At 46.0% G+C, this 563,008-nt stretch overlaps 8 protein-coding genes across 14 annotated transcripts in view; 5 read left to right on the forward strand and 3 right to left on the reverse strand.

The window, feature by feature from the left end:
• sncga (synuclein, gamma a) overlaps positions 1–8,997 on the reverse strand; it is a 16,166-nt gene extending 7,169 nt beyond the window's left edge. The window contains exons 1-4 of the mRNA XM_055661896.1: positions 8,677–8,997; positions 6,470–6,481; positions 4,367–4,408; positions 4,149–4,276 (exon numbers count right to left, since the gene is read on the reverse strand). Coding sequence (XP_055517871.1) covers positions 4,149–4,276; positions 4,367–4,408; positions 6,470–6,481; positions 8,677–8,785 — 291 coding nt within the window. The 5' untranslated portion in view covers positions 8,786–8,997. The remainder of the gene's footprint in view (positions 1–4,148; positions 4,277–4,366; positions 4,409–6,469; positions 6,482–8,676) is intronic.
• Positions 8,998–28,902: 19,905 nt separating this feature from the next.
• On the forward strand, positions 28,903–51,571 carry mmrn2a (multimerin 2a). 2 transcript variants are annotated; one of them, XM_055661897.1, is made up of 7 exons: positions 28,903–29,249; positions 35,714–35,836; positions 36,320–36,426; positions 37,421–37,489; positions 38,860–39,021; positions 43,106–45,079; positions 49,540–51,571. In XM_055661897.1, exons 1-7 carry the CDS (start codon positions 28,954–28,956, stop codon positions 49,941–49,943), a joined length of 3,135 nt encoding a protein of 1,044 aa, XP_055517872.1. In that variant the 5' UTR covers positions 28,903–28,953; the 3' UTR covers positions 49,944–51,571. The 2 variants fall into 2 exon arrangements, with proteins under 2 accessions (XP_055517872.1, XP_055517873.1); XM_055661898.1 differs by lacking the exon at positions 38,860–39,021.
• A 228-nt stretch (positions 51,572–51,799) lies between these two features.
• bmpr1aa (bone morphogenetic protein receptor, type IAa) lies at positions 51,800–216,951 on the reverse strand. 3 transcript variants are annotated; one of them, XM_055661901.1, is made up of 13 exons: positions 216,746–216,951; positions 161,536–161,585; positions 106,996–107,174; positions 85,425–85,563; positions 83,216–83,318; positions 74,020–74,119; positions 72,625–72,724; positions 69,372–69,510; positions 65,674–65,866; positions 63,587–63,884; positions 60,257–60,432; positions 57,865–57,995; positions 51,800–54,785 (listed from the first exon to the last, which is right to left on the reverse strand). In XM_055661901.1, the coding sequence occupies exons 3-13, from the start codon at positions 107,060–107,062 to the stop codon at positions 54,660–54,662; spliced, it is 1,572 nt and encodes a 523-aa protein (XP_055517876.1). In that variant the 5' UTR covers positions 107,063–107,174; positions 161,536–161,585; positions 216,746–216,951; the 3' UTR covers positions 51,800–54,659. The 3 variants fall into 3 exon arrangements, with proteins under 3 accessions (XP_055517876.1, XP_055517875.1, XP_055517877.1); XM_055661900.1 differs by having other exon boundaries at positions 106,996–107,179; XM_055661902.1 differs by lacking the exon at positions 161,536–161,585 and having other exon boundaries at positions 106,996–107,179.
• Positions 216,952–233,397: 16,446 nt separating this feature from the next.
• On the reverse strand, positions 233,398–368,678 carry ldb3a (LIM domain binding 3a). The gene is made up of 19 exons (XM_055661564.1): positions 368,582–368,678; positions 367,114–367,255; positions 315,073–315,224; positions 309,490–309,565; positions 304,860–305,312; positions 302,848–302,867; positions 297,281–297,484; positions 286,400–286,581; positions 284,072–284,108; positions 283,313–283,404; positions 261,885–262,065; positions 256,525–256,653; positions 251,869–251,934; positions 247,902–248,005; positions 246,999–247,365; positions 245,112–245,292; positions 242,809–242,929; positions 239,812–239,927; positions 233,398–234,624 (listed from the first exon to the last, which is right to left on the reverse strand). The coding sequence occupies exons 2-19, from the start codon at positions 367,210–367,212 to the stop codon at positions 234,535–234,537; spliced, it is 2,670 nt and encodes an 889-aa protein (XP_055517539.1). The 5' UTR covers positions 367,213–367,255; positions 368,582–368,678; the 3' UTR covers positions 233,398–234,534.
• A 16,383-nt stretch (positions 368,679–385,061) lies between these two features.
• Positions 385,062–444,613, forward strand: washc2c (WASH complex subunit 2C). 3 transcript variants are annotated; one of them, XM_055661905.1, is made up of 31 exons: positions 385,062–385,181; positions 390,022–390,159; positions 392,141–392,305; positions 393,867–393,932; positions 394,956–395,129; positions 396,286–396,379; positions 398,110–398,174; positions 399,225–399,290; positions 402,004–402,099; positions 402,189–402,276; positions 403,754–403,828; positions 406,078–406,187; positions 408,472–408,541; positions 411,742–411,801; positions 413,851–414,003; positions 421,147–421,259; positions 422,905–423,003; positions 423,734–423,841; positions 424,997–425,119; positions 426,546–426,727; positions 427,954–428,050; positions 428,460–428,639; positions 430,158–430,334; positions 430,649–430,768; positions 433,180–433,299; positions 434,943–435,047; positions 435,862–435,924; positions 437,539–437,742; positions 439,676–440,221; positions 442,487–442,661; positions 443,535–444,613. In XM_055661905.1, the coding sequence occupies exons 2-31, from the start codon at positions 390,022–390,024 to the stop codon at positions 443,684–443,686; spliced, it is 3,984 nt and encodes a 1,327-aa protein (XP_055517880.1). In that variant the 5' UTR covers positions 385,062–385,181; the 3' UTR covers positions 443,687–444,613. The 3 variants fall into 3 exon arrangements, with proteins under 3 accessions (XP_055517880.1, XP_055517878.1, XP_055517879.1); XM_055661903.1 differs by lacking the exon at positions 385,062–385,181 and adding an exon at positions 386,870–386,986; XM_055661904.1 differs by lacking the exons at positions 385,062–385,181; positions 435,862–435,924 and adding an exon at positions 386,870–386,986.
• A 6,761-nt stretch (positions 444,614–451,374) lies between these two features.
• On the forward strand, positions 451,375–485,225 carry zfand4 (zinc finger, AN1-type domain 4). Its single transcript, XM_055661906.1, has 10 exons — positions 451,375–451,529; positions 454,784–455,095; positions 465,518–465,593; positions 466,015–466,082; positions 468,835–469,021; positions 469,962–470,109; positions 471,993–473,192; positions 479,445–479,503; positions 482,335–482,448; positions 484,111–485,225. Exons 2-10 carry the CDS (start codon positions 454,834–454,836, stop codon positions 484,244–484,246), a joined length of 2,250 nt encoding a protein of 749 aa, XP_055517881.1. The 5' UTR covers positions 451,375–451,529; positions 454,784–454,833; the 3' UTR covers positions 484,247–485,225.
• A 9,866-nt stretch (positions 485,226–495,091) lies between these two features.
• On the forward strand, positions 495,092–545,077 carry marchf8 (membrane-associated ring finger (C3HC4) 8). Its single transcript, XM_055661907.1, has 7 exons — positions 495,092–495,263; positions 526,989–527,039; positions 532,552–532,631; positions 534,436–535,275; positions 540,035–540,215; positions 542,648–542,795; positions 544,561–545,077. Exons 1-7 carry the CDS (start codon positions 495,252–495,254, stop codon positions 544,863–544,865), a joined length of 1,617 nt encoding a protein of 538 aa, XP_055517882.1. The 5' UTR covers positions 495,092–495,251; the 3' UTR covers positions 544,866–545,077.
• An 11,885-nt stretch (positions 545,078–556,962) lies between these two features.
• The window catches only part of si:ch1073-126c3.2 (uncharacterized protein LOC555816 homolog), a 13,765-nt gene continuing 7,719 nt past the window's right edge, over positions 556,963–563,008 (forward strand). Inside the window, exons 1-2 of one of the 2 annotated variants that reach the window (XM_055661909.1) lie at positions 556,963–557,118; positions 559,332–559,414. In XM_055661909.1, coding sequence (XP_055517884.1) covers positions 557,052–557,118; positions 559,332–559,414 — 150 coding nt within the window. In that variant the 5' untranslated portion in view covers positions 556,963–557,051. The remainder of the gene's footprint in view (positions 557,119–559,331; positions 559,415–563,008) is intronic. The other variant, XM_055661908.1, reaches the window with a different exon arrangement.

A 563,008-nucleotide genomic window follows, 5' to 3' on the forward strand; every position in this document is an offset into this window, starting at 1 on the left:
GAGTTGAAATCATTTTTTTTGAATTGCTGTTGTAAGGTTGTAAATGCAAGAGCCAATCTATTCACATCAATCTCCCACAGCCGGTGATAACCAGTTAATACCTGCTGAATAGCAGATAAATGGTGAGCGTTTCACAGAGGGAATAAAAGCTTCACTTCTTCAGACCATCGGCCGACAATCTTCCCAAGACTGAGGGAACAACAAGTTCTGATATCTCAGTCTGAAGAAGAGTCTCGAAACAAAACATCGCCCATTCCTTCTCTCCAAAGATGCTGCCTGTCCCGCTGAGTCACTCCAGCATTTTGTGTCGATTTTCTGATAATCGTGGAATTAAAATGGATTCAAAGCCCAGAGAGCCGGCGCTGAACACTGCAGTTCAGCTTGCAGCCTGCACTGTTTAAAGAAGTGAATGCATCAGTTGGCATTGACGTTAACCTGTCCCGGCTGCTGATGTTGGGGCTGCAGATTGCTGGTCACAAGTTGCCCTGAGGAAAGCTTCAAAGCCTAATCCTCTTGCCAGCACTGAAGGGGTTAAAGGGGGGGAGGGGCATGCAGGGGTGGGATGGCTGCTGCCACTCCTCTCACAGCACCACTGCATCTGCATTGCAGTATACTCCTCCCTGAGCCATGCAGCAGAATGGAGGCGTGTTAAATAATGTAACATCAAGGGCGGCTGGAGGAAGGGTGCAGGGGCGAGGCGATGGCTGCATTAGTCAGCAGCTGAACCTGCAGCCGGCCCCATGCAACACACAACTGTACAGGAAGAAACACCATCACCTGGGGCCAGCGCTGATATTAAGCAGTCAGTCTTTCACCAAATGCAATGGAGAACACAGCCACTGATGTCAGAGGGCCAGGGTCCAGAGTGGGAAGTAGTCTTTAGTTTAGAGATACACAGCGTAGAGACAGGCCCTTCGGCCCATCGTGTCCGTGCAGATCAGCGATCACCCGTACACTAGTTCTACCCTACACACACTAGGGACAATTCACAGAAGCCAATTAACCTGCAAACCTGTTTGGGTCTTTAGGATGTGGGAGGAAACCAGAGCACCCGGAGAAAACCCACGTGGTCACGGGGAGAATGTGTGTAAACTCCACACAGGCAGCACCTATAGTCGGGATTGAACCGGTGTCTTTCTGGCGCTGTAAGGCAGCAACACTACCGCTGAGCTCCTGGTTCCTTGTAACTTGACTACACTTCACAGTGTGTGGCTCATTGTGGATCTAATGTCTACAAAGGATGACCCATTTGATTGAATGGTACAGCACGCAGACAGGATCTCGCGTCCAGAGCAAGTAGTCCCCGCACGTCTACAGCCTCTCTTGATGAATCCCAACCCCTTAGTGTAGAGATACGGCACGGAAACAGGCTCTTCGGCCCACCTAGTTCATGCTGACCATTGATCACCCCTTCTGCACCACTCGTTCTACACACTCGGGGCAATTATACCGAGGCCAATTAACCTATAAAAACCTTCACATCTTCGGGATGTGGGGGGAAACTGGAGCACAAGGTCAGGATCGAACCTGGGTCTATAGCACTGTGAGGCAGCAACCCTACCCGCTAGGCCACTGTGCCACCCTTCTCCAAACCCTGCAGAATTACACACAGCTGCTCTCTCTTAGGGGTAAGAATGGTCTTGGGCGGCAGAACCTGAGAAAGATCCAAAGATAGACACAAAGCGCTGGACTAACTCAGTGGGTCAGGCAGCATCACTGGAGAAAATGGATACGTGACGTTTCGGATCAGATCTTCTGAAAGGTCCCGACCTGAAGTGTCACCTACCCATTTTTACCAGAGATGCTGCCTGACCTGTTGAGTTACTCCAGCACATTGTGTCTATCATGGGTATAAACCAGCATCTGCAATTCCTTTTCATTATAGAGATAGATCCAGCTTGCTATGCTGTGAGTAGCCAGTCTTCTGTTTCATTCATGTCAGTGGTTGCAATGTGAAATGGACACCTGATTCATTGTTGCCCAAGACCAATATCACTTTCTGAAGCAGGATCTCGACCAGAAACGTCACCCATTCCTTGTCTCCAGAGATGCTGCCTGCCCCTCTGAGTTACTCCAGCATTTTGCGTCCATCTACTTTCACCTTGATGATTTTCAACCTGGTACGAGTCCCTCTTACACTACTCTGGTGATACGGTCAGCGTTCTGCGGCACAGTGGTGCAGCGGTAGAGTTGCTGCCTTACAGCGCCACAGACCCAGGTTCGATCCTGACTACGGGTGCTGTCTGTACGGAGTTTGCACGTTCTCCCCGTGACCACTTTCTCCGGGTTTTCTCCGGGTGCTCCAGTTTCCTCCCACACCCCAAAGATCTACAGGTTTGTAGGTTAATTGGCTTTGGTATAGATTGTAAATTGTCCCAAGTGTGTAGGATAGTGCTAGTGTACAGGGATTGCTGGTCGGCGCGGACTCGGTGGGCCGAAGGGCCTGTTTCTGCGCTGTATCTCGAAATTAAACTAAGTGGAACCTCCTTCTCCTAACGTTGTGAATGATTCTGCAGCAACAGGAGTAAATAGACTTTCATTGCCTCTTAGCGAATTAGGTTTAAGGTGGGCACCTCGGTGAAGAGATGGCACTTTGTTTAATAAGGCCGTGTAAAGTGAGCAGGAGGATTGATCCTGTTTAAGAAGGAACTGCAGATGCTGGAAAGTCTAAGGTAGACAAAAATGCTGGAGAAACTCAGTGGGTGCAGCAGCATCTATGGAACGAAGGAAATAGACAACGTTTTCTGAAGAAGGGTCTCGACCCAAAACGTCGCCTATTTCCTTTGCTCCATAGATGCTGCCTCACCCGCTGAGTTTTTCCTGCATTTTTGTCTACCTGATTTTCCAGCATCTGCAGTTCCTTCTTAAGCAGGATTGATAATGATCAGTTGTATTTTCTTGCTTTCTTTCAATGAAATCAAATAGCCTGCTGCCAATAATCTCACCACCTCATTGCAAGATGCACAACATGCACTAGGGTCAATTTAACAACTTCCTTTACCCAATTAACCTACAGACCCGTACGTCTTTGGAGTGTGGGAGGAAACAGAAGCACTCGGAGAAAACAGAGTCTCTAGCAGTGTAAGGCAGAAACTCTACTGTTGCGACACCGTGCTGCCTACATACTATTCACAACCGCGTCCCTGAAACTGTCAACTCAGCGACTTTGTAGGGAGATCCTTAACGCTACAGTTTATCACATGGGTGCTTCTTGTCGTAGAGTCAGGCAGCACGGAAACAGGCCCTTCAGCCCAACTTAGCCATGCCGAACAAGTTACCCCATCTACACTAGTCCCACCTGCCCATGTTTGGCCCCTATGCCTCTAAAGCCTTCCTAACATGTACCTGTCCAAATGTCCTTTAGATGTTGTTATACTAATGTTGGTTTATAGTGTCTCTGCTTGTTATATGGTCACTGTTGTATGAGTGTGAATGTGATTGTTGGGGACATCTGCTTTAGTCTTCATATGACAGGGCGAATTGCCTAGAAACCAAGAGTTCAAATCTCACAATGCTATGTGAATTGATGAATGGTCTAGAAATTAATGAAAGGTCTTCCAGCAATAAAGGGCCCATGAAATGATTAAAATGTCCAGTTGGCAAATGTCCATGGAGGGGATTAACTGCTCCGACCTGCCCTGACCTCTATGTGACCCCAGTATCTGTGCAATTGTATCTGAAGAGCTGCAATGTAATCAAAGTTGCCCTGTGGCAATTTGAGAGAAGTCCAAGCCGTCCATGTGTGGGAAGGAAGCAGGGTTCCAACCCGAAACATCACCTAGTCCCTTTCTCCAGAGATGCTGCCTGACCCGCTGAGTTACTCCACCCATCAATGTCATGGGCTAACTAGAAGTGAACATTATATCTCAGGTCATTCATGGTGCCTCCATCACAAGAATTATTTGTTGTGGCCCCTGGCTGCTATTGCAATTTAATAAAGGGATCATCAATGCGTGAGACACTAAATCACCAGGACGATTTTAGAAGGATGCGGGCCAAACGCAGGGAGGTGGGACAAGTGTAGATGGGGCATGTTGGTCGGTGTGGGCAAGTTGGGCCTGTTTCCACGCTGTATGACTCTGAGTTTAAGACACTCCTGGGATTAAGAGCATTAGGTTTGGATCTGGGTTTTGAAAGAACGGTCTCACCAATTTCACCACCCCAGAAGCCATTGCCACATTCTCCGCTCCTTCCACCGTCTTGTTGGCCACCGTGTTCACCCCGGCCACCACTGCCCCTCCAACCATGTTGGCTTGCTCCTTGGTCTTCTCAGCCACTGCCAACCAAATGAGAAACACGTCTTAAAACACAGGTCCCAAGAGAACCGATGGGGGTATTTGCTGCTGGTTGCCATGTTATCGGTTACCTGTGTTCACGCTTTGTACCATGCCCTCCTTTGTTTTGGTGCCTGTTTTGAGGAAACAAAGACATGGAAGTTATGCCAGAGCAGCGTAGCTACTGCAGAGACCGAGACAAATGTGAGAACTCCCCACACTTTAGTTTCGCTTTAGAGATACAGCATGGATCAGCCCATCGAGTCTGCGCCGACAAGCGATCATACCGTACACCAACACTATCCTACACGCTAGGGAGCATTTACAATTTTGAACATAGTTAATTAACCTACAAAGCTGGTCATCTTTGGAGTGTGGGAGGAAACCGGAGCACCCGGAGAAAACCCACATGGTTTTATCTTGAATGTCTTGAAATACTCTCATAGGATCACACACAGTATGGAAACAGGCCCTTCGGCCCAACTTTCCCAAACCGACCAACATGTCTCATCTACACTTGTCCCACCTGCCTGTGTCTGGCCCATCTCCCACTAAACAAATCCTATCCAGACCTGTCCAAAATATTTTTTAAATGTTGTGATTGTACCTGCAAATATTCTTATTTAACCTACTTGCCGTGTTTGTGCGGTCACTTGATAAGGATTTCGACACCGGCCCAGTCACACTCACAGTGGACTCTTGAACAAGGTATCTGAAGCCCAGACAATGTTCCACACTATCCTCTTTCCCAGATTGGAGTCGAGGATGAGGGAGTCGCTGGCAACCACGGACATGAGGAGTGGGCCGGTAAGAGAGGGACCGGGGTATTCAGCGCCTTCACGATACACCAACATTCAGTCGCTACCCTTTGAACCACTAGACCTGGCAAACTCCAGCCTTCTCTAAGATGTACCCACAGCAACACCGACACACTCCTGCTTCATCAGTAAATTCCTCACGTCAGCAGATCAGCAGATCCCTCGAGTCCTCGGCTCGATCCTGACTCCATGTGCTGTCTTTGACTAGTGCATGTATGATCCATGGAGCACGTTGGTTGATGTCCAAAACCGTCAGGGGTAAAGGTCAGGTTCGTCCAGGGAATTTGGGATCAAGCTGCAGTCAGACCCTCCTCAGGGTCAGGCCCGAGAGGTGGAACTGCTTTAGATTGTGGCCACAGTAACACGGTACTGACCCGGACTCCCCATCCTTAGCTAGCTTTTGCACTCCAGTGAAGCCTCCACATTAGGTATAGTCTTACAGTGTGGAAACCGGCCACTGAGGCCAACTTGCCCACACCCACCAACACGTCCCATCTACACCAGTCCTTATCCCTCTAAACCTATCCCATCCAATGTACCTGTCTAAATGTTTCTTAAACGTTGCAATAATACCTGCCTCAACTTCCTCCTCCAGCAGCTCGTCTCATTCACCCACCAACCTTTGTGTACAATCGTTGCCCCTTGGGTTAATATTCAATGTCTTCTCTATCATTTTTAATCTATGTCCTCTGGTTCTCGATTCCCCTACTCTGGGCAAAAGACTCTGGAGCAAAAGGTTTATTCATCTGCACTTAATGCTCTTGCAGTCTCCACACCGTTAAACTGCAAATGCCTGCCGTGCGTTTCACCTGCAGCAGCGTTGTGTTCCTTATCCAACATCCTCTCCCAGTCTTTAGTGCCTCCATGTTAAGATTCATCCCGTTTAGGGTTTCCTCCTTCCCAGTGTCTGTGATCCACACCCCTGCCTTCAGTGCTCCGGGATCCCAGTGCAGGGTTCCTGCAGTTATCCATGGTGGGAAGGGGTTTCTTGCTGCAGTGAGGAGCGTGGCTGCACCACACACATGGATGGGGGAGGTGTCTGGTCTGACTTTGCTGCTTGTTGGACTTCCATTTGGCTGGCAGCACGGTTCATCCTGGATCCTGGATTTTGTATCCCGAGTTATTGAGAGTTAGAGAAAGGTCTTAGGGGTAACGGGGTACTGATTTAGGATGATCAGCCATGATCATATTGAATGGCGCTGCTGACCTGGAGGGCCGAATGGCCTACACCAACATTTATTCTCTATGTTTCTATCGCAGTTCATATTGAACAGCCTCCTGCCCTGGCAGCTCGGCAGTGGAAGCCCATCCACTGCAAGCCCACCCCACCATCACCCCACCACTCCCAACATGCCCATCCATCCAATCCCACCCCACCAATCCCAACCACTTGTCAGTCCAACCCCATCTCAAATCCCATCCAATCAATAACACCCTGATCCACCGAGCAAACTCCACCTGGGATTGAAGGGCAGATAACAAGGTCATAAGGGATAGCAGCAGAATTAAGCCACTCGGCCCATCCAGTCTACCCCACCATTCAATCATGGCTGATCTATCTCTCCCCTCCTCTAACCCCATTCCCCCTGCCTTCTCCCCATAACTCCCGCACTAATCAAGAATCTGTCTATCTCTGCCTTAAAAATATCCATTGACTTGGCCTCCACAGCCGTCTGTGACAACGAATTCCACAGATTCAGCAGCATCTGACTGAAGAAATCCCTTCTCATCTTCCTCCTAAAGGAACGTCCTTCAATTCTACGGCTGTGACCTCTGGTCCTAGATTGGTTAACTGGTGGTATTTCATCTCACCCATTCCACCTGTCGTTGATAAATGCGGTTCATTCCGGCTCCTGGTTCACATCCAGCCTGTTCTACCTCCACCCCCCACCCTCATCCCCACCCCCCAATCCCCCATCCTCACCCTCCCCTTCAAACATATAGAAGGAAGTGCAGATAGATGCTGGTTTGCACTGAAGACACACCCGAAATGCTGGAGTAACTCGGCGGGTCAGATAGCATCTCTGGAGAGAAGGAATGGGTGTTGTTTCGGGATGGGGTATTGATACAGGAGTACTGAGTCTCGTAGCCCCGGCTCGCCACCGCTGCGTGTGTCCAGGAGTGGGGATAATGTGATGTTCGGCGCAGCGACCAAGCTTGGAGCTGAGACGCAGCAGTGAGCGTTCGCTGCAGAATCTGAGCCCAATGCAATGACCGGGGTGGGGTCGGTGGCCAAAGATAATGTCCTTGCCCTCCCTGATACCACGCTGATCCAAGTGCCAGCGCTCTGAGCTTGCCAAGAACATCCCGCAGAAGGAACTGCAAGTGCTGACATCCAGAGCAAAACACAAAGTGCTGGAGTGACTCAGCGGGTCATGCAACATCGGGCCCACCGAGTCTACGTCGACCAGCACACTAACACTATCCTACACACATTAGGGACTTTTTTTTAACCAAAGCCAATTAACCTGTAAACCTGTACGTCTTTGGAGTGTGGGGGGGAAACCGGAGCACCCGGAGAAAAACCACGCGGGTCACGGGGAGAACGCACCAGGATTCAGTCAGGATTGAACCCGGGTCTCTGGCGCTGTGAGGCAGCAACTCCACCGCCGCGCTAGCTCTGAGGAGGACAATGAACAGGTGGCGTTTGGGGGTTGGGACCCTCCTCCCGACTGGGGTCCCGAACAGAGACGTCGCCGGTCCTTTCCCTTCCACAGATGCTGCCTGGCCCGCTGAGTTCCACTGGTGTTCAGCTCAAGGGCATCGCGGGGCGCTGTTCCTTGCCACAAGGTGCTGAAATAACTCTGCGGTTCAGGCAGCATCTCTGGTGAAGATGGTTCCTCCGGTGAATATTGGACGTGGGCTCCCTACACTGGAGGCGCCGCCCCGGGACTGTAACCCCCATCCCCTCCAGCCCAGCACCCGGGACCCCCCAGCTGCGGGGATAGATCTCCAGAAGGGATTGCAGAGGCGGGTGGATTCTCGGTACATGCCCGGCGCTCCCAGCCTCCGCTCCCTCTCCAAGGTCACTCCTGAGGCGAGGCGCGGCTCTGCCCGCCCACTGCACCATTGCAGCATTGCCCCACGGCCGGGGCTGGGGCTGGAGCGGAGCCGGAGGGGTGTGGGGACTGGAGTCTGCACCATTTTACTGGCCGGAGACACCCGGGGTGTGGCGGTATTCTGGAGTCTGGAGTCTGGCCGCAGAGGGTCATCTTTGGAGGGATTGGATGGGGGGAGGGGGGAGGGGTGGTTAATGGAATTAAACCCGAGGGGCAACAAATTGCTTCACAGCAGATGGGAAGGAATCACCACCTAATGTTGTAATGAATGGGGGAGCAATCCAAGGCGAGCGGGCAATGTGGCCAGTTAAACCCGCCAGCACCTCCAAAGCCACTTCCCAATGTGGTGGTGGGGGGAGAGAATAAATTGGCTCATCCCCCCCCCCCCCCTTCCCCCCCTGGAGATCCCCCCCCCCCCCCCCTCCCCTCCCTTCCTCTGGAGATGCACCCCTTGCTCCCCACTCCCCTCCCCATACATTCCCCTTCCTCTTCGCACCTCTTCCGCCCCATCTACCTACCCCTGACCCCTTCTTTTCGTCCTCTCCGCTGCATCTTGTACCCCCTGCTTGGTTTTCTCCGCCGCCGCCACCACTCCTTCCTTGGCGAACGAGAAGCCTTTTTTCAGCGCGTCCATGTCTGGAGGAGTTGAGTGTTGAGAGTGTGAGTGTGTGTGTGTGAGCTCCGAGCGCCTTTTTTCCCCCCCGAGATGGATTCCCAGCTAATGCCGATGCCACCGACGCGCTTCAGCACTGAGCAATGTGACCCTGCCCGCCTCGCAGCCTCTATTTATGATGTGGCTCGGTGGCCGCTGCGCGCAGCTCCGCTGCTGCAATATTAATGACATCGATCGGGGAGGGAGAGCGATAGACTGACTGGATGTCTTCGCTGGACCGTTTCCAGGAAGGAGAAACACAGGAGCTAGGGGAGCGCCGCAGCCCCCCAACAAACTAACGCTGCAAAAGACTTGCTCTGTCGACCTTCCTCTCGCTTTATGTGAGGGACCGGGGCTTCTAACCCCCCCGACCCCCCTCCCCCGTCCCACAGATTTAAGATACACCTTGCTGATCAAACTGAGTTGAGAGTTGTACGATGAGATTAGAAATTCTGTGCTAAAACAAGATGGATACAGTGACTCAGCCACAGAGACAGAATGTGGAGGAAGCGACTGGAGATGTTGGTTTACACCGAAGATACACACAAAATGCTGGAGTAGCTCAGTGGGACAGGCTGCATCTCTGGAGCGAAGGACTGGGTGACCCTTCTTCAGGCTATTCCTTTTCTCCAAAGAGGCTACCTGACCGGCTGAGATACTCCAGCTTTTTGTGTCCATCTACAGAGAGTTTAAGAATATTGTTCGTGTTGTAATCCCATCACAATAATAATGCCTTAGACTCTCTCCACAGAGAGTCAGGGTGGGTCTGACCCGGCTCGATCATTGCTACCCCCCCCGTTACTTTTGCACCCCCTTCTCCCACTGCCCCATCAGCATAAGGTCGTACGTGATAGAAGCAGAATGAGGCCATTCAGCCCATCCAGTCCACTCTGCCATTCAACCATGGCTGATCCATCACTCCCTCTCAACCCCAATTCTCCTGCCTTCTCCCCATAACCGCTGACACCCACACTAATCAAGAATCTATCTATCTCTACCCAATGACTTGGCCTCCACAGCTTTCTGTGGCAATGAATTCCACAGCACCGCACCTCTGACTAAAGACATTATTCCTCATCATTCTAAAGGAACGTTCTTTTGTTCTGAGGCTGTGCCCTCTCTCTCCCACTAGTGGAAACATCCTCTCCACGTCCACTCTATCCAGGCCTCACTCTATCTATGGGCAGGGAGGGTTGACGGTGTAAAGCCAAGATTCAAACCCCATTGCATATTCCCCAACACTGTCCCCCCATCCCCACCCTCTGTCCAAGCTCTCTACAGCACATTGGAGAACTCACTCTACAGTCAAAGAGTGATACAATGTGGAAACAGGCCCTTCAGCCCAACTTGCCCACACCGGCCAACAATGTCCCAGCTGCACTAGTCCCACCTGTCCGTGTTTTGTCCAGATCCCTCCAAACCTGTCCTTTCCATGTACCTGTCCAACTGTTTCTTAAATATTGGGATAGTCCTGGCCTCAACTACCTCCTCTGGCAGCGCATTACATACACTCACAACCCTTTGTGTGAAAAACTTACCCCTCAGATTCCTATGAAATCTTTTCCCTTTCACCTTGAACCTATGTCCTCTGGTCCTCGATTCCCCTGCTCTGGGCAAAATACTCTGTGCATCTACCCGATCTATTCCTCGTATGATTTTATACACTCCCGGCAACTATGCTGCAGTCCAATATGATCCTTCACTTGGCAACTGGGCACAGAGGAGTTGGCACTGCCAGCATGAATTGGTGTTGCCACGCCTAATACTATAAATAGCTTTAAAGGATTGATCAAAATTAAATTCAAACTGCATCTACGTGTAGGCAGATGCAAACTGTCCTCAAATCACTTCTTAAAATAGCCTAATAACAAAATCAGTAGCAAATCGATAACAAGTGTATTTATAGCAATGCAAATCAAACTGGTATTCGCTGGATGGTTTACTTGCTGAAGCAGACACGGATGGCAGTGATTTTCAATTCCATTCGCAAGCTGCAGGAGGGGTCATTACTGTCAAGGTCAGCGTTTAGTGAGCAAGAGTAAATATCTTCAGGTATATCTGGCGTGGCTGGGTGAATTAAATAGTAGCTCAAGTTAAGGGTTAGATTTTACCCGTTTTATGCTGCCAGAGATAGACCCCAAAATGCTGGAGCATCATGCAGGTGTTAGACCGTAACAAATAATAGATGACGTTTTGGGTCGAGACCCTTCTTCAGAATGAAAGTAGAGGTGGGGGCAAATACGGTGGCTCAGCGGTAGAGTTGCTGCCTTGCAGCGAATGCAGCGCCTGGGACACGGGTTCGATCCCCACTCCGGGGTTTTCTCCGAGATCTTCGGTTTCCTCCCACACTCCAAAGACGTACAGGTTTGTAGGTTAATTGGCTTGGTAAATGTTAAAAAATGTCCCTAGTGGAGGATAGTGTTAATACGCGGGTATCGCTGGTCGGCGCGGACCCGGTGGGCCGAAGGGCCTGTATCTGCGCTGTATCTCTGAACTAAACTAGACTGGAAGGGAGAAAAGGCAAACAGGTGACCCCAGGAAGTGTGGAGCCCATAATGGCCCTTGTGTAGGAAGGAACTGCAGATGCTGGTTACACCGAAGATGGACACAAAATGCTGGAGTAACTCAGTGGGACAGGCGGCATCTCTGGAGAGAGGAATGGGTGACATTTCGGGTGGAGACCCTTTGTCCGACTCAGGGGAGAGGGAGATGAGAGATATGGAATGGTATGATGTGGATAAAAATGAAGGGAAATGTAGATAAGATCATTGTTAGCTAGGGGAAGGTGACAACGAGGCACACAAAGTAAAATTTAATCAGGACAGTCAAACTATGATGGGGGGATGAATTGTGAGAGATGGAAAGCAAGCAGGCACGGAAATCGCTTTCAAAACATGGGGGGGACACAATTTCTTGGCGGCCACAAGCGCGCACGTGTATGTTACACACGTGAGGCTTCGTCCGTGAGGCCCTGTGGATGGTAACATCGGGAGCTGACCTGGTTGGTGACCGACTCCGAACTCCAGCAACAGCAGCTTCATCCGCCCCGAATCGTGGGGCTTGAACCGGCCCGTTCACGGGGTCTTTCATCGGCCGGCGGGGTCTTCAACATCCGGAGCCTCGTTTGCCTCGATGCAGCAGTTTGATTTTAAGCCGCGCAGGGCACTGAAAGGCCCCACGAACGGGCCGATTCAGCCCTTCTCTGATGAAAAGCATGGGGGGGGGGGGGGGGGGGGCCCCCCTCGTCTCAAAGCATGGGGCGTCCCTCCCAGGATGTCCGCCCCTGAAAGCAAGGGGTACTTGAAGTTAGAGAAGTCAGTATTCATACTGCCCAAGCAAAATATGGGGTGCTGGTCCTCCAAAGTGCAATAGACGGGGAGAGTGAAACTGGTAGGACATCTCGGGTGGGCAGACAGAGGTTTGACATTCCCTCTTGATATTCCCAGCTTGTTGCGTGAGTATTGGGCTGGGACAGTCGCCACTGCCTGCTCCAGCCACCCCACCCGCTCTCTGGTCTTTGGGGGGCCAGCAGGGACCGGCACAGCGGGACCTCCAGCCATGCGTGTCATCCTGGGAGAAGGGGAGCTGAGAGCAGGGCCAACGCTGGTGAGAATTCATGGGACATCGCTGGCTCTAAAGGCCATTATTCTGGCAGGAAATCTGTTGCACAAGAATATTGTAGAAGGAGCTGATATTAGGTCTAAATAACACGAGGAGGGGGGGAGTTGGGGGGGGGGGGTGGGTATTGCTGAGTCTGGGGCAAATAGAGGCGATGTTTTTAGTGTGGCCAGTATTTAGTTTAGAGATACAGCGCGGAAACAGTCCCTTCGGCCCACCATGTCCATGCTGTCCAGCGATCCCGCTACACTAACACTATCCTACACACGCCAGGGACAATTTACCATTATACCAAGCCAATTAACCTACAAACCTGTACGACTTTTGGAGCGTGTGTGGGAAGTAAACCGGAGATCCCGAGAAAGGTCAGGGGGAGAACGTGCAAACTCCGCACAGTCAGCACCCACAGTCAGGATCGAACCCGGGTCTCCGGTGCTGTAAGGCAGCAACTGTACCGCTGCGTCACTGTGGTAAGTGACCTGTGCAGAACAGACCTCAGCAAGTCTATCTCAAGCAGTTCAAGTTATAAAATCTGCTTATCAATGGCCAAGGTTCAACAAGGTTTCGAGGTCAGTTTGTTGCCACATGTACCAATTAAGGTACAGTGACACAAAAATACTGGAGAAACTCAGCGGGTGCAGCAGCATCTATGGAGCGAAGGAAATAGGCAACGTTTCGGGCAGAAACCCGCAGCAGCATCTATGGAGCGAAGGAAATAGGCAACGTTTCGGGCAGAAACCTGCAGCAGCATCTATGGAGCGAAGGAAATAGGCAACGTTTCGGGCAGAAACCTTCAGCAGCATCTATGGAGCGAAGGAAATAGGCAACGTTTCGGGCAGAAACCCGCAGCAGCATCTATGGAGCGAAGGAAATAGGCAACGTTTCGGGCCGAAACCCGCAGCAGCATCTATGGAGCGAAGGAAATAGGCAACGTTTCAGGCCGAAACCCTTTTGGGTTTCGGCCCGAAACATTGCCTATTTCCTTTGCTCCATAGATGCTGCTGCACCCGCTGTGTTTCTCCAGCTTTTTTGTGTACCTTGGATTTTCCAGCATCTGCAGTTCCTTCTTAAACACAAGGTCCAGTGGCATTTGAGTTACCATACTAAGTGAATAGCAACAAGACACACAGCCCCATAAAGGTTTACATAAACTTTCATCACAGTGGCTTCCACATTCTTCACTGTGATGGAAGGGGTGGAAGATTGCAACCTTCACGTGGTCCGCCCTGTTTCGACTAATGCAATCAACTCGACGTGCACAAACGGGAGATCTAATAGAACAAGTTGTCCAACAACTTTAGGCTGTGCGCGCCACATGAAAGAAGGAGAAGACTGTGATGGAAGGCAATAAAGTCCAATCTTCTTCCTCGGGGAGGTGACGCCACAATGAATTGAATTTTGAATTGAATTGAATACATTTTATCAACCAAGTATGTATACATACAAGGCATGTTGGTATTCCCTGCATCTCACTCTGATGATAGAGGCATGGTGCTCCATGATCACAGTGAGGGGGGGAGGAACTCAGGGACCTCAGGAGAAGAATGAGGCCATTCGGCCCATCAAGTCTACTCCACCATTCAATCATAGCTGATCTATCTCTCCCTCCTAACCCCATGCTCCTGGCTTCTCCCCATAACCCCTGACACACGGACTAATCAAGAATCTATCTACCTTTCTCTGTTTAAAAAATATCCATTGACTTGGTCTCCACAACCTTCTGTGGCAATGAATTCCATGGATTCACCACCCTCTGACTGAAGAAATTCCTGAAGAAAAAGGTACGTCCTTTTATTCTGAGGCTGTGGCTTCTGGTCTGAGACGCTCCCACTATTGAAAAGATCCTGTATATATATTATCCTGTGTATGCTGCACTGTGACGCACTGCTCTCTGATGTGTTCCAGCTTTGTATAAAAGCAAGAAGTGAATGTAGAACATTGCCTACTTCCTCCTTTACACACAGTGCAGTCGGCCTTGTCCGAGGTAACTCATTACATGCTGGTCCCAGAAGATGATCCACTATCATCCCGTACGATCAGTCCTTTCTTTTAAGTCTCTTTTCCATTTATAAATCTCCCAGTAATTTAGCTGATCCGACCGCGTGGGTTTTCTCTGAGATCTTCGGTTTCCCCCCACACTCCAAAGACGTACAGGTTTGTAGGTTAATAGGCTTGGTAATTATAAAAATTGTCCCTAGTGTGTGTAGGATAGTGTTAATATGCGGGGATCGCTGGTCGGCACGGACCCGGTGGGCCGAATGGCCTGTTTCCGCGCTGTATCTCTGAACTCTACATTAAACTAAACTCTAAACTTACCTCCAGTGGAAGCCCTCCCTTTCCCCCTCCCCCCCCCTCCCCCCCCCTCCTCCCTCCCCTCCCTCCTCCCTCCCCCCTCCCCTCCCCTCCCTCCTCCCTCCTCCCCCTCTCTCCCCTCTCCTCCCCTCTCCCCCCCTCCCCTCCCCCTCCCCCCTCCTCCCCCTCCCCCCCCCCTCCTCCTCCCCCCTCCCCCCCCCCCCCTCCCCCCTCCCCCCCCCTCCCCCCTCCTCCCCCCTCCCCCCCCTCCCCCCTCCCCCTCCTCCCTCCCCTCTCCCCCCTCCCCCTCCCCTCCCTCCCCTCTCCTCCCCCTCTCCCCTCCTTCCTCCCTCCTTCCTCTCCCCTCCCCCCTCCTCCCCCTCCCCCCTCCTCCCCTCCCCCCCCCCCCCCCCCCCCCCCCCTCCCCCCCCACCCCCTCCTCCCCCCTCCTCCCCCCCCCCCCCCCCCCCCCCCCCCCCCCCCCCCCTCCTCCCCCCCCTCCCCCCCCCCTCCCCCCCCCCTCCCCCTCTCCCCTCCTTCCTCCTCCCTCCCCCTCCCTCCTCCCCCCTCCTCCCCCCTCCCCCTCCCCCTCCTCCCTCTCCCTCCCTCTCCTTCTCTCCCTCCCCCCTCCTCCCTCCCCCTCTCCCTCTCCCCTCCCCCTCCCGGCACACCCCCTGTCCTCCCCCTCCCCCCTTCCCCTCCCCCCCCCTCCCCTTCCCCCCTCCCCCCTCCCCCTCTCCCTCCCCGCTCTCCTCACTCCTCCCCCTCCTCCCTCCCCCCCTCCCCCTCTCCCCTCCTTCCCCTCTCCTACCTCCTCCTCCTCCTCCTCCTCCTCCTCCCTCCCTCCCTCCACATCATCACCTCCTTTCACCTCTCCCCCCGCCCCTCCTCTTCCCCTCTCCCCCCCCCCTTCCCCCTCCCCCCCCTCCCCCTCCCCCTCCCCCCCCTCCCCCTTCCCCCCCCCCCCTCCCCCCTCCCCCCTCCCCCCCTCCCCCTCCCCCTCCCCCTCCCCTCCTCCCTCCTCCCCCCCCTCCTCCCTCCCTCCCCCTTCTCCCTCTCCCCCTCCTCCCTCCTCCCTCCCCTCCTCCCTCTCCTCCCTCCCCTCTCCCCCCCTCCTCCCTCCATCCCTCCTGCTGGCCAGGCAGCTGCTGAGCAGAATATGATATTAAATCAATGGCATCACTCACGAGTGAAAGGGATTAGAAGCTGCAGGAAACTAAAAGGATGAATCATAAATGTGGCGTCACTGTGGATAACTAGGTAGCTCACAGCTCCCCTTCCCCTCAGGGAGTCTGGCAGGTGTGCGTGCAGCTTAACCTGGCTGTGATAGTCACCGTCCCACCTTGCAGACACTGGCTGCCGCACCAGTGACTGTCGGAATAACCACACTACACATGCGTGACATTAAATGTCCACTTTTTATTCGCAACAAGCAAGAAATAACCCGTCAGACAAAGCGAACAGCGTGTAAGAAGGAACTGCAGATGCTGGTTTACACCTGAAGATGGAGACAAAATGCTGGAGTAACTCAACGGGACAGGCAGCATCTCTGGAGAAAAGAAGAGTCAATCTGAAGAAGTGTCTCGACCCGAAACGTCACCTTATTCCTTTTCTCCAGAGATGCTGCCTGACCCGCTGAGTTACTCCAGCATTTTGTGTCAGTCTTTAATCAAGTTGCTCTGCAGGCTCGAAGTATGCAACATTTTGGCATCATTTCTGAGCGCATGGTGTAAGTCTTTGCACTTTAGACCTTATAGTGTGGAATCACGCCCTTCAGCCTCCTGAATCCCACCAGCGATCTCGATGCACTAGCACTGTCCTCCACACCAGGGACAATTTACAACTTACAGAAGCCAATTATCCTACAAACCTCCATGTCTTTGGAGTGTGGGAGGAAACCGGAGCACCCGGAGAAAACCCACACCATCACAGGGAAAACGTGCAAACTCCACACAGACAGCACCCGAGGTCAGGATCAAACCCGGGTCTCTGGCGCAGTAAGGCAACAAGCCTACCGTCCCACACTACGTCACGTAGACTTGTTTACAGGGTTAACAATTGTCTTCCAGCATTCTGTAATTTTCCCCTCAAAAGCAAGACATGCATGTGTTCGAGTTGTGCAGGGAGGAACTGCAGATGCTGGTTGATACTGGAGATGGACACAAAATGCTGGAGTAACTCAGCGGGTCAGGCAGCACCTCTGGCGAAAAGGAATAACTCGGGTCGAGTCCCGAAATGTCACCTCTTCCTTCTCTCCAGAGATGCTGCCTGGATGCTGTGTCACTCCAGCATTTTTGTGTCTATTGAAGTTGTTGAGTTTGTGGGTTGCTTGTACCAGACGGGTTTAGCTTAGTGCAGAAGGGCAACTCCAATGGAGGAAAGTTCAATTACCACAGAATAAAGGGCTGCCCATGTTGAAACCAAAATGGAAGAACACCTCAGTATTCAAGAGAGAGTTAGATTTAGCTCTTGGGGCGAACAGAATCAAGGGATATGGGGAAAAAGCAAGAAACGGGGGGTACAGATTCTGGATGATCAGCCATGTGCTGGCTCGAAGGGCTGAATGGCCTACTCCTGCACCTATTTTCTATGTTTCTATGTTTCTAAGTTCTTCCCACAACATGAGACGGAGCTCCCAGTGGCAGGTCTACAACAAGATGATTTTCATTCAATTTTCAGAATCTTGCCCGTGTTGGCAAGGCCAGCATTTGTTGCCTGTTCCACTCCACCCATGAGATTGAGGCAGTGATGGGCCACCTCCTTCGGTCATGGCCGTTTCGGCAAAGGCTCCCCCACGGTTCCCTCAGGCAGGAGATCCAGGATTTCGTCCAGAAGTGACACAAATCGAATATATCCATGGTCTCCCGAGAAGCGGCCCGGCCCGCTGAATCCAGGACTTGATCTGTCCTTTTGTGTAAACCAGCAGTTCCTCGTTTTACAGGAATGAAGTTGTGTTGGGAGAGGACGGGAATAATCTGCCACGATGGCGTTTAATGGTGGACGAACTAAAGGGGTCGAATGGCCTGCTTCTGCCGCGGCCATGGACACAGCGGGGGGAAGTTCTCAATCTATGTGATGAAGTGCTCAGGATCTGCTGTAGTGATCTGCTGAGTGTGCCAGCGGACACGTTATTCATCAAGTCTGGTATTGATTCTTCAAACTTGGCAAGTGCCGGCTGAGCATCTCCTGATTGTCCATTAAAGAAACCCCACTAAAAGGCAGCAGCCGAGATAGTTACAAGTGCAGCAATTTGTGCCGGCTAATCAAAGTATCAATGAATCTACACGCTTACATCTTCACACCGCTACCATTGAAAACCCATTCAAATGTCTTTTCACACTTTCGTTACTCAGGTACTAGAGGTATTGTGAGCATTCAGATTCTCTTTCTACGATGCAGATCTTTGAAACAGGGCCATTTTTTGTTTTAACGGGACAAAGATGACTGTAGATTCAGTGAGGCTCCTGTGGCTACATTAGGTAGCCCTTGCAATAGATGATGCACATGGGTAATAAATGACTTCCCTTCCCTCCCGCACCACCCCCTGCCCGGGCACTTTCCGTTGCAACCGCAAGAAATGCAACACCTGTCCCTTCACCTCCCCCCTCGACTCCATTCAAGGACCCAAGCAGTCGTTCCAGGTGCGACTAAGGTTCACCTGCTTCTCCTCCAACCTCATCTACTGCATCCGCTGCTCTTGGTGTCAGCTGATTTACATCGGGGAGACTAAGCGCAGGTTGGGCGATCGTTTCGCCGAACACCTCCGCTCAGTCCGCAATAACCAACCTGACCTCCCGGTGGCTCAGCACTTCAACTCCCCCTCCTATTCCCAATCTGATCTCTCTGTCCTGGGTCTCCTCCATTGCCAGAGTGAGCAACAGCGGAAATTGGAGGAACAGCACCTCATATTCCGCCTGGGGACCTTGCGTCCGGATGGCATTAACATTGAATTCTCCCAATTTTGCTAGCCCTTGCTGTCTCCTCCCCTTCCTTAACCCTCTAGCTGTCTCCTCCCACCCTCCTATCCGCCCGCGGGCTCCTCCTCCTCCACTTTTCCTCCCTTCTCCCCCCACCACCCCCCATCAGTCTGAAGAAGGGTTTCGGCCCGAAACGTCGCCTATTTCCTTCGCTCCATAGATGCTGCTGCACCCGCTGAGTTTCTCCAGCAATTTTGTGTACCGGTAATAAATGGTCTCCTTCTTCACTGACCTTACGTCGATTTTGTCCATAAGTCGTAAAATGCACAAAAAACACTTGGTACGGCAGCCACATCTCAATGGTGTTGTAGTGAATGGGAAGCACGGTGGCGCAGCCTCACAGCGCCAGAGACCCACGTTCCATCCTGACTATGGGTGCAGTCTGTACAGAGTTTGTACCTTCTCCCCATGACTTGCGTGGGTTTTCTCGGGGATCTCCGGTTTCCTCCCACACTCCAAAGACGTGCAGGTTTGCGGGTTCATTGTTGAAGAAGGAACTGCAGATGCTGGAAAATCGAAGGTACAAAAAAATGCTGGAGGAACTCAGCGGGTGCAGCAGCATCTATGGAGCGAAGGAAATAGGCAACGTTTCGGGCCGAAACCCTTCTGCAGACCCTGTGGGTTAATTGGCTTGGTCAAGTTGTAAACTGTCCTTAGTGTGTGTAGGATAGTGTTAGTGTAAGGGAATCGCTGGTCGGCACGGACTTGATGGGCCGAAGGGTCTGTTTCCGCGGTTCATCACTACAGTCTAAAGTCTAAAGAAGGGTTCCCTTCCCTGACAGACTTATCGCCTGAACTCCTGGCACTTCTCACTGTATCCCCACCCCCCCATCTCAGACACTGACTCTCCCTGCAGTTTCCCTCCTCACCACCCACACCTTCACTACATCAGCAAGATTTGTCCTGCATTGCATGGGCCAAAAGCATCGAGTCAGCGATCTTCCCACCCCCGCCACAAGTGGCTCTCGATGTCAAACATTGTCATTGTTTTTGCGTGTGACTTGTTTCTTGGAGTTGGATGAGTGCGCCCAAGCTGTCTCAGTCTGTGACCATGTGTAGGGGGGAACTGCAGATGCTGGTTAATACTGAAGATAGACAGAAAAAGCTGGAGTAACTCAGTGGGACAGACAGCATCTCTGGAGAAAAGGAAACACTTTTTCTCACAGAGAGTGGTGAGTCTGTGGAATTCTCCGCCTCAGAGGCAGGTTCTCTGGATGCTTTCAAGAGAGAGCTAGATAGGGCTCTTAAAAATAATCAGGGGATATGGGGAGAAGGCAGGAACTGATTGGGGATGAGCAGCCATGATCATATTGAATGGCGGTGCTGGCTTGAAGGGCCGAATGGCCACCTCCAGCACCTATTGTATATTGTCTATTGAATAGTCTCTGATTTTATCCAAAATATTAAAAAACCTGTTACTCCAGCACTTTGTGTCTTTTGTTTGGAAAACCAGCATCTGCAGTTCCTTGCTTCTACAAGGACCACTAATGTAATGGGTATGGTTTACCTGGGACCTGGGTGGGCTTGAACTCACAACCTCTGGTTTATTGAGTCCGTCTCTATGTTGCCCACATATCAGTGCCACTAAACAACTGGCCTGATATTTGTTTTCGGAGATACAGCCTGGAAACAAGGCCCTCAGTGGTTTCCACGGTAACTCAGCGGCTCAGGCAGCATATCTGGAGAACAAGGGCAGGTGATGTTTTGGATAATTGTGTGATTGTTCTCCCCGCAACTATATACGATGGCATAAACCAGCGCAATGAGTAACGCACCCTGGTCACACTCAGTGGCTACTCCATTTGTAACTGGCAAGTTTAGAGGCAGCATGTGTGGAGGAATGGACAGACAATGTTTCGGGTCAGGACCCTTCTTCTGAATGTAGTAGAGTGGACAAAGCTGGAAGAGAGGTTGAAGATTCGAGAGGCTGGTCCTGGCACACCTCAAAGGCTGCCTACCCCCCACACTGGATCCCTATCAGTTTGCCTACCGCAAGAACAGGAGTACGGAGGATGCCATCTCAACGGCACTTCACTCCACCCACTCCCACCCCGACAACAGAGACACTTACGTAAGAATGCTGTTCATCGATTACAGCTCAGCATTCATCACCATTATACCCTCTAAACTGATCACCAAACTCAGTGACCTGGGCATCGACCCCTCCCTCTGCAACTGGATACTGGACTTTCTAACCAATAGACCCCAGTCTGTTAGGTTAGACAAGCACACCTCTTCAACCCTCACCCTGAACACCGGCGTTCCACAGGGCTGTGTGCTGAGCCCCCTCCTCTACTCCCTCTTCACCTATGACTGCACACCTGTACATGGTACTAACACCATTATCAAGTATGCAGATGATACAACAGTGATTGGCCTCATCAGCAACAACGATGAGTCGGCCTACAGGGAGGAGGTCCAGCACTTAGCAGCATGGTGCGTTGACAACAACCTGGCCCTTAACTCCAAGAAGACCAAGCAGCTCATTGTAGACTTCAGGAAGTCCAGAGGCGGCACGCACACCCCCATCCACATTAACGGGACGGAGGTGGAACGTGTTTCCAGCTTCAGGTTCCTGGGGGTCAACATCTCCGATTACCTCTCTTGGACCCACAATATCTCAACTCTGGTCAAGAAGGCTCACCAGCGTCTCTTCTTCCTGAGGAGACTGAAGAAGGTCCATCTGTCTCCTCAGATCCTGGTGAACTTCTACCGCTGCACCATCGAGAGCATCCTTACCAACTGTATCACAGTATGGTATGGCAACTGCTCTGTCTCCGACCGGAAAGCACTGCAGAGGGTGGTGAAAATTGCCCAACGCATCACCGGTTCCTCGCTCCCCTCCATTGAGTCTGTCCAAAGCAAGCGCTGTCTGCGGAGGGCGCTCAGCATCGCCAAGGACTGCTCTCACCCCAACCATGGACTGTTTACCCTCCTACCATCCGGGAGGCGCTACAGGTCTCTCCGTTGCTGGACCAGCAGGTCGAGGAACAGCCTTCTTCCCTGTGGCTGTCACACTACTCAACAATGTACCTCGGTGACTGCCAATCACCCCCCCCCCCGGACACTCCTCCCACAGGAAAAACACTATGCCTGGATTACAAGTAAATAGATTTATTTATTAATCTATATCGCTCTTCCAGGGAGATGCTAACTGCATTTCGTTGTCTCTGTACTGTACACTGACAATGACAATTAAAGTTGAATCTGGATCTGAATCTGAAGATGGGACAAAGCCTGGCAAATGATCGGGTTGTTAGCTTTCTCTCTCTCTCTCCCTCTCATTCTCTCCATCCCTCTCTCCCTCCGTCTTTCCCTCTCTTTGTCTCTCTCACACACCCTCCCTCTCTCCCTCTCTTCCTCTCTCCCCCTCTTTCTCTCTCTCTCGCTCACACCCTCCCTCTCTCTCTCTCTCTCTGTCTCTTTTTACAGGTAATCAATAACCTATAAATATTTACAATCCCAGTAGTAATGACATTGATTTACAGGGCTGCGAGGTAGAGCACCACTCTCCCCATTAGATCAATAATTCAGTGTGGGAGGCTGCTGCCAGTACACTGAACCTATGCATCCTGGTGAAGCAATGGCCATGATAGCACACCGACACCTCTGCTTCCTCAGTAGGCTTCGGAAGCTTGGACTATCCGCAGGAACTCTCCCCAACTTCTACAGATGCGCCGCAGAAAGCATCTTATCGGGATGCATCACAGCACGGTTTGGGGACAGCTCCAAGAAATTGCAGAGTGTTGTGGTCAGGCCAGCCAGGCCGACTCCTGCGACCCCCGACCCAGCGCCATCGTCATCGCCACGACAACGGGCCTTCGTGGCCAAGATGAGACCTTCACACTTGCTGTAAAATTTGGGATTTGAGAGGTGCAAGGTGGCGCCTAAACCCCAGGCACTGAACTCTCATGGGATGGTGCTGTGGGCAGGTAGGACACTCGGACAGGTACATGGATAGTGTGTAGGAAAGAACTGCAGATGCCGGTATCTATTGAAGGTAGACACAAAATGCTGGAGTAACCCAGCGGGACAGGCAGCGTCTCTGGAGAGAAGGAAGGGGTGATGTTTCGGGTCGAGGACCCTTCTTGGTACATGGGTAGGGCAGGTTTGGAAGGATGTGGGCCAAACGTGGGCGAGTGCGACTGGTGTAGATGGGGCATGTTGGTCGGCGTGGGGAAGTTGGCCCAAAGGGCTAGTTTCCACACTGTATGACATTATGAGTCTACGATTCGGAGGTGACTAGGTCAATTGCAACAGAGGTGGAGGAATTGGCAGAAATGTGAGGGGGGGGGGTTGGGGTTGGCGGGGGGGGGGGGGGGGGGGGGGTGGGGGGTGGGGTTGTAGGGTCCATGTCCATGTCCACCGCTCAGTATCCTCCTCCAGAATTATTGGTGGAGAGATTGATGAAAGGAAAGGAAGAATGTTTAAAAAGTGTCTGAAGAAGGGTCCCGGCCCGAAACGTCACCCCTTCCTTCTCTCCAGAGACGCTGCCTGTCCCACTGAGTTACTCCAGCGTTTTGTGTCTCTCTGCTGTAGAGGATACTTGGAAGGCCAAGAAACCCATTCCCACTCCCCTGGCCTCCAGCCCCCTCTAGTGTTACCGGATTAAACTGCAGCCGAACAAAGCTGGAGTTTCCAACCCAAGGGGGCAAATATTAAATTCTCCAAGGTACACAAAAAAGCTGGAGAAAACTCAGCGGGTGCAGCAGCATCTATGGAGCGAAGGAAATAGGCAACGTTTCGGGCCCGAAACGTTGCCTATTTCCTTCGCTCCATAGATGCTGCTGCACCCGCTGAGTTTCTCCAGCTTTTTTGTGTACCTTCGATTTTCCAGCATCTGCATTCCTTCCTCAACATTAAATTCTCCAATTTTATGTGACAATAAAAACATCCCCCTCTCCCTTTCCCCCTGAACCCCTTCCCCTGTGCCTCATGTCAATTTCATACCCACTCCCCCCCCCACCCCTCACCATTTCCGCCTACATTCCATCCTCCAGCTTCACAATTTGCAATTCTTCAATCCTTTTGTCTCGCACCCTCTGACAATGATTCTTTATTGTCACATGTACCCAGGGACAGTGAAAGTCTTGAATGCAAGCTGGTTAAATCAGACACCAGACTCACCTGGGCAATGCCCAAATCACTGTGTTTCTGGCAACGACAAAGTTTCAACAGTTCTTAGTACAGGTTTAACTTTTATTTTTCTGTCATTTCCTCTCTCTGGCTGGCACTTGCCAATCTCTGCCAATGGTAGTCTAGGGGGGGAGGGGTCGCTGGTCGGTGCGGACTCGGTGGGCTGATGGGCCTGATTCAGCGCTGTATCTCTAAACTAAACAAAACTAAACTCAACTCAAATCAAATAAACTAGACTAAACTGAACTACAACTAAAGAATGAAACTGACATTAGCAAGGCTGACCACTGAACAGCTACAGTACATAGAAACATAGAAACATAGAAATTAGGTGCAGGAGTAGGCCATTCGGCCCTTCGAGCCTGCACCGCCATTCAATATGATCATGGCTGATCATCCAACTCAGTATCCCGTACCTGCCTTCACTCCATACCCCCTGATCCCCTTAGCCACAAGGGCCACATCTAACTCCCTCTTAAATATAGCCAATGAACTGGCCTCAACTATCCTCTGTGGCAGAGAGTTCCAGAGATTCACCACTCTCGGTGTGAAAAAAAGTTCTTCTCATCTCGGTTTTAAAGGATTTCCCCTTTATCCTTAAGCTGTGAGATTGATACAAAATGCTGGAGTAACTCAGCAGGACAGGCAGCGTCTCTGGAGAGAAGGATTGGGTGACGTTTCGGGTCGAGGCCCTTCTTCAGACTGAGAGTTTAGAGAAGAAGTCTAGAGATACAAAAGGGGAAGATGTGAAAATGACACATCAAAGTGGATGTGTACATGATGTACGTGTTACTACAGCATCTTCTGCTCTGCTCTGCACTGCTGCCACTGCTGTAGTAGGAGCCTGCACCACTCCCTGGTGCATTGAGCTGCGCAGAGACTCAAGGTGCCGGCACTGAGGGCTCAGCCCCAGCTCGAGGGGAAGGAAAGGGTCGGGAGCAGTGTTAGTGCGGGAGGAAATGCCAGAGGCGAGGCAGTCCAGAATCACCAAGGGATTTGACAACAATACGAGGAAGGACATGGAATTGAAACGTCAAATTAGACCCTTGAGACCAAAGATGAAGTTGGTGGTCAGACCACTGGTCTTTCCCCCTGGTGCAAATGCTCACAGCTCCTGTCCTCTTGTGCAAATGCTCACAATTCTTGCCCCCTGGGGCAAATGCTCACAGCATTTGACTGTGACTGACACCCTGGCAGTCAGTACACACAGTAGGACGGGTTCAGTTGCCTGATAACAGCTGGGAAGAAACTGTCTCTGAATCTGGAGGTGTGCGTTTGAAATACTTCTATACTTGAGTTTGAGTTTTGTTATTGTCATGTGTACCAAGATAGAGTGGAAAGGTTTTGTTGCGTGCTAACCAGTCAGCGGAAAGACAATACAATACATGATGACAAATGAGCCGTCCACAGTGTACAGATACATGATAAAGGGATTAATGTGAATAACGTTTAGTGCAAGGTAAAGTCCAGCAAAGTCCGATCAAAGATAGTCCAAGGGTCTCCAATGAGGTAGATAGTAGCACATGACTGCTCTCTAATTGTTGGTAAGATGATTCGCTTGCCTGATAACAGGTGCAAAGAAAATGACCCTGAATTTGGAGGTGTGCGTTTTTCACACTTCTGATGGGAGAGGGGAGAAGAGGGAGTGGCCCGGGCGTGACTCGTCCTTGATGATGCTGCTGGCCTTGCCGAGGCAGCGTGAGGTGTAGATGGAGTCAATGGAAGGGAGGTTGCTTTGCCTGGTGGTCTGAGCTGCGTCCACAACTCTCTGCAACGTTCTGCAGTCATGGATGGGAGCTGTTACCAAACCAAGCTGTGGAGCGTCGCGATAAGATGCTCTCTACGGCGCATCTGTAGAAGTTGGCGAGAGTTGCGGTGGAATTAATGTTTTGTCCTGATTCTTCTATCGTACCTCCTCTATACTGCTCTTGTAACCGTGCGTCTACCAGCTCACTGCCTCAGGGACACAGCCCTCCTTACGGATAGATTTACCAACTCTCCGCCCTCAATCCTTCCAGCCTTAATCTCCTTCAGTTCTTTGTTCCGAAATCATCTCTCTGTCTCTATCCTGCCCTGTTCTCATTTTAAATCTCTCCATGAAACCTCAGCAGTAATTCTTTAATTATGGACCACAGACTTGGAAACGCTTGAGCCAAACTGTGGTGAGACCTTAAAAAAAAACCTCAGAAATTCTCTCCACCCAACACAGAGCTGGAATCTGCAAAAAAAAAAAGGTTCAGAGAGTGTTTCACGATTAATAATCTTGCCACGTCCGGTTTCCATGGGCGACAGGTTCGCTGGCCTGTTCGGTAGAGGACCCATGGTTTATTTATTCAGCGTCTCTCCCCATCTCTCTCCTTCAACCAGAACTCATTTAGTTTGGAGATACAGTGCGGGAACAGGCGTTTCGGCCCACCGAGTCCACGCCGACCAGCGATCTCCGCACTCTCGCACAATCCTACACAATTTACAATTTTACCAAGCCAATCAACCTAACCTGTACGCCTTTGGAGTGTGGGAGGAAAGCGGACATGCTGGAGAAAACCCACACAGGACACAGGCAGATCGTTTAAACTCCGTACAGGCACCGCCCATAGTCAGGATCGAACCTGGGTCTCTGGCGCTGTAAGGCAGCAGTTTCACCGCTGCACCACTGAAGTGCAGGCACACACACGTAGGCTGGTAACTATCTCTCCATCTCCTCCCCTTTACCCTGGTCCTGTTAATGATACATTTACTCATAAGTCATAGAAGCAGCCATAGGCCATTCAGCCCATTGAGTCTACTCCACCATTCAATCATGGCTGATCAATCTTTCCCACTCAACCCCTTTCTCCTGCCTTCTCCCCATAACCTCTGGCACCCCGTACTAATCAAGTATCCGTCAATCTCCGCCTGAAATATATCCATTGACTTGGCCTCCACAGATTCACCACCCTCTGGGTAAAGAAATCCTTCCTCAACTCCTTTCTAAAGGTACGTCCTTTTATTCTGAGGTTGTGCCCTCTGATCCTAGACTCTCCCACTAATGGAAACATCCTCTCCACATCCACTCTATCCAGGGTACTTTCCAGAGGGAAAAGCTCATTACTGCCTGATGTCACCACAGATACTGCCTGACCCGCTGAGTTACTCCAGAATTTGTGTCGGTCTGTCAGCATCTGCGGCTCTTTATTTTCACACCCCACAGGGCGGCACGGTGGCGCAGCAGTAGAGTTACTGCCTTACAATCCCGGGTTCGATCCTGACTACGGGTGCGGCCTGTACGGAGTTTGTACGTTCTCCCCGTGACCTGCGTGGGTTTTCTCCGAGATCTTTGGTTTCCTCCCACGCTCCAAAGACGTGTGTAGGATAGCGGGGATCGCTGGTCAGCCCGGACTCGGTGGGCCGAAGGGCCTGTTTCCGCGCTGTATCCCGAAACCAAACCTTGTCTTCATTGCTTCACATAATCTTTGGCATCTGGGCGATGTTTCGGTGAGACTATTCCGGATTATCCGTGGGGATTAGCGAGGATCAGCACTGATCTCCTGGGAGATCTAAAATAAAGTAGGTTAGGCCCTGGTCCCAGGAGAGTCGAGAGTTGGCTGCGGGTAATTCTCCCAAAAGAACGGGGGGGCCGAGTTGCGCAGCGGGTGGAACTGCTGCCTCACAGCGCCAGAGACCCGGGTTCAATCCTGCGAATTTGCACTTGCTCCCTGTGACGGCGTGGGTTTCCTCCGGGTGCTCCGGTTTCCTCCCACATCCCAAATATATACGGGTTTGTGGGTTAATTGTCCCCTTGCGTGTGTGGGTGGTGGATGAGAAGGTGGAATAACAAAGAACCAGTGTGAATGGGTGATCGCTGATTGGAGCGGACCTGAAGGGCCTGTTTCCATGCTGTATCTGTAATCTCCCTTGTAGATCAGCGTTGAATGGAGGCTTCATTTCCCCACAAGCTGGTCTGGTAACAGACCCAGTGACTGACAGACCCACTGCCCCAATGCCCTCTATGCTCCACATCTTCTCCCCTGTCCCATAGCCCACAATTTGCCCACAGCGCACGCCATCAGTCTTTTATACTCTAGCCCGCAGAGGCCATTCGGCCCACTGTGTCCACTCCAGCCCCCAATCACCACTTGCCCCACCCACAGCCTCTGTCTGCCCCACAACCCTGGGGTTCGGTCACCCGCTCCACAGTCCCACAACCTGCCCCTCCCCCCCACTGCCCCACCAGCAGGAAACATGTTCCCGATGTCGGGGGAGTCCAGAACCAGGGGCCACACAGTTTAAGAATAAGGGGTAAGCCATTTAGAACGGAGACGAGGAAACACTTTATCTCACAGAGAATTGTGAGTCTGGGGAATTCTCTGCCTCAGAGGGCGGTGGAGGCAGGTTCTCCGGATGCTTTCAAGAGAGAGCTAGATAGGGCTCTTAAAAATAGTGGAGTCAGGGGATATGGGGGGAAGGCAGGAACGGGGTACTGATTGGTGATGATCAGCCATGATCACATTGAATGGCGGTGCTGGCTCGAAGGGCCGAATGGCCTCCTCCTGCACCCATTGTCTATTGTCTGCCCTTTAACACTCCGTGTAGCCGGCCAGGCTGCCAGTAAGCTCAAGGACAATGAAGGAAGCACCTGTTGGGCCAAGGCACAATAAATCCAGCACAGTCTAAAAACAGTTCCTTTTTTTTTTTAAATGCTTGGGAGTCAAACAATATCTAGAAATACACTTGGACCTTGGGCCGGAGAAGCCCAGTGGAATAGATTGTGTGTTCTCATCCCACCCACCCCCATGTAGAGCACAGTGGGAAAATAATAGTTATTTATTGTTTGTGGAGACTTCCTCTTCCTGCGTCGAGATTGTTGACCTTGTTGCTGAGCTTCGGCAGAGTGGAGGTGGCAGCAACAACAAGCTGTTTCCTTTGGGGCTGTGGACTGGCTCGGACTCTCATTGTTCCCAGAGGCTTGCAGGGACACAGGGCTGGTGAGGTCTGAGTCTCCCTTCAGCTACCGTTCGTTCAGGGCTGTGGGGAGGGAGGTTTGTGGGGGGTGGTGGGGGGGTGGGAGGGGGGGGTGGGGGGGGATTCGCAGGAACGTCGTGCTCATCCTCGCCCAGATCGGGACTGGCAGCTTCAACCGAGAGGAAAATGATTCTCCAATTCATCGTCGTCTCCCTGTCCTTGGCTCCGGCTTGGCCGAAGGAAATCCCGGCATCTCCCGACACCGGAGACAGGGATGTCTTGAGCAACGAGGCGGGATTGGGGGAAGGGCAGGTGAGGATGGGAGGAGGAGGTGCGGAGACCCGGGTGGAAGGCTGGGGCTACGAGACGGTGCGGGGAACCAGCCAGCCCGTCTCCTCCGTCCGCACCACCGCCTCCCATTCCTCCCGCAGACCGACGACTATCACCAGTGCACGCGGACTCTTCCGATCACCACCGGTCAGGTACGTGTAACACCTTCCTCCATGCAGCCCCCATTCACCAAGGCACCATCTACCTCATTGGAGACCCTCGGACTATCTTTGATCGGACTTTACTGGTTTTATCTTGCGCTCAATGTTATTCCCTTCATCCCGTATCTTTTCACTGTAAATGGCTCGATTGTAATCATGTAATGTCTTTCCGCTAACTGGTTGGCAAGCAAAAAAAGCTTTACACTGTACCTCGGAGCAGGCAATTAATAAGCATTAATTGAAACAAACTCGCAGCAAAGCCCTGCACATGTACTATACTATAGATCTTATAGAGGTGTACAAAATCATGAGAGGAATAGATCAGGTAGATGCACAGAGTCTTTTACCCAGAGTAGGGGAATCGAGGAGCAGAGGACATAGGTTTAAGGTGAAGGGGAAAAGATTTAATGGGAATCTGAGGGGTAACTTTTTCAGGTGGGTGTATCTGAGGAGGTAGTTGAGGCTAGGACTATCTCATCGTTTAGGAGACAGTTGGACAGGTACATGGATAGGACAGGTTTGGAGGGATATGGACCAAGCGCAGGCAAGTGGGACTAGTGTAGCTGGGACATAGTTGGCCGGTGTGGGCGAGTTGGGCCGAAGGGCCTCTTTCCACACTCTATGACTAAGTGCAGCCCTGAGGATCAGCAGAGAGCCAGGGCCGGGAGGGTTTGATTCAAGGACAAGAGTTTGACAAACAAGGGGAGATCAAAGTGTCTGTGCAAACAGCCACAGAGACTGGAAGGAGATGACAGACAGACAGATCAGACGGCTGGGAACCGTGATTCAGGGCCGCAGTCAGTCTGAGGAATTTCTGAGGAAGGATGTGCTGGCTCTCTCTGGAGAGGGTCCAGAGGAGGTTTACAAGAATGATCCCAGGAATAAGAGGGTTAGCGTATGATGAGCATCTGACACCACTGGGCCTCAACTCGCTGGAGTTTAGAAGGTTGAGGGGGGACCTCATTGAAACTTGCAGAATAATGAAAGGCATAGATAGAGTGGATGTGGAAAGGATATTTCCACTGGTGGGAGAGTCTAGGACCAGAGGTCACAGCCTCAGAATTAAAGGGCGCTCCTGCAGAAAGGAGGTGAGGAGGAACTTCTTTAGTCAGAGGGTAGTTAATCTGTGGAACTCATTGCCACAGAGGGCTGTGGAGGCCAAGTCAGTGGATATTTTTAAGGCAGAGATAGATACATTCTTGATTAGAGCTGGTGTAAAGGGTTATGGGGAGAAGGCAGGAAAATGGCATTAGGCGGCTGAAGTGATTGAATGGCAGGGTAGACTTGATGGGCCGAATGGCCTAATTCTACTCCTATTACTTATGACTTAAACTGAGGTGGGACTCACCAGGCAGTGATTCTCCCAGTGAGGGAGCTTTGGAAACCTGCTCTGCTAACACGAGCCCGAGTCTGCATTACCCTTACTCCCCCCCCCACACATGAAACCACCACCCCCAGGACTAATCCACCAGACCCTCCCCCTCACTCTGAGCAACAAACCTCACCCTCAGCACCGAGACCCTACCACTGCTCCGTGAGGGGAGAGGGGAGCGAGTTGGGGAGGGAGGTGGGAGAGTAAGGAGTTTGGTCGTTCTCTCAGTGACTGCGTGGGTTTTCTCCAGTTTCCCCCAACACTCCAAAGACGTGCAGGTTTGTCAGTTAATTGGCTTCGGTACAAACTGTAAACTATCCCAAATGTGCAGGACAGTGCTCATGTACGTGTGGTTATTGGCTGGCATGGACTCCGTGGGGCAATGGGGCCTGTTTCCATGTCGTCTCTCTAAAATCTAAAGTCTAAAGTTCCACCATGGCCTGTCCTGTACGTAAATGTTGGCAGAAGCCATCGACAATACCTCGACCACCGATAAACAAACGCCTATAAATAAAAGGAACTCTCATTAGCAGGCCGTCTCCGCTTTTCCTGTTACGTGAGTTATGAACCTAATCTGAGGAAAGACATTCTTGCCATAGAGGGAGTACAGACAAGGTTCACCAGACTGATTCCTGGGATGGCAGGACTTTCACATGAAGAAAGACTGGATAGACTCGGCTTGTACACGCTAGAATTTCGAAGATTGAGGGGGGATCTTATAGAAACTTACAAAATTCTTAAGGGGTTGGACAGGCTAGATGCAGCGAAGATTATTCCCGATGTTGGGGAAGTCCAGGACAAGGGGTCACAGTTTAAGGATAAGAGGAAAGTCTTTTAGGACCGAGATGAGAAAATCTTTTTTTACACAGAGAGTGGTGAATTTGTGGAATTCTCTGCCACAGAAGGTAGTTGAGGCCAGTTCATTGGCTATATTTAAGAGGGAGTTAGATGTGCCCCTTGTGGCTAAAGGGTATGGAGAGAAGGCAGGGATGGGATACTGAGTTGGATGATCAGCCATGATCATATCGAATGGCGGTGCAGGCTCGAAGGGCCGAATGGCCTGCTCCTGCACCTATTGTCTATGTTTCTATGATTCCTTTTCAATTACTGCAGAATGCAGAACAATTCTTCAGCTTCAGTGACCTTAACTATGTTACTTTAACAGTGTACTTTGTTCACCTTATTATTGACACGTGCAGCGAGTTGCAGTGAAAACCGTTTTTGATGCGTGCTATCCAGTCAGTGAAAAGACTACACGTGATTACATTCAAGCTGTCCAATGTACAGATACAGAGGTACACAAAAATGCTGGTGTGAAACTCAGTGGGTGCAGCAGCATCTATGGAGCGAAGGGAATAGGCAACGTTTCGGGCCGAAACCCTGAAGGAAATAGTCAACGTTTCGGGCCGAAACCCTTCCGGGTTTCGGCCCGAAACGTTGACTATTTCCTTCGCTCCATAGATGCTGCTGCACCCGCTGAGTTTCTCCAGCATTTTTTGTGTACCTTCGATTTTCCAGCATCTGCAGTTCCTTCTTAAATACAGATAAGCCTGAAGAAGGGTCTCGACCCGAAACGTCGCCTATTCCTTCTCTCCAAAGATGCTGCCTCACCCGCTGAGTTTCTCTCCAGCATTTTTGTCAACCTTCCATTTTTCCAGCATCCTTTGCAGGATAAAGGGAATAACGTTTAGTGCAAAGACAAAGTCCGATAAAGTCCGATTTAAGATGGTTTAAAGATCTCGAATGAGGTAGATGGGAGGTCAGGTCCGCTCTGTAGCTAATGAGAGGATGGTTCAGTTGCCTGATAACAGCTGGGAAGAAACTGTCCCATAATCTGGAGGTCTGTGGTTCCACACCTCTTGTCTGATGGGAGAGGGGAGAAGAGGGGGTGAGACTGGTCCTTGTTGATGCTGGTGGCCTTGCCGAGGCAGTGTGGATGGAGTCATCTTTATTTTGCATTATATTTTCTGTTTTCTTATGACATGGAGGAGGCCATTCAGACCATCGAGGCGATGCAAGCACTCACATAAATCCCCTTCCACAGCTCATTTCCCTGTGCCACGATCTCTATCACAGACTGATCAACTCCTCTTATTCTCCTGCAGTTCACCAATCATAGACAATAGACAATAGACAATAGGTGCAGGAGTAGGCAATTCGGCCCTTTGAGCCAGCACCGCCATTCAATGTGATCATGGGTGATCATCCCCAATCAGTACCCCGTTCCTGCCTTCTCCCCATATCCCCTGACTCCGCTATTTTTAAGAGCCCTATCTAGCTCTCTCTTGTAAGTATCCAGAGAACCTGCCTCCACCGCCCTCCGAGGCAGTGAATTCCACAGACTCACCACTCTATGTGACAAAAAGTGTTTGGAGTTGTGAATCTTGTCCAGGTCAAACTCAATAGAGGACATCAGAGTTACTGCCCTCAGGGGCATTAGGATGTCAGCAGACATTAGGTGCGGCACGGTGGCACAGAGGTAGAGCCTCTGCCTCACAGCGCCGGAGACCCAGATTCAATCCTGACTACTGGTGCTGTCTGTACGGAGTTTGCACGTTCTCCGTGTGGGTTTTCTCCGGGTGCTCCGGTTTCCTCCCGCACTCCAAACACGCGCAGGTTTGCAGGTTCATTGGCTTCTGTAAATTGCCCCCAGTGTATGGGGGGTAGAACTAGTGTACGGGTGATCAGGGGTCGGCACGGATTAATTTCAACGTTGTAACTCCAAACTAAACGGCAGAGTTGAACTGTTGACACTCCAGAACTAGGGGGGTCACAGTTTAAGGATAAGAAGGAATTATTTTAGGACCGAGATGAGAAAATCAGTTTTCACACAGAGAGTGGTGAATCTGTGGAATTCTCTGCCACAGAGGGTAGTTGAGGCCAGTTCATTGGCTATATTTAAGAGGGAGTTAGATGTGGCCCTTGTGGCTAAGGGGATCATGGGGTATGGAGAGAAGGCAGGTACATGATACTGAGTTGGATGATCAGCCAGGATCATATTGAATGGCGGTGCAGGCTCGAAGGGCCGAATGGCCTACTCCTGCACCTATTGTCTATGTTTCTATGATTCCTTTTCAATTACTGCAGAATGCAGAACAATTCTTCAGCTTCTGTGACCTTAACTATGTGACTTTAACAGTGTACTTTGTTCAGCTTATTATTGACACGTGTAGCGAGGTGCAGTGAAAACCGTTTTTGATGCGTGCTATCCAGTCAGTGAAAAGACTACAGGTGATTACATTCAAGCTGTCCAATGTACAGATACAGAGGTACACAAAAATGCTGGTGAAACTCAGCGGGGGCAGCAGCATCTATGGAGCGAAGGAAATAGGCAACGTTTCGGGCCGAAACCCTGAAGGAAATAGGCAACGTTTCGGGCCGAAACCCTGAAGGAAATAGGCAACGTTTCGGGCCGAAACCCTTCCGGGTTTCGGCCCGAAACGTTGCCTATTTCCTTCGCTCCGTAGATGCTGCTGCACCCGCTGAGTTTCTCCAGCATTTTTTGTGTACCTTCGATTTTCCAGCATCTGCAGTTCCTTCTTAAATACTGATACAGATCAGTCTGAAGAAGGGTCTCGACCCGAAATGTCGCCTATTCCTTCTCTCCAAAGATGCTGCCTCACCCGCTGAGTTTCTCTCCAGCATTTTTGTCAACCTTCCATTTTTCCAGCATCCTTTGCTGGATAAAGGGAATAACGTTTAGTGCAAGATAAAGTCCGATAAAGTCCCATTTAAGATGGTTTAAAGATCTCGAATGAGGTAGATGGGAGGTCAGGTCCGCTCTCTAGCTAATGAGAGGATGGTTCAGTTGCCTGATAACAGCTGGGAAGAAACTGTCCCTGAATCTGGAGGTCTGTGGTTCCACACCTTTTGTCTGATGGGAGAGGGGAGAAGAAGGGGTGAGACTGGTCCTTGTTGATGCTGGTGGCCTTGCCGAGGCAGAGTGGATGGAGTCATCTTTATTTTGCATTATATTTTCTGTTTTCTTACGACATAGGAGGAGGCCATTCAGACCATCGAGGCGATGCAAGCACTCACATGAATCCCCTTCCCCAGCTCATTTCCCTGTGCCACGATCTCTATCACAGACTGATCAAGTCCTCTTATTCTCCTGCAGCTCACCAATTATAGACAATAGGCAATAGGTGCAGGAGTAGGCCATTCGGCCCTTCGAGCCAGCACCGCCATTCAATGTGATCATGGGTGATCATCCCCAATCAGTGCCCCGTTCCTGCCTTCTCCCCATATCCCCTGACTCCGCTATTTTTAAGAGCCCTATCTAGCTCTCTCTTGAAATCATCCAGAGAACCTGCCTCCACCGCCCTCTGAGGCAGTGAATTCCACAGACTCACCACTCTCTGTGACAAAAAGTGTTTGGAGTTGTGAATCTTGTCCAGGTCAAACTCAATAGAGGACATCAGAGTTACTGCCCTCAGGGGCATTAGGATGTCAGCAGACATTAGGTGCGGCACGGTGGCACAGAGGTAGAGCCTCTGCCTCACAGCGCCGGAGACCCAGATTCAATCCTGACTACTGGTGCTGTCTGTACGGAGTTTGCACGTTCTCCGTGTGGGTTTTCTCCGGGTGCTCCGGTTTCCTCCCGCACTCCAAACACCCGCAGGTTTGCAGGTTCATTGGCTTCTGTAAATTGCCCCCCGTGTGTGGGGGGTAGAACTAGTGTACGGGTGATCAGGGGTCGGCACGGACTAATTTCAACGTTGTAACTCCAAACTAAACGGCAGAGTTGAACTGTTGACACTCCAGATCTAGGGGGGTCACAGTTTAAGGATAAGAGGGAAATCTTTTAGGACCGAGATGAGAAAATCAGTTTTCACACAGAGAGTGGTGAATCTGTGGAATTCTCTGCCACAGAAGGTAGTTGAGGCCAGTTCATTGGCTATATTAAGATGTGGCCCTTGTGGCTAAAGGGATCAGGGGGTATGTAGAGGGCAGGGATGGGATACTGAGTTGGATGATCAGCCATGATCATATTGAATGGCAGTGCAGGCTCGAAGGGCCGAATGGCCTACTCCTTCCCCCTATTTTCTATGTTTCTAAGTTTCTTTCTCGATCTGCCTTTCAGGAACTGGTGCGCGTTCGTGAAGTCCAGGTTGTCCACCTCTGTGATTTCGTGCGGAGTGGAGCGTTTTGTCCAGAGGCCCATGGAGCCCTGCGGTAATGGAATGGGCAGCTGCCAACAGGCTGTGTAAGTAGGGAGCCGCGGGGAAAGGAAGCTGCCAGACCAGGATGGGGTGGGAATTTCGTGGGATTTTGCGGCACGGTGGCACAGCGGTAGAGTAGCTGCCTACAGCCAGAGACCCTGGTTCGTTCCTGACTACCTGTTCGATCCTGTACAGAGTTTGTATGTTCTCCCCGTGAACTGCGTGGGTTTTTCTCCGGGTGCTCCAGTTTCCACCCACAAACCAATGGCGTACATGTTTGTAGGTTAATTGGCTTCGTATAATTGTAAATTGTCCCTCATATATAGGATTGTGTAAATATACGGGGTGGTCACTGGTCGGTGCAGGCTCAGTGGGCCGATGGGTCTGTTTCCGTGCTGTATCTCAAAACTAAACTAACGCAAACCTTCCCGTGGGTGAAGCCAAGCCCAGTGACGGCACCTGGTGCCCACGTCGAGGTTGTACCCACCACCAGGCTGCAGAATAACAGTGGAGGCCTCTCCTTGCAGGTACCAGCTGGCTCTGAAACCCATGTACAAAGTGAAGCAGATGATCATCACTGCCCTGGAGTGGAGGTGTTGCCCTGGCCACATGGGAGCCAACTGTGAAGATACAGGTAGGCAGAGGTGGCACCAACCACAGTGGGGACGGGGGGGTGGAGTGTGGAAAACTCCTGGGTTAGGGAGGGAAGAACGAGGGGAGGAAAGGAGGAAAGGAGGAAAGGAGGAAAGGAGGAAGGGAGGAAGGGAGGAAGGGAGGAAGGGAGGAAGGGAGGAAGGGAGGAAGGGAGGAAGGGAGGAAGGGAGGAAGGGAGGAAGGGAGGAAAGGAGGAAAAGAGGGAAGGAGGGAAGGAGGGAAGGAGGGAAGGAGGGAAGGAGGGAAGGAGGGAAGGAGGGAAGGAGGGAAGGAGGGAAGGAGGGAAGGAGGGAAGGAGGGAAGGAGGGAAGGAGGGAAGGAGGGAAGGAGGGAAGGAGGGAAGGAGGGAGGGGGAGGGGGAAGGAGGGAAGGAGGGAAGGAGAGAAGGAGAGAAGAGAGGGAAGGAGGGAAGGAGGGAAGGAGAGAGGGAAGGAGGGAAGGAGGGAAGGAGGGAGGAGGGAGGAGGGAAAGAGGGAAGGAGGGAAGGAGGGAAGGAGGGAAGGAGGGAAGGAGGGAAGGGAAAGAGGGAAGGAGGGAAGGAGGGAAGGAGGGAAGGAAAGAGGAAAAGAGGGAAGGAGGGAAGGAGGGAAGGAGGGAAGTGACTCTTGATTTCGCTAATTTTAAGTAACCCCTGCATTCCCTCTCTCTCTCCATCCCTCCCCCACCCTAGTTCTCCTGCCAGTTCCACTGGTTGCATCCATAGATCCCTTCCCTATCACCACTTCCACAGCCAACAACGGACCATTGTGGGCTCCGCCTTTCCATGGTCATTAGAGCAGGCCTCCGATTCGTTCTGAACCTTTTCCTACCTCTAGTCTCCCTCTCCCCTGACTCTCAGTCTGAAGAAGGGTCTCTACCTCGAAACATCACCAGAGATGCTGACTATCCCGCTGAGTTACTCCAGCATTTTGTGTCTTATCTGCGGTTCCTTGTTCCTCCACCTGGTTTTAACTGTTGCGTTGTTTGTCCCCCAGTTCCCACGGCAACATCGCTGGGCCATGCACCGGTGAGCGGGCAAGTGACTGAAGAGGTTGTCGATCCAAGTAAGTTATGTCCCAGCAGAACAATGGGAGCGGTACCTGACCTTGTTTATATTACTGACGGACATTTCCTCCCCACCCTCCCTCTGCCCCAGAATGACAAGTGCTGGCTCCAAACAGGAACAACAACATTAACGCCAAGTATCCATGACTTCCCACATTCCCGTGAACAGAGGGGCAAGGTGCTCTACACAAAATGGTCTCCACACGTTAAATGGAACAAACTGATTATGCCCCCTCCAGCCTGGTGCAACACTCGACAATGTTCTCACCCATTCTTTCAACACTTGAGCTCAGATACTGACCACAGATCCTACAGCGAGCAAGATTGATCACTGGACGAAAAAGACGTAGTACTTCATGGGTAATTTTTGGCCCCATTTCCGTAACCGGCTTCCGTCCCCGCACCAAAGATCCCGTAGCGGAGCAAAGATACTAGTCCGGAGACAGAAGCCGGTTACGGAAACATCCTCGTAAAAATAAAAGTTCTCTGGTAAAAATCTTCTCCTCATTTTCAGAATTTTAATTAATTAACACAAACTGTTACCCCGCAAGGTTGAGTGAGTTGGGTTACTAAAATGGATGAAAAAAAGGGCCACGTTCCACTCCATTGCGTACTACACGTCAGCCCATTGCATTTAGCAGGAGTGGTCTATCTTGCTCCGCTATAGGATCTTTGATACTGACTGTTGCCTTCCGCTCAGCTGTACCACGGCCGACATTTAACACGTTGACTACGGTCCGGAAACAGGAGGAAGTGGGCAAATGCCAGTGGCCGGAGACTGCGTAGGACATGCCAGTGGAACAATGCTTGGGGGCCACACACAGAAGGTAGCATTAGGCTGCTGGAGAACGCCTGGGCCTCCAACACAATGCAGATATGTAGCGTGACCCACACATCGCACTTTGTACCTTTTCATATCTCTCGTTCCCCTCGTCCTCGACTCTCAGTCTGAAGAAGGGTCCCGACCCAAAACATCACCCATCCTTGTTCTCCAGAGATGCTGCCTGACCCGCTGAGTTACTCCAATATTTTGTGTTTATCTTTGGTATTGAACGCAGAAACAGGCCCATATTATCCATGGCAAACATCTTGCCGTTAAACTCATCTTCCCTGCCTGAACATGATCCATATCCTCCATATCCGTGTGTCGATCTGACCTGAGGCTCAGCAGCCGATCATTTCCTGCATTTACTTCCTGCATTTACTTCAGCTGCAGATGTGCAAAGAGGAAAGATATAATATTTCAGGGCAATACCAGTCCATCTCCAGCAATTGTCCATGTACTTCATGTTTGCCCCCTCTGTAGTAACTCTGTGGGCATTTGCCTGCAAGGTTTGTGTGTGTTTACCATCGCTCCATCTCACTGCAGCGGGACCTGCCGTGTCCACGGGCCGGCGACTGCACCAGGAGCTGCTTCAGCAGCAGGATCAGGTCGCCGCAATGGCTGGCTTCCCCCGCAACCTCCACCACCTACTGAGCAAGCTGAAGAAAAGGAACCACTCGAGAGATGAGGAAGAGGACAGCAGAACAGGTCGGTGGTGATCAGACACATCTCGGCAATGGGCTGGGCATGCGTGAAGCCCGGATAGAGAGGATGTATCCACTAGTGGGAGAGTCTAGGACTAGAGGCCACAGCCTCAGAATGAAAGGACGTTCCTACACAACGGAGAAGTGGGGGAATTTCTTTACTCAGAGGGTGGTGAATCTGTGGAATTCATCGCTACAGACAGCATTGAACGCCAAGTCACTGGATATTTTTAAGGCGGAGATTGACAGATTCTCGATCAGTCTGGGTGTCAGGAGTGATGGGGAGAAGTGTGTGGGAAGGAACTGCATTTCTGGTTTAAACCAAAGATAGACAAAAATGCTGGAGTAACTCAGCGAGACAGGCAGCATCTCTGGAGAGAACGTTTTGTGTCGAGACCCTTATTTGAGAAGGGGAGAAGGCAGGAGAATGGGGTTGAGATGGAAAGATAGATCAGCCATGATTGAATGGCGGAGTAGACTTGATGGGCCGAATGGCCTTATTTTGCTTCTTTCATTTGTGAACTTATGAAGGTCTTCAACCTTGAACACCCCTGTGTGTGGATCTCCTCCAGACCAAAGATCCTATAGCGGAGCAAGATAGACCACTCCTGCTAAATGCAATGGGCTGACGTGTAGTACGCAACGGAGCGGAACGTGGGCCATTTTTTCATCCATTTCAGTAACCGGACCCGACCCGACTCGCAGTGTAATCAACGTTGCGGGGGAACAGTTTGTGTTAATAAATTATAATTCTGAAAATGAGGAGAAGATTTTTACCAAAGAACATTTATTTTTACGAGGATGTTTCTGTAACCGGTTTCTGTCACCGCACTAGTATCCTATGGGATCTTTGGTGCGGAGACGGAAGCCGGTTACGGAAATAACCGTATAACCATATAACCATATGGAAACAGACCATCTCGGCCCTTCTAGTCCGTGCCGAACACATATTCTCCCCTAGTCCCATATACCTGCGCTCAGACCATAAACCTCCATTCCCTTCCCGTCCATATAACTATCCAATTTATTTTTAAATTATAAAAACGAACCTGCCTCCACCACCTTCACTGGAAGCTCATTCCACACAGCCACCACTCTCTGAGTAAAGAAGTTCCCCCTCATGTTACCCCTAAACTTCTGTCCCTTAATTCTCAAGTCATGTCCCCTTGTTTGAATCTTCCCTACTCTCAGTGGGAAAAGCTTATCCACGTCAACTCTGTCTATCCCTCTCATCATTTTAAAGACCTCTATCAAGTCCCCCCTTAACCTTCTGCGCTCCAAAGAATAAAGCCCTAACTTGTTCAACCTTTCTCTGTAACTTAGTTGCTGAAACCCAGGCAACATTCTAGTAAATCTCCTCTGTACTCTCTCTATTTCGTTGACGTCCTTCCTATAATTAGGCGACCAAAATTGTACCCCATACTCCAGAATTGGCCTCACCAATGCCTTGTACAATTTAACATTACATCCCAACTTCTATACTCAATGCTCTGATTTATAAAGGCCAGCACACCAAAAGCACCAAATGGGGCTGAAATTTACCCATGAATCTGCCCATGACCGTACCACGTCTTTTTCGTCAAGTGGTCTATCTTGCTCACTACGGGATCTTTGCTCCAGGCTGCTTGGCGGAAGCTGGGAACATTAAACCATTGATTCTAGGATTGTGGGCATTGAGGATAAGGTGGGCTCGCATTGCCTGACCGCATTTCCTCAGGGAACGTGTTGTTGCTTCACCTCTTCTTGGCCAGTGTGCGTCTGGAAAACAGAAATGAATACCTAGTTAATAGCATCCCAGTCACCACAGCCTGGTGGCACGGTGGAAACAGCTTGACGAGCTGCCATCTCACCGTTTTATTTAGTTTAGAGATACAACAATGGAAACAGGCCCTTCATCCACCAGGTCCATGGAGACCATCGATCGCCCCTTCACACCAGTTCCCTGTTATCCCACTTTCTCATCCACTCCCGACACACTAGGGGGCAAATGTACTGAGGCCAATTTACCTACAAACCCGCATGTCTTTGGGATGTGGGAGGAAACCGGAGCACCCGGAGAAACGCCTTGTCACAGGGAGAACGTGCAAACTCCGCACAGCCAACGCCCACGGTCAGGATCGAACCCGGGTCTCTGGCGCTGTCTGTCAGGCAGCGGTTCTACCAGTTGTGCCAACTCGCCCCATTGTTTCACACCTCTGGTTACTGAGTTACTCCAGCCTTTAGTGTTCACCTTGGAGAGTGCTGTCAGGTTCCCTTGAGGACACTGCCCCCTAAAGTATCTTGGTGTTACTGCAACCATTACGTTGAAGCACAAGACCCAATGTCATCAGAGGTTCAAGTCAGCACCTCCTGACCCAAACCGTCACCTATCCATGTTCTCCAGAGATGCTCTCTGACCCACAGAGTTACTCCAGTATTCTGTGTCTTCTTTTTGTAAACCAGCAAATGCAGTTCCTTGCATCTACTCACTCCTGCCATTCAATCCGTGAATTTAGGTTAGTTTTAGTTCAGAGATACAGCATGAAAACAAGCCCTTCGGCCCACCGAGTCCATGCCGACCATCGATCATACTAGTTCTATGTTACCCCGCTCCCTACACACAATGGGGGCAATTTACAGAGGGCCAATTGACCTAGAAACCTGCACGCCTTTGGGATGTAGGTGGAAACTGGAGCACCTGGAGGAAACCCACACAGTCACAGGGAGAACGTACAAACTCCACACAGACAGCATTCGAGGTCAGGGTCAAATCTTTGTTTGAACTGTTGCCGTCAGGCAGACGGTACAGATCTACAAGGACAAGGACGAACAGACTAAAAAACAGTTTTTACCCCACTGCTATAAAAGCACTAAATGTAGCCGCCAAGGAACGCAGGGGCGATACATACTAAGGGACTGTGGTACACTGTGAAATCGACAGAAGGATGGAGGTTTGGGTGTTTATGCGTGCTATTTTCATGATATTTATTTTAGTTGTTTATCTTTTAATATTTTATCTTGTATGTATCGTTAGCTTTTAGAAATGTTTGAATGGTGCACCGACTGGCTGACATTTTTAAATTTCGTTGTACATGGTTCATGTTACAATGACAATAAAGAAACTATTCTATTCTATTCTATGTCTTTCTCAGAAGATCCTTTATGTTGCCTTTGCTCCAGTCCAATGGACTGCATGTCTCCAGAGCTGTGAAAGCTTAACCATTGCTCTCCCTAGCCTCCAATTCCTAACCCCCTTTTCTAACCTTTCTTCCCCCGGGTGAGACAGAAGTGCCCTTCTCTAACCTCATCCATTGCATCGTGTTTTGGAAGAACACCGGTCTTTGCTTGTATCCAGTTCCTCCTCCCTTCCCCCCCCCCCCCCCCCCCCCCCCCAGATAGATGGACCAAAGATGGACACAAAAAGCTGGAGTAACTCAGCGGGGACAGGCAGCCTGACGAAGGGTCTCGACCCGAAACGTCACCCATTCCTTCTCTCCAGATATCCTGCCCGTCCCACTGAGTTACTCCAGCATTTTGCGTCTATCGTTGCCAAGACTACGTTTCATTGTTTGTCCTCTGTATTATTTGTTCAGTCCAACATGAGATCCACCCATCCATCTCTTTGGAATTTCGTTCCAAACTGTTCACTCAAGCTTGTGAAAATATTTGGAGGTGGGCAAAAGTGCTGGAGAAACTCAGCGGGTGCAGCAGCATCTATGGAGCGAAGGAAATAGGCAAAGTTTCGGGCAGAAACCCGCTGCAGCATCTATAGAGCAAAGGAAATAGGCAAAGTTTCGGGCAGAAACCCGCAGCAGCATCTATGGAGCGAAGGAAATAGGCAACGTTTCGGGCCGAAACCCAGAAGGGTTTCGGCCCGAAACGTTGCCTATTTCCTTCGCTCCATAGATGCTGCTGCACCCGCTGAGTTTCACCAGCACTTTTGTATACCTTCGATTTTCCAGCATCTGCAGTTCCTTCTTAAGCATTCTGAAAATATTTGTTGGTTCAATACATGGTCATTCAACCTCCGTGTGTTTTGCTGGAGTTTCCAGCAACTGCAGTTTCTTGTGTCTCCATATTAAATCTTGTTTTTGTTTTTACTTTGGCAGAATTACCAGCCCTCGAGGACATGGTAAAGACTTACGTTGAAGGCTTCTTGCGACAGCATCTGCATTCAGTGTGGGTGAGCTTCAATGAAAGCCTACAGGTCCTGTCCGACAAGGTCTTCAACTTATCACACGACGTAGAGACCGACAGGCGAAAGCACGGCCAGCTCTCGCAACGCCAAACGGAACTCGAGGAATTGGGCACCAAGTTAAAGCTGAAACTCGATGAAAACAGCGAACAGCTACGGAAAATGGAAGACAAGTTGACAGGCCAACAATGGGAAATTGACAAGGAACTGCATGCTCACAGAGTTACCCTCAACCACAACATGACAATTATAAAGACCGAGACAGACCTAAAGATCAAACGCAGTCAAAAGATGATCCAGATGAAATCGCATCTTCTAGATAACACCACAGCTGAATTGAGGAAAGACCAGGATAGACTCTGGCTGGAAATATTCACTTTAAATGAAAGTATCGCAAAGGCTGCTGAACTCCAAGGGCCAAAACCATGTCCAGCGTGCAACTCGAAGGCAGTGCACCAAGACGTGGGAATGACAAAAGAGGTCTTGGATAAACTGAGCATCGCTCTTCAGATTCATTCAAGCAATCTAACTAATGTAACGTGTGGAATGTGTGCTCCGTCATCCAAGCAGGTTGCTGCGTTTCAACACAAGCTGGAGAAGCAGGAGGCAAACTGTGCCCAATTGGTGGCTGGACTGGAGAGAGAGATGAATCAAAAATTGAATGAGACCCGCCAAGGGTTTATGGAAGCTATTTTGGGGCTGAATGTGTCCTTTACCCATCAAAGATCAAGGCAGAGTGAACATATTTCTAGACTCGACAACAAAGTAAAAGAGTTGAGCCAGCTGTTGTACGGTGTGCCGGAGGATGAGCAGCTTTGCGACTGTCAGAAACTACTCGTGGATTATAGCTTGGTCCTCGATAACCTGAGAAATGCCAGTGACTTTATGGACAAAATGCACTTCGATCTGACCTACGTCAAGCAGCAAGAGCTCGAACTCAGCAACAACTTGAATGATTCAGTGCAGGATCTCTTCATGGCCCTGCAACAAATCCGTCAACAAATCCAGGGCTTCCAGTACCTGCTGGATTCAAAGCACAGCATTTTAACGGAAGACATCTTCAAACTCCAGAAGAATTCCTCAATGATTATGGAAGACATTGGCAACCTGGAAAAATTTGATGGCATCATGGACTCCCGCATGAAGTATCTAAACAGCTCATTCAATTCCCTTTTGGAGGATGCATTGAGGCACACTGTAATCCTGGAAAGTTTGTTGGAACAAGACATCTTGGAGATTACATCGGAGGGTGAGACCAAACCCCAGCTGCTTTCCATGAATACTTTGTATCAAGTCCTAAATGAAACAGAGAACGAACTTGCGGATCAGAAAATGATTTTGGAAAGCATCAACTTCAAGTTGCAGCTGCTTGAAGGAACAAGAGACTTGACTGGGGCTGAAGAAGCAGAAAGCTCTTCAGAAATAGATGGTACAGATGGTCGTAAACTCATGGAACTGGAGCACGAGGCAATAGAAGAGAAACAGAATGGTTTACAATCCAACACCAGCAAAATATCATTCAGAGAAAAAGATATTGAGATGTTGAATTTGAGACTGATTACATTGGAATCCCAGTGTAATTACATGGACAATTACTACAATAGGAGCTTGGGGCAAATGAAGGAACGGTTCACAAAGTCCGTGGAGGCTCTGGAGTTTGATGTATCATCTCTGAAACAGTTTCTGGATGGTCACGTCACAGAGTTTCACAGATTCACTGGCCACACAGACAGGGTTTCTAACGGGACATCCCGTACAGGGCGAGGTGGCTTGGGCTTAAAGCGAATGAGAAAACACCACAGGGAAGGTCACCACACCAACAAGCACCTGGGGGATTACAGAAATGCTTCGACTTTAAACCATGACAAGAGCACTCCAACTGTGCAGGGTGAGTACGTCTGCGGCAGGTATTTATCACACGATTAATCCCTCTCTAACCTCTCAGTACGACTCGCTAGAATCTTTCCCCAACAAAACTTTCTTAGTTTAATTTAGTATTGTCATGTGTACCGTGGTGCAGTGAAAACCATTTTTGTTGCGTGCGATCTAGTCAGTGAAAAGACTACATGATTACAATCAAGCCATCCACAGTGCAGAGATACAGGATAAAAGGTATAAGGTCTACTGTGAGTTAAAGGCAGATTAAAGATAGTTCAAAGGTTTCCAGTGAGGTGGATGGAAGGTCAGGACTGATGGGAGGACATTCCAGTAACCTGATACACTGTACAATGACAATAAGGCTTGAATCTTGATCTTGAGATGGGAAGAAACTGTCTCTGAATCTGGAGGTGTGTGTTTCATAGAAACATAGAAACATAGAAATTAGGTGCAGGAGTAGGCCATTCGGCCCTTCGAGCCTGCACCGCCATTCAATATGATCATGGCTGATCATCCAATTCAGTATCCCGTACCTGCCTTCTCTCCATACCCTCTGATTCCCTTGGCCACAAGGGCCACATCTAACTCCCTCTTAAATATAGCCAATGAACTGGACTCAACTACCCTCTGTGGCAGAGAGTTCCAGAGATTCACCAATCTCTGTGTGAAAAAAGTTCTCCTCATCTCAGTTTTAAAGAATTTCCCCCTTATCCTTAAGCTGTGACCCCTTGTCCTGGACTTCCCCAACATCGGGAACAATCTTCCTGCATCTAGCCTGTCCAACCCCTTAAGAATTTTGTAAGTTTCCAAAAGTCTGTGCCTCTTGCCTGATGGGAGAGGGGAGAAGAGGGGGTGAGATTGTCCTTGGTTTATGCTGGTGGCCTTGCCAAGGCAGTGTGCAATGTAAATGGAGTCAATGGAAGGGAGGTTGGTTAGCGAGATTGTCTGGATTACGTCCACAACTCTGCAATATCTTGCTTTCGTGGATGGAGCTGTTCCCAAACTGTGCTGTGATGCATCCCGATAAAATGCGTTCCACTTGCTCTTTAGGCTGAATGCAGTTCAATCTATTCTCTAACAGGGTATATAAGATTCACTGGCACAATGGGGTGATGGTGGAAGCAGATACTATAGTGGCGTTGAAGAAGCGTTTAGATGGGCACATGAATTATGCAGGGAATGGAGTGATGGGGATTAGATGCAGACACAGGTTAGTTTAATTTATGGTACACAAAACTGCTGGAGAAACTCAGCGGGTGCAGCAGCATCTATGGAGCGAAGGAGATAGGCAACGTTTCGGGCTGAAACCCTTCTTCAGACTGATAGGGGGTGGGGAGAGGCGGGGAGAAGAAAGGAAAAAGGAGGAGAAGCCAGATTTAACATCATGTTTGGCCGGGACATTGTGAGCTGAAGAGCCTGCTCTTAGGCTGTTCTCCAGCTGTTTGTTCTATGTAATTGAAAGTCAGGAAATCTAAGCAACAAATGCTCATTCCAAACAATGGGAAGGATTTGTTTGAGGTTTATCTCACTTCCTCTTGGTTTGTTATCCTAAAAGTTATGACTCCTGCAGGTAGCTTTTAAATATGATGAGGATGCCTGCCTCCACGAGCTCCAGAAAGGCAAAACATATCTTCCTCTAAACGTTCCTTCAATTAACTTAAATCTATGCCATCGGTTTATTGATTTAAGGGAAGTAAATCTTTCCTGTTTAAGAAGGAACTGCAGATGCCGGAAAATCGAAGGCAGACAAAAATGCTGGAGAAACTCAGCGGGTGAGGCAGCATCTATGGAGCAAAGGAAACCTTTCGGCCCGAAACGTTGCCTATTTCAATAGACTATAGACAATAGGTGCAGGAGTAGGCCATTCGGCCCTTCGAGCCAGCGCCGACATTTAATGTGATCATGACTGATCATCCCCAATCGGTGCCCCGTTCCTGCCTTCTCCCCATATCCCCCGACTCCGCTATTTTTAAGAGCCCTATCTAGCTCTCTGTTGAAAGCATCCAGAGAACCTGCCTCCACCACCCTCTGAGGCTGGGTATTCCACAGACTCACAACTCTCTGGAAGAAAAAGTGTTTCCTCGTCTCTGTTCTAAATAGCTTACCCCTTATTCTTAAACTGTGGCCCCTGGTTCTGGACTCCCCCAACATCGGGAGCATGTTTCCTGCCTCTAGCGTGTCCAAACCCTTAACAATCTTATATGTTTCAATGAGATACCCTCTCATCCTTCCAAACTCCAGAGTGTACAAGCCCAGCCACTACATTCTCTCAGCATTTGACAGTCCCGCCATCCCGGGAATTAACCTTGTAAACCTACGCTGCACTCCCTCAATAACAAGAATGTCCTTCCTCAAATTTCCTTCGTTCCATAGATGCTGCCTCACCCGCTGAGTTTCTCCAGCATTTTTGTCTACCTTAAATCTTTCCTGTTCATTTTGTCTAGGTCTCTCCCAATTTCCACATGTCACAGTTAAATCTCTCCCTTGCCTCAGTCACACACATGTCCTTTGGCCCAACTTCTTCATGCTGACCAACATGCCCCATCTCCAGGAAAGTAACATAGACTGAAGGGTGAATCCATTCAGCCCTTTGAGCCAGATCTGCCATTCATTATGATCATGGCTGATTGTCCATCTCATCGCCATGTTCCCACTCCCTCCCATACACTTTGAAACCATTTGCATCGGGAAATATATGTATCTCCTCAAATATATTCAGCACTTGGCCTCCACAGCCTTCTGTTGTGTCAAATTTCACTCACCTTCCATCCTCTTGAGTGTAGATCTTTCAGATAATTTCAATTCTAAATCTGTTACCGACTATCTTAGACTGTGAACCCCCCCCCCGTTCTAGATCGGCCTGATCTGCCGAGGGGAAATGTCCTCCATGCAGCCAGACTGTCTAGCCCTGTCAGAATTTTGTAAGTTTTCAAGTCGATTTTATTTCATTCCTCTAAACTCCAGGGAATATAAATCTATTCTCAACGTAATCTCTCCTCATATGGTCTTGCCATCACCAGCCAGAACCAGTCTGCTGATCCCCACCCAGCCAAACCAGACCAGACTCTCCTCCAAACTAAAAATATTCAGCTTTGGCAATATCGTCATGAATCGCTTGTGAAAAGTCTTAACCCCCTGTCCCACGGTACGAGTTCATTCCAAGAGCTCTCCCGAGTTTACCCCGATTCGAACTGGGAGATTTGCAGTAATGGCCGCTCGTCAGTACTCGGGGCTCTCGTGGACATTTATCAACATGTTGAAATATCTTTGCGAGTCTTCCCGTGCTTACCTGCCGTTAGCGAGTCTTCCTTGAGTACATGCCGTTAGCGTTACGAGCCGCTAAGAGACGTCCCGGAGCTCCGACGTACCCGCTACGTTCATTCTCCGTGCTTACCACGAGTTTGATATTTTTTAAACTCGGGAGAGCTCTTGGAATGAACTCGTACCGTGGGACAGGGCTTTCATGAGCTCCAACTGTGAGGACCAGAACGAGAGGCTGGCAGTGGCCAATAAAACAGTACAGTACAGGAATGGTCTTTGGCCCACAGTGCTTGTGCTGAACATGATGGCAATTTAAACTGCACAAGATCCATATCCATCTATTCCCTGCACTCCCACATACCTATCAAAAAGCTTCTCACCCATCAGCCTCCAACATCACCACCAGTAGCGTGTTCCAGACCCCGACCACTCTCTGTATAAATAACTTTCCCCCCCTCTCACCTTATAGCTGTGCCCTCTTGCGTTGGACTTTTCCATCCTGGAAAAAAGGTTTTGAATGTCTACCCATTCTATGCCTCTCATCATTTTATATACGTCTATCAAGCCTCCCCTCAACCTCCGATGTTCCAGGGAAAACAATCCAGGTCTATTCCAACCTTTTCCTGAAACTGAAACGGTCTAATCCAGGCAGCATTCCGGTAAACCTCCACAGCACCCTCTCCAAAGCCTCCACATCTTTCCTGGAATGGAGAGCCCAGAACTTTACACAAACTAATGTTTTATGTTATTCCCGCGTGTGCTATTAATGCCCAACCCGATAAACATCTCCCACCTCCCTTTCCTTCTACATTTATCAGTGTGTATATGTGTTAAAGAACAAAGTTCTCCAAGTGACACAGCAGTAGAGTTACTGACTTACAGCGCCAGAGTCCCGGGTTCGATCCTGACTACGGGTGCTGACTGCCCTTGTACTTTCTCCCCGTCACCTGCATGGGTTTTCATCCGGGATCTCGAGTTTCCTCCCACACTCCAAAAACGTACAGGATTGTAGGTTAATTGGCTTGGTATGATTGTAAATTGTCCCTAGTGTGTTGTAGGATATCATTAGTGGGCAGTGTTGCTGGTTGGCGCGGACTCGGTGGGCTGAAGGGCCTGTTTCCGCGCAGTATCTCTAAACTAAACTAAACTATGTGTCCAATGGTATTGAATTGCTTGGGTTTAACTTGTTTTCGCTTCGTGTCTGTTTAGAATTCCTGGCTGCATTTTTCGTGGGACTGTCCAACGCTTCTGAGTCTACCAAGATATTGAAATTTGACCAGATACTTCTGAACTACGGTGATTGCTATTCACAGGAAAAGGGTCATTTCAAAGCTCCCCTCAAAGGGGTCTACATGTTTGTGGTGACTGTGGAGTTTGGCCAGGTGCCCGGTCTTGGTTTTCTTTTGGTTGATGGCAAGCGTACATTTACTCTCCAGAGGAGCATACACAAGCAGCAGCAGCAGCAGCAGCAGCAGGGCAGCTGGGTCTGGGGCTACACCTTGGTGGAGCTCCACAAAGGACAGCATGTGTGGGTAGAGGTGACCCAAGGTCTTGTCATTCAACGCACTCCTCCAGAGACAACATTTGGAGGGTTTCTTTTATTTAAAACATAAGATTATTCTCCCAGTCCAGAAAATGACATTCAATAGAAGTCACTGTTGGAGGCTTCCACTTCAGAAACTACAGCCTTCAGCTCACTAGACTTGGTCAGGTCTTGGGAGACAAAAGTAGTCCAAGGTTGCACATTTTCACTGTCCTACAAATTCATCGGCTCACATTTCCAAGAGGGACAGCAGATGAGATGAGATAGAGTCATAGAGTCTTACAGTGAGGAAACGGGCCCTTCGTCCCACCTTGCCCCATCTACATTGGTTCCACCTAGCCGCATGTGGCCCATATCCCTCCACACCTGTCCTATCCATGTACCTGTCCAAAGATTTCTTAAACGTTGCAATAGTACCTGCATGTTACACAAATATGGATAATTGCAGTAATAAAAAGTGAATTCTATTCACACAGCTTAATAGCAGCACAAAAATCCAAACTACACGAGTGTGGTTTGCTTTTACTATCAATGTGTGATATAGATAAATTATACACAAGAACATTTTAGTTTCTAGGTCACCGAACTCTGGGTGTAAGTTAGTAAGATTCCCTCCTATTCTCTGTACTCATAAACACTTCCAATTACTAGCCATCAGCGAATCTGATCAATGCACCCATTTCTCTCAGGCCATGTAATAGGAACAGAATAAGGCCATTCGGCCCATCAAGTCCACTCCGCCATTCAACCATGGCTGATCTATCCCTCCCTCCTAACCTAATTCTCCCCATAACTCCAGACAGCCATACTAATCATCTATCTATCTCTGCCGTTAAAATATCCATTGGCGGCCTCCACAGCCTTCTGTGGCAATAAATTCCACCAGATTCACCACCCTCTGACTAAAGACATTCCTCCTCATCTTCTTCCTAAAGGAATGTCCTTTAATTCTGAGGCTATGACCTCTAGTCCTAGACTCTCCCACTAGTGGAAACATCCTCTCCACATCCATTCTGTCCAAGCCTTTCACTATTCGGTAAGTTTCAAAGAGGTCCTCCCTCATCCTTCTAAACTCCAGCGAGTACAGGCCCAGTGGTATCAAACACTTCCTAATCACTTGCATTACATTCTAACAAGGAATCAAAAGCATTTATTTGAAGCACACTGAAGCAGGAAATGTTAGATATATTGCCAGACTAAGAAAATGATTTGCGGCTTGACCCAACATTCACCTTCCCTCGGTTAACCACTCCTGATTTAGCTAAATGTGCCTCTTTTATTCCTGCCTCTCCCAGATATTTGTGCAACCGAGCGGAGAAGCAATTTGGGAGTTGGGCAATATTGGGAGTATGGAGCTTGTAGATTGAATGGTTGATTCCTCCTTCATAACAAGGATGTCGTGGTCTCCGACTATCTTGTGGATGAAGAATTTAGTGTTACTCACAAGCCAGGCCTGCAATCAGCACTACATTCCAGCGAGACCAACCTTGGGCACATTCAATGAGAAAGGACAGTGAATTCAATCTGAAGAACAAGTTCAGCAAGATAAAATAATATCGCTGAGTGGGGGAGGGTCTCCTTCAAGGATTTAATAATAAACTGACTTTTTTTTTTAAAGTCGGTTAAAATTCCAATGTGTAGTTAAACAAGTTCAACAGAACAGTCTGAAAAATATTATAGGAGCTGGCAAGTAAAACGGACGAATAACATAGTTTTAACAATTTTAAGTTGTCCCCTAAGTTTTTATATTGCTTGAGCTTTTCGTTCATGCTTAACTCAGCGAAAGATATGTCATGGATAACACATTAAATCTTTCAGTCAGGATGGATTTCCACACATCTTACAGCAGTTGAGCTGTCAGTCCACAGTCATTTCCACCTCATCTAACAAGGGTAGTAAAACAAATAAGCATAGCCAACAGACCAACTCTGTACTAAAATAATGTTATTTACTTAATATTCAGATACAGGACATAATCTGTGTACATGATGTACCTCTTGCAAAGTAATCTGTGGGAAACATAATAAGGCACCTTTTACCAGATGCTGTACAAAATAGGTTTATAAATCTTTACGCTTAGTTTAATGTGACCATTTTGTTTAGAGTACTATCATTGCTTTAATCCTTACTTGTCTGTCCATTTGCTATGTACAAATATGCTGACTAAATGATTTCAAAATATTCTGATTCGTCATTTTGTCTATGCTACAATAAGACATTTTTTGGATGACATGCTGGACTGGCAAGTCTCCCTTCCTTTTCTTTAAATAAAAATAAAGGCAGGCTGATTTAACAACATAAAAAGGCACAATCATTAAAAACACTTTCTTTAAAACAACCTGATTCACATGACTTTGTTTGAAAGACAGGAGTATCTAACAGGAATAGACAGAAGTTTCAGATCCCACCCTATCTTCCAGGTTTTCTTGGCCTTGTTAAATTTCCATTACAAAAAAAATACTGTTGGCTAATTATCTCCAGTATTTGATGGACTGGATGCACCTCAATGAGATAATGTTTCAAGAAATGGAATTAATGAAAAGCATTATTATCTGTTGTAAAATAACAGATGATTCGGATAGCACAGTGTTGACTGGGCCAGGCAGTGTTATTCACTTTAAAAAAAAATTCCAATCATTCATTCTTCTCGAAAGTTTAAAACGTCTCAGCAGTCGATGTGAATTCCTGCAGCATTAAAAATGATAAAAAATATTTCAATTCATGTTCCCAAAAAGGAATGCATTGGCAAGTCTCAAATGCAAAAAAAAAAGTGCTGATAACAACATGGGCCTTTCCTGCTCTTGGGCACGAATGAATCACCTCTGATGCAAGGCATCAGAAGCTGGGGGCTGAGCATATAACATTATTATAGATGGGCAGGAGATCACAATTGTCTAAGAAACATTCAACATGATACCATATCTTTCAAATTCAAGGCAAACATGAGAACCAAGGAATGCAGATGTATAACTCTGCATAGTGTGTAACAAAATCAATCCTGTTTATATGAATGGATCGCACTGTATCTTCAACATCCCTCTTGCCAGAGAAAAAAAAAGCTTCAAGCCCTACTTTGGCTATCAGATTTACATGAAAAGCTTGCAAGCTATCATCAGCCGTACTACACAAAATATAAACATTATGTTACATACATTTACAAGACGGAGGCATCCAAGAATCTGGTACAATAGACAGCCACTATTAATACAATTACTAAATTTATCAATACACAAATATGCTTTGGAATTACTCAAATGAATTGACAATACATTATTTTAAATAAACCAACACTTCACTGCTTTGAGTGTTTTCTCTGGGAACTCTCCTTCCAACAGTGGAATGAGGTCAATGTAAAACCAAGCCTTTAAAATGGGGAAGTGAGTACGTTTGCAGATTATGGGACATAGTAAGATTGTTCTGAGTTCTTAGCAGTGATAATTTATCCTCATAAAAATAAATACATGCAATGCCACTTGCTGCGATCACTTTTTGAAACTGAACTTAGACTGGCACAACTTTAGAAAATGGTGGCAGTACCTATTGCCTCTGCTGAATGTCATTGAAAAGATGCAGAATTTCACTTGTGCCTGCTACACCTATGTAAGAATAAGAATTGTTATAAGAGAAGAGCTACCAATTTGAGTAGATTATCACAACCGCAATTCACCCTTATTCTACCAGTGATAGAGTAGTAGCAGAATCGTAGTGATGCCTGACTTTGCAAGAGACAAGTACTCTGTAGTCTAAAATGGTGATCCTCTGTCAATCTATGCTTTCAGGTACAAATAATGAGAACAAACTAAGATATGATGTTTTAACCAAGGGTACACAATCATTATCTAATATTCTGGGAGAATACAATGAACAAAACTGAGAGAATGGCTATCTATTTCCAACATAAAACATACCTTTCTATCCATTACAAGGTTGATCCAAGTTTTGCAAGAATTTGGACAGCTAACAGAAATAACCAATTCAAGGCTCTTACTATGTTATGCAGGAGAAGATAAGTGAATGTTTATGGAAAAAAGGAGCTAGAGTTAAAAAGAAAAAACATGTGTTTTGTGGAATCAATAAACACTGAGTCTGTAGCCGATCATGTGTACTCTGGGCAGTGGAGCGAGCTGCAGACACCGCAAGCTGGATAAAGGGAGAAAAGCTCACCATTGCATTTCGTGCCTGGCACCTGCAGAAGCTTGCTCTGTGAAGTGAGCATTCTCAAAGTTCTTGCAAACGACAACCTAATTCAACAAGTCTTTGGACTAGAAACGGGGGAATATCTATTATGGCCTTAGGGCCCTGAGAGAACCAGGCAGACCCCATTTACAGGTAGAGGAAAAGCAACTATTTAAAATCTCAGCAACAGTTTTGCAAAGTTATTCGGATAGAGGCTTTCACAGAAAGCACCATCTCCTGGCTGTGCGACACCACAGTTAGGGAGTTCACAAAGGGCCAGCGATCAACATTCCACTCTGCGTTACAGAGCACAAAAATAGTCAGCGATGCGTAGAAATCCAAGGAAGTTTAAGATGCTTCAACAGCATCGATTTGGAGTCTGATATCTTTACAACATTTTGCTGTCCGATCTGAAGGATGGCAAGGAAGTCCTTTCTTCTCACACTTGCGACATGCATGAAACACTCCTGAATTCAATAGATCCTCGTTAGCAGCCTATCTAGTACGGTGCGAAGAAGGGTTTGGGGGCAAACAAATGCCCAGCTCTCTGATCACACACCACATGTCCCTGCCCCTCTGGAGCAATAATGTCAGCTATGGAGTGGCTTGATCAGATCTTGATGTCTTGAGATTCCACCATTTTGGCAAGTGTCTTCTTCACTCTTAGTGCTGTCAATCGAGAAGCTGGATTAGGGGCCCAACATTCGGACATCAACTTCAGGACTGCTCTTAAACACTACAGAAGAAGCAGATAGAAGTGATCAGGAACACAATGAAGAATGCATCTAATTTGATGATCATGCCAAGTACATTTTAAAGCACATTTCATTAACAGCTAAAACAATATATTGGTTCATTTAGAATTTTGCTCATTTCATCGAAAGTTCCATTTTGGGCAGCTTCATTTCTCAGCCCCTGTCAGTGCCTGTACGTCATCAAATGGAAAGCAGCATGAGACAACTCATCGAGAGGGTCCCAGAGAATGTATCTAGCCTATTCACTCAATGAACAAGCCTGTCCCATGTACCCCGATACACTATCAGTAATATGTTTCACAATCCACATTGATTTCCTAAAGCAGGTTATCAATTTAAATGCTACTGGCATGTTTCATTTGCTGACTCGTATGCTGATCTATAGAACTGTATAAGCAAGGTGACTTTGAGAAAACTGGCCTAGAGTGCATCTTTCTCTTAATTAGGCCAACCTCAATACAAGTTTTCAGCCGTTAACAAGATAGATCTGTCCAGTAATTGGCATGCTTGCTGCCGATATACCAGTTTCGTTAATCAGCCATTCTGTTTTAATTATTGTCTACTGGAAAATTTATGTTCATAAGGACCATGAACTGTAAACGCATGATGGCTTTCAGAAATCAAAACTTGAATGTCAGGATTTCATTAAGTGCCTTCAGAAAATATTTCGACCCCTTCACTTTTTCCACATTTTGTTACGTTACAGCCTTATTCTAAAATGGATTAGATTCTTTTTTTTTAAATCATCAATCTACACACAATACCCCATAATAAAAAAGTGAAAACAGGTGTTTAGAAATTTTTGCAAAGTAATAAAAAGAAATAACTGAAATATGACATTTACATAAGTGCTCAGACCCTTTACTCAGTACTTTGTTGAGGCATATTTGGCAGCGATTACAGCCTCCAGTATTCTTGGGTATGATGCTACAAGCTTGGCACCTGTATTTGGGTAATTTATCCCATTCTTCTCTGCAGATCCTCTCAAGCTCTGTCAGGTTGGATGGGGAGTGTCGATGCGCAGCTATTTTCAGGTCCCTCCAGAGATGTTCGATCGGGTTCAAGTCCGGGCTCTGGCTGGGCCACAGACATTCACAGACTTGTCACGAAGCCACTGCTCCGTTGTCTTGGTTGTGTGCTTAGGGTAGTTGTCATGTTGGTGAACCTCCGCCCCAGTCTGAGGTCCAGAACGCTCTGGAACAGGTTTTCATCAAGGATCTCTCTGTACTTTGCTCCGTTCATCTTTCCCTCGATCCTGACTCGTCTTCCAGTTCCTGCCACTGAAAAACATCCCACAGCATGATGCTGCCACCACCATGCTTCACCGTGGGTATGGTATTGGCCAGGTGTTGAGCAGTGCCTGGTTTCCTCCAGACATGACGCTTGGCATTCAGGCCAAAGAGTTCCATCTTGGTTTCGTGTTTCTCATGGTCTGAGAGTCCTTTAGGTGCCTTTTGGCAAACTCCAAGTGAGCTGTCATGCGCCATTTACTGAGGAGTCACTTCCAATCTGGCCACTCTACCATAAAGGCCTGATTGGGGAAGTGCTGCAAATATAGTTGTCCTTCAGGAAGGTTCTCCCATCTCCACAGAGGAACTCTGGAGCTCTGTCGGAGGGACCATTGAGTTCTTGGTCACCTCCCTGACCAAGGCCCTTCTCCCCCGATTGCTCAGTTTGGCCAGGTGGCCAGCTCTATGAAGAGTCCTGGTGGTTCCAAAGTTCTTCCATTTAAGAATGACGAAGGCCACTGTGCTTTTCGGGATCTGCAATGCTGCAGAAATTGTTTTATACCCTTCCCCAGATCTGTGCCTCGACATAATCCTGTCTCGGAGGTCTACAGACAATTCCTTCGTCTTCATGGCTTGGTTTTTGCTCTGACATACACCGTCAATAGTGGGACCATATATAGACAGGTGTGTGCCTTTCCAAATCATGTCCAATCAATTTAATTTACCACTTGTGGACTCCAATCAAGTTGTAATAATAATAATAATAAATTTTATTTATGGGCGCCTTTCAAGAGTCTCAAGGACACCTTACAAAAATTTAGCAAGTAGAGGAAAAACATGTAAGCGGAATGAAATAAATAGTAGAGACATGACTAGTACACAAATTAAAGACAGAATTCAATTCAAAACATAATATGAGGCAATTCAAGCACAGATGAAAAGGGAGGGGGACGTGGGGCTAAGGATAGGCAGAGGTGAAGAGATGGGTCTTGAGGCGGGACTGGAAGATGGTGAGGGACACGGAATTGCGGATCAGTGTGGGGAGGGCGTTCCAGAGCCTGGGAACTACCCTGGAGAAGGCTCTGTCCCCAAAACTGCGGAGGTTGGACTTGTGGATGGAGAGGTGACCGGCTGATGTGGATCTGAGGGACCGTGAGGGTTGGTAGGGGGAGAGGAGGTCAGTGAGATATGGGGGGGCCAGATGGTGGAGGGCTTTGTAGGTGAGGACCAGGATTTTGTAGGTGATCCGGTGGGAGATGGGAAGCCAGTGAAGTTGTTTGAGGACTGGAGTGGTGTGATGCCAGGATTTGGTGTGGGTGATGAGTCGGGCGGCTGCGTTCTGGACCAGTTGGAGTTGTAGAAACGTCTCAAGGATAATCAATGGAAACAGAACCTAAGCTCAATTTTGAGTGTCATAGCAAAGGGTCTGAATACTTATGTAAATGTGATATTTCAGTTATTTATTTTTAATTACTTTGCAAACATTTTTAAACACCTGTTTTCGCTTCTTCATTCTGGGGTATTGTGCGTAGATTGATGATAAAAAAAAAGAATTTAATCAATTTTAAGATAAGGCTGTAACGCAACAAAATGTGGACAAAGTAAAGGGATGTGAATCCTTTCTGAATGCACTGTAGATGGTAAATTGTAAACATTTTATTATTTAATATCTAAACAGACGGATCCAACATATATATCCAACTTAATGGTATCAGACAGCTCAATTCAAAGAACGGAGTGACGTACTTCAGCCGTTGACCATTTCACTTGCATGGTCAGTCATAATAATCAGTGTCTCTACAAGCTTCACTAAGCAGCATGAAACTCTCACCTCATCACTGTTCCACCTGTTAGAAACTGTTGGACGGAGGCATTTAACACACACCACTTCCCTCACATCTTCGTAAGAGGGGTCGTTTGGCACCATGTCGTAATATGGCAGCTGGTAATCCTCTACAATACCTGCAGGGGGAAATATGAAAGTCAGAAGTGGAAAGATTTAGCAGCTACATAATGCTGCTTAAGAGATGGCCCCAGGGTTGATTCCTCAGCTGCCTTGAGTAAACCAATTTCAACTGGAGCAATCTGTGCAATAATCTGCCTTATTGACTTGCAGGTAGAATGTAAAAATAGCTTGCATCTCAGCTGTTCTGCATGGGCCACATTTGGAAACTGCAGTTACACATATTTCAAATGTTGCTTGAAAAACATTTAACTACAGCTGTCGAAAGGTTGAAATAGAAAGAAAAATACTCAATCTGATGAAAGGTCATGGATCTAAAATATCTATTTTTTTCTTTCTATAGATGCTGCTTGATTGGTTAAGTATTGCCAGAATTTTCTCCTTTTTGTTTTGTTAATTGCTGCCACTTTTCCAAGAAAGATCTTTCACTGTGCAGCCCGACCTATGAAGCATCAGAAGTATCAGTGTTACAGTTGAACAAAGGAAGCTATGGAGCCATGGGGAGGAGCTGGTTAAATTTGACTGGAAGGATACCCTAGCAGGAAAGATACCCTAACAACAATGACAGGTATTTCTGGGAATAATACAGAAGGTGCAGGATCAGCTTGTTCCAAAGAGGAAGAAAGATTGCAAGGGAAGTAAGGGGCGACCGTGGCTGACAAGGGAAGTCAGGGGCAGTATAAAAATAAAAGAGAAGTATAGCATAGCAAAGATGAGCGGGATGCCAGAGGATTGGGAAACATTGAATGAGCAACAGAAGATAACTAAAAAGGCAATACGGGGAGAAAAGATGAGGTGCGAAGGTAAGCCAGCCAAGAATATAAAGGAGGATAGTAAAAGCTTCTTTAGGTATGTGAAGATGAAAAAATTAGTTAAGACCAAAGTTGGACCCTTGAAGACCGAATCAGGTGAATTTATTATGGGGAACAAGGAAATGGCAGATGAGTTGAACAGGTACTTTGGATCCATCTTCACTAAGGAAGACACAAACAAACTCCGTGATGTACTAATGGCCAGAGGATCTAGGGTGACGGAAGAACTGAAGGAAATTCACATTAGGCAGGAAATGGTGTTGGGAAGACTGATGGGACAGAAGGATGATTAATCCACAGGGCCTGATGGTCTGCATACCAGGGTACTTAAGGAAGTGGCTCTAGAAATCGTGGACACATTGGTGATCATTTTCCAAGGTTCTATAGATTCAGGATCAGTTCCTGTGGATTGGAGGGTAGCTAATGTTATCCCACTCTTTAAGAAAGGCGAGAGAGAGAAAACAGGGAGTTATAGACCAGTTAACCTGACATCGGTGGTGGGGAAGATGCTGGACTCAATTATAAAATATGAAATAGCAGCACATTTGGATAGCAGTAACAGGATCGGTCCAAGTCAGCATGGATTTACATAGGGGAAATAATGCTCGACTAATCTTCTGGAATTTTTTAAGGATGTAACCAGGAAAATGGACAAGGGAGAGCTAGTGGATGTCATATACCTGGGCTTTCAGAAAGCATCTGATAAGGGATTTAATGAAGGGATATGGGGAGAAGGCAAGCAAGGGTTATTGATTGGCGACGATCAGCCATGATCACAATGTTGGCTCGAAGGGCCGAATGGCCTCCTCCTGCGCCTATTTTCTATGTATCTATGTCCCACACAGGAGATTAGTAGGCAAATTTAGAGCACATGGTACTGACATGGATAGAAAATTGGTTTGCAGGCAAGAAACAAAGAGTAGGGATTAACAGGTCCCTTTCAGAATGGCAGGCAGTGATTAGTGGGGTACCGCAAGGCTCGGTGCTGGGACCGCAGCTATTTAGAATATACATTAATGATTTAGATGAGGGGATTCAAAGTAACATTAGCAAATTTGCAGATGACACAAAGCTGGGTGGTAGTGTGAACTGTGAGGAGGATGCTATGAGAATGCAGGGTGACTTGGATGAGTGGGTTGGGTGAGTGGGCAGATGCATGGCAGATGAAATTTAATGCCGTCTGAGCTGAAATGCCGTCTGACCATTCCCCCCATAGACGCTGCCTAACCCGCCGAGTTCCTCCAACACTCCTGTTGCTCAGAGGCACCAATTACTTAATAACCATGGTTTGATAACTTAGTGACTAATACTTTGTGCAATGCATAAACATTTAATCTCATAAATTCAAGTTAGAATAAAAACTCTGCAGACAGTAGCATAGCCTGATATAGGAATGCAGCCACTATATTTCCAGTTGTACACATCCACTGGTGAATGCTGCAACATACCTCCTGTTAGACAGCGACGTGACATTTCCCAAATCACGAGGCCAAAGCTGTATATATCTGCCATCAGATAAGCCTGGAACTGGTTCTTGTTGAGGCTCTCATCCAGCACCTCGGGTGCCATGTATCGTTTGGTTCCCACTCGGGTATTCAGTGGGATGTCAACCTCATTTGTGTCACTGTGAGAAGAAGAACACAAATAAGAACCAGTATTCAAAACCAATAAAAATATATTAAGTTATTAAGTATGAAATTTGTGCACATAAACATTTCCTAATGCTAGCCAATGTATATAGATAACGGTAAAGAAGCACGTGTCAAGTCCAAGTCTAAACTGGTAGTTTTAAATAGTAGACACAAAATGCTGGAGTAACTCAGCGGAACAGGCAGGATCTCTGGAGAGAAGGAATGGGTGACGTTTCGGGTCGAAACCCCTTCTGCAGTCTCGACCTGAAATGTCACCCATTCCTTCCCTCCAGAGATGCTGCCTGCCCCGCTGGCATTTTACAAATCATGTAAATTGAAACTCAAGAAAGCCCCAGGAAACATCCGTGATGCCAGAATGAAAACTCAAATTTGGGCATATTTTATCAGTTGGAAGGCAGCATCTGAAACAGGTTGGCGATATATTACACAGGTGGTCAGTAGATTAGGAGGCAGGATGAAAGTAAGCAACCTTGACTGCCTGTAATCCTTAAATGAAAATAGAAACCTGCGCATGTTCACCTTACGCACCATATATCCAAGGAAAGAGACAAAAATCCATATTCAAAGAGAACTGGGCGTAAACCCAGGAGTAGATAGAATGTGTGAGACAACTGTTATTCAGACTTTCAATTCAATTCAATTCAATGAAATCATTCTGGTTCTGTGTCTTCATTTTATCCATCAACCTTGGTCGGTTTAATATATCTCAATTATCTTAACAAACAGAGATCTAGCCAGACACAAAGTGCTGGTGAAACTCGGGAAGCATCTCTGGAGAATATGAATAGGTGACATTTCAGGTGTGGACCCTGAAGAAGGGTCCCAACCCAAAACGTTGTGTATGCATGTTATCCCGAGATGCTGCCTGACCTGCTCTGTCACGCAGTACTGTGTCTTTTTAAAAAATAAACCAATATCTGCAGTTCCTTGTTTCTACAAAGACCTATTAGCTCTATTTTTAGATTTTCGGTTGTTTTAGTCATTAGTTTTTAGGGGAAAGAGTTCTTGTTTCTGTTAGCAACTGTGTTAATATTCTTCCAGACAACTCCTGGTCTGGCTCTATTTTTAAGACCATGCCCTTCTCTCTCGACTCTCAAGAACCACACATAAACAGATAAAAACCGAACCAATCTAGAACAGACGCCCACAGTTCAATAACCATGGGCCAAAAGTTAATCCAAAAAGGATAAGGATTTGTTTGTGATAAATTTTGTATCAGAATAGTGGGCACATGAAATTGGAAATAGATTAATGATAATTCAATTGAAGCCTTGCTGGGCTAATTTTCAGGTAGGCTTGTCGGCAGCAAGACCAAAGGAAAAATAACTATGATAACAATAACTTTAACATAGTTTAGTTTGGAGATGCAGAGTGGAAACAGGCCCTTCAGCCCACATCCGCCCAACAACCCCCCGCACTTTATCACACACTCGGGACAATGTACACGTATACCAAGCCAATTAACCTACAAACCTGTACGTCATAGGAACATCTTTGGAACTTGTACATAAAAGCAACTGATAAAACTTGGGGTTGAGCCCATTCCAATGAGATGCACAAGAATCCAATATACCCCAGCTGTACACAGTATTAGTGAGACCACATTTGGAATACTGTGTACAGTTCTGGGTCCATACTTAAGAAAGGATGTACTAGCCCTGGAGGCAGTAGGTTTACAAGATTAATTCCTGCAATGAGGGGATTGACATGAGGAAAGGTTAAGTTGGAACTCTACTCTTTTGGAGTTTAGAAATGAGAGGCGATCTCATTGATAAATCGTGACTTGGGGTTGATGCCCGAGGATGTTTCCAATGATGAGAACTAGGGGACATACAGAATAAGGGGGGGCTCTTTTAAAACTGAGATGAGGAAGAACTTCTTCACCCCAGGGTGGTTAATTTATGGATTCACTGCCCCAGGGAGCATGGAAGCACAATATATTTTAAGACTAAAATGTTTTTTTTAGCTGCCTACAGGGAAGGGCAGGGATATGGACCTAGGTATGGTTAGTATAGTAGACCTGAGTGATCTCCGACAAGTCCACGATACACTAGATTGGGGTCGGAGGGGCTGTCCCGGATTTTTTTCCCGAATTGGACTTGGGCGATCTTTTGCCTGGTCACGAGTTTTAGAGGGGTGATAGCGGTATAAATGAGGGTAGTGTCTTGTGAAAAAAATGTCATGTTTTTGAAGTAAGTGTGTCTGTTTCCTTCAGCCATGACGAATGGCGGTGTTGGCTCGATGGACCTGGTCTGCTTCGACTAGCTACTACTACTACATACACTTGCTACACTTCACTTGCGGGAAAATTGGCGACACCGAAGAGTAGTATGAGAGTTTGAAAAAGCCGTCCTCCTTCGAACCCCTTCGATCTCCTTCAACCATGATGAAGACTATCTGCGACTGCCTTTCAGGAAATTTGACTACCTTTGATTACCTATCTGCGACTGCCTTTGACTACCTTTGATTACCTACAACTAACATGCCGACCTACTACGACTAAACCTACGAGTAAAAACACTCGATTTTGTCCATGGCGACCTTTTTTTACTCGTGGGCATTTTTCAGCATGTTGAAAAATACGCCGCGACGTAGCTGAGGCTTCGAGTACGCGGGGACTTCTCTCGAGCATGAAGGAGAGTTACCAAGACCTCCTAGGACGTAGAGTCGACCATGCTGCGAATATGAGTCGAGGGCTCATTAGGTCGCCCAAGTGGGACAGGCCCTTAATTCTTTCATTTTATCAAATATTCACCCTAACTGCTCATAATTAAACTAGTGGAATTAATACTGCATCCAGTTGTAAAAGGATATTTTACAACTGGATAAGGATAATAACATGTTATTATTACTATCTGGAAAGATGTTTTAAAAATCTATGGGAGGATTTACATAAAGTCAAAAGTTTCCATGTTAGGCCATCTCTAACTGGGGCGTCCCCATATTTAGAAGCTGTGTGTGTGAACGATTTTATAATTCTTCATTTGCTGCTCAGAATTGTTCGTGTGCTTTGTATTTTTATCTCCATTTAAAGTATTATAACATTACTCAAACCCAGTCCTCAACGTTATAGAGTCTGATTTAAACAAATGGATGTGTTTTCAGAGTCAGGAAGTTATTCATTACCTGTTGAACTTTACGGTTAGGCCGAGGTCAGCAATACTGCAGGTCCCATTCTTTTTCACCAGGATGTTTTTGCTCTTTAAGTCACGGTGTGCAATGGCAGGCTTGCCTTGTGTGCCGTAGATTTCCGTGTGGAGGTGACAGAGACCGCTAGCGGCAGAGTAAGCCAACTTCAGTAGGGCTTTGGTATCGAGCACTGTGCACTTCAGGTAGTCATACAGCGAGCCATTCTCATGGTAATCTGTAATCAGGTACAGCCAGGTCGAAGAACCTTTGCCTTCAATGTCCGCAGCAATAAATCCTGTGAAAAATCAAATGGTAAATATAAAGATTGGCACATGCCTCCTTATGCAATATGTTACCACGTTCATGAATAAATCCTATCCACAACTGGAGAGCTACTATCAACTACTGAGCTACTGTCACCCTCAATGGAGACAGGCTCCTGGACTATATTTAATTGGTCATTATTGTACTTTATCTTGCACTAAATGTTATTCCCGGTATCATGTATCTGCACACTGTGGATGGCTCGAATGTAATCATGTATAGTCTTTCCACTGACTGGATTGCATGCAACAAAAAGCTTTTCACTGTACCTCGGTACACGTGACAACAAACTAAACAAAACATAAGCTTCCACATTGTGATGAAGAAATATTGTCGAATAGAAAAGGAAAATTATGTTAAATTAGAAATGAACAGATCAAAGTTATTTGCACTCATTGAAAAATACTTTGGGCTAAATTAATCTGGCTGTGGCTGATTGACATTCTGATGACCAATTAAACACTGGACTTATGTAAGTGTGGCAAGTTTGTCATTGAGCTCTGTGCACTCGATGCAGTGTTCTTTTCTGAGCCTAGTTATGCTGGGATTAGAGTCATTAAATAGCATGCAATCTGACATTTTGACCCATGTCCACACCAACCAGTGGACACCATCCATAGTAATCCCAGCTTCCATCACTTGGCCCATAGCCATCTATGCCAAGGCAATTCAAGTTCTTATTTACATAATTAAATGTTGTCAGTGAGTCTACAATTCCGCTACTTTTTTTTTCAGCAGTACATTCCAAGTTTGGGCCAAATGCAGGCAGGTGGGACTAGTTTAGATGAGACATGTTGGTCGATATGGGCAAGTTGGGCCAACGGGCCTATTTTCACGCTGCAGGACTCTATGACTCTTAAGTACTTATCACTATCTGAGTGGAAAAGGCCCTATCAGATCCCCGACATTCTGCTGGAAAATCAGCCCCTCTGATCCTACTTTCGTCAAACCTGGCATAGGAGCAGCTTTGCTTTCATAGATTAGATGTAAAAAGATAACCGAGTATATTCAGCTCATTTTTTTTTTCAAAGACAAAAGAGACGGTAGATGTTGGAATCCTTAGTAAAATATAAATGCCGGAAGAACTAAGCAGGTCAAGTAGCACCCGTGGAGCCAAAAGGTAAGTAGGAGTTTTGGGTCAAGACTGCATCAAGAACAAGGGAGGAAGAAAGACAGCCAGTGTACAGCAGCATGAGGGAGGGGTGGGACACAGGATGCAAAATGACTAAAGAAATCCCTCCTCATCTCCTTTCTAAAGGTGTGTCCTTTTATTCTGAGGCTAGGGCCTCTAGTCCTAGTCACTCCCACTAGTGGAAACATCCTCCCTCATGCTGCCATAAACTGGCTGTCTTTCATCATCTCCACATCCACTCTATCTAGGCCTTGCACTATTCGGTAAGTTTCAATGAGGTCCCTCCTCATCCTTCTAAAATCCAGCGAGTATAGGGCCAGAGCCGTCAAATCACAGGAATAGGATTCCTAACTACTGAGAAAGTATAAAGAGTTAGCAGCATCTTGACCTACTCTGCTGAACGGTGGAGTTTAGAACAAACGCCACAGCCCAATTTCCATTTATAACAATTAATAACATCTCAAAGGTAATTAGTAAAGTGCAATAAATGCTGGCTATGCCAGTGAGACCCATATCCCATGAATGGCTAAAATAATGGAGTGCGAACAGTGGGAAATAGTAGCAATGAGAATCCTTCCTTCACATCTTGCATACAGTGTATACGGATCAGATTGTCAGGCCAGCTCACCTAAAATACTTTCATGTCGCATTAGCACTGTCTGGTAGATCTCAGTCTCACGGAACCAGCTGGCTTCCTCTGCAGAAGGGAACACCTTCACTGCCACCTTTTCACCGCGCCATCTCCCCATCCACACCTCACCATAGCGGCCTTTTCCCACTAGGCGGACCATCTGAATCTGCTTTGCAATCGTACGTTGCACCTGTAAGGAGGGAGGGAGGGAGGGAGACAATGCAGGTCAATGTTGGCAATAAAAGTTGAGGTCAAAACAATAATGGCTTTTCAATTCTCCAATGGGTGAACAACAATAGCACCCAGAGATCTGTAACATCTTCACTTAATCTTAGACAGAACTGTATATTTTTTCTTACAAACTAAACAGAATTGAGACAGGGTTGGAATATGAAATGTCCATATCACAAATTGTTTGGATAAGAGATCAACTATCAACTAAAAAATGAAAAATTATTTAGTTTACATTGTTCTTCCTGGTGGTACCGTTATCCTTAATTAACAAAAGCCAATGAAAAATGTTTGCTCTTGATTTAACTCAATCATCAATCAAAATATCCAATCCTTCAATTCTTTTGACAAGAGCACAATAAGAGTTCACATTTCTGGTTAGCTGTATGTTGAATTTCTGCTTTCAAATAGGTTACTGGATAGCACCCGTCATAAACCCAATTCCTCAACTCCCCAACTACTCCACAATTCCTCCTCATGTCACAAACGCATATTTTCTTGAATCTATAGATTTTATCGGATTCAATGGCCTCCTCTGGTAGAAACAAGGAACTGCAGATGTTAGTTTATTTTTTTAAAAGACCCAAAGTGCCAGGGGACCTCAGTGGGTCATGTAGCATTTCTATAAAACATGGGTAGGTGATGTTTTGGGTCAGGACCCTTCTTCAGACTGTAGATGTGTTACTCTGCAAGCCAATTATCCTCTCTGTATAATGACTACCTGTTTTAATACTCGTCCCTATTGACAGTCTATTAAATTTATTTTGGTAAAATTATTGCCTTAAAAATTTCTTGAATGGGTCATTACAAAGCAAGCTTGTTTGAAAGGTGAGCGGGCGAGGAGAGTGATACAACACCCTCTACTCCTCTTTACTACTTCATAATTGTTGATACTTTCCCTGCCTATTCAAATGTTACATCTTACCTGTTTACAAGATGACATAAAGGCGACATATTTCTTTTTTTTTTTAATTTAACTTTTTTTTTTTTAAACTTGCGACACCAAAAGTATAAATATTTCACAGAATAGACAAAAGTATATTAGTCTGAATAATTTAGTTTTGCCGATTAAGGCATTTAAGGAGTTGTTTCATTATTATTTCACCATGTCGCTTCAAGACAAGGCAATGTTTGATTGTTCTTCTCCATATTCTTCAAAAAATATTGAGTGTATTTAACAAATTGGCACCAGAACACTGTAGGAAAAAAAGCCTGAGCCAATATATTAAGTAGTTTCCACTGCACTTCAGCAACAAAAAAACAGCAGCATTTTAAAACATATCAGTGTGCTTTAATGGCCGGAATACCTCCCAGAATGGAAGTATGCTGACGCACTTGAAACTCCAGTTTGCAAGTTTAAAATCATTGTTCTTGGTTCTTGGTCTTCCAAAATATTCCAAATGGAATTTAAACTGGAGGTGGTGGAGGGAGGACTTAAGCCAGAAAGGGTTAATGGGAAGAAAGAGCTACTTTAAATTTAGTTGCATCTGGTTGGGTAACTATAGTAGGGTGGAGATTATTCCATGCTTTAATTGTGCGGGGGAAGAACGAATTGCTGTACACATCTGTCTTTGTAGCTGAGATCACAAATTGGATCGAATGCCCTCGTCTGCTCCTAATTGGTTTGGGTTTAGTGTAGGTCATGTAATCTATATCGAGCTGACCATTTAACATTTTGTAAAAACAGGTCAAACGGTGAGCTTCACGTCGTGTCTTGGAGAGGGTTCCACCCCAGAAAATTCAGAAGTTTGGTGACACTCGCTTCTCTCTCATAGGTGTTAGTAACAAATCGAGCTGCCTGTCTTTGGACACGTTCGATGGAATAAATAAATCTGATCAAATTGCTGGTGCAATGTATCAATATAAAATTCCTGTCATAACAGACACAGGGGATTGTTGTTGGATCTGCAATGACAAAAAGATCTGCGGGGCATTTTTTAAATTTAAAAGCCAATGTTTTGCATTGTTTTCGACTGAATGTCAACGTGGCTAATATGCACCATTCTGGAGATACCATCTCCCCTACACTTTCTAAGCTCACTGCTCTCTTCAATATTTTAGCAGTTGGTTAGCACTTACCACTCCGAAAAGACTTGAGTTTTACTTGATGTTTAAGAAAGAATTGCAGATACTGGAAAAATCGAAGGTAGACAAAAATGCTGGAGAAACTCAGCGGGTGAGGCATCTATGGAGCGGAGGAATAGGTGACGTTTCGGGTCTCGACCCGAAACGTCACCTATTCCTTCGCTCCATAGATGCTGCCTCACCCACTGCGTTTCTCCAGCATTTTTGTCTACCTTTGAGTTTTACTTGAAGTCATTTTAAATTATCTGTTGCAAACTCGATCATCAAAATAAATCCCACGCTGGTCCTGAATAACATAGAGCCTGATTCTCTCCGATAAAAGTTCTTCCCTTTTTTTCCAAATGGAAATTCTCAAATAATGGAGAGGGTCAAAAAGCTGATTTCCTATCATAGAACTACAAACTAGCAGTGAAAATATAGAGCAAGGTAAGTTAAGCCTTGAAAGGAGACAGTGAATGTGAAGCTAGAAGGAGGTAGAAGTTTGTCACGGTAAAACAAGAATATAAAACTTAGAGCCAAATGTTGAAATTTGAAGCCCGAGATCAGGAACCTTTACTGTACACAGAGAGTAGGAATGAGTTAAGGGTTATAGTGAAGGTAAAAATAGTGACATTATTTAAATACTAAAACACTGCTGGAATCAGGTGGTGGGATGGCAGCTAAAATAGTTTTACTTAGCTAATCAAATCTATCATACTAAGTAAATAAACAAATATAATGAATTCATTTTTAATCCCACACACTAACAGTTTGGGGTTTGTGCTTAAATGAGTGAAAGTACGGTATTATTTCTGTCTTGATCTCTGAATCATGAATTTGTGCTTGCGACACACACAGGGTAATTTTTTTGTAAAAGCCCTGTCTCACAGTACGAGTTCATTCCAAGAGCTCTCCCGAGTTTGCCCTGATTCGAACTCGGAGATTTAGGGTAATGGCCACTCGTCAGTATTCGGGGCTCTCGTGGACATTTTTCAACATGTTGAAAAATTTTCACGAGTCTTCCCGTGCTTACCTGCCGTTAGCGAGTCTTCCCGAGTACCTGCCGTTAGCGTTACGAGCCGCTAGGAGGCATCCCCGAGCTCCGACATAACCGCTACGTTCATTCTCCGTGCTTACCACGAGTTTGATTTTTTTTAAACTCGGGGGAGTTCTTGGAAGAACTCGTACCGTGGGACAGGGCTTTAACTGCTTAAAGATCCACGTTAGAATATTCATGTGTTGGATGTTATTTACCGGGTACTTGCCAACTTTTGTGAAAATTGGCGAAATCTAATGATTGGACAAAATGAGCACTTAAACAAGCGACAAATGCCCTGGAGAGCGATCCAGCTCAAACTATAAGATGATTCAATCGGTACTTGTGTAATTAGTGTTCTTACCAACAGAGGGAGACCAGAGCCACTACCCGAGCTCTGCGACTGGTCAATTAGGTCCTTCAGTGACTCGCCTGGAGGAATAAAGGCTACATCCTGTTCAAGATCTCGGTTGTAACGCCGTCTATCTGCCTGTCCTTTGTACCTGAAAAATAATTGATATTAAGCATTCTTTGCTATTAATCTGTTTTTTGCACACCACAATGCATAATTGATTTTATAATAAATCTTTCTTTATTACAAATTGATCTTTATTAGATCCGATACTACCGGCATAGCTGTGAGTGATAACAAGATAAAGCATTGTGGTTGTTGGAGGGAGGTGGGGGCTCAAGGTACTGCTTGAAGAGAGAAAAAGAGAACCCACCCCTCCCCAGCATACTGTCAGCTAGCATTCAATCGCTCGAGAACAAGCTTGTGGAGCTCAGAGCAAGGACAACTTATACTTGGATGTCATCTCTCTTGAGGATGCAAACTCTGATGAAAAAATTCATCATTGCCGGTGACTTCAACAAACACACCCCAAATACCATCAGCTTGCCTCCTTCCCCACCCAAGAGGTTAACACTCTTAACCACTGCCACCTCACCACCAAAGTAGGCTGACCGCTCCGTCCCTTGCCCTCATTGAGGCCAGTCTGATCATCTGTTGCTGCTACTTCTGCCAACTTACAGACTGAGATTGAAATGCAAAGTGCCATTAAAAAGTGTAATACTTTAAGAATATGTTCCAGACCACTTCATCCATCCTGAAATAGGGGTACCTCAGTCGTCACTGGTTTCATTAAAACATGCATTGACGATTGGATTCCGACAAAGACAATGAGTGTCTCTCCGAACCAGAAACCTTGGATCAATAGGGAAATACACTCTTTGCGAAAGTGCAGATCCAGGGCCTTCAAGAAGGAGGATCCCGCACTGTATTAGGCGAAGTATAATCTCCGCAAGGCTATCAAAAATGTGAAGAGAGGGTTCCAAAACAAGCTGGAGGCTCAATTCAAGCATTTGGACCGTGGCAGTGCCTAAATATATCATGAGCTGCAAGCCAAAATCAGGGGTGATCTATGACGTAGACACATCTACACTGGATAAGCTCAATTACTTTTATGCCTATTTTGAACAGGCAAACAAAGTTCCACCAAAGCACGTTTCCCCCAACCTGCTCGCTCTGTTCCATATATCTTGGTGGTGGAAGTGAGAACTGGTCTCACAAAGGTAAACTATCGGAAAGCAGCAAGTTAGGACAGAGTCCCTGAAGGGGTTCCCAATCTTGTGCTAATCAATTGGCCACAGTCTTCCCCGACATCTTCAACCACTCACTTCAACAGTCTACTGTTTTCATCTGCTTCAAGGAATCTCCATCATTCCCTTCCACAATAAAAGTGTCTGAAGGATCTCGACCCGAAACGTCACCCATTCCTACTCTCCATAGATGTTGCCTGTCTCGCTGAGTTATTCCAGCATTTTGTGTCTATCAAAAGTAAATTGACCTGTCTATCGCCCGGTGGACTAACGTCGACCATAATGAAGAGCTTCAAAAAGACTGACAATTTTCCGCCTGTTTTCCTGACAATCTAGATCCCTTGCAATTTATCTACAGGTAAAATGGGACTATGGACGATGCCAGCACTCCTGCATGGCATTCAGCCCAGGATCACCGTAACAATATGAACACCTATGTCAAGATGACTACACGTCAGCACAACAACAAATCTCATCCCTAAACCTCTGGACCTTGGCCTTGGGGCCTCTATCTGCAACTGGCTTCTGGAGTTCCTGACAGGTGGGCCTCAGTCGGTTAGAATTGGTGGCCACATTTCCTCCACTCTGGCCCTCAGCACTGGTACAATCACTGGGTTGTGTGCGGGCTGTCCCTTGCTCTTGGCCCTGCACACCAATGATCGAGTGGTCAAGGAGAGTGCCACACAGGGTTTTTGTATGACAATGATACCACTGTTGGTGGTTGGATCCACAATCACGAGACAATGTTTTGATACAGAGTGGAAACAGGCCCTTCGGTCCACCGAGTCCACACTGTCCAGCAATCACCCGTACACTACTCAAAAAAACCTACGCCCTCAACAAATCATTCAACACCCGTACACTACTTCTAATCTACGCACTAGGGACAATTTTACAGAAGTCAATTAACCGTCAAAACTGCATGTCTTTGGAATGTGGGGGGGGAAATCGGAGCACCTGGAGAAAATCTACGCTGTCACAGGGAGAACGTACAAACTCTGCACATGCAACACACGTAGTTAGGATCAAGGACGGGTCTCCGGCGCTGCAAAGTAGCAACTCTAGCACTGTGCCGTCCTAATAAAAATAATCTCGTCCCTAAAGATATAGGAAATAGACTGAGAACCGGGTATCATTGTGTCGGAACAACAAAGCAGCCCTTAACACGGGCAAGTCAAAGAGTTGGCAGTTGACGAGGATGTGAGGGAGTGGCCAGAACCCTGTCCTCAGAACAAAACTGCTGCAGAGATGATCGACAGCTTCATATTCCTAAATATCTATATCAACAGCAACCTAACCTGATCCCTTCATACTGTTGAGGTGATCAAGAAAGTATATCAGTCCATTTACTTTCTGACATGTCAGATAAGTTTTTACAAACCCACAAGGATTTTCTCAATCTTCTAAAGAAGGGCAATAGAAAGTATTGTGATGCTTGCATCTTAGCCTGGTATGGCTTAATATAGAAACATAGAAAATAGGATCAGGAGTAGGCTATTCGAGCCTGCACTGCCATTCAATATGATCATGGCTGATCATCCAACTCAGTATCCCGTACCTGCCTTCTCTCCATACCCCCTGATCCCTTTAGCCACAAGGGCCACATCTAACTCCCTCTTAAATATAGCCAATGAACTGGCCTCAACTACCTTCTGTGGCAGAATTCCAGAGATTCACCACTCTCAGTGTGAAAAATGTTTTGGCCTTATGGCCTTAGCTAATCTACTACCGTTTAGTTTAGTGACATTATCTTTAGTTTTGTCCTTTTAAATAAACAGCTGTCTAGGCCAAAGAAGACTTTTCTGCATAAAAGGCTAGTATCTCACGAATAGCAATTAAAATCATAGATTTTGCATTTAGTTTAGTTTAAAGATACAGTGCCTAGTCCGTGCCGACCAGCGATTCCCGCACATTTTATAGTAGGTAAATTAAAAACATTCAAGCAACCACAATAATAAAATCAAATGAAGCACGTGTGACTTGATGTCTATTTGAAATAAACTTGAGTATGTGTTTACCTGAAGTAGAAAACAGTTGTGATGATGATCAGCACAAAGATACAGACAATCAGAGAGATTAACAGGCCTAACCGGTGGACGTCACCATCAAATAGTCCATCTGTTCGCAATGAAAGGGCACGTTAAAAAATAATAAACAATCAAGTGCAATTTAATACACCGTTGCAAATTTGTCCAATTGCATTGACCACAATTGCAGTTCAAGTATACAGGTATCTTTCATAACTGGTAAAGATCTATCTAAGCTAATCTGACGTCAGAATCCACCTTCTAAAGTTGATGAAAGAGTTCAGCAAAAATGTCCATAACAGTTTGTGAGCAAAGCACATGAACTGGTACTTGAATTAATAGTTGGAAGGGTAGTTCTTAAATAATTCTGTAAAGGAATATAACTAATTTAAATGTTTACTATTACAATTAATGATTGACAAGATGTGCACGTATTACTTCAAGCAAATAGAAATTTATAATTTTGGAAAGAATAGTAGTCGCACTAGAATTCAGTTGTGTATGCAAAATAATAAGCTGTGTAATATTCATGCCAGGTTGTGCATAAACTCTTAATAAAGGTAATTGTTTATGAAATCCTCTATGGGTATAACAATCGCACTGTGAGCAATGGAGTAGTCACACAGTTCTGCACCTGTTTACACCTTAGCTTGTAACACACAGGAATTCTCTCTGTGCTTCATTAACTGCAACATTCCTCCACTCTTCCCAGCTTTCTTTACCCTCACCCCTGCAATCAGTCTGAAGTAGGGTGCCGGCCTGAAACATCGCCTATCCATGATCTTTTGGGGTATTGCCTGACCTGTTGAGTTACTTCAGCATTCTGTGTCTTTCCTTCGCAAACAACTGTAAAATGTTACGCTGGTCTGCTGACTTGGCCATTCACATGTATTGCAGGTATATTGTATTGTTATACTACTAAAGCTTTATCAGAGTGCATTAGATAAATGTTGCAAAGACAGCACACATCGCACATTTAAATGTGTGCAGACTAATAAAGAAAATTGCAAACGTAATGTCACAGAATTGATGGGTTAAATGTAATACAAATTATATTAGCTGAATGAAGGCTCTGTAAAACTGGGTGTAAATCATGGGCATCAGCCTGCTTTGAAAGATAAAGTGTTTTAATGCAGATAAAGTAATGTTTCCAGCTAATTAATAGGTGGAGGAATTGATATACCAAGCAAAACTATATTATAAAATTAACATAATATGTAAGAGCCATTTCAACCTGCTTTACTAGTAAGCACTACCAACTTGAATCATTAAATCTTTAGCACAGTTCCAATTAAAGTGCTATACTTTAATTAAGAACATCAACTCTTTCTGATGAGCTGGAAAGGTTCAGACATTTAGACATTGCAAGCTCTAACTATAGTTTACCTGGGGTAGTAATTGGAGTAAGAGTTGGATGTAAATCCTTGTTACAAAAGTCCGTCTTGCAGCATTCAATTGTCCTCCGTTTTCTCACTTTTGTTGCATCCTGCAGAAGGGAGAACCAATATTAAAATGATGTACCTGCTAGGTTCCAAATATTCTGCCATACAATCATGGCTGATCTATCTGTCTCTCTCAAACCTTCTGTCTTCTCCCCATAATCTCCGACACCCTTACTTATCAAGAATCTGTTTATCTCCAACTTAAACATATCCATTGACTTGGCCTCAACTGCCGTCTGTGGTAATGAAGTCTCATTGAATTAGAGAACCTCTGAAGAAGGGTCTCGACCCGAAACGTCGCCCATTTCCTTCGCTCCATAGATGCTGCGTCACCCACTGAGTTTCTCCAGCATTTTTGTCCATCTTCGATTTTCCAGCATCTGCAGTTCCTTCTTAAACACCCCATGTCTCACAATGTTATTTTCATTGAGTGCAATGATTTCAAGTGCTTGGTGGCAAATACCTTGCGCTGTATTTTTGCAAACAAGGTGTTTTTAATTCATTGCTTATAATGGTGAAAAGGGGTGAGGGGAAGGACGAACAAGGAAGAAAGAGTCCCTCTGAAGTCAGGTTCTGCAAAAGAAACTTGGTTTCTAGTTAACAATGAGATCTCTGCAGCCGATGTGCAGAAGCAGGGGCAGAATTGCTTTTTGTTATGGGAGGGAAATTAGGCGATCTTAGTGATACGATATTTGCATGGTTCTGCATAGCAACACAGTGAACTGTTTAATGTGGTTTCAAATGGATATCAAAAGAAGAAAGATGTTGGTACGAGGAGCACCACTAATGTTATTCACTATGTACCAAATAGATATATCAATAGAACGTCCACATTTCTGCCGATTCCACCATGATTTAAAACTGATTGGAAGAAACCATGATGAAATGATATGAATAGCTGTTGTTATGAGAGTTCTCCTCAATAGTGGTACTACACCAACAGTGTTTACATGATTTGAGTAATCTAATCAAAATGACCACAATATAAGATGAGACTAGAGCACTGTAAAGAGAATACAAGGCGCCTGAAGTGCATTTTTGCACAAATTCCCAGACTACTTTCCTGACTTTAATATTTACCGAAGTGAAAAATATTTGTAAAGAAACAAAAAAAACACTTCCCGGATTGGATACTTATATTTTTAGAAGGTCTGACTAACATGACCTCTGAAATGTAATGTCAAATTCAAGGCAGGTTAGTGCTATGGATCGAGGTCCACCAAGATTTTTCACAGACTTTGTCAACAACCTACCTATATGATGATCTATTAACTCAGCCCAAATGAGTGAGGAATGACCAGTCAAACAGACGGTACCACTCAATATTTGATCAAAGACAAATAGTTATTTATTCAAATTGTCCATAATTTGTAATAATAAAATGAAAACTGTTATTTACTATCTTAAGTTATTAGAATGGGATTTTCAACAGCGCTGAGAGTGAAGCCAATTTAAAATTGGTGCTTCTTTAAAAAATAATTCAAATAACCACTGTCTGGCAATGCAACTCCAAAAGACTGATGCTTAAACCTTTGCAAAACATGCAATATATATCTATTTCTGCAGACAGGATACCCCCAATAGGAAGTAATCCATTGTAAGTACCTGGTTAATGAAAACAAAAGTGTGTTAACTTCGCAGTGAGAAACAAGTTATTTTTAATTTGATAGCTGGGATCGATTACATCCTGTTATGCTCGCAAGTAGAGCTCAGAAACTGCCAATGCTTGATGTTGAAAACGGCCCTTTAAAAATAAAGTGTTCCATTCTTTAATGATCACATGATTTACCATAATGAGTAAGAAGATTAAAAAAATATGAAAAAAGAATGAGTTTTTAATCAATTCCAGGGTCGGCTGAGCTGTGGAGAAATGTTAGACCCTAGAGCTGTGTAGGCATTATCAATGGGAGGGCAAGGGAGTGGAGCAGGCTGTGAAACAGTAGCTGAAATAGGTGCATATCTTAGCCTTATTTTGCTGTGTCTTGAGGGGTGAATTGAATATAATTTAAGATAAAAATGTCATTACGTGTAGTCATTGATTTCAAATTGAGGATACAAAATGATTCGGTACCATAAAAACAAACCCAACCTAGTGGGATTTTCACCCCATGTCACACAACATCTCCTCAAAATCATCGTGCCATAAGAACACAGTCTAAACGTGGAACATTTGCATATGTAAATGGACGCCAAATCAATGAAACAATCAGCAACCCTCCTTGTAAATCAGAGAAGCTTCTGCAGCAATGATTCAACACCAGTGATCCACAGACATTGAACGGCAAAATCTAATTTGTTGTAAAGGCACATATTGTAAAGACCCATAAGTCTTTCTGGGGATTTCTTTTACTTTCACATCCAAAATAAAGTGGTTGACTCTTATCTCTCCTCAAAATAGCCCAAGCAGGGCAATTAATAAAGTGCTGGCGTTTCCATCAGAAGCTTGATGTTTGATTGCAGCACAGTTGTGAAGAATTAAGACGTGCAATACCCTTGGTTGCTCAGAACGATCGGAGAGATTGCTCTTCCAGAAAACTAACGAGTGATGCTATTGTAAACTCACTGGAGGCAGAAGAAATACAGGAGAAGCTAGGAATACTCAAAATGACTGCTTGGAAAGGCAAAATAAATATTTTTAAGAAATAGTACGGAATTCAGGAGATACCACACAAGTTCACTGCAAAGATAATCTAAAGATGTACAGTATGTTTATATTTAGAGCTGGAGCCAAGTAAAAATGTAACCTGGTTGCAATAACACCAGCTGAAGAACAGTATGGTTGGTGGCAGAAAAACTCGAGGTTTCAATGATGACAATGAATTATCCATTGATGTTACTGTGATTCACTGGAAAATACAAGGGTCAATTTCCAATCCTATAAACAGCAACTGGATGAAACAGAATGTTTTGGCAGAGCTGGCTGCAAAAATAAATTGTTATCTAAAGAACCAACAAACAAAGACATCTAGTGCAGAAAGAGGCCTTCAGCCCACCCAGTCTGCAATACCCATCAAGTACTCTGACACTAATACCACTTTATTCTCCCCACATAACCATCAACTCTCCTCAGATTCCATTATTCCATATATTAGATGCAATATACAGTGGCCAAACATCCTCCCAATCTACATGTCTTTAGCACATGGAAGAAAACCTATGCAGTCACAGGAAGACAATGCACACAGATAGCACCAGAGGTCAGTATTGAACACATATCGTTGCGCTGTGAGGCAGCAGCTCTACTGTGTTACTGTCGCACCTATTTATCGCTCTTGTTCCTTATAAACAATGCCATAGTTTCTTCACTTAAACAAGCAGATTGGAGCTTAGTGCCTCCATATATGCAGACCTCCAATACTGCACTTCCCCAACACTGTAATGAAATGCCAGCACTAATAAACTAGAATATATAGCAACTTTCTACTCTGTATACAAAACATAATGTGCTATCTTATACAATTGCATAAGCAACCAGATACCACAGCTAATAAGATTAGAGATATATGCGTGTGCTTTAGGTTATAACCAGAGGAAAGCTCAAATTATGATAATTGGGGGTATTTAATTAAATAAAAATGAAACACTGGAAATATTAATCATTTTATGATTAACACTCAAATTTGTGTGGTGTTTTGAACAGAAATAAAAGTGAATTGTAAAACATTTCATTTGGAAATATATTTCAAAAGGGACAACACTAGAGTTACTTAGATAGTCCCACTAGTGCATTTACTTTAAAGATTACACAAAAATAGGCAAAGACACACTTTTTAGATCCTTTTCAGTTAATTATTTTCATCATATGTTACTAGTGTAAAATAAGATTATTCATTTTATTGCATCCTATTAAAAATGTAGCTTAGAACATTATTTCAAAATCAAGGTATTAAAAAAATGTAGAGACAAAGGATACATTTATTAAACTATAATCTACTTCCAAAGAATACATAAATAGTATGCTAAACACCACATAAATAAATGCATATATAAGCCAAATCGGGGTCGAGAAATGGTAGATGGAACTAAATCCAGACAAATGTGATGAGGTGTGTTTTAGGGGGCCGAATGCAAGGACCAAATGTAAATGGCAGGACCACTGATTTCTAGAGGGGTCTTGGGGTACAACGAGCTCCCTGAAACCAGCAACACAAGTGGGTTGGTTGGTAAAGAAGATATAAAGAAGAGGGCAGCACGGTAGCACAGTGGTAGAGTTACAACGCCAGAGACCCGAGTTCGATCCTGACTACGTGAGCTTGTCTGTATGGAATTTGTACATTCTCCCTGTGACCGGCAAGGGTTTTCTCCGGGTGCTCCGATTTCCTTGCACACTCCAAAGATGTACAGGTCTGTCAGTTAATTGGCTTGGTAAAATTGTAAATTACCCCTAGTGTCAGAAGGTGCTAATGTGCAGGGATCGCTGGTCGACATGGTCTTGGTAGGCTGAAGAGCTTGTTGCCGCGCTGTATCTCTAAACTTAACTAAAATATTTGGCCTTGTATTTTATATAGTATATAAAATATACTAATCCTCAGTCCATGCCAGTATATTAGACCCATCACAATTTACAATAACTTTTAATAATAAACATGTACAGGACATTTTCAAATGTCATCCTAAACATCCGAATGCACCCCATCAATCAACCCATACAGGAAGTAGGTGGAGTACCTCGTAACCGGGTACCAAGACATCAACCTCTTCCTCAATGTCAGCAAGAGAAAGGAGATTATGATCGATTTCAGGAAGCAAAGGGGTACACAAACCCCAGTGTGCATTTGATGGTGCCGAATTGGAGATGGTTGAAAGATTCAAGTTCTTAGAGAAGTAAATATCACCAGCAACTTGTCCTGGACCAGCCATATCAACGCAATGGTCAAGAAAGCACACCAATGCCTCTACTTCCTTAGAAGGCTTAGGAAGTTCAGCATGTCCCTAACAACTCTCACCACCTTCTACTGATGTGCCATACAAAGCATTTTATCGGGATGCATCACAGCATGATTTGTGAACAGCTCCATCCAAGACCGCAGGAAATTGCAGAGAGTTTTGGACCTAACCCAAACCATCACACAAACCAACCTCCCTTCCATTGACTGCATCTACACCACGCTGCCTTGGCAAGGCCACCAGCATTATCAAGGGCCAGTCTCACCCTGGTCACTTCCTCTTCTGGCCTCTCACATCAAGCTAGAGGTACGGAGGAAAACGCACACCACCAGTTTCAGGGACAGTTTCTTCCCAGCTGTTATCAGGCAACTGAACGGTCCTCTCATCAGCTATAGTACAGTCCTGACCTCCCATCTACCTCCTTGAAGATCTTTGAAACTATCTTTAATCGAACTTCAATGTTATATCAAGGGTGTAACTAAATGTTGTGCCCTTTATCCGAGCACTGTGGACAGACAGCTTAATTGTATTCATATTGCTTGATTTTGCTTTCATAAATCTATGGGAATATTTCTAGAACCTATTAAATTTTAGTAGAGGATAATCCATTTTGCCTATTTCCAGATACCTCATTCAAAACCATAGGGTAAATTTCATCAGCTGCTGGGGAATTACTTATTTTCAATTTCATTAATTCCTCCAATAATAATGTAAATTTCTTCAAGCTCCTAACTCACTCTGTCCCACCTGCAGTTTTCCATTACCTCCAGAGTACGTTTGGAGTCTTCTTCAGTAAACAGTGATGTAATGTGTTTATTGTCCCTGCTATGTCTTATTCCTCAATATAATGTTGCCGGTCTCAAACTGTAAAGGACTTACAACAACCGTTGCTAATTTCTTCATTGCCGTATTTCCATTCTTTCAAAAGTGTTTGCAGCCTGGTTTCATGTTTTTTTTTTCTGGGCAACTCTTATATTCTACCTTGCTTTTTCCTCATTAATGCCCTGGCCCTCCTGTGCTGAATTGTGAAATTTCCACAACATTCAAGATTGCTGTTTTACTGTCAATGTTAAAAGCCTTTCCTTTGGCTTAGCACCATCTTTAACTTATCGACCATTGCTGAAACGACTTTTCAAATTGGTCTTTTTCCCGTGAAAAAGAGCTTTTAATTCTTTAAACGATTGATGCTGCTTGTTTAGTGCAGTTTCCAAATCCAGAGCTGACCCACACCTTTGTATTTTGAATTATTTAGATTTTAAACGCTGGTTTCAGACTGAACTAAAGCACTTGCATTTATTTAAGACCACTGCTCACTAAAAGGTCCCCGACTACCAGTTTATCAATTACCACAATCTCATTATTTTCATTAATTTGCACTGCATGCTATTACTGTTAATTCAGCTTTCCCAGTCTATGGTGTAGATTAAAATCCCTATAATTATTGTATAATTTATGTAACCCTTTCAGTTATATCAACATTGTGTTCACCCAGAAAACAGTCTGGAATTAGTGACAAACAACAAATTCCCAGTTGACTCCTGTTAGTCATAAAAACACACAAGTAATTCTGTTATACTTATAACGTAAATGTTGGTTTCCTAAGAAATCCTACATAAGGGGTTGGACAGGCTAGATGCAGGAAGATTGTTCCGATGTTGGGGAAGTCCAAAACAAGGGGTCACAGTTTAAGGATTAAGGGGGAAATCTTTTAGGACCGAGATGAGAAAAACATTTTTCACACAGAGAGTGGTGAATCTCTGGAATTCTCTGCCACAGACGGTAGTTGAGGCCAGTTCATCGGCTATATTTAAGAGGGAGTGAGATGTGGCCCTGTGGCTAAAGGTACTATGAGAAGGTTACATGAAAAACTCTCTCCTTCCCAGTTTTTTTTTCTGTTGTCAATTTCCAAAATGACTTTTAAATGATTCTCTAGTTTCCTATTGAAATTGCACTCTAACCAATTTGGCCCGGGTAGTGCCAATTGCGTTCTCTACTTCATCAATCACGATATATCCAATCTGCATTATGGAAACACGTGTTATGGCTCCACTGGTTCTGGAATGTAGGCACTGTTTTTTTCATTAGTTCTAAAGATTGGGTGTACTCCAGTTGCAAGCTTTTTGAAGATGAACAAAGAACAGTACAGCACGCGCACAGGCCCTTTGGCCCACTATGTCTGCCAAGAATATGATGCCAAATTAAACTAACCCCTTCAGCTTGCATGTGATCTTTGCAACTTAATTCCCTGCATATTCATGTGTCTACCTAAAAGCCTCTTATACAACACTATTGTATCTGCTTCCATCACCATCCCTGGCAGCATATTCCAGGCACCGACCAATATCTGTGTAAAGGACTTGCTTTGACCATTTTCCTCTCTTGCCTTAAAGCAAAGCCCTCTAGTCTTTAACAATCCCATCTTGGGAAAACAGTTCTGACTATTGCTCATAATTTTATATACTTCTATCAGTTATTCCCTCAACCTCTGATGCTTCAGAGAAAACAATCCAAGTTTGTTCAACCTCTCCTCACAGATAATTTGCTCTGATTTAGGCTGCATTGTGGTAAACCTCTCCACATCCCTGCTGTAACAGAGCAATCAGAACTGCAGACAATACTCCAAATGCAACCTCACCAAAGTCTTATAAAGCTGTAACGTGACTTCCTGACTCTTATACTCGATGCTTTGACCAATGAAGGCCAAGCATACCAAATCAGAACCAGCAATGTGAAGACATGGACTGAAAAAAATGACTTGGCCTTGCTTGACCCTTGTCCACACAGATTGGCTCTGCAGTCGAGCCTCTAGTTTCAATCAAAGCTGACATGCCATCATAAAGCAAATGTAATATGGAGGTACATTGTGCAGCCGCCAAATTGAAGGAGTTGACTGGTTAATGCAGTCAGAGGTTAAAAATGACCAAGTGTAGAGAGTTTGGTGCTTCTATGTTTTTTTTTGCAAGTTGCTGAGCAGTAATGATCATGTTCATTGTGCCTCCTTTAGGTGGAATCCATGGTAATTTAGGGGAGCAGCTTTTTACAGATTGTGTTGAGGAGCACCAAGGTGGTGACTTTTCCCAAGAGGGCCCCTCTAGACTTACCACTGATGGATGTTTAAGAAGGAACTGGATATGCTGGAAAAATCAAAGGTAGATAAAAATGCTAGAGAAACTCAGCAGATGAGGCAGCATCTATGGAGCGAAGGAATAGGATGTTACTCATTTCTTGAAGACTGCAATTTTGAGGTCCCCTAGCATAGCTTCCTCTTTCCAGATGTGGACCATAAGGTTGTGGACTTAATACTGAATCTCCTCACCACAGTTTGAGAATTCCAACCGGGATACCATCTGCTCGCAAGGATTTGTTCCTAGTTTGTAGTTCACATATGGTGGTTTTGACTTTGACAAGGAATAACACGGATGGGGAGTAGAGACAATGGTGCCCATGTCAAGGGCAGTCGTGGCCAAGGAGCCCATTTGTTGAAGTGTTTGTTTCAGCTGTGCTGACTGCCCTTCTGTTTTTGATGTTCACCTCTGTTCTTGGCTCTCAGCTAGGTGAGATCATAGCTATTTGTGTCATCGTTAGCCTTGTCAACGTTGAAGAACCCAAGCACGTCACGGTTGTCAGCCAGTTGCTAGGCCACCTATCCTCTTTCCATCCATCAGCTATTCTTCAGGTCATGGATGCTCAGTAGGATCGCGGCCCTCAGGTCCCTGTTGATTTTTTACCTTTTCTTTGAGATGTGGTTACACTTCTGAATCACGAGTGCCTTGTACTTGTGGTTAATTAACTTCCCAAATTAATTAGACTATTAACAGTCTCCTCACTGGTACTAATTATGGTGGACTTCAGTGAACAGCCTGCTGGCTGGAAGTCAACAGGTCACTTTGTGAGGTATTATTTAATCTCGTACAGTCCTTAAGAACTTCAACACTGTGTTGTGGTGATGTTTGTTTCCAAGCTGGTATTTTAAGTCTATTTTGTTGGAGATGATAAAGCAAATCAAGTCTACCAGTCATAGTAAATGCCAAGGTTTTGGAATAACAGATTAAATAATGTTCAGTGTTAAATGAAGCTAAACTTAATTTATGACGCCTATGATGTATTTTTAATCCTGCATAAACTACTGACATGAAAGTAAAACGAAATCAAAAATACAGATCAGAAAGGCTCATCACAAGGTGCACAGCAAAAATAAGAATGTAGCTTCATTCAATACTGTGGTCAATTTGTGAAGCTAATATCAGTCTTACCTTGCACTGGAAATCTGCTCCTTCTAGTCTCATGCAGCCAGAACCAAGGGTAGTTTCCCCATTTTCATCTTCTTCAATAATGGCAAAACAATTACCATTCGTTCTGTATAAGAAAAATAAATCAGTAAGATAATGAGGAAAGATCAGTAGGGTAATAGGTGATCATAGAATGAGCCATGCTATCATGCTTGGTGTGAACTGAGCTATAGGAATTCCATCTGCCAATGGAATTGCACTACAATTTGTGAATAGTTTGCTAGTTTGCCCAATGTCTTGTAACATTCAAAGACAGAGAATATACCAGGTTTGCAATGGGATTTGTTAAAGCTTATCACAATGAACCTTTTGTCATTTTTTATTGGTAAAATGGTAGAGCAAGAACAACACAAAGTTGTGTTTTGTTTTGTTGGGTTTTTCTAAGCAAGTGAAATAACAATGTTGGCAATTAAATGGGCGATGACCAAGGAGTAGTCAAAAGGATAATTTGCATCAGGAAGAATTAGCACTGGAAATAAAACCCTCCCTGCAGCCTTGCTGAATTAAATTCCACAAAGATGTGGTGAGGAAGATAATTCAGCAAGATAAGGGCGGCACGGTGGCGCAGCGGTAGAGTTGCTGTCTTGCAGCTCCGGAGACCCAGGTTTGATCCTGACTACGGGTGCTGTCTGTACGGAGTTTGTACATTCTCCCCGTGACCTTTAAGGATTTTCTCTGGGTGCTCCTCCCCGTTAAATTGCAACCTTGTCGTGATCGGGGAGCTTGTGTCTCAGTGACCCCTAGACCTATGCCAGTGGGAGATTCGTCTCCTGTTAGGGTCTCCCATGCTGGACAGGTCAAAGGGTAGAGGCGAGACGAAGAGTGATCCACTGGTCCTCCAGGTTGGAGGTTGAGCACAGGGCTAACAACCCTGTCTCGTAAAACACATACGTTACAGAAACAGCAACTGAAGGAATCAACAAGGAGTGGAGAACCTTCGTTGCTGCCCTACATGCCAGGAGGCATAATAGGCAGTAGGCAAATAAGTCTGGGTGCTCCGATTTCCTCCCACACTCCAAAAACGTACAGGCTTGTAGGTTAATTGGCTTGGTAAAATTGTAAATTGCCCCGAGCGGACTCGGTGGGCCTGTTGCCGCACTGTATCTCTAAACTAAACAAAAATTATTTCCGATTTTGGACTTTAACTGGTTGAAAATTCTATCACGGGTTATGGATTGCCTAAAAATAAGACCAGAGGTATGTATCACCAAATGTTATGGAAGCAGGACGTGGTAAACTAAGGAGTTGCAGAATGAAGATACACAACAGTCTTTGCTCTGCAATATTCCCCATCAAACGCAAAGAATTCAAACTCATGGCAGCATCATCAGCACCTCTATGACCTTGTTGAAATTGCTCAGAAGATTACCCTCAACATGTTCATTTGGTGGCCTACTATATATAGCACAGTTTCATAATCTGCAGGCAATGCCAAAACAAAAGCAGAAATGTTAAGAGTCTGAAAACCAAATTTGCAGCTGCTCCTAGTTAAAAATAATAAATGTGAGTGTGCATAACTTCAATAAAATGTATTGACACAAAAAAAAAGCACTGCCAAATCATACTGCCATAATAAAGGCTAAAATTAGCAAGTGTCAACAGAAATGCCCAAAATAACCTACTGAAATTGTGAGGTTACGGGAATGCATTTTTAATTTAGTAAAAGCCGTGACATGAAAATCGCAGACCACAGCTATAAACATTAGTCACATTGTGTGGCCGGGATTTCAGATATGTTTCAAGTGCAACGTTGCTTACATTTGTTGTGTACATTTTATCATTCCACATGTAATAATAGGAAATATGTTCTAATTACTTGTAAATTAATGATGAATGTTTTATTTACCTGGGTCTGATCACAAAAAAGGAGGCATGGGACAAGCATAGGATGTGTAGATGTGGAGGAGTTTCGGGAACTGAGGAGCAATACTTAAGGAGAAATCAGAAGGCCAAAAGGGGGGCAGGAGATAGCTCTGGCAGATAATATTAAGGGGAGGCCAAAAGATTTTGAGAACAATAAGGGAAAGATGGTGACCAGAGAGAGAATAGAGTCCCTAAGAAACCAAAGCAATCATCTCTGTGTGGAGATCCAAACATGTACCCTACTTCACAGCTACTGAATCTTGAAGACCGTTCAGTGCGCTTTTCTACCAGAACTGAGAGTGCGACTTACTTGCAGGTATTGTTGCCTCCCTCAGTTGCACAGTGACCAGAACAATAACAATGAAGTCTTGGCTCTGCATCTTCAGGTGCGACTGTAACACCATTTGGCTTCATGCCTGTTCCCATTAGATTGTTGTCGGGATTTTGACCTTGAAAGAAGAAAAACATAAACGGTTATTAAGGCAAGGAGATATCGTGAAACTTGGATCAAACAACAGAAATGTTATATTTCACACAGAAGTGGCTGGCATAGCATGGACTCAATTGACCAAATACCGGCACTGTTTCTCCGAGCTCAGCTTTCCAAGATAAATTACATGAACATGATCATCCTAGTAAAGACAAAGGTTGGAGCAACTCAGTGGGTCAGGCAGCATTCTGGAGAACATGGAATGGTGACGTTTCGGGTCAGGTCTCTTCTCTAGTCTGACCTGAAACGTCACCTATCCATGTTCTCCAGAGTGACCTATCCATGTACTCCAGCACTTTGTGTCTTTTGTTTCAAAACCAGCATTTGCAGTTCTTTGTTTCTACTTGATAATCCTAGAATTGAGTGGAAACCGAATATCGATAATATACTGGAATCCTCCATTTTAGAACTATTAAAAATGAAATTAAAACATTTTAAATAGTTACATCATTCAAAAACATTAAGCTAAACACATTCAATGAAAAAGAAAGCTCAACCTCCCATCCTCTTGCCTTTCCTGCTTGCAACTTGATATTCCGCATGGCTCGTGGGTCAGAGGACAGATTCGGCTGCATGAAGGTTTGTCATTCACCAAGTTCCTGCACAGCTGTTGGATTCCATGTGGACTCCAGCAACAGAGTGCAAGTTTCCAGAAGAGCTTAGATAGTAACTTTAGGAATTCCACAGTCCCAGTGCAGCTGTCAGCAAAATCTGGGAGATGTCTTTGTCACTGCCAGTCGCTGAACAGACCTCTAGTGGCAAAGACTCCAACAATCCAGATATCGTAAATTCAAATCTATTAGGAAATGGAATTTATTCATTTCTAGGCTCCCACAGAAAATCAAGTCAAAAGTTGTCTGATGCTTAATTTAGAAAAATATGGAAATTGCCTCCTCTTTTCATAGTTCTATCGAACTCTCTAGGGCGGCATGGTGGCGCAGCGGTAGATTTGCAGCCTTACATCGCTAGAGACCCAGGTTTGATATTGACTACGGGAGCTTGATTGTATGGAGTTTGTACGTTCTCCCTGTGACCTGCCTGGGTTTTTTCCGAGATCTTCAGTTTCCTCCCACATTCCAAACACGTACAGGTTTGTAGGTCAATTGGCTTGGTATAAATGTAAATTGTCTCTAGTGTGTGAAGGCTAGTGTTCTTCACAATATAGAATTGCTGGTCAGTGCGGACTCGGTGGGCCGAAGGGCCAGTTTCCGTGCTTTATCTCTAAATTAAACTAAATGCAGTATCATATTAGGTGATTGTTCTTAATTCTCTCAGGATAATTAGGAATATGCCATAAATGACATTGGTATCATCCAGGGGGGGAAAAAAGTAGCAAGAGTGGCCATGTGACAAGAGTATATCAAACATTTTGCTAGGTTCCAAACACAAAAAAACGTTATGGTAGTTAAAAGCAACAAAACAATGATTTTCGAAACAAATTAAAAAAAATGTTACAAACACACACACACACTACTCACCCAATTTGTAAGTTTATTTACAATAACAACATATATTTACATTCAATGAAACATAGTAACTGGAAATTGCTATGAGCAATTTGAAATTTCCACGTATTGGTCTGAATATTTTTGGCGACCATTAAAAGACAGGACATGGAACAAGGAACTCACAAACTAATTGCTTCCTTTCATTGTTAAAATCGGAACTATCCCAGTACAATGACTTCCTATGGGGTTATTTAATTGTAAATTAAATGCTTGAAATGCCTTGGCCAATGCAAGATTAGAATTTTGTTAGAATTATTATCTTATTTATCAAAAATCAAAACATAAGCCAAGCTTTCCAGACCGGCAATGGCATTCAATGGGATGCGGCACACATTAACATAGACATTAGCCTTGCAGAACCAACTAGCAAATCACCCAAAGGAATATGAAGTACTTTTCAGGTTAATGGAATGGGAAGATTGCACAATTGCACATTAGACTCAAGGATGCTGGTTTACAAAAAAAGTGCTGGAGTAACTCAGCAGGTCTGGCAGCATCTAAGGAGAATATGGATAGGTGACGAACACAAAAAGCTGGAGTAACTCAGCGGGTCAGGCAACATCTCTGGAGTAAAGGAATAGCTGATGTTTTGGACGGAGACTTTTCTTCCGACATGAATAGGTGACGTTTCAGGCCAGGATGGTCTGAAGAAAGGTCCTATCCTGAAACGTCACTTATCCATGCTCCAGAGATGTTGTCTGACCCATTGAGTTACTCCAGCACTTGTGTCTTGAATTGTACATTAATTGCCTTGGTTTTTACTAATGTCTGTGCAACAAAGAGCCATTAAGGTTTCTCATTGGGAAGTTATGGTGGACCTTGAAATCTTCAGTCATTTGTTGCTGGTCGCTTAGATCAAATTGGGTAGGCATATAATTAATGAAAGATATTGCCCAGAAGTTCAAAGAAAGATTTCATTATCCACATAGTTCAAGTCTGGTAAAGGTCTCGATCAACAGGGGACAGATAGAAAATAGATCAATTAACTTGAAAAGATTAAAAAGGCATCAAAAATGATTGAAACCAGCAGGACTAGTCAAGAGCAATCCCTTGCCTACTTCTTAATCTTATTAAAACAGGCAGTGTATCAATCTAATTATTTTCATATTAACCCCGCGATGATCGTGACCATCAACCACAATGTTGCGGAACAACATTGCTGTATTTCACAAACTCTGTTTGTTTCAGAGCATGTTATTGTACGGACCTACTGCAAGATCTCACACTTGCAAGAAGGCACTCAGCCTTGAGCTGCAACCTTAGATGCAAGTGAAAAAGGAACGTATGTGCAATCCTAGCAGCACACTTCCAGCTACTGTAGAGTGCTGTTGTGTCAAAGACGAATGCTGTATGCTCAATACGAGATAAATGGGCTGGTGGAGAACATTACACACAGGAGTCTTGCTCTTTATGCAATGGAGCCACAGAGACCACTATAGCACTTTCAACCATATTGCCAGCAGGTGACGCAATGGAGGACGATCAAAGAATAATACTGCGCAAGTGTAGTGTTTGAATCCCAGTAATATGGGGAGGCTTGCAATGTCAGTAAATCCCCATACCTGCTCCTGATGAAGGATAAGTGAAGAATTATCCCTTTAAGAGAGCCGCACATGTGTAGTTTATGTTGATAGATACATCATGGAAATAGGCCCTCAGCCATCAATCACCCGTTCACACTAGTTCTAATGTTATCCCACTTTTACATCTACTCCCATCTAGGAGTACAGGTGCATGGTTCCTTGAAGGTTGAGTCACAGGTCACAGGTAGACAAGGTGGTCAAAAAGGCTTTTGGCACTTTGGCCATCATCAATCAGAGTATTGAGTATAGAAATTGGGAGGTCATGTTGCAGTTGTATAAGACGTTGGTGAGACTGCATTTACAATATTGTGTTCAGTTTTGGGCACCATGTTATAGGAAAGATATTGTCAAGCTTGAAACGGTTCAGAAAAGATTTACAAGAATGTTGCCAGGACTAGAGGGTGTGAGCTATCGGGAGAGGTTGAGTAGGCTGGATTTCTATTCCATGGAGCGCAGGAGGATGAGAGAAGATCTTACAGAGGTGTACAAAATCATGAGAGGAATAGATTGGGTAGATGCCCAGAGTAGGGGAATCAAGGACCAGATTCAAGGTGAAGGGAATCAAGGACATAGGTTCAAGGTGAAGGGGAAAAGATTTAATAGGAATCCGACGGGTAACTTTTTCCACACAAAGGGTGGTGGGTGTGTGGGTGTATGGGTATGGAACAAGTTGCCAGGGGAGGTAGTTGGGGCTGGAACTATCCCATCGTTTAAGAAACAGTTAGACAGGTACATGGATATGATAGGTTTGGAGGGATATGGACTAAGCGCAGGCAAGTGGGACTAGTGTAGCTGGGACATTGTTGGCCGGTGTGGGCAAGTTGGGCAGATGGGCCTGTTTCCACACTGTATCACTCTATGACTCTAACATACTAGGGGAATTCACAGAGGCCAAATAACCTATAAACTCCCACACCTTTGGAAAGTGGGAGGAAACCGGAGAACCGGAGAAAACCCACACTCAGTCACAGGGAGAACGTGCAAACTCAACACAGACAGAGCCTGAGGTCAGGATTGAACCCGGGTCTCTGGCGCGATGAGGCAGCAGCTCTACCAGCTGCGCCACCTTATGGTTTACAAATAAAAGACACAAGGTGATGGAGTAACTCAATGGGTCACACAGAGAGTTTTTCCACACAGAGAGTTGCGAGTCTGTGGAATTCTCTGCCTCAGGGGGCGGTGGAGGCCGGTTCTCTGGATACTTTCAAGAGAGAGCTAGATAGCGCTCTTAAAGATAGCGGAGTCAGAGGATGATCAGCCATGATCACATTGAATGGCGGTGCTGGCTTGAAGGGCCGAATGGCCTACTGCTGCACCTATTGTCTATTGGTCAGGCAGCATCTCTGGATAACATAGATATGTGAAGTTTCGGGTTGGTACTCTTCTTCAAGTTCTCTTTCAGTCTGTGTTAGCTACCAAAAGCAGCAGGCTGCTTGTAAACTGTGAGATGACACAGTAATGACCAACAATAGTGTGGAATTATGCCGCTGTAGGAGTTGAGAGTGGCCGTGACCTTGACTTCCAAATGCAAAACAGCCGGAATTGAACTATTATGTGTGTGCTTCGGGGTACATGTGGGCACAGATCACAGTGCCGTGAAAGCAGGCTGACAAAGAATGCAGTTCCAGTCAGTCCTTTAATCAACAGGGGGTCATGAGAAACAGGGTTAGCAAAAGCCAGATGTTCGGAGATCAATTGAGCACTTTTTTCTTTTGGGATTAGCAAACTTGTGAAACATGCTGAAGAGTTACACTTCTGTTATTTAATTTAAGTGGGTTTATGACTAGAACAAAACTTTAGTGCTAACATATTTCATGCTAGAAAGCCAGGGGGTGAATTTCCCATTGGGTGTAAAAAGCCCAAAAATTTCAAGTAAACAGTTCCAACGTATTTGCAAAATTGTCATGTAGAATTCCTTGTTTGGTTCTGTAGCCCAAAGTGTAAACATCTTTAGCTTTAACTTACTTTTATAAACCACTGCTTCCCTTTAATTCACAAGCAGACATTTGTTTTTATATTTATAAACTGCATATGTAGTACTCTATGAGAGGTCACATATGGGTTGGAGGGGAACACATGCTGATGAGCAGGTTTGCAAGTGCTACGAGGGAAGATGTGAACTCGATTGGCAGAGGATCTGCCTCAGAGGGCGGTCCAGGCCGGTTCTCTGGATGCTTTCAAGAGAGAGCATGATAGGACTCTTGAAAATAGCGGAGTCAGGGGATATGGGGAGAAGGCAGGAACGGGGTACTGATTGGGGATGATCAGCCATGATCACATTGAATGGCGGTGCTGGCTCAAAGGGCCGAATGGCCTACTCCTGCACCTATTGTCTATTGAGTGGGATTCAAAGTAACAGCGAGGCAGATAAGAGACTGGATGTTGATGCAGAAGTCAACTCCAGCAAGTTCAGTTGACAAGACAGACAGCACCATGGCATGGAATGAGGTTGGATTAAATTACTTTTATTTCAACCCCAGAGGTATGACAGTTGAACTCAAGACATGGATAGGTACATGAGAGTGGGATATTATCGCCGTTCCAGAAACGTGGCTAAGGGAGGGCAGAACTTCCCATAGGGTGAAGGGGAAAAGATTTAATAGGAATCTGGGGGGTATCTTTTTCACACAGAGGGTGGTGAGTGTATGGCCAGAGAAGGTAGTTGAGGCTGGGACTATCCCAACGTTTAAGAAACAGTTGGACAGGTACATGGATAGGACAGGTTTGCAGGGATATGGGCAGGCGGGACGAGTGTAGCTGGGACATATTGGCTGGTGAGGGCAAGTTGGGCCGAAGGGCCCGTTTCAACACTGTATCACTCTATGACTAACCAGCAGCATAATGCTCCAGCGTACAGGTGCGATTGTGGTGGAGGAAAATGAGGGGGTAGGATTTTTGATTAAAGTGAATATCAAAACAGTAGCCAGGGGTACAATTATTGAGGGATCCATCCAGTGAAACCTGATTTTTGGAGCTGAGAACTAAGCTGATCAACATGTTGGGATTTTGCTGATGGTCACCAAATAGTCAAATGGGAATTAGAGGAGCAAATATGCAGGTATAATGCAGAGTTGCAAGAATAATAGGGTCATCAGTTCGTCACAGTAAGGGATTTTAACACTCCTAACATAGTCATAGTTCTAAGGGCTTAGATGGGGCAGAATTTGTTAAGTGTTTTCAGAAAAGTTTCTTCATGGTGCAGTTTGTCTACTCTTGAGAAATAGGGCAAGGCAAGTGACTGACAGTGGGGAGCATTTTGGGGTGAGCGACCATAGTACTATTAGTTTTAAAATAGTTATGGGATGGACAAAACTGGACAACTTCATATTCTAAATTGGTGCAAAGGCAAATTTTGACAGCATTAGCTTTGTGGTTGCAAAAGTTGATATTTAAAAGAGTAGATATTGTGCAAGCAAAGAGGCATCCAGTAGTTGGGAGGCTTTTAAAAGTGAGATAGCAAGGGTTCAAGGCCTGCATGTTCCTGGTAGAGTGAAGGGCAGGGGTGGCAGGAGTAAGGAACCCTGAGTGACAAGAAATGTTGAGACACTGTCAATAAATGGAGGGATGGTTTAGGTACACTCACCTGGGATCAAATGTATCTCTGATGCGTAGAGGAGATGTTGGAGTAAATTTAAGATGGGAATCCGGATGGCAAAACTGTAACATATCCTTCCTCCATCACCCTCTGCTTTCTACCAAATCTAGCCAATTATGTATCCAGTTAGTTAGCTCTCCCTGTATTCTATGCGATCTAACCTTCCAGAGCAACCTAAACATGCAGAACCTTATCAAAGGCCTACGTTTATAGACTACATCCATAGTTTACCTCCCTGCTCTATTCAACCTTCTTGGTTACTTCTTCAAAAGATTCAAATCAAATCCGTGAGACATGATTTCCCTTCACATACTTATAAAATTTCTCTAGGTTTTCTGCAATCTTACTTACCAAAGCTATCTCGTGCCCCCGTTTTGCCATCCTGATTTCCGTCGTAAATATACTCCAACATCTGCTCTACGCATCAGAGATTCATTTGATCCCACGTGTCTGTACTGAAACCATGCTTCCTTTTATTGACCATGTCTCAACATTTCCTTTCACCCAGGGTACCAAATGTTTGTGACCAGTGGTGTGCCGCAGGGGGTCAGTGTTGGGCCCCATTGTTGTTTGTCATCAAATTAGATCAGATGGTTAGTAAGTTTGCAGATGACACCAAAATGTAGACAGTAGCCAAATCATTGGGATTTCCAATCAGTTGTATAGTGGATTATCAGAGTTCTGCTGTAAACCCAATACAAAATGGATGAGAAAAACTACAAAAAAGACGATGAAATGCCGCAACCCTTTTTGTGGATACTCAAAATTGTATTAGCGAGATGCATTTGGCAGGTTAGAAAGCATGGAAGAATTGAACTAATACATTGGTTTCAAGTCCTTAGGGTACACAAACATTTTATAATTAGTGAAGTGCTTTTTAGTGCTCATCTCACTTGGCTAGATCTCTCATTTCCCTACGGTTTTTGTGACTTTCTAAATATTTCTTAAATGCTGCTCACATCTGCTTCCACCACATCCCCTGCAGGGTACCAGGCATCTCCTACTCTTGCTTTGTAAATCTGCTTTAAACTTCCCCCCACCCCCCTCTCACTATGCTATGCCCTCTGGAATTTGACATTTCCACCCTGTTCCTGTCCATGGCTCTCATAATTTTATACGCTTCTATCAGGTCGCCTCTCAGCATCTAATGTTGCAGAGGGAAAAGAAACAGTTTGAAGGGCACAGAAATCTCAAGAGTAAATACGTGATCTAAAGAAAAGATGGTGGATGCAGGAGGTTCAGCAAACACCAACAGCCATGATGGGTGGACTCTTCACCAGTGTAGAATATAAAGTGTTGGATGGCCCAGAACTTCCTCCAACTAAACGAGAGTAAGTCTGAGGTCATCCTTCTCGGCCCCTCGGACTCAATCAAAATGATAGCAGGCAGCCTTGGAAGCCTTACCCCACTACTCAAACTTCACGTCAAAAACCTTGGAGTGATATTTGACTCAGCACTGAAATTTGACAAACAAGTCAATGCCGTGGTAAAAGCTAGCTTCTTTCAGCTTTGGATGATGGCTAAAATAAAACAATTCCTCCAGTTTGATGACCTGGAAAAGATCATCCACACATTCATCTCCTCCCGCCTAGATTACTGCAATTCCCTTTACACTGGCATCAGCCAATCTTCCCTGTCCCGCCTGCAACTGGTCCAAAACGCCGCAGCGAGACTCCTGACGGGCACCCGAAAAAGGGACCGCATCACCCCGATCCTGGCCTCTCTCCACTGGCTCCCTGTGTGGTTCCGTATAAACTTCAAAATACTTCTCCATGTCTACAAAGCCCTCAATGGGTTTGCCCCCACCTACATAAAAAGTCTTCTCACCCACCACTCCACCTCCAGGCCCCTCAGATCGGCCGACTTGGGGTTGCTGAATATCCCACGGTCTAGGCATAAGCTCAGGGGTGACTGCACCTTCGCCCCTAGACTGTGGAACAGCATCCCCTTTCCCATCAGAACTGCCCCCTCCATCGACTCTTTTAAGTCAAGACTAAAGACATCTATACTTCCAAGCCTTTCCTGACATCCTCTGAGTGAGGGCTACATGTATATATGTATGTAGTCTGTTTTGTTGTGCTATTCCTATAACAAATGTAAAGCACTTTGGCCAACGAGAGTTGTTTTTTAAATGTGCTATATAAATAAATGTGACTTGACTTGACTTGACTTAACTAGAAGCCATCTATAGTCTGAAGAAGGGTTTCGGCCCGAAACGTTGCCTATTTCCTTCGCTCCATAGATGCTGCTGCACCCGCTGAGTTTCTCCAGCTTTCTTGTGTAACCTATAGTCCAACCACCCTGGCCCCAGGCAGTGAGAGCTAACAACAGGGCGAGAGAGGCACACTGCCCAGTGGAAGGAATACCTTAAAGACTGAAGAAGGGTCTCGGCACGAAACGTCACCCATTCCTTTTATCCAGAGATGCTGTCTGTCCCGCTGAGTTACTCCAGTTTTTTGTGTCTATCTACTTTAAAGACCTCCTCAAATACAACTCTGCTCTTGACATGAGGTCTTTGGACTCAACTCCACAGCATTCACAATATCTCGTATATTTTTATTAGTCACATCAAGTATCAGATAACTTTCTTAGTAATCAAAACACACAAAAAATATAAATTGATGTGAAATAGAGAGAGGCTGTATTATTTTAGACAAGTATGAATGGTAGAGAGAGTTTGGGGAATTATGGTGATTTAGCAATAAATTAACTGAACCAATTTAAGAGTGGAATAAATTAGCACACAAAATTAAATCCTGAACCCTACCCTGTCAGAAGCTATAAACGCTATTAAATCTTTGCATGGCATACATAATAATAGATTGTACTTCCCTCAAGAGTAACTTGGCTGAACCACTGGCATTTCAGTTTTAATTAAACTCCTGGCAAGCAGATCTGACCCTACTAATGATACTACCTCAGCAAAGCCATTGAACCCAATCATCTGGCAAACATCAACTACGCAGGCATTTTCTGTTCAACATGCAGAGGCACACAACTACCATGTACAAGTGGTTCTTTATAACTATCTGAGTCTGTCAACCCAGTTCACACATGATCAATCAAGCACACTATTACAGACCTGATCAGGGAATTATCTTATCTGCTTGGATGCCTGCCAGCATTGTCAGCAGCCCAAAAGGACAAAGACAAATTTGGTGACAGCCCTAGTCCTTCGAAAGGAGTCTATATAAAGTTCTCACAGAAAGACCACTGAAATATTCCAAATTATCCCAAATAAGTTGATAACGGCACCAGTTCAAAGTGTTTAACATTACATTTTAAATCATTGGGCCACGTCTACAGATCTTGTGTCCTGCTGGATTGAAGGCTGGTTCAGTCTTTAGTATTTAATGCATCTGGCATTGGCAGATTTCACAATGTGCAAACAAAATATTGCGAGAGTGGTTTTCACTGATTATGGAGAAAACAAAAAAGAAATCCGTAAAAGTGACACACTTACAAAAGTAGTAATCAGGTGGACAACCTCTATAGTCTGTTGGTGTAAATATTTGCAAACTGTTTCATGCGAATCCACTATGGGGCGCTACACTGTACAATTTTTCATTGAGCTTAATTAACGTTGTTATGCTAAAATGTTGGCTTCCTCCGAGTGATTAATGTTTCATTCAAGTTTTCGAAATTGATGCAATAAAACATCTTGTATTGGCTCCAAGAGCTATTGGTTATGCCGCACTCAGGAAGTGGCAGTGTGTGGAGAGAAATAAATTTACCAGCAATTAGACGATGACTTCCTGTATGAGCTTCCTGCTGTTAAAAACCCAACAGCATAGTTCATCACAGCACAAATCCTTAGGTCATCCACTGTTTCCGCTGCTTGTTTTATTTTCAAAAGAAATTGAAGGTACATGTCCACTGATGTCAGGATATTTCTCACTTAGTGAATGTCAGTCAATGGGATTCAGTGATTTTCTGCCACACACTTGCATAAGTGAAAAACAGAATTCCTAGTTTTTCGCCCTCATTAAACTGTTACAATTGAGCAGGTTTACTTCACATCAGTTTTTTTTTTCCCCGATTTGTGTTCCTTTTTAAATGTCATGATAATCTGCAGCCTAATAAACCATTCAACAAGCTAGGCACTAAGTGCTGGAATAACTCAGCACGGCAGGCAGCATCTTTGGTGAGAAGGAATGGGTGACATTTCGGGTTGGGACCCGAGAGTCAAGGAAGACGTTCCAGCAAGTTTTTTTTCTCCGTTGGGATCAGTGATACATTTATTGATACTACAAAACACCATGAAGAATTTCTCCGCATATTCCTCCAGTTACATTTAAACCGTTTGAGTATGAAGCGTGTGATATGGTTTGCTTTTGGTCCCATATTTTGACCAGTGCCAGCCTAGTCCTTGAAGGTTCGCCACTGTAAGTTTACCAGTAACAAGAAGCCATCAATGAAGAAGCAGATAACCAAGGCTCCGTACTCGGCCCCCTCCTCTTCATCATCTACATCCTCCCCCATGGTCAGATACTCCGCCACTTCAACCTGGACTTCCACTGTTACGCCGATGACACCCAGATCTACCTCGGCACCAAATCCCTCCACAACCCCCCCCCTCTCCCAGATCAACTCCTGTTTGTCAGCTATAAAAACCTGGATGAAACATAACTTCCTCAAACTCAACAGCGATATGATAGAATTCCTCCTCATAGGCTCCAAATCCACACTCAGCAAAATCAATAACCCCATTCTCACCATCGACGGCACCACTGTCTCCCCATCTCCCCAGGCCCGCAACCTTGGCGTGATCTTTGATTCCACCCTCTCCCTTGAGCCTCACATCCGCCATGTCATTAAAACCTCCTTCTTTCATCTCCGCAACATCGCCAAACTCAGACCCTCTCTCACACCTCCCGCTGCTGAAAGACTCATCCATGCCTTCATCTCCTCCCGACTGGACTATTGCAACTCACTTCTCCTTGGCATCAGCTCCACCTACATCAACCGACTCCAACTGGTCCAGAACGCAGCCGCCCGACTCATCACCCACACCAAATCCTGGCATCACATCACTCCAGTCCTCAAACAACTTCACTGGCTTCCCATCTCCCACCGGATCACCTACAAAATCCTGGTCCTCACCTACAAAGCCCTCCACCATCTGCCCCCCCCATATCTCACTGACCTCCTCTCCCCCTACCAACCCTCACAGTCCCTCAGATCCACATCAGCCGGTCTCCTCTCCATCCACAAGTCCAACCTCCGCAGTTTTGGGGACAGAGCCTTCTCCAGGGCAGCTCCCAGGCTCTGGAACTCCCTCCCCCAACTGATCCACAATTCCGTGTCCCTCACCATCTTCCAGTCCCACCTCAAGACCCATCTCTTCACCTCTGCCTATCCTTAGCCTCACGTCCCCCTCCCTTTTCATCTGTGCATGAATTGCCTATATTGTGTTTTGAATTGAATTCTGTCTTTAATTTGTGTACTAGTAATGTCTCTACTATTTATTTCATTCCCCTTACATGTTTTTCCTCTACCTGCTAAATTTTTGTAAGGTGTCCTTGAGACTCTTGAAAGGCGCCCATAAATAAAATGTATTATTATTATTATTAGACAACGAGTGGCTTGTCCACTCACCAGGAGGTGAGGCTGCCAGTATTTGGCAGGGACAGCATTGCCTCCTGCAGCTCAGAGTCTGCCTCATGGCCATTAGGCTTTGAGCCTCCATGCTGCTCTTCCTCTAGACTTCCTGAGCTGTGCAGCATGCAGCAAAACATCATCCATGATGAACTCTCTGCACTTGATGGACATAAAGGGAGAGGGCACCCTTGAACTGACACAGGCAAGAGACTCAATTTTGAAATACCAATGTCATTTTCCAATTATTTTGTACATGCGATTTTGTATTCTAGTACTACCACTCAAATGTTCAGTTCAGTTCAGTTTTATTTGTCATATGTAGGTTAACTCAGGGTCAACGGTACAGCGGAATGCTTTGGTTGGAATGAAAATTGGTGTAAAATGGCAGGGCTTCAAGACTTTAGAGATGCAGCGAGGAAACAGGCCCTTCGGCCCGAGTCCACACCAACGAGCGATCACCCCATACACTAACACAATTCTACACAGTAGGAATAATTTTACAAACCTGTACGTCTTTGCAATGTGGGAGGAAATTGGAGCACTTGGAGAAACCCCACGCAGTCACAGGGAGAACGTACAAGCTCTGTACAGTCAGGATCAAACCCGGGTCTCTAGCATCGTAAGGCAGCAACTCTACCGTTGTGCCACTGTGCCGCCCAGCAATGTCATTACTGAGGTGCCCATTACAAATGGAAAGCAATCCCTGGTAGTGTTAGGATAACCTATGTACTTTGGGAGATTTTTGACCAATGTCAATTTGTGAAATTGACCATTGTGATCCCTCAGTGTTTTCAGAATTTCCCTTTAAATATCGAGGAGAGTAACAAAATATATACTCAGCCATTGTGATGGGACTGAATTTCAGCAGTCTAAAATTGGTACTCAAAGCAACAGTCTATGTGAGAAAGACTACAAATATGCATTGCACGAATGGTGACATTGAAACTTAAGCGCCCGACAGCTGGAAAATCAAAAATACAGAGGTGCCAGGTCCAAGTTTACATTTTTACTGGTAGCATGATCTACTCTGGGCCAAACTGTTTTTTTTTTTGTTTTTTTTGCAACTTGCCCCTAAAATGTAGGGTGCTAATTGATCAGATTTCTAGGTTACCTTTCGATGTAAACTAACCATATATTTTATCATTTTTAAGAAAGAAAAACTGCTTTTATTGATAGTTTTGCAAAGTATCAGGATAAGATTCTAAATAATTACTGCATCTGTATTCACCAAGGGGAAGGATATGGAAGACATTGTATTCCAGAAGGAGTACATGATCTGTAGGTCAGTACTAAGAAAGAGATTGTGTTAGATGTCATGGGACACATAAAGGCTTGGTAAATCCCCAGGGCTGGATGGGATCAACGGGAAGCGAGGAAAGGAATAGTTTTGGCCCTGACGGAGAATTCAGCAATTTGTTTGTCAAAGGTAAGATGCCAAATGACTGAAGGATAGCAAACGTTGTTCCTTTATTTAAGAAAGAGAGATAATGTCAGGTAATTACTGGCCTGTATGCCTTACATTACATGGAAATTTAGTTTAGTCTAAAGATACAGCACGGGAATAGGTCCTTCGGCCCACCAAGTGCATGCTGCCTGTCGATCGATCACCTGTTCACACTGGTTACATGTTATCCCCCTTTTGCAAAGACTCCCTACGCACAAGGGGCAATGTTACAGAGGCCAATTAACCTACAAACCTGCACATCTCTGGGATGCGAGAGGAAACCGGAGCACCCAAAAGAGAGCCACGCAGTCACAGGAAGAATGTGCACATAGACAGCACCAGAGGTCAGAAATGAACCTGGGTCTCTGGAACTGTGTAGCGGCAGCTCTACCAACTGTGCCACTCCAAATTATTGGAGAAAATCTTAAGGGATTGGATCTATGCAGGTCTGGAAAAGTGTGGGCTGATCAGTGACAGTGAGAATGCCTCAGGGCAGGGGAAATCCTGCCTCGCTAATATTATTATTTTTTTAAGGAGTTAACAATTAAGATTAATGAAGCATTGTCTACATGGACGACATTAATAACATGGCAATATTGGTCAAGTCCCACAAAGTAGGCTTGCCCTGAAGATTAAAGCACCTGGGATCCAGGGTGAACTGGATAATTGGAATGAAAATAGGCTTGTTGACAGGAGGCAGAGAGTAGCGGTGGAAGGATCCTGTTCTGATTGGAAGTCTGTGACCACGGGTGTACCGCAGAGTTGAGCCGAGACTTGTTTGTGAAATATACTAATGATTTGGAAGTGAATGTATGAGAAATGATTAGAAGTTTACCAATGACAGAAAGGTTGGTGGTGTTCTGGATAGTGAGGCAGGTTGTCTAAGACTGCAGATGGATACAGAGCGGAGGAAATGCTGGGTGGATTATTGGTAGGTAGAATTTAATCCTGATAACTGTGAGATGATGCTTTTTGAAGTCAAATAGGGTTAAGATATATATAGTCAATGGTAGGGCATAAAGAAATCTGGATGAATAGAAGGACCTTGGAGATCATCCATAATTCCTTGAAAGCAGCAGCACAGGTAGATCGGATGGTGAATTGAAGGACTTCAGTCACAGGGAGAGATCGGATAGACTGGGTTTGCCCAGAGCCAAGGAGGCTGTTGGGTGACCTGATAGAGGAACATAACAATATATGATGCATAGACAGGGCACAGTATCAAACACAAGGTGGCATAGGTTTAAGGAATGATGAAAGACGTTTTAAAGGGGATTTGAGGAGAAGGTTTTCTCTGCACAGAGAGTAGCCGATATCTGGAATGCAATGCCAGAGAAGGTTATGGAGTGAGATACAATCATCAGGCAGCCTCTTAAGCAGGCTAGGTAAAAGGGATTAGATACAAAAAAGGTCAGCATGTATTTGGTGGGCCAAAGTGTCCTTTATCGCGTCCTGCAACTCTGACTCTTTCAGGTCATTCAGAGGTATTCAATGTTATTTTGTTATTCAAGCTGATCAGGATCAATCTGTATAGTAACTCCATTACCTGGTTTGGATCCAGTCTTTATTACCCCTACTCAAAAAAATCATGGGATATGTGATTAGGTGGGATAGGGACCAAATTTCCATTCCTCTTCATGTGATTCACACAGAGAGTGGTGAATCTCTGGAACTCTCTGCCACAGCGGGTAGCCGAGGCCAGTTCATTGGCTATATTTAAGAGGGAGTTAGATGTGGCCCTTGTGGCTAAGGGGATCAGAGGGTATGGAGAGAAGGCAGGTACGGGATACTGAGTTGGATGATCAGCCATGATCATATTGAATGGCGGTGCAGGCTCGAAAGGCCGAATGGCCTACTCCTGCACCTAATTTCTATGTTTCTATGTCTATGTTTCTATGTGAAGTTGTGCTTCCTAAGGCAGTCTCTGATCACCCAGTTGTCATTTTAAGGTTCTGTCTCTTTGCCACCCTGATTCAGCTTTAAAATTAATCTAAATACAAATTAGGTTGCCTTTGGTTTGTAACATAGCATTTCATCTTAATTTAATTATTTAGTACCTTCTAATTGTCTCACCGCCTTGGTGCTGACTGCTTGTTCACTGTCAGGCATCTTACCTGAACATCTATGACGTGAAGGAAAGATTGCCGTCTTTATGCTGACCTTTTACTATAAAATAACAAAATCAAGCAGCAACCTGTCCTTTCATGATCGGCACAAAGGCCACGGTGGTTACTCATCAATGATCGAAGCAGGAATTCCTCTATCAAGGAGGTTGCCATATGCTTTCACCTGTCTCAACTGGTTTCTATACTGGCCATGAATTAAACTTTGATTATATAGTTAGGTTTACAGATGCTAATTTTATGCAACTAAAAACATTTTTTTTTTTTTTAATTATCATTTATTTCCCTTTCAAGTGAATCTTCTTTGCATCAGCACAATCTTGCTGGGAAAGTATTTGATGTGCTCCGTCTGTAAGGCACTTAAAAAAAAAACCAGTGCAACTCCAATAATCCATCATGCCTGGGATCTTGGCTGTACCGGATGGGCAGGCTTTCTGGACTATTGGATGTTTTCCCCATTAATAACCCAACTTTCTTCAAATTCACTATTTGCAAATGTTACAGTATATTATAATAAATGTCCTAGTGAACCCTGTGTATAGAATTCAAGTGCCCCAGAGAGCTTCACAGAACCTGGTGAGCTTCAAAGAAGGGAGGGACCAAGGGGTCTGATGAGCTTCTGGTAGTGTGTGACCCCGGGCCCTGGTGAGCTTCAGGGAAGACTTAGACCCAGGGCCCTCGTGCGTTTCTGGGTATTATGTGACCAAAGGCCCTAGTTCAGGCAACTGTGAGACCCAGGGCCCTGCTGAGCTCCAGGTAAGTCTTAGACCCAGGGCCCTGGCAAGCTTCACAGATGTGTAGGGGAAACATCACCTGTGTTAAATATTTGGAACATGCCTAGTGGCACAGTGGCAGAGCTTTGAAAATCACAAACTCCCTCTGACGGTGCTGTGATCAGATGGAGAGGAGAAAATACCACAAATTAAAATTGAAACCTAAACACATTCATGTACTTTACTTCTGAGCTTAGCATGGACCACTCACATTGAAACTAGGCTTGGCATCCTTCTTCAACATGAAACATAAAATATGTAGAGCAAATGGCATTGTCAAACTTTATATTGAATTTCTTCCCTCCTTCCATGTTCTTCATCTTTAACTTCCCTCACCCTAACCTTCACATCGGTGTCTCCTAGCTCCCATCTCCTAGTTTTGCCATTTCCTTAAGATACCATCACAATCCTACCCAATTCCTACCCCCGACCCAAAACAATGCATTTTGGGACCCTTCTTCACACTGTATGCTCCAGTCTGAAGAAGGGTTCTGACCCAAATGTTGCCTATTCATGTCCTTCAGAGATACTGCCTGACCCACTGAGTTACTCCAGAACTTTGTGTTTTGCACTACCTCTTAACTCCCTCATTTGGGCCATATCACTAACCCAGTAACTTCTACACTCTAGGAGTAAGCTGAAAATAAAAGCTTAGGGCATTTGCTGTTGGCAACTGAAAACAGTCAAAACCATTGATGACCACACAATTCCCTTTTCTCAACCTTTCAACAATGAAAACATGAAACATTAGAAACCTACAGATTCATCAAAAGTGAAGAACCAGCAATATAATCAAAAGAACAGAAAATGTTGGGATCACACAGTTGATTCATGGTGGCGACTTTTTAATGCAACTGCAGAAATTCTCTTCTGATGTTACCCCACCTGCTGATTATTACAGATATTTTTAAATGTTATATTAAGATTTCTATTCTCAGCAGTATAGTAAAATTCAGTTGATCTGTTAGCCAACTGGTAGGAAATCTGGATGGTTCAGCATTTGACTCAACAGGTGTTGACTTGCACAGTCTCTTTAATGTACAGCACCGTGGTTCCCGTGTTCCCTTCCAAGTTACTGGGACCCCAGTCCTCTACCCTCTTCAAACTCACTGAGACCCCAGTTCCATAATCTTTTCAAACTCTCCAGTTCCCATCCTTTATTCAAATTTATAGGGACTCTGGTTCCCACTGTCTTCAAACTCACTGGGATTCTAGTATCTATACTTCCGTCACACTTAAAGGGGCTATGGATCCCGTGTTTGTTTGACTATTAGCAGCTCCCAATTCCCATGCTTACTTTAAATTGATTAGGGCTCAGCTTGTCCCACTCCTATTAACTTGCATGGACATTTTTTTTACACCACTGTGTAACATGGAAAAGTGAATTAAATTAAGTTGGAGCATTAATTGGAATAATCTCAGTCCAGCATCATAGTCCTGTGTAAACTCATTAACAAAGTTTTACTGTATGTTACTTTAACAGCAATATAAATATTATTTGTCCAGCTATATGCCACTGAATGTCTGGATAATTTCATCCTCTGGATACTCAAATCTAAACCAGCACATTTAAGGATTCAAACAATCAAAACAAAAATAATTTTGAGTGTAACATACCTGTTTGAATAGCTAAAGACTAAGATTCAGATTAACCCATTATAAGACTCACTGAAACACCAAAATCCTTTCAAGTGCTGAATGGAAAGACACTGTTTTATTTGGGCAGAACATCCATCCCATTTTAATGATAATTAAAAAAAAATGCCTTTCTCACATTTCAAACACTTAAACCAAGCAATTATTCGGCTCACTTTCACCAAATGCTGAAAGAGAAGTTAATGCGAATTGAAAGTTGCAATTTACCGATGGCACAGAATCATATTTGCCCCAATAAAAATTATGAGTATTCATATTTTTTTCCCAAAATGAAAAACCTTGAGTCAGAAAATATTTTCTATTCTTTAAGTATCAAATACAAAAATATTTCCCGCTGACAGGAAATACTTTCAATGTTGCTACTGTAGAAACAAAGTCTCTTGGATCTCTGCCATGCACGGTCTGCCGGCTGAAATTCATGAATTGTACAAGCTGTGCTGAAATATGCACTTAGTTCAATACTTTGCTTCAACTACATCAGTAATTGCACTATTTACGATTTACAGCACATGTGGATTTTATAATTATTAGGACAAAAGATAAGGCAGATGCTGGAATTTAGAACTAAAAGGCAAACACTGAGAGAACCTGGTACGTTAAGCCCCTGTCCCACTTAGGAAACCTGAACGGAAACCTTTGGAGACTTTGTGCCCCACCCAAGGTTTCCTTGCAGTTCCCGGAGGTTGCAGGTGGTTGCCGGAGGTTGCAAGTAGTGGAAGCAGGTAGGGAGACTGACAAAAACCTCCGGGAACCGCACGGAAACCTTGGGTGGTGCGCAAAGTCTCCAGAGGTTTCCTTTCAGGTTTCCTAAGTGGGACAGGGGCTTAAGGCAGCATCTGCAGAGGGAAAAGCTGTATGCCAATAGTATTTTGAGTTCTCCCATTTACCATGAAGGCTGATTTGACCATTTAGTGCTGCGATAGTTTGAAAGCCAAATTCTCACAGACAATTTAGAACAAAACAAATACCTTCACAAAATGGAGATCTGAACAGGAACGATGGGGCGGCACGGTAGAATTGCTGCCTTGCCGCGCCAGAGACCTGGGTTCAATCCTGACTATGGGTGCTGTCTGTATCAAGGTTGTACGTTCTCCCTGTGTGTTTTCCCCAGGTGCACCAGTTTCCTCCCACACTCCAAAGGCGTAGGTATGTGGCTTTGGTAAAAATTGTACATTCTCCCTCGTGTGTAGTGTCTAACGGGGATCGCTGGTCGGAGCAGACTCAGTGGGGTGAAGGGCCTGTTTCTGTGCTGTATCTCTAAACTAAATCTATAAAGCACCTGATGCCAATATTACAAGGCAATTATGATGATTACACAATTGTTTACAGCCCTTTTAGAAATACTTCTGAGAGAAGGTTACACCAGTTTTCACACTTTAACATTCTTGATGCAAACTATGTATTTAATTTAAACGGGAATGATTTGTATCCAAGTGGAAAACCACACTCTCTCAGTTCTCAAAGTCAATGCAGAGATGATTCCCAACCATTAGCAACCATCAACTTTGTTTGGTATGAAATGAAATGAAATGAAATGATTCAATTTATTGTCATTGTCAGTGTACAGTACAGAGACAACGAAATGCATTTTTAGCATCTCCCTTGAAAGGGAGACACAGGGCGTCGCGGTGTGCCCGCGCCTGCCGCCGTAACATTCCATTACAGGCAAAGGTGGGTGAAGTGTCTTGCCCAAGGACACAACGACAGTATGCACTCCAAGCGGGATTTGAACCGGCTACCTTCCGGTCGCCAGCCGAACTCTTAGCCCATTGTGCTATCTGTCGTCCTATCAGTCTGTTGTAATTGTTCTGGGCACTGAAAATTCCTTGCAACCCCCCAAAAAAAGGTTTAATGCTTAGTTCTGGTACATAAAACAAATGATGCACAATGCACAGTAATAGGAGAAGAATTAGCCCATAAGTCGATGTGCAAGATTTAGAGCAACTGCATGCATTTATTTAACAGCTACTGAGATGCCAAGCAAAGTGATCAAAATAAATTACATGTGTAGGAAGGAACTGCAGATGCTGGTTTAAACCGAAGATAGACACAAAACGCTGGAGTAACTCAGCGGGACAGGCAGCATCTCTGGAGAGAAGGAATGGGTGACATTTCGGATCGAGACCCTTCTTCAGACTGTCCCACTGAGTTACTCCAGGTTTTTGTGTCTATCTTCAAAAGAAGTTACATGATCGAATGAATCCATTTGCTAATAAAATGCATGCTAATAAAAAAGATACAATCAGTATAGCTTCCAAACAAAGCAAATTTCCTGAAGGAGCAAGTTAGTTAATTTTCTTCCATTTTACATCAGATTCAAGATTATTGGAGTCAGATGCTGAAGATCAATATTACAGCATTTTACATTTTAAGATGGACCTGAAATGCTTACACTCCAGACAATGCTCTTACACTCCAGACAAATAAAGTGATAACGACACACATCAAAAGTAACATGATACACACTGCTTACAATACCCTCCATAATGTTTGGGACAAAGACTCATCATTTGGGACTATGTTTAAACACTGCTGTAATTTCTACATGGTGAAACCAAAATGTATAAAAATACCCTTTATTAAAATCTGACAATGTGCACTTTAACCACGTGTAATTTTTTTCTATTACAAATCTCAAATTGTGGAGTAGAGGCAAATATATAAATGATGGGTCTTTATCCCAAACATTGTGGAGGGCACTGTATATTTCACAACTTTCCTCAACACGATACCCCTACCTCCTTAAATATGATGAAAATGGGTTTAAATTAAATCACCAAAACATATTTACTTCTCTCAAAATATAAGAACTAAATTAAATTCCCTGCTTTTCCTTTAGCATCAAGGTGAAAATGCAAAATCAAGACATTTAAAAACAACAATCTAGACTTACACAGCTTTTGTGATATTGTTTCTCAGGAACATTTCAAAACAGTTTGATATCAAGTCAAATAAGGAGATGTTAGATGCTTGGTTACAGAACCTTAAAGGAGGAGAATGGTATAGAGGTAATGGACAGAACGGTTTAGAAATCGAATTCTAGATTTTGAGCGAGAAGCTGAATTAGTAACTGAAAATATGAAAGAAATCTGAAAGTAGAGGATTTACCTTGAATCTGCAGAATCAGTAGTATGTATGTTCCAAAAACAGGAACCGCAACTCTGTGGACAGTCATTCCTGCAGTTGTTACAACCTGCTCAGCTCTCGAGTTGCAAGTGTATATGTTCTTGGGAATCAGATCAGGAGGAACGGTCGACAACACAAAGTATACTTCGTTTGGTTGTTAACTATTCTGAAAGAAAGCAGGCCGATAATAAAAATTAGATTAATTTTCATTAAAAATGAATTGACACTTTCAATTACATGCTCAGAAAATATATTGCGTTTTAATTTCCAGAAGGATTCAACTGAAAGCAAATGTTAAATTTAGAAATAACCATCTCACTGCGAATTAACCGCAACCATCAGATTTCCAACATCATTTATTAGTTATTTATCTGTTATTTTCCTGAAGCACTGGCAAATAAATTTTGCTAATTTTACTGCTGTACCATCAACATTACACACCCTACAAAAAGCAAAAATGAACTATAACTGAGAAACATATAAAATAGCTGCAGGAGTAGGCCATTCGGACCTTCGAACCTTCGAACCAGCTGATCTTCCAAATCAGTACACCATTCCTGTTTTCTCCCCATATCCTTTGATTCTGTTAGCCCTAAGAGCTATATCTAACTCTCCCTTGAATACATCTAACTTAATGTTAGAAAGACACAAAATGCTGGTGTAACTCAGCGGGTCAGGCAGCATCTCTGGAGAATTACAAGTCCTACAATTAATGAGAACAAGCAATTTGAGACTACTGCTCTGCACTTTCAATTGGAAGCCACACCTCCCTCATGATCAAGCTTCATGTTGTCCCACTGCCATTCTCATAAAAAGTTAATACCCTGTAATGTATTAACTTAGATCGTGTTTTTTTTAATATTGTGCTTTTCTCCTCCATGAATCAAGTCATTTTTAAAGAATAGGATTACAATTTATTTAAGGTGAAGGGGAACAAGACAGAAATTGAAAAAGATGACTTCCTACCTTTCTGTGGGTGGGAAATTGCACCACTGGTTTTATGTAATGAACTTTAATAAAACTATTTGCATTTAGGTTAAATTTGGCATTTTGTGTGTGGCAGCAATTGATCCCAAGTGTGACGATATTCATAAAACTATACAAGAATAAAGCATTAGATTCGTAAATACGGTGCCAAGTAATGTATTGGCTTTGTGCAGGATGGCACAGTACATCGAGGATTTCTGGAGTAACTCTCATCCAAGCAAATGGAAAATATTTCACCACACTCCTTATATGCCTTGTGGATGGTGGAAAGAATCTGTGGATTCAGGTGAGTTACTTTAGGAAGTTCTGACCCACTTTCTTAGCCATCTGATCCATAAATTTCTGATCGACGTGACTTGGGTATGTTGATAACGTTGACCCAGGATAGATGGTTTGATTCTTTGATGGCTGTGGACATTTGCCATCTATCATCTCATGCCTTGAACAATGTCTAGGTCTTACTGCCTGCAATCTTGGGTGTTTTATTTTCATCAGGGATTTAATAGAGATGATATCTGAAATAGCCCGACTCTGTCACCATCTTGCATGTTAAAAGATTAATTAGGCTATCAAATATCACTAGCAATTTCTGATTGTGAAATATACTGAACTGGTTTACATTTGACTTTTTACATACACTTGCGGTATCATAAACCATTCCTTCATAAAAGTTCTTGTATGGGATTAAAATATTTTTTCAAGTCACATTGCAATGAAGCACATTAAATAGATCACAAATGAAGATGGAGTTATTATTTAAATCATTTCGCAACAAATGATACAAATATCTTCTTGGCCCATTTTCTTTTACATCTGGTGATGGTAAATATTAGTTTTGCACTTATAGTTAATTTCACAACTTTAAAAATATCTATTTAATCATCTTTTAACCACCATGAACTTGTTCATATCAACAAAAGTGTTTGAGTGTACACCAAGGAAGAAATCAATTAGTAGTTCAAAAGGAGTATCATGCTGATTTGAAACAGGCATCACTGTACTAGAGAGAAACAAGGAATTGCAGATGCTGGTTTACGAAAAAAGACACAAGTGTCTTTGTACACCCATTTGTACGTCATGCAGTTTTAACTCAGCGGATCAGGTAGCATCTCTGGAGAACATGGATAGGCGACGTATCGGGTAATCACACATTTGTGCTATCCACAATTATGTCTGATGTCATAAACCAAGACAAGAAGTAGGTTGTAAGCTGTAAGCATTATGGTGTAAGAATATGTAAGGAACTTGTGCATTAAAATGGAATGGTGTGCAAGAATTCGAATATCACTGTACCTTAATTGGTACACGTGACGATAAAAGGCCTTCAAAACCTTTGAAAGGAAAGACTGGTTTGCAATGCTGAAATATTTTACTTTCAATGTAAATTCAGATTCAGATTGGATGATCCTAGGCAAATAGGAGATAAGAAAACTTTTACAGACAGAGCACTAACTGGAGGAAAAACTAGATCTTTATTTTTGCAGTGAGAATTGAATTATTGACAAATGGCTACAGAACAAATTGATAGCGAGGAAAAACATGATTTTCTTTTCTTATTCAGCTATTTCAGGGTAAACCTTTAGTGCAGTTCCATCATAGCAGTATGGCATCTATACAGGTGAGAAGTGAATATCAACCTGATACCTCAGAGAGATTCACTTTGGCTGATGCCAAATCTTCCTCTGGTCCGGCAAAACAAGTTAGCCGGGAAAACATCAAAATCCTCAATCCTGATAAAAGTGCTGTGCAGATTGTATGTACACCAGCAATGGAAACGTTTTTTAATGGAAAAGCTGTAATATTTGTACTTATTAATTTTGGGAAATCAAATAAAACTAACTGCATTCATCTTTTTGATGGCAGAATCTGAGAATATCTATTGACACCCAGAAAATGTCAAACATAAGAGGACTGACAGTGTTTTAAGATAACTGATGAGAAATTTAATTGCCTGAATTTTTCAAGAGCTAAACATTATCATAGTCTGTTGGACTGACCGCAGTGGCTGAGATGTTGTAACGTTCAACTACATGGGCAGCACAGTAGCACAGCTGGTAGAGTTGCTGCCTCACAGCACCAGAGACCAGAGTTCAATCCTGATCTTCGGTGCTGTCGGTGTGAAGTTTGCACGTTCTCCGTGACCACGAGGATTTCCTCCCACATTCCAAAGACATGCGGGTTTGTAAGTTTATTGGTATCTGCAATATCATAGGGCTCTTAAAAATAGCAGAGTCAGGGGATATGGGGAGAAGGCAGGAACGAGGTACTGATTGGGGATAATCAGCCATGATCACATTAAATGGCGGTGATGGCTCGAAGGGCCGAATGGCCTACTCCTGCACCTATTGTCTATTGTCTATCATTTGTCAGAATGTCTACAAACATATATGTCGGTGTTGGACAGTCGTTCAAAATTACACACAAGAAACTTCAAATGCTGGAATCTGGAGCAAAAAGCACAAAGTGCTGAACCCATACGTGAACACCAGGCCACCATCTCACCGGCCGTAACTGATCTCATCACTTCTGGCATCTTCCCTCCATAGCTTCCAACTGTATCATTCCTCAGCCCTGTACTTCCCACTTCTATCTCCTTCCCAAAATCCACACTCAGGGCTGCTCTGGCAGACTCATTGTTCCTGCTTGCTCCTGTCTCACTAACTACGTTGACTCTTTCTTGTGTGTCTGTCCCGCCCCCCCCCCCCCTCTCCCCCTACCACGTCTAACATCATACACTCTTCAACACTTCAATAACTTTCTATTGCTAGGCCCCCATCGCCTCATCTTTACCATGGATGTCCAGTCACAGGACCCTCCGGTTCGTCCTTGAACAGAGATCTAATCAGTTCTCCTCTACTAACACTCTCTTCCGGCTGATGGAACGTGTCCTAAGTAACTAATTGTTCCAAACATATACTGGCACCATCCCCAAACCTTTACCGTACCACATTGACGACTGCATTGGGGCGGACTCCTACACCTATGCAGAGCTGATTGATTTCATTAACTTCACCACTAACTTTCACCCTGCCCTCAAATTTACTTGGACTATCTCTGATACATCTAACCCCTTTCTCAATCTCTCTACCTCCCTAACAGGGGACAGGCTATTAACTGGCATCTACTATAAACACTGACCTCCTTGGTCATCTGGACCTCACCTCTTCCCACCCTACCTCTTGCAAACATCCTAGTCTGAAGAAGTGTCCCGATACAAAACATTACCTATCTATGTTTTCTCGAGACGCTGCTTGACCTGCTGAGTTGCTCCAGCACTGTTTTTTACTTTGAGTCGTTCAAATTTATTTGCTTTGGGTACATACAACTTATTCAGATGCAAGTACTATATTTACCCTCTCTTGCAATCCTAGCTCACATCAGTCATTCCTTTTGATTTTCAATCCTGCCAGTCTTCATTGTGGTCACAAACATTACTTGTTCTTTCGGTCTCTCTCTTTTGCCTCTATTTCTGTGCTTGCTGCAATCTGATGTGCCCATTTAAAAAAAACCTTAATTGAAGATTAATGACCAAGGAGCTCTGTTTCTTTCACCACAGACTCAGCCCAACCTGCTGAGTATATTCACAACTTTCTGATTTTTATCTCAACTTTCCAGCATCTGCACAACATTGCTTTTCCGCTATTGTTAGGGCACTGAGACCACAAACATGGTTTCGTGAGGGAAAAACATGTTGGCATTTCAAATTTTTTTTGCCAAAATTCTTAATTTAAATATTGTCTTCATTCACTCAACACAAACCCGGCATTAATCAACCGCAATCGTCAGTAGCCGGGTCTCACTGACACACAGCTGCATGGATAGTTGAGCAGCTGCCTCACCGCTCCAGAGATCTGGGTTTGATCCACATTTCTGGTGCCGTCTACAAAGAGTTTGCATATTCTTCCAAAGTCTGTATGATTTTCACAAAGTCCTCCCGTTTCTGCCAATTTCCCCAAAAATGTTCAGGTCTGTGGGTTAAAAGGCCACTGTAGATTGCTTCTCATGCGTACATGTGTTGTCATATGCGGTGAGAAAATAGGCTGGGGTCGGCGTCGATGGTCAGTGCGGCCTCTGTGGTCAGATGGGCTCGTTTCCATGCTGCATCTCTTTGACTCATATTCACCACTCTAACCATGAAACGGCAACGATTTTTCCCCAACAAGTTATTGGCATTCAGAAATACACAGGTAACACAAGTGTCGGAAGGAACTGCAAATGCTGGTTTAAACTGAAGATAGACACAAAATGCTGGAGTAACTCAGTAGGACAGGCAGCATCTCTGGAGAATCTCGGGTGACGTTTCGGGTCGAGACCCTTCTTCAGACTCCAAAGAAGGGTCTGAAACATAGAAACATAGAAAATAGGTGCAGGAGGAGGCCATTTAGCCCTTCGAGCCAGCACCGCCATTCATTGTGATCATGGCTGATCATCCCCTATCAATAACCTGTGCCTGCCTTCTCCCCATATCCCTCGACTCCACTAGCCCCTAGAGCTCTATCTAACCGTCTCTTAAATCCATCCGGTGACTTGGCCTCCACTGCCCTCTGTGGCAGGGAATTCCACAAATTCATAACTCTCTGGGTGAAAACGTTTTTTCTCACTTCAGTCTTGAATGACCTCCCCTTTATTCTAAGACCGTGGCCCCTGGTTCTGGACTCACCCAACTTTGGGAACATTTTTCCTGCATCTAGCTGGATGAAGAAGGGTCTCGACCCAAAACGTCACCCATTCCTTCTCTCCAGAGATGCTGCCTGTCCCACTGAGTTACTCCAGGTAACACAAGTAGCAGAACTTGCAAATAGAATTGCTTCGCAAACCAATTACATTTTGTTCTAAAAAAGGGACCGGTAGTTTTTAACTGTTGAAAAGCAAAGCGGAGAACTGTCCAATAAATTCAATGCTCTCACATTCATTCAGGTGTCTGTGTTAAGCATCTGTAAATCAAATGCCAACAGACAACTGGAGACCAAACAACTAAACAGTAATTAACCACATTCAAGTCTTGACACAAGATTATACCCTTCAAAGCACATTCTTGTGATTTCTTTTTAAGTTGCAGCGCATGAACAATGTGTATAGACTTAATTTTCACTTTAAAAAAAAATGTAAAGCCCGACAATTTATTCCTAACAATAAGTAGTATGGGTAGCTTCCATCTTCCCATAATGCACATTCATTGGTGCATTTCAATTAATTCACTAAGAAGAATGGATAATCCTACTTCAATCAGGTTCTGTCATTACAATAATATGGGTTGTCAGGATTAGGGTGTCCACAAATAAATTAGATGCTACAAGGCTGGTGAAATAACCTCTGTAATTAAAATATCAATGCGACACAAAGCAGATTTGTGCTCAGATGAATAGAAGACTGGCATTGCTTTTCTTTGGCCCCTTGTTTCTGGGGATTTGACCTACTGACCCGGTGCTATTATTCGTGAATGGCTAAACATGTCTAAGGCATTTGTGAAAGGATGAGCTGTAATTATCATCAGTAGTCATTTCCACCATTAATAACCTGATCTGCGCGTTCCTTGGGACCTTGGCAGATTTTATTTTAATTGTTGTTCTGAACAACATTCATGAGGACGACAAATTAGTGGGAGAGAGGGGAGGCTCATGTCGCATCTTATTTTCACAAGGGGAAACAACCCGGGACCTGTGGCCTGCTTTTCACACATCCATGACTCTCGGATTATGAAAAGCTCCTTACTGCAAAGAACTGACAACAAACATCTTAGGAGGGGAGAACAAAGTCAGTGCCTCAAATGAAGGCAGTGACAGATTCCCATGTCAGCCACTTGAGACTACAGGGTGTTGGACCATTTCCAAGGTTAACACACACAGCACTATGAACCAATCGCGCTACTATCTGGCAGCAGGGCACACCACATTCCAAGCTTGGGTCAATCTATTGACTTTTTTTGTCTCTGCGTGCAAGCAGACATTTGTGCAACAATTACTCTCTCCCCTTCCTACTCTGAATTGTAATACAATACAATGCAATTACAGGAACATATGGTTCAGCAAAGTGCATGTAATGTTTAACTTGCGTTTTCAATTGAATTTGTAATTCATAAAAGGTTTGCAGAGTTGCAACCCTCAAAAATGTTTCAATCGAGGATTCGCTGTGGAGAACTGCGTGTCATTCTACCACTATTTAACGAGCATAATCGCTACACCCGCGTTAAACAGCTACTGAACAATTTGAGAGGTGAGATTCAAGAGAAATACAAGTATTTCGATCTAGTAGAGAAACTATATTGTCAAAATATTAAATTTGTCATTTGTCAATTGGTAAATTAAGTTATGAGCGAGGCTTCTTTAATAAAATATGTATAAGAACTTAAGACAATAGCAGGAGGCAGTTACTTGGCCCCTCGAGCCTACCTCCTTATTCATGGCTGATCTGCCCTAGGCCTCATCTCTTCTGTACCAGTTTCCCAGACCCTCAGTTCCTTGATAAAAAGTAGAGAAATTATAAAATGACTAAAGCTTCAACAGGATCCTCGAACTCAAGCTTTTTATTTCATCAAGGGTTCTCCAGTGCAATTCCCTTTCCCCCAGTTTGTATTTCATTGTTTTTTTTTGGCTTTTGCATTTAAACCCCCCCCCCCCCCCACAAGCTAATAAAGCTTTGCTGCATTCGCACAGCTCCAGCCACTTGGGTAAGATCCTGACCTGACTGTGTGGGTTTCCTCCAGGTGCTACAGCTTCCACCCCCCCTAGGTTTTGTGTTTATGGCAACAAATTATCCCTGTCACTATAGAGGGCAGTGGGGAACCACCACGTCATTGGATGGACTTTTCCAAGAGAGATTTTAGACAGAGGGCAGTGGAGCCTCTAAGGGGCTAGATAGGGGTCTAGGGATATGGGGTCAAGGGATATGGGGAGAAGGCAGGCACGGGTAACTGATAGGGGACGATCAGCCATGATCACAATGAATGGCGGTACTGGCTCAAAGGGCCGAATGGTCTCCTCCTGCACCTATTTTCTATGGTTCTATGTTTCTATGATCGGGGTTGCTCTGAAAACTGACAGTCGATAAGCATAAAGAAAATATGTGTGAAAATAAAGAACGGGTGGGAACATTGTAAAGAGAGCAAAATATATAGATTTTCCTCTGAATATGATCACATTATATATTTTCCTTACTTAGATCATGCTATCATTTTTATACAATATTATATGCTTATATAAATCATTTGGTATTTTATTTTATGGCCAACTGAAAGAAAGACTCAACAAACATCAATGTTTCAAACATGTAGTTTAATTGGAAAGAAATTTGTTTAAATTCACTGCAAGCAAAATTTAACTTTGGCAGAGTCCTTAAAACAACTACTCAATTTGCAGCTGAGCATTAGAAAAGCTGAGCAACTGCAGGGACAAAATGGCTTCCAACAGACAGGATACTTATGAGAAGAAGAACCACTCATACAAAGTCAGGAGGACACCCAATGTAACAAGAACACAGCACTGAACTAAAGATACACTCAAAATGCTGAGTAACTCAGCAGGACAGACAGCATCTCTGGAGAGAAGGAATGGGTGACGTTTCGGGTTGAGACCCTTCTTCAGACCTGACACTGAACCATGTCTTTTGTGAGGAAGAATGATAGGTCAGGTGAGCCAGAGCAAACATGGCTGGCAAAGAGCTCATATTTAAAGACGTTATTGCACACATCTCTGTTCAATTCATCCTAGACTTCAAGGAAAAGGTCTCCAAGATTACGCTGAGGTGATGCTCACTTTTTACAGCAAGAACCATGGCTACACATCTGTAGCACTCTGCCTGTTGACGCCAAGACAACTTTGACTCAGCATCTTACCATGCAGTGGCAGCTAATCAATCCCATATTTCAGAACTTTCTGCACACGATAGCAATAAACAGGCCACATGGTCTCTTACTCCAGGAAAGGGAGTTGGATGTTTTTTCTTCAGCAAAGACCATCAGGTTAAACAAACTTTATGCAGGCTTCCCAAAGGTTTTGGGGTTTAAGGATTTAGACGACTGCATTCTAACATTTATCTATTCCATTCAGGCAGACCCATTATCTGCCATATAGCACTGCCCTATTTGTTCAATCCAACGGGATTAACATGGCCCTATTCGTACCTGAAGATAAACACAAAATCCCGGAGTAACTCAGCGGGACAGGCAACATCTCTGGAGAGAAGGAATGGGTGACATTTCGGGTTGAGACAGAGTTCGAGGAAAAGGAAACGAGAGATATAGACAGGAATGTGGAGAAATACAGAACAAATGAATGAAAGATATGCAACAAAGTAACAATGTTAAAGGAAACGGGCCATTGTTGGCTGCTTGCTAGGTGAGAATGAGAAGCTGGTGCAACTTGGGTGGGGAGGGATGGAGAGAGAGGGTGGGAATGCAGGGGTTACTTGAAGTTAGAAGGATCAACATTCATACCACTGTGTTGTAAACCGACTGCCCAAGTGAAATACGAGATGCTCCAATTTATGTCTGTTTGTGTCCATCTTCGGTTTAAATCAGCATCTGCAGTTCCTTCCTACACACCTATCCTTACTTGTTTGGCTCCTGATCATTTTCCAGCTCACTATTACACTGACAACCATCACGTTACCTTGAAAGATCATGACCCAAATCGTCACCTTTTTCTCCAAAGATGCTTCCTGACCTGCTGAGTTACTCCAGTAGTTGGTGTCATTTCTGTACACCACTACCTGCAGTTCCTTGCATCTACATTATGGACAATGGCATTTAGGGTCCCAGGAATGAGTAGGTTAACTTATGATGAGCGTTTGTCGACACTGGGCCTGTACTGGAGTTTAGCAGAATGAGCGGGGGGACCTCATTGAAACATACAAAATAGTGAAAGGCTTGGATAGAGTGGATGTGGAGAGGATGCTTTTCCACTAGTGAGATAATCTAGGATTCAAGGCCATAGCCTCCGAATTAAGGGATGTTCTTTTAGGAAAGAGATGAGGAAAAATCTCTTTAGTCAGAGGGTGGTGAATCTGTGGAATTCTTTGCCACAGAAGGCAAACCGATATTTTTATGGCAGAGATAGATAGATTCTTGATTAGTACTGGTGACAGAGGTTATGGGGAGATGGGGTTAGGAGGGAGAGATAGACCAGCAATGATTGAATGGCGGAGTAGACTTGATGGGCCGAATGGCCTAATTCTACGCCTATCAATTATGACCTAAATGACTTTACAGTTTGAAAGCAGAAAACCTAATGTGTTCAAAATTATGAGGGGCTTTGTCAGAGCTAATGGAAATTATTCCTGATGAGAGAGTTAGTAATGAGATAATAAAATATTACATGTGGTAATAGAACTGGGGTGGAAATATTTTTATTCTGTGAGTTTTGATGGTTTAAAGTGCAGTGTTTGTAAAGATGGAAGCAGATTCAACACCAAATGTTATGTTATTAAGTACATATTTAAAAAGGAAAAACTCGTAGGGCAAAGAGTAGACTTTTCTATTAACATTTCCTTGTAAATGCCTTCCAGAATCTGTTGACATTTCTTTCCATACACAAAACAAAAAATTAAACTAAGTTTGAAAATGCAATGAAAAATGTAACATGGTCAAATCAAATGTTGGTTCTCTGATCATGTTTATCCAAGGGCTTTGTTATCATGTCACCAATGAGAGATTCCAGCAGCTTCCCTGCTGCATACATACAATCAACTTGGTTTCCGTCAAATAGAGAGAGAGACATTCACAATTACAATGCAAGGACAACGTTGAATCAGGGTCTTGGAATGTTGTGAAAAGAATGACCTACAATCTACACACTGACTTTAAAACCCCAGGATATAAATCATCATATCTGGGAGATTTACTGCTTTCTAAATTACTCAGGAGTAAAGTAATTTCCTTACGGTATTATAATTAAGTTCCTTTATTTATAGATTTTACGTAGTTTTGGTACTTAACTCTTCATAAACGGTGAAGTCCAATGAAACCATTGTGTGTGTGTGTTCCGTTGCTTTTACTTAACATCACCACAGATTTTACCTCCTTTCATTTATTCAAGACCTCCATTTTGCTCTTAAAAAAACATCTCACGTCAATTATTAAGGAAATATGTTTAATTACGCATGTCTTCTCTTCAAAGAAGTGCAAAGACTATCTACATGCACACATAGTTCACCGTTTCCCATTGCATCGTTCCTGTAGATCTACATTTTATTTTTGATACCTCCATCATATTTACTGTGATGACAATAACGGTGCTTCCAAGATGACCTCTTTCCCTCATCATGCCTTTCCATCAATAAATGTTAACAAGGATCAAAATTTCACAGTCCATTTATTGGACATGTTCTCTTAAAAACCACCTTGTATCTCCCCATTGTAAGTAATGGTTCCCCTTATAGTCTCACCTTGCACTCACCAGTTTTGAAATGTTTATAGATTATCGCCTGTAATTTCTGATAAACATACCCACTAGACACATCTTTCCCACTGCCTTTCTTCTTAGCAGTCCAAAATAACCATTCCTTCAGCCATGAACATATTGAATGGCGGTGCAGGCTCGAAGGGCCGAATGGCCTACTCCTGCACCTAATTTCTATGTTTCTATGTTTCCATAACATCCTGCTTTCCTGTTCTATCCCTACCAATCACCATTCATCTAGTTAGACAATACAGTGTGGAATCAGGCCCTTCGGTCCACAAAATCCACGCTGTCCAACGATACTGGAGTATGACCGTATACTAGTTCTTTGTTACCCCACTTATGCATCCTACGTACTAGGGGCAATTAACCTACACGTCTTTGGAATGCTGGAGGAAACTGAGGCACCTGGAGAAAACCCACGCGGTCACAGGGAGAACATGCAAACTCCACACAAACAGCGCTAGTCGTCGGGATCACAACGGGTATCTGGCGCTATAGGGCAGTAACTCTAAGCTGTGCCACCGTGCCGCCTACAGGGCAGCCTCTCATGCTGCCACAGGCGATGCAACACCTGCTGTGTTACCTCTTCTCGTTTGCAGCATGCAGTGACATTTATTCCAGGTGAAGAAGTAATTCACTTGCATTTCTTCCAAATCAGTGCACCACGTTCTTGGAATACCCTTCCTTTATTTATTGTTATGCTCTCTGCATTAGTGTATAGGCCAATTATAATCCTTTATCATTAATGCTATATTTTCCCCACTTACGTTTATTAAGAAACATTGTTATGTTTTTCTTCTTTCCTGCTGCCTTCAGCGCTTTTTATAAATTCCTCCTTTTCATTGAACTTCAAGTGTTTGTGTCTTTTCCATCATAAGACCAGCGCTTTGTTCCCATTCCGTTTTAATATTTGGGCTATTTTCACTTCTATTTACAACAGAACTTTTCATTGGTTTGTGGAACCAAACAGCAGCACATGACATGAAAGGCCAGTAGGAAAAACTGAGCTCATTTTTGCAAAATGTTTGCTGACAATCATTGCACACCTCAGTAAAGTTTGAGTGGCTACTTTACAAGGTTAAGAGGAAAGCCCCTACCAAGGACTACTTGAGCAGGATGCTCTGGATTGATGTTGACATTTCTAGCTATTTCCACATAATAAAGACAGAAGAGTCCTAATATTAATTATTAGAACTGCGGGGATAGTCGCATAGTACTTTGTGATTAAAATCAGAGCAAGAGCTCACGCTGTTTGCGATCACAACAGATTAAAAACATACAGGCACTGTTGGTCTCAACTCACAAGCATAACTTCAGATTCTAAAGATGGATCTTATCTAATTATCTCAGCAAGCACCTCAGAAGTACCATCATATAACTGCTAGTAATACTTACCGGCATTTGTGAGAAGAGGGCAAGAGTTAACACTTTAGCTCAGTGACCGTTTGTTAGAACTGGATAATACACAGTCATTAACTGGATAGTACATCAGACAAAAAAGTGTTGAAGAAATTGAAGATTGAATAAAAGGTCCGTTCTCAGGTAGAAGGAATGATTAAATGCCAAAAGAGTAAACACAGGGCTAACAGAGATGGGAATGGGAATAAGAAATAAAAGATTAGCTTTGGGAATACTGTAAATGGCAGAATGGAAATGATTAATTCAGAAACTGTGATGCTGTTGGTTGGGATTTCAAATTGCTGAATCGGTTGAATGTGTTCTAAGGTAAAAAGTGTAAGGTGCTGTAACCCTTGAACTTCTGTTGACCTGCATTAAAATAGAGTCAGAGGCCAAAAGCAAAAAGGTTACAGTGAAAGCAGAGAATTAAATTGGTAGTTCTGAGTCGAAGTTGCAGGCTGATTAGATGCGTTTAAGAAAGGGATCACAAATCTACATTTTGGCTCCCCACTTATAGTGCAGTTAATAAAGCATGTTAAACTGAATGTACTATCAACATGGTGTTTGGGGTTCTGTACAGTATATAGGGAGTAAGTGATAAAGCAGGTATTATATAGTCTGAAGAAGGGTCTCGACCCGAAATGTCGCCCATTCCTTCTCTCCAAAGATGCTGCCTGTCCCACTGAATTACTCCAGCATTTTGTGGCTATCTCAGGTTTTTTCAGTCCCAGGGTGCAGGGAAATATATCGAAGCTTATAGACGGAGCGTCAGAATTTAAGACTTTCTCTTCATCTTCCCAATTACTGGCAGAATGTGTATTTCTATTTTACCTTCATATTACTGTAATGTAACATCAGGCTGAATCAAAGTAAAAAAAAAAACAATTGTAAAGACCTTGGGTAGTAAATAAAGAGGGGGTAAATATATACATATAAATCGATAATTGTTGACAGTACCTGCGAAGAGTATGGCACGATAAGTCTTATTGACCCACAGAAATATCCAAAGGATGCAACTACCTTACTTTTTCTTTGAGAATGTATCTAATGCTTCTGAAAGTTATTATTATGGAAACTGCTGCTATTACCCATTCAAGTAGTTTATTCTAAATTGCAACACTGTAAAAAACAAAAAATGCTGTTAACATTCAGCAGACTGGGGAGCTTCAAAGGAGAGAAATTGAGGTAACCCTAACACAAGCCACCATTTCTCTCTCTGCTTCCCCTTCTGTGCATCTGAAATCTCTTTAACTCTAACATCAGCCAGTTCTATTTTCACAGTAGTTGTCTGAACTGCTAAGCATTTCCAATGTTTCTGTTTTTATTTCCAGCAGCTAGAATATTTTACATTTGCAACATTGCATATATTTTTTTCTTTAATATTTAACCTCTGACAATTACTTTAATTCTAAGCCCTCTGGTTATTTGATGCTGGGAATCTGAAAATAATAACAAATTGCTCAAAACAAACGGGACAGGCAGCATCAGTGCAGAGTGAAACTGGTCATTCTGATAGAGCCTTTGGCCTGAAATGGCATTAAAAAAAACTTAATGGGTCACGTGGCATGGCTATGCTGCAGATTGAAGTGATGGTCGTGAAGTTTGATAGCAAATTACTGACAAGCACTTTATTCTGCCCAAAAGGAAGATATTCAACCAATCTAGTCAAAATAAAGTTTTGCAATTGCATTACTAGTTTCATTTCTTTGAAAATGCAAGGTGAAAGTTGCCCCTTTCAGATAGGAGGGCATTGATACTGTCTCTTGATGAAACTGATCCATTGCTATCTCTTGTCCGATGGCCACTTCTCGGAGCAGGTGGAGAATTAAAGCTTTGGAGATGTCACCTGCAAAAATAAGACAGCTGCCAATACTCTTTTTAAGGCTTAAGCATGAATGGCAATGTGGCAAGTAAGTGTGGTTGTTTAGACCCAATGAGACATCTCATAAGGGGGGAAAAATATGCTATTGAGGCAAATGTTAGTTAGGGCTTGATTGGTATAGTTCAGTTATAGAAAGGGGCAGATCATTTTTATTAATGGGGATAGAACAGGAATCGCTCTAATCGTATAATCTAATGGAAATTATTTATTCAGCAGCATGTACATTACAATTTTTATTCTTGTTGAATCATGAATTTAATCCTTTACTCCAAATGCAGATTATTGACTCAACATGCAAGTTAGAAAAGTGTGAAATTTCCATTTTAGTCCTTTCTTCTTTTTCCTCATTTGCCTTGAATTCAATGGGGGAAGAAGTGGAAGAGAATAAATCCTCACTATTACACAGAGGTATTTTTCAACCCACCGATATTTTGGAAATGTATTTTATCTAGTCAAGGAGAGTGATCATGTTTAAAAGAAAAGTGGATTAAAAAATGAAATAAACCATCAAAGCAACTTTGGAAAAGCCCATGATTACAACTTAAAACACCCCACACACTGGACAATATTAAGTCCAATTATTTTGTGGTTTGTTTCCCGTCATAGGACATCCATCTACAAAATTAGTTCCATCAAGCCATCATGTTTAATTAGCAGCCATTTCCTCACAAAGTGTGTATAATTAGACACATGAAGACGCTACTTCCATCTGTACATACAGGATGCAGGTTACTAACCTATCCCCTCTGATGGAGATAGAGAAGTAAAAATAAAATGAAGCAAATAGTCAAGCCAAAAGTGTTCAAAACAAAATGGGAAATGCTGGAGCAATCGCCAGTCTGGCAGCATACATGAAAGAGGGAAGAATATAGCAAAAAAAATAAACTGCTGGGAGGAACTCAGCAAATTTGCATCTCACATGGATGAAAGGAAAAGCGGCATATGAAGGGGAGAGGTTAGTAGAGATGGAACAGCAAATCAGATGGAATGTGTAGGAAGGAACTGCAGATGCTGGTTTAAACCGTAGACACAAAATGCTGGAGGAACTCAGCAGGACAGACAGCATCTCTGGAGAAAAGGAATAGGTGACATCACCTATCCCTGCTGAGTTACTTCAGCATTTTGTGCCTATATCCAGATAGAATATTTGCCAATATCCATTGTAATGACACAAACTTCCACAGCTATCTTGACTGTATTTCCTTCCATTCTATTCCATGTACAAATCTTATTCTATTCTCCCAGTCTCTTCATCTTCATCTGTTGAATCTTTCCACATTTTATCTTCAACCATTTGGTTATTAAATGGTTATTAACAACCATTTATTAATGGAAGTTTAATTTGCAGTCTAATACCATACTTTCTTTCTATATTCTCTCAGCTGCAAGCAAAATAGAATTTCCCTGGTCCCTTAATCCCCCACCTCCCTCCCCCTACCCTCTCCATCAAGATGATTCCTCACCAGACATATCTTCCCTTCCACATTCCAAGAGGACAACTCCCTGGTTATCTCCATCAACGCCGTCAACCACACCCCTTCTCACAGTATCCCATGCAACCACACCAAATGCAACATTTGTGCTTTTACCTATTCCCTTTCCTGCATCCAGGGAATCAAATAGTTTTTCCTTGTGAAACAGTCATTCACTTGCAGTTCTTCCATGATATAGTTCAAAATAGGAAAGCAGAGAATTTGGGGCTCATGATGAAGGCATGCTGTTCGAATGGTATGTTAGCTTTCATTGCATCAGAGAAACTGCAGTTGTACAGGGTCTTGGTGAGACCACACCTGGAACACAGTCCAAATTGAGGGGTGCCAGAGAACATTCTGATTTGGATGTCAGGACTGTCTTATGAAGGACTGGATAGATACCTTGTGCTTATAGAAACTTACAAAACTTAAGGGTTGATCCCAATTGTTCCCTTCCAGCTTGGCTAAAGGGGACTTTAAAACTTTGAACTTTTTTCTCGCATCCTGGAACTCTCTCAGATGTCACATCTTATACTGTTCCTAAAGGGGGTATGGAAAGCAAACGGGATAAGTTCGATCATAGTATGCAGGCTCAGGGCCGAATTTTCCATCTTTGAGAAGTTGTTGTGGAATACCCTTCGTTGTCTCAATAGTGGGGTAGTCAATGACTTATACTTTCAAACAAAGCCAAACCTCTCCTCTTGAGAGACATTGGTTCATATTTTAGTTTGTTCCTGTACTTTTCTATCTTAACTGTATATAATTTTATGGCTACCTTGACATCACAGATGTTTTTTGTTCCTGCGTAACTCAAAACAAGGTTCCTTTGTCAGTTATTCAGCTCTGACAAAGGATCATTGACTCAAAGTGTTGATTCTGCTTCTCTCACCTGACCCGATGAATGCCTCGAGCATTTTCAGTTTTTATTTCAAATTTCCAGCATTTGGAGCTTTTTTCAATCAACAGTCGTGTTATCTCTCCACCATCACCCCATGAATCATATTGCCCTTTCTCTTATGTTTTTCAATAGTCTGTTATCCTCCAGATCAGATTTTCTTTTGATATACAAAATCTTCTAAATTGCCCCATCCAGATTGTAGCAAATTAAGCAATCCAGCACTGACATTATACAATCTGAAAACCACTGCTGTTTACATCCGAAGGGCAGCTCACAGCCCAGTGGTATGAATATTGATTTCTCTCACTTCAGGTAGCCCCGGCATCTCACTTCAGGTGGCCCCACCTGTTTCCTTTATCATCTTTACTTTTTTTCATATCTTTCATTCATTGTTCTTTATCTCTTCACATCGCTGTCTATATCTCTCATTTCCCTTATCCCTAACCAGCCTGAAGAAGGGTCTCAACCCGAAAAGGTCACCCATTCCTTCTCTCCAGAGATGCTGCCTGTCCCGCTGAGTTGTTCCAGCTTTCTATGTCTATCTTCGGTTTACACCAGCATGTGCAGTTCCCTCTTACACGCTTCATTTTCGCCAACATCTAATATTTCTCACTCCACCAAAAACCTCTTTTCAGTAGCTACTCACTATCTTAATTAACTCATAATTTAAAAGAACAAACAAATTTATCAATTTAGTCCCCCTTCCCTTCTTCGAAAAGTAGTTTTCATTTGCCATCCTCTGGCCCTCTGGGCATGACTCCCATATCTAAGGCAATACGATGATTGTGACCAAAACTGTCAGTTTCCTCCCAACTTCCCTCATGCAGACTAGATGTCTTTTCACAAACCTACCATTCAAGATCCTTTCATGTAACCAGCTCATCCAGGTCCATACAATCTTTGCCCAATGGTGCTGGACACTGGTGACATTTCACATGAAGCTCCTCTGAAAACAATTAAATAATTTTGTTATGATTATTCCTCCATAACAGCGCTAAGAAAGTAATTAGTTCCAGCGATGAAAGTCTCCTGACAATCATCGCTATTTCAAAGGAACTCTCTGAACTACCAGTCTATACTGGATCTGACACTTCGGGCAAAGCTGCAAGCACACAATCACAGCAGCCCTTTTTACATATTCTCTTTATTCCATCTGGGGGGGGGGGGGGTCAAGTGCAGCTGAAACATTGGGGATTCTGCTCCAGCTTTACCCCAATATATTTCTAATGCTGATTCACACAAACATCCTTCAGAATGCACCACAACTTGGTTTAGCAAAAAACTGTCCATCCTGCAATCTAGATGCCCTCCTGTACATCCCCCCCACCACCCCAACTCCATCTGCACCTCACGATGCCTCCTGAAAGCAGCCCAAGGACTAGTCATTCTCTTTTTTCTCTCCCCTCTCCTGTCGTGCAGAAGATACACAAGTTTGAAAGCACGTACCACACCAACTTCAGGAACAGCTTCCTCCCTTATCAGACTATTGAACTGACTTCTCATATGCCGAGGATGAAGTCCCGATCTCCCAATCTACTTCAGTGCGTCTCTTGCACTTATTTTAACTGCACTATTCCAGTTGCTGTAAGACTACATTTTGCACTCTGTTCCTTTTCTCTTTTTTGCACTAACATTGTAGTTGTGTATGGTTTAATTGTACACGTATGCCATGATTTGTCTGGTTAGGACGCAAAGTATCACTGTATCTCGGCACAGGTGACAATAATAAAGCAATAACAAGCTTGAAGAGCATCGAGCAAGTCTGCTATTTCAAGGGGAAATCAGGGAATGCTGTGTTCTTTGTTTCACTGAAACATGGCTCATACCGGACATAGGTTTATCACCTCAGAGTCTTTCCATTTATCCTATGCATCGTACGGAATCCTCACACAAGGGGAAAGGGACAAAGGTATCCCATTTTTGGTCAATGCATCATGGTATACTGATGTGACAGCCTTAACTCAATTTCCTTCTTTGACCAGGAACACCTGTTCATGGCATTGCTTTCATCTACCAAAGGAATTCCCCTCTACCATCTTGTTGGCTGTTTGCATATCGCCCAAAGGTAACGCTAAAGTGGTACTGGACAAATTAAGCACAGTCATTAACTCTTGAGGCAGTAAAATGTGATGCCCTGTGCATCATTGCCAGTGATGTCAATCAAGCTAATTTCAGGAAGGTACTCAAAAGACTTCAAAAAGTTGTAAACACTGCCCAGTCCATCATCAGCTCTGACCTCCCTACTATCGATGGGATCTACCACAGTCACTGCCACAAAAAGGCTGGCAGCATCATCAAGGACCCACACCCTCCTGGCCACACACTCATCTCTCCGTGGCCTTCAGGTAGAAGGTACAGGAGCCTGAAATCTGCAACAACCAGGTTCAGGAACAGCTCCTTCCCCACCATCAGACTATTAAACTCAACTCAAACAAGAATCTGAACTTTAATAGCCTATTGCACTTTATATGCTTATTTATGTGTGTGTATATATATATCTCTTGAATCTTGAACTAAATGCCATAATCATGTCTCTTTCTTTAACACGTTTGATCACTGCGGCACCACCATCTAGTACGCCTTTTACTCCACCCACCACCCTCATTTTATCTACACTGATCACTCATCAGTGCTGCTTCGGCCAGTTTTACAGACAGGATCTGAAGCGTGAGGCAGTGGCAAAAAGAATGATACAACAGAGGTCTGAGGAGGCTGAAGGTTTACTTCAGGACTGCCTTGAGTCAAAGGACTGGATGGAACATGTTCAAGACCACTTCATCCAGCCTGATGCCTCGGCTGCCATCGGTTTCATCATGAAATGTGTGCACAATTGGATTCTGACATACATCAATTAGGGTTGATCCCGAGGCGAGTCTTTGGATGAGTAGGGAGACTCATACTCTGCTAAAATCCAGATGAGAGGCTTTCAAGGAGGGCAATCTGCATTGAACAAGGTGGCTAAGTATGACCTCGACAAGGCTGTCAGGATGCCAAGGTAGATTTCCAAAACAAGCATTACGTTAATTTCAATCAAGAGGATGTTAGGCGACTGTGGCTAGGGATGAATTCTATCACAAACTGAGGGCCATCTCTGGCACCACGCACCTCTACCACATGGGTGCAGTGCCTGCACGATTGGCAATGGCCTACATTTGTGCCAGTCTTCTGGACAATCTAGGCCCCCTCCAATTTGCACGCAGGAAAAATAGGTCACCAGAAACGGCATCTCACCTACATTACATTCAGTTCTGGACCATCTCAGCAATAAGAAAACCTAGGTTAGGATTATTACCATTGCCTTCCATGGTCGGGGCATTTGTGTATAAGAGTCAAAGGTCATGACACAACTCTAAAAGATTTTCCTGAGACCACTTTTGGATATTGTGTACAATTCTAGTCACCCCATTACAGGAAGGATGTGGAGACTTTGGAGAGGGTGCAGAAGAGATTTACCAAATGATGCCTGGATTAGTAGATATTAGCTACAAGCAGAGGTTGGACAAGCTTGGATTGTTTTCTCTGGAATGCCAGAGGAGACCTGATAGTAGTAGACAAAGTTATGACAGGCATAGATAGGGTAGACAGTCAGAACCTTTTACCCAGGATGGAAAAATCAAATACTTGAGGGCATTGCTTTGAGGTAAGAGGGCAAAGTTTAAGGGGGGGGCAATTATTTCTTTATATATACAGGGTGTGGCGAATGCCTGTTGCTGGGGCTAGTGGTTGAGGCAGATATCACGGAGGTATTTAAGAGACTTTTGGATAGGCGAAGGATATACAGGGAATGGGGGGGTATGGATTACGTACAGGTAGATAAGGGTTAGTTTTGGCATCATATTCAGCAAAGACATTGTGGGCCGAAGATCCTGTTCTTATGCTGCACTGTTATAACTTGTATTTATTTACCATTCCCTCTGTTTGTCCAGGCTTTCAGTTTATATTAACGCAAGTTAAAGTTTCCCAGGTGGAGTGCATTACTGTACAAATTTAAAAAAAGTCATTTAATGGTCATGGGGATGAAACTTTCCTCAACATCTTCTCCTAGGTAAATTATCAAGCACAAAACAGCAAGTCAATGGCTTTTGACATAAAATGCAGATCACTGGGGATACAGAGCTTGATCTGGAAGATAAATACATTATCTTAAAACCAGGGACAAAAATAACCCTTCACATTGAAAGTAAATCTAATTGAGCGGGTTTGTTCTCAAATAAAAGAAACACCTTTAAAGGATGGCGGCTCAATTAAACACAATTGGTTTCGATTAAAATGCAGAAATTTGTAGACTGAAAAACAAACCACTATTCCTTGGCATCAATGATTTGAAAACTCATTTGTATAGCTAACACATTCATTCACTTTTTTTCCCCCCATTTAAGTCCCAGACTTATTCCGATTCCAAAGGGTAACAATAACTGCAATAAGAGTATATAATGTAAAGGGACCAACTTTCACAACACCACTCTTTTGGTTAAGTAAAAGCACATACCAAGAAAGATGTCTGGCGGCCAAACCAATGTTTTTAAAGCTGTAATCGGAGACTTTTTAAACAAATGGCCTTCTAATGAAAGCATGCCTAGACTGCATCTCCCTTCCATCCACCACCACCCCCCCCCCCTCTCTTTCATCGTGTGCAGCAAGCCTTACAGACTGTTGGCTATTTGCCACCTCCCATTACACTGAAGGCTGAAGGAGTCGAGGATAAATTCTCCTTTTCCGCAGGCCCCTCCTCCAAAGCTGCCCTAGGCGCCCAAGCTGACATGCCTTTTAAGCACTGCTAGACTGCAGCACAGACTTTCTGGCTCCAGCACTATTGTTTGCTCGGCTGCTCCGCCACACATTCGGGCCTTGATTAGCATAAGAATATTGGCATCTCCCAGCAAGCAATCTCAGCTCAGATCTTCGCTGCTTAAATACCTCCATTCCTTTACCGTTGTTCTGCACACTGACAATGCTGTATCAGAGTCTCTTATTAAAAATATAGTCAAAAAGCAGGGCAGACAATTACATAACCAAAATCTGGCACTTTATTGCACTTGGTTTACCGTCAACAAGTCTTGACAACAGCAGCAAGATAGAATTCAGACCAGCTTTGAATCTTGATTAGTTAACCATTTAGCTGCTGAACTTCAACGGAGAAAAGAGCGTTTTATTTCTTTCATAAAAGATGTGTACTTAGAAAGTTCTCAACAAATTATTTTCCAAAACAAGTTTAAACTGAAGTCCATTTAATGTCCAGATGACAGTCATACCCGGAATCCTAACAGCAACAGATTTCTAACTTTAGTCATCGTTATTAACAGCATTAAGTGAGAGAGCATGAAACAGTGAAGCCCTGTACTATTTTACACCGCTGCAAAATCAGGCAGCGCAAATGTTCTTTTTTTTTTTAAACGGCGATGCAGGTGTGTTTTGAATAGGAAATTTGCCAAAGTGATACCAGATTAACATCATTATGTAAAAATAAGCTGTTGTGTTCAGCTGGGTAAAACCGGTGTTCGGTTTCGCATCATCTTCACATGTCTGACCAAGGAGAATTGCTGTCAAGGCACAGCAAGAGCAGGCACTTCATTCAGCAACCGTCCTACGCTTTTGGTAGCTCCAGAGTATCTGGAATCCCCAACACCACAACTGAGCACTCAAAAGGTCGATGACAACTAAAATATAAGGCCCAGTTGTTGAAATGCTATTCCAGTTGCACCCAAGGATAGAAACAGGACAGTTTCTAGTGTAATTAGCCCAAGATGCCAGCCTGACGAAGCATGATTTTTGAATGAATTTTTACATGAATAGAGAATATGTCAATAGAGACGACAAACGGTGGGAATAAAAATAATCATTTTCAATTTGATAAGCTGCAGCTGATGAGGCACTTTAAAGATCGCTGTTGGAGTTTCATGTATTTACATTATATATACTTACATTGTAGATGATGGGACGACTGCCTCTGATATAAATTTAGCAGAGGCTTTAGATTTAAATATAGTAGAGGAAAAGTAGGTTGCGGGAAGGACGTAAGACCCTGCAAAAGGATGTAGACTAGTTGAAGAACCAGAAATGTAAGATAAGAAATGTGAGGTTACCCATAATGTCAAGAGGAACAGAAAACATATTATTTAAGTAATGTGGGATAATTATATTTTGGTGTTTAAGAAGGAACTGCAGATGCTGGAAAATCAAGGGTACACAAAAATGATGGAGAAACTCAGCGAGTGCAGCAGCATCTACGGAGCGAAGGAGAGGAATCCCCTTCGCTCCATAGATGCTGCTGCACCCGCTGAGTTTCTCCAGCATTTTGTGTACCATTATATTTTGGTAGTGTCTAACAGGAAACGTGGATTAGTATGAAAGGATTGTTACTGATGGTTCTGTATGTGTGGAGAAATAAAAAGAGGATGATCACCTTGTAGGGAGTGTAACACAGGCTCACAAATAGTCAGTGGGAATTGGAGAAGAAAATATGCCAAGAGATTGCAGGCTTGGAAGGCTAATAAAGTAGTCACTGTGAAGGATTTTACCTTTCCCAATATAGGTTACGACTGTCATAATCCAAGGGATTGGACAGGATGGAATTTGTGAAATGTGCTCAGGAAAGTGTCCTCAGACAATATGAAGAGGCTCTACAAGGGAGAGGGCAAAGCTGTATCTACTTATAGGCAATTGTGAAGGACAAGTGACTGAAATGTTTGTGGGTGAACTTTTTGGGACCAGCAATCACTAATCTATTAGCTTTAAGATAGTTATTCCTGAGAGTTAAAATTCTGAATAGGAGCAAGACTAACTTTGATGGTATTAGACAGGAACTTGCTCAAGTTGATTGGAGGAGGTTTATTTGCCAGCAAAGGATCCAGCTTGCGTTTGGTCCATACCCTTCTAAACTTATCCTGTCAACGTTCCTGTCCAAATGTCTTTCAAACATTGTGATAGTACCAGCCCCCCCCCCACCCCCCTTTTTTTTTCCAACTATTCGTACTGTTTTTATCAGGAACTGGATTGTTTTTTTTTAATCGTTTTTATTTATGCATGAAATGTTTAAGTTTTTATGTGTGATGCTCCAGTATTCCCTGGGAAATGTCTTCTCATTTTGCACTGTGCAACTGTTGCCTTGCAAGATGACAATAAAGGGCGATAATGATAATAACTTCCATTGGCAACTTGTTCCATACACCCACCAACCTTTGTGTAACAAAAATGCCCCTCAGGTTTCTATTACATTTTCCTTCCCTCACCTTAACCTGCGCCCTCTGGTTCTTCATTCCCCTACTCTGGGTAAAAGACTGTGCATTTACCCTACCTAATCTCCTCATGATACTCTAAGATCATCTTTCATCTTCCGACACTCCAAGCCTAGCCTGCTCAAGCTCTCCCTATAGCTCAGGTCCTCGAATCCTGGCAACATCCGCTAAATCTTATCTGCATCTTTTCCAGCTTAACATCTTTCTAAAATTGGAATGACAGGATGACCAAAATTGAACACAGTACTCCAAATTTGACCTCATCAATGTCTTGTACAACTGTAACAAAACCTCCCAACTTCTATGTAGTGGAAGGAACTGCAGAAGTTGGTTTAAACCAAAGATAGACACAAAATGCTGGAGTAACTCAGCGGAACAGGCAGCATCTCTGGACAGAAGGAATGGACGACGAACCTGGTCAAGACCCTTCTTCAAACTGGGTAAGGGGAGAGGGAGATACAGGGAAGAGGGAGATACAGAGATGAGGAAATGTAAGGTGTGAAAACGAGACAAAGAGGATGGAGATAAAGGAAAATGTAGTATAGATCATTGTTAGCTAGGAGAAGGTAACACAAATAGAGATAAAATGGAATCGAGTACAGTCAGACTGGTCGGGGAACTGGGAAAGGGGGAAGGATGGAGAGCAAGGGTTATTTGAAGTTAGAAAAGTAAATATTCATACCACTGGAGTGTAAGCTGCCCAAGCGAAATATGAGGTGTTATTCCTCCAGTTTGCACTGGGCCTCACTCTGCCAATGGAGGAGGCCCAGGACAGAATGGTCAGTGTGGGGATGGGAGTGGGAGTTAAAGTGGTGAGCAAACGGGAGATCAGGTAAATTTAGGCGGACTGAGCAGAAGTATTCAGCGAAACGATCGCCAAGCCTGTGCTTGATCTCGCCGAGTCCACACGTGAATCTCTGCCTCACCTAACAAGACTGTCGGGGTCCTTGGATGGAGTGGGGGGGGGGGGGGGGGGGGGGGGGGGGGGGGGGGATAGGGGCAGGTGTTGCATCTCCTGCAGTTGCAGGGGGGAGTACCTGGGGAGAGAGTAGTTTAGGTTGGAAGGGCCGAGTTAAGCAAGGAGTTGCGGAGGGAACGGTGTCTGCAAAAAGCGGAAAGGGTTGGAGATGGCGGCTAATAGTGGGATCCCATTGGAGGTGGCGAAAATGTCGGAGGATTATGTTCTGTATGCGACGGCTGATGAGGTGAAAGGTGAGGACTAGGGGGAACTCCGTCCCTGTTGCGACTGGGGGAGGGGGAGCAAGAGCAGAGCTACGGGATATCGAGAAGACCCTAGTGAGGGCCTCGTCTATGATGAAAGAGGGGGAACCCCCGTTCCCTAAAGAATGGGGGACATCTCAGATGTCCTGGTGTGGAACACCTCCTCTTGGGTGCAGTTGCGGTGTAGATGGACGAATAGGGAGTAGGGGATAGAGTGTTGACAGGAAGCCGGGTGGGAAGAAGTGTAGTTTAGATAACTGTTGGTCAGTGGGTTTATAATAGATGTCAGTCAATAGTCTATCTTGGACTAGTGTAGACGAGTCATGTTGGTCGGTGAAGGCAAGTTGGCTCAAGGGGCTATTTCCATTAATCTATGCTCTATGACAGCAAATAATTAGGAAGGCTGATGAAATATTGGGCTTTATCAGAATGGGTATGGAGTATAAGAATAAGCAAGTCTTGCTAAAACTGCAGGGATTTTGTGAAATTATATCTGGGGTATTGCGTTCAGTTCAGGTGCCCTTATTTAAGGAAAGATATACTGGTCTTGGAAATGGATCAGTTGACTGGATTGATCACTGGGAGAAGATGTCTGATTGAGGAACAAATGGGCCTACAAGTGATCTCATCAAGAATCAAAATGTTTGATGTGTGAATGCTTTGAGAATGTTTCATCTGGTGGGGATTGTCACAGACATACAGTCTCAGGAAAAGTGGGATGGCACCTACAATTGAGCTGACAACAAATCATTCATTTTCCAACCCACAGAGCAATGGATGCTGAATTATGAAGAAGATAGATTGCTGGACATAATCAGGTGTTACATGGACCATGCATGAAAGCGGAATTGTGGCCATGGATCCGTCTAGCTGCAGTAGTGTTTAGCCTACTATTTTTTTTTTTAAATACTCGTATGTATAGATATATATATATGTTCCTAAAAATGGGATTTAAAATTTAAAAGCAGTTCTTGAGACTACAAGCCTTCATCTGTGGGCAATTTTCTTGGATCAACAATATTAAAGTAGCTTCACATTGATGTAACACTACATAAATATGGTCATCCTAGCATTTCAAGTCAGGAGGATTCATAGTTTTATGAAAACTGTTTAGATATGATCTTACAGCTGATCCAGCGCTGAGGATACATACTATATATTATATTTTAGTACATTGAGAAACGCAATGTACATTTGGCAAACGTCATAATCTTCAATTTATGAAGGGGATGCGCTCCTGAAAAATGTTGCATTAAGTGAAATTTTGTAAATGTAGATGTCTGGGTTAAATACATTCCCGGGATTTTACTACAGTGACGTGTTTGGGCATCAATTTGCGCATCGTTACAGCAAAACATAGATTTGTAAACCAATATGTACCCAAAATGTCAAAGCCATTAAGCAGATCATAAATCAGTGACTACTTGCACAACAAAAAAATGTTATAATATTCAGTTTTATCAAACTAAAAATATTGTCAAATTTTACAAATGAGTTTTATAACCTGATCAGTGAACACACATGGCATATGCAGAAAGATTGATGCTTACCTTAAAGAACATCTTGGAGGAATGCCACAAGCACTGGAGCCTCAACTATTTATAATTTCTATTTATAATGTTGTTGAAGGAACTGGACAAAAGTTGCAAGGAAGACAAAAACAAGATTCCAGAAAGATAAAGACAGATTAAATAACTGGGCAAAGAGGCGGCAAAAGGAATATAATGAAGGAAAATGTTATTTTGGTAGTAAGAATAAAAAAAGCTACATTTCATTTAAATGGCTTGAGACTAACGAATGATGATATTTATTTAGCATGGTCTCAGTGTACTCATAGAAATAATACAAACTGTTAGCATGCAGGTATGGCAAGTAAATAAGAAAACAAATGCAATCCCAGCCTTCATTGCAAGGGAGATGGGGTATTAAAGTAGCGATCTTGTTGCAACTGTGCTCGACTTTGGTGAGATTACATCTAGAGTGCAGTTTTATAAGGAGTAAAGAAATAGGAAGGCCTTGTGATAACCTGAGCCTGCTTTGCTATTCAATAGTCATAGCCAATGTGACCTTCATCTCAGCACAACTGTCCTCTCTGATAGAACAAATACCTGTTTATCTCAGCCTTGAATACATTCAATGATTCAACCTTCACAGTTCTCCAGAATATACAATTAAAGATTCACAATCCCGATAAAAGAGATTTATCCACAACTTCATCTTAAATATGAACCTATTCTGAAATTATGGCTTAAACTGTAGGCAATACTTGAATATTGGTTTGATATTTGTATTTAATGCAAGATGGAGACAGTGCAGAGGAGGTACAATTGAGTGATTTGAAATAGGGAGAGATTATCCCATGAAATATCAAGCAAAGAGTTTATGCTTTCAGAGACGTAAAGGAATGAAAGGTACTGAAATATACAAGACTTTAGGAGGACTTGAGAGCGTGGATGTTGGGAGGATATTTTACCTGGTGCGAGAATTTAGATCCAGCAAGTTCAGTCAAGCTAGAGTGACACCCTTTTCAGACAAAAATGGAGGAACTTATTTGCTCTTGCAGCTGAACAGTGGAATTTTGAGTCCTCATTGACAAGGAGTTTATATTAATACATGTTGAGAACTTCGTTCTTACAGTTTGATGGCAACAAATGATACACATACAGAGAAAAAGGTTTAAATCTCAACTTTCATTGTTACTACCTAAAGAATGCAAAATCTAAGATCAGAGGATTAATATTTGAAACCACCCTGAAAGTTAAATATGATCAGAGACAAACTGTTGTGAGGAGAAAATCAGCGCACACACACACTGGCTTGAATGATCACAATGATTTTGCATGGGTGTGACCTTTTCATTAAAATGAAAATTCTTAAATTGGTCGGCAGCTCTCCAATCACCCAAATAAAATCAGCAGGCACCCTGTTAATAAAGATTCAACGGTCAAATAAATTAATTTGTTTATCAAAATTCTGAGCACATTATTCAATGAGACAAATAGCAGAAGGAATTAGGTTTTTAGCATGCCAATCAACGTTTTGAATGGAAACAATTTATTTTGCAATGTATATTTTATTTTCATTATTAACTGATGTAGCCAAATACATTCTTTTGCTCACATAATGCGTCATTTGTAAATTCTTTCCCTGCTTATTTTTCCACTCATTATGCTTCTCGAAGCTGATGGGGAAAGTGGCCAAACACCGATTCAACTACAACTGCTGAAATCTCTGCTGGTTGATTGAACTAGATCGTTTGAGCACCTATGATTCAATAGGTAAATGAATAACATGCATTTAGCTAGCTATACAAGTTGGTTCCATGCTCAACTACCGATCTGTGCTGAGTTATGTGTGCTGGACCTGCAGTTGAGGTCAAAATTGTTCTTGATAATCAATCGGGTCACTGTCGAGGAAACTCATTTAAAAAGTGGGCATGCGAGTTGAAAGCAAAATTGGTAAGAAGAGCGGAGATACTCTCATGGTTGTACAGTCACCATCTGGGCTTCAAAATGAATAACGCCCATATTGACAAGGCTAGAGGACAGATGACATCCAGATTGGAAATTTTTATAAAGACATTTGCAAAACAAGCGTGTGCTGTTGCTCAGTGGAGTGGACCAATTGTTAAGTAAAGCCTCGGGTTTCTTTCCTGTACCATGGTACCCATTTCTACACAGTAGAACTAACCAGGGCAAAAGGTTGGAGTTTGAAGTTTTCTCAATCTCCAACCATGCAACCACTTACTCTTCTACAATAAGTGAGGAAGATGGAAATACACACAGAGCCAAAGCTCAAATACTGGGTACTGAAATATGAAAAGGAAGATCAACACAAATTGTACAACTCATTTTTATATACAAGAGATTTTCTATGAAAATTCATGAGAAAAAAAATCTATGTCTTATTTGTCACAGGTGTGTTTTGAAAAGATTTTGATGGCCTGATTTTCAGTAAGCTGATTCAAAATAAGTCACACTGAATCGTCGTGTCCATGTGACATCAAGCACCCTTTGTGCTAATCCCATTTATCAGCATTTGATCTGCAGCTTTCTATGCAATGAGATTCAGAACTCATCTAGATACTATTTACATATTGAGAGTTCCTGACTCCACAACCTCTTTCAGGCAGATTCCAACCACATTTATGGTGAAAACAATTCCTCTTCAGATCTCCTAAATGTCTTATCCCTTACCCTAAACCTGTATCTTCTCGTTTCAGACACCACTATGAGCAGAATTTCCTATTATATACCCTAGAAACTAAGGCGCTCGTAATTTTGTACACCTCGATTAGAATTCCCTCTCAGCTTCCTCCAATCTAAGAAACATAAGCGCAGACTACCCTTTCTATCCTCAGAATTGAAACAACCCATCACAGACAACTGAAGGCCAGAATTTCCTCAGTACCCTCTTCACCATAATCACAACCTTCTTGTAAATGTGGCAATCATAATGCCATGACATTCCAACCTAACTAATCTTCTATAAAGTTGAATCAGAACCTTTCTGCCCTTAAATGCTGTCTTACCTATCCACCTGTAGCTGGCTACCTTCAAGGATCCTTGGACTTGTATACTGAGGACTATCTGTTCCACAATACTCCCGAGGGCCCTAACCATTTATTAGGAGTATGTTCTGTACTTTTAGTCCTCACTAAGTCACCATGATCAAATTCCATCTAACAGGGTAATTATTATTATTATTATTATTTTTTTTAAATAGGCAAAGATTCCAAAAGTTCACACATTACGTAAACCACAGTTACATGGTGCTCTGTCTGGAGAATTTCCTTTGTTTCTCTCTGCTATTCCATATTTTGGTGGAGATATTTTCAAATATTTTATGGCTATATTCCACCGAAGAAATGTCTCAATTAAGATCAGATGTATGGATGCAGATAAAAGGACGGACCAGGAAAAAAAAATGACAATCTAAAAAGGAAGTGATTGCAAATCAAAAATGACAATGATGGTAATAATGAGGAAGAAAGCTGTCCATTGCAGGAAAGTTCAGTGACCTGATTGAATGCACACAAAAAAGCAGAAAATGAAATTCAATCCATGTTACTGTGAAGTAATGCATTTAGGATGGGACAGAGATCAGGAAATCCTATGTGAAAGGAGCTTCAATAAGTTGGGCAGGGCAGGGAAAAGAGTTACAATCATGGTTGGTATGTTGCCTCCTAACTATGGGTGAGGGATGTTACTCAAGATCTGTAGAGCAACTGCATGAGGATGGTAAAAAAGGCAACATACGCTTCAGGTGGTGGAATTCCATCTGGGACTTTTACAAGCCTGATTAAAATAAAGACATGTCAAAGAAATTAAACAAATATATTGTGTGCCTTTGTGGAAGTCACATGGTATTTCCAGAAATATTGGAGAACAACAGATCTTGAGAGTTAAGAGAATAACGGGGTTCGTTGTTACGTTTTGGGGCAGATGACAATAAAACAATCTTGACTCTCGAGTCTTGAAAATGAATCATCATTAGTTAAAATATGTAGGAGAACAAACAAAAAATATATATATAAATCCCCAGGATTTACTGATCCAGCAAAGGATTTTGAAAGGACTCTGGAATTAGGGGATGTACTGGCTGCCATCCACCAAAATCCATTGAAGGAACAACAGTTCATGCAGATTCAACTAGCTTAATTATTGGTACCAGCTCATTATTGTGTCTTGGACCGCAGTACAGTGAAAATATGTGTTTGTATACTATCCAGTCAAATCATACTGCATGAGTACAATCAAGCCATACAGCAGGTAGGGCAAAGAGAAAAGAAAAGTGCATCATATAGCATTACAATTACAAAGGAAAAAGTCCATGGTCCACAATGAGGTGGGTTGGAAGATCACGGCTACACCGTAGCTTATGGGAGGGCCATTCTGTCGTCTGATAACAGGAAGAAGCAGCTGTTCCTGAATCCAGTGGTACGTGCACTCAAGTTTTTAAATCATCTGCCCAACGGGAGAGGGGTGAAGAGGGAATAATTGGGAGGAATATGGTCCTTGGTTATGTTGATTAGAATTGGAAGGTGGGGATTGCAATTCTATTAGGGAGGAAAGAGACAAAAGGAACTGCAGCCCGATTAGTCTGGCATCAACAGTAAAGTGAAAGGAAATGAAAACTAGTCAATCAGAAAAAAAAGATCAAGCAAAGTCAACATGGATTTATAAAAAGGAAATCATGTCTGAGAAACAATTGGATTGTTTTTTGAAGTTGTGAGTAGCAGAATTAATCAGCGGATGATGTATTTGGACGCTCAGATATCCTTGATATGGTGAGATTATAGAGCATGGGTATGGAAATAATATACACTGTCTTGGATTGGAGGATTGGTTAATGGACAAAAAACACAATAGGAATGAGTAAGTCATTTCTAGATTCCAAAGCTGCAGAAATTCGAGTTGGGACCCCATCTGTCCGCAATCTGTCATAATAACTTAGATAAGCAGGCCAGATGTAACACATCTATGTTTTCTGATGATACAAGTTGGGTGGCAATGCGACTTGTAAGGAGGATGTAGAAAGACTCTACCAGATATAAGTGGATGTGGATATGAAATCATTTCCTTTGGTGGAGGAGAAAAGCGATGGTGTTTATTGGAACCTGGGAGTCGTATATAGTTAAATGGAAGTTTTGTGTAGGTATAGCACACAATTAGAGAGGAAAATGATATGTTGACCTTTTTCTCAAGAAAATGTTAATACTTATGTCGTGGAATTTATTGCCATATGTACAATTACATGGACAATGATGGAGAAGGTGAGGGCATGCTGCTTGATGACAGTATCAAACTGGACTATCATTGCCTGTGGCAGATTGTGTTTTCTCAGCTGCCACAGGAAGTACATCCTCTGTTGGGCCTTTTTGAATGTGGAGTCGATGGTGGCCTCCCATTTAAGGTCCCTGGAGATGATGGTTCCAAGGAACAAATGACTCCACAGATGTGACTGTGGTGGTGTTGATGATGGTGAGTGGGGAGAGGGGGAGTGGGTGCTCTCCTAAAGTCTACAATCAAAGGTGAAATTAAAATAAGTACAATATTATAATTTCAATATGATGACAAGAACTGTAAAAAATCTAATTTCAGATATTACAATTCAAAGGTTTAATAATTTGACCTAGAAGGAAGTTTAGTACATTTATTAAGTTGTTATTAAATTTAAAATTTTCTCCTAATGGTTAAACTCCAGTGCAGGCACATTACAGGAATACATCAGCAGAAATGCCTATCCTTAAAAGGATTGCTCCGGTTTACACAAGTATCAGATGGCAGATATTTACTAGAATATTCCAGTAAACATTCACACCATGGAGTGGCTTTCATTCACGTATATACAGAAGGCTGGCAGTTGCTTGAGCTTGATATTTAGAGAACGGACCAAACTTAATTAATAGGTTGACTGGTCAATTTTGGGGCACGAAGAGTTGGATAAAGTTGCAGATCAAATTTCTGACCTCTTGCTCGATGAGAAAGCTGCATGTATATATTTGGTGTAGAAAACAGGTGGAGTAAGATAGAATTCTCTCTAACATTAGAGCCAACTTGTTATTGGGATTTCTGTAATTTGTGAACATGGTCTAATAATGGTGTAACATGCTTCATATTCTTAATAATTGGAGGAATTTACTGAAATGTATTGAAATTCACGTTACGCTTTGTTCCCTTCATTTACACGTTTTATCATGTACAATTGATCTCACCTTTCTAATATTTATCAATCCGCTGCCAAGAAAAGTAAGAAAAGGCTATGACGACACCAAGATAGAGAGAAAGGAGGTTGTTAAGATGACATAAGGAGGCTACAAAGGAATAGAGGTAAGTTAAGTGAGTTGGCAAAGTTCTGACAAATGGTAATCTAGTGAGGGCAAAATGCAACATTTCTAATTTTAGAAAATTAGTCGAATGTTATAATGCATTGTTGGTCATTCGAATACAAAATCCCAGAGCTTGTACTTCAGTTATACAAGGCATTTTGAGACCACATGTGGTAACGTTCATCTCTTTATTTAAGGATGGAAATGTGCTGGAAGGAGCTTAGAAGAGGTTTGATATCTGAAATTGTTGCATTGTCCAATGAGAATAGATTGGACAAGTTAGGCCTGAATTCACCAAGAGGGCGAGGCAATTTGATTGATACATATGATTCTGATTGGGTTTTGGGAGGGTGAAGACTGGAAGGATGCTTCCTCTTGTGGGAGAGTATGGCAACACAGTAAATTAAAATTAAGGATTCATCTATTCAACAAAGTTACTGTTTAAAATTGTCATTGTTTAAAATTAAAGATTCATTTATTCAACAAAGAGATGCTTTGACATAAGGAACTGCAGATGTTGATATCCTGAGCAAAATATGAAGTATTGGAATAACTCGGCGTGTCAGGCAGTATCTGCGGAGGGAATGGACAGATGTCATTTTGGATGGAGTCCCTTCTTCAGACTGGTGAGGCGATCCTTTTATTTCAGAGGGTTGGATTTCCTGGGAACTCTCTTCCACATAGGGCAAGAAGCAGATTTGGTGAATATTTTTAAGGCAGAGTTAAAAGGATGCCCGACAAGCAAGAGGTGAAAGAGTCTCGGGTAGCCAGGAACGTGAAATTGAGGTTACAGTCAGACTGACAATGATCTTGTTAAACGATAGTACAGTCCTAAGGGGCCAAGTGTCCTACCCTTGCTCTTAATTCATAAGTTCGTATCACAAGGCAACATACTGACAAATAGAAATAAACTAACCAAAGGACACAGGCCTTCTTACTTAAATGCCAAGTGACACTGAACCAGAGCCTATTTCGTACAGACCTGAATAGTCTGGAGTTAGGTTCAATTTCCATTTACAGTTCAGTTCTAAGCCAACAGAAAATACATCACAAAAGTGATTATAGAAATATAATGCAATAAATATGAACATTCCAGCTGCGTTATTAATATTTAATATGTTACTAGCTAGTCGCTGCAATACTGTCATCATCTAACAACAAGGAGTCTTTAAAGGGAGGAGTTTGATACCAAATGATGTTGAATGGTTTTCTCATTGGGTAGTTGCATGACAAGTGTACATTTCAGTTCAGCATTGGGGAAAAATGGATGCTTATTGCCTCTGAGCCACGTGCAAACCAGAAACGCACACTATGCCTGCTACCCACATCTGTCTTTGCTGAAAATGTTTTCCAGATGGCTTTTATTTCAATGTGATTATTTCCTGGATGAAAAAGCCTGCTTTTGCTTAAGTTAGACTGGCCACATTGACTCTGTGGCTGCCAGCCTTTCCCCACTGAGATGATGTTATTTCCTGTACATTTGCATCATTTTCAGACATTAGTCCTGCTTAAAAGCTGGATAAAAACTTCACTTCAACAATTACCATTCCATATTTTCAAATATAAAGAAAATACATTAAGACAGGCTTTGAAAAACAGTTCACATCTAGAACCTCTTCATTTACACTTAAATAAATTAGATTATTGATTTCAAAAGGGTTTGGTCAAGTTTAAAACATTGATTTCTTTAAAATCTGACTAAAGAATGGACAATAAAATGTCCATGGATGCTGTACACATAGGCTTCCGGAATATTTGGGAAAACCTCCCTCAAAGTACATTTTAATATTATTATTATTGTCACATATACCAAGACACAGTGAAAATCCTTGTTTGTGTGGTCTCCAGTCAAATTAGATTGTGTTCCATCCAGGCAGATCATACCTTACCCAAGTACACTCATATATCAAGATAGAACAAAAGATTTTTTTTTTTTCCTTCAAATCATAAGGCAGTACACGGCCCTGGTGAGACCACACCTGGAGTACTGTGTGTAGTTTTGGTCTCCAAATTTGAGGAAGGACATTCTTGCTATTGAGGAAGTCCAGTGTAGGTTCACGAGGTTCATTGTTGGGATGGCGGGACTGTCATACGTTGATAGAATAGTGCGGGTGGGCTTGTATTCTCTGGAATTTTGAAGGATGAGGGGGATGTTATTGAAACATTTACGATTATTAAGGGATTGGACACGCTAGAGGCAGGAAACATGCTCCCGATATTGTGGGAGTCCAGAACCAGGGGCCACAGATTAAGAAGATAGGCCATTTAGAAAGGCGATGAGGAAAAAGGCAGAGGAGGCCATTTCTCTGGATGCTTTCAAGAGAGAGTTAGATAGAGCTCTTAAAGGTAGCGGAGTCAGGGGATATGGGGAGAAGGCAGGAACGGGGTACTGAATGTGGATGATCAGCCATGATCACAGTGAATGGCTGAATGTCCTACTCCTGCACCTTTTGTTTATATACAATGTTGCAGTTGCAGGCAAAGTGCAGATTTAAAAAGCGCAAGGGTTGCAGTGAGGTGGGTTGGTAGATCAAGAATTCATCCTAGTGTGTGAGCAGAACGCACAAGAGTCTAATAACGGCGGGAAAGAAGCTGTTCTTGTGTCTAGAGATACCTGCTTGAGTCTTGTGGTAGGAGGTTGTTGGGATGGTGATGTCATTTCACTGGCCTCGCTTTCAAAACGAGCATAGAATGTATTAAACTAGTCTAAGAGATATCTGTTCTTGCCATTGATTCTGCCAGCCGTCACATTGTAGCCCATAATATCATGCAAGCCTTGCCACAATCTGTGTGTGTGTGTGTGTGTGTGTGTGTGTGTGTGTGTGTGTGTGTGTGTGTGTGTGTGTGTGTGTGTGTGTGTGTGTGTGTGTGTGTGTGTGTGTGTGTGTGGTTAGTCTGGGACTCTAGCATGGATTGGCATTGTTTCTTGGCCTTGATGGCTTTGCAAAGGTATTTCTTGGATTTCTATACTTTGATTTCCTGTATAGGTCAGGGTCACCCGACTTGGACTTCAATAGGGAGAGGATCCAAGGTTTCTCATTGGGGGGACACCCAAATTTAGTTCTATGATACGCATTTCTATCCTCGACTGATGAATCTTGTGACGACTGTGGCGTACTCATCTAGGGTGGATGCGTGGATTTCAAACCAATTTACTAAATGCTTTGGAAACTGGTTGAATGGCAGATGTTAAGGTTCTCTGTGAAATGGAATCCCATCAAAAATGTCCAAAGTGTCTCAACTTTTGTCATATTTGCTAAAGACTTAAATAACAAAGAAATAAATATGTGCAGGTTTGCTGCAGGAAGCCTAAATTTACAAGACGATTTTCAAGATCCTCTTTTCAAAGAGGGCAAAACTAGCACATATTCCTTCAAGCAGATGTGCCTGTCGAACTCTTTACAGTCCCAGAGATTATGGTAATCTCACAATACTGCTTGACAGGAAGTTCCTGTATTTAAAGTCAGCATGATGAAGGAGTGGAAATATATTTTTAAACAGGTTGAGAATTTGCAGATATCGCTGTTCCCACGCACCATGCAGTTGTTCCCTTGCCCTCTGAGATGGTGAGATTTGGATTTGGAAGGTGCTGTGGAAGCAGACATGTTGAATGGTTGTAGTGAATGCATTTTGCAACGGGTAGACAAGATACGCAGAGAACCCGTTGGCAGAAGGAATAATTGTTTAAATGGAGTACTTGTAAAGTATATTTTCTTTTCTGGATGACAATGAACTGCAATGCCAGGATAGCATTGAAGAGCTGCGTGCAATTATAGAAGGGAACAGAAATCTATGCTAGGTAGGTTTTGGAAAAGATTGCAGAGTCAGGAGGTGAAACATTTGTTGCAGGATACTCATCAGTTAAATGAATGGCGAAAAAGTGCCAATTAAATTGTGAGTCAGGTACATGTGTGATCATCTATTTTACACAAAGAAGATAGAGCTTTCCAAACAATGAGAAGTTAGAAGCAATGGACCACACCTGGAGTACTGAGAAAAGTCTTCGGTACTGCTCAGAAGGAATGTAGTTTGTGTAGATTTACAAAAATTATACTTGGACTCCAAGGTATTAAATCACGAGGAAAGATGACTCAAACTGAAATCCTATCCTCTGCAACATGGGCTCATCTAATTTATAATTTCAATATTCTAAGAGTGGAAATGCTCGAAAGAGAGAAACTAAAACAAGGGGGCAGATTTAGAACATTTTTCCACAAACCAAAACTAGCAAAGATAAGTTCATTTTAATTTCGAGACAGAGATTTTGGATTAAAAATAATGAATGAGCATAGAAAAAGCAAATATGTGACATTATGTCATGGATCAACCAGGATGTCATTAAACAATGGAAGGGGTTTGCAAGGCAGAGTACCTGCTCCCATGATAGTGATAATTGACTAAACCAAGTGTAAAAATGCTCAAAGTTTTACAGTAAAATACCAACCACACTTTTGTTTGGAAGTTATCAGCATGGTAATAAGAATTGTTTCCAAATTCCCAACAACATTCAAAAGATTATGAGACGATTTCAATCCCAACAAATGAATACCATGGGACAAGGAAGGCGTGCAGTCCACCAGTTCTTGTTGGTCTATTTAAAACTCCACACAAATGTACAGGTGCACAACCTTTTATCCGAAGATCCAAATAACGAAAACCTCCGAATAGCGACATTTTTTCAGTCCTTGAAAAAAGGTCCTTGAAAACGTTCACGGAGGGCGGCCCGCAGAGGTGACAGCGGAACCTCCGGTCGGTCCTCGAAGAAAGGGGAACTAAATCCCCATCCATAAAAGAGAAGGTGAGGGTATATTGCGCGGGAGGGTTAATAATTGACAATATGCTGCTGTCTGCCCTCTGAGTTAAAAAGTTCCCACGGTAGACTCACGATACACAGTGTATCGTGAGTCTTGCGTGGGAACGTTTTAACTCAACGGGCAGGCAGCAGCAAATTGTCGCTCCCTTCAGTTTCACCCCACCTACACCCCTCTGCTTCCCGGCCTTGTGTGTGACCCCTTCCCTCCCCTCTCCAGCTCCCCGCCCATTGCACCGGCGCGGGGGCTTTGCACTGTCTTCACGTCGGCAATGCCAGTCACCAGAGACGTCAGGACCAACGGGACACCGACCCCCAGGCCCACTGCAAGCACGGAGATCCCAGAGACCCACAGCCAGCAGCAGCCCAGCCCCGTTCCAACTCCAGAGGAAAACTGCAAACTAGCGGGAGACATCTGGACCACCAGAAGCCGCTCCCCGATGGGCCGCTACGGCGACAAGTGGCAGTTCGCCCACAGCCCGAGCTGTGCCCCCTCATCGGGACACCGACCCCCAGGCCCACTGCAAGCACGGAGATCCCAGATCAGCAACTCCAGCCCAGCCCCGCTCCAACTCCAGAGGGGCAGCTGCTGCTGGTGCGCAAGGTGCGTCTTGTTCTCGGGCTGTGGGCGAACTGCCACTTGTCGCCGTAGCGGCCCATCGGGGAGCGGATTCCTCTGGAGTTGGGGGTGGGGGGGGAGGGGGAGGGAGGTATTGTGCTGGTTGTTCGCCCCCTGCTATCCCAGGGACAGGGAGACAGGACGTTCACCGAGGGTGGCCCGCAGAGGTGACAGCGGAACCTCCGGTCGGTCCTCGACGAAAGGGGAACTAAATCCCCATTCATAAAAGAGGTGAGGGTACATTGCGTGGGAGAGTAGGAATCCCAAGACAAAGTTGAGTGAGCGTTCACTGAGGGTCGCCCGCAGAGGTGACAGCGGAACCTCGGGTCGGTCCTGGAAGAAAGGGGAACTAAATCACCTTCATAAAAGAGAAGTGGAGGGTATATTGCGCGGGAGGGTATATCGCCTACCTGGAAGAAACCGGACATTTTTTCCAGGATGCCGTCTGCACACCAAAGCTCACGTTTGGCGCCTCTGCTGCACACGGATATAAGAGTGTAAAAATGTCGCCTTAGGGCATGTAGCCCCGCTAGGGTGACATGAGTGCGGGAGGTGATTCAATGCTGCGGTCACATTTACAAATTCAGGAATTCATTCAACACACTGCATTTCATACAGACATTTATTCTGCAAGAAAAACACTACACTGAAGACTCAAACTCGCGACCGAGGAACTGCCGGGATCAAGGCGCAAACTCGCGACCTTGCGGATATGAGCCGGGCACTCTACCACTGAGCCAGCCATTAAAATCTACGCAAAAAAATTTCCATTCCGAAGACCGACAAATTCCAAATTACGAAAAGTGTCTGGTCCCAAGGCTGTCGGATAAAAGGTTGTGCACCTGTACTTGTATAACATGCAATACCATTTAATGCTGGAAAACAATGCCCGTAGAAAATGCTCTGCTATTCAAGCAGATCAAGGCTGAAGTATTTCAACTCCACTGATCAAACCACTATTCTGGAACCCATGAAATCCATATCTAACAAAACAAATACTGCAAGTTAGGGTTTTCAGAAAAGACCTACAAGAAGAAAAGTTTACATTATAAAGGATAGAGAAGCTCAACTGCTATAATTAGCAAAGAGAAAGTTGAAGTGAGCTGTGAGATTGATGATGGTGACCTCATTGTCCATGAGGTATTTAGAATCTGATATTATTCTTGCCCCATAGCCACATAGCTCATGATAGATGCTAGCATAGCCTTTAGCAATATTCTCCAGGCAATGACAATAGTCCCTCTTGACTCTATGCCTGAAGTGATGTCTTGAGATGATACTGAATCATTTTGCACATTGATTGGAACAATGCTCACATACTTTCACATCTAGTTTTGTCCTACATACTCCAAAGGTAAATTTAAATATTGGTTGTAAGCTGGTGTTTTGAACTGATTTTTGTACAACAATAACTTGTTTTTGGTCAGGAATTCAGCATTTAATTCCTATCATACTCAGTACAAAAATCAATTAGTTGATTTGTTGGACCCTTGGCCCAACTCGCCCATGCTGAGCAAGGTGCCCCATCTAAATGAGTCTAAGCTAATTCCCTTTGCCAACATTTGGCCCATATCCCTCAAAGTCTTTCCCATCCGTACACCTGTCCAATCGTACCTGCCTTAACCACCTCCTCAGGAAACAATCCTCTGAGTGAGCAATGAGGTACCTGGACCCTGCAACTCAATCAAATGTTCAAGAGACATGTGACTTCCATTCGGCAGTCTCTGCTCAGGCCTAAACAGAGCAGCAAGGTTTTCTATGTGAATGACTGGTGCAAATCACCAGCCTTGGAATCTCTGGATATGGTCATCATATGTGGAATTCAAATGTATATGAGAAAAAACATGAGACTGCACATAGAAGTATAGTAAGACAGATCAAAACTAAATTAATTTAATAATGCATTAATTTTAGAATATCCAGTCATCCAAGAGGAGTCACTCAAATAATTCAGAACCAGAATGTTACACATACAGAACACGTTTGCTGAACAGAATAATTAAATTGAATCCAGAAAGGGGTTACTAGTTGAAAAATTACTGGTGAAGCTTGTGTTCAGAGTTAATATGGAACTAGTATTGAAATTACAGATCAAAGGGGTCACCAAGCAAAAACAGAATAGGTTACAAAATACAAACTCACTAAACGAAATTGAATTTAAAGTAGCCTTTACAAGTTAGATTGACAAAATGATTTAAGACAATGAACTTTGTTCAATTAATATGGCACTGGCATAGAAATTAAGAGTTCAAAGGAAGTTAAATAAAACACAATCAAATAGAAACCTACTATTGTTTTCTTTAATCAATAACTTAGAAGTAACTAGATTTGAATGCTTCCAATAATTAAAAGGAACACATATTAAAATTGCTTGATATTTTAAGTTTTGACAGGAGGCAATTTTTAAGTTGAATTGGTACCAAGTATTGATTCATTACAGTGTTTTTCATCCTCCAATCTAAAGGCTCCTATGCCCTGCTGTACTTCACTTCACTAAAGTCATTTACTTATGGTGCATGCTGCTGTGCCGATAGTGTTAATAACACGCTCACACAGCAAAGTATCACCCCAGCTAGTTATGGAAGGGTGTCCCAGGCAAGCTGCAGCAACTTTATGGGCGTTTAGTACTGCGAAGCGGGTTTGAGGGTTGCACCCCGGCTGGTATAGAGAGCGTAAGCCATTGCTAGGGTCTCTCTTAACCTTCTGTCAGTAATGAAGGCTGTTCTCTCTCTATATTACCACTGAAAAACACAGGGAAAACTGCTGAGGAAAAGGAGGAGAGGTGGAGATAGCTGTTTCCATTGCTTCCAAGAGAGGATGATGAAAGAGATCATAGGATCCAGGTGATCAGGCAACACTTGGAGATGTGCTGCCAGTTCCCAGCGATGGATCACACTGAGCATACTGGACAGGATACAGTACCGAGCCCCACACGTCAGCATTGAGTGATCGCATTGCTCACAGTGGACCAGTGAATGCCAGTCCTCAGAGGTCACTGGTGCACACCAAGCCATGGGGCAACTCACTGCTTGAATGGTGTCAGGATGCCTAGTACAGAAAGTTGGAGGTCAGATCCCTGGCACAGCAATTGGAGTGGAGTCTGGAACTGCACCTTTGTCTGCATAATGCTATAATTATTGCTTCCAGCACCGATTAGTGTGCTTGTTCCAGGAGACACATCCTGAATGTTATGTGAGGTGCTAGTGCACAGTGTACCAACATTTTTTTTAAATGGTACAAAAACAACACCAAGCTATGTAATAAGGAATCAGACACCCTGCCGATTTGTAGCATGTGCAGATTTTTATTTGAACAGCTCAATCTCCCACTGGAAATAAGTGGGAGAATTAAGGCAGAGTCATACAGCACGGAAACAGCCTCCTTCGGTCCAATTTTCACATACCGTCAAAGATCCTCCACTTACACATCCCATCTGCCAGTGTTTGGCCTATAACCCTTTAAACCTCACCTATCTATGTACCTGTCCAAATGGCTTTTAAACGTTGCTATAAGTACCTATCTCAACGACCTCCTCTGGCAGTTTGTTCCATTTACCTACCACTCTCTTTGTGAAAAAGTTGCTCCTCAGGTTCCTATTAAATCTTTCCCCTCTCACCTTAAGTCTATGTCCCCAAGTTTTTTTATCCCTGATTCCGGGTAAAAGACTCTGTGCATTTATCCCATCTACTCTCCTCATGATCTCATAGACCTCACCTTCTAGCACACAGATGCAACTTTCAAGAGCATCTGACAGGGATCACAAATTTTGATTCCTGAAGGAAACAAACTGCAAAACACATACACCAACATTACAAACTTACAATGGACTTTCATTGTAGAAGAAAGAGACCCAGAGATGCAAATAAATTGTTCCCTGAAACATAGAAACATAGAAACATAGAAATTAGGTGCAGGAGTAGGCCATTCGGCCCTTCGAGCCTGCACCGCCATTCAATATGATCATGGCTGATCATCCAACTCAGTATCCCGTACCTGCCTTCTCTCCATACCCTCTGATCCCCTTAACCACAAGAGCCACATCTAACTCCCTCTTAAATATAGCCAATGAACTGGCCTCAACTACCCTCTGTGGCAGAGAGTTCCAGAGATTCACCACTCTCTGTGTGAAAAAAGTTCTTCTCATCTCGGTTTTAAAGGATTTCCCCCTTATCCTTAAGCTGTGACCCCTTGTCCTGGACTTCCCTAACATCGGGAACAATCTTCCTGCATCTAGCCTGTCCAACCCCTTAAGAATTTTGTAAGTTTCTATAAGATCCCCTCTCAATCTCCTAAATTCTAGAGAGTATAAACCAAGTCTATCCAGTCTTTCTTCATAAGACAGTCCTGACATCCCAGGAATCAGTCTGGTGAACCGTCTCTGCACTCCCTCTATGGCAATAATGCCCTTCCTCAGTTTTGGAGACCAAAACTGTACGCAATACTCCAGGTGTGCTCTCACCAAGACCCTGTACAACTGCAGTAGAACCTCCCTGCTCCTATACTCAAATCCTTTTGCAATGAAAGCTAACATACCATTCGCTTTCTTTACTGCCTGCTGCACCTGCATGCCTACCTTCAATGACTGGTGTACCATGACACCCAGGTCTCGCTGCATCTCCCCCTTTCCCAATCGGCCACCATTTAGATAATAGTCTGCTTTCCCGTTTTTGCCACCAAAATGGATAACCTCACATTTATCCACATTATACTGCATCTGCCAAACATTTGCCCACTCACCCAGCGAAAGTAGCAACCCGGCTAGAAAAGGTGGGGGAAGAAGGGAGATGGCACACTCTCATACAGGACATTGAGTTAAAGAGGTTGAGCATTATGTTTCAGCTGGAAAAGAATATTATGTGCAGTTCTGATCACCACAATAGTTAGATGTGGATGAAAATGATTAATCTGGAGTGCGAGCAGAAAAAATTCACAAGGACGTAACCGGGAGTGGAGGCCTTGAGTTACCAGGAGAGGCTGGAAGGAGGATGGGTTTATCAAATCATGAGAGGAAAGACAAGGTGGACGATCACAGGCTTTTCCCCAGGGTATGGGAGTCTACCAACTTGAGGGCATAGGTTTAAGGTGAGACAAGAGAGATTTCAATGGGTCCTAAGGGACATGTGGAACAAGCTGCCAGAGAAAATAGTAGAGGCAGATAAAATTTGGACAGGTTCATGGGTAGAAAAGTTGGGGGATATGGGCCAAATGCTGGCAAATGGCGCAAGTTCAGGAAGGTTGGCATGGCTAGGTTGTGCCGAAGGGACCATTTCCATGCTGTTTAACACTATGACCCTGAACTGCAATCCATTCAGTCAATATAAACAGTGCAGTGCAGATGAATATTGAGAAAACGGAATCTCATTTGTAAACAAGAAACCATTTAACCAAAATATGTTCATACCTCTAAATGAACCCTACTTAAAATCAGACACAAAATGTTAGAGTAACTCAGTGGGTCAGACAGCATCTCTGAAAGTCATAAATAGGCGAAGTATTAGGTTTGGGCCGTTCTTCAGAATGATTGTAATGGGGCGGGGGGGGGGGGGGGGGGGGGGGGGAGCTGGGTGCAGGAGAAAGCCAGGCAAATGATAGATAGATAGAGGTGAGGAGTTTGTGATTGGGAGATATTTGGACTAAGGCCAAAGACCAAAAGCCAAAAGGTTGTGAGACAAGGAGAGAAAAGGTGTGAAATGTAAAGCCGAGGGAAGGGATATTGCTGGGAGGAGGGGAGGGGCGTTGAGAGTGGGGGGAACTGGTACCTGTTGGACCCTTGTACCTATTTAGTCAGTTGGGGGTGTGGTGGAGCTGATCCAAAATAAACAAGACTTTTAATTACATAAAATTAATCCTAAATGTAATCTTGGTAATAATGTCGATGTGAGAAATGTTCTTCTGACGCCATGACTACGGCAGGTTAGCTACCATAAATTGAGATAATTTACTCTGCAAATGTTACGATCTGGAACTAACCATGGCAAATAACCGGGTAGTTTTCAACTTTCCACATGTACATAAAACTGACCACCAAATAAATATGAATAATTGTACAGCGGGTGGGGGAGTCGGGGATTGGGTTTGGCGAAGGGATGGAAACTAATGAGAACGCTCCGAGACCTCGCATCGATTTGATAGGCTTTCCTCTATGTCATATAAAAAATGAAGGCAGTGCTCAATAGTTGTTTTATCACAATTACTAGAAGTAGTTTAACACACAAGTATTAGTATTCTACTTCATTGATCCAAATTTGCACTAAAATCATTACACAGTTAGTCGAAGAGAAAATAAAATCCTTGGCTCCTAACCAGAACAGTAAGCAATTGGTTGTCAACATTAAACCTGCATATAAAAGGAAAAGTTTGATCAAAATTATTGAAAGATCACATTAACTATCATGAGGTAGACAACAAAGCTGGAGAAACTCACCAGGTGAGGCAGCATCTATGGAGCGAAGGAATAGGCGACGTTTCGGGTCGAGAAGGGTCTCGACCAGAAACATCGCCTACTTCTTCGCTCCATTGATGCTGCCTCACCCATTGAGTTTCTCCAGCTTTATTGTCTACCTTCGATTTTTATAGCATCTGCAGTTCTTTCTTAAACACTAACTGTCCTGAGATCTGTTGTTTGATTTAAATTACATTATCAGTGCCATTTTCATGCCAACATTTTAAGACCAGTAATTCGTAACTGTTAAAGGTTGCAAAATATTAAACATTTTAAGACAACATTGGCAGTGATTTTATATTTAATTGTTCTTATTGTTGATACGGTTGTATGCAAATATCAGCAGTTATAGAATGAAAGAACAGTTCACCAATACATTCCTTACTCTACACTGTCCACTTAAAGCCCCTGTCCAACTTTCCCGAGTTACTCACAAATTCTCCCAAGTTTTCCCCTTGATTCAAACTCGGGGAATGTCCGTAGCGAATCAGTAGGGAGTCCGTAGCAATTTCTTAGCGGCTCGTAGGTACTTGGGGCATCAAGTAAGTCGGGCCATTTTTTCAGCATGTTGAAAAATGTCCACGAGTAAAAAAAATAGCCCTGAGTATCTTCGGCTGGCATCTCCGAGTTTGAATCAAGGGGAAAATTCAGAAGAATTTGTGAGTAACTTGGGAAAGCGGGACAGGGGCTTTACTCACAAAAGAAATAATGACATATGGAACCTTTACATCTTCTGTCTTCTGCCATTTAGCAAACTGGTGAGAACTTGCATGAATATATGTGGATTGGCCATCTTTATATTTAATGGAATGAAACCAGGAAGTATTTCTTAATAGAGTGGAATGGAAAATTGAAAGCTTGCCCTTAATAAAACAGAAAATTATTGGCGGGACAGTGGTGCAGCGGTAGAGTTGCTGCCTTACAGCGGCAGAGACCTGGGTTTTATCCTGGCTGTGGGTGCTGTCTGTACAGAGTTTGCACGTTCTCCCTGTGATTATGTGGGTTTCTTCGGTTTCTCCCACACTCCAAACACTTGCAGGTTAATTGGCTTCTATAAACTGTTCCCATGTGTAGGATAACATAGAACTAGTGTACGGGTGATCGTTGGAAGGCGTGGAAACGGTGTGCCGAAGGGCTTGTTTCCATGTTGTATCTCTAAACTAAAATTAAAAACTGCCAATTTAAAGATCAGTAGATGTTTATTATGCAATAGCTGGAAATAGGATGCAGATTAATTGTAGTCTAATGTGTAGTGGATTTAAGAGTTGATATCTGATTCTATCAATTACATATTTCATGTAAATGTGCAAGACTCAAAAGGGTTAACTTATCATTGAATACACAAGATCCAAACAAGTTATGTTTGTCAAGCATATTATTATTCCTGCTTTTATACTCAAAAATGTTGTTTTAATAAATTTAAAAACAAAATTTAATTTTTTTCCCCCCAAACTGCATCAGTAATAGGAAGACATTAATGGTTTAAATAGAACGATAGCTTAAGGCAGAGGCCAACATTGAATGGACTTTTTAAAAACTAATTAGATGATGACTAAAATTAATGATGTCGACTGATGATGAAAGCTAAGAATATCGGCAAAGTAATGGGGAATGGGAATATAGTCCAACAATTCCCAAATTCAGGGGGTCAAGACAAAATAGCAAGTTGATTGGATGAGCACACAAATATCTGTAAAAAAACAAAGCACTGAATGTAGTTGTATGTAAATTAGTATATTTATGGGTAAAAGCAGAATGAAATCTATCGTTAAGAGCAGAATGAAGGAATATAGTGACCCGAGAACATGACAAGCAAAGCTGCAGCTAAAAATGGCCTTTGACAGAAAAGTTGAATTCTTGGCTTTCTATAGTTAGTGAAAACAGAAACAAAGTTATGACTGTGTAAAAGTCTGTCTGTCTGTGTGTCTGTCCGTGTGTGTGTGCGTCTGCGTGTGTGTCTGCGTGAGTGTGCGTCTGCATGCATGCCAGTTAAAACAAAAATCCATAACCATATTATGCAACAAAATTGCAAATGGTTGCCTCTAATTTAAGATCAGCAAAAAATCAAGGTTGAGAAGAATTAATGTACACATAATATACTAAATAAACATAGTAATACATTCCTCTTATTATCAGAACAAGGAATGTACTACTGCGAGTGGCCATTGAAGCCAAGTTGAGAAAATGTTTCAAAGAAAGTTAGATAACTGAGATAAAAGTAATTGTTTACGATTCATTTTAATACCAGGCTGGCACTAGCACTTACCTGGGCCCATACCGATTTGTGCCCACTGTCAAAAAGCTCACCTTAATCTGATAATCAGAAGCAGGATGATGGGAAACATGGATATATTTCGACATTTCCCAAATTACTTAATGAGAATGAGAGGAAGTGCCCTAATATCAGTCAACTTAGTAGAGAATGGGAAACAAAGTCAGACAAGGGTACATTTTATGGAAAGTATCAGACTTTCTTTTTAAATCTTAAGACAGAGCATTATGTGTGGGAAGGAACTGCAGAAGCTGGTTTAAACCAAAGATACACACAAAATGCTGGAGTAACTGAGCGGGACAGGCAACATCACTAGACCGAAGGAAACGGGTGACTTTTTGGGTCGAGACCCTTCTTCAGACTATTTATATCATTTTTACAATGGACTCTTCCCATTATGTTTATTTACATTACGGGCCATGCTGGGGTACTGTTCACCGGAGATCTAACGTGCTCCTGCAGTAGATGTTTGTACATTATTTATCTATAGCTTCATCATTTTTGAAAAATAATTATCTTCCCTTATCCAACTTCCCAAAATGTCAACTTTCCAACTTTGGAAGTAAAGTATTCTTGACAATTTTAGGGCACTTTAAAGAACTGTAGAGCAAATTACGTACATTTTTGAAATGTTGTTATCGAGGAACACATATAGGATTGCATGCACGTAGCAAGCTCCCATGAGTAGGATGATGATTAAAAACATCACCTCGTTTCTACGTTGTTGATTAGGGATACCCTTTGCCTGGACTCTGGCGGATATATCTCCGATATTTCTTCATAACAGTGCCATTAAATTCTTCTGTCTGGGAGAGCAGATGCAATACAATAGATTTATTGCTTTATCCAAAGTACGTGTTAGTTTTGGGTAACCGACTTGGAATTGTCCAGGAACATGCACTTAATATTGGAAGTTTGGACTTTTCCAGGCCCCACACATCATTACGCTTGTGGGGGCTTCGTGAAAACTTTCTCCTCCGATTCCCATACTTAATTTGAAAATGTGCTAACCATTTATCACTACCGTAAAAGTTGACATCTGATTCTATCAACTACAGATTTCATTTTATTGCAAAAGACATGCAAGACTCAATAGGGTTAACTTATCAATGAATATACTAAACCTAAAACAACAAAGAGATGCAAAAATTAGTCTGAAGAAGGGTCTCGACCTGAAACATCAGTCATTCCTTCTCTCCAGAGTTGCTGCTGCCCCGCTGAGTTACTCCAGCATTTTAAGTCTAACTTTTTGCCAAAATTGAAAGCCAGGAAGATCACGGTGGTCAGCTTCAGATGCTGCGAGGTCATCCAAATGAACAATGTTGCTTTACTGGAAAGGGACAGTGAGAGCAAAAACAAACCCTAATGATAGTCACAAAAATCTGGACTAATTCAACTTTTCAGACAGCATCTTGATGGAAAAGTAATAGGTGACTTTTCGGGTCGAGACCCCTCTTCAGAGAGTCAGGGGAAAGGGAAACAAGAAATATAGATGGTGATATTCAGAGATACAGAACAAATGAATGAAAGATATACAAAAAAAGTAAATAAAGGATAAAGGAAACAGACCATTGTTAGCTGTGGGCTGGGTGAAAACGAGTTACAGACAATGAGACTCAACAAGATGACTTTGAAACTAATACAACTTGGGTGAGGGAGGGACGCCCTCTCAAGCCCCCTTCTGATTAAGTTATTTTCAAAAACTGCACTAAAAGAGAAATGCACACATTTTCAAGGTCCATGGATGTCCTACAAAACCTAAGATTGTACTGTTAGAAATTTGCATATCTCAAGCTGCAGCACAACTTATGCTATTTTTCTTCTGAAAGATGCGCACAAGATGTCCTTTAATACCACCGTGTTTACATGTCTGCCAACTGAGCAACCTACAAACTAATTAAATTCTTCAAAAAGCTAGGTATGCCTGAGGAAGGTTTTTTGTATTTTTGATGGCTGACAGGTTAGTCGAGAAGTGGTGTTAGGTAAATTGAATGGATTGAAGGCTGATAAATCCCCAGGGCCAGATAGGCTGCATCCCAGAGTACTTAAGGAAGTAGCCCCAGAAATAGCGGATGCATTAGTGATAATTTTTCAAAACTCTTTAGATTCTGGAGTAGTTCCTAAGGATTGGAGGGTAGCTAATGTAACCCCACTTTTTAAAAAGGAGGGAGAGAGAAATTACAGACCAGTTAGTCTAACATCGGTAGTGGGGAAAATGCTAGAGTCAGTTATTAAAGATGGGATCGCAGCACATTTGGAAAGTGGTGAAATCATTGAACAAAGTCAGCATGGATTTATGAAAGGTAAATCATGTCTGTTGAATCTTATAGAATTTTTCAAGGATGTAACTAGTAGAGTGGATAAGGGAGAACCAGTGGATGTGTTATATCTGGACCTTCAGAAGGCTTTCGACAAGGTCCCACATAAGAGAATAGTATGCAAACTTAAAGCACACGGTATTGGGGGTTCAATATTGATGTGGATAGGGAACTGGCTGGCAGACAGGAAGCAAAGAGTAGGAGTTCAGAATGGCAGGCAGTGACTAGGGGGGTACTGCAAGGCTCAGTGCTGGGACCCCAGCTATTTACAATATATATTAATGATTTAGACAAGGGACTTCAATGCAACATCTTTGCGGATGACATGAAGCTGGGGGTCAGTGTTAGCTATGAGGAGGATGCTCGGAGGCTGCAAGGTGACATGGATAGGTTGGGTGAGTGGGCAAATGCATGGCAGATGCAGTATAATGTGGATAAATGTGAGGTTATCCACTTTGGTGACAAGAACAGGAAAGTAGATTATTATCTGAATGGTGGCCTATTAGGAAAAGGGGAGATGCAACAAGACCTGGGTGTCATGGTACACCAGTCATTGAAAGTAGGCATGCAGGTGCAGCAGGCACTGAAGAAAGCAAATTCGTATATTAACATTCATAGCAAAAGGATTTGAGTGTAGGTGCAGGGAGGTTCTACTGCAGTTGTACAGGGCCTTGGTGAGACCACACCTGGAGTATTGTGTGCAGTTTTAGTCTCCTAATCTGAGGAAAGACATTCTTGCCATAGAGGGAGTACAGAGAAGGTTCGCCAAACTGATTCCTGGGATGGCAGGAATTTCATATGAAGAAAGACTGGATAGACTAGGCTTGTAACTCGTTAGAATTTAGAAGATTGAGGGGGGATCTTATAGAAACTTACAAAATTCTTAAGGGGTTGGAAGGCTAGATGCAGGAAGATTGTTCCTGATGTTGGGGAAGTCCAGAACCCGGGTTTAAGGATAAGGGGGAAATCTTTTATGACCGAGATGAGAAAAACGTTTTTCACACAGAGAGTGGTGAATCTGTGGAATTCTCTGCCACAGAAAGTAGTTGAGGCCAGTTCATTGACTATATTTAAGAGGGAGTTAAATGTGGCCTTTGGGGATAAAGGGATCAAGGGGTATGGAGAGAAGGCAGGTACAGGATACTGAGTTGGATGATCAGCCATGATCATATTGAACAGCGGTGCAGGCTCGAAGGGCTGAATAGCCTACTCCTGCACCTATTTTCTATGTTTCTATTAGTTGAATACCAGGGATAAGATAATTTAATTTTATCAACTTTTGCAATATTTAATTTAGACATATGGCACGGAAACAGGTCCTCCAGCCCACTGAGTTCGCACTGACTAGCGATCATCGCGTGCACTAGCACTATCCTACACACTAGGGACAATTTACAATTCTTACTGAAGCCATTTAACCTAAAAACCTGAACATCTTTGGAATATGCTGGAATTAGATAGTGCACCTTCTGATTCAGAGCAGATTCATAAATTATTTTGAGCTATGGTGCAAAATAACATTTGATGTTTCACTTGCATGCTTCCGATGCATAACATCATACAAAAACACTGGTTGCATCATAGATAACCAGAGTATTTACAGCTTATCTTTAGGAGAATGCACAAGTTTAACAGATTTCCATTAACCAAATTTGTCACTCTTTCAAGCTGTACCTTTCACTTAGAAGCAATGCAGGAGGAGAACAAAACTGATCAAACCACCCTTCATAGTCTTCCTTTGATTTCTGGTCAGCAGTAATTACATCACACACCTACATGCTGACCAGAAAGTACAAAGATTATACTTTTTGAAAACCATTGCATTTTAGTTCAACATACTGCCATTCTCAAGCGTCTCTAATTCAACTCTGCAGAGGCTGATCCTTTCCTCCGCCCAGACTCTCAGTCACCAGTCCATTCTCTACTGCACCTCAAATGGTCCGTGCAATCCTGTTTTACATCACCATTAGTCATCACTTAAAAGCTTGTACTATTTACTGCTCCATTTTTTAGCATTGTCTGAAAACAACAAAGTAGTCTCTGGAGATGCTTGCCCTGTGCCGGTTAGATGCGAGTGCTCTTAAAGTACTTTGTAATTTAAAGAATAAATTAATAAAACAATCTATATTAAGTATACATTAGGTGTATTTTATGAAACACTAGATTTAATTGCAAAGTAAATGAGCAGTTGGAGTAAACTACAATTAGTATGTACAGTGATTAGCATCGAACAAATGCAAGCAGTTTAAATTATCTCATGAAGTTAAGGTTGAATCCTCACAAATAGCCCAGTGCAATACAGGAGTTATTAAAGAGAAAATTATTCTTTTATCTGCAGCAATATATCATCAATTTGTATTAGATTATAGAATTTATAAATTTGGTTGCATGAGTGCAAGAACAATAATCTCTTTCAGAATATGTATTCAACCAGATTCTCCCTCTATTTGGCAATAATATTAAACCTGTTCACTCACAGAGGAATCAGAGATTTCTCAGCTGTTCCCCCTCCCAAATCCACATCAATAAAATTCCATTTACATGGGACTTCAATGTGAAAGAAAGCACCAAATGTGTTATAAAATAAAAATGAACATCCTGAGAGGGCGGCAGGAATTTGATCAAAAAATGTTTCATGGAGACAGGGAGAAGCAAACATCCAAGGTGGTTACTCCAGAGTGTGGGGTGGAGATAGGACTTATGGGGAAAACATGACCGTGTAAGAGTTGATGGAAGAGTGTTGTGGGAGGAGACGTGAAACTTGGTAGAGTTTCAGGGACATAAACAGGCTTTGCTTTGACAATTATCTGCGAAATATAAAATGGATTCAAGATTATTTTTACTTGAAACTAAATGTTTTAAGCCCATTTCATCTTTAATGACTCATCATTAATGGCTAAAATGCAAAGTTTGATTCAACCCCAATGACTCAATCAAATAGCTAGTATTGTTGCTGATTGACAAACGCAGATTGAGTTTCCTGGTCAAGACTGCATCAAATAATACTACATTTCTTCAGAAGAAGGGTTTCGGCCCGAAACGTTGCCCATTTCCTTCGCTCCATAGATGCTGCTGCACCCGCTGAGTTTCACCAGCATTTTTGTGTACCTACATTTCTTCAGGTTGTACTATTAAATTATCTTTAAGAAGAAATAGTGGCTAATTAAACAAAACCGTTTTCCAACCAGCAATATTGGGGAGAAACAGTTCTACATCATATCACACCGAGCAATCCATTGATGCATTATTTTCTACAATCAGAAGAAAAAAGAACAATGTAAGCATGACTTAAGTAGAGGGGAAATATCTTTGGGCTTTGTTTTGCACTATATTAGGCTCTTTATTTATTGAACTTTTCTATTTGTTTATTATGTAGGTTAATTCCCGGGATGAAAGAATAGATCGACTCGGCTTATATTCACTGGAATTTAGATCTTATAGAAACATATAAAATTCTTAGGGGATTGAACAGGCTAGATGCAGGAAAAATGTTTCCGATGTTGGGGGAGTCCAGAACCAGGGATCAGTGTAAGAATAAGGGATAGGCCATTTAGAACTGAGATGAGGATAAACTTTTTCACCCAGAGAGTTGTGAATCTGTGGAATTCTCTGCCACAGAAGGCAGTGGTCAATTCACTTGATGATTTCCATAGATGGTTAGATATAGCTCTTAGGGCTAATGGAATCAAGGGATATGGGGTGAAAGTAGGAACGGGGTACTGATTTCGAATGATCAGCCATGATCATATTGAATGGCAGTGCTGGCTTGAAGGGCCAAATGGCCTACTCCTGCACCTATTTTCCATTTTTCTATGTCTGGCCTATTGGTGATTCCACGCCCAACAATATGATTGATTTTAAGCTGAGCTCAGCAACGTCTAACAAACCACTCAATTGCACTGGACTGTTGTACATTACAATTTGAAACAATACAAACATCAATTTAATTAGCAGGGAGAGAAAGGCAAACACTGCTCTATCCACCCAGCAAAGCTGAGCTTCGTATAAATTGTGAATACGTCAAAATTGGGTAATCAGTCCAGTCTAGCATGGTCTCTCATAATCTCAGAAATATATCCTTCAACCAACATCCCAGACTCCACCATTACCGTCTCTTGGTATATCCAAACCTACCAGCAAGAGCAACCTTCCAGAGCCAAGAGCAGTGTTATGTAGTCAGGAGTGCTGTGGGATCTTGCAGGTTTGCAACACCAAGCGTCTCCACCATCAAATCATGAGTGCGATAGAATACTCTCCATGTGCCTCCATGACCGCAATAATAACAACTCAAGAAATTCAGCTAGGACTATAACACCGTCCATCACTAGCACACAGTAGCTGTAGCATCTACAAAATGTCCTACTGTTACTTGCTGTCAGAGTAACCAGGTATCTCCCAAATGCTCAACCTTTTCCAGCAAGACAAGGTCTGCAAGTACATGGAAACGTCAACTCCTGCAGGGTCCCCTCCGAGAATAACATCCGGACTTGGAAATGTATCGACAGTTCTTAATCACCGTCCATATCCAGATTACCCACCATTGTGCTGAAGATCTGTGCTCCTAGCACCATCAGCTAGGCTACACTGCCTATAATAGTGGTGTTTGCCAAAGTCATCTATAAATTATATTCATAAAAAGAGTAATAAATCCAATATAACCATTTAATGCCGATGCGTGCTTTCGATCTTTATTAGCAAAGTGAAGAAGTAGATTGTTATTATGTCATATCAATAACTTACCAAGAAGGTAAATAGTAAATGCTGGGGATAATCAGCAGGTCGGGCAGCATCTGTGGAGAGAGGAAAAAAAAAGTTAAAGTTACAGATTTACGTCTATGGAACTGATGTGCTATCATGCTGAGAACTATATTCTGCACTCTGCATCTTCCCAGATTGTACTTGAGTTTGACATGGTTGTATCAATGCATAGTGTCATCTGATCTCAGTGGATAGCATGCAAAACAAAGCTTTTCATTGCACTTTGGTACACGTGACAATAATAAACCTAAACCTAAAAATTACCTTTCACCAAAACTGACCAATCTGATATCGTTGCATTTAATAGGAGTCATGGAGTGTACAACATAGACACGAAATAACCTTTGGGACATTACATCCGTGTCAAACTTTATTCCCATCTACTTTAATCACATTTGCCCACACTCACACATCTTTTATTCTTTACCTATTTCAGTGTTAGTCAAAAATGCCTTTTAAACATAATAATTTGATCTGAATTGCACCATAACCTCCAGGCAACCTTCACCACTCTATCTAACTTCAAGGTTTCATGTTCAGCCCTTAAAATGGCTATGCGGCTATTTTGAAAAATCAGACTCTTTCCTCGACCTTATGTTGAGAATTGCTTGAACAGTACCAGGCCACAGAGAGAGCTCAAAACAAGAATGAGATGGAGAATGGAACTAATATGTCGCTAGAAGTTCAACGTCATCTTTGTGGACCAAATGAATGTATTTTGCAAAGCAGTCACCTAATCTGCATGCATTTATTTCCAATCTAGAGATGATATTGTGAGCTTGTAGTACACTAAACTGGAGGTATGCTTCGCCTGAAAGGAATGTTTGGGTTGTTAATGGTGCGAGGAGAAAAGGTAAAAAGAACAAGTATTACACCTTCTGCAGTTGTAGGGAGCAAAAAAATGGAAGTGAATGTGGAGTTGGAAGAGTGAATGATCGATCGGCAGACAGATGGTCTTTTTTCCTTTATTTCAGATTTCCAGAAACAGCACTGTTTGGTATTCACAATATCAGCCTTGATTTTGTTTTCTACTCTTTGTTCTGATCCACCACTTCCCACCTCCGTCGCCTCCATACAGACCAACTTTGATAAACAAGCCTTCACGATCCTCTCTCAACCAACACTACTCTCATGATTTGTCTCATTTAGCCTCTTGGTCTCCACTCTATTACAGACATTCCTTTTGTTCTCTATACCAGTGATTCCCAACCTGGGGCCATATGGGGGCCATGGCAAATTTCAGGGGGGCCACAGGTTCAATGAAGGGGGCCACTTTTTTTCTGCTAATAATGTCAAGGGGGGGGGGGGCACAGAAAAATTAAAGAGCCCCATGAACTAAAAAAGGTTGGGAACCACTGCTCTATACCCCTCCCTCTCCCAACCACCTAAAACTAACTTTGAAATTGGTCCACACACCAAATGTCAAACATAAGCTCATGTGTCGGTTATATTAAGGTTCCTGCCAATTCCCCATTACCCTGGCTCAACAGAATATACATTAGACCATATTCTGTCTTGTTCTTTTCTCTTTTTGAAGTTGAATCATCGCATTTAATGGAAATTGTATTTTCAATGTACTGATTTCCCCTTTGTTAAAATCTGATGGAAATTAGACTCAATTTTAGCAATGCAGGGTTAAGGAGTCATACTGACTACCCCAATGCAATCTATGTCCAATAACATCTATTTATAAATTGGGGTAGCTCTTTTCTAGGACTGCTCACTTTACTGAAAAACAGCAGTATTGACTCCAATTTTTCTTTACGTTTGTTCATCCGGGTTTGATGGATGCGTTTCAAATCTAGGACTTTTTAGTCCAGACTCCTGACACATCGTGACCTAATTACTTGGACCAACAGCACTCATCTCAATATTTGCATGTGTTTGGGATATAAAGCCATAGAGTAAAGCTGGAAAACAAGCTTTTCATTAATGTACAAATCCATATGACAGTTGAGGTAACCTGTCACTCCAGGAAAAGGATATAAGTACAAAGCAAAGATCATCTTTGGTACAAAGTGAGCTAGAAATCACTAAGATAGAGCAGTTAAAGTAATTGGGACACTTTACATGAAAGTTTTTAAGAACATAGACTATTTGATGCAGGGGGATAGTCGAGGCAATCAGTTACGGTTTCTATAGGAGCTGGGCAGTTATTTGAAACTTCAGAAATGTACAATACTATAGGTGAGAAAAAGAGTTGCGATCAGTGCTCAAAAGGCTTTCTTAAAAGAGCAGATTTTCTCTTTATTTCAAAAAGATTCTCATCCCATGAATGAAGCAAGCCAGCCTGGTTCGGTTTTACCTGAGGGGGTGTGTCCAGTAGAGGGAAAATATCATGGTTACATTTCCCCATTGTGTAAAGAAAAGTAGAAACACAGAACTGCAGATGCTGGTTAATACACAAAAGGACACAAAGTGCTGGAGTAACTCAGCAGGTCAGCCAGCATCTCTGGAGAACAACCTCTGACCGTTACTCTCTCCACAGCTATTTGATGCTCATTGCTGATTTGACACTGACCCATTTTGACTTTTGAACTCCCCGTAAAGGCTGCTCTTGCCTCACTAAACCCATTTCTTCCTAACTTAAATTCATCCTTCACACCGGCTCTAGTGTTTTCCCACTTACATACGATGCATACACCTTCACCACTTTGATTGTTATCAATTCTCTGAACGTTTTCCCATCTCTTCATAGAACGAGGATCTGTGAAGAGGGTCTCGAGAATAATGCAAGCGTCCTTGTCACGGTTCATCATGAAACAGAAGACTCTCTGATTTACGGGGACAAATTGAGATAGGCATCAAATGCTGCTGGAAGATTATCAACTTGGTTAAAGACCCTCTCTGAACTTGGTGGTCTCTCAACTAATCCATTCCGGACTGTAGGAGTACATGCTGAGGGACCCACTGAACCATGATTGAGTCAACACCAAGTGTCTGTGAGGAGGATCGGAGTCTAGGGTCCGTCCACTGCTGAATATTGACGGGCAGAGTCTGGTGGGGACACCCTCAAACAAGGGAAGGGATATCACCCCAGAGGACCACGAGTGGCAAGGGTGTTTTGTTTAAAGATAGGTGCAAACACTACTGAATATGACACTATTGAATGCCATATAGTGTGAGGTGATTTTGCAGTTTTCGATTTTGATTATATTTTTTATTCTTTTATTGAATAAACCATTGTCTTCATTTGATCTACTTGTTTGATGTAGTGTACGTGACTTCATACTCAAAGCTATTCTCAGCTGCCTTCAGAAAAGTACTCATTTGTATCTTATACCCACATCAACTGAAAAAGAATGGAACTTGCTCAACATTCCAGCTTTTGAATTTCCTTGTGCCTACTATCCACTGTAACTGGGTCCACTATACATCAACACCCATAGCATTATATCTTTACGCTAACAACCCAGATCCCTCCATCAGTATCTTTTTATTGTTAAGACACAACATAAACAGTGGCAGCAAGTGAATTACACTCGAGACATAGTGGCCAAGGATGTACACAACATGACACACAAAATGCTGGAGTAACTCAGCGGGGACAGGCAGCATCTCTGGAGTTTAAGAAGGAACTGCAGATGCTGGAAAACCGAAGGTAGACAAAAGTGCTGGAGAAACTCAGCAGGTGTAGCAGCATCTGTAAAGCGAAGAAAATAGGCAACATTTCAGGCCGAAACCCTTCTTCAGACCTTCTTCAAGAAGGGTTTTTGCCTATTTCCTTCGCTCCATAGATGCTGCTGTACCCGCTGAGTTTCTCCAGCACTTTTGTCTACCAGCATCTCTGGAGAGAAGGAATGGGTGACGTTTCAGAGTCTGAAGGAGGGTCTTGACCCGAAACATTTCTGATAAGCCAGATCTGTATTATGTTCCATTCTACTGCTGATCTGCAGCCTTGTTTTCTATCCAGCACTTCAGTCTCCTGATCACTCACCTTATTCCTTTTCGACAGACATTTAAGTACATTAACACACATCAATGTGCACTTGGTTATCAAAGGAGATAGTTCTATTGACACAAATGTACAAATCAATATATTTTTTACATCATGGAATTCCCAAGTGTAAACATCATGAGTGTTTCCAAACATCTTCAAAAAAAATAAATGAACACTACCCACTCTATCATGGACGAGCAACTTTCAATTCACCCAATTCTCAGTACCAGTTACTAACTAAACAGACAAAATAAATGTCTGCATACAATCAATGGCCCAGACGTCAGGAAGGGTTTCCAAACTTGATATGACTCTCCAGAACATACCAGAACCCTCTGCCCAAATTTACAAAACAAGTCAACTGAGTTGACAGAGAAAATTGGGTTATATCTCTTTTTATTTACGTAATTATTAAACATTAGGATGTTAGAAGATATTGATTAAAGTCAATTTGCCCTACAAAATAAATCTTCCACACATTGCAGTTTAAATTGCAACAATTATCTCATTTAATTTGAATATATGATAAATATATGTGAAGATGACCTCCATGTTACGGGAGGGGGGGGGGGCATTATGTTCTTAGAAAACTGTCCAATTCGTGATATTTTGGAATGCAAAGCTGCATCATCTACCCATGTTAAGAAACGAGAGTTGAAGGAAAGTATATTATTTACTTTATTCACATAAATTTTGTGAGAGTGAATTTTCATTCTGCAGCCAGATATTTTGGTTTGTGAATTGTGTGAGGGCAAATTTTGGTTACCCGAACTGCTGCAACTCAGGGGGTTTGCCTGTATTTAGTAATGTCTGATAACCCAAAATAGATGACACCAAGAAACAAAAGAAAACATGTAATTTTCTGTGAACACCACAGCAGACCACGCATTCTGTGGTCTCACTTTGTAGCCATCCCTTCCCCCCACCCCCAAACCCAGCCCATCACCAATGAATGATCAGTACATTCTACAGCATTGGTCAACTGTAATCTGGCATCACAGCTCTATAAACACCAAATTCAGCAGGAAATCTAACATGAATTGAAGGTGACCTTCTTGCTGTCTTCACTTCATTTATGAAAATCAAATTCCCACCAGATTCAGCATGATAAAGCTCCAGCAAATACGAAACCTTGGGAAGCAGGGCAATCTGAAACTGAAGGAATATCAAATGACAACAAATGTTGATGACCAGTCCCTCTCTTTGCCAGACAGGCAAACTATTTCAAACCAACACATGCATCATTTATAGACTGGATCAATAGTTTTTATATTCAGCCTTAAAATTGTAAATTTGCAAGTATTTACAGGACATTGTGCACAACCCCCAGATGTCTAAACAAATCTGTGTGCTGTGACCAGTTCTAGTGTCCATGTTATGAAAGGATATAAAGTCATAAGTGAAGGCAAAGTCAGTGGGGTACCGCAAGGGACTGGGACCGCAGCTATTTACAATATACATCAATGATTTAGATGAAGGGATTCAAAGTAACATTAGCAAATTTGCAGATTACACAAAACTGGGTGGCAGTGTGAACTGTGAGGAGGATGCTTTGAGAATGCAGGGTGACTTGGACAGGTTGGGTGAGTGGACAGATGCAGTTTAATGTGGATAAATGTGAGGTTATCCACTTTGGTAGCAAAAACAAAAAGGCAGGTTATTATCTAAATGGTGTCAAGTTGGGAAAAGGTGAAGTACAATGGGATCTGGGGGTCCTTGTACATGAGTCTATGAAAGTAAGCATGCAGGTACAGCAGACAGTGAAGAAAGTGAAAATTGGCCTTCATAACAAAGAGTTGAGTATAGGGGCAAAGAGGTCCTTCTGCAGTTGGACAGGGCCCTAGTGAGATCACACCTGGATTATTGTGTGCCGTTTTGGTCCCCTAATTGAGGAAGGATATTATTGCTATTGATTTACAAGGTTAATTCCCAGGATGGCAGGACTGTCATATGCTGAGAGAATGGAGCAACTGGGCTTGCATACTCAGGAGTTTAGAAGGATGAGAGGATATCTTATTGAAACATATAAGATTATTAAGGGTTTGGACAAGCTAGAGGCAGGAAACATGTTCCCAATGTTGGGGGAGTCTTTTTAAGAATAAGGGGTAAGCCATTTAGAAGTGAGTCTGTGGAATTCTCTGCCTCAGAGGGCAGTGGAGGCCGGTTCTCTGGATATTTTCAAGAGAGAGCTAGGCAGGGCACTTAAAGATAGCGGTGTCAGGGGATATGGGGAGAAGGCAGGAACGGGGTACTGATTGGGGATGATCAGCCACGATCACATTGAATGGCTTTGCTGGCTCGAAGGGCCAAATGGCCTACTCCTGCACTTATTTTCTATTGGTGTTTCAAAATTTTAAAGGTTATTCATTATTAAAACTGAGAGGTTATATCTCCCATTTAACAATATTTGTGCGCCAGAAACAAATATATCGAAGAATGACTTCTCTTCAATATCTTGAAATATAGAATATCCAATGTATATCCAAATATATTTATATGTAAAGAAGGAACTTGCCCAAGAAATTATAAATGGGGAAAACTAACCAAACAATCCAAAGCAGAATTCTGAAGAGACTGCCTTACCTGGAAACTGATTCAAATGTGAACATCAGGCACTTCAACCACCACAAGACTACATGAACTACTATGAACTTTGTATAAAGTTTAATTATATACTTTGGTGTGCACTATTATGGTCCTGTTTACCTAATGACTGATAATATATGTACACTTAATAGTTGTGTTTAATGTGCCTATAAAACTGCAGCAAGAATGTCACTGTTCGGTCCCTGTGTATATAATAATTAAACACTCTTGACTAGACTCTTGACATTACTCCCACAAATTAAGTGCTTGGGATAACAAGCACAGACACAGTAGAGAAGAAAACATGTAAGATTTAAGGGATAAGAGGTTTTGATGAAGGTGACAAGTGAAAACCTCATGAAGAGCATCCACATAATGTACAATAGAGGGTTTAAAAATCTATTTCTTTAATGCGAATTTTATGTAACATTTTCCACAGAGCTAAATTTAATGATGATAGCAAGGGAGCATAGAACTTGAACCGTATTATGGGACAAATTCCACTGCAACACTTACACTGTAAAACAGTCTCATTGATTAATTAGGCAAGACCAATAATTTGCTATGAAAAGGATGACATACGAGCAGTAGCAACTGAATTTTGCCCTGAAGAAATGGTTGCAGAATTAATATGGGTGGAAATAGGGAGCAGCAAAGAGACAAAAACACATGGTGGAGAAGCAGCAAGAATGCTTTTCAAACACCTGACATTGAAAGAGAATTAAGCAAAGAAATAAAGCAAGGTTACGGCAAAGTTACTAAAATAATTATGGGGTCTTAAATCACTAAATAGATAACGGAATTAGATTAGTGAGAGTAAATTTGGAGAATGTCCTTTTTGACTGCATTTAAGATAGTTTTTTGGAGCAATGAATATTGCATATGGAACCAAAGAGGGAACAAGCAATTTTAGATTTAACTCTGTAATGAGGCAGTGTTAATTAGTAATTTCAATGAAGGGGATCCTCTGGTAAAAAGTGATCACAACAAAGATAGAATTTTGTTAGAAGCTCAAGGGAGATGTAGTTTAGGCAAAACAAAAATCTTGAATTTATATAAAGATCTTGCAGCTATGAGGGACAAATTGGATAATGGATTTGAAAAATAAGATTTAAAGGTGTGCCAGCAGCCAAACAACAATAACTGAATAAATATTTCAAAATCTGTGTTGACTATTCACTGAGAAATCATCATTCCATTAAGAAAGTGATTCATTATATGGTTAATTGAGGATTGTCTTAAAATAAATGATAATCCCGAAAAACTGTAGATGCTGGAAACTTGAAAAAAAAACTGCTTGTTCCATATACCTATCACCCACTGTGAAAAAGGCCATTCCTCAGGCCCCTTTTAAATCTTTCCTCTTTCACTTTAAATCTATGATCTTTAGTTTTAGACCCCTCTACCCTGTGAAGAAGACTGTGACCACACCGTATCCATGCCCTTCATAATTGTACACACCTCTAGAAAATCACCCTGAACACTCCAGGGACAATGGTTCCCGACTATCTACGGTTTCTCCAAAGAATGGAAATGTCAAATACGAGAGGGCATTTGTTTAAGGTAAGAGAGGCCGACTTATTAACGGACCACGTGCATGCAAATGCGATTGGTTTAATTTGGCATCATTGTGCAGCCATGGTGGACTGAAGAGCCTGTTCTGTACTGCTCTATGTTTCTATATAAAAATATAGTAAGAGCTTGTACAGTGGTGTAAAATGAAAGCATAGCAAAAATAACCAAGATCCGTTGAAGACAATTATGAGGAATAAAGAACCAAAGGCACCATTAAATAAATATCTTCACTGGATATAATGACGATATCCGAAAAAATGAGAATTAAAGATCTAATTAAAGATCTAATAATATAGAATTTAAAAAAATGACTGTTGAAGAGAAGGTATTAAATATATTGTTGATAAAAACCTGACATATTCAATAGTTTTGTGGGCCTGTTCGTAGCAAAGTAGATGATGTAAAAACCAGTGGATTATGAAAGGCATTTGATAAGGCACTGTAAGAATCAACACTGTTTCATTATCATGTACTTGTTATCTGCAGCTTTACAAGCAAATTAAGCAACAACACCACAAATAAATACACAATAAATGATCTGTTATATTTGTTACCCAGACCATAACAGTGCAAGCTGAAGTATGTAGTGCAACCTGATACAAGATGTACAGGAGTTTAGTGCCGAGGTAGGGTTGTGCAGTGTGATTCATGAACCTAGCAGTCATATCCTCAACCATCCTTGGGTATTGTTAGATATCCTGCATCGGACCAAAACAATCAAAATGGATGCTGTTGCATTTAGAGCGATCGAGAAACTCAAATGCACTCTCTTTTGGGCCAGCTTACACCATTAGAACATGTCCTTCTCTTCAAGAAACAATCAATGAAATGCCTGACCAATGTGAGAATCTGAGCCACTTTAGGATGACAGATAGCAGAAGACATGTTCAAAGATATGTATTTATTTTCCTCCAGATGCATATAAATACTTAGTATTTACAAACGTTCTATTTATATGCATTTTTGTACAGCATAATTCACTCTTTGCAATGTGTATCTTTGATTTACACACTATTTTTCTCTGCACCCAATAGTATGCTACTCTGTTATATCAGAATGTCAACAATCCCCAGTCTTTTCAAGTCACAACATTTTTAGCTTAAAACAATTTCCAGGAAACCATTGCTTTTGCAAATTGAGGAGATACTGTAAATTAATTTCTTTATTCTGCATAGCATTTACATTACCAGTCAGAATTCAGGAAAAAATGTTGGAAGAGAATCACATCTCACTTCATGTTTGTTAGCATTTGGAAGTGCAAATTCTTCTCTTGCGTAATGGCTTGCAATTAGTATTATAAGAATAAAGAGGAGAGTTAGTAAATAGGTACCAGTATCTTTTGCTACACCAACAAATACCTATTTCAGTTCCCAGATGTCAGTTACTTCCTACTTTGTAATTTGATGACTAATTATTTTTAAAATGTCAGAAATATTTATAGAACGAGTATCATGGTAATTTGTATTGTCACTCAACACACCAAATAATCACACACTTCCACCACAGCTCAACACATTCAATGAAGGCTAAGCCACACATTTCTTGAAAGCACTGTATTTATCCCAAAGGAGAAAACTATTCAGAGCACGCCTTTTCATCAAATGCAAGGTGATTGAAGGCATGGCAAGCCAATGATCCCAAATTATTTTCCTAGAAATGGTAGGGATCTCAAGTATGTCGATGTACAGAGGGACTCCGGAGCTCAGGTCCACAGTTCCCCATAAGTGTTAACAGAGATAGATAGGGTGGTGAAGGGGGCAAATGGCATACTTGCCCTCATAAGTCAGGGCAGCAGATATACAAGTTGGGACATTACGTGCAACTTAATAACTAGTTAGATCATTTTTGAAGTATTGTGTGCATTTCTGGTCACCACACTGTAGGAAGGATGCTGTTGTGTTATCGACAGCGTGGATGAGATTCAACAAGATGCAGCCTGGATTAGAGGACTTTAGTTTTTGGGAGAGACTGGATTGAGCTGGCTGGTTTTCCCTGAAGCAAAGGAGGCTGAGGGATGACCCAATAGAGATATATAAAATTATAAGAAGCATAGATAGGTCAAAAACAAGTGTTTGAAGTAAAAAAATTCAGGCTATCTACCCATGTACAGGTGCACAACCTTTTATTATGAGCCATTTTTTGTCAAAAACACGGTCAACCCAGTCTGTACTTTAAACGGCTGCCTCCTCCCTACCGGGAGCGAGTTTTAAAGAGATTTGAGGGCTTTTAGGGGAAGGGGTAAACTTTAATTCTTTCGGACACAGTGCCTTACCGGTTGGCCTCAGTAAGCTATGCAGGATGGGCGGCGCTGGTTTACCGAGAAACCCCTGGCTGCGAGGAGGCTCCAAATCCAGATACAATGTCGGGAGTTTGTCCGGAGCGCTGTGGCCGCCGACACAACAGTCGCGGAAGAGACAGGGGTAGAGTTTTGGAGCTCCAAGGCACGAAGCCCCCATCCGCGGTTCCAAAGATCCGCAATGTTGTGTGTCGGCGGAACAAATCCGGAGCTTAGTACGGCACGGTTGGCATTGCCCGCTCCCCGCTGGTTCTGCGATGCCGCCTATTACAATTCCGCCTCCATTGGAGCGCCTAGCCAGGGGTATATAGCTGCCACTCCGGCCCGGAGCCCCCCTTTCCGCTGGTATCTCAAGGTTGGACGTAAAGTTTATTTAGTCAAGCTTATAATCACTTCTCACAATATCTCCTGGAGTATTGGCACCTTTCTTTTGATTATCTGCTCATCAGCCACTTTCCTAAATTAAAGACACTACATAAACACGTTGCTGTTCACTCTTCAACTCGAGCAGTCTTGTCAAACCCTATTTTCTGTACCTCAGTTTCCTCAGCTTTATGGGATTGGGTGAAAAACCGAGGAGATCCAAATCTGATCACCTTTCAGTAATTTCTGCTGGAACTGTGTGAAAGTCCCATTAAATAATCAGAAACACACTAGGAAGGTTTTGTGTAAAAGGTCACTTAGATATGGGTATCAAAACATTCAGCACCATAAAACTGTCTCCTCGGAAGGTAATTGCGATAAAGGCAGAAAAGATTTGCCTGAGCTGTACAACACCATTGCTTGATTATTTGAGTCCATTGTAACTAATTTTATTTAAAGGTGTTTAGAAGTGATTTTTGAAGCAATACATTATTATTTTTTTTAAGTTTATAAATTTTTCTAAATACGAAATTCAATTCAATTCAATTCAACTTTAATGTCATCGCACAAATACAAGTATGAGTACAACGAAATGCAGTTTTGCGTCAGTCCGTAGTAGTTGTGCATAAAGAAATTTAAAAAAAATAGAAAGAGAGAAGATACAGAATAATCAAAAAATACAGAATAATTAAACAATGGGGACGGAGGGACCGGAGAAATCTATCGGCGGGACTCCGAGTTCAGCAATGTGATTGTATTGTTGTAGAAGCTGTTCCTCATCCTACTAGTACGTGACCTGAGGCTCCTGTACCGCCTCCCTGATGGGAGGAGGGCAAACAGTCCATGGTTGGGGTGTGAGGGGTCTTTGATGATCTTCCCAGCCCGTCTCAGACACCGTTTTCGGTGGAGGGCATCCATGGCAGGGAGCGGGGCACCGATGATGTGCTGCGCGGTTTTCACCACCCGTTGTAGTGCCTTCCTGTCCGCAGCAGTGCAGCTGCTGTACCATACCGTGAAGCAGGTGGTCAGGATACTCTCTATGGTACAGCGGTAAAAGTTGGTCAGGATCCGGGGGGACAGGTGGGCTTTCTTGAGCCTCCTCAGGAAGTAAAGGCGCTGCTGTGCCTTTTTGATCAGCTTGGAGGTGTTGAGGGACCAGGACAAATCCTCCGAGATATGTACTCCGAATACATTTGGTATCATTAAAGGACAAACTTGACAGCTCAGACAAATGGCAAAGTTGAAGGCTTATTATATCCTCTGTGAAAAGGTTTACTCAGTCTTTTATGGGCCAGGCTTGTTCTAGCCTTCCAAGTGACAGCAGTTATGCGAGCAATGTCCTGGTGCCATGCAGTTCCTTGGCATTCAGAATTGGACAAGTTCAGTCTTTCAATACAAATCATGTAAGTGGCATGTGCAGAGTTTACGGCACATTCAACAACAACAGAATAATATGCTCTTATTTACATTTTTCTATCCCATGACGAGGACAGCACAATGGCGTAGCGGTAGAGCTACAGCCTTACAGCAGCCGGGTTCGATCCTGACTGCAGCTGCTGTATTTATGGAGTTTGTACGTTCTCCCTGTGACCGCGTGGGTTTTCGCCAGGTGCTCCGGTTTCCTCCCATATGCCAAAGACGTGCAGGTTTGAAGGTTCATTGGCTTTGATAATAGTTGTAAACTGTCCCTAGGGTGTAGGATAGTGTTAGTGCACGGGGTGATCACTGGTTGATGCGGACTCAGTGGGCTGAATGGCCTATTTCTGTGCTGTATCTCTAAAGTAAAGACCACCAGTCTCAAAAACGAATACCGAATAATTGTCACATTTTCTTTTCAGACGGAATAGACCTGTTCTGAATAAGAACCAAAGTATACACAAAACAGCAGCTGAATTTGACTATAAAGGCATGTTAGACTACACATAGTCTGAAGAAGGGTTTTGGCCCGAAACGTTGCCCATTTCCTTCGCTCCATAGATGCTGCTGCACCCGCTGAGTTTCTCCAGCAATTTTGTCTACCTTCGATTTTCCAGCATCTGCAGTTCCTTCTTAAACACATAGTCCAACTCTTTGTTTTCCATGTGACAGCCAGTTTAAATCCATGCAAACACACTTCCTCTAATAGATTGCTTTCTTCTCCTGCCAAGAAGTTCAAACAGATATAACACGTAAAATGTTTCACTGAGTGTGGGGAGTGGTTAAAAAAAACATAAGTAAAATAGCACTAGTTAAGAACAGAGTATATGAGGCAGCAACCATTGTATCATATTAGAATAGCTGGCAGAAAGGGTTACTGGGAACAGGGCTGCAACTGATTTTCAATTGATTCGGCAAAGAACAAAGATAAAGATGATGGGTCAAAGGTGCTCTTTTGTATTGAGGTTTTGATGTTTGCTGAGTAACAGGAAGTTAAAAGGAGCAAGAAAGCAAACTACTTAAGAAGGAACTGCAGATGCTGGAAAATCGAAGGTACACAAAAATGCTGGAGAAAATCAGCGCGTGCAGCAGCATCTATGGAGCGAAGGAAATAGGCAACGTTTCGGGCTGAAACGTTGCCTATTTCCTTCGCCCCATAAATGCTGCTGCACCCGCTGACTTTCGCCAGCATTTTTGTGTACCTAAGAAAGCAAATTAATTCTCTTAGAACATACATCCAAATTACCAAGGGAGTGTGGTAGTGTGTGTCTGGGGCAAGAGACTGGAGGTATGGGGTTGTTGGGAAAGTAAAAGTGCCATGTTATATTTCTGTGAAGTTATATTATTTGCTCATTTAAATATTTAGCTGAATCTCGAAAACAGACATCAATTGCTGTACATCAGCAATTGAATAAAGTTATGAATGCAATCTAACCTGCACCTCTGAATCAATCAATAACTTTGTTCAACCCAGAATACTCCAAAATACTAGTGAAAAGGAACGGGGTAAAGTCGCAGTAATTAATCAAGGTATTAGACTCAAGCAGGAGCTTTAACCATTGTTTACAGTTTATGCTGCTGCAACTAATTTGTACACAGCAAAACAACGAGCTGGAGGAACTCAGCAGGTCAGGCAGCATCTGAGGAGGGAATGGAGAGATGGCGTTTCAGGCCCCTTCTTCAGACTTTTTTTTTTTTGCACACTACATGAATTGTATGGATTCTTCAGTGAGCCAGACAAAACACAATCTACATAGCAAGATTATATATGGAGATAACATAATCAAACTATCATGTGTTATGTTTAAGAACTATCAAGCAAAGTTCATATTTCACTACTGGAGTGATGCCATAACAACAAAACAGGAACCGAACATTGCATAAAATTACTAATCGAGTTTGGGCTTGTCATTAATTGTTGATACTGATCTAGTTATAATTTCTTTGCCCAGAGGTTTTGAAGCCTCATTGAGGATCCTAAGCTGCAAATTGACTCTTAATCACCAAAGTTCAAGGTTTCAAGGTCAGTTTATTGTCACATGTACCAATTAAGTTCTTTCATGGTCTGTACATGATAGTTGCATCTGAGCATTTCCTCTCCAACACCTCTAATTAAGTAACTAGGAAGCAATAGCCGATATAGATCTCACTACATTTTCTACAGGAAGGCAAAATGTACACAAAACAGCAGCTGAATTTGACTATAAAGGCAAGTTAGCCTAGTTAGTTCTGCCAGCAAATGAAATCCCTCAACAAAAGTACACGTCATCTCAGTTTACGGATGCCTGTCTTCTGCACAGCCTGTATGTACAAGTAAGGGTTTGGAAAATTGACAGGGTGGATTTACCGACCACTGCAGGAGATTGTTCTCAACAGTATCTGGAAATGTGTCACATCAGACACAGGAAAAATACATCCCAATTAACACTTGAATGTCCATTTTTTTAATCCTATTTAGAGACATCACAAACAGCTCCGAGGAAAGGTACCCTAACTTATCCCTGGCAGGGTTAGGGTTAGACTTAAATTCAACAGACAGAGGTAGATAATAAGATAGAGTATGAAAGATAAGTGAAAACATAAAAAATATTGTACGTAGCTCCACTCACACACCAAGTATACCCATTGTTTCTGCCTGCTCCTGTCACAAGGAATTGATTTCCACATACCTCAACTCCATCCTATCCCCCCCGGTCCAATCTCCCGACCCATGTCCAAGATACCTCACATGCCCTTCGTCCCTTTAATGACTTCCGCTTTCTGAGCCTCCACTCCCTCATCTTTACGATGGACATTCAGTCACTTTACACCTCCATCCCCCACCAGGAAGGGCTTAAAGCCCTCAGTTTCTCCCTCGGCCGCAGAACCATCAAATTTCCCTTTTCTAGCACTCTATTCTGCCTCGCGGAGCTGGTCCTCGCCCTCAACAAGTTCTTCTTTGAACCACAATGATATCCATAATTACCACAGCACAACGCCGGTGAAGAGACTGACCATTACCGAACCCGTTCTGTTATCGTCAACAAAATAATGGCATCAGCAAACACCACAAGAAAATCAACTGAAGGTCTCAAGGACCTTCAAAGATAGCTCTTTTTAGACAGCATCTAATAGGCAACTTGACGATCCCCATTGTCGAGATCCTCAATAGCCCGATGGGATGAACCCAAGAGTTAAGACAGCTAACTAAGGAAGTAGCTAATCAATGCACCCTAAAAAGAGCTCGCCGGAACTCAACTGTGATACTCTCCTCAACACAAAGGTCGTTGATTCTATCCCACAGTACACATTCTGGTCCAGACTTGCCACCACATAGAAAACAAAATGTCATATTTAACTGAAAAAATAAAGTGGCTGCTGAAGCTGACAATAGGAAAAGGCAATTATTCAGATAGAGAGAATAATGACATCCAACATATTTCAGCCATCAATCTAAAAGATCTATTGGTTCTGAGAGACAATAGGCAATAGTGCAAGAGTAGGCAATTCGGCCCTTCGAACCAGTACCGCCATTCAATGTGATCACGGCTGATCATCCCCAATCAGTACCCCGTTCTTGCCTTCTCCCCATATCCCCTGACTCCGCTATTTTTAAGAGCCCTATCTAGCTCTCTCTTGAAAGCATCCATTGAACCTGCCGCCACCGCCCTCCGAGGCAGAGAGGGCATAATATATGCAATAAACTTAGAAAAGGAAAATGAGATGAAGAAAAACATGATCAAATTAAATTAAAATGTAAATATTGTTGCAATTACTGCCATTCAAATTGTTGATACGCTCTGATCATTGATACCTATCAATTGCAGGAAATAAACATAAAACTTTGAATTTTTGTTTTACCTTTTCCAGGTTTTTATCACTTTAAATGCGCAATACCTCCTCCATGCTAAGGAGACAATAGGCAGTCAGCCTGACGCCGGTACCAAACCAAATCATCATTAATTGTCTACTGAGGAATGACAAGTGTAGCATCATTGTGGCTGGATGTTGCTACCTATTTTTCTCTTCTACTCAGGAAGCATTACAGTTCAACATGAATTCAATAAGATGAATCAAACTTCAGCAGCAGTCTCAATGAATCAAACAGAATTCTACAATATCATAAATTCCAATGTACATTTTTTTGGCAACTTTTTCACCAACAAACTTGCAATTTTTTATTTTCCGTTTCTTTACAGTTATAAATACCAGTGTTGAATACTCAAGTAAATGCTGTTTATATGTTCATCTTTATTTAACAGGAATGATAACCCAACAAAGCAGCAGGTTCTATTTGCATCAGAGAATGTACTGTACATAGAAACCACATGCAAACTAAGTTAGTGCAACATGCAAATTACTGTCAGGGATTACCCAACTTGAGTAGCAATTTCAATTTATCCAGACATGAATATAACATAGATAGACACAAAATGATAGAGCAACTCAGTGGGTCAGGCAGCATCTCTGGAGAAATTGGATAGATAGGTTGTGGACCCTTTTTCAGACTTTTCTGCTGGACATAATGTGTTTGCTTGACAACACCAATTTCAATTTACATAGCTGTCAATGTGCTTTGCAGGAACATCATCAAACAATATGTTACCAAGTTACATTATGAAGACATTAACAAGAGTACCTAAATATTGGTCAAAGGGGTGTATTTTACAGGATCTCCTAAAGAAAAAGAGAAAGGTGGTGATGCAGATTTAGGAGGAGAATTTCAGAGCTCAAAGCCTTTGCATGTTAATGATAGAGCATAAAGGGCCTGTCCCACTTGGCCGTCATTTACGCGACAGGCCAGTAGTGACGCACATCATGCGTCCGCACAGCTGTCTGGAACGCGTGGCGTCATTTGAAGATAGACACAAAATGCAGGAGTAAGTCAGCGGGACCAGCAGCATCTCTGGAGAGAAGGAATGGATGATGTCTCGGGTCAAGACTCTTCTTCAGTCTCATATCTATCTCCAATCGTCTTGGCCCCACTCTGCGAGTAGGACTGGGGGCGGATCCAGATCCGCAGCGGCCGTGAGCCCCAGGCTGAGCTCAGCAATTGCTTGCCTGCTTCTGCTGCTGTTGGAGGTGAGACGTTGCGCCGCGCCAGGGTGTCCCATTTTCGCGACAGGCCGGTGGCGCGCGAAGATTTCGTCCAGAACGGAATCCTGCAGCACTGCGCGATACCGCGCGCAACTCCACGCCACTCCATGCGCCTGTCCCGTGCTACCACCCACACGCTACCAGGTCATGTAAATGGCGCGCAAATGACCGCCAAGTGGGACAGGCCCTTAAGGCAAGGATTTCAGAAGTGTTTCATAGCCTTTTAAACAGGAGTTACAAATTGAGAGAGGGTGAGACGCAGTGCTGGACGGCAACATTGGGCATTAACTACAAACGCAACTGATGGCGTCCAGGATTTGCTGCAACTTTGGGCACAGGCAGCAGAGTTTTAAATGATCTCACATTTGAAGGGGACTAAATATGAGAGGCCAGCTGGGAATTCACTGGAAAAGCCAAGTCTGATGGCATAGGCATGGATGAGGCTTTTAGCAGCTGTTGAGCTCACACAAGTGGAATCAGATTCATTCCCCTGTAACCTTGCCTAGGATTGTAAAGCCATTTCGGTGTCTTAAAGGCCATCAAGATTGTGAACAATATGGGTTTGATTTTAGTTAGTTACCAGTGAAAGGCAGTAAAGAAATATAATTTGCATTGGGGACCAATCATAAACAGCCTGACAGTGACTACCACAAAAAAGCAATTATCACTTGAGAACTCAAAACAATAAGCTATAAGGAGGAAGGAAAGAAAGGGCAAATTCAAATTTCTTTAGCATAAAGCATTGCACGATATTTGTAATCCCATGTGCCAAAATTTTGGAACCAGTAATAAAATTAAAGTAATGGTGAATAAAGATCTTGTAAATCAATTTAGATGTTATTTTAAATACTTTCAATTGTGTGTAAACAGATGAAGACTTGTCTGTCTGCTAGAATAACCAGCTATTCTTGTTGTACCTTTACAGTGTATGCCTAACCCACTGAGTTCTTCCAGCACTTTGGGTTTTACTCGAGATTAAGGCATCTGCAGTCTTTTGTGTCGCAATTCTTACTTTTTGAGGAGTGCGCCAGCTTGTATGTTAATAAAATATCCTCTGCAACTGCTGAACCCAAAAGCTATGGCATCTGAATGGATGTTTGCTGAAAAAAAAATTGCCTTGGTTGTCTTGGAAAGCTTATGGCATTGAATAGATGCTTACATCTACTGTCAGTCCAAAGTTGTGATATTCCATGTGTTCTGGAGTATCCTCAGCACTCAATTCATGTTTGGGTTTTGCAGTGCAATCATATTAGCCACATTATGGCCTACTTAGGATATCCTTTAGTGTCTTTAAAAAAAAAATATATAGTACCCGGAGAAAACCCACATGGTCACAGGTAAAACATACGAACGACACTTATTCAGGATCAAACCCAGGTCTCTGGCGCTGTGAAGGCAGCAGCTCAACCACTCAGCCACTGTGCCGCCAGTTATTAAATAAATACAAATAAGTATAAACTGGATTGTTAGCAATCTCTCAACTCTCTGAAGTAACAGCTTTACTCTGAGGTCAAAGCTTTTACACAGACGCCCAGAATGCACCCTGTTAGACCAGACTCGCCCCACAGGCCTCCCAGGGAACTGCGGAGAGGCCTGTCTGGGCCAAAGGAGCCTCAGCGGCGGAGATGATGGGATTCTCGGCAGTGGTTGGGCCTCAGCGGCAACCTCGGTGGCAATGGCGCATCGGCAGCAGCACCAGGAACCTCTGTGGTGGGGGGGGGGGGGGGGAAGACAATGGGGCCCAGCGTGAGGGGACCGCCGTGAGGGACAGTGGCAAAACAAAGGGGGTGGGAGCACTGTAGTTTTAGAATCCTCTTCCCAGGGGATAATTCCACGTTGTTTGTTTATTCGGGGTTGTTCTGGGCAAGGCGCTGTGCACATGGCAGCCAGCCAACAGTCGCCTGTCCTTTTCTTTTTTTTTTCGATTTTAATTTCAAGTTTTTGTGTTCCTTGTTGTGTTTTGTGACTGTTGGCAGACCAATTTCCCTCCGGGGATGAATAAAGTTTATCGTATCATATCGTATTGTACAATAGTTGCATTGTTTTGAATATCCCAAACATAAACTTCCAATAATTCTTTCAATCAATTAAACATACAGCCTACCATGATTCACAATTAAACTAATGGATTATACATTGTATTCAGTTGTTTGTGAGTAACATGAAATAATCTTGAAAAATATTTTTTAAACTTACAGTTGAATTTTCCAAAAAGACTGATTTCTAGAAGTCAAATCTTTCATAATCCAGGGATTCCCTTAACCTGAAGCAATTGATTAATCTTTCAATGGGATGTATGACCATCCATGTGAAGCAGAAATCAGAATCTTAAACAAAATGAACTAATCAGCAGGAAGTAAAATTTGCTGAGGGAATTCCTTGACAGCACATGAAATGTCATGAACGATATTCCTCTATTGTCTCCGTTTTACAACTGGTGAGGGAGTTGACAAAGGGGTAGCAAAGAATATGCTCCAAGGAATGTGTGCATGACTACTACAAATTTAGGGCAAGGTACAAGTCCATTGAAACAAATGTGTGCTGCAACTTGATTGCTTGTCAAGATGGAAAACAAAAAATTGTGTGCCATTGTATTCCCACATGAAATCACACATCTTTTAATGAGCGACTGCAACTGCCCCACAAAATATTGATACAATTAACTAACGTAGTTATGTCTGCAGGAAAAGGTTGCAATTACGGCCCAATTACAGCGCCCAGGATAAAATTGAAATATGCACTGCCAGCTTTCTTATACGCATGTTATGGTGTCTCATTTGGTTCAAATTATTTTCAATATGCATGCTTGTATACGGAACCTTTGCTAGAATATTAATATAGAGCACCAAAGGCATGGATGGCTACATTCTCTCTCTATAGAACAACTTAGCACATATTCTGGATGTCTGTCAGTGCCAAAATGTAGGGAAAAGGGAGAGCTACTGGAGGAACTTTTGTGATGGGAATTTATAGAGTTGACATTTCAATCGAGACCCTTCATCCAGATAAAAATAGAGAGGTCCCTCTCAATAATGTCCCTCCTCAGATTTGGAATTTATTGCCATATGTACAATTACCTAGACCATGATGGAGAAGGTGAGGGCATGCTGCTTAATGCATTTCGTTGTCTCTGTACTGTACACTGACAATGACAATTAAAATTGAATCTGAATCTGAAATTGAATCTGATGACAGTATCAAACTGGACTATCATTGCCTGTGGCAGATTGTGTTTTCTCAGCTGCCACAGGAAGTACATCCTCTGTTGCGCCTTTTTGAATGTGGAGTCGATGGTGGCCTCCCATTTAAGGTCCCTGGAGATGATGGTTCCAAGGAACAAATGACTCCACAGATGTGACTGTGGTGGTGTTGGTGATGGTGAGTGGGGAGAGGGGGAGTGGGAGCTCTCCTAAAGTCTACAATCAAAGGTGAAAAATCTACTCTTTTATTGATGATGATTCTAACCTTGACTACAAAAGTCTTACAGAAAATCCAAAAATTTTATTATTGAGGAAAAAGTAAGCACACTGGGTGGCAAAGGAACTGTAGTTGTACACGATATCAGAGTATCATGTCACACACCACATAACTGTAATAAGACAGAGCATAATTTCCCAAGCCAAGACGAATGATTTTAACCAACAAATGTGAAAAATAATGTCCATGTTTAACAAATCTGCAGGATTAAGTTGTCATAACTGCAGACACAATAAACTGGAGATGCTGGTTTACAAAAAGAGACAGGAAGTGCTGGAGTAACTCAGCGGGTCAAGCAGTATCACTAAATAATACTGCCAGACATACTGCATGACCCACTAAGTTACACCACCACTTTGTGTCTTTCTTTGACATAACTGCAGCTTCCCAGCAAATCCTGGTTGGGGAATCTGAGCAATTATACAGTGCCCTCCATAATGTTTTGGACAAAGATCCATCATTTATTTATTTGCCTATATACTCCACAATTTGAGATTTGTAATAGGAAAAAACCACATGTGGTTAAAGTGCACATTGTCAGATTTTATTAAAGGGTATTTTTATACATTTTGGTTTCATCATGTAGAAATTACAGCTGTGTTTCTACATAGTCTCCCCATTTCAGGGCACCATAATGTTTGGGACACATGGCTTCACTGGTGTTTGTAATTGCTCAGGTGTGTTTAATTGCCTCCTTAATGGAGGTATAAGAGAGCTCTCAGCACCTAGTCTTTCCTCCAGTCTTTCCATCACATTTGGAAACTTGTATTGCTGTTTATCAACATGAGGACCAAAGTTGTGTCAATGAAAGTCAAAGACGCCATTATGAGACTGAGAAACAAGAATAAAACTGTTAGGGAGACATCAGCCAAACCTTAGGCTTACCAAAATCAACTGTTTAGAACATCATTAAGAAGAAAGATCACACTGGTGAGCTTACTAATAGCAAAGGGACTGGCAGGCCAAGGAAGACCTCCACAGCTGATGACAGAAGAATTATCTCTATAATAAAGAAAAATCCCCAAACACCTGTCCAACAGACCAGAAACACTCTTCAGGAGTCAGGTGTGGATTTGTCAATGATCACTGTCTGCAGAAGACTTCATGAACAGAAATACAGAGGGTACACTGCAAGATGCAAACCACCGGTTAGCCGCAAAAATAGAACGGCCAGGTTACAGTTTGCTAAGAGGTACTTAAAAGAGCAACCACAGTTCTGGAAAAAAGGTCTCGTGGACAGATGAGACGAAGATTAACTTATATCAGAGTGATGGCAAGAGCAAAGTATGGAAGAAAGAAGGAACTGCCCAAGATCCAAAGCATACCACCTCATCTGTGAAACACGGTGGTGGGGGTGTTATGGCCTGGGCATGTATGGCCGCTGAAGGTACTGGCTCACTTATCTTCATTGATGATACAACCGCTGATGGTAGTAGCATAATGAATTCTGAAGAGTATAGACACATATCTGCTCAAGTTTAAACAAATGCCTCAAAACTCAGCCGGCGTTCATTCTACAGCAAGACATTGATCCCAAACATACTGCTAAAGCAACAAAGGTGTTTTTCAAGGCTAAAAAATGGTCAATTCAAGTGGCTAAGTCAATCACCCAATCTGAACCCAATTGAGCATGCCTTTTATATGCCAAAGAGAAAACTGAAAGGGACAAGCCGCCAAAACAAGCATAAGCTAAAGATGGCTGCAATACAGGCCTGGCAGAGCATCACCAGAGAAAACACCCAGCAACTAGATACATAGAAAATAGGTGCAGGAGTAGGCCATTCGGCCCTTCGAGCCTGCACCGCCATTCAATATGTTCATGGCTGATCATCCAACTCAGTATCCCGTACCTGCATTCTCTGCATACCCCCTGATCCCTTTAGCCACAAGGGCCACATCTACCTACCTCTTAAATATAGCCAATGAACTGGCCTCAACTACCTTCTGTGGCAGAGAGTTCCAGAGATTCACCACTCTCTGTGTGAAAAATGTTTTTCTCATCTCGGTCTTAAAGGATTTCCCCTCTATCCTTAAGCTGTGACACCTTGTCCTGGACTTCCCCAACATCGGGAACAATCGTCCTGCATCTAGCCTGTCAAACCCCTTAACAATTTTGTAAGTTTCTATAAGATCCTCCCCTCAATCTCCTAAATCTAACGAGTCTATCCAGTCTTACTTCATATGAAATTCCTGACATCCCAGGAATCAGTCTGGTGAATCTTCTCTGCACTCCCTCTATGGCAATAATGTCCCTCCTCAGATTTGGAGACCAAAACTGTGCGCAATACCCCAGGTGTGGTCTCACCAAGACCCTGTACAACTGCAGTAGAACCTCCCTGCTCCTATACTCAAATTATTTTGCTATGAATGCTAACATACCATTCGCTTTCTTCACTACCTGCTGCACCTGCATGCCTACTTTCAATGACTGGTGTACCATGACACCCAGGTCTCGTTGCATCTCCCCTTTTCCTAATTGGCCACCATTTAGATAATCCATGAATCGTAGACTTCAAGTAGTCATTGCGTGCAACAAAATACTAAACATGACGACTTTCATTCACATGACATGGCTATGTCCCAAACATTATGGTGCCCCCGAAAGGGCGAGCCAGCACCGGAAATTGGAGGGGGGGGGGGCTGGGGGGGGGGGGGGGGGGGGGGGGGGGTTGGGATGCTGCTGGGACTATAGACTTCAAGTAGTATTAACTAAACTGCTGTCATTACTACATGATGAAACTAAAATGGCCTTTATGAAGATCTGACAATGTGCACTTTAACTACATGTGATATTTTTTCTATGACAAATCTCAAATTGTGGAGCACAGAGGCGAATAAATAAATGATGGGTCTTTGTCCCAAACATTATGGGGGGCACTGTAAGGGTACAGTTATTCCCGTTGTTGCATATTCTAATCCAGAAGCTAACATCTGCACTCTATTATATGACCATTTTAACAGTGAATTTAAGGCTTTGTGTGCTAGCATGGGATATAGGAAAGAGGGAAAGAAGCCACATTTATACACAATTCAGCACAATACATGTTTTATTTTAAAATGTTACAATTGTGGCACACCTCACAATAGTGTTGCCAATGGATAATGGGACACAGATTTGATTTCTCGTCCCATTTCAATTTTCTATCATACTGTAGTGAATACTGAATGCTACACGTAGGCAGGGTTCACTGCAAGTAAAGAAAATTATTCCTGTGTTACTTGCTTGCCCCTCACAATAACAGGCAGCCTAAGCAAAGGAAATGGGGAGAGCTAAAAATCGCTGATGTCTTGCCATGACTGTGTAATTACAGGCCTCTATCTTTACAGCTGTTCGGGTAAAAGAATTCGCCCTTCAGCCCAAAATGTTGCGAAAGAATTTACTCAAATTTCACTAGCGGTCGGAAAATGTTTTAGTAGAGTGTAATCATGACGAAATTTTAATTCCTATTTATTTTTTTGCAAACTGAATTGCAGAACGTTTTTTTTGTTTCCTCTGGGTTATATCAGGAAATGAAAAAAGATTTACAATTACAATTACAATATGAAAAAAAGTAAATGAATTAATGCTATTTTTTCTTAACTTGCATTTCTTGATGCATGGGGAAATGACGTGGCTACTATTACCGAGGCTAGTTCGTTTTTAATTCTATATATTCATGCAATTATTTGAATTTAAATTCCCAGTTGCCATGTTGAATTTGAATCAATTTATTTGGTTCAAAGGTCCACAACACTGGCTGTTGTTTCACTAACGTAAGCCATTACCATACCTGTTTTATTTTTCTCATTTGAATCATCATAAACTGCAAGCGCTTTGTTTATGTTATGAAGTCTTCTTGGGAAGGATCAAAGCCAACGAAAGCATACACGAAGGTGGAGCACTTGAGACTGGATTTTAGAACTTCAAGGCCTGGATTCATTAAGGGACAGAAATGGATGCTGTGATGTGTCTGGAAGAATCGCAGAACACGTACAAGTGATTCCAGATGAAGGAGGCCTCTGAGAAAATATTTCCAGGAACTTGCACCACAGCCTCAAGAATTCAGTGTAAAATTGGAACATTTTATTCAGAACAGTTTATTTTGAAAGATGTACTGCTATTGAAATAATGTCTGCTTGGATTGTTTGAGCTAGTTGCAAAATCAATAAGCTTGCTGAAAGAAATGCATTGTTCATTTTATTCTCTGACAATTTGGCGGGTAGGGAATAGAGAGGAAGAAATCACCCGTTTTAACTGCTGTTTTAGCTGATTTATTCTCCTTCTTGGCCTTATTAACAATCACTTTTTTTAAAATTTGTTTACAGTTGGTCAGAAGTTTAATTGGTACTAATCAATTTTAGCTCAGCAGCTGGAATCTGGAATCACTTCAAGGTGATACACCCGATTGCATAATCCGCTACACTGCAACACTAATAAGCAGTGGAAAGATAAACATTTCAAATTGAAACCCCCGTTTCCAGCACTTTCTATTTTCATTTCAGATTGGCATTTGCAGCTTTTGAATTTAATTAGCACATGTATAATTTGCATCTTAATGTGATAAAATTCAAACAAAAATTCGGTGACTATCTTGGTGCACAGAGAATCAAGAACAAGCGTAATCAGGGGTTTATTTCGACCACTTAATATTAATTGAATGCTCCTTTATTTGAATGGAAACTTTTACAAATAAATTTGGAAGCACAGAAGCTGACTTGGTTGATGTCAGTTTCTCTGCAGATCAACAAAGGAGTCGGGAGACGTAGATCTGAGATGTTACACCGTCAATGCCGTTAGAAGAATTAATCTGCAGTGCAATGCTTCATAGAAAAGTTGATAAAAGACAACAATTACAACAATGCTATCAATGGTGTAAATGTTCCTAGGCAAGAAATCTAATTAAATATTTTTAATACAAAGACTGTGATTCATTATGGAAAACAGATTATTTACAGATTGATCCAATATATGAATAAAATTAATTAACATTCTTACACAATCCTTTCTCCTCCTTGTCCAAACATCTAAATTGCCCGAATTCAATGTCAAGATTTTGAGAAATTATGGATGCCATCAATCTCAAATATCGCTATTTTGTAGACAGATTATTAGAATAGCCCATTCTAGCTCATAAATGGAAACAATAGTCCTTCCAGTAGTGCTCAGTCTACAAGGTCCCTAACAGTCCATTTTTAATTTGACTGAGTTCAGAAATGCACTGCCTATTCTAACTCTGGACAATGCTTAACGGCAACATAAAGAGCGCATGCCAGAAGTGCAGGCCCTATCACAATTACGAAATCCCAGGAGACAATGACTCATACCAAATACAGTAAATCAGGCACAACTATCCATTTTACTGCAAATAAAGTGGCCAGACTTGGAATGAAAAACATGTTGCTACTAAGCATTTGGAAATGAACCATATATTTTTACCAGCACATATTCAGAATAAAGCGTGCTCTAATTGATCAAAGCTTAGCGGTCAAAACAAGCATCTAGTTCTTTTTCACTTCAGAGTACAGCCAGTTAAAATTAAACTGATTTTAAAAGGGGAAATTTCTACAACACTATCATCAGGGTCTTGACCTTAAACGTCACCCATTCTTTCTCTCCAGAGATGCTGCCTGATCCGCTGAGTTACTCCAGCATTTTGGGTCTAGCTTCGATTTAAACCAGCATCTGCAGTTCTTTCCTACACGTCAATATTTATATTTCTCCATATACCAACTATTAAACCATTAACATATGAAGTGCCTATTTACAGATGAGAGTCTTACTGGGCTTGTGCCTTAACATTGTTTTCTAAATAAATGGCACCGTGGATAAATATAATATGTTTATCTGGACATACACATGTACATCTTAGTACAGATTATAGAGAAAATGTTAAACTATGAAACTATGATTAACAATTTACCGTAACCACATAATAGGCTACCACTGAACAACATTGACAATGTCGCCCTGCTTGAAACAGCGTGATATGGGTTAGGAGGGAGAGATAGATCAGCCATGATTGAATGGCGGGGTAGACTTGATGGGCCAAATTTTTCTGCTATCAACTACTTTAGTTCAAAAATACCTTTCAAGCCTGCTCTTTGGGGAATTAAAACTAAAACATTTCAAATTAATATTACTCTTCCACAACTCTAATGAGATGGACAAAATCAGACCTCGCTGCATGAAATTTCCTTCTGTTGAATGGAAAGGAACAAATAGATTTTTCCTTAAATTTTTATCTTTTTCAAGATTCAGATTTACTTAGCAATTGTGTGTGATTTTTAGTTACAAATGCAGATTTGTTACTCACTGTGCTACAATTTGGATCATTTTCTAAAGAAGGGTCTTGACCCGAAACATCACCCATTTCGTCTCTGCAATGATATTGCCTGCCCCCCTGAGTTACTCCCGCATTTCGTGTCTATCTTCGGTGCAAACCTGCAGCTGCAGTTCTTTCCTACACATGGTCTAAAATAAACTTAAAATTCTTAATTTTTTTCAATAACCATAAAATATGATGGTCATTAGGGTGAAAGATTGAGATGATGTCCAACCTGGAAGCAAGTTTGCAAAAGATGATCTTCCTAATAGCTGCTATTTTCAATCCTCAAGGCGTGATGGGATTACAGGTCTAGATGACACTGTTGAGGAAATCTTTAAAAGCTACTAATGTTCAGTGTCTTCACAGAGATTGACAGAGAGAATGCTTACAAATAGTAAATCCCTGCTGGTAAAGTGGGTCATTGTTCTGGTAGGAACTCCGATACCTAGGCAATTAGAGGATATGCCATCATATTCCTGATGATGTATCTTCTAGATAATGATGAATCTAGAAGTTACATTCTGCAATACACATAATCTAGAGTAATGGAGCAGAGAAACAGAGACTTTGGCCTAACTTTGCATGTCAACCAAGATGCCCTGTCTAAGGTATCTCAATTTACATACATTTGGTCCATATCCCGCTAAACCTTTTCTATCCCTGTACTTGTCCCAAGTGTCTGTTAAATGCTGTTTATAGTACCTGCCTCAACTACCTCCTCTGGCAGTCCATTTCATACCATCTGAATTAGAAAGATGCCCTGCAGGTTCCTATTAAATTTGGCTCCTCTCATAGAAACATAGAAATTAGGTGCAGGAGCAGGCCATTCAGCCCTTCGAGCCTGCACCGCCATTCAATATGATCATGGCTGATCATCCAACTCAGTATCCCATACCTGCCTTCTCTCCATACCCTCTGATCCCCTTAGCCACAAGGGCCACATCTAACTCCCACATCTAACTCCCTCTTAAATATAGCCAATGAACTGGCCTCAACTACCCTCTGGGCAGAGAGTTCCAGAGATTCACCACTCTCTGTGTGAAAAAAGTTTTTCTCATCTCGGTTTTAAAAAGGATTTCCCCTCTATCCTTAAGCTGTGACCCCTTGTCCTGGACTTCCCCAACATCGGGAACAATCTTCCTGCATCCAGCCTGTCCAACCCCTTAAGAATTTTGTAAGTTTCTATAAGATCCCCTCTCTATCTCCTAAATTCTAGAGAGTATAAACCAAATCTATCCAGTCTTTCTTCATAAGACAGTCCTGACATCCTCTCATCTTAAACCTATGTGCTCTGGTTTTTGATTCCCCTACCCGGAGTACAAAGATTCTGTGCATTCACTATCTATTCCTGTCATGATTTTATACACCTCAAAGATCACTCCTGCACTCCAGGGAATAAAGTCCTAGCCTGTCCAATCTCTTCCTATAGCTTTATTACATCCTTCCTGTTGCAGGGTGACCAAAACTCTACTCCAAGTGTGGCATCACCAAACTCTTGTACAGCTGTTACCCAACATTATAACTTCTATACTCAATACCCGATTGAAAATGTACCAAAAGCCTTAGTCACGACCCTAGCTAGCTGTGATGCCTCTGCAAGGGAACCATGTACCTCAATCACGCTGCTGTACAGCACTACCATTCACTGTGGAAGTCTTGCCCTGGTTTGATTCCCCAAAATGCAATTCCTCGCACTTCTCTGCATTAGTCATCCCTCAGCCCACTTGCCCTGTTGATCAAGATCCTGTTGTAATTTCTGATAACCATCTTCACTGTCTACAATACCATTTATTTTAGTGTAATTTCCAAACGTAATCATGCTTTGTGCATTTTCATCCAAATCATTGATATAAACCACAAAGAGCAATGGGCTCCACACTGAGCCCCGAGGCACACCATTAATCACAAGCTTTCAGTCGGAAAAACACCCTTTCACCAGCCTCCTCTCAGTTCCATGAAGCCAATACTGTATCCCTTGACTAATTTTGTAATCACACTTTTTCTGTTGTTTCTGTTATTGCACATGGTCAATGAATATTACAAATGTTATGGTGAAGGATTGGCCAATGGCAAAGTCAACCAAGGGCAATGTCTAGAATCCGTCTTTCCTTATTTTATTTACTTATCAGTGCAAGCCTGAAAGTTGCCCAGAATTTGCCATGTGCAAGTGCAAACTGCTTCTCTATCTAAGGTGCATCATTGGGAAATAAATTCTGCACTTTCATTTGAAAGCACTCCTCTTTTTAACCTTATGACATAAATACAATCATTGATGAAACAAATGAAGGAGGATCAGCACATGACATTGATCAGAGTAAATCCAGACAGCTGTGTGGAGCAATCATTAGTCCCCAGCACAAACAACTCTGAGCATAAACAGCTGAAAATGGCATCATTTTATTCACTAAATATAAATATTTGTTGAAATGATTTAAATTTGGATTGCCTCAAACCAGCAAGTAGTAGCATTCCTTCGTGTTAATACAATTGAGGTATTTGTGTCACATGTTCATATAAATTACTAAATGAAAACAAAAGAAAATTTAAAACATTAACATTATAATCGAAGATAGTCAACCACATGATCCAAACAAACTTCAGAAGCTTGACAGTACAAACATTTTAAATTGCCACTGGTAGTCACAAATTTACTATCTAACTTGCAATTAAATCCTCTATAAATAGCCACGCTGTCCTATTCATTTATAATGAGGCAATACTTATTCCACACAACTGCTTTCTGACCTCTTCCCTGCATCAATAAGTGGGACAGTGGCAAATTTTGATTTCATCAGAACTTTCATCTTAAAACAAAACACCTTTCACCTGTTTTAGACCTGCACAACTTTCAATATTGGTGGCAACAGGTGACCACAACAGGTATTCTGTAGCTTTTCCAAGCAGGGAAATGGAATGCATAAAAGGATATCAGAAGTCTATGCAGAAATTTAAATCCAAGTGCAACAAAGACCAATATAGAAATAACGAAAAATAGAATTTAGGCTTTGCAAAGGGTGCAGAGGAAGTTTACCAGTGTGTGCTCAGCCCCTTGCTCTACTCACTCCATACCCATAATTGTGCAGCCTTACACAGTTCTAACTCCATCTTTAAATTTGTTGATGACACCACTGTTGTTGGATAAATTTCAGATGATGAGTCAGAGAATAAGGAGGCAGATCAATTGACTGACTGAATGGTGCCAGACAATAACCTTGTTCGCAACCTCTGAAGAACGGTCTCGACCCGAAAGGTCGCCCATTCCTTCTCTCCAGAGATTGTGCTTGTCCCGCTGAGTTACTTGCTGAGCATTTTGTGTCAACCTTGCTCTCAACGTCAGGAAAACCATGGAACTGATTGTTGACTTTCGAAGATTACTGTTGAGTCTCCACAAACCTGTCTTCATCAAAAGGACAGTGGTGGAGACAGTCAAAGACTTCCAATTCCTGGGCGTGCATATCTCTGATCTTTCCTGGACCCAGCACTCATTTCTTTTTTTAAAAAAAGCACATCGATGCCTCTACTTCCTTACAAGATTGAGGAGATTTGGTATGTCGATGAATAATTCCTTGAACATCCACAGGTGTACAGTAAAGAGCATACTAGCTAGTTGCATCCCCACCTTGTTTGGCAACAACGCCCAGAAACAAAGAAGATTGCAAAATGTGGTGAACACTGTCCAGTCTATCAGTGGTACTGATCAACCCACCATCAAAGGGATCTACAGGAATTGCTGCCTCAAAAAGGCAGCCTGCATCAGAGACCCACGCCACCCTGACTAAGGGAAAAAGGTAAGGGAGCTTGAAAACCAATATTCAGGAGCAGTTTCTTCCCAACAACAATCAGATTATTCAACACTACAATCTCCAACTGAGCTCCAAACTATATAGACTTAGGGCAGGGGTGTCAAACTCATTTTAACTCATTTCAGGTCACAGGCAAAATGCGACTTCAAGCGCGCCGGATCGCGCCATGCACGCGCAAACACAGCCTGATCCAGCACCAGGGACAGCTGCAGCCCGCTCTGGCACCAGGGACATCATCCCACGGGCTACATCCAGCCTGTGGGCCGCGAATTTGAAACCCCTGATTTAGGGACATTGTTTTTGTCTTTGCACAATTATTGTTTGTTTTTTTAACACTAAACTTTTTTTGATGTTGATTATGGTATTTACAGAGCACTACGTTTACATATCTGTTGTGTTTCCGTCAGTAAAAATTTAAATCTTCAGTTTCGGAACATATGACAATAAGATATTCTTGACTTGCCTATTAAATGTTGTAACTGTTCCTGCCTCTACCACCTCACCTGGCAGCATGTTTTTGATCACCTCCACCAGAAAAGTTACCATTCAGATCTCCTTTAAATTTCTCCTCGCTCACCTTAAGCCAACATGCTGTTTAAGAAGGGACTGCAGATGCTGGAAAATCGAAGGTAGACAAAAGTGCTGGAGAAACTCAGCGGGTGCAGCTCAGCGGGTGCAAGCCGAGGGCCCGAAACGTTGCCCATTTCCTTCGCTCCATAGATGCTGCTGCACCCGCTGAGTTTCTCCACTGAAAAACTGAAGAGATTACAGTAATATGTAACTCAACAGGTCAGGGAGCATCTCTGGAGAACATGGATAGTTGACGAGACCATGTTCAGATTGTGTGCGTGTGTGTCTGTGTGCGTGCGTGTGTGCGTGTGTTTTGTGTGTGTGTGTGTGTGTGTGTGTGTGTGTGTGTGTGTGTGTGTGTGTGTGTGTGTGTGTGTGTGTGTGTGTGTGTGCGTGTGTGTGTGTGTGTGTGTGTGTGTGTGTGTGTGTGTGTGTGTGTGTGTGTGTGTGTGTGTGTGTGTGTGTGTGTGTGTGTGTGTAAGAAGAAGAAAGCTGGAAAAGGCAGGGCAAAGAGTGGCAGGTAATAGGCCAACACAGGCGATAGGCATTTTTTTGACAGGCAGATGGTTGTAACAAAGTCCAAAGATAATGACAGCAGATTTAGTTCAGTTTAGTTTAGCGTAGACACAGGCCCTTTGGCCCACTATAGTCCCCGCCGACTAGCAATCCACATATGCAAGCACAATCACTAGGGACAATTTACAATTTTTACCAACGGCAATTAACCAACAAGCTTGTAAGTCTTTGGAGTGTGGATTGAAACCGGTGCACCCAGAGAAAACCCTTTGCGGTCACGGGGGGAACATAAAACTCTGGACAGACAGCGCCCATAGTCAGCATTGAACCCGAGTCTCTGATGTTATAAGGCAGCAACTCTACCACTGCGCCACCCCTTGGTGTGAGACAGGTTTGAAGATTTGTGGATTGTGAGGCCAGGGGGAGGAGGGGAGAAATAGGTGGGACTCCAGGTGGGGCTCAGGGGAGGAAGGGAGAGCAGGAAAGAGAAGGGGGGTGGGGGAGTGGTGAGAGGTTATCTAAAATTGGAGAATTAGACGTTCATATCATTGGGTTGTAAGCTACCCAAGCCCCCCCCCCATACACCCGAACCCCCCACACTCGCTCCTCTCCTTAAACAATTAAATAATTGCCACAACTAGACAATAATCCAAAACCAAATACTGCACAAGAGGTAATTGACCTGCAATGTAAACACTGTTTGTCTCTCTCCAGAGACGATGCTTGACTTGCTGAGTATTCATCAGACTTCCATTTCATTTGGCATTCTATCACTACGAATTCAACTATGATTGAGATTAATCGTGAGATTAAAAACTGGTATTTTAGCTACGTATAATCTATGTAGGTACAGTATAATCTACGTAGGTAGGTGCTTCTACGCAGCGGCGGTGGAAAGCATCTTGTCCGGGAACATTACCATCTGGTTTGGGAATTGCTCTGCCAAGGACAAGAAGGCTCTGCAGAGAGAAGTGCGTTCGGCCGAATGTACTATGGGAACTTCACTTGCCCCCCTGCAGGAACTATACATCAGGAGGTGCAACTCCAGAGCAAACAATATCATGAGAGACCCCTTCCACCCCAGCAACGGACTGTTCCAGCTGCTACGGTCAGGCAAACGCCTCAGTTGCCATACGGTGAGAACGGAGAGGTTGAGAAGGAGTTTCTTCCCAGAGGCCATTCGGACTGTAAACGCCTATCTCACCAGGGACTAACTCTACTGAACGTTTTTCCTTCCATTATTTATTATGTAAAAGAATATGTGTGTTATGATTGTGTTTATAGTTTGTTTGGTTGTTTGGTTGTTTGTCTTTTGCACAAAAGTCCACGAGCATTGCCACTTTCATTTCACTGCACATCTCGTATGTGTATGTGACAAATAAACTTGACTTGACTTGTATGAAGAAATGTTAATAGTCATGTGCCTGTTTCCAAAAGTAAGGCAGATACGAGGAACTGCACATGCTGGTTTACTAAAAAAGACGAAGTGCTGGAGTAGCTCATCAGGTCAGGCAGCATCTCTGGAGAATATGGATAGGTGACACCATGGGTTTGGACCTTTTTTCAGAGCTGTAACAGGGGAACATATCGAACAGGGAAGTGGCACACTTTCTCATCCTTTTTTCAGAGATGCTGCCTGACCCACTGAGATTCTCTAGCACGTTGTGTCGTTTGTCCCCAAAAATAATGTGCATCTTTTAGGAGGAGGAAAAAGTGCAATAGTTAAATCTGTTTTTTTCATAAATCGCACTATTATCACAGCTCATGAACTCATGCACCACTGGGTTTTAGCCAGGCAAAATTTGAAATCCACGTACGAAACAGACTTTGCTATCGACCCGTCCCAACATTTGTCAAAGTTCAGCAATTAAACCCTTCATAGCACCTCTGCTGATGCAGTGTGTATAATGCAACCTGGCCTTCTTACAAAGTCCTCAATATCAAGCATGCCAGGTTACTGTGTGTGATATCAGGAAGCAGCTGATCTTAAAGGAAGATTAAAACAGCTCAGATTCCAACATTATCCCAGAATGAGCAGAGGGTGTGGTAATGCCAAAACAAAAAAGTAATTGGTTCAGATGATCAAGCGTCACAGCCCCCTATCAGCAATGTAAAATTCCCTCAAAGCAATATCCCAATATCATTAATGATCTTCTTTCCATCATATAGAAGTGTGGATATTTATTAATGATTGCACAGAGCTTACCCCTTTCATAACTAGTCTTCTTCTTCTTTTTGTGTCTTTGAAGCTGGTTGGTTATATGACAGTTTCCCATTCCTTTACACAGTCCTTTGTGTTTTTGTTGAACACTGCAAGATCCTTTGGGCTGCACTGGTTGGGTAGTAGGGGGCAGACAAGGCAGTGCTGCATTGTATGGTCCTCTTCTCCACATTCACAGGTGGTTTGGCCAGTTTCATAGCCCCATCTGGCCATGGCAGCTTTTGATCGCCCTGTTCCTGTTCTCAGGCGGTTGAGTGTCTTCCACTGGACCCATGGTGCTTCTGAGCCCGGAAGGAGGGCTTCAGAAGGAGGGATACCCATGTCAGTAGGAGGGGGGTCGTCCTCAAGCCTTTTTGTCCATAGTTGGATTCTGGTTTCTTCCCGTGATGCTATTAGGGGCTGTACATGGCTGAGAAAGCTTCTTCTGGACTTCAGCCGTTGGGCCGGGGGTACATGTCCGTAGATGAGGTGGCGTTCATCATTGGTGGCCTTGGTCATCTCTACTCGGCTGGCGACTTCCCATCTCACATCAGCAGGGGCAATGCCAGCGAGGAGGTGTAGGTTGTTTATGTTGGTGGGCTTCAAGCAGCCAGTCATAACTAGTCAAATAGTGTAGCAGCCAGTGTTGTGTACCTTAGTGACCGTTGATCCTTGTATCACCATTCACTAAATAAACTGATACCCACCTTTGCAAAAAATGTTCCTACCGGCCAAAGAAAACACTACCCACCGATCTGCAAATGTAATGTATGGAAATACAAATGACGATACATCCCGATGCCATCAGGACCAGAAAAGTAACTGGAACATAAACATTGTATCTGCTTAGTTTTTGCCTATTCTGGAAACTATGGAACAAATTACTCACCTCTCTCTTTCCATCTTCTACAAAAGCCAAGCAGGAAGCATGTGATGATATACCCTGCAGGTGTATAGACAAGTCCAGCTCCAACAAATGTACTTGACATCATCCAGAACAGCATGCTTGATTGATACTCTATCCACAACTCTAAATATTCACTTCCTTCTCACCCTGACTACGGTGCATACCACCTCAACAAAGAGCATTATAGAAATGCCTTAAGTTATTCGACAATACCTCCTAAAACCTTTATCACCATGAACAAGGACAGTATATGCATAGGAACAGCAACACCCCTCAAACTCATTCACCTTCCCTATTTTGAAAGACATCACCATTCAGTCAATGAGACTCCGGACCATACAATACTACGGGGTTTTTTACTCAAAGATAGACACAAAATGCTGGAGTAATTCAGTGGGACAAGCAGCATTTCTGGAGAGAAGGAATAGGTGACGTTTGGGGTCGAGACCCTTCTTCAGACTGAGATATTTCTGGTTTGATGTCGGCCATTTAGGCAAAAAGTGCAGGAAGCCCCTGTGGCTATTTCCCTCCAAAACAGTCTTATCCTTTTAGATACTGTTGTAGAGTGGATGGGGACGAGGGGTTGTTGGGAGGGGAGATGATGACCTGTTTGGGAGAGCAGCAGCAGTTTGGCCTGTGGCATTGGACCTGACTCTGAAGCACAGCAGGAAGGGTTTGCCACCTTATCACTAATTTTTCAGTGGCCATTAGAAATGGCAAATAGATACTGACCTTGCCAGAGATGATATCCATTGAATACCATTCAATGCCATGAACTGACCCAGATCCCTTCAAACTCCCATGCAGAAGCAATTAAGAGTTTCCACTGTAATGGATAAACAGAAAGATGAGATTGACTATTATGTCTATCAGGTACAGTTGCGGATGGGAAAAATGTAAACGTACTGCAAGAAAGTACTTAGAAAAGGAGCATTGATTTAAAAAAAAAAAACGTGAAGCAAACAGAAAATTAAAGAAAAATGCAAGAGAGTAATTTTACAAACTTGTACGTTTGATCATGGACAAAATCACAGATCAGGTTTAAAAGGATAAGAGTTGAGCAAATGAGCTAGCATTAACAAACTCTACAATCATTATAAAAGATTTTTGTCGGAAAATAATTTGTACTGGACAATACATGTCCTTACTATTTCAAATATCCATAACAGATTATTATCCCTTCATTATTGCCTCACAAGCTGAAAAATGTTGATATGTCCAGAAAGGGACATAAGAGCATTGCAAAATCACACACCTCCCTTCTTTTATCAATAATTATTATCAAATAAAATGCCTTCATTCCGAGCAGAATCCGAGCAAAATTACACAGATCTCAATAAAAAGATTAAATCAGGGTGAAGTGAACAATGAATCCTAGTTAAATGGGAGCTCAAATATCAACAAAATGTTTCAAAAGAGATTAGATTTTATACGTATATCTCATCACCAACAATCGGTTGAACCAAATTCTTGTGTTGTCTAAACTCCTGATGCAAACATAAGTTAACATCCTAAAATGTGATTTGAATATCCATATACATTTTTTCCCACTCACCATTTTGATGTGCATAATAAAAACACACTTCATATTGAAAGGCACTGCAAGCAGGTTTCAAGGATGTCAGCAAATTTCAGCAATTTTTCAACATTTATCTGTAAATGTGAGATATAAATATATCAAGACTGAAACACTCAATTTTGTTCAGACAGATGTGTTCAATAGATGATCCATCTTGGCTTCCTCCCAAAATCTTGACCACAAAAGCCAGTTATCTGCCAATTCATTCACACCAGTAATACCAAGAAGCAGCTAAGTAAATGGATGTAGCAAAGGCTCAAACAACATCTCAGCTGCAGTACTGAAAGCCCTGCACTCCAGAACTAAATGTGCCACCAACTAACTGTTTTAGCATAATGGCAACTACCCTCCATTTACCAAGTGATGTACCATTCACAAAACACTTGCCAAATCTAACCTGGCTAATTATCGCCCAATCTACTTTCAATTATCAGAAAAAATGATGGAAGGTGTTGTCAACAATACCATCAAGCCACAGTTACTCAGCAATAACATGATCAAGTATGCCTAGTTGGATTTGGTTAAGACCATTCTACTCTAGATCTCACCATAGCTTTGGTCCAAACATGGACACAGGAATCCCAGAGATAAGGCAACAGTGATTGCACTTGGCATCAAGACATCATTTAACCGAATACAGCTTCAAAGAGGTCAGGAAAAACTGAAAGCAATAGACATTAAGGAAAAATCATTCATTCAAGCAGACTGGCAGGTAAAATTATACCACAGAAGTGCCAGGCACCAATCATCTCCAACATGAGGGAGTCTAACCACCTATTCTTCACATTTAATGCTTCAACTCTGCAAGTTCCCTGTGATCAACATTCAGAGGTTAAAGGTATCTACTATTAATCATAAGCTTAATATACATACAATGGCTCCAATATTAGGTCAGACTTTGGTTATCCTGCTGCATATAACTCACTGCCCAAAGCCACTTACAATGCACACAAGAGCACAATGGATATTGTTCACTTGCTTGAGTAAGTGCAGCTCTAACAACTCTCAAGTTTGCCATCGTCCAGGACACGGGGCTCACATGATCAGTACCCATCTACCTGTCTAAACATTCATGTCCTTCACCACCAGAACAATGTTGCTGTGGTTCAATCTTCAAAATTGACTACAATTAATTTCCATGACTCCTACAACAGTACCTCCTAAGCTGCAATCTTACCACTAAGAATGACTTCTGGGAACACTGCCACATGCAGGATCTCCTTCGACTCAGACACCATCCTGACTTGTAAATATATTGACAGTCATCACTGTTTTAAAAAATGTTTTGTATTCCAAAATTGGGTGCAGCTCGCCTTTGAGATGGCGGTGGTCAGTTGCCTTCTTGAATCACCATAATTCTTGTGAAGGTTCCTTCACAGTGGTGTTGGATAGGGAGTTCCACAATTTAGACCTAACAATTGTGGTGGTGTGCTTTCCTGCTGCTGATGATTCAATGTGTAATGCTAGCCCAGTTCTGAGCTGCCAGATCTGTTCTGATACCATCGCATTTATCACGATTGTAGATAACACAATGGAAGTGCCTTCAGTCTGAATAAGAGACTTAGTTCCAATAAAGATTGTGTGTTGCCTGTTTCACCTAATTCTACCCTGGGCAAATGTCACATGTAGATTTGCGAGGATACAGTCAAGTAAGTTTACCTCTCCAGTTGGTCGACTCACATCCGGCCCCAAGCCCAAAATAATAGCTTTAGTTAGTGCTGGTGAGTCTTGATGACAGGCTGAAGTTCCTTAGCTGGCGTATATTCCTTTTGCTGGTCACATTGGGTTTTTTCAGGAATTTTCCCGTATGTTGTAATCAATGAGAAGGTAATGCCGTGAGATTTTAAAGCATGGCGTCAATGTGATGAGCTCTCAGTGCTATTTTTCAGGCGAAATTACCCGTGTCATTATCTTGGATTGGTTTGCCCTGCCCGAGGGTCAGGACATATCTATGAATGATGAAAGGGGCATCTGACATAATACCTGTACGGGATGATGCTGGAAGTGCAACTATTGTTTAGTCAGTGGGACAGCTCTCCCAATTTTAACATCACTCCTCAGATGATTGCAAGGAATATGAAAAGTCATCCAGGCTGGGAGAGACTTTGCCAAGTGGTCCTTCCGGTTGTTGCCTTTCTTAGTGTGAACGAACCAATGAGTGGTTTGATGGGTCATTTTTGTGTCAAATTCATGGAGTTGATCTGGAGTCACACAAAGGCCAGGTAGAAGATGGAGATTTCCTTCCATGAGGACATTAGTGAATCAGATGAATTTTTACAACTCAGAACTTTTCTGGTATTAAATTACTTAGACCAGTTGCTCATCTCACATTCCTCGACCCCCCCCCCCCAAATTCCATTTAGTGAACTTGATTTAAATTCAACAATTGTGCGATATAATCGGACCTCTGCATTGTTAGTCCATACATCTGTACTACTAGTCTGGTAATTTAATTGCTATGCCACCACTAAACACTTATGGGGTCTAAATCCTGGAACCCCCTCACCAGTGGAATTGTAGTCGTATCTTCACCAGAAGAACCACAGTTATTCAAGACAGTGGCTCATCACATCTTCACAAGAAAAATTAGGGGCTTCTTTAAAAGGAATTGAAGAACATTTTTATTTTGAACAAAATAAAATTTAAACCTGCAGGCAATGGGAAATACTAACAGAAAATGGTTTTGTTTTGAAAAACAAAGTTCCTTCATCACCGCCTGCCTGCCTGCCTACCCTTCAAACTAGGGGTTAGACCAGAGCAGTGTCAAATTAACCACATGTTTAAATTGCAGCCAGCTAGTCTCCAGACACACAGCAAAGTAGACTGTGGAATGCAGAATGTAACCTGAGCGTGGAGACTCTTTTCCATCTTCCTTTCCCCCCAGAGTTGTAAAGCAATCCTATGGAAACTAACAATCTGGGATTTAGCTCCACACTGCAGACTCCACAACATATTGTTTTAAACTACCAGGAAAACCTGTAATTATGAGAGTCAAACCTTCCCTTCCACAAATAATGCATTTCCAAAACTTTATTATTACATTACCAGACATCAAAATATTCCAGTACATTCTATACGGCACGCGAATTTTTTTTTTTTTAAATCACTTTTATTTCAATTTGCATACAAACCTAAATTTATCAAACAGAATGTACCCTTATCCAATGTTTGATCTAACAGCAAAAACCTTGTAAATCAAATTAATTAACTAATCAAGATATTGCTGATTAATAAAAATTGCAATGCTGATGCAGCTAAGTATAGAAACATAGTCAAAATCATCCCAAATATGATCCAATTAATCCTTATGCAAGAACTAAGAGCATACATTCCCACTATTATTATTGGCAGCCAGACTTTGTCACAGCCAATGTCTTGTTAGGTGAATGCTTTGTGGACAACATATTAAGTCCTCCATCTACTGACTTATTATCACAGACAGCTGTACTCCCACAATTGGCCAAAATGTAATACCAAAATGTTGGTAAATCTGTGTTGACTGGTGAATTCTGTTTGTTATGAGATGGATTACATTTGACATTTATGCTGGCAAACTGAGGGAATATCAATAAAAAAAGACACAAAGTGCTGGAGTAATTCAGCAAATCATGCAGCATCTCTGGAGAGACATGGATAGGTGACGTTTTGAGTCGGGATACTTCTTTAGGCCGATTGTAGTGTGGAGGGAGAAAACTGGAAGAGTGGTGGGGGCGGGACAAAGTGGCAAGTGATAGGTTGATAGAGGTGAAGTGTGAGATAAGGAAAGAAAATGTACAAAAGGTGAAGCCAGATGAAGGAATAAAGGTGGTAATGGAGGAGGGGCGTGTCGGCAGGGGGTAATAGGTGGATGGTGTATGTAGGTTAGTTACCTTAAAATTGAAGAAGTTAATGTTCATACTGTTGAACCAATTGTAAGCCACCCAAGCAGAATATGAGGTACTGTTCCTCCAGTTTGTGTGTGCCTCACTCTAACAGTAGAGGAGGCCCAGGACAGAAATGTCAGAAAAGGAATACGAAGGGACGTTAAAATGGTTGGCAATTGGGAGATCCAGAAATCCTTTGGGGACTGCGCACAATTGTTCAGCGAAAGAGTTGCCTTGTCCACGTTAGGTCTCGCCGATGTATAGGAGGCAACATTGGGAGCACCGAATGAGTTTGATGAGGTCAGAGAAGGTGTATGTGAATCTGTGTATCATCTGAAAGGACTGCTGTGGTCCCTGAATGAATGCGAGCAAGAAGATATAGGGACATACATCTCCTGTGTTTGCAAAGGAAAGTACCCGGGGAGGGGGTAGTTTGGGTGAGAAAGAACGATTGAAACAAAAGTTGTGGAAGAAGTGGTCTCTGTGGAAAGTGGAAAAGGGTGGGAAGATGTGATGGGTAGTGGGATCATATTCAAGGTGGCAGAAATTGTCGGAGTGATGTGTTGAATGTGGAGGCTGGTGTGATGAAAAGTAAGGACCAGGTGACCTCTATCCTTGTTCTGACTGGGAGAAGGTGGAGCGGGTACAGAACCAGGGGACACAGAAGAGATGTGGGTGATGACCCATCTACAAAAGCAGGGGGGCGAGAAAACCATATCTTCTAAAGTCAAGTCAAGTCAAGTCAAGTCAAGTTTATTTGTCACATACACATACGAGATGTGCAGTGAAATGAAAGTGGCAATGCTCGCGGAACAACAAAACAACCAAACAAATTATAAACACAATCATAACACACATATTCTTTTACATAATAAATAATGGAAGGAAAAACGTTCTGTACAGTTAGTCCCTGGTGAGATTGGCGTTTACAGTTCGAATTGCCTCTGGGAAGAAACTCCTTCTCAACCTCTCTGTTCTCACCGCATGGCAACGGAGGCGTTTGCCTAAGGAAGAGAATGTTTCGGATGTCCGAGAATGGAAAGCCTCAAATGAGAGCAGGGGATGACATCTTTGCAAGATGCAGGATGGGAGGAGTTGTAGTCCAGTTCTGCACAGGTACAGGAGGCAGCCTCGATGCAGCCACAATGCAGAAAGAGTTGGTTGCAGTGTGCGTTTGCAGGAAAGAATGGTTTATGTGGCCAACAGTAATAGCTGGGACCCATGCGATTGCCTATGGCTATACCCTTGACTTAAATAAAGTCATTAGGATCAAAAGAGAAGTTGTTGATGGCGAAGTCAAGTTCCGCCAGGCGGAGAATGTTAGAAGTCTCTGTTCAAAGAAGAACCGGATGGCCTTGGGACTTTCCTGGTGGGGATTGAAGATGTAAAGGGACTGAATGTCCATGGTAAAGGCAAGGCAATGGGAGCCTAGGAATGCAAAGTCATTGAAGAGTCAAAGGGCGTGTGAGATGTCGCTCATGTAGGCAGGAAGAGACTGACAAGAGGAAATAAGATCATTGGAGTATGAAAAAAAAAGCACACAAAGTGCAGAAGTAACTCAGCAGGTCGGGCAACATATCTAGAGAACATGGATAGGTGAGGTTTCCAGTCTGGACTCTTCTTCAGATGAGGTAGGCACAAGCAGAAACAATGTATGCCAGGGCAGTTCTGTTTCTGGATTTTGGGATTGAGATAGATCCACCCACCTCCTTTCCCCCCTCTCTTCCCTGTGCCCCACCTGGATGCACACCCATCTCCCCCTTTCCCTGTCCCCATCCACCTACATTTGTTCGTCTGGCTTCACATTTCGTACCTCTTCTAGCTCAAATTCGCACTTTTGTCTTTACATCTCTGGCCTTTGTCCAACCAATCAAAACTCCTTGGACCTGTATCCAGCCATCACTTTGTCCCACCCCCACTTCTCTTCAGGCTTTCTCCCCTTCCCACTACAATCAGTCCGAAGAAGATTCCAGTCGAAACATCAACTGCCCATGCCTCTCCAGAGACACTGTCTGACCACAGAGTTAATCCAGCATTTTGTGCCTTTTTTTGGAAAACCTGCATCTGCAGTTCCTTGTGTCTACATTCTGGTGAAAAATTATTAATTGGTATATGGGTGAAGCAATGACAGCTGTCTGGGTAGGGTTTTTTTTTAATTAGTTACCATGTTTATTCTTCACAAATACATAAAGTAACATCTACCTGTCAGATCCTCACCTTGATCCAAATGTAATAAACACACTTCAAGGATACTGAAATAAAACGTGTAAACTCTACATAATCGGCACTGGAGCCTGTGCCCCATCAGAGACTAACTACTTATAATTACAAAGTTCAATCATGTTTTAAATAGTGAATAATCAAACACCCCAGCAGCAAATGCTGTAGGATGGCACATCTTAACTTGTACAAATTCACAATGTTAGTCATTACAGCTTCTTATTTGGTAGCCAGTTTTCCATCCTTTATGCCACTTGTCCCTTTGTTCCACATGCTGTGACTGAGTGACAAGTGCACTCAAGTCCAGTCATCCATTGAAAGCCTTTAGAAAGTTGATATGTGCAGCTCATTCACTTGTTAAGACAGTACTTAGCAAACTACTCAATTAATTTAAGAATTCAATTTCAAGAATGTTTTGCTTTAGCTGTAGAGCAAAACAAAAACTTCACGTAATTCAGCAAGATCTTGGAGAACAAAACAGAATTAACCCAGGCAAATATATCTACATTCAGAATGGAGCTATTTAACCAAAATGAGAGTAATGCATTTTTTAGGAAAATAACCCAAACTGTCAAATCCTTTTCTAGTCTTAGTCAAAGGTGCCAAATCTGTAAATACATCATGAAACTAAGGATGCAACTGCTTGATCAGTCAGTTAGTAAATTTAAATTACAGCAACTAACAGATAAAAAAAATCCAAATAGTTCTTCTCCTCACCCAGCTCACCCCTACCAAAAAAAAGGGGTTTTCATGAATGAAAATAAATCTTTTTTTCCCTAAAAATTTGAAAATAGCTTGCATCAAACAAAGCTCTCCAGCTAATTGATGTGTAACAGATGTATCAATAATAAGATAAAACTATAAAATATCATGGCATGTTTATATAAGGTAAAAATAATTAAGTAAATAAATATGTTCTTCACATAATTAATCTGTGGAATTTTCTGCCCCAATATATGTTTAAGAGGTAGAGATGGATCCATATTTGAAAGAATGAGGAATTGAAGTTCATGGAAACTGACACAGCAGAGATAAGGCTGGCATAGATCAGCCACAAATCATAATGAATGTTCAAGAAGGAACTACAGATGCTGGAAAATCGAAGGTAGACAAAAATGCTGGAGAAACTCAGGCCGAAACGTTGCCTATTTCCTTCGCTCCATAGATGCTGCCGCACCCGCTGAGTTTCTCCAGCATTTTTGTCTACAATCATAGTGAATGACAGGCTTGTGCGGACTGATGGCTTATTCCTGCTCATATTTTCTTGTGTTCAGAAATGGAAAGCTTTTCAAGGACCAGGGGGAACAAATTTAAACTGCTGGGCAAAAGAACCAGGGAGATTGGAGAAAGAAATTTACTTTTACCCTGACAATGATTATGCCAATGTTTTCAAATGGGAAAATAGTTGGAGAATGGGAATGATTGAGATCCCTCTACAAAGAGATGCCACAGCTTCACACAATGCTGATTCCAGACATTTGGAGCAAAAGTAACAATACTTGCACAACTTAAGAAAAAAATTACAAAACGAATCCCTGAAGATGGTCCCAGATTATGAGTCAGATTATGCTCTTAGCAGTTCAGTACTGCAGTTCTAGAACCAGATACATGAAACTATTTCAAACAGCTAATATAATCCTGAGGTGATGTGTGGTTAGTTTCTTTCCGAGATCTGTGTCATCACAATAACCAGAATTCAGTAACCAATAACCAGAATTTGATCTCAGGGTGCAACCAAGAGAATTGCATACAGCAAAGACAGTGGCACTATACAAAAATCTATACTGAAATCCCAGAATGGACTGCACCCCTGGACATACTGTTCCAGTACATTTACAACACTGACACCAACTTGACAAACCTTGGCAACCTGGCCTCATTTTTCCTGCCCACCAAACTTGTTTTGATCGAACTTGATTATTTGCCATGAAATTTCCCAACATTGCTTGGTGTTGTTTTATTTGTCCCCTTTGATGTTCTTAATGATTTAGGACCAAGTTACTATGCAAATGCAAGCTACTGCTGATGTTCTTGTTATATTAGGTCTTTACCTGGTTGAAGTAGTGATCCGTATGCCAAACATCTTTGTACGTGCGGTTTTTAAAACACGTTTAGCAACTACTATCTAATGCATTTGTCATTTTTTATCATTTCAAAGACATAGTCACTATACCATGATTAAAAGAGGTGTATGGAGGCAGGTTTTTTTTGCACACAGGGAGGTTTTGGTGCCTGTAATGCACTGCCAGGGGTGGTGATGGAAGCAGATACAATAGTGGCTTTTAAGAGGCATATGAATATGCAAGGTATGGGAGGACATGGAGCATGTGCAGGCAGAAAGGAATAGTTCAAATAGGCATTGTATTTACATATGATCTGTTCATTCTTTCGAATGGTTTCTGGCATTGTCATGCTCCAACACCAATGAGAAACTTTTTTTCTCATCAGAGTAAAATAAATCTGCTGAATATCTAACAAGTTGCAATTGGTTTTGACAGGCTTTCCAAACCAAAGCTGCCAAAATGACAAACATCCATTTCTTCAGACACATTCTGGAACATTTTGCTCTATTATGTTACAAAATAGATTGTTATCATTGCTTATTCCATGTTGCCTTAGCCAGAATAGCAGCACAACCATAAATCACGACTGAATACTTATCACTCGATGTGTAAAATAGTTTCGTAAATTTTCATCTCAATATAACTATTTTAAAAACCCAGATTTCCTTCTCTATTTCATAAGTAAGGCACCCAAATATTTTCACTTGATAATTCTGAGCCAGCATTTCAAAATGAAGAGCCTTCGTCAGAACTGTGGAAGAGGCAAGTTTTAAGGTGCAGAAGGAGTGGAAGAGGGAAAAAATTCTCCAAACAGGTAAGACCAGGATGGCAATCAAAGAGACATATTACTGTGGAAATAAATTATGGTAAACTCCTTATTGAAGACAAGAAAGGAAATAAAAGAAGGAATGGAGATGGGCTAAAGAAGGGGCCCCATCCCAGAATGTTCTCTGTCCATTTCCCCTCCACATATGCTGCCTGATCCGCTGAGTTTCTTCAGCAGTTTATTTTTTCTCATGGAAATGAAAGTGTTAAATTACACAAATCAGGAGTATATTCACTGGATTTCTGATGGTTAAGGGATGACGATCAATGTCTAAAAAATTCTTGGAAAAATAATAGGGTAGATGGAAACAAGACTGGCCAATTAATGGAAATAAATCCAAGAAGCATAGTTTAAAAATTGATGCTGAGCTCTTCAGAAGCCAAGTTAAGAATGACCTCAACTTAAATTGATGCATGATTAATTATTACATTTAAATATAACATTGATTTATATTTGACAATCAAAAGATACAAGGGACATAGGAGAAAGAAAATCTATTATTGTACATGACATCATGCTACAGAGCTCTACATCCCAGTCAATAGCAAAATTAAGGTATCGTGTAAGAAGATAGACACAAAATGCAGGAGTACCTCAGCAGTTCAGACAGAATTTGTGAAGAAAAAGAATAGATGATGTTTTGGGTCTGAACCCTTCTGCAGACTGTTGCCATATTGTTGATTGGCCCAATATTCCCATTACTGAAATGAACAAATAGTCATCATTGCAGTACCAACGGTGAAATAAAAATATGTTTGGATGTAAAAAAAATTGCATGGCCTTCAATTTTTTTTTTAACCTGTCAGATATATAGCTCTAAAGCTGTCAGCATTGCACACGGCATCTAATAAACACGCTGTACTTTTGGGCCTAAATATTCTTCCATGATGGTGAAAATTTAAGATTTGCATCTGAATATGGAAGAAATCAATGCTTTTAAAATCAATTTACCCTTCAAAAAACTCTGGGAATTATGAATGGGTATTACTAAATCTGATTTTAATAATCCCTGCTGGTAACATTTACATTCATTCTCATATTAATTTTAAAGGAATATAATCTTGGGAATTTGGCTGTTTCACTTGAAACCGAAAAATCATTTCAAATTATTTGGGCAAGAGAAATCCAATGCATACATTTGGATTTACAGAAGGGAAGTGAGAAGGTGTCACACAGGAAAGTGCAAACAACACATGGACCTCATAGGATTGGGAAGTACTATTATATAGATTGAATATTATTAACAAGATTAAGAGAGAGAGGAATAAGCAAGGTATTTGCAGGATGGCAAGGTGTATCTAGCAGAGTACTCAAGAATGTGTAGGAAGGAACTGCAGATGCTGGTTTAAACGGAAGATAGACACAAAAAGATGGAACTCAGCGGGACAAGCAGCATCTCTGGAGCGAAGGAATAAGTGGTGTTTCGGGTCGAGACCCTTCTTCCTTCTCTCCAGAGATGCTGCCTGTCCTGCTGAATTACTCCAGCTTTTAATGTCTATCTTCCATACTCAAGAATGTGTTGGATCTCAGCTTTATAATGTGTACCAGCAACTTTGAAGAGAGCAAAGTGCCAGATGTCTAGTTCAAGAATAAAGTTTGAGTGATTCATTTTTCTGCATTTGAGATTTTTGCATTTTTTTTTTTATAGGTTCACCGAATTAGCTCGTTTAATCTAATTTACACCAATTAGGTGCATTAGGAATTGGAAATTATCCGTTCCATTTTGTGCCATCAGTAATTTACAATTACATAAAAACATATTTCAAAGTGGATGTAAATCAATGAAAAAATGAATGTTATAATAAGTCTGGTAATCTAATAGAAAATGTAATGAGGTGGGTGGAATACAAGTGAATACACAGCTGAGAGCTTGGGATACTGAATATGCACCCACCCCCCATCTCCAAAGCTGCTCAAGACAACTAAACATCAACAACTCTGCATCTGAACCTGCTCATCTGTCTCCTAATTGTGGAGCCTGATTTGTCGGACAGCTCAAGAGTTTGAAGCTCAAATGCCAAGCAATTCCCTGGCTAATTCTCTGGGAAGAGCGCAAACAAATTACACTATTCTATGCACAATTTTACAAGAGGAAAGTCTTTATAAAATAATAAATATAATGAAGGTTTTTTCTTTCGTGGTATATTTTTATCCACCTTAACCTGGGTTTTGATATTTTTTTTAAAATGGACACAAAAAAAGGGAAATTTCTACAAATATATCATTAATGCATTGCTTAAAATACATCTGAAGTTGCATTGATTAAAAAGTATTAAGCATGCATCAAAGAGGCAGCTATGGAGCACAGACCAGTTAATATGATTGGGAAGGACCTACAATGGAGGAAAATATGAATTATCACAATTTTTCAATAGAAAATCCATCACAAAGCTCTGTTCACCCACCTAAAATAACGAGAATTATTTTGAGCATCCTTACCAATGGAAGGATTTACTACTTAAATGGGGCCAAAGCGAGAAAAGAAATCATCAAGTTAATGTCTGGAACAAAGAGGCTGTCTTTGAAGAAAGATGGATTAGAACGGACCTACATTTGCAAGTGTTTCAAAGTTCAAGAGGTGATCTCAATTAAATGAATATAATTATTAGCGGGTTAGAGCAATTAATTTAAAAAAAATGACATTCTGCTCATCCAGTTCTTCTATTCTCCCATCTGTTCTTCTAATTTTATTTTCTCTATATTTTCCTGATGCCATTGATTTGTTTTTAAACGTTATTTTCTCTTCCAGGTTCCACTATGTGGTTTTAAAAAGCAACGCGTTTGAAATACTGGTTCCATTTCATTGAAAACAGTCTCCAGAACTGGTTTTAATTAAATGGCAGGACCGTGATGATGAATGATCACAGTTGGAACAAAAAAAACTGCTGAACTTCTGACATGCCACACCAACATGGGCTGCCCCAGGACAGATCTCTTCTATTGCAGCAGTTGGCATTTCAAAAAATAACTATAAATATACTGGTGAAGTTTCACTGTCAGTTGTGGCTCAGTGACCCTAACCCTAATCTGAAGAAGGGTCTCGACCCGAACCTCACCCATTCCCTCTCTCCAGATATGCTGCATGTCCCGTAGTTACTCCAGCTTTTTGTGCCTATCTGTGGCTGTTGATAGTACTCTCATCCCAACACAGAGGCAATGAGTTCAATCCCACTCCAGACTTGCACATAATAAATCAGATTTCTGCTCCAACGCTATACTGGCAGGTTCTGCAATATTAAAGCTGCTGTCTTTTCGATAAAATGTGAAATGGAGATTCCATCTGTTCCTTTACTTTATCTGCGCTTAAAAGATTCCATGACACCATTTTAAAAACAAGGGAATTATTCCTTGTGGCCTCACTCACACAAAACTAGAAACCAAATCTCGTCAATCTCATATCTTCTCCAAATACCAGGACCTAGGACACAGCACCCCCCCCCCCCCCACCCACCTGCAACAACATATCCTCCATGATAATTCTGAAGAAGGGTCTCGAACCAAAACGCCACCCTTTCCTTCTATCCAGAGATGCTGCCTGTCCCGCTGATTTACTCCAGCAATTTGTGTCTATCTTCATGATAATTCTGAACACTGGTGCCTTTCAAAACTGTGCACTCAGCTCATTACTATACTTCGACACACTCATGATTCTGTAGCCAAATTCTACTCCACCTCCACCTACAATGACAGCACAGCAGTAGGCTGGATTTCAGACAACGGTTAGACAGAGTACAGGAAGAAGGTTGGTGGAATTGAACCAGGACAACAATCTCCGTCTTCGTCAGTAAAATGACGGAGTTGCGGATCAACTTTGGGAAACAGAATGTAGTTCCCTGACTTTATCAACGGTGCTGAGGTGAAGAGGGTCAGGCGCTTCAAATTTCTGGGTTTAAACTTCAACTATTTGTCCTGATCCAACCACATTCTCAAAGACTAAGGAAGGTAGGCATGTGCTAATGACTCTTACCAACTTTTTAAAAAATGTGCCAAAGAAAACATCCTATCCGGACGCCTCGTAGCTTGGCACGGCCACTCCTCTGCTCAGGACTACAAGAAATTCAAGAGAACTGTGAATGTAGCTCAGTCCATCATGCAGACCAGCCTCCCCTCTACTGACTCCATCTGCAATTCCCACTGCCATCGTAATCAAGGACCCTTCGCACGCCAGTCATACTCTCCTTTTCCCTCTCCTGTCAGGCAGAAAGTACATGGCCAATGGTATGATCAGAATGAATGGAACACAAAACAACGTTTTTTACTGTATTTCAGTAAACATAACAATAATACAGCAACCAAACCAATACTGTTTTACAGGCGACACAAGGAACTGCAGTTGCTGGATGGAATCTTGAGCAAAGCAAAATGCTGGAGGAACTCAGTGGGTTACCAGGATGTCCCGCTCCCACCTCTCTTGTAAAAAATGACATTTATTTATTTAATGTGTTGTTTGGATCATTTCACAGGCCATATATGTATACCTTCAGAACCCATAGATATTATGGAACAGTATTTAGAAAATTATTGAAGTATGGTAATAAAGCCACATATAGATCCTTTGAAGGGGGTCAATTATTGGGACTGCGTTCAAATGAAGTTGAATGCCCAATGAAATTAGTTAAGCAAAAAATGAAATAAATATTTTTTTAATACAGAAATAAATATAGGACAATGAGAGACAACTGCAATTTCAAAAGGCCTATTAGAATCAAGAGATCATTTTCTACCCCTAATTTCACAAAGGGAACAACAAAATTATATATACACAAATTATATGAAGCATTTCAATTAAGAAGACTTCAATTTGGTTTGATATTTAAGCCATGTATGTCCCACACCAACTTCACCATTTCAATCACTAGAATAGTTATTATTTATTTTGGTTTCTGCCATGCCAACATCTTTTCCGCCCATTCTCCTATTCACTCGCTACTCTTCACCACTAATATATTTCCTGTAAATAAGTATTGTTCAGTAGGTACAGCGTGGGTCTAAGTCCAAACCAGTTTTCACCAAACGTACTCCTTTCTTTTCGGACAAAATCATTGAAACTATGGATAATACTAGACCCAATCTGGCGCCAAGACTTGTGGTGACAATGGGCTGCTGCCGAGAGAGCTGGTTAGAGCAACCCTCTCCATCCAGAAGGTATCCCGCAAGATAAAGCAAACTGCAACTTGCATCCTACTGCTGCCCAAAAGAGCTTTTGAAACCTTTAACTCATTTGAGTTGCTGTTGATATATTTTGAACTGTATTTAAGAGGTTAAACAAAATAAATATTTTTCTTCACCTTGCATCCAATCCTCTCCTCAAAATCGCAGTGCTCAGTTTCTGGGCTCACTGAAGAGGCGAGAGGCAGAATGCAAGGTCAGATGTACCAGTATTCCTACAGAACCACAAGTTGTCAATCAACTGGGTGCAGCCCGTCAAATTGAAGAGATGTAGACATCACAGGCTTGGACAGCTTTTATTGCCCATTTCCTATTGTTCCTGAATTGAATGGTCTACCTGAACAATTAATAATCAATTACTTTGATGGGCTTGGAGACATGTATAGCCCAGACCATATAGGTTTGGCTGATTTATATCCCTGAAGGACATTAATTGGGCTTTTATGACAATCTTTTAGTTTAAAGCTTACCACATCTGATTTTCTGTCACTTCATATTTATTTATTTAATTATTCAAAGTATGGCTTCCTATCTGCCATGGTGAGATTGAACTTCAGATGAGCCAAGATCTTTAGGTCAATAGCACGGGCATTTTTTGATGCTAATTCAGTAAATAATTACGGAACTGTATCTTAAGTGCCAAACAGGGAGGAGAAATGCTTTCTAATTTTACCCACTGTTTTGAGGCATAATACTGCTACATTTTATAACCAGCTGCTACCAGAAAAGAAACAGAATGCTTAAGAGGCTTTCTTTAGATCAGAGATCAAAGCAAAACAGAAATAAACTGATTTACACCTATAAAGCTAGAATGCTTTGGTGAACATCTTTCGTTGGGTCTTTGCGTTTTCAGTTTGTTGACAGACTTGCTGTATATTTTCAGTTTCCCTTTTTATTTTTAAATTGCCATTTATTTTATTTTGGCAGCACAACTTACCACAACATCAAAATCAAAAAGAACAATCTAAGATCTGCAACATATTGTTAATAACTCTGCCACTAGCAACATTTAACAATTCACCAATGAACAGATATCAAAGAGATAGAACATTTGCCTAAAATACTAGAATAACGTGCATTTTACTTCTATTTTTAATAGTTCATAAGATGCAAAAAGTAAATACGCAAGTACAGTAATCAATTAGAAAGACAAATGGCAATTGACCTTTAATGCAAGCAGCTAGGAATACTAGATTTGGAAAGTCACACATTTATCCTATGCTTTTGTGGCATTTGTGTGCAGTTTCCATCTCTATGTTGGTGGTGACTCAACTTAGATTCACTTGAATGATGACTGGGACGCATATTTCAGGCTGATGTTCATCATACATCTCGGCATTCCATACTATCATCTCCTCTGCATTCATAACCAGGTTTCAAGGCCTGGGTCTCTGTACCTCCCTTTGCACTGGATCCTTAACATCTTATCGGCAGACCTCAATCATTGTGGATCAGCATCTCCTCCTCACGGACCATTAATATAGTGTAAATCAAGGCTGTGCACTTGGTGCCCTGCTCGACTCTTGTTACACCCATGATTGTGTGGCTAAGCACAGCTCCAACACCATCTATAACTTTGCCAACAACACCACTGTGGTTGGGGATCACCAGTGATGATGAATCAGCATACAGGAGAGAGATAGAACACCTGATTGAATGGTGCCACAACTTCTTGCTTAATGTCAACAACAAAGCAACTAATCATGGACTTCAGAAAGGGAAAATGGGGAGACCATGTGCCAGTTTTTATTGGTGGGTTTGTGGTGGAAAGAGTTAGCAGCATAAAATTATTGGGTGTTACCACCTCACTTGCACCTCTACATTCTTAGTTTAAAGAGATTCACTATGTCACTGAATACTCTAACAAATGTTTGCAGATGTACAATAGAACGTATTCAGAGGGAATGATAGCGATGAACGCCAAGCTGTATGCTGTTGCATCATGGCCAGGTAGGGCAATTCCAACACACGGGAACGCAGGAGGCTGCAGAGAGTGGCAGACTCAGCCCGGTCCATCACAGGCACAGCCTGCTTCTCCAGTGACAGCATCAACATGAAGCGCTACCTCAAGAATGCAGCATTCATGATCGTGGACTCGCACCATGGTCTTCAAGAAGATGCAGAAGCCTGAAGCCCCCACACCACAGGTTCAGGAACAGCTCCTATCCTACAACTATCGGTTTATTGAACCAACCAATGTTTTTTGGTTTGTCTTTCTTTTCTAACTGTTTTTGCATGAATATATGTTTTTAAATTTTGTGTAATTTATGTATAATTTGGTTTTGTGTGTTTGTCTGCGCCTGTGATAAGCAAGATTTTTCATCGCTGTATTTGTGCTCATGACAATAAATTTGAATTTGACAGGGTTGAGGGCATTGCCCAATGAAGAAAGATTAGAGAGGACTCTGTTAGTCACTCGAGTTTAGAAAAATGTGGGGATATCAAAAAAACATGCAAGATTGTAAAAGGGAATGATGTTGATGAGCTGCTTTCTCAGGCTGTAAAATCAGGAACTAGGATCGGCTCACAAATTGAGATGGAAAAGTTCATTGTTTTGAGAGGTTTAAATCTTTGGAACAATATTTCGCAAAAAATCCATGGATGTTCAATTGTTGACTGCATCCAAGGCCAGGACTGACTGACGTTTGAGTATCAGAGGATCAAGTAATAGGGTTGGATAGCAATTGGGTTGGATAATATACTTGAGTTATAGGATCAGCCATGTGTTGCAGAGCATATCAAGGACAACGCGTTATTTCTTTAAATAACGGCACAAGCCAAAACTATGAATGCTTCTAGTGAAATATTGTTTCTCTTTACTGCAACAATCCCTGATCAATAGATAAACAAATTAAAAATAAGCAAACAAACAAGGTATTAGATTTGACTTTAAAAACAATTGTAATGATTATTGAAATCTGAAATTACAAGCACCACTTGTAGCTTTCTTGCAGTGGTGTAATACCTTCTATAAACATCAGTGCTCCAAGAGTTACACACTTTCACAACATACAATTACAAAACAGGTCACAAATTTAAAAATACACTCCTAGAGACACATGGGTTTATTGATACTTTTTTTCCAGAATTTTTTAAACACCAAGTTGATTTGTATTTGTTTCTTTCCACCAATCCATCATTCTCTGACAAAACATATTGATTGATTACTTGCTCGAAAGATCCAAACAAATTCTAATTACATAATGTGGAAGGAAAGGCAGTCTTAGAATTTAGATGTGTGTGTAACACAATTCAACATGTACTCAATTTCACACCTTCAAACTCCTTGGGCGACAACAACCACTGCTCTGGTAACTTACACCAAATCTCCATTATCAACAATATTTCTAACCACATATCATGTGAACATTTAATGGAGTTACGATAGTTTAACTCGGCTCATCAGAACGATGCTTCCTTGCAGTAAACGCACTCGAACCACTACCATTTTTTTCCTTCTCACAGCAGGCTCCGTGATCAAACCTGGCAAAACATGCGCCCAAATGATAGAAGTGCAATTATGCATCAATAAGTAATTACCTCCGTGTCCTAAACATTTCAATCACTGCACCAAGTGGCCTGTTATATACCCATTCTGACAGCACTTCATGGATATCTTGACCTCAAAATGTTATTACACCTTAAGATTAACCAGACATCTTATCCCTTATTTGACAAATTTAATCTGCAAATTTGATCTAGACTCCTTTAAATATCCACAGTCCAAAACTTAGAGAAAATAAGTGTTTGTTAACAGTCCCAATGCAGCACATTCCTAACAATGACACAAACAGCGCTGTTCACACCGAACACCCAAATCTTTGCATCACCTCTTAACACAAACATAAGAAAAACAAGATTGGGCATGGGCTCACAGAGCACGTATTGTATGCACACGGAAAGCCACAGTTTTAACAATCAAACTGGTTTGTGCTAAACTATACCCATCGTGATCACGGGTAGAAGCAGTGGGGGTAGAAAAATAATTATAAACGGGTTCTACCGTCGAAAATAAAAACTGTACCGACGCCAGAGGAGAACTTCCACGGCGATTTCGAAAGTTTAATCTTGGTTACGTTTTACCCACTGGCGGCTGTAGTTTAATTTAGTTTCAAAGGCGGCTTGGGAGTAGCGTTGGCCTCAGATCCCGACGCGGAGCTGCCCCAGTGCCCGGCCTGCTCTGTATTCCCTCGGTTCTCCCTGCAGGCCGGGAGGGGGGAAAGGCCGCAGCCGGCGGGTCGAGGCCAGGCTGGGGGGCTGAGGGGAGGGGGGCCTATGGAGAAGGGGAAGGAGAAAGGAAAGGAGAGGAGAAAGGAAGAGAGAAAGGTCTGTCTCCACCTCCCTCCTCCCATCATATTTCTTTCTCTTTAAACCCGACACACACTTTGCTTTGAGAAGTCAGGGAGAGGGGGGGGTGAGGAATAATTCCCAACTACACTCACCGGAGCGACGCTTGCTTCTCCCCCTCCTCGGCAACAATCCTCTCCTTCTCCTTCTCCGTTAAACGATCCTCTTCTCTTGCAGGAGTATTTTTATTATTATTAAGTTCCCGAATAAAACAATCCCTCCGCTCCGCCTGTCGTTAGCCCGCAAACACCCGCCGCCGGCCTCCCCCGATCTCCTCTCCCACACTCCCGCCGTCCTCGCTCCCGACGGCCAGTCGTGCACGCGCCAGCCCGGCCGCTCGTGCTCGTGCGTTCCTGCTCGTGCGTGCACGCGCGCGCCCAGTCAGGGTGACGCCGACGCCGACGACGCCGCCGCGCGAGGAGCAGAATGTGCCGGAAGCCGCTGCCGTCGAGTGAGACGACGCTCATTGTGGCGGGTGGAAAAAAGATGGTGGAGGCGAGGGCGCTGGCGGTCGCGGTCTCGGTCTCTCACCCCCACCACCCCAACCCCCACACTCAACCCCACCCACACCCCCCCCCCCCCCCCACAACCCACACCCCCCCCCCCCACCCCCCCCACAACCCTCACCCCCACACCCAACCTCACCCCCCACCCCCACCCACAACCCAACTCGCCCCCCCACCCCTCACCCCCACCCCACCCCCACCCCACACCCCCAACTCACACTCACCCCCCACCCCCACCAACTCGACACTCAAACGGGGGCCCCCCTCACCCCCACCCCACAACCCACACTCCCCCCTCACCCCCCCCCCCCCACCCCTCAACTCGAACCCCACAACCCACACTCCCCCCCACCCCACCCCTCATCCTCAACTCGAACCCTTCCCCCCCAACCAACCCCCCTCACCCCCCCCACACCTCACCCCCCACCCCCTACCCTCCCCCCCCCCCCCCCCCCCACTCCCCACCCTCAACCCGAACCTCACCCCCCCCCCAACCTCACTCCACCCCCCACACCTCCCCCCCCCCCACACACTCACCCCCCACCCCTACCCCCACTCCTCGCCCTCACCCCCACCCACCACACCTCAGCTTCACCCCCCACCTCACCCTTCACCCCCCCACCCCTCATCTCACCCCCCCACACCTAACCCCACCCTGTCACCCCGGGGGACCGACACACGGCACGAGGGACAGAGACGGGGAGACGGGACGAACAGTCAGTCGATCGATCGATCTCCCTGAGGGGTCGGGGACCAGCACACGGTGTGGAGGGATGGAGAGAGCTCAGCGATCTCCCCGGGGATCGGGGAGCGAGGGAGGGAGGGATGGAGGGAGGGTGTGATTTCCCGTGACGCCCTGTGGGTCCGGCACCGTTGGTGTCCCCTGGGTCGTCAATGACCTAGCCTGGCCATGGTGACAATTTTTTTTAAAAACTGCAGATGCTGAGATTTCTAACAAAAAGCAAAGTGCTGGAGGAGCTCAGCAGGGCAGACAGCATTTGGGGTGGGGATGGATTGATGAGGTTTCTGCTGACTGATGGAGTGACGGAACAACTCCGGAAAAGAGGGATGAGGGATGGGGCAAAGCCTGGCAAGAAATTGGTAGATAGATACAGGTGAAGGGAGGTGATAGGCAGATAGTGGCAAAGGCTAAAAGTGAAAAGGTGTCAGAAAAGGGAAAGTGTGAAATGTAAATCTAGAGTGATAGTGATACAGTGTGGAAATGGGCGCTTTGCCCAACTGCCCACACAGCGTGCCAACATGTCCCAGCTACACGTCCCACCTGCCAGTGTTTGGTCCATATCCCTGCAAACGTGCCCTATCCATGTACCTGGAGGCAAGGGGGAAAAAGAGGGATGGGTACAACTTGTAATTAGGGAATTCACTTGTAATATTGAAGTAATTCAGCGGGCCAGACAGCATGTCCGGAGAAAAGGAACAGGTGATGTTTTGGGTTGAGACCCTTCTTCAGACTCAATTTTTGCCTCGCCCCAATTTAAATATCAGTTGATATCGACCTGAAACGTTGCCTATTCCTTCGTTTCATAGATGCTGCCTAACCTGCTGAGTTTCTCCAGCTTTTTTGTCTACCTTCGATTTTTCCAGCATCTGCAGTTCTTTCTTAAACCTCAATTTTAATATCGTTGGGTTGTAGAAAACCAAAGCTTACTTGAACAGAGACCCAATCGTTTGTCCTCAACTAACACTCTCCTATGCCTGGCGGAATTTGTCCTCACTCTGTACTTATTATATCACGTGAATAAGATGGTAACATCCAGGTTCAGGAAGAGTTTCTTCCCAACAACCATCAGGCTACTGAATACTACAAACTCTAATTAAACTCCGCAGTACAAACTGCCTGGGTTTGACTAGGAACTGCAAATGAAACATTGTTTTTTAATCTTTTTTTGTTTATTATGTTATCTATTGAGTGTGTTTACAAACCTGTTTTGCTACTGTTGCAAGCAAGACTTTTATTGCTCTGTTTCAGGACATAGGACAATAAAACACCCTTGACTCTTGAATGAATGGATCCCTAGTTCAATGACTTTATGGACAGGCTACATCTCAGCATTTACTTTTATTTGGGACCTCACAAATAATCCAGACCTCTGCTTGAAACGTATATATCTGGTGAGGATCTCAAGAAGGGTCTCGACTTGAAATGTCCCTCCCTCCTGAGATGCTGCCTGTCCCGCTGAGTTACTTCAGCTTTTTGTGTCTATCTCCATTCTCCAGGTGTACGAATAGTGATCTGTAGATCGTCCTGACTTACCTTGACAACACCAAATTTCTTTCAACACTGCTCCATTATGCCGGGATTCTCCCTCCTTGAGGTGTCAACTACTGTATGTCACGTGCTGCCTGGCTTTTTTTATGATGGTCCTGGTGGATTTACGGAACCTTCTTGCTATATTTTGTTGCGCAGAGCTTGTATGTCCTTTCGCATACATGTGATTGCTCTCTCCTAACATGCAGCCTGTTTCTCCTCCATGGTTGCTGTTGGGAGTCTACATGTAAAGGCTGATGTCCATTTCTGACTACTGTGCAGCAAAGTATCATTAGCTGTGCTAAATTATTTTGGGGTTCTGTGTTAGTTCTTGTCTTCAGGAGTGGACCATTCTAATCACTTCACACTGAACTTGACCAGTTTTTTTTTTGATGGGGAATCACTTTGGTGTTATTAAATAATCCAATCTTTTAGCACACCAAAATTTGATGTAAAATGATGTAGGCATAGTTTTCTTAGAATGATATAATATAAACAAAGGGAACCGTAACATTCAGTAAAACCATATAATGTTAATTCTCCATCCAATTAAAGGATTGTTGTGATTACATTGACCTGCTCTGTTCCCCAAGATGAACAAAGAACCAAGTGGATTGGTTGTAAACCTGTTAATCTTATAATACACATTTGTATTTTCTATATTAAGATTAGATTTCTGATTTTCCTCCTTTAGGAAGCAGACAAAGTATCCAAAGGGTCCAATGAACCATTTATATTGCTATATAAGTGCATCTTTTTACTTCATTTTCCCAGCAAACCTTGAACTTTATTAAAATCTTGGAGTTAATGGGAAAACAAAAGATGCTGGAGACAATCGATCAAGTTCTGATGAGGGAGAGATACAGTCTGGGTTGCAAATCACCAAATGATGCCACTCAACTATAGTAACAAATCTTCATTAACCAATCTTTGCCTTTCATGTAATTGTCACAGAGGTTATTAACATAAATAAAACCTGTTGCAGAAAGCTAGAGTTGGTATTTAACAATATAGGACCCCTTTAAGATGACACTTGTGTTTTTGGTAATGTTCCTTAATCTTGCAGTCTGGAACAGGAACAATGTAAAGGAGTTTCATTTTTGCAGATCATATGTTGTTCCTAAGGTATTTTAAATTATTTTTTTTAGAAAATGATCTGGCTTTTGTTTACTTCATCCCTTAATCCAATCTTTCCATTTTTATTTATCTTTATTTATTATGACTAATTTATCCCATTTCATTCTTTATCTATTTCACTGCTAATATGTCTGGCTGAGAAGATTTCACATCCTGCCATTTACAGAGACACCATAAGTATGGCCAACCTTGCTACTCCACTGTCAGTTCACACTGCAATAACTTGTGGTGCCATTTTGTTTTTGGGAGAGTGGGGGAGGATGAAGAACATGGAAGAAACCTCACGTGATGTACATTGAAATGCTCCTGACAAGCCTCCTTTGAATATAGTGCGCCTTTATTCTGCTTTGCTGTTGTCTTTCCATATTGCACAATGACGACAGAAATGTTCAGAATTCTGTTTAAATGCCAGTATCGTATATAGTGCAAAACTATAGATTGGTATCTTGGTTTTGAAACCCATTGCCTTATTTTCTTACCTCCTTCCCTGAATGTTTTAAAGTTGAGGTCACATATGGACCTGCAAACAATGAGTTAACAGATGTTTCCATCAGTACCTTGTCCAAGTATATGCAAGTTAATAATCTAGAAAATGGTCTTTGGTTGCTTGTACTGAATGTGCATTCCATTGTCTTTTAAGGAATTACATTTTGGAAGTGTCTGACACACACAGCTGCAAATGTAACTGAGGAGATGTTTCTACCTCGTTGAATTTTCCTATGCTAAATTGGAGCCAAATCTGATCCAGTATCAGCTTTCAATGGTCACTGGATAATGAAAAAGAACAGACAATCATACTTGTTTTCCTCTCCATCACCAAAGGTTGCAGTTGCCAACTATACACAGATCAGGAAGTAAACCTAGAACTCTGATTCTTGCTGAGCAGCTGAAAAACATGCATTGCCTTATCATTGTGTGACAAGATATTTGATGGGAGCAGTGTGAGCCTCAGCAACACTTTGTATATAAACTTGGCAGCCCTTTAAGGTTCCCAAATCCCGTAGGCAGTAAGTCTAAACCGCACCTCATCATGCCAAGAAATGGATGGACTGATTTTCTCCTTCCTTTGAACATTAATGGCAGAATCAAGAGAGCACGCAGAGCTGAGGTAGTGTAGCATAGAGAGTCTCAGTTCATTGAGAGATTTGCCTAGCCAAACTTAAACCAAAACCATTGCTCAAGATGTTTATGTTTCCCACGTGACTTTGTCGATGAAATCCATCACCTAGTTAGTGCAAGATACAGTGCCAACAAGGCTTATTCAAGTGCACATCCAAACTTACCACCTCTATCAAAAGGCCAGGGTTGCAGAATACCATGGAATTTTCTTTTGTTATGCATCACCAGGGGCGGCGAACGATTGGCAGCCCCGCCAACAGTCTGTCTGTTTTTTTGTCTTTTTTAAAAATTTTTGTGTGTGTTAAAAGTCTGTAAATGTTTTCCGGTTTGTTTTATGTAGAGGGAGGGGGAGGGGGTCGGGGTCGAGGAGACTTTTTTTCAGTTTCTTACCTTGCTGGAGATGCAATTATTTTCCGGATTGCATCTCGGGTCGCTCTGCGGCCTACCATCAATGGAGCTGGAGACCTCCACGGACTGACTTGAGCCCCACTGCCGGGTGTGGACTTAACATCAGAGTCGATCCCTTGCCTGGGTTCGCCTGCGGACTTACCATCAAGAGCTTGCAGTCTCGAGAGAGGCTGAGGCGGGAGCTCCAAAGAGGCAGAGGCTCTACCAGCCCCGACGCGGGGTTCGATCGCCTGACGCGGGGGAGCTGACACCCCCCCCCCCCCCGATGCAGGAGCTGATCGCCCCGATGCGGAGGGCCCAAATACCACCGGCTATGACCGGAGAGCAAAGAAGGGAAGAGATTTGAACTTTTATTTCGCCTTCCATCACAGTGAGAAACGTGGAGGAGTCACAGTGGTGGATGTTTATGTTAAAATGTATTTTGTGTGTTCCGTTGCTTTTTATTGTATGACTGACTTGGCAAATTAAATTCCTGGTATGTTGCAAAACATACTTGGCTAATAAAGTATTATTGTGATTGTGATCATTCTGACTTGGAAATTGCCATTTCTTAATTGCTGGATCAGAGTGCTAGAAATCCATACTTAATAAGACTATCTTCCCCACACATTTGCATGAGTAATTGGAACAAATATTAAATGCTGGCAGTCATATTTCATGAATTAGTAACTTTTTTTGGGGGGGGGGAACAGGCACTGAAGCCTGCATAATCATAAATTCCATAGATATGAGGGAATACATGGCCTCCAAGGGAATAAGGCCACCTGGCAGATCGCAGATTACATTGAAATAAGGGATTATTACCCGCATTTTCAGAAAGTTATGGCACACAACATAGACTCCAGGAATATTCGAGTGCAGACACCAAGCACAGTGTACATGTCAAAATGGTATAGAACACACTAAAAAGTTTAAATGTCATAGTTGCAGTGAAAATTCCCCAAGAGTAACATATCCATATTCATCTATGTGAAGTTCCTACACTCAATCCTGCATATCAATGCTGATCTTTCGTTTATTTATAATACCTCTTCTAGATCATCATCAACAGAACAATCAATGTTCATGGTAGACAAAAATGCTGGAGAAACACAGCGGGTGAGGCAGCATCTATGGAGCGAAGGAAATAGGCAACGTTCCTTCTTAAACTCTTAATCAAGGTTCATGACCTAGTTATAAATATTTGTTTTTCTCAGAGTCAATTAGTTTTAGATTTTGCTAATTTGAACTGCAGAGTGCAATCCCAAAACATATATCAAAATTTTGTTGTTTTATGAAATAATCATAAGTACATTTTGACACCAGAAATTGTTTTGGGTTGCTCTTAAGTTTGTCATTTTTAGTTGTCAGCTATTTGAAAGATTTCTGAATCTGTTTGGTGTTCTACGTTTGGTAGGCTAGCATGTGTGCACATGAACAGTGATTTTCTTTTGAAATGCTAAACAATGTAATAATGCTGATCATTATTATTATTCATTCCGTTACCCTGACAACATAACACTGAATACCGACTCCAAGTAAGTTTATTTTTTTTATTGATACATTGTCAGAGACGTATCTTTCATGCATTCAATGTCATGCAAAATTGGAAAAAATAACAAACCCTTTGGCCTCCAGCCATTCAATGCAGTCCAGATGTTCTACAGGGCAGAAGGTTTGGGACTTTTAGGTACAGAGGCCAATCTAAATTACATACAAATTGTTTTGCAGTATCGGTCTAATTTCCAACTTTAAAAAAGTGTCTTTGCAACAGCACATGCAAGTGGCATGATTTCATATATAAAAAAAACACATTTAAAAATCCATGACACAATTTAAAATTCTAGGTGTTCAGTGATACTCTCAATATACTAATTCATTATTCAGCACTCTAAAAATAATACTCAAATTAATCACCCATAGTAGAAGGCAGTCTCGGCCTAATTAATGCCACATGCTCATAAAGTGGTTATTATTGCAGTCGCATGAAAGCAACAACATCTATGGCACCCTTTTCCAACCCCCATGCCGTAACATCTAGACTGAAAAACATTCCTATAGCCAGAGGTTGGAACACATTTTTAGTCAAAAAAGCAAAATTAAATGACTTTCAGGCAGTTCAAATCCCATTCACACATTTGTTCATTCGCTGTTTTAACTATCAGTTAAACCTGTTGTGGCCTTTGCTGCAAAATATGCATGAAATAAACGTTCTGTTTGCCGAAGAAAAAGATCAGACACACCAACTGATCCAATTTACACGCAAAGCAAGGTAGATTGGATACTCAAATCTATAATTATTTTAAAAGTAATGGATCTTTTGATAATATGCTTGATTTTGCAGTTTCCCGATGATAACTCAAGAATGGCCCCGGGGAAATAATTGTCCAACGACATGAAATAAAATATATATTAAGTTAGTTAATCTGCATTTATCACAATTACAACAAGATAATATATTTGAATAGACAAGTCCTATTAGAAGCTTATTCTAATATTAACTTTTTTCAGGATATATATTTCAAATTGTTATATTTAAACTGAATTAAATAATTTGTTCAAGGCAAAAGCATTATTTTTTTGCATATCACAATTAGCATCTGTAGATATAAACGTATATGTTATTAATGAGAAACTAAACCTAATGTGGCCAGTGTCTCAATATGATTGATTTCTATCTGGTTTCCACAGTCCTGCGATGAGAATACTAGTTTATTTTTGACGTGTAGCAATATAATTTGCTGGTTAAAAGATATAAATAAGACAATGTCGTTTATAATGAATTTCTGTTAAGAAACATACTCTCTCTAAAATTGGTCTTGCTGTGAAGTGGCCACAGTGCAAACACTTTATAAGTAAGTCTCTATGTAGCTTTCATCAAGTGTATCAACATTACTTTCAAGGATAGATTTGTTTTTTATTGTTAAAAAGTTACTTTTTTTCAGTGAAGATAACATTACACCTTGCTCCTGGCATTCTTCAGTTTTGTCTTATTTGTCTGTATTAATTCTATTATAAAAGCATCATCAAACTAATAATAAAAAAAACTAAGTACAATTGCGGCCTGTGTTATTTAAAAATGGCTGCTCAACCTCTGCCATCCAAAATCAAACTAAATTTCATATAGCTGTTCACATGGAATTCCCAATTTTTTGTTTCCATTTAAAGGATCTGTAAAATTGGAAGGTAGACACAAAATGCTGGAGTAACTCAGTGGGACAGGCAGCATCTCTGGAGAGAAGGAATGGGTGGCTTTTCGGGTCGAGACCCTTCTTCAGTTAAATTGGAAGTTTATGTTCAATATTATTGCAGTTTACATATTAGCAGAAGAAATAAAAGTAAGGAAGGGCCAATTGGCCCCTTGTGATTTTTCCGACATTCAATAAGATCTTGGCTGATCTTCTACCTCAGTGCCACTTCCTTGCGCTATTTCAACAGCTTTTAACTGATTTAATATTCATTGAGATGGCACCTCATCGTGACAGATATTCAAGGGAAAAACTGATCTTTTGTCAGCTTTCTTTCACCAACAGTTGTCACTTTTAAAGATGCAGCAGAGTAATTACCTCCTCAGTTCAACAACGTGCCAGCTAAACTAAATTGTCCCAGGAGTGCTCAACAATAGATGCAGCAGTACCACATGGTCTTAGTTCCCTTACAATGCTGCAAAAGTAACATTGCAGGTGAAAGACACAATCCTATGTTCCAACATAGAAACAGGCAACAACGGTGACACATTCCTGGGGGTGCCTGCTTGAAATTGTAGAAAGTTATGAAATAACTCAGAAATAATTGCTTTGCAATTTGGTTTAAAAAAAAGACTGTCAAAAGGAGCTTTGTTCAATGGAAGTCTAGGTTTATATTTTTTTGTGCAGAAAGTCAGTACAGCTGGCTTGGTTATTTCTTATGTAGGAAGGAACTGCAGATGCTGGTTTACACCAAAGATAGACATCAAATGCTGGAGTAACTCAGCGAGCCAGGCAACAAGAAGGAATGGGTAATGTTTCCAGTCGAGTCCCTTCTTCAAGCTGAGAGTCAGGGGAGAGGGAGACTAGAGATATGGACGGATAAAGTGTGAAAATGACATATCAAAGCAGACAATGCTCAAGGAAATGTAGAATGGATCATTGTCAGCTGTGGGGAAGGTGATATAATCAGTAAAATTAATCAGGAGGCACGTGAAACTGTAGGAAGGAACTGTGAAGGAACACATGCTGATTTAAACTGAAGATAGACACAACAAGCTGGAGTAACTCAGCGGGTCAGGCAGTATCTTCTAAACTCAAAACGTCACCTATTCCTTTTCCCCAGAGATGCTGCCTGACCCGCTGTGAAACTAGTCGGAGAACGAGGATGGGGGAGGGACGGAGAGAGAGGGAAAGCAAGGTTACTTGAAGTTAGAGAAATCAATATTCATACCGTTGGGTTGTAAGGTGCCCAAGCAAAATATTTCTTCTGCTGGTTTGTGAAAAAGAACTGTCTTTGAGAAAACAAAGAAATTCCTGCACAACCAGATTCATGGTAAGATGGGTTTTAGGAATACAAATTTCTAAAAAAAAATCCCAATTAATACTTTTAATTGGCTACGGTATGGGGCAGTAACAGTGCAGGGTGGCTGATGGATTGGGTTGAGTCTGTTCCCAAAGCACGTGGATATCCAACAAAATGTAGACCTTTCCACATCCACTCTATCTATGCCTTTCATTATTCTGTAAGTTTCAATCTGACTAATAGCCTCACCAAAACCTACAGCACCATTTAAAGTTTTCCACCGGGTCAGGATCAGATTTACCCATTCATTTCATGTCTATTTGATGTGGACTCCAAAGAAAAGGAACTTTTATCTGCATATATCTGAGATCGAAAACTTCTATTACTGATTTTGTTGGACATGTTAACGAGACTATTATTTTTAAAAATGCACTTTTTTTCTTCTTTAAAGTGTAATATTTACATGAAACCCAAGAACTGAACATCTGCGAAATAGTAGGCAAAACAAGCTGTGAAGTATTGCCAATACTTTTGAAGATAAGTTCAAAAAAAAAAGGAGCAAGTTGTTAAGATGAGGATTGCTGTGACAGTTAGCAAGGCAAATGAAATTTATGAGTAAGCTTGCACTGGCACATTTAGCACAAGGTGAAAGAAGTTTTGCCAGAGAGGTATACAAATACCAAAGCCCAATTGACCAGAAACACGAGGTCACCAATTATATCGGCTGCCCCAGTACTCCAAAGTTGGAAAGACTTTTGGGAATTGATCTGTTAAACGTGCTGGGTCAGGACTGAGCCAGTTTATGTTCCAGAAAAATTCACCCACTGTGGTTAGTCACCTGCCTATAGTTTTTTTGTTGTTTCGAAAATAAGATTTGGATTCCCAGTACTGTATAATATACCACCTGCAAATATTGGTGTGACCTAATATTGCATATAACATATTATTTTAGTTAATATTTTTAACAACATTTTTGTATGGTAGTCAAAGGAATTTAATCTATAACCCAATCGCTAAATTGAATCATGTTCTTTTGAGTGCAGATCATACAACTGAAGTGTGTTCCTGGTTCTCCATATGGAATGCACACATACACCAGGAGGTTACAGTGACATTGTTTCAATGACACTTACGAAATACATTTGCGCGCCCATTTTCTGCATATTATATACGCCACTCACAGAGAAGCTAGCCTTCATTGGAGCACCGAGGGTTATATCTGCAAAAAGGAACCAGCTTCACCAAATCCATGGCTAAGGACTCCAAAGTCATTGATGTTTAAGAAGGAACTGCAGATGCTGGAAAATTGAAGGTAGACAAAAGTGCTGGAGAAACTCAGCGGGTGCAACTCTCAGCCCTTTGTTGTTACTTCGGTGCCCTGAAAATGTCTCTGACAATTCCCCAACCCAATTGATAATTTGTTTAATTTCCACCACCATAGATACTGCTGCACCTGCTGAGTTTCTCCAGCACTTTTGTCTACCTTCCAAAGTCATTGATCTTTGGTCATGGTTTAGACACTGGGATTTTTTTGGCTTATTCCCACCTTGTATCCAATATTTGCAAGTATCCCAAACCTACCTACAACTCTCAGCCCTTTGTTGTTGCTTCGGTGCCCTGAAAATGTCTCTGACAATTCCCCAACCCAATTGATAATTTGTTTAATTTCCACCACCATCAGATTGTGTCCAATCCATTATCGGTGTTCACTCAAGGCTTTGAACACATCCACCACACGGATTTGTGATCCCTTGACTTTCCGAAGGTGTGCCTGCCCCAATACTTTGCCCCATCATCCTGATCCCCTTGAAGTCCTTTCCCCCAATATCCCAAACAACCCTTGAGTTGCCGCTCACTCTACCCTCTTCCAACACCACTACCTCTGACCATTCAGGTACACCTCTCCCTCCCCCATTCACAATGACCTGTGGCCCACCTGATCTCTCGTGCTAGCTATGTAAATGGAGTGAAGTCCTATTCGTGTACTCTTGCGAGCAAGACCTACCCTGGGGTGATTCAATACTGTTGCTGGAGATCATTTACAGCACTGATATTGCACCTTCATCAATGTCCTTGGAGTATTGTGTGCAGTTGTGGTTGAGTTTGTGTGCAGGACAATGTTGAGTTTGTTGTCACATGCACAAGTCCAATGAGCTACAGGTATAATGAAAAATCTTCCTTGAAGCAGCATCACAAGCACTTAGCAATAGAGAGAGTGCAGAAGGGATGTTGCCTGGAGAGAGGCCCTCCTTACATAACTTATCCTTATGTTGTAAGGATAGATAGTGTAAGCTGAGTTTATTCTCACTGGTATGTAGGGTGTATATAGAGGTGGGATATAAATTGGATATATAGTCAACTCTCATTCCCAAGGCAAATGAAGCTAGATCAAGAGGCACAGGTTTAAGCTGGGGTGGGAGATTGCAACCTTCACGTGGTCCGCCCAGTTTCGACAAATGCAATCAACCCGGCGTGCACAATCAAATAAGATCCATTAGAACAAGTTGTCCGCCAACTTTAGGCTGTGCACGCCATACGCAAGAAGAAGAAGGTTTAAGCTGATAGAGGGAGGTAGTTATCTAATGAGCTGCCAGAGGAGGTGGTCCAGGCCAAAATAAATACAATATGGAAAAGGTGTTTTGACAGGTATAAAGATTTTTTAAAAAAGGTATTGAGGATTATGGGCCTAAAATGGCAAATAGTCTTGCCACAGATAGGTATTGTGGTCGGCATGGATGAAGTGGGCAGAAAGGGCCTGTTTCTGTGGTGTACTGCGATAAGTTTAGTTGAATGCACTTTTCAAATCATTGAGGAATTTCTAGATCCACTTCCCCACTGAAGGCAGCAATTGCCTAACCCAGCTGCCTAAGGGACTAGCAGTTTATTTCCCTAAGTAGAAGAGATTTATGGAATTAACCTGGCAGGCTGCAGGCTTTCTACAGTGTCACCAGATGATCTTGCGTCATCTACTCGCTGGAGTTTAGAAAGTTGAGGAGGGACTTAATTGAAACTTACAGAATAATGAAAGGCATAGATAGAGTGGATGTGGAAAGGATGTGGAGAGCGGTGACAATGGGAACAGTTGTAATTTGCACGCCACAATATGTTTTGATCACAGTGTTGGCTGCAGATGTGGCCCATGACTACTTGGGCCATCTGCTGAGTAGTCTTACCTTCTTTCAGATCAGTTTCTAAGTCATGTGGGTATGTTAAACAATGTGTCCCTTTGCTGTCACTTCCCGCATTTTCCGTTAACTACGTAGGGGAGAAAAGGAAAAGACAAAAAAATGCTGGAGTAACTCAGCGGGCAGGCAACATCTCTGGATAAAAGGAATGGCCGACATTTCGGGTCAAGACCCTGTCTCCCTAAGTTACTCCAGCAATTTGTGTCTATCTTCGGTGTAAACCAGCATCTGCCCAGATAAGAGTTTGGGAATGGGAATGGGAAGGTGGTTTCAGTGACTCCAAGTTTTACGAATGAACATTCCTGGTTAGTTGCCCAAATGCTGTGTTGTCTCTTATTAATAATTGCAAGGTACCATTTTTAGCTTCTCCAGATTTCAATCTTCACTCATGATTTCAATAGTATATTTTTTTATCCTATGTACAATAATCTCTATATAAGCAGACATGTTCCGCAAAGTGTTAGCTACAACCCTAACCAGCTGCTGGTGAATGCAGTTTTCCCCCACTCCGTTTTGGCAACCCCTGTGTGTCGTGCCAGACCAAATATGGATCGGGAACTTGCAATTAAGTTCAACCCTGGAAAATTGCAGGTGCTTTCCCAGTATAAGGCACCGAGCATTATGTAAAATGTATCAATTAGTGTCAGCATCGACAAATATATTTTCTGAGCAGCTCCGCTTTCTTTCAAAGTTGTTACCCAAACGACATTGTTTTTAAGAAGGAACTGCAGATGCTGGAAAATCGAAGGTAGAGAAAAGTGCTGGAGAAACTCGGCGGGTGCTGCAGCATCTATGGAGCGAAGGAAATAGGGCAACGTTTCGGGCCGAAACCCAAACTTATGAAATACATTTGCGCGCCCATTTTCTGCATATTATATGCACCACTCACAGAGAAGCTAGCCTTCATTGGAGCACCGAGGGTTATATCTGCAAAAAGAACCAGCTTCACCAAATCCATGGCTAAGGACTCCAAAGTCATTGATGTTTAAGAAGGAACTGCAGATGCTGGAAAATCGAAGATAGACAAAAGTGCTGGTGAAACTCAGCTGGTGCAGCAGCATCTATGGAGCGAAGGAAATAGGCAACGTTTCGGCCCGAAACCCTTCCGGGTTTCGGCCCGAAACGTTGCCTATTTCCTTCTGGGTTTCGGCCCAAAACGTTGCCTATTTCCTTCGCTCCATAGAGTTTCTCCAGCACTTTTGTCTACCCAAACTTCATTATCCTGTTACTGCGAGTTAGCTTTCTGATCATGTACAAATTCCAAGTCCTAGCCCGTTGTGTGTTCTAATGGCGGTGCTCACAAGACAAGTATACCTCAAAGGTATCATTCCAAATAGATAAAACACGGAACAAAAAATAAACACAAACATGACATGTGTAAACCACCGACACAATATCTCACGATGTTCCCAACTTACATTAACTAAATGTAGATAAAATGGAAAGACACACGAAATATGCATGTGCTCAAATCTTGAGCAAACCGCAAACTGCTGGAGGAACTCAGCATTTGCGGGTGGGGGGGGGGAATACACAGATGACATTTCGGATCAGGATCCTTCATCAAACTACTGGTAGAAAGCTGGGAGAGTTAGGGGTGGGCAAAGCGTGGATGGATATAGGTGAGAGGGGTAGAAACAAAATGCTGGATTAACTCAGCGGGACAGTATGGGTGAGGGGGGTTGATTAGCAGATGGTGTGAAGTAAGTAACAGAGGGGTGGGAGATGAGTGTATGGAGGAAAGGAAAGGAGCAAGGGGGCAAGGGGAGGGGGGTGAGTAGTCGGACATATGTGCACGCACTGGGATGGAAGGGGACGGAAAAGAGAAGGGTATTACTTGATAAATTCAACGTTCATACGTTGTAAGCGGAATATGAGGTGCTGTACCTCACGTTTGCATGTGGCCTCACTCGGGCAATGAAGGGAATCAAGGACAGAAATGGCAGCATGGGAATGAGAAGGGGAGTTAAATGGCGGACAAAACGCAAACATTAAGGCAAAATGGTCGCCTAGTCTTCGCTTGGTCTTGCTAATTAAATCTCACTGTTTGATCATTGTCACTCAGGAAAGAAACTCTTTCTTAGTACAATAGTTTCTCAAAGCACAGTATGTTTTCAAGTAACATGCAGGGTGGGGGGGTGGACTAAGTCATGACATTCCACTTCAATTTAACTGTATCTGACCCCCGTCTTCATAAACCCGGGGCCAATCCAGCAATAAACTGGCCACTCAAAGCGGTTTGAGAACCAGAAATTGAGAGAATTAATTAACGGTAATTCTCTCTAGTCCTGCCCAACTCAAAATGAGGAAATGTGAGCAAATGTAACTGCTGGCAAAGTAACTTCCTGGTGATGCAGGGGCTGGGCTAACGACCGTTCCATAAGCTAGGGTATCCATTCATCTCTACCCCATTGAGGGCATTGGACTTTGTCTATGGAGCTGATCCTCTGCACAGGTGAGCACCATATTCTGCACTCTGTATCTCCCCCTTTACTCTACTGTACTGGATAATGGAGGCAGAAAGTACACTCAGCTCACATCTCTGTTCAAACTTGTTTCCATATCACCATGCACAAAATCTATCACTGAGCAGAACAATCAAGTGGGAGTTTAAAATGTAATTTTAGAAATAGTTCATTTACAATATGTACCTTTTCTATAAGTATGATAACTTAGTGCTGTTTGATTAATTCGAGCTGCCTCGAAAAAGCAGCCAACATCATCAAAGACGTCCCACCCCAGTTAGTCCTTCTTCTCCTCGTTACCGTCTGGCAAAAGGTACAGAAGCTTGAAAGCACACATCACCAGACTCTGGAACAGCTTTTTCCCCTCTATTATCTGAACGGCCCTTCCATAAGCTAGGATACTGTCTGATTCACCTCTTCCCCATTGACGACATACCTGTGGGATTTGTCTGTGGAACTGATGCTCTGCAATGCTAAGAGCTATATTATGCACACTGTATCTCCCCCATTGCTCTATCTATTGAACTTGAGTTTGAACTGATAGCATCTAGGTGAATGGTATATCTGATCTGTTTGAATAACATGCAAAAACAAAGCTTTTCACCGTACCTCAGTAGACATGACAATAATGAACCTAAACCTAACAAAATAAAATGTAATCAGAGTATCTTGTTCATTAGCTGTGAGTAACCAAAAAACTACTTAAAGTAAATTAAAAAAAGAACCATTTGCTTGATATATTGAACAGCAGCAAACACTTTCTTCATAAACTAAAAATAACCACATTGTTAAATTAAAGATATTAATTGTGTCTTCTCATTCAAGGCCGTCTGTTTAATTGTCTCCTGTTGAAGCCCTGCAAAATATTGCGATTAGCAGGGGCCTGCAGTAGTGGCGAGTTCACTCTGGGTCTACACTGAAGTTTGTAGGTAGAGCCGTGGTCACACAAAAGATGGGGAGAACTCGGGGCTCAGTGTGATTTGCACTTAAAATTGGCTGTATCAATTTTGTCAGCAACTTTCAATGTTGAAAATGAAACAAGCACAACATACCAGTAAGCAGGTACACAAAAATGCTGGAGAAACTCAGCGGGTGCAGCAGCATCTATGGAGCGAAGGAAATTGGGCAACGTTTCGGCACGAAACGTTGCCCATTTCCTTCGCTCCATAGATGCTGCTGCACCCGCTGAGTTTCTCCAGCAATTTTGTGTACCTTCGATTTTCCAGCATCTGCAGTTCCTTCTTAAATACCAGTAAGCAGTACAGGCTGCTTTGTGATATAGGGGCTCCTTGCCTAGACTAGTGTTGAGGTTTTGGGTAACTATTTAAACAGAAATATGGAATCAGAGATTGCAACACTGCAGGAATCTTGTGCGGTCAGCTCCATCCTGCATACAGGTAAAACCCTACCTCTTCCTCCCACGCTGTGGAGGCATTACATTTTGGACAGCTTTGGAGGAACAGCCAATATTATACACACCCACACAAAGGCGTTTGACTCCTTTGACAGTTAGCTTAAAGAATCAAAATGAGAAATTGCATCTGAAATATTGTTGACGACGGAGGTGAAGATGAGGGGGTGAGGGCCTAGAGAATGGAATACGCGGAGACGACGGAGAGTGTCTGAGGTGTCTTGAACATAGGTAGGGGGTGAAGATGAGGGGGTGAGGGCCTAGAGAATGGAATGGCCCTGAAGAAGGGTTTTGGCCTATTTCCTTCGCTCCATAGATGCTGCTGCACCCGCTGAGTTTCTCCAGCATTTTTGTGTACATTCTGAAATACTGTTAGTGTGGCTCTTCAATGAACCCATGTGTACAAACTCAAACAAGACTCTGAAAACCAAGAGTATCAAATTAAATCCAGCAGCCAGGCAGAGCACTTAAAAAAAAAAAGAAAGGACATTCTAGGCGCTTGAACACAGTTTTAGTGCAGATGCAGTCTGAAAGATGGCCGTGTAATGCAGGTATAGACAACATATCATTCGATTGGAAACCTGCTGGCTTTGAGTAAAAATAGCCACCAAATCAGCATCAGAGGAATAGCATTCATTCATCAAGCTGTAAACTTTCCAGTTATGTGCAATGTGTTTTGTTAGTAGTGAGTATGCCTGACAAAGCCTGGTGAGATGATACTACATCCCACCCAGAAACTAATTTCTTTCAATCACTCACAATCTTAGGTAAATTATTTGAAACATTGTTAAAACAACAACAACAACAACAAAATAGAAGAAGAAAAAGACTTAAAAGGCAGTTGTTGGCTCTGCTGGTTTTGGATGAGATGTGCTCTCCCCACCAGGATCTTTCCTTTGATGGTCCCCTGACGTTTAAACGTTAATGGCGTGGGCATGCTTCTTGCAGAGTGGCTTGTCCTTTTTGGAATAAAATGGCTGGCCCTCGAGGTTCACATGGCACACCTGAGGAGAAAATAAAAGGCAAGTTTCAGCATTAAAGATAGATAGATAGCTCAGCAGGACAGGCAGCAGCATCTCTGGATTGAAGGAAGGGGTGTGACATTTTGGGTGGAGACCCTTCTTCAGGACCGACGATCAGGGGAGAGGGAAACGAGAGATACGGAAAGGTAAGGTGTGAAAACCCAGAGATCAAAGGGGATAGAAACATAGAAACATAGAAATTAGGTGCAGGAGTGGGCCATTCGGCCCTTCGAGCCTGCACCGCCATTCAATATGATCATGGCTGATCATCCAACTCAGTATCCCGTACCTGCCTTCTCTCCATACCCCCTGATCCCCTTAGCCACAAGGGCCACATCTAACTCCCTCTTAAATATAGCCAATGAACTGGCCTCAACTACCCTCTGTGGCAGAGAGTTCCAGAGATTCACCACTCTCTGCGTGAAAAAAGTTCTTCTCATCTCCATCATGAAGATAATCATGGAGGGGGAGCGACGAGAGAGAATGTGGCGGAACTCTCGGCGGAGAGAGGAGAATTTCTTCAAAGTTTTTTTTCATTAGAAGCAATCGTACAAGAATAGAAAACATTCGGCATGTAAAATTATACAGTTATCGTACAGATTCAATTTTGACCTTTTAACCTGAAATTGAAGGAAAAGAAGAGAGAAAGAACAAGGTGAAAAGTGAAAAAATCGAACCCCAAGACTACCAACGTAGTGTGGCCAAATAGTGAATAAAGATATAAGAGAGGAAACGATAAGAAAAAAGAAAAAAGTGGAAATATACCTGAACTTTTTCAAAGTAGGCCAGACATGGATCAAACTGCTATGGGCCATGAGTCAAGTCAAGAGAGTTTAATTGTCATGTGTATCGAAAACAGAACTAAATTCTTAGACACAGCAGCGTAACAGCAGTAAACACAGTAGAGTTAGAGAATCATACAGCCCTTCGGCCCAACTTGCCCATGCCGACCATGATACCCTACCTGCACTACTCCCACCTGTCTGCCATTTGGCCCGTATCCTGACAAAACCTTTCCTATCCATGTACCTGTCCTAATGTCTTTTACATGTTGCTATAGTGCCTGCTTCAACGACCTCCTCTGGCAACTCGTTCCATGTACCCACCCCGTGTCCCTCTGTGTACAATAAGTTGCCCCTCAGGTTCCTATTAATTGTTTCGCCTCTCACGTTAAACCCATGTCCTCTGGTTCTTGACTCCATATAACCATATAACAATTACAGCACGGAAACAGGCCATCTCGGCCCTACAAGTCCGTGCCGAACAACTTTTTTTCCCCTTAGTCCCACCTGCCTGCACTCATACCATAACCCTCCATTCCCTTCTCATCCATATGCCTATCCAATTTATTTTTAAATGATACCAATGAACCTGCCTCCACCACTTCCACTGGAAGCTCATTCCACACCGCTACCACTCTCTGAATAAAGAAGTTCCCCCTCATATTACCCCTAAACTTCTGACCCTTAATTCTGAAGTCATGTCCTCTTGTTTGAATCTTCCCTATTCTCAAAGGGAAAAGCTTGTCCACATCAACTCTGTCTATCCCTCTCATCATTTTTAAGGACCTCTATCAAGTCCCCCCTTAACCTTCTGCGCTCCAGAGAATAAAGACCTAACTTATTCAACCTATCTCTGTAACTTAGTTGTTGAAACCCAGGCAACATTCTAGTAAATCTCCTCTGTACTCTCTCTACTCCTCGGAGAACTCATACATCACAAAATAAACAAAAATCTATAAACGTGAAACCCCGCTGTTAGTGCAAAATTGCTCTCGTCATTTGTGGCCATTTGTGACTCTTGTGCCATCACAGTATGGTATGGCAACTGCTCTGTCTCCGACCGGAAGGCATTGCAGAGGGTGGTGAAAATTGCCCAACGCATCACCGGTTCCTCGCTCCCCTCCATTGAGTCTGTCCAAAGCAAGCGCTGTCTGCGGAGGGCGCTCAGCATCGCCAAGGACTGCTCTCACCCCAACCATGGACTGTTTACCCTCCTACCATCCGGGAGGCGCTACAGGTCTCTCCGTTGCCAAACCAGCAGGTCCAGGAACAGCTTCTTCCCGGCGGCTGTCACTCTACTCAACAACGTACCTCGGTGACTGCCAATCACCACCCCCCCCCGGACACTTATTATTATTTATTCAAATCGTTTGCTATGTCGCTCTTCAAGGGAGATGCTAAATGCATTTCGTTGTCTCTGTACTGTACACTGACAATGACAATTAAAATTGAATCTGAATCTGAATCTGAATCTGGTACAGTTGGTAGTTCATAGGTACACAAAAAAGCTGGAGAAACTCAGCGGGTGCATCAGCATCTATGGAGCGAAGGAAATAGGCAACGTTTCGGGCCAAAACCCAGAAGGAAATAGGCAACGTTTCGGGCCGAAACCCGGAAGGGTTTCGGGCCGAAACGTTGCCTATTTCCTTCGCTCCATACATGCTGCTGCACCCGCTGAGTTTCTCCAGCTTTTTTGTGTACCTTCGATTTTCCAGCATCTGCAGTTCCTTCTTAAACAGGTAGTTTAGTTCGTGTTTGTAGTGCTCAAGAGCCCGATGGTTATTGGGACGAAGCTGTTCCTCAACCTGGAGGTCATGATTCTCCAACTCTTGTACCTTCTTCCCGATGGTAGGAGTGAAATGAAAGCACAAGCTGAGGCGACTGCACAAACTGGAATTACAAATACTTCTTTTCGCATTTCTGAGGTACATATACAACTAAAGCCCCTTCCTACAGCAGACATCACCGTCTGCCCAAGAGGAAGCTGAAGGCTCCCACTCCAGGCCCGAGCATCCACAAAGTGAGCAAAGGCTATCGTTATTTTAGTTGTCCTTTCCCTGGAGAAGCTCTTCCACCCTCTTGCCCTGCCACACACAAGGTGGAATTCACACATCACTCTCTGTGGAAAAACCTTATCCAAGAGTGCTCATAATCCACACTAAAGCTATGGGCTATTCGTGAATAAAAACTACATATTACACTAACGTGCAACACATATAGACAATGGACAATAGGTGCAGGAGTAGGCCATTCGGCCCTTCGAACCAGCACTACCATTCAATGTGATCATGGCTGATCATCCCTAATCAGTACCCCGTTCCTGCCTTCTCCCCATATCCGCTGACTCCGCTATTTTTAAGAGCCCTATCTAGCTCTTTCTTGAAAGCATCCAGAGAACCTGCCTCCACCACCCTCTGAGGCAGAGAATTTCACAGACTCACAACTCTCATTGAGAAAAAGTGTTTCCTCGTCTCCGTTCTAAATGGCTTACCCCTTATTCTTGAAGTCCTCTTCAGGAAAAACTGGGAAATGCCCTGTTTTTCCCCCCCAAAAAAAAAACTTAATTCAGAATTTTTAATATTTACATCGCAAAAACTGTGCAATAGCCATTTTCACGATTGACACCTTCCTTAGTGTCATGCTCAGTAGTGTTTGCACCTATTTTAAAATAACAGTATACACACTTGCCTCTGTTTGAGGAGTGGCCCCCACTAGAATCTGCCCCTCAATGTCCATCAGCGGAGGTTAATTGGCTTGGTAAATGTAATAAGTGTCCCTAGTGGGTGTGGGACGGTGTTAGTGTGCGGGGATCGCTGGTCGGCGCGGACCCGGTGGGCCGAAGGGCCTGTTTTCGCGCTGTATCTCTAAAGTATCTTGGCGTTGGCTGCACCGTGCGTCCTTCAGCACGTACTCCTGCAGTCTGGAGTGGGCCAGTCGGCAACATTCCCCGACAGGCACGTACATATGTCTATCACAAAGATACGTAACGGCAGCAGAATGATTCCTGCCGAAATAATGGCACAACGGAACTGCATTTGGGGAATGGAGTGCAGTCCAACGCATTACCAAATGTGTGAATAACGCTACCGACCGGGGTGACTTTCCAGCCAACAATGTTTAAACAGACTCCTTTCACTTCCTTATCTGCTGTGAGCTGGAAATGGGTCGATTATGCATTTTGCATTTTGGGGAGATAAGAAAATAAGTAGCATCCTGTTTATAAACAAAAACCCATGCTGAAAATCTTAAATCAAAAACAGAAAATACTGCAGCACGGCAACAAGGTGTTATAAAACTTGTCTCACAGATACGGCCGCGGAGAGATAGAGCATTGAAACGGGCACTTCGGCCCATCGTGTTCATGCTGTCCATCTACCACCCACTCACACTGATTCAACGATTCACTCCAATGATACGTTATTGTCACACGCACCTAAGCACAGTCGATTACTTTGTTTTGCATTCAACCCAGCAAGGTCATACAGCACACCTCACCTCACCTCGACAGTACACAAGAGTCGCCACGTGGCTGGCACCGACAATGTTACAAAAGTTCATCAAATGGTCCTATCTTCTGCCTGCCGCCATTAGTCTCTACATTATTTCTACATTTGTGCCATTTGTTTTTTATTCACATGCACACACTAATATACACACGCACACATACACACATATGTACACACTAATACACATACGCACACATACACACACATGCATACACATATACACATGCACGCATACATACACATACTCACAAGCATGCATACACACACATGTACACATACACACGCACACATATACACAAGCATGCATACACACACATGTACACACTAATACATATACACACGCATACACATACACACACATGCACACATACACACGCACACATATACACAAGCACGCATACACACACATGTACACATCAGACACACACACAAGCATACATGCACACAAATATGCATGCATATACACACATGCACGCATACACATGCATACACACATGTACACACTAATACACACATACACACACGCACACATATACACACGCACACATATACACATGCACATATACACACGCGCACATATGCACACGCAAGCATACACACATGCATACACACACGCACACATCTACACACACACACATGCATACGCACACATATACACACCATGCACGCACATGCATACACACAAGCACACACAAACACGCATGCATATACACACACATACACACATGCACGCATACACACATACCACAAGAGGTCACGAGTGAACCAGGGTGCCTGGTGCTGTGAGGCACTGGATCTACTATCTACACTGAACCGTACAGTTTACAGGCATTTCATTAAAACTGCTGTCTTTGCCTCCAAGGGGATGTGACAATACTTACAGCACAGACGAAGCAGGTATCATGCCAGGTGTATCCCAATGCTTCAATGAACTTGTCTCCAGCCTCCACAGGGAAGTCACAGCCATGGCACTTAGTGCTGAAGAGGGCAATATAATCTAGAACAAGGATGCAAGTATTTCACTTCTGTGTTTATCAGCAAGGATAAAAGGACATGCAGCACAAGGGCAATAAATATAAAGGAAACAAAAGATAAGTAGCATGCCTCAATTACTCTGCAATGGAGGGGATTGGTGGAAACACTGTACAGTGTTGAACCTCACAAACTCCACTACGCGCCTGTACCAGAGTCACTCGTAAACCAGCTGGGAACAAAGGGGCTGCAGATACTGTCCTGGTTTACAGTAGAAGACACGGAGTACTGGAATAGCTCAGCGGGTCAGGCAGCATCCCAGACAAGAGTCTCGACCCGAAACGTCACCTATTCCTTTTCTCCACAGATGCTGCCTGACCTGCTGAGTTACTCCAGCTTTTTGTGTCTATCTTCGGTTTAAACCAGCATCTGCAGTTCATTCCTACACATCTCAGGAAAACGACGTTTCGGGTCAGGACCCTTCTTCAGACATTGGCTGATGTTAGCTGGTGTCGTGTCTGAATAAGTAACTTCACTGTGGGCTATTGAGTACTCTCTCCGAAGGACTGTCCAAGTGACAGGATGCAGAGGACTCTTGGGCTCGAGATGAAAGGAACTACTGATGCTGGAATCTTGCACAAAATACAAGCAGCTGGGGAGGACTCAGCGGGTCAGGCAGCATCTGCAACAGACAGCCTTTCTTCAGATTGGAGACTTGTGCCAATGGGCAGAAGGGACTCTTGCCACCAGAGCCAAGGGAAAGAAGAGAAGGAAACCAGCAAAGAGGCTTGAATGGACTTTGTACTTAGTGACCCAGTGCAACAGGATGAATTATGTATTAGTTCACACTTGCAAAGAAAGTTAAATTCAGTAAGTTATTATATGAATAGTAGATCAAACTCTTAGGAAATGTGTAAAAGGGCAAAATGAAAATGAATTATCCTAGGATTTTATTCCTTGGATCGCAGGGGGATAAGGGGTGATCTTGTCGTGTATAAGGTCATGAAGGGAATAGATAGGGAAGATGCATGGAGTCTTTTACCCAGAGTAGGGGAATCAAGAACCAGAGACATTGGTTGAAGGTGAGAAGGGAAAGATTTGGGAGTTTAGGTCAGTGGGCAGCATGGTGGCACAGCAGTAGAGTTGCTGCCTTACTGCGCTTTCAGCGCCAGAGACGCGGGTTTGATCCAGACTACAGGTGCTGTCTGTACGGAGTTTGTACGTTCTCCCCGTGACAGCGTGGGTTTTCTCCAAGATCTTCAGTTTCCTCTCACACTCTAAAGACCTACAGGTTTGCTGGTTAATTGGCTTGGGATAAATGTAAGTTGTCCTTAGTGTGTGTAGGGTGCTGTTAATGTGCGGGGGTCGCTGGTCGGTGTGGACTCCGTGTGCCGAAGGGCCTGTTTCCACTCTGTATCTCTAAACCAAACTGAACTAAACTAACGCTTAGAGCTACAGCATGGATACAGGACCTTCGGATCCGCGCCGACCAGCGAGTCGTGGAAAGGAGAGATATAAACGATGATGTAAAGAGATAAAGAACAATGAATATGCAAAAATAGTAACAATGATGGAGGGAACAGGCCTTTGTCAGCTGGTTGTTGTCAAAACCTGGGATAGAAAGAGAGAAACGTCACCCACTCCTTCTCTCCAGAGATGCTGCCTGTCCCGCTGAGTTACTCCAGCTTTTTGTGTCTACCTTCGGTTTAAAGTAACATCTGCTGTTCCTTCCTACACAATTTCTCATAACTACAGCTTTCCATTCAAGGTTTCACCAGGTTGGGGGAACAACTTGACGAATGGAGCCCTAGTGGGAATTCTAGTTCCCTCTGTAGTCTGCAGCAAGACTAAAATGTGTCAGTGACTACCGGTGGTAGCATTCGTAGAAACCATCAGTAAATGAGCACATTTCTTTCATTGCTCACTGTCGTGTCCAAAGAAACTGCACCCACAATTGCTCACTATCCAGAGGCGACTGAGGCTGAGTCAGGGCTGGCTCTGTTTTCAGCTATTAGTCCTTCACCAGGATGACAACAAGCACGTGCCCGAACTATCCTGTAAGAACGGTGCTTAAATAAACTTGCAACAGTCCTTTCTTTAAAGTGTGTGATCACTTGCTCGTTTAAAGAGGGAAAGCAGAACCTGCGACAATGTAGACTGAAAGAACAGCAGACGCCGGTTTACAAAAAAAGACACAGTGCTGGAGTAACTGGACGAGTCAGGCACTCCTTGTCTGCTGCAGATGCTGCCTGAACTGCTGAGTCACTCCAGAACCTATTAAACTGGGCTGTATCCCATCTCCAGCAGGCTCCCAACCTGAAACATCACCTATCCATGTTCTCCAGAGATGCTGCCTGACCCGCTGAGTAACTCCAGCACTTTGTGTCCTCTATTTCCAGTCACTCTCAGCTTGTGCAGGATGTGTTTCCACTAAGTTCCAGATGAAACTGCGGAGGAGGATTGCCAACAAGGGGCTTGGCACCAACCCCCCTGCTGATGACAAAAAGGGGGAGTTGCAGTGAGTTTGAGTTTAGTTTAGTTTATTGTCACGTGCACCGAGGTACAGTGAAAAGCTTTTGTTGTGTGCTAACCAGTCAGCGGAAAGACAGTACATGATTACAATCAAGCTGTGCAGGTAAACAGAAATGAATGGTTTAATATGTATGGAGTTTGTGTGGACTTTCTCCGAGATCTTTGTTTTCCTCCCACATTCCCAAGACGTACATATTTGTAAGTTATTTGGCTTGGTATAAATGGCAAATGTCCCTTGTGTGTGTAGGATAGTGTTAGTGTGCGGGGATCGCTGGTCGGCGCCAATCTGGTGATCCGAGGGGCCTGGTTCCGCGCTGTACCTCCAAACTAAACTAGACTGTTATGTTATCCGTGGAGCCAGGAGCGCTGGATACCTTTTTCACAGTAGGGCTCTCCATCTTCCATGTGGAAAAGGCTGTTCCCAAAGGATTTCCCACAGGCGGCACAGACAAAGCAGGTGGTGTGCCAGGTCTGTCGCAGGGCATGCATCACTTCCTGCAACGGAGAACAGACGCATTATTAAACTGCAGATGCTGCTCCTCCAGTTAGTCTGGCATCGTAAATATCACAAATATATTGACTCAGTTAATATTTTACCCAGTGCTTTTATTGTGACAGCACGCACCACTGCGGCACACTGACACCTCTAAGAAGTTAAAAACTAGTGGCACCACTAAAAAAAAAAAAGCTAGATTGATGTACAACAGCCAACAGCGTCGGGCGACAATTGTATGTGTACCAGCAACTTTTTGCTCACAAAAACAGCACTGACTTTACACAAACGCAAGCATTCCCGCATCGAGTAATTATAATGCCTGGCTGATTTATAGGGATGCAAGGTTATAGATCAGAGTAAAATGGAACCAGAGGTTGGTGTGAAAACTGACTTCGACACCAAGAACTTCTGTAGCAGGGAACTGCAGGTGTTGGTTTATCCCAAAGACAGACACAAAGTGCTGGAGTAACTCAGTGGGTCAGGCAGCATCTCTGGAGAAAAGCAATAGGTGACGTTTCAGGTCGCGACCCTTCTTCAGACTGAAGAAAGGTTCCAACCCAAAACATCACCCGTCCATTTTCTCCAGAGATGCTGCCTCTGAGATACTCCAGCACTTTGTGTCTATCTGTATCAAGAACTAATTGGAGTTGACAGAAAGTGGGAAGATGTTGCATTGTTTGGGTCACTATTACTGAACTATTTAAACCAGATGAAGGATTGTGGTGCGGTCATTGGACAATTGGCAGAGGGTAAAGCATGATGAAGATGGGGAAAGGAATGAATTCAGTTTCCCTATTCTGGTCAATACCCGAATGGACGTATAGCTGGAGTAAAGGACTGGGTGTGTGTTGCCTTCTGTGCCTCCTGGGATGTTTCGAACTTGCTGTACTCACTGCCCCTGTTTATAGATGGAGGACTGCTTGGTAGTCGGCGAGTCAGTATCTGCCACACCTCTCAAACAGTGGAATTATACAAAGATTTAATGAATGGGTACGTTTCTCCTGGATTTCCCAGCCACATATTCAAAGTGCACATAAAGAACGATGAGCATTCAAGGGATCTGCTGACGGTTTTGGGACATCATTCATTGAGCATCAGTCAAATATCCATTGACTTGGCCTCCACAGCATTCTGTGACAATGGATTCCACAGATTCACCACCCTCTGACTAAAGAATTTCCTCCTCATCTCCTTTAGACAACAGACAATAGACAATAAGTGCAGGAGTAGGCCATTCGGCCCTTCGAGCCAGCACCACCATTCAATGTGATCATGGCTGATCAATCCCAATCAGTACCCCGTTCCTGCCTTCTCCCCAAAACCCCTGACTCCACCATCTTTAAGAGCCCTATCTAGTTCTCTCTTGAAAGTATCCAGAGAACCGACCTCCACCGCCCTCTGAGGCAGAGAATTCCACAGGCTCACAACTCTCTGTGAGAAAAAGTGTTTCCTCGTCTCCATTCTAAATGGCTTACTCCTTATTCTTAAACTGTGTGGCCCCAGGTTCTGGACTCCCCCAACATCGGGAACATCTTTCCTGCCTCTAGCAATCCCAAACCCTTAACAATCTTATATGTTTCAATAAGATCCCCTCTCATCCTTCTAAACTCCAGAATGTACAAGCCCAGCCGTTCCATTCTCTCAGCATATGACAGTCCCGCCATCCCGGGAATTAACCTGGTAAACCTACGCTGCACTTACCCCCTTTCTACAGGTACGTCCCTTTATTCTGAGGCTGTGTCATTTAGTCTGAGCCTTTCTCTTTTACCTGTATTTAAAATTTCAAATAGTCCGAAACTTTCCCACTAGTGGAAACATTCTTCCCACATCCACTCTATCCAGGCCTTTCACTATTCAGTAAGTTTCAATGAGTTTCCCCCTTATCCTTCTAAACTAGAGCGAGTACAGTCCCAGAGCCAACAAAAGCTCATCATATGTTTACCCAATCATTTCTGGGATCATTCTTGTAAGTATTATCTTGAGTCCCTACATGAAGAGTACATTCATTGTCATCTTTTGCTTCTAAAAATGCATGTGACATAAACTATGTAGATTCTACAGCAAGCGAATCACAGTGTATTTCAGAACGGCATCCTGTGGATGAGTGGGTGGTTGGTGCTAGATCAGTGCTGCCACCTACCTGTCTGCTGGCAGTACTGTTGGCTCCAGGCCTTCACTTACCCCCATAATCTTTGCATTGCATTTGGCACAATTTGGAGCGAAGAACTGCTCGTAGCATTTCTCACAGTAAATATTGTTCTGCTCCTCCACAAAGCCATGGTCAACCAGGGAGACCTTGCAGTAAGTGCAGTTAAACTCCTCCGGGTGCCAGGAGCGGCCCAAAGCAACAAGGAAAGGACCCCTGGAAACAGAAGGAGAGACGTCTTGTAGAGTCACATGTGGAAGAGAATTGAATTGAATACTTTATTGCCACATGTGACAAACCACAGTGAAATGTTTTGCTTGCGTACCGAAGGTATGCAAATAGTCGCCCATAATGGGCACTTACATAGTTACACATTCTTCCACACCCCGCCCCCCCCCGCGCAAGTTCCCCCTTTGTTCTCTCCCCCCCCCCCCTCACGCCAGATCCCCCATTTATTCCATCCCTCAGCAGTGGCGTCCTCACTTCCTCATCCGCCATCATCACCCGCCGCACGCGACCTGTCCGCTATCGCCGCCGGGTCCAGTCCGGACACCTCCGTGGCGCCGACCCAGGCCCCAGTCACGGGCTCCACAGACCCAGGGGTCGTTGGCCACGGGCCGTGAGGCTCCGGCCTCAGCGTCTCAGCGGCACCTCCACAAGGCATCTGCCATGGCGGCATCTCCGGAAGTCGGCAACACTGCTCTTCAACTAGTGAGAGGCACGGTGGTGCAGCGGTAGAGTTGCTACCTTACAGTGCCAGAGAGCCGGGTTCGACCCTGACTACGGGTGCTGTCTGTATGGAGTTTGTAATCTCTCCCTGTGACCGTGTGGGTTCTCCCCGGTGCTCTAGTTTCCTTCCACACTTCAAAGATGTACAGGTTTGTAGGTTAATTGGCTTTGGTTGTAAATTGTCCCTAGTGTGTAGGATAGTGTTAGTGTACGGGGATCGCTGGTCACTACTGACAAGGTGGGCCATAGGGCCAGTTTCTCTGAACTAAACTACCACATCCCTCCAAACCAACTATCATTTCACTCTGTGTTCTACAACCAATAATCCTGCAACAGCTTTCCCAACAAGAAATTGCCTACCTCTTGAGGTGGGAGATGCAACCTTCACGTGGTACGCCCTGTTTCAACAAATTGAATCAACCTGGCTTACACAATCAAATAAGATCAAATAGAACAAGTTGTCCTACAACTTTTGGCTGGGCATGCCATACACACGAAGAAGGAGCACTCTTTAAATTTGTTCCAACAATTAGTTTGGTCATCATTCCAGAATACTATTTTCCTCTGCTATAGGATTGTTGCCAACATTTCCACTTGGCTTTTGAGATTTGAATTTTCAACTCTTCTTGAATCCTGAATCATATAGAAACTGTTGACCACTGTAGAGGGCAGGAGAGGCCAGATTCACAACACAACTTCCCAACTCAGCATGTTACGATGGTGCAGCGGAAGAGTTGCTGCCTTACAACACCAGAGACCCAGGTTCGATCCGGACTACGGATGCTGTCTGTATGGAGTTTGTACATTCTCTTCGTGACCGCATGGGTTTTCTCCGGGTGCTCCGGTTCAGCGCGGAAACTCTTGGGCCCACCTAGTCCATGCTGATCAGTGATCCCCGTACACTAACACTATCCTGCAAGCTAAGAACAATTTACAAATTTACCGAAGAAAATTAACCTACAAACCAGCATGTCTTTGGAGTGTGGGGGCAACCGGAACACCCACACGGTCACAAGGAGAACGTGCAAACTCCACACAGACAGTACCTGAGGATTGGATGGAGCATGGATCTCAGGTGCTATGAGGGAGCAACTCTACTGCTGCGCTGCACTTCCTCATTGTTCCACCTGGTGGCACCACACGTCAATCAACACCCGCGCCCATGGCCGGTCCTGGTGGAGTCGATAGCGTACCTGATGATGCTGTTACATTGCCCGCACAGTGGGGTGCGGCTGCTGGCAGGAAAGCGCTCTGCTCTCTGCACCAGGTTGCGGATGCCCCCGGCGGTCTGGCCGGGCAGCGGGCCGTGAGCGGGTTCACGGGCAGGAGGCTGGTGCGGCGCCAACACCGGCAGCTTGGGCGGAGCAGAGTGAGGCAGCGGCTGGATGTGTTTGGTCAGCGTGGTGGTGCTTTTCCCCGCCTGAAACTTCTGGGCAAAGGTGTCGTCTGTCACCCACGGCGGGCGGCTGCCCGATGCCGGGGGCTGCACGGATTCCAGCGATGCAGCCGGCTTGGCCACGTTGAATGCAGCCGTGCTGCTGTGCACCTGAGCAGGGGGGGCTGGACAATAAAACACACACAAACACACACGCAATCAGATTGCAAAGTGCAAACTCCACAAACTCCCACCGCCAAACTCTTGCAAGTTTTTAAAACTCCCTCCCATCGATATAAAAAGTCTAGCCGGAGGCTGGAGTTCACAGACGTCTGCCCGTGAAATTAAACTGAACATTCTCCCACTGATTGCGGAAATGTTAATAAATTATGAGCAGAATTAGGCCATTCGGCCCATCAAGACTACGCTGTCATTCAATCATGGCTGATCTATCTCTTTCTCCTTACCCCATTCTCCTGCCTTCTCCCCATAACCCTTGACACCCATACTAATCAAGAATCTATCTATCGCTGCCTTAAACATATCCATTGACTTGGCCTCCACAGCTGTCTGTGGCAATGAACCACTCCCATCACTCCCTCCTCGTTGGGACCTTCCCCTGGGAACCACCCGATTTCTTCCTCCCCTCTGGGAGCCTCCCATCACATCCTCCTCTCTGGGAAACTGCTCCTGCAGTGGGAGCGGCTGCTCCAGTCATTACCTTTGGGCTGCTGATAGGGAGCAGGTCTGATGCTTGCCGTGCTGACCACGTTGGGTTTGGAGGCAGGCACTGGGGGCGGGGGGCCGCCGCTTCTGAAGCCGTCACTGTGGGGGAAAGAGAAACAATACAGGGTGGAGAGTGAGTGGGGGAATGCGGGGAGTGGAGGCAGGTTGGTCAACAGGTAGCGAACTGCAAGAGTCCTCTCATCATCAATGGCGCAGACCTCCGGTCAGGTGGGGGAGCCAGCGAGTCGGATCCTGGAAGTGGAATGAGTGGCCAACTCTCACCCACACTCCATGGTAAAGTACAGAAGCATTAGTTGTCTGTGATTATGGCAGCAGCAACTGTTAATCGCAATCAGGCTCTCGTGGCCCCAGCCCAGTGTGAGGAGCTTGGTTTGGCAATGCTCGATCCAAGATGGTACCCCAAGCCAAGGGACTCTTTGGATGTTGGTCATCTGTAATCACCCATTACAATCGCTCCGCTCTTTCAAATCTCTCTGTACACTGTGGATGGCTCGACGGTAATCATGTACTGTCTTTCCGCCGATAGACACAAAAAGCTGGAGTAACTCAGGACTCTGGACAGGCAGCATCTGGAGAGAAGGAATGGGTGACGTTTCGGGTCGAGACCCTTTCCGCTGCCTGGTTAGCACGCAACAAAAGCTTTTCACTGTACACATGACAATAAATAAACTAAACTAAAAACATTTTCCTCTTTTTTTATCCCCCCAGGTTTTTGCCAATTATTGTCGTCCGGTTGTACTTTTGGCGGGAGCGGCGGGTCAGGGGGCAACAAGGGCAATAGCCAGTGTAATGGCGGTTCGGAACTGGCATTAAACATCCTGCATTCCACTTAGGGTTGCCAACTGTCCCGTATTAGCCGGGACATCCGGTTTTTGGGGATAAATTGGTTTGTCCCGTACAGGACCGCCCTTGTCCCGTATTTGACTGCTACTATTCGGGTCGAGGGAACTGTCGGGTCAGAGCGCCACGTCCGGCCACGCCTCACCCGTCCCGACGTAGTGCAGCCCATGGAGTGCAGCAGCAGCACCTCGCCCGTGGCCCCGTCGGTCGGCAGCCCAGCCAGCTGTCCGACCTTCAGACATTCGCTTACCACCGACACCACCTTCTCATGGCCGATCATCGGTTCACGAGTTGGATGGGGTGCTGGACTTTGCGTGTGACATCACGCGGGCCAAAACTCCTCAGCTGGCCCGCCGGCTGGGCTTTGTGTGCAGTCCAGCACCCGGGCCAACTCATTATTCACCCAGCCACGGCCGAGTCAGTAATCAAATTGCCGTCGGGTATTTGTCTCGTATTTTGACATTTTGTCCCTTATTTGGGAGTGAGAAAGTTGGCAACTCTAGTTCCACTCACACTCTCACCTGCCTGTGCCCACGAGGACCTTTCAGCAAGAGACATCTATAACAAGGATAAACACAAAATGCTGGGACAGGCAGCATCTCTGGAGAGAGGGAATGGGTGACGTTTCAGGTCGAGTCCCTTCTTCAGACTGAGAGTCAGGGGAGCGGGAAACTAGATGTATGGAAGGGTTTACAAAGAGAATGTAAGGTGTGAAAACGACCGATCAAAGCAGACAATGATAAAACGTGGTGGTGGAGCTGGAGCAGGAGCAGCGAGAGAGGGCGTTGCAGAACTCTCATCGGAGAACTTCTTCAGAGTAGTCTATAACAAAGTTCATCGGGTCAAAAGTGATAGGAGCAGAATTAGACCATTCGGCCCATCACGTCTACTCTGCCATTCAATCATGGCTGATCTATCTCTCCTTCCTAACCCCATTCTCCTGCCTTCTCACCATAACCCCTGACACCCATACTAATCAAGAATCTATCAATCTCTGCCTTAAAAATATCCAATGACTTTGCCTTCGCAGTCTTCTGTGGGAAAGAATTCCACAGATTCCTCCTCATCTCAATTTCTAAAGTTACGTCCTGTTATTCTGAGGATGTGGCCTCTGGTCCTAGACTCTCCCAATAATGGAGACATCCTCTCCACATCCACTCGATCCAAGCCTTTCACGATTTGATGTATCAAAATCGTTTATATATATGACAAACAACAATGAGCCCAGCATCGTTCCCAGAGACACAACACTGATCAGGGACTGTCGTCCGATAACGAACCTGCCACCATCAACTTCTGCTTCCTACCATCAAGCCAATTAGGTATCCAATTAGTCCCCATAGTTCCCTTACCTTCCAGATGACCACAATCTTGTCAAACCTTTGTTTCAAGTCCATATCAGTAACGGCAAATGCTCCGCCCATATCAATCCTCGGGCATTAAGAGAGCACTTTGTACTTATGTACCTTCAGTTTCCAATGCAGGAGTGGCTTTACCAAGCTCCTGCCCAGAGAAAAGGAATCCAGAGACAAAAGGGGCCGTTCCCCGTGAAAAGTGCTCACCTTCCCTTGCACCTCGTACAAACAGGTTGCTGCAGATGTTGCTTTGCACAATAGAAAACGAAGTGCAAGAGTAACTCAGGGTTTCTGGAGCATCTCCGGAGAACATGGCTAGATTATATTTTGGGTCGGGACCCTTCTTCATGTCATAAATCCATAGGTTATAGGAGCAGAATTAGTCCATCAGGTCTACTCTGCCATTCAATCGTGGCTGATCTATCTCTCCCTCTCAACCCCATTCTCCTGCCTTCTCACCAAAACCCCTGACACCCAAATTAATCAGGAATCTGTCAATCTCCGCCTTAAAAAATATCCATTGACTTGGCCTCCACAGCCGTCTGTGGCAATGAATTGCACTGATTCACCACCCTCTGACTAAAGAAATTCCTCCTCATCTTCCTAAAGGTATGTCCTTATATTCTGAGGCTTTGGCCTCTGGTCCTAGACTCTCCCACTATTGGAGCCATCCTCTCCACATCCACTCTACCCATGTCTGAAGAAGGGACCCGGCTCGAAACGCCACCTGTCCATATTCTCCAGAGATGCTGCCTGAGCCAACGAGTTACTCCATCACTTAGCGTCCTTTCCTTCCACTTTCCTTGTGAAACACAGATGTGACTTAAAATGTCTCAGTCAGCAGGTCCTGTGCCCCAGAGCCAGGTAGACGGACTGCGGTGATAATTTAAGAAAGAGCCGCATATTAGTTATGGATTTGCCAGTTACATCAGCATGCAAGTTGTGTCCACTTCTTTTTTTAGAGAGTTATGTCTTCCAAGCTATGTTGCTTTTGTGCAGGTTAGCAAATAAAGGCCATATACTGGGTTTCAGTGCAGTTGGGTCAGATTTGGAGTCTACCAAACTAAAACCCACAAGGTTGGGAGAGAAAGAGATTAGCAAACCAGGGATGATTGGGTTAACATTTGATGGGCGTTTGACGGCACTGGGCATGTACTTGCTGGAGTTTACAAGGGTGAGGGGGACCTCATTGAAACTTACTGAATAGTGAAATAGAGTGAATGTGGAGAGGATGTTTCCACTAGTGGGAGAGTCTAGGACCAGAGGCCACAGCCTCAGAATAAAAGGGCATACCTAGTGGAATTCTCTGCCTCAGAGGGCGGTGGAGGCAGGTTCTCTGGATGCTTTCAAGAGAGAACTAGATAGGGCTCTTAAAAATAATGGAGTCAGGGGATATGGGGAGAAGGCAGGAATGGGGTACTGATTGGGGATGATCAGCCATGATCACATTGAATGGCGGTGCTGGCTCGAAGGAAATGGGCGGCGTTTCAGGTCGAAACCCTTCTTCAGACTGTTGTGAGTGTGGAGTGAACTTGATGTTAGCCTCGTTTAAATGCAGAAATGCTCCTGCGCTGTGAAGGAAGCAGGAGCAATGCACGTATCCATGCAACGTGAATACTTGGTGCCTCTGTTAACTGGTTAATAGTGCACTGCATTAGTGCATGAGTGCAATGCCCTTGTGGGTAACTGCATTAGTGCTCTGTTACCAACTTGTACTGACTTCGACACAAATCAGTAGGAAAGTACCTAGTTCTAGTGACGTGAGCAGATTCAGCCTGCTGGTTAAGGGAGGAAGAGGTCGTCTGCTGCCAACTGCGTTGAAAAGGAGACAAAATAATGTTAATCTCAACTCCCTCGGCAAACATAACACATAGTGCAGTTTCTCCTGCAGAGCAGAGACTGCTGACTTCCAAAAAGCCTGGTGATTTCATTTATTGAAATACATTCAAAATATTTTAAGGAATGGCAAGAGAATACAGAACAACGAAATGAAATATTGCTTTCCGTTAAGATCTGACTTTATTTGGCCAGAGCAAAATGTGCATCCGTCCCCAATAATTTGCCGCGGGTAAAGGCAGCTCGGGGTCAGTGGGACTGCGCATAAACTGTGTCCAAGATTGGAGCTTGGAGATTAGTGCTTGTAGCTTTACAAGCCAAGGCTCTGAGCAACAGCATGCACTTCCCAGAGCTACGGCAGCAAGTTCCATCTCCAACTTGGATTCATGTTTCTAAATTTTCTGCTGGGATCAAAATTATACAAAATTTGCCCCAATGGCAATAGACAATAGGTGCACGAGTAGGCCATTCGGCCCTTCGAGCCAGTACAAGGCCATTCAATGTGATCATGGCTGATCATCCCGAAGCTCCGTTCCTGCCTTCTCCCCATATCCCCCGACATATCCCCCGATATTTTTAAGAGCCCTCTCTTGAAAGCATCCAGAGAACCTGCCTCCACCGCCTTCTGAGGCAGAGAATTCCACAGACTCACCACTCTCTGTGAGAAAAAGTGTTTCCTGTTCTAAATGGCTTACTCCTTATTCCTAGGTCATAGATAAGGTCATCAGTGATAGGAGCAGAATTAGGCCATTCAGCCCATCAAATTGAATCTGCCATTCAATCATGGCTGATCTATCCTTCCCTCTCATCCACGCACCCCTGTCTTTGCCCTACGACCCCTGACACCCGTACTAATCTAGAATCTAATCAGATCATACTCAATTCTATGCTTACAGTGTAGAGCACTACAGTTTCTGAAATGTAAGCGGGGACATTCATTTTTGGACTTTTACCCTTGCTATCCATAAGCATCTTGACTTACTTGTCTGCCTGTGCTGAGGATGAACCTGCATGTCAAATGAACAACATGTTAATATTTCTAAATACAGTGGCACAAATGCGATCACGGGTCCACCACCGATTCTCCAGTTCATGGTGTGCTTGGTTCCAGAGCCTTTGTGGATTCTCCGTTTTGCCGGACCAACAGAGGTCACTGCCTCAGAGACACTGACCCGCAAAGTCAGCCTCGGATTAAGTTCTCTGGATTAAAGTGGGGCCGGATCACCAGTTGCTGGAAAATCGGTGGCAAAGCTGTATCTATCTGACCATGTCAACCACTGTTACATGACCCTAACTGGAGATGCCCAGTACCCTGGTCAAAGCAAAGTGTCTACTCTTCTAAAAAGAAGACAGACACAAAAAGCTGGAGTAACTCAGCGGGACAGGCAGCGTCTCTGGAGAGAAGGAATGGGTGACCTTTTCGGGCCTGCCCTGCTGAGTTACTCCAGTCTATCTTCGGTTAAAACCAGCATTTGCAGTTCCTTCCTACACATTATGCCTACTCTTCTGACAGGGAACTCTGTCCCAGGGGCGAAAGGTCAGTGGCCCAACACAATGCCAACCCCCAGAAGAGATGGTCTTGCATTGGGCTGAGATTCAATCACAGACCTAGAAATTCTATCTTAATAAAGAGAAACATGGTCTTGGAGAAAGAACGTGGGGAAAGGTTAGCATCTGCCTGCCTGTTGAAAGTAGCGCTCAGAGAGACGGCTTCAGCACTCCCTGGAGATTCATCAGTTGCAGTAAAAGCCGATTCCACATTGATTAGTGCAACCGCCAATTAAGAAAAGAGCGATTATTATTAAAATATTAAAATTATCTTTGTAAATTGCCATCGCGTTGAAACAAAGGCCAGAGAAACCCCACGGTGGGAGAGGTGAAGCTAGTTGGTAACTGGTCGTCACAGCTGCATATTAGGCATGAGTGGGGTGAAGAGGGTGGGGGAGGCAGAAGCTTTCTTCATGCTGTCCACATGGGGAGGGTATACATGGAACGTTTATCGTGGCAGACCCAACTCCAAGCGAGGATTCATTCTAAAAAACCTATTAACATTATCACCCCAGGTCAGATATCGCTCAATTCACTTTTAATTACATTTTAATTTCAAGTTTTCGTGTACCTTATTGTGTGTTATGACTGTTGGCAGACAAATTTCCCCAAAGAATGCGGGGATGAATAAAATTCTATCCTGTCGTAATAAATTTGTTATTTACAACCGTCTGGTGTTGCAGATATAACTCACTGAACACTTCGCAGCTGAGAGCTTCTGGCTTCATTTGGGATTGAACCTGAGTCACTGGCGCTGCGAGGCAGCAGCACTACCTGCTGCGAGCCCAACGTCCCAGTTCCAAACCCAGAGAGCCTGCTCGTGGTGAACAAGAGTATCAGACCATCAGGTGACCGAGTGCAGTCCCTGTATACACATCGCAGGCTCTGGCCCCAGTATCTCTCCCTCCAACACTACCCCTGACACCACACTCATGAAGGGGGGGAGCAGGCTCCTCACAGCACAGGAACAAAGGACCACTTATCCCACTCTGCCTTCTCACATCTCAACACTGCTTTACTTTAGCGCCTTCTGCAAACTCAGGAGATGCCACGTCATCTTTCCAGCAACTGTACAGCCACTCGTATGTATGAAGCTCGCCGACTTCCAACAAAAAGTGAGCTACGGGGCAGATCGCTAGTGTTAAGGTGTTGCCTGTGGGATAACTATTGGGCCAGGATATGGAGGACAACGGGTGATACAGGGGGAGAGTTGCTGCCTTACAGCACCAGAGACCCGGGTTCGATCCTGACTACAGGCGCTTGTCTGTACGGAGCATGTACGTTCTCCCCCTGACCGCGTGGGTTTTCTCCGGGTGCTCCGGTTTCCTCCCACGCTCCAAAGACGTGCTGGTTTGTAGGTTAATTGGCTTCGGTAAAATTGTAAATTGTTCCTAGTGTGTAGGATAGTGCCAGTGTGCGGGGTGATCATTGGTCGGGACGGACTCGGTGGGCCGAAGAGTCTTTTTCTGCGCTGTAACTCTAGAGTCTAAAGACTAAAATAGGAACCTGAGGGGTAACTTTTTCATACAAAGAGTTGTGGGATTATGGAAATAGCTGACATAGGAAGTAGTTAAGGCAGGGACTATCACCTGGTTAAGAAACATTTAGACAGGTACATGGATAGGATAGGTTTAGAAGTCTATGGGCCAAAAGCAGGCAGGAGGGACTAGTATAGATGGGACATGTTGGCTGGTGTGGGCAAGTTGGGCTGAAGGGCCTGTTTCCCTGCTGTATCACTCTGTGACTAAAGTCTGACAACTAGCTCAGTGGTGCCTTGGGATCGTCAATGGCCTCTAGAGGGCAGATGTGAGCTAAGTTCCACCTCTCTTGCAACAACACACTTTGGTACTGAAGGTAGACAAAAGTGCTGGAGAAACTCAGCGGGTGCAGCAGCATCTATGGAGCGAAGGAAATAGGCAACGTTTCGGCACGAAACGTTGCCTATTTCCTTCGCTCCATAGATGCTGCTGCACCCGCTGAGCTTCTCCAGCACTTTTGTCTACCTTCGATTTTCCAGCATCTGCAGTTCCTTCTTAAACGCTTTGGTACTGGACTTGTGGATCAGCCAGGATTTTGTGCTCAGTTCTCTCGGCATGGAGTCTGGAATCCACAAACTCTTGGCTCAGAGGCCAGCTCTGAATTATTAGAACATAACTCACACGGAGGGAGCAGGTGGGAACAGTGTTGTATTGGGCGGCAGGATGGCACAGCGGTAGAGTTGCTGCCTTACAGCGCCAGAGAGACCCAGGTTCGATCCTGACGACTTCTGATTCCTTCCGGTTTCCTCCCACACTCCAAAAACGTGTGTAGGTTAATTGGCTTTGGTAAGAATTGTAAATTGTTTCTAGTGTGTAGGAGTGTGCTAGTGCAGTGATTCCCAACCCCAAAAGGGCTATGGCAAATTTCAGGGGGGGCCACCAAAACACTTTGGGATTTAGGGGGCCACAGGTTCAATGAAGGGGGCCACTGAGCCACACATCCTGTTGCCTCCTAAAACTCAGTTCTAATAAATTTAAATCTATGTCGTTGAAATATTTTTGATGTTTGTGGAATAGAATAAAAGAGAATATAAGTGCAATTAATAGACACTGATATTTTTATGGAAGGTATTATAATATTTTTTCCGCTAATAATGTCGGGGGGGGGGCACAGAAAAATTAAATATCTCAAGGGGGCCATAAGCTAAAAAAGGTTGGGAACCACTGTGCTAGTGAATGGGGATCACTGGTCAGCTTCGGACTCAGTGGACTGAAGGAGCCGTTTCTGCACTGTACCTCTAAACTAAACTAAGACTGGAGAGACAGAGGAACAGGTTCATCTTCTGCCTGAGAAACTGCAATATATCTGCAACACACCAATTCATATCTTAACACACGCTAATATTCATTCCGGACAGAAGTCAGGATGAACAGTTCAACTATTGCCAGGGCTTGTTGTCCAGTTATTAATCCATGTGTATCCGTATATGCTCTGCACATGTGGCCCTTTGCTGGATTAGTTTCCACTGAGTTATGGTACCTCATCTTGGCCTTTCCCAGGGGAACGGCACTAGGTCGGGTTCGTTGGGGCAAATAGGACGCGTTGAAAAGAGGAGTGATGCAAATCGCCTCTAAAGCAGTCCTTGGTTTGGGTGGCTTGACATCGGATCTACTCCGAGAAGAACGTTAGAGAAACACATGTATTACAAAGACTACAGAAGATAAACACAATGAGCTGCAGTAACTCAGCGGGTCAGGCAGCTCCTCCAGAGAGAAGGATTAGGTGGCGTTTCGGGTCGAAGCCCCCCTTCTTCAGACTGAGGGTCAGGGGAGAGGGAAACGAGAGATAGAGACGGTGATATAGAGAGATGTGGAACAAATGAATGGAAGATATGCAAAATGTAATGATGATCAAGGAAGGTGGAGCTCACAATGGTCATAGACACTGAAGCTAGTACGGTGACTCAGGTGGGGGAGGGATGGAGAGAGAGGGAAAGGACATTCTTGCTATACAGGAAGTGCAGCGTAGATTTACAAGGTTCATTCCCGGGATGGCGGGACTGTCATGTGCTGAGAGAATGGAGCAGCTGGGCTTGTACACTCTGGAGTTTAGAAGGATGAGAGGGCATCTCATTGAAACATATAAGATTGTTAAGGGCTTGGACACACTAGAGGCAGAAGCAGGTTCCCGATGTTGGGGGAGTCCAGAACCAGGGGCCACAGTTTAAGAATAAGGAGTAAGCCATTTAGAACGGAGACGAGGAAACACTTTTTCTCACAGAGAGTGGTGAGTGTGGAATTCTCTGCCTCAGAGGGCGGTGGAGGCAGGTTCTCTGGATGCTTTCAAGAGAGCTAAATAGGGCTCTTAAAAATAGCGGAGACAAGGGATATGGGGAGAAGGCAGGAATGGGGTACTGATTGGGGATGATCAGCCATGATCACATTGAATGGCGGTGCTGCCTCGAAGGGCCGAATGGCCTACTCCTGCACCTATTGTCTATTGTCTATTGAAAGCAAGGTTTACTTTAAGCTAGAGAAATCGACATTCATACCGCTGGGGTGTGAGCTGCCCAAGTGATATATGAGGTGCTGTTGCAAATGCCCTTTTGCGTTTGGCTTCACTCTGACAGTGGAGGAGGCCCAGAACAGAAAGGTTAGTGTGGGAATGGGAGGGAGAGTTAAAGCAGGGGGGTTCCCAACCTTTTTGGTCCTGTTCACCCCTGGCAAATTTAATAGCACATAACAATGTCATTTCACTTATTCATGAACAACTAACGATGAACAGATACCAGTATACCAGAACCAAACACAGTCTCAGTCAATGAGAAAAAATATGTACAAACCCTAAATCAACAAATTGACCCCCTGGGTAGACGAAATTTACTCCCCAGGTTGGGAACCCTTGAGTTAAAGTGTTTAGCAACCAGGAGATCACATAGGCTAAGGCAGACTGGACAGAGGTGTTCAGCGAAATGATTGCCCAGTCTGCGCTTGGTCTTGCCGATATAAAGGAGATGATCGGGTTACTTTCGCCAGTTTGGGTCAGTTCTCTGCTGACGTTTGCTGGCGTTGGTGACTCTCCGGCCTAAGCTTCAGAAGCATCTCCTTACCGATGAACTCAGACTACGAGGGATGCCATGGCGTTTGGTCAAGGAGATGTCCACCCACTCTCACAGCCGGCAGAGGTCAGCGGGCAGAAGCACCCGGCTCTGATGGTTCTGCTCGTCCGCGCGGTGGTGCCCACCAGATATTGTGCCCCAGGGGCTCACCAATGGGTGCCCACTGGAAGTTGTACCCCATGACTCACTGAGGGGTACTCCCCAGATGTTGCAACCCCACAATTCACCAATGGGCGCTCACCAGATGTTCTACTCCAGGGACTCCCCAACGGGCTGCAGATATACCTCAGTGAAATATCAATGGGTGCCAACCAGATGTTGTATCACCATGACTTAAGCCCCTGTCGAGGAAATTCAAGAGTTCTCCTGAGTTTTCCCCCCGATTCAAACTCGGAGAATGTCCATAGCAGGTCCGTAGGAGTTGGATGTTTCATCACAAGGATTTTTTTACTCGTGGACATTTTTTTGCATGAAAAAATGTCACGAGTTTACCGGATTTCCCGAGTACCTACCGTTAGCATTACGAGCCGCTACGTGGCATCCACAAACTCCTACGGACCAGGGGAAAACACGGGAGAACTCTTGAATGACCTCGTACAGTGGGATAGGGGGTTTACCAATGGGTGATCTACAGATGTTGAACCCAAGGGACTCACCTACAGTTGCCCGCCAGATGTGGTACCCCAGGGACTCACCAATGGGTGCTCCCCAGATGTTGCACAGCAGACTGGCCCAGAGGTACTAACCAGCTGATGTAAGCCAGTGACCAGCCCTGGATTGCCGAGCAGATGTTGCTCCCCAGTGCCTCGCCAGATGTTGCGCACTACAAGCTACATCAACCAAGGTCGCCAACCCAGCACAGACGGACGGTCAGAGCAGACCCACCCTGGTCTGTGTGGCACCACTCTCCCTGCATCTTCCGAGGGACCAGCTGGTGTTGCTGATCTCCCAGCTTCCACCCCACCACCAGTTAAGACTTCTGTTTTTGCTGCATGTCCTTGTAACCACCTCAAGAAAACTACATACAGCACAAAATGTGGAGTAACTCAGCGGGTCAGGCAGCATCTACGGAGAAATGCAATAGGTGATGTTTCGAGTCGAGACACTTCTTAGACTCTACATACAGTTCTAGAGTCTGAAGAAGGGTCCTAGCCCAAAATGCTACCTGTTCCTTTTCTCCAGGGATGCTGCCTGTGACAACATGCCTCCAGCATTTTGTGTCTATACATGGTGTAAAGCAGCATCTGCAGTTCCTTCCTACTCATTACTGGATTTGAGCAGAACACTTCATTGAATTGGGAACGGCGCAGTTTATAAAGGCGAGGCGAGACGTTCTCCAACGTCTCTCTGGGACGTTGGAGAAAACCAGAGGACCCACTGGAAGCTCTCACGGCCACATGGACAACATGCAAACTCCACCCAGACAGCGCCCAAGGCGGGGATTGAACCCTGGTCTCTGGAGCTCTGAGGCGGTCGCTCTACTAGCAGCGCTGCCATGTCAACACGCGAGAAGATGGTTTTCTTTGCCAAGTCTGTGCCAACCATCCAGCAGCCACATCCATTAACCCTACACTAACCCCATCTCATTCTCCCAAAAATCCCCTCAACTCCCCCATAGTCAACAATATTATTGCAGAGTTATTACAGAGATTACGCTTGCTCGAGGCATAGTTGCACTGCCAGCTTTGCCCATAAGCCGGTAGGATGCGGACAATTTGATAAAGTGGGGCATCAAAGGATGGAGGCAGGGTGCAGAGGTTTTGCAGGGCAATCGCTCTACAAAGCCTTGAGTGCACTGGGCATAAACGGAGTGGCGAGGAGAAAGGCCATCAGGAACACCACAGAGGCAGCGGAGAAGGCCTCGAGATGACTCTGGATCAGGAGAGGAGGTCCATGGGGAGGAGCGAATTCCACCTGAACACAAGTCGTGGTCTGATCAACCACGGCTGGGTCGCCTGGGTGAGGGTGTCTGATGTTGAAAGACCCGAAACACCCAATGGACCCCAGGTTACATCACTGTTGATGTGTTCAGGAGCATCAGTAGATGTATTTGTATCAAAAACAGCATCGACAAAATACATTGGATCAGTCGGTTCCCATTGAGTAATATTAGGACGGAGAAGAAACATAGAAATTAGGTGCAGGAGTAGGCCATTCGACCATTCGAGCCTGCACCGCCATTCAATATGATCATGGCTGATCATCCAACTCAGTATCCCGTACCTGCCTTCTCTCCATACCCCCTGATCCCCTTGGCCACAAGGGCCACATCTAACGCCCTCAACTACCCTCTCTGGCAGAGAGTTCCAGAGATTCACCACTCTCTGTGTGAAGGGGGGGAAGGGAGGGGGGGAAGAGTGTGGCGTTTCCACTGAAGCTGTGAAGACCAAAGGCAGGTTTAAATACAGTAGGTGAAGAGTTTGCATACCGCGCGGTTGGGGAATATCGCACCAACTGAGATAAAACGGTTGCTGAAAGAGAGGAGGGGGAATTGGAAGGGAAGGTGCGGCTGGGAATATCGGAGGCATGGAATAACCGGGGAAGGGAGGACAGGAACGGATACACGGCTGAAACAAAGTGAGAAGAGGCAGAAGGATTAGTTCTGGGTTACTCAAGCAAAGCAGAGTATTACAAACTATCAGTGCAAGCTGCAGAAGAGAAAATAGATCTTTGGGGAGAAACAGTCAGGATATTTAATCAAAACACAGCATATTAGTAGCTCTACTCAATATCCAGAAGTCTGTAGCCCCCTTTTGCTCTGGTATTTTATTTCATTCACAAGTTTAAACTATAATGTTTTTATTATTAATGTTTAATGTTTTATGTGTCATTATTAATTGTTACTTGTGAGCGGAGCACCAAGGCAAATTCCTTGTATGTGAACATGCTTGGCCAATAATCGTATTCATTCATCTTTCCCCGGCTGGGTTTATGCAGCGGGGCAGACACAAGGCTTCCCCAAAATAACCCGACTACAACCAGCTACCTTTCGAAACCCTCCCCCCCCTCACCTGTGTTCACCTATTACCTGCCAGGCTTTGTCCTGCCTCTCCTCTCTACCACCTTTCTTCCCCCCCTCGCCCACTGCAATCATTCTGAAGAAGGGTCCCAACATGAAATGTCGCCTATCCATGTTCCTTAGAGATGCTGCCTGACCCGCTGAGTTATTCCAGCATTTTGTGTCCTTTAGTTGGTAAACGAGCATCTGCAATTCCTCCCCAATTTTACCGAAGCCAATTAACCTACAAACCTGCACGTCTTTGGAGAGCGGGAGGAAGCCAGAGCACCTGGCGAAAACCCACGTGGTCCCGGGGAGAACGTACAAACTCAGTACAGGCAGCACCCGTGGTCAGGATCGAACCAGGGTCTCTGGCGCCGTGAGGCAGCAACTCCACCACACCTGCACTACACTCCCATGTCCATGTTACGCTTTGTCTTGCCCACGCCTTGCATAGGTGTCTCTATTATCCAGGTGTTCCAGGGATGAGTGTAGGGCCTAGGAGATGGAAAGCTCCCTTCCGTTGGCTCCATGTACACCACTCTAACTCGCCAAATGGAAGTGGGCAACCTTGGGTCAACGCTGTGTGGCAGATCCATTCCCCAATGGGCGTGCCCTTCCCAAATACCCTGGGCACCCCATATCTACACAGATGTTGCATCGGCCCACCCCACCGCGAGCAAGGGGTTAGCTGACATGCACACCAGCAATCGCGCCACCATGCTCTACCATGCTCTACCAAGCTGCACCCAGCTCTACCAAGCTCTTTTAAGCATCTAATACCTGAGGCGAGCGGGCGAGGCGGCACCATCCTGATTGGCAGCGGCGGGCGGCGACATCATGGGGTTAGCGAGAGCGGGTTGGCCGGCCGGAGCGGGGGGAGGGGCCGGGTGGGCGGAGCTGGTCGCCGGCCAGGCGGTCTGCACATGCTCAATGGGACTGGTCCCAAGCGCGGAAGGAAAAGCACATGGTTAGCCCAGCCTGATACCCACACAACCCACCCAGAACCAGGGCCAGCTGGACACCACAGCAACAGCAACATAGACTGGGCATCTCACACCAACACGCTCTAGATAGACACATAATGCTGGAGGTACTCAGCCGGCCAGGCAGCATCTCTGGAGAGAAGGAATAGGTGACGCTTTGGCCCGAAACCCTTCTTCAGACCTGAAACAGCAACTATTCCTTTTCTCCAAAGAGGTTCCTGACCCACTGCGTTATTCCAGTAGTTTGTGTCTATCTTAGGTTTAAACCAGCATTTGCAGTTCCTTCCTACACATAACAGGCCTGGGCTGAAGGGCAGGCACCCTTGAGTCATACAGCATGAATCAGGCCCTTCGGCCCAACTACTCCATGCTGACCAACATGCCCATTTACCCCGGTCCCCATTTGCCTGCGTTTGACCCACATGAGGAGGAATTTCTTTAGCCAGAGGGTAGTGAATCTGTTGAATTGATTCATTGCCACAGACGGATGTGGAGGCCAAGTCGTATAAGCGGAGAGTGACAGGCTCTGTGTGAGGAAGGGGGTCAAAGGTTATGGGGAGAAGGCAGGAGAATGGGGTTGAGAGGGAAAGTTAGATCGGCCCTGATCGAATGGCGGAGCAGAATCGATGGGCCAAATGGCCTAATTTTGCTCCTATATCCTATATCCCTCTGCACGTTTCCTATCCAGTTCTGACGACAACGGAAGTGTATGGCCACTCCTGGTGATGAAGGGCCATAAAGCCACAGGATGCTTTGGGTTTTGTGAAGAGGATTATTTTGAAGTTGTACAGAGACTGTTCAGCGTGCCAGCGCTCCTAGCTGCCGTTGTGTAGGCGTCTCTGGGACGTTAACATACCTGGTTAATTCTCAATCTGGCTGGAAAAGCATCACTGAGCAAAGCTAAACCTTGGCAGAGCGGATCACACAGGCTACAGGTATTCCCCACTCCCGGCATTCCCAATCCCTGATCCAGACCAGAGACCGGAGAGGGCCCAGCTCCGGCAGTCAGGAACTCGGAGAGCTTAGAATAACATGCCGGAGGATTTTTTTTACGCTAGTTTAGTTTGGAGATACACAGCGCGGAAACAGGCCCTTCGGCCCACCGAGTCCGTGCCGACCAGCGATCCCCACACACTAAGGTGTGTGGACTCTCACAGATAAAGGACCCTGCAATTAAGGCATTGTCATCAGTAAAACATAGAAAAGTCAGAATAAAACACAGATGCTGAAACACTAAAATATAAGCAGAAAAGGCTGCACATTCTCAGCAGGTCAGGCCGCATCTGTGGGAAGAGAAACAGAGCTGACATTTCATGTCAGATAAGTATTAAGACGGATCGCAGTTTGTCAAAAGCAAAGTGTTTGGATAAAACCCTCGTCAGAGTGTTTCAGGGGTCCAAGGCAGACTTTGGTGGGTTGATGTCTTCTGAGGCATCGTCCAAGATGGTCACCTTGGACAGGTGGAGGTGAGGTTGGCCACAGTGCCAGTAATACTGTGGCCAGCCAGCAGAGGGCCTCTCCACCGGCATTGCCCAGCACCCAGCCTGGAGCTGAATGTCTCCCCCTCCCCACCACCACCTCGGTTACCTGTCACTGACACTGGGCCTGGTTTACTGACCATTAAAGGTCATGGAATCGGCAGCAGCCCACAATCTCAACAGAAAGAGCCAGGAAAATATTAGCATTGACGCTGGAGCATGATTACTCTCTCCACAGACGCTGACTGACCCGCTGAGTGTTTCTAAAACTTTGTGTCTTTCTTCTCAGCTGTTATCAGGCAACTGAACCATCCTACCAACAACTAGAGAGCAGTTCTGAGCTACTGTCCACCTCATTGAAGACCTGCAGACTCTCTTTGATTGGACCTTACTGGAGTTATTCACGTAATTCCCCTTATCATGTATCTGTACACTGCGGACGGCTCGATTGTAATCATGTAGTCTTTCCACTGACTGGTTAGCACGCAACTAAAGCTTTTCACTGTACATTGGTACACATGACAATAAACTTAACTGAACTGAACTCTCTATTCACAGATGCTGCCTGTCCTGCCGAGTGTTTCCAGCATTTTGTTTCAGATTTCCATCGTCTGTGGGGGAGGGGTGGATGAGTGCATTGTAGGTAAGGTTGACAACATTGTCATTTGATAACGGTTTGATTGTTGATTGCAAACTGCCTGTGGCAGTCTTGATCTTTTCCCCTCTCTGGAACAAATGGAATAAAAGCTCCTTGTGAAGGAAGAACACAACGGTGATGAACTGACTTTAGTGTTCGTCTTCTAGGTCTGCACAAGTACTTGAGGGTCTTCAAGGCACAACAGAAATCTTTATCACATTACGTCAATGCTCTGCTCGCAGCAAGACAACTCAAAATGGCTGCACACGGAGAATAAACCAAAGATCCTATAGCGGAGCCAGATTACCATTCCTTCTAAATGCAATGGGCCGACATGTAGTACGCAACGGAGCGGAACGTGGGCCTTTATTTCATCCATTTCAGTAACCCGGCCCGACCCGACTCGCAGTGTAATCAGCGTTACGGGGGAACAGTTCGTCTTCATAAATCTGAAAATGAGACGATCTTTCCCAAATAACTTTTATTTTTACGAGGATGTTTCCGTAACCGGCTTCCGTCTCCGCAGTAGTATCTTTGCTCCGCTACGGGATCTTTGGTGCGGAGATGGAAGCCGGTTACGGAAATGGGGTCGACAATTCCCCATGAATCTGCCCATGACCGTACTACGCATTTTTCGTCGAGTGGTCTATCTTGCTCGCTACAAGACATCACCCTTTGTCCTGTGGAGCTCCATCTACTGCACGGGAGGAGCAACGGGTCCTCCCACCCCACACAGTCCACCAAACATCACACTGACTATCACAGGCCAGGTCATTGTCCACAGTGGGCCGCTGCAGCCCAGCGTCCCGAGTCAGCAACACCATAGCATGGCACCCGTGATCAAACCTTTGCCTCCGACCCACCTCACATCCATCGGTCTCCGTGACCACTGCTTTACCAGAGACACCACCCAGGAATATACTATTCACCCGGTCTTTCATGAACCTTCACTGGGGTATCGTTTGTCTTCGCTCTGCGTCTCATGACTTCTTGCTGACTTTAACAAGGTGCTCTGTCAAAGCCCAGACAACAAGGGACGTTTGTGGGGAGTGAAGTCAAGGCAAGATCACCACATCACTGACTTGATAGGACTAAACCAAATGAAACTAAACTACACTCTGACTGTGGGCCAAAATCAGAACAATCTTCACATCTCCAGAACTCTCCATAGCAACACATAGTCTTCAGATAAATCTGCATGATTTAACACTGGCCGTCCTCTCTTCACCAGCTAGTTTACTTCAGGGATGGAAACAGGCCCTTCGGCCCACAGAGTCTGTGCCTACCATCGATCACCTGCATACTAGTTCTATCCTACACACAGCGGAAAAACAGCGGAAGTGCTTAGCAGACATTTGCCGTGGAGATTTAAACATCCAAAATATCGGGAATTATCGCGTTTGCTCGCTGAATTTCATCAAAGGTAAGGCATTATTATCGCGTTTGCTCGCTCAATTTCATCAAAAATAAGTTAAGAATGCCTTACTTTTGATGAAATTCAGCGAGCAAACGCGATAATTCTCGATATTTTGGATCTTTAAATCTCCACGGCAAATGTCTGTTTTTCCACCTTCAGTTCCCTCTTGTAATTACCTTACTTTCTATCTTTTTTTTTGCCTGAAAATTTAGGTCGCTGTGCTTCACGGTCACCCTGACTAGCACAGAAAATTTCAGCTCAAAAACTGGCCGTTTTCTATGTTTTTAACGGATGGGAAAGTGCGTGTTTTCCCATTCACTAACATGTACCGGATGTATAGCATGTACTCCAGTTGAGATTTTCGGTCACGTGGGTGCGGATCTACGCTCCAGTGACCTTTCGTGAAATCACCCTATACACAACATGGCACCTCACACTCAGTACACACAAGATGGCACCTCGCCCATGGTACACACAAGATGGCACCTCACCCTCAGTACACACAAGATGGCACCTCACCCTCAGTACACTCAAGATGGCACCTCACCCTGAGTACACTCAAGATGGCACCTCACCCTGAGTACACTCAAGATGGCACCTCACCCTCAGTACACTCAAGATGGCACCTCACCCATGGTACACACACATGAGATGGCACCTCATCAACACTACACGCACGTGAGATGGCACCTTGGCCATGGTACACACGAGATGGCACTTCTCCCTCAGTGCACATCTGATATTGTGCTTCACCTGCAGTACCAGTGAGATTTATCTCATCCACAAAATATATATTGTAAATTATGTCATTATTGTTATGATTAGACATAAGATGCAAATCAAATGCTGCTCCAAACGCCATCCCTGGAAGTAAAATGGAGGTAGAGACAGAGGTCGATTCTCTTGTGAGTGGAGCCACAGTGGCGTGAATCACTGACACTGCACAGCTCACACTGGCAGTGACCCGTCTGAAATAAAGAGAGTGAGAACAGAAGGGGAAATACAAATGGGGGCTAGGGAGAGACGATGGGGTAGAGATGGAGAGAGTGGTAGAGAGGGCGACTGGTAAAAATAGAGAGAGGAAGGTAGGGAAAGAGGAAGGCAGAAAGGATGAGGTAGCAAGAGAGATGGTGAGGGAGGTAGACAATAGTGGGAGGAAGGGAGGTAGAGAGAGGTAGAGACAGAAATGGAGATAGGGAGGTAGAGATGGCGGGAGAGACATAGAGGTAGAGAGGGGGGTAGAAATAGGAAGGAAGAGGGGGATGTGGTGAGAGAGGTCGGAATTGAGGTTAGAGAGGAAGAGCAGAGATAGAGAGAGGTAGAGAGAGAGAGCGAGGTAGAGGGCGGTAGAGAGAGAGAGAGAGATAGGGGAAGATAGTGAGGGGATGAAAAAGAGAGGAAGGCAGAGAGGGACAGGTAAAGACACACACGGCACAACGCCTGTGCATCACCTGTTTTCTGCAGGCTCGGGGGATAGCAGGGAGAAGGAGGCTGAAGGGACTAGAGGCAGTGCAACCAGAATTACAAAACAGAAACTCCTGAAGAGCCAGGCTGCTCATAAACAAGCCTGAGTGTCTGGCTGTGATTCCTGATTGGCGGCAGCAGGCCGCGCCCCGTCCACGATACAACAGATGAAGAGCGAGGAATCTCCGTTTTACACAGAGGTTGACCGGAGTCACAGGAGGTTTCATGAAGATAGAAACAGACAGCTGCCTCTGGGCTCCCGGTCGATGAACCACATGACCTTCCCCGCTGGGGAGAGGTGAAGACTCATGCCTGGTTGGAATGATTGAGAAGGCAGCGACTATCTCCGCAAGCTCGCACAGCAAGGATGGACTAGAACCTCTGGCAACCTCCCAGTGGTTGGTCAAAGTACTGAGTTAGCTGGACCTCCAGCTTCACCCTGGCCTGCCACAATGCAACAGATATTGTTCACCAAATGCTTGAGTGCATCAGATGGCAATGTCGGAATCAATATTCTTCCAGCACAGTATTGACCAGGTCCGTCGACACTGGTGCCAGCCTAGGTGGCCAACGGAGAAGATGATGTCCCTTCCTCCCACCGCTGTGGTTGGAGGGATGGTACAACACACACACTCTCCCACCCACGTCTGTACCGCTGCCAGCTCAGGCTACTTTGTGCAGGGGCCTGAACCAGTCAACAGTGCAATATGGAGCCCACCAACGGAAGGTCTCTGGTGCTGGAACACTGGATTGCCCCCAGTGGCCACCCCGTAGCAAACGATCTAAGTGGGGCAAGCCTAACAGCACCCCCACAACCCAGCGGGACCTTGGTCCCATCTCCTCAAAAGTCCAAGAGTCAAGACGCCTTGAGGATTTGTAAGTTCAATAGAGTTGCTGACCTCAAATGATGCACCTCCATGTCACAGGGGGCAAATGGGCCTCTCGTTTGTAAAGAACTTCTGACCTCCATTTTGGGCTCCAGCTTGGCCAAACAACAGCGGACCCTCCGCCACTGGAGACGAGCCGGAACTCATACACGGCCGAGCGTTGGGGGCCTCTTGGCGCCGGAGACTCGTGTCCTTTCCGTGATGGTGGGGCGTGTGGCAGCAGGGCGCGGAGTGAGGCCGTGCCGCAGGCCGAGCAGTGCAAGTTGTGGGTGGGGGAGTGACGTGCCAACACACACACACACACAACTGTGGAGCCGCCTGGGTCGGCAGGCCGGAGGATGGCAGTGAGACGAGTAGAGACAAACTCAAGAAAAACCTGAAGGAGCAAAATAAAGTTGGTGAACTTGTGCTGAGGAGTTGCAGACCCATGCAGGCACGTGATTAGCTGACACACAAAAGAACACACGCTCCAACGATGGTATTTTAGGCTGCCTTTATTTTTGTGGTGCCGACATTTGTTGTGGGACAAAAAAAAAACCCGATCAACAGCCAGGTGAGGTAGCGAGGTGGCAACTTTTCTTCAGGCTTCCAGCAGCATCTAGGCCTTTGGGTCAATGTCTATCCATCCCACCCCCCTGTTGCTAATCCCTCTACATGCACGTGTGTGTGGGGCATGTGGGGTGGACCTGGAGTGTAGGGGGGGGGGGGGGGGGTGAGGGGGGGGGGGGAAGGGGGCGAGGTGACCGGACTTTTGAGGAGACAACTGCAGAGGACAGACAACAGGAGAAAACAAATGGCTGTTGCTAGAATTCTTGGTGGCGGCAGGAGAATAGAGGAGCCCCTCAAATGGGCTTTTGGTTGGCCTTGGGCGGAGGTGAGGACGGACATCAGACCCCTTCAGTTTGAAAGGCGTTCCTTTCTCCACTACCCAAGGCTGACCAATTTCCCAGGCAACACACGAATAGAAGACTCCTCAAATGGTCCGTTGGGTTTTTCGTTGGCCTTGGGCGGAGGTCAGGAGGGTCATCAGACTTACAGGCGTTCACTCAGACCGTCCCGTATATCCTCCGCCACCCCAAGACCGACCAATTTTGCCCGACCATTTTGAGACACTTCAGTCCATCAGCAGATTCCAGATTTTGGGAGGACGGCTGCAGATTAATACAGAGGTGAGAGGAGGTCTCGCATCGCACTGTGGCCGCGACCCAGAGTGAAGAGGTGACGTCTTCTAGCAACAGCTTTAGCACGGAGACAGGGTTTCAATGGGGACACAGGGCAACCAGACACGGACACACACACACACACAACCAGCCACTGCACAGCGCAGACCACAAACACTGGAGCAATCACCCTGGAGCTCAGAGCATCTGACTGAGACAATCCCAGTCCATCCATGGAGGCTGACCTGCCTTCTCTACTCATTAAACTGGTTGGATCAGGCAACAGAAGAAACAACTAAATAAACAGATTATTATTTGCATTGAACCTGCATTTTGATTCCTACTGGTCTGCTGACTTCCAGCTACAAACCCACTATCATGACTCTGACATCTTTGCGGTTCTGTGCAGTTCAATGAACGGCCAGCTTGGACGTGGAATATCAAACTGCAACAAACTCATGAACGAGTTGTGTCAGATAACCCTCCGAGTTCTGCACGATACCCGTCACAAAACACAACCATAACTGGGGGCGGCACGGTGGCGCAGCAGTAGAGTTGCTGCCTTACAGTGCCAGAGACCCCGGTTCAATCCTGACTACGGGTGCTGTCTATACGGAGTTTGCACGTTCTCCCTGTCACCTCCCCGGTTTCCTCCCACATACCAAAGTACGTGCAGGTTTGTAGGTTAATTGCCTTCTGAAAGTTGTCCCAAGTGTCCAGGATGTAACTAGTGTGAATGGGTGATCGCTGGTCGGCGTGGACTCGGTTGGCTGAAGTGCCTGATTGCACGCTGTATCTCGAAACTAAACTAAACATAGCATTTGTACCGACATTCCCCTCTGCCACTTGATCAGTGAGGGCCTGAATATGTGCCTCAACAATTTAAAAAAGGGCCAGACCCCTGAACAGTGGGACTTGGTTGTGTTTTGTGACTGGCCTCTAAGAACATAAGACAGAGGAGCAGAATTAGGCCATTCAGCCCATCGCGTCTATTCCACCATGCAATCATAGCTGATCTGCTGTTCCTTCTCAACCCCATTTTCCTGCCCTCTCCCCATTACATTTGACACCCACAGAATCTATTAATCTCTGCCTTAGAAATATCAATCTACACTTTAAAAACACCCAAAGATGGTCTCCACAGCCGTCTGTGGCATTGAATTGCACAGATTCACCACTAAAGAAATTCCTCCTCATCTCCATTCTAATGGTACGTCCATTTATTCTGAGGCTGTGGCCTCTGGTCCTCGACTCTCCCACTAGTGGAAACATCCTCCCCACATCCACTCTGTCTTGGCCTTTCACCATTCGGTAAGTTGCAATGAGATCCCACCTCATCCTTCCAAACTCCAGCGAGTACAGGCCTACCTCCAAAAGAGACCCCACTTTCCTGATTTTGGAGAACTTCACAATTGGTTTTGGCTCCAGCTTGTAAACAGTTACGTTCACACTCAGGGAATAAATGCGGTGTCAAACACACTTGCTGATCACTCGCTCACCAATATTTAATGATCCTATTTAACCTTCATCTTATCACACCAAGCATGGTTTGCTCCAGGTAGCAGTGGGGCTGGTGTGGTTCAGGAGGTTTGGCTGAGTCTGCCAGTCGGGCCCCCGCTGTAACCCATTGAACCCATTGCACCCCACGGCAAGATAACTGGGGAATAACAACATTCTCCACATCCCGCCACAGAAGGAGAGAAGGGTGTCTCCGAACCTGTGATAGGAGCAGAATTGGACCATTCGGCCCATCAAGTCTACACCGCCATTCAATTGTGGCTGATCTATCTCTCCCTCCTAACCCCATGCTCCTGCCTTCTCCTCCATAACCCCTGACCCCCAAGTGATGGCAGAATATATGGGCCAGAGAAGCCGGCAGGGGAAGAGACAAAAACAAGAGAAAGGAAAGGTGAGAACGATAAGATCACAGCTGATTTCATGCTGATTTTAGTTCACAACTCTTTTAGAGGCAGGTACAGCCATATTGTCTTTCTCAGCCACTGCAGTTAGAGGCAGGTCCCACGCACAGAGGGCTTTAGCCGAGGCCCGCTCTTTAATCTAAACTGAGTCTGCTTGCAGTCTTAACATAGAGAAATCAGGACCCCCAGGCATTGGGAGGGGGGGCGAGGGTTGGCGTGTTAATGCACACCAGACCGCCGAGCGGGATGATGGATCAGTGGGTTGCATCACTGCAAATGTTACAGACACAGGGCGGGCTCCGAGCATGCACATGCTGTTACAGAAGAGCTCATGGCAAATGTCGCAGCTGCCAGAATTTGCGGAGAGCGGAGGAAAAACGTGCCTAGAGAAAGAAATCGTGCAGAGAAGGTGGCGAAAGAGCAAAAGCATGGGGTGAGTGCAGGGAGGAAGTGCTGTACATGCGTGAGGCTGGAGTGGAGGCCCAAGGCTTTGGTTGCAATCCTCAAACCCATCCCTTCACCCCTCAAACCAGAGACTAACTCCAACCAAGGTTTCTCCTAGTCAGCAGAACGTTCTGCCCACGACTCTGTCACCCTTAATTTTTACATTAGACTCTCTCTTGGGCCCACGTCACGTCTTTCATTCCTTGTCTCCCACAACTAGTGTCTAATGCCCCTGTCCCACTTAGGAAACCTGAACGGGAACCTCTGCAGACTTTGCGCCCCACCCAAGGTTTCCGTGCGGTTCCCGGAGGTTGCAGGTGGTTGCCGGAGGTTGCAGGTAGTGGAAGCAGGTAGGGAGACTGACAAAAACCTCGGGGAACCGCACGGAAACATTGGGTGGGGCACAAAGTCTCCAGAGGTTTCCGTTCAGGTTTCCAAAGTGGGACAGGGGCATAACTCCGATGAGGCCAAGATTAAATGTGTCGGAAGGAACTGCAGGTGCTGGTTTACACCGAAGGTTGACACAAAATGCTGGAGTAACTCAGCGGGACAGGCAGCATCTCTGGAGAGAAGGAATGAGTGACATTTCGAGACGAGACTCTCTTCGATCCGAAACTCCACCCGTTCCTTCTCTCCAGAGACGCTGCCTGTCCCGCTGAGTTACTCCAGCATTTTGTGTGTACCTTCGAGGCAAAGGTTAAATAGTGCTCGTTGGATCTAACACTTCAGCCAATTTAAATCTTCCTATTTGCCTCAGTTTGTAAATATCTATCTGTTGGCGATTCTTCTCACTTAACTTGGAAGAAAGAGTTTCGAGAACGGAAGATAGACACAAAAAGCTGGCGTAGCTCAGCGGGACAGGCAGCATCTCTGGGGAGAAGGGATGGGTGATGTTTCGGGTCGAGACTCTTCTTCAGACAAGAGTGGGCTTGGACCAGAGTCAGGGGGGGATGGACTGGGTCTACCCTTCTTTTCGCCCCAGAAAGGTAAAGCTGCCTTGCTTGCTCAGATTGCTAATAGAAGCATCGAAAATTGGTGCAGGAGTAGGCCATTCGGCCCTTCAAGCCAGCACCACCATTCAATATGATCATGGCTGATCATCCAAAATCAGTACCCCGTTCCTGCTTTTTCCCCCATATCCCTTGATTCCCTTACCCCTAAGAACTAAATCTAACTCTCTCTTGAAAACATCCAGTGAATTGGCCTCCACTGCCTTCTGTGGCAGAGAATTCCACAGATTCACAACTTTCTGGGATGAAAACGTTTTTGATCATCTCAGTCCTAAATGGCCTCCCCCTTATTCTTAAACGATGACCCCCTGGTTCTGGACTCCCCCAACATCGGGAACATTCTTCCTGCATCTACCATGTCCAATTCTCTAAGAGTTTTATATGTTTGTATAAGATCCCCTCTCATCCTTCTAAATTCCAGCAAATACAAGCCCAGTCGACCGCATTCCCTACTTAAAGTGGAGCCTTCAGCAAAGGCAAGAATCGCCGGCAAATGATTAGGGAGTTGCGGTGTCAGCCAGCTACCTTCCAAAGCAGCCACTCTCAGAAGCTGACGTGCAGAGAGCGGCCTTGCAGAGTAAACCACAGCGCAAACAGGTAAAGTGCACACGGACTCGACACAACATCAAAGCAAAGGGCACAGTCACAGATTGGGAAGAACACAGGCTTACGTTGGACACACAACCCAGCTCGCTGCTCCCGAGGATTGGGTCAACAACGTGTAGAGCCACGTCATGTACGGAGCGGTTAAACCACGCATGACTTGTAGTGTGGAGGAAGCCTCTGACAGATAGGAATACTCCAGCTGGGCCCTTGTCATGCTGAGTGTGCTGGTGTACACAATGACCCATGTCTACACTCCCTCCTTCACACCTCCCATGTAATCAAGAGGTTGCCACCTCGCGCCCAGTCCATTTGAAAATTCCTTTCACGCAGAAAATGTTGAGAGGTTTTGTTTTTGTTGAAAATCCATTCTCGGAAGAGTCATTAAAATGTCGATTGACTTGGCAAATGGAGAGTGGATGCAGAGTGGTGGAGAAATACACGCATCGATGACGGCTGAGGATCGTGGCTTCACAGGCAATTTTCAAAAAAAAAATTAGTAATCGATGGTTAAATGGATCAATGCCACCAGAGTGCTGCCAATGTGGAGCCTTCTGGCGAGGGGGAGGATGGGGTGGGTGTCAGTAGAATGAAGGAATTAGATGTCAGTGAACTTGGGGCAATGAAGTGACTGATGTTGACTTGGAGGGAGAAGGAGGAGCAAACGCGCGCGACAGAGTGAGAGAGAGAGAGAGAGAAAGAGAGAGGGAGCGATACAGGGGGAGAGGGAGAGAGGGAGGGAGAGAGAGAGAGAGAGAGAGGGAGAGAGAGAGGGAGGAATGGAGAGAGAGGGTTTAGAAATGCAGAGAGAGAGAGGGAGAGGGGGAGAGAGAGAGAGAGAGAGGGAGAGAGAGAGGGAGGGGAGGGGGAGAGAGAGAGAGAGAGGGGAGAGAGGGAGAAGGAGAGAGAGAGGAGAGGGGGGGGGAGAGAGGGGGAGAGAGAGGAGAGGGAGAGAGGGAGGGGGAGGGGGAGGGAGGGAGGGAGAGGGGAGAGAGGGAGAGAGGGGAGAGAGAGAGAGGGAGGGAGAGAGAGGGAGAGATGGGAGGAGACAGTGAGACCAAGAGAGGGGAGAGGGGGGGGAGAGAGAGAGGGGAGGGAGGGAGAGAGGGGAGGAGAGGGAGGGAGGGGGGGAGGGGGAGGGGGGGAGAGAGAGAGGGGGAGAGGGAGAGATGGGAGGGGAAGAGAGAGGGGGAGAGGGAGAGAGGGAGAGGGGAGGGGGAGGTAGAGGGAGAGGGGGAGAGAGACAAAGAGAGGGGAGAGGGAGAGTGGAGGGGGAAAGGGAGAGGGAGAGAGAGGAGAGAGAGGGGAGAGAGAGAGAGAGAGAGAGATAGATAGAGAGATAGGTATCAGAGCAAGTCACCCCGGCAGCACAAGGCATCGGCAAGTGTCAATGTGCAAGGCATGCGGTCAGTAGTCAGGCAGCCACCATTGAAGGGGCCATATAGCAGAGGGTGGGTTAGTGTTGGTTTGGGAAAGACACAGCCCGCCGCAGGGTGGAGATTTCCCTATGTCACCACCAGACAAGCAGTTTACCTGAGGCCTCTTTCTGTTTCGGCTGGTGCCATGGAACACAATCTTCAAGTTTATTATTTTGCACAATTCTCAGGAAGTCTATTTGCCCACGTGTCACACCTGCATCACTTGCGTCCATCTTATCAAAGTCCAACCAGGATTTTTTAAGGAGTCTACTTCCATCTACGCAGTTTATCCAAGGTCATCGCTGACTCGCTTCCTAGTTATCCAGGAGTTAGACTTCTCTTGGAAAGAGACGTCTACTGACAGGACTGGATGGTAATGTGTTCAGATGATTCAGCTGCATTCATCTTTAGTGCTTTGTTGGTAAGAGTGTCTTGTCAAAGATCGGTGTCAGTGAAGCATCCTAGCCTAGTAGTTAGCCTTTAACATGGCCTGACATTAGAGGGGTTCACTTGAGCTCGGACCTTGGAGTTGCCCACATATTGGGTGTGACTAAGACAGGCCTTGACTTTGAAAGGCCAACTTGACCGTGAGCCTGAGCCCACTGTAGACGGAGAACCTAACTTCAGTGTAATGTGCCGTTTCCAAATTCACAGTGGTATCAAATTAGGTCAGTTTACTTCAAAACTGCTCTGTTAGGAATTTAAAGTTATGTATTTTAGACTGGCGGCAGTGGCGCAGCGGTAGAGCTGCTGCCTCACAGCGCCAGGGACCCAGGTTCGATCCTGACTACGGGTGCTGTCGGTAAGTAGTTTGTACATCATTCTCCCTGTGACCTGCGTGGGTTTTCTCCGGGTTTCCTCCCACACTCCAAGGACGTACGGGTTTAGAGGTTAACCTGGCTTTGGTAACATTGTAAATTGTCCCCAGTGTGTGTAGGATAGTGTTAGTGTGCAGGGATCACTGCTTCAGGGCCTGCTTCCGCCCTGTACCTCTAAACTAAACTAAATTAAACTAGAATTAAGGTTATTTTCGGAGTTGTAGGTCGGTTCATTAATTTTTGTTAACTATGATTTTGTAGAAAGTATCAGCGTGTTACCCCGTCCAATGATTGTGGATGATCAGCCATGATCGTATTGAATGGTGGTGCTGGCTCGAAGGGCCGAATGGCCTTCTCCTGCACCTATTGTCTATGTTGCTGGGCATCATGTTCGGCGTAAACATTGTGGGCTGAAGGGCCTGTTCCTGTGCTTCACTGTTCTGTGGTATGAACTTCAGACCTCATCCCTGGAATTTTTGTAAGCTCCATCCTGCCTGTATGTATCCATCCCTGCATGTTCCCCACCCTTACAATAACCTATCCAACTCCTTTTCAAACCATTAATAGTATTATTATGCACCATTCTACTCTCCTCACTCCCCTCCCCCCCCCCCCCCCCCCCCCAAGCTATAGACTCACTGAATTCATAAGCACGCAAGCGATAGATGAAGAATTAGGCCATTCGGCCCATCAAGTCTACCCCGACATTCAATCATGGCTGATCTATCTCTCCCTCCTAACCCCATTCTCCTGCCTTCGCCCCATAACCCCTGACACCTGTACTAATGAAGGATCTATCCACCTCTGCCTTAAAAATATCCATTGACTTGGCCTCCACAGCCTACTGTGGCAATGAATTCCACAGATTCACCACCTTCTGACTAAAGAAAATCCTCCTCATCTTTCGAAATGTTCATCCTTTTATTCTAAGGTCCAAGACTCTCCCACTAATGGAAACACCCTCTCCACATCCACTCTATCCAGGCCTTTCACTATTCGGTAAGTTTCGATGAGGTACCGCCACTCATCCTTCTAAACTCCAGCGATTACAGGCCCAGAGCTATCAAATGCTCATCATATGTTAGCCCAGTCATTCCTGGGATCGTTCTTGTAAATGTCCATCCATACCTCCTGCTTCTCCAAACACCCTATAGAGGGAAAGGCTTCTGTCTTTCTGGCCCCTCTGTCAAAACCTCTCTCTCTGTCCAAGAAAACCATCCTAACTCATCCAGCCTCTCCTCAATACTGAGGCTTCCCACCCTGAGGAACATTGCACAAACCCCTCTGTCTCCCTTTCCAAGCCTCTCCTGATCTGCCCACAGCGCTCCTGCTGACGTCTGACCATGCTTTATAAAGTCCATAAGTGTTAGGGAGCGGAATTAGGCCATTCGGCCCATCAAGTCTACTCCACCATTCAATCATGGCTGATATCTCATATCTCTCCCTCCTAACCCCATTCTCCTGCCTTCTCCCCATAACCCCTAACACCTGGACTGATCGAGAATCTATCTATCTCTGCCTTAAAAATATCCATTGACTTGGCCTCCACACATTCATGATCTTCTCACATTAGGGCCTCCTAAACCCTAAGGAGTTTGTAGCCTTTGATTCTCAACACACGTTGCCACCTGTAACAGACTCATGATGAAGAGTGCGGACTCGCTCTCCAGCTCCCCCTTTCATGTGGATCATCACCTGTACAGAGCTGTACAGCACAAGAACAGGCCCTTCGGCCCATAACGTCTGTGCCGAACACAATGCCATGACCACCCTATCGATGCCCTTCATGATTGTATATATCCCTACCAAGTCTCCCCTCGATCTCCAGCATTATGTTCCCCTTTATCTCTCCGCTGTGGACGGCTTGATTGTATTCGTTCAAAGTCCTTCCTTAGATTGGACAGCACGCAAACAAAAGCCTTTCACTGGACCTCGGCACACGGGGCAATAATAAACGGGGCTAAACCATCGACCACTGTCTTCAGTTGCCCAGCAGTTAGCTCTTCTCCCCCTCCCCCCCCCCCCCCCCCCCCCCCCGCCCCCCCCCCCCCCTCACCACCCCCACATCCCCCTCCTCGCCTCCATAACTCTCCCCATCCCTGGAGACAGTGGTGGATGATGTAGTTCTGTTTATTATGGTCAAGGGTATCGAGGTACAGTGAAAAGCTTTGTATCCGGGCTCTCCAGTCAGAGACTATACGTGATTACAGTCGAGTGGTCCACAGAGCACAGATAAAGGATAGAGTAATGCAGGAGGTTGATTGGAGACCCGGTCGGAGTATGTTGGTGCTGCCTCTTTAATGTACCGAGTGAAGAATTGCCTAACTCTGCACTAGCGACGAGTAGCCGGCCAGTAGTGGAAAAAGATTGGAAGAGGGTCCAATTGTCATTTTTAAACTCAATTTTTGTTTTATTTCAGAGAACAAAAACGCTGCTATATACAGAGAAATCACAAACCGAAAGAAACCAAGCGGAGAATACAGAATGATGACAGTTTGCCGAATCACCTCTCTAACCGGAGCCAGTCTATACATTCCTCGTCTCCACCTTGCGTCCACTCCCACACTCCACTGAGCTCACTCACAGACACAAACTACAACTCTGGGCCCTGGCTGCCAGGGAAGTGGGGTACTGGGGGGAGCTGTATCTGCAGCTACAGCTCCGAGACAAGAGTCCACTGTATCCCAGACCCCACATCTCTGCCACAAGGCAGCGTCAACTCCAGCCATGTATAACACACCTCATAGACTGCTGTCCTTGTACTTATTTTGGGGGTAAATATAATACCGTAATATGCTCCTTGATGCATGACAAAGGATTTCAAATGCACACATGGAGTGCAGGTCGGAGGCATTTTCTGTGTGACCTTGGACAGCCATGGCTGCCCAGGGGGTGTGGGCCTGGGAATGGGGTGTGGGAGGGGGCAGGGACTGGGGGGTAGGGTCGTGGGGGGGGGGTGGGACAGGAGCAGGGGCTGGGACATGGAAGCAAGGGGCGGGTTGTGGGTCAGGGCGGGGGGCCAGAACGGATGGGGGAGTGGGCGGGACGGGGGATTAGGCAAGGGTAGGGGCAGGGGTCAGGGGACAGTGGGTGGGGTCAGGGGTCAGAGGTCAGGGGGCAGGGGCAGGGGCAGAGCACTACAGGGAAGGGGAACGAGTCTACACCTTGCCAAGCTGTGAGATACACAGACCCCTGGGTGGCCCACAGCCTCCCTACCAACCACTGCTGAGGCTAAGGACAAGGAACAGCCACTGGGCTGGGATTTCAGGGTATCTGGGCTCAAATCCCAAGAGCACAGGATTGGGAAACTGGAGAGGATCGGGGAGGGGGGGGGGGGGGGGGGGGGATATATTGAAATCTGCTTCCAGTCTTGTCACAGCGAGGTGTGTTCCAATAAACAGGCCCAGACTTTACCCAAGTTATTCCAGCATCTTACAGCCCCTTCACTCTTAGATCCGTCTAACTGGACTCTACACATCACCTCCACAAGTTCAGCCTTCGATAAAGCACTTAGAATTTACACCCCCCCCCCTGAAGGAATGCTCACACATCACAGGCACCGAGAAAAAAAAATACTATATCTAACCTGGTCGATGGAACTAATTTCAAAAAAGCTTTAGTGGATACATTCATCTCAATTCAATGTGCAAACGATCAGCTCTTGGTGTAGCGGAAATTTGGTTAAAATTGACGATTAATTGCAAGATTTCCTTATTTGTCCTCTGTGTTTTGTTGAACTAGGGTCAGAGAGGGGTAGTCACAACTCTGCTGCAACAAGCCCATACTTGCGTGATTTAATCTGAATTGTGCACACTGATTCCCCCCCCTTTCCGTTCCGCTTGCCCCGGAATCTGAATCCAATGAGATACACAGATCATGTCTTGCTGCACTGCCTTTACTAGCGAGGTCAAGCAAGAGAGGGTCAACGGTTTCACTAATTAAGAGGAGAATCCTCAACTCACTGGGCGATAGTCAATGAGAGACACAGAGTGTCTGGGGGTTATGGGGAGAAGGCAGGAGAATGGGGCTGAGAGAGAAAGATAGATCAGCCACCATTGAATGGCGGTCTCGACTTCATGGGCCGAATGTTGGCCGTTTAGAACGGAGATGAGGAAAAACTTTTGTCACCCAGAGAGTTGTGAATCTGTGGAATTCTCTGCCTCAGAAGGCAGTGGCGGCCAATTCTCTGGATGCTTTCAAGAGAGAGTAAGATAGAGCTCTTAAAGATAGTGGAGTCAAGGGATATGGGAAGAAGGCAGGAACGGGGTACTGATTGTGGATGATCACAGTGATTGGCAATGGCGAATAGTCTAATCCTGCACCTATTGTCTATTGTCTATTGAATGGCCGCAGTCTGCTCGTACAACCTATGATCCTATGAAAGTGCTGGAGTAACCCAGCGGGTCAGGGTACATCTCTGGAGAACATGGATAGGTGACGATTCGGGTTTGGACCTCTCTTCGGATGCTTAATTGGTTCTGGTCAAATGTTGGGGCTGACCTTTAGCAAGAAGCATCCAAACATGAGCCCCAGATTAGCAAATAACTATTGAAGCAAATGGCTGGGATTTGCATGGTGTTTATTACGAGGAATCTGAAGGGCAACTTTTTCACTTAGGTGGGTGTATGGAACGAGCTGCCAGAGGAGGTAGTTGAGTCATTTGGAATCATACTTGGAACAGCTACATGGCTCGCAAAGGTTTGGAGCAATGTGGATCAAATACGGGCAAATGGGATTAGCTTGGGTGGGTTGGCATGGATAAGTTGGGCTGAAGGGCCTGCTTCCGTGCTGTAAGACTCTATGACTGTTTATGCTGACAAACCTAACTACCTGCATCGAGAAACAAGATATAAAGTGCTGGAGTAATTCAGCGGGTAGCATTTATGGAGAACAAGGATAGGTGACACATCAAGAAACAGTTCAGTAATCTCCAGCTAGTAAAACTGAATTGGTGAAATAAACTGATCTCATTTGCCACTGAAACATCGGCACGAAGAACAGCAGATGCTGTAATCTTGAATCAAAGACCAAGTGCCGACATTACTCAGTGGGTCAGGCAGCACCAGTGGGCAACATGGAGAAGGCCAGGTTTCAGGTGGGGATCCTTCTTCAGTTCATCCAGCAGTCTGTGTGTCACTGAAGTGTAATGGCTGACGTTAGATGACGTGTAATCAATGGTTTGTCCGGTCTGAGTCAACACATGATTTTGGAGTATGGGGTACAATTTTGGTCGCCTAATTATAGGAAGGACGTCAACAAAATAGAGAGAGTACAGAGGAGATTTACTAGAATGTTGCCTGGGTTTCAGCAACTAAGTTACAGAGAAAGGTTGAACAAGTTAGGGCTTTATTCTTTGGAGCACAGAAGGTTAAGGGGGGACTTGATAGAGGTCTTTAAAATGATGAGAGGGATCGACAGAGTTGACGTGGAAAAGCTTTTCCCACTGAGAGTAGGGAAGATGCAAACAAGAGGACATGACTTGAGAATTAAGGGACAGAAGTTTAGGGGTAACATGAGGGGGAACTTCTTTACTCAGAGAGTGGTAGCTGTGTGGAATGAGCTTCCAGTGGAGGTGGTGGAGGCAGGTTCGTTTTTATAATTTAAAAATAAATTGGATAGTTATATGGACGGGAAAGGTATGGAGGGTTATGGTCTGAGCGCAGGTATATGGGACTAGGGGAGAATACGTGTTCGGCACGGACTAGAAGGATCGAGATGGCCTGTTTCCGTGCTGTAATTGTTGTATGGTTATATGGTTATGATTCAGTGATTCAATGACTCCATGATAGTCTATTGTCACATGTACCGAGGAACAGTGAAATGCTTTGTTTTTGCATTAAATATACGAAGTACAAAATAGTCGGCAAAGACAAAATTACAGATTTATTTATTACAGTCCTGCTCTCCACGGCTCAACTTCGGGCTGGGCAAGAGCGGACCCGGCGATTGGGACAAGGAGTGGGGATGGGGGCAAGGAGAGAGTGGATGGGGATGAGGAGAGGGGGTGGGGACAAGGAGAGGGGGTGGGGATGAGGAGAGGGGGTGGGGACAAGGAGAGGGGGTGGGGATGAGGAGAGGGGATGGGGCAAGGAGAGGGGGGTGGGGGAAAGGAGAGGGGATGGGGGAAAGGAGAGGGGATGGGGACAAGGAGAGTGGATGGGGATGAGGAGAGGGGATGGGGATGAGGAGAGGGGATGGGGACAAGGAGAGGGGATGGGGGAAAGGAGAGTGGATGGGGATGAGGAGAGGGGATGGGGATGAGGAGAGGGGGAGGGGGAAGGAGAGGGGATGGGGGAAGGAGAGGGGATGGGGGAAAGGAGAGTGGATGGGGATGAGGAGAGGGGATGGGGATGAGGAGAGGGGGGGACAAGGGGGAGGGGAGGGGATGAGGGAGGGGGGGGGATGAGGAGGAGAGGGGATGGGGATGAGGGGGAGGGGATGGGGATGAGGAGAGGGGATGGGGAAGGAGAGGGGGATGGGGGGAAGGAGAGGGAGGGGATGGGGGGGGAGAGGGGATGGGGGAAAGGAGAGGGGATGGGGATGAGGAGAGTGGATGGGGATGAGGATGGGGATGGGGGGGGGATGGGAGGAGAGGGGATGGGGGAAAGGAGAGGGGGGATGGGGATGAGGAGAGGGGATGGGGGGTAGGAGAGGGGATGGGGGGAAGGAGAGGGGATGGGTGATGAGGAGAGGGGATGGGGGGTAGGAGAGGGGATGGGGGGAAGGAGAGGGGATGGGGATGAGGAGAGTGGATGGGGATGAGGAGAGGGGATGGGGGAAAGGAGAGGGGATGGGGGAAAGGGAGGGGATGGGGAAAGGAGAGGGGATGGGGATGAGGAGAGGGGAGGGGGGTAGGAGAAGGAGAGGGGATGGGGATGAGGAGAGGGGATGGGGATGAGGAGAGGGGATGGGGATGAGGAAAGGGGATGGAGACAAGGAGAGAAGGTGGGGACAAGGAGGTGGGGACAAAGATGGGCCGTGGAGAGGAGGAGTGTAATAAATACATCTGCAACTTTGTTGATACCAGATACCTGGTGATTCTTTGTGTACTTTGCGTATTTTATGCAAAAACAAAACATTTCACTGTTCCTCGGTACATGTGACAATAAACTAACATGGAATCATTGAATCACTGAATCATGTGTTGACTCAGACCGGAAAAACCATTGTCTATTTGTCACCCATTCCTTCTCTCCAGGGACGCTGCCTGCCCGCTGAGTTACTCCAGCGTTTTGTGTCTATCTTCGGTTTAAACCAGCGTCTGCAGTTCCTTCCTACACATGCTGAGGTATTCCAGTTTTTTGTGTCTACCATTGGTTTAACCTGTTCACAGCCAAGTTTTTTCCCCACTATTGGCCATGACCTGGGTATACTCGGTGGAGGGGGGGGGGGGGGGGGGGGGGGGGGGGGGGGGGGGTGGCACTGAACGGGTCAAGCTAGCATCCGCACAGTTCCTTCCTACACATCCTCTATTCCCTTGGCTGCTTTCCTTTACAGACCCTCGCAGGCAGATGAGCATGGGGGTCCACTGTATAGAGTGAGCATTCCTTCACACCAGACTGCACCTCTCACTGACAAATCACTCAGATAGCAACAGCCCGGTCAAACTACACTCGCTCACTAACACAAGGGAGCCGACAGCTTATTAAATTCCCTAAAACGACTTTGCAAGGAATCGAGAGATATAGAAGCTGACTCTTTATACAGAAACAAGGATTTTTAACATTTTATTGTCATAATAACATTCGTGCATGAGGGAGTAGTGTACAGTGAGTGGCAACAGATTAGACCACAGGGAAGATTCAAGGCGATGGAGAATCAACAAGCACTTTCTTTAACTTGTTTTTAAGGAGATTTGATGTTTTTTCAAGCTACTAAATTTCAAAAGAGTCACTACGATGGAAATCTTCCCTTAATATTAGTTTAGTAATTCTATCTTAGAGTGCCTGATTACACGTGGGCACGTTAGCCTTTAATATTAAGGATCTGTGCAGACAGACCATTGTGCCATTTACGTAATTTGGCAAAGCGCGGGCCTTTAACTTCATGTTCAAACTTTTCCCTGTGGCGTAGAGAAAGAGAGAAAAGAGAGAGGAGGACAAGAGTGAGGGGGATGAGGGAATAAGACCCGAATACGTCTCCTCACCTCACAGCACACAAACCAAACGAAGCACATGGCAAATGACAAGGCTTACAAAGTCCCCAATTGATCTGCTACAACCGGAGCAAGGGGGTAGATGGGGGGGAGGAAAGGGGAAGCTTTGTGCACCAGTTTCCGAATCATTCTCGATCCTTAAACTGGCAGCCCTTTGAACATCCTTGTCATTTCTGTGTTAGAAGCAGGGACGACAGACAAAACCAGAGCAAACCCCCCGTGATTAGTGTCGATGTTGGCAGGCAACGTTGCCTGGGGATGGGCGTGAAGCATGTCATGAGGACAATATTGGAGAGACGTCCTCCACCAACTGAAGCCCAATGTACCACGGTGAACTGACGGAACTAGTCCCCGTGATCTACCACAGGCAAACCCATAGTTCAGAGCTCGACATATTGCCCGGAATCTCAGGTAGATTTCACCGTCCAATTTCGGGATGAACTGGTGGTAATCTTGATACCCCCGCCTCTGTGATGTGAGTGAATGCTGAGGGTTGGGGTATTGTGTTGCTATGTTTACTGTCTGGCTGTGTGTGGTGGAGGCCAGGTGGATGCTGCTCTTGCAAGAAGCCTACCTGGATCGTTTCATCGCTTCCTCATCGGGATCTTGCACTGCAACACAAAAGGACCCAATGAGTGGCACAGCCCAAGCACTCTTATCCCCGTCCCACCCGCAGGTCTCCAATGGGGGCTCTTCATGGAGCTGGCAAGGGGCAGGGGAGGAGAAGATGGCAGCTGTGCCTGCTCTCCACACTACTGAGAGGACGGACTATCCGCTGTGTGTGCACAGCACAGTCAAACTATAAACCCTTATATGGACTTGATTCATCTCCACTTCAATCAGACATGATCATCGCCCCTTAGATCAGACATGGCAGTGTAGACTCGATGGGCAGAATGGCCTCATTCTGTTCCTATGACATGAAATTTGGGGCAACACCGTGGCACAGCTGGTAGAGCTACTGCCTCACAGAGCCAGAGACCCGGGTTCGATCCTGATCTCGGGTGTTGTCCGTGTGGTGTTTGCACGTTCTCCCCGTGGCCACGCGGGTTACCTCCGGGTGCTCCGGTTTCCCCCCACATCTCCGACGACGTGCTGGTTTGTAGGTTGATTGGCTTCTGTAAATTGCCCCCTAGTGTGTAGGATAACACGGAACTAGAGTGGACGGGTGAACAATGGTGGGGCTTGGTGTGACGGAGGGCATGTTTCTACGCTGCATCTCTCTAAACTGAATCTAAACTGGCTTAACAAACTGGTACCAAACTTCCAGAAAGGCTAAAATCACCTTGGTGAGTAGACTTGAATCCAGGAAGACAATTGGGTTGTGACATCAAGGAGGGGGAGTCTTGGACCAGAAGCCACAGCCTCAGAATAAAAGGACCTACCTTTAGAGATGAGGATGAATTTCTTTCGTCAGAGGTGGTGAATCTGTGGAATTCATTGCCACAGACGGCTGTGGAGGCCAAGTCAGTGGATAGTTCTAAGGGGGAGATAGCTAGATTCTTGATTAGTATGGGTGTCTGGGGTTATGGGGAGAAGGCAGGAGAATGGGGTTGAGAGGGAGAGATAGATCAGCCATGATTGAATGGCGGAGTAGACTTGGTGGGCCGAATGGCCTAATTCTGTTCCTGTAAGTTATGATCTTATGAACCAAGTCTTGCCCGGGAGATATGACCATTGTACTCTCGCACAGGGCCGCACTGATGCCAGGACCCCGTAGTTTAGTGGTGACACAAAGAACTGCAGATGCTGGGATCTTGCGCAAAGCACAAAGTACTGGAGTAACTCAGTGGGTCAGGCGGACTCTCTGGAGGACATGGAGAGACGATGTTTTGGGTCGGGACCCTTCTTCGTCCCGGATTCCTCGTAAAGCGGACCAACCCAGTCTACAACAAAGATCCATGGAGGCAGTTGGCAGCACCAGGGAAAAATCAACGCTACAAGTGTGGGTTTTATCCTTGCAGGTTTCAGGGATTTATCAACAGATCTTCTCCCCTCTCCCATCAGGCAAGAGGCACAGAAGTGTGAAAACGCACACCTCCAGATTCAGGGACAGATTCTTCCCAGCTGTTATCAAGCAACTGAACCATCTATCACCCACTAGAGGGCAGTCCTGAACTACCAACCACTATCACTGAAGACACTTTTTCTCACAGAGAGTGGTGAGTCTGTGGAATTCTCTGCCTCAGGGGGCGGTGGAGGCAGGTTCTCTGGATGCTTTCAAGAGAGAGCTAGATAGGGCTCTTAAAAATAGCGGGGTCAGGGGATATGGGGAGAAAGCAGGGACGTGGTTCTGATTGGGGATGATCAGCCAGTGCTGGCTCGAAGGGCCAAATGGCCTACTCCTGCACCTATTTTATATTGTCTATTGAGATATGTTTCTAAGGAACGAGTTTATAATGCCATGATCACATTGAATGGCGGTGCTGGCTCGAAGGGCTGAATGGCCTACTCCTGCACCTATTGTCTATTGTCTATTGACATACGTTTTTGTTGGTTGATTGGCTCCGATAACTTGCGTAGGGAGTGGGAGAGAGGGATAAGGTGACACCTGTGTGAACGGGTGATCGATGGTCATGTGGGGTGGGGTAGTCTATCAGCAGAGAAAGAGTGGACGGGATCAGAGCAGCACCAGTCTCTCTAGTGATGGCTAGCCTCCTCTCCTCTGCATCGATGCTGATCTCAGGTCAGCACTATTCCCCACAGCGAAGTTGCCCACTCATTCAGCCTGGACCCACCGAGCCTTGAGCTGTTGTCTCATCAGCCCATCATCGGCCACAATGGTGGGGAGGCACCCACCTCACCAGTCTGGGGTGGGTGGAAGCCCATGTCACATTGTACTAGCAGGGAACTGCTCCCACCTCCCTCTGTGATGTATCAGAGAAAGCTTTGCAATACTTACAGAATTCCGTTCCAGTCATCTGGGCAAGGACACGGAAAGACTTGGACTGCAGGTTGGCAGCTCTGCGAGTCCATTCATCCACCTCCTGCTGGTGGGTCTGTTGGTGCTGGTTAGCGTTACGGACCACAGCCTGGTAGACTGGGGAACTGCTGTCGACTAGAGCATCTTTAACATGAAGGTTACTGCAATAACAGAGAGAGTCACATTTTACAACGACACCGCCCCTTGCTCCCGGCCTCCACGAGACTGCCGCTGTTCACCCACCAGCCGGCAGCGTGGGCAAGGCGGGTGATGGCCCTGGAGCTCCGAGCCAGCTCCTCGAAGCACCAGGTGGTTTTGCCCATCATTGTCTCCAAGGATTCAGAACCCTGATGTTTGCTCCCCTTGTCTCTCTGTGGCAACGTTGGCCAGCTGGGTGGTGGTGGCCTGAGTGGGGGTCAGTGCCCCGGTATGTGGGAGGGGGGTCTCCACTTGGGGCACCACCTCCAGCGTTTGGTCTACACCGTGCCAACCACCCAGTGCCACTCTGCGCAAGGTGACAGATTGAGAGGTGATCTCATTGAAACATATAAGATTATTAAGGGTTTGGACACACTAGAGGCAGGAAACGTGTTCCCAATGTTGGGGGAGTCCAGAACCAGGGGCCACACAGTTTAAGAATAAGGAGTAAGCCATTTAGAATGGAGACGAGGAAACACATTTTCCCACAGAGAGTGGTGAGTCTGCGGAATTCTCTGCCTCAGAGGGTGGTGGAGGCAGGTTCTCTGGATGCTTTCAAGAGAGAGCTAGATAGGGCTCTTAAAGATAGCGGAGTCAGGGTATATGGGGAGGAGGCAGGAACGGGGTACTGATTGGGGATGATCAGCCATGATCACATTGAATGGCGGTGCTGGCTCGAAGGGCCGAATGGCCTACTCCTGCACCTATTGTCTATTGTCTATTGACACTCCAGGCTGGGCATGTCCTCTGTCTGCCGACCGTCAACCAACACACACTGCACGGCGGCACAGCGGTAGAGTTGCTGCCTCACAGCGCCAGAGACCCGGGTGCCGTGCATGATCAGGATCGATCCAGGGTCTCTGGCGCTGTGAGGCAGCAACTCTACCGCTGTGCCGCCGTGCAGTGTGTGTTGGTGGCGCTGTCTGTACAGAGTTTGCACGTTCCCCCTGCGGGGTTTCGACCGGGTGCTCTGGTTTCCTCCTACACTCCAAAGACGTGTAGGTTTTTTGGTCAATTGGCCCCTCTGTAAATTGCGGGATGGACTAGTGTACTAAGGTGATCGCTGGTCGGCGTGGACTCTCCTCACTGCTCCTGTATGCACGCTGTATCTCTAAACTAAACTAAACTAAACAACTCAGCGTGGACCCAAGGAGGATCGTGCACCCTCTTCCCCACTCTGCTGCCACTCTGCTGCCAAAGAAACAGCACAAAGCACAGGCCTTTCCACCACCAGGATTATAGGCGGGACATCACAATGGATGTCAGTGTCTCCACACAAGGAGGGGATGAAGCTTACAAGCAAAATAATTCCCCAGTCCCACTTAGGAAGCCTGAACGGAAACCTCTGGAGACTTTGCGCCCCACCCAAGGTTTCCGTGCGGTTCCCGGAGGTTTTTGTCAGTCTCCCTACCATCTTCCACTACCTGCAACCTCCGGCAACCACCTGCAACCTCCGGGAACCGCATGGAAACCTTGGGTGGGGCGCAAAGTCTGCAGAGGTTTCCGTTCAGGTTTCCTAAGTGGGACAGGGGCATTATAAACTCGCTCCTTAGAAACATATAAAATAGGTGCAGGAGTAGGCCATTTGGCCCTTCGAGCCAGCACTGGCTGATCAACCCCAATCAGAACCACGTCCCTGCTTTCTCCCCATATCCCTTGATTCTGTTAGCCCTAAGAGCTAAATCTAATTGAAAGCTTGAAAACTTCCTTCCCTTCTGACAAAGATGACACGTTTCTTTAATATCCTGAGTTGCAATTCTTTCCCCAAAGGCGTTATTGAGGAAGGGGATCATTCAATTCATTGATAGGTTCTGCGGCCATTTGTATGACCATGTCACGTTTCTGCCTCAGCAGTTCTTGCTTTCAGTTCTGTAGTGAACCTCGTGGCTTCAGTGAACAGCCTCAGGAGCAGTCGGGCAGCAGGAGGGGGGATGTGTTGTGTCAGGGCAGCACCGGTCCCTGGGCTAAATACACAGCAGCACCGTGGCAGGGGTCCGTAAAGGGTGAGGTGACAACTTTGCCCATCATCCAAACGTGCCTGGAGAATTGGAGGCTAATCAATTTCTTCTTTATCATCACGTCTCTTCAGCTCAGCGAGACTATCGCCGTTAATAAGCAGAGTTCCCTTGTTCGTACAGAATGTAACAACAGCCCACTGAGTCCATATGCAAGAGATGCCATGTTGGGGCCATTTCCCAGTTGCAGCTGTAGCCGGCCACAAAGGGCTGTTGCAGCCGTCGCCAGCAGTCCGATCGGCCCATGAACCATCGTCCCTCTCCTGCACTTGTTCCTTGGAGGAGGGTGTGGGGGCTCCAGCAGCTGACCTCCAGGGCGCCTAAGATAAGACCCCACCCCAATTCTTCTCACTGTCCTCGTTTGCCCAATGTCCGCTGCCGTCTCCCTCCGTCCCCTCTCAGGGCGAGTTCCCGGCAAGACGAGACGAGACGGGACGGGATACGGCCGTGGATCATTCGCCGAGATGGGAACACGATAGGAATGGGAGAAGAGCATATGTGGTGGACAGGAGTATGGGATAACCTAACAATGGCATCCTTATAACGCAGGTCCCTGGTGCCAGTCGACACTCACACACTGGGCTCCCCAGGTAGATGGATGTAGTCCTGGAGGACAACAGCTCTTGTCTTCCAGCTTGCTCAGGGAGTGAGAGAGCAGGGGGGGGGGGGTCTCCAGGGTTCCTTCTCCACTGGTCCCGTCATTCTGGTCCCGCACGTGGACATGTACAGGGAGAGAGAGGCAAGTGACTGTATCTCCCACATCCAGGCTCCACACTCCAAGGCTCTCTTTCCCCAGCCGTTGCGATGATGAGGGCTGAGAGATTCCATTGGAAGGAGACGTTGAGGAGTTCCCCGGGTCTTCTCCACCAGTCAATAAGATGCTGGCTGATCTACCGCCCCAATGTCATCTCCATCACAAGATCCCACATCACTTGGTTCCCCCAGCACGTACGGACGAATGTACAAGGTGGGATCTGTCTCCAAAGGCAAGGCGACACAAGGAATAAAGCCACCTCCTCAAAGGGTCACATCACACTGACCTGCTACATCTGTGAATCAGGCTCCAAGACAGAACCAGGTCCAGGTCATCTGTACCTGAGAACATGGTGCAGCCCAGACCATCCCACAATCCAACCTCCCTCCCATTGAGTCCGTCTACACCTCACGCTGCCTCGGCAAGGCCAGCAGCATAATCAAGGATGGCGTACCCTGGCCACTCCCTCTTCTCCCCTCTCCCATCAGGTCAAAGGTACAGAAGTGTGAAAACGCACACCTCCAGATTCAGGGACAGTTTCTTCCCAGCTGTTATCAGGCAACTGAATCATCCTACCACAACCAGAGAGCAATCCTGAACTACCTCTTTGATGACCTTGGACTATCCTTGATCGGACTTTGCTGCCTTTACCTTGCACTATATGTTATTCCCTTATCATGTATCTTTCCACTCGATTGTAATCATGTATTGCTTTTCTGCTGACTGGTTAGCACGCAACAGAAGCTTTTCACTGGGCCTCGGTACACGTGGCAACAAACTGAACTGAACTGAGATATTTTGCAGGATAAATATCCCAAAACCACTGAAGACTGGAGCACATGACAGAACGTCACATTAAACTGCCGATTGTTTGCAGTTCTTACAGCAAGAAATATTAATTACATCTACAACAAGCCAGGACCTTTGAAGATAGCGGACAAATAATAAAGATCAAAATCAGCCGCTATCTTGCCGTCACCAAGAATCAACATCAAATATCAGATGAATTTGAATGAACCACTGGATAACTCTGGTTCCCATTTACCAGTGGGACAATTGTTGATCACTGTTGATCAACTCCAATGATCAAACCATATCCACCACATCATCCCGGACTAAACCAAACCTTCCTCCACAGTCAATTAACGCAATGTCAACCCAAACTTTCCACATCATCCGGCAGCAGGGAACGGAACGCAACTCCTCACGGCCATTTGCATCAAAGACCAGGCTGTACATCAGTAAGCTATCAATGAACGTTTAGTGTGTGTGTGTGTGTCTGTCTGTGAACGTGTGTGTGTGTGTGTGTGTGTGTGTGTGTGTGTGTGTGTGTGTGAACGTGTGTGTGTGTCTGTGAACATGTGTGTGTGTGTGGGTGTGTGAACAGTGTGTGGTGTGAGTGTGGGTGTGTGAACGTGTGTGTGTGTGTGTGTGAACGTGTGTGTGTGTGTGAACGTGTGTGCGTGTGTGTGAACGTGTGTGTGTGAACGTGTGTGAGAGAATGAGAGAGATAGAAAGAGAGATGGAGAGAGAGAATGAGACAGACAGAAACTGAAAAGAGATGGAGAGAGAGAGAGAGAGAGGGTGAGGGAGGGAGATGGGAGGGAGGGGGTGGTGGCGGAGAGAGAGAGAGAGGAGGGGGACATGGAGAGGTGGTGGGGGAGAGTGGGGGGCGGGGGTGAGTGAGGGAGAGAGGGAGGGTGGAATGTGGGGAGAGGAGGAAGAGGGGAGGGAGAAGGGGGAAAGGGGGAGGGGGGGGGAGAAGAGAGGGTGGGGAGAGGGGAGTGGGAGGGCGAGGGAGAGAGAAAGAGAGAATATGAGTGAGTGAGTGAGTGAGTGAGTGAGTGAGTGAGTGAGTCAGTCAGTCAGTCAGTGAGTGAGTGAGTGAGTGTGCGTGTGAGAGAGGAAGAGAACCATGTCTGATACAAATGAGCAGAGCCTGCTGGTTTTACTTTGTAAGAGACATCCAGCAAATGCCTTGCTCCACAATCAGTGCCAGCCACTGCAGGGTGGGAGCAATGATACACCCCCCGTCATTCTAAAACACGCACACAGACACAGAGTGACCGTTACTCAGTACGTCTAACCTTCAATTAAAGCAGAAAATGCTGGAAATACTCAGCAGGTCAGGCAGCTTCTACGGAGAATGAAACGGTTAGCACTTCAGTTTGGATAATTAGACACAAAATGCTGGAGTAACTCAGCGGGACAGACCGCATCTCTGGAGAGAAGGGAAGGGTGGCGTTTCGGGTCGAGACCCCCGTCTACAGGCTGAGAGTCGGGGGAGCGGGAGACGGGGGGTCTCCCTACACAATCGCACCCTTCAGGTTGATAACTTGAATAGCCTTTGAGCTGAAATTAGCGGTTTCTCACTATTTGGAGTGCAGTTGCAAGAGTCACTTGGAATGGACATAGATGGAGTCCATTGAGAACCGCATACATTTACAGCATTTGTTCCCTGACTATATTTCACCGCCTCTACGACACCTCCTCCCCTCCTCCCCTCTCCATATCATACTGATCTCTGCGCCATCTTGTGGCATGATGAGCAACTGAGTTACGTGACCATAGTCGCTACTTGGCGACTCTGGAAGGCGACTCCGGATTGTCAAAGCTGCCACAGCCAGGCATGAAAACAGTTTTTATCCACGAGTAGTTGCTCTACTCAAGAGCCAAAAATCTGTAGCCTCCATTTGATCTGGTATTTTGTTGGTTCACATGCTTGATCATGAATTTTTTTTTATTATTGATGTTTAGTGTTTTCTGAGTCATTCGTAACTGTCACTGTAAGTCATGTTGTTACTTGTGGGCGGAGCACCAAGGCAAATTCCTTGTATGTGAATGCTTGGCCAGTAAATTTACTTACTTGACAACAAGTAAACTTGTTCTTTTTATAGAAAAATAAACCGGATCGCAAGTTTCCTGCCATTTGTTAGCTGGGGGTTGGTTTCAGAGTAAGGGTGCGTGTGTCCCCTTGAGATACATGATCTTACGGTCAAACATCTTGGAACACCCATTGTGTGAAACATTCCAAAAACGGGAAAACAAGCTTTGCCCTTCTGCCCGAGACATTCCAGAGGTTCAGATCAGTCGTGATGAATACAAATGTTAAAGAAGGAACTGCAGATGCTGGAGAATCGAAGGTAGACAAGATTGCTGGAGAAACTCAGCGGGTGCGGCAGCATCTATGGAGCGAAGGAAATAGGCAACGTTTCGTCCCGAAACGTTGCCTATTTCCTTCGCTCCATAGATGCTGCCTCACCCGCTGAGTTTCTCCAGCAATCTTGTCTACCTTTGAATACAAATATCAAAGCCCTGTCCCACGGTACGAGTTCATTCCAAGAGCTCTCCCGAGTTTTTAAAAATTCAAACTCGTGGTAAGCACGGAGAATGACCCCGAGCTCCGACATAGCGGGTATGTTGGAGCTCGGGGACGTCTCTTAGCGCTTACGGGAGGCACTCAAGAAGACTCGCTAATGGCAGGTAAGCACGGGAAGACTCGCGAAGATTTTTCAAACGCGATGAAAAATGTCCACGAGAGCCCCGAGTATTCTCCGTAAATCTCCGAGTTCGAATCAGGGCAAACTCGGGAGAACTCTCGGAATGAACGGGTACCGTGGGACAGGGCTTTCACTTTTCTCTCAGCTCGAGTCTAAACCAGGATGCAAAGGGAAAAAACATGATGGTGGTTAGCTCGGGTTAGCAAACAAAACGGAAAACTAATTACAGTCAGGGTTTGCTAGTGAGGGTGTAAACCTTGAACACTCAGTGTCAATATGTTTTGATGTGAGTACATTTTACACACTCAACCCGACATTACATGCAGCACTGTGGATGGAGAGGTTGAGGGGCAGACATCAACATTTCAAGTACACTCGGATTTCTAACAAAGCACAAAATCATTGACTGGATATATAAAGACCATGGCCACCCGGATTTTCAGAACCGCATTTAAAACGCTGGCGGTATGTCGATCATCTTAAAAACAGGGAAGGACTTAACCGGCCCACCAGATCGTGGTGGATCTAAGGAGATACTAAGAAGGTTGGTGCAGCAGTAAATCTTCAGCCTAACTTGCCCACGCTGATCAACATCTCCCAGCCACACTAGTCCCACCTGCCTGCATTTGGTCCATATCCCTCCAAACCTGTCCTATCCATGTACCTGTCTGTTTCTTTTGCCGTTGGGACAGTCCCAGCCTCAACTACCTCCTCCGGCAGCTCATTCCATACACCCACCACCCTTTGTGTGAAAAAGTTACCCCTCAGATTCCTATTAAATCTTCTCCCCTTCACCTTAAACCTGTGTCCTCTGGTCCTCGATTCCCTTGCTCTGGGCAAGAGATTCTGTGCATCTACCCGATCTATTCCTCTCATGATTTTATACACCTCTATAAGATGACCCCTCATCCTCCTGTGCTCCAAGGAATAGAGTCACAGCCTTACAAAATGTTCCCTTGGAATATCCCAGTTACTGGCACTTAGTCCATGGCTCTCTGCGCCCTTTTTATAATTCTAGTGCTTGCCTAGTCATAGAAACATAGAAAATAGGTGCAGGAGTAGGCCATTCGGCCCTTCGAGCCTGCACCGCCATTCAATATGATCGTGGCTGATCATCCAACTCAGTATCCCGTACCTACCCCCTGATCCCCTTAGCCACAAGGGGCACGCCTAACTCTCTCTTAAATATAGCCAATGAACTGGCCTCAACTACCCTCTGTGGCAGAGAGTTCCAGAGATTCACCACTCTCTGTGTGAAAAAATGTTTTTATGATCTCGGTCCTAAAAGACTTCCCCCTTATCCTTAAACTGTGACCCCTTGTTCTGGACTTCCCCAACATCGGGAACAATCTTCCTGCATCTAGCCTGTCCAACCCCTTAAGAATTTTGTACGTTTCTATAAGATCCCCCCTCACTCTTCTAAATTCTAGCGAGTACAAGCCGAGCCTATCCAGTCTTTTTTAAATGTTGTCGGAGTACGTGTTTCCACCACCCAACACACTCCAAATTCTCTCCATCCTTTGCACCAATGACAAAGAGCAAAAGGGAAAGACCCTCGTCATAAACTACCGCCCCCTGCTGGTGTTGACAGTACCTGCGCCGAACTCCTCGCTGAACGACAGGAAACCAAACAAGAGAAGGAAGTCACAACCAAAGATCACGACACAATTTCAACACAAACGGCCGGGAACCGAGAAGGGGTCGTCTCCCACCTTGGTGATCGGTGACTGAAATGGTGTTTCTAGCCCGTCTGAGTTTAGTTGGTTAAGAAATGGCAGTCTGGTTAGGCAAGGTATCATTGGCCTATCGGGATATATGATATAAAACACTCGTGAAAAACGGACCTACTTACGCAAACGGAGGTTCGGGACCACTGTGGGGGAGGGTCACATGACCAAACACCGGACAAGGCATTGACCACAGGGTAGATAGACCAGTGGACACACGGTGACAATGAGAGTTGTGTGTTAGTGATGGGGATTGGGTTGGGGGGGAAGGTGTGTGTGAGTGGGTTGAGGTTGGAGAAGGAGGGGGTGAAGAAAGAGAAGCAACACACCATTAGAAACATAAAGAGTTGAGTTGCAACACTATTCCCCAGATCTACAGAAGATATCAAATGGGCCACGCTGGCTGAAGTTCTGGTGAGCTACCACAGGATCATCACAAGGTTATGAGGTGCATTTCCCCCTCCACCCCCCCCCCCCCCCCCCGCATAAGCTGCCACCATGGTGTGAGCGAGGCCCGGTACACATGAACCAGAGTCTACTAACCTTTGAACAATCCGACACCATTATTTTCCCACCCTTATAAATATCTGTTACACACCGACCACACTTCAATCCTGGGTGGGGTTGTCTCAGCTTGTTATATTCTGTACTGTGCCTTAAGGGCCTGTCCCACTTTCACCACCTAATTCACGAGCTCTGCCGAGTTTGCCCTTGACTCATGCTCGCAGCATTAGTCATCACGAGGTTGTAGGTGCTCGTGGCATCAAGTAGGTGGGGGCGTGATGAAAAATCTCCACGAGTAAAAAAAGGTGGTGAATTAGGTGGTGAAAGTGGGACAGGCCCTTTCGTGGCCGGTGCATTGTTGGTTGGGTCAGTTCTCGAGGTTACGGGTGGGTTCTCTCTGTGGTGCTCCAGTGTTTAACATCACACCCATGGGTCTCAGGTACAGGATCAGGGATGGGTGCGGCACGGTGGCGCAGCGGTAGAGTTGCAGCCTTATAGCGCTAGAGGCCCGGGTTCGAGCGTGACTACGCGGGCTTGTCTGTATTGCGTTTGTACGTTCTCCCCGTGACCCGCGTGGGCTTTCTCCGGTTTTCTCCCACATTCCAATGACGTGCAGGTTTGTAGGTTAATTGGCTTTGGTAACATTGCAAATTGTTCCGAGTGTGTGTAGGTTAGCGCTAGTGTACGGGGATCGCTGTCTCGGTGGGCGGAAGGGCCTGTTTCCACGCTGTATCTCTAAACTAAAACAAGCTAAGGTGCCGGTGTTTCTTGGCCCTTATACCTGCCAGCAGGGAGCACACTTTGTCTTCCTTGCTCCAGAAACAGACCAAAGGGAAGATGGCAGCAACAGCAAGAGCGCTCCGTTAACCCGTTCAACACAAACTAGCAACAAGGCCCAGAGCTCACACTGCCAGAGTCTGTGAACTGCAGGCCTCTCTGGTGCAGCAGTGCTGGGATGTCAGGCTTGGAGTGGGTATGAGTGTCAGACCTGCACAGGAAGGTGCAAGCCTTTCTAGACCTTCCCCCGCATAGAGACTGAATGTGACACTTGAAAACCCATGAGTCGTGGCTTGGTAGCCACGGAAACCCCCTACTCAGCATTCTGGGTTACAGGCACTAACTGGTTACTGGGGTCTTGGCAAGGAGCGGGGGCGAGCAGCAAAATCTCTGGAGTGGGGGAGCGTGACTTGGGGAGGGGGGGGGGGGGGAGAGCTGGTTCCAGTGTGTAAGGACTACCAGTGCCCCAACATACGCACGCACGCACACACACACACAGACACACGCACGCACACACACACACACACACACACACACGCGCCCACAGACACACGCACAGACGCACACACATACACACACGCCCACACACAGAGACACATACACAGACGCATACATACACACACACAGACGCATACATGCACACACGCCCACACGCACACACACAGAGACACATACACAGACGCGTACATACACACACACAGATGCACACACACACTGACGCATGCACCCACAGGCACGCACACAGATGCACACACCACACACATACACACTCATGGACACAAGGAACTGCAGATGCTGCTTTACTGAAGAAAAGACACTGAGTGTTAGAGTGGGTCAGGCAGCATCTCTAGGAGAGCATGGATAGGTGGTTTCATGTCGGCCCCTTCTTCAGACTGATTTAATAGGCCACAAGTCTACCATTGATTAAGCACCTTTCATTAAATCATATTGTTACTGGATCTTCAAATGAGCACATGAAATCTCCTCGATTTTTGATTTCAGAGACTTAAACCAACTCCAGTGTGGGCGGCACGGTGGTGCAGCTGGTAGAGCTGCTGCCTCACAGCGCCAGAGACCCGGGTTCGATCCCGACCTTGGGTACTGCCTGTGTGTGGAGTTTGCACGTTTTCCCCCCCCCCCCCCCCGTGTGACCGCGTGGGTTTCCTCCGGGCGCTCCGGTTTCCTCCCACATCCCAAAGACGTGCGGTTTTGCGGGTGAATGTGTCCCTGGTGTGCAGGGAGTGGGTGAGAAAAAGTGGGAGAACATGGAGGTAGTTCGATCGCTGGTCAGCGTGGACTGAGTGGGCCGAGTGGCCTGTTTCCGAGCTGCATCTTTCCATTGTTGCATGTTCCCCCTGCATGCACTCGGGGAGTAGCGGGCATACCTGGAGAGGTCGCTGCCCCTGGCGTGAGCCTGGCCTGCGATGGCATCCATGATGGCATCTTGAGAGTACATGCTGATGGGAGTGTTGTACTGGGCATGGATGATGGTTGCCTTCCCCCCCGGGCCCTTCACTTCGATGGGCTTGTGTGTGGACATCACCGAATCCTTCAGCACGTTGGGGTTGAAGCGCTCCACATAGTTGCTACTGTCCACAGGGAGAGAGGAACAGAGGGTGAAGCGTGGCCGGTACGGGGGTGAAAGCTCAGGGGTTAGTGGCAGAAGGGCAGTAGCTGCAGAAGCCTTAGGCCGGCATGGTAGCGCAGCGGTAGTGTTGCTGCTTTACAACACTTACAGCGCCAGAGACCCGGGTTCAATCCTGACTACGGGTGCTGTCTGTACTGAGTTTGCACGTTCTCCCCGTGACCTGCATGGGTTTTCTCCGGGATCTCCAGTTTCTTCCCACACTCCAAAGACGTCCAGGTTTGTAGGTTAATTGTAAATTGTCCCTAGTGTGTGTAGGATGATGCTAGTGTAGGGGGTGATCACTGGTTGGCATGGAATCGGTGGGCCAAAGGGCCTGTTTCGGTGCTGTATCTCTAAACTAAACTAGCTGCTGTAAGCGTGTGACGTTACTGTGGAGGCCCAGTGTTCCTGGCCTCTGCTGCCACTGCTGCCACTGGCGAGAGGGAAATATTCCAGCTTTTCCGTTCGCGGGAGACGTGGGTTTTGGATTTTAACGGAAGCTCGGCCACTTCCCCACCTTGTTCCCGCCCGTGTGCGGCTCCAGGCCTGCGCGGCCCGCTGCTGCAGCATGCACTGCTCCCGGCACCAGCGCCAACAACCATGCCGCATTTCCCAGCATGCATTGCAGCGCCCGCCATTACAGCCAAACACACCTGACCCCCGACCCCCGCATGCAGCACCAACACCGCCGCACTCCACACAGTTCACACGACAAACCCCCCCCACCCCCACAATCATCCCTGAGCAAACACTGAACGACCGAGTTTCCCTTCCTGCACCAGTCACTGAAAGTTGGCGTGCAGGTACAGCAGGCAGTGAAGAAAGCTAATGGAATGATGGCCTTCATAGCAAGAGGATTTCAGTATTGGAGTAAAGAGGTCCTTCTGCAGTAATATTGGGCTCTGGTGAAACCACATCTGGAGTATTGTGTACAGTTTTGGTTTTCTAATTTGAGGAAGGACATCCTTGTGATTAAGGCAGTGCATCGTAGGTTCACGAGATTGATCCCTGCGATGGCTCGACTGTCATATGAGGAAAGATTGAAAAGACTAGGCTTGTATTCACAGGAGTTTAGAAGGATGAGGGAGGATCTTATAGAAACATATCAAATTATAAAAGGACTGGACAAGCTAGATGCAGGAAACATGTTCCCAATGTTGGGCGAGTCCAGAACCAGGGGTCACGGTCTTAGAATAAAGGGGAGGCCATTTAAGACTGAGGTGAGAAAAAAACTTTTTCACCCTGAGAATTGTGAATTTGTGGAATTCCCTGCCACAGAGGGCAGTGGAGGCCAAATCACTGGATGGATTTAAGAGAGAGTTAGATAGAGCTCTAGGGGCTAGTGGAATCAAGGGATATGGGGAGAAGGCAGGCACGGGTTATTGATTGGGGACGATCAGCCATGATCGCAATGAATGGCGGTGCTGGCTCGAAGGGCCGAATGGCCTCCTCCTGCACCTATTTTCTATGTTTCTATGCCTGCTCAAAATCAGCTTTGTTAATGCAACCACGGAGTTGGGTGGGCAGCTCTGAAGTTGTAAGCAGCGAGTTGGCGAGTTTGTTGCAAGGCTAACTCTTCTCCATATCCATGTCACAGACCCCACTGAATATTCCTTTCACATTTGCATCCTGACTACGGGTGCTGTCTGTACGGAGTTTGCACGTTCCCCCTGTGATTGCGTAGGTTTTCTTCGGGTGCTTCGGTTTACTCCCACACTCCAAAATCGTTCGGGGTTTGTAGGCTAAGTGGTTTCTGTAAATCGTTCCGCATTGTGTAGGATGGTGCTAGTGTATAGGTGGCTGGCACGGACTCAGTGGGCCGAAGGGCCTGTTTCCACGCCGTATCTCCAAATTCAACTAAACTGATCTAAAGTCAACTAAAGTGGACTCGGTGGGCCTGTTTCAATGCTGCATCACTGAACTGAACTAAACTATACCAGGCTAGACTAGACTAAACTAGACTATACTAAAATTAAACCAAACTAAACCAAGCCATGGAGTTTGCATGTACAGTATTCAGCAGAATAGGAAAAACACAATGATTAAAGAACACAGGCAGGTACGCAACGCAACGCAACGCAACGCCTGCAAGTACAACTGCAACCTGCATGCTGCACAACAACACGGGCCAGGGAGAGACTGGGCAGGTCGGGGAGAGAGAGGGCAGGTCGGGGAGAGACAGGGCAGGTCGGGGAGAGACAGGGTAGGTCGGGGAGAGAGAGGGCAGGTCGGGGAGAGAGAGAGGGCAGGTCGGGGAGAGAGAGGGGAGGGAGGTCGGGGAGAGACAGGGCAGGTCGGGGAGGACAAGGGCAGGTCGGGAGAGAGAGGGCAGGTCGGGGTGAGAGAGGGGAGGGCGGGGAGAGAGAGGGCAGGTCGGGGAGAGAGAGGGCAGGTCGGGGGAGGGAGAGAGGGCAGGAGAGGGCAGGTCGGAGAGAGAGGGCAGGTCGGGGGAGACAGAGAGGGCAGGTCAGGGAGAGGGCAGAGTCGGGGGAGGAGAGGGGCAGGGGGGAGAGAGAGGGCAGGTCGGGGGGAGAGAGAGAGGGCAGGGTCGGGGAGAGAGAGAGGGCAGGTCGGGGGAGAGAGAGGGCAGGTCGGGGAGAGAGAGGGCAGGTCGGGGGAGGAGAGAGAGGGCAGGTCGGGAGAGAGAGGCAGGGCGGGGGAGAGAGGGGAGAGAGAGGGCAGGTCGGGGAGAGAGAGGGCAGGTCGGGGAGAGACAGGGCAGGTCGGGGAGAGAGAGGGCAGGTCGGGGGGAGAGACTGGGCAGGGCAGGTCGGGGAGAGAGAGAGGGCAGGTCGGGGAGAGAGAGGGCAGGTCGGGGGAGAGAGAGGGCAGGTCGGAGGAGGAGAGAGAGGGCAGGGTCGGGGGGAGAGAGGGCAGAGGGCGGGGAGAGAGAGGGCAGGTCGGGGAGAGAGAGAGGGGCAGGTTGGGGAGAGAGAGGGCAGGTCGGGGAGAGAGAGAGAGGGCAGGTTGGGGAGAGAGAGAGGGCAGGTCGGGGTCGGAGAGAGGGGGCAGTCGGGGGGAGAGAGGGCAGGTCGGGGAGAGAGGAGGGCAGGTCGGGGGGAGAGAGGGGCAGGAGGAGAGAGGGGGGGGAGAGAGAGGGCAGGTCGGGGGGAGAGAGAGGGCAGGTGGGGGGGGGAGAGAGGGCCAGGTCGGGGAGAGAGGAGGGCAGGTCGGGGAGAGAGAGGGCAGGTCGGGGGGAGAGAGAGGGCAGGTCGGGGAGAGAGAGAGGGGGGGTCGGGGGGAGAGAGAGAGGGCAGGTCGGGGGAGAGAGGGGCAGGTCGGGGGAGAGAGGAGAGGGGCAGGTCGGGGGGAGAGAGGGCAGGTCGGGGGGGAGAGAGGGCAGGTCGGGGAGAGAGAGGGCAGGTCGGGGGGAGATACAGGGCAGGTCGGGGAGAGAGAGGGCAGGTCGGGGAGAGACAGGGCAGGTCGGGGAGAGACAGGGCAGGTCGGAGTGAGAGAGGGGTAGGTCGGGGAGAGACAGGGCAGGGGAGGGGGAGAGAGAGGGCAGGTCGGGGGAGAGAGAGGGGAGGAGGTCGGGGAGAGACAGGGCAGGTCGGGGGAGAGAGAGGGCAGGTCGGGGTGAGACAGGGGAGGGAGGGGGGGAGAGAGAGGGCAGGAAGGGGGAGAGAGAGGGCAGGTCGGAGAGAGAGAGAGGAGGGCAGGAGGGGGGAGAGAGAGAGGGCAGGTCGGGCAGAGAGAGGGCAGGTCGGGGTGAGGGAGACAGGGGAGGGGGGGAGAGAGAGGGCAGGTCGGGGGGAGAGAGAGGGCAGGTTGGGGAGAGAGAGGGCAGGTCGGGGAGAGGGACAGAGGGGCAGGTCGAGGAGAGAGAGGACAGGTCGGGGGAGAGAGAGGGCAGGTCGGGGGAGAGACAGGGCAGGTCGGGGGGGAGAGACAGGGCAGGAGAGAGCGGGGGAGAGACAGGCAGGTCGGGGAGAGACAGGGCAGGTCGGGAGAGAGAGGGCAGGTCGGGGGAGAGAGAGGGCAGGTCGGGGAGAGAGAGGGGCAGGTCGGGGAGGAGAGGGACAGGTCGGGGAGAGAGAGGGCAGGTCGGGGAGAGAGAGGGCAGGTCGGGGAGAGAGAGGGGGGGAGGGGGGTCGGGGAGAGAGAGGGCAGGTCGGGGAGAGAGAGGGCAGGTGGGGAGAGAGAGGGCAGGTCGGGGGGGAGGAGAGAGGGCAGGTTGGGGAGAGAGAGGGCAGGAAGGGGGAAAGAGGGGAGAGGAGGGCAGGGGGGAGAGAAGAGAGGGCAGGTCGGGGGAGAGAGGGCAGGTCGGGGGGAGAGGGGCAGGGGGGGGAGAGAAGGGCAGGTCGGGGGGGAGAGGAGAGAGGCAGAGTCGGGGGGGAGAGAGAGGGCAGGTCGGGAGGAGAGAGAGGGCAGGTGGGGGGAGGGAGAGAGGGCCAGGTCGGGGAGAGAGAGAGGCAGTCGGGGTGGGGGGGGAGAGAGGGCAGGTCGGGGAGAGAGAGGAGAGGGCAGGTCGGGGAGAGAGAGGGCAGGTCGGGAGGAGAGGAGAGAGAAGGGCAGGTCGGGGGGAGAGAGGGCAGGTCGGGGGGAGAGAGGGCAGGTCGGGGGAGAGGAGAGGGGAGGTCGGGGGCAGATGACAGGGCAGGTCGGGGAGAGAGAGGGCAGGGTGGGGGAGAGAGAGGGCAGGTTGGGGAGAGGGAGGGCAGGCGGGGAGGGACAGGGCAGGTCGGGGTCAGAGAGAGGGCAGGTCGGGGAGAGAGAGGGCGGGTCGGGGGAGAGACAGAGCAGGCGAGGTCGGGGAGGAGAGATGCAAAGGGGAGAGAGAGAGGGGCAGGTCGGGGAGAGAGAGAGGGCAGGTCGGGGAGAGAGGAGAGGGTCGGTCGGGGAGAGAGAGGGCAGGTCGGGGAGGAGAGAGGGGAAGGTCGGGGAGGAGAGAGAGGGGGGGCAGGTCAGATTGGGGAGAGGAGAGAGGGCAGGGAGGGGAGAGAGAGGGCAGGTCGGGGGAGAGAGAGAGGGCAGGTCGGGGAGAGAGAGGGCAGGTCGGGATGAGAGCAGAAGGTGGGGGAGGGCCAGGGCAGGTCGGGAGAGAGAGAGGGCAGGTCGGGGGCAGAGAGAGGGCAGGAGGTCGGGAGAGAGAGAGGGCAGGTTGGGGAGAGACAGGGCAGGTCGGGGAGAGAGAGGGCAGGTCGGGGAGAGAGAGGGCAGGTCGGGCAGAGAGAGGGCAGGTCGGGGAGAGAGAGGGCAGGTCGGGGGCAGAGACAGGGCAGGCGGGGCAGAGAGACAGGGCAGGCTAGGGCGACAGGGCCACCTCGTGCTGCCCTGGGGCACAACACACAACACACTACCACAGGAAGGCTGCCCACTAACTTGGATGAAGTGTTGATAATCTGCGGAGGGAAAAAGATTCAAAGAAGATGGTTTAGTTGCCAAGTCAGGTGGCGGTACGTCAGGAGCAACGCAGACCCACGCAGTTCCCATCTGCATGAGACCCCCTCCCATTGCCCCCCCACCCAGAGGCAAAGGCAATGTCCAGAGGCTAAAGAACACAGCGGCGGATTGGTGGATGTTACAGGCCCACCATCGACTGGTGGTCCGGCAGCTCCTTTAACCCGGTCAAAATCACGAGAGACTTGAACCTCCCCACCCCCCCAACAGAAGCCCCCCCAATAATGTGGCTCCCAAGCCGGGTGAGGCGGCTGATCTCAACCTCATCGGAGCTTCCACACACTGACCGGCGGGTCAAATGTGCCCCCTGCGGCCAGGGCTTTGTGGAAAGAGAGAGTGGAGTGCTGTATTAGTGATGCTGGATGCTGGATTGTGATACTCAATGGTTCAATGGCGTTTTGCTGCCTCCTGTGCACTGCAAACAATGACATTATTTTTAAATAAACCACAAACGCACCAGTTGGCACCATTTAAACATAGTCCCAAGTTGGCCCAGATTCAGCGGGCCAAAGGGCCTGTTCCCACTGTACCTCTAAAAACTAAAGTAAAAATCGTGGTGTATGTGTCTTTCCATCTCATCATCTGTTTGTTACCAGAGAGGAAGTGCCCGCACCCAGTCGCCAGGCGATGCCTTTAGCACAAGCAATGAATGGCAAACTCAACCCGATAAACACACACCTTCAGTCCTACTGGCTACCGATTCCACCAGAGGCTGGAACAAGCAGTTGCTGCCAATACAGTGACTATAAACTGCGTCAAAGGCCATGAAGCCGCCTCTATCCACGGTGCCCAAACACTACTGCAATGCCAGTTTTATCCACAGAGTGCGACTCTTGCACCAGATGCAAACCTGCAACAGCAAAATCAGCAGCAGACAATCGGAACAGACAGATGGCCAGACCCTCTGGTAGACCCAGTCAGGAGGTGACTCCATCTCAGATGCCTGGTTTAATCTCTGGAGACAGTGCCACAGTCCGAATTCTAATGGGTGGAAAACTATTTGTTGGACCAGTGGAAATGATCCAACGTGGAGATACGTAACTAAGGCAATAGATGGAATGGAGACGTGAACCAGCCTGGAGCTCAAGGTGGTGAGGAAGGCCAAGAGCCGAGAGTCCTACTCCTCCATCAGGGCTGACAAGCAGGAACTGGATAGATACAAGTGAAGATCATTTGCAGGTTGATGGGGGAATGGGAGGGATGGGATTGCTCTGTTGGGGCAGTACAGATGGGCTCAGTGTCTTTCTACTGTCCTGCAGTTATTCTCTGGTCCCGATGCTCCCTTTTCTCGTGTTCCCACAAGCAACAATGGACGGTGCCTCACGGATTCTTCAACCTCCTCCAAGATTTCAAAGTTCGCAATGTTCTCCAAGAATCCGCCAGCCGCGACCTTCTCCATGATCTCAGGAGGTTCAATGTTCTCCAAGATGCAGGAGGTTCAATGTTCTCTGATGTCCCAGGGCTTGGCAATGTTCTCCAGGAATCCCGAGGGTGTAACGCTTGCCAAGATCCCGGTTTGCAATGTTCTCCCAGATCCCAGAGATTCGACCTTCTCCAAGATCCCAGATTGCAACCCGTCTGAAGAAGGGTTTTGGCCCGAAACGTTGCCTATTTCCTTCGCTCCATAGATGCTGCTGCACCCGCTGAGTTTCTCCGGCATTTTTGTCTACTCAGAGATTCCAATGTTCTCCCAGATCCCAGAGATTCAACCTTCTCCTAGATCCCAGAGTTGTACCGTGTTTAGGAGGTAAAGACAGCAAGTCGGAAGGCTTGATGAGGTATGTCTTTGGTGGGTAGTCACTAGATAGCAGGGAGATGCAATGGGGCTGTCCAGTACAGACTGCTCAAGAGGCTGCTCAGTGAGAGGTTCCCCTACAGAACACTAACCCAGACCCATCCCCTTCACTACACGGCGGGGATGAGGTTTGTGGTACGTACCCTGGCAGCAGTCCGCCCACGGAGACCCTGCCCGCTCTGCCATCCTCCTGGCCAATGGGCCTCCTCATTTCCTCAAAGGTCTCCTTTGAGTACAGACCAATGGGGCTGTTGTACTGCCCCCGTGAGGCGGATGTGGGTGTTGCACCCTTAATGCCAGATGCATCGGAGACCCTCGCCGAGAGGTTGACCCCTCCTTGAGGTGAGTGGTCAGGGGTCATAGAGGTGGCTGGTGAGAACATCGAGGTGGTCCCAGAAGATGTTCGCCCGAAGGAAGTGGTCATCTGTGAGCTGCAGGAGATGTTGGTGGTCCTGGCAGCGGACCAGTCCCAGGCGATGCCGTTGGGCGGGCGTGGGGTGTCGGCAGGCAGGACCCCCAGGCTGGGCCGCTGCTCGGGGGTCGACGTCTGGTATCTGCTCCCAGGGCTGCGGCTGCTCTCCAGGTCCTGCTCCTGCAACAACACACAGCCACGTACGACACACACACACACACACACACACACACACACACACCGGCATAAGCAACCGTCACTGATCACAACCTACGCAACGCACACCAGCGGGCAAAGCACAACACCAGCCCGTGGCCCAAACCATCCAGGCGTTCACTCCGGATACTGCAGTATCCCAGCACGAAACGAAGGCCATCTCAACAGACAGTCGCCTGGGAGAATTTGGAAGCGTCTCAAAGCTGAAGACGGCTTCAACACCTGACGCTGAATCGGCCCATACCTCTCCTGCCCTGTGACCTCTACCATGTTGACCTTACTGGTTAACATTTCCAATCAGTGTGCATCTGATGAGGGGTGGGACGGTGGAGCTGCTGCCTAACAGCGCCAGAGACGGCGGTTCAATCCTGACTGCGGGTGCTGCCTGTATGGATTTGTTACGTTCCCCCTGTGACCTGCGTGGGTTTTCCCCGGGTGCTCCAGTTTCCTCCCGCACTCCAAAGACGTGCAGGTGTGTAAGATAATTGGTGTGTAGGATAGTGTTAGTGTACGGGGATCGCTGGTCGGCACGGACTCAGTAGGCCGAAAGGCCTGTTTCCGTGCTGCATCTCTAAAGTCAAGAGGGAAATCACCCCAAATCACTACTAGTCCATGTCTCAACTACATTTTCCCTCTCCCTTCTCCAGAATTCCCTTCTTCTATTGAAAGCACAGCTCAAGTTATGGTGAGGTGTGATGAATTAATAGGAACCTGAGGGGCAACTTTTTCCACACAGAGCGTGGTGGGTGTACGGAACGAGCTGAGGTAGTTGAGGCAGGTACTCTCACAACTTTAAACAGGTACATGGATAGGACAGGTTTAGAGGGATCTGGGCCAAACGCAGGCAGGTGGGACTGGTGTAGATGGGTCATGTTGGTCAACGTGGGCAATTTGGACCAAAGGGCCTGTGTCCATGACTCCATGACTTGACATGTTCCCTGGACTCCCTGGAGTCCGGCAATGGTTAGATGCCAGCAGGGCAGGGACGGGAAGTTTGGGCACAAGACAGGTGCCATTTCCAAAGACAAATCCTTCGAGATGCCATCGCTGACTGAGAACATCAGACGTTGGATTGGGGAGATGCTGATGGAGAATGAGTGGCATGAATTAAGTTGCTCGTGTCTGCAGGGACCGACTAATCCTGGCATCTGGTGGAGTGGATTAGGCTGCATTCACAAGTCTGTTATCAGCTATCCAGCCACATTAGGCAAATAATCCTCCCGTTACATAGACTCAATAGTCCTCCTCTAAAGCCTGGGAACGTGTGTGTGCATGTGTGTGTGTGGTGTGTGTGTGTGTGTGTGTGTGTGTGTGTGTGTGTGTGTGTGTGTGTGTGTGTGTGTGTGTGTGTGTGTGTATCTGTACTTGTATGTGTGTGTGTGTGTGTGTGTGTGTGTGTGTGTGTGTGTGTGTGTGTGTGTGTGTGTGTGTGTGTGTGTGTGTGTGTGTGTGTGTGTATCTGTACTTGTATGTGTGTGCGTGTGCGTGTGTGTCTGTGAGTGTGTTAGATTAGATTAGATTAGTTTAGTTTATTGTCATTCAGACCTTTCGGTCTGAACGAAATTGCCTTTCCCTGCAGTCATACATATAATACAAAATGACAAAAACACACAATCAACACAATTTTAACATCCACCACAGTGAGTTCACCAAACACCTCCTCCCTCTGCGCCGAGGCGATCCAGGCTCCAGATGTTGTGACCCCACCGGGTGATGGTAAATCCCGTGGCTCAACCGTGCTCTGCGAACGGGCCGGTTCAAACTCCGCGGGTGGTCGCTGCCGCCGCCACAGCTCCGGGGCCGAGTCGGGTCTCCGTTGCCGTTGCCGCTGCCGCTGCTGCCGCCACAGCTCCGAGGCCGCCAGCTCCGCCATTAGGCCTCGGCGCAGACGGAGACGGGGACGGGGAATATGACAGAAAAAAAGTCGCATCTCCCGAAGGAAGAGACCAAAACATGTTTCTCCCACCCCATCCCACACACATACACAACTTAATAAAACAAAATTAACTAAAACATGACAAAGGAACAAAAAGAAAGAAAAAAAGACAAAAAAGTTTGTGTCTTTATCTGTACTTGTGTGTGTGTGTGTGTGTGTGTGTGTGTGTGCGAGTGTGTATGCGTGTGTGTGTGTGAGTGAGTGTGTGTGTGTGTGTGTGTGTGTGCGTGTGTGTGTGTGTGTGTGCGTGTGTGTGTGTGTGTGTGTGTGTGTGTGTGTGTGTGTGTGTGTGTGTGTGTGTGTATGTGTGTGTGTGTGTGTATGTATGTGTGTGTGCGTGTGTGTGTGTGTGTGTGTATGTGTGTGTGTGTGTGTGTGTGTGTGTGTGAGCTTGTGTGCGCGTGTGTGGTGTGTGTGTGGTGTGTGTGCGCGTGTTTGTGTGTGTGTGTGTGTGTGTGTGTGTGTGTGCGCGTGTGTGTGTGTGTGTGTGTGTGTGTGTGTGTGTGTGTGTGTGTGTGTGTGTGCGAGTGTGTGTGTGTGTGTGCGCTTGTGTGTGTGTGTGTGTGTGCGCATTTGTGGTGTGTGAGAGTGTGTGTGTGCGTGTGTGTGTGTGTGTGTGTGTGTGTGTGTGTGCGCGTGATTTGTGTGTGTGTGTGTGCGTTGTGTGTGTGTGTGAGCGTGTGTGTGTGTGTGCGAGCGCTTTGTGTGTGTGTGTGAGTGCGTGGTGTTTTTGTGTGTGCGCGTGTGTGTGTGTGTTGTGGTTGTGTGTGTGTGCGCGCGTGTGTTTGTGTGTGCGCGCGTGTGTGTGTGTGTGTGCGCGCGTGTGTGTGCGCGTGTGTGTGTGTGCGCGTGTGTGTGTGTGCGCGTGTGTGTGTGTGCGCGCGTGTCTTTGTGTGTGTGTGTGCGTGTGTGTGTGTGTGTGCGCGTGTGTGTGCGCGTGTGTTTGTGTGTGCGCACGTGTGTTTGTGTGTGTGCTCGCACGTGTGTTTGTGTGTGTGCTCGCATCTGAACACGTGCATGTGTCCGTGTGTGTGGCGTGCATGTACATGGATGCATACGCGCGCAGGCTTTCAGACATCTGTGTGTGCCTCTATACATGCACGCGCCTGTACAAATCCCCGTGTCTCTGTAATAAACTGCATGCAATGATTTTGTTAATTTGACAGGATTAAGGGATTAGCCCAATCATCTGGTCATATTTGATTTCCACCAGTTGCATTAACAGCCTGCATCATCAGCTTTTAAAGGAGTTCTAGGCAAATAAAACCCAACACAGGGGCATCGTTACACTGGGCAGAAACTCGTTCATAAACTTTGGATTTCAAAAGCAGATGGTGGTTTACACCCTGACAAAGTGGCGGAGTAACTCAGCGTGTCAGGCAGCATCTCTAGAGAACACAGACAGGTGACGTTACTGGTCGGGACCCTTCTCCTGATTGATTGTAATGGGGGGATTGTAAAGCTGGGGGAGTGGGCCGAATGGCCTCATCGTGCTCCTATGAATTTTATGAACTTTTGGGGCGGCACGTTGGTGCAGCGGTGGAGTTGCTGCCTTACGGTGCCCGTGACCCGGGTTCAATCCCGACTACGGGTGCTGCCTGTATGGAGTTTGCACGTTCTCCCCGTGACCAGCTTGGGGTTTTCTCCGAGATCTTCAGTTTCCTCACACACTCCAAAGACGTGCAGGTTTGCAGGTTAATTGGCTTGGTATAAATGTAAATTGTCGCTAGTGTGTGTGTAGGATAGTGTTAGTGTGCGGGGATCGCTGGTCGGCACGGGCTCAATGGGCTGAAGGGCCTGTTCCCGCGCTGTATCTAAACTAAACTAAACTTGTGAGATCTTCAGCTGTGAGGTTTCCAGAAGGGCAGGACAGGTTTCCTCAGGCAACGCTGAGAGTTTCAACACTTTGCTGTTCTACTGCCAGATGTTGCAGTATATCAGCAGCTGCAACCTCGGCAGCTGGAGGTTTAATGGGAGCAGCACTCTTCCGGCCACTGGGAAGTGCTGCCTCAATGATCCTTGTCCGGGAAGAGTCCACGTTAGCTGTAGAAAGTGAAAGACTTGCTTCCCAGTCACATTGCCAGTACAGCGCTGGAGAGCATCAGCGGACCACCAGTAGTTACCGAGACGTTGATCAGGAACCCGCTCAGAGAGCTGGATAACTGCAGAGGTGATGGGATGTGTATTAGATGGGACTGGTCTTACCTTCTGATGTGGGATCACTGGCATGGGAGAATCCATTCTCAGAGCAGCGGTGGGAACAGGTCCCGGGCGCCTGGATCTGCAAAACAAATCCATTCACTTCCCATCAGAATGTTTCACTTAAAACCGTACACAAGCCCTTCTTATGCAGGAAGGAATTGCAGACACAAAATGCCTGAAGAAGGGTCTCAACCCTAAACATCACCTATCCAGGTTAGGTTTAGTTTAGAGATACAGTGCGGAAACAGGCCCTTCGGCCCACCTAGTCCGCGCCGACCTGCGATCCCCGCACACTAACACTATCCTACACACTCTAGGGACAATTTACAATGACACCAAGCCAGTTAACCTACAAACCTGCACGTCTTTGGAGTGTGGGAGGAAACTGGAGATCCCGGTGAAAACCCAAGCAGGTCATGGGGAGAACGTGCAAACTCCATAGAGACAGCACCCTGTAGTCAGGATCGAACCCGGGTACCTGGCGCCCTAAGGCAGCAACTCTACCGCTGCACCACCATGTTCTCCACAGATGCTGCCAGACCCGAGGAGAAAGCTCAAGGGGCTGAGTGGCCCTACTCCTGCTCCCCAGGCCTCTGTTTACATCATTACAACCTGCGCTCAGATGGACGCCCCTGACTATTAGTGAGAGTAACGTTCAACTACAATTACAAGGTCACTGAACAGGCTTTGGACACCAGTCAACAGAGGACCACTTCGGCAAAGGGGTCTCCCAAGTCTGAAGAAAGGTCCCGACTTGAATATTCACCTATCCATGTTCCCCAGAGATGCTGCCTGAGTCGCTAAGTTGCTCCAGCACTTTGTGTCGAAAACAGGTCCTTCTTCTCTGGTTGGAAGAAGCCTCTGCTTCTCCCAGACTATGAACGGAGGCAGAGCATTGCTCCAAATCTTCCTCTGCGGCGGCTGGGAACGTGATCACTTCCCATAACGGGAAAGGCTAGGACCTACTGCATGCTCCTCTCATAGAAACATACAAAATAGGTGCAGGAGTAGGCCATTTGGCCCTTCGTGCCAGCACTGCCATTCAATATGATCATGGCTGATCATCCAAAATCAGTACCCCGTTCCTGCTTTCTCCCCATATCCCTTGATTTTGTTAGCCCTAACTCTCTCTTGAAAACATCCAGTGAATTGGCCTCCGCTGCCTTCTGTGGCAGAGAATTCCACAGATTTACAACTCTCTGGGTGAAAATATTTTTCCTCATCTCAGTCAAAAATGTCCTTATTCTCAAACTGTGACCTCTGGTTCTGGACTCCCCCAACATCAGGAACATTATTCCTGCATCTAGCTTGTCCAATCCCTGAAGAATTTTATCCCTTAAGAATGTTAAATCTAAAGCCCCTGTCCCATGATCTGAGTTCACCCAAGAGCTCTCCTGAGTTTAGAAAAAAATCAAACTAGTGGCACTTCATCACAAGTATTTTTATTACTTTTGGAAATTTTTAACACTGTTGAAAAAATTTCACGAGTTCCCGCGTTTCCCAAGTACCTGCCGTTAGCGTTATGAGCCGCTACGAGACATCCACGAGCTCCGACGTACCCGCTACGTACATTCTACGTAATTACCATGAGTTTGATTTATTTTTTAACTCGGGAGAGCTCTTGGCTAAACTCGCATCGCGGGACACGGCCAAAACTCTCTCTTGAAAACTGTGGAAGGGCATCTTTCTTATGGCAGGGTGATCAGAAACTGAACTGAACAATAGTCTAAATGTGGCCTCACCAACGTCCTGTGACCCGGTTTACACAATCAGGCTCCAAGCCAGTGAGCAGACAAAGCCACACGGCATCAAAGGGAGGATCAGCTTCAAAGCCCAACGGAGAGTTGATTGGACATGAAGCGGTGATATGAGCAGACTCCGATGTGTAGTACACAATCGCAACAATCAGAGTTCATCATCTTCCCCGAAATGCTAAAGCAACAAATCACTGTTCTGCCGCATTTCATCCTCAATTAACCGAATTACATCAGCCTTACGCGCAGACATTGTGCTGTTGACCAATTGAGTCCCAGTGGTGGGAGTCAAAAGTTCATTAGTTCATCGGTTGTAGGAGCAGACTTGGACCATTCGGCCCATCAAGTCTACCCCGCCATTCAATCATGGCTGATCTATCTCTCCCTCCTGCCTTCTCCCCATAACCCCTGACACGCGTACTCATCAAGAATCTATCTATCTCTGCCTTAAAAATGTCCATTCACTTGTCCTCCACAGCCTTCTGTGACTTGAGAATTCCACAGATTCACCACCCTCTGACGAAAGAAATTCCTCCTCATCCCCTTTCTAAAAGAACGCCCTTTAATTCAGAGGCTGTGACCTCTAGTCTTAGACTCTCCCACGAGTGGAAACGTCCCGGTGTGTCACTGCTGTAGCAGTACTGGTGGACGCACGGCCTTGCAGAGGTGAGCAGTATTAGACCACTCGGCCCACCGAGTCTACCCCGCCATTCAATCATGGCTCATCTATCTCTTCCTGCTAACCCCATTCTCCTGCCCGCTCCCCATAATGCCTGACACCCGTACTAATCAAGAATCTGTCAATCTGTGCCTTAAAAATACTCCAAAATCTTTTAATAAAAGTTTAAAATAACGTGCAGCTAGTGACCAAGTCCTTGAGAAGCAACCTTTGACCCGGCAGCTGGCTCTAAAGGAACAGCACAAGAACCTAGAGAATTATCCTTATGAAGATTAAATGTAAATAGAGGATTGAATAGGATGTAGTTTTTATTGGATATTAGTGGTTTTAAGAACGTATTGATATTGGTGATTATTATTCTAATTATGCTAATAAGGAACTAGAGAGTGCGCAAGATTTCAAGTGGTGAAAATCTGTAGTAAATCTGACAGTTCATAGTACGGGTGCCGTCTGTATGCACTTTCTCCCTGTGACCACGTGGGTTTTCTCCGGGTGCTCCGGTTTTCTCCCACACTCCAAAAACGTACAGGTTTGTAGGTTCATTGGTCATCTGAACATTGCCCTAATGGGTAGACTGGCCCAAGGGATGTGAAACTGGGATAACATGGGACTAGTGTACAGGGCAGACGGGACTCGGTGGGCCGAAGGGCTCGTTCCCACGGGTCAGACAGCATCTCTGGAGAAAAGGGATGGGTGACGTTTTGGGTCGAGACCCATCATCAGACTCGATAGATGATGTTTCCGGTTTATTGCAATGCTCACGGTCACGCAGCGATAGAGTTACTGCCTTACAGCGCCAGAGACCCGGGTTTGATCCTGACTACGGGTGCCGTCTGTACGGAGTTTGTATGTTCTCCCCGTGACCCCGTGAGATTTTTTCAGCGCGCTCCGGTTTCCTCCCAACTTCCAAAGACGTGCAGGCGTGAAGATGAATTGGCTTCTAGTGTGTAGGATAGAACTAATGTATGGGTGATGGCTGGCTGGTTTAGACTCAGTGGACCGAATCTCTGAACCAAACTAAATGAATCAACCATCCTAACGACCAGTCATGTTATAGACACAAAATGCTGGAGTAACTCAGCGGGTCTGACAGCATCTCTGGAGAGAAGGAATGGGTGACGTTTCGGGTTAGACTCTTCTTCAGACCAAGAGCGGAACTCGCTTTCAAAACATGGAGGGGACGGGGGACACAATTATTTGGCGGCCATGCGCGCACGCATACACACGCGCGAGGCTTTTTTAGGCTCAATCCAGCGCTAAAAGCGGGGATTTTAAAATCGGGAGCACAAAAACTTGGGGGGGAGGTCCCTCACCTCTCAAAACATGGGGGGGGGGGACGTGCCCCTCTGCCCCCCCCCCCCCCCTCCCCCGGGTTTTCCGCCCCTGCTTCAGACAGTCGGTGTAAGCCAGCAACTGTAGTTGTGTTCTACACATCGGAGTCCTGTTGGCTGAAGGCTCTCCCTGCCCCACACCCCTCATGTCCCCCCCAATTGACAGGTACACCTCAGGGTCTGAAGACAAAATGGCTTTACATAAAACATGCTGCGCCTGGTAAATCGATGTTCTGGCAAAGACAGTCAGGTTCCACGAGATGCTCGTGATCTAATTACTTCATGGGTAAAGATTAAAGATGCACAAGCTAATTTGTTCCATGGCTGCAGAGCAGAGCAGCTGTAAATATCTCAATTTTCTAAAAGGCTATTTAACTCCTGGTGGGTGGGCTTGTCATTTTGCTCTACGCTTCATTATATTTACTTGGGGGGCGCGGGCAGCAGCAGACACCCAGAGGGGGCATGACCAGTGGGCTGAGGAACGGCAAATGGAGTTTAAGTCAGATGCGTGCAAGGAGTTACACTTTGGAAAGCAGACCAGGGAAGGCAGGACCTTCACAGTTAATGGTCACAGTCCCTGGGGAATGTTGTGATCAGAGGGGTCTCGGAATGCAAGTTGTCTGAATATGGAGACAGGGTGGAGAGGGCAGCTTTTGGCACGTTGGTCATCAACAGTTGCGGCGTTGAGTAAAGAGGTTGGCACGTTACGTCCCAGTCGTACAAGATGCAGGTGAGGCCACATTTGGACTATTGTGTTCAGTTTTGATCATCCACCGCCTACAGGAAAGATGCCATTAAGCTGGAAGACGTGCAAAGAAGATTTAGAGGATGATGGTGAGTCTGTGTAATTCATTGCCACAGATGGTCGTGGAGGCCAAGTCAATGGGTAGATTTAAAGCGGCGATTGGCAAGTTCTTGATTAGTACAGGCGTCAAAGTTATGGGGAGAAGGCAGGAGAATGGGGTTGAGAGAGAAAAATAGATCACCTATGATCGAATGGCGGAGCAGACTCGATGGGCCAAATGGCCTTATTCTGCTCCGATGTCCTTGAGTAGCACGGTGGTGCAGGGGTAGAGTTATCGCCTTACAGCACTTACAGCACCAGAGTCCCGGGTTCGATCCTGGCTACGGGTGCCTGTCTGTACGGAGTTTGCACGTTCTCCCCATGACCTGCGTGGGTTTTCTCTGAGAACTTCGGATTCCTCCCACACTCCAAAGACGTACAAGTTTGTCGGATTAATTGGCTTGGTATAATTGTAAAATAAAATTTAGAAGATTGAGGGGGGATCTTATAGAAACGTACAAAAATTCTTAAGGGGGGTTGGACAGGCTAGATGCAGGAAAATTATTCCCGATGTTGGGGAAGTCCAGAGCAAGGGGTCACAGTTTAAGGATAAGGGGGAAATCTTTTAGGACCGAGATGAGAAAATCATTTTTTACACAGAGAGTGGTGAATCTGTGGAATTCTCTACCACAGAAGGTAGTTGAGGCCAGTTCATTGGCTATATTTAAGAGGGAGTTAGATGTGGCCCTTGTGGCTAAAGGGATCAGGGGGTATGGAGAGAAGGCAGGTACGGGATACTGAGTTGGATGATCAGCCATGATCATATTCAATGGCAGTGCAGGCTCGAAGGGCCGAATGGCCTTCTCCTGCACCTATTTTCTATGTTTCTATGTCCCGAGTGTAGGTTAGTGTTAGTGTGTGGGGATTGCTGGTCGGTGCTGAATAAAGATAAAAACTAAACGAGAATTGCAATATGAACTTGTGAATAGCAACTTGGTTCCCCACCCAGTTACAACACAGCAACAAGTGGGCACCTACTTCTGGAGGCTCAGGTTCATTGTGTAGATGGCTGACTTGATCTTGTTCTGGCAATCCAGGTGGGTCATGCCCTCAGTGCTGACTCCATCAATGGCCACGATGGTATCTCCTTGGTTGATGTTGGCCAGGGCTGCCTTGCTGCCTGGACTTATCTGGAAAGAGAGGAAACGCGGGTCAACGTTGCAAAACCAGGCAGCAAAACAACGGAAGAAGCAATTCGGCAAAGCAACCAACACCTGAACGGACATCTGGAGTAACCCAGCGGGTCAGGCGGCATCTCTGGAGAACGTGGATCGGTGACGGTTTGGCAGTCTGAAGAAAGGTCCCACCTGAATTGTCTCTGACTCATGTACTCCAGAGATACTGCCTGACCCACTGAGTTACTCCAGCACTTTGTGTCCTTTTGTGTAAACCGGCATCTGCAGTTCCGTGTTTCACCCTGAAAGGTAATGAAAGCCAACGCCTTTGTGTGGAGACACTAGTTCTATGTTATTCCACTTTCCCGTTCACTCCACAGGCGCCAGAGGCAATTTACAGCAGCCAATCAACCTGCAAACCCGTATGTACGTCTTTGGGAAGTGGAAGGAAGCCAGGGCACCTGGAGGAAACCCACGTACCCCTTTCTTTTTTTTTTTTTTCCCATACAAAATGCTTTTATTCAGAACAAACAAAAATACAAAGTAGTAACACGATCAAAGATTGGCATTTTACAAACTAAGCTGCAGAGAGTTATAAAAAGTGCACAGAGCAACACAAATGCTCAACTACCCTCCCTGGATGACATATACAGGGCCTGATGCTGGCGCTGGACCACAAACATCAAGCAGGACACATCCCACCCTGCCAACCACCTTTTCACTCTGCTACCCTCTGGGAAGCGATACAGGTCTCTGAAGCTCGCAATTGTAGACTAAAAAATAGTTTCTACCCATGTGCGATAAAATAACTTAATTCTAACAGAGAAAACTGGTGAAGCATAATATAATTCGGGGTGCAAGATAATGCCAAATATTCTTTTAAAATATATTTTTAATACCTATTTATTATTTTTTTTACTGTTTTTGTGTATATGTGAGTCAATGGCTGTTGTGTTTGTTCTTTTTAAACCGAAGGAGATGCAATGGAATTTTGTTGCACAGTGTTGTGCAATGACAATAAACGTTTCCTATTCTATTCTATTATCAAATTAAAATATGAATATTTTTATCAACAATGCATTTGACCTCCCGCGGTGACCAGCGTTCACGGACGGCCTCCAGAGTCCCCGTGGACACCGCGTGTTCCCTCTCCAGGGACACGCGTGCACGGACGTAACCCCGGAAAAGGGGCAGGCAGCCGATCGCTGGGCGACCGTCGACTGCCCGTGAATGGCCCCGCGAATGGCCCCGTGAATGGCCCCGCAAATGGCCCCACAAATGGCCCACGTACCCCCCGGGTGTGTAGAGCGTGGATGGGAAAGTGAGATAGCAGTGTGAACGGCTGTGTGAGTTGTGAATTTGTGGAATTCCCTGCCACAGAGGGCAGTGGAGGCCAAATCACTGGATGGATTCAAGAGAGAGTTAGATAGAGCTCTAGGGGCTAGTGGAGTCAACGGATATGGGGAGAAGGCAGGCACGGGTCATTGATAGGGGACGATCACAATAAATGGTGGTGCTGGCTCGAAGGGCCGAATGGCCTCCTCCTGCACCTATTTTCTATGTTTCTACGAAGGGGTGATCGATGGTCAGTGTGGCCTTGGTGGTCCAACGGGCATGTTAACATGTTGTGTCTTTACACTCTAAACACTCTCTAGAGCCCACTTCTACATCACATAAGCCAAAATAATCAGACATCTAATAGCAGCAAGTGGGTCCAGAGCATTGCTGGGATGCTTGTCCATCACTGCCAATGGGTTTCATGAAGTAAGCTGAGCCGGCCGTCTCATTGAACGATAAATAAATTGCTGACTCGGCCAGTGTGTTCTCGGACCATGCGTGTGGGTGAAGCAGCTGTTGCCGCTTGTCGGAGCCGCCCTGCCTGACGGACACCGGCCTCTGCTGGCCATCGGCCAGGCCTGGGACGATGCGGACCTAAACGCTGCAGTCATCCGCAAGATCAGAATGCAGCCTCCACACTGACTGACCCAAGCCCGCTCTATCAAGGGAAGCCATCCCAAGAATCCACCTCAGGACGTTCCACAGTTTGGATTTGTTTGGAAATACAGCACTGAAACAGGCCCTTCGGCCCACCGAGTCCACAGCAACATGGATAGGACAGGTTTGGAGGGATATGGGCCCAACGCAGGCAGGTGGGACTAGTGTAGATGGGACACGTTGGCCGGTATGGGCAAGTTGGGCTGAAGGGCCTGTTTCCACGCTGCATCATTCTATGTCATTAACATCGATCACCCGTTCAAGCTAGTGAACAGTTAGTCTGAAGAAAGGTCCTGATCTGAAATGTCACCTCTCCATGTTCTCCAGAGATGCTGCCCGACCCGTGGAGTTACTCCGGCACTTAGTGTCTTGTCCCACACGGGTTTGATGTTGTCCCACATTCGCATCCACTCCCATCTCCCTCCAAACCCTCCCATATATCTGTCCAAATATCTTTTAAAAGCCATAATTGCATCCGTTCCTCTAGCTTCCTATACCGGCTCATTCCAGGTACGGACTATCCTGAGTGAGTGGGTAAATAGTCAAAATCTTATTTTGTGGCAGTGGGTATCAAAAACATGCGGGGAGAGGAAGGAGTTTTGAAGGAAATTTTCAAAGGCAAGTTTTATTTTACACAGCGGTTGATGTTTGGAAGTTGGGAATATAAGCAGCAGGAATAGGCCATTCAGCCCATCAAGCCTTCTCCACCGTTCAATACGATCATGATCTTTTACCTCAGCCCCACTTTCCTGTACTGGTCCTGTATCGCTCGATTTCACAAACATCCAAAAATCTAACAATCTTCCGTTCTAAATATATGTTCTGGTACTTTATCTGCCACATGTACCGAGGTGTTACACAGTGAAATCCATTTTTGTTTCCAATTCAGTACAAGTATCGCTGTGCACAAGCATAATATTCTTGCTATTGAGGGAGAGCAGCGTAGGTTTACAAGGTTAATTCCCGGGATGGCGGGACTGTCATATGCTGAGAGAATGGAGCGGCTGGGCATGTACACTCTGGAGTTTAGAAGGATGAGAGGGAATCTTATTGAAACATATAAGATTATTAAGGGTTTGGACACGGTAGAGGCAGGAAACATGTTCCCGATGTTGGGGGAGTCCAGAACCAGGGACCAAAGTTTAAGAATAAGGGGTAAGCCATTTAGAACGGAGATGAGGAAACACTTTTTCACACAGAGAGTGGTGAGTCTGTGGAATTTTCTGCCTCAGAGGGCAGTGGAGGGCGGTTCTCTGGGTACTTTCAAGAGAGAACTAGATAGGGCTCATAGATAGTGGAGTGAGGGGATATGGGGAGAAGGCAGGAACGGGGTACTGATTGGGGATGGTCAGCCATGATCACAATGAATGGCGGTGCTGGCTCGAAGGGCCGAATGGCCTATTCCTGCACCTATTGTCTATTATCTTAGTAGACCATTTTAAAGTCCATTTCTTGTAAGTGCAGGGATATATTTGGCACCTGAGCCTCCGCAGTGGAGAACTTCAAAGGTTCACCTTCCCTTGGCTGAAGAAAGGTCTTCTCATCTCAGTCCTGAGCTCCTCATTTGATTCTGGTCCCAAGTCAGGAAAACATCAGCCTTAAAAAGTAGGTGTCAGAAGGAACTGCAGATGCTGGTTTAAATCGAAGATGGACACAAAATGCTGGAGTAACTCAGCGGGACAGGCAGCATCTCTGGAGGGAAGGAATGGGTGACGTTTCGGGTTGAGGCCCTTCTTCAGACTGATGTCACGGGACGAAGATAGAATGTAGTTGGCGACAGTAAGGCTGGTGGGAGAACTGGGAAGGGGGAGGGAATGGAGAGAGAGGCGAAGCAAGGGCTATTTGAAGTTCAGGTCTCGACCCGAAATGTCATTCATTCCTTCTCTCCAGAGATGCTGCCTGTCTCGTTGAGTTACTCCAGAATTTTGTGCCTACCTTTGATGTAAACCAGCATCTGTAGTTCCTTCCTACAACCATTAATCTACCTGACACTACCCATAGACATATGATATATTTCAATGGGATTACCTGTCTTTAGACTAGAGGTACAGCGTGAAAACAGGTATCCATCCATCTCCCTCCAAACCCTTCCATTCCATACATCTGTCCAAATGTTTTTTAAATGGCCCACTGAGTCCACTCCGACCAACAATCTCCCCTTACACAAGCACCATCCTACACACTAGGGGCAATTTACAATTTTTACAGAAGCCAATTAACCTACAAACCTGCACGTCTTTGTAGTGTTGGAGGTAACCGGAGCTCCCGGAGAAAACCCACGTGGTCACGGGGAGAACGTACAAACTCCGTACAGACAGCACCTGTAGTCGGGATCGAACCTGGGTCTCTGCCGCTGTGAGGCAGCAACTCCTCCGCCGTCTGAGAGAGGTTTTTCTGACTCCTTCTACGACAAACCTGCCGTAAATCTCACGCTAACCCTCGTGCCTGGAGTTTTGCACTGAACTCAAGCATAAAACTCGCGGCCTTAAGAACTGCACAGGCAGCTAATGTGAAAATGTTTTGTGGCTTTTCAAGCTTTAGCCCCAATCCTCCACCCCTCCACCAACCCCGTCTACTGTGGTGATCACCAACAACATGGACGTTACAACTACTTTAGACTGTGTGTGACACGCATACGAGGGCTGAGGTGACATTTGGCCTTCACCTCCCTGTGAGCAGTGGTGTTGTTCTGCTGTTAAATAGTCATAGAGGCCCACGGCGTTGAAACAGGCCCTTCAGCCCACACTGACCAACATGTCCCATCTGCCTGTGTTTGATCCATATCCCTCTAAACCTGTTCTATCCATGTACCTGTCGAAATATTTCTCAAATGTGATGATGGTACCTGCTTCAACTGCCTCCTCCGACAGTTCGTTCCATACACCCATCACCCTTTGTGTAAAAAAAGTTGCCCCTCAGGTTCCTATTAAGTCTTTCCCCTCTCACCTGAATCCTATACCCAGCGGCTCTTGCTTCTCCTTACTCTGGGTAAAAGACTCTGTGTATTTACCTGATCTGTTCCTCTCATGTTCCTGTACACCTCATGTTGTACATAACAGGGTGACCAAAACTGAACCACAATACTCCAAGTGTGGCCTCACCAGTGTCTTGTACAACAGAAACATGACCTCCCATCCTCTACACTCGATACAACTTTAAAGTACAACAACTTCGAGTCACAGAGTCGTACCGCACAGAAACAGGCCCTTCGGCCCAACTCATCCATGTTGACCATCTAAGCTTGTGCCATTTGCCTGCATTTGGCCCAAGTCTCTCTCAACCTTTCCATTGCATGTACTTGTCCAAATATTCTGTAAAGGTTATTGTAGCTGCTTAAACCACTTCCTCTGACAGCCCAATCCATAAATGAATCACCCTCTGTTATGAAAAGATTGCCCCTCAGGTTCCCTTCTCTCCATAATCCTGTGTCCTCTCGTTCTCGATTCCCCAACGATGATGTGCATTCACTCTGTCTATGCTCCTCTTGATTTGACACACCTCTGTCAGGTCACTCTTCTGAGCTCCAATGAATAGTCCTCGCCTTTGTACATTAATGAGTTGGAAGGCTTTGTGGCCAAGTTTGTGGTTGATATGAAAATAGGTGGAGGGGCAGGTAGTGTAGAGAAAGCAGGGACTCTGCAGAAGGACTTGGACGGGTTGGGACTTGGGAGAGTGGGCAGAGAAGTGGCAGATGGAATGTAGTGTCGCAAAATGCGGAGTCGTGCATTTTGGCAGTAGGAATAAAGGCGTAGACTATTTTCTAAATGGGGAGTGAATCCAGAAATCAGAGGTGCAAAGGGACTTGGGAATGCTGGTGCAGGATTCCCAAAAGGTTAATCTGCAAGTCGAATCAGTAGTAAAGAAAGCAAACTCAAAGCTAGCACTTATTACAAGAGGGCTTGTATACAGAAACAGGGATGTAATGCTGAGGCTCTAGAAGGTGCTGGTCATGCCGCACTTGTAATATTGTGAGCAATTTTGGGCACCATATCTGAGGAAGGATGTGCTGGCTCTGGAGAGGGTCCAGAGGAGGTTTACAAGAATGATCCCAGGAATGAGTGGGTTAACCAATGATGAGAGTTTGTCGGCACTGGGCCTGTACTTGCTGGAGTTTAGAAGAATGAGGGGGGACCTCATTGAAACATGGAGAATAGTGAAAGGCTTGGATAGAATGGATGGGGACTGGAAATTCTGTGGTGAAGAATTCCACAGATTCACCACCCTCTGACTAAAGAAATTCCATCTCATCTCCTTCCTAAAAAAACATCCTCTAATTCTGAGACTATGCCCTCTAGTCCTAGGCTCTCCTACAAGTGGAAACAGCCTCTCCACATCCACTCCATCCAAGCCGTCACTGTTCTGTACGTACCGATGAGCCCCTCCCCCACCCCCCCCCACCCCTCTCATTTACAAATGATGTCAATACCAAAGCAAGCTTGCCTCCAGTGGACGGGTCTAGGATTGTGTGCAGTTCTGGTCGCCCCATTACTGGAGAGTTTGGAGTTTCTTACAGCAAGATCCGCTTCCCCTTTGAACTAACTCCCTCTAATCCACACAGCGTGCCTGCATTACAGAGTGTTAGCTCAAAGAGGGGTTAGACAAGAGGGATTGTTTCCTCTGGAGCGCCATAGGGTGAAGGGAGACCAGATAGAAGCATATAAACTCATGAGAGGCCAAGAAGGAGCACAGTCAGAATCAATCAGGAGGTGCAACTCCAGAGCCAACAAGATCATGGGGGACCCCTTCCACCCCAGCAACGGACGGTTCCAGCTGCTACGGTCAGGCAAACGCCTCCATTGCCATGCTGTGAGAACAGAGAGGTTGAGAAGGAGTTTCTTCCCAGAGGCCGTTAGGGCTGTAAACTCCTATCTCACCAGGGATTAACTGTACTGCACCATTCTACTGCTTTTTTTAAATTGCTGTTATTTTTCCTTTTTCCTTTTTCCTTCCTCCCACAATATGTCATATGTAAATGAATATGTGATTCTGTTCCATTCTGTTTGTAGTTTGTTTTTTGCACAAAAGTCCGCGAGCATTGCCACTTTTCATTCCATTGCACATCTCGTATGTGTATGTGACAAATAAACTTGACTTGACTTGACTTTTCCCACAGGGTTGACAATGTCACAGACGAGAGGAAATAGCTTTGAGGATAAGAGGGGAAGGTTTAAAGGAGGTGTATGGGGCAAGTGTGTTTTCCCCACACAGAGGGTGGTAGGTGGCTGGAACGTGGTGGTGGTGGAGACAAAGCCAATTGTGGCATTTAGAGAGACAAATGTATATATACTGTAGGGACAGAGGGATGTGGATCACATGCAGACAGAAGGGATTAGTTTAATTCGACATTATGTTCAGCGTGGATGTTGTGAGCCAAAGGGCCTGTTCCTGTGCTATACTGTTCTATGTTCTATGGGTAAATTGCAGGGTTGGGCCAGCTACTCTGATCACTCCGTGGGCAAGAGCTGTATCATCAAACGCTATTGTGAGAAGAGATTTGTCCCAAAATATTTCGCGACTATTGGGATTGACTATGGAGTTACAAAGGTTCAGATGAGGGATCGTGAGATTAAAGTTAACATCTTTGACATGGTGGGTCATCCATTTTTCTATGAGGTGCAAAATGAGTTTTACACTCTCACTGACAACCGATCGAGAGCAGAAAACAACTCTCCAATAACTGTCAATTTCCAGTCCTCATTGCCTCATGTTTTTACCATGGAAGCCCAATCCATTTACACCTCCATCTCCCACCATTAAGGTCTCAAGACCCTCCGGTTCTTTCCTTGAACAAGGTTCCAAACATTTCCCTCTCCTAACACTGGCGGAACTTGCTCCAATCAGTCCCGACCCATAAATGTCGCCTGTCCACGTCCTCCAGCGATGCTGGGGGTTTCGGCCCGAAACGTCGCCTATTTCCTTCGCTCCTTAGATGCTGCTGCACCCGCTGAGTTTCTCCAGCATTTTTGTGTATCTTCTCCAGAGATGCTGCCTGACCCGCTGAGTTACTCCAGCACTTTGTGTCCTTTTTTGTAAACCAGCATTGGCCGTTCCTCGTCTCTACAACTCTGAAGGCATTTAATATGAATCAATAACATACATCGGAGACACAGTTAAAACTGTCTTTCTGATCATATCTCTCATCACCTGTTCTATTATTAACCACGCAGTTCAACATCAATCCTCCTAAAGTGGCACGGTGGCACTGCGGTAGAGTTGCTGCCTCACAGCGCCAGAGACTCGAGTTGGATCCTGAGCTCAGGTGCTGTCTGTGTGGAGTTCTCCCTGTGACCGTGTGGGTTTTCTCCGGGCGCTCTGGTTTTCTCCCAAACATATGTAACATATTGGCTTCTGTAAATTGCCCCTCGTCTGCAGGGAGTGGATGTGAAAGTGGGATTGCATGGAACTAGTGTGTACAGGTGGTCGGCACGGAATCGGTGGGCTGAAGGGCCTGTTTCCCTGCTGAACCTCTAAACTAAACTGTACGCTTAATGCAACCTCACTGACCACCATTAGAAACAACCTTTCCATTGAGTGACCAAAAAGCATTATCAATGGGTCATATTTTGACAGCAAAATCTCTGAAGTGCCAACAGAAAACTATCTGATTTATCTTCTCCAGGATTCTGAGATCTTGTTGTACAGCGTAATGGAATCAGTTCCCCCTCTCCCCATCCCAACCTGAAACTAAAACCCCAGTTTAAGGCAGCTGCAATTGAACTACACTGCGTATTAGGATCTTATCCGTGGACTTTCAATGCTCTGGGTCATTGACAAAGTCAGCATCTCACTGGGAGACAGCTTTATCAAACCAGACATGCAATGAAAAGGTCAGGCATTCCTGGCACTCAGATTGCAGAAGCTGGGAGGCTTATCATGATGGCTTTACCAACAGGTCTTTCAGACTGCAGCCCGTCCCATCCCACACTGCGATTGAGGGCAAGTGTGTCCCTGAACAACCTGGCACACTGTGAGAGTGGCCTGATCAATGCTCACACACACGCACTAACACACACACACACACACTCAGACTCTTACACACACACACGCAGACTCAGACACACATTAACATTCACACACACACACACACACACACACACACACACACACACACACACACACACACACACACACACACACACACACACACACACACACACACACACACACACACACACACACACACACACACACACACACTCACACACACTGACCCTTGCCCCTGTCCCACTTAGGAAACCTGAACGGAAACCTCTGGACACTTTGCGCCCCACCCAAGGTTTCCGTGCGGTTCCCGGAGGTTTTTGTCAGTCTCCCTACCTGCTTCCACTGCCTGCAACCTCCGGCAACCACCTGCAACCTCTGGGAACCGCACGGAAACCTTGGGTGGGGCGCAAAGTCTCCAGAGGTTTCCGTTCAGGTTTCCTAAGTGGAACAGGGGCATTACACAGGGATACTCACAAACTTTCACATTCACACACACACACTCAGACTCAGACACACATTCACACACAGACTCACACAGACTCACAAACAGACTCACACACAGACTCTCACACCCACTGACCCTTACACATCCCAATAGATGCGCACACACACACTCTCACAATGTCACATACACAGTCACACATACACACACTCTCAGACACACTATCAGATGGACAGACACACACACGCACACAGACACACACACTCATGGGGGGGTGGGGGAGTTACCTAATTATAGATATTATGCGAGAATCTTAAAGGAGTCAGCGAGCACCTTCTTAAGTAAAAACATAGAAACAAGGAACTGTAGATGCAAGTTTACAAAAAAAGACACAAGAGTGCTGGAGTAACTCAGCGGATCAAGCAGGTCTGGAGAACATGGATAGATTACATATTGGATCGGGACCCTTCTTCAATGTGAAGACCCATTTAGTTTCCCCAGCACCTTGTGGCCTTCTTACGTGAGTCTTGGAACTGGCCCAGCCTTCCTGTAGGTCTGTGGCATTGAGCTGGTGAAGCAAGGCGGCAACTGCCCTCAGCTCCAAGTCAAAATGCCAACCTTGCCGCTCTCAAAACATTTCAATGGCAGTGACCAAAATCACACCTCAATCAGGTGCCATAACTATAAACTAAAAGAGAAAACTGGTCAGCTTCCTCTGGGCTTCAATATTTAAGGCACCAACATAGTAGATTGTCCATTTGTGAGGGGGACTGCCATGGGGGATATGGATTGGTCAAGGGAATGGGCATGAAGTTGGCAGATGGAGTCTACTGGGAAAATGCAACGTTGACCATTTTGGATGTACGAATAAAAAAGCAGCTGATTATTTGTAGAGGGTGAGATGACACAATGGTGCAGTGATAAAGGATTGAGAGAGTCCTATTGCACGGGGCACTAAGGGTTGGCATGCAGAGAACCAGGAATCATTAGGAAGGGGAAGATAGACACAAAATGCTGGAGAAACTCAGCGAGACAGTCAGCATCCCCGGATAGAAGGAATGGCTGACGTTTCGGGTCGGGACCCTTCTTCAGGAAACTTACAAAATTCTTAAGGGGTTGGACAGGCTAGATGCAGGAAGATTGTTCCCGATGTTGGGGAAGTCCAGAACAAGGGGTCACAGTTTAAGGATAAGGGGGTAGCCTTTTAGGACCGAGATGAGAAAAACATTTTTCACAGAGAGTGGTGAATCTGTGGAATTCTCTACCACAGAAGGTAGTTGAGGCCAGTTCATTGGCTATATTTAAGAGGGAGTTAGATGTGGCCCATGTGGCTAAAGGGATCAGGGGGTATGGAGAGAAGGCAGGTACAGGATACCGAGTTGGATGATCAGCCATGATCATATTGAATGGCGGTGCAGGCTCGAAGGGCCGAATGGCCTACCCCTGCACCTATTTTCTATGTTTCTATGTTTCCATAATTAGGAAGTGGTACAAGTCTCGATGCAAATCAGTGGGATTGTGCTTGGAACATCGAGGATACTTTTGGTGCTCTATTGATCGAAAGACACATCAAGTAAACAGGCCCTTCGAGTCCACACCAACAATCATTCACCCACCCACACTAGTTCCACGTTACCCTAATTTGGCTTCCATTCCCAGCATACCAGGGGCAATTTACAGAGGCCAATTAACCTCCACACCTACAAAACCGGAGAACCCAGAGCAAAACCGCAAAGGTCACGGGGAGAAGGTATAAACTCGGAGTCCTTTTCAGAATGGCAATCAGTGACTAGTGGGGTGCCGCAATGCTCGGTGCTGGGACCCCAGTTATTTACTATATATATGAACGATTTAGATGACGGATTTAAATGTGGCATCTCCAAGTTTGTGGATGACACAAAGCTTGGTGGCAGTGTGAGCTGCGATGAGGATGCTATGAGGCTGCAGGGTGGCTTGGATAGGTTGGGTGAGTGGGCAGATGCATGGCAGATGCAGTATAATGTGGATAAATGTGAGGTTATCCACTTTGGTGACAAGAACAGGAAGGCAGATTATTATCTGAATGGTGTCAGATTAGGAAGAGGGGAGGTGCAAGAAGACCTGGGTGTGCTTGTACATCAGTCACTGAAAGTAAGCATGCAGGTACAGCAGGCAGTGAAGAAAGCAAATGGCATGTTGGCCTTCATTGCGAGAAGATTTGAGTATAGGAGCAAGGGAGGTCCTACTGCAGTTGTACAGGGCCCTGGTGAGACCGCACCTGGAGTATTGTGTGCAATTTGGTCTCCTAATTTGAGGAAGGACATTCTTGCTATTGAGGGAGTTTCTATGTTTCCATAATTTGGTTAGAAGGTAGGTTCACCAGGTTAATTCCCAGGTTGGCAAGACTGACATATAATGAAAGAATAGGTCGACTGGGCTGGAATTTAGAAGAATGGAGGGTATCAAAGACATTCTTGCCATAGAGGGAGTACAGAGAAGGTTCACCAGACTGATTCCTGGGATGGCAGGACTTTCATATGAAGATATGAAGCTTGTACTCGATAGATTTTAGAAGATTGAGGGGGATCTTATAGAAACTTACAAAATTCTTAAGGGGTTGGACTGGCTAGATGTAGGAAAAATGTTCCCAATGTTGGGGGAGTCCAGAACCAGGGGTCACAGTTTAAGAATAAGGGGTAGACCATTTAGGACTGAGATGACGAAAAACTTCCTCACCCAGAGAGTTGTGAATCTGTGGAATTCTCTGCCACAGAAGGCAGTGGAGGCCAATTTACTGGAGAGTTAGATTTGGCTCTTAGGGCTAAAGGAATCAAGGGATATGGGGAAAAAGCAGGAATGGGGTACTGATTTTAGATGATCAGTCATGATCATATTGAATGGTGGTGCTGGCTTGAAGGGCCGAATGGTCTAATCCTGCACCTATGTTTCTATGTTTCTATGTAGACAGCACCAGTAGTCAGGATGGAACCCAGGTCTCTGGCGCTGTGAAGCAGCAACTCCACACTGCACCACTCTGTAACTGTGTATGTGGTGTCACAGCCAAGCAACATTGCAATAATGTGAGACCATCAAGGCGGCACGGTGGCTCAGCGGTAGAGTTGCTGCCTTTAAGTGCCAGAGAGACCCGGGTTCGATCCTGACGACGAGGTGCTGCTTGTACGGAGTTTGTACGCTTTCCCCGTGACCACGTGGGTTTTTTGTGGGTGCTGCGGTTTCCTCCCACATTCCAAACACCTGCAGGCAAGTAGGTTAATTGGCCTTTGTAAAAATGATAAATAGTCCCCGGTGTGTAGGATAGTGCTAGTGTATGGGAATCGCTGGACAGTGCGGTCTCGGTGGGCTGTCGGGCTTGTTTCCTATGCTGTATCTCTAAAGTAAACGACAGGGGGTTTTGGGGAATGGAAAGTGAGTGGGATAGTGGTGAGATCAAGGTTGGATTGGTCATGGACCTATTGATTCGTGAGGAGGCTCAAGGGTCAAAATTAGTCTTTTCCATTTCAAGTGCTCCTACATTGTAAGTGATACACAGTCCAACCTAGAACACCATCCCTTCAGCCCACCGGGTCCACACCAACCATGTTGGATTCATTTATATCCATCCCACCAACTCGCATGTTTTTTTTGCAGAAACAAGGAACTGCAGATGCTGGTTTCACAAAAGGACACAAATTGCTGCAGTAACTCAGCAGGTCAGGCTGGGTGGAGAACAAGGATAGGTGACGTTTCAGGACTGCTGTTGCTATTGTGCTTGGAATTGGCATGAAGTGCAGTTACATATAGTGGACAGCATTGATCTTGTCACCCGGTGCGGGCATCTTGTTGAAGTCTAAAGCTCCCGTGTAACGCCAGTTGGCTGACGGAACGGCGTGTGTTTCAGTGGGACTGCCCTCAGTGGCAGGTGCAGGGGTGGGGTTAGAAGGAAGTCAGCCATGATTGAATGGCGGAGTAGACTTGATGGGCCGAATGGCCTAATTCTACTACTATCACTTATGACTTTATGAAATTACGTCTCAGCGTTCATCATCACTTGCCTCAGTTTAGTTTTATTTAGTTTGGAGATACAACGTGGAATCAGGCCCTTCAGCCCATCGAGTCTGCAACGTACACACGTTCTAGTTCTGTGTTATCACACGTTCACATTCTACACTTTAGGGATAATTTACAGAAGCCAATTAAACTACAAACCCGCGCGTCTTTGGAATGTGGGAAGAAACTGGAACACCCGGAGAAAACCCACGCGGTCACAGGGAGAAGGTGTTTGTGTCTACCTTTGATTTAAACCAGCATCCGCAGTTCTTTCCCTCAGCCCACCGAGTCCACACTGACCATTGATCACCCGTCCACACTAGTTCTATGTTATCCCACTTTCTCATCCATTCTCTACCCACCAGGGACAATATTCAGAGGACCGGCAAACCAGCACATCTTTGGGGGGCGCAGGGGGGAAACCGGAGCACCCGGAGGAAACCAGGGAGAACGTGCAAACTCCACACACAGACTGTACCCCGAGGTGAGGATCAAACCAGGGTCTCTAGCGCAGTGAGGCAGCTGCGCTACCCGCTGCATCACTGTGCCCCCCACATCTGATCCAAGGAAATCCCCCATTCTCAGGGATGCAGCAACGGACAAACGTAGGCAGTGTTTTATCAGCTGGTGACACCCGCTGCTGCAAAACAGGCCATCTCTTGTATTCTCTACCTGAGCACCGACAAGGTTACAAAGCCACAAGCACTTTAACCAAAGGCCTGAGCTGAAGATAGAATGTCTCTGAACTTGATTTACGCAGTTACTACCATTAGTTATTAAGCAAAGCTGATGGTGACTTATGGGCTTGTCCCACTTAGGTGATTTTTTTAGGCAACTACAGGCGACCAGTTTGTTGCCACATGTTCGCCGGGCGTCCCCTCCTCCGTTGCGCAAAAAGTCATAGCGTCTTTCTGGTCGCCGCTGTTGAAAATTTTTCGCGACAGTGGGTTTGCCGCCACCTGATCTCCCGGAGGCTCAGCGCTTCAACTCCCCCTCCCATTCCGAACCCAACCTTTCTGTCCTCGGCCTCCTCCGTAGCCAGAGTGGGGACTACCATAAATTGGAGGAGCAGCACCTCATATTTCGCTCGGGCAGTTTGCACCCCAGCGGCATGAACATTGACTTCTCTAATTTCAGATAGTCCCTACTTTCTCCTCCCCTTCTCAACTCTCCCTCTAGCCCAATGGCTCCACCTCTTCCTTTATTCTTCCCCCCCACCCTCACATCAGTCTGAAAAAGGGTTTCGCCCCGAAACGTTGCCTATTTCCTTCGCTCCATAGATGCTGCCTCACCCGCTGAGTTTCTCCAGCATTCTTGTCTAACAACAAAAAAAAATCTTTTCTCTGTACCTTGGTATGCCTGAGAATAATCTGAACTAATTCCTCCTGAATACCTTCACATCTTTCTTAGAGGGTGGTGCCCCAATCTGGACCCACTCCAACTATGACCATTGGTGTTTTGTACGGGGCCATCATGACTCAGACTCACTCACTGTGACCACAGGCCCTTCAGCCCACCAGGCCCACACCAACCATGATGGATTTATTTACACCCATCCCACCAACTCACATGCTTTTGTTGTAAAAACAAGGAACTGCAGATGCTGAATTATACAAAAGGACACAAAATACTGGAGTAACAGCAGGTCAGGCAGCATCTCCAGAGAACATGGGTCGGTGACTTTGCAGGTCGGGACTCTTCTTCCGACGTGCGGTCTGAAGAAGGGTTCCGATCCGAAACATAACCTATCCATGTTCTCCAGGGATGCTGCCTGTCCCGCTGAGTTACACCAAGACCATGTGCCCATGAGAATGGAAACCTGCACCAACACAGGGAGAACGTGCAAACCCCACACAGACAGGACCAGGGTTGTAGAGGCATCGCTGGAGCTGTGAGACAGAGGCTCCATGCTAAACCACTATTTACCATTACATAGAAATTAGGTGCAGGAGTAGGCCATTCGGCCCTTCGAGCCTGCACCGCCATTCAATATGATCATGGCTGATCATCCAACTCAGTATCCCGTACCTGCCTTCTCTCCATACCCCCTGATCCCCTTAGCCACAAGGGCCACATCTAACTCCCTCTTAAATATAGCCAATGAACTGGCCTCAACTACCCTCTGTGGCAGAGAGTTCCAGAGATTCACCACTCTCTGTGTGGAAAAAGTTCTTCTCATCTCGGTTTTAAAGGATTTCCCCCTTATCCTTAAGCTGTGACCCCTTGTCCTGGACTTCCCTAACATCGGGAACAATCTTCCTGCATCTAGCCTGTCCAACCCCTTAAGAATTTTGTAAGTTTCTATAAGATCCCCTCTCAATCTGCTAAATTCTAGAGAGTATAAACCAAGTCTATCCAGTCTTTCTTCATAAGACAGTCCTGACATCCCAGGAATCAGTCTGGTGAACTGTCTCTGCACTCCCTCTATGGCAATAATGTCCTTCCTCAGATTTGGAGACCAAAACTGTACGCAATACTCCAGGTGTGGTCTCACCAAGACCCTGTCCTTGCTCCTGTGGATCAGGCCTCCATCTATTCAGGCCCTTTTCTCAACACACCTTTCTCAACATCCATACTGCTTTCAACATAAACCTTGATACCTCTGTGTTTATGTACTGTTTTATGAATGCTACCTCACAGTCAGTACAGCTGTGTATACATTCTCCTTCACTGACTCCCTTCAATGAAACATACAGGACTACCAACCTGAGTCCACGCCGACCATCGATCACCCGCTCACACTAGCTCCCTGTTATCCCACATTCACGTCCACTCCCCATACACCAGGGACTATTTACAGAGGACAGCTAACCGACAAACCCGCACGTCTTTGGGATGTAGGAGGAAACCCGCCCGGTCACAGGGAGAGCGTGCAAACTCCACACCCGAGGCCAGGATCGATCCCCCGGACTCTGGCACCATGAGGCAGCAGCAATACCCGCTGCGCCACTGCGCTGCCCCCTGCATCTGCCGAGCTCAGGTGCGGATGGAAATGGCGGAGCGTCAAAGTGGCAGAGCATTTGGATGCGCTGCAGGGCGTTACTGCCAACGCAGCGGACCGATCTCGCGGACAAACGGCGCGGCGGGTAGTGCTGCTGCCTCATGGGTCCCGCGGTCAGGCTTCCACCTGTAGATTAGTGGCTCATGTTACGAGTCATCCTTTTGTAGTTACACCCTCTGGCTTATTAGCGTCACGGTCAACCGCACTCCCCGGTCTGAAGTGAACTCTCAAGTGAGAGCTTGTAGTTGTTTATTCTAAATAAACAGTGTATAACCTGACATGGCATGAGGTCTCTATTATTACAATGACTCCAAAACCAACATGTTGTTTAAGAAGGAACTACAGATGCTGGAAAATCGAAGGTAGACAAAAATGCTGGAGAAACTCAGCGGGTGCAGCAGCATCTATGGAGCGAAGGAAATAGGCAACGTTTCGTTCCGAAACGTTGCCTATTTCCTTCGCTCCATAGATGCTGCTGCACCCGCTGAGTTTCTCCAGCATTTTTGTCTACCTCCAAACCAACATGGTGTCAGAAGTGGGATTCGAACCCACGCCGCCAATTGGAGACCAGAAATTGAGCCACGGATGCGGCCTGTGTGACATTTGCCTTCTCCCCGTGTCCACTTTGGTTACCACCCCCCTGGGTGATCCAATTTCCTCCCACATCCCAGACATGTTTGCTAGGTTAATTGGCCATTAATTAACCTCGCAAACATGTCGATGAGTTGCAGAATTTGAGTGGAGTTCAAAGGGCCAAAGACCAAGAATAGGTTATGGGGAAGTCAGTTGACCAGTCTGAAGAAGGGTCTCGATCCAAAACAGTCACCTGCCCATGTTCTCCAGGGATGCTGCCTGACCCTCTGAATTTCGTTTAGAGAAGCAGCACAAAAACAGGACCAGCGATCCCTGCACACCAACATTATCCTACACACGCTAGGGACAATTTACAACTTTTACTGATGCCAATTCGCCTACAAACCCGCACGTCTTTGGAGTGTGGGAGGAAGCCAGAGAATCTGAAAAGTCATGCAGTCACAGGGAGAACATGCAAACTCCGCACAGACAGTACTCATAGTCTCTGGCGGTGTAAGGCAGCAAATCTATCGTGCACCACTGTGTCGCTTTGAGTTACTCCAGCACTTTGTGTCCAGTTGGGGAAAGAGGCTGATGCATAGAGACAGCGTGGATACAATTTACACTTATGCCAAGTAAACAAACCCAAGCCAATTAATAGACAATAGACAATGGACAATAGGTGCAGGAGCCAGCACCGCCATTCAATATGATCATGCCTGATCTAATCTCTCCTAATCCCATTCTCCTGCCTTCTCCCCGTAACCGCTGCCTATGTTTAAGTACTTGTGTCATTGCGGTCGGAAGGAAGTCCCTGACCATTAGTGGGAGCAACTTTCAACTCAAATTACAAGGTCATCGAGTAGGGTTGGGACACCAGTCAGCAGAGGACCACTTGCTGTGAAGGGATCTTCTGAGTCAGGAGAAGTGGTCCCAACCTGCATCGTCACCCACCCTTTTCCTCCAGAGATGCTGCCTGACCCGTCGAGTTGCTCCAGCATTTTTGTGTCTGTCCTGGAGCTGAAATCCCTCGTCCTTGGATCCATCCGAGAAATCTCTTCAACTGCCCTCTCTCATCCATCCTGCCCACCGGCGCTGTCCGTGTGGAGTTTGCACGTTCTCCTCATGACTGTTCCTGCTTCCCATGTGTTCCATCCACCTCCCATGTCCCACCTACTGCAGCTGGCTATTGCAAAGCCCCTTGCTCTACAGAAGTGGCTACAGAATCAAAGGTGAGCTGGAGATGAAGTTGTACGGGTGCAGAGCAAATAGGAGATGGTATTATGACAGAGGATTGCTCTGCTCAGAGCTGGCATGGATCTAATGGGCTGAATGGCCTCTTTATTTGATCGAGTAAGTAATTTAAAGTGAGGTGACCAGCACTGAGATGTAAAATCCCGAAGAATTTAATCTACTGGGTTAAACAAAATCAAAATGTTTTCAACTTTCTTTCAAAATGTTTGCAACTGCTCACAATAGCAGCGCTGAAACAGGCCCTTCGGCCCACCGAGTCCGTGCCGACCAGCGATCCCCGCACACTAACACTATCCAACACATTTTACAATTATACCAAGTCAATTAACCTACAAACTGTACATCTTTGGAGTGTGGGAGGAAACTGAAGATATCGGAGAAAACCCCGCAGGTCACGGGGAGAACGTACAAATTCCATATAAATCCGTGCACCCGTAGTCGGGATTGAACCCAGATTTCTGGCACCGTAAGGCAGTTACTCCACCGCTGCGCCACCGTGCCGCCCTATACTCCAAATGTGGTCTGACTCAGCATTACATCCCTGTCCTTTGCTCAGAGCCCTGTGTGATAGGAGAGTGTCTGCCAGTGTTAGGCTGGAGCTCAACAAGATAGAGTGTGCCATTGTACTGCACTCTGTGGCCATCATCATCCCTCGCTCTGACAGAGCCCGACACACACTGCTGATGTGCAGTCGACCCTGTGCTGTGTGTCGGGACCACACCAATAGATCAGTTCAATGCCCGAGCCGGCTGCCTGCCCCTTTTCCGGGGATACCTCCGTGCCCGGGTGGTGTTAGAGAGGGACTATGTGAGGTTATCCATTTTGGTGGCAAAAACGGGAAAGCAGACTATTATCTAAATGGTGGCCGATTGGGAAAGGGGGAGATGCAGCGAGACCTGGGTGTCATGGTACACCAGTCATTGAAGGTAGGCATGAAGGTGCAGCAGGCAGTAAAGAAAGCGAATGGTATGTTAGCTTTCATTGCAAAAGGATTTGAGTATAGGAGCAGGGAGGTTCTACTGCAGTTGTACAGGGTCTTAGTGAGACCACACCTGGAGTATTGCGTACAGTTTTGGTCTCCAAATCTGAGGAAGGACATTATTGCCATAGAGGGAGTGCAGAGAAGGTTCACCAGACTGATTCCTGGGATGTCAGGACTGTCTTATGAAGAAAGACTGGATATACTTGGTTTATACTCTCTAGAATTTAGGAGATTGAGAGGGGATCTTATAGAAACTTACAAAATTCTTAAGGGGTTGGACAGGCTAGATGCAGGAAGATTGTTCCCGATGTTAGGGAAGTCCAGGACAAGGGGTCACAGCTTAAGGATAAGGGGGAAATCCTTTAAAACCGAGATGAGAAGAACTTTTTTCACACAGAGAGTGGTGAATCTCTGGAACTCTCTGCCACAGAGGGTAGTTGAGGCCAGTTCATTGGCTATATTTAAGAGGGAGTTAGATGTGGCCCTTGTGGCTAAGGGGATCAGGGGGTATGGAGAGAAGGCGGGTTCGGGATACTGAGTTGGATGATCAGCCATGATCATATTGAATGGCGGTGCAGGCTCGAAGGGCCGAATGGCCTACTCCTGCACCTAATTTCTATGTTTCTATGACTACGCGCTGTCCACGGGCCCCCTAGGTGGTTTCCGGGACCGCGGGGAGTTGAATGCATCGTGGACAAGGAGTCTAACATAGTTGTCTAGTAGTTTATTTAGAATACTTGCTTGTCTCGTATTATGGTGCTGGGTTCTGTTTTGTTTTATTGTATTGCAAATATTATTTTTAATAAATTTGATACATTTTTTGATAATTAAAAAATAAAAATAAAAATAGATCAGTTGAATGGAGATTCCTTATAACTGCAGATGCTGGATTGTTGTGCAGAACACAATGTGCTGGAGGAGCTCAGTGGGTCAGGCAGCATCGCTGAAGGACTACGTGTGTCCTCCAAAGATGCCGCCTGACCCGCTGAGTTACCCCAGCACTTTGGTGATCTACTAATGGATTAGTTAGGCTGATCACCTAAGGGGTAACAGGGCAGCACGGCTGCCTCACAGCGCCAGAGACCCTGGTTCGATCCTGACTGCGGGTGTTGTCTGTATGGAGTTTGCATGTTCTTCCTGTGTAGGTTTTCTCCAGTTTCCTCCCACATTCTAAAGACCTGCAGTTTTGTAGGTTCATTGTCTTCTACAAATTGCCCCAAGTGTGCAGGATAGAACCAGTGTATGGGTTCTATCTTGCACAGTGTACAGCAGGCAGTGAAGAAAGCTAATGGAATGTTGGCCTTTATAACAAGAGGATTTCAGTATAGGAGTAAAGAGGTTCTTCTGCAGTTGTATAGGGGTCTGGTGAGACCACATCTGGAGTATTGTGTACAGTTTCGGTCTCCTAATTTGAGGAAGGACATCCTTGTGATTGAGGCAGTGCAGCGTAGGTTCACGAGATTGATCCCTGGGATGGCGGGACTGTCATATTAAGGGACAGAAGTTTAGGGGTAACATGAGGGGGAACTTCTTTACTCAGAGAGTGGTAGCGGTGTGGAATGAGCTTCCAGTGGAAGTGGTGGAGGCAGGTTCGTTGGTATCATTTAAAAATAAATTGGATAGTCATATGGATGAGAAGGGAATGGAGGGTTATGGTATGAGTGCAGGCAGGTGGGACTAAGGGGAAAAAAAGTTGTTCGGCACGGACTTGTAGGGCCGAGATGGCCTGTTTCCGTGCTGTAATTGTTATATGGTTATATGGTTATATGAGGAAAGATTGAAAAGACTGGGCTTGTATTCACTGGAGTTTAGAAGGATGAAGGCAGGAACGGGGTACCAATTGGGGATGATCAGCCATGAATGGCCTACTACTGCACCAATTGTCTATTGTCTAGGAGTGGAGACCACTATCACCACTATCTGAATGGATATCAGTTTCTGTCCGATATCAAACTTGAAGAGAGCTATTGCAGGACATTCTACAGTACATCATTCCCCCCCCCCATCCCTGCCGTGCCACCCTCTTGCCACCCTGACCCATCACCCAACCACTGGCACTCTGGAATGCTGATGGGGCAGTTCTCAGAGGGTCCTTGTGTGCCCGCGTTCCAGCCTCAGGAGGCCATTATTCCTCAGACAATGCTTCTGTGGGAGCAGGGAGTGTACACAGCGGGCTGGGCAGCATCTCTGGAGGACATTGAGATTCTCCCGAGCCCGCTGCCAGGGTAGAGTGAAGGAGTCGGAGGCACGAGAGACTGCAGATGCTGGAACCTGGAGCAAGGAAGCAGAGTGCTGGAGGACCTCAGCGGGTCAGGACACGGCTCTGTGGAGGGAAATGGACGCCTGGCGTGGAGGTTAAGGTGAAGGGGAAAAGATTTAAGAGGAATCTGAGGGGTAACTTTTCCACGCAAAGGGTAGTGGGTGTATGGAACGAGCTGCCAGAGGAGGTAGTTGAGGCTGGTACTATCCCAACATTTAAAAGCAACTAGACAGGTGCATGGATAGGACAGGTTTGGAGGGATATGGGCCAAACACAGGCAGGTGGTAGGTATGTTACAAAACCTACCTGAATCGCCATTGGGAATCTGCCCTCAGCCAGGTCAGCGATTTTGGCGCTGTTTGGAGGGGGCGGGTTTAAAACGCGATTTTTACTAGGCTGTACTAATCGCACATGTTCAGCCTAGTAAATCATTAACGAAAAATCGCTGCAAGACCCGGTCGCAAAAGGTATTATTAGTTTTATAGGCCTCGATAATATAGTTATAATAGTTTTAAAATTACTCTCTGATTTCGCAACCTCTCGCAGCCCCAGGGTTTTATAAAGCAAACAATTAAAGGTATGTACCTTATTTTTACATTAAATGGGGCATATATATAACCCTATATATCAAGTTATCTATAACGAATAGTTCCTTTTGGGCTTTTTATATCCCGCAGTATTTTTCTCGGCATTTGAGGGCACTAATCCAGCGCTATGTCAACGTTCTAAACCAGCGCGTTCCACATGAACCCACTAGAAAGCCGATTTAAATGGGCATTTATTTACAGCAATTGAACACTAAATTCCTTCCATTTGGCCTATAAATTAATGTAAATTAGATATAAAAATCATGTTATATTGTGAATTATTTGTGAATAATCTTTGGACACTTAGGCTATTTAAAAATGTTAATCTTTCCTTAAGAAATGGGCGTTTGACTATCCAAGATCACAGCTTTTTTGTAATGTCATTGAAAATCAATAGGGAACAAGATGCTAATTTCCGAGTATGAAAATGGTCATAACTCTTTTAATACTTGAGATATGAAAGTGAATTTGGTGTCAAATTAAACTTATTGTTATGCTTTATCTGATGGGATAAATTGCAGACTTGATTTTTTAAATCTCAAAATTTTGTAACATTGCTACAGGTGGGACTAATGTAGCTGGGACATGTTGGTCGGTGTGGGCAAGTTGGGATGAAGGGCCTGTTTCCATGCTGTATCACTCTATGATTCTATAACTCAATAACAAAGTCCATTTTTAAAATGTCCTCTGTACATTGGCATCATCTCCTCTTCCAGACTGAGACAGATCATTTCAGAGAAATTAAATCATATTATTGGCAAGGAATGTGTGCAGGATGTGTACAGTGGCAGCAACTGGAGGACAGGGAGCAGCATCCTGACCTGTGAATGTGGGATATAAATGCCCCTCAATCCCAGAGCCCTTCCTCCAAATCTGTTCTCCGCTACTCTCCCCCATCACTAGTGTCCGCACACTGACCCGTATAGACCCAGGGATTCATTCACTCTCCTCCTCACACAAAAACACACCCCCAACTCTGGTGTTGATGGGACATGTAGTTGGTGTGGGCAAGTTGGGCCGAAGGGCCTGTTTCCACATTCTGTGTCTCTTTGTGTCTGTGACTCTGCGTCTGTGACTGTATCTCTGTGTCTCTGTGACTCATTGCCTGTGTGTCTCTGTGACTCTGTATCTGTGTGTGTCTCTGTGACCGTGTGTCTCTGTGTCTCTGTATCTGTGTGTCTCTGTGTCTCTGTGACTGTGTGTATCTGTGTCTCTGTATCTGTGTGTATCTGTGTCTCTGTGACTGTGTCTCCGTGTGACTTTGTGACTCTCTGTGACTCACGGAAGGTCACGTCACCTGGGGAGAGGCCAAAGCTGGGCACCCGTTCCCGGGCGATCTGACCAGAGGAGGTCCACACATCTCCAGTGAGTTGGGCATCCATGTTTGGGGTCTTGTAGCAGGTCAGATGGGCGGAGGGCAAACCTTGCCAGGGAGAGACCAACTCTCCCGCGCTCCACGTTCCGGTGGTGGTGGCAGATGGCGAATGAGTTTGAACCAGCCCTGACGTGCTGCCACTTGAGATCGCCAAGGCTGCTTCTTCCTATCACATTGCACATTCTCGCTCGGTCAGATGATTGTTAAATATTAATCGCTGCTCCTGAGAAGCAAACGATACTTTGGTGTCAGCTGATACCTTGACCTTTGATCGCGTCTAAATAAAATCTTGCAAATTGTGCCAACCCCAAGAAATCCTGCGTTCCCCACCCAACCCTGCAAGGGCCGGGGAGCACAAAGCCACGAGAACATCAACCAGCCCATGTCACATATTAGTTTAGTTTAGTTTAGAGATACAGCACGGAAACAGGCCCTTCGGCCCACCGAGTCCGCACATTAATGCTACCCTACCCACACTAGGGACAGTTTACACTAACACCAAGCCAATTAACCTACAAACCTGGACGCCTTTGGAGTGTGGGAGGAAACCGAAGAACTCTGAGAAAACCCACGCATGTCACGTGTAGAACCCTGTACAGACAGCACCCGAAGTCAGGATCGAACCCGGGTCTCTGGCGTTGCATTCGCTGTAAGGCAGAAACTCTACCGCTGCACCACCGTGGCCTCCCTTCAGGGTTTCAGAGATTGAGTGCATTCTCCCCTCCCTCCCTTGTACCTTGCAAGTAAGCAATTGGGACTAAAGAGGGAGGTGGGACCATCTTGGTCACAGCATGGGCAAGTTGGGCCGAAGGGCCCGTTTCCGTACTGTACGACTCCTTCGCCACCACTGCTCTGCATCACTCCTCACCATCTCACACGCTCCTTTCCAACAACCTCACTGAATCAAAACCCATGGGAAAATCAGGGAGTCTCTTGCCCAGAGTAGGGGAATCAAGAACCAGAGGACATAGGTTTTAAGTGAGGGGGAAAGATTTAATAGGAACCTGAGGGGTAACTTTTTCGCGCAAAGGGTGATGGGTGTACCAGATGAGTTGCCAGAGGAGGTAGTTAAGGCTGGGACTATAGCAATGTATAATAAATAATTAGACAGGTATATGTGTAGGACAAGTTTGGAGGGATATGGGCCAAATGCAGGCAAGTGGAACTAGAGTAGCTGGGACATGTGGTGTGGGCAAGTTGGGACAAAGAGCGCTAACACTCCACGACTCACACACTACTACTTCCATTACACTCAAACCTTCACCATATTCGTCAGGTTGAAAGGTTTCTTTTATCTAAATGGATCAATCTGGTAGGCTTGAGCACTGTAGTTTAGAGAGACAGCGTAGAAACAGGCCCTTCGACCCACCAAGTCCATGCCGACCAGTGATCATCCCTACACTAGTTCTATCTCACACACGAGGAACAATTTATAGAAGCCAATTAACCTGCAAACCCGCACGTCTTTGGAATGTGGGAGGAAACCCGGGCACCCGGAGAAAACCCACACAGTCACAGGGAGAACGTGCAAACTCCATACAGACAGCACCAGAGGTCCGGATCGAACCTGGGTCTCTGGCGCTGTGAGGCAGCAGCTCCATTGCTGAGCCACTTTGACCATTCCTCGGCCCATCAGCTAACCTCTTCCACCAGGCTGGTTCTTGTTTCATATATTAAAGGCACCTGCAGTTTTTTGCTCAGGTTGCTGTAAAATTGTGGCTCCACATGGTCCTAGCACCAGGTTCTAGTTCCTGACTGCAGCACCCAATTACAAGCCCTATTTCCTGATCAATTAATAATGAACGTTGGGGGCACTAGGACCTTGCGGAACCACCAGGGCGGATTGCATGCAACCCATGGGCCATGCATGGGCAGCACCAGTGCAGGGGTGCATGCATCAAGCCCTCTCGTGGAAGAAGGGTCTCAACCCAAAAAGTCACCCATTCCTTCCCTCCAGAGATGCTGCCTGTCCCGCTGAGTTACTCCAACGTTTTGTGTCTATCTTTGCCCCTAGTGGCAAAGACTGGTACTGGAGGTATAACGACTGAACCAGAGAATATAGAACAGAACAGGGACAGGCCCTTCGGCCCACAATGTCAAGATAGAACGAAAACAGGTCCTTTGGCCCAACTCGGCCACACCAACCAACATGCCCCACCTACACTAGTCCCACCTGCGTGCGTTTGGCCCATATCCCACTAAACCAGTCCATGTCCCTATCCTAACGTTTCATAATGGCCGCGGGACAATCGCCATCGCTTTTCAGGGCTCTCGCAACGGCGACTTCTCCCGCCCGAGTTGCGGGGTTGAAGAGCTCCTGGAGCGGGGCCTAACATCACTGCCCCGCGCGGCTTGGAATGGCAGCGGGACTCTGCGAGCGCACGCCGGGGGCTCTAACACCAAGACCCGGTGTGCGACCTTGCATCACCCGGCGTGGCTTTAATGGCCGCGGGACAATTGCCATCGCCAGCCGGGGGCTTTGACTTTGACTCTGACATGGGGGGGGGGGGGGGAGAGTGCAGTGGAGAGATAAGTTTTTTTGGCCTTCCATCACAGCGATGTGATGGATGTTTATGTAAATTATATTGTGTCTTGGGTCTATGTGTTTGTAATGTATGGCTGCAGAAACGGCATTTCGTTTGGACCTCAAGGGGTCCAAATGACAATTAAATGTATCTTGTATCTTGTATCTTGTGTAAACGTTGTGATAGTACCTGCCTCAACTACCTCCTCCGGCATTTTGTTCCACACCCTTATGCTTTCACTAGTGGGAGAGTCTAGGACCAGAGGCCATCGTCTCAGAATTAAAGGATGTACATTTAGATGAGGAGGAGTTTCTTTAGTGGGTGGTGAATCTGTGGAATTCATTGCCCCGGATGCCAGTCAATGGATATTTTTTACAGTAGAGATTCTTGATTTGTTATGGTGTCAGGGGTTATGGGGCGAAGGCAGGAGAATGTGGTTGAAAGAGAGGGAGAGAGAGAGATAGATCAACCATGATTGAATGGCATAGTAGACTTGATGGGCCGAATGGCCTAATTCTGCTCCTAGAACCGATGCACTTATAAATCACTAAGCTACAATGCTCATTTACAATTGGAACAAAGTGTCCCTTATTCCAAAGATCGTTCCTTTTGTGCTGTTATGGACAACTGGACGAAAGAGGTCATGACCTGCGGCCTGATATTCCCACTATCCCGGCCCCCTTTCACCTTTTCCCTCGCCCCCTTCAACCTCCCCTCATCATTATCCACCTTTATCCACCGATCACTTGCCACCTCTTCTCTTCTCTCCCCCCGCCCCCCCCTACAATCAGTCTGACGAAGGACCACGACCAAACACATTGCTTGTCCATGATCTCCGGAGTTGCTGCCTGACCCACAGAGTTACTCCAGCAATTTGTGTCTTGCTCAGGAATCCAGCACCTGCAGTTCCTTGTGTGGGCCAGTATTCTTTACCGTCCTATAGTGGGGATATCGATCTCAGCTCATCCTCACCTCCCCTGACCCCCACGACAGGGGCAGCCGTCTTTGTCCCAGTCACCAGCCTTAGAAACGTAGAACATAGGAGGAGGGCATTCGGCCCTTCGAGCCAGGACAGCCTTTTCATTTCGATCATGGCTGATCGTCCCCAATCAATAACCCGTGCCTGCCTTCTCCCCATATCCCTTGATTCCACTGTGACCCAGCCACCAGTCTACGCCCCAATGGACCGTTGACCCTGTTCTCTGACCTCCTGAACCCTCTTCCTACCCTTTCTCATCTCAACTCATCAACAAATGGTATCACTCCCTCACACTTGTACGTATCTAATCTCCTTTTGAACACTCAATGTGAAGATGGGTCACGGCCCAAAACATCACCTGTCCATGTTCTCCGGAGTTGCTTCCTGGCCCGCTGAGTTATTCCAGCACTTTGTGTTCCCTTGAGACACAAAGTCTCTAGGACCAAGAGGAGCTCCTGAACTTCCTCTTGGATTTATCGTCTTCTAAGCCACTCACTCGGATCCACTTGCAGGAGGCAATATCTCCGTCCCTTCCCAGGCAGATGCCACCACAATCTTTCACCCCCAGGTATTCGCCTCTTTGGAGAAAGGTTTCCCAGACGGGTCCAATCCCTCCGCTCAGTAACGGCTGAGGTTCTAGCAAGTCATTGTACCTTATCCAATGTCTTTATACAGCATTCCTACTGGGGAACAGCACGCATGGTAGTCCCCATGCTCCGACCAAGATTCAATATCTAACACAACCTCGCTGCGTTTCAGCGCAAACCCACGACAAGTGTCTGTGCGGGAAGGAGCTGCAGATGCTGGGTTTATACTGCGGATGGACCCAAAGTGCTGGTGTAACTCAGTGTATCATTGTGAAGCTTTTTGTTGCGTGCTATCCAGTCAGCAGAAAGAGTGTACATGATTATAATCGAGTCGTCCACAGTCCACAGATACGGGATGAAGGGAATATTGTTTACCGCAAGATAAATTCTAGTAAAGTCCGATTCAAGTCAAGTCAAGAGAGTTTATTGTCATGTGTCCCAGATAGGACAATGAAATTCTTGCTCATAGATAGTCCGAGGGTCTCCAATGAGGTAGATGGTAGCCCTTGATGGTGTTCCCATGACATGAACATACGGGCTTAAGAGGGGAGTAAGAGGGTCCTAACCAGTTAGCTGAGACCCTCAGTGAGGGTGGGGAGGAGAAACGTCACTAACGGCCCCAGGCTTGGGTTCTGCAGGGTAGTTTACAACTGGTCCTTATTCAGAGCAGCTCAGAGGTAAAGTGATAACTTGGAGTGAGAGTATTATCAGTTACAGTCGAGTGGCATATTTACTGCCTTGCCTGGGCTTTTCCAAACGCTTCTGCCCAGCTTGCCCTGCATGCTGAAACCAGATCACTGCAAAAGGTTACAAACTGGGCTGAGGGGTCGGCACGACATGCAACTCCATCCCAAAGCAGCAGAAGCTTCAAGTGTCCCCTTTTCCCTGCTGTTCTGCGCTGAGGAGGATTCATGGTGTAATGGGGCTGTCCCACTGTACGAGCTAATTCAAGAGTTCTCCCGAGTTTCCCCTGATTCAAACTCGGAGAATTACGGTAATGGCCGCTCGTAGGTATTCGGGGCTCCCGTGGACGTTTTACAACATGTTGAAAAATCTTCACAAGTCTTCCCGAGCTTACCGCGTTTCCCGAGTACCTGCCGTTAGCAATACGAGCCGCTAAGAGACGTGCCCGAGCTCCGACGTACCCGCTACGTACATTCTACATCCTTACCACGAGTTCGATTCTTTTAAAACTCGGGAGAACTCTTGAATGAACTCGTACAGTGGGACAGGTCCTCAAGACTGTCGCAGCCTGAACCCTGCACGTTTCCTGACTCTAAGTACTATGGCATCACTGGCACCTGTCCCCACGTTAGATGATTGAACCGAATTGAAGGATACTGCATGGAAACTGGCCCTTCAGCCCATCGAGTCGATTATTGATCACCCAGTTACACCAATTCTATCTCACTTTTGCATCTGTGCTACACAAGAGGTTTTCACAGAGGCATATTACGTTCATGAGAAATTATAGGAGCATAATTAGGCCATTCAGCCCTTCGAGTCTGCTCCACCATTCAATCATGGCTGATCCATCTTTCCCTCTCAACCCCATTCTCCTGCCTTCTCCTTGTAACGTTAGACACCCATAAAAATCAAGAATCAAAGCTGCAAGTTTAGTTTATTGATCGGGCATGGAACACTGACTGATGACTGCAACAAGCCGTTTAGTTTGAGAGATACTGGGTGGAAACAGGCCCTTCGGCCCACTGAGTTTACACCGACCAGTGATCACCCATTTACACCAGCTCTACCTTATCCCACTTTCTCATCCACTCCCTGCACATGAGGGGCATTTTACAGTGGCCAGTTACCCTACAAATCTGCACGACTCTGGGATGTGGGAGGAAACCGGAGCACTCAGAGGAAACCCACACGGTCACAGGGAGAATGTGCACACTCTACAGATATAGCAGCTGTGGTCAGGGTAGCACCCAGGTCTGTTAGTCACGGTGGCCCAGCGGTAGAGTTGCTGCCTTACAGCGCCAGAGACCCGGGTTCGATCCTGACTAAGGGGGCTGTCTCTACGGAGTTTGTACCTTCTCCGGATGCTCCGGTTTCCTCCCACACTCCAAAAACGTGCAGGTTTGCAGGTTAATTGCTTGGTATGATTGTAAATTGTCCCTAGCGGATGTCGGATAGTGTTAGCGTGCGGGGATCTCTGGTCGCAGTGGGCTCGGTGAACCGAAGGCCCTGTTTCCCATGCTGTATCTCTGAACCACACGAGAAATTTTTTTACAGAAGGCAGCACAAGCCAAGAGTGGACGCTATCAGTCACTGGGTCCACGTTCCACTCCTTTGCCAGGGGATGTCAGAGTGAGAGGAGGGCAGAGGAGTTTAAATCGTAAACATTCCTTACAATCAACTCTCAGATATGACGGAATGCAGCTTCTGCGAAACACTGACTGTTCAATGGAAATAACACCCAAGGTAAAAATACAGCTGGACTCCGCTACAAAGGACGTGGGTGGGATGTGGTTGTCTCCTTTAAAGCTGACAGCCTTCACACACACACACGGCTGTATCTATAGCCCCAGCTATCTCTCACTGTTCTCTGACCTTCAGCTCCACGTCTATTAAAAAAACTTCTGCCTGTGCCGGCCGACAGCTGAAGGCAAAAATAAACCTGTAGCCCCGGACTGGTCCACGCTCGTAAATCCATCCGTCAAGGAAAGACTTCCCTGGGCAGGCAAATTCGTTCAGATTTGTCACTCAGCGGGGATACCGCAATTAGCAATCCCATTCAGAGTATATTTGGAATAGATAGGGTAGATACACAGAGTCTTTTTAGAGATGCACTTGAGACTTTGAAAAGCATGTTTCTCTGGGTATCTAAATTTTATTAGTTGTTTAAGTTAAGACAGTGGATGGAAGCTGCATACCAAATCTCGTTGCACCCATGTGCAATGACAATAAAATATATTATTATTATTATTATTATTATTATTATTAGTGTGGAAACAGGCCCTTCGGCCCACCGAGTCCACGCCAACCAGCTATCCTACACAGTTGGGACAAATTTTATTTTAACAGCAAAGTGGTAGCAAGAGGACTCTGTGACCCAAGTGATTCACCAGGCTTCACGTGGACCCCCCCGAGTAGGAAGAACAGAGATGCACATGGACTCTTAAGAGCCCACCCTCTGGAGGAGCAAGCGGAGACTTTCTCCTGTGGGGAGACTTCTAAACCAAAGGGGGAAAAGCGTTCGGAGGCCCACCGATGTCTACCGAGAACCCCCCGTTGAAGCAAACACCCGCAAATTTTTATTTTCCACACACTCCGACTCCCCCGGTGTCCCCTCGGAGCAGCAAATTAGAATCAAGAACCCTGGACCCAAGTTGAAGAAGATTCCAGGTGTGTACCATGGAGATTGTCAACAAACCAAAGGCAAAAAAGCTCAGAGAGCAACCATGGACTTTTGGGAGATACATTGTGGCAAAACAGGAGCAAGCGGAAGACTTTGAAGAGACATACTAAACATCAAGGGAAACGCCCTTGAGGGAAACGTCTGTAGGGAGAGAAGACCCACTGAGGGCCTGGAACAACAGCACCCCACTTTTCACGGGACAGACAGGGGGAAACACCAGATACAGCCACGGAGTCTCCCAAGGCCCTGAGACCCTGTGGGAACCACCTATCGTACTGCTAGCACTAATCCACGTTAGGGCAATTTACAGATAACCAAATTAGTCGAAAACCCCACGGGTGGAGGTGGAGGAACACCAAACCGTCACAGATGCACCCGGGCTTGAGGGAAAACTCCAGGTTTCACAGGGTGGAGACTGCTGGGGGTCGGAGGCAGCGGTTTTGCTGGGGCACTCGTGACTGGGGACCCGAGTGATGGCAGAATCTCTCCGTCAGGGCCAACCTGGTGATGGGGGCAAGACGTTAGATATGACCTAGTTGGGCCAGATATGAGGGCGGATGACGTGGGCGGGCAAAAATGCACGAGGGCGGAGGCGGAAACCCCTGAACACTAGCACATATCCACATCACAGGCCAATTAGGACTGTGGGAGGAAACCGGAGCACCCGGTTGAAAAACCCCCAGGGAGAACATATTAAACTCCGTACAGACAGCCCCGTAGTGAGGACCGAACCGGGGTCTCTGGTGCTGGGAGGCAGCATCTCTACCGCTGTGCCACCGTGATGCTGGGTCGGAGTGCAGCGTGTTGCTGGGGCAACGTGACTGGGGACCCTGTGATGGCAGGACGCTCTGTCAGGCATGACAGAGAGATCTCACAGCCTAAGAAGGCATAGATATGACCCAAGGTTGCCGGCTGAACGCGTAGACCCCTGTCCACATCTCTCCGACTCCCCCTCCCCTCCCCACAGATGCTGACCTGCCTGACCTGCAGAACTGGTTCCACCAAGATGCAGCACAGAACGCCACAGATCCTTCTTCCCTATGGCTATCAAACTGTACAACTCCTGATCTCGCCGATATATATATATAGGAGTCTGGTTTTTAATTTTGGTCTAGTTTTTAAAAGTGCTGGAGTAATTCAGCAGGTCAGGCAGCGTACTGTAAACAGTATTCCCTCGATAATATAATAACACAAAACAAAGTGGCGGTGAATCTGTGGAATTCATTGCCACAGACGGCTGTGGAGACAAAGCCAATGGACATTTTTAGGGCAGAGATTGATAGACTCTTGATTAGTATGGGTGTCAGGGGTTATGGGGAGAAGGCAGGACAATGGGGTTTAGGGCTGTCCCACTGCGGCAACCTAATTGGCGAGTTTAGAAGAGTTTAGGAGAGTTTGAAAAGTGTCTTGTTGAAGACCTCCTTCGACTATGTTGAAGACTATCTACAACTACCCTCGATTACCCACGACTAACATGCCGACCTACTACGACCCACTTCAACGAAACCTACGATTTTTTCCATGGCGACCTTTTTTTACTCGCAGGCATTTTTCAGCTTGTTGAAAAATACGCCGCAACCTAGCTGAGGCCTCGAGTACACGGGGACTACTCTAGAGCATGAAGGAGAGTTACAAAGACCTCCTAGGACCTCGTGTCGACCATGCTGCGAGTACGAGTCGAGGGCAAACTCTTCTAAACTCGCCAATTAGGCCACCGCAGTGGGACAGCCCCTTTAGGCATGAGAGATAGATCAGCCATGATTGAATGGCGGAGTAGATTTGATGGGCCGAATGGCCTAAATCTGCTCCTATCACTTATGAACGGATGTCACAAGCAGCGCCTCCTGCTGCATCCATGGCACAAGGACATCACCTGAGTCTTCACTGTCATAGAGGGGGCAGGTGAGGCGGAGGGGCGTGGAGGCAAATAGGACATCAGGGGCCAACACAGCTCCTGTTGGGTGGCTGGGGCGAGGGAAGGAAGTGCATCAGAGATCTTCGCCTTTGGCCAGTGAGGTGGGTTCAGGGACGGAGGCTGAAAAAGGCCAGCAGCATAATCAAGGATGTCCCACCATGGCCATTCCCTCTTCTCCCCTCTCCCGTCAGGCAAGAGGTACAGAAGTGTGAAACGCACACCTCCAGATTCAGGGACAGTTTCTTCCCAGCTGTTATCAGGCAACTGAATCATCCTACCACAACCAGAGAGCAATCCTGAACTACTATCTACCTCATTGGTGACCCTCAGCCTATCCTTGATTGGCTTCATCTTGCTCTAAATGTTATTCCCTTACCATGTATCTGTGCACTATGAATGGCTCGATTGTAATCATGTATTGTCTTTACGCTGACTGGATGGCACGCAACAAACGCTCTTCACAGCACCTCAGTCCACGTGACAATAAACAATAAACTGAACTGATAAAGGGATGTTGCACACACAGGGAGATACCACGTCCTGTGTTCCCATCTTGGAGATCAAGGGGAAGGCTTGATTGTAATCGTATATCAAGTTAGAACGGAGACGAGGAAACACTTTTTCACCCAGAGAGTTGTGAGCGTGGAATTCTCTGCCTCAGAGGGCGATGGATGCTTTCAAGAGAGAGCTAGATAGGGCTCTTAAAAATAGCGGAGTCAGGGGATATGGGGAGAAGGCAGGAACGGGGTACTGATTGGGGATGATCAGCCATGATCACATTGAATCATGATCATGTGCTCAAAGGGCCGAATGGTCTACTCCTGCATCTATTGTAAAAAAAAAAATTTTTTAATCGCAAGAAACCTCTAAACCCAGGCCAAGTTTTACTTCCGCCCGCTCAAGGTCGGCTGCGGGAGATGCCCTTGGGGCACGAAGGCTGAAGTTGGTCGGGCGAGCAGAGGGACGACGGCTCACGGGACAATCCGGACGTAGATGACGGCTGCAACAGCGACAACATGCCAAAACCTGGCGACATTTGCCTCTGGACCCAGTCGGCTGTTTTGATGCATTCTGAACTTAATCTGCTCATGCATCGTGTTAATTTACCGCCTCTCGCTACGTGTGATTACTTGTTTCGTTTAGAGATACAGCACAAAGACAGGCCCTTCGGCCCACCGAGTCCACGCCGACCAACGAGCACCGCACACTGGGGACAATTTTACATTTACACCTGGCCAATGAACCTACAAACCTGAAGTAGACAAAAGTGCTGGAGAAACTCAGCGGGTGAGGCAGCATCTATGGAGTGAAGGAAATAGGCAACTTTTCGGACCAATACCCTACTTCAAACCTACAAACCTGTACAACTTTGGAGTGTGGGAGGAAACCAAAGATCTCGGTGAAAACCCACGCGGGTCACGGGGAGAGCGTTCAAACTCCATACAGACAGCACCCGTAGTCGGGATTGAACCAGGGTCCCTGGCGCTGTGAGGCAGCAACTCTACTGCTGTGCCACCTATTCTTGTATCGTTTCACTCTGTGCGATGGGGATTCCTATATTATTGTGACCCATGCCAAGGTCCAGTGAATAGTTTGATGTTTGCATGCAATCCAGTCCATTCACACTGTAGAATAGATGACTGCAAAGGCAGGTCCGAGCTGGGTACCATACCACCTGACACCTCACAGAAAAATAAAGTGCTGGAGTAACTCAGCAGGTCAGGCAACATCTCCAGAGAACACAGACAGGTGATGTTTCCAGTCGGGCCCCTACTATTGACTGTCTGAAGAAGGGACCAGTCAGTAGAAGCCGAAACATGGTCATGACCAGCCATGATCACATTGAATGGCGGTGCTGGCTCGAAGTGCCGAATGGCCTACTCCTGCACCTATTGTCTATTGAAACATTGCCTCCTAATGGTCTCCAGAGATGCTGCCGGACCTGTTCAGTTACTCCAGCACTTTGCATTTAAACCGGAAAACCCTCGCGCGTTACAGAAGAACTTGCAAACTCCGCACAGTCAGCACCCGCAGTCAGGATTGAATCTGCGTCTCTAGCGAGGCGAGGAGGCAACTCTACCGCTGCGCCACTGTAGCGAAAGGGGGTGCATGAGGTCGCCTGTGGTAACTGGAGTGGCCCCCTCCATGGAAGTAAAGAAGAGGCAGGAGAAGGAGAGAGAGAAACACATTTGTACATCGTTGATCTTGTAATGGCAGCATTCCCCAAGTGCCTCCCTCCATGATGAAGGGGTTGGCATCTGGCTGTGGGCCATAGAGCCCATGTGAGGAAGGAAGATCAAGGGCGGCACAGTGGCACAGCGGGGTAGAGATGCTGCCTTACAGCGCCAGAGACCCAGGTTCAAACCTGACTACGGGTGCTTGTCGGTACGCAGTTTGTACCTTCTTCCCGTGGCCTGTGTTGGGTTTTCCCCAAGATCTCCAGTTTCCTCCCACACTCCAAAGATGTACAGGTTTGTAGGTTTAATCGGCTTGGTGCAAATGTAAAGATTGTGCGTAGGGTAGTGTTAACGTGCGGGTCGGCACGGACACGGTGGGCCGAAGGGCCTGCTTCCACCCTGTATCACAAAACTAAACTAAAGACGTGCGAACGGCCATGGATCATGAGGACTTTCCCTCTCCCAGGGATGTGCTGGGATTCGCCAGAGCAAACACACTGGGCCTTCACACTCCCTCTGTACAAGACGGCCTTAGACCAATCCTGCGCATCTCCCACTCAGCCAGGGTGATGACAGGCTGGAGCAGAGAGGCCAGCTATTAATATAAAAGAAACATTTCCATCAGATAATGTCGCATTCCTCTTCTATCTCCCCCCGAACCCCCCCTTAACTGTACAGCGCTGGGCATCACAGGGCTGTACGGAGGGAAGTAAAAATAAAACTGAATACTGGTGGATAAACAAAGGCAGTAACCAGGAGACAAGAGACTGCAGGTGCTGGAATCTTGAGCAAAGCACAAAGTGCTGGGGGAACTCAGGCAGCATCTGCGCAGGGATTGGGCAGACGATGTTTTTGGTCGGGACCCTTCCTCTGACAGTAACCCAATGCCAAATCAGGGCAGCACAGTGGCGCAGTGGGTGGAGCTGTTGCCTTACAGTGCCAGCGGCCCAGGTTCAATCCTCGCCTCGGGTGCTGTCTGCACAGAGTTTGTTCGTTCTCCTGTGACTGCGTGGGTTTTCACCGGGTGCTCTGGTTTCATCCTACATTTCAAAAACGTGCAGGTTTGTAGGCTGACTGGCCGTCTGTGAATAGCCCCCCAGTGGGGGGAGGGGGGGGGAGGGGGGGGGTGCACAGAAGGGATAACGTGGAACTCGTGTACGGGTGATCGATGGACAGAGAGGGCTCGGTGGGCTGAAGGGCCTGTTTCCACACTGTATCACTAAATTAAACTATACAAGGTATTTGCTTCCAAACATCAGGGAGAGCGAATGGCTTTATTTCAATGTGGAATCATAGTCAAATATATACAGTATGGAAAGAGGCCCTTCAGCCCATTGAGTCCACACTGACCATCAACAGGCACATATTACTATGGTCACATTTATTCCCCCCTTTTTTTTTTTAATTCTCCCCACATTTCCATCAACTACCCCCCCTCCCTCCCCCCCCCCCCCCCCCCCCCCCCCCCCCCCCCCCACCAACTCTATTCAGGGCAATTTCCAAGCAGGCAATTAACTCATGATCTTTGCGATATGTGAGGAAACCACAGACCCCAGAGGAAACCCACATGGTCACAGGGAGAACATGCAAACTCCACACAGGCAGCAGCCGAGGCCAGGATCGAACCCTGATGACGGGTGCTGCGAGGCAGGGGCTCTGCGCCGCTGTGCACTGGAATTGATGAAAGATGAACATTTGTCCCAGCACCAGATGGAAAATTAAATGCTGCTGTTTACGCATCCCAGTGAAACTGAATAATGGCCACATCCGTATCAGCAAAGGCAGCAGAAAGGCAGAAGGATTTTGCACCAAAGGAAAACATGCAGACAGAGTTCAGTAAGCCAGCAAACTGCACGAGTAGGATCTGAATCAGTGAGCCAATGTCCACTGAGAACCAACAGTGTAACCAGGTTCCCACAAGAATAGTCCACAGCCTCGTCTCCCCTGATATCAGGCTTCTGAACGGTCCTTCCATGAGTTGGGGTGCATCCAATTTTAAACTACCCCACTGTGGACTTTGTCTCTGGAACTGCTGCACTACAACGCTGAGAATTCTATTCTGCAATTTAAAAAAAAGACAAAGTGCTGGAGTAACTCAGCGGGACATGCAGCATCTCGGGAGAACATGAATGGGTGACGTTTCGAGTCGGGATCCTTGTTCTACTCCGTCTCCGAGTCCTGCTCTGACCATGTTCTGAATATTGTGTCGTTTCTTTGTAAACCAGCATCTCCACTTCCTTGTTTCCGCCTCTATATTCTGCACTCTGTATCTCCCCCTTTGCTCTGCCTATTGTACTTGAATTGGGCTTGATGGCATTTACATACAGTGCAACATGAATTGACTGGACCGGCATGCAGAACAAAGCTTTACACTGCACTTCAGTACACAATACAGTGATAAACCTGAAACTTAATTAATTTCAATTAGTTAAGACCTTGAAACCACAAAGTGGTCAAAGGGAAGTGTAGTGGCATAGTTGCTGCCTCACAGCGCCAGAGACCCAGGTTCGATCCTGACCGCAGGTGCTGTCTGTACGGAGTTTGTACGGTCTCCCTGTGATGGCGTGGGTTTTCTCCGGGTGCACCGGTTTCCTTCCACATTCCACACACGTGCAGGTTTGTTGGTTAATTGGCTTCAGTGCATTGTCCTGAGTGTGTAGGATGGAGCTCGTGTACAGGGTGATCGCTGGTCGGCGTGGAGTCGGTGGGCCAAAGGGCCTGATTCCACGCTGAATCTCTAAAGTAAGTTAAAAACTAAAATTGCCCAGTATCAACATTCCCTAAGATTGAAGTCTGACTATGGACATTTTAGAAGGAAGATGAATGGAAATAACATCAAAAGAAATTATCTTCAAAATCATGTGAAATGCGCAGGATAAACAAGAATACTGGGCAACGTAAATGGAAAAATTTGGACATTTTCCGTGCATGGCTATTTACATAATCCTCTACGCCAACAACAAACCAATGGTAATACAGAACATAAAATGTTATAAAATGTCCAGAGATGCCTCACTAAAGCCATCATTGAATTCTGACGCGGGTCTGTGCACTGGTAGATACCCCAAAACCTCAGGTCAATGAGGGATGAGTGTGTTTAAAAAGCATCTCAAAGGGATGGAGGCCTTCAGTTGCAGGAGATATTGGTGGAGGCATTTGGGAATGGTGAAGGGGCCGGCTATGGGGGAGCGCAGATACCACCACTGACGGTTGTGGGTCGGGGGATGGGACGGAGATTGGGACGGAGCACCAAGGAGGGATGGAAAAATCACGGCATCAGCTCGCCGATCAACAGTGCCGGTGGGAGGAGGAGGGCAACTGGTTCACTGCATCTGGTGCAGGGCACGATGCGGACAACAATGCTGGAACAGTGCAACAAACACACACAGGGTTCAGGCTACAATAGCCAACAGGATTCAAAACTGGCTGGGCGGAATTACCTCGGGCGATGATAGTGAAGGTGTAGATAAACTTCAGTCTGAAGAAGGGTTTCGGCCCGAAACGTTGCCTATTTCCTTCGCTCCATAGATGCTGCTGCACCCGCTGAGTTTCTCCAGCAATTTTGTGTACCTTTGATCTTCCAGCATCTGCAGTTCCTTCTTGAACACTGCAGTATAAAGATGCTGGTTTATACCAAAGATTGACACAAAATGTTGGAGTAACTCCAGAACTTCAGACTGAAGAACCCCAAACATCACCTATCCATGTTCTCCAGAGATGCTGCCTGACCCGCTGAGTTACTCCGGGACTCTGCGTCTATCTAAAGCTGGGATAATATTGAGCTCTTCTTGCCAGGCTGGCCAGGAATGGTTTGGAATAGCGACGCTGACCAATGTTTCAGCATCAGATGGGCTGAGGGCGGGTGGAGATGGGTGATTTATTTGGGGGGGGGGAGACACAGCCAATCTTCCAATGGTGAGCACTAGTCCTAGTTGGAAAGATTGGAAAGCAAGATGGAATATTGTAGAGGAGCAGAATGAGCCACGGTGATGAAGGAGAGTCCACGTAGCCTCAGGAGTTGTCGGGCCACCAGGAGTGATGGGGCACAGGTGACCAAGGTAGGGGGGCACCAGGGGAGGACCATGGGTGGCCAAGGGAGGACCAGGGGAGGTGAAAGGGGAGAGAGCCTGGACCACGGTGAGAGGGGTGGGTCGGGCAAGGGAGACCACGGGAGGGGATGGGCCACCGGGTGAGATCAGTACGGGTGTCAGAGGTTATGGGGAGAAGGCAGGAGAACGGGGCGAGGAGGGAGGGATAGTTCAGCCATTCGGCCCATCAAGTCTACTCCGCCATAGAATGGCGGAGTAGACTTGATGGGCCGAATGGCCTAATTCTAGTCCCATCACGTGACTTTATGAGAGAGATGGAGATATGGGGCATGGGTGACCAGGGTAGGGCGAGGGAGAGGAGCCTGGGGGGTACATCACAGAGTAGGAGCAGGTGACCGTATCTGGTCAACCAGGGCAGAGCTCGACGTGACTCTGGGCCGGAATTAGTCCGATGAGTCAGGCTCCTAATAGCGGCCGGCGGGGCCAGGCGGCATCAATCACGGCGCTGACACACGTGTGGAGTCAGCAGCAAGGAGCCACAAATAGAAGCGCTGGGCCGGCAGCCGAGATACTGATGGGGCCGGCACCTCGCAGGGAGGCACTAACTAGCGCCAGGGTCCCAGCCTAGACTGGCCGCACTGGGCTCGGCTTACACCGGGACGGCCGGCTGTAGACACCTCACCGATCCCCTCCAAGCAGGTGGCAAAGCCTCGCAATGAGCCGTCTACCATCGCAGCGCCCATAAACAGCAGAGAGGCTGGCACTGCCAGGTATACCCAAGCTGGCCACAGCTATGGGAGACAGTGTCTTCTTCCCAGGGTGGAAATGTTAAATACTGCCTGGCACAGTTTAATTTAGTTTTAGACACACAGCGTGGAAACAGGCCCTTCGGCCCGCGCCGACCAGCGCTTACCCCGTATACTAGCACGATCCTAAACAGTACGGACAATTTACAATCTTTACGTCTTTAGAGTGTGGGAGGAAACCAGAGCACCCGGAGGAAAGCCTGGCGGTCACAGGGAGAACGTGCAAACTCCGTATAGACAGCAGCCGTAGTGAGGATCGAATCCGGGTGTCGCCAATGTGAGGCAGCAGCTCGACTCGCTCGCTACACCACTGTGCCGCTCCTAAGTTTAAAGAAGCAGCAGGGAAACAGGCACTTCAGCCCACCAAGTCTACGTCAACTATCGATCACCCATTCACACTAGTACTAGTATTGGAGCGTCGCAAGCACTCTCTGCATGTGTACAGAGGCCGCATATCCTACAAACCCGCACGTCTTTGGACTGTGATGGGAAACCCGTGTACCCAGAGGAAACCCACACAGTCACAGGGAGAACGTAAAAACTCCACACCGACAGCAATGGAAGTCGGGATCGAATCCAGGTCTTTCGCACTGTGAGGCAGTGAGGCACCACCGTGCTGCCTCAAGTAGGTTTAAAAAGAGAGGGGGAAAGTTTAAAGGGGATGTGCGAGGCATGTTTCTCCCTTACACAGGGAGAGGCGAGAGTGTGCCTGGGGCAGTGAGAGGGGCTACAGAAACGTCTATGTGGCATTTAGCGAGACGTTAAACAGGCAACAAACGGAGTGATGAGGAGCTGGTACAGGCAGGAGGAGGGTTTCGTTCAGATCGACACCATGGTTTAGTTTAGAGATACAGCGCAGAAACTGGCCCTTCAGCCCACCAGGTCCATGCCAACCAGCGATCCCCACACATTAACACGATCCTACACCCACTAGGGACAATTTTTACATTTACCAAGCCAATTAACCTACAAACATGTACGTCTTTGGAGTGTGGGGGAAAACCGAAGATCTCGGGGAAAACCTATGTAGGTCATGGGGATAACGTACAAACTCCATACAGACAGCATCCGTAGTCAGGATCGAACCCGGGTCTCTGGCGCTGCATTCGCTGCAAGGCAGCAATTCTACCGCTGCACCACCGTGACGGCACAGTCTGGTTCAATCAGTCTAAAGAAGGGTCCCGATCAAAAAAGTCACCTATCCATGTTCTCCAGAGATCCACATCCACTCTATCCGGGCCTTTCACTATTCGGTAAGTTTCAATGTGGTTTCCCCGTTCATCCTTCTAAACTCCAGCGAGTGCAGGCCCAGTGCCGTCAAACGCTCATCGCACGCACGTTAGCCCAACCATCCCTGGGATCATTCTCGTAAACCTCCTCTGGATCCTCCTTCAGATATGGTGTGAATAGTCCCCTCCACTAGACCGATCTCACAAAAAACAACGAGATAGCACACGGCTAAATTGCTGGAGAAATTACATTCGGGTCAGTATGAAAACTGCCCACTAAAAATCTAGCAGAATAACACTGTGGGGGGTTTTCCACATCTAACAACATTTCACTTGGAGGAAGAGGCATCAAATTCCATCAGTACCACACTTTTTTTTTAAAACAAAAATAAATGTAATCAATTATTGCAAGAATAATATATACAATAACAACCAAATATCAAACCCACTACCATAATACAAATCATCCGATTAGCTAAACAAATATGTTACAACTCTTAACCAACTGTATCACCATCCTTGTCCCGGATGCATTCCACCCCCCGCGGTCCCGCAAATCCCCCAGGGTGCCCGTGGACAGCGCATAGTCCCCCTCTCGTGCCACCCGGGAAAGGGGCAGGCAGCCGGCTCGGGCAGATGGCTGGCCAGCTCGGGGAGTATGGGAATGGGGGTGGAATTTAAAGCCAGCATCTACAGACGGAGGAAGGCAGGAGCGACACAAAGAGCAGCAACAGCTGGGCGACACCTGCAATGTCTTATTTTACAATAAGTAGGGATCGTGTGATGGTTTTATTGGATCTAATGGCGGTGTCCATCATGAAATATTCAGCATGCTCTTGGCAGAAGGCACTGCACTGGTTCATGCTGAGCTAGTTATCTATTGGTGCCAATGTGGAAACAGCTGTTCATTAGTGGCACAGCAGGGGGGGGGGGGGGGGGGGGGGGGGGAGCAGGTAGGTCTGGGGAGAGGCAAAAAAGAGGAGGGGAAAGCTGACGAAGGGGACGAGGGGGGAGGGCCAGGGACAGAGGAGGGGAGGGCAGAAAGAAGGGAGAGGAGAACCAAAGGGAAGGTGAAAGGCTGGACAAAACCTGGCAGATAATAGGTGGAATGTTTAAGCAGGAACTGCAGATGCTGGAAAATCAAAGGTAGACAAAAGTGCTGGAGAAACTCAGTGGGTGCGGCAGCATCTATGGAGCTATGAAGCAAAGGGAATACTTTGCTTCATAGATGCTGCCACACCCGCTGGGTTTCTCCAGATAATAGGTGGATACATACAGGTGATGCTGGGGGGAGGGGGGGGGGGGGGGGTAGGTGGTTGGACAAAGGCCAGAGAGGAAAAGACATAAGGTATGAGACAAAAGGATTGAAGAGTTGTGAATTTTGAAGCTAGAGGAAGGAATGAAAGTGGAAGGCAAGGGATAGATGCGAGTTCAGGTGGGGCACCAACTAGGAAGCGGCCCTGACCTCCCATCTACCTCATTGGACAACGTTGGACTATCTTTACTTAGACTTTAGTAGACTTCATCTTGCACTAAACGTTATTCCCTGTATCTGTACGCTGTGGACTGTATCTGTACGCTGTGTGTAATCATGTATGATCTTATCACTGACTGGATAGCAAGCAACAAACAGCTTTTCATTGTACCTAAGTAATAGACACATAGAAATTAGGTGCAGGACATGCTAGAGGCAGGAAACATGTTCGCGATGTTGGGGGAGTCCAGAACCAGGGGCCACAGTTTAAGAATAAGGAGTAAGCCATTTAGAACAGAGACGAGGAAACACTTTTTCTCACAGAGAGTGGTGGGTCTGTGGAATTCTCTGCCTCAGAAGGCAGTGGAGGCAGGTTCTCTGGATGCTTTCAAGAGAGAGCTAGATAGGGCTCTTAAAAATACTGGAGTCAGGGGATATGGGGAGAAGGCAGGCACGAGGTACTGATCAGCCATGATCACATTGAATGGCGGTGCTGGCTCGAAGGGCTGAATTGCCAACTCCTGCACCTATTGTCTATTGTCTACTGGATTGTATGCAAAGCAAAGAATATCACTGTACCTAATAAAGTATAATCATCAACGGGGGGGAAGCAATTCCTATTGAGTTTTAGAGTTTAGTTTAGAGATGCAGCACGGAAACAGGCCCTTCGGCCCACCGAGTCCACGCTGACAATCCATCACCCATTCACATCAATTCTACTTTATCCCACTTCTGCATCCACCCCCTACACACTAGGGACTAGGGGGTAATTTACAGAGGCCGCATGTCTTTGGGATGTGGGAGGAAACCAGAGCACCGAGAGGAAACCCACTGGAACGTGCAAACTCCACACAGACAGCACCCGTGGCCAGGATTGAACCGGGATCTCTGGTGCTGTCAGGTAGCAGCTCTACCAGCTGTGCCGTCTTATTTACACCATCTCAAATCTTCTTCAACGTGGGGCATGCGTGACAAAGTTTGCCTCGAGTGTTATCACATAATGTGACGCAAGGACAGATATAAATAAGTGGGGAAACAAGTGGCAGAGATGTCATGACCAAAGGGAGCATTGAACAACTAATCTCTGCTGCAATCTCTCCTCTGTTCTCCCCAACGTACGGCATAGTTTACAGCGTGGAAACAGGGCCTTCGACCCACTGAGTCCACACCGACCGGTGATCCCCGCACACTAGTTTTACGCTATACCATCCAACACGGCAGATCCAGGGACAATTTACAATTTCACCAAGGCTAATTAACCTACAAACCTGCACTTTGTTGGAAGGTGGGAGGAAACCGGGCGGAGCACGCGGAGAAAACCCACGCGGTCACAGGGAGAACGTGCAAACTCCACACCGACAGCACCCGAGATTGGGATTGAACCCGGGTCTCTGGCGCTGTGAGGCAACAACTCCATCTGCTGCGACTCCACTGTTCGTCCGGTCACAAAGACACGCGCAGCTTCATCCATAAAATAGGTTTAGAAACATAGAAAATAGGTGCAGGAGTAGGCCATTCGGCCCTTCGAGCCTGCACCACCATTCAATATGATCATGGCTAATCATCCAACTCAGTATCCTGTACCTGCCTTCTCTCCATACCCCCTGATCCCTTTAGCCACAAGGGCCACATCTAACTCCCTCTTAAATATAGCCAATGAACTGGCCTCAACTACCTTCTGTGGCAGAGAGTTCCAGAGATTCACCACTCTCTGTGTGAAAAATGGTTTTCTCATCTCGTTCCTAAAGGGTTTCCCCTTTATTCTTAAACGTTTGAATCCTAACTCTTCAGTCAGCACAGAAATCGAAGGAAGGGAATTCGGGAAGAAGGGCCGAGTGGCCTACTCCTGCACCTATTGTCTATTGGAAGAATATCCAGGCAAAACGCACCCACTAAACAGACACGTTCCCTCCAACCTCACCCTCTCTGCAAGATGCCAAAGGCAGGCGGGCAAATCTCTGGCAGCTTATCGCAATCGGAAGCGAATGCTAACCAGACCGAGTCCTTTCAACGAGGCACTTCAGTGTGTAGTGGTGTGTGTGGTTATATTTATGCCTTCGTATCTCCGTAACCTTGAGTCTTTTCACCACAGACTCGTCAGCTGCTGAGGGAGTGCGGGTGGGAGGAAGGTGCATGATTTGTGGGGCTGGTGGGGAGAGTCTGGTGCTTACACAACGGGGCTAGTGACCTATAGTTCCCACCCTCGTACCATGTTAATCTTAACATTCCCGCCTGAAGTCCTGGAATCACCATTTATGTTCAAAGCCCCAGCGGGTTTCTCGGTGCCCAGAAAAAGCCGCAGCATTCCTCAACGCACTGACGAGACAGAGTCGTAAAAGGCTCAGAGGTCGAGACCTGCCTGGTGTGGTCACACGAGGACATAATTCATTCAGTAAATCAGCTGTTGCCCATTCATAGAACATGGAGCAGTCGAGTGGGAAGGAACCGCAGATGCTGGTTTAAATCGAAGATAGACACAGAATGCTGGAGTAACTCAGCGGGACAGGCAGCATCTCTGGAGAGAAGGAATGGGTCGAGACCCTTCTTCAGACATGTGGCACAGTAGACACAGAAACAGGCCCTTTGGCTCACAGTGTGTGCGCAGAACATGACACAAAATTAAACTGATCTCAGTTGCATTTGTATGTGATCCATATCCCTCTACTCACCGTATTTCCATTTAAAAGCCTCTTGAATGCTACTATCGTATTGTATGTGTATCAACACCGCTCCCCACCAAGACACTGATGTCCATCCAGGCGACTACCCATCGCCACACCTTAGTTGCGTTTGGAGAAAGAGCATGGAAACAGGCCCTTCAGCCCACCAAGTCTGTACTGGAACAGCGATCACCCCTTCACACTAGTCCCATCCTGCACATTAGCGCCAATTTACAGAAGCGAATTAATCAACAAACCTCGAGGTCTTTGGAATGTTGGAGGAATCAGAGCACCTGGGAAAACCCCACGCGGTCACAGGGAGAACATGCAAACTCCACATAGACAGCACCCATGGTCAGGATGGAACCCGGGTCTCTGGCGCTGTTAGGCAGCAACTCTACCGCTGCCCCACCGTGTTGCCACCAGTTACAACCACAGTCAGGCATCATCAAATCATCAAAGATTTACACCCACCCCAGAATCTCTCCAGGTGGGCCGGGTGCCATCACCTTGCGAGATCGGATCCAGAATAAAACTCAGCGAGGTTAAGGGTTGAGCGAAGAACGGGATGGGTTCTTCTGAACCATCCATGTTAGCTCAGTGCCTTTCTTTACTCAAGCTGTTGCTTTCCCGACCCTAACCCCCTTCCTCATTCCCGACCTCGCCGCCTCCAACACAGCAACTGTTGAGAATTATTGTGGAGGAGATGTCGTCGTCACTGAGCGCGCTCCCGCCACACTCGCAACTGTGCGGCCAAATTGGGTTTGGACACACTAGAGGCAGGAAACGTGTTCCCGATGTTGGGGGAGTCCAGAACCAGGGACCACAGTTAAGAATAAGGAGCAAGCCATTTAGAACGGAGACAAGGAAACACTTTTTCTCACAGAGAGTGGTGAGTCTGTGGAATTTCTGCCTCAGAGGGCAGTGGAGGCAGGTTCTCTGGATGCTTTCAAGAGAGAGCTAGATGGACCTCTTAAAAATAGCGGAGTCAGGGGATATGAGGAGAAGGCAGGAATGGGGTACTGATTGGGGATGATCACATTGAATGGCGGTGCTGGCTCAAAGGGCCGAATGGCCTACTCCTGCACCTATTGTCTCTTGTCAAATCCAGCTACAACCTCATCTACAAGTAGGTCGACGACACCACTGTGGTGGGCCGGATCACAATTAATGACAGGAAGCAGATCGAGAGCTTCATAACATGGTGTCAGGACCATCATCCTCCCCTCAAGGACAGCAAGATGAAGGAGCTAGTTGTTGACTTCAGGAAGCATGGTGGAGTACATGCCGCAGTCAGCATCAACGGTGCCAAAGAGGAAATGGTTGAGAGCTTCAAGTTAATATTACCAATGTGGACCAACCACATCGAAATGACAGCCAAGAAATCACACCAATGCCTCTAATTCCCCAGGAGGCAGAGGAAATTCAGCTTGTCTCCAATGACCCTTGCAAACTTCTACTGATGCACCATGGAAAGCATACTGTCGGCATGCATCGCAGTTTGGTGTGGGAGCAGCTCTGCCCAAGATCGCAAGAAATCACAGAGAGTTGTAGATGCAGCCCAGTCCATCACACAGACCACATTCCCCACCATTGTAGATGTAGCCCAGTCCATCACACAGACCACAGTCCCCACCATTGTAGATGTAGCCCAGTCCATCACACAGACCACGGTCCCCAACATTGTAGATGTAGCCCAGTCCATCACACAGACCACACTCTCCACCATTGACTCCATCTACACTTCAGGCTGCTTCAGAATAGGAGCCCATATAATCAAAGACTTGTCATACCCAGATCGTTCCTGCTGCTTCTCCAGCTTTTCACTGTACCTCTGCACATGTGACAATAAACTAAACTCAACCAGTCGGGCAGAAGGTACAGAAGCTTGAAAGCACACACCACCAGATTCAGAAACAGCTTCTTCCCCTCTGTTATCAAGTCCTTGCATAATCTGGGTTACAGTCTGATTCCCCTCTACCCCATTGTGGACATTGTAGTGCATCAGTTCCATAGACAAAGTCCAATGCTGAGAACTATAATCCATACTTTCTATCTTCCATTTCGCTTTACCTATTGTAGTCGAGTTTGACTTGATTGAAGTTTATTGAATTTGAGTTTTAGGGATAGTATGGAAACAGGCCCTTCAGCCCACTGAGTCCATTGATCACCCACTCACATTGGTTCGATGTTAATCCACTCCCCCGACACATTGGGGGTAATTTACAGAGGGACAATTAATCGACAAATACTCACATTTTTGGGATGCGGGAGGAAACCCGAGCACCCGGAAGAAACCCATGCAGTCACAGGGAGAACGTGCAAACTCCACACAGATAGCGCCCAAGCACAGGATCAAACCCAGATCTCTGACGCTACGAGGCAACAGCTCTACCCGCTGCACCAATAGATAATAGACAATAGGTGCAGGAGTAGGCCATTCGGCCCTTCGATCAATGTGATCATGGCTGATCATCCCCAATCAGTACCCCGTTCCTGCCTTCTCACCATATCCCCTGACTCAGCTAGTTTTAAGAGCCCTATTTAGCTCTCTCTTGAAAGCATCCAGAGAACCGTGCCTTGCGGTACCCCACTAGTCACAGAGGCAGAGAATTCCACAGACTCACCACTCTGTGAGAAATTCCACAGACTCACCACTCTCTGTGAGAAAATCCACAGACTCACCACGTCTCTGTGAGCACCACTGCGCTGCCCTTAATGTATAGTATTATCTGATTTGATAGCATGCAAAATGTAGCTTTTAATTGCACCTCGGTACACGCACGACGGTAATAAACTTAAACCTGCAACTAGCTACATCTCCTCCAGCTCTGCACCAATCTCCCAGTTGCTTCACCAATGCCCCTTCCACCCTCCCGGCTACCAGAGTGCGAGATTTTGCCCATTTTTAACCCTCCTTGTCTCTCCTACGAAAGGCTTCTGGTCGCCTCCTTGTAGGCGATACAATCAGAAGACATCATGCCACTGTGTTACGGATACAGACCCAGCAGCTGGATTATCAGCTGGACATAAAGGTGACCTTCCAACCTGCCCGAGCCAGCTACCTCCCTCGTAAATCACCTCCTAATGACTCACGCTGGTATAACCGGCACCGCGGTGGCTACGTATTAATAGACAGCTTTTTTTCAGCAAGAAAGTGGAAAGGGCACAGCCATTCATTCCACGCACAATGTGTGGCTTGCAGCTCACTGCCAGGGATTAGACAGCACATCTGTCCCATCAGTGGAATCAGGCAATGACATCAACCGGCCACAAATTCCCCTTTTGTTCCTGACTGTGACCTAAATCCAACAGCTGATGGGGCTTCGCAGTTTATGGCACCATGCCTGGGCACAGGGAACAGGACAGAGATTTATTGCCACAGGAACTTCAAGTGTCAACTAAACACTTATGCAGAGAGAGAGAGAGGGAGTCTTCTGTCTCCAGCCTAGTGCATTCTGAGCAATCTTGGAATATTTCTTCCCAACTCGCGCAGGAAGGAACTGCAGGCGCTGGTTTACACCGAAGATAGACGCAGAGTGCTGGAGTAACTCAGCGGTTCAGGCAGCATCTCTGGAGTAAAGGAAGAGGCAACGTTTTGGATCGGAACCCTTCTTCAGAACTTGCTCCTCTCACGTTCACCTCTCCGTCTCCGAGCTTCCTACAGTTTTGGTTTTTGGGACACAGTGTGGAAACAGGCCCTTCGGCCCACCAAGTCCATGCCAACCAATGATCACCCATACACTAACTCGGGAACAATTTACAGAAACAACTTGACCTACAACCCTGTGTGTATTTGGAATGTGGGAGGGAACCTGAGCACCCGGAGAAAACCCACTCGGTCCTCAGGAGAACGTACAAACCCCATACAGACAGCACCCATGGTGAGGTTCGAACACGGGTCTCTGGCGCTGTGAGGCAGCAACTCTACCGCTGCGCCACCGTGCCACCAAGAACTCGGAGGTGATGGGATAAGCTCAGCCTCCCAAAGTCTAGACACAACTGTTGTAACTCATGATGCAGCTCTGTAGGGCTTTGTAGAAACAAAGAACTGCAGATGCCGGTTTATCAAGGAAGGACTCAAACTGCTGGAGTAACTCAGCGGGTCAGGCTGTAACCCTGGACAATAGATAGAGGTGAAGACATTTGTTCTCAGCTCAATGCTGATCAGTATCGTTTAGAGACTGTAATCTTTACTCCATGGGGAAATATCACCTCCTTATCCATAGTATCAAGAACGTTTCTTATGGGAGAGTCTAGGACCAGAGGGCACAGCCTCAGAATCAAAGGACGTATCCTCAGAAAGGAACCGAGGAGGGATTTCTTTAGCCAGAGGGAGGTGAATCTGTGGAACTCGTTGCCACAGACAGCAGTGGAGGCCAAGCCATCAGAGATGCAGCATGGAAACAGGCCCTTCGGCCCACCAAATTCATGCCAACCATTGATCATCCAACCATTGCTAGTTCTATTGCTATCCCAGTTTCTCATCCACTCCCTGCACACTAGGGGCAATTTACAGAGGCCAATTAACCTACAAACCCACATGTACAGATACAGAGATACAGTGCGGAAACAGGCCCTTCGGCCCTCTGGGTCTGCGCTGACCAGCGATCCCCGCACATTAACACTACCCTACACCCACTAAGGACTTTTCTGTTCCTTTACCAAGCCAATTAACCTACAAACCTGTACGTCTTTGGAGTGTGGAAGGTAAACCAAGATCTCGGAGAAAACCCACGCGGTCACGAGGAGAACGTACAAACTCTGTATGCACAGCACCCGTATTCGGGATCAAACCCGGGTCCTCAACGCTGCATTCACTGTAAGGCAGCAACTCTACCACTGCGCCACTATGGCTGCCCTTTGGACATCTTCGGGATGTGGGAGGAAACTGGAGGACCCGGGTGGAAATCAAGAAGTTCCAAGAACGTGCAAACTCCACACAGACAGCACTTATAGTCAGGATTTAACCTGGGTGTCACGCGGAGAGGCAGCAAATCTATTGGCTGCCGTTACCACTTCCGTTGTAGCAGATTGCAGCACTTTCACTACTACTGATGGCTTGTTAACTAGTTCATTTTGCCTTGATTTCTCTCTTCTTTTTTTCCTAGTTAAAGTGTGGAATCAGTTTTGCCATTGTTCAGTCTGTGGACATAGTTCTAGAGAATCTGTGGCAAATTGGCAGATGCCACCATGTGCACCCACCATCTCCGTAGCATATTGGCCATCGGGTTCTGGGGCTTCAGGGTCCCTCAGTCCAGTAACACTCTCCAATAACAGGAAAGGCCTGGATGCAGTGGATGTGGAGAGGATGTTCCCATTAGCGAGAGAGTCTCGTACTAGTGTCGCTCTTCAAGGGAGATGCTAAATGCATTTCGTTGTCTCTGTACTGTACACTGACAATGACAATTAAAATTGAATCTGAATCTGAATCTAGTGGGCACAGCCTCAGAATAAAAGGATGGCCCTTTAAAATGGAGATGAGGATGAATTTCTTTAGCCAGAGGGTGGTGAATCTGTGGAATGAATTACCCCAGACAGTGGAGGAAGCCAGGTCATGGGGTATTTTTAAAGCGGAGATTGGCAGCTTCTTGATTAGTAAGGGTGTCAAATGTTACTGCGAAAATGGGGTTGAGAGAGGAAAGATAGATCAGTCATGATTTAAATGCGGAGTAGACTTGATGGGCCGAATGGCCTAATTCAGCTCCTCTGGCTTATGTACACCAGCTTGTCGCCTGTTTCGGAAAGAGTGAAGAATCTCATTCACTGAGGATTGTGAATATTTGGAGTTTAGTTTAGTTTAGACAATAGTCACGTGTGCCGAGGTACAGTGAAAAGCTTTTGTTGTGTGCTAACCAGTCAGTGGAAAGACAATACATGATTACAATTGAGCCATCCACAGTGCACAGATACATGATAAAGGGAATAATGTGAATATGGTTTAATGCAAGATCAAGTCCAGTAAAGTCCGATCAAGGGTAGTCAAAGGGTCTCCAATGAGGTAGATAGGTGGAATGTGGTAGAATTCTCCATCCCACCGAGCTGTGGTGGCAATCATTATATTCAGGGTGGAGACTCCTTTGAGAAAGGGAGATGGGAAGTACGGCAGGGTTGAAGCCATGTCTGATCTTCGTGAATGGTGAAGCAAGTCCAAGGAACAGAATGCTCTGTTCCCTCTCCTGCTTCTTGTGCTCTTCCCTTTAACTACCAGATAAATATCTCATTACACCATCAAATCTGAAGGCGCCTGAAGTCCACAGATGCTGTGGAGGCCAAGTCAATGGGTATTTTTAAGGCCGAGATTGACATGTTCTTGATTAGTATTTGTGTTAAGGGCTATGAGGAGAAGGCAGGAGAATGGGGTTGAGAGGGAAAGAGAGTCGGCCATGATTGGATGGCTGAGTAGACTTGATGGGGTGAATAATGGCCTAATTCTGCTCCTAGAACCTGTGACCATCTTTAGCTAGAAGGCGGCAAACCAGAAATCGCTCCGTTCAACGGGGGCAAGACGTTTGACAACAACACCAGACCCCAGACCCAAACAGCCCGAATCGGTCCGGGTCTACGAGAGGGTTGAAATGAAACGCCACGTTCCCCAACACGGCAACGCCAAGCTCGCCGCCCGCTCGGGGCGTGGAGGAGAAGCAGCCGACTTACTCTGGAGATGGTCAGAGGCATGTTGAAGTCCTTCCCTCCTTGCAGCCTGAAGCCCCAGGGTGCTGGGCCCGTCAGGGACACGTTGTACGCCGACATCATTCACGCTGCAACCAGCCTCTTCAAAAATGCTACCGGGAAAGCTCTTCGGGGGAGAGGAATGGGGTGGGAGCGGGAGGGAGAGGGAGAGGTATGGGGTGGGAACAGGGGGGAGAGGTATGGGGTGGGAGCAAGGAGGACAGAGAAGAAACAAGAAAAAAAAAGTTAGTGAATAATATATATATATTTTTAAAGCCACTGAATTACTGATTGGGATCAGAGTGGTACCCAAGAATAGAACCAAGTGATCAGGCATGAAGGGACCACAGGCAGAGTGAACCATATAAGGGTGGTAACACTACACCTGATATGCCAGGATTGTGTGACTCATATCACCCAGTATAGGAAGGATTTTTCTAGGCTCCCCAAATCTATCCCCAAACCTCTTGAGAAAATACCCCGAAGTAATATGTCGAAGCCAGGACAATCTTATCACACTCGTGTTATTTTTTGGCACTCATTTTTGTTAATAAGACATTTCAACACTAAACTGTTTTAAAAAAATAATCACAATGTTTGGTTGTCAACGGTAATTAATATTAACTGGTCACAGATTTTATTTAATGTTTTCCATATAAAAAATATATAACCGAGGTTTTTAAGTTTCAAAATCCCCGCCAAATAACAGGAGAGCAGAAATTTGTGACACTCTGCAACTCGGTTTGACAAGAACTAGAATGAAGGCAAACGCCTCTACAGTGCGGGCCGGTCACCGGACAGGTTAAACTGTTCCTGGGTCACAGTCCCAACATTTGCAGAAATATCCAAGCGATAATAAAGCAAAAAGGAAAAATCATGCTATCACATTTAATCTCAGTCTCTCTGCTGCCTCTGCTCGCCAGTGCAGTGGCAAATCACAAGTTTAAAAAAGCTTCACATTGCAAGTCAATAGATCCACCAGTTTCCTGTCTGTCCGGGGAATGGGAGGTAGTGACATTTACAATTGCAGAAATTATATATATATTTTTAAAAGCCCCCGGACAAGCGAGGCTGCAACCGCGCACTGAGGTCTCAGAATTGTAGCAGCTGAAACTAAAACCTACAGGCAAACGCTCAAACGACAGGTGTAATAATCGTCCAAAAGTCGAGGACTTTTACAAAAACTAATCCCCCTCCCTCCCTTCCCCTTCTCCCTCTGTCTGTCTTTAAACGAGCATTAAACCTTGCATTAACCACAGACCCGCTCACCCCAACAGTATGTCCCATCTCCATTGCAAACTACCCAAGCAGATCAATCCTTAACCTTTTTGCAAAAAACAACAAAAACGCTGCATGCAAACGCATAGCCGGGCTGGAAAAGCACCGGTGCAAAGACAGAGGAGAAAAAGACATGCATGGGAAGGGGGGGGGGAGAAGAGAATATTTTCCATACCCCGTCTCCGTTGCTCGCCTCCGTCAGCTGAAGCAGACGACTATCAGTAAGCGCATTTATCAGCTCGCAGCACCGGCCTGACGTCAGCTGACGGGCAAAGACAGCCGGCAGCTTGAGGTGGGTAAAGCAAGCAGGACCTCACCACAGACAGAGCCAAGCATTGCCCAGGTATTGCTGCTATCCCTGCCTTCTCAAAATATGTAGGAGCACATCAACTGAATAACATTCCTGCTGTAATTGGTACAACGCTTGAGTTAAGGTCTTCTGAAATTGAGTCAAATTCCGTAAGCCCAAGTATCCATGCATGTTGAGCTTAGTTTAGGTTAGAGATCATACGTGATAGGAGTAGAATTAGGCCATTCGGTCCATCGAGCCTACTCTGCCATTCATTCATGGCTGATCTATCTCTCCTTCCGAACCCCATTCTCCTGCCTTCTCCCCAAATCCCCAGACACAGTGTGGAATTTGGAAACAGGTTGAAACAGGCTGATCGAGACCACATTGACCAACGATAACCCGTCGACTCGTTCTATCCTACACACACCAGGGGCCATTTACAGTAACCGATTAACCTACAAACACACACGTCTTAGGAATGTGGGAGGAAACCGGAGCACCCGGAGGAAATCCACACAGTCACGGGGAGAGCGTGCAAACTTCACACGGACAGAACCTTAGGTCAGGATCGAACCGGGGTCCCTGGCGCCGTGAGGCAGCAGCAACTCTACCGCTGTGCCAACGTGCTGCCTCTTTTCATAAGCTGAGATCACCGATTGTACATGGATGTGGAGAGGATGTTTCCACTAGTGGGAGAGACTAGGACCAGAGGCCACAACCTCAGAATGAAAGGATGTACCTTTAGAAAGGAGACGAGGAGGAATTTCCTTAGTTAGAGGGTGAGGATCTATGGAATTCATTGCCACAGACAGTTGTGGAGGTCAAGTCATTGGGTATTTTTAAGGGGGAGTTTGACAGATACTTCAATGGTAATAGACACAAAATGCTGGAGTAACTCAACGGGTCAGGCAGCATCTCTGGAGAAAAGGAGTATGTGATGTTTCAGGTCGAGACCTTGATTGGTACGGGTGTCAAGGATTATGGGGAGAAGGCAGGAGAGTGGGGTTGAGAGGGAAAGATAGATCAGTCATGATCGTATAGCGGCATAGACTTGATGGGCCGAATTATCTTCTTCTGCTCCTATAACTTATGAATTTATAAACGCAATTGCATTTGCAAGAGTTCTGTTCCAATTGTTTAGAATCGGACTTTATCTTGTGCTAAACATTATTCCCTTTATCTTGTATCTGTACACAGTGAACGGCTCGATTGTAATCATTCTTTCTGCTAACTGGATAGCATGCAACAGAAAAGCTTTTCACTGTGCCTTAGTACACGTGACAATAAACTAAACTAGACTTTAGGGAATCAGTATTGAAACAGGCCCTTTGGCCCAATAAGTCCATGTCAACCACTGATCACCTGTACACGAGCAAACTAGGGACATTTTACAATTTGCCAAAGCCAATTAACCTACAAACCTGCACGTCTGTGGGATGAAACCGAAGCACCCGGGGGAAACCCACAAGGTCACAGGGAGGACGTACAAACTTCGTACAGACAGGATCGTCTGTAGTCAGGATCGAACCCAGGTCTCTGGCACTGTGAGGCAGCAACTCCGAAAAGTTGGATTTAAGCTCCAACAAAAAATAATATCCAACGAAGTAACCTCACGATTGTGGTTTACTTTTTGATGTCTTCACTCCTTGCCACGTTGAATTGCAATTTAAAAATAAAATCTGTTTTGAAGCTGGCATCCATTTTATATTTCTGCCCTTGGTGTGTCAAGAAGATGATGCTGTCCATGCTTGCATGGTGCATTCAGGTAAGGGCTGGTACGTGGCGACTAACTGCTGCATCACACAAATGCAAGATAATGACAAAATCCTACAGAGAGAATCTAATCAACTGCAGAAGAAGATGCACAACTTGTTACGAGGAAAGACCTCATCTGAGGTACAATGAAAAGCTTTTGTTGCATGCTAACCAGTCAGCGGAAAGACAATTCATGAGTAAAATCGAGACATTCACAATGTATAGATAAATGATAAGGGAACAACTTTTAGTGCAAGGTAAAGCCAGCAAAGTCTGATCAAGGATAGTCCAAGGGTCACCAAAGAGGTAAATGGTAGTTTAGCACTGCTCTCTGGATGATTCAGTTGTCTGATAACAGCTGGGAAGAAACTGTCCCTGAATCTGATTAGTACGGGTGTCAGAGGTTACGAGGAGAATGGGGTTGAGAGGGAAAGATAGACCAACCATGATTGAATGGCAGCGTAGACTTGATGGGCCGAATGGCCAAACTCTGCTCTTATCACTTATGAAGACTGGCTTCAGAGGGTTGTCCACAGGGGTCTTGACTTCTGCACACACACTGTCCCTTCTGCTGCCTCTATTCTTTTGACCACAGTGTCTGTCCAGAGCAATAGGCTCTGCAGAATGAAGCGTGATATTCAATGATAGATAGTTTTGATCATTTGGTCCAATCTTCATAGTTTCCTTGGGTTTATCCTGAAGCCTCTTTAATATTGACTTCCTATTTGCAGATTGCCAGCTGGGGAAATCGAGTTAAAATAAGCAGAATAAAAAACTGTTTAAAATTCAGCCTGTGCATATTTCGGAATGCCAAGGATGTTAATAGTTAACTAGACCAAGTGCAGACCCGTTGGGTCCGCTCCCACAACGCAAGATTCCACCACTCACCCGATCCCCCAACGCAAGATTCCACCACTCACCCGATCCCCTAACGCAAGATTCCACCACTCACGCATAGCCCCCAACTGCGCCTTTGCGGCTCATTTCTCCTCATCCCCCAGCACTCCCTCCTCCTCCTCTTCACCCTCCCTCTTCAGTCCCTAGAGAGGGAGGGGGGTAGAGAGGGAGATCGTTCGACATAATATGGCCCATCTAACAACGTGTTCCCAAACAGTATCTCCAAAATGAATAGTACAATCCAACTGATTTCCCAAAACGGGCCTGTCCCACTTGGGCGACCTAATCCGCGAGTTCTGGCGAGTTTGCCCTCGACTCATACTCGCAGCATGGTCGACACGAGGTCCTAGGAGGTCTTCGTAACTCTCCTTCATGCTCGAGAGTAGTCCCCGCGTACTCGAGGCCTCAGCTAGGTCGCGGCATATTTTTCAACATGCTGAACAATGCCCGCGAGTAAAAAAGGTCGCCATGGAAAAAATCGATACTTTTTTTACTCGTAGGTTTAGTCGTAGTAGGTCGTAGTAGACCGGCATGTTAGTCGTGAGTAATCGAGGGTAGTGAAAGGTGGTCGAAAGTAGTCGTCTTCATTCTCCACTATTCGGTATCCAATTTTCCCGAAGCTACTTGTAGCTAGTCTTCAACATAGTCGAAGAAGGACTTCAACATGTCATTTTTTCAAACTGTTCTAAACTCGCCCATTGGGTCGCCAAAGTGGGACAGCCCCTTTAATACCACAATTGGCAACATTATGCCTTTTGCTTTTACACAATCTTATTTTAGTTCAATCCAATAATATTGAGCCATTGCTTTGCGTTGATGCTTATTTCGGAATGATCTATTTTAATGTAAGTTGGGAGTTCATGTTACAGCTGTACATGACATTGGTGAGGCCATGTTTCGAAAATCGTGTTCTGTTTTGGTCACCCTGTTATAGGAAAGATGTTGTTAAGCTGTAAAGGAAGCAGAGAAGATTTACGAGGATGTTGCCAGGACTCGAGGGCCAGAGCTATAGGGAGCGGGTAGGCAGGTTGGTGCTTTATTCCATGGAGGATGAGGGATGATTTTATAAAGATGAATAAGATGAAAAGATGAATAGAAGGGTAAATGCATAGGCATTAACCCAGAATCGGGGAATCAAGAACCAGAAGAACTAGATTTAAGGTGAGGGGGGAAAGGTATTATAGGAACCTGAGAGTCAACTTTTTAACAAAGGGTGGTAGGTATATGGAATGAACTGTTGGAGGAGGTAATTGAGGCAGATGCTATCTGCAGTTCTTTGTTTTGATGTCTTGGTCAGCATATGGAGTCAGGCTGAAGGGCCTGTATCACTGCTGTGCGATTCTATGACTCCCTGCCTCTTGCTGATAACTAAGGTTGTCTCATCTGCTGCTTTCTGTTAAGTGTATGTTTGTAAGTCAAAGGCTGTCGGCCCCCTGATGTCCTGGTTTCTGTGCCTCCCCTCACACTGGAGTTCTCAGCTCCCCCCCACCTGCTCCTTTCAAAGAGCTTTTCCCTTCTGGCTTTGACAGGCGTCACGGTTTGGTGTTCTTGAAATCCTTGTCAGAATATATGGTGAGGCATTCTGTACGTCACTGTTGTAAAGCGAACACAGGCTCCATTCGATACATTCTAGCATTCACAGGATGCTTCAGAGCAAGTGCTAACCTTCCATGTAAAACCAGCTACTAATTACCTCAGATAGACACAAAATGCTGGCGTAAAACTCAGAGGGACAGGCAGCATCTCTCCTACACACTAGGATCAATTTACAATCTTTTACCGAGGCCAATTAACCTACAAACCTTTACGTCTTTGGAATGTGGAAACCGGAACACCCGGGGAAAACTCACATGGTTACGGGGGAGAACATACAAACTCCGTACAGACAGCACCCACAGTCAGGATCAAACTCGGGGCTCTGGCGCTGTAAGGCAGCAAGTATCCATTAAAGCACACGGCATTGGGGGTTCAGTATTGATGTGGATAGAGAACTGGCTGGTAGACAGGAAGCAAAGAGTAGGAGTAAACGGGTCCTTTTCACAATGGCAGGCAGTGACTAGTGGGGTATCGCAAGGCTCAGTGCTGGGACCCCAGCTATTTACAATATATATTAATGATCTGGATGAGGGAATTGAAGGCAATATCTCCAAGTTTGTGGATGACACTAAGCTGGGGGGCAGTGTTAGCTGTGAGGAGGATGCTAGGAGACTGCAGGGTGACTTGGATAGGCTGGGTGAGGGGGCAAATGTTTGGCAGATGCAGTATAATGTGGATAAATGTGAGGTTATCCATTTTGGTGGCAAAAATGGGAAAGCAAACTATTATCTAAATGGTGGCCGATTGGGAAAGGGGGAGATGCAGCGAGACCTGGGTGTCATGGTACACCAGTCATTGAAGGTAGGCATGCAGGTGCAGCAGGCAGTAAAGAAAGCGAATGGTATGTTAGCTTTCATTGCAAAAGGATTTGAGTATAGGAGCAGGGAGGTTCTACTGCAGTTGTACAGGGTCTTGGTGAGACCACACCTGGAGTATTGCGTACAGCTTTGGTCTCCAAATCTGAGGAAGGACATTATTGCCATAGAGGGAGTGCAGAGACGGTTCACCAGACTGATTCCTGGGATGTCAGGACTGTCTTATGAAGAAAGACTGGATAGACTTGGTTTATACTCTCTAGAATTTAGGAGATTGAGAGGGGATCTTATAGAAAATTACAAAATTCTTAAGGGGTTGGACAGGCTAGATGCAGGAAGATTGTTCCTGATGTTAGGGAAGTCCAGGACAAGGGGTCACAGCTTAAGGATAAGGGGGAAATCCTTTAAAACCGAGATGAGAAGAACTTTTTTCACACAGAGAGTGGTGAATCTCTGGAACTCTCTGCCACAGAGGGTAGTTGAGGCCAGTTCATTGGCTATATTTAAGAGGGAGTTAGATGTGGCCCTTGTGGCTAAGGGGATCAGGGGGTATGGAGAGAAGGCAGGTATGGGATACTGAGTTGGATGATCAGCCATGATCATATTGAATGGCGGTGCAGGCTCGAAGGGCCGAATGGCCTACTCCTGCACCTAATTTCTATGTTTCTATGTACCGCTGTGCCACCGTGGTATTGAAATAGCTGAACTTGTGTCAGAGTTGTTTGTAAGCGCATGTGGTCATTGTTTAGTGTGGGAAGGAACTGCAGATGCTGTTTAAACCAAAGATAGACACAAAAAGCTGGAATAACTCAGCGGGACAGGCAGCATCTCTGGAGAGAAGGAATGGGTGACGTTTCGGGGCGAGACCCTTCTTCAGTCATTCAGCACGGATTCATTGGTATAGATCCCGACTGACTGAATGGCAGGGAATAAATAATTGATCTATAAGCGTTTGTAGATGGACAAGCGCTTGTCCCTCTATGCCTTTGTATTAATTAGTTATCTGAATGTCAGCACAGCAGATGACAGAATGATTCCTGCATTACAACAGTGAACAGATTTCAAACGTACATCACCAGTTGTGAGGCGTAGTGGAACATTTTCAGGTAGTGAGAGGGGTGTAGAAATAGAAATGAGAATCTTCGGACAAACTGAATGGAAAATATAACGGTCCATACTTTGTCCATGAAGACACTGGGTTTAAAACTAGCACTGGCACCCACGCTGCAGTGGGCAGGACAAACTTGTCGACAGGCTGATTGGGAGACCATGCATAGCCTGTGAGCATTGACGGATGGCCATGGAGGAGGGGCAGTTGTCCATGCAGCAAGGGGAAAGAATTAACCCTTTCAGTCCCCACCAGAGAGAGGCATGGAGTGATAGAGCAGGGAAACAGGCCCTTCGGACCAACTTGCCCACACCGGCCAACAAGCTTGCTAGCCTGGTTTGTACTTTTAATGCTAAAGTTTGTCTACACGCCTTGCCAAGTTTAGTTTAGTTTAGGGATACAGCGCAGAAACAGGCCCTTCGGCCCACCGGGTCCGCGCTGACCAGTGATCCCTGCACACTAACACTATCCTACACACACTAGGAACAATTTACATTTCTTCCAAGCCAATTAACCTACAAACCTGTATGTCTTTGGAATGTGGGAGGAAACCGGAGCACCCAGAGAAAACCCACGCGGTCACGGGGAGAACGTGCAAACTCTGTACAGACAGCACCCGCAGTCGGGGTCGAACCCGGGTCTCCGGCGCTGCAAGCGCTGTAAGGCAGCAACTCTACTGCTGCGTACAAGTTGTGTATTATAAATATATGTATATTAAAATAAAATCTGCTTTGAAGCTCTCATTCCTTTTATATTTTCCCCCCTGGTGAGTCAAGATGCTCTCAGGACATGATGCTGTCCATGCTTGCATGGTGCATTCAGGCAAGGGCTGGTACGTGGCGACTAACTGCTGCATCACACAAATGCAAGACAATGACAAAATCCTACGGAGAGAATCTAATCAACTGCAGTAGAAGATACACAACTTGTAATGAGGAAAGACCTCCATTGAAGGTGGTGAATCTGTGGAATTCAATGTCACAGAAGGTTGTGGAGGCCATCAATGGATATATTTAAGGCAGAGATAGATAAATTCTTGATTAGTACGGGTGTCAGGAGTTATGGGGAGAAGGTGGTAGAGTGGGATTAGGAGTGAGGGATAGATCAGCCGTGATTGAATGGTAGAGCGGACTTGATGGGCCGAATGGCCTAATTCTGCTCCTATCACTTACAAATACTGACTGACAGCACATCTGTACCTTGACCTTACATCCTGGCTGCTTCCCACCACTGCTCCTGTGGCATAGGTGGAACACAAAGCTGGTTCTAGTCTGTCTGCAGTAACTTCAGTAATGTGCTGGAGTCACTGTAATCTCTGATCGGACATTTAGTTCCCAGTGAAGCGGTGATGTTGTGTGCACTGCCTTAGAAGGCAGTGGAGGCCAATTCTCCGGATGCTTTCAAGAGAGAGTTAGATAGAGCTCTTAAAGATAATGGAGTCAGGGGATATGGGGAGAAGGCAGGAACGGGGTACTGATTGGGGATGATCAGCCATGATCATATTGAATGGCGGTGCTGGCTCGAAGGGCCGAATGACCTACTCCTGCCCCTATTGTCTATTGTCCTGGCGAGCTGGGCTTGTGTTTGGTTTTGCAGGCTATCACTGCTTCTAACAGCTAGAAGGAACAATCATATGGTGCTGATCCTACAGCGAGCAAGATGGTCCACTCGACGAAAAAGACGTGGTACGGTCATGGGCAGATTCATGGGTAATTTTCGGCCCCATTTCCGTAACCGGCTTCCGTCTCCGCACCAAAGATCCCATAGGATACTAGTGCGGAGACGGAAGCCGGTTATGGAAACATCCCCGTAAAAATAAAAGTTATTTGGTAAAAATCTTCTCCTCATTTTCAGAATTTTAATTTATTAACACAAACTGTTCCCCCGCAATGTTGATTACACTGCAAGTCGGGTCGGGTCGGGTTACGGAAATGGATGAAAAAAAGACCCACGTTCCGCTCTGTTGCGTACTACACATCAGCCCATTGCATTTAGCAGGAGTGGTCTATCTTGCTCCGCTATAGGATCTTTGGTTCTCACTGCATCTGGCCACAAACTCGCACCCCACTGAGGTGATAGCTTTGTTTGGGAACCTGACCAGGACTCCCAGCCTTGTTGTCTGCATAATCATTGACGTACTTTCACCACACTGTTCATACCATTCCCTTCAAGGTCACAACTTTACAAGTCGGGTCGGACAGTAAAACTGAGAGCTGAACAATTTGAATGGAATTGTGGGGAGTTCAGTGCTAACACAGGCCCCGGCCTCACCACCATCGAAGGCATCTATAAGTGGCATTCCCTCAAAAGGGCAGCCATCATCATCAAAAATCTATGGGCAGCAAAATTGTGCAGCAGTAGAGTTGCTGCCTCACAGCGCCAGAGGCCCAGGTTCGATCCTGACTACGGGTGCTGTCTCTACAGTGTTTGTACGTTCTTCCCGTGACCGCGTGGGTTTTCTCCGGGTGCTCCGGTTTCCTCTCACACTCCAAAGACGTGCGGGTTTGCACGTTACTTGGCTTCGGTAAAATTGTAAATGGTCCCTGGCATGTAGGATAGTGTTAGTGTGGGGGGTGATCGCTGGTCGGCATGGACTATATGGGCCGAAGGGATTATTTCCACTCTGTATTTATAAAGTCTAGTGTCAGTACTCTCATATGTACCAACCTCCCCACCTTGGAAGGGGTCTATAAGAGGTGTTGCCGCTAAAAGGACACGCTCTCATTTCACTCCTGGTATCGGGAAGAAGCTACAGGAGTCTGAAAACCATGGCCATCAACTTCCAAGCAACCATCAGACTGTTGAACACTGCACAACACTATCTTTAACTAGAAACAATGGACTGTCTTTGGTTGCTCGAAGGACGTTAAGTGTTTTGCATGAGTATTGGGGTTTTTAGTTTGATTAATTTTGGTTTACCATATACTATTTATTTGTATTGTATTTACAGGCCTGTTATGCTGCTGCAAGAATTACATTATCAGTCCATTTGACAATTAAACACTTTTGATCCTTGAATCCACTCCTAATTTAAGTCACACATCATAGACAATAGGTGCAGGAGTAGGCCATTCGGCCCTTCGAGCCAGCACCGCCATTCAATGTGATCATGGCTGATCATCCCCAATCAGTACCCCGTTCCTGCCTTCTCCCCATATCCCCTGACTCCACTATCTTTAAGAGCCCTATCTAGCTCTCACTTGAAAGTATCCAGAGAACCCGCCTCCACCACCCTCTGAGGCAGAGAATTCCACAGACTCACAACTCTCTGTGAGAAATAGTGCTTCCTCGTCTCCGTTCGAGGAAACACGTTTTCTCACAGAGAGTTGTGAGTCTGTGGAATTCTCTGCCACACACATCTAACAGCTCATTAAATTGGCAGTCCCTGGGTAAATCAGTTATCAGTTATCACAACTTAATTTGGAAACGAAAGCTGCAGATTCTGGTTTATACCAAAGGTAGACATGCTGGAGTAACTCAGCAGCATCTCTGGAGAACAGCATAGATGATATTTCGGGTTGGGACCCTTCTTCAAACTAAAATGTTCTGCTGCTATGAATTATGAACTTATGACATTTTCACCTCTAGATTTTGCACTGACTCCACCCCTCTGCCAATCATCCCCACTATTGCCTATATCCACCTATCACTTAAGATGGACATAAAATGCTGGAGTAGCTCAGCGGGACAGGTAACATCTCTGGAGAGAAGGAATGGGTGACGTTTTGGGTCGAGACCCTTCTCAGTCTGAAGAAGGGTGTTGACTTGAAACATTCCTTCTCTCCAAAGATGCTGCCTGACCCGCTGAGTTACTCCAGCATTTTGTGTCTATGTTCGGTGTAAACCAGCACCTGCAGTTCCTTCCTACATCTACCAGGTCATCTCTTTCCCTGCTTTCTCCACCCTCTACACCCCCACTCCATCAGCCTGAAGAAGGGTCTCGACTCGAAGCACGATTAATAGCTTGCAACCCTATGATAATAAACTCTCTACTGAAGCCATTTGCTGTAAAATTAATTATATTTCATCCTGGCTACAATCACTGCTGTTGATGCCATTAAACAGCACGCACTATTAAACTATTCGAGCATTTCACTGCATTCAAAGGACAAGGGTTCATTTCTACATGAAAGATGTTATTTGAACCAGGGATGGAAGATCGGTGAAACCGCCCCAGAATCAAAAGATATGGGCTTTTGGTCATTGCAGACCCATAGATTTTCCAGATCCTTTGATCTTACTCCAATTAATACACAAACTAAAAAAAAAAGACACAGAGAGTGGTGAGTCTGTGGAATTCTCTGCCTCAGAAGGCGGTGGAGGCCGGTTCTCTGGATACTTTCAAGAGAGAGCTAGATAGGGCTCTTAAAGATAGCGGAGTCAGGGTATATGGGGAGAAGGCAGGAACGGGGTACTTATTGGGGATGATCAGTCATGATCACATTGAATGGCGATGCAGGCTCGAAGGGCCGAATGTCCTACTCCTGCACCTATTGTCTATTGTCTGACGTGCTGACGTGCGATGATGCATGATTTACACGCGACAACGCGCATCACGACGTGTCGACCTATTTTACATGTAACGCGTAAATGGCGGCCAAGTGGGACAGGCCCTTAACACAACAGATGGCCATGAGCAAATGATACAATGGAGCACATGAACTCATGTTGACTCCTGTTGGGTAGGCAAGGTATAGATAGACAATAGACAATAGGTGCAGAAGTAGACCATTCGGCCCTTCGAGCAAGCACCACCATTCAATGTGATCATGACTGATCATCCCCAATCAGTACCCTGTTCCTGCCTTCTTCCCATATCCCTTGACTCCGCTATCTTTAAGAGCCCTATCTAACTCTCTCTTGAAAGTATCCAGAGAACCGGCCTCCACTGCCCTCTGAGGCAGAGAATTCCACAGACTCACAACTCTCTGTGTGAAAAAGTATTTCCTCATCTCCGTTCTAAATGGCTTACCCCTTATTCTTAAACTGTGGCCTCTGGTTCTGGATTCCCCCAACATCGGGAACATGTTTCCTGCCTCTATCGTGTCTAAACCCTTAATAATCTTATATGTTTCAATAAGATCTCCTCTCATCCTTTTAAATTCCAGAGTATACAAGCCCAGCCACTCCATTCTTTCAGCATATGACAGTCCCACCATCCCAGTAATTAACCTCGTGAACCTACACTGCACTCCTTCAATAGCAAAAATGTCCTTCCTCAAATTTGAAGACCAAAACTTAGAAACATAGAAAATAGGTGCAGGAGGAGGCCATTCGGCCCTTCGAGCCAGCACCGCCATTCATTGTGATCATGGTTGATCGTCCCCAATCAATATCCCGTGCCTATAGAAACATAGAAAATAGGTGCAGGAGGACTGCACACAATACTCCAGGTGTGGTCTTACTTGAGCTTACTAGAGCAGAAGGACATCTTTGCTCCTATACTCAACTCCTCCTGGTATGAAGGCCAACCTGCCATTCGCTTTCTTCACTGCCTGCTGTACCTCCATGCTTACTTTGCCAATGGTACAGGTTATAGGAGGAGCTGTGTGTTTGGATTCTGAGGTGAACCCTCGTAAGTACCCCGTGTCTGGTGAAAGGGCACGGATAGCCCTGTGATTAGATCAGACCGTATAACGGGGCGATTATAAGACTGGGCTTTGGGATTTGGAAGGATTGAAAGTAAGAATGCAACAGAACATTGTTGTAGTTCTGGGACAAGGTTAAATGACAGCTGAATCTCTGGGTGTAGGAAAGAACTGCAGAAGCTGGTTTACACTGAAAATGCTGGAGTAATTCAGCGGGACAGGCAGCATCTCTGGAGAGAAGGTATGGGTGACGTTTCGGGTCGATACCGCTCCTCGTACTGAGGACCTCTGGGAGCAGGGCCGTTCATTCACAAGGAGCGACCAAGGAGAAGGTTGTAGACTGGGGGATGGAATCAAAGAACAGCTTGTCTAAGGGCTCAGAGAGTCATGGAGTGATACAGCGTGGAAATAGGCCCATCGGCCCAACTTGCCCACACCAACCAACAAGTCCCACCTGAATGCGTTTAGCCCTCATCCCTCCAAAGCTATTCTATCCATGCACCTGTCTAAATGTTTTTTAAACCTTGCAATAGTCCCTGCCTCAGCTACCTCCTCTGGTAGCTCGTTCCATACACCAACACATTATTTAAGAAGGAACTTCTTGAGAAGAAGCGTTTCGGCCCAAAAAGTTGCCTACTTCCTTCGCTCCATAGATGCTGCTGCACCCGCTGAGTTTCTCCAGCATTTTTGTGTACCATACATCAATACCCTTTGAATGAGAAAGTTGTCCCTCAGGTTCCTATTAAATCTCCCTCCCCCCCCCCCCCCCCCTCACCTTAACCTGTGTCCTCTGCTTCTCGATTCCCTTACGCTCAAATGTGCGTTTACATGATCCCCCAGGGTGGACAGAGGGTGTGGTAGCTGTGGACATGGCTACTGTCCAGGGACATGGCTACGCTGGTTATTGTGGGCACTGGGCACATACATTCATCCCAGCAGAATGTCCCATCACTCAATGTAACAGGGTGACTTGTCCACACAGCTGGTTCACAGCATGTGTGTGATCTCTCTATCTCCCCCGCTAGTGGACAGCTGGGTTGCTCAGTGAGTCTGCCAGCATCTGTGGAGAGAAATGGACAGAGGATGCTTCAGGTGGGGACCCTGCCCCTCTATCCACATTAGCACGGGTGTGTGAGGGGTCTGTCTCTACTCCTGCCCAGCCTGTATCTGACCCAGCCCACCATTCCTTTCCTGAACTTGCAACCTTTCTGTTCAATAGTGTTTTGTTGTCACATGTGCAAACGCACAGGGGAATTCTTTTACTACAAACAGTTCAGTGAAGTATTGCCGTATCTAAGCACAATCCCCGATACAAGATAAGATACAAGATACAAGATACATTTAATTGTCATTTGGACCCCTTGAGGTCCAAACGAAATGCCGTTTCTGCAGCCATACATTACAAACACATAGACCCAAGACACAACATAATTTACATAAACATCCATCACATCGCTGTGATGGAAGGCCAAATAAACTTATCTCTCCACTGCACTCCCCCCCCCCATGTCAGAGTCAAAGTCAAAGCCCCCGGCTGGCGATGGCGATTGTCCCGCGGCCATTAAAGCCACGCCGGGTGGTGCGAGGTCGCACACCGGGTCTTGGTGTTAGAGCCCCCGGTGTGCGCTCGCAGAGTCCCGCGGCCATTCCAAGCCGCACGGAGCGATGATGTAAGGCCCCGCTCCAGGAGCTCTTCGACCCCGCAACTCGGGCAGGAGAAGTCGCCGTTGCGAGAGCCCTGAAAAGCGGTCTCCCTCCAGGGAGCTGCGGGCTCCCGGTGCCGCAGTCCACAGACCTGCCGTTGGAGCCTCCGATTAGCAAGTGTACAGAAATAGTCTTCAGAAAATGGCGGCAAAACACGCCACCTCTTGCACGCAAGAGGTGCCGTGTTTTGGAGCCATTTTCAGAGTCCAGTCCGTGCTCTAGGTATTGTGAGCGGGGTCCGATCCAGGCGAGCCCCAGGCTGTTGCAGGGCCTCCAGCCCTCTCCTTCCCTTGGACGTCTGGATCGTCCAGCGAACCCACGTCCCTCTCCTCGCCCGCCCATCTTTGTTCCCCGGGGGTGGGGGGGGGGGGGTGGGAGCCTCCCGCAGCCGACCTCGAGGGCGCGGTGGGCCAGACCCCGGTTCCCTCCCCTCCTCTCCCACCGGCCTCGCTCCTGGACCGTCACGTCCGCCATCATCACCGCCGGCTCCATCCTCCCTCTGGTCTTCAGACGGCCGGCTCGGCGGCTCCCCCTGCAGGCCTGGTAGCTTCAACGAAAAAAACCTTGCCTATTTCCTTTGCTCCATAGATGCTGCTGCACCCGCTGAGTTTCTCCAGCTCTTTCGTCTTAGCCCAGTCCATCATTGGCTCTGACCTCCCTTCCATCGAGGGGATCTATCGCAGTCGCTGCCTCAAAAAGGCTGGCAGAATCATAAACGACCCACACCATCCTGGCCACACACTCATCTCCCCGCTACCTTCAGGTAGAAGGTACAGGAGCCTGAAGACTGCAAAGTCCAGGTTCAGGAATAGCTGCTTCCCCACAGCCATCAGGCTGTTAAACTCAACTGAAACAAATCTCTGATCACTAATAGACCATTATCTGTTTAATTGCACTTTATCTGCTTATTTATTGATGTGTGTATATATTTATATAATGGTATATGGGCTCACTGATATGTTCTGCATTCGTGCCTACTATATTCTGTTGTGCCGAAGCAAAGCAAGAATGTCATTGTCCTATCTGGGACACATGACAATAAACTCTCTTGATTTGACTTGAAAAGAGAAGCAGAAGCAAGGACCTGCAGATAGACAGGCAGCTTCAGGTTGAGAAGGAGTTTCTTCCCAGAGGCAATTCGGACTGTAAACGCCTATCTCACCAGGGACTAACTCTACTGAACGTTTTTTCCTTCCATTATTTATTATGTAAAAGAATATGTGTGTTATGATTGTGTTTATAATTTGTTTTTTTTTGTTGTTTGTCTTTTGCACAAAAGTCCGCGAGCATTGCCACTTTTATTTCACTGCACATCTCGTATGTGTATGTGTCAAAAAAACTTGACTTGACTTGACTTGACTCTCTGGTGAAAAGTAATATGTAAACGATTCGGATCGAGACCCTTCTTCAGACTGAGAGTCAGGTGAGACTCTTTGTGAAGAGATATAGAACAATGAATGAAAGATATGCAAAAAAGTAATGATGAGAAAGGAAACAGGCCATTGTTAGCTGTTTTTTAAAGGAAACAGTCCATTGTGTATCCTAGAAATACTGTTGTTGTACCTTACATGAAAGAGAAAATGTTCTATATCTCTCTATATCACCATCGATATCTCTCGTTTTCCTTTCCAGAGTCTCAGGCTGAAGAAGGGTCTCGGCCCGAAAAGTCACCCATTCCTTCTGAGATATTCTGAGATCCAGTCTGAAGAAGGGTTTCAGCCCGAAACGTTGCCTATTTCCTTCGCTCCATAGATGCTGCTGCACCCGCTGAGTTTCTCCAGCTTTTTTGTGTAACCTTCTGAGATATTGCCTGACCCACTGAGTTACTCCAGCATTTTATGTCTCTCCACATGGTCACTGTAACACAAGGGGCATTTTGTGTCTACCTTGCTAATTAATCCTTCCTCATTACACAATAGGGTGATTTCACCAAAGGTCAAATGAGCGTAGATCCCCCCTCACGTGACCGAAAATTCTGACTGGAGGACATCTCTCAGTTTGGTACATGTAAGTGAATGGGGAAACACGCACTTTCCCACCCGTTAAAAACATGGAAAACGGCCGATTTTTGAGCTGAAATTTTCTGTGCTAGTCAGGGTGACAGTGAAGCACAGCGACCTAAATTTTCAGGCAAAACAAAAGATAGAAAGTGAGGTAATTACAAGAGGGAACTGAAGGTAGAAAGCCGCGGAAATGAACAGCTGACATTTGCCGTGGTGATTTTAAGATCCAAAATATCGGGAATTATCGCATTTGTTCGCTAAATTTCATCAAAACTAAGTTAATAATGCCTTACTTTTGATGAAATTTAGCGAACAAATGCGATAATTCCCGATATTTTGGATCTTAAAATCTCCACGGCAAATGTCAGCTGTTCATTTCCGCGGCTTTCTACCTTCAGTTCCCTCTTGTAATTACCTCACTTTCTATCTTTTGTTTTGCCTGAAAATTTAGGTCGCTGTGCTTCACTGTCACCCTGACTAGCACAGAAAATTTCAGCTCAAAAATCGGCCGTTTTCCATGTTTTTAACGGGTGGGAAAGTGCGTGTTTCCCCATTCACTTACATGTACCAAACTGAGATATGTCCTCCAGTCAGAATTTTCGGTCACGTGAGGGGGGATCTACGCTCATTTGACCTTTGGTGAAATCACCCTATACCCTGTTTAGGACGGGCTGCCCTCTAGTTATTTCCTCTACATATTGGTTTAGAAGACACTCCAGGAAATCCTCCTTCTCTTCCTCCTCAGTGTTGTTTGGCCAACCTGTGTCTCTCTGTTTCTACACATTGATACCAAAGATCTTTGATTGATACATCTCGCAGCTCTTCCGGGTTGGGGCGGGGCAAGAAGAAGGACACGCCCCACCACAGTCGGATCACGTGTCGGGGGAAATACACGACTCCAGCAGCCAGATCACGTGTGGAAGGAGGACACGCCCCGCCGCCTGGTCACGTGCGTGTGTCACGTGGGCGGTCAGGTGCGGCGGGCGGCGGGGCCGAGCGAGCGAGCGGAGCCTCGGGGTAGGTTTGTCCCGCGGCCGGCGGACAGGGTGGGGGGGCCGGGCTGAGGGGCATGGAGCCGGCTGGGCCCCCGGGACCGTCCACTTCATGGGTCGCCGGGAGCTGCGGGGAGCTCAGCGCGGCCTGAAACGGGCAGCGGGGGGTCAGAGGGAGGAACCGGGTCCGGGGAGGGAATGGCCTGGGCATCGGATGTGAGTGAGGCCCGAGGGAGGTGAGGGGGTCTGGCGAGGCATTGGGCTGGGCATCGGGTCTTGGGGGTGAGTGGGTGGGGAGGGAAGTAGGCTGGGCACTGTCTGGAGAGGGAGGTGGGCACTGGGTCTGGAGAGGGAGGTGGGCACTGGGTCTGGAGAGGGAAGTGGGCACTGTCTGGAGAGGGAGTGGGAGGTGGGCAATGGGTCTGGAGAGGGAAGTGGGCACTGTCTGGAGAGGGAGTGGGAGGTGGGCACTGGGTCTGGAGAGGGAGGTGGGCACTGTCTGGAGAGGGAGTGGGAGGTGGGCACTGGGTCTGGAGAGGGAAGTGGGCACTGTCTGGAGAGGGAGTGGGAGGTGGGCACTGGGTCTGGAGAGGGAAGTGGGCACTGTCTGGAGAGGGAGTGGGAGGTGGGCACTGGGTCTGGAGAGGGAGGTGGGCACTGTCTGGAGAGGGAGGTGGGCACTGGGTCTGGAGAGGGAGAGGGAGGTGGGCACTGGGTCTGGAGAGGGAGAGGGAGGTGGGGACTGGGTCTGGAGAGGGAGGTGGGCACTGTCTGGAGAGGGAGGTGGACACTGGGTCTGGAGGGGGAGGGGGGGGTGGGCGCTGGGTCTGGAGAGGGAGGTGGGCGCTGGGTCTGGAGAGGGAGGTGGGCACTGGGTCTGGAGAGGGAGGTGGGCACTGTCTGGAGAGGGAGGTGGGCACTGTCTGGAGAGGGAGGTGGGCACTGGGTCTGGGGAGGGGGGAGGGAGGTAGGCACTGGGTCTGGAGAGGGAGGTGGGCAATGGGTCTGGAGAGGGAGGTGGGCACTGGGTCTGGAGAGGGAGGTGGGCACTGGGTCTGGAGAGGGAGGTGGGCACTGGGTCTGGAGAGGGAGGTGGGCACTGGGTCTGGAGAGGGAGAGGGAGGTGGGGACTGGGTCTGGAGAGGGAGGTGGGCACTGGGTCTGGAGAGGGAGGTGGGCACTGGGTCTGGGGAGGGAGGTGGGCACTGTCTGGAGAGGGAGGTGGGCACTGGGTCTGGAGAGGGAGGTGGCTGGTGGGCAGGGAGGTCTGGGTAGCACCTAGTCTTGGAATGGCGGGTAGGGTGGGCATGGGATGTAGGGATGGATGTATGTCATCGGGTCTGGTGATGAGGGAAAGGTCCGGGCACTGGGACTGTGGGTCTGGGGAGGGAGGGGGTGGGTATTGGATCTGCTGATGCGGGTGGGCTGTCTGTCTGGGAGGAGAGTTGTTGAGTTTGGGGAGGAAAGGAGTGGGTCTGCTATCTTTGGGGGTGTTGGGATTGTGGGAGAAGGGAAAAGCCCTGTGATCTATCTACAGGGAAGGCCAATTGTCCTGGATTTCTGTGGGTAGTGGGATGTTCTGAGTCTTATTCTGACTTAAATTTATTCTGGTCCAGTGAGTGAGTTGGGGCTTCCTGGTGTTGCTCTGGGTCTTAGTTTTTCTGTCCTCCGGGTTATTTTGATGTTGCAATTTACGTCACCCAAAATCCATCCTGTCAATTGTGCAGAATGAAGATATGTCAAGCAATATTGTCACAAGGACGAGGTGGTGGAGATCACATTTGGGTTGTCTGGCTCTCATACCGACTGATCATTGTGCACGGAAGTAAAGTGAGGGTATTGCTCAATGTTGACAGTCAATGGTCTTTTATTTGTCACATATGCATCTGCACAGTGAGATTCGTGTGCAAATATTACCACGTGCGGGCACCATTATTTAAAGCCTGAACTCGTGTCGGCCCACTCGCTTGGTCTACTGGAGTAGTTGCCACGAATATGAAAAGAATGGATCGACTAGGCTTATATTCACTGGAATTTAGAAGGGTGAGAGGGGATCTTATAGAAACATATAAGATTCTTAAAGGATTGGTCAGGCCAGATGCAGGAAAAATGTTGATGTTTGGGGAAGTACAGAACCAGGGGTCACAGTTTAAGAATAAGGCGTAGGCCATTTAGGACTGAGATGAGGAAAAGCTTTTTCATCCAGAGAGTTGTGAATCTGTGGAATTCTCTGCCACATAAGGCAGTGGAGGCCTTTTCTCTGGATGCTTTCAAGAGAGAGTTAGATAGAGCTATTAAAGATAGCGGAGTCAATGGATATGGGGTGAATCGCAGTGAATGGCAGTGCTGGCTCGAAGGACTGAATGGTCTACCCCTGCACCTATTGTTGCTTGTCTATTGAAGCACAAGCTTAATGAATCCATTACTCCAACCTAACCTGTAGTTTGTCGCAGTCTTTACACTGCAGCAATAGATCGTGGTGAGGGTTAGCTGGAGATTGTGTGATGGAGATAAAGAAAAGCAATAGAGCGGCACGGTGGCACAGCGGTAGAGTTACTGCCTTACATTGGGAGAGACCTAGGTTTGATCCTGACTTTGGGTGCTGTCTATATGGGATTTGTACGTTCTCCACTGTGCCACTCTGCTGCTCAAGATGACAGGAAGAAGCATTGGAGGGGGGGGTTGTGATGGCGTGGTTGTGCATCCCTCTGCATATCTGGAAGTAACAATTCCTGGGTACACTTTGCCATCAGATGGTGGAGTCAGACATAACATTGTGAAAAGAAAAATGTGGCAGAACAGCGCAGCTGTAGGGTTGCTGCCTTACAGCGCCAGAGACCCGGGTTCGATCCTGACTATGGGTGCTGTTTGTACGTTCTCCCTGTGACCTGTGTGGGTTTTCCCCAGATGCTCCAGTTTCCTCACACATTCCAAAGATGTACAGGTTTGTTGGTTAATTGGCATCAGTAAAGATTGTAAATTGGCCCTGGTGTGTAATATAGCATTAGTGTATGATTGCTGCTGGTGGAAACTTGGTGGGCTGAAGGGCCTGTTTCTGTGCTGTATTTCTATAACACTAAACCAAAATAAGTTCAATTTTGGGCCCCATGAAATAAATACACAGTGCCTTCAAAATGGAACAACATTGCAAAATTATACGTAGTTGTAAAGAGCAATTTAGGGAGACACCATATTGGAACAGAGGTCTTGAACTTTTGTCAAAGGCAGACAAAAATGCTGGAGAAACTCAGCGGGTGAGGCAGCATCTATGGAGCGAAGGAAATGGGCAACGTTTCCAGTCGAGACCTTCAGACCTTTGTCAAAGTAGTTTTAAGGAGGAGTGGTTCAGAAACTTAATAAAAAATTAATAATATTGTAGGCTGAACTCTTGGCTTGGAGATTTTCTTTGGGGAAGTTAAATTTTTTATGCATTCACAGCACTGCTGAGCTTTTAATGAACCCGACTGCAATCACCATTTGCACCTGCGGTGTGGAAGATTCCATTGTGCACGAAAGCAGTCCTGGTACGATACAGCAAGGGTATCTGGATGCCTGGTGCTGCCAGAGTCTAACGAAACACCATGTCATTACATAATATTAGGTGGTTATTCTCATTTTGTGGAGAGTCTCTCAAATGCAGTTTCCATATAATTTAGGCAAGCCATGGTGTCTTTAGAACGGTTCTTGCCGACCAAGATGCCCTGTCTACACTAGTTCTATTTGGCCCACATCCCTCTAAATCTTTCCTATCCATTTACCTGTCCAAGTGTCTTTAAAATTCAGCTATTGTACCTGTCTCAACTACCTCCTCTGGCAGCTTATTCCATATAAGAACCACCCTCTGTGAATTAGTTGCCACTCCGGTTCCCCTTAAAACATTAAATGTTTCCCCTCTCATCTTAAACCTACGTCTGGTCCTCTGGTTCTTGATTCCCCTATTGTGTAAACGACTGTACATTCACCATATCTATTCTCATATTTTTGTACACCACTATAAGATCAGCCCTCGGCCTCCTGCAGGAGTTTTTCACGCAAAGGGTGGTGGGTGAATGGAACAGGCTGCCAGAGGAGTTAGTTGAGGCTGGGACGATCCCAATGTTTAAGAAACAGTTAGACAGATACATGGATAGGATAGGTTTGGAGGCATATGGGCCAAGCGCAGGCAGGTAGGACTAGTGTAGCTGAGACATGTTGGCCATTGTGGGCGAGTTGGACCGAAGGGCCTGTTTCCACACTGTATCACTATGACTATGAATAACGTCCTAGCTTGAAGATTCTGGCAATAATGAAGGAATAATGGCATCAGTCCAAGTCAATATGGAGTGGACTTGGGTGGAAACCTGGTCACGATAAGCCTTTATACAGGCACTTTAGACTGTACAATGTAGAACCAAGCCCTTCGGCCCACTAAGTCGGCAATCACCAGCAACCACCGCATACATTAGCACTATCCTGCACACTAGGGACAATTCACTGTTTACAGAAGCCAATTAACCTACAAATCTGTACGTCTTTGGTGTGTGGGAGAAAACCGGAGCACCCGGGGAAAACCCTCACGGTCACAGGGTAAACGTACAAACTCTGTGCAGATAGCACTTGTAGTCGGGATCGAACCCAGGTCTCTGGAGCCGTAAGGCAGCAACTCTACCGCTGCACCACTGTGACGCCCTTTGTTGCTGATGTGTTTATGCACATATATAAAATCCTTCCTCAGCTTCCTGCGCTCATGAGGTAAATAGTTACATTGTAAGTTCAGCAAAATCTAATTGCCATCCTGTCATGTGTTGTATTGCTGCCAGAGATTAACTTTCAATCACTTCTGTTCCTGTGCGTGCGGTGTTAATGGGCCACATTGTTTTTGCTAGATGAATGGTCCCTCAGTAACAGTTAACGGTGCTCTGGGTGAGAATGGCTGTGAGGGTGAACCTGTGTGGGAGCGACCGTGGACGTTGGAAGAGATCCATAAAGCCAGTGGGAACTGGTCCCTGGGTGCAGATGCTGGGGTAAGTAGAGCCCACACTGACCAAAATGTCCCATCTACGTTAGTCCCACCTGCCTGCGTTTGGCCCATTTCCCTTTAAACCTGTCCTAACCACGTATCTGTCTAAATGTGTCTTAAATGATGCAATAGTATCTTGGAGTTACTTGGAGGTTTTATATAGAACCTGCAGTGAAACTTAGTTTTATATCACAATACAGCTCGGGTACAGACCCTTCAAACCACCATGTTTATCCCGACCAAGTACCATCTACCTATACCAGCCCCATATACCATCACATGGTGTGTCCCCTCCGTCCTAGATACTTAGAAGGATTCTGGCCTGAAACGTCACCTATCCATGTTCTTCGGAGATGCTGCCTGGTCCTGGGGTACTCCAGCACTTTGTGTCCTTTTTCTCGATACTTAAATGTAGTCAGAGCCTTTGCCACCAACACCTTCTCAGGCTGTGCGCTCCGAACTCCACCCACACTCTAGGTAGAAAAAATGTTCTTCCTTGTATCCACTCCAAACCTCTTGCTGCTTCCATAAACCCACACCCTCTGGTCACACTTGTAATTGTTTCATTGATGTTTCCAGAAGTGCTGTATTGTTGTAACAACCCATTTGCCTGCGCTTGCTTGCATTTCCACACCCTGTAGTTGGCTCCAAAGTAGCCCGGACATCTACTGCCTCGGTGTATGGGAACATGCAATAAGGGTACAGCTAGATGCATGAGTTGTCATTACATCTGAACGCAGTGAAGGCAATCTTTGCCATGCCATTCCTGTAGAATTCTAGTCAAGAACACGGTAGTTCAGCTGGTAGAGCATGGCATCGCCAGAGACCCAAGTTTGATCCTGCCGTCGGGTACCGCAGGACTTGGGTTCTCCCGCATCTAAAGACCTGTGTAGGTTCATTGGGCTCAGTAAATTTCCATGAGTGTGTTGGTAGTGGATGGGAAAGTGGAATAACACACAACTAGTCTGATCCAGGGATCGCTGGTCAGCGTGGACACGGTGAACTGAAGGACCTGTTTCCATGTTGTATCTCCAAACTACACTAAAACAATTTGCAATGAATGGGGCCGTCATCTTTAGATCAAAGTCTGAAAGTCCAAACCCTTAAGCAATGCAGCAACTCGTGGTAGAAATCTCCATTAGTTTCATCATCTACAACCATGGAAGGCACACAGAGAGCAGGATATATTTGTTCCAGCTCTCCATTCCATCAGCATGTCGACTTTATTGTCAGATTTTATTGCTTGAGTGTGCTGTTGTCAGACTTTCTATCAAGTAGAACGCATGAAGGACTGACTATTACAGTCTGATCTAATAGAGTCATAGAAAGACAGGATGGAAACAGGCCCTTCAGCCCACTCAGTGGCCACTGACTCTCAACCACTCATTTACACTAATCCCACATCAATTCCCTCTTTTCCCCCTGATAGTCTTCACAATGTCTTTGGGATTTTGGAGGAAATCAAAATACTCGGGAGAAACCCACTTGGTCACCGGAAGAGCATGCAAACTCCACATAATCAGCACCTGAGGTCTGGATTGAACTTTGGTCCCTGACGCCGTGAGAGAGTGACTCCACCGGCTGTGCCACTGTGCTGCCCAATCTCTGCCAAGATCAGTTATTCCCTTACACTCTCAAAGAGCTAGTTAAATTGCAGTTAAAGTGCGAGTTACCTTGACAAGGCAGCATTTGATCAATTAGAGCGTCAGAAATACTTTAAGAGTTGAAATTGATGGAAATCGTGGAAGATATTCTCCACCTGCAGATCTATACAACGTCCGGAGGAGGGTAGTTTTTGCTGTTGTAAACAATAAAGCTGACAGCTGTACGTTCACCTTTCAAGCAGAGGCATAGTGGGGTAGAGTGTGGAAGGTAATTTACTCTTGAATGGAGAAATGACAGATCTTTCTAGGGGTGTAACGAGCAGCAGTGTGTGCCCTGCTTTTGCACTTCATCAGTTGGATATAATAATTTTTTTCCATCAGCTGCTCCTATTTCTGCAAGATTTCTCTCAGCGGATGCTCTCCCGCACACACGAGATCGAGAAGCAGCTTGACGGCCTGATCCAGAACACCAAGGCCACAGACTCCCGTCTCCATAATGTCTTCAACGATTTTCTCATGCTCTCAAACATCCAGTTCATCGAAAATGTGAGTGAAAAAGGTGATCGTATGCTGGTTTTTCCTTGCTTTTCAAAACTCTGCGATGAAGAACCAAAGTAACGGTGAATGCCAATGTTGTGAAATGTGAAAACCATTGATAGATGGGCCTTTAGCAAGGCTCGCAATAGTAGTATTGTACAAACAACGAACTGCAGATGCCGAATTACAAAAAAAAGACAGTGCTGGGGTAACTCAGCGGGACAGGCGTGACGTTTCAGGTCGAAATCCTTCTCAGTCTGAAGAACGGTCTCGACCCAAAACGTCACCCATTCCTTCTCTCCAGAGATGTGGCCTGTCCCGCTGAGTTACTCCAGCTTTGTGTCTGTAGACTGCTGCTTTTTTTTTTTAACCATAGAATCACTCTGGAATCATTTAATTGGTATACAAGTACAATCAGGCTTCCTTAAACAATGAACTGTGCTTTCTGATGCTGGTTTAAATGGATGGGCGGCGCGACTCGCGTCGCAGCGGCCTCTGCAGTCCGTTTGTCTTTTTTTATTTTTTGTCTCGTTTAAATGTAGTTATAGTGGGTTTTTTTAAACTGAGTATGTGTGTGGGGTGCGGGGGGATGGTGGGGGAAACTTTTAAATATTTCCCCTGCACGGAGAACACGACCTTTTCTCTGTCGGGTCTCCGTTGTAGTTGGGGCCTAGCACCGTGGGCTGCCTCCAACCGGAACGACCTGGGGCTCCAGTCGCGGAGCTGCGGTCTTACTTACCATCGCGGAGCTGGCCGAGTTCGGAGCGGTGGTGGCGCGCTGCTGCGACCCAACCCCGGAGATTCGGAGGCTCCAACCGCAGGTCTGGTGGACAGTGACACCGGGAGCCCGCGGGTCCCTGGTGGGAGACCGCTTTTCGGGGCTTCCGCAACGGCGACTTTCCCGCCCGAGTTGCGGGGTTGAAGAATACCTGGAGCAGGGCCTTACATCGCCCACTGGGGGCTCCAACACCAAGACCCGGAGCGCGGCCTTGCATCGCCCGGCGAGGCTTTAATGGCCGCGGGACACTTACCATCGCCCGCCGGGGACTTTGACTCTGACATCGGGAGGAGTGCAGGGGAGAGATAAGACTTTGCCTTCCATCACAGTGAGGAGGAGATTCACTGTGATGGATGTTCGTGTAAATTGTGTTGTGTCTTGGTTCTTCTTCTTGTGTGTATGACTGCAGAAACCAAATTTTGTTTGAACCACAGGAGAGGTTCAAATTATAACAAATAAATTGTATTGTATTGTATTGTAAGTGGCTTTTTATTGTTGGGACGATAGAAATGTGTGTGGCGGAAACAGCCCTGGCCTTCTTGTTTCTATGGAGACAATGAACAACGGCACATTGCCACAAAAAGTACAAAGAGGGGATACACCCTAACAAGGTCCGATCTTCTCTCACCCTGGGATTCACACTGTACCAAATCTGTGAACAACGTTATCCCTGCACATTTTTCGTTGCTGTTCATTAGCAATATGTGGCTTGTAAATTTTGATAAAGGAAGCATAGTGTTTTTGACTCTTCTTTTTGCTGCTTGTGATGAAATTCTGTCTACGTTATTGCAGAGAGTGTACGATGAAGAGGTGGAAGATGCAGTTAAACCGGAGAGTGGAGGCAAGCCAGCCGAAGTGGTATGTAACAGGGCAACTTCTCATAGCTGCTTACCCGTAGAAACACAGAACTGCAGATGCTGGTTCAAACACAGAAGGACACAAAGTGCAAGATTAGCTCAGCAGGTCAGGCAGCATCTCTGGAGAACATGGATAGGTGACATTTCGGGTCAAGACCCTTCTTCATATTCTGCATCTGAAGATGTGTCTCGATTCCAAATGTCACCTATCCATGTTCTCCAGAGATGCTGCCTGACCTGCTGAGCTAATCTTGCACTTTGTGTCATTTTTTGTTATAGCTACTTAACACTGAGTTTTAATAATTGCTCATCACAGTCCTTGAACGCTGACTTTGATATTTGTAAATAGATTTACAGTTCTACACCAAATTTGTTTGGTATTAATTAACTCTGAGCTGTGGTGTGGACTTCTCAACCTGCATTCATTACCTCAGTCACGCTGGGCTGTTGAGCCAGCAGAGGAGTGTGCGACTGCAATTACCAGGAGACTGCCAGGATTTGGGCTGAGATACAGATTTCCTATTCCAACCTGCTGTTAGTCCCCTTGAAGAGACGCTCCTGCATTTGGGCTGGCTGGCCGACTGAAATGTTCAACAACAACATTTGCGAAAACGTGGCTCAGAATTGATCGATGCTGCTATATTTCAAGCCCTTTCCCAGCATCGGTCAAATTTTGGAAGCTACTACTTAGCCAAAAAATGCTGGAGAGAAACTCAGCGGGTGAGGCAGCATCTATGGAGAGAAGGAATAGGCGACGTTTCGGGTCTCGGTCTCGACCCGAAACGTTGCCTATTCCTTCTCTCCATAGATGCTGCCTCACCCGCTCAGTTTGTCTCCAGCATTTTATGTCTACCTTCCATTGTTCCAGCATCTGCAGTTCTTTCTTAAATACTTACAGTTGTTGCAGGATTACTTGGTATTTGGAGCTGTTATCTAATTACACAGAGTGGTGGTTTTGAGTGGCAATTTTGATCATTGTTCGTCGCAGCCGTGAAAGACTGGCTTTGATGTTTCCCTGCTGCAGGAGCGGACGCGGGAGCAGAAGGAAGCGGAGCTGATTGGCAAGGTGCAGGAAGCTGTGCGGCACGGCCTCCGGGTGTTGGACTCTGCTTTTGAGCAGCTGGATATCAAAGCAGGAAACTCCGATTCGGAGGACGAAGAAACGGCTGAAAGAGCGGAGCATCTGCTGGAACCCAAGGTGATCGACATCAGGGGAGAGGGAGATTAAGTCTTGCAACCTCACTTTTAACCACCATGCAAAACGGAGGAAGGAACTGCAGTTGCTGGTTTACACCAAATATAGACACAAAAAGCTGGAGTAACTCAGCAGGTCAGACAGCATCTCTGGAGAAAAGTAATAGGTGACTTTTCGGGTCGAGACCCTTCTTCAGACTTCAGTGAATCGAAGAATTCTCTGCCTCAGAACGCAGTGGAGGTCAATTCTCTGGATACTTTCAAGAGAGAGTAAGAGCTGTTAAAGATAGCGGAGTCAGGGGCGAGAAGGCAGGGTACTGATTGTGGATGATCAGCCATGATCATATTGAATGGCGGTGCTGGCTTGTGATCGAATGGCCTGCACCCATTGTCCCTTTTGTCTATTGTCTATTCCTTCTCTCCAGCGATGCTGCCTGTCCCGCTGAGTTACTCCAGCTTTTTGTGTCTATCTTCGGTTTAAACCAGCATTTGCAGTTCCTTCCTACACAGCAGTCTATTTACAACCAGCTTGCATTGGCGATGTGATAATCAAAAACGTTGTTGGTCATGTTGGAAGAGGAATAAATAGCTTGGGGCACAAAGTAATCATAAATATACGCTGGTGAAGGTGCGGAATAATTTCCCTTCACGTGGGATGACATGAACTGCTTGAAAGTTTCATCTCCTTGTTGGTGCCACTGATGGGAGCTGCACTTGAGTACAGGCCTGGATCAAGATATTTGAATACTTTGTCCTTCTATCACAAGACTTCTTAACATGATTGCACACCACCAGATTCAGGGACAATCATTCTTTCCCAGCTTTTATGCATCTGATCCATCCTACCAACAACTCGAGACCAGTTCTGAACTACCAACTATCTCATTGTAGACCCTCTGACTATCCATAATAATCAAACTTTACTGGACTATCTTGCACTGAACGTTATTCCCTTTATCCTGTATCTGTTCACTGTGGATGGCTCGATTGTAATCATGCATTGTCTTTCCTCTGACAGGGTTAATATGCAACAAAAGCTTTTCACTGCACTTTGGTGTACGTGACAATAAACTAAACTACATGCATTGCGCTCAAGGGAAGAAATAAATTGGCTCTTTATATGTACGTGTATCATAAGACTATCTTTGTGTTGATTGCAGGATCTTTATGTAGATCGGCCGCTGCCGTATCTCATAGGGTCTCAGCAGTTTATGGAAGAGGAGGATGTTGGCTTGGGGGATCTCTCCAGTGAAGGTAGGAAATGGTCAATGGTGATAAATCTGAAGAAAGGTCCCAATCTGAAACATCGCCTATCCATGTCTCCAGAGCTGCTGCCTGACCCGCTGAGTTACTCCAGCACATTGTGTCATTTTTTGTTAACCAGCATCTGCAATTTCTTGTGTCTCCGAGATAAAGACATGGTCTGTTCTATGAAATAACCCAGATACAGCAAATTAGTTAAAGACAGAAATGTTAACATCAACTCTGGTGAGCCAGAGGATTGACGAATATTTGGCAAATATGTTGCTGTGAACAAAATCTTTGCTGTCAGTTAACAACAGATGAGCAAGTTTGGACAGTCCAAGACTTACGTTTAGCGGGTACATCCCAGCAGAACTCAAACGGAAATTGCTTTGGTTGAGGGGCCATTGATCTGAACTCACTGTGGCCATCTGACCCTACGGCCAGCTGCAGCTGACACTATGAAAATGGCACCAAAATCTGCAGGTTCTTGCATATGGACCCAGTGAGCTGTTTCTATACTTTCTATACTTAATTGCCGATAAACGTACTGAATTGTGTTCTGTAGAAAGAATTTCATTGTACCTTAGCATATGCAATAATGAAGAACTATTGAACTAATTAGTCAATGTCATGGTGGCGCAGCGGTAGAGTTGCAGCCTTACAGCGAAAGCAGAGCAGGAGACCCGGGTTCGATCTCGATTACAGGGGCTGTACGGAGTTTGTACGTTCTCCCCGTGACCTGCCTGGGTTTCCTCCAAGATCTTCAGTTTCCTCCCACATTCCCAAGACTTTCAGGTTTATAGGTTAATTGGCTTGGTAAATGTAAAAACTGTCCCTAGTGGGTGTAGGATAGTGTTGATGTGCGGGGATCGCAGGTCGGCGCGGACCCGAAAGGCCTGTTTCCGTGCTGTATCTCTAAACTAAACTAATGACCTCTTTCCAGATGCTACCTGAGCTGATGAGTATTTCCAGAATGTTTCTATTTTTAAGAATTTCGGTTTTGTTGTTGATCTGAATGACTCAAAGGTTTGCTAATGCCACCTCAAATTTACCTGTGGGGTTACATAATGGGTTTGCTGTGATCCTGACCCTGCGTTGTAGTCTAGACAAGCCCATCTCCGATTTTCGGGCAACTGTTTTTCCGGTACCTTATTTAATCAAGACAAAATTACATGACCACGCTTCAATTTCCCGCACCCCCCCCTCCCCCGGAAGTCCCTCCCAGACAATGAGGCACCTAGGCCGGGTGGGGATAAGTGTGTCGAATTTAGCCCCTGCGGCCTGGGCTCTTGAATTCCGACCCGGCCAGAGCCGGGAGTACTGTTTCCATAGCAACTTCCGAGGTCAACTTTGCGGGCCTATAACTTGGCTCCTCGGCTGCCTAGTTCCAGTATTGTTGGATTCCTCTCGGAGCCAGTGGCCTCTGTTGGTCGGGCAGAGCAGAGCGTCTAATCTAGAAAGGCTCTGGAAGCAAGGAAGTGGTGGATCTGTACCTCCAACCGGGGTTAAGGGAATGGCTGCAGTAGAGCAAGAGCCGTCATTTCAGGATCTTGGACGTTGGTTGTGGATAATAAACTTTTGCTTCCCCCACTTCCGTCATGAAAAAAAATGGAGTCCTTCCAGAATCCTCCTTAAATAATGACTTCCCACCCTTTTCAATGCACTTCTTTTTATTCTACCTTGCCACATATATCTGTGCCCGCTGCCTGATGTCTGGATGTGTTTTCTATTTTGCACAGAGTCTGTGGACAGTGAACACGGCAGCATCGTCGAGAGTGAAGAGGATGAGAGAGAGAAGGAGAAGGTTTGTTTGAAAAGTGATCACTTACTGCACAGGCCTTGCAGCTCACAGAGCCCACGCTGACCATCGACCGGCCGCATGTTATCCCACTTTCTCATCCACTTCCTGCACACTCCAGGAAATTTACAGAAGCCAATACACCCACAAACCTGCAAGTCTTTGGAATGTGGGAAGAAAACTGAGCACCCAGGGAATACCAATAGACAATAGACCATAGGTGCAGGAGTAGGCCATTCGGCCCTTCGAACCAGCACCGCCATTCAATGTGACCATGGCTGATCATACCCAATCAGTACCCCATTCCTGCCTTCTCCCCATATCCCCTGACTCCACTTTTTTTAAGAGCCCTATCTAGCTCTCTCTTGAAAGCACCCAGAGAACCTGCCTCCACCGCCCTCTGAGGCAGAGAATTCCACAATACCCCTGTAGACTCAGGAAGAATGTGCAAAATCTGTATAGACAGCACCTGTGGCCAGGATTGAACTCTGGTGCTGTGAGGCAGCAGCTCTACCGCTGTGCCACAGTGTGTAGGGAGTTTTGTTGTTGTCTTATAGTTGGGATGCTGTCTGGCATCTTGGTCCCCTGCAGCTGAAGGAACAAAAGGTTGCCTTCATTTCCGTTTTTGTTTACTAGCTCCTGGACAGACCTGCAGATATACACCGTCTCAGCTACCTTTGCTGTGTTACGGTCGAAATAGTTAAGCTGGAATTTTTTTATTTATTTTTTGTAAATTCCTCCCACCTCGACCACTCAGCACCCCCGCTCTCAGAAGATGTCCCATAGCATTAGATAAGCTACATGCATCTTGATCCAAGCTGAGATGAAACTTTGGTGACCATCTCCTATCTTGCATCGTTTATCACCACCTCGGGTTCAGCTACTTTCTGCAATTAACTTGAAATACTGCACTTACAACATCATGTATTGAACTGTTGATGTAAAAAGCATTCTTCTGATCTGAAGATATGTTAAATCTTAGAAGGTAGATGTAATTGGGGGGTTATACGAGTGGCACTGAAATACGAGGTCACCTGTTTGTAATGTCTGCTGCAGGAGTCTGAGGATGACTTTGCTGATGAAAGTGAGGAGGATGAAGAGAAGCTGCCGAAGTCCATTCCAGTAAGTACTTCTGGTGATCACAAAGACACAAAGTGCTGGAGTAACTCAGCGGGTCCGGCGGCATCTCTGGAGAACATGGATAGGTGACGTTTCAGGTCAAGACCCTTCTACAGACCCGACCCAAATTGTCGACAAGTTCGTTCAAATTTCACGTTCAAATTTATTTGTCACATGAACCATAAGGTGCGGTGAAATGTAATTGACCATGCAGCGTTACAATTAAAAAAGGACCCAATACACAACATAATTCAACACAGACATCCACCACAGCATTCTTCACTGTGGTAGAAGGCAATACAGTTCAGACAGTCATCCTCCTCCCTTGTTCACCCATGGTCAGGGCACAGACCCCCTGTAGTCGCTGCTACGGACGGCCCGATGTTCAAGCCCTCTGGTTGGGGTGGCCAGAATGCCAACGTCAGGACAGGTCGAGCTCACCCCGCGGCCCGGAGCTCCCAAACCGGCCACCTCCTTACCGGAGACCGCGGCTTCCAGATGTTGTGGGCCACAGGTTGGCGGTCAGATCTCTTCTCCAGCGTCCCATGGTATTCAGAGATGCTGCCTGATATGCTGAGTTACTCCCGCACTTTGTGTCTTCTTTTTTTTGTTAACCAGCATCTGCAGTTCCTTGTTTCTAGTATTTCTGGTTATCAGGATGGTCTTGTCTGTTCAAGGTTGTGAAATAACATTTACCTGTTGTTATTTGTTAATCCCCCAAAACAATTTAATATTGATTCATTTAATTAAAACTGCAAAAAGATCTTCAAAGGTTTTAATAGGTCAAAGCCCAACACAGACCTGCGCCCAGTTGCACTGTTGTTGACTGTGAAGAGGGGAAACGCACTGAGGTGGGTTAACTGGTCACGAGGTGCCACACTGTGGCACCAGTGGCAGTGTATACAGTGTTCTGCAGCCACCATGTTGTACAGAGGGTTGATGGCTGGGTGAACTGGATGCCACTCTTGCCCTCCACCTCCCAAGATGGAGATAAGTAAAGATTTTTGTTTCTGCAGGGTCAACCAATCGTAGGTAGACAAAAATGCTGGAGAAACTCAACGGGTGAGGCAGCATCTATGGAGCGAAGAAAATAGGCATCAGTCCGAAGAAGGGTTTCGGCCCAAAACGTTGCCTATTTCCTTCGCTCCATAGATGCTGCCTCACCCGCTGAGTTTCTCCAGCATTTTTGTCTACCTATGATTTTCCAGCATCTGCAGTTCCTTCTTAAACATTCAACCAATCGTCGATTGCTTTGAAATATAGAAGAAGACAAAGTGCTGGAGTATCCCAGCATTATCTCACCATCTCAGGCAGCATCCCACCATCTCAGGCACCATCCCACCATCTCAGGCAGCATCTCACCATCTCAGGCTCCATCTCACTATTTCAGGCAGCATAGCACCATCTCAGGCACCATCTCACCATCTCAGGCAGCATCCCACCATCTCAGGCAGCATCTCACCATCTCAGGCTCCATCTCACTATTTCAGGCAGCATAGCACCATCTCAGGCACCATCTCACCATCTCAGGCAGCATCTCACCAGAACCTGGATACGTGATGTTTTGGGTCGATACCCTTCTGGGAGAACATGGATATGCTGCTGCCTGACCCGTTGAGCTACTCCAGCATGCTGTCTTCTGTAAACTAGCATCTGCAGTTCCTTGTTTCTACCTGCAAATATATACATTTTCAGTGGAAAGGTGATCATTTAAGCACTCTGAAAACATCTTGATTTAAAATTTTCAACCAGTTCATTTCATGCCATTGTTCCTCGTATCTCTCTAACCTAAACGAGGCCAACAAGGTGTCAGGGTTACACACAAAAAAGCTGGAGAAACTCAGCGGGTGCAGCTTGCAACGTTTCGGGCCGAAACCCTTCTTCAGACTGATCGGGGGCGGGGGTGGGTGGGGACAAGAAAGGGAAAAGGAGGAGTAGCCCGAAGGCTGGGGGATGGGAGGAGACAGCAGGGGGGCTGAGGGAGGGTAGGTGTCAGGGTTAATCCAATAGTCGTGCAGTGCGGAAATAGGCCCTTCAGCCCAACTCGTCCATGCTAAGCTCATCTAAGCTGGTCCCATTTGCCTGGGTTTGGACCATATCCCTCTCAATCTTCCGTATCCATGTACCTGTCCAACACTACTCCATTGACTTCCTTAATTTTAAGTAATCATTGCAGGATGTGCCTTAATGTACCAAGGATAAAACATCCTAATTTCCTTGCTAAATCTCGCATCTGTTTATTGTTTAAAGATACAGCATGAAAACAGGCCCTTAGGCCCACCGTCCACATCATCATCATCACCCACACACTATGTCATCCCTCTTTTGGATCTTATACACTATAATTAACCAACAAACCTGCATGTCTTTGGAGTGTGGGTGGAAACCTGAGTACCCGGGGAAAACCCGTGCGGTCACGGGGAAAACGTACAAATGCCCGTGGTGGTGATCGAACCCAGGTCTCTGGCACTGTGAGGCAGCAGCTCTACCGCCTGTCATTTGTCTAAATTTTCTCTCCCTCTTTTCTCACTTTCTCCTCGCAGCTAGATTTCTTGCTGTTGCTCCTCCCTGATCCCTTAAGAATTATGTCCCTCCCTTTTTTTGATGTCTGTATTAATATGTTGAATTGTTGCCTTGATGGCCCCCTGGAGACCATTAACGATGGCCCCCTGGAGACCCATTAACGATGCTGAATGAATGAATGTTCTTGTTGCAGAAGCAACAGTTGGTCAGTGACGAGGATGAAGATGATGACTCTGATTTGTTCCATGAATCGGAGAAAGAAAATGACGAGGGGGTTTTGACGAGCTCGGTGAGTGGCTCTTAAGTCCATTTGCATTGCACAGAGGAGAGTCTTGTTAAAGCGTTCCTTCCAATAGTAACGTGTACTCTTCAATATAGAAAAGGACGGAAGACATTTCCTTCTCAGAAGAACTCGCAGCACGGATCCAGGAATGCAACGTGGAGAAGCCAGCTGAAGAGAGACCATGTAATGATTCAGTGTTTATATATTTCTTGTCACTATTGGGCATGGATGTTAACAATAATTCAAAGCGATGTTGCTGGGACCGGGTTATAAGAAGAGACGACACAGACTAGGGCTTTTTCCCTTGGAGCGAAGGAGGCTGAATTGTGATATTAGAAAGGTCTTTACAATCGAGAGCCACAGATAAGGTGGCTGGTCAGTCTTTTTAGCTGGGAAGGTGCACCTAAAATAGGAAGCATGGGTTTACGATGAGAGGGGAGAGATATAAAGGAGAGGGGCAAATGTTTCACACAGCGGGCTGGGTATTTGGAACGAGTTGCCAGAGGAAATGGTAGAGATGGGTAAAACTAGTGCGTAAAAAGCATTTGAATGAGTATGTGGATAGGAAAGTAAAATGTGCCAAATGCAGGCAAATGTGACTATCTTTATGGGTTTATCAAATGGGTTTAGAAGGTTCATTCCCGGGATGGCGCGACTGTCATATGCTGAGAGAAAGCAGGCACGGGTTATTGATTGGGAAAGATCAGCCATGATCATAATGAATGGAGATGCTGGCTTGAAGGGCCAAATGGCCACCTCCTGCACCTATTTTCTATGTTAGAATGGAGCGGCTGGACTTGTACACTCTGGAGTTTAGAAGGATGAGAGGGGATTTTATTGAAACATAAGATTATTAAGGGTTTGGACACGATAGAGGCAGGAAACATGTTCCCGATGTTGGGGGAGTCCAGAACCAGGGGCCACAGTTTAAGAATCAGGGGTAAGCCATTTATAGCGGAGATGAGGAAACATTTTTTCTCACAGAGAATTGGTAGTGTGTGTGACATTCTCTGCCTCAGAGGATGGTGGAGGCAGGTTCTCTGGATACTTTCAAGAGAGAGCTAGATAGGGCTCATAAAGATAGCGGAGTCAGGGGATATGGGGAGAAGGCAGGAACGGGGTACTGGTTGGGGATGCTCAGCCATAATCACATTGAATGGCGGTGCTGGTTCGAAGGGCCGAAAGGCCTACTCCTGCACCTATTGTCTATTATCTATCTCCGATCGGCATCTTGTGCAGCACAGATGATTTATGACTGAGGGCATTAGTTTATTACTGTCAAGTGTAACAAGGTACAGTGAAGGGCATTTTTGGCATGTGCTATTCAGTCAGCGAAAAGACGATACATGGTTACAATTAAGCTATCCACAGTGTACAGATGCAGGATAAAGGGAATATCGTTTAGTGCAAGATAAAGTCCAGTAAAGTGATATAAAGATTTATGGGTGGAGTGATAGTAATGAATGGTTGCAATTCCACTTCTGGGATCAGCACGCAGAGAGTTGACTGGCCTCGGCGCCATCTTGAAACAGGGTGAATTTCTTTGCTTGTATGACTTTTGATTCCATGACATGTGGAGAGAGAATTAAGTGGTTTCTTTATTTTCCAAGTTTTGTTCGCCCTCTGCCTAACTTGAGGTTTGTATTTAATTGTTCCACAGCTTTGACATCTCACGGGGCAACAACTAAGACCCAAGTAAAGACGAAGAAAGAAATCCCAAAAGCTAAACAACGAGGTAAGAAAGACATGAAACGATTCATTCCAACCCAAAGATTTGCACCAGGCGTCACTTCATTTGACGATATTTGAACTTGGTTTTTAGACCGTCGTATGGGAATGCAGGAAGTCGAGACTGAGTTGCGTTCAGTTTATTGTCACGTGTACAGTGAAAAGATTTTGTGGCGTGCTAACCAGTCAGCAGAAAGATTATGGTATACATGATTACAATCGAGCTGTGCACATTGCACAGATACATGATAAAAAGAATAACGTTTAGAACAAGATAAAGCCAGTCACGTCTGATCAAAGATAGTCGAAGGGTCTCCAATGAGGTAGATAATATCTCAGGACTGCTCTCTAGTTGTTGGTATGGTATTGGTAGAGGGATATGGATAATGAACAAGCATGAAGCCTAATTAAACTGGACTGAGATCAGTTTAACTTGGCATCATGTTCGACACAAACCATTGTGGGCCAAAGGGCTGATTCCTGTCATGTGTTGTTCAGTGAACTAGGAAGCTGAACAAGGACTTCATTGACAATATTGAGATAATTTACCTGGGGAGTTTCACTCGCAGCTGAACCATCCTTTAGTGGACTTGTGACTCCAGCCTCGGTCATTGCAAGCAAACCTGAACAGGAGCTGAATGCTGCAGAGAAGGTCAGCAGGCTCGGACAACCCTAAACAAGGAAAGTTCAGGGTAAAAGATTTCACATCTTGGGCAGCACAGTGGTGCAGCTGTCGAACAGCCACCTCACAGTGCCAGTGACCCTGGGGTGCTGTCTGTGCAGAGTCTGCACACTCTCCTTGTGACCGCGTAGATTCCCTTTGGGTGCTCCGGTTTCCTCCCACATCCCTAAGACGTGCGGGTTTTTTAGTGTACGGAGAGGATGTGAAAGTGGGATCACATAGAACTAGTGTGAACAGATGATCGGCGTGGAAGGGCCTGTTTCCATGCTGTAACACTAAACTAAACAAAAAAAATCTGAGATTTTGAGAAATGTATTCTTAAATCAGATATACTGATTTGCACAGAATTAAATTTGGAGATTATGATTTTAAAGAGGTGTGCAAAATCAAGAGAAGAATAGTTGATAAGACGTACTGAGTCTCTTGCCCAGAGTAGGGGAATAGGTTTAAGGTTGGTGGGGGGGGTGGTGTGGTGAGGGGGGGGGAGTATGGATCAAGCTGTTGGAGGAAGTAGTCGAGGCAGGGGACTATCGCAACGTTTAAGAAACATTTAGACAGGTACATGGATAGGACAGGTTAAGAGGGACATGGGCCAAATGCAGGTAGGTGGGACAAGTGTAAATGGGACATGTTGGCCGATGTCGGCAGAAATGCCTGTTTCCACGTACTATGACCATGTGCAGGAAAGAACTGCAGATGCTGGTTTAATTCGAAGGTAGACAACAAAATGCTGGACGAACTCAGTGAGACAGGCAGCATTTCTGGAGAGAAGGAATGGATGACGTTTTGGGTCGAGACCCTTCTTCAGACCTGTCTGGAAAGGGTGTTTGTTGTTTGGATCTTGACCCGAAACGTCACCCATTCCTTCTCCATGCCTCTATTGTTGTCCAATCTTAGAATATTCTAGATTGAGTGAGGGCGTTAGAACAGTTTAGCAGAGGTTGGTATGATCCTTCGCTTTTTGAGTGGCTGCAACTTTGCCGTTGTTATAATGCAGAAACCGGCTGTCACTTTCTCCTTTGGTGGTGGTAGTGGTGGCTTGAGGTGATGTTTATCCTCTGCCATTAGGGAACGTTTCGTGATGAGACTAATGTGTGCTAAATCACAGACATTTAGGCCATTCATTATGTGCTGCTTATTGCTACCCAGTCCACTGAAGTAAGACAGATGGTCTGCACAGCCCTTGCCTTTACTGTAGTTGGGTACCACAATCCTAGGTGGCAGCACTGTGGTGGGGAGGAACCATGCACCAACATATCTTCAATTGGAGGTTAATTGTGTTTAGTTGCTTTCATGTAGCTCTTGTTCCCATTGCCAGCCAACCAACAATACTTGACAGCCAACAAACAACAAAAACCCTATCCAGGACAAGTGTGAAGAAGGGTCTCGACTCAAAACGTCACCGATTCCTTCTCTCCAGAGATGCTGTCTGTCTCTCTGAGTTGCTCCAGCAATTTGTATCTACCCTTTTCAGACACATCTTGCTTTGAAGGGTGCAACCTGTTCTTTTAAACTGTGATAAATATCCTGTTCACAACAGTCTGATGTATAATACACTTCCTTTTGCATGTCAGAAGAAGACTTGTTTGGCTCTGAGAATGTTGAAGAAGATGACAGCTACTCTCCATTTTACAGCAAGGGTGGTCTCTTCAGCGGAGGGAAGGGCCTGTTTGACGATGACGAGGTTCGTACAATGTTGTTCATAGTTTGTTTTTTTAATTGAATTATACTCGTTCACAAGTCATGGGAGCAGAATTAGGCCATTCAGCCCATCACGTTTACTCTGCCATTCAATCACGGCTGATTCCCTCTTTCCCTCCCAATCTCATTCTCCTGCCTTTTCCCCATAATCTTTAAAATCTGCCAATCTCCACTTTAAAAATACCAGCGACAACCTCCACCTCTGGCCGCGGCAATGAATTCCACAGATTCATCACCCTCTGGCTAAAGTAAGGACGGTATGGTGCGTAGAGGCAGAGCTACTGCCTTACAGCGGCAGAGACACAAGTTCGATCCTGACAACGGGTGTTTGTTTGTAACGAGTTTGTACATTCTCCCCATGAGCTTTGTGGGTTTTCTCTGCGATGTTTGGTTTCCTCCCACAATACAAAGACTTACAAGTTGGTAGGTTAATTGGTTTGGTATAATTGTAAATTGTCCCTTGTGGAGGATAGTGTTAGTGTGCGGAGATCGCTGGTCGATGCGGACTCGGTAGGCCGAAGGACCTGTTTCTGCACTGTATTTCTAAACAAAACTAAACTCCTCCTCATCTATTTTCTAAAGGTACTCCTGTGAAACAATTTAAAAAATACTCTCAGTAATGCAAGTATCTTTGTAAATGCTCCTGGTTCAGTGGTGCTACTTTTCCACCTTAGGAGCAGAGTCATAAAAATAGACCCTTCAGCCCAACTTGCCCACGCCGGCCCACATGCCTCATCTACTCTAGTCCCACCTGCCTGCTGTTGGCTGATCCTCTGCTAATTTATTCAATTACCACAGAATTTGGGCTAATTTTAGGATCGTCCCATTACCACCCTGATGTCTTTCTGCTGTTGGCTGGGAAGTGAAATTCCACTTTCCCTGGTTCCCTCTTCTCCAGTTCCACCATCGCTTTAGCCCAGACACTTGCCGCTCTTTCCAGTTTCTTTTCCCTCTTATGATTTCTCTCTCAGCAATTCAAAGGCCGCCTGTTGCTCCCTAAAACCCATGAAGTGCTAAAACAAATACAAACTGAAAATGCGGGTCAGGCATTATCTGTGAGGAGAAGAGCAGAATTAATGTACCTAAAGGCCATCATTCGCACTTTAGTTTAGTTTAGAGATGCAGCACGGAAACAGGCCCTTCGACCCACCTGGTCTGCGCCGACCAGCGATCCCCGCACATTAACACTATCCCACACCCACTAGGGACAATTTTTACATTTACCAAGCCAATTACAAACCAAACCTGTACACCTTCGGACTGTGGGAGGAATGTGGGAGGAAAAAGGAAGATCTCAGATAAAACCTACGCAGGTCTCGGGGAGAACATACAAACTCCATACAGACAGCACCCGTAATCGGGATCGAACCCGGGTCTCAGGCGCTGCATTCGCTGTAAGGCAGCAACTCTAATGCTGTGCCACTGTGACTGCTGGCATCTTGCTGACATCTTGAGACACTGACATCTTGTGCCTGCCTTTTCTAGCACAGTTGATTTGATCAGATTGCACCTGGGACCATCTTGTCATCTCTCAAGGTGCATTAAGGAATTAATTGTTGGATGCAAAGGAGGATACAAGGAACTGCAGATAATGGTTCACAGTGCTGGAGTAACTCAGCAGGTCAGGCAGCATTGCCGGAGAACATTGATATGCAACGTTTCAGGTCAGGAACATTCTTCAGACTGATTGTAGTGTGGAAGGTGGGGCGAGAAAGCTGGAAGAGGTGGGGGCGGGACAAAATCTGCTTAGTGATTGGTGGATACAGGTGAGGGAGGTTTTTAATTGACGTACAGGTTTGCAGGTTAATTGGTTGGTATAAATGTCCAAAAGAAAATTGTCCCTAGTGTTAATGTGCAGGGATCGCTAGTCTAAAGAAGGGCCTCGACCCAAAATGTCGCCTATCTATGTTCCCCAGAGATGTTGCCTCATCTGCTGAGTTACTGCACCTTGTCTTTTCATCTATGGCCTTTATTCAACTATTTGCCTATCAAAATCCCACTGTCCTGTATCCACCTATTTATTGTTTGCCAGGCTTTGTCATGCCCCTCCTCGAGCCCACCTATCTTCTCCCCTCCCCCAGCCCCCACCACAATCAGTCTGAAGAAGGATCCCAACCCGAAACGTCACCTATCCATGTTCTCTAAAGATGCTGAGTTGCTCCAACACATTTGTGCCTTTTTCCTATTGGATGCAAGGGACTGAGTTTAAATCTCAAGTCCCAGAGTTGGAGCTGTCAATTTTACATAAATGCTACTTCATTTTCTAGGGTGACCTTTTTGCTGAGGCACCGAAGGAAACAAATGATGAGGAGCGGGAAGTTAAGCCACGTCATGAAGGTGAGTTAAATGCCCAGTATACAGCACGAAGCATTCACCACCCATCTTCTGCAGAAGCTTACGTCCAATCATTACTAAACTGTGTTAGTTGTCTCGTTAAACCGCACATCAAACATCGAGGAGGAGAGTTTTAAAAAAAAAAAAAAAAAAAAAATCTTGATCAAAATTATTATATTGTGTGGCATTTTATTCTACATGGGCTTTAATGCTGTGAGATACTGATTACTATATTTACATTTAGGTTTTGATGGTTAGATTTAAGTTTAATATACTTTTAAGTTATGTTAGAACATTGAAAGTTTTGTCCATAAAAGTCTGGCAATGAATTTAAACTGCTGATTTTGATTTTAACAAAATTCCTTCCTCCTGAGTAGTTCTCTATAACTTGAATCTGAATAATGGTGCATCTGTGTGAGGATGTTAACTAACTTGGCTTACTGACCTCGTATTAAATCAATTGAAATGCAGAGTAATATTCATTCTGCCTTGTCCTATATTCATGAGCTGTGCCGTGTGGCTGTTTAATTTAGAGTCTCTGCTGTTTATGGAGGGCATGATGGTCTTGATGAGGCAGGCGTGCATGCCAATGTTGACTTAGATCTACTTCAAAAGTTGACTCGTTCAGTACTCTTCCATTCGTGACCAGCACAAACTGTGGTGTAAATCGGTTTGGAGGGCCACTGGATTATAAATGAAGAGTCTGAAGACTCTTAGTCTGAAGAAGGGTTCTGACCCGAAACGCCACCCATCCATTTTCTCACAAATGCTGCCTGATCCGCTAAGTTACTCCAGCACTTTGTGCTTATCTTCTGGTTATAAATTAGCTGGTTCTTCAATCTCCCAGGCTCGCTGGTTGCATGCCCCTTGGCATAAACCTCCACGTGCAGTCTTCCACTGCAACGCCAGCTCCCAGATAATTGGCAGTGTGAGGTCTTTTCGGCAACTAGTAACTATTTCCTTCAGTAAGATAAGCTTGACAGCTGGTGAGACCATATCCTTGGGACACTATTGCAAGATCTGCCAACAGACCTCCTTTCGAGCTTTGAAAACAATCCAGATAATTAGTATTTAAGAAGGAACTGCAGTATCGAAGGTACACAAAAATGCCGGAGAAACTCAGCGGGTGCAGCAGCATCTATGGAGCGAAGGAAATAGGTGACGTTTCGGGCCGAAACCCTTGGGTTTCGGCCCGAAACGTTGCCTATTTCCTTCGCTCCATAGATGCTGCTGCACCCGCTGAGTTTCTCCAGCATTTTTGTGTAACCCAGATAATTAGTACTTTGATTGGATGAGTAACGTTTTCGTGTTATGTTAATTTGTGCAATAAAATCCCTTGCGGCAGGAAAGGTCCCGACCCCATTCCTGAGCTGCACTGATCGAGGAAATATCAGTCGACATGCGAGGGGAAGTTGGAAGTATTTACACTTCTCCTGGAGTTGAGGGGAATAAACAGCTTAGATTCTTGGTTCACAGCCACTTCCCAGGTTTCTAGTTGTATTTAAGAGCTAAACTCTACTTTTGCCATCAAACATTGAGAGTGATGGTTGACCTGGAGTTGACCAAAGAAACCAGGAGTCCAGTTAGATTTGTGGAACTCCAGGGGCCAGGATAGAGATCGGACACCCACGCGTCTGGTTAAGGATTGGAAATCCAGGATAGTTGACATTCCTTTGTCATTTTCTGAGAAAGAAAGAGCCGACTGATATCGACTGATATCAGCATTGTTCAGGATATACCCCAGTGGTGATGATTGACCAGTGGCATTGCAGCCTTTAATGTTGTAAGCGTGCGGCAGAGTGGTGCAGCTGTAGAGCTCCAGAGACCCGGGTTCGATCTTGACTCTGGGTGCTGTCTTAACGGAGTTTGTACGCTCTCGCTGCGACCGCGTGGGATTTCTCCAGGTGCCCCAGCTTCTTCCCACACTCCAGAGACGTACAGATTTGTGGTCTGAAGAAAGATTCCGACCGGAAACATCACCCATCCTTTTTCTCCAGAGATGCTGCCTGACCCGCTGAATTACTCCGCACTTTGTGTCTATCTTAGGTTTGCAGGTTAAATGGCTTCAGTAAAATTGTAAATTGTCCCTAGTGTGGATAGTGTTAGTGTACGGGGTGTCGCTGGTCGGTACGGACGAGGTGGGCCAAAGGGCCTGTTTCCGCACTGTATCTCAAAGTCTAAAAAGTCTAATGTCCATGCATTTATAGTTGGCATCTCTGATAATGACAAAGAATTAGCATTAATTGCCTGCATAGGTGGTGCTAGTGCCGACCTGCTTTCATTGACGTGCTAACTTGCTGTTATTTCTGCACATTTCATGCTTCATAGGGGTGGATTAAACATGTTTATCCAATGTCATTCTCAGTTTGTTACAAAATCCACTTTATGAATTTAAAGAATTAATTGAGAAAACATATAGTTTGCAAAGAGAGGCGCAAAATGCTCTGAGTAGCTCAGCAAGAGGCAACATCTCTGGAGAAAATGGATAGGTGAAGTTTCGGGTCGGGGCCCTTCTTCAGACTGGTTGTAGAGGAGAGAGGAGGGGAACTGTGGAAGCAAAGGGGGAAAAAACAGGACGAATTGGGGCTGGCAACAGATGACCTCAGTGAAGCAGGTTCCCTGATAGGCTGATTGTTGGCTAGAAACAGGTGTAGGTCCAAGTGGGATACATCATTGCAAACAGACGTTTTTTGGAGTAATGGGTGGAGAGGGGACGGGGGAGGGTGTAGAAGTCGCCTAAAATTGGAGAATTCAACGTTCATACGGCTGTGTTATAAACTTAGTGAAATATGATCACTGGTGCTTTTAATGTTGCTCTCTGCAGACTTGACTTCTGGGGTGGGCACCTTTCTTAGGGTCAGACAAAATTAAGTTTCCATACTTGAATTGTAGAAACAAGGAACTGCAGATGCTGGTTTACAAAAAAGGGCACAAGATGCTGGAGTAACTCAGCTGGTCATCCCTGGAGAACATGGGTGAGTAACGCCTTGGGACGAAGCAATCTTAAGAAGAAGGGTCCCGCTCCGAAACCGGAACTTATCCATTTTCTCCAGAGATGCTGCCTGACCTGCTCTTACTCCAGCATTTTATTTCCTCCTTTCCATTGATCTTGCACTGCAATATCTTCAAGTTGGATAAAGGATTTAGATTGTTTGGTATTTGACTCTGTCATTTTAAACTTGTTTCTTCAATTTTAAAATCAGAGCCTGCTGTAAGAAAATGTGAGAAAAAGGTTCCCGTTGGAGCTGTTTCAATATACCCTGGTAAGTTTCCTCTAATAATAATAATAATAATAATAATATTTATTTATATAGCACTTTTCAACAAAACCAGTATTTGAACCAAAGTGCTTTACAGAGATTGATTAAATTAATTGAACAGATCAATGCAATAAATCCATACAAATCAAAAAAAGAGAAAAAGAAAAAAGACACAGAAAAACAGAACATGTGTTTGTGTATGTGTTAGTGTGTGGTGTTTTATGGCATTGTCAATTCGCCTGACAGGTATGATCTTTTGTTTGTTGCTGGCATGTTTTACCGCTGAGCTGTGGCAGCAGCTAAGTGTCGACGGCGTGAGTAGATCTGAGATCATGTGTCGGCCAGATCGGATATGGATGAGCGATTTTAGTCCCTGAAGAACATTAATGAAGCAGATGCATTTATGCTACCATCTGGTTATGCGGTGGTCACCGTTACGAGCTTTTTATCAAATGTATTCAATTGCTTGTTGAAGTTTCCAGCTGCTGTGGTAGGTATGGACTTGTCAGTCCTCGGGATGTTAGTGCTCAATGGTTCAATGGTGCTTTACCGTCACACTTACAAAGTGTAAATGCTTGGTGAAATACTTTTCCTACAGTTCAGTAGAGTATCACCATATCTAAGCACATCCCTTCTCAGCAAATTGTGTGGAAATAGTCTACTGATTTCCCCCACGCAAGAAGTGTGTTTTGGTGCCATTTTCCAAGGCCAGTCCAGTTGTTATGAGGGGTGTCCAATTCAAGCAGGTCCTGGGCTGCTGTGTGCCTCCAGACGTTGTTTGTCGGAATTACCTCGTCCTGCATCCTAAACACTGTTTTACTATCTGAGCACGTAGTAATTTATGAAATCTAATTGAGTTTTGATGCCACACGTTATTTAGTTCAGTTTTGTTTAGAGAGACAGCGCGGAAACAGTCTCCTCGGCCCACCGAGTCCGCGTCGACCGGTGATCCCGTTACACTAGCACGCCCTACACACTAGGGCCAATTTACAATTTTTTACCAAACCCAATTAACCTCCAAACCTGTACGTCCTTGGAGTGCGGGATGAAACCGGAGCACCCCGGGAAAACCCAAGCAGTCACGGGGAGAACGTACAAACTCCGTGCAGTCTGTGTAGCTGTGGTTAGGATCAAACCCGGGACTCTGGCGCTGCAGGGCAGCAACTCTACCCCTGCGCCACCCTGCCGCCCACAATATTTTCCTGAAATATTCAACACCTAGACCTAACTGAATCGAGATTAAATATTTTAAAGGAAGTCAGAGGTATTCAGCTGGGAAACAGGCCCTTCAGCCCAACTTATCCATGCTAAGCAAGGAGCCAACCAAGCAAGCCCACTTGCCTACACCTGATTCATATCCCTCTAACTCTTTCCTATCCATGTTCCTGTCCAAGTGCCCTTTTGTACCCACCTCGACCACTTCCTCTGGCAACTTGTTCCATACCAGCCTCAATGTGAGAAAAATATGCTACACAGGACCCTTTCAAATGTTTTGCCTTTTACTTTGCCTTCTGTTTTAGACTCCCCTACACTGTGGAAATGACTGTAGCTGGTCATTGTATCTTTGCCCCTCATGATTTTATAAGCGTCCATATCGTCACCCCCACAGCCTCCTGCACTCCAGGGGAAAAAGACCCAGCCTCATAACTCAAACCCTCCAGACCCAGTAATACCCTTATGAAGATAGACACCAAATGCTGCAGTAACTCAAGCGGGCGAGGCAGCATCTCTGGAGGGAAGGAATGGGCGACGTTTCATGCTGTATCTCTAAACTATAAAGTAAAGTCTAACGTCTATCAAAGTGTCTTCAGATGGGACATAAATGAGCAGGGCCAGAAGTGTGAAAGATGCTGCAGCACACAGCTGATTTGTCATTATGTGGATGTGTAAGAACAGATTGAAGTTTTTGGGATGAAAATGTGATGAATGCTGCTGAATGCATAACATTCCTTTTCTAAAGACTATTTTATATTTTTAATTTAGCACCTTTATTTAATCTTGGGTGATTTGAGATGGAGGATACTTTATGACGCTTCTCATTTTTGTGCACAGGTGGAGGTATATTCCATTCTGATGCCATTCCTGAGAAAACCCATGAGAAGGGAGCAAAGAGAAAGACAGCCAAGTCCCCACCGGCTCCAAGTGCTGGCGGCCTGTTTGATGAGGAAGACGATGATTTATTTGGATCGACAACGGCAAGCTCTGGTAAATGTGGCCCAAACCTCAAATTAATTCCTTCGCTGACGGCTGATGCCACGTTCAGTTGAAGTTAAGGTTTTAAAAGTGATCTGACTCCGATTTATCTGCATTCATAACCGCATTGAACGCACCGTTCATTGCGGTTATGAGTGCAGATAAATAGGAGTCAGATCACTTTGTGAGCCACGGTAAGCCTCGTCTCCATAAAACCACCTTCAAGCTGCAAGACATCCCCACAAGCTCGATGCAGGGGATGTTGACTGAGCAGAATCCTGCTGGTGAGATTTGTACAATTGGTGGTATGTCTCCAGTGCTGTGAAATGGCATCTATATATAATTGTTCATATGGCCAGAAGATCTGAGAGCACCAGGATTACAACCTCTTGGTGCCAGCTTTGTGTCCTTGTTATTGGAGCTCACTCGTACCCTTCATCATCTGAACTTGCCACCCAGTGCATTGGTGGCAGTGATTGAGGGGAAAGGTGTGCCTGAAGAACACAATGCCAGCACAAAGTAGCTGTGATCTCTCTGCTCGTGTCTGCTTTGGAGACATGGACAATGATGTATTGAAGTCGTCTCAAGCGTATTGATGCCTCTGGGTGCTCCAAGATATGAGACGTTATCCATGTATTCAGAATCTGTGGTGCAGGGTGTGTGATGTTAGTGTCGTGTGGTGGGCTGATTGTGGAGGACAGTTGTTTTTAGTGCAAGGTTTCCCTTGCATGTTTCACTGAAGGGATCGGCAATGCTTTGTAACTCGGCCTCCTAGTGTGCACATAGGCAATGAGTGCGTTTGCTGCGAGTTGATGACTGATGTTGGGGCGTTCATGGCTTTAGAGTGGAGGGGGTCAATGTTGAATCATTTTCTGTTCATCCTGTACCTTTACAGAGGAGCGTCTTATAGAGGAGATGCAATAGTGCTTCAAAGATCATTGAAGAAGGCACGGCCTTGTCCACAGCCAGGGGGTGTATTTGTAGTGAGCTGTTGGTTGGGATCACAGCTTGCCCATCACCATGCAGCAGGTGTTGTACAGCAATAAACTGCTACGGACAGCCAAACCTGAAAGATTCTCTATAACCCTTTGGTTGATAGGTGTGAGGCTTATGTGAGTTGTGAAAGTCAATATACAGTGGATGTTGCCACTTCCTATGTTTTATTTGACTAATTAAACAAGGATCTTGAGTAGCCCTGCGAAGGTTCCAAGGACAGCTGCCAGCGTTGGCCCATTGCAAACCCTTGCAGGCTGACCAGCAGCAATGTTGAGTTGAAGCTGCAGTCCACTTGGTGCACGTTAGATATGTCCACTTCCAAACGTTTACAGAGGCTAATTAACCTACAAGCGCGCACGTCAATAGGATGTAGGAAGAAACTGGAGCACCCAGAGCGACCCCACCCCGTCATGAGGAGAACATGCAAACTCCATACAGACAGCACCCCACATTGGCAGCTAAATTTCAATTGAAACTAATCGAACGGTAGAGCAAAATGCTAGTTTGCCAGTTACAGTATCAGTGAAACTCCTTGAGTGTCTCATTCAAGGAAGAAAAGCAGCCATCTCTCACTAGGTTTAGCTTAGATGCCACCCCCGGCTCTCTGACATGTAGCTGAGTCAGCTGCCCTCTGAAATAGCCTGGGGGCATGTTAGGACAGGAAATGTATGTGAAAATAACCCCAGTGAATAAAATAGTCATAACAAGACAAATCAAATAAGGACACAAAATGCTGGAATAACTCAGTGGGTCAGGCCTACGACCTGAAACATTACTTGTCCACATTCTCCAGAGATGCTGCCTGAACCCCCCCCCCCCCCCCCCCCCCCCCCCACCTGCTGAATTGCTCCAGCACTTTCTCCTTGTTTTGAAAGCCAGCATCTGCAGTTTCTGCAAGAAAGATGAGATTACAGAAACCCCTTCAAACTGGATACTGATGTGGCTTGGAACTATATTATGGTTCGTTCATCAGGATTGAGCCACATCCCAAAATTTAATTCCGAATGAACATGTATCTCCACCATGTGTATCAGGAGGTAGATGAAGGTGGTGACCACCAGCATCTTATTTTTCTGGGCCGTTGGGCTAAGTTTGAAATGTTATTTTAATTGGTTGCATCCTTGTCTACCGCTTGTATACAAGCAAATTTGTGTGCCTGTCAGATTTAGGCATGATTAAGTATCAGAGACTACTCTCCATACCTTCACCATCTGTCTTTGCTAATACCAAAATTAAATGATTTGGGAGCCGTACAGCACGAAACCAGGCCTTTTCGGTCCAACTTGTCCATGCCGAACAAGACATCGATCTACGCTAGCCCCACCTGCCCATGTTTTGACCCATATCCCTCTAAACTTATCCAATCCAAATACCTGTCCAAATATCGTATAAATATTGTTATAGTTCCTATCTCAACAACTTCCTACGGCAGCCACATACCCACCACCCTTGTGTGGGAAATATTACCCCTCAGGTTCCGCCCTCACCGTAAACCTATATCCTCTGGTTCTTGATTTCTGTACTCTGGGTAAAAAAAGCTCTGTGCAATCACCATATCTTCCCCCCCCCCCCACCCCCCCCCCCCCCCCCCCCCCCCCGCATGATCTTATGCACTTTTATTGTTCGACGACACCTGGTTAGTGAACACTTGGGTAAACAGAAGAATAATGAAATCTGCAGACGTTGTTGAGGCTTAGTTTGTCTGCTGTCAGTTCGTATTTCCTGCGAGTGTTTTTAGTTTGAGGATTAAGATTGATTTCCATAAAACCAGTAGGAGCAGCTGCCCGGCGGGATGGGCCGCAGGAAGCTGAGGTGGTGCCATTTCACGATTCTCCAGCTGTTGCTCTCATTAATGGCTTGATGGAGAGTTCAGGTTAGCGTCAGTGTCCCCGTGCATGTCACTAAATGCCAACTCCAGGTCTGGTTTTGGGTTTCCCGTATCGCGATGAATTAAGTTGCACTGGTGGAAAATATCTCCGCTATTTTACAAACATCTTCAAAGTATTTCTGGCGAGGCATTCATTTTTATTGCCCATCCCCAGCTGTTGAGTTGGACGGGTTGAGTAGAGTACGCTGCGTTTAGTTTATTGTCACGTGTACCGAGGTACAGTGAAAAGCTTTTCTTGCGTGCTAACCAGTCAGCGGGAAGACAATGGTAGACCCAAAATGCTGGAGTAACTCAGTGGGTGAGGCAGCATCTCAGGAGAGAAGGAATGGGCGATGTTTGTTTCCTTCTCTCCTGAGATGCTGTCTCACCCGCTGAGTTACTCCAGCATTTTGTGTCTACCTTCGTTTTTAACCAGCATCTGCAGTTCTTTCTTACCCAGCGAGAAGAAGACAATAATTGATTGCCATGGGGATATCCACAGCGTACAGATAATAGAGATTTAAAAGAGTGGAGCGATTGTACTGTGTGATTGCAGATCCACTTCTGTGACGAGCCTACAGTCACTTGGGGTTTGGGCACCAGTTACGTCTGTTGAAGACCTACCCTCCGCTCTGCTTGGTTGGGGGATGTGCTTTAATGATTTTGATGCAATGGTGCTGAAAAAACCATCCAGGCAAGGTGGTGTGTGAATTGGAACCTGAAGGCTGCCACTTTCCCATGCGGCTTCCAGTGTCGGCGGGCACAGCTCTGGGTCCTGCTATCAATGGTAGAGTAGATGATGTGGAAACAAGGGATTGCAGATGCTGGTCTACACAAAAGGACACAATTCCTGATCCCAGGAATGAATTGTTTCACATATGATGAGCGTTTGACGGCACAGGTTCTGTATTTGCTGGAGTTTAGAAGAATGAAGGGAGACCTCATTGAAACGTACCGAATAGTGAAATGGCTTGGATAGAGTGAATGTGGAGAGGATGTTTCCACTGGTGGCAGAATCTAGGACTAGAGGTCATAGCCTCAGAACTAAAGGATGTTCCTTTAGGAAGGAGATGAGGAGGAGGAGTTTCTTTAGTCAGAGGGTGGTGAATCTGTGGAATTCTTTGCTACAGAATGCTCTGGAGGCCAATTCAGTGGATTATTTTAAGGCAGAGATATTTAGATATAGATCAGCCATGATTGAATGGGGGAGTAGACTTCATGGGTGGAATGGCGTAATTCTGCTCCTATCACTTATGACCTTACGGCTCTGGGTCAGGGAGCATCTCTGAAGAACATGGATAGGTAATGTTTTGGGTCAGGTCCCATCTCCTGCAGTCTGAAGAAGGCTCCCGACCCGAAACATCACCCATCCAAGATATCCAGGGACCACTGAGTTACTCCAGCACGTTGTGTCCCAAAGAGTAGTAGATGGCAGACTATCATGCTCCTCAAATAGTGTTCAGTGTTACGAGATATGATGTGAAAAAAGACTGCCAGGGTGACAGCAATTCCGACACGGGCTTCGCAATAATTTCTGATCATTCCCTGTGATAGGGAAGTGCAGAAAATGTGATGTCTATTCTCTCATGGACAATCCGGATTAGGTAGGATTTCCCCATATCTCTCTGACTAACTAATTGTAAGATTAGACATCATAGTCCTACGGTGTGGATAAAGGCTCCTGAGCCCAACTTGTCCACACCAACCAATGTGCCTCATTAACACGTCCCACCAGCCTGAGTTTAGACCAAATCCATCAAAGTCTTTCCTATCCATGTACCTGTCCAAATATTTTTTAAATATCGTGATGGCACCTGCCTTAACTACCTCCTATAGCAGGACATTCCATATATCTACCACCCTTTGGGTATAAAGAAAGTTGACCCCTCAGGTTAGAAACATAGAAAATAGGTGCAGGAGTAGGCCATTTGGCCCTTCGAGCCTACACCGCCATTCAATATGATCATGGCTGATTATCCAACTCAGTATCCTGTACCTGCCTTCTCTCCATACCCCCTGATCCCTTTAGCCACAAGGGCTACATCTAACTCCCTCTTAAATATAGCCAATGAACTGGCCTCAACTACCTTCTGTGGCAGAGAATTCCAGAGATTCATCACTCTCTGTGTGAAAAATGTTTTTCTCATCTCGGTCCTAAAAGATTTCCCCCTTATCCTTAAACTGTGGCCCCTTGTTCTGGACTTCCCCAACATCAGGAACAATCTTCCTGCATCTATCCTGTTCAACCCCTTAAGAATTTTGTAAGTTTCTATAAGAACTCCTCAATCTTCTACATTCTAGCAAGTACAAGCTGAGTCTATCCAGTCTTTCTTCATATGAAAGTCCTGACATCCCAGGAATCAGTCTGGTGAACCTTCTCTGTATTCCCTCTACGGCAAGAATGTCTTTCCTCAGATTAGGAGACCAAAACTGTATGCAATACTCCAGGTGTGGTCTCACCAAGACCTTGTACAACTGCAGTAGAACCTCCCTGCTCCTATACTCAAATCCTTTTGCTATGAATGCTAACATCCCATTCGCTTTCTTCACTGCCTGCTGCACCTGCATGCCTACTTTCAATGACTGGTGTACCATGACACCCAGGTCTCGTTGCATCTCCCCTTTTCCTAATCGGCCACCATTCAGATAATATTCCTATTGAATCTCTCCCTTCCCCCCTCACCTTAAATCTATGTTCTCTGGTTCTGGATTCTCTATTCTGGATAAAAGACTGCATTTATCCTATTCATTTCTCTCATGATCTTGTACGCCTCTATAAGATCATCCTTCATCCCCCTGTGCTCGAAGGAATGAAATCCTAGCCTGCTCAACCTCTCCCTATAGCTCAGGCCCTCGAGTCCTGGCAACATCCTCGTATATCTTCTCTGTACCCTTTCCAACTTAACAATATCTCTCTTATAACAGGGTGACCAATCAGTAAGTGTAAGAATCCACTTCCCCACATCAAATATTAGTTAAGTTTGGAACGTTTGGCTTTTAATTAGGTAAAAGGGCTTTGAAATGTTCAGTACATTTGATCAATGCAATTGAAATTAGTATACAAACTTAAAGCACAAGGCATTGGGGGTTCAGTATTGATGTGGATAGAGAACTGGCTGGCAAACAGGAAGCAAAGAGTAGGAGTAAACGGGTCCTTTTCACAATGGCAGGCAGTGACTAGTGGGGTACCCCAAGGCTCAGTACTGGGACCCCAGCTATTTACAATATATATTAATGATCTGGATGAGGGAATTGAAGGCAATATCTCCAAGTTTGCGGATGACACTAAGCTGGGGGGCAGTGTTAGCTGTGAGGAGGATGCTAGGAGACTGCAGGGTGACTTGGATCCTGGGTGAGTGGGCAAATGTTTGGCAGATGCAGTATAATGTGGATAAATGTGAGGTTATCCATTTTGGTGGCAAAAAACAGGAAAGCAGACTATTATCTAAATGGTGGCCGATTGGGAAAGGGGGAGATGCAGCGAGACCTGGGTGTCATGGTACACCAGTCATTGAAGGTAGGCATGCAGGTGCAGCAGGCAGTAAAGAAAGCGAATGGTATGTTAGCTTTCATTGCAAAAGGATTTGAGTATAGGAGCAGAGAGGTTCTACTGCAGTTGTACAGGGTCTTGGTGAGACCACACCTGGAGTATTGTGTACAGTTTTGGTCTCCAAATCTGAGGAAGGACATTATTGCCATAGAGGGAGTGCAGAGACGGTTCACCAGACTGATTCCTGGGATGTCAGGACTGTCTTATGAAAAAAGACTGGATAGACTTGGTTTATACTCTCTAGAATTTAGGAGATTGAGAGGGGATCTTATAGAAACTTACAACATTCTTAAGGGGTTGGACAGGCTAGATGCAGGAAGATTGTTCCCGATGTTAGGGAAGTCCAGGACAAGGGGTCACAGCTTAAGGATAAGGGGGGAAATCCTTTAAAACCGAGATGAGAAGAACATTTTTTTCACGCAGAGAGTGGTGAATCTCTGGAACTCTCTGCCACAGAGGGTAGTTCAGGCCAGTTCATTGGCTATATTTAAGAGGGAGTTAGATGTGGCCCTTGTGGCTAAGGGGATCAGAGGGTATGGAGAGAAGACAGGTACGGGATACTGAGTTGGATGATCAGCCATGATCATATTGAATGGCGGTGCAGGCTCGAAGGGCCGAATGGCCTACTCCTGCACCTAATTTCTATGTTTCTATGTTAAATGAACCATGTACTGCAAACATGCTTATTGACTATATGTTTTTGCGAAGCCTTTGATCGGTCTGTTTTTCTTGTGTTTGCCAGCTGCTAGTGAACCCAAGCCAGCTACAATTCTCTTTGATGAAAGCAATGATAGTGGACTCTTTGAGACCAGTGTCACACCTAAAGCACTCAAAGAGAAGTCAAGGCCGCAGCAGGTAAGTGACTTGCAGAATGTGTGTGTGTAAAGTGTATCTGCTGATTGACTGCAGTATTGCAGTTGTTCTCTATTTATCTGCCAGCCCCTTTTTACACTAATCCGACCCTAACCTATTTTATTCTTGCATATTTTATCAATTCCTCCCTGGATTCTGCTACAGGGTAACGCACTGGGGGCAATTTACAGTGGTCAATTAACATGCCGGGATTTTGGAAAGTGGGGAAAAAGTGGCAACATGCAAAAGAAAGCCATGTGGGCTTGGGGAGGAGGTTTCAACGCCACAGACATCACTTGAAAGCCATGATGGAATCTCGGTCACTGAAGCTGTGGGGCAGCAGCTCTATTAACCTTACCGCCGTGCTGCCCCTGTGACTCTTTCCTGACTAGATCCCTCATCCTTAGGGGCCCCTCTCATATAGTCATGGTGGCGTACAGCATGGAAACAGACCCTTCGACCCAACTTTCCCATGCTGCTCAAGATGCCCCATCTACACTCGCCCACCTGCCGCGTTTGGACCATACATGTTCAAATGCCTTTTAAAGGTGTAGTATCCATGTCAACTACCTCCTCTGGCAGCTCGTTCATTATACCACCACTCTGTGTGAAAAAACTGCACCTCGGGTACCTATTAAACTTTTTCCCTCTCACCTTAAACCTATGTCCTCTGGTTATTGACTCCCCTACTCGGCATTTACCCTATTTGTTTCTCATGATCTTGTGCACCTCTATAAGATCACCTTCCTCAAACACATGAAAACACAGTTTTTCTTTCCACTACTGGGTTTATCTATATTTATTTAAATGTCCAGAATCGGGATTTTTTTTTACTTGTTTCATTTGTACTTAGACAAGAAACAAGGAACTGCAGATGCTGGTTTATACAAAAGGAGACAAAGTGCTGGATAACTCAGTGGGTCAGATCGCATTTCTGGAGCGCAAAGAGTGGTGACGTTTCGGGTTGGGACCCTTCTTCAGACAGGAAGATCCGATCCTGGCCTGACGCATCCCCTTTCCATGTTCGGCAGCGATGCTTCCTGACCTGCTGAGTTACTCCAGCACTTTGTGTCTTTTTGGTGCCGAGTGTTTAATTGTTTAAACAGATCTTAAAGAAGCAAAATGCCTCCATGTTGCTTCCTACATCAGCAAGAAATGGTGTCCTTGTACAGCGTGAAAGGTTGGAGTTTTGTCTAGTTTATAGATACAGCATGAAAACTGACCCTTCGGCCCACCTAGTCCAGGCAAACCATCAACCACCCGTTCGCACTAGGAGTGTCATTACACTTTCTCATTCACTACCTGCACACTCTGGGGAAATTTACAGAGTGCCAATTAACCAGCAAGCCTGTACGTCTTTGGGATGTGGGGGGGGGGGAACCGGAACCAGAGAAAACCCACGGGGAGAGCATGCAAACTCCACACAGACAGCACCTGAGGTCTCCGGCGCTGTGAGACAGCAACTCCACCGCTGTGCCTTTGTGCTGCCCAGTCTGTTCTGAGACTTAGTCTCCAAAAGAAACCCCCACCAAACTGTGATGGAGAGTTTGTCAATGAATCAGACATTTCTTGAGCTCACTGTGTGGTGCGAGCTAAGGGAAGATATGGTGAAATTGGGGAAATTAATTTGCTGTAATTAATTTCCAAGGATACAGAACCACTCCCAGAAGTGCTCGAATCCTCAGGGCTGCTTGCTGAAAAGTCCCAAACCAGCTCTGGTCTCTTCTCTGATGAAGATGAATCCAAGGTAAGTCCAGCAAGTCACTCATGTGCTTGAATAATATATAGATCCACGTGTCTGTTGCAAGTGGTGAGATGGAGCTTTCACGAATGAGCTTCTTGTGTCTACTTGAGGGCTTCTATTTCAAGAGAGTCAAATGCAAATGCAATACACACAGTTAATATATAACAAAATAAATTCAATACATTAATAACCACAACACAGGTTTGAGGGTTAATTGGCTTTGGTAAAGTGTAAAATGTCTCTAGTTGTGTAAGATAGTGCTCGTGTTACGGTGCGATCGCTGGTCGGCACAGACTTAGTGGGCCGAAGGGCCTGTTTCTACGCTGCATCTCGAAAGTAAATGTAAAGGCTTCCTCCCACACACCAAAGTCGTAAATTTGCTTCTGTGAAATGCAAAATGTCCCTAGTGTGTAGGATATTGCTAGTGTACGGGGTGATCAATGGTCAGCGCTGGCTCCGTGGGCCAATGGCCCTGTTTCCACAGTGTCCAAATGTGTGTCGAAATTCCCCACTTGCTTACCGTTGAAATAAGTTCGAATTACAACCGGTATCACCTAACTTGAAACAATAAGAATCCAATCTTGGATAGTAGTTGCCTCTGCTACCACCATTGTTTTGCATTCATTGCTTAGATCAAGGTATGATTGAATTTGGAAAATAGTAAAGCAGTTCTATATCTGACTGTCCCCGTCAAACCTTTATTTATCTCTGATTCGCACTCTTTCCATAACAGGATTTATTCTTTACAAGCAAAGACACAAAAAGAAGTGACTCAAAGCAATCAACCGTAAGAAAGCCCAAATCCCATCAAATTCCAGTCTCGTTCTTTGACGATGATGAGGTAAATATATGTTCCATTTTGCGAAAAAATGCTTTCACTACCAGTGAGCATCCTTCTAATTGTGCAATCCTGCAAGCCTAGTGTTGCATTCTTAATTGAATAATGTTCAGAGATGCTGGAAGGGGAGTTACGGGTTCAGGCTCTGCCTTTGAAGTTCAAAGTTTGTGCTCAAGTTGGCTACAAAGGCTCTGCCTTTGAAGTTCAAAGTTTGTGCTCAAGTTGGCTACAAATTTGATCTGGCTTTGCAATCACCCTTGCCTTGTCTCAGCGCCATCATAGTCTCAGCAGGCTTGCAGAAAATTTTCAACATGTTGAAAATCCAGCGGCGACCAGAAATAGGTACAACTCTTTGTGTGACTGCTCACGACCGCGGTCGCAGGGAGAAGGTGACCATGGTGGGACAAGTTGGTTATGTTGGCTGCTTTTCCAATGTAGCGTGAGGTGTAGATGGAATCAATGGTGGGGCACCTGGCCTGTGAGTAACTCTCTGCAATTACTTGTTCCCAAACCAATATGTGACACTACCTGACAGTCTAGTTTCCATGGGGCACCTGTCGAAGTTTGTAAGCCAATGCAGATATGAAGGATTTTCGAAGTCTCCTCAGGAATTAGAGGCATTGGTATGGTGTCTTGGCTTGGGTTGGTCCTTGAGATCCTTGGGTTGGTAATAACATTGATCCTTGGGTTGGTAATAGCATCAAGGAATTTGAAGCTCTCATCCATTGTATACCTTCGCTGTGTCATTTGTTCCACCACACCAAGTGTTCCAATTCAGATCATAGTATTTTACGAGGTTTATTTTGCGGATCTGCGTCTTTCTAGTGCTTTTGTCGATTACAATGAATCTAGAAAGCAAATATGATTCACGTGCAGAAAGATACTGGTCTGGTTTAATTAAATAGCTGCATGCCCCCTGTATTCATGAGTTGCAGACATGCCTTCTGGCAATAACATAGTTGCTGGTACAGAATCTTTGCAGATTGCACAGGCTTCCCACTGGGCAGGATTTTACTGCGTTGGTTCGTTCTGGATAAGTGGACACTTGCCGTCTCCATTGTGCGGGAATGCATGGTGAATGTTGAGGCAGATAGGTGGGTGAAAGAGCTTCCTCCAGCAGGACTGGTCCTACCTTCAGCTTGTGTTGGGTTTTCCCAGGGTGACCTCTTCGGTGCCATTTCTTCAAAGGAGAGTGCCGCAACGAAGAAATCTCAGCAGCAGACTGAACCCAAGGCTACACCCAGCAGTTTGAAACCCACTGGATTATTTGCAAGTGATGAGGTAAGGAGATTGGAAGATTTGCACACTCCTGCCATAAACCTGTGTCCAACTGGATTGCTGACATTTCGTAGAAACAAAGAACTGCAGATGCTGGTTTATACCAAAGATGGACACAAAGTGCTGGAGTAACTCAGTGAGTCAGGCAGCATCTCTAGAGGAATTGGATAGGTGACGTTTCAGGTCAGGACCCTTCTTCTGATTGAACAAGGGTCCTGACCTGAAACGTCACCTATTCCCCCAGAGATGCTGCTGACTTGCTTAGTTAGTGCCTTTGTGCCTATCTTTGTTGATTTTTATTGTTCTCGAACTCGTGTTCAAATTCACTTTATCCGCCACTATGGATCCACCAAGCTTTATTTCTGGAACTCGTCAAACTACCCTCTGTACGTTTCCCTCCATTTTTACATCCTCATTTATTCCCATTTTTGCTTTCTGTCACCCCTTTCTCACTTTCCCTTGATTTCTTTCCCTCACTTTTCCTTGCACCTACTCCCTTTGCCCTGCCTCGTTTATCCCTTCCAGAGAATATCCAGTTGCCTTTGGAAAGTTGTTATTGAATATTTCCCCACTTAACCTGCACATTCCTGATTCAAACTGTGGTTTTCTGAGAACTCTCTTCAATCTTTGAGTGAAAACAAGGAACTGCAGATCCTGGTTTACACAAAAGGATACAAAGTGCTGGAGTAACTCAGCGGGTCAGACAGTATTTCCGACCCAAAACCTTGCCTGTCCATATTCCCCAGAGATGCTGCCCGATCCGCTGAGTTACTCCAGCACTTTGTGTCCTTTTCAATCTTTGAGGTCTGGTCACTATCTTCGAGAATCCATTCTATCCTGTTAAGCTCTCATGATTTTGAACGTTATCCCTTTAGTCACTGCACAATATCCCTGGACTCAGTAAATCTCCTCTGCACTCTCTCCAATGGACTTGCAATTTGAGTTCAAGTTGCTGAAATTCCATGTTATTTTCTCCCTTGCCACACATATCAGTTCCCCAGCATCCAGGAATAATCCTGCAATATTTTTAGTCTTTAGGCTTGAGAGATACAGTGCGGAAACAGGCCCGTCGACCCACTGAGTCCACGCTGACCAACCATCACCCCGTACACTAGCACTGTCCTACAAACAAGGGATCATTTACCTTTTTTTAACCAAAGCCTGTTAACCTACAAACCCGCACGTCTTTGGGATGTGGGAGGAAATCAGATCACCTGGAGAAAACCCACACGGTCACGGGGAGAACGTACAAACTCCGTACAAACAGCACCCGTAGTCAGGTTGGAACTCGGGTCTCTGGCGCTGCAATGGCAGCAACTCTACCGCTGCGCCACCGTGCTGCCAATTAACGTGCCACCCTTGTTTCACTCAACCCGTTTCCAGCACACCAACATCTAGCTCATTGATACTCATGTTGTTCTCACTGCAGGGTGACTGGCAAAGCCCGAGACGGCCTGCAGTGGAGCGTGTGGCGGAGGTCGAGGAGACATGGGCCTCGACAGGAAAGGACTTGGCACCAAAGGCTGCAGCAGCCCCGCAGGCAGTGAAGAAGGACAGCATGTTTGACAATGTCCCTGGGGACGACTTGTTTGGCGTGACTGGAAAGGAAAGGTAGGTCCTGGGAATGTGCGTGTTTTTAACAGCACTTAGCTGAAGGTGGCAAGTCACCGTGAGAGTGACCCGTCTCAGTCGTGGAAATGTAGCCTCTTGATTGATTGTAAACATATAAGATTATTAAGGGATTAGACACGCTAGAGGCAGGAAACATGTTCCTGATGTTGGGGGAGTCCAGAACCAGGGGCCACGGTTTAAGAATAAGGGGTAGGCCATTTAGAATGAAGATGAGGAAAAACTTTTTCACCCAAAGAGTTGTGAATATGTGGAATTATCTGCCTCAGAGGGCAGTGGAGGCCAATTCTCTGGATACTTTCAAGAGAGAGTTAGAGAGAGCTCTTAAAGATAGTAGAGTCATGGGAATATGATGAGAATGCAGGAACGGGGTACTGAATGTAGATGATTAGCCATGATCACAGTGAATGGCGATGCTGGCTCGAAGGGCCAACATGATGGCCCTTCGAGTAACTCAGCGGGACAGGCAACATCTCTGGAGAGAAGGAATGGGTGACGTTTCGGGTCGAGACCCTTCTTCAGACTGAAAGTCACGGGAAAGGGAAACGAGAGTTATAGACGATGATGTAGAGAGATATAGAACAATGAATGAATGAATAAGTTTACTGGCCAAGTATGTTCACATACAAGGAATTTGCCTTGGTGCTCCGCTCGCAAGTAACAACACAACATACAGTAAACAATTAAGAACAAAACATTATAGTTTAAACATGTGAATGAAATAAAATACTAGAGCAAATAGATATGTAAAAAAGTAACAATGATAAACATCACCCATTCCTCCTCTCCAGAGATGCTGCCTGTCCCGCTGAGTTACTCCAGCTTTTTGTGTCTATCTTTGGTTTAAGCCAGCATCTGCAGTTCCTTCCTACACCGGTAATAGTCTGATATAGGGGAGGAGGGGGGGGGGGGGGGTTGTTAGGCAGATGGTGGACAAGAGCCAGAGGTGAACAGACCGGTGTGAGATAAAACGATTGAAGAGTTGTGAATTGTGAAGCTAGAGGAAGGAATGTAGGGGGAGGGGAGAAATGGGCGCAAGTCAATTACTGTTGTAAGTGACACAAACAGAATATGTGGTCGTGTTCCTCATATTTTGTGTACATTTTGAGTAATATTTTGAATCCATTTAAACTATTCAGTTTGTTTTGAAACTGAAATTTCTGACCACCTCCCTGGGTTTCATTTGCAAATTTATTTTCCTTTTCTAGCCAAAAGAAATCCCAGAAAGTTTCCCTTTTGTTTGGAGAAAATGAAGAAGATGATCTTTTTGCATCGAAGCCAGCAGCTGGCAAGCCTGCTGTCCAGGTAACAAGATATATGCTTTATGATGCCATTGACGGCAATTGATGTTGTGTGTCTTGCACTTGCGTACAGCCGAAACATAGTAAAAAATATTGTGAGCGCTTCATAGGAACCTCATCAAACCAATGTTGACAGTTGTGAATAAATAAAAGCTGACGACCAAAAATTTGGTCTGGGTTGGGGTTTGAGGAGGAAAGAGATGGAGAGCTTGAGGGGAGAATTCCAAAGAGAGAAAAGGTGTCTGTGAGCAAAACCGGTCAATGATGGATTTAGGAATCTGCGCAAGAATCTGTCAATCTCCACCTTGAAAATATCCATTGACTTGGCCTCCACAGCCATCTGTTGCAATGAATTCCACAGATTCACCACCCACTGACTAAAGAAATTCCTCCTCATCCTTTTGTTTTGACAGAAGCCGGCCGTAGCTCCCCGTGGATCGACTGTGATTAAAAAAGCTGTGGAGAACAATTCTGTTGCATCAGATGGGAAGAGTCAAACGGGGCCAGTGTTGGGCACCAAGACGAGGCCGCCTGGTGCAGTCCCTCTGTTTGCTGGCATCGATGTTCTGGAGCAACAGAGAAAGACCAAGCCGGTACTTAACTCGGAGAGATACTAATCTGCTCATCGTACTTTATTGTCACATGCACCTAGACACAGTGATATTCCTTTTTTGCTTATAGTTTAGTTCAGTTCCAAGATACAGCGTGGAATCAGGCCCTTCAGCCCACCAATTCCACACTGACCATCGATCACCCGCTTGCACCAGTTCTATCTCCCCCACTAGGGGCAATTCACAGAACCCTGGGATGGCGGGACTGTCATATGAGGAAAGATTGAAAAGACTAAGCTTGCATTCATTGGAGTTTAGAAGGATGAGGAGGATCTTATAGAAACATATAAAATTATAAAAGGACTGGACAAGCTAGATGCAGGAAAAATGTTCCCAATGTTGGGCGAGTCCAGAACCAGGGGCCACAGTCTTCGGATAAAGGGGAGGTCATTTAAGACTGAGGTGAGAAAAACTTTTTCACCCAGAGAGTTGTGAATTTATGGAATTCCCTGCCACAGAGGGCAGTGGAGGTCAAGTCACTGGATGGATTTAAGAGGGAGTTAGATAGAGCTCTAGGGGCTAGTGGAGTCAAGGGATATGGGGAGAAGGCAGGCACGGGTTATTGATAGGGGACGATCAGCCATGATCACAATGAATGGCGGTGTTGGCTCGAAGGGCCGAATGGCCTCCTCCTGCACCTATTTTCTATGTTTCTAACCTACAATCCTGCATGGCTTTGGAATTTGGTTGGAAACCGGAGCACCTGGAGAAAACTCACGTGATCACAGCGAGAACGTACAAACTTCAGACAGACAGCACCCGTAGTCAGGATCGAATCTGGGTCTCTGGCGCTGCGAGGTAGCAACTCTACCGCTGTGCCACTGTAGCCACTGTAGCGGGCCGTACACAAGAGTCGCCACGATTCTGGTGCCATCTTGTCACCCTTCAATTGTGCTGCCAGTTGAGTCCAGGCGACAGAAGGAATTTGACAATCTATAAGGGCGGGAAAACAGCCTTTTGTTGACTGGGCTCCCATTTGAGTGGTTGCATTTGTCTCGAGGTGAGAGAAGCTTCATTTGCAGCCTAGTTTTGAGGATTAGACATCTCACAATTGATATGAAGTTGATCCAACCAAAGCTCAAGGCGGGTTAACAGTTGGGATACTGGGGTCACAGACCAGAGTGGATAAGAGCACTAGTGTTCCTTCCCATGAGGATGGTTGTGTTGCCACAACAATGAGACCACCACAAGTTGGTGTGGGGTAGAGAGAACCATAACCACCAGAATAAATGTGTAGGAAAGAACAGCAGATGCTGGTTTAAATCAAAGATAGACACAAAATGCTGGAGTAACTCAGCCGGACAGGCAGCATCTCTGGAGAGAAGGAATGGGTGACGTTTCGGGTCGACACCTTTCTTCGAGACCCTGAATCTCGGGATGGGTCTCGGCCCGAAACCTCACCCCTTTCCTTCTTGCCAGAGATGCTGCCTGTCCCGCTGAGTTACTCCAGCATTTTTTGTCTACCGCTGCAATAAACTTCACTTCTTTTGTTGCTTCCAGTTGAACTCAAATGGTGTAACTTCCCCGGGAGATGACGTTCCGTCTAAACCAAGTCCCCCTGCTCTGCTGGAGGAAGTGCAGAGCAATCGTAAATCGGTGGTCAGTCTGTTTGAGGGTGAAGAAGATGAGAGTGTGGAGGTCACAACTGACCCGGGTAATCAAGATCGCGATGAAAAGGTAAACCGCAGAACAGGTTCCTCGCTAACGTCCAGAAATGGCGTTTCACAATTGGGAACAGTCCTTTTCACCCAGAGTTGTGAATATGTGGAATTCTTTGCCTCAGAAGGCAGTGGAGTCCGATTCACTGGATGCATTCAAAGAAGAGTTCAATAGAACTCTTGGGGCCAGAGGAATCAAGGGATGTGGGGAGAAGGCAAGAACGGGATTCTGATTGTGGATGATCAGCCATGATCACATTGAATGGCGGTGCTGGCTTGAAGGGCCGAATGGTTACCTCCTGCACCTATTGTCTATGGGTTTTTTTTCTGCAGCTTGCTGAGAGCGGTACAAGTACCAGAGTGTTTCAGGATGAGGAGTTGCTCTTCAGTCACCACCAGCAGAAGGACAATGACCCAGATGTTGACCTCTTTGCAGATGCTCGAAAACCAGAGGTTAGTCTGAACTTCATTGGTGTTGATGTCTATTAGCTATCACCAAGAACAGTGTCAATATTAGAAGGTAGATAAAAATGCTGGAGAAACTCAGCGGGTTAGGCAGCATCTATGGAGCAAAGGAAATTAGATATCACCTAGAACAAGTGCGCTGTATTTATAATGTTGGGACTTTCCTACAGTTGAAGTTTAGTTTAGAAACACAGTGTGGAAACTGTAATACAGTGTGGCCTTCCACCCACTTGGTCCACACCAGCCAGTGATCACTCCGTGCAGTAGCACCATCCTACACGCTAGGGGTAAATTACAGTTTTACCAAAGCCAATTAACTTTCTTGTACCCTTCAAGCCCAAAGTTTGTTTTCAATGTTAGTCTTAATTTGGCCTTAAAGGCCTTTTGTCCTAGCGGTGGCACTGAGTCGGAGGAGTTACAGGGGGTTGTCCGACAAGGTGATGTGTCCATGTCTTCTACTGCTGATTTGCCGTTCCGTGCCATTTCAGGCCGTGCCAGATCGATACATTCAGCCACTTGGGGCGGTGTTTGATCTGATGAAGGGCCAGGCTGCTTCACAACCTCCAGCAGCCCACTCTGCTGCCTCCACCGCTCTGAAACCTCATCAGCATCGGCCCATGGAGACGCAGTCCCTCCCTCACCACTGGCCATCGCTCGGCCTCCCTGCCCTCGGGTGCCTCACTACGCTTGCCACTCCAGTAGGAGAGCAACTTGAAAGGAAGAAAAATAAACATCCCCACGAAAGAGAGACATCCCAAGGTCCTGTAAACCTTGGGTTTAACTTTTTCACACAAAGGGTGGCGGGTGTAGGGAACAAGCTGCCAGGGGAGGTACTTGAGGCTGGAACTATCCCAAAGTTTAAGAAACAGTTAGACAGGTACATGGATAGGACAAGTTTGGAGGGATAAGGACCATGCGCAGGCAGATGGGACTAATGTAGCCGGTGGGACATTGTTGGCCGGTGTTGTAAGTTGGGCCGAAGGGCCTGTTTGCACACTGTATCACTCTATGACTATGATTCTAAACCAGTTAGGCACTTCAAGCTGTAGGAAGGGTGGATTGGAGCTTGCGACTGTCCTGATGCTAAGGATATGAACGAGCTATCAAAACCTTAACTTTTGCATACACCTTCGGTAACTTGGAATGTAAATGCCTCCAATTGGATACCCTACCAGTGTGTTTTCAGCATTTTTTAAACTCAGCTGTAAATTTTTGGAGAGGCTATAATGAAATCTGGGGGAATGCAGCAGCCAGAATTTGGGCATTTGTTGACTTCCTGGCTTTATATTTGGACATAAGCATCCAATGTGATGGGCTGTGTGAATGGACATGTTGAATGCCAGTAGACCACTGCCCATTATTGGGAAGGGAGCTCCATAAATGCCAGGATTTGTGTTCGCATCAAATGCAAACAAAGGCCCTCCTGCCTGTCTGTCTCATTTCCTCAAATGCTTGTCCTGAAAGTAGCTACATGTGATCCAGCTGGATGAAGGATAACTGGGTGTACATGTTGCTGTTCTCTGAAAGTTCCCATGAAAAGATGCATTGCCAACTTGAATACGTGCCTGAACGTGGAGCTTGAAGGAGAAGCGGTTCTGTTCTCAGCTCAACATGTGGTCGCAGTGATAGCCATCAGTCCTTGCTCTTCCCAACACAATCCCACCTCTGATAAACTACCCTAGGACCACTACTGATTCATAGCCTGATGCCATCCAAAAGGAACAACAACCGATCGACTGGAGATATTCAGTGAGACGAGCAAAATCTACGGGTGGAGTGGAATGGGCAGTGCTTTGAGTCTCAACCCTGCATCAGGGCCGTTAGCTTCAACCCAAAACATTGGCCATTCCTTTCAGATGCTGCACGAGCTGCCGAGCTATTCCTGCAGATTGTCTGCAGCTTCAGGTTCCAGCATCTGCAGCCTCTTGTGTTCCCATCTCAACGGAGCTGCCAGGTGACCTTGGACACCATAACACCATTTAAGGTCTGTTTACATTCTCTTATGGAGTCAGTCATACAGCATGGAAACAGGCCCTTTGGCCCAACTTTCCCACACCAACCAACATGCCCTTTCTACACTAGCCTGCTCAACCCCTCCCTATAGCTCAGGCCCTCGAGTCCTGGCAACATCCTTGTAAATCTTCCCTGAATCCTTCGCAGTTTGATCCCGTTGTTCACATTCTCTCGACCCCGAACCAACTTGTGAATTTGGCAACCAAAATGTAGACGTAGTGCTCTTTGTATCACTTCTGGTGTTAGTTTACCAAATTGTGAACATGCTGTAAAATGTTTGTGTGAGCGATCGGGTTATAGCTTACCGAGGATTTACAAATAGTAGAATGAAAAGAGAAATATAAAAGGCTCCGTTCGTGTCTCTTGACCCTGTGCTTGTGTTGCAGGTTAAAAAAACAGACATGAAACTTCCTGTTAACCCTCCACTGTCACCTCGTGCCAAGGCAGTGGAGCATCCCAGCCACGACCTCTTCGATACAACTGACAACTTGTTTAGCAGCACCAAGGTATTAACAAAGAGGAAAGCGAAACGATTGGAAAGTAAAGTATTCAATGTTGGATATGCAAGTGTTGGAATCTATGTTGGGACAAAGGGAAAAAATGGAAGCTTTGTCAGGCTTATTTCCAGCTGTGGTACTGGCCAGCCAAAGACAAACGGCAATAAAACTAGTTTATAGAAGGCACTGAAAACACTTGGGATCAGGCAGCGTCTGTGGAAAGATAAGTGTAACATCTCGCATCTAAGCTCCCTCTAACAGAGTTGACATGTCCCTTGACAATCACATCTCTGTTCTCTCTCTCACTCTCAAGGATAGACTTCCCTTCATCCTAGAAACATAGAAACATAGAAAATAGGTGCAGGAGTAGGCCATTCGGCCCTTCGAGCCTCCACCGCCATTCAATATGATCATGGCTGATCATCCAACTCAGTATCCCGTACCTGCCTTCTCTCCATACCCCCTGATCCTTTTAGCCACAAGGGCCACATCTAACTCCCTCTTAAATATAGCCAACGACCTGGCCTCAACTACCTTCTGTGGCAGAGAATTGCACAGATTCACCACTCTATGTGTGAAAAATGTTTTCCTCATCTCGGTCCTAAAAGATTTCCCCCTTATCCTTAAACTGTGACCCCTTGTTCTGGACTTCCCCAACATCGGAAACAATCTTCCTGCATCAAGCCTGTCCAACCTCTTAAGAATTTTGTAAGTTTCTATAAGATCCCCCCTCAATCTTCTAAATTCTAGCGAGTACAAGCCGAGCCTATCCAGTCTTTCTTCATATGAAAGTCCAGACATCCCTGCTGCCCCATTCAGTTGCTTTATCCGTTGCGTCCACAATATTCCACCACCAGGAGCATTCCCCCCCCCCCCCCCCCCCATCTCCCCCAGCATTTAAAATGGGACCCATCCCTCCTCCTCTCTGGTCTACATTTTCCTCCCCAACTCCTTTTATGACATCTCGTACAACTTTGTTTTCTCTTTCATATTTGTCACATCGGGACCCAGACAGTCTAAACTATTATTCCCATGCCCTTCTTCCCATCAATTTAAGGGCAGCACAGTGCTGCAACTGGTGCAAGAGACCCAGGTCTCTTACAGTGTCTGTGTGATTGCCGGAACATCCGACGGGACTAAAACGAAGATGCCTTTTGTGTTTTTCCTGACAAGATCATTTTGTATATATAATGTCTTTTAGACAAAATTTATATGTGTCCACGTGAATGAGCTAAGAGTTGATTGCCATGTACCTGTATATGTTTCGAGCCCTTCGGCCCATCGAGTCCACGCCAACCACCAATCCCCAGTGCACTAGTTCTATGTTATCCCACATTTACATTCTACACAATAGGGGAAATTTACAGAAACCAATCACCCTGCCAACCTGCATGTCTTTAGGGTGTGGGAAGAAATCGGAGCACCAGGAAAAAACCCACGTGGCCATAGGGAGAAAGTACAATCTATACAGACAGCACCTGTAGTAAGGATCAAACCTGGGTCTCTGGTGCTGTGAGGCAGTGATTTTCCGCTGTGCCACTGTGCTGCACTGATTTTTCAATTTAGCATTTTTAATCATTGTATTCATATTTCATTGGAGTTATAGAGTAAGAAAACAGACTTAAAGCTTTAATTTTTTATTTTACATGAAGCCATCGTCTGCCAAATCACCCCCATCCTTATCCAATATCTTTGAAGACAAAGGAGATGACGATCTCTTCGATGCTGTATCTAAGAAGCCACCCGTGACACCCACGGTAAGCATTGGTGTTTCCAAACATATGAAACAAAAGCAGAAGTACTGGAAGAACTTGGCCACTCAGGCAGCATCTGTGAAAAGAAAAAAACAGTTCATGCCTAAGGTCAGAAATCGGGGAAGAGTGAAGGGGTGTCAGTTTCCAAAGCAGAATGGGTTGGGGAACAGGAATGAAACACGACATGTTGTCTTCCTTATTGAGAATATTAGAATCCCTTATCAGAGTCCCCGAGATCTGTTCCTCCAGCAGAGACAGATTGGGGCCACACAGTGATGCAGCAGTCGAGCTGCTGCCTGACAGTGCCAGAAAACCAGGTTTGACCCTGACTACATGTGATGTCTGTATGGAATTTGTACATTCTCCCTGTGACCGCGTGGATTTTCTCCAGGTGCTCTGATTTCTTCCCACTTCCCAAAGTCGTAGGTTAATTGGCCTAGTGTGTTGGATAAGGTTGGTGTTTGTGTACGGGGGTGGTCATTGGTTGGCGCGGACTTGGGCCGAAGGGCCTGTTTCCGCATTATATCTTTAAAGTCTCAAGAGACTTTGAAAAGTTTGGAAACTTTGTAGATTGCTTAAGACAGATAAGGTGACAATGAGGTAACTTAAAGAAATGCGAGCAGAATGAATGTGCAGATGCTGTCTGACTCACTGAGTTCTTCCAGCAGTTTGTTTATTGCTCAAGATTGCAGCAGCATCTGCAGTCTCTTGTGTCTCAATGAAGTTTGAGAAAGGGACATAAGTGTGATCCTGTATTGGGAAACTATATTTTGCTCTCTCATCATTCCCTGATTTTTTTTTCCCCCTCCCTCCACAGAGACTCGCCAATACGGGTCCCACTAAAACTAAAGGACCTTCCTCTCGGATTGGAAAACTCCAAGTAACGTTTTTGTAATTTATTTCCAAGATGAATGAAATTCTTCTGTGTCACTTTGGACACTTCTGCTCTCTGCAATCTCTTTATCTCAGCGATGCCTCCTGTTGGCGCTGATCAGTATTTTTCAAGAGCTTCCAAACAGGTGTCAAATGCGCTTTCAGCAACAGCAGCTTAGAGTAACCTAGTTCCCAACCTATCCAAGTCACCCAGCAGCCTCATAGCATCCTCATCGCAGCTCACACTGCCACCCAGCTATGTGTCATCTGTAAACTTGGAGATGTCACATTTAATTCCCTCGTCTAAATCGTTAATATATATTATAAATAACTGGGTTCCCGGCACCGAGCCTTGTGGCACCCCACTAGTCACTGTCTGCCATTCTGAAAAGGACCCGTTAATTCCTATTCCTTGCTTCCTGTCTGCCAACCAGTTCTCTTCTTTTTGCACAGCCTAAAGTTGTAGGTCAACTTGTTCTATTTGATCTATTTGTTTGTGCACGTCGGGTTGATTGCATTCGTCGGAACAGGGTGGACCACGTGAATGTTGCAATCTTCCACCCCAACCAGTTCTCTATCCATGTCAATACCCTACCCACAATTCCATATGCTCTAATTTTGCACACTAATCTCTTGTGTCGGACCTTGTCGAAGGCGTTTTGAAAGTCCAGATACACCACATCCACTGGCTCTCCCTTATCCATTCCACTTGTTACATCCTCAAAAAATTCCAGAAGATTAGTCAGGCATTATTTCCCCTTCATAAATCCATGCTGGCTTTGACTGATCCTGTCACTGCTTTCCAAATGCGCTGCTATAACATCTTTAACAATGGACTCAAGCATCTTCCCCACTAACAATGTAAGGCTAATCTATAATTCTTTGTTTTTTTCTCTCCCTCTCTACCTTCTCCCAGTCGTCTGGTTTGCTGCTTCCTCTGGCCAATTAATATGCCTTTTCCTTGAATTTAACACTATCCTTGATTTCCCTCGTTACAACGTGTGTAGGATAGTGTTAGTGTATGGTGTGGTCAGCACGGACTCAGTGGGCCGAAGGGCCTGTCTCTGCTCGGTATCTCTACACTACAGATGAGGAAGCATTTGTTTTGGATCATGATAGGAATTAAAAATTGAGAATCATTGATATTCTGCACCTCGCAATAGTGCAGAGGTACATTGTTGAGTGTATTCAAGGCTGAGGTGCTAGAGGACAGAAAGAATCAGGGGAAAGAGAAAGGAAAGTGGGCGAATTATATGATTTGAATGCCATTGTGGGTTTGAGATGGCTTGTACGTCTTACAGTGTGAAGTTTTATTGACAGCAAAGTAGCACCAAACACTGGTTAACTTTGTAAACTCCTTCACCAACGAATGTAACAGCATGCTGCAGTGCTGGGTGCATGAAGGACCACGGGCTTTATAACCAAGCTTCCACACTCTGCTATTGAATATCAAAACGGTGTCAAATCTTCCCTGCATTAAAACTAACAGCACTTCAGTCTGCTTTTAACTGCACAGCGATATCAGTGTGCTCATGCCGAGCTAATTTCCTTTCTTGCCACTAACTTGCGGCTTGGAGTTCATATCGTGGCCCCAATTTCCATCCTATTTGTCTCTTTGTAGGCAAACCTCGCCATCAATCCAGCCAGCCTCCTGCCAGGAGCCGTGCCGAAATTTGATGGGGTTGTACCTGGGACAACATCACCTGCGTCTCCACCGACTCTCTCCCGGAACCTCGCCACCGGGTCCGAATCATCTACTGGTGAAGGCGTCTGTGTGAGTTTCAATCAACCAGTCCAGGTGGATCCTTTGTGCAGTGTTAATAAGGTAAGATTAGATGACTTTTAAACCATTTGCTATAACCACTATAACCAATTATCCCAACAACTTGTCTTTGTCATCTGGTAAGGAAAGAAACCGAAGCACCCAGAGGAAACTTGCACAGTCATGCAGAGAATATACAACCTTGAGGGTATTCAGGATGATCTTGTTTTAGTTTAGAGACACAGCATGGAAGTCCCATCAGCCCATTGAGTTCACATTGACCACACATTCACACAAGTTCTATGTTATCCCACTTTCCCTACACATTGGGGGCAATTTACAAATTAACCTACAAACCAGCCCGTTTTTGGGATGTGGGAGGAAGCCAGCGCACCCGGCGGAAACCCACGTGGTTACAGAGAGAATGTGTAAAGACCACACAGACAGCACCCAAGGTCAGGATCGAGCCTGGGTCTTTGGTGCTGTGAGGCAGCAGCTCTACAGCTGCACCACCGTGCCATCTGTAAGGAAGTAATCTGAAATGTGAAAGACAAATGTTATGAACTGCACACATAAGATGCCAAAAGTAGTCACTTTCAGCATAATAAATATAAAAATATATATATTTTTTTGTTTTTTTTAATAAGAGAAACTATAATCTAATAGAGAGAAAAAGACGAAAAAAGAAATAACAAATAACAAGATTGTGGAGATAGATCCAGGAGATGTTGAATATAACTAGTCATCCAATCCCAAACTCGGGTTTCAACCCTGATTTTGTGTTAAACCAATTCACTTTTTTAAGAATTCAATAAATGGAGACCATATTCCAACAAATAATTCTGGTTTGTCAATTAAGACAAATCTTATTTTTTCCAAATGCAAGGTCTCAGTCATTTCTGTAATCCACATTTTAATTATGGGGGCTGCTAGTTTTTTCCAAAATTTTAGTAATAATTTTTTCGCAGTTAACAATAATAAGTATAAAAATATGACACTTATTATTGATGATGAGGTCGGAGATTAAATAGGTGGGAATAATTGGAGCATTCAGTACTTTGTATTTGTATGAAGGGTGTTGGTGCCTGTATAATATACAGTAAACCCTCACACAACAGACAGGGGGGGGGGGGAACGGGGGCTGGTGTCCGTTATTGCGGATTTGTCCACTATCACAGAGTGGGGGGGGGGGGGGGGGGGAGGGAAAGAAAACGCGGTATTGAGGGGGTGGGGGGGGGGGGGGGGTTTAAACCAGCGGGAATTCACAGGCGGGGAGCCGCAGAGACCCCAGCCCCACACGCGGTACGCCGAGGACGGACCCGGTGCTCCCACCATCTTCATGCCGCTCGCTCTCTCTGCTCCCACAACCGGGAGCCCTCGCAACGAGGCACCAGCTCTCTGGTGCAAGCGGGGGGGGGGGGGGAAGCAACGGGAGCCTCTGTCCCCTAGAACCAAAATTAGACTTGTCTTAATTGACAAACCAGAATTATTTGCTAGAATATGGTCTCCATTTATAGATTATTTGACAGGGTAAATTGGTCCAGCACGGAAGCCTGACTGTAACTTGAATCCAAGATTAGATGAATAGTTACGTTTTATAACATACGGACCTATCTCCTAAGCTGCATTATTGGTCATTTATTTTATTTTTTCATTCTTTTGTTTTCCTTTCTTTCTATCTATAAATAAAAATAAACAATAAACAATTAGAAGCGGTGTTAATATATAATTGATAAATGAGGAGGAAGCCAGCGCCATTTTGATAGCTGGGACACCAGCTGCGAACAACATGTAGTGATAAACAAAGTGTGTTTTGGTTTTGATTACGATATGTATATGCTTCTAATAAAAAATATTATATTAAAAAAAGAACCGAAATCCACTGCATAGAGTGTTTGCTGTACTCTACCTAACAAAGAGTACCGTTGAGCTTTGTCTGCTGTGGGTCACATTCCTGGCTAAAGGGTTGACTGGTAACCCCTTCCTGTTCTTGCAGAGTCGTGCACGAGTAACGAGGCGACGTCGGCCACCAACGAGAGAGGCCCGGCGACTGGCAGCACAGCAGTCTGCGGAGGTGGACGAGACAGACCAGGGATCAGAAACATGCGGGGCTTCGGTAACCAAGAGCGTTCCACAGAAGGTCCCGGCGCACACTCCCAGCCCAGACACGACCCCTACTGCAGTATTATCCTTGTCGTTCAAAAGTTCCCCAGAGAATGATGCTGACCCCCTCTCTGCCACCGTCGTAAACCCCCAGTCTGATCTCATTAGTTCAGGCGATTCATTCAGTTCCAGCCCGGTGCTGGGTCTGCCCGCTCCAACAGTGGCCAGAAAGGACTCCTTACCGAAGAAGAAGGACCCAGTCCAATCAATCTTCACACCGAGCGATGATGACCTATTCCGGTCAAGTAAACAAACCATGAAGAGACCAAAACCTGCTGCTTTCCTCAAAGAGGAAGATGGTGAAGACCTTTTTGGAACATCGATATTGGAGAAAACTAAACCGCCAACAAAGACATCAAAATCGATCGACATCTTTGAGGTGACACTTTTATGTTAAAAATAGATTGATTGGGACAGCACGGTGGCGCAGCGGTAGAGTTGCTGCCTTACAGCGCCAAAGACCCGGGTTCAATCCCAACTACGGAGGTTGTACGCTTTCCGTGTGACCGCATGGGTTTTCTCCGGGTGCTCCGGTTTCCTCCCACACTCCAGACGTACGGGTTTGTAGGTTAATTGGTATCGATACATTGTGAAATTGTCCCTGGGGTGTGTAGGTTACTGCAAATGGTGATCACTGGTCAGTGCGCGACTTGATGGACCGAAGGGCCTGTTTCCGCACTGCATCCCTAAAGGTGTTTTATCTACCAAAAATCTGGGACGATTCCAGAAGATTAGAAACCACAGTTGTATTATTAATATTGTGGAGGAGGAGAGATAGAAAGCGAGAAATTAAGCCAGTTTGTCATTTGGAAAATGGTGGAACCTATTGTTAAAGAAGAAAAATAGCAGGGCAGTGTGGAATACAGGACAATCGAGCAGGCTCGATGAAAGGGAAATGTTTGAATTTTCTCAAGTACTTTTCAGGATGTAACAAGCAAGATGCATAAAGGGGGACCTGTAATATAGTAAATGGAACCTATTTAGACCCTAGAGATACAGCGTGCAAACAGGCCAACCGAGTGCACGCTGACCAGCAATCACCCCTGCACTAGCATGATCCTACACACTAGGTACACTTTATAGAAGCCAATTCATTTACAAACCTGAATGGTCTTTGGAATGTGGGGGGAATCTGGAGCAACCCACATGTTCACAGGGAAAGCCTACAAACTCTACAGACAGCACCTGTAGTCAGGATCCAAACCCAGTTTTTATTTAAGCTACAGCATGGAAACGGGTCTTTCAGCCTAGAGTCCACGCTGATCACCCGGGCACACTAGTTTTATGTTGATCCACTTTTGCACCCAATCCCTACACACTCGTGGCAGTTTGCAGCTGCCAATTCACCTACAGGCCCGCACGTCTTTGGGATGTGGGAGGAAACCGGAGCACCCGGAGGAAACCCGCGCAAACTCCACACAGACAGTAATCGCGGTCGGGATTGAACCTGGTTCTCTAGTGCTGTGAGGCAGCAGCTCTACTGTGGTGCACAAAAAAGAATGTGCTTGTGTTGGAGGAGGTGCAAAGGTGTTTGACCCCTAGAAAGATGCGATTGACATATGAAGGGAACTTGGGCATGTACACATTGTTCATAAAAAATGATCATTTGATCTGAATTTGAGGGGGAGTGACAGGAGAGAATGTTTCCTCTGTTGGGAGTATCTCAGACTCAGGAGCATAGTTTTAGAATAAGGGATCATCCTTTTATTTCAAGGATGAGGAAAGCGTTTGTCTGCATTGTGACACTGGAATTCTGTGAATCAGAGAGCTGAGGTGGGATTGTTCCAGGTAACGACCTTTTATAATCCATACCTTTTCCAATCATGGTCATTGTTCTGTTTTCCTGATGGACACTGCCAGGTGTATGAATTGCGAGGGTGCAGAGGATAATGGAGAAAGAGCAGGTGAACGCTGTTGATCCCAAGTCTGCTCACAATATCCCAATGCCCCATTAAACATTAAGCAGGCATTACATCCCTGCTTTTACATTCTCAACCTAGTTTCGTGGCTCACTGATGGGCCTCCTTCCTCAAGATCCCCCAAGTCCCATTGACAGATGGGTTTTGTTTGTCTACCTTCACCAGTCGAGGTCCTTTGATCCAGAGATTAGATCCTAAATCACATTTCAGTCCTTTGATGCCTCGCTAAAAGTCTGTTTTAGGACCAAGGACATGTCGACTTTAAGATCCTAGGTTAGGGAGGCATGGTGGTGCAGCAGTACAGTTGCTGCCTTACAGCACTGGAGAGCCAGGTCTGATCCTGACTACGGGTGCTGTCTGTACAGAGTTTGTACGTTCTCCCCGGGACCGCGTGGATTTACTCCAAGATCTTCGGTTTCCTCCCCCACTCCAAAGACGTACAGGTCTGTAGGTTAATTGGCTAAGTGTAAATTAAAGTTCCACCTAGTGTGTGTAGAATAGTGTTAGTGTGCAGGGATAGTGGGTCCGTGTGGACCGAAGGGCCTGTATCCGTGCTGTATTCTAAACTAAACTAAAAGTGTTAAAAGTGTTTACTAAAATAAGTTTAAATGAATGTTGCGAACTGTCTGCGAGCCAGAATGAGCTAAACACTCTGATTAATGATGCAGCTCTTACAGAACACAAGTTTGTCTGCTGAAAGCTCTTTTATTTTTCCTTTGTGTCAGGATGATTTGTTTGCCACAGAATCTGTCACCGTAACCAAGAAGAAAAACGAGGGGAGCACTGACCTGAACCTCTTCGATGATAACGTCGATATATTTGCTGACATAAAAATAGCGCCAAAAGAGAAGAAGAGCAGGAAAAAGATCGAGACCAAGTCTATATTCAACGATGATATGGGTACGTAGCTACTGCATGAGGGAAGAACCGCACCCTGGATCCACAGTGGAACTGTTCTGCAAATAATTATGCGCTTGCCTCTCTGAAGCAGTGATCTGGTTCATTCAAAGCTTATGATCCACTCAGCCCAGGATAGTTTCTCTTGACGCTACATTTCAGAAGTTTCTAAATGCTCAAGTCCAGCTTTTAGACTTTAGAGATACAGCGCGGCAACGGGCCCTTCGGCCCTCTGAGTCCGCGCCGACAAGAGATTGTTAGATTCTTGATTAGTAAGAGTGTCAAAGGTTATGGTGAGAAGGCAGAAGAATGGAATTTAGAGTTGGTGACAGAGCAGACTCAATGGGCTGAATGGCCTAATTCTGCTTCTATGTCTTATGGTCATCATAAGACATTGTAATTTTTGGAGAGAAAGGTGTCCAGAAACAGGTAAACCAAACTACACTGCACCTGTTGGGATGTCTATGTGTTCCCAGCTTTTCTGTTTTATATTCCATGCTATTGATGTTATTATATCTGTACTGCTAGGGAAAACTGAGTTAATTTCCTACTTTGAATTTTATAAGCCCCTATTAAGCAAATGGAATGAATAAACTTAGGGTTTCATGTAATTTAAAATAACATAAATAAATAGCATATGTTTCTATTTTTTCTAGTTTCTTTCTTGGAAAGTGAGGCAGGATGATGGAGCTAATGTTACTGGCCACTGTGTTTAACTGAACAGTGTAAAGGGGCAGTACAGCTGGAAGCCCCTTGCTTTCCCTCCCCTGCACCTCTTGTGCATCTTTCCATCCACAAACATTGTTTCGAGATGTTGAAGTCTAGTCCCGCAGGGCATGTATTCTCATCTGAGTCGCTGCTGTCTTTCTATTTCAGATGATATTTTTGCTTCCACCTCATCCTCAACCAGTGCCAAGAAACAGTTCAAACCCAAGACCAAATCAAACCAGGCCGCCGTTCCAACCAGCGCCCCAGAAGGCAAAGCCGCTGACATTTTTGACGATCCTTTGAATGCTTTTGGACCGTAGGTTTCAAGTGTAAAAACACTGCTGGAGTTCCTGGGAGGGAGAGGAGTGAGCAACAATTCTGCTAGACCGAGGCGGCGTCCTGTTGCTCCAAGTGAGGACATTCTAGGCTTAAATGTCACGGCTAAATGTTAAAGTATCATGGGACCTCAATGCTGATACATGGGGGTAATTGCCTTGCAGTTTTCAACACTTTATACTTATTTCTGTTTGGTCTCCTGACTTTGACATGCTCCATTTTTCTCTGTTTGATCATGACGCCTTAATTATTAAGTTTAAGAAGGAACTGCAGATGCTGGAAAATCGAAGGTAGACAAAAATGCTGGAGAAACTCAGCGGGTGAGGCAGCATCTATGGAGCGAAGGAGATAGGCAACGTTTCGGGCCGAAATGTTGCCTATTTCCTTCGCTCCATAGTTGCTGCCTCACCCGCTGAGTTTCTCCAGCATTTTTGTCAGCCTTAATTATTAAGCCTTGCTTTATCTTCACCTTGTACTAACGAGAATGCTTCTCTCTTGAGGCTGATAACGGAAGGAAAGTGTTATTATTTTGAATGAATACAGAGCACTGAATCTAGTAACCTTGGATCATTGAATTTTATTAAATTAATTATTTTGTACATTGTTGTGATATTAGGTTTGAGATTGCTACTTTCATGAACAATGGCCCATATTTTAAGGTAGGCATTCTCTATGACCAGTGCAATATAATGTAAATAGAATTCTAAACTTAAGGACGTGCTCTGTAAGTGAATCAGTAGCCGGCTGGCGAAGGCATCGGGCATTTGCTGAAGTCAGTGTGTGGATCGGTAAGTTGCCGTTGCACCTGTTACATCCACATTGAGGCCTTTGGCTGTTCCTTTGTGTTTGGAACTGTTCTGAAAAAGGAAAATGCACGGTGAACAAAACATTGAAATAAAGATATATTACTTCAGCAGCTTTCAGGAGGTGGTTTCTTGCTCTTTGGGATTAGTTTAGTTTAGAAGAGATGCATCCCAGAAACGGGCCGTTCGGCCCACTGAGTCCGCACCGACCAGCGATCCCCGAACACTAACACTATCCTACACACACTAGGGAAAATTTACATTTATACCAAGCCAATTAACCAACAAACTTGTACGTCTTTGGAGTGTGGGAGGAAATCGAAGATCTCGGAGAAAACCTATGCGGTCACGGGGAGAATGTATAAACTCCGTGCAGACAGCACCCGTAGTCAGGATCGAACCTGGGCCTCCGGCGATTTAAGGCATCATTGGGTTGACTTTTTCACATATCAATTTTCCACCACCGGCTTGCGGAGCCTAGATACTGGCCTGGGAGCGGGAGTCGGCTGCGGGAGTCAATGATATTTTATTGTCACATACCTAGGTACGGTGCACACAACTTGGTAAAATCACCAAGCAAACCTCACCGAGGCAGTACATAAGTGTTGCTGCGTTTTGGTGCCGACAACGTTGCAAAAGTTCACCAAACAGTTCTATCTTCTTCCTATCTATCGGCAGCAGCCCCCCCCCCCCCCCCCCCCCCCCCCCCTCCCTCCATCCCCGTCAGGTCCCCCATCATTCTCGGCTTCGGGAACAGATCTGCCGGAGTTCCAGAGCTCTGGCCACAAACAGCAAATTTGACCCGCCGATTGGCTGCTGAAGTCCCAATGAGGTTGAGTTCGGCCGCCTCACCCAGCCAAGATGCCACACTGGGACCTCCAGAGGTGGATTTTGTCTGGATTAAGCTGCCAATGCACAACCAACCCAGCGAGCCAGGTATGGGCGCCAAGTACAGTTTATTCTCACTGGAATATAGGAGGCTGAGGGGTGTCCTTGTAGATTTTTAATAAAGGCAATTGAAAGATACAGCATGGAAACTTCTGGGCCTTCTGCCCACGAGTCCAATGAGAGTCAGTGACATCCAGGGCATTTTCTTCAGCGTGTGGACTTCTGGAGAAGCACCACCACCATCACCGGATTTAGTTCTGTCTCAGCTTTGGAGCACTTTCTGTGGCCTGTGGACTTCTGGAGAAGCTCGAATGTAAGCATGTATCATCTTTGACTGCCGTCACCAGTTTGAGTTCTGTCTCACCGTTGGGGGACTTTCTGCAGCACGTAGACTTCTGGGAAAGCAGTGTCGCTGTTGCTGGCTTGAGTACCATCTCGCCGTTGAGCCACTTTCCGCAGGTAAGCTCCGCCGATATTGCCGGCTTATTTACCATATAAACTTGATTAATCTCAGTTATGCACTTGGTTCCGAATGCAGAATGTTTCAGAGACAGTTTCTTCCCAGCTGTATCAGGCAACTGAACCGTCCTCTCACCAGCAAGAGAGCAGTCCTGACCATCCCATCTACCTCATTGGAGACCTTTGAACTATCTTTAATCGGACTTTCTCTTGCACTAAATGTTGTGTCCTTCATCTGTGCACAGCTTGATTGTATTTATGTATCGTCTTTGACTAGATAGTACACAAACAAAAGCTTTTCACTGTACCGTGGTGCACGTAAACTAAACATAAGTTGGAGTTTATGTAAGTTGCCAATTGTGTAACTCGGGGAGTGTCCGTATCTATATAGCAGAGTTTTTGTAGGTTTTTGTCACTCTTCAATGATTCAGTGATACTTTATTGTCACATGTACCTAGGTCCAGTGAAATGTTTCGTTAAATGGGGGGATATTAATCCCTTGTATAATGTGGGAATCACGGGGAAAGTGATAACATATGATAATCCATTTCAAACTGCCCTTTACGGTGTTGATGAACAATCAACTTGAATTGCAGACCTTTACCAATAGAGCCACAGAGCATGGAAACGGGCTCTTCGGCCCAACTTGCTCACCTCGGCCAGCATGTCCCAGCTACGCTAGTCCCACCTGCCCGCATCCCTCCAAAGCTGCCCTATCCATGTACCTGCCTGTTTCTTAAACATTGGGATAGTCCCAGCCTCAACTATCTCCTCCGGCAGATCATTCCGTACACCCACCACCTTTTGTGTGAAAACATTACTCCTTGGATTCCTATGAAATCTTTCCCCCTTCACCTTGAACCTATGTCCTCTGGTCCTCGATACACCTATGTACATTTTCCCAATCTAATCCTAGATACAGAGTAATTTGACAATTTGCTCGGAGGTAGCTCAGGACTAACACATTACCATACTTATCTGAAGTTATTTATAGGTCACACCAGTAAAGACTAGATTAGATGGTTTTTCCAACAAGCTGGATATTCCGCTTCTGCGACTCACATTTTGCTGCGATTATTTCATTATCTGAACATAAATTCCCTTCCGCTGCATTCCATCTCTCCAAATTTATACTCACCTCCTGAATTACTTACCAAAAACCTGCACAAATGTTTATTTCAAAAAATTAACCCATCAAAACAATTAATTTCTAAGCAAATATCTTTACCAGAAATACCAGTCGCCTTCATAATTTTTCAGCTGTGCACCCACATCCAAATTTGTTTGTTAATAAATGGTCCGAGGGGCCGAATGGCCTCCTCCTGCACCTATTTTCTATGCTTAAAATAGCTAGGAATGTGATTGAATTTTCCACAGTGTATGTGCTTTAGCTTCAGGCTTGCTGAGGGAATACACTTATTGAGGTAGAGTTGAAGACTAAGAACAGGCCTGAGCTGCCATCTACCTCAGTGGAGACCCTCGGACTACCTTTGATCATACTTTACTGGACTTTATCTTGCACTAAATGTAATTCACGTTATCCCGTTTATCATGCATCCGTTCACTGCTAAACTGAAATCATGTATTGTCTTTCCGCTGACTGGTTAGCACGCAACAAAAGCTTTTCACTGTGGCAGTACACGTGACAATAACACAAACTCAAACCCACACCCAAACTGGGGGTGAATTAAGCGAGAGAGAGAGAGAGAGAGAGAGAGCAAGGGCTACCTGAAGTTAGAGAAGTCAATGTTCATACAGCTGGGGTGTAAACTATGAGGTGCAGTTCCGCCAATTTGCGCTGGGCCTCACTCTGACAATCAAGGAGGCCCAGGACAGAAAGGTGAGATTGGGAATGGGAGGGGGAGTTAAAGTGCTGAGCCACCAGGAGATCAGCTTGGTTAAGACGGACTGAGTGGAGGTATTCAGCGAAACGATCGCCGTGCCTACCCTTGGTCTCGTCGATGTAGAGAAGTTGACATCTGGAACAATTATAAATCAAAATTAAACTGGGTGGGAATGGGTCAATGGTACTTTATTGTCACGTACATAGATACAGTGAAATTCTTTGTTTGGCTAAGACTATATATATCAGCACAATCATACAGAAGTATAAACTCCAAAGACGTACCGGTTTGTAGACTAGTTAACTTGGTAAAAATTGTGAATTGTCCCTTGTGTGTGTAAGATAGTATTAGTGTGCGGGGATCGCTGGTCGGCGTGGACTCAGTGGGCCGAAGGGCCTGTTTCCACGCTGTATCTCTAAATTAAATTAAACTAAACTTGGTGAAGGAGAATGATGCTGGCCCACGTACGTAGAGCCAGTACACTAAACTAGACTGTAGGAGTGCAATGATTTACGGGTCAAAATAGTAGATTACACCAAGGCAGGACACAAAGAGTTGCCACATTTCTGCCGCCATCTTGTACCCGAAGCAGAGGTTCCTTCTGTTAAACATTTAAAGATGCAGTTCTAAATATCCATCTAGCAGTGTTGTTAAAATATACTGGAATATAAAAACGTCATTTGAATTTTTGGGGATGCAGTCATTAGAAAATGCAGCGGGCAAAACTCCAACTGTGCTTGTACAACTGTGCTAGATATGGCCACAGCCTTCTCTCTCAGTCCCTCTGGCCTCTGGTGCCAGGGTGCTTGTCTGACACCTGGTGTTCAATGAATAGAAATCGCTTCCAGCTGAACAAAAGAAACAGTGCTGGTGGAACTCAACGGGTCAGACAGTATCTGTGAACGGAAATGTTCGGTGTTGGGACCATTCTTCATTCTGGTGGAGTTGAGGGATTTGTCCCCTCGATTCCAGCATTCTAAAAAGGGGTCCCAACCCGAAACAATGTCTCTCCATTCCCTCCAGAGATGCTGCCTGGTCTGCTGAGTTTCTCCAGCACTTTATTTTACGTTCAAGATTCCAGCATCTGCAGTTTCTTGCACTTCCAGTTCAAGACTGGGGAATTGTCTTCACTCATGGAGCTTCATCCATATGAAATCATCATTCAGTTGCTCTCTTCACAGACGCTGCCTGACCTCCTGAACATTTCCACTATCTTTCTATCGGCGGGAGGTCATGACCCGTGATGGACCTGGCAGTGTCCACTACTCTTCAATGGTCACAAGGAGATTACAGTTGTTCAACCAGGCCGTGAAGCAAACAGTTAACATGCTTTCTACTGTACACCTGTACAATTCAAGATAATATTCGTTGACATACCAAGTTCACTCAATCTACTGGAGGAGTTGAAGAAACAACCTGCTGGAGGAACTCAGTGGGTCGAACAACATCTGTGGGTGGGTGGGAGCGGAGTTGGGTGGGGGATGAGGAATTATCAATGCTTTATTTCAAAATGCTGCATAAGGGCTGGTTTAGAAGAACTGAGAAGCTCAGTATTCAGCAGCGAGCATCTTTCAAGGAGAAAGGAACTGCAGATGCTGGTTTACATCGAAGATAGACACAAAATGGAGTAACTCAGCGGGTGAGGCAGCATCTCTGGAGAAAAGGAATAGGTGACGTTTCAGGTTGAGACCCTGCTTCGGACCATCTTGTCTATCTTTCAAGAAGAAGGTGTGAAGAAGGGTCATAAAACCAAAATGCCGCCGAACAATGTTCTCCAGAGATGTTGCCTGGCCTGCAGAGTTACTCCAGCACTTTGTGACCTCCTTTCAAGGTGTTGGAATTAGAGGGAGGGGGCATTGGCCACTTAGAGGAGGATTTCAGTTTGGTAGTCTGAAGGGTCTTGACCCGTAAAGGTCACCTTTTCCTTTTGTCCAGAGATGCTGCCTGACCCACTGAGTTACTCTAGCTTTTTATGTCTATCTTCAGTTTAAACCAACATCTGCAGTGCCTTCCTACATACTTGGTTTGGTTTTGTGTTTGAAACACGGCTGCTTTGTGTGTGTTTGTCTGTATGTGTCTGTTTCTGTGTGTGTGTATGCGTGTGTGTGTGTGCTTGTCTCTGTACTGTGTGTGTAGAGCAGTGATTCCCAACGTGGGGCGTACACCCACAGGGGGGCAATTTGATTTTTAAGGGGGGCAATTGAGCGCGACTGAGGAGGTCTGGGTCCACATTTTCGATTTTTTTTGGATTTTCCATCAGGTAAACATATGTAGTTTATGTTTCAGATGTTATTTTGAGTAAATAATTTATTTTGGGTAAAAAAGGTCTTGTGTAGTTATTACATAATCACCGCGCCATCGCTCTTCATGCACGTCGCACGAAGCGCGCGAGGTCATGGGAGAACCTTATTTATTGAATTGGATTTAGAAATGCGATTCAAAGAGCTTTTGCTAAGTTACCCTTATAATATCTATTTCCTCTGTTTTCTCTCAAGGGAAAGCAAGGGGGGGGGCATCAGGATTTTAGAGGTGGTTAGGTGGGGCATGGCCAAAAAAAGGTTGGGAACCACTGGTGTAGAGTATGTGCGTGTATCTGTGTGTGTGCAGGCGCGTGTCTGTGTATTCGTATGCGTGTGTATATGTTTGTATTTCTCTGCGTTTGTGTGTGTTTGTCTGTTACTATGTATGTGCATGTATGTAAGTGTGCGAATGTGTGTGTTTCTTTGTGTGTATGTCTGTATATTTATGTTTGCCTGTCTGTTTCTGTGTATGGGTATTGTTTCCGTATGTGCTTCTGTGTATGTGTTTATATATTTATATATGTGTGTCCGTGTGTTTTTCTCTGTTTATATGTGAGTGTATATATATGTGTGTATATTTATATGTGTGTGTGTGCGCTTATATGTATGTGTGTGTGCTTCTGTGTATGTTTGTTTTGTTTTCATTTATGTATATATTTGTAAACACGTGTGTTTTTATATATAGGTATATATTATGTGTGTGTGTTTGTATGGGTTTATATATGTGTATGTGCTTATATAATATGTGTGTGTATGTTTATATATATGTGTGTGTGTTTATATGTGTGTGTTTATACATAATATATATATGTGTGTGTGTGTTATATATATATATATGTGTGTGCATATATATATGTGTGTGTGTATGTATATATATATATATATATATATATATATATATATATATATATGTATATATATATATATATAAATATATATATATATATATATATAAATATATATGTGTGTGTATATATATATATATATATATATATGTGTGTGTGTGTATATATATGTTTTTTTATATATATATATATATAAAATGTGTGTGTGTGTGGGGCTGCACGTCCTGTCACTGCTCCATGTCAGGGTTGTTACCTGTGGAGCCGCCACCACCAGGTTGTCCCCAGGCCGGGCTGGGCTGGGCCGGGGCGCATGGTGCGCGTGCGCAGGGCGGGTCACGTGTTGATTGTTGTTGGAGATGGGGTGAACATCCGGGTCCGCTCGCCGCCGAAGGTCCCGCCCACCCGGCCCGGTCCCGCGCTCCCATTGGCCCGGACCCGCGCTGACGTTCCCCGCCGAACGCTCCGCGCGCCCGTGCCGCCCGCTCATTGGCCGCGGGGGCTGTCAGTCAGCGCCGCGCGTCACAAAGTGGTGCCGCCTGCCCCTCCCCCCCCTCTCCCTCCCTCCCGGCGGCGGCGGCGGCGGCGGCGGGTCTGGTGGCGGCGGCCGCTCCGCTTCACTCACTCACTCACTCACTCACCCGGGACCCACCGCCGGACCATGTGAGAGAGCGGCGGGCCACCCAGCCCGGTGAGTCGGCCGGCGGCCGTGGGGAGGGAGGGAGAGAGGGGTGGTGGAAAAGAGGGAGGGGGAGGGAGAGAAGGGGGGGAGGGGAGATGGGGTTGGTAGAAAAGGAGGGGGCTCCTTACAGCCGAGCCTGTGTCATAGCTTCGTGCCGCCCGTGGGGAGGGGGCCGCCCTGACACTGCCCCCCCCCCCCCCCCCCGGGATCGGGGTTAGATGGCAATCTTGGCAACGACCCCCATGGGTAGGGGTCAGAGGGCTCCCCTGCCAATGTTCCTCAGGTTAGACTTCAGATGGCCAACCTGACACTGACCCCTTGGGGTAAAGATCACGGCCGCCCTGGGGTGGGGGGTCAGAAGACCAGCCTAACACTGACCGCTCCTGGGGATAGGGGTATGTGGGCACCCCTGACAATGCCCCCCCCCCCCCCCCCCCCTTGACATTGACCTCCATGGATAGGGGGGTCAGAGGGTTCCCCTGACAGTGGTCAGACAGACAAATCAACATGGAACTCTGTGGGTAAAGGCCAGATTAACGGTGGGGAATTAAACAACTAATGGAGAAGTGAGGCTCCAAAGAACATGCCTGCCTTCAACAAAAGCAAGGCAATGACAATGCTGAAACATTTGCCACTCCATTAAGCTGAAAGTGCTAAGGGAACAATCCATCTTGGTTTCCTCAAGAGAGCCCTAGCATTACAGATGCCAGTCTCCAGCCAATTTACTTCTTGCCTTGTAAGTGTAAGAAAGGGTTAGGAATACTGGATACGGTACTGGCTATGGGACACGATTCTTGGTGGGATTAATAGAACTGCATCTCTGGCATGCTGTTCCAGAACAGTTACAATCCTGACATTTACGTGACATTGTGTTACGTGACACAGATTAGACCACGAAAAGCAGGTCTAATCTGTACAAATTGTTAAACCAACCTCCTCGGCTCCTTGTTTCTACAAATTTACTGTCTGAAACTTTTAAAAAACACAGTTGCTGGAAATCTAAAATAAATACAGCATATGCTGGAAACACTCGGCAGGTGAGCCAGCAGAAGGAGAAATAGTTTCCGTACTAGGAAAGATATTTTTACAAAAGGTAATTATAAGTTGCAGAGGAGGCGCTGGTGGGAATGGATAGGATAAAGGTAGTTAATGTGATAGGATGGGAAACTGGAGGGTGATGTCATTTTGTGTGTACAATGTGTTGCAAAAACAGGGTTGTGAGCATTCAGGTCAGACAGAGAAAAACTAACTAAAAGTCACCAATGTTTGAGTTATAGCAGAAATGACCAGTTCTGATAAAGAAAGATCCTTCAATCCATGTGTAGAAAAGGAACTGTCGATGCTGGTCTCAACTGAAGATAGGCACAAAAAGCTGGAGTAACTCAGCGGGACAGGCAGCATCTCTGGAGAGAAGGAATGGGTGACGTTTCGGGTCTGAAGAACAGTCTCGACCCAAAACGTCACCCATCCCTTCTCTCCAGAGATGCTGCCTGACCAGCTGAGTTACTCTAGCTTTTTGTGCCTATCTTCCTTCAATCCATGTCTGGTTTCTTCAGTGTATAGAAGAGACAACATTGTGAGCATCAAAACCAGTAAACATGTTTGGAAGAAGTGCTGGTGAATCGCTGCTTCACCAACAGCCTGGGTCCAGGATGGTGGGAAGAGATAAGGACAGATGGTAACTCTGTTCTACCCAAATAATGTTTTTTGGTGAAGCAGCAATTTAGTTGCATTACTTTCAATCTAGTATATTGTTCACAATGTCTTTTACACATTGTTCCCAATGTCTTTCCGTCTTTTACATTGGAGAAACTAAACACAGATTACATGATCACTTTATGGAGTATCTGTGTTCAGTCTGCAGGAGCAGTTCTGGGCTTCTGGTTGTCTTTCATTTTAGATCTCCATTCCTCTTTCACTGTGATCTATCTACCCATCTGTTGCCTCTGTTCCAGTGAGGCCTGGAGGACACATTTTGTGATTTCTTTTTGGGGCTTAGAGCCATAAAGTTTGGAAACAGGCCTTTCGGCCCAACATGCCCACACTGGCCAACAATGACCCAGCTACACTGGTCCCACCTGCCTGCGTTTGGTCCATATCCCTCAAAACCCGTCCATGTACCTGTCTAACTGTTTCTTAAACGTTGGTAAAGTCCCAGCCTCAATTACCTCTGGCAGCTTGTTCCAGACACCCACCACCCTTTGTGTGAAAAAAGTTACCCCTCACATTCCTATTAGAGCTTTTCATCTTAAACCTATGTCCTCTAGTCCTCGGTTCACCTACTCTGGGCAGCTCTATAAGATCACCCCTCATCCTACTGCGCTCTAAGGAATAGATTTCCAGCCTACTCAACCTTTCCCTATATCTCAGACCCTCTAGTTCTGGAAACTTCCTTGTAAATCTCTCTACCCTTTCCAGCTTGACAACATCTTTCCAATAACATGGTGCCCAGAACTGAACACAATACTCTAAATGTGGTCCCACCTGCAACATGACCTCGCAACCTAAAATCAAAGTCTCCAAATTGGGGCAATTCCTGCTATCTGCCTGTATCAGAACTGGCTGTTTCTGCTGTTGTTATTTTTGGCTTGATTTCCCTCTCGTTATTAGTAAAGCCTGGCCGATGGGGAAAGTCCACGCCCCTGCTCTTGGTAATACATTGTCCAGTCAAAGAAACATAATCTTACTTTGACCTCCCGTTACCTCTCATCCTATCATGTTTACTCCCTTCGTCCTATCTGTTTTTACTGCTCTTCTTCCCCCCCATCCCCCGCCTTCTTTGCAATTTAAAATGACCTTTATTTAAATATTTTTCCCATCTCTAATGAAAGATCTCTGACTGGAAATGCTAACGCTGTCTCTTTTTATAGTTGCTCTCTGAAATTGAGCATTTCAAGCAATTTATATTCAGTCTCCAATCTACTTTCAATGAACAGATATGGTGGTATCATGTTATTCTTGTTTATGTGCCATCTGCAAAATAAATTGGCACCCAGTTCACTAATACTTCTATTGGATTGTAAAGTAAATTAACCTCGGATCGATTAATTCCCCTCTCCGAATTAGTGTTACAGATTTGTTGTCATTGTCTTTTTAAAATAAAAAGACACTTGATTTTTTCTTTTGGCGAGCCTGTTTGGGAGTTTGAATGTTATATTAGCACCATAACCAATTTTGTTTTAAAGCCCATAATATTATGTTCCTCAGGAAAGGAGATCAATAGCCATCAGTGGTAATATTTGCTCTTGTTTTCTGACCCCCAGAAGGAGCGCTTGGTCATGGTCATCGCGAACCAGCCTCGAATGCGATTTGGATGCGATCGCCGTCTGCAGCTAACGTGGGGCCAGCTTTCATCATAAGCTGTCCTCCGAAACCAGTGGATTGCATTGAAATGGAAAACAAGAAGGAACCGCCTTCCTTTAATGAGGATAATTCTGGGCCTATAAGCTATAAATTCCCTTTTTACGAGACAATGGAGCTTTTCATTGAAACACTCACAGGAACTTGTTTTGAACTCAGAGTGTCACCATTCGAGACTGTGATTTCTGTGAAGGCCAAAATACAAAGACTAGAAGGTACAAACATTTTTTCCTTTAGTTTGTTCAAATTTTCTTCTCGGTGTTTGCATTTTCCAAATGGGATGTGGTATAAAGTTTCAGAGAAATAGATTGCCATGTACATTTGTTATTGCGTGCAGTCATTAGTTTGCAAAGTTTGGTGATCTCGTGAAGGCTAATTAAGGGTGGTACTCAACACCCATTTTGTTTCAGCCTTTAGAGTCGTACAGCATTGCAGCAGCCTATCAAATCTGCGCCATCCATCAAGTTCCCCATCCACTAATCCTGCACCAATCCCTTTTTATTTCCCCCACAGTGTTATCAACTCCCTTCAGATCTTCCCACTCATCTGTACACTAGGAACAATTTATAGCGACCAATGTAGCATGTGTTTGGAATATGGGGCGAAACTGGAGCACCCAGGGGAAACTTACAAGGTATTGAGGAGAACATGCAAACTCCACACAGACAGCAGCATCCCTGGAGAACATGGATAGGTGACGTTTTGGGTCAGGATCCTGAAGAGGGGGTCCCGATGCGAAACGTCACCCATCCATGTTCTCTAGGGATGCTGCCTAACTGGTTGAGTTACTCCAACACTTGGTCTTTCTCTGCAAACCAGCATCTGCTGATCCTTGTTTCCTTTCATTTAAAAAGCTGAAAACATTGTTGCTTTGTCAGCAAGGCCTATTAATTGATGCGCTTCGTTGAAGTACTAATGAGTGAACCCGGGCGACAGTGGCGCAGCGGTCGAACTGCTGCCTCACAGCGCCAGAAGCCCAGGTTTGATCCTGACTACGGATGCTGTCTGTGTCATGTTTGCACGTTCTCCCTGTGACCGCGTGGTTTTCCTCCGGGTGCTCCTGCTTCCTCCCACATTCCAAAGACATGCAGTTTTCTGGGTTAATTGGCTTCGATTAATTGCCTGTAGTGTGTAGGATGTGAAAGTGGGATAACATAGAACTGGTGTGATGAGTGACCGAGTGGGCCAAAGGACCTGTTTCCATGCTGTATCTCTAAACTAAACCTGAGGTTGGTGGTATTGTCACAGTGGAGCAATTGGCACTCGATCACAATGAATATGTAAATCTTCACTCTGGCCGATGAGGTTAATTGATGAGTTAATGTGAAGCAAATGTGATTTTTGAGTTTAAGGTATATGTGTGAGCCCTTTAGCAGTAACCTCCCTCATTATTTATTGCCAGTTTTGTGATTATAAGCAAATCCAGCACTTACGCGACAGGCCGTTAGTGACGGTCCCGCGAGAGTCGCGCACGCCATCATTCGCCTGCACAGTCGTCTGGAACGTGTGACATAATTTGAAGATGGACACAAAATGCCGGAGTAACTCAGCAGGACCGGCAGCATCTCTGGAGAGAATCAATGGATGATATTTCGGGGTCGTGACTCTTCTTCAGTCTGAAAGAAGGGTCTTGACCCGAAACGTCATCCATTCCTTCTCTCCAGAGATGCTGCTGGTCCCGCTGAGTTACTCCTGCATTTTGTGTCTATCTTCAATCTTCTTGGCCCCGCTCTGGGAGTAGGAGTGGGGGCGGATCCGGATCTGCAACGGCCGTGAGCTCCAGGCCGAGTTCGACGATGGTTTGCCTGCTTCTGCTGCTGTTGGAGGTGAGACATTGCGTCGCGCCAGGGTCATGGGCCTGTCCCACTTTGGCCGTCAGTTACGCGACAGCCGGTGGCGCATGAAGAATTCATTCAGGACGAAGCCCATACTCCTCCACACCACTCCGTGCGCTCGTCCCCGCGCTACCCACACGTTAGCAGGTCGCGTAAACGCGCGCGAAAGACAGCCAAGTGGGACAGGCCTCAAGTTTGTGCAAAAAACAAGGTATTGAAACAAACGAGGTGCAAAAATACAAGTTAAGAGTGTTTTATTGTCATGTGTCCCAGATAGAACAATGAAATTCTTACTTGCTGCAGCTCAACAGAATATGTAAACAATAATAAATAATATAACTCAGGAGGAAAAAAAGGACATACAATATCAGTGCAATAATAATAATAATAATAGTCTATTGTAGTTCATAGCTTATGAGGTTGTAGTGTTTAATAGCCTGATGGCTGTAGGGAAGAAGCTGTTCCTGGATCTGGATATTACAGTTTTCAGGCTCCTGTACCTTCTTTTCCGATGGTAGTGGTGAAATAAGTGTGTAGCCAGGATGGTGTGGGACTTTTATGATGCTGGCTGTCTTTTTGAGGCAGCGACTACGATAGATCACTTCGATGATGGGGAGGTCAGAGCCCGTGATGGCCTTAGCAAAACGGGTTCGCCTGCATTTGGAGGAACACATGGGTGGTATTTTGTCATCTTCAGGCCGGTGGGGGGGGGAAGAAAGCTGGAAAAGAGTGGAGCGAGCAAAACCTGGTAAGTGATAGGTGGTTACAGGAAAGAGGGTGCGGCTGCTTGGCAGCTGGGTGGATAAAGTGACAAAGGCTCGAGATAAAAAGGATGTTGCCTTTTGCACCTCTGGCCTTTGAGCTTACTCCATCCATGTGCCGATTCACACCCCACCCTCCCCCTCCTCCAGCTTTCTCCCCTACTCCAGTTAGAAGAAGGGTCCCAACCTGAAACGTTGTCTGTCCATTCCCTCCATAAATGCTTCTTGACTTACCGAAATTCCTCCATTACTGCATTTTGATCAAGATTCCGGTATCTGCAGTTTATATTTCTCACTTTGTGCAATCTTTTTTGTGTTGTATTGCTAATTTTCAGAAAAGCATGGAAACCAAATGCTGTTAACTGTTCATTCCCCTTTGGCATATTACAATAAAATTCTCTAACCGTACTCTGATGCCGGATATATCAAGCTCTGGATATCTCTGCCCCAAGTTAAATACCTTTTGCTGACTAAATTATCTTGCCCTCTCCCAATCCATTCCATACACTTGTTTAAATGTTTCCATTTACACAAATCTGGTTTACTTTCACAACTTTTTCAAAGCTCAGCACTTGTATTAAGATATTACCTGCCCTAGATAAAAATGGCTATGGTTAGACTTGGCAAATTTTTCTGAGTTCCTGTCTTGATCTTCAGTGGTTAGTTTCTGGAGTCACTGTTATCTCAGAAGACAATTTTTCGCACATTTCTGTGCTAACCTTACAGACATTGCAGATTTCCTTTTATGACATGCCATAAGCCCAGTCCATATCGATGTGTTTATGCTTTTTTAACTCCATCATATTACTGTTGGTGGTAGACAAAAATGCTGGAGAAACTCAGCGGGTGCAGCAGCATTTATGGAGCGAAGGAAATATTTCCTTCGCTCCATAGATGCTGCCACACCCGCTGAGTTTCTGCAGCATTTTTGTCTACCTTCGATTTTCCAGCATCTGCAGTTCCTTCATGAACAAAGTCCTTTTGCCCTCCAAGAGAATAAATAGAAGCAAACAAGCTGTCGGGCAAAGAAAAATAATCATTAATTGTATAGTCCATACAAAGGTCAAGCTTAATTAACTTGTTTTCTCTGTTAGACATTTCTATCAAAGTGAGTTTTTGTATTCAAATTTAAATTGTTTACACCGTACCTCTATGAATTTTCATAAAATACCTGCTTTTTTTTTTAACAGAATAGTCTTTTCCAAATTGAAGGAAAAGTCATTCAAAATCTGCACTTGCCCATAGAATATCACTGACATTTTCAGATTTTTTTAATTGACTATTTGAATCAGCATTGCCTTTCTTTCACATTTTTAAATTCTCTCGGGAAAATTTGACATTAAAACAAACCACAGTGTAGCAGTTACAAATAATAGCGATTCAAAGCATGTCCACTTTCTAGTTTGTGAATTCAACTACACTTTGGAGCAACGTTGTAGACACTAATCCATCAAACGATTAAGTAGCACCTTATTTATAGGAGCTCTAGTTTCTATTGATAGCTGTGATACTTTAAAGAATAGAAGCCATGAATTTGATTAATGCCTTTTACAATATCAGAATTTCCAAGTGCTTCACAACCAATGGAGGACAATTGAAATATCACATCTGCAATGTGGGAAAGGCAGGAATCGGCTTATGCTCAACATGTTCCCTTGGGTAACAGTAAAAGATCTGTTTAGTAGTGCAAGTTGAAGGATAACTCGCCAGGAAAAAAACTCCCATTTTTGACACTGAAACGGAAAAGGCTGGGAACACCCTGCAGATTTATACTATACTTTACAGTTACAGCGTGGAAACAGGCCATTCGGCCCACCGAGTCCATGCCGACCAACAATCACCCTATCCACTCGCACTATCCTACACACACTAGGGACAATTTACAATTTACAGAAGCCAATTAACCTCTAAACCTCTGTCTGTGGAATCTGGGAGGAAACCGGAGTACTCACCCGATCACAGGGAGAATGTGCAAACTCCATACAGATAGCACCCGTAATCATGAACTAACCCAGGAATTTGGTGCTGCAAGGCAGCAATTGTGGCGCTGTCCCACTGTGCATTAACCAGCATCTGTGGAAAGACGGTAGGAAGTGGCCGATTCGGATGTCCAGGCCGCTGAGGGTGTTCTCCTGCTCCGACGTCGCAGTTCCATCATCCCGGCGAGAGGGCCTGAACATCGGGCCGCCTGTAGCGGCGACTGCGGGGGGCTTCTGGAGGCCCCGACCACGGGTGAACATCATGGAACATCAAAGAGGAGGATGACTGAACTTTGGGCCTTACCTCACAGCGGGAAATTTGGATTCCGCTGTGTGAGGGATGTTTTATATTAAAAACTATTGTGTTCTGTTCTTTTTTTATTCGTATGGCTGTATGGTGACCCCAAATCTCACTGTACCAATTGGTGCCTGTGACAATAAATGTCTCTTGTCTCTCTCTCTTGACCATCAGTTAACGTTTCAGTCGACGATCCTGCATTAGAACTTGAAATACTTTTTTTTTTAAAGTTAATTTAAGATGCAGAGAAGATATGGGGGAGAGGATGGTGGGGGTAGATTGGACAGGGAATATCTGTGAAAGCTTGAGACCAGGTTACTGTTGGATTGGAGAGCAACAAAGAAATGTGCCGAATTGTAAATAACAGGTTAGAGTTTGCAAACGGAGACGGCTAAATACTGAATCAATTTCAGAGACGGGTGACTTGCACTAAACATGACCAGTTCTGAAGATAGGCACAAAATGCTGGAGTAACTCAGTGGGTCAGGATTAATCTCTGCAGAAAAGAAATGGGTGATGTTTTGGGTTGAGACCATTCTTTAGGCTCTCAACCCGAAACGTCACCTAATTTTCTCCAGAGATGCTGCCTACCCGGCTGAGTTACTCCAGCATTTTGTGTTTACCTTCGGTATAATCCAGCATCTGCAGTTCCTTCCGACGTATGACCAGCTCTGATCTAGGCAGAGCGGGTTACTGGAAGTTGAAGAATTCAGTACTGAGTTTGGGAAGCTCTAATGTGTCCAGACATTAGATGAGGTGCTGCCCCTCCAGCTTGTGTTGGGATTCATTATAACACTGTCACACTACTGGTCATTTTTGTTGCATGTCATCTGTCTGTATTGTCGGCTTGCATTTGCCTCGAGCACACCCAGACCTGCTATTTGTCTAATTGGGCCATTTTCTGGAAAGTGAGCCCAACATGTCACACACGTGACCAGACGGCATCACATAAAATGATGCATTAAAAAAAAATTCTCGTATGCGATTAATCTTATTCATAGCTATTTTCCTATCTAAGGAGCTATAATGCGTGTCTGCTAAAGATATGAACATTCTAGGTTTTTAAAATTCACAGGGTTTGTACGATAAAACCCTATGGGGGGGAAAAAAAGCTTCCGGCTGAGGCCTCACACGTGACCGGTCATATTTGGCCCCTGACCCTAAACGAACATTGTCAGCATAACATAAAATTTCCACTTGATAAACTTTGGAAAAAAATATGGATCATATATGCATTACAAAAAACAATATACCTGTAATGCTTTCAGAATCAGAAGAAATGTATTCCATAATTTTTCCGGTTTTTGGTCACACACGTGACTAAAAATGGTGAGGGGGAAATTGCTAAATTAACAACCCATTTCTGGCTCCAACATATCACAATTATTCACATTAACTGCCCATCCTTCCCACCACTTCCCTTCTGTAACTTCAATCTCACATTTATTGTCCTTTTTCTCAGTTCTGAGAAGCATCCTCTCATTGGACTCTCATTTTCATTCCACAGTTACTGCCTGTTCTGTGAATATTTCCAGCATTTTCTGTTCTTGTTTCAAGTTTCCAGTATCTTATTTTCAGTTCTTAATTTTGCATTCTTCTTATAAATTGAGCTTGACTTGCTGTTGTTCTTTCGTATGGGGTGTAGTTCCAGCTGAGAGCCGCTGGCACCCCAGGTTAACATGCCAAGATGCCAAAGTGACATTTCCTTAGTGCAAGCCCAATGTATCTGACTGGATGTCATACTCTTGTCTGGATTGGGATGTGGCCTCAACCTCTGGAACCACGAATGCAATCCACTGAGCTTTTGTTCATGATCATTTTTACTCCTAGGGCAGCATGGTGACTCAGCGGTAGAGTAGCTGCCTTACAGCGCCAATGACTCGTGTTCGATCCTGACTACTGGTGCTCCAGGGGTGCCGCACACTTGGCAGCCCTGCCAACAGTGTTTGTTTTTTCGTCTTGAAATTTTTGTGTGTGTTAAGTTTGTGTAAATGTTCCCCGGTTTGTTTTATGTGGGGGAGTGGTCGGGGGGGATCTTTTTTTTCAGTTTCTTACTTTGCTGGGGATGCGTTTAATTTTCGGATCGCATTCTCCGGCCTCCTCGGACTGACCTTGGGCCTCACCGTGGGGCGTGGACTTCCAACGGAGTCAATCCCTTGCCTGGGATCGCTCCAACTGCGGCCTGCGGTCTTTACATCGGGAGCTCGCAGTCGTGGATGTCGGGAGCTCCAATGTTTGATTAGCTCCGACGCGGGGGAGCTGACATCAAGAACGATGTCACTGTACTGAGGAGTAGCCAAGTCTATCCCTCATTGCTGGCAGCTCATGTGAAGCGGCTGCAAAAGGACAGTACCACTGGGGGGGGGAGAGTTTCTTTCACAGCGTGGGAGCACACACTCGCGGGGGAGCACACACACACACACACACACACACACACCTTCCTTCACCAGCCCATTATGCAGGTGGGGGAGCGGTTCAAAGCCAAGGTGAAACACACACACACCACACAGAGAGTGGTGAATCTCTGGAACTCTCTGCCACAGAGGGTAGTTGAGGCCAGTTCATTGGCTATATTTAAGAGGGAGTTAGATGTGGCCCTTGTGGCTAAGGGGATCAGGGGGTATGGAGAGAAGGCAGGTACGGGATACTGAGTTGGATGATCAGCCATGATCATATTGAATGGCGGTGCAGGCTCGAAGGGCCGAATGGCCTACTCCTGCACCTAATTTCTATGTTTCTACCACGATGAACAGGAAGGTTGGCGCTGTAAAAAGACGGGTAAAGCACAGTGTACGTTAAATCGGTTGAGGGGGGGGGAGAAGGGGTGGAGACAACTTTTAAGAAGCCAGAGATACACGGCTGTGAAGCTCGGCGGACATTTAACATTATCCTTGGTTCTGAAAACTACTGCTTACCTTCCCCCCCCCCCCCCCCCCCCCCCCCAATGAGCCAATGCAATTCACCGGTCAGCACTGGCTACAACCTCCGAGAACCTTCAACCTCCTGGAAACCCACTAGGACCCACCTAAGGCTCGAGAATTCTCGCTACTCTCCATGGCGGCTTAATTTTAGTCGGCGCTAATTTTTCTACATGTTGAGAAATTTGCGTCGACCATAATGTGGCCGCGACTAGTTCCCATAATCACGACGATGAAGGCGACTCCCCGGCAACCACCCGCGAACATTTGGCGACCATGTGGCGACTGCATAGTTTCCTGCAGTCGCCTAAAAAGTCGCCCAAGTGGGACAGGCCCATTAGTGTTAGTGTGCGGGGATCGCTGGTCGGTGCTTTCAAACCATTGAGCACTTGTTAGTGGTTTTTGGAGCAAACTGTACACCGTTGCTGCATAGGTTCTTTCTGAAGTGCTGACTTAATCCCTCAGGTGATAATTACAGGGTACTGCAAAAGCTTTTTAGAAAGAACCTTAACCTCAGGTGAGTGCAGAATTTAATTTCCTCCTCTAGTTTCCTTCCCAATCCAGTCTGAAGAAGGGTCTCGACCTGAAAAGTCACCCATTCCTTCTCTCCATAGTTGCTGCCTCACCCGCTGAGTTACTCCAGCATTTTGTGTCTACCATGTATTATACAGTATGCTCTGACCAACATATTAAGATAAAATAGAATGAGAGTGAATAGGCAATAACGGTAGATTGTAAAAGCTGCACTGGTTTTGTAGAAAAAGTGATTGACTAAATTAATGCAGGACGCTGGTAAAATTATTATGATGAAGGGAGTGGCACAGACATAGATGAGAAATACAGATTCATACACTCAAATACATTCAAGAACTGTTCAAAAAAAAGTAGCAATGTCATTATGAAAATAGTAATAAGGCAATAAAGTGGGGAATTTAATGACCCACATGCTTGAATTATAATTGGTGTCTGTGGAGTTGCTGCATGCTTTTGCCTTGATCTTTAAGCATTTTGTGCATTTCAGAATGATCTGAAGAGAAAAGAGGTAGTGTGAGAATGGTGAAGCCTCTGGCCAGTTACCCTGATATAAATAGCAGAGAAAACACTGCAGTCTCTCACTGAGTTGTGGTTTTCTTTAGTTCAGTTTAGTGATGCAGCGTGGAGATTGGCCCTTCAGATGCTCGTACACTAGCACTATCCTACAGGTTAGGGACAATTTACAATGAACGCGGGCCTCTGGAGCTGTAAGGCAGCAACTCTACCGCTGCACCAGTATGTTACCCCAATTGGTTAATGGGGCAGTTGAGAAATTGATATGAAGGGACATATTTGTAAAAGGGAAATAGTGTGTGACAAATAGGAGCTTCTTAGGTTGTAACTCAAAGCGTAGTATATAGTTTCCCAGTGAAATGTGGTGCATTTATATATATTTTTAATTTAAAAGGCATTCGGTAAGGCGATACACAAGATTAGGTTTATCGAACTGGTGGTGACATATTTATAAGGTTGAGAGTTAGTTACTACAAAACATTAGGAATAATTGGTCACTTGGATTGATCGTCTGTAAGAAGAAATCTAAGAATTATTGTAATCAATAATTGAGCCTCAACTATTCAGTTCCCGTGAATGGCATGATTGAGTGGGACGGTGAATGTATCCAAGTTTGCTGACCAAATGCAACCAGATATGAAATAAAGTAGAGGAGAACATAGTTGGCCACAAAGGCATATATAATGCTTGTGAATGATCATGAATATAACAGCTGGGATGTAATTTGAAGGATTGTAAAAGTTGTCTACTTTGGAAGAGAAAACAGCTCCACTATCGATTTTTCCGGCAGCTGATGGTCTGGCACTTCCTTTCATCCGGACAAAATTACGAGAGAGTGTGGCGCACATTCTTTCTTCCCGATAAGGTTTACTGCTCTGTTAACTGTTAATTCTTTATTTAAGTTTCAAGCAGTCCATGGTGCTTTAAAGACACTGGACGGGTATAATGAGTGGGTCAGAGATATATTGTTGAATTATTGATCTGGCAACACGGATATTCCGGCGAGGTTCTGGAATCAAGGATGCCGGAAAATCAATGGTCTACTTTGGAGATGCGGTCGTCAGTGGAGCATGAGTTTCTTGGTACACAAATCGTCGAGTGCAGGTTCAGCAAGCCGGGCAAATATCAAAGTGCTGGAGGAACACGCTTGTCAGGCAGCATCAGTGGAGGGAATGTTTTTGGTCGGGATCCTTCACAGACGAATGAGTCGACAGTCTGAATAAGGTTCCCCATCTGAAACGTCATCTGTCCATACCCTCCACAGATGCTGCCTGACCCTCTGTGTTCCTCCAGCAATTTGTTTTTGCTGAAGATTCAAGCATCTGCAGTTACTTGTGTTTCCTTTAATTCAAAGGACTTGGAATACAGTTAAAGAATTCTTATCGCGTTTATGCAGTTGATGCCCCTGGCATGCTGTGTTCAATTTTTGTCTTGTTTGCTAGGAATAGATATGTACATCTTGGAAGGAATAGCCAATATTCTCTCTCAGATGAGATCGATCTACTGTTAGAGATACAGTGTGGAAATAGGGCCTTCAGCCCACCAAGTCCATGCTGACCAACGATCACCCTGACACCAGTTCTATGTTATCCAACTTTCTCATCCATTCCCTGCACACTAGAGGCGAGGAGGCCAATTAACCTATACTTGTTCGTGACCCAGTAACGTCCTTGCTGACATTTGTGGTAGGTGGCAAAGTCACAAGGATAAAGTGCAAGTGAAACAGCCTGATTCTGAATGGGGTGCACCATGACGCTCTCTTATCTTGCCTTTAATATTCTTTTTTTTTAAATACATAGGCATTTCCATAGCACAGCAACATCTCATCTGGAACAACTTGGAACTTGAAGATGAATACTGTTTACAGGACTACAAGTAAGTTGATGTTATTTGTTTAAAAGAAAACACCTTGGGTGTCTTTCTCCAGCTGAACGGTTAATATTTGAAACAATGCCTTTCTTTTATGGATAAAAAATAAGCTTAAAGCACATAGTTGGGTCAAAAGTCAGGATCAGCATAAAGCAATTTTGTCACACATCTGATCCTGTTTCCTCTTCATCTCCATATTGTCAAACATGGTCAACAGATATGGCACAAACTTCCAAGAATGTTGTCTCCTATCAGAATATGACCAGTGTGGACATCTGCATTTTTCCAGATGCTACTTAAGATTTGAAAAAAAAAGAATTGTGTTTATGTGGATTATTCAACAAACCATCGGATCAGCCGTTACAGCTGCAGTGTGGAACAGAAGTCACCATTAGTTTATCACAGTGTGCTTGTCTTCTATTTGCAGTATATCAGAAGGTTGTACTCTTAAACTGGTGCTTGCCATGAGAGGGGGACCTATAAATACCAGAAGGGGTAAGTAAAGAGTGCCAACTTTAATGAAAATGTAATTGTCTTCTCTTTGTTCGTTAACTTGGCTACCACCTTTCTTCAGCAAGCTTGATGAATGATGATGAACACCACCTATGACTATTAATGAAATAGCATTTGTTGATGGGCAGAAACTAGATTTTCTTTTGAGGACCACGTGAGCATTGGTGCTATTAATCAGCTGATGGGATTGGAATCTGTTGATGTAGGGTTGTGGAATCATATGGAAATTGATTCAAACTTCTCTATGTTAGCAGAGTATTGTTCTTGTCACCACAGACTTAGAAACATAGAAACATAGAAATTCGGTGCAGGAGTAGGCCACTCGGCCCTTCGAGCCTGCACCGCCATTCAACATGATCATGGCTGATCATCCAACCCAGTATCCCGTACCTGCCTTCTCTCCATACCCCCTGATCCCCCTAGCCACAAGGGCCACACCCAACTCCCTCCCAAATATAGCCAATGAACTGGCCCCAACCACCCTCCGTGGCAGAGAGTTCCAGAGATTCACCACTTCCTCACCTTCCTCCACCCTGTCTCTTCAGGTTTGTTTGTTATCATTGGTTGTACACTTTATCGGTTCATAAGCTATAGGAGCAGAATTAGGCCATTCGGCCCATCAAGGCTACTCTGCAATTCAATCATAGCTGATCTATCTTTCCCTAACAACCCCATTCTCCTGCCTTCTCCCCATTACCCCTGACACCTGTACTAACCAAGAATTTATCAATCTCCGCCTTAAATATATTCATTGATGGCCACCACAGCCTTCTGTGGTAATGAATTCCACAGATTCACCACCCTCTGACTGGGAAGAAATTGTACACTTGTGCATAGGGATCCGTACTTGAAGTTTTTTGAAGAAATATTTGCTTGCCCTCTTCCCATGCCTTAGAATTCCAATGAATAACTCGTCACCTAATTTCTTTCCCTTGTCATGAACATTCTTGCTAAACTGCCTGCTCCTCTCCTTGTTCACTTCTGGCCTGCCTATAACCCCATCTTACTATGAAATCAGCCAGCATTGAGGGGTCATTTTAAAGCAAAAACCTGCAATTGCTGGAAATCTGAAATGAAAACCGAAAATGCTGGAGCAAGTCGACAGGGCACGCAGCATCTGGCGAGAAACGGTTAACATTTTTTATGATTCATGATTTTTCAACTGAATCAGAAAAGTGAGAGGAGTATGTTTGAAGTAACTAGGAGCGAAAGAGGTGTAGATGGCAGTGTGGGTGAACCTAGTCTGGGTGACAAATGGTGTTGGTGTAATCTTAGAGAGGGTGATGATGCTTGTTAATTATTGTTGATCTGTCTGGAGGAGTGTAAATAAATGGAAATGAATGAGAAACAGTTGTACACGTGAGATATACGATACAGTGTGGCACAGCAGTGGAGTTGCTGCCTCACCGTGCCAGAGACCCGGGTTTGATCCTCCTGTCTGCACGGAGTTTGTGCATTCTCCCTGTGACCACGTGGACTTTCTCCAGGTGCTCCGGTTTCCATCCCAAAGATGGTCGGTTGTAGGTTAACTGGCCGGTAAACTGTCCCTAGTGTGTAGGATAGAACTAGTGTACAGATGATCACTGATTGGCGTGAATTCGGTGGGCTAAAGGCATATTACTGTCTGTCAGGTCAACCAGGAGATTGAAAACCGCCTCGCCACTGAGGAGTACATTTTGTTAAATTACCCCTTGTATTTGCACAAATTCAATTTAGGAAATATTTTCTAGGATTGCATTCCTTGCATAAACCACAGAATCAAGGGAAATGCGTGCACTGGTCACAATTTTATTCAGTGGAGTCCATTTGGCGTGGGACAATTATGCAACAATCTAATTTATTTTTAAGTAATTTTCTTTCTTACTGTAATTCCCGTTGCCATTGCACAACTAGCCCATGTTTTTCTCTCTACAATTAGATGCAACAATCTATTGTGCTCCAATGCTGAGAACTATATTCTGCACTCTCTATCTGTTCCTTTGCTTTGTCTATTGTATTTGAGTGAGGCTAGATTGTTATGTAGTGAGTGAGGCTTGCTTGTTATGTAATGAGTGAGGCTTGATTTGCTTGAATAGTGTGTAAAACCAAGCTTTGCACGGTACCTCGGTACACGTGACAATTCCGAACCTATACCTAAACCTATACCTATACCTCGTAGGTGGCTAAGAAACACAAACGGCTGGCAGGATTAATGTAGCTGTTGTGATCTGGAACTTGAACTTGTGGAATGCAAAGCGATCTGTTTGTATTGTTTTCCACTGGTAATGAATAGTGTTATAAGATACACTTGGTCCATGTTATACTGCCTTGTGAGCCTGTGAAGATTTACTTCCTTTAATCCCTTTCCCCACTTAATAGTGGTTAAGTTACTGTTCTGGCACCCAAGGCCCTGTACTATAATTAAAAATAAATGAATTATAAGCAGATATCAGTAATTATAACGTGGAACACAAAGAGCTGGACCCACCTGGAGATGGGTCCCGACCCGAAACGTCACCAATCCATGTCCTCTGCAGGTGCTGACTTACTCCAGCACTTTGTGCTCCATGCAAGATTCCAGCATCTGCAATTCCTTGCCTTCTCATCAGTTTTTATAACTTTGGAACTACCAGATGGTTGTAACAACCTAACTATTCCACTCATGTTCTATGGGGAGGGATATATGCAAATACACTGTCCTTACCCCTTGTATTTTGTTAAAATATTTCCATTTATGTCCATCCATGTTTTGTAGTTCCAGTGGAAGATCCAACTAGAGATATGGCTGACTACATGGAGACCAGTCGAGATGACATCTGGGATAAGATCCCTTCTAACAAGCAAGTGACCTTTCTAGTATATCGTGAAGGGGACCAGTTAAATTTCTTTCGAGTTGTAGATCGTGGGGATGGCACTTTAACACCACTCTCCGAATCCCTGAGGTGTGTGAAAACTAGTAGACTGTGAAGCTATATTACTGAGTCAAGGAAACATTTAGGAAATATTTCTTGTGTAGATTAAATTTAGAATAACTTTAGTCATTGATTTGCTTTCCATGTGGAAGTGGTTTTGATTACTTTTTTAAGTTCTAGTCATACAGCATGGAAACAGGCCCTTTGGTGCAACTTAATAGACGCTGACCAAGGTACCCCATCTACACTGTTCCACCTGCCTGCTTTTGACCCATATCCCTTTAAACATTTTCTGTCCCTGTATCTGTCCACATGCCTTGAAAATGTGATAGTACCTCCCTCAACTACCTCCTCTGGTAGCTTGCTCCATAAACCCAACACCCTCTGTGTGGAAAAAGTTGCCCCCTTAGGTTCATATTAAATTATGCCCTTTTCAACTTCAACCTATGTCCTCTGGTTCTTGATTCCCCCACTTTGGGTAAAAGATTGTGCATTTACCCTATCTATTCCCCTCATGATTTTATACACCTTGATAAGATTGCCCCTAATCCTCCTGCGTTCCAAGGAATACAGCCCTAGCCTGCCCAACCTCTCCCTATAGCTCAGGCCCTTGAGTCTTGGCAACATCCTCGTAAATCTTCTCTGCCCCTTTCCAAAGAGTGCGATGATTAATACTTAATTTTTTTTAAATTAACAAGCATGATTCTGGAAAGGCATTTTTTCACACTCCTCGTGTTACTAATATGGAATTAGACGCACCCAATGAAGGCCAGCTGTAAACAAGCCTTCACTTTCTACGGTCCAGCCACACTTATTTAATTCTGTGTCACTTGGGGAGAAATTTGAACACAACCTCTGGTTTTCTGATTCAAAACTGTATTGTACTTCAGTAATGTTCTGCATCTTTGTGAAATGACTTGTTTTTTTGTTGGTGACACGGTAGATTTAAATATTTTTTTCTGATTTTAAGTGGAGGCTCAATGTTCAACCTGTACGCTGATGATGAAGATGAGTCTGAGGAGTCTCCATCTGGGCAGCAGATATTAGAAAATTCCATCACTATGAACAAAATGAAACTTCTGAAAGCAAAGATGGAAAATATGAACCTCAGTAAAAAGGTAATTGCAGTGGGAAACTAGTTACCGATTAGATCTCATACAACAGATCTCTACGATAGACACAAAATGCTGCCTAGCCCACTGAGTTAAAACCATGTCCCACGGTACGAGTTTATTCCAAGAGCTCTCCCGAGTTTAAAAAAAATCAAACTCGTGGTAAGCACGGAGAATGAACGTAGCGGGTACGTTGGAGCTCGGGGACGTCTCTTAGCGACTCGTAACGCTAACGGCAGGTACTCGGGAAGACTCGCTAACGGCAGGTAAGCACGGGAAGACTCGTGAAGATTTTTCAACATGTTGAAAAATGTCCACGAGAGCCCCGAGTGCCGACGTGTGGCCATTACCGTAAATCTCCAAGTTCGAATCAGGGCAAACTCGGGAGAACTCTTGGAATGAACTCGTACCGTGGGACAGGGGTTTAACTCAGCGGGACAGGCAGTATGTCCGGATAGAATGAATGAGTGATGTTTCGGGTCGATACCCTTCTTCAGACAGTTCCTTCCTACATCAATAGATCTCCTTCATTGCTGCTTCCTTTACTTAATTAACAAGACCTGGGGTAAAGTCAATCATGAATCATCCTTCAGCATATTGGAGTTTGAATGATCAATTTTATTTTAGGTTAATTTGATTGTAATGACAATAAATGGTAAAATTAGCAAGAGTAGCATCTGAGAAAAAGCATTGAGCATAAATGTAGAGAGTCATTAAAGAGTGAAGAGGGTGTGCTTTGAAAAGATTAAAGGCTAACAGGAAATTTAAATTACAAGAGGAAATTGTGCCATATAAAATGAGGAAATAACAATTTATTTGTGAAAACTGAGTGCAACAAATGTGGAGACTAGTTATATTGGACTAGGAATTAAATGAAATGTAATGTCTGAAGTGGTAATGCCCTACTTGATCATCGTCTGGATGTCTAAGCAATGGTTTTAGAGGTTGGACTCAAATTTATTTTGTCAAGCTTGGATTTGTCCGTGCTAAACATTCAAAGTGCTCTTTCAGCTGGGAGGTTAGACAAGCTACCAGGAATGTTTTGTATCTTTTCTCATGTTAGGTTTGGGGGCATTGAAAACAATTGCTGCTCTAAATAAGCCCAGCTAACCCAGCAGTGAAGTGTGGTGTGTGGGAAGGGAACTGCGGATGCTGGTTTATACCATCGAAACTTAGAGAATAGGTGCAGGAGTTGGCCAGCGGAGCAGAGCGACTGAAAACATTTGTTAAAATCCCACAGGTATTCATCTGGTATTGACAAAGAAATCAACAGTCGCGTGTTCCTGTTCATCTCTTTGCACAGTCTTTATTTTGCAATCTGTTGCTGTATTATTGTTTTGACTAAATTATTTTTTGAGCCGTGGCTAACATCCTCAAATTCCCATGGGAGGCAAAGCAGTTCCTTTAAACAGCTGGAGAACAGCTTTCAACGTTTTACTCAATGGGTTTTTGGACTTTTTTTTCCCACTGATGGCAAAATCCAATGAGTGATTCATAAATTCATGAGTTATAGGAGAAGAATTAGGCCATTTAGCCCATCAAGTCTACTCTGCCCTTTAATTACAGCTGATCCATCTTCCCTCTAAACCTCATTCTCCTGCCTTCTCCCCATTACCCCTGACACCCTCACTGATCAAGTATCTATCTATCTATCTCTGCCTTAAAAATGCCAATTGACAGCCTCCACAGCTGTCTATGGCAATGAATTCCACACCTTCACCACCCTCTGACTTGAATCAAGAACAGAATTTTAAGAATATTTTTACTGGAGATTATAGTTGTATTACATTTCATTTCTACTTGTTAAATTGTCCCTTCTTTTAAACTTGAGGAAAATGTGTTCCTGAGTGATATTCTTTCATTTGTATTTTGTTTTGTTTTTGCAAAAGCCCAAGAAGATTGCCAAGGTGAAACCGAGGCCCCCCATGGCACCGAGACCAACGAGCAGTTCGGTCACTGCGGCTCGTCATCGCCTTTTCCGAGTGCTCCCTCACAACGGGCCGTCTCTCAATCACACACTGTATCTACCTCCTGTGGACCAGCACCCAGCTTTCTCCTACCACAACGTGCTGAGTCCCAACTTTGCCTCCGGCATCAGCCTGGCCCCGTCGACGTCGTCCAGCGGCTTCCTGCTGAAGGACGACGAAACGGCCGACTTGACTCCTCTGCTCCAGAGCGCGATCCCTTCGCCCGGCAGGATCCTGCAGGAAGAGTTGAAGAGCCCGCGGCAACAGAAGATGCTTCCGTCGCTCGCTTCTCAAGACTACCGGAACGCTCCGACTATTTGTACCGACTTTGTAACTGGCTGCGCGGCAGGTGGCTCGGGGGTCAAGTGCCCAGATGCCGAAGTGAGTCTTTCGGAAGATAAAAGAGTAGCTGATGATTCTGCAAAGGAACTTGCCTTGTCCATCGATGCTGATCGTGCTGAAGAGGCGAAGCTATTGAGTGAAATTGGACTTAAAACTTTGTCGAATGAACACATCAAGGAAGAGTCCCAGCCGCCAGAAAAGGATATTGTGGAACCAAATATTATTAGACCAGTTTTTCCAAATCCACTGGGATGTGTTCCCATGGAATCTGGGAAATCAAGTTTCGCTGATTTACTTCCAAAGGATAAAGTAATCCAACCCACTCGATATCCTGCAGCAATCTCTCATAACTCCTTGATTACTCTTGCACCCCAAAGACCCCCAAAGACCTTTGACGTAAATAGCCTAACGTCTCCGACGTCACCACAGCTCCTCCACTCGCTTCAGGATAGCGATGGTTTTCCTGGCTTCTCACTGTCGAAGGGAAGCAGGTTCCGAGGGCTCAAACTAGATTCCCCTGGGAAGAAAACGGAAGTGGTTTCTCCGACGGAGATGAGCGAGATGGCAAACAAAGCAACGACGGAGACGTTGGACTCTGCAAAAAATGTCGGCACATTTGCTTCGCTGGCTCGAAGCACTTCCAGGGACAATATGCAAAGTAACTGTGGGACAAGCCGGCAGTGGACGTCTGGTATTGCACTACCTGCTAGCATTCAGAATTTTCATGAAGAGATTTTTGGAGGCATTGCATCACCAGATCGAGTTTCAAATGCATTTGTTGTAAGTGAATTCTACTTTTGTTTTGAAATTAGTTGTACTCTATGTAACTATTTTACTGCTTTACATTGACTTCCAGGATGGTGCCCAACCCCATGTCGACTATGTCCGTGCTAGCCGCAGAAGCAAATCTACAATTACATATTTCAACCACTCCATTTTTTAAAATCTACACTGTTAATGGCTCGATTGTAATGTGTTGTCTTACCGCCGGCTGGTTAGCACGCAACAAAAGCTTTTCACTGTACCTCGGTACACGTGACAATAAACTAAACTGAATAATACACCTCAGGTCTGCTCCTAACTTCGCACATCAACATTTCCATACGGCAGTTACATCGACATAAAACGACAACTCCTGCAGTGCCAAATCCCGGCTGCGTTAAGTCAATCGAAATAGACTTCCATGCTTTTTAGCGATTTAATCAGGCGAGTTTGCAGGGTCTTTCAAATTGATTTGTGCGATCCTCTGCACAAAGTGCACCACGTATAGACTTTTTCGCTGACTGGTTAGCGTGCAACACGAAGCTTCTCACTAGATGGGCACAAAATGCCGGAGTAACTCAGCGGGTCAGGCAGCATCTCTGGAGAAAAGGAGAATGTGACGTTTCGGGTCGATACCCTTCCGTCACCAATCCCTGAAGGGTTTCAACCTGAAACACCACCTATTCCCTTTCTCCAGAGATGCTGCCTGACCTGCTGAGTTACTCCAGCATTTAGTGCCCATCTTCGGTGTGAACCAGTATCTGCAGTTCCTTCCTACACAGCTTTTCACTGCACCTTGGTGCACGTGGCAATAAGAAACTAAACTAAAGACCCAGTGCCGGATATTTGTCCTTCTATCACCAGTATATCCACATTATTCACATCATCATCTTCTGATGTTATAATAACAAAATGTTGTCTAGCAAGTATAACTTGTAATTCTGCTTTGCTAGAATAAATCCTTTCCCGAGAATGTAAAACCCCTGTCCCACGGTACGAGTTCATTCCAAGAGCTCTCCCGAGTTTGCCCTGATTCGAACTCGGAGATTTACGGTAATGGCCACACGTCGGTACTCGGGGCTCTCGTGGACATTTTTCAACATGTTGAAAAATCTTCACGAGTCTTTCCGTGCTTACCTGCCGTTAGCGAGTCTTCCCGAGTACCTGCCGTTAGCTTTACGAGCCGCTAAGAGACATCCCCGAGCTCCGATGTACCCGCTACGTTCATTCTCCGTGCTTCCCACGAGTTTGATTTTTTTTTAACTCGGGAGAGCTCTTGGAATGAACTCGTACCATGGGACAGGGCTATAATTCTACCAATTTCTTCAAATTTGTGCGACCTGGTTCTTGGCCATTTCATGGAAATATAATTATATTGTGTATTCTATCTGAGCCCCACATGTTAATGCAATCTTGCAACTGTTGCAGTTGATACGATCTTGATCACACATCATTTTCCGTTTCTGTTAATCTTGCGAAGCTTCCAGTGCAATCATTGTCTTTCCTGCAACGTGGTGGCTGGAACAGATTAAAGTATTGATGCTCTGGCTTGACTAGTGTGCGATATAGTTCTGGCCTGCACCCACATCCCAGCTCCTACAGTCCCTGAAATTAGACCAGTGCAATATAACCTTTAAACCATTTGCCTTGGCCTGCTGCACCTGAGGACACACAATCCAGGTGAGACCAAGCGCAGGCTTGGAGATCGCTTCGCCGATCACCTCCACTCGGTTCGCAATAACCAACCTGATCTCCCTGTGGCTCAGCACTTCAACTCCCCCTCTCATTCCAAATCTGACTTTTCTGTCCTGGGCCTCCTCCATGGCCAGAGTGAGGACCACCGTAAATTGGAGGAACAGCACCTCGTATTTCGCTTGGGCAGTTTGCACCCCAGTGGTATGAACATTGACTTCTCCAATTTCAGGTAGTCCCTACTTTCTCCTCCCCTTCTCAGCTCTCCCTCAGCCCAATGGCTCCACCTGTTCCTTTCTTCTTCCAGCCTCACCCTCACATCAGTCCGAAGAAGGGTTTCGAGCCAAAACGTTGCCTATTTCCTTTGCTCCATAGATGCTGCCTCACCCGCTGAGTTTCTCCAGCATTTTTGTCTACCTTTGATTTTCTAGCATCTGCAGTTCCTTCTTAGATATACAATCCAGAGTGGCTTCTCTCTGCTACACTTCTGAATATCCTGCTATTTTGTTTCATTTAGTTTGCATTAGGAATACAGCATGAAAGGCAGGCCCTTCAGCCCTGTGATCCCCGCTACACCAGTACACACTAAGGACAATTTACAGAAGCCAATTAACCTACAAACCTGTACATCTTTGGAATGTGGGAGGAAAGCCGAACACCCGGAGAAAACAAATGCAGTTACTGGGAGAACGTACAAACTCCTTACAGACAGCGCCTGCAGTCAGGAACGAACCCGGGTCTCTGGCGCTGTTGTTCCTTTTGTTCTACTTCCTCAATTGAATTACTGTACACTTCTCCATTTTCTATTTATAAGTTTTCTGCCCGACTGATCAGAACATCGATATCTTCCTGTCGTGTAATACTTTCTTCCTCACTGTACACCATTGCGGCCAGTTTTTGTTGGCAATCTCCCTACAATTGGCGCTGAGCTATTAACACACATCACATGTAACGAGGCGGAAGGTACTGAGCATGGTTGGACACAACCAGTGGCAATCTTGTGGACACACGGACTCCCATTGACCTTTATTAAAGACTGAAAATGCTCTAAATGCCCAGTAGTCATGCAACAAGCTGAGGATGCGGTCTCATGAGTGTTGCAGCATTTTTGGTCTTAGTGTATTTAATTATTGTCACATGTACCAAGTGGAAAGCTTTTGTTTGCATGCTATCCAGTCAAAGTAAAGACTATAATACAATCAAGACGTGCAAGGTTAACGATCAAGGATCATGGATTAAGGGTACAACATTTAGTGCAATGATATAACATTAAAGTCCAAAGGTGGCTGGTGGTGCCTGGTTTCTGTTGCTCCACCATTAACTCTGCAAAAGCTGCCCTAGACTTCTCCGTGAACTTCAAGAAATGCCCGCAGTTTCACTGTTTAAAGTAAATTTAAACTTGCTGCAAAGTTTAGATTGGGTACCCAATGATGTGTGACCAGATTTCTGTTCCTGAAATGGCCCTCAACAACTGCTTCTCAGAAACGATCATATTCAACGTTCCGAAGGTAGACAAAAGTGCTGGAGAAACTCAGCGGGTCGAGACCCGAAACGTCACCTATTCCTTCGCTCCATAGATGCTGCCTCACCCACTGAGTTTCTCCAGCACTTTTGTCTACCTTTGATTTTTCCAACATCTGCAGTTCTTTCTTTAATATTAAACGTTCCTGCAGTTGTTGGATATTATAGTCACCAAGAGACAGACCCCCTCAGCCCACCTGAATCGCCTGTCAACCCTAATTCAGCCGACTGAATCACCTGTCAACCCTAATCCCATTTACCTTAATCAAATCTGTATCTTTCTGTGCCTTGCCTGTTCAGGCGTCTGTCTAACTGCTTTTTAAACATAATAATTGTATCTGATTGCACTACCATCTATAGCTGAGTGTACTTCTGCTTTAAATCTCCTTCCTCTTACCCTGAAACGATGCCCCTTTGTTTTTGATTGTGATAGATTCATGGAGTCATAGACTCGTACAGCGTGGACACAGGCCATTCAGCCCAACTTGTCCATGCCGACCAACATGCCCCATCTACACTAGTCCTACCTGCCTGCATTTGGCCCTTATTCCTCTAAGCCTATCCTATCCATGTACCTGTCCAAATGTTTTTAAAGCCCCAACCATCTCCTCTGGCAGCGTGTACCATATCTACCAATTTTTGTGTAAAAAATAAAGTTGCCGCTCGGGTTCCTATTAAATCTTCCCCCGTCACCTTAAAGAGAGATTCTGGCTATTGCCTCCAACTATGCCTCTTATAATTTGATACACCCCCTATTAAATCCGTTCTCTGCCTCTTTCACTCCAGTGGAAATAAGCCCAGCTTATCCAGTCACTGCTGATAACAAAAGTGTTCCAATCCAGGCAATATCCTGATGAAGATGTACTGGAGGAACTCAGCAGCATCTCTGGGGGAAAAAGGATGGGTGACGTTTTGGGTTGGAACCCTTCTTCAGAAGGGTCTGAATAAGGGTTCCGACCTGAAACGTCACCCATCCTTTTTCTCCCAGAGATGTTGTCCCGCACGCTGAGTAACTCCAGCAACGTGTCAACTTCAGCATAAACCAGCATCCGCAGTTCCTTCTTAATAGCCCTGTCCCACATGTGTTGGTTCATTCCAAGAGCTCTCTCGAGTTTGCCCAGATTCGAACTCGGAGATTTACGGTAATGGCCACTCATTGGTACTCGGGGCTCTCGTGGACATTTTTCAACATGTTGAAAAATCTTTACGAGTCTTCCCGTGCTTACCTGCCGTTAGCGAGTCTTCCCGGGTACTTGCCTTTAGCGTTACGAACTGCTAAGAGACGTCCCCGAGCTCCGACGTACCCGCTGCGTTCATTCTCCATGATTACCACGAGTTTGATTTTTTTTAAACTCGGGAGACCACTTGAATGAACTCGTACAGTGGGACAGGGCTTGAAACATTCTGGTGAATCTCCCTTGCATACTCTCTGGAACAATCGCATCCGTCCAGTAGTATTGTGACAAAAGCTGCACACAATACTCCAAACATGGTCGATCCATTGTTTTGTAAAGTCACCGTATGATGCCCCAACTTTTATATTCTCTGTAGGAAAGAATTGCAGATGCTGGTTTAAATCCAAAGTAGACACAAAATGCTGGGGTAACTCAGCGGGACAGGCAGCATCTCGGGAGAGAAGGAATGGGTGACGTTTCGGGTCAAGACCCTTCTTCAGACTGATATTCTCTGCCTGACTTGTGAAGGGAAATGTACCATATTACCACCTCCACCATTCGTTCCACCTGTCTTGCCACTTCTGGGCAACTGTGACCATGACCATGAAGGCCCCTATTCACCAACAGTTCTTAGAACAATACAACACATCTCACTGTACATGTCCTACCAATATGAATACACTAGATTCTTCTACCAGTGCTCCGTCCAATGTTCCATCTCTTCTCTATCATGTGGAGCCTCAGACATCATGGAGTCATAGAGTGATACATTGTGGAAACAGGCCCATCTGCCCAACGTGCCCACACCGGCCAACAATGTCCCAGCTACACTCGTCCCACTTGCCTGCGCTTGGTCCTATCCCTCCAAACCTGCCCTATCCATGTACCTGTCTAACTGTTTCTTAAACAATTGGATAGTCCCAGTCTCAACCAATCTGTAGTCATTGTCAAAGCATCCTTCCTCATCACATGACTAGTTTCATTTCCTCAGATAAGGTTGAATTCAGCTCTATGTCAAGTGGAATTATCTGACAATATGTTAACTTTTTGAACATTATTTCCCGTCGTTTTTTTCCCTTTGATATATACATCTAATTTCCTATTTTTGCTATCAAATGTTATTCTTAATTAGCTCTTATTTCCTCCTCGTCGTTGCTCTGTTTCTTTTCCTGTACTTTAATGAAGGCAAAGAAACCATCGTCCTGCATTGATTAAGGTCCCCGTTGTCATTCTCGTGCTGTTATCTCCATACACTTCCATTCATTTGCAATAACTAGTTTTTTAGAGTTGAGGAGTGAGATAAATAAGTTGTGAGCGTACATCTTGATTTAATTATACAGGCTGGTTCCTCTAAAAATAATCACTTTTTACAACATTCAACTCTCCTAGACTATGGGAGAGTCTAGGACCAGAGACCACAGCCTCAGAATAAAAGGACGTATCTTTAGAAAGGAGAACAGGAGGAATTTCTTTAGCCAGAGGGTGGTGAATCTGTGGAATTCATTGCCACAGATGGCTATGGAGGCCAAGCCAATGGATATATTTCAGGCTGAGATTGACAGATTCTTGTCTGGGGTTATGGGGAGAAGGCATGAGAATGGGGTTGAGAGGGAAAGATAGATCAGCCATGATTGAATGGTGGAGTAGACTTGGTGGGCCGGATGGCCTTGTTTTGCTTCCAGAAATTATGAACATTTCTACTCTATGGCCATATTTATCTTTGGGAGAATTTTCTAAAGTTATGACAGCATTGTTTTAGTATAGAAAGCACGCTAAAAAAGGACAAGGCACTGATTAAATAATGACCATGTTTAACTGTTTCACCCTGGTTAAGATTCCAGCATATATCGGGTACAATATTGCTCTTATATTTCCTTTCCAGTCTCCGCTTGGATTTTGTGCAACAGGCAGACCGACAACACTAGGAAGGCGAATAGGTAAGCCTGTAATAAGCTGATGTGACTTTGATTTCTCCATGAGTAGTTGTTATTCTCTCATCATCTTTATAAACTGTTTAGCTGTTGTGAGCCTCAACCCTCCAGCCAAACCTTATTACAAAGTTAATTTCAATGTTTTAGTTCTCCTTTAAATCAGCTGGCACTACTGCAGCATAACATATTTTGACTGATATTGGCATTTGAATCATCTTATGTGCATTTGACGATAGAGATAATAAGAGTGAATTGTGCATTTAATTTTTCTTTATACTGAATTTCCAGTCTTATCTATGAGAATTGTCTTAGTTGAAAGGTATACTAGAGACAGTTGAAAGATAAATTAATTCTGTTCTCGGTATCCAGGCTAATTACTCACCAAACCCTTTCAATAAGGTTATGGGGGAAAAAACTGCTCATGAGTCACATACATAGTGGCACAGCTGTGCTATCTGTAAGGAGTTTGCACGTTCTCCCGCTGACCGCATGACTTTTCTCCGGGTGCTTTAGTTACCTCCCACATTCCAAAGGCGTACGGGTTTGTAGGTTAATTGGCTTCTGTAAATTATCCTTAGTAAGTAGGATGATCGCTGGTCGGTGCGGACTCGGTGAGCCGAAGGGTCTGTTTCCACACTGTATCTCTAAATGATATCATTTAGCTCATTCTGGTCATTTCACCAATAGCCATCTACCAAAGCTAAGTTATACAGATTTCTATAGGAGCTTGTATTATATAAATACTTGCTAAGGACTGAGGCAAGATAAATATGTTTAATGTAGTAGTCTAAAAAAGCAGAATTATAATGTAATGTCGACTCAAACACACATCACGATACAACACATATTTATTAAATCTACATACAGCAAGGATCTGCAGTCATCACATCTCCGAGCTGCTATTCATTCTAACTAGCGCAAGCAAGCTCTTGATAATATGAAGTGCATACCAGGCAGAGTTACTACTAACAAACACTATAATTGGCTAGTATGGGGTCACAGCTTAAGGATAAAGGGGAAATCCTTTAAAACCGAGATGAGAAGAACTTTTTTCACACGGAGAGTTGTGAATCTCTGGAACTCTCTGCACAGAGGGTAGTTGAGGCCAGTTCATTCTTAAGAGGGAGTTAGATGTGGCCCTTGTGGCTAAGGGGATCAGGGGGTATGGAGAGAAGGCAGGTACTACTACTGAGTTGGATGATCAGCCATGATCATATGAATGGCGGTGCAGGCTCTATGGCCTACTCCTGCACCTAATTTCTAATGAAATAGCCAATCTACAAAAGGTTTTTACCATCAGTGGTCACCTTGATTTCAAATTCACTATGGATCAGGCAATACCCATTACTTTTTTGCAGCCTCCTTCATTCATGAGCATTCGAATTTCTATGCTCACGAATGATGCAACCAACCAGTACGCTCTCTACCCTACACCTGCAGGAGTTGGACAGTGTATTCGTTAACATGCCAAATTTTCTCAAAGCTCTGGGGTAATTACAAAGAAAGTTCACCAATGCCTCTACTTCCTCGATGTGTTGGGGTACTGGACTCAATGTGTGATCACCTTATTTCCAGAAAGAACAACCTGCTTCAATCTATTCAATTCAATAGACTGCAGTTTGTGTAATATGAATAAATGGAATTTGTTCCTTTCATAGACTACTTTATATCCAGTGACATTCCACCATTAAGAGTGAATAAAAGCAGGTGTTTCACGAAAATGAGTTTAGTTTAGAGATACAGCCTATAAATAGGCCCTTTGGCCCATCAATCCTCACAGGCTAACACCATCCTACACACTAGGGACAATTTACAGTGTAGGAAAGAACTGCAGATGCTGGTTTAAATCGAAGGTAGACACAAAAAGCTGGAGTAACTCAGCGGGACAGGCAGCATCTCTGGAGAGAAGGAATGGGTGACATTTCAGGTCTGAAGAAGGGTCGAGACCCGAAACGTCACCCATTCCCTCTCTCCGGAGATGCTGCCTATCCCGCTGAGTTACTCCGGCTTTTTGTGTCTACCAGGGACAATTTCTAGTTTTACCAAAGCCAATTAAACTACAAACCTGTACGTCTTTGGAGTGTGGGAGAAAACCGGAGCACCCATATAAAACAGCACCCATAGTCAGAATCGAACATGGGTCTAGCACTGTTGGTAGCAACTTGGTGCCACCCACCGCCCTAAGTATGGTTGCTTGTCTTGCCTGCTTGATGGAAATTATTTTCAGCTACTCCCTGAAACCCAACTCAAACCAGAAACAAAACTCCATGCCTTCATTTCCCACCCCATGTGCTTATTTAACTTAGAAACATAGAAATTAGGTGCAGGAGTAGGCCATTCGGCCCTTCGAGCCTGCACCGCCATTCAATATGATCATGGCTGATCATCCAACTCAGTATCCCGTACCTGTCTTCTCTCCATACCCTCTGATCCCCTTAGCCACAAGGGCCACATCTAACTCCCTCTTAAATATAGTCAATGAACTAGCCTCGATTACCCTCTGCGGCAGAGAACAAGGATTTCCCCCTTATCCTTAAGCTGTGACCCCTTGTCCTTTCCCATCGGGAGCAATCTTCCCCACTGTCCCCTTAAGAATTTTGCTTCCTATTAAGTATTCTAGAGAGTATAAACCAAGTCTATCCAGTCTTTCTTGTTCCAGACATTTTCAAAAATATCCCTCTATGGCAATAATGTCCATTTAGAGACCAAAAACGATATCCAGGTGTGGTCTCACCAAGACCCTGTGGTCCCCCTCCTATCTTTTGGTACAACAGGTATGTCCTTCCTTTCAATGACTGGTGTACTGCACTGCATCTCCACTTTTCCTTTCCCACCGTTCAGTAATGGCCAACCTGCACATCTTTTCCCACCGTCCACCCGAAAAAAAGCAAAAAATGCCAAGCACTGCTTTCTTTGTGGGAAGAAAACTGGATTGGCAACCAGCTATGAGTGCAGGTGAGTGGCAATTACCTGATGGTTAAACGGTGAATAGATGTGGCTTTCTGCTAAATCGGTGGAAGGAGAATGCTTTTCTAAATTGGAATCTTAGAATTTGTTCCGCTCCCATCTTGAACAGTTAGAGTCAAGATTTCCCACTGGTAGCACTTCGATCATATGTAAATAATTAAAAATAAAAAGGGAACAACGGGCCAGCGAAAACAAGACCAGATTTACATTTTAGACCTGTACCGTTGGAGATTATTTTACCCGTCCTCATTGCACCTAGACATTCCCAGCACCTTTACAGTTTACAGATTAGAAGTTATCATTTTCCTTCAATCCAACCAAATGTCTTCCCTTAACAATAATGAGTACAGTGGATATTGATATTTCATGTTGCTTTCTTTTACTTAAATTAATATTTGGTATCTTAGAAATATTGGGATTTTGCTTCATGCATTTGAAGTTTGGGGCTTTACAAGACGTTGTTTCAATCTATTTAAGATAGACAATAGGTGCAGGAGTAGGCCATTTGGCCCTTCGAGCCATTCAATGTGATCATGGCTGATCACCAAAGATGTTGGACTAAATCCTCTGGGGAGAGACAAAGTTCCCAGTGGTACTTGTTTCATTAGTTATAGGAACAGAATGAGGCCATTCGGCCCAAGTCTACTCCACCATTCAATCATGGCTGATCTATCTTTCCATCTCAACCCCATTCTCCTGCCTTCTCCCCTGTTTATTAGTTATAATTTTAAATTGATGCAATGGGAACACAGGTTTTTTGGGTAATTTGCCTTTGAGGATTTGTGGTCTCGGTTCTGTTTCCAGTGATGTAGAGGGATTTACGTTATTGAATAGTTTAGATCTTGATAATGTTTACTGTCAAATCACTGTCTTCCAAATATTTTTTTAATTGTCTTTTTATGAAGTGAATGATAAGAGGAATATCATGGATATATGCCAGATACAATGTGGTCTTGCAGCAAAGGGCAATAATCATCATACATCTAATGCCACTTTCAAAACGTTATTAGATTTTATTTTGTACATAGATAAGCGTTTTAACTCATTACATCTTAAACCAAGAACTAAGCAAGTAATACCTTGTTAATATTTGGTTATTTTGTGCACATTTATTAAAAATCCCTTCTAATTTATCCTGGCCATTGTGTACTGTGGACACGCTTTTTACTTTGAGTACAAAATTGAGATGCTATTTGAAGTTTGAGTGCAGTGTTAACAGTAATAAGTATGGTGGCGCAGCAGTAGAGTTGCTGCCTTACAGCACCAGGGACCCAGGTTCAATCTTAACTGCAGGTGCTGTCTGTATGGAGTTTGTACGTTCTCCCCGTGACCATGTGTGTTTTCTCCGAGATCTTCGGTTTCCTCCCACACTCCAAAGACATACGGGTTTTTAGGTTAATTGCCTTGGTATAAATGTAAATTGTCCCTAGTGTGTAGGATAGCTTTAATGTGTGGAGATCGCTGGTCGGCGGTGGACTCGGTGGGCCTCAAAAAGTAAAAAACGAGAACAATTGTACAAGTCACTTGTGGGATTTTCCTAATTGTTTGCAAGTGAACCAAACATTTGTTCAGTAATTGCATAATTCAGGAATATAATGCATTCGGTTTGAAAAAGGTTATTTGTGCACTAAACTGTGTTCCTGAAACTAGGTGTGGGAACAATTTCTGCGCCACTCATCGCTATGCTGAGACTCACGAATGCACGTACGACTACAAGACTGTGGGAAGGAGATACTTGCAAGACACCAACCCTGTTGTTAGCGCACCAAAGCTTCCAAAAATCTGACCGCTGTAGAATTGTGTGCAGCTTGTCAAATCTGTGCGGAAAGAACTACATATTTAACCGTTTTGCATAACTTTTGACGTTTGGTCCGGAAAGACACAAATTTGCCAATCAGAAGCACATAATTGATGCTTGGTATTTATGTATTATGTAAACACTATTGTGGGTTTTTAGTTTGCATAATTCTTTTAGTAAATTGTCATTGTGGGGGAAAAAAACTAAAAATGAAATTTCCTGAAGATTTATGCTGTGAGTGTGGTTTCCAATGAATGCAGATGTTTTGTTAAATTTTGTATGTGGTGCAGACTGCTTCACGAGCAACTCTTGCAAGAATGCACTTTATTAAAAAAAAACCTGTCACTACTGTTTGACTGAAATAAACCCCAAGGGAGAACCCTTTTTTTTTGACAAAAAAGATGGCATGTGCATCAGGTCTTTGTAATATAACATTTTAATTCGTGTCTATTTTAACATTGCAAGTTCTTGTTAAAAGTATATTTATTTCATGGTGAAAAGAATGAGCAACTCCGCTGCTTCTCCAGAGGTTGGCATCACTGACGGCTGGATTCAGTGACAACTGTACTTGGCTCCCCTACTGGGTTGGTTGTGCAATATCTCTACGGATGTTCAAAGCAAAATCTTTTTGAGTTTTATGCACTGTATCAAGATTATTGGCCACCTTACTGCAAACATGTTCTGGGTTAATCCTACGACTTCTGTCTTCACGGCTGATCCTCAGCAATGATCTTCTGCCTAATTCTTTGCTTTGGTTACATATCTCACTTTTTTGGCAAAGTGAGCCTTTTTTTTGTAATCTCCGTTTTTTAAATACAAGACTCTACACACTTCTGGGTTGTTTTTTTTTTTGCAAATAAAAGTTAGTGCTGTTAACAAGATTTGAATAAAAATTGAATAATTTGCAGCTATAATTTTTCTAATGTGCGAACAGCATCTAGCCAATATTAAACTAATTTATATTAAAGCAATGGTATTTTGGCATTTGTACTGTAATGGTATTGTGCGCATTAATTGCTTCATCATCCCTATTTAGAATTGAACACTGCAGAAGAGAGGCACTTGCTTGAGGTGAACAGTCTTAACCTTTCCCCATGAAAGTCAGAACTGATAGTCCGGCTGCAGTACAAGAAGTGGGCAGATCATACGTGATAGGACCAGAATTAGGCCATTTGGTCCATCACGTCTACTCTGCCATTCAATCATATCTGATCTGTCTTTCCCTCTTAACCCCGTTCCCCTGCCTTCTCCTCACCTTGACACCTCTACTAATCAAGAATCTATCTCTGCCTTAAAAATATCTATTGACTTGGCCTCCACAGCCTTCTGTGGCAATGGCTTCCACAGATTCACCACCCTCGGACAAAAGAAATTCCTCATCTCCTTCCTAAAGGAACATCCTTTAATTTTGAGTCTATGACCTCCTCTCCATATCCACTATATCCATCTCCGCTCTATCCAGGCCAGTTAATATATTGTTCATTAAGTTGGAGCATAGAATAGAACAGTATAGTGCTGAAACAGGCCCTTCACCTCACAATGTCTGTGCTGAATGTGATGCCACGTTTAACCAAACTTCCTCTGTCTGCACATGATCGATAATCCCTTCATTCTCCGAGCATCTATCTGCCTTTATGAAAGCCTCTTAAACTTTTAAATAGCATCTGCCTCTGCCTCTGCCATCCCTGGCAGTGCGTTCCTGGCACCTAGCACTCTGTATATTTAAAACAGGCACTTCAGCCCAATGAGTCCACATTGACCAGCGATCACCTGTATCTTGTTCGATCTTACACACTAGGGACAATTTACAGAAGCCAATTCGCCTATAAACCTGCAGGTCTTTAGAATGTGGGAGGAAACTCATGCGGTCACAGGGAGAACATGAAAACTCTATACTGACAGTGCCCTTAGTCAGGATCGAACCCTGGTCTCTGGAGCTGTAAAGCAGCAACTCCACCACTACGCCACTGTATTGTCTTCCACTCCATTGAGGATACTAGACTTTGTCTATGCCCCTGTCCCACTTAGGAATCCTCAAGAGACTTTGCGCCCCACCCAAGGTTTCCGTGCGGTTCCCTGAGGTTTTTGTCAGTCTCCCTACCTGCTTCCATTACCTGCAACCTCCGGGAACCGCACGGAAACCTTGGGTGGGGCACAAAGTCTCCAGAGGTTTCTGTTCAGGTTTCCTAAGTGGGACAGGGGCAAGGAACTGATGTGGTACAGTACCTCACAACCCACCCCTGCTGATGGGCCTTTGTGTAGTTGGGACCTTGCCGGTTGTGGGAATCCAACATGATATCAACCACATGGTCACACACAGATCTACACACAGTGGAGTTTAGGGCAGCCACCATCACTCGGGAGTAGTCATTTCCAAGAAACTGCCAACCATCAGTGAGACCTGGAGACGACTATCTCCAATCAAAGTCCCCAAGTCACGTCAGCAATCAGACCACATTCACCAGTGATCAAGACCTTGTTCAATTAAATATTTAATGGAAGACTTTGTTTCCGAGTGAAACGGTCACCAAGTCTACGCTTGGACTTGTGACGTGCAGGAGGCCACGCCAGGGAACATCAGATGCAGTAGATGAGGTTGGAGGAGGTGCATGTGAACCTGGACTACTCCCTGAAAAATCATTCTGACCTGAGCCGCCTCCAGTGCCAGGTGAAGCCACACACAAGCTGGAGCAACAGTACCTTGGGGAGCTTACGGTGTGAACATCAAATTCCTCAATTATAGTGGGATAACATAGAGTCATATTGTGTCTACCTCAGGTTTGTAGGTTAATTGTCTTTGGTAACATTTGCAAATTACCCCCAGTGTGCAGGACAGTGTTGGTGTACAGGGTGGTCGGTGCTGCTTCAGTGGGCTGAAGGGCCTGTTTCCGTGCTGTGTCTCTCAGAAGTCTAAAGTCTAAAGTGGCTGTGACCGAGGCAGAGGGTAACATCTTGGGCTGCCCAAACTCCTGAGAAAGGCTGTTCTTCCTCCAAAATCTTCCCAGGACTTGTTTCCATCCCTGTGTGTGTGTGTGTGTGCTGTGTCAGGCTTAGCTTGCAGCCCAAACCCCACCGGATCTTGGCTTAGTTTAAAGATACAGCACGGAAACAGGCCCTTCGACCCACCTAGCCCACACCGACCAGCAACTTCCTGTTCACGCTAGTTCAATGTTATCCCACTTTCCCTACACACCAGGGCCAATTACAAACCCGTACGTCTTTGGGATGTGGGAGGAAACCGGAGCACCCGGAGGAAACCCACGCGGTCACAGGAAGAACATGCAAACTCCACACAGGCAGCACCTGAGGTCAGGATCAAACCCGGGTCTCTGGTGCTGTGAGGCAGCAGCTCTACCAGCTTTTGACTTTACACTTTAGAGATACAGCGAGGAAAAAGGCACTTTGGCCCACCGAGTCCACACTGACCAGCAATCACCACTAGTGATATCCTACACACACTAGGGATAATTTGACAATTTGACAACTAAGCCAATTAACCCACAAACCTGTAGGAAGGAACTGCAGATGCCGGTTTAAATCGAAGGGAGGCACAAAATGCCGGAGTAACACAGCGGGCCAGGCAGCATCTCTGGAGAGAAGGAATGGGCGACGTTTCGGGTCGAGACTCTTCTTCAGACTTACAAACCTGTACGTCTTTGGATTGTGGGAGGGAACCGGAGCACCCAGAGGAAACCCAGGCGGTCACAGGGAGAACATACAAACTCCGTACAGACAGCACCTGTTGTCGGGATCTAACCGGGGTCTCTGGCGCTGTGAGGCAGCAAGTCTACCAAGCTGACCGCACAGTGCCATGGCGTCTGCTGCCAGCATGCAACCCTCAGCATTCGGAGTGCTAATCCATTACATCAATTACTAAATTATTAACAGTGAAATGCATGGACAAGCTGTGTATTAAAGTGAAATCCTGGACTTACAAAGGAAGATGTGCTCAGCTTGGCTGTCTTGCCTGCTGATTTGGATCTTGCCTTCGTTACTGGATAATCAATAACTGGGAGAGAATAATTTAGCAGAAATTTGCAGGGCTTAAAGGGAAAAAGTAATGAATTGGGGAATTACGTGAAGCCCCAGTGCAGACCAACTGTCTGTCTTCTGTGCTCTGAGATGTGATTTGTGAATGTTGTAAAGGGTTTATAGTTTCAGCGAAAGGATATTGATCATACATCAGGATGTTGTCTGAGGACAGGCGACCGAGGCGGACTTTCCTACCACTACGTAATACAGATTCTTTATTTCTAAGCTTGCTGCAGCCATGCATGTAATGCAATGCCATGTAACGTAACACCATGTAATTTAACGCCAGGTGATGTAACGCCATGTAATGTGTAGGAAGGAACTGCAGATGCTGGTTTAAATCGAAGATTGACACAAAATGCTGGAGTACCTCAGGCAGCATCCCTGGAGAGAAGGAATGGGTGACGTTTCGGGTCGAGACTCTACTTCAGATTGATGTCAAGGGGAGTGGGCGGTACAGAGATGGAATGTAGTCGGAGACATTAAGACTGGTGGGAGAACTGGGAAGGGGGAGGGTATGGAGGGAGAGGGAAAGCAAGGGCTACTTGAATTTAGCGAAGTCAATGAGAAGTTCGAGAAGTCTACTTGAAGTTAGAGATCCATGTCGTTTTATTTTAGTTTAGAGATACAGTGCGGAAACAGGGGCTTCGGCCCACCGAGTCCATGCAGGCCAGCGATCCCCACACACACTATCCTATACACACCAGGGACAATTTACAATTTATACCCAGCCACTAGCCTACAACCGTGTACGTCTTTGGAGTTGTGGGAGAAAACCGGAGCTCCAGGAAAACCCACACAGGCCACGGGGAGAACATGCAAACTCCGCACAGACAGACACTCATAGTTGCTCTACCTCGACGCCACCGTGCCGCCCATTAGAAGGATATGGGCTAAACGCAGGCAGGTGGGACTTGTGTGGATAGGGCACATTGGTCAGCATGGCAAAGGAGGGCCGAAGGGTCTGTTTCCACACTGTATGACTCTCTCTATGACTAAGTACATTTAGCAGGAAAATAGGGTATTGATAATGCATGCGTTGGTTTACTAACAGAAGCCCAGTTAAACACCAGTTCAACACAAGAAGATAGACACAAAATGCTAGAGTAACTCAGCGCATCAGGCAGCATCTCTGGAGAGAAGGAATGGGTGACGTATCGAGTCGAGACCCTTCTTCAGACTGAGAGTCAGGGGGGGAGGGAGACATAGAACTATGGAAGGGTGAGGTGTGAAAACGAGATATTAAATGGGATGGAGATCATGGAAAATGTAGAATAGATCATTATTCACTAGGGGATGGTGACAACAAAGCAGACAGAGATAAAATGTAATCAGGAGGATGGTCAGACTGGTCGGAGAACTAGGATAGGGGAGGGAGGGATGGAGAGAGAGGGAGAAAGCAAGGGTTACTTGGAGTTTGAGAAGTCAATGTTCATATCGCTGGGGTTTTAAGCTACTCAAGTATGAGGTGCCCGATCCAGATCCTGCTGCAATCATTCACAACCATCTTCACTATCTGCAAAACCACTCACTTTTGTATCATCACTTAGAAGAGGAGCCAATGTCTTGACCCAATGTGTGGGAAGGAACTGCTGATTCAGATTCAGATTCAGATTCAATCTTTATTGACATTGTGCAGTGTACAGTACAGAGACAACGAAATGCAGTTAGCATCTCACCCAGAAGACCGAACATAGAATAATGGAACAGTAAAATATATATATGTACATACAGTAGCAGGAGTGCAATTTTTCTGGGGGAAGGAGTGTCCGGGGGGGTGGGGGGGGTGACTGGCAATCACCAAGGTGCAGAGTTAAGTTGTGTAACAGCCGCAGGGAAGAAGCTGTTCCTGGACCTGCTGGTCCGGCAACGGAGAGACCTGTAGCGCCTCCCGGATGGGAGGAGGGTAAACCGTCTGTGGCTGGGGTGAGAGCAGTCCTTGACGATGCCCTTCGCTGATGCTCGTTACACCGAAGTAAGACGCAAAATGCTGGAGTAACTGGGCGGGTCAGTGCACTGAAGATAGACACAAAATTACTCCAGCATTTTGTGTCTATCTGAGGACTTGGCCCTATTGAAGTCAAGTCCAACACCCAATTACATGAATCATGACTGCCGGGGAAATACTTCCTTTCCATTCCTACAGTTTTCACATCTGATAAATAACGTTTTCTCCTCTTCTCCTCGAGCGTTGTCCCGCTGTGCGTCAGTCCCAGACGTTGAACATTGACAGCAGTGGGAGTGTAAGGGAGACATTGTCATTGCCATTGCCACACTTGGTCCAAGCGTCGATGGACTTGCAGTCACTGCACCCTCCAGTAGGTGGCAGTCAGCTGCCTCACCAGTGGTGCCTCAGTTGCAGAGCTCCGAGTCCATCCACTCCCTGGCGAATTTTACTGCTGGCAAAAATTCCCTCTCCCCGCCCACCGCCCATTGGTTTCTCCAGAAAGCATCTGATCGGGATGCATCACATCTTGATTTGGGAACAGCTCCACCCAAGACTGCAAGATATTGCAGAGAGTGGTGGACACAGCCCAGACCATCACACAAACCAACCTCCCTTCCATTGACACCATCTACACCTCACGCTGCCTTGGCAAGGCTGCCATATATTGATGGGTCCAATGGATTCTTTGTAGCAATAGGTTGACGCTGTTCCATTCTCATAAGTTCATAAGTTATAGGAGCAGAATTAGGCCATTCGGTCCATCAAGTCTGTTCCGACATTCAATCTGACTGATCCATCTCTCCCTCCTAACCCCATTCTCCTGCCATCTTGACGCCTTCGGTTCACGGAGCTTGCACAGGGTCGTTGTGTTTCAGGCTGGTTGGGGATGGGATGGGTGGGCTGCTCCTGGGGTCAGCAGGGATCTGGTCATCCCAGTCACCTTGCGATGACCCCGCCACCCACTGTGGGGTCCGGCACAAAGCACAGCGACAAATATTTAACTAGGTTCACAGACTCGCCAGCCGCCTGTCATTTCTGTAGCCTGGAAGAGACTGTATTCCACGTGTATACGGAGTGTTATGCCCGCCCCTGTCCCACTTAGGAAACCTCTGGAGACTTTGCGCTCCACCCAAGGTTTCCGTACGGTTCCCGGAGGTTTTTGTCAGTCTCCCTACCTGCTTCCACTACCTGCAACCTCCGGCAACCACCTGCAACCTCCGGGAACCGCAAGGAAACCTTGGGTGGGGCGCAAAGTCTCCAGAGGTTTCCGTTCAGGTTTCCTAAGTGGGACAGGGGCATGAGAGACACAGCGCGGAAACAGGTCCTTCATCTCACCGAGTCCATGCCAATCAGCGAACCTTACACGCTAAAACATTTCTCCACACACTAGGGACAATTTACTTTTATCCAAGCCAATTAACCGACAAACCTGCACGTCTTTGGAGTGTGAGAGGAAACCGGAGCACCCGGGGAAAACCCACGGGGTCACAGGGAGAACGTACTAACTCCGTACAGACAGCACCCATAGTCAAGATCAAACACGGGTCTCCAAAGCTATAAGGCAGCAACTCTACCATTGCACCACCATGCTGCCATATGTGTGAAAGGTTACAGCCCCTCTTTAGGTATCTTGGACTGGAGGCCTGTGACTAGTGGAGTGCCTCAGGGGTCGGTGCTGGGCCTGTTACTGTTTGTCATCTACACCAGTGATTTGGATGAGAACATACAGGGCAAGATCGATAGATGCAGAGTCTCTTGCCCAGAGTAAGGGAATCGAGGACCAGAGGACATAGGTTCGTAGTGAAGGGGGAAAGATTTAATAGGAATCTGAGGGGTAACTTTTTCACACACAGGATGGTGGGTGTAAAGAACAAGCTGCCAGATGAGGTAGTTGAGGCTGGGACTATCCCATCGTTCAAGAAACAGTTAGACAGGTAGATGGATAGGACAGGTTTGGGGGAGGTAGTGTAGCTGGGACATATTGGCCAGTGTGGGCAAGTTGGGCCGAAGGGCCTGTTTCCACACACTATGACTCTATAACTCTATCTAATGCCCCATCTACACTAGTCCCACCTGCCTGCATTTGGCCCATATCCCTCCAAACCTTTCTTATCCATGTACCTGTCTAACTGCTTCTTAAACTTTGGGATAGTCCCAGCCTCAACGAGGAGCTCGTAGTCTCGGGTAGAGACCGATGTCGGGAAGTTCCAAACAACGCAGAAGGTTCAATCAGTCCCAGCCCGGGGTCAGATCGCCCGACGCGGGGGGAGCTGAGATCTCCCCCCTGATGCAGGAGCTTGATTGGAGGGCCCAAACGCCACCGGCTACGGGAGCCAAGATCGTCCCATTAACGGAGGGCTCGAGGCCCCCGACTGCGGGAAAGCAGAGAAGGGAAGAGATTGAACTTTATTTCGCCTTCCGTCACAGTGAGGAATGTGGAGGAGTCATGGTGGTGGATGCTCATGTTAAAATGTATTTTGTGTGTTCTGTTGCTTTTTATTGGTATGTCTGTATGGCAAATCAAATTCCTCGTATGTTGCAAAACACACTAGGCTAATAAGCATGAATATGATTATGATTATGATGAAGGCTTCGAGATTTACAAGGCAGATGGGGCTTAGCATCATTCCTTGTGTGACCTGGCTGGTGTGGCGGTGATCCTGTGGACAGATGGAGAGGGGGAGGAGGAGAGCAGGGGGGGGGAAGGCTGTAATCCAGGGCAGCAACAGGCAGTGTGAGTCTGCGTGGCTCCCCGCCAACTCACTCACCACAAGTCGCCCCACACGTGGCAGCTACTCAGCGGGTGGCTGCAGAGTTCCTGGAATCTCCAGACACACTGACACACACTCCCCACAAATAGTGAAAGGCCTGGATAGAGTGGACGTGGAGAGGATGTTTCCACTAGTGGTGGGAGAGTCTAGGACCAGAGATCACAGCCTCAGAATAAAAGGCTGCTCCTTTAGAAAGGAGATGAGGAGGAATTTCTATAGTGAATCTGTGGAATTCATTGCCACAGAAGTCTGATGAGACAATAGACAATAGACAATAGGTGCAGGAGTAGGCCATTCGGTACTTCGAGCCAGCACCGCCATTCAATGTGATCATGGCTGATCATCCCCAATCAGTACCCGGTTCCTGCCTTCTCCCCATATCCCCTGACTCCGCTATTTTTAAGAGCCCTATCTGGCTCTCTCTTGAAAGCATCCAGAGAACCTGCCTCCACCACCCCCTGAGGCAGAGAATTCCACAGACTCACCACTCTCTGTGAGAAAAAATGTTTCCTCGTCTCCTTATTCTTAAACTGTGGCCCCTGGTTCTGGGGACTCTCCCAACATCGGGAACATGTTTCCTGCCTCTAGCGTGTCCAAGTCAATGGATATTTTTCAAGGCAGAGATAGATAGATTGTTGATTAGTACATTTGTCAGGGGTTATGAGAAGGCAGGAGAATGGGGTTGAGAGGGAGAGATAGATCAGCCACGATAGAATGGCGGAGTAGACTTGATGGGCCAAATGGCCTTATTTTAGCTCCTATCACTTATGAAGTTGTGCAAACGGCCTGTTTAATGTGCTGTGTGGCCCTGTGACTCTAAGCCTATTTTGTACAGGTATTTCTGCAGGTGATCCCTATCCTCACACCAGGCTGACTGACGTGTGTGGTTGGGGGTAGGTGAATGACTGTGGGCTTGTGAGGCCTGTGTGTGTGTGGGGTCTTCTGTGCTCCAGGAAACTATCCCCTCCTTTCGGAAACACACATCAGTCCCTACTGTTAAGATGTGGATTACAAACATGTCCGAGACACTACATTTGGATAATATTAGGCTTGTCTTGGCAGAAAAACCAGAGCAAATTTTCAAGACATGGATACCCATCACCGAATTCTTCCAAGGATAGTATGGCTCAACACAACTTTGGATTTAAATCCAACCATGGGTTGGGTGACACAAAAAAGCTGGAGAAACTCAGTGGGTGCAGCAGCATCTATGCAGCGAAGGAAATAGGCAACGTTTCGGGCAGAAACTCAGCGGGTGCAGCAGCATCTATGGAGCGAAGAAAATAGGCAACGTTTCGGGCCGAAACCCTTTCGGGTTTCGGCCCGAAACGTTGCCTATTTCCTTCGCTCCATAGATGCTGCTGCAGGTTTCTGCCCGAAACGTTGCCTATTTTCTTCGCTCCATAGATGCTGCTGCACCCGCTGAGTTTCTCCAGCTTTTTTGTGTAACCTTCGATTCTCCAGCATCTGCAGTTCCCTCTTAAACATGGGCTGGGTGAGGTGGGCTGGGGGGGGAGGGGGAGGGTGACAAGAGAGGCAGGTATATCTCCACTTTTTTTCTTTTTGTTTCTTTTCTTTTTTTTTTCCTTCTCCTCTTTTATATCTGTATTCACTCTTTGGCCCACACTACTTTGGTCTGAATGGCCTCCTCATGCACCTATATTCTATGTTTCTATGTGAATGAATGAAAACTTTATTGTCATTCAGATATACACCTAGACACAGTGCACCTTGAACGAAATTTCGTTGCATTTTACTCTCCAAAATCAGTTAAAAGTTAAAAGTTCCAGGTGCGTCCATAAAAATGCGTCATGCGCATAGTTCTGTAAAATAATGTCTATGTTTCTCTACGCCGATTGTTTTAATCTTGTACAACTGCTTCTAATAAAAATAATTTAAAAAAAAGGAAACTATCCCCAGACACTTTGTTTGCCCCTGACTAGGCAAACAGGGCGCGTGCGCGTGCGGCAACAGGGGGCGCGCACGGACCGCGGGCACGAGCACGGCCAACCCCACCCCCCGGGGGCGCGCACGCCGTCCACGCCGCCGGTGCCGGGAGGGCGGGGCTGGGCGGCTCGGGTCCGCTCGGCGCTCGGGTCGGGAGGGTGGGAGCTGCAGGCCCCCGGACTCCAGACTCCAGACTCCAGCCCCAGGCCCGGGCCTCGGCCCTCGGCCCCAACCCCACCCCGGGGGGGCTGCGGGCGGCCCCAACACCCGGGGCCCATTCAACCCGCGCTGGAAAATGAAGCTGCAGGTAAAAGGCTTTGTCTGCCCGGCCCGGGGAGAGGGGGGAAGAGGGGAGAGGGGGAGGGAGGGGAGGGAGGGGGAGAGGGAGAGGGGAGGGAGAGGGAGAGGGAGAGGGAGAGGAGAGGGGAGGGAGAGGGGAGAGGGAGGGGATGGGAGAGGGGAGGGAGAGGGGGAGGGGGGGAGGGGGAGGAGGGGGAGGGAGAGGGGGAGGGAGGGAGGGGGAGGGGAGGGGCGGGGAGAGAGGGGGGAGAGGGAGAGGGGGGGGGGGAGAGGGGGGGGGAGGGGGGAGAGGGAGGGAGAGGGGGAGGGGAGAGGGAGAGGGAGGGGAGAGGGGAGAGGGGGGAGAGGGAGAGGGAGAGGGGAGGGGGGAGAGGGGGAGGGGGGAGGGGAGAGGGAGGGAGAGGGGGTGAGGGGAGAGGGGAGGGGGGGGAGAGAGGGGAGGGGAGAGAGGGGGAGGGGAGAGGGAGAGGGAGGGGAGGAGAGGGAGGGGGGGAAGAGAGGGGGAGGGGGGGGGGAGGGAGAGGGAGGGAGGGGAGGAAGGGAGAGGGGAGAGGGGAGGGGAGGGGAGGGGAGGAGGAGAAGGGGGAGGGGAGGGAAGGGGGGGGGAGGAGAGAGGGGAGAGGGAGGGGGGGAGAGAGAGAGGGAGAGAGAGAGAGGGGGAGGGGAGGGGGGGGAGAGGGAGGGAGAGAGAGGGAGGAGAGGGGGAGAGAGAGAGAGGGAGAGGGAGAGAGAGAGGGTGGAAAGAGGGGGGAGAGAGAGAGAGGGGAGAGGGAGTGGGAGAGCGGGGGCGTGAGGGAGGGAGAGAGAGGGAGAGGGGGAGGGGGGGAGGGGAGAGGGGGAGAGAGGGAGGGGAGAGGGAAGAGAGAGGGAGGGAGACAGACAGAGAGAGAGGGGGAGAGTGCAGAGAGGGGGGGGGAAAGAAGGGGAAAGACAGAGAGAGGGGGGAGAGGGGAGAGGGAGGGGAGAGGGACCGGGGGGAGAGGGGAGAGGGAGAGGGGGAGAGGGAGAGGGGGGGGGGAGGGGAGGGGAGAGGAGAGGAGAGGAGAGGAGAGCGGAGGGGAGAGGGGGGAGGGGAGAGGGAGAGGGGAGGGGGGGGGGAGAGGAGAGGGGGAGGGGAGCGGGAGAGGGGGAGGGGAGAGGGAGAGGGGGGGAGAGGGGAGAGGGGAGAGGGGAGGGAGAGGGAGAGGGAGAGGGGGAGAGGGAGGGGAGAGGGGGAGAGGGGAGGGGGGGAGGAGGGGGAGGATGGAGGGGGAGGGGGAGAGGGAGAGAGGAGGGAGGGGGAGAGGGGGAGAGGGGAGGGGGGAGGAGGGAGAGGGGGAGGGAAGGGAGAGGGAGAGGGGAGGGGAGAGGGGGGGGGGGAGGGAGAGGAGAGGGGGGAGAGGAGAGTGGTGGAGACGAGAGAGAGGAGGGGAAGAGGGGGGTGGAGGGGAGGAGAGGGGGGGGGAGGGGGGGGGGTCAGGGGAGGAGGGGGAGGGGGGTGAAGTGGGGCATTGGGGAGGGAAAGGGGATATCAGGGTGGGGGGAGGTGTTTGGAGGGATTGTCAGAGTATGGGGGGGGGGGAGGTTGGGGGTCAGGGGAGGGCGGTGTGTGAGGGAGTGTGTGAGGGGAGGGGTGGGGTGGGGATTGCCAGGGGAGAGATGGAGGGGGTGGTGGGGGGGGGCGGTGCCGTTTGACTGGGCACTGAGCTCTCCCTTGTGCACCCTGCAGGCAGGTGCTATTGTTGGGTGCCTCTGCTGGGTTTTGGAGGAGGTGGCATGTCAAGGCTGGGGCAGGCTCGTTTACTGTGGTGTTATTGCAGGGTTGACATTTGACTGTGTTCCCCGATTTATGTAATAAGCGTTATGCTGATATCTCGCTGAGTCTGAAGAGGGGACTTGACCTAAAACTTAAGTACAGGTGTCAGATCATGGGGAGAAGGCAGGAGAATGGGGTTAGGAGGGAGAGATAGATCAGCCGTGATTGAATGGCGGAGTAGACTGGATGGGCTGATTGGCCTAATTCTACTCCTGCCACTTATGACCTGTCCATGTTCTCCGGAGATGCTGCCTGACCCACCGAGTTACTCCAGCACTTTGTGTCGGTCACAAAGTGTACTAATTGTCACCGCGCTGTCCTTGGCAGTTTCTGCAGTGAGCCACCCTCTGGTAAGCACTTTAGGGGCAGTGCAGCGGTAGAGTTGCTGCCTCACAGCGCCAGAGACCCGGGTTCGATCCTGACTACGGGTGCCGCCTGTACGGTGTTTGTGCATCCTCCCCGTGACCACGTAGGTTTTCTCTTTGTTTCTGAATATATTCAAGAAATTGATAGATTCTAGATTTTAGGGGTATTGGAATAATGCCAGAAGATGTATATGAAATGATGAGTGGCATAGACAGGATAGACAGTCAGAACCTTTTTTCCGCAGGGTGGAAATGTCCAATCCTAGATGGCATAGTTATACGGTGAGAGGGGGAAAGTTTAATGGAGATGTCCGCGTGGGGCAAGTCTTTTACACAGAGGGTGATGGAGACCTGGAACACATTGCTGGGGTTGGTGCTGGAGGCAGATACGATAGTAGCAGAGAAGAGGCTTTTAGATGGGCACATGCAAATACAGGGAATAGTGGGATATGGATCCTGTTCAGGTCGATGAGATCAATTTAAATTGGAATCATGTGCTGGTTTACACAGAAGATAGACACAAAATGTTGGAGTAATTCAGCGGGACTGGCAGCACCTCCAGAGAGAAGAAATAAGCAACATTTCGGATCTAACTTGGCATCATGTTCGGCAGAGGCATTGTGGGCTGAAGGGAGGGGTGGGGAGGCTCTGTTCCTGCGTTCTATCTTTCCTTGGCTGTGAGGTAGGAAGCCAGCCGTGGTTTTGCTGAATCGTGGAGCAGGCTGCAAGGCTCATATATCCTCCTCACGTTCCTCATTATGTTCGAATGTTTTCCAGACCAGTCGTTCGATCTGAACGGTGGAATCAGTCGGCTGGTGTTTTGGGATGCGTCATAGTTAACCAGAGAGTCTTTGTTTACTTTTGATAGTCATGCCCGGACATGTATCATCATAAAGCAGCATTAACGAACTAAACCCAGAGCAGGGGACGTCTTGTACTCCTGAACTAGCGTGCAAGTCCTCTAATGTACATCTGGATTTGTCAAATGTGGAACATACTGTGCCCTCCATAAAGTTTGTGACAAAGACCCATCATTTATTTATTTGACTCTGTGCGCCACAATTTGAGATTTGTAATTTAAAAAAAATCACATGTGGTTAAAGTGCACATTGTCAGATTTTAATAAAGGGCCATTTTTATACATTTTGGTTTCACCATGTAGAAATTACAGCTGTGTTTATAGGGAGGTTTCACGGCAGTCGGGTCACGACCCATGACCCGTACTGTTGCTACGCTACTCCAAATGGATTACACGCGATGAACTGCAGGTAGGCACTTACCATTGTTTCCAGCGTAGTGGGCCCGTTAAAACCCGCTGAAATTGTCAATTTTTGCGCTGTAAATAATTATGGAAATCGGGATACGCGTGTGAGACATTTAACCTACTTCAGAATTCCAAAAGTGAGGAGAAATGACGGTAGATAAAAACCAGAGCTGAAGGGACAACAACAGCCAGAGTGCTTGGCGAACATTGGCCGTTTGCTCACTGTATTTCATCAGTAAGGCATTATTTGTGTTTTTTCTTGATTCCTTTGGTATCTAAAAAGTCTCAGAAGTGATAAATCTGGCTGTAAATTTTTCTTCAGATGCGTTTTCATTTTGTATGTAAAAACCCACGAGAACCATGGGCGATTTAAAAAAATTACAGCGATAATTCCCAATATTTTCAATTTACCAAACACTTTAGCTGCTGTAGTCCCTTCAGTTCTCGCTTCTCTATACCTTCATTTCACTTCACTTTTGGAATTCTAAAGTTGGGTACATGTCTCTCACACTTACCCCGACTCAATTTTTTTAAGCGCAAACATTCAACATTTTGGCAGTTTTTAACAGGTAGGAAAGTACCGGAAGTGACGGATGTCTTCCAGTTGGATTTAGCGGCTCTGTGCGTCGAGCCCTATGACCCAGTGACCTTTCGTGCAACCCCCCCATTTCAGGGCACAGTAATGTTAGGGACACAGCAATGTCATGTCAATGAAAGTAGTCATGTTTAGTGTTTTGTTGCATATCCCTTGCATGCAATGACTGTTTGAAGTCTGCGATTCATGGACATCACCAGTTGCTGGGTGTCTTCTCTGGTGATGCTCTACCAGGCTGTATTGCAGCCATCTTTAGCTTATGCTTGTTTTGCGGGCTAGTCCCCTTCAGTTTTCTCTTCAGCGTATAAAAGGCATGCTCAATTGGGTTCAGTTCAGGTCAGGTGATTGTTGGCTGCTTTCCCGTCGGCAGGGTGAAGTGTAGACAGTGCCAATGAAGAGGCTATTTGTGATGCTATTTCTTTGCTATGGTGTGACGTACTACAATGTATCCACATCTCTCTGCAATTTCACGCGGCCTTGGGCAGGGCCGTTGCCAAACGAAGTTGTGATGCGTGCAGATAGTATATGCTCTCCCTTCCTTCCTCTCACTTCACAATTCGCAACTCTGCAATCAATCAGTCTTGCAAGATTTTGTTTTTAGTTTAGTTTTGAGATACAGCATGGAAACAGGCCCTTCGGCCCACCAAGTGCGCTCTGCCCAGCGATCACCGATACTTTAGGTCTATCCTACTCACTAGGGACAATTTACGGAAGCCAATTAACTGACAAACCTGCACGTATTTGGAATGTGGGGGAGAAACCGGAGTACCCAGAGAAAACCCACGTGGTCACAGGGAGAACGTACAAACTCTGTACAGACAGCACCTGTAGTTAGGATTGAACTGGAGTGTCTGGTGTTGTAAGACAGCACCTGCTGTGCCATCGTGCTGCGCTTACGGCATCCAGGATCTCCTGTTTACTAGACAGGTACTTTAACCAACCAAGCCACAGCAGCGGCTTTTATATTCTGTTTTTTCATATCCTTCACACTCCTTCCTAGTCAGCCCCCTGTTCTACTTCAATATTTTGTAATTTTGGAGTCTGATAAGCTCAAGGATTGGAATGTAAAAAAAGTCTGCAGATGCTGAAAATCTGAGGTAAAAAGTAAAAATGCTGGAAGCACTCTGCAGGTCAGGCAGTATCAGGCAGGAGAGAAAAGCAGCGTTAATGTTTCAGGTTCTGCAGAGCTCTGTAACTCCCTGATCAATTTGTCCCTTCCCACCCGTACCACCCCCTCTCCGGGCACTTTCCGTTGCAACCGCAGGAAAAGCTACACTTGTCACTTTACTTCCCCCGTCGACTCCATTCAAGGACCCAAGCAGTCGTTCCGGGTGAAACAGCGGTTCACCTGCACCTCCTCCAACCTCATCTATTGCATCCGCTGATCTATATGTCAGCTGATCTACATCGGTGAGACCACGCGTAGGCTTGGCGATTGCTTCGCCGAACACCTCCGCTCGGCTCGCAATAACCAACCTGATCTCCCGGTGGCTCAGCACTTCAACTCCCCCTCCCATTCCGAATCCGACCTTTCTGTCCTAGGCCTCCTCCATGGCCAGAGTGAGGACCACCGGAAATTGGAGGAGCAGCATCTCATATTTCGTTTGGGCCGTTTACACCCCAGTTATGAACATTGACCTCTAATTTCAGGTAGTCCCAACTGTCTCCTCCCCTTCTCAGCTCTCCCTCAGCCCCCTGGCTCCTCCTCTTCCTTTTTTCTTTCCTCCCCCCCCTACCCTCACATCAGTCTGAAGAAGGGGTTCGGCCCGACACGTTGCCTATTTCCTTCGCTCTATAGATGCTGCTGCACCGCTGAATTTCTCCAGCATTTTTGTCTACCTTTAATGTTTCAGGTTTGTGTCTTTTGTAAAAATTGGGAAAGCGAGGAAATTGTCATTCTCACCCGGGTTCGATCCTGACTGCGGGTGCTGTCTGTACGAAGATTGTATAATCTCCCCGTGACCTGCGTGGGTTTTCTCCGGGACCTTCTGTTTCCTCCAACACACCGAAGACATACAGGTTTATAGGTTAGTTGGCTTGATAGAATTGTAAAATTGTTCCTAGTGTGTAGAATAGTGTTAGTGTGCGGGGATTGCAGGTCGGTGCAGCCTCGGTGGCTGAAGGGCCTGTTTCCGCATTGTATCTCTAAACTAAACTAAAACATTTTGTAGTTGGAGAGGATGGGCGTAGGGATTGAAGCGACTGAGAGAATGCGTGTGAAAGGGTGAGGTCATGGTTGTCATGGGGATAAATTGTGGTTGATAGTTTAATGGCAAAATGCAAATTGTGAGAAGGGAGTGTAAAATGCGATAATATGCAGGGCTGTAGGATATGCCTGGCAGGCCTGACAATAGGTGCAGGAGTAGGCCATTCGGCCCTTCGAGCCAGCAACGGCATTCAATGTGATCATGGCTGATACATGGCTTTTGACCCAATCTCTGTTTTTAATGTTTTTTATTTTACATATCTTTTCCTACTATTTCTTTTGATTGTTATTATTGGTGTGTATTCACTTTTTTGTCAATGATTAGTGATGTACAGCACTTTGTCAGATTCAGATTCAGATTCAATTTTAATTGTCATTGTCAGTGTACAGTACAGAGACAACGAAATGCATTTAACATCTCCGTTGAAGAGCGACATAGCAAACGATTTGAATAAAAAAAAAAAATAATAACAGGTACGTTGTTTAGTAGAGTGACAGCGGCCCCTGCCGTGGTGCACATCAGAGCAGGCTGAGCGCCCTCCGCAGACACTGCTTTGGACAGACTCAATGGAGGGGAGCGTCGGTTCAAATTTTCACCACCCTCTGCAATGCCTTCCGGTCGGAGACAGAAAACTCAAATGCAGTTGGTAAGGATGCTCTCCCTGGCTTTTGGACTTCTTGTCTCCTGAGACTTTGCCTTCTGATCAGAGTGTGTTTCATCGGAGATTGACTCCCAGGAACCTTAGAAAACGTTTTCCCTTTATGGGGGGGGTGTTTCTGGACATGAAGTCTCAATTTTGGTCTACTTGGAGTTTCTTTTCAGATGCTGCTAAGTGCTGGACCTCCTCCCTGTGGTGTGTATTCACGTTTTTTTGTCGATGATTAGTGATGTACAGCACCTCTTGTTGCAACTATGATTGTTTTTAAAGTGCTCTATAAATAAAATGTATTATTATTATTATTAATCAGTACCCCTTTCCTGCCTTCTCCCCATATCCCCTGACTCCGCTATCTTTAAGAGCCCTATCTAGCTCTCTCTTGAAAGTATCCAAAGAATTGGCCTCCACCGCCCTCTGAGGCAGAGAATTCCACAGACTCACAACTCTCTGTGAGCGCGGATAATGGAGAGAAAGATCAGGCAACCATCAGGGCAGGATGAATCGCAGCAACAATAACCAGTTTTAATACGACGGACAAAGTGCGTCACTAGAAATTGTTGCATCTCAAGAATGCCCGACCCCACCACAGCTTTGTTTGAAGTGTGTGGGAAGGAACTGCAAATGCTGGTTCAAATCACAGATATACACAAAATGCTGGAGTAACTCAGCGGGACCTCAAGGCAGCATCTCTGGAGAGCATGGATATAAGACGCTTCATCTCTCCAGAGATGCTGCCTGTCCCGCTGAGTTACTCCAGCATTTTACGTCTGTCTTTGTTTGAAGTGTATTGTTGTCGGAGGAAATGCAGCATTAACACCCAGCAACTTTCCACAAACATGCGACAATGTCCCCACTCCCTCTTCTCCCCTCATCCATCAGGCAAGAGGTGCAGAAGTTTGAAAGCGCACACCTCCAGTTTCAAAGGTAGACAAAAATGCAGGAGAGACTCAGCGGGTGAGGCAGCATCTTAGATGCTGCCTCACCCGCTGAGTTTCTCCAGCATTTTTGTCTACCTTCGATTTTTCCAGCATCTGCAGTTCTTTCCTAAACCTCCAGATTCAGGGACGGTTTCTTCCCAGCTGTTATCAGGCAACTGAACCGTCCTCTCATCAGCTGCGGTCCTGACCTCCCATCTACCTCATTGGAATCCTTTGAACTGCCTTCCATAGGGCCATATCAGTCTTTATATTGCACTAAAGTATATACCCTTTGTCCTGTGTCTGTACACTGTGGAAGGCTTGATTGTAAGCATGTGCAGTCTTTCCTTTGACTGGATAACACCCAACAAAAAAGGTTTTCACTGTACATCGGTACAAATGACAATAATAATAATCTAAACTAAGCAATTTACACCACTTTGTCGGGCACGACTGACAACAAACTCTGTGCCTTTCAGCAGATACAGTCTATTTATTCCACTTAGAGAGTTCTGTACATGTGCAGCACTGTGCTGCAGCGGTCCAGTTGCTGCCTTAAGGGCCTGTCCCACTAACCCAATTTTTTTGGGCGACCTGCCGGCACCTGTCATCGTCGCAGGAGGTCGCCAAAATTTTTCAAAATGTTAAAAATCCAGCGGCGACCAGAAAAAGGTACGACTCTTTGGGCGACTACTCACGACCATACAGGCGTCACCCCGCGACCATTTTCGGCGATCTGCCGAGACTATGACGGGTGCCGGCAGTCGCGGAAAAAAATTGCGTGTACGTGGGAGAGCCAGAGATCCGGGTTCCAACCTGATTATGGGGGCTGTCAGTACAGAGATTGTACGTTCTCCCCTTGACTGTACCGGTGCTCCGGTTTTCCTCACACATTCCAAAGACGTGCAGGTTTGTAGGTTAATTGGCTTCTGTAAATTGTCCCTTGTGAGTAGGCTAGCGTATGGAGTGATCGCTGGCCGGCACGGACTCCGTGGGCCAAAGGGCCCGCCTCCCTGCTGTATCTCTAAACTAAACTAAATATGACTGACGCCAATGCAACAGCTACGTTGCAGCGGTATCCACAGAAACGCATCAGTAGAGGAGAATTATGTGCAAATGATGTCTATTTATGAATCGTGCAAATGGATCCCCCTCAGTGAGAGCAGAGAGACTTTTGACAAGATGGATGGAGCTGTCATCTATTGCTGTGTTGTTGATGGATCTAGTTCTACATGTATATAGCCATCAGCTTGTCTGTTTTAAGGTGTTGGCTGTTTTAAGGTGTTGGCTGAGCTCCAGCTGGCGCGGCGTCCACAGCCTGGGATCCCTCGTTGGGGACCCGGGAGAAGAAGAAGCCACCACCGTCGGCCCGCGGCCAACTTCTACCACCGCCGGGGACCCCTGGAGGGGAGCTTTGACCGGCGCCCCTGCGGTCTGCGTTGCTTCTGGCTGTGGCCCGGCGCGAACTTTAAATCTTCGACTGCCGGCCTGCACCAACCTGAAGCCGCGGTCTCCGGTGGGGGAGGCAGCGTTTCAGGACTTACCTGGACTTTCAATCAAAAGGATGCCCGCAGCGGCGGAGGGTTGAGGTCCCGACCACGGGGGGAAATGGAAAATGGAGGAGGACTGGTCAAATTTTGTGCCTTCCACCATAGTGATGAATGCTGTTTGTGTTAAATTTTTATTGTGTATTGTGTGTTCTTTTTCATTTTTCATTGTACATTCATTTCATTGGCACTTTATGTGCAAGTGACGAATAAATTGTATTGATTGTGTGGTATAAACCAGCCACTCAGTTTCCTTTGGCATGGCACAGTGAAAAACTTTGTTTTGCATGCTATTGGTATTGGTTTGTTAGACCTATCTATTTTCTCCAGCGATGTTGCCTGGCTGACTCAGCATCTTTTAAGATGCTGAGTCATCTTCTTGCGTATGGCGTGCACAGCCTAAAGGTGTAGAACAACTTGTTCTATTTGTTCTATTTGATTGTGCGTGCCAGGTTGATTGCATTTGTCGAAACAGGGCGGACCACGTGAAGGTTGCAATCTTCCACCCCAGATGCTGAGTGACCCCAGCACTTTGTGTCTGTCTATGGTTTATTATTGAGGACCCAGCACCCATCCCTGGGGCACACCACTACTCAGAGGCCTCCAGTCGGGAGGCCATCACCGATGGCAAAAAAAACAACCACCATCACACTATGCTTCCCTCCATGAAGTTAATTTTCAATCTCATCAGCTAGCTCTCCCTGGATCCCTTGCGATCTAACCTTCCAGAACAGCCTACCATGTGGAACCTTCTTTAGTCAGAGGGTGGTGAATCTATGGAATTCACTGCCACAGAAGGCTGTCAATGGATATTTTTAAGGCACAAATAGACAGATTTGTGATTAGTACGGGTGTCAGGGGTTATGGGGAGAAGGCAGGAAATATGGTTAAAAGGGAGAAATAGATCAACCATGATTGGATGGCGAAGTAGACTTGATGGGCTGAATGGCCTAATTCTGCTCCTATCACTTGTGAACGTACAAACTTATCAAAAGCCTTGCTGAAGATCATGTAGGCAACGTCTACAGCTCTGCCATCACCAACTGTGATGTTTGTGGTGTGTTGAATGGAAATGATTGGGGAAAATGTGAGATGTTGTGGGTGTAGGGGGGGGGGGGGGGTGTAGGAGGTAGAGACAAGAAGAGTGAGTGGGTTCGAACACAACAGATGGAAAGAAGTTGAAAAAACTGAAGTGATCCACATTGATGTGCATCATTAATAAGCAGATTGCTTGTAAAATGGTGAGGGATTGAGTGATGTTGATGTTTAAAGAGCCCTGGGCGTACTTGATTACTAGTGAAGGGCCAAACCAAAGATCCTATAGCGGAGCATGATAGAGCACTCCTGCTAAATGCAGTGGGCTGACGTGTAGTACGGAACGTGGGCCTTTTTTTCATCCATTTCCGTAACCCGACCCGACCTGACTCGCAGTGTAATCAACGTTGCGGGGGAACAGTTTGTGTTAATAAATTACAATTCTGAAAATGAGGAGAAGATTTTTACCAAATAACTTTTATTTTTACGAGGATGTTTCTGTAACCGGATTCCGTCTCCACCTCCAGTTTAAATTCCATTTGGAATATTTTGGAGGACCAAGAAACCAACCAAGAATTAGTATCCTATGGGATTTTTGGTGCGGGGACGGAAGCCGGTTACGGAAATGGGGCCGAAAATTACCCATGAATCTGCCCATGACTGTACTACGTCTTTTTCGTCGCGTGGTCTATCTTGCTCGCTACAGGATCTTTGGGACAAACTTAGGTGGTCGGCAGGAGCAAGTTGGACCGCAGAACCTGTTTCCGTGCTATCTGACACTATAACGTGGCTTTGGGTCGGGACCCTAGTGAAAAGCAGCTTTCGCCTGTAATTCTGTTGAGCGGGAAACAAACCAGCATGCTAGTTGTAAGTTTTAAGAACCAATATGACAGGTACATGGATATGGTAGACAAAAGTGCTGGAGAAACTCAGCGGGTGCAGCAGCATCTATGGAGCAAAGGAAATAGGCAACGTTTCGGGCCCGAAACGTTGCCTATTTCCTTTGTTCCATAGATGCTGCTGCACCCGCTGAGTTTCTCCAGCACTTTTGTCTACCTGTCCCTAATAGAGCTGCTTGCTGGCCAAACTCACTGATTAGATCTTCTCCCCTATCTCATCGGGCAAGAGGTACAGAAGTGTGAAAACGCTCACCTCCAGATTCAGGGACAGTTCTTCGCCTCTGTTATCAGGCAACTGAACCATCCTATCATGGATATGACGGGTCTGGAGGGATATGGACCAAGCGCAGGCAAGTGGGACTAATGTAGATGGGACATGTTGGCCATTGTGGGCAAATTGGGCTGAAGGGCCTGTTTCCACGTATGTAACTCTATACTAGTTTGGTGCAGAGCTAAGGACTGCTTCCCCTGTGTACGGGGGACACCATTTAATTATAACTGGTGTCAAAACAAACGCTCCGATTGATCTTTCAGCTGATTACACCGCATATTCCGCTTGGTCAGCTTACAACCCAGCGGTAGGAACAATGATGTCTCTAATTCCAGCTAACTTCAGCATTTCCTCCCCTCACACCTCTCTCCATCCCAAGTCGTCCCATCCCAAGTCGTCCCATCGGTTGCATCCTTATCCCTCGTATTATCCCACCTCCCCCAGCCAACAATGGGCCATTATGGACTGTACCCTTCCTGAGGTCATCTGTGTCCTTTTGCGATTTTGTCGTGTCCAAATTGAAACTCCCCCATTGTGCAACCGAGTCATAGAGTTATACAGCATGGAAACACGTCCTTGGGCCCAACTTGCCCACACTGACCAACATCATGTCCCATCTACACAAGTCCCACGCCTGCATTTAGCCCATATCCCTCCAAACCTGTCCTATCCATGTAACTATCTAATTACTCCTAAAAAGGTGCAATAGTCCCTGCCTCACGACCTCCTCCAGCAGCTCGTCAATACACCCACCACTACATGAAAAATGCACCCCTCGGATACCTATAAAATCTTTCCCCCTTCACCTTAAACCTAATCCCTCTGCTTCTCAATTCCCCCGCTCTGGGCAAGATATTCTGTATGTCTAACCAATCTATTCCTCATGACTTTGTACACTATAAGATTACTCCTCATCCTCTTGCATTCCAGAAAATAGAGTCCCAGCCTGCTCAACCTCTCCCTGTAGCTCTTGAGTGTTAGCAACATCCTAGTAAATCTTCTCTGCACCATTTCCAACGTAACAATGTCTTTCCCACTGCGTTTAGCCCAGAACTGAACACAATACTCTAAATTGAGGACCGGCAGAGAGTGCACTTTGGTTCATTAGCTCAAAGGGACTTTGGAATGAGCAGGATGTAGAAAGAGACAGGATGTTAATACAAATGTGTCTTGTGAGATGCAGCATGTTGGTTGGGGGTGGGGTGGTGGTGACTCAGATGGATGTGACGTGTTGGGTCAGTCTGTGCTCATCAGCCTGCTGCGGTTGTCAATCTTGGCAGGGATCCCATCTGCTTTTGGAGATGCACTGCTTTGTTGCCTGGAGACCACAGCAAATACCCACAGCCGTGGGCTCTTCGACCGGCGTGCTATGTGCCTGACCTGTGCAGACTTGGCTGGCGATGATGCCAGGGTGTGCTGTAATACCTTTGTGATTGAAGAGTCATTGAAGAGGGTGTCGAGATCTGGCACCTTTGTCCCACCGAGTCAGCGCCGACTGACGATCCCCGCACACTAACACTATCCTACACACACTAGGGACAATTTACACTTGTACCAAGTCGATTAACCTCCAAACCTGTACACCTTTGGAGTGTGGGAGGAAACCGAAGATCTCAGAGAAAACCCACGCAGGTCATGGGGAGAAGGTACAAACTCCGTACAGACACCACCCGTGGTCTGGATCGAACCCGGGTCTCTGGCGCTGTAAGGCAGCAATTATACCGCTGTGCCACAGTGCCGCCCATTTCTTTTGTTGGATTTTTACATCACTGCCAACCTATCCCTAATAGATTTGTTTAAGAAGGAGCTGCTGATGCTGGAATATTGAAGGTAGACAAAAGTGCTGGAGAAACTCAGCGATTGCAGCAGCATCTATGGAGCAGAGGAAATAGGCAACGTTTTGGGGCCGCTGTTATCAGGCAACTGAACCATCCTATCAACAACTAGAGAGCGGTCGTGAGATGCTATCTACCTCATTGGAGACCCTCGGACTATCTTTGATCAGAAACCGGCCATTCGGCTCACCGAGTCCACACTAACCATCGATCTTCTACGTTAGACCTCTTTCTCATTCACTCCCCACTACACACTGGTGGAAATTTACTCAGGCCAATTATCCTACAAACGTGCACGTCTTTGAGATGTGGGAGGAGACAAGCACCCGGAGAAAACCCACGTGGTCACATGGAGAATGTGCAAACTTCGCACAGACGGCACCCGTGTTCAGGATTGAACCCGGGACTCAGGTGCTGTGAGGCAGCAGTACTCCCAGCTGCTCCGCTGTGCCGTATTACTGAGATATAGCAAAAACTTTTGTTTTGCGTGTTAAGCTGATAAATTATACCATACATGTGTAGAACAGTAGAGAAAATAGAGTACAGAATGTAGCGTTACAGCTACAGACAAAATGAAGATTAAAAAGTCAAAGTGCAAGGGCCACAATGATGTAGATTGGAAGATTGAGGAATGAGTTTGAGTGGTTCGTTCAAGGGTCTGATAACAGTGGGGAAGAAGCTGTTCTTGAATCTGGTGCAACATGCTTTCAAACATTTGTATTTTCTGTCTGGAGTGAGAGGGGAGACGAGAGAATGGCTGGGGCGTGAGTGGACATTGAGTATGTTGGCTGTCAACAATCCAGTAGTTGCATAGTCAGCGATACTGAGATTAGATTTCATTCCAAGTCATTTATTGGATTAATACGGAGCTGCAGTGACACGGTGATCCTGGAACCTGCGCCTCTCGGTTCCAGGATCACCGTAACGGAGGGCCATGTAGCATCAACATAATAAGCCAACTCTCTCTTGGTCTCCACAGACACTGACTGACCTCCTGAGTGTTTCTAGTATTTCCTACATATTTTTTGGCTGTAGCTTTTGTTTGCTTCACAATCCCTTCTGACTGGGATTTGGATTTCATCCACGGCAGGCGACTCTATCTCAGTTTACGTCAAGATTATCTATCATGCCCTGTTCCTGGTCAGGCATCGTGTATTGTCTTTCCGCCAGCAGGTTAGCACGCAACAAAAGCTTCTCACTGTCCCCCTGTACACGTGACAATAAGCTAACCGGAACTGTGCAGAATTGTAAGGCTGGAGGGGGACTGCAGGAAGAGGAAGGGATGAAGCCATGGAGGAGTTTGAATAGAAGGATGAGACTTTTGGTAATGATCAAGTTATTTAAAAGACATTTGAACAGGTACATTGTGGATATGGGCTAAACGCGGGCAGGTGAGACTAGCGTAGATGGGGCATATTGCTCGGCATGGGCAAGTTGGACTGGAGGGCTTGTTTGGCAATCCCACTCCCCCTGGGGGGGGGGGGGGGTAGTACTGCTGCCAAGCAGCTCTGGTGACCCAGGTAGTTGGAGTCTTTGGGGGAATTTTGAACTTTCTCCCTGTGGCTACATAGGTTTCTCCCAGATGCATTGGGTTGTTCCCACATTCCCGGAGACCGTTTAGTTTAGAGATTCAGCGCGGAAACAGGCCCTTCGACCCATCGAGGCCATGCCGACCAACGATTCCTGCACATTAACACTACCCTACACACACTGGAGGCAATTTTTACTTTTATTGCAAGCCAATTAACCTACCAAACCTGGACGTCTTTGGAGTGTGGGAGGAAACCGAAGATCTCGGAGAAAACCCACGGGAGAGAACGTACAAACTCCATACAGACAGCACCCGTAGTTAGGATCGAACCCAGGCCTCTGGCTCTGTGAGGCAGCAACTCTACCGCTGCGCCATCGTGTCGCCCTGTGGATTAAGAAAGAGTGGGGGGTTGAAGGGAGGGGTGGAGTGGGCAGGCTCGTGAGAGAGACTAGTTTACAGGAAATTAGTGGGGGGGTGGGATTGCTGTGAGAATTCACTGATCTGAACAACCCAATAAGCAGCAAGACATGCCTGGGCCTGAACCTTTCAATTCTAACCGCAGAACTAACCGTGACGGCCTTTGACGTGGTTTGTTTTGTCTGTGAATGCACCACTCAGTCATATGACTGGGTCACCCTAGGGAAGGTGTGGAACCCAGAATAGGAAAAAATGTAGGCGGTGGCAGCAGCTTTCTGATTGTCTATCAGCCCGTCACATTTTAATACCAACAACAAAAGTTGGTGCATTTGCCTAGGGACCTTCTTAATATAGCAGAACATGGTAATACCTGTACAAGCACCCTGAAGGCACGCCGTAAAATAAAACCCAGGAAATTTAAGATCCCTGTGCAAATAAGTTAGTCATGATGCAAGATGAAGAGGCATCACATCGTAAACTTGTTCGCTTCTAAATACCATGTGGATTGAATCAAAATATGACCCATTTGGGGGATTAAAATCCAGCATCAAAGCGTACATTGCTCAGGAACTGTACAACAAGATCAGAAAACTTCCTCCTATGAAACAATACCTCCTGTAAAAACATCAAAGTGAATCAATAAACTATTTCCTGTAGAAACAAGGAACTGCAGAAGGTACACAAAAATGCTGGAGAAACTCAGTGGGTGCAGCAGCGTCTATGGAGCGAAGGAAATAGGCAACGTTTCGGGCCGAAACTCTTCTTCAGACTGGGTTTTCGGCTCGAAACGTTGCCTATTTCCTTCGCTCCATAGATGCTGCTGCACCCGCTGAGTTTCTCCAGCATTTGTGTGTACCTTCGATTTTCCAGCATCTGCAGTTCTTTCTTAAACACAAGGAACTGCAGATGCTGGTTTCCAAAAAAAGAGACAAAGTGCTGGAGTAACTCTGCGGGTCAGGCAGCATCTCTGGAGAACATGGATCGGTGACATTTTGGGCCAGGGCCCATATGGTCACAGAGTCCTACTGTGTGGAAACAGACCCTTTCGGCCCAACTTGCCCACACTGACCAACATGTCCCATCTGCACTAGACCCACCTGCCTGCATTTGGCCCATATCCCTCTATTCCTATACGCGTACCTGTCTAAATGTTTTAAATGTTTCTCAAACATTACGATAGTATCTGCCTCAACAACCTCCTACAGCAGCTCGTCTGAAGATCAGCTTCTTCAGAATGATTCTGTTTCAGGTTGGGACATTTCTTTAGACTGATTCCGTTTCGGGTAGGGACCCTTCTTCAGACTGATTCAGTTTAGGTCGGGACCCTTCTTCAGACTGAATTTGTTTCGGGTCGGGGCTCTTCTTCTACTGAACGAGTTAGTCTGAAGAATCGCCCCAACCTGAAACGTCACCTATCCATGTTCTCTAGCAACGCTGCCTGGCCCGCTGAGTTACTCCACTACTTTGTGTCTTTTGTTTAACAGTATTTGCTGTCTGTGCATCCATTCTGTGAGCTAACCTGCTCACTTACAATTTGAAACCGAAAGCTGTATTAAAGCCCCACATAATTCACATGACTAAATTCTTTGAGATGTCATGAGTTCTGTCACAGCTGGGCAAGATGTCTTGCTGCCAGAGAATTGGTGTTTACTGTGGGCTGCAACTGGGGTTCGTTCCGAGGCCCATTCTGTTGTGATTGAAACGGGTCCTTCGGCCCACCAAGTCCACAGTGGCCATCAATCACCCGTTCACGCCTGTCCTATGTGATCCCAGTTTTCCATCCACTCCCTACTCACTAGAGGGGCAATTTACAGAGGCCAATTAGCCTACAAACCGGCATGTTTGGGGTGGCATGGTGGCGTAGCGGTAACGTTTCTACCTCGCAGCACCAGAGACCTGGGTTTGATCCTGACCCATGCAAAGAGCACACCTCACGATGCAGGTTGATAAGAAGCAGTGGGGTAATCGGAGGCTCCAGTGCCTGCCTGGTACCACAAGAGACAGCCCACCTTTGCTGCTGTCTGCCTGCAGGGAGATATTTGATACTGATTTGATTACTATCTGACCTCGGTACCAGCAGTTTGCGGTGCCCCGCATTTGATGTTTGTGTCTGCACGTTCGTAGCAGGCACAGGATTATGTCCGCCTCAAAGGAACAATGTTTTGACTGATTACAAGTGGCATCCTTTCCAGGTGGCTGTGGAGATATCTCCTTCTCATCAACCTTTGGGAGAGAAAGGTTTTCAGCCTCTTCAGAGCGCCCCAGGGCATCCTGCAGCCAAAATATTTGTACCGAAGTGGGGGTCTCTATTTATGGACGGGAGACGGCACGGTGGTGTTGAGGTAGAGCTACTGCATCACAGCGCCGCAGACCCATGTTCCATCCTGATTACCGGTGCTTGTCTGTACGGAGTTTGTACGTTCTCCCGTGACCCGCGTGGGTTTTCTCCAAGATCTTCGGTTTTCGCCCAGACTCAAAAGATGTACAGGTTTGCAGGTTAATTGGCTTGGTATAAATGTAAACTTGTCCCTAGTGTGTGTAGGATAGTGTTAATGTGCAGGGATTGCTGGTCGGTGCGGACTCAGTAGGCTAAAGGCTGGGTCTCTAAACTAAGCCGAAGTGAGGCAGTCAGTTAGTGCATAGGGCGTGAATTGTACAGCATGGAAACAGACCCCTCAGCCCAACTTGTCCATGCTGTTCATCTAAGTTAATCCGGTTTGGCCCACATCCAGGTAATATCTTGGTGAACCTGTGTTGTCCCTGTTTTAGCCACTCTGATTCTGCCCTGTACGATATTTGCTTCCTCAACCTAACACATACTTTTTCTCCCCTTTTGACTAAATTTACAGTTGTTAATTGCTGCAACATATTTATTTCCCTGTTTATTATCTGAAATCTGCACTAGAACATTATAATATGTTATCAATTCGTTAAGTTATGATTAGGACTGTCGTGCGATTGAAACATTTGCCGTTAATTGGGCAATTAAAAATTTAGTGCATTTTAATTGCAGTTTTAGTCACAGTATTAAAACAATTGTTTAACAGTTTTTCTGAACTGTGAAAAGGAAAATGGAGATTGTGGGAATGGGGTGGCGGGAGAGAGAGGGAGCAGGGGGGGGGGGGGCATGATGAGAGGGGAGCATGGCTGAAGCTTACAAAAAGCCATCCCCCCCCCCCTTGGTTCGTCTGAAAAATCACCCCCCCCCTCCCTCCCCCCCCCCCCCCCTTCCTTTCCTTCCTTTCCCCTCTTCCTTTCTCCTCCCCCTTCCTCCTCTCCCTTCTTCCTCCCCTTCTCTATCTTCGGAAGTTCCTGCTCCCTGTGATCAAAGCCCCTTGGTCAGTCTGATCACGTCTCATTGTTCCTGCTCCCTAAGTACTCCCCACTCATCAGACGGGTTAAACCAACTGTAAGGACAGTTAAAGTCTGGTCAGAGGAAGCGGACTTCACACTTCAGCAGTGTTTTGGAAACACTGACTGGAAGGCGTTTGCAGCCCAGGCCACCCTTGACTCTCACACGGACATTGATTCCTATACATCCTCTGTTCTGGACTTTATAAACTCCACCATCAATAGTGTCACCTCCCTCAAACAGGTGACCATATACCCGAATCAGAAGCCATGGATGAACAGCGAGGTCAGGCTACTGCTGAAAGCACGGGACACCACTTTCAGGTCAGGCGATGCTCGAGCCTACAGTTCATCCAGGGCTAACCTGAAGAGGGGCATCAGGAAGGCCAAGCACTGCCATAAGCTCAGGATTGAGGAGCACTTCAACAACAACTCCGACCCCCGACGCATGTGGCAAGGCATCCAGGCCATCACGGACTACAGACCCTCCAACATCACCCCCACATCCAGCGACGCCTCCTTCCTTGAGGAGCTGAATCACTTCTATGGCCGCTTCGACAGGGACAATCTAGAGACAGCCATCAAGGCTGTGCTACCTGCCGATCACCAACCCCTCACACTCACCCCCTACGACGTGTACGTGGCACTGAGTAGGACTAATGCACGTAAGGCTGCTGGCCCTGACGGCATCCCCGGGCGCGTGCTCAGTGCCTGTGCTGCGCAGCTGACAGACGTCTGGACTGACATCTTCAACCTGTCACTTGCCCAAGCAGTTGTCCCCACTTGCCTTAAAGCCACCTCCATCGTGCCAGTGCCAAAACACTCCACTGCGGCAAGCCTCAACGACTTCCGCCCAGTTGCACTTACCCCCATCATCACCAAGTGCTTCGAGAGGCTGGTCCTGGCACACCTCAAAAGCTGCCTACCCCCCACACTGGATCCCTATCAGTTTGCCTATCGCAAGAACAGGAGTACGGAGGATGCCATCTCAACGGCACTTCACTCCGCCCTCTCCCACCTTGACAACAGAGACACTTATGTAAGAATGCTGTTCATCGATTACAGCTCAGCATTCAACACCATTATTCCATCAAAACTGATCACCAAACTCGGTAACCTGGGCATCGACCCCTCCCTCTGCAACTGGATACTGGACTTTCTAACCAACAGACCCCAGTCTGTGAGGTTAGACAAGCACACCTCTTCAACCCTCACCCTGAACACCGGCGTTCCTCAGGGCTGTGTGCTGAGCCCCCTCCTCTACCCCCTCTTCACCTATGACTGCACACCTGTACATGGTACTAACACCATCATCAAGTATGCAGATGATACAACGGTGATTGGCCTCATCAGCAACAACGATGAGCTGGCCTACAGGGAGGAGGTCCAGCACTTAGCAGCATGGTGCGCTGACAACAACCTGGCCCTTAACTCCAAGAAGACCAAGGAGCTCATTGTAGACTTCAGGAAGTCCAGAGGCGGCACGCACACCCCCATCCACATTAACGGGACGGAGGTGGAACGTGTTTCTAGCTTCAGGTTCCTGGGAGTCAACATCTCCGATGACCTCTCTTGGACCCACAATACCTCTACTCTGATCAAGAAGGCTCATCAGCGTCTTTTCTTCCTGAGAAGACTGAAGAAGGTCCATCTGTCTCCTCAGATCCTGGTGAACTTCTACCGCTGCACCATCGAGAGCATCCTTACCAACTGCATCACAGTATGGTATGGCAACTGCTCTGTCTCCGACCGGAAGGCATTGCAGAGGGTGGTGAAAATTGCCCAACGCATCACCGGTTCCACGCTCCCCTCCATTGAGTCTGTCCAAAGCAAGCGCTGTCTGCGGAGGGCGCTCAGTATCGCCAAGGACTGCTCTCACCCCAACCATGGACTGTTTACCCTCCTACCATCCGGGAGGCGCTACAGGTCTCTCCGTTGCCGAACCAGCAGGTCGAGGAACAGCTTCTTTCCGGCCGCTGTCACTCCGGCCGCTGTCACTCTACTAAACAACGAACCTCGGTGACTGCCAATCACCCCCCCCCCCCCGGACACTTATTATTATTTTTTTTTTAATTCAAAATCGTTTGCTATGTCGCTCTTCAAAGGAGATGCTAAATGCATTTCGTTGTCTCTGTACTGTACACTGACAATGACAATTAAAATTGAATCTGAATCTGAATCTGAATCTGAGGTGGGTGGGGAAAAGGATGGATCTCTCGCCATCAGAGAAACAAGGGCGGCACGGTGGCACAGCGGTAGAAGTTGTTGCCTCCCAGCCCTTGCAGCGGCGGAGACCCGGGTTCGATTCCCACTATGGGTGCTTGTCTGTATGGAATTTGTATGTTCTCCCCGTGACCGCGTGGGTTTTTTTCCCCCGAGATCTTCGGTATCCTCCCACACTCCAAAGACGTACAGGTTTGTAGGTTAATTGGCTTGGTATAAGTGTAAATTGTCCCTAATGTGTGTAGGATTGTGTTAATGTTTGGGGATTGCCAGTCAATGCGGGCTCGGTGGGCCGATGGGCCTGTTTCCGCGCTGTATCTCTAAACTAAAATAAACACAGAAACAGGCCCTTCATCCCTCTACCTCCATGCCACCCATTGACTACCTAGCTAGCTACTAGACAGTGTGGAGGTGGGAAGGACGTTGTCAGTAATGGGGGAGTCAAGAAGCTGAGGGCACAGCCTCAGAATCAAAGAATGTATCTTTAGAATGGAGTTGAGGAATTTCATTAGCTAGGGGCGGTGAATCTGTGGAATTCACAACCACAGGCAGCTGTGGAGGCCAAGTCATTGGGGTTTATTAAAGCGGAGATTGATAGGTTCTTGATTTAGGAGGGCGTCAAAGGTTACCGGGAAAAGGCAGGAGAATGTGATTGGGATGAAAAATAGATCAGCCATGATTGAATGGTGGAGTAGACTCTGGGCCGAATGGCCTAATTCTGCTCCGATGTGTTTGGGTCTTATTTATGTTCTATCCTGTTTACCGGCACTTGGTATGTAGCTGTTTAAGCCTTGGCGATTCAATATGTTTTTCAAATGATGTGAGAGTACTAGCTTGTGACCACCCCCATCCCCCCAAAATTGGAATGGCACGGTGATGCAACGGTAGAATTGCTGCCTTACATCGCCAGAAACCCAGAATATGGGTGCTGTCTCTACGGAGTTTGTACGTTCTCCCCATGACTTGTGTGGCTTTTCTCCGGGTGCTCTGGTTCCCCCCCCACACTCGAAAGACGTACAGGTTTGTTGGTTCATTGTCTTCGGTTAAATTGTCCCTTGTGTGTGTTGGTTAGTGTCCCTGGTCGGCACAGACTTGGTGGGCCAAAGGGCCTGTTTCCATGATGTGTCTCTAAACAAAGCTGAAGGCACAATTCAGAGTGCAATTGCTCTCCGTTTGAAAGAATACTTCCTCAGATCTCCACTAACCCTCTTACGCCTCACTTTAAACCCATGCCCTCTGGTTTTAGACAGCTGTACCATGAAGGCGTGTTTCTTACTATTTATCCTACCGCAGCAACTCTGCTCTGAGGAGTTTAGAACGGAGACGAAGAAACACTTTTTCTCACAGAGAGTGGTGAGTCTGTGGAATTCTCTGCCTCAGAGGGCGGTGGAGGCCGGTTCTCTGGATGCTTTCAAGAGAGAGCTAGATGAACCTCTTAAAAATAGCGGAGTCAGGGGATATGGGGAGAAGGCAGGAACGGGGTACTGATTGGGGATGATCAGCCATGATCACATTGAATGGCGGTGCTGGCTCGAAGGGCCGAATGGCCTACTCCTGCACCTATTGTCTATTGTCTATTGCTGTCTGTTGGACCTGAGTACATGTGCTGATGACTTGTCATTCCCTTTGTTATTGTGAAGGGGCGACTGGGGCTCAGTATGCTTCTCAGTGGGTGAAGAAAATCCTGCTGCTCGATATCAAAGCGTTCAGCTGATGCCCTGCCTGATTTCTACCCAGCAACCACCAAGGCTGAAGCAGGTCGTCTGTTCCATACACCACTGCTGTTCATTGGAATTGGTGCATTGTAAATTACATCCTGCTTTTCCTGTGTTAAAGAGGTGACTAAACCTTAAGTCGAAACACAGAACTGCAAATGCTGGTTTAGTTATAGAGTCTTTACACCAGGCCCTTCGGCTCAACTTCCCCACACAGACCAACATGTCCAAACTGCACTGGTCCCACCTGCCTGCTTTTGGTCCATATCCCACTAACCAAAGGTGGAGACAGTGCTGGAGTAACTCAGCGGGCCAAGCAGCATTTGTACGAAGGAACTGCAGACGCTGGTTTACATCGAAGATGGACACAAAATGCTGGAGTAACTCAGCGGACCAGGCAGAGTCTCTGGAGAAAAAGGATGGGTGATGTGGCACTATTCTCACAGTTCCGACCTCAGCTGGCCATAAAGGCCTGTTGCAGCCGTCGCCTCTGTCCAGTTGCCCCGCAAACTGTTGCCTTTCTCCTCGCCTGTCCGACTTCAACCTTTGTGCCCTGGGGCTGCCTCCCGCAGCTGATCTTGAGGGTAATGCCCCCGGTTCTTCTGAGCGGCCCTTTGTCCATCGTCTGCCGCCACTGACACCCCCACCCTGCTCTTTAATTCCCGGTCTTTGGGGGCAAGCAGGGGCCGGAGTTATCCCAACCTGTTAGCAAGTTGTGGTGCTCATATAGTGATCTTTCATGACTGCTCCCGGGATTTGCAGTCGCTTAGCAACTATTGCATGCATACATGAACTCCCTGGTGGCCTGCTCCAGATTCAGATTACATTCACATGAATGGTAGGTGTGCGGGGTTCCTTTTGTAATGGCACTGTACGTATCGTTCCAAGGCTGCTCTGTGTTGTGCAGCAGAGTTGACAGGGCTCAGGACTGCAAAGGTGTTAACAGAAAGTTCAGTGAAAAGCCCTTTAATAAAGAGGGCGTAGCATGTTTTGAGTTTGTCTCTTGTGTATTTGACTGCATATTTGGCTAATGAACCTAGATGGTAATCTTTTTGGCATCACTGCTGGTGTGGGCCACGTCGACACGAGTAAAAGGCCACCTCACTGGTGAATCATTGTCTTCATTTTGGGACTGGGACGGGAAGAGAGTGGTGGGATTTGCCAGGATGTTTTGGGCTTGTGGTTTCTCCGGGTCTGAACTAGTTAGGATTGCCAATCTTCAACTGCAAGCCAAATTGGGAATAGGTTGGGGTGGAGTGGCTGGTTTCTGTGTTGCTGGGTTGCATGGTGAACCCATAAACACCGGTTCCCAAAACCAGGGGATGGTGCTGGGGAGCAGAATCCCTCCTGTGTCTCCCTTGCGAAGGAACAACGACACAGACTTGCTCCATTGAATCGTGGTACCATGAGATCCATTCTACACTAGTCCCACCTGCCTGCGTTTGGCCCATATCCCTCTAAATCTGTCCTATCCATGAACCTGTCTAATTGCTTCTTATACATTGCAATCGATCCTGCCTCAACTACCTCCTCCGGCAGCTCTTTGCACGCACCCACCACCCTTTGTGTGAAAACGTTACCCCTCAGATTCCTATACAATCTTTCCCCTTCACCGTAAACCTATACCCTCTGGTTCTCGACCCCCCTGCTTTGGACAAGAAACTCTGTGTGTCTACCCGATCTATTCCTCTCATGATTTTATACATCTCTGTAAGATCACCCCTCATCATCCTGTGCTCCAGGGAATAGAGCCTGCTCAACCTTTCCCTACAGCTCAGACCCTTGAGTCCTGGCAACATCCTTGCAAATTTTCTCTGCGTCCTTTCCAACTGAACAATATCTTTCCTATAACGTTGCTCCCGGAATTGGTCACTAAATACATCCTTATACAACCTGCTGCAACATGGCCTCCCAACTTCTATACTCAATATTCCGACTGATATGGGTCAGAAGGCTTTTTGACTGGCCCATCTACCTGTGACACCACCTTGATGGATCTATGTACCTGCACTCCTAGAGCCCTCTGCTCTACACTTCCCAGAGCACTACCATTCACTGTGTAAACGAGATTTCATTTTGCAGAGTAAGTAGTCTGTGCTGCCAGGGGTGATGGTGGAGGCAGATGCAATAGTTTCTTCCCAGCTGTTAGCAAGCCACTGAATCAACCTACCACAGCCAGAGAGCAGTGCTGAACTACTTCTTAGGCGACCCTCGGACTATCCTTGATCGGACTTTGCTGGCTTTACCTAGCACTAAACGTTATTCCCTTATCATGTATCTGCACACTAGATGGTTCACTGGTAATCATGTGTTGTCTTTCTGCTGACTGGATAGCACGTGACAGAAAATTTTCACTGTTCCTCGGCACAGGTGACAATAAACTAAACTAAAGATAGTGGCTTGTACACTCTGGAGTTTAGAAGGATGAGAGGGCATCTCATTGAAACATATAAGATTGTTCGGGGCTTGGACACGCTAGAGGCAGGAAACATGTTCCCGATGTTGGGAGAGTCCAGAACCAGGGGCCACAGTTTAAGAATAAGGAGTAAGCCATTTAGAACGGAGACAAGGAAACACTTTTTCTCACAGAGAGTGGTGAGTCTGTGAAATTCTCTGCCTTAGAGGGCGGTGGAGGCAGGTTCTCTGGATGCTTTCAAGAGAGAGCTAGATAGGGCTCTTAAAAATAGCGGATATGGAGAGAAGGCAGGAACGGGGTCACATTGAATGGCGGTGCTGACTCGAAGGGCCAAATGGCCTACTCCTGCACCTATTGCCTATTGGTACTTGGGAGGCTTTTGGATAGGCACATGGATATGCCAGGAAGGGAGAGACATGGATCACGTGCAGGCAGAGGAGAATTGGTTAATGTGGCATGGATATTGTAGGCCAAATGGCCTGTCCCATGCTGTACTATTCTGTTCTATGGGTCTCACAGTGAAATGTTGCCAATTCCTCTCCCCTCATCATAGAATCAGCTTGACCCGCTGGTTTCCTGTGGCAGACTGTTAGCAGCTTGTCGTATGTCGCTGGCTAGTGGCTGCACTTTCCCTAATAATAATTTAACCATGTGAAGAATTTTTAAAAATAATTGTTGTCAAGATTTTCTCACTCCAATTGAATCGTGTTTGCTGCTCCGTTATATTAAAGTCGCAGCTTTGAAATTCAGAGCTTCGAGATTCTGGGTGGGAAAATAAAATCAACGTTTAAAAAAAATAAAAAATGTTGCTTTACGATGCGGAATTTGCTTGCTGGATTTCCTAATTTGCAGCAACCAGCCTTTTATTGCACAAGCACCAAAGAGAAAATATGTTTTTTATTACCCTAAAAATCTTAGTGAAGTCATCCTTGTAATTCTTCATGGACTGTGGGATTTCTTGGCACAATTGATAATCACAGAGGATCCTCCATGCTGAAATATTGAATCAAGTGTGTCAAAAAAAGTCATAAAGTGCTGGAGTAACTCAGCGGGTCAGACAGCATCTCTGGAGAACATGTATAGGTGGTGTTTCGGGTCAGGACCATTCAGTTTATTGTCGTATGCATTGCGCTCAGAACAAATAAATTCTTGCTTGCTGCATCGTTACAGGCACCTGAAAGCAACTGCAGAAGTGAATGTACAACAAACCATAATGGCATAAATTTTCAGTGATACTAGATGACCAGTCCATAATTGCATGCTGAAGTATGTATTGCAATCTTATACCACATCCACAGTAGTTTGCTAAGGTAGGGCAGTGGTTAGGCTTGTGTGACTTAAAATGGTGGATATCAGAGAATGGTGTGCAGTTTATATCAGACAACATTCCAAGGGTACACAGGACAAGATGCAGCTGGTAGAGCTGCTGCCCCACAGAGTCAGAGTCCCCAGTTCGATCCTGGCCTCGGTTGCTGTCTGCACGGAGTTTGCATGCTCTCCTGTGGCTGCTCCCATATTCCAAAGACGTTTTTACATAGATAAATCAGGTCAAACTCAAGTACAATAGATGTATTTGGGCTGCACAGTGCGACAGCTGGCCTCGCAGCGCCAGAGACCCGGCTTCAATCCCGACCTTAGTTGATGGAGATTGAACGTTCTCCAAGTGACTGCGTGGGTTTCCTCTGGGTGCTCCGGTTTCCTCCCACATCCGAAAGATATGCAGGATTGTGGGTCAATTGGTCCCCTGTAAATTGCCTCCAGTGTGTCGGGAGTGGATGAGAAAGAGGGATAACATAGAACTAGTGTGAACGGCTGACCGATGGATGGGCCGAAGGGCCTTTACCCATGCTGTGTCTTCGGATTCTGCGAGGGGCAGGGGAAACAACGTTCAAACGTTAAGAACCATAGAAAGCCGACCTGTATGTGCATAGAAACACAGACATGCACTTAATAGGTTGCTGGGCCCACCCACACCATTTACAGGATGCTGGCTGTGGCCCTGTAGTTGGCCACGGCTGGTGTTGCCTGAAATGAACCAAGAACGCAATCAGAGACAGATGTATAAAATTATGAGAGGAATAGATCGGGTAGATGTACAGAGACTCTTGCCCCAGAGTTGGGGAATCGAAGACCAGAGGACATAAGGTGAAGGGGATAAGATTTAATAGGAATCTGAGGGGTAACCTTTTCACTCAAAGGGTGGTGGGTGTATGGAACAAGCTGCTAGAGGAGGTAGTTGAGGCTGGTAAGATTCCAGCATTTAAGAAACAGACAGGTACGTTGATAGGACAGGTTTAGAGGGATATGGCCCAAACGCAGGCAGGTGGGACAGGTTTAGCTGGGACATGTTGGCCGGTGTGGGAAAGTTGGGCCGAAGGGCCTGTTTCCACACTATATCACTCTATGACTCTATGACAAAAAGCCGGAGTAACTCAGCGGGTCGGACAGCATCCCTGGGGAATATGGATCGATGAAGATTTGGGTCGGAACCATTCTTCAATCTGGATGTGTGAATCTGATGAAGGGTCTCGACCTGAAACGTCACCTGATCCTTTTCTCCAGAGATGCTGCCTGACCCGCTGAGTTATTCCAACATTTCTTTGGTCTAAATCAGCATCTGCAGTTCCTTCCTACACAAGAACGTCAACCATGTAGTTGGCACTTTGGAGTTGGCAAATAATGATTGCGTTTGTGGTTTTTGTCCATTATTTGCGAATCGGAGGTTAGTGTTCAAGTTTAGCACAGTGTGGTTTATCTTCAAGCTCCGAATGTTTTGTTGTTCACACTGTACAGTTACTGTTTACTTTGTGGTCAGTGTGTTGAGCGTCTGTGTCTGTCTTCAGTGCTAGCACTCTTTTAATATGTCAAATTATCTGTAAAACTTGGTCATAGAGTCTTACAGAGTCGAAAATGGCCCTTTAGTCCACGCTGACCAACATGTCCCAGCTGCCTGCGTTTGGCCCACAACCCTCTAAACTGTCCTATCTATGTACCTGTCCAAATATCTATGTGATAGTGTTTAAGAAGGAACTGCAGATGCTGGAATATCGAAGGTAGACAAAAGTGCTGGGGAAACTCAGCGGGTGCAGCAGCATCTATGGAGCAAAGGAAATAGGCAACGTTTCGGGCCGAAACCCTTCTTCAGACTCTAGTCAGACTTCAGCTATATTGTCTGGCAGCTTGTTCCATACACCCACCACCCTTTGTGTGGAAAATGTTGCTCCTCAGGTTCCTATATAATTATATTTAATATGTGTATGTATAACTTCTGACATGTATATATTTATAAAGTCAATATTTTATTACATATGACTTAACATTAACTTAACATTAACACATCATCAATAATCATTCATTTACAACTTAGTAAATAGTTCATGAGTCATTAATGCAAAATGTAACTAATTTGTAAGCAATGGCTGGAGGGCCCTGAGCTGTAGCACCTACTCATAGAGCCCAAACATTTGTTTTAACAACCAAAGAGGGCATAGGCTTAATTAGGAATAGATTTAATAGGAACCTGAGGGGCAACCATTTCCACACAGAGGGTAGTGGGTATATGGAACAAGCTGCCAGAGCAAGTGGTTGGGGCAGGCATGATAAAAACATTTAATTGACAACTGGACAGGCACAGGAATAGGGAAGGTTTATCGGGAGGTTTACAAGGTGTAGCTATGGGCACACGCATGGGCCCCAGCTATGCCTGCCTCTTTGTTGCTTATGTCGAGCAATCCTTGTTCAATACGTACCAGGGCCCCATCCCCGACCTCTACCTCCGCTACATTGACGACTGCTTTGGGGCCACCTCCTGCACCCGCACACAACTGACTGACTTCATCCACTTCACCACTAACTTCCATCCGGCACTCAAATACACCTGGACCATTTCCGACACTTCCCTACCATTCCTTGACCTCACTATCTCCATCGCAGGTGATAGACTTCTGACCGACATCCACTATAAACCTACTGACTCCCATGGCTATCTGGACTACACTTCTTCCCACCCTGCTTCCTGTAAGGACTCCATCCCCTACTCCCAATTCCTCCGTCTACGCCGCATCTGCTCCCAGGATGAGGCGTTCCACACCAGGGCATCTGAAATGTCCTCATTCTTCAGGGAACGGGGGTTCCCCTCGCCCACCATAGATGAGGCTCGCACCAGGGTCTCTTCCATACCCCGCAACACTGCTCTCTCTCCCCATCCCCCCCTCTCACAACAAGGGCAGAGTCCCCCTAGTCCTCACCTTTCACCCCACCAGCCGTCACATACAACAAGTAATCCTCCGTCAGTTTCGCCATCTCCAACGTGACCCCACCACTCGCCACATCTTCCCATCTCCCCCCATATCTGCCTTCCGCAAAGACCGCTCCCTCCATAACTCCCTTGCCAATTCTTCCCTTCCCTCCCGTACCACCCCCTCCCCGGGCACTTTCCCTTGCAACCGCAAGAAATGCAACACTTGTCCCTTAACCTCCCCCCTCGACTCCATTCAAGGACCCAAGCAGTCGTTCCAGGTGCGACAGAGGTTTACCTGCATCTCCTCCAACCTCATCTATTGCTTCCGCTGCTCTAGATGTCAGCAGATGTATATCGGTGAGTTGGGCGATCGTTTCGCCGAACACCTCTGCTCGGTCCGCAATAACCAACCTGACCTCCCAGTGGTTCAGCACATCAACTCCCCCTCCCACTCCGTATCCGACCTCTCTGTCCTGGGTCTCCTCCATGGCTAGAGCGAGCAACACCGGAAATTGGAGGAACAGCACCTCATATTCCGCTTGGGGAGTCTGCATCCTGGGGGCATGAACATTGAATTCTCCCAATTTTGTTAGTCCTTGCTGTCTCCTCCCCTTCCTCAGCCCTCCTGCTGTCTCCTCCCCATCCCCCAGCCTTCGAGCTCCTCCTCCTTTTTCCTTTCTTCTCCCCGTCCCCCCCCACCTCCGATCAGTCTGAAGAAGGGTTTTGGCCCGAAACGTTGCCTTTTTCCTTCGCTCCATAGATGCTGCTGCACCCGCTGAGTTTCTTAAGCTTTTTTATGTACCTTCGATTTTCCAGCATCTGCAGTTCCTTCTTAAACACAAGGTTTATCGGGATATGGGCCAAATGGCAGGCAGGTGGGAGTAGTGTAGGTGGGGTATGATCTTGGTCGGCATGGGCAAGTTGGGCTGAAGGGCTGGTTTCTGTGCCACATGGCGCCATAGCCCTACTGTGTTTACTACCGTTATGCTGCTGTGAGTGAGAATTTAGTTCTGTTTTCAGTACATATGACAATTAAACACTCTTGACTTCTGACCGAAAGCAGTATGATCCATGGGTACATGGACAGGAAAGGTGTGGAGGGATATGGGCCATGCTTGGGCAAATAGCACTAGCTTAGATGGGCATGTTGGTTGGCGTGGATGTGTTGGGCAGAAGGGCCTGTTTCTGTGCTGTATGGTGTTGGGAGGCTTCCATTGAGCAAGTGCACGCCTTCATGGATCACACCTGTTTGGAAGCCCAGGTAGGGAGTTGCCTCAGATGGATTCCAATGGCATGAATGGCAAAGGTAGTGATCCCATTCAAAGTACTGACAGGGAGGGAAGTGGAATGTGTGTCTGATGATGGAATCTTGTGTGAACTGGCAGAAGTTGGCAGCAGTGACAGAGCAGGCCCTTTGAATACATGCTAGGTGCTCTGACATTGAGCTACCCATTTTCATCTAGTTCAGAGGTACAGGGTTAAAACAGGCTCACCAGGTCCATGCAAGGTAACGATCACCCGTACACTAGTTCTATCCATCGCACTGGTGGTGCAGCGGTAGAGACACCGACAGAGCCCCCGGTTCAATCCTGACTACGGGTGCTGTCTGTACGGAGTGTATACATTCTCCCCGTGACCACGTGGGTTTTCTCCGGGTGCTCCGGTTTCTTCCCACGTTCCAAAGACGTACAGGTTTGTCAGTTAATTGACCGGTAAAGATTGTAAATTGTTCCTAGTGTGTAAGATAGTGCTAGTGTACGGGTATCCTGGTCAGCGCGGACACGGTGGGTTGAAGGGCCTGTTCTGTGTCGGATTTATAAACTAAACTAGGGACATTTACAGAAGCCAAAGAACCTACAAACCCGCACGTCTTTGGGATGTTGGAGGAAACCGGAACACCCAGAGAAAACCCACGAGGTCATAGAGAGAACGTGCAAACTCGAACCCGAGTCTCTGGCACTGCAAGGCAGCCACAATATCTCTGTGCCGCCCACCTATGCTTGATGAGGCACAAAGGCTAGGAGATGGCCAGGGGTCAAAGGACAAGTTTGGAGTTGGTACGTACTCTCGTGCGAGTCCGTGTGGGCTTTCTCCGGATGCTCCTGTTTCCTCCCACATCCCGGTAACATGGGGGTTTGTAGGTTGCTGCGAGTGTGTGTGTAGGCGACTGGTAAGATCCGGGATGAAGATGACGGGAATAAGGAGAGGATAAAACGGATGATTTGATCGGGCACCCAGTGGTCTGTGTGACGTGACAGGCCAGAGTCAGCGCCGAGTCTGTCTAATTCTTGGCTCTCCCTTCCTTTGCTGAAATGTTACTGAGCAAATTGGTTTTTCATGACTTCCGTTAATCTTGCTTTACGGAGGTTAAGCTTTTGTTAGCGGCAGAGTTATTTTAGATCAGGATTGTTTTGGTTGGGAAGGGTAACGTGCTTTACCTTTCTCTTGCAGAATGAGAAGCCTCTGGGCCATTCTAATAGTCGCTCCAGCAACATCTCCAAGGTAGGTGCTGACTTTACACAGGCCCAGCCTAAGGAATGTATTGCATGCTGTAAAGATAATGTAATAATTTTATTATAAACCCTCAACTGCTTTGCTTACAGAGCTGCCTCGCCTTGCAAAGCTCATGCAATTTATTTTCCAGCCAAAAGCTGCACCCCTTATTTGCATTGGAATTGATCGTTCAAGGATTGAAGCCAGGATAGTTAGTCTTTGCTGGATAACAATACGTCACGATTTAAAACAGTTCATGCCTTTCAGCCAACTCAGACGGCCATTTCATCAACGTCATTGCATGAGGGTCTCACCAATGTACAGGCTGGTGTTTCTGAAGCTTGTCTGCCTCTCGGTTTGACAGATCCCACACAATAAACGCAGCTGGTGACATTCACTCGGAAGGAGGCACGCACACATTGCCTTCCATCGCAATGCTTGAGCACATGCAAGATAGTTTGGCTTTTTAGGTGTCATTCAGACAGTAACCTCTCCATTAACAAATGTGTCATTTGCAAAATGTTCACTATGATGGCATTGAGCTACTCGTCTGTATTTGAGCCTGTTGTAGGAAAAATGTCCTCAAGCTGGAAAGGGTGCAGAGATAATTTACGAGGATGTTGCCAGGACTTGAGGGCCTGAGCTATAGGGGGCGCAGGAGGATGAGGAGTGATCTTTAGGTCGGCACGGTGGCGCAGCGGAAGAGTTGCTGCCTCACAGCCCCAGATACCCAGGTTCAATCCTGACTACGGGTGCTCTCTATATGAAGTTTACACGTTCTCCCAATGACCACGTGGGTTTCCTCCGGGTGCTTCGGTTTCCTCCCACACTCCAAAGGCATACAGGTTTGTAGGTTGATTGTATTAGGTAAAATTGTAAATTGGCCCTAGTGTTAGTGCTAGTGAACAGGGATGGTGGGTCGGCACAGACTCGGTGGGCCGAAGCTCCTGTTTCTGTGCTATATCTCAAAATTAAACTAAACATGTAATAAATAAATGTTCATGATAATGCCATTGATATACTTATCTTTAGTTGACCCTGTTATAGGAAAGACGTTAGTTTGTGTCTATCATAGAAAGATGTTGTTAAGCTGGAAAAGGTGCAGAGAATATTTATGAGCACGTCACCAGGACATGAGTGCGTGAGCTATTAGGGGAGGATATGCAGGCGAGGACTTGTTCTTTGGAGGATGAGGGGTGATCTTATAAGACCATGAGAGGAATAGATAGGGTAAATGCACAGTCTTTTACCCAGAGTAGGGGAATCGAGAATCAGAGGACACAGCTTTAAAGTGAAGGGGGAAATATTTTAATAGGAACCTGAGGGGCAACGTATGTGTACAAAGGGTGGTGGGTATATAGAACGAGCTGCCAGAGGAGGTCGTTGAGGCAGGTATTGTCACAACGTTTAAAAGTTATTTGGACAGGTACATGGATAGGACAAGTTCGCAACGAGCTCCAACGTATCAGATAAGTAATAACAAATAACAAAAATGGCGAGAAAACGTCAGAATGTGCAATATTCACAGTATAGTGTTGTGGCGGTACAAAATATTGGCTATGGGGGGGGGGGGTGTATGTTCAGTGCAGAGTTCAGTGTGGTGATAGCCTTGGGGTAAAAACTGTGTGTTCATCTTGTGGTGTGTGTTTTGATGGGCCTGTAACACTTTCCTGAGGGCAGAAGGGCAAACAAGTGATGTGTGGGATGCGATGAGTCCTCTAGTATGCGTATAGATCTCTTCCAAGGCAGGCAGGTGTGTGTTGGCCAAACGCAAGCAGGTTGGGCAAGTGTAAATGGGACATGTTGGCCTGGGCCAGTTGGACGGAAGATGTGTTTCCGCGCTGGATGACTACTCTATGACTCTATACATATTATTTTTGTTATAAGGATTACACTGCAACAAAATACGCATGCATTTTGTCCATTTTTTTTGTTGTTGTTGAAGTTTTACTTCATAAACTGCTCCCCCTTGCATGTCTGTAAATTGAGGAACGGCTAATTTAATGCTTGATGTTTATTATAACTTCCATCTTTGCCTTGGTTCTGTAACCCTCATACTCTGGGTTAGAATTCAATTGTATAATGCGTACTCTTTTGCGCTGGCCCATTAAAGTGTAAAATCAGCTGCTGCTTGTTACAGCACACTGAGAATTTTGAATTGTGCTTATTGTGCACCTATCCTTGGATGGCACTGGATGTTAGTTGCATGTAATGCATGTTTAACATTGGTGCTGCAAGGTTCGAGCATGTGTGGAGCATGTGGCAACAGATGATGTGGACAGGGGAGAAGTAACACGAGCAAATAGACTACGAATGGGCATCTGTGCTCTCAGTGCGACCAACCTGACTTGAACCATTGTTGGGGAATCCACTGCAGAGGACAGGCATCTAGTCGTCTGCGATTCATCAGTGGATTCAACCAGTGGACCTTCTAACTCATCAATAGCCAAAAGAAAGGCTACTTTCCTTTGCAGTGGGCTAGCCCAAACCCAGCACACTCTGATCCTTGCTGCGAGGGGCTGTCTTTGCTGTCAAGTTGTTCGATTGTGGGCTGTGCTAATTCTTCCTCTTGCCCTTGTATTTCCGCCAACAATTCTCGGTGTGGGGATCTGTCGCCTTAAGGCTCCCGCCCTGGCACCACGCGTGTATCCTCGAGTAGAAACAAGGAACTGTACACAGATGCTGGTTAATACACAAAAAGGCACAAAGTGCTGGAGTAACTCAGCGGGCCAGAACATGCTTGGGTGACGATTCAGGTTGGGCCTCTTCAGTCTGAAAAGTTGTGCAGAAATAGCATGCTTGTAAGGATAGGTGACAATTTAGGTTGGGGACCCTTCTTCAGACTGAGGAAAGGTCCCAATCCGAAATGTCCCCTATCCATGCAAGTGTGCTGTCTCGTCACAACTCCTGAAGGCTTGTGAATGATGTTGGTCACTCACAGGACATGTGGCAGGTTTATTTGGAGACACAGCATGGAAACGGGCTCTTTGGCCCACTGCGTCTGTGCTAACCAGTGACCACTGTTGTTTTGCTGTTACCTTCTCCCAGCTAACAATGATCCATTTTACATTTTCCTTGATCTCCATTCCCTTTGTCCTGTTTTCACACCTACACGCTTTCTTATCTATGTACCTCCCTCTCCCCTGAGGTCAGTCTGAAGAAGGGTCACGACCCGAAACATCACCCATTCCTTCTCTCCAGAGATGCTGCCTGTCCTGCTGAGTTACTCCAGCATTTTGTATCCACCAGCGATCCCTGTACATTGGTTCTATCCTATTTACAGAGGCCAATTAATCTGCAAATCTGCCTGTCTTTGGAATGTGGGAGGAAACCGGAGCAGGGTTAACCGACAGGGTCACAGGGAGAACGTACAAGCATCATACAGACAGCACCCGTACTGAGGGTGTACCCGGGTCTCTGGCGTTGTAAGGCAGCAACTCTACCGCTGCACCACAGGTGAGGGGGGGGGGGGGGGGGGGGGGGGGGGGGGGGGGGGGGGGGAGATTTATTAGGAACCTGAGGAGTAACCTTTTCACACACAGGGTGGTGGATGTATGGAATGAGCTTCCAGAGGAGGTAGTTGAGGCAACATTTAAGAAACAAATAGGTCCATATATAGGACACATTTAGAGGGATATGGACCAAACGAAGGCAGGTGGGACTAGTAAATAGGAAATGTTGGTTGGAGCAAGTTGGGCCGAAGGGCCTGTTGCCCCGCAGTATAACTCTATGACCTTCCCTGATCAAGAATCTATCAATATTTGCTGTTAAAACATTAAAAGACTGTTTCCACTGTCCTTTGAAGAAAATAGTTCAATAGACAATAGGTGCAGGAGTAGGCCATTTGGCCCTTCGAGCCAGCACCACCATTCAATGTGATCATGGCTGATCGTCCCCAATCAGTACCCCGTTCCCACCTTCTCCCCATATCTCATGACCCCGCTATCTTTAAGAGCCCTATCTAGCTCTCTCTTGAAAGTATCCAGAGAATCGGCCTCCAGCGCCCTCTGAGGCAAAGAATTCCACAGACTCACAACTCTGTGTGAAAAAGTGTTTCCTCATCTCCGTTCTAAATGGCTTACCCCTTATTCTTAAACTGTGGCCCCTGGTTCTGGACTCCCCCCACATCGGGAACATGTTTCCTGCCTCTAGCATGTCCAAACCCTTAGTAACCTTATATGCTTCAATAAGATCCCTCTCATCCTTCTAAACTCCAGAGTATACAAGCCCAGCCGCTCCATTCTCTCAGCATATGACAGTCCCGCCATCCCGGGAATTAACCTTGCAAACCTACGCTGCACTCCCTCAATAGCAAGAATGCCCTTCCTCAAATTAGGGTGTGGTCTCAATAGGGCCCTGTACAACTGCAGGACCACTTTGCTCCTGTACCCAGCTCTTGTTATGAAGGCCAACATGCCATTCGCTTTCTTCACTGCCTGCTGTACCTGCATGTTTATTTTCATTGCCTGATGAACAAGAACCCCTAGATCCTGTTGTACTTGCCCTTTTCCCAATTTGATACCATTTAGATAATAATCTGCCTTCCTGTTTTTGCTAAGACAGTATTCTGGTAAACCTGTTCTGCACCCTCTAGAGCCTCCTCATCCTTCCTGTATTGGGGCAACCAGAACTACATTCAATGCTCCAATGTGGCCTAACCAAGGTCCACAACTGCCAATGAACCCCCCTTACATACACATTCCCCTTCAGGTTGGAGTTGGTCATGTTGAGACAATGGGAAAAGGAAGATGTTTGCGAAGTGATCTGTATCCATCTCCTCTCACACGGTGAAGGTTTGTGCTTGTCTTGTGACAGGCGTGCAAATATTTTGAGATGTCGACACTGACGGATCTTGATGTTGTGACAGGATCTCGCTAACTAGCGAGATCAAGCAGCATAAAAGCAGCATGTTGCAAATCTCTGGAACACCTCAAGTTCCCTTCAAGATCTGACTGAGATCTGACTGCCACAGACGGCTGTGGAAGACAAGCCAATGGGCATTTTTAATGCGGACTTTGATAGATTCCTGATTAGCGCAAGTGTCAGGGAGAAGGCAGGAGAATGGGGTTGAGAGGGAAAGATAAATCAGCCATGATTGAGTGGTGGAATAGACTTCATGGGCCGAATGGCCTGATTCTGCTACTATCACTTATGAACATGACATTTTTTTCCTTCCCCTGTGACTGCTTTACCCAAACGTCACTGTTATTTTGTGATTAGTCTGAAACAAATATCCAGATTGTTCCGGATTCTCCAGTTAAATTCCTGTAATCTTCATATGGATAACTTATATCGGAGGAGGGGTTTGTCTGATGGGTTTGAGCCAAAGTGTCACATCATTAAACTCGTTGGAGATGCCATCTCCTGCTGTGCCTTGAGGACTGCTTGTTGATCTCTCTTGACCGGCTGCTGGTGACAGGGCCGGGCAGCCGTGCTGAAGCGCTGCTGTTGTTGACTCCGGCGCGGATGATTGAGAAGGGCCTCTGCGTTGCTAACCGCGGGTTGTGCCTTGTGCCAACAGGTAGGCAGCCCGACATCGGTGACGCCACCTCACACCTTCTCCAGGACCTCGGTCAGCCCCTCGGACCAGGACATCTGCAGGTAACTCTTGTTCTCGGAAACCCTGCACCGAGACCTGCCCGTTCACTCACCGCGCCGACAATCTGGGGTGTCCGTGATGGTTACCCCTCCATGTTCCACGCTTGTTACAAACTGGAACTCTATTTATTTATTTATTTCACCTTTATTTAACCAGGAGAAGTCTCATTGAGATTAAAAATCTATTTTACAAGAGAGTCCTGGCCAAGACAGGCAGCAGCACAGTTCCACAGTTACAGACAATAATTTAAAAACAACAGAGAACATATAAATAGAGTCACAGTCAAAACATCATCAAACAAAGCATGTACAGACAGAAGAGCCCGCTTCAACATCATTAAGAAGGGATTTCAATGCTTGATACCAAATGGAACTAGATCTCCACAGGAATTACAGGTGTTATGCCCCTGTCCCACTTAGGAAACCTGAACGGAAACCTCTGGAGACTTTGCGCCCCGCCCAAGGTTTCCGTGCGGTTCCCGGAGGTTTTTGTCAGTCTCCCTACCTGCTTCCACTACCTGCAACCTCCGGCAACCACCTGCAACCTACGGGAACCGCACGGAAACCTTGGGGGGGGGGCGCAAAGTGTCCAGAGGTTTCCGTTCAGGTTTCCTAAGTGGGACAGGGGCATTAAGATCAGTCTCAGTGAGTACGGGCGTGGAGTTGGATGGTTGTGTTTGATAGAATGCAAGGTCCTTAATCTAAAACCCCTTGATGGATATGCTACCCAGGTGGGTATTAGTCAAGATGGCTGCTGACTGCCATGCTACTACGCCAATTGGCTCGTTTCACAGTCTCATCTCACAAGTAAAAGGAAAACTCGAGTAAGATTGGCGTGAAAGCTGGAATGAATTGAAACGGGGATGTGCAGGAGGAACTCGGAGAGTTAGGCAGCAAAGGTGGAAGGAATGGATAGGTGGCGTTTCTGGTTGGAGCCCTTCTTCAAATTGTTTATGGTGGGTTGGTGGGGGGGGGGGGGGGGGGGGGTAGAATGCTGGAAAGGAGGTGGAGGCAGGACACCGTCTGGTGACTGACAGGTGGATACCCGACAGAGGAACGTGACTGGCAGACGAGCAGAGAACACGACAAAGGTGGCAGATAAGGAGAGAAGAGGAGAGGTTTTAAGATTGTCTCCTTATTCCCCCTCTCTTTCTAGTGCCTACCCCGCCTGGTGTTAGTGTGCTCCCACAGTTCCCCACTATCCTCTTCCACCCACTAGTACTCCTCCCCTTCCCCACTGTCCCCTTCCATCTATGAGCTTCCCTCTGTCATTCCCTCCTTATCTGATACCTTTTGTCATCTTTTCATCTCTAGCCTTTGTCGTTTGCTCCACCCATCTGCCATTCAAGCACACCCCCTCCCCCCATCCCCATCACCTGGATACACCTATCACTTGCCAGTATTGTCCCCCCCACCCCCCCCCCCCCCCACCTCTCTTTGCCAGCTTTCTCACCCCCCCCCCCCCAACTCCAATCTATCTGACGAAAGGGCCCCAACCAGAAACGTCACCTATCTATTCCCTCTGCCCGACTTGCTGAGTTCCTCCAACACTTTGTGTTCTGCTCAAGTTTCCGGCATCTGCAGTTCCCTCTGCCTCCTTCACAAATGATGCTTGTTCTCTTTTCGCATCTGTAACATGGTTGGTGTGTTGTAAAGAAATCTAATAAAGCTCCTTGTCTGTGAGCGGAGGTCCTGTGTGGGATTGGTTCCCCCTGAGTTATTTTCATTTCTTTTCTCCTCCCCGCCTTTTCTCCTCCCCCCCCCCCCCCCCCCCCCCCCTCCTTTCTTTCCTCTTCCCCGCATGCAGTCCAGATGCAATTCCTTCTGAGCATGTGCCACCCAGTCCACTGCAGACTGTTGTAGTCCTGGCTAGGCCCCAAAGCAAATCTTCTCTGGTCCACGAGGTTGTTGCGACCGGTGGCCGCCAAGACGTGGCGCAGAGACCGAGGAAGTGGAGCTCGCTCGGGGAAGATTGGGCACGACTCCTTTGGCCTGGGGTGAGGGCCGCGGACGTCGGGGAGGTGAAGCACTCCCAGTCCCTCGACGACGTGTACACCAAGCCCGTCCGCTCGTCGAGCAACATGAGCTTTGTCGGCCGCACCTGCTCTGACGGAAAACTCACGCCCGTCCAAGAGAGGAGCTCAAAGGCGAAGAAACACCACCACCTGAAGAGACGGGAAGACCACTACAAGCCCTTGCAGAACATCCCCAGTTCTCAGGTGCAGTCCTTTGCCTGCGGACTGTGGGGGAGCCGAGGGGCTAGAGACGGCCGCTGTGTGTTGGAGGTGGCGGTCGCTGAGCGGGATCCGGGCAGCGGAAGGTCCCGCCTGTATCGACTCTTCTTCCCCGCCGTGCCCGCGTCCAACCCCTGCGCACCGACGAGCTTTCCCGAACCGGAGCGGAGCGCCGCTCGCCCGCCCGCCACCAAGTTGTCCAGCGACTCCTTCTGCTCCGGGGACATCGGAGACGACGATGTCTTCGAGGAAGAAGATCCCGCGGACAGGGCGGCTGAGCTGGGAGCCGCGGACCACGGCCAACGAGCCCCCCTTTGCTCATTCGAAGGTGACAGCGATCTCGAGCGCCCTTCCCTCACATCTGTACAATGGTGTCCCTCACCCCCTCTTTCACCATCCTGGGAAGTGTGCAGGTTGGTTCTTCAAATAATTCCCCTCCCCCCCCCCCCCCCCCCCCCCCCCCCCCCCTCCCTTCCTCCCCATCACTTCCCTAGATACTCTTTGATCTCTTCATGCCACCTTGAATTGGAGCCCCCTACCCCCCTCTGTTCCCCCCTCCAGCCCCTTGCCCCCCTACAGCTCCCCGCCCGCCCCTCCCCCCCTGTCCCCCCTCTGTTCCTCCCCCCCCTCCAGCCCTCTGCTTCATTTTTCCTTTGTTACTCCCTTCAGTCACCCTGCTATGTGGCTGCCTGTTTCTGCCAATTCACCTTGTCTGGTGTCCCAGACCTGTGAGAGTGCAACGCTGCGTTAGACCTGAACCGTGACCCTAGCTTGAGAGAGAGAGCTGGCAGACAAATTACTTTCCATTTGACGATGAATCAGAAGCATAGGAGATCAATGCTTCCAAGGTTGACATCTCGGAGGAGTACAAACCACTGCTGTGCTCTTGACCACGGGTTTACCACAGTCGACGGCAGCAGTGAGCAGAGGGAAAGGTGACGTCTCATTGTCGCAAGAGACTTTCATCAATTAGTTGAGTTGCCTTCCCCACTATTGTTAGTCACCTCTGCTGTAAGGTGGGAATTGGTAGCCGTTTCTCCTGATTAGTTGCCCAATAACAGCCCACCAATTAGACGTTTGGAGAAAAAGGATGGGTGACTTTTCGGTCGGGACCTTTCCTCAGACTCCTGAAGAAGGTCTATTGTTTATTATTGTCACGTGTACTAAGACACAGTGAAAAGCTTTTGTTTGTGTGCTATCCAGTCAAATACAACACTTTGCACTGTTAAGGGATAAAGTGTACAACATTTAGTGCACAGCTATAACACTGACGTCCAACTATGGATACTATGGATTACTCAAAGGTCTCCAACGAGGTGGATGTCAGGAGCACTCACTAGTTGGTGGTAGGATGGTTCAGTTGCCTGATAACAGCTGGGAAGAAACTGTCCCTGAATCTGGAGGTGTAGCGTTTCCACACTGCTGTACCTCTTGCCTGATGGGATAGGGGAGAAGAGGGAGTGACTGGGGTAAGACTGGTCCTTGATTATGCTGGTGGCCTTGCTGAGGCAGCGTGAAGTGTAGATGGAGTCAATGGAAGGGAGGCTGGTTTGTGTGATGGCCTGGGCGAGGTCCACGATTCAATGCAATTTCTTGCTGTCTTGGATGGAGCCTTTCCCAAACCAAGCTGTGGTGCATCCCGGTAAGATGCTTCCCACGGTGCCTTCTTTGGGTTACTCCAGGTTTTCCGGCTCACCCCCCCCCCACACATCTGAAAGATCTGCTGGGTAATTGGCCACTGGAAATTGAGTGGGTGAGTTTTGGCCGAATCAAAGGATAGTGCAGAGCACCGATAGACACAAAATGCTGGAGTCTGAAGAATGATCCCAACCCGAAAAGTCAGGGCAGCACGGTGGCGTAGTGATAGAGCACCAGCGACCCAGGTTCAATCCTGACTACGGGTGCTGTCTGTACAGAGTTTGTACGTTCTCACTGTGACCTCGTGGGTTTTCTCCGGGTGCTCCGGTTTCCTCCCACACTCCAAAGACGGACAGGTCTGTTGGTTAATTGGCCTTGGTAAACATTGTAAATTGTCCCCAGTGTGTAGAGTAGTCACAGAATGATACAGTGTGGAAACAGGCCCTTCGCCCCAACTTGCCCACACCGGCCAACAATGTCCCAGCATGTCCCTAGTCTCACTTAGAAACATAGAAACATAGAAATTAGGTGCAGGAGTAGGCCATTCGACCCTTCGAGCCTGCACCGCCATTCAATATGATCATCCAACTCAGTATCCCGTACCTGCCTTCTCTCCATACCCCCTGATCCCCTTAGCCACAAGGGCCACATCTAACTCCCTCTTAAATATAGCCAATGAACTGGCCTCAACTACCCTCTGTGGCAGAGAGTTCCAGAGATTCACCACTCTCTGTGTGAAAAAAGTTCTTCTCATCTCGGTTTTAAAGGATTTCCCCCTTATCCTTGCATCACTTGCCTGCGCTTGGTCCATATCGCTCCAAACCTGTCCTATCCATGCACCTGTCTAACTGTTCTTAAACAATGGGATAGTCCAGCCTCAACTACCTCCTCTGGCAGCTTGTTCCATACACCCACCACCCTTTGTGTGAAAAGGTTACCCCTCGGATTCCTGTAAAATCTTTTCCCCTTCATCTGGAACTCATGTCCTCTGGTCCTTGATTCCCCTACTCTGGGCAATCCTGATCTATTCCTCTCATGATTTTGTACACTCTATAAGATCTCCTCTCATCCTCCTGTGCTCCATAGAATAAAGACCCAACCTACTCAACCTCTCCCTGTAGCTCACACCCTCTAGTCCTGGCAACATCCTCGTAAATCTTTTCTGAACCCTTTCGAGCTTGACAATATCTTTCCTATAACATGGTGCTCAGAACTCGACACAATATTCTAAATGCGGTCTCACCAACGTCTTATACAACTGCAACATGACCTCCCAACTTAATACTCTGACTGATGAAGGCCAAAGTGCCAAAGGCCTTTTTGACCACCTTATCCACCTGCGACTCGACCTTCAAGGAACCATGCACCTGTACTCCTAGATCCCTCTGCTCTACAACACTACCCAGAGGCCGACCATTTACTGTGTAGGTCCTGCCCTTGTTCGAAGTCCCAAAATGCAACACCTCACACACTCTGTATTAAATTCCATCAACCATTCCTCCGCCCACCTGGTCAATCGATGCAGATCCTGCTGCAATTGTTCACAACCATCTTCACTATCTGCAAAACCACTCACTTTTGTATCATCTGCAAACTAGCTAATCTTGCCCTGTATGTTCTCATCCAAATCATTGATGTAGATGACAAACAGTAATGGCCCCAGCACCGAACCCTGAGTCAAACCACTAGTCACAGGCCTCCAGTCCGAGAAGCAACCTTCCACCATTATCTTCTACTTCCTTCCATGGAACCAATTTGCTATCCATTCAGCTCCCTCTCCTTGGATCCCATGCAATGTAACCTTCCAGAGCAGCCTACCATGCGGAACCTCGTCGAATGCCTTATTGAAGTCCATGTACACAACATCTACAGCTTTGCCCTCATCGACCTTTTTGGTGAGGTTTAAAAAAAAATCAATCAGATTTGTGAGACACGACCTCCCACGTACAAAACCATGCTGACTATCCCTAATCAGACCTTGCCTTTCCAAATTCCTGTATAACCGATCCCTCAGAATACTCGCTAGCAATTTTCCAACTACAGATGTTAAGCTCACCAGCCTATAGTTCCCAGCATTTTCCCTGCAGCCATCCTTGAAAAGAGGCACAACATTTGCCACCCTCCAGTCTTCCGGCACCTCTCCTGTATTAAAGGACAACTCGTAAATTTCAACCTGCGTAAATAGTGCTAGTGTACGCGGTGATCGCGAGTCAACGCGGACTCGGTGGGCCAAAGGGCCTGTTTCTGCATCGTATCTCTAAAGCCTAAAGTCATCTATCCACTTTCTCCAGAGATGCTGCCTGACTCGCTGAGTTACTCCAGCATTTTGTGCCTTTCTTTGGTATAAACTAGCATCTGCAATTCTTTTTTTATTACACTATAGATAGTGAGGAGTATGTGGGTGAGAATAGGCTACAGGGAGAGGGGTGAATTAATAAGGTTGCTCTGAGACCCAGCATAACTTGGATGGGCCGAATGGCTTCCTACCTTGCACGGAAATATGCAAAGCTGTTTCACCGGGCTGGAATGTGTGAGGAGAATCCGCTGCTGTATTATTTACTGTCTCTGCCGACTGGAATTTTGTTAGCTCCGAAACATCCCCTCCAACAACTTCCATCTTCTCACATCCCAAATCACTTCAACTTCCACTTTAGCCCTCTCTAAACTCAGGACTTGGTATTCCCCGAGTCCTTGCAAATCCCAGTTGCAGACATGGCAGCAGAAGATTGGGACAAACTCCTTGAAGTGTCTTTAGTCAGAGGGTGGGGAACCTGTGGAACCTGTGGAAGGTTAGTACAGGTGTCAGAGGTTATGGGGAGAAGGCAGGAGAATGGGGTTAGGAGGGTGAGATAGATCAGTCATTGAATGGCGAAGTAGACTTGATGGGCCGAATGGTCTGGTTCTGCTTCTTGAACTTACTGTATGATCTATAAAATGGATGCTTCATCTAAAGGGGTTACTGGATGAAAGTGTCTCCAGCCCTCACCTCCTCTGCTTGCACTGTAGCTCAAGCTTGTGTCCATGTCACAGTGACGAGAGAAAGAACTTCTCACCGGGGCCATTCAGGTTTGGAGTCAAATTTGTTTATTGCCTTGAGAAAAAAAAGCACACAAAGTGCTGGAGTAACTCAGCGGGTCAGGCAGCATCTCTGGAGAAAAGATATATGTGACCTTTCGAGTCGAGGCCCTTCTCCAAACTGTGTGAGGGGAGAGGGAAACTAGAGGTAGGAAAAGGTACAGAACAAATCAGAACCGGCACCGATGGCCAGGGAGCCCACAATGGTTCATTGTTGGCTGTGGAGGAGGTGATAACGGGGGGATATGAACAGTGAAACTGGCAGGATGACTGGTGGGGGAGGGGACCTACCCCAGCATTTTGTGTCAATTTTCGGTGGACACCAGTTTATCCATGGACAAGCTGCTGAGTTACTGCGGTACTCTGTGTTCAGTGCCTCGTCCCGTCTGTGATGTCGGGTGGAAGCCACTGGTCTGGGGTGCTGCGAGATTGCAATTAATCTGTTCTACTTCTGTGCAGAATATGCCACTGCGAAGGAGATGATGAGGGTCCACTCATCACGCCGTGCCACTGCACGGGGAGCCTCCGGTACGTGCACCAGGCCTGCCTGCAGCAGTGGGTCAAGAGCTCGGACACGCGCTGCTGCGAGCTCTGTAAATACGAGTTCATCATGGAGACCAAGTTAAAACCGCTGCGCAAAGTACGTACGGATCGGGCCGCGCGGGGCTGAGTGAATGACCGCTGTGGTTGCAATGTCCTCCCGCCTCACATGTACAGGTCCCACCACATGATTATCCGGCCACTGGCAGTCCAGCACCTCCTTTAATCCGGACAAGAGCGCACTTGAAATTCACCCTGGAAGCCCCCCCGTAAATGTGGCGCCTAGGCCGGGTGAGGCGGGCGATCTCGACCTCATCGACACTTCCGCAGCCGATCGGCGGGTCGAATCTGCCCCCTGCAGACGGGGCTCTGGAACTCCGACCCGGCAGATCCGTTCCCATAGCTGTCCCCATGGCTGACTCTGCGGGCCCCACGGCAGCCTAGCTGGACCGTTCTGGTATCGTTGGACTCCTCTCGGAGGCCGTCACCTCTGTGGTTCCGACAAAACGGATAATCCAGAAAGGCTCTGGAACCAAGGGTGCTGGAAAATCAGTGGTTGACCTGTAGTTTGTAATTAGTACAGGTATGCAGCCACGATTATAAGATTGTCAATGATAGGGAGTTGGAAGCATCAAGTCATACCGCATGGCCCCTGGACCCAACTTGCCCACGCCAACCAAAATGCCACATTTAACCTCATCCCATCTGCCAATGCCTGTCCAATATCCCTGTAAACCATACCTGTCCATGTACCTGTCCAAGTGTTTTTTTAACGTTGTGATAGTCCTCAACTACCTCCTCCGGCAGCTCATTCCATGGAGCCACCATTCTTTGGATGGAAAAGTTGTCCCTGGGGTTTCTGTTGAATCTTTACCCTCTCCACCTTAAACCTAGGTTGTCTGGTTCTTGATTCCCCTACTAGAGGTAATAGACTCTGTGCATTTACCCCATGATCTTGTACAACTCTAAAAGATCATCCCTCAGCCTCCTGCGCTCCAAGGAATAAAGTCCCAGCCTGCTCAACCTCTCCCTTTAGCTCAGGTCCCCGAGTCCTGGCGAGATGCTTGTAAGTTCTGGAGGAACTTTGTCACCTGGTAACTGCCTCATAGCTCAAAGCACCCGGGCTTGTCCTTAACCTTGGGTGCTGTCTGTGTGGAGTTTACATGTTTTCCCTGTGGTGGCCTGGGTTTGTGGAGGATATTTTGTGGAGGATATTGAGTGGATGTGGAGGCTTTGGGGAAGTGATTTAAGATGATGGTGGCAAGACTTGCAGGATTTGCAGTTGTGGGGAGGGGTTGGCCATGTTAGGAGTTTATTCCATGGTGTGTAGGTGTGTGAGGAATGATCAGAGAGGGTGTATAGGGTATAGAGAGAGTGAATGCACACACATTATCCAGGGTTGGAAAATCAAGATTGAGAAGGTTCAGGACAGAAGGAAAATATATAATAGGAACCTGTGGGTAAACAAAAATACTGGAGAAACTCAGCGGGTGAGGCAGCATCTATGGAGCGAAGGAATGGGTTACGTTTTGGGTCTCGACCCGAAATGTCACCCATTCCTTCGCTCCATAGATGCTGCCTCGCCCGCTGAGTTTTCTCCAGCATTTTTGTCTACCTTCGATTTTTCCAGCATCTGCAGTTCCTTCTTAAACATTGGAACCCGTGGGATGTCTTTTTCATACAGTTTGGCGGGGATATGGAACAAGCTGTCAGAGGAGGTAGTTGAGGCAGGTACAATCACAACATTTGAAAGACATTCGGGGAGGTGCAGGACTAGATAGATCGGAGTCAAATGCAGGTAAATGAGACTTGCTTGGGTGGAGAATCTTGGTTGTCATGGACGAGTTGGGCTGAAGGGCCTCTTTTCATGCTGTATGACTCTATGATGCAGCATGGTGGCACAGCAGTAGAGTTGCTGCTTTGCAGCTCCAGAGACACAAGTTTGATCCGGACTACGGGTGCCCGTCTGTATGGAGTCTGCACGGTGACCCGCCTGGGCTTTTTCCGGTTTCCTCCCACTCTACAAAGATGTACAGGTTTGTAGGTTAATTGGCTTGGCATAGATGTAAATTGTTCCCTAGTGTGTGTAGAATAGTGTTAGTGTGCGGGGATCGCTGGGCGGTGTGGACTCGGTGGGTCGAACGGCCTGTTTCTGCACTGTACCTCTAAACTAAACTAACCTAGAGAGCAGGCAAATCCAGTATGGAAGATACACACATAAAATACTGGAGTAACTCAGTGGGACAGGCAGCATCACTGGAGAGAAGGGTCTCGACCCGAAACGCCACTCATTCCTTCTCTCCAGAGATGCTGCCTGACCCGCTGATTTACTCCAACATTTAGTGTCTATCTTCGGTTTAAACCAGCATCTGCAGTTCCTTCCTACACATATTCGGTATGGAACAGGGTCTAGTTGCAACCCAGGAGTGGGAGTGAATGCTGTCTCCTAGCGTAGCTGAGAGAGGGGCCATTTGTAAGGTGTGAAGTTGGCGGTGCATGCACAGTCTGATACTGTTTACCTTCCTTACACAGTGGGAGAAGTTGCAGATGACAGCGAGCGAGAGGAGGAAGATCCTGTGCTCAGTCACGTTCCATATCATCGCAATCACCTGCGTGGTGTGGTCATTATACGTCCTCATTGACAGGACAGCCGAGGAGATTAAACAAGGCCAGACCAACGGTAGGTACACCCCTCCTGCTGTGCACCTGACCCTCAAAGACCATTACCCATGCCGACGTCTGTCATCTGGAAATTACCTTTGATTACATTTTCAGAGTGGAGTGGGGTCCTGATTTTAGCGTAAGGCTTGCCTGTGGTGAACGAACAGCTACAGTGTTTGAGTTTAGTTTAGTTTAGAAATACAGCACGGAAACAGGCCCTTCGGCCCACCGAGTCCACACCAACCAGCGATCCCTGCACACATACACTACCCTACAATTTACAATTTTACAGAAGCCAATTAACATACAAACCTGTACGTCTTTGGAGTGTGGGAGGAAACCGAAGATCTCGGAGATATTACCACGCGGGTCACCGAGGGAACATACAAGCTCTGTACAGACAGCACCCGTAGTCGGGATCGAACCTGGGTCTCTGGCACTGTAAGACAGCAACAATCCCGCTGCGCCACCGTGCCGCCCTAAGTTGGCAGCCACGTAGTTGACTGACCAGCCAGATTCTCAGCAGGGAGCGAGGGTGCACAGCCCAGCATTCGGGGATAAAGTGATATTTCGGGTTTCAAGCTGAAGACGGGTCCCGAAACATCACCTATCCATGTTTCCAGGGATGTTGCAGCTTGAGCCGCTGAGTTACTCCAGCACTGTATGTCTTTCTTTGCTAGACCAGCATCTGCAGCTCCTTGATTCAATGTGGGATAGATTGGATTTGGACCCGGACCCTGTGCTGCTTGTCTGCTCGGAGAGGATGTGTGGGAATGTACTGGGGAGAGCTCTGGTTCCCTTTTAGGGCCATCGTGACGTCCTGGAGCTCTTCCAAACCCTGCCTGAGGGAGGGAGGGAGGACGGTGATGTAAATGGTTTAGATCCTGAGGGGGGGGGGGGGGGGGGTTCCTAGTGAATGTGGAAATGAGGTTTCTCCTTTTGGGGGAATCTAAAACCAGCTGGTCATCACATGAATAAAGGGTTTCCTATTTAAATTGGAGTTGAAGTGGAATATGTTACGAGTCTTTGGAACCAGGTACAGTACTGGTGGGGACGGGTCTGTCACTGTACAACAGTCAGTGTGGTGAAGCAGAGAGAATTCCTGAGCTTGGGGCTTTGGCTGGTGTAGGTGTGGCTACCATTGAAGGAACAATAAATTCAACGGTGCTTGAGACGAGAAACGGGAAGACAGATGCATTGGTGGGTTGTAGGTGAAGAGGGCACATGGGCTGGGAACAGCAAGCCTGCAATGGGAATTAAAAGCACTGGCAGTTTTCAAGTTGTGTGCTAGCAGTCCGATGAAGGATCTTGACCAGAGATGCTGTCTGACCCGCTGAGTTACTCCAGCTATTAGTGTCTGCTGTTTCCGGCTAAGCAAAGATCAGGAGCAGGGTGGAACAGCCGAAGAGTTGCTGCCTCACAACTCCAGAGACCCGAGTTCGATCCTGGCTACAGGTGCTATTTGTACGTTCTCCCTGTGACCCGCGTGGGTCTCCTCCGGGTGCTCCGGATTCCTCCCACATCCCAAAGACGTGCAGGTTTGTAGGTTAATTGGCTTCTGTAAAATTGTAAATTGTTTCAAGTGCGTAGGATGGTGCTAGTGTACGGGGTGATCGCTGGTCGGCGTGGACTTGGTGGGCCGAAGGGCCTGTTTCCACGCTGTAAGTTTAAAATAAAGTACTAAAAGTAAAGCATGTCATGCAGAAGAACAAATAGTTGATTTATTTTCTCCTTGTACTCACAGTGAAGTGATGTCACTGAATTGTCCCGACCTATCTCCGCAGGTATTTTAGAGTGGCCGTTTTGGACTAAGCTGGTGGTTGTGGCAATTGGATTCATTGGCGGACTTGTGTTCATGTACGTCCAGTGTAAAGTGTACATACAGCTGTGGAAGAGACTGAAGGCGTACAACAGGGTGATATACGTGCAGAACTGCCCAGAGACCAGCAGGAAGAGCGTAGCGGAGAAACCACCTGCAATGGAGCAAAGTTGTGAGAACAAGCAAACTCCCTCACTGCAGTGTTCAAGTTTCAACTCTCTGCATTGCACCGAGCCCGAGGACCATGGGCTGGGAATACTCAATGTCTAACGTTTACAGACCACGGCGTATCTCTTCTTCAGTCTGAGTGTCTGTCCACCTCTCTTTACTGTCTGTCTCTCTCAATCTCTGTCACCAACTCAGTCTCTATCTCTGACTCTCTGTTTGCATCACTATCTATTTGTCTCTCTCTGTCCATCTCTCCCTCTCCCTGTCTATCTCTCTCTCTCTCTCTGTCTATCTCTCTCTCTGTCTACCTCTCTGTCTCTCTGTCTCTCTCTCTGTCTCTCTCTCTCTCTCTCTCTCTCTCTCTCTCTCTCTCTCTCTGTCTCTCTGTCTCTCTCTCTGTCTCTCTCTCTCTCTCTGTCTCTCTCTCTCTCTCTCTCTCTCTCTCTCTCTCTCTCTCTCTCTCTCTCTCTCTCTCTCTCTCTCTCTCTCTCTCTCTCTCTCTCTCTCTCTCTCTCTCTGTCTCTATCTCTCTCTCTCTCTGTCTCTCTCTCAATTTTTCAATTTTTAAATTCAAAAACGTTATTGGCATGATAAAAAAACATTGTTATATTGCCAAAGTATCTCTGACTCTTCTTATTTAAGATGCATCCCTCTAAATACAGTGCATGGATCTCTCTGTCTCCTCCTCTGTACTCTCTCTCTCTCTCTCTCTCTCTCTTCTCTCTCTCTCCTTCTCCTCTCTCTCTCTCTGTCTCTGTCTGCCTCTTAGTCTCTCTCACTCTCTGTATCTCTCTGGCTCTCTCTCTCTCCCTCAGTCATCTCCTCTCTCTCTCTGTCTCTCTCTCTCTATCTCTCTCTCTCTCTATCTCTCTCTCTGTATCTCTCTATCTCTGTCTCTCTATCCCTCTCTCCCTCTCTGTCTCTCTCTCTCTCTCTGTCTCTTCTCTATCTGTCTCCCCCCTCTCCCCTCCTCTCGTCTCTCTTCCCTCTTTGCTCCCTCCTCCTGGCATCTCTCTCTCTTCTCTCTATCTGCCTCGTCTCTCTCTACATATTTCTCTCCTCATCTCTTCTCTCTCTCATGGATAGATATGTCTCTCTCTCCGTCTCTCTCTCTCTCTCTCTCTCTCTCTCTCTCTCTCTCTCTCTCTCTCTCTCTCTCTGTCTCTCTCTCTCTCTCTCTCTCTCTCTCTCTCTCTCTCTCTCTCTCTCTCTCTCTCTCTCTCTCTCTCTCTCTCCCTCTCTCTCTCTCTCTCTCTCTCTCTCTCTCTCTCTCTCTCTCTCTCTCTCTCTCTCTCTCTCTCTCTCTCCCTCTCTCTCTCTCTCCTCTCTCTCTCTCTCTCTCTCTCTCTCTCTCTCTCTCTCTCTCTCTCTCTCTCTCTCTCTCTCTCTGTCCGTCTCTCTCTCCGTCTCTCTGACACCGAGAGAACCAGTGACAACTCGCTGCCATCGGTATGATCCCATACAATGGCCGACTCTGCAACACAAAAACAAACATTATTGGAAATATTTGAGTTCAGTAGCAAATAAGCACTTTCAATTACATTTCTCCTAAAGCTACATGTTTTGTGACAAAATGGTTAGCTTGAAATCCAATTGTATGAAAACCCCTTTCCTGACTTACCTTTGTATTGAAGAAATCAAACTAGTTTTCAAAGATAATAATGTTATTCACGGAGCAGTGACAATTAAACTACAGGATACCAGGAGAAAAGGAATTGGTGACGTTTCGGGTCGGAAACCACCCACAGACCCAGTTTTCAGCCTGAAGCTTGTTCCCGACCAGAAATGTTACCCATTCCTTTCTTTCCTGATTATCCTGTAACTTAAGTCTGAAGATTCAGTCTGAAGAAGGGTTCTGATCCGAATCGTCACCCATTCCTTCTCTCCAGAGATGCTGCCTGTCCCGCTGAGTTACTCCAGCATTTTTGTGTCTATCTTCGGTGTAAACCAGCATCTGCAGTTCCTTCTTGTACAGGATACGCAGAATATTATTTTCAGTTATCATTTTAGAGGATTCTTATCGAATCTCCACAGCAGTCATCCCAGCTACATCGCAAAGTGCAATTATTCCACTAGCTTTATTTTGTTACGTGATTTATGTTTTCTAAATAGGGAACAATCTCCTGATTTTCTTTTTGGATAAAGTTATTTATTAGAAAGGTTACTAAGAAGATGCACTTGGTTAGCCTGGTCCCAGGCCAGCTCTGCTTTTATATGTGTTGTAAGCAGCATAGGAAAGGGTAATTAGTACGACTGCTTCTATAGGTTCATATAAAATTTTAAAGTATCGTTTATTTTCAATTTATAAAACTAGCAGCTTTTTTTTTCCGGGTCTAAAGTCTCTAAATTTCTATGCTCACTCCACGCCCAGGTTTCGGACCGCTGTGTGTGTGTGTGTTTGTGTTTGTGTGTGTGTGTGCGCGTGTGTGTGTGCGCGCGCGCGTGTGTGTGTGCGTGTTTGTGTGTGTGTGTCTCTGTCTCTGTCTCTGTCTCTGTCTGTCCTCGCACGGGAGCAAGAAGCAGCAGTCGTGATCGATGTCAACCCCAGGGGTCGGAGTTACAACATGTGTCTGTTTTAGGGATCAAACTTGGCTCATTCCACCAAGGCATCCACGAAGTGCCCCCCCACCGCCCCGTCTGCTACCGAATGTTTCCACGCAGCCCTTCATTTATCTCTTGTCATTTCCGTCAAGCCATTCCAACAATACGTTCTCGCAACAATACGATTTATCGAAGAGGAAACCTCACAGTTTATCTTTTGTCAACCACAACGCAGCCAGCGAAGGTGAGAGAAAGGAGATACTAAACGTTCAGAACCGTCGCCACAAGTGGAACAAGCCTGGGCTTCAATTTTGTGCTTTTACTTTTAGAAACAAATTATGATTGGTAAATCTGTGGAATCTGTTTGAGCAGTTGCCCGCTGCTGTTCACGTGTGGCGCAGTGCCACGTGGGTAGTGGCGCCACCTAGTGAACTAGTCGGGTGAAAGGAATTTCTGGTGCATCACTTGTATGGTATTTCAAATGTATAGTTTTGTATCTCATTGTTCTTTTTCACAGTACAGTATTAAACGTGCCGTCTAATACATTGTTGCATAGTTTCCCAATAAACGTCGACTTTTGTTGTACACGTGTGCTTGTTCTCTGGTCCAGGACAAGGAGTTTAGGGCGACTCGTCTGAAACACCAAACTCGCCGTAAGTGATAGCAGCACAATTAGGCTATTCGGCCTATCTAATCTACACCGTCATTCAATCATGACTGATCTATCTCTCCCTCCTAACCCCATTCTCCTGCCTTCTCCCCATCACCTCTGACACCTGTACTAATCAAGAATCTATCTATCTCTGCCTTAAAAATATCCATTGTCTTGGCCTCCACAGCCTTCTATGGCAAAGAATTCCACAGATTCACCACCCTCTGACTAGAGAAATTCCTCCTCATCTTCCTAAAGAAACGTCCTTTAATTCTGAGGCTGTGGCCTCTGGTCCTAGACTGTCCCACTAGTGGAAACATCCTCTCCTCATTTACTCTATCCAGGCCTTTTACTATGCGGCAAGTCATCCGAGTTCACAGTCTCAGTTCGCACTCAGTGTATCACTTCCACCACCGCTCTTTGCACTGCACCATCTGTGATCGATGCCTCATGCACCACCCTGCTTCTCTTGCCCAGCACTGGAGACCCTCCAGCTTTGCTGGCTTTACCTTGCACTAAACGTTATTCCCTGATCATGTATCTCTACACTAAATGGCTCCATTGTAATCATGTCTTGTCTTTCTGCTGACTGGATAGCACGCAACAGATGCTTTTCACTGTACCTCGATCCACGTGACAATAAACTAAACTAAACTACCATCCAATGTGGAGAGGATGTTGCCTCTAGTGGGAGACTCCAGGACATAGCAGGTCATAGCCTCTGAATTAAAATATGTTCCTTTAGGAAGGAGATGAGGAGGAATTTATCTAGTCAGAGCGTGGTAAAACTGGAATTCTTTGCCACAGAAGGCTGTGGAGGTCAAGTAAATGGATATTTTTAAAGCCTAGATACAGTGCCCTCCATAATGTTTGGGACAAAGACCCGTCATTTATTTATTTGCCTCTCTACTCCACAATTTGAGATTTGTAATAGAAAAGAATCACGTGTAGTTAAAGTGCACATTGTCAGTTTTTATTATAGGCCATGTTTGTACCAATGGGGGGGACTATGTATAAACACTGCTGTAATTTCTACATGATGAAACCAAAATGTATAAAAATGGCCTTTTATTAAAATCTGACAATGTGCACTTTAACCACATGTGATTTTTTTTCTATTACAAATCTCAAATTGTGGAGCACAGAGGCAAATAAATAAAGGATGGGTCTTTGTCCCAAACTTTATGGAGGGCACTGTGTATTCCTGTTTTCTTAACCACTCCCTACACACAAGGGGCAGTTAACAGATGCCAATTAACCTGCAAGCCTGCATGTCTTCGGGATGTGGGAGGAACACAGAACCCAGGCGGTTACGGTCAGAACGTGCAAACTCCACCCAGACAGCACCCTCGGTCAGGTCTCTGGCACTGCACGGCAGTGGCTCTACCAGCTGTGCCACCGTGACTCCCCTTCGAAAGAGTTATCAGTTGATCTTGTTTTCTGGCTCTTGGTATAGATTTGTATTTTATTTCTCATCCGTTCCCATCCCGAAGCTTGCATGAGTCTGTCAGTAACGTCAAGCGTACAGCACGGAAACAGGCCCTTCGGCCCATCGAGCCCGTGACAACCAACGACCCCCGCACACTAACACCATACTAAAAACGCTAAGGACAATTTACAATTATACCAAACCAATTAACCTGTACATCTTAGGAGTGTGGGAGGAAACCGGAGCTCCCGGAGAAAACCCAAGCAGGTCACAGGGAGAATGTACAAACTCCGTACAGACAGTGCCCGTAGTCGGGTTCAAACCCGGATCTCTGATGCTGTAAGGCAGCAACTCTACTGCTGCACCACCGTGCCTGATAGAAAATGTTACTACACTTGGCTTTGGGTCTGTTATTGTATTGTTATTGTATATCTTTATTGTCATTTCCTGAGTATTCGCATACCCAGAGGAAACAAAAAAACGTTGCTCAACCAGTGTCCATTCAGTGTGCATTAAAAATAAATAGAAATAAAAATACATGTATCATGAACAAATTTAACACTCTACTAAACATTCAACAGGCGTTCCGATCGGCAGCGGCACAACAGTGGCTCTGCTGCAGTGTGTCCAGGTTGGTGGTTGGTGCGCGATACTTTGGCAGGGGGCAAAGTCCATTTAGCAGTCTTATAGCCTGCGGGAAGAAGCTGAGGAGCATCCTGCTGGTTTTGCAGCTAATGCTCCTGTACCTCTTCCCAGATGGCAGGATGGAGAAAATGTCATGCGATGGGTGGTAGGGGTCTTTGATGATGGAGATGGCTCTGCTGATACATCTCTTCCTGTATATGTCCAGCAGGAAAGGGAGTGGAGCACCAATAATCCTGCTGGCGGTCTTCACAATCCTGTCTAGTTGGTGCCGTTCGTACGCCTTGCAGCTCCCGAACCAGGAAGTGATGCCGTAGGTCAATGTGCTCTCGATTGTCCCCCTATAAAAAGTCCGTAGGTGTGTAGTGGGGAGACCTGCTTTTCGTAGTCTTCGGAGAGGGTGAAGTCGTTAACGATTGTAAAATGGTAACATTCTGGATTCAAATATCATTTCCGTAAAATAGAAAGGGGGTAATACCAGCTGCATCTCCACAGTATTGAGGAACAAATGTTTTGGGTTGGGGCCCTTGTTCATCAACGTTAAACAGACCCTAGAATTAGAGGTAAGCTTGGCTCCTACTTCCCATAGAAAGGCTGGAGGTTTCTCCCATCTCCCTGTACAGGGAACTTGGGGAACTACAGATAAAGTGGCAACAGGATTATCCTCTTTACTTCAACCCCCACCTGCTGCCCACAGGCCACCTTTGTGTCTTGGTCACAGGGAGACTTGACAAGGGAAGGTCCTGGCATCTTTTAATGTGGCTGCAGTACCGTGGGCTGGTGGATGGTGGTGCTGCTGAGCTGGTACTGTCTCAGGTGTATGGAACCAAACTAACAAAATGATACCACACCTATAGAAGTTCTTAATTCCCAGGACAATCACCATGATGTAAAGAACAGAGGCACTTTGGAGGGGTATATCTTGTCGTCTTGGTGCTGTGCTATCCACTTTATTAACATCACGTTGTTTTTAAGAAGGAACTGCAGATGCTGGAAAATCGAAAGTACACAAAAATGCTGGAGAAACTCAGCGGGTGCAGCAGCATCTATGGAGCGAAGGAAATAGGCAACGTTTCGGGCCGAAACGTTGCCTATTTCCTTCGCTCCATAGATGCTGCTGCACCCGTTGAGTTTATTCACATCACATTCAGTTTGAATTTCGTTTATTGTTTATTTTTTACAGTGAAAAGCTTTTGTTGCGTGCAGACCAGTCAGCGGAAAGACAATCGAGCCGTCCACAGTTTACTGATGCATGAAAGGAAATAATATTGAATGCAAGAAAAAGTCTGATCAAAGATAATCCCAGGGAAAAATGTAGGAATCTATAACATGATATCAAAATACCAAGAAGATAATATCTGTGCAGAGTTGGCATGGGTTTGTGTTTGACCAAACTATTGAAGATTTATTTCCACAGATGCGCCGTAGAAAGCATTTTATCAGGGGATGCATCACGGCCTGGTTGGGGAACATTTTCATCCAATGGACTCCTGGCTGGCTGTGCAGGAAAAAATATTTCCCAATGTAGGGCGAGTCCAGAACCAGGGGCCACAGTCTTAGAATAAAGGGGAGGTCATTTAAGACTGAGGGTGAGGAAAAACTTTTTCACCCAGAGAGTTGTGAATTTATGGAATTCCCTGCCACAGAGGGCAGTGGAGGCCAAATCACTGGATGGATTTAAGAGGGAGTTAGATAGAGCTCTAGGGGCTAGTGGAGTCAAGGGATATGGGGAGAAGGCAGGCACGGGTAACTGATAGGGGACGATCAGCTATGATCGCAATGAATGGTGGTGCTGGCTCAAAGGGCCGAATGGCCTCCTCCTGCACCTATTTTCTATGATTCTATGACTGCAAGAAATTGCAAAGAATTGTGGACGGATCCCAGACCATCACGCAAACTATTCACCCTTCCATTGACTCCATCTACACCTCATGTTGTCTCAGCAAGGTCACCAGCATAGGCCATCAAAGGCGATTCTGGTTGGGGATCGCTGGTCGGCAGGGACTCGGTGGGCCGAAGGGCCTGTTTCTGTGCTGTATCTCTAAACTAAACTAAACAAAACACCATAGCCTCTCTTTGTGTACATCGGTTCCCCATCGCCTGTTTTGTCTTATTCAGCGTTAATAGATCCATTAAGTAAAATGACTGATATGTTATAACTGCGCTCAGAAGCTATTTTAAGATATAAATGACACTTCTACTCTCTGTTTGTGCTCAGTCAAAGATGAAAGCCAAGAGACGTTTGGCATGAAATGAGGATAAATTGCAGAATCGGCGCTAAAGTTTAGAGTCAGCTTATCCTCAGCCTCACTCGCCTTTATTGCTTGATGTAGCTTTAAGCAAATTGCGTGCATTTTAGGCGAGACAGTTCAGTTTATTGTCACGTGTGAAAAGTGAACAGTGAAAAACTTTTGTTGCATACCAACCAGTCAGTGGAAGGACAATACAAGGTTACTATCAAGCCATTTACAGTGTACAGATACAAGAAAAGGGAATAATGTTTAGTGCAAGGTAAAACCAACAAAGTCTGATCAAGGATAGCCCAAGGGTCTTCAATGAGGTAGATAGTAGTTCAGCACTGCTCGCTAGTTGTGGTAGGATGATTCAGTTGTCTGATTACAGCTGGGTAGAAACTGTATCTGAATCTGGAGGTGTGCGTTTTCACACTTCTGTACCTTTTGCCTGATGGGAGAGGGGAGAAGAGGGAGTAGCTCGTCCTTGATTATGTTGCTGGCCGAGCCGAGGCAACCCCCTTCTACCGACTAGGGGCAGTGAAGTGCCCGGTGTAGAGTGACTGCAGGCAGTGAAGTGGCCGGTGTAGAGTGACCGGAGACAGTGAAGTGGCCAGTGTAGAGTGACCACGGGCAGTGAAGTGGCCAGTGTAGAGTGACCGGGGGCAGTGAAGTGGCCAGTGTAGAGTGACCGGGGCAGTGAAGTGGCCAGTGTAGAGTGACCGGGGGCAGTGAAGTGGCCAGTGTAGAGTGACCACGGGCAGTGAAGTGGCCAGTGTAGAGTGACTGCAGGCAGTGAAGTGGCCAGTGTAGAGTGTGAGGCAGTGAAGTGGACAGTGAAGTGGCAGTGAAGTGGACAGGGTAGAGTGAAGAGTTAGTGTAGAGTGACCAGTGGGACAGTGAAGTGGCCAGTGTGTAGAGTGAACTGGCCAGTGGCACTGTGCAGTGAGTGGCCAGTGTAGACAGTGACCACGGGCAGTGAAGTGGCTGGTGTTGTCCGAGCGGACTTTTTGCAGGGAGTGACTAATGTCAGTCAGATCAGCCATGATTGAATGGTGGAGTAGACTTGATGGGGCAAATGGCCTAATAACAACTGCTAGAACAGCCATGATTAGGAACTTGTGAATTTGGGTGCTAGATATTGCCCCTTGGGTTGTCCACCCGTGCCAAGCTGGTCTACAGCACCAATGTCCTCTTTGTTCCGAATAAGGGGAGGTTGGTTTGTGTGATGGTCTAGGCTGGGTCCACAATTTGCTGCAATTTCTTGGGGGCTTGGATGGAGCTGTTCCCAAACCAAGCTGTGATGCATCCCGATAAAATGCGTACTATGGTGCATCTGTAGAAGTTGCTGAGAGTTATATAGGGGACATGCCAAACTTCCTAAGCCTTCTAAGGAAGTTGGTGTGCTTTCATGATCACTGCTTCAATATGGGATGGCCAGGAGAAGTTGTTGGTGATTTGACTCCTAGGAATTTGAAGTTTTCAAGCATAGAGTCATAGAATGATACAGTGTGGAAACAAGCCCTTCGGCCCAACTTGCCCCAGCTACACTAGTCCCACCTGCCTGCGTTTAGTCCATATCCCTCCAAACCTGTCGTATACATATACCTGTCTAACATTTTCTTAAATGTTGGAGTAGTCCCAGCCTCATCCTTCTTGGAGAAGTACCTCATCCTTCTAAACTCCAGCGAGTACAGGCCCAGTGCTGTCAAATGCAAATGGTATGTTACCTGGGAGGAGAAGGGGGAAGAAGGCGGCCAGTGTGAGCTGGGCCTGTAGTGTGTGTGCCGCGCCCATCTCGCTGATGTTCACTCACTCACTCACTCACTCACTCACTCACTCACTCACTCACTCACTCACTCACTCACTCACTCACTCACTCACTCACGCTGACCTGTTTATACTGGACATCGCTGGCACCAGCGGCTCAGGCAGAGCACACGGAATGTTAATCATTACACAGCTTGAGAAATCCCCCACACACACGATTGTTCAAGGCAGGGAGATGGATGGGGCAAAGTCCGTGCAGTCTTTGTTTTCCAGGGGGAGACTTTACTGCTGAGAGTTGACCTGGATACTTGACTCATGGTGAGGAGGCCCGATGGTGGGAAACAGCAGGGAGTTACGTGGGGGAGTGGGCCAAGCTGGGAAAGGGCAACCGTGCAGATCTGTGCAGGGGAAAATAATTTGGGATCGATTGGAACAAAGAATATAGAACCACGTCATAGAGTCATAGAGTCATAGAGTGTGGAAACAGGCCCTTCGGCCCATCTTGCCCACACCAGCTAACATGTCCCAGCTACACTAGTCCCACCTGCCCGCATTTGGTCCATATCCCTCCAAACCTGCCCTATCTATGTCCAACGGTTTCTTAAATGTTGTAGTAGTCCCAGCCTCAACTACCTCCTCTGGCAGCTTGTTCCATACACCCACCACCCTTTGTGTGAAAAAGTTACCCTCTATTAGATTCCTAGTAAATCTTTCCCCCTTCACCTTGAACCTATGTCCTCTGGTCCTCGATTCCCCTACTCTGGGCAAGAGTGTGCATCTACCCGATCTATTCCTCTCACGATTTTATACACCTCTACAAGATCACCCCTCATCCTCCTGCGCTCCAGGGAATAGAGTCCCAGCCTACGCAACCTCTCCCTGTCCCTCGAACAACATCCTCGTAAATCTTCTGTGCACTCTTTCCAGCTCGACAACATCTCACCATCTCTACATCACCCATCTTTATATCGGTGTTGTCAATGCAAGCAGGGGTATGCCAACCGCTTTGCTTCCTGAGGTCACGCACTCCTTTGTCTTACTGACGTTGAGAGAAAGGTTGATGTCTCGACACCGGGACACGAGGTTCTCGATCTCCTTCCTGCACTCCGTCTCGTTAAGAATAAGGAGTAAGCCATTTAGAACGGAGACGAGGAAACACTTTTCCTCACAGAGAGTGGTGAGTCTGTGGAATTCTCTGCCTCAGAGGGCGGTGGAGGCCGGTTCTCTGGATGCTTTCAAGAGAGAGCTAGATAGGGCTCTTAAAGATAGCGGAGTCAGGGGATATGGGGAGAAGGCAGGAACGGGGTACTGATTGGGGATGATCAGCCATGATCACATTGAATGGCGGTGCTGGCTCGAAGGGCCGAATGGCCTACTCCTGCTCCCCATTGTCCATTGTCTATTGTCTATTATTTGATATCCAGCCCACAATGGTGGTGTCGTCAGCGAATTTGAAAATGGAATTAGATTTGTACATGACTGCACAGTGGTGGGTGTACAAGGAGTAAAGAAGGGGCTGAGAACGCAACCTTGCGGTGCCCCAGTGTTGAGGATTATCGTGGAGGATGATTTGTCCCCTCTCCGCTATCTTATTGACAGTTGCCTGGTTGACGGGGTCATTTTCTTCTTTAGACTTTCGACTCCAGGGATACTGTGCAGAAACAGGCCCTTCGGCCCATCGTGTCCATGCTGACCAGCGATCACCCCGTACACCAGCACTATCCTACACACTAGGGACAATTTACAATTGTATCGAAGCCAATTAACCTACAGACCTGCACATCCTTGGGATGTGGGTGGAGACCGGAACACCCGGAGAAAACCCACGTGGTCACAGGGAGAACAAGCAAACTCTGTACAGACAGCACCCACAGTCGGGACTGACTCGGGACACTGGCGCTGAGGCAGCAACTCTACCGCTGCACCACCGTGCCACCCTTAATCACATTCTTTCCTGTAGCAGTCTGACTAAAGGCCCTGTCCCACATTCCCAAGTTACTCACAAATTCTCCGGAGTTTTCCCCTTGATTCAAACTCGGAGAATGTCCTTAGCGAGTCCTTAGGAGTCCGTAGCGAGGCCGTAGATATTTTGTAGCGGCTCGTAATGCCAGCCGTAGGAACTCGGGGCATCAGGTAAGTCGGGACGTTTTTCCAGCATGTTGAAAAATGTCCACGAGTCAAGAAAAATAGCCCTGAGTACCTTCGGCTGGCATCTCCGAATTTGAATCAAGGGGAAAACTTGGGAGAATTCGTGAGTAACTTGGGGAAGTGGGACAGGGGTATAAAACTGGACACTACACTCCAATTGTGGCTCCAGAAATATCTTGTACAACAGTAACATAATGTCCCAACTTCCGTACTCAGTGTCCTGACTGATGAAGGCCAACGTGCCAAAGCTTCCTTGACCACCTGCACGCCTAGATTCCTCCACTACACCCCGCCCCTGACACTCACTGTGAAGGCTCTGCCCTGGTTTGACTTGCAATGGATAGTCCATCCCTGTGCTGCGTAACTCCCTGACTGCGCTCCACGACTTTTGCACTTTGGGAGATCGAATGTAAAGGGGAAAGTATCTAATTAATGGCAAGACTCTGGACAGCGTCAATGTGGACGGGGGTCCTTGGGTTCCGTGTCCATATCTCTCTGAACGTGGCGATACCAGTCGATAAAGTGGTCTTCTTCCAGCGTACGGCGTGCACAGCCTAGATCTAGAGTAGACTCGGGGCACCCAGGCCAGGGCAGCATCAGTCACTGGGTTTGATGCCCCCTAGGGAAAGACCTCAGTGGGCAGTCATTCACAATGTGTGGGGTGGTCTGGTCTGGATGCCCGCAGTCGCAAAGACCAAAGACTGCATGGACTTTGCCCGATCCATCTCCCTGCCTTGAACAATCGTGTGTGTGTGGGGGATTTCTCAAGCTGTGTAATGATTAACATTCCGTGTGCTCTGCCTGAGTCACTGGTGCCAGCGATGTCCAGTATAAACAGGTCAGCGTGAGTGAGTGAGTGAGTGAACATCAGCGAGATGGTTGCGGCTCACACACTACATGCCCAGCTCACACTGGCCGCCTTCTTCTGCCTTCTACTCCCAGGTAAGGTACCACGAGCATTTGACAGCACTGGGCCTGTACTCGCTGGAGTTTAGAAGGATGAGGGGTCCCCTCATTGAAACTTACCGAATAGTGAAAGGCCCGGATAGAGTGGATGCGGAGAGGATTTTTCCATTTGTGGGAGAGTCTAGGACCAGAGGCCACAGCCTCAGAATAAAAAGACATACCGTTAGGAAGGAGATGAGGAGGAATTTCTTTAGTCAGAGTGTGGTGAATCTGTGGAATTCATTGCCACAGACGGCTGGGGAGGCCAACTCAATGGATATTTTTAAGGCAGAGATAGATTAGTACGGGTGTCAGGGGTTATGGGGAGAAGGCAGGAGAATGGGGTTGAGATGGAAAGATAGATCAGGCATGATTGAATGGCAGAGTAGACTTGATGGGCCGAATGGCCTAATTCTGCTCCTAGAACCAGTGAAATGATGAATTGATGAATGTGTGTTTGGTCCGAGTCTCTGCTGATGGCAAGCGGGGAGTGGAGAGGGGCGGAGGTGGGGAGGGAACTCCGGATCTCTAGAGAGTGAGGGGCAAACATTCCCAGAGCAGGAGAGAGAGTCTCACAGCAGCCTAGCGTGGAGGTGTCAAAGACTGGAGGGTGTAGTTTTATGGTGAGAGGGGCAATGTTGAAAGGAGATGTGCGGAGCAAGATTTTCACACAGAGTCCATTTACACATTTGGAGTACTGCGTGTAGTTCTGGTCGTGGCCCATGAGACGGAATGTGTGGAGGCTTTGGGGAAGGTGCAGAGGAGGTTTTCAGGAATACTGTCCGGGTTAGACTTGGATTGGAACGTCGGCAGTTGAGGGGAGACTTGATGGACGTTTATAAAATTATAAGAGGTATTGATAGGGTAAACAGTTATCCCAGAGTGGAAATATCCAACACTGGAGGGCAGAGCTATAAGGCAAGGGTAGGAAGGTTTAATGGACACAGAGGGTGGTACGGGCTTGGGACACAATGCCGGCCGGCAGTGGTGGTGGAGGCAAACGTGATCGTGGCGTTTAAGAGGCTTTTTGATAGGGCCCTGACCACGTGCATTCCCAAACCGTGTGGGAGGTGAAGGTGGAAATGATGGAGGCCGCTTTAAAGATCTTTAACTATAAATGAAGTGCTGGAATGTCTGGAGGGTGGCTGATGTTGAACTGTTACTTAAGGATGGCAGCAAGGATAGGCCAGGGAGCTGCTACAGGCTGGTGAGCCTGATGTCAGTATTTGGGAAGCTGTTGGAACGGATTCTTAGTGATCGGATCCGCCAGCATTTGGACAGGCACGGGCTGGCTAGAGATAGTCACGGTGGCACAGCGGTAGAGTTGCTGCCTTACAGCGCCGGAGACCCTGGTTCCATCCTGACTACGGGTGCTGTCTGTGCGGAGTTTGTACGTCCTCTCCATGACCAAGTGGGTTTTGCTCCGAGATCTTCAGTTTCCTCCAACACTCCAAAGACGTCCAGGTTTGTTGGTTAATTGGCTTGTTATCAATGTAAAATTGTCCCTGTTGTGTGTAGGGCAGTGTTAGTGTGCGGGGATCGCTGGTCGGTACGGACTTGGTGGGCCGAAGGGCCTGTTTCTGTGTTGTATCTCTAAACTAAACCAATAGTCAGCATGGCTGCGTGTGTGTGTGTGTGTGTGTGTGTGTGAGGGGTGGGGAAATCATGTCTCACAAAGCTGATCGTGTTTTGAAGAGGTCACCCAGAGTATTGATAAGGGCAGGGCAGCGGATGTTGTCTGTATGGACATTAGCAAGGCCTTTGACAAGGTCCCGGCATGGTAGGCTAGTCTGGAAAGTTAAAGGAGATCTCACTTATCTCATGTGTAGGAAGGAACTGCAGGTGCTGGTTTAAACCGAAGATAGACACAAAACGCTGGAGTAACTCAGCAGGACAGGCAGCATCCCTGGAGAGAAGGAATGGGTGACGTTTCAGGTCGAGACCCTTCTTCACACATCCTTTAGATTCTCCAGAGATCTTTCAATCTGAAGCAGGGTCTAGACCCAAAACGTTGTCTATTCCTTTTCTCCAGAGATGCTGCCTGACCCACGGGAGTGACTCCAGCATTTTGTGTCTATCTTTGCCCATGGAATGACGCGGATGTGGGCTGTACGGCACTGGGTCCCAGTGTAGGCCATGCAGGAGCAAGAGTGGCGAACATTATGAGCCCACTTCATGACTTTTGATGACTTATCTTTTTGTCCCTTCAGGTGCATATTTAGAGGAGGAGGCTGACAACTGTCAGAATGTATTTAGTGCCGATAGCTACCTACACTTGGCCAACAGCCTCAAGGTAAGAGTTGAAGTATAAGTATCCTTTATTGTCATTCAGACTTTTCAGTCTGAACAAAATGTTGTGCCTTGCAGTCATAACATAGAATAAAATAACAGAACACACAATGAACACAGTTTAACATTCACCACGGTGAGTCTACCAGGTCCTCCTCACAGTGATGGAAGGTCTTAAGTCCTTGTCTCTTCCCTCTGCATTGAGGCGATCCAGGTTTCCGATGTGGTGACCCTGCCGGGTGATGGTAAGTAAGTCCCGCGGCTGAATCCGAGCTCCGCGAACGGGCCGGTTCAAACTCCGCGGCCCGGGGCGGTCGAAGCTGCCGCCCTCCAGACCAGCGGACGAAGCTGTCGTTGCGGGAGCTCCGGGAAAACAGGTCACCAACATGTGACCTGCGAGCTCCCGACGATGTCGTCCACTGGGCCCGCGGCCGAGCCTCCGACGGCTCCGAAGTCCTGGCTGGCTCTGCCTCCGGAGCCTTGAGGTCGGTCCCAGTTGGAGGCCTCAGCGCCGACAGACGGAGACGGGGGATACGACAAAAAATGTTTCTCACGCCCACCCCCCCCACATACACAACTAAAATAAACTGAAATAAACTGGACAAAAGAAAACAAAAAAAGAAAAAACATACGGACTGCAGGCGAACCGCCACTTCCTTTCATTATCAGATTGAAAATTGACCTCCTCAGCCCGACTGGGGGCAAAGATTGGGGACACAATGAATTGCAGATGCTAGTTTACAAGGAAAGACACAAAGTGCTGGAGTAACTCAGCAGGTCAGGCAGCATCTCTGTAGAACATGGATAGGTGACGATAGAGGTCGGGACTCTTCTTCAGATTCAAGTGGGAGGAGAAGGGGGCTGAGACAGAACTTCAGCATGGCTCTGCGTGTAAATCTCCCCAGCACCCTGTCTAAAGAGTGTCCCACTTTCCAGAGTTATTCACCAATTCTCCCGAGTTTCCCCCTTGATTCAAACTCGCAGAATATTCATAACGGGTCCGTGGGAGTCCGTGGCTATATCGTAGCGGCTCGTTTTGCCAACCGTAGGTACTCGGGGCCTCAGGTAAGTCGGGACGTTTTTTCGGCCTGATGAAAAATGTCCACGAGTAAGAAAAATAGCCGCGAGTATAGAAACATAGAAACATAGAAATTAGGTGCAAGAGTAGGCCATTCGGCCCTTCGAGCCTGCACCGCCATTCAATATGATCATGGCTGATCATCCAACTCAGTATCCCGTACCTGCCTTCTCTCCATACCCCCTGATCCCCTTGGCCACAAGGGCCACATCTAACCCCCTCTTAAATATAGCCAATGAACTGGCCTCAACTACCCTCTGTGGCAGAGAGTTCCAGAGATTCACCACTCTCTGTGTGAAAAAAGTTCTTCTCATCTCGGTTTTAAAGGATTTCCCCTTTATCCTTAAGCTGTGACCCCTTGTCCTGGACTTCCCTAACATCGGGAACAATCTTCCTGCATCTAGCCTGTCCAACCCCTTAAGAATTTTGTAAGTTTCTATAAGATCCCCTCTCAATCTTCTAAATTCTAGAGAGTATAAACCAAGTCTATCCAGTCTTTCTTCATAAGACAGTCCTGAGATCCCAGGAATCAGTCTGGTGAACCGTCTCTGCACTCCCTCTATGGCAATAATGTCCTTCCTCTATCTAGGGCTGGCATAACGTGCCGCTACATTCTGCGATGTTGAATCAAGGGGAAAACGCGGGAGAATTTGTGAATAAGTCGGGAAAGTGGGACAAGCCCTCGAGTCTTATTATTATATTGAGCTCTGCTTATCTTCCTCAGTCAGGCTGAGAGCAAAGATGGCGGATGCGATGAATATGTAGATGTCAGTTTACCAAAAAAGACACAAAGTCTTGAATAACTCAGCGGGTCAGGCAGCATCTCTGGTGAACATGGATAGGTGAGGTTTTGGGTCAGGATCCTTCTTCAGACTGGTTAACGTAGAATTGTGTGGAGATGTTCAGTTGAAGGTCAGTGTGGAGTCACAATCACAAGCACAATAATACTTTATTAGCAAAGTATGTTTTGCAACATACGAGGAATTTCATTTGCCAAGTTGGGGTGGGAGATTGCAACCTTCACGTGGTCCGCCCTGCATTGTTTCGACAAATGCAATCAACCCGGCGTGCACAATCAAATAAGATCAAATAGAACAACTTGTCCTCCAACTTTAGGCTGTGCATGCCATAAGCAAGAAGAAGAAGCAGAAGATTTGTCAAGTCAGTCATGCAAATAATAAGTAACGAAACACACAAAATTCATTTTAACATAAACATCCACCACAGTGACTCCTCCATATTCGTCACTGTGATGGAAGGCGAAAAAAAGTTCAAATACCTTCCCTTAGCTCTCCCGCGGTCGGGGGGCCTCGAGCCCTCCGTTGACGGGACAATCTTGACTCCCGCAGCTGGCAGTGTTTGGGCCCTCCACATCGGGGTGATCAGCTCCTGCATTGGGGGAATGTCAATGGGGTTTTGGGTCAGGATCCTTCTTCAGACTCTGGTCCATGTAGAATCAGTTGAAGGTCAGTGTGAACTCAATGGGCTGAAGGGCCTGTTTCTGTGCAGGATGGAACTGCAGATGCTGGTTTACACCGAAGATAGGCACAAAATGCTGGAGTAACTCAGCGGGACAGGCAGCATCTCTGGAGAGAAGGAATGAGTGACGTTTCGGGTCGAGACCCTTCTTCAGACTGAGAGTCGGGGGAGAGGGAGACGAGAGATATGTGGAAGGGTAAGGTGTGAAAATGACAGATCAAAGCAGACGATGGTTGAGGAAATGTAGGATGGTTCATTGTTGGCTGAGGGGAAGGTGACAACGAGGCTTACAAACAGTAAAATTAATCAGGAGGACAGTGGAACTAGTCGGTGAACTAGGGTGGGGGAGGGACGGCGAGCGAGGGAAAGCAAGGGTTACTTGAAGTTGGAATAGTCAACGTTCATACCGCTGGGGTGTGAGTTGACCAAGCGACATATGAGGTGCTGTTCCTCCAATTTGCATGTGGCCTCACTCTGACAGTGGAGGAGGCCCAGGACAGAAAGGTCAGTGTGGGAATGGGATGGGGAGTTAAAGTGTTTGGCAACCGGGAGATCGTGTCGTCCTGAGCGAAGGTGTCCAGCGAAACGATCGCAGAGCCCGTGTTTGTGACTCTCTAATCTGACAACTGGACAGGGAGAGAGGAGAAGGTTGGAGGTGCATCAAGTTGTTAAGAAGGAACTGCAGATGCTGGAAAAGAGAAGGTAGGCAAAAGTGCTGGGGAAACTCAGCGGGTGCAGCAGCATCTAAGGAGCGAATGAAATAGGCAACGTTTCGGCACGAAACGTTGCCTATTTCATTCGCTCCTTAGATGCTGCTGCGCCCGCTGAGTTTCTCCACCACTTTTGTCTAAGTGCATCAAGTTCATTGGGAACTCAAAGGTCAGAGAGTCATTGAGCAATGCGACCTAGAAGCAGGCCCTTCTGCCCATCAGGTTCATACTCACCCACTGATCCTGCACTAATCATAGCAAAAGGATTTGAGTATAGGAGTAAGGGAGGTTCTACTGCAGTTGTACAGGGTCTTGGTGAGACCACACCTGG

The sequence above is a fragment of the Leucoraja erinacea genome, chromosome 34 (genome assembly GCF_028641065.1).
Source record: "Leucoraja erinacea ecotype New England chromosome 34, Leri_hhj_1, whole genome shotgun sequence".
Classification (NCBI taxonomy): Eukaryota; Metazoa; Chordata; class Chondrichthyes; order Rajiformes; family Rajidae; genus Leucoraja; species Leucoraja erinaceus.

Bases quoted from the DNA above. Each gene is read 5' to 3' on its own strand.
- zfand4 (XM_055661906.1), top strand. From the start codon at position 454,834: ATGCGATCGCCGTCTGCAGCTAACGTGGGGCCAGCTTTCATCATAAGC. The intron at 465,594-466,014 runs GTAAGTTGATGT...TTCTATTTGCAG, and splicing joins TACTGTTTACAGGACTACAA to TATATCAGAAGGTTGTACTC. The intron at 479,504-482,334 runs GCCTGTAATAAG...CCCACCGTTCAG, and splicing joins CTAGGAAGGCGAATAGGTAA to TAATGGCCAACCTGCACATC.
- mmrn2a (XM_055661897.1), top strand. From the start codon at position 28,954: ATGATTCTCCAATTCATCGTCGTCTCCCTGTCCTTGGCTCCGGCTTGG. The intron at 35,837-36,319 runs GTAAGTAGGGAG...CTCTCCTTGCAG, and splicing joins GGCAGCTGCCAACAGGCTGT to GTACCAGCTGGCTCTGAAAC. The intron at 45,080-49,539 runs GTGAGTACGTCT...GTGTCTGTTTAG, and splicing joins GAGCACTCCAACTGTGCAGG to AATTCCTGGCTGCATTTTTC.
- bmpr1aa (XM_055661902.1), bottom strand. From the start codon at position 107,062: ATGACTGTCCACAGAGTTGCGGTTCCTGTTTTTGGAACATACATACTA. The intron at 72,725-74,019 runs GTAAACTATAGT...CATTGCGAACAG, and splicing joins TACTCCAATTACTACCCCAG to ATGGACTATTTGATGGTGAC. The intron at 57,996-60,256 runs GTATGTTGCAGC...TTCCCCCTGCAG, and splicing joins ACGTCGCTGTCTAACAGGAG to GTATTGTAGAGGATTACCAG.
- marchf8 (XM_055661907.1), top strand. The intron at 532,632-534,435 runs GTAACTCTTGTT...CCCCGCATGCAG, and splicing joins TCGGACCAGGACATCTGCAG to TCCAGATGCAATTCCTTCTG. The intron at 540,216-542,647 runs GTACGTACGGAT...TTCCTTACACAG, and splicing joins AGTTAAAACCGCTGCGCAAA to TGGGAGAAGTTGCAGATGAC.
- washc2c (XM_055661903.1), top strand. From the start codon at position 386,885: ATGAAGATATGTCAAGCAATATTGTCACAAGGACGAGGTGGTGGAGAT. The intron at 386,987-390,021 runs GTGAGGGTATTG...TGTTTTTGCTAG, and splicing joins TCATTGTGCACGGAAGTAAA to ATGAATGGTCCCTCAGTAAC. The intron at 425,120-426,545 runs GTAAGGAGATTG...TTCTCACTGCAG, and splicing joins GATTATTTGCAAGTGATGAG to GGTGACTGGCAAAGCCCGAG.
- ldb3a (XM_055661564.1), bottom strand. From the start codon at position 367,212: ATGATGTCGGCGTACAACGTGTCCCTGACGGGCCCAGCACCCTGGGGC. The intron at 302,868-304,859 runs GTACCACAAACC...TTCCCTCCGCAG, and splicing joins GCGGACTGCTGCCAGGGTAC to ATTATCAACACTTCATCCAA. The intron at 297,485-302,847 runs GTTAGTGGGCAG...CCCTGTGGACAG, and splicing joins ATTATCAACACTTCATCCAA to TAGCAACTATGTGGAGCGCT.